The following is a 550,564-nucleotide window of genomic DNA, read 5'->3' as shown; positions in this document are numbered from 1 at the left end:
GGAAGAACAAATGCAAGTTTTAACATGTCCACAAAGTGCTTTACAACTGGCTGTACGCCATAAGAGCAGCATGAAAGCCTCAAAGAATCATTTGCTATACCAATCGTGTGTGTTGCATTCCAAGTGTGCTGTTTCTTAAGTGTGTGACTTGAGATTAGTGACTTTGGATTCAAAGACCTTGGAAGAGTAGCTTGAATTTATTTTCTGATTATCTATTTGATTTTTGCATTTATTAACTTTAACTAATCTATCAATTTATAATGTACTCCAGGGTTGACAATGCCATGTATGCAGTCATTGAATAGCAGTTCGAGGGAGCATACTGCTGTACAAAATGTAAGAGCACTGCACATTTGGAAGCCCAGATCCAGTATCTAAATGAGCGACTTGCAACGCTGAGATGTATTGGCAACATGGAAAGGAGTTTGTTGCTCACTGAGCACTCGCTGGGGCAGATGTGGGGGTGGATGATAGCATTGGGGTGCAGAATGATCAGGCAGCTAGCTGGGTGACAGAAGGAGTGGGAAAGGTAAGAAATCCAGGGAGGCTAGTTTTGAAGTGGCACACCTCAACAAGATTGTAAAGTTGGCAGATGAGGGGAATTCCATTATATGATTAGCACTGCTGCAGCACGACATCGTCTCTGACCACCAGGGGGGGGGGGGGGGGGGGTTTGCTCCAGTAAGCAGGGTGAATAGAAGCGCAGGGCAGGCTAGACAGGTTCTGGTGGTGGGAGATTCAATTACTAGGGGAACAGACAGGGTGATTTGCCACAAAGTCTGGAATCATCAAATGGTGTGTTGTCTTCCTGGCACTCGAGTTCGACACATCACGGATCGGGTTGAAAGATTACTAGGCGAGACTGGTGAGGACAAGTGTTCATGGTGTAAGCTTAAGGCAAGGACCTCCAAAGTAGTATTTTCTGAAATGCTACCTCTACCATGTGCCACACCAGAAAGGCAGCAGGAGATTAGGGAGGTAAACAAATGTCTCAAGAGTTGCTGTAAGAAGGAGGGGTTTGGGTTCTTGGAGAACTGGGCTGACATTACTGTTTGTCATAGGTTCTATCATAGGGATGGGCTGCATCTCAATGGAGAGGGTGTAGTTGGGCTGGGCGATTAGATGGCTAGAAGGTTGGTGGAGTATTTAAACTGGGGTTTGTTGGGGGGGGGGCAACCAGAGACATAGAAGGGAAAAAAGTTTAGATAGTGGTCTGGGACTAAGTAATGGAAACAGGAGAGGAGTGGTTGGAGTGGTTAGTACAGTTAGAACTGACAGAACAGTTAGTAAGGATATATGTAATATAAAAAATAACCAAAACCTTCTAAACTGAATTGTGACTAATGCTAGAAGTCTGACCAATAAGATTGAAGAACTGGAAGTATTATGTCTGAGGAAAACTACAATGCAAAAACGATGGAAAAGGCAGCACTCCAATATAGCGATTATAGCAAACGTGCAATCTTTATACTCATCAGCGACATGACGTTTCAACCCTGAACTGGGTTTTTTTCAAGCTGACCATATATCAACCTAAAAAATACAAGAAATGTACAAATTAAAATCAATAATTAAAAATAATCAAAGCAGCAGATACCAACAGTTGTGTACGACTATCAAAAATATTCAGATAAATGGTACCGTGTTAAACCCAAGGTTCAGACCCTGCGGGTCTAATGTATCTAGGTCAAAGATCCATTTGTGTTCCTTTTTTAATAACAGACCCTCCCGATCCCCACCCCTGATATTAATAGGGACATGGTCGATCACCCTAAATTTCAGTTGACTAATAGAGTGACCAGCCGTAATAAAATGTTTGGGGATGGGGAGGTCTATTTTTTTAGTCCTGATAGGGCTTTATGACTAAGGATACGTTGGCGAATTTCGTTAATTGTTTCCCCTACGTACAGGAGTCCACATGGACAAGAAATAAGGTATACCACATACGTAGATCGACAGGAAAACTACAACATAGTGGGAACAGCTGAGACCTGGTTGTATGAAAGCTGTGACTGGGCAGCGAGCTTACAAGGTTACAGTCTGTATAGAAGGGATCGTAAAAACCAGAAAGGGGAAGGGGTATGTCTTTTTGTTTGAGGACCACACTAAAGGAAGATATGTGTGAGGGGGATTAACATGTGGAGTCTCTCTGGGTAGTGATACCTTAAGGGAAAAACTAAAAATTCTGAAAGGGGTTGTCTATAAGCCACCAAATATAATAGAAGCCACTGAAAATCGAGACTGAAAACTGTGGATCTCGTAAAGGTAACATGTTTCTGTTAATAACTTAAGATAATTACCTTACCCAACTTGTACAGGACCCAACCAGAGGGACAGCCATTTTGGACCTAATATTAACCAACAGACCTGATAGAATAACAGTGGTGCAGGTTGGGGCACCTGGGAAATAGAGACCATATTAAGCTGCAAGAATACTAAACGTTAGGAATACAAAGAAATATGTATGAGAATGAGTCTTGTGATTATAATTGCAGCACTTGATGTATTTGCATCCAGAAAACAAAGTGGGTGGTATACTCACCTAGTGCACGATGGGTTAACCCTGGCAGGGAAAATCCCATCGACGCCTTGTATCGAAGTTAGCGTGTAATAAATCTTCCTCTTCCACGATCCAACAAGGAGTTGGAGAGACGTCCGGGGTGCAAGTCCTCTGGGTAACCAGATGCCAGTAGAAAATCTGCATCCAAATGAAGAAAAAAGTCCCCGCGCTCAGAGTGGAGCATTACGAAGTGCCGGTGACGGACGCCTCATTGTGAGTGCAATTTTACTTATTTATGTACCTTGCCTGTATACTGTAATAAATGCTTGAAAAGGGCATTTATGGGTGCTGAAACTCATAGCAAATAACAATAAACACCTATGGTTTAAAAAACCTATGGGAGGTTCTTATATGTGGAAAGTTAACCCTTTTCACCACTCAGAGCGCGGGGACTTTTTTCTTCATTTGGAGCCCAACTTTAGGAATACAAAGTTTAATGAGCTTAACCCTATTGACTGGGACAATATCTTCAAGAATACAGTAAATAGAAAATGTTTAAAAACATCTTAAATACTTACTGTGGCTCAATAAAGATGTGTTGGCGGCAATGAACAGCAAAAAAAGCATTCAAACTACTAAAACAAGAAGGCATCGAAGAAGCACTAAAAACCAATAAGGAAAGAAATGGGTTATGTAAAAAACAGATAAAAGCAGCAAAGTTGAAAACAGAGTCTTATTGCCAGAGATTCAAACTAACCCTAAACTGTTCTTCAATTATATAAAAAGTAAAAAGTTTAATAGTGAACGTGTTGTCCCTTTAATAATTAAAGTAGGACAAATTGTTGAGGGGAATGAGGAGAAAGCAAATCTATTAAATAGTTTTTTTCTCCAGTGTATTCAGAAAGGAAAATGAAATGTTAGATGAGATGCAGGGGGATAAAATAAACTCTCCACTAAATGTCACCAGTTTAACACAGGAAGAAGTGCAGAGCCACATTAAAAAATAGATGAATCACCAGGTCCTGATGGCATACACCCCCAGGTTCTAAGGGAATTAAGTAACGTGATAGACATACCAGTGTGCACCCCATAAAGAGGTTCGAATATAGTTAGAAGCAAGCCTGCTGTAGCAAATAGGGCTTCTATGAAGGGCATTGAACTGTTGGGATCTTTTTGGAGCTCTAGCCTCTGTTCACAGGCTGATTTACCTATTGGCAAGAAGGGAATTAAATGTCATCTTGAGTATCCAGCAAACCTTAAATAGACATTGTGAGTTCATTCTGTAATCAACCTTTCTAATAGACTGCATTGGATTATTACTTTTACAAAGAGATTACATAATATATTCCGTAATCTGTATATCTTTGAAACGGTACTGAAATTCACCAAGTGTAATTGATACTGTTCACAAGGTATTCCTGTTACTATGGATTGCTTCAAAGTCTCAGTGTAGTACGCTTTTAAGCTTGCAGATAAAGGTGGTGCTATAATCCTCATGAAAACATCAGACTACACGAAAGAAGCAGACAGGCAGCTGACGGACACCATATACTACACCAAACTGGAGCAAGACCCAACTCAAAAATATGTGAGGGAATTGAGAAGGGTCATCGGAAGTTTGCCTGTGGACTCCACAAAACATTTGGACTTGATACCGCAGAATCCCAGTGTTGGAACATTCTACATGCTACTCAAACTACACAAAGATGGCAACCCATGGAGTCCAATTATCTCAGGTGTGGGAAACCTCACTGAAAGAATCTCAGGCTGAGTAGAAGGTAGAAGCTGCTTGCAGGACACCACGGACCTACTGAACAAACTCTTGTTGTGTTGGTGTAAGTCACTGTGCTGATGTTTTGGTTTTTCTATACATTGGGAACTCTGACTATGGTGGGTGTGTTTTTGGGTGTGTTGCTACTTGAGAGAACCTGGGGGTGATTGGGGAGGGTTCTTATTTCCCCCTCACTTTGGACTTTGTGCTGTTCAATTGTTCTAGCAGTATCTTTCTGTAAGCAAATGAGATCATAGCTGGATGCAGTGGTTCCTCTAGAGTTTGGACTCTGACTACTTGAACATAAGTTCTGGGTTTTATTAGATTTTGTGAAGTGTGTTTTCTAGTATTGTTATATTTTTATTTCCAGGTATCAGGGTTAGATAGTACCCCAGGTTGCGGCATGAGTGTGTCCTTATCAGGATGGCCCACTAACTATTTAGGTAGGGACATTCATATTTTAGAGTCCCATAAGGAGAGTATCCATTTACTTTATTTTCGCTTTTCCATTAACTGTTTGCTTTCAGGGATCTGTGGTGTTAACAGTTCCCATGTGTTTCTTTCAGAAATACAGCTACCGCTTGCTGGCAGCAGGTGTGACAATTGTCAACCATAGGTTCCCTTCCAGATGGAGCCATCCTGGCCACCATGGATGTGGAATCCTTATATTCCAACATCCCACATTAAGATGGACTAACTGCCCGCCAGGTACACTTCGAGGCCAGTGGTGTTTGCCTCTGAATTGGTGTTGCAACTTACAAGATAACCGTTACACACAATTATTTCCTCTTTGGCAAAGACATATACCTGCAATTCACCAGAACCACCATAGGCAGTAAAATGGCACTGCAATATGCCACCCTTTTCATGGCAAAACTGGAGAGTGACTTTCTGGCCTCTTGTTCCATCGAGCAATTGGCCTACTTCCGCTATATTGATGACATCATATTCATCTAGACCAACTCCAAACAAGAACTAATAAAATTCCTTGAGGGATTCAGTGCATTTCACCCCACCATAAACCTGACATTAAGCTACTCGTATATAGAAATCAACTTTTTGGCAACCACAAAAATTTCAAACAACTTAATATAGACATCCCTGTACCGAAAACTCATTGATCGGCCCACATACCTCAGATGGGATAGTTTCCATCCCAAACACATCAAAAAGTCCATTGTCTACAGCAAGGCCATCAGATACAATCGGATCTACTCTAGCCCAGCAGACGGAGATGAACATTTCTAGCATCTAAAAAAGACATTTATAAATCAGGGCTACCATCCCACCTCAATTGATGACCAAATCACCAGAGCCACCGGGATACCCAGAAATCACCAGAGCCACCAGGATACCCAGAACCAACTACTCCAATGCAAAGAGAAGGAGAAAAGGGTTGTGGACCTCTAGTAGTCACCTACTTTCCACAGCTAGAGGTACTAAGGAAAACCACAAAGGAACTCCATCATACCCTACACAAGGATGACCCTCTGAAAACCATATTCCCGGACCCTCCCCTACTATGCTACAGGCAACCTCAGAATTTGAGGAACTTTATAATCAAAAGTGCATTGCCCCCTGACACACAAAAAGGAACTTATCCCTGCAACGTAAGGAGCTGCAAGACTGGCTCACATGTACGGACCATGGACAGGAAACAAATCATCAACACACAACAGGAAAATAAGATCCCTGGGACACTCACATGTTCCATGTCTGATGTTGTGTACCTGTGTAAGATGGTGAAACAGCCCTCCTGTTGTGAATGTACCTGTTTCTGTAAGTTTATGCTGTTATAACTGACATTTTGTTGTTTGACCACAAGAGGTCGCTGTGGCCTGAAATGCAACAGGGGAGAAGAAGTGCATCATCACTGCCCAGACAGGATAGAGCTCAGAGGAAAAGAGAGGAATGTTTGTCCGCCATCTTGTGAAGTGTGCTTTCGACAGCTGCAGAGAGTGAGCCAATGTGATCCACGTGGAAAAGGACCCCTAAAGGGCCGGAGTTACAGTGAAGGGGAGCTGAATTAGAGACTGTTCCAGAGTTTGTCAGACCCCCATCTTAACGGAGAAGATTGCTTAAAGACCCGGCTCAGAATTAGCAGCGTCAGTGAGTTCACATGGTTCTCGGATGAACTCCTATTCCTGCCGTTCCAGACAAAGTATGGAGGTACCCAACAGACCTGGGTCAGCCAGAGAACCACGGCCTCTGGTGTAACCGTGTACGCACTGCGTTGTATTTTTGGCACCAAACTGCTCGAGACTGATAACAAGGCCTGTAGTTAGTTTAGTTAGGCATACTGTTTGTCACAGGCCGCACCACTGGGGACTGATCTGTCTGTTTAATAACCCCCAAACAAAGAGAACTCTATGGAGCTGGAATTCTCAGAGTGAGAGCTTTCTACAAAGGTCTAAAAGGCACACGTTTTATAACTTTACATTTCCTTGGCTTGTGAGCTATATACTGTTATATCTGTTTGGTGGTACTGTGGTTGGGCAGGTTAGGGGTATGTTGGCAAGATTGTAAGCTCTTGTGTAGAGATGAGCGAGCACCAAAATGCTCGGGTGCTCGTTACTCGAGATGAATTTTTCGCGATGCTCGAGGGTTCGTTTCGAGTAACGAACCCCATTGAAGTCAATGGGTGACCCGAGCATTTTTGTATATCGCCGATGCTCGCTAAGGTTTTCATTTGTGAAAATCTGGGAAATTCAAGAAAGTGATGGGAACGACACAGAAACGGATAGGGCAGGCGAGGGGCTACATGTTGGGCTGCATCTCAAGTTCACAGGTCCCACTATTAAGCCACAATAGCAGCAAGAGTGCCCCCCCCCCCCCCAACAACTTTTACATCTGAAAAGCCCTCATTAGCAATGCATACCTTAGCTAAGCACCACACTACCTCAAACAAAGCACAATCACTGCCTGCATGACACTCCGCTGCCACTTCTCCTGGGTTACATGCTGCCAAATCCCCCCCCCCCCACGACCCAGTGTCCACAGCGCACACCAAACTGTCCCTGCCCAGCCTTCAGCTGCCCTCATGCCACGCCACCCTCATGTCTATTTATAAGTGCGTCTGCCACAGGAAAAGCAGGCACACACTGCAGAGGGTTGGCACGGCTAGGCAGCGACCCTCTTTAAAAGTGCCGGGGCGATAGCCCACAATGCTATACAGAAGCAATGAGAAATCCAATCCTGTGCCACCTCCATCTGGAGCTGCACACGTGGGCATAGCAATGGGGAACCTATGTGCCACACACTATTCATTCTGTCAAGGTGTCTGCATGCCCTAGTCAGACCGTGTTTTTTTTATATATAGTCACAGGCAGGTACAACTCCGCAATGGGAATTCCGTGTGCACCCACAGCATGGGTGGCTCCCTGGAACCCACCGGCGGTACATAAAAATATCCCATTGCATTGCCCAACACAGCTGATGTAGTAATGTCGTGCTTAATGCAGGTGGGCTTCGGCCCACACTGCATGCCCCAGTCAGACTGGGGTTCTTTAGAAGTGGAAACAGATGCATTTACAACTCCCTGTCGACCCACAGCATGGGTGGGTGCCAGGAACCCACCGGCGGTACATAAATATATCCCATTGCAGTGCCCATCACAGCTGATGTAATGTCGTGCTTAATGCAGATGGGCTTCGGCCCACACTGCATGCCCCAGTCAGACTGGGGTTCTTTAGAAGTGGAAACAGATGCATTTACAACTCCCTGTCGACCCACAGCATGGGTGGGTGCCAGGAAGCCAGCGGCGGTACATAAATATATCCCATTGCAGTGCCCAACACAGCTGATGTAACGTCAGCTGTAATGCAGGTGGGCTAAAAATTAATTTGATTACACTGTAGGCGAGGGCCCACAAAAATTGCTGTATCAACAGTACTAATGTACCTCTGAAAAATTGCCCATGCCCAACCAAGAGGGCAGGTGAAACCCATTAATCGCTTTGGTTAATGTGGCTTCATTTGTAACTAGGCCTGGAGGCAGCCCAGTTAAAATAAAAATTGGTTGAGGGGAAAGTTTCAATGCTTTAATGAGCATTGAAACGTATAAAAATTGTTTAGAAAAATTATATGACTGAGCCTTGTGGGCCTAAGAAAAATTGCCCGTTCAGCGTGATTACGTGAGGTTTCAGGAGGAGGAGCAGGAGCAGGAGGAGGAGGAATATTATACACAGATTGATGAAGCAAAAAGGTCCACGTTTTGGATGGTGAGAGAGAACGTAGCTTCCATCCGCGGGTGCAGCCTACGTATTGCTTAGGTATCGCTGCTGTCCGCTGGTGGAGAAGAGAAGTCTGGGGAAATCCAGGCTTTGTTCATCTTGATGAGTGTTAGCCTGTCAGCACTGTCGGTTGACAGGTGGGTACGCTTATCCGTGATGATTCCCCCAGCCACACTAAACACACTCTCTGACAAGACGCTAGCCGCAGGACAAGCAAGCACCTCCAGGGCATACAGCGCTAGTTCAGGCCACGTGTCCAGCTTCGACACCCAGTAGTTGTAGGGGGCAGAGGCGTCACCGAGGACGGTGCTGCAATCGGCTACGTACTCCCTCACCATCCTTTTACAGTGCTCCCGCCAACTCACCCTTGACTGGGGAGCGGTGACACAGTCTTGCTGGGGAGCCATAAAGCTGTCAAAGGCCTTAGAGAGTGTTCCCCTGCCTGCGCTGTACATGCTGCCTGATCTCTGCGCCTCCCCTGCTACCTGGGCCGCGGAAATGCGCCTTCGGCCACTAGCGCTGTCAGATGGGAAGTTTACCATCAGTTTGTCCACCAGCGCCCTGTGGTATAGCATCATTCTCGAACCCCTTTCCTCTTCGGGAATGAGAGTGCAAAGACTCTCCTTATACCGTGGATCGAGCAGTGTGTACACCCAGTAATCCGTAGTGGCCAGAATGCGTGTAATGCGAGTGTCACGAGAAAGGCATCCTAACATGAAGTCAGCCATGTGTGCCAGGGTACCTGTACGCAACACATGGCTGTCCTCACTCGGAAGATCACTTTCAGGATCCTCCTTCTCCTCCTCCTCCTCCTCTGGCCATACACGCTGAAAGGATGACAGGCAAGCAGCATCTGTCCCCTCAGCAGTGGGCCAAGCTGTCTCTTCCCTCTCCTCCTCATGCTCCTCCCCCTCCTCCTCAACGCGCTGAGATATAGACATGAGGTTGCTCTGACTATCCAGCGACATACTGTCTTCCCCCGCCTCCGTTTCTGATTCCAAAGTGTCTGCCTTTATGCGTTGCAGGGAACTTCTCAAGAGGCATAGCAGAGGAATGGTGACGCTAATGATTGCAGCATCCCCGCTCACCATCTGGGTAGACTCCTCAAATTTTCCAAGGACCTGGCAGATGGCTGCCAACCAGGCCCACTCTTCTGTAAATAATTGAGGAGGCTGACTCCCACTGCGCCGCGCAAGTTGGAGTTGGTATTCCACTATAGCTCTACGCTGCTCCTAGAGTCTGGCCAACATGTGGAGCGTAGAGTTCCACTGTGTGGGCACGTCGCACAGCAGTCGGTGCACTGGCAGATTAAACCGATGTTGCAGGGTCTGCAGGGTGGCAGCGTGCGTGTGGGATTTGCGGAAATGTGCGCAGATCTGGCGCACCTTTCCGAGCAGGTATGACAAGTGGGGGTAGCTTTTCAGAAAGCGCTGAACCACCAAATTAAAGACATGGGCCAGGCATGGCACGTGCGTGAGGCTGCCGAGCTGCAGAGCCGCCACCAGGTTACGGCTGTTGTCACACACGACCATGCCCGGTTGGAGGCTCAGCGGCGCAAGCCAGCGGTCGGTCTGCTCTGTCAGACCCTGCAGCAGTTCGTGGGCCGTGTGGCTCTTCTCTCCTAAGCTGAGTAGTTTCAGCACGGCCTGCTGACGCTTGCCCACCGCTGTGCTGCCACGCCGCGTGACACCGACTGCTGGCTACGTGCTGCTGCTGACACATCTTGATTGCGAGACAGAGGTTGCGTAGGAGGAGGAGGAGGGTGGTTTAGTGGAGGAAGCATACACCCCCGCAGATACCACCACCGAGCTGGGGCACGCAATTCGGGGGTGGGTAGGACGTGAGCGGTCCCAGGCTCTGACTCTGTCCCAGCCTCCACTAAATTCACCCAATGTGCCGTCAGGGAGATATAGTGGCCCTGCCCGCCTGTGCTTGTCCACGTGTCTGTTGTTAAGTGGACCTTGGCAGTAACCGCGTTGGTGAGGGCGCGTACAATGTTGCGGGAGACGTGGTCGTGCAGGCCTGGGACAGCACATCGGGAAAAGTAGTGGCGACTGGGAACCGAATAGCGCGGGGCCGCCGCCGCCATCATGCTTTTGAAAGCCTCCGTTTCCACAAGCCTATACGGCAGCATCTCTAGGCTGATCAATTTTGCAATGTGCACGTTTAACGCTTGAGCGTGCGGGTGCGTGGCGTCGTACTTGCGCTTGCGCTCAAACTGTGGCGCTAGCGACGTCTGGACGCTACGCTGAGAGACATTGCTGGATGGGGCCGAGGACAGCGGAGGTGAGGGTGTGGGTGCAGGTCAGGAGACGGTACTGCCTGTGTCCTCAGAGGGGGGTTGGATCTCAGTGGCAGGTTGGGGCACAGGGGGAGAGGCAGTGGTGCAAACCGGAGGCGGTGAACGGCCATCGTCCCACCTTGTGGGGTGCTTGGCCATCATATGCCTGCGCATGCTGGTGGTGGTGCCTCCCCAGCTGATCTTGGCGCGACAAAGGCTGCACACCGCTGTTCGTCGGTCGTCAGGCGTCTCTGTGAAAAACTGCCACACCGTAGAGCACCTTGACCTCTGCAGGGTGGCATGGTGCGAGGGGGCGCTTTGGGAACCAGTTGGTGGATTATTCGGTCTGGCCCTGCCTCTACCCCTGGCCACCGCTGTGGCTCGGCCTGTGCCCACACCCTGACTTGGGCCTCCGCGTCCTCGCCCGCGTCCACGTCCTATAGGCCTACCCCTACCCCTCAGCATGGTGTTTTAGCAGTAGTGCAGAAACAGAACGCTGTAATTAAATGTGCCGCTTATTGGCCTGTGGTTGGAGGCTGACTTCGTTTACGGAATCCCAGGAAATAATTTGGCGCAAGCCTGCTGTAACACTTAGCTGGCTGCATATTTATTTGGAGAAATACTACCCCCAGCAGACACGGACCCAGAACACTGAGCAGAGTGACAGGCAGGCCAAATAGATTTTTTTCAAATACTTTTTTTCAAAAGGACCACTGCGTATATTCAATCTATATATGTCTTCTGGCCCTGCCTACACAATTCTGTCCCTGATGTGTGTGTCACGGAACTGCAGTGTTGCACTGTTATTAACTGCAACAGACCGGTGATTTCAGAGCCAGGAAATAATTTGGCGCAAGCCTGCTGTAACACTTAGCTGGCTGCGTATTTATTTGGAGAAATACTACCCCCAGCAGACACGGACCCAGAACACTGAGCAGAGTGACAGGCAGGCCAAATAGATTTTTTTCAAATATTTTTTTTCAAAAGGACCACTGCGTATATTCAATCTATAAGATGTCTTCTGGCCCTGCCTACACACTCCTGTCCCTGGACTATTACTGCAGGGCGCAATGCTCTGCACGGCCGATATACCAAAAAAAAAAATGTGCACTGCTAAAAGCAGCCTCCACACTACTGCACGCGGTTAGATGTGGCCCTAAGAAGGACCGTTGGGGTTCTTGAAGCCTACACTAACTCCTAACACTCTCCCTACAGCAGCTCCAACACGATACCACTGTCCCTCAGCTATCTCACAACGCATCTGAGGCGAGCCGCGGGAGGGGCCGATTTTTATACTTGGGTGACACCTGATCTCCCCAGCCACTCACTGCAGGGGGGTGGTATAGGGCTTGAACGTCGCAGGGGGAAGTTGTAATGCCTTCCCTGTCTTTCAATTGGCCAGAAAAGCGTGCTAACGTCTCAGAGAGGAAAGTGAAAGTAACACGAATAGAGATGAGCGAACGTGCTCGGCCACGCCCCTTTTTTGCCCAAATACCGCGATTTCCGAGTACTTCCGTACTCGGGCGAAAAAATTCGGAGGGCGCCGCGGCGGCACGGGGGGTAGCAGTGGGGAGTGGGGGGGAGAGGGAGAGAGAGAGGGCTCCCCCCTGTTCCCCGCTGCTACCCCCCGCACCGCCACGCCTCTCCCCGCCCCCCGGCGCCCCCCGAATCTTTTCACCCGAGTACTGAAGTACTCGAAAATGGCGGTACTCGGGTGCGTAAGTACTCGAAACGAGTACGTTCGCTCATCTCTAAACACGAACATCGCATGGTACTCGTTACGAGTAACGAGCATCTCGAACACGCTAATACTCGAACGAGTATCAAGCTCGGATGAGTACGTTCGCTCATCTCTACTCTTGTGTTGTGGCACCGGTGCGTCCCCAGCACCCTCACTAATTGTTGCTGTTTCTAGGGTGATAGAAGGTAATAGCGGCTGGTTAGAGACAGTCCGCAGATAGGCAAAAGCTTGAAGAACATTGGAAGCACACATTATAAAGCACCGCACTGCATGGCATAAGGGTCTCAGCTGCCCAGCTGAGTATATGTAAATATCTGGGGGAGTTCTTTTTGGTAAAGGGTTTTACTAAACTAAGTAAAATCTCATTTTTACAAGTGAGTTGGAGTCGCCTCTTTCGTTCAAGACTTCGCTGTATCCTGGGGTCCCCACCCCGGTACACAGCTTACTCCTGATCCTGTGCAGTAAATGTCATGTTGGTGGCCTTTATATTGGAGAAACAGGACAAAAACCGCCAAACAATTAAAGAGAGAAATACAGATTTACCTGCGGCTGAGCATTTTTCTAGTCATGGATGTAACATAGAACATATGAAAGTTATGATATTAAAAGGCAACTTCAAGTCTCAGCACCACACTAGAATTTGGGGGTACAAGTTTATAACCATCTTTGACACTTAACACAGGCTTAAATATTTCAAGAGGGTTCTTGTGTGACTATAGATGATGAGAAATCGATAGCACAGATGACACACAGGCCTGGTGACCCTCTAACACCAATTTAGGGACCATAAAACTTTCACATTCCCTATCAGTGGACTAATTAGGTATTTACTAATCTACTTATCCTGTTCTGGTATTGTTTTAAGTACATATTAATCACACCATGTCTGTGCCTTTGCGTATGTAAGTGAATATACATGCATGTGTCTTCCGATCTATTTCATAAGTCTGAGGAAGAACCATGAGTAGGTTTGAAAGTTCATTATAACATCGTGTCATTTTGTTAGCCATTAAGAGGTATCATATCTACAAGATGACTTGGCTTCTCTTGCTGAGAACAATCACATTTTAGGCCAGATTCACATGAGCGTATACATATTTGTATGCACATTTACGCCACATTTTGGTGCAAAGAGAGTTGCATATTTGCTCACACAACTGCATATATTTTACTATTCTTTCTGCGCTCGCAAAAAATGTGTAACAATGTTCTCAGCCATTGAAATTGCCAATTTGTTTCATGACTTCAAAATGCTCTATTTCCCTGCGCAAATGTGCAGAAAAACCTCTCCATTTGTATATTTCCCAGAGGAGCATGGATGGCCTTATAAGATTCCTCACAAACCTTCTAGGTGCTCTCCTTAAGGAAAAACAACACCCTTCCTGACCCACGTCTATAGGCCTCTCTCTAGCCAAGCCAGTAACCTACTGCACAATGGTGAGGGGCAATCACCCTCAAACAGCTATCTGCATGGTTATTCCGGGGTTGGCTCAACATTTTCTAGTCATTGTTATAGGGGTTGTTTAAAAAGTCTGACATAGACTTGCAGGAATGCTGCCTTCTAATAGGTGGTGCTCCATCTTCCAATTTGCATATTTTCCAGAAGAGCTTGGATGGCCTTACAAGTTTGTTCACAAACCTTCTAGGTACTCTCCCTAAGGAGAAACAATACCCTTCCTGACCCAAGAAAATAGAACATGCTTCATATATTTATGCACTGTGGAATTGTGCATGCAAAATAAGCGCTTGTGAACGATCCCATTGAAATCAATGGGTTCTATTCACTGCATATTGCGTGTGTAAATTTTTTTGTGCGCAAATATGTCCATGTGAATAAGCCCTTAGTTAGTAATAGGTAGCATCTAGGAACTCAGAGGTGTGAGTTTATTTGCATCGTCATTATTGTTCACTTTTATTATCGTGTTTTTTAAAAAAATATTGTATACCTTGGTTCCCTCCCTACCCATAGTTGGCTGAAAGTGACATGAGGGTGGCAACACATGACATACTAACAGTGGCGGTCATGTGGCTAAGTGCTATGGGGTGGGGAAGGACATGGTTACCTGCACTTGGGGATATTGAGCTCATGGGATCGTCGCCATCTTCCTTCACCTAGATGGGTGGTCACACCTCAGTAATCCAAGTCCAGGACAGATGTTTGGTGAAAGTCCATAAATCCACCTTTATTATGGTACCATAACAGACAGCAAAAGTAACATCATCTCTGCGCTGTTGTTATAATCCGTCACAGTACACATGTACATATCAACACATCCCTTCCCGTCTCGCCACTAAATAACATAACGCTTTCTAACCGAAGCCTAGTGTCTTAAACACAAAGTAAAAGTCCATCAGGTTGTCAATCTAGGGGACATTCTTCTCTGTCAGACTCATGGTAGCAGCTTAATCTGCATTAGACCACTCTCACAGAAGGGGGCACTAAGCTCAGCAAGGCAGGAGGTTGTCTTGTCTTGTCACACCCAGACAGATGTTCCCTAATTAATGAGCAGCCTGCACCCTTTCTTTGCCAAATCTTTCTTTGGAAAGCCTGCTCTCCAGCCCCCTAAAGGCCATCTCAGGTATTGCGCTTGTACACCCATTAAACCTTTACAATGAAACTCTATGGATCATAATCAACATACTTCAAATATGATGCTTAACAATGGGCCCTCCAGGCTGAACAGCATCAATAACACTACAGTGGAAGAGAGAAGGAGAACCCAACGTAATCAGGACAATGGGGATGACGTGAGAGGGGGAAGCCCGCAAGGGAGCCAAATTGCTGAGGTAGTCCATGGTAAAGAGGGTTACCTGAGCTGAAAAGAATGGTAAATTATTGGAACATGAAATGTCAGAGGGATGGACATAATCAAAAGATAAATGGAAAGAATGAGTGTGAATCTAATGGGAGTCCGTGAACTGCATTGGACTGGAATTGGGAACTTCAGCTCTGATAACTACACAACCTATTATTCAGGAAACAAGATGAAAAGGAGAAAAGCGGTTGCCATTTTGGCTAACAAAAGGATTGCAAAGTGCATAGAGACACCCAAATAGATCAATGACAGGGTCATGTCCATTGAGAAAAGAGGAAAACCAGCAATACATGCAGCTGGTTTTTCTCTAAGGTATGTGCTGTATGTAATCATATATGTATAGCTGGTATAAGTTATACCAGCTGTACATATATAATTATATACAGGAGATATATTAATCTGACATCTCCTGCATATAGTGCTATCAATCATGCTGGTACAGCCTGGGTGTAAGGGTCCGCTGCTGGTTCAGAGCTTTTTGTTGTAACCTGAGTAGACAGATAGCATAGAAGAAAGCCAGAGGTCAGTAACAGGTAATATCAATCTGCAGTATGGAGGAGCAGGCAGGAGGTGAAGCGTGACTATTGGCTGGGAGCACAATAATCACACAAGGAGTGAAGGATAGTAACAGGTTTATAAAGGAAGTTCAATCAAACAAGCAGTGTGGAGCAAATCAGGAACTGGGTCCTCAGTTTGTTAGGGAGTTTCAACCAGAAGGTAGCCTGGCCAATCTTTGCAGTAATGGTACCAAGAATCTTTGACCCAACTTTGGAGAAGGTAAATGTCTTAAAATTTTAGACAGCCAAATTCATTACCCACCTAGAATGTAGGAGTGGCTTTGCAGTGTCTGTCTACTGCCTTTTTATAATTTCCTTGGGCTTGCTGTAGCACCTCAATTAGTTTTTCCCGGGTTTCCAGCAACGAAGTTAGCCTGTGAGTCACAGGAGGAGTAGGAGTATTCAAAGGAAGGTCCAGAATAAACAATGGATTTAAACCAAAATTAGCAAAAAAAAAAGGACTTTGCAAAGTAGAATTATGTTTAGACTTGTTATAATCAAATTCTGCTGTAGGTAAGTAGTCAATCCAATCATCCTGGAGGTAGGAAATGAAACAGCGGAGGTATTGCTCAAGAGTCTGGTTGGTCCTTTCAGTCTGGCCATTGGACTGGGGATGCAAAGCGGAAGACAAGTTGACAGTAATCCCTATGGCAGGACAGGAATTAACGATCTCTCATCTTCTCGTGAAATAATTAAAAAGAGTGTGTATATAAGTAAGTAAGTACAGGGTGTTGTCCACAGGAACTTTTGGGGGCTCGATGTGACATCTCTTACATTGATCCGTCCGCAAGCCACTTGGGGAACTCCAAAGATCCTTTAAAGTCTGTCCAGACCACCCAAGTGGCATAGGTGTTAGAAGGTTTGAGACCCATCTCCAGATGAGAACTTCTAAGATCCTCCATATACTTAATGAAGTCCACAGCCTCCACTCAGGCAGACCTCAGTATTGCTCCCCTCTGCCTCCAGTGTTGGGAGATAATGTGGCACGTGGCCATGATGAAGCTTCTCAAAAGACCCTTTTTGGCCTGAGAAATAGAGCCTGGCAACATAGAGAGGAGAGCGACCTCAGGGGTCAAGACCAGGAGGGACCTGCACACCGTTCTGTACAACCTGGCGACGTCACCCCAGAGAGAAGCAATTAGCGGACAACTCCACCAGATGTGGAACATGGAGCCTAACTCAGAACAGTATCTCCAGAACTCATCTGGTATCGCTGGGAAAATCCTGTGAAGTTTGTCCGGGGTTCTGTACCATTGTGATACTTTTTTGTAGTTTATTTCCTGCGCCTTAATTGATATTGACATCTTATGGGATAGGGTGTAGGACTTGTTCCAGAGCTCTCTGGAGAAATTTCTGCCCAGCTTTTTCTCCCATCTTGCCTCCCAAGAAAACTGGTCTCCCGCCATCTTCTCATTGATCAACAACCCGTGCAGCAGAGATATCACATGGGGCAGGGAAGTGTGGGCGACACAGGGCTCCTTGAATGGAGTGAGATCTGCGCTCAATGGCTCGGCAGCTCTGAGTGATCCCAAGTAGTCCTTCATCTGAAAATATTGCATCTATGCTCCTGGTTTTAATCTTTGCCCTCCACCCAAATCACCTAATGGACGTATACCCCCGGGACCCTGAACATCTCAATCTCGTGGTAGGGGACTGTTTGGTAGGAAGGATAGTTATCAATATTGTGGAAGGAATCTGGGGATTTCCAGTTAGTGGCATCAAGGGACCAGGTACCATCATCACGCATCTGCCTCTTACTATACAGTTCCAGGCTTTGAGTAGACCTAGAGTGAGGGGTGATGCCCCCTGTTCCTTCCAATCCACCCTGCCCCGGACATAGAAAGCGCCTCCCAAATTAAATTGATTAAATTGATTCTGGTTGATCTCCAGTGTCATCCAGACCTCCTCATGTGCACGATGGATTATATCCAAAATACAGTTACCAATTGCTGCCTTGTGGCACAGTTCAAGGTCCAGGAAGTCCACCCCCCTGACTTATTGGGTTGGGTGAGACTCTTGTAACTTATTCTAGGTGAGAAACCTCTCCAGACAAAACCTCACCAGGGACTTCTGCAGTTGGGTAAAGAAACGTCTAGGGAGGTCACAAGGCACTGTCTGAAAAACATATAAGATTCTAGGCAAAATGTTCATCTTTAGGTCATTAATTCTTCTGAACTAGGAGATGTGTAGCTTAGACCATCCCTCTAGCCTTGTCTAAAATATAGTCAGCAAGGGTCTGTAATTTAGTTCATAAGCGTCTGTTTGGTTGGCTCGGATGTGGATGCCTAAATACTTTAGAGAGTCCTCCTTCCAATGAAAATGAAAAGTCTCACGCAAAGCATTTGCCTCAGAGGCTGGTATGGAGATGTTGAGAATTTCCGACTTTTGGGGATTCATTTTAAAGTTACTGAGATTCCTGTATCTGGACAACTCTAATATGATACAAGGTAGAGAGATCCGTGGATTTGTGACATACGGCAGCAAATCGTCCGCAAAAAGAGATAGTTTATGGTCCCCGTCACTATCCCTTACTTCCCACACGTCAAGGTTACTTCTGAGGGCGACTGACAGCAGTTCCATTGCTATAATATATAATATCGGGGAGAGGGGGCAGCCCTGTCTGGTGCCATTCTGAATTTGGAAAGTCTCCGATAGGAGGCCATTGACTCTGATGCACATGGAAGGGGAACCATACAAGGCCATTATCTAGGAGAGGACCCTAGAACCTAAGCCCACCCTTCTCAGCCCCTCCTCTAGGAAGGTCCAGTTCACCCTGTCAAAAGCCTTCTTGGCATCTACTACCAGGAGACACAGGGGAATATGGAGACTTCGGGCCTTATTAATCAATGATATTGTTTTGATCATATTATCCCGGCCTTCTCTTCCCGGGACAAAGCCAGCTTGGTCTGCATAGATAAGATGGAGTATTAGGGGATTTAGTCTATTTGCCAGGATCTTGGAAAATATCTTGAGGTCACCATTGATGAGGTAAATGGGTCTGTAGCTATTGCAGGAAAGAGGGTCCCTCACTGGTTTTAATATCACTATAATATGCGCCTGTAATGCCTGATGAGGAAAGGAACATCCCCGGGAAACTGCATTAAACGCCTCCAACAAAGGTTCTGTCAGTTGACCACCGAATTTCCTATAGAACCTTGGGGTGAATCCATCTGGCCCGGGGCTTTTCCCCACCTTCAGGTCTTTCAGTACCTGAGACATTTCTGTTGGGATGAAGTCTACTTCAGGGGCTTCCGCCTCGTCAGTCGGGATGGTTTAAGATATATGTTGTTGCAGGTATTGTGTAATATTTTCTTTCTGAAAGGGCTTGCTTGTCCCACCGGGCGAGGGATATTGTAAAGCCCAGAGTAATAAGCTCTAAAGGATTCTAGTATCTCTCTAGGAGCATGAACCACTGTCCTGGAAGGGGCAAAAATGGAAAGAATAATTGTCTGGGGTATCCGGGGGTGCAGGGCCCTCACCAGCCATCTCACACTGTTATTGCCATATTCGTAGTATCCCTCCCGGAATCTGTCTCTGAGGTATAGGGTGTTCTGGTCTAGTATGGCAAGTATCTTGTGTCTGATGTTAGTTATTTCTATTAATAATGCTTCCGATCTCTGTTTCTTATTAAGCATCTCTCATGTCTCCAGGGACTGTAGCAATTGTTCAAGCTTAAATTACCTTTCTTTTTTGAGTCTCGAGCTGTGAGACATGAACACCCCTCTCGGAGTACATTTTAGCGCCTTCCACTTAATTGGCGCAGAGGTGGTTTTGAACTTGTGAGCTTCAAGAAACACGGTGATTGTCTTAGAGATATCCGCCATGCAAATTGGGTCCTTAAGTAGATTGTCGTTTAGCTTCCAATTATAGCCTCTGAAGTCCTGCCTTCTAGGTTTGAGCTCCCCGAACACTGAGGCATAATCGGACCATATAAAATTGCCTAATAAGCATTTGGGGGAACCATCTAATAGTTGTGTGAGACAAAAATGTAGACTATTCTGCTGCACGAATTGTGGACCTGCGAGTGATAGCTATAATCTCTAGTGGATGGGTGGAGAGTTCTCCATAGGTCAACAAGGTGGAGACTCACCAGCATTTTCCGTAGCCTGCAGATGGCCGAGCGAGGAATGGAGGAGTGCCCCTAAGAAGTGTCTAGGTGCGGGTCCAATGCTATATTGAAGTCACCTCTGATGATGATGGTCATGTTTTCTGCAAATACTGTTAATCTCCGGAGTGCTCTGGAACCGAAGGAGACCTGTTCCTGGTTGGGAAAATAAAAGTTATCCGAGTGTATATATCATCCGACAGTTTTAGTTTTAGAAATATGTATCTCCCCTCCTCATCCCTTTCTGTCGCTAGGATCTGAGGTTTAATTGATCTATGAAAGACTATAGATACCCTGCACACTTTGCGGTCAGGGTGAGGAGTGTGATACCAATAACAGTAGTATCAGTTGTGGCAACTAGGTGTATTTGCTGGAGTAAAATGGGTCTCTTGGAAAAAGGTTATCATAACTCTTTTCTTATGAAAACCATATAGAATTTGATTCCTTTTTTCTGGACTATTAAGACCTTAGGCTAATGTTTCCCAGTTGAGCCAGCCACATGCCACTCTTCTCTTGGAGGTAGTGGTTCCGGAGCGTCGACTATTGGCCAATCAGGGATTGCTATCATTGGTAGTTCAAATTTAGCTATAAACTTTGGAAAGTCTCCAAGCCCACTGAATATAGCTGTATTCCCATCTTTTCCATCTCACAACTGAAAGGGGTAGCCCCAACGGTATAGAATATTCTTATCTTTTAGTGCCATCAGGACAGGTCACAGGTCTCTGCAGAGTTGCAGAGTTCTTCTTGATAGGTCTGGAAGCACTAGGAGAGTGTTGCCCTTGTAGGTTATGGGACCTTTTTCTCTGATTCTCCTTAACAAGTCCTCCTTTTCTTTATCAAAATAGATCCTGCACATAACATCCTGGGGTCAGGCAGGGTCAGAGTTTTTTTGGGCTAGGGATCTGTGAATCCTTTCTGTTTCCACCGGACTATCAACGGGTCTTTTCAGGATATCTCCAAAGCATTTTATTGCCCATTTTTCTAGGCGGGCCGGTTCTACTTCCCCACTAAAGCCCCTAATGCGGATATTCTGTTGCAGTTATCTATGTCGTCGAGTTGTGTCAAAATGTTGGAGATCAGTTAACCCTTGCTAATGGTGGAGGTCGGAGGAGCCTGCCGCGCGGGGCTCTTTTGGGTTTTATTTATGCTGTGTGGCCATGGTGATGGGCTATGCTACTCCCGAGGGTCTGGAGAGCATGTTGGGAGCTCCGGAGCAGGGGAGTCTGCTGAGGCACCGCTACAATCATCTCGGCGCTGGGCAAGGACAAGGTCCCCTCCTTCCTGATCAAGCGGCAGTACCATCTTGGACCCCACCGGAGCAGTCGTCCTCTTTGGAAAATGGGCCATGTAGGCATCCAGGGGACCCGTTTCCTCACCGCCAAGTGTCCCCCGGTCTCCAGGTCATCTGGTGCGTCCCAAGGTGAGTGGATAATTTGCCGGGGTCCAGCAGGAGCTCGCAGTAAGAGTGTCCTACAGTCCCATGCCTCAGGCCACGCCCCTCAGCAGGTGACATGATATGAGACAGAAACGCACATGGAAGCAGTTGCATCTTGTCTCCGATTCATTGAGACAAGATACGCTTCAGTTACAAACACCTAAAATAATCTTTTATTGATACTAGTTAAAATCTTGGGCTGACAAAGATAAACTCACACAAAACATATCAAAAAACTTACAACTCAACACCGTGTTATAGGCAGTAGGCGGCACTAACCGTCACCATAGCCGATTGAGGGTGATAGTGTTAGATTTGTCGCAGTTGTCCAATCATGCCAATTGGCAAGCACAGAATAATTGATGGACTGCAACCTCAAATCAATCAAGTAACCTGTTGAGTGGACAATATAAACAAAAATGGATCCCTGTTTTTCGTTTTGGTAGTAAATAATAATTATATTCCCAAACGTGGATGTTTTAAGGTGCGATCATCAAGGTTAAAATTATGATGACTTGAAAGAAGGATCTTATTTGTATCAATATATATTTATGGTTCCAATGTCTGAAAATTCTGATTGAAAATTATGTGGGTTCGGTTCGACGCGTTTCTGTGTCACGTGCAGACACTTCATCAGGAACCAGTATGTTATATATTCACACCAACTATCCGATATATTAGTAACGCTTATAATGTGTGATGAGAGCTGAGCTATATAATCAGATCAAGGTAAGTGACTGGAACCATTGACCGTACTAGTGCTCAACTTTAGATAGATTTCCACTAGTACAGGATATAAGTATCCAATGGAATCAGTTAGTAAGAGGAGCTAATAATTGCCTCTATATGACTTAGATCAATGCAGAGAGCTGGGGACGATCCCCGTGCTCGTGCAGGATGTGTTAGATTTATTTTAAGATATAAACATGGCCTTAAAAGCCAAGATAGTCTATCAGCTCAGCACACAAAGCACAAAGATCCAAAATAAAAAAATAAATGAGATGAGAGATAGAGCCTCCGCCCTTGGTGGTAGACCGGAGGGTATACTGGTTCCTGATGAAGCGCGTCGAACCAAACCCACATAATTTTCAATCAGAATTTTCTGACATTGGAACCATAAATATATATTGATAAAATAAGATCCTTCTTTCAAGTCATCATAATTTTAACCTTGATGATCGCACCCTGAAACATTCACGTTTGGGAATATAATTATTATTTACTACCAAAACGAAAAACAGGGATCCATTTTTGTTTATATTGTCCACTCAACAGGTTACTTGATTGATTTGAGGTTACAGTCCATCAATTATTCTGTGCTTGCCAATTGGCATGATTGGACAACTGCGACAAATCTAACACTATCACCCTCAATCGGCTATGGTGACAGTTAGTGCCGCCTACTGCCTATAACATGGTGTTGAGTTGTAAGTTTTTTGATGTGTTTTATGTGAGTTTGTCTTTGTCAGCCCAAGATTTTACATAGTATCAATAAAAGATTATTTTAGGTGTTTGTAACTGTGAAGGGCTTCTACTAACTAATTTACAGACAATTTTCTGCCTCAGTGAAAAGTTTAATTGAGAAAAGTCACCTTCTACAGCAGCATCAGAGACGTCCACTTCCAGAACAAAAAGTAGTTCTGGATTTAGAAGAACCAGCACTGGTGCAGAAGTGAACAGAGCTTTTAGTTTTTCAAAGGTGCCCTGTGCCTCTGTAGACCATGACTAAGTTTTGGCTTTCTTTGTGAGCAAAGTGATTGGTAAGATGGTTTTTGAGAAGCCTTATATACATCTCCAGTAGAAATTCGCAAAACCTATAAAGCGTTGAACATCCTTTAGATTTCTTAGGGTGACTAATCAAACACAGCTTTAATTTTACTAGAGTAAATACTCAGACTATCGGGGGCGTCGCCTGACCGAGGACGGTGGCAGTCGCAAGCTTCTGAGCTCTGCTCCGTCCGACACCTCCAAGCAACTAAATAAGCATCAGCGGGTCCCGTTTCTCCCCCGGAGATGCTCCTGCCTACCTTGGCAACCGGCCATGACCCAACGCAGGACGGCGAAAGCCTCTCCGGTCCCGGTGACAGACTTCTTCACCGCTCGGAGCGGCAGGAAGACCCCGGCTGCAGCACGCTTCTCCTCAAAAAGCGGCTCACAAAGCTCCGTGGACGACTCAGCACAGCCCCGGGAGACACTGACAGAAAGTCCCAGCTCCTGCCGTGGTGACACGCGCCGGTCCTTGAGCCTGGAAGAGGTGAGTGACATTTCTGCAGCCATCACATGCAACACCCCTCACCCAGTTAAAATGGCGCCCGGCCACATGTCAGCCCATGGGGACAGTCTCTCCCCATCTGCTAGCCCAGAAAAAAGAAGGCAAAGATTGGAGGAGGCAATAAACACCTCTCTGCCTCTCTCCAGCAGTGCAGAGTTTCTAGATATGGTCCCTACTTCAGACCAGCCTGCATCACAGGCTTTTATAAAAGAAATGATGCTTGCCCTGAGAAGCACCATGAGGGAGGACTTGCATACGTTCTCAGCCTCCTTTAATACTGCGATAATGGAGGTAGAAGAGAGAACTTCCCATATAGAGAATAAAATGGGAGAGCTGACCGAGTCTCATAATACACTAATTGATGCCCACTACACTTTGGAGGAAGAAGTTGATCAGATCAAAGTAAAAATGGCGGATTTGGAGGACCGCAACCGACGTAACAACGTCAAATTTAGGGGCATCCCCGAAAAAATCAGTCCACCAGACTTGAAGGACTTTCTTATGCAGTTAATGAAAAAACTCCTTCCCTCTACTCCTGTCCAGGAACTGATTATAGACAGGGCGCATCGCTTGCAGAAACCGAAATTCCTGCATGAAAATGTACCCCGGGATGTGATTGCGCGGATCCATTTTTTTCATGTTAAAGAGGCGTTGATGTTCGCATCCCGGAAAATGCCTGATCTACCCCCGCAATTTTCAAATGTTAAGTTGTTTGTGGACTTATCCGCGGCCACTATTCAGTCTAGGAAAGCTTTTTCCCGCGTTACGACCACTCTTAGGAGGGAAAAAATCCCCTACAGGTGGGGTTTCCCCACAAAGCTCATCCTGCACAGAGAAGGCGTCACGCACATCTTCAATAAGCCTGAAGAAGGGGAAAAATCCCTAGTCTCTTGGGGTGTCCAAATTATCGAAGAACCCCACAACAAATCGCCCAACCAACGCCTCCGCGAGCCGCTTGAAGAAGATCTACAATCCCAGCCACCCCGCTGAACCCAGTTTTTTCTTCTCCTTAAATTTGGAGGTTAAATTCTCTCTCCTTGGTCGGGTGAACTTTTATACCCCCCAATCCTTCGCAGGATTAAACCCCTGCACAAAACAGCCGATACCAGCTCGCTGTTTACAAGTTCTCACCACTACAAATTTAGCCTTACCGCTAAAAAAGAAAAAATGTTTCCTGGCCATATGTTTCAGTGTTATGGGCCAGACACTGCTGTTATGATTGTTTGTGTTTCTTATCCTTTCTTTGACAGGTCATTGGTCGGCAAGAATCTGTGTTCCCACAAAATTATAGCGTACCACCCCCCCTGTAACATGGCGTTAAAAATTTGTTCCCTAAATACAAAGGGGCTGAATTCTCCTTTTAAGAGGTCAGAGGCTTGGAGAGACGCGCTACGCGAGAAGGTCGACATTTTGTGTCTACAGGAATCGCACTTCACCTCCGCGATGCGCCATCTCTTCACGCATAAAAAATTCCCCCCAATTTTTTTTTCTTGCGCCCAGGAGAAGAGAGCGGGGACTATAATCGCTATTAAAGATTCAGTAGATACCACATTCACTGAACAGATAGTTGACCCTAGAGGCAGGTTCATAATTCTGGTAGGCATCTTCAATGGCACCCCACTAACCCTAGTTAACCTCTACGCCCCAAACTCCTCACAAATTTCTTTCTTAAATAAGATCGCTAAAAAAATACGTAGAGTCCAAAAAGGGAAAATCATAATATGCGGAGACTTTAACATTGTCCCTGACAAGAAATTTGACTCTACTAGCACGTCTAATAGAACATCCCCTACACTATCAACATGGCTCCAAAAACAGGCGCTCTTTGATTCCTACTGGTGCCTTAACTCCACGGCTAAAGAATACACCTATTACTCCCCTCGCCACAGATCCTTCTCAAGGATTGATCTATTCTTGGTAGACAAATGGACCCTCCCGAGCACCAGGAGTGTAGACATAGGCAAGACCACGTGTTCAGACCACGCCCCTATCTTTCTCACACTGGTGTTGGCAAGAACCCCCCCGACTTTGGGAAGTTGCAGAATTAACACCTCCCTCATGAGGCTCCCTGAACACAAAAAGCTTATCAAAGAAGCGCTCAAAGAATATTTCTCACTAAATTTAAACCCAGAAATAGATGTGTTCTCCACGTGGTGCGCCCACAAGGCGTTCATGAGAGGGATATTAATTAAGATTAGCTCTCACCATAAGAAAAAGAAACAGCTCCTAATTAATAATACTCTTGAGCAAAACGCAAGGGTAGAGCAAAATATCCAGGCCTCCCCCTCCATCGAGTCACACAGGGAACTCATGTCCCTCCGCCATAGTCTACGCCAGGAACTGATAGGGGACTACATTAAAACTGCAAACTTTTCTAAAATGAACTTTTACACGGCCTACAACAAACCGTCCAGACTGATGGCCAGGATTATAAAACTGCGGCAGGCTCCAACCAAAATCCCATTCCTGGTCAGACAAGATGGATCAAACTCCAGAGTATCTCATCCCCAGGCTATAGCAGATGAGTTTAGTCTGTTTTACTCCAAACTATATAATTTAAATAAAGACGGCTCCACTCACCAGCCAGATATCCAACAAATCAACAAATTCTTAGAGGGGATTGACCTCCCCACCATTGGAGAGGACCATCTAAATTCATTGAACTCCCCAGTCTCCCTCCTAGAGATCTTAGATACAATAAAATCTTTGAAGGTGCACAAGGCCCCAGGACCGGACGGATTTTCCAATGAATACTATAAGGATTTCACCTCGGACCTGGCGCCTTGTTTGGTAGATACATTTAACAAAGCGATCTCGATGGGATCTCTCCCGAAAGAAATGTTAAATGCCACCATAGTTACAATCCCCAAACAAGGTAAGCCCCCGTCCTCTCCTGCAAATTTTCGGCCCATTTCACTTTTAAACAGCGATACGAAGATCTATTCGAAGCTACTAGCCCAGCGTTTATTAAAAATCCTTCCACAAATAATGCACGGAGACCAGGTGGGCTTTACTAAAGGGAGACAGGCGTCTGATGGCACCAGAAGAGTCCTGAATTTAATAGCAGTGGCGGAGGCGAGCCATACCCCAGCTATACTACTGACTTTAGACGCTGAAAAAGCCTTTGATAGGCTACACTGGGGTTCGCCTTCGCTGCTCTGGAGAAGTTTGGATTTCAAGGAAATATCCTCAGAGCCATTCGAGCTCTCTATGGCGCCGCATCTGCCAGGGTCTTGGTTGACGGGGTCATCTCTAAGCCTTTTCAAATTACAAATGGCACCCGCCAGGGCTGCCCATTATCCCCCCTACTCTTTACTTTGGTTATGGAACCCCTGGCGGAGGCGATTAGACTCAACGCGAATATCAGAGGGATTTCGGCTGGGGAGAGGCAGCATAAAATTAGCTTATTCGCGGACGATGTCCTGCTCCTTCTCACAGACCCCATTACATCATTGAGGGAGGTGTCTCACATAATACAGGAATTTAGCAAGGTGTCCTACTATAAATTAAACATCGACAAATCCCAACTACTTGCCATTAATATAGACAATTCCCTAAAACTAAATATTCAGGAGGAATTTCCATTTCAGTGGGGGGAGGACAAGATCCCGTTCTTAGGGATAAAAATTTGTACCCCTCTATCCAACACCGTTCAAGCTAATCTATCTCCCTTGCTGTCTAACCTTCAAGGAGAACTAACAGTCTTAGAAAAGAGAGAACCGTCGTAGATGGGTAGAGTCACAATATATAAAATGCTAATCCTTCCCAAAATACTATACATATTCCGCACAATTAACCTCCCGATCCCCAGACTGGAAGTGCAAAAATTTCAAAAACAACTGTCGAGATTTGTGTGGAGAGGTAGGAGACCAAGAGTAGCCGCCTCCATTTTGTATCTCAATAGGAAACAGGGGGGCTTGGGTCTGCCAAACCTGTGGTCATATCTACAAGCTTCCAACATCAACCAATCCAGACACTGGTTGAAACCAGGACCAGGCCCAAGCTGGCTGCAGATTGAGACTCAATTGAATGGTGGTAGACCTCTCCGCTCTCTTCTTCTGGCGTCCCTGTTAGCTTCATCCTCCTCTCCTGTGCTCCCAATTTATAATTTCCGTAGTATCTCCCCTTCGATGCAGGCCTCTTTAGACTCGTGGAAATCGATGTCTCAGAGACCCAACCATGGCGTGGGAAAGACAATTGATCACATACCCATTTCAACTTTGGAACTCTGTGTTCCCAATCTTCATTTGGAGACGTGGTTGGAGAGGGGAATAGTAAATATTGATTATATATTAACAACGCAAGGCACAGCTTCGTTCCAGTCCCTGAGGGAAAGGTTCGACCTGCCCGAGGGAGAATTTCTTAGATACCTACAAATAAGGTCTCTACTTCAAACTACAAAAATAGACAAGGTGAAACTTCCGGTTGACCTTTTGAGGGTTTTCAATAGCTCCGGCCCGACGCCTCGCTCCCTGGTGAGAACCTGTTATAACATGCTCTGGGGTGACATGGGAGGAACGAAGCGGGCACATGTTCTCAACTGGGAGAGGGACTTGGGGAGAAGGTTTACATCAGAGGGGTGGCTCGCGGCCTTTACATGGGCCAACAAAGCAACTATCAATGCAAACATTTCAGAGGTACACATAAAGGTATTGACGAGATGGTACTTCACCCCAGTAGCATTGGCAAGAGCATTCCCCGACTCGGGTGATGGTTGCTGGAGGCTATGCGGCCACAGAGGCAGCATCTATCACATATTTTGGAGTTGCCCAAAGCTCTTTCGGTTTTGGGACGAAGTCTTCTCACTCTTGAGGGGAATCACGGAGGTGCGCATCCCTAAATCCCCTGAATTAGCCATCCTACTAATGGACAGCAACCGTATCCCACACCCTATAAAAAATCTAGTAGGCCATATTCTCCTCACTGCCAAGCTGATGATCTCAAGGAGGTGGAGAGCTGCCGAAGTCCCTAATATCTCGGAACTGAGACAGATAATTTCTGATCATAATACATATGAAAAACGTTATGCCCTAAAAAATGGGGAGTATGCAAAATACTGTAGAAAGTGGAACCCATGGTTACAAAATTGTTTGACCTAAAATTCTGACATTCGAGCAATGACTGATTGCACTGTGACAGCCCTTCAAATATTTCTAGACAGCTATTAATTCTCCTCTCACCCTTCTTTTTTGCAAGCTAGACATTCCCATATCCTATAACCGTTCCTCATAGGACATGATTTGCAGGCCGCTCACCATCTTGGTAACTCTTCTCTGAACTTGCTCTAGTTTGTCTATGTATTTTTTAAAGTGGGGTGTCCAGAACTCGACACAGTATTCCAGATGGGGTCTGACTAAGGAAGAGTAGAGGGGGTTAATTACCTCATGTGATCTAGACTCTATGCTTCTCTTAATACATCCCAGAATTCTGTTTGCTTTTTTGGCTGCTGCATCACATTGTTGACTCATGTTCAGTCTATGATCTATTAGTATACCCAAGTCTTTTTCACATGTGTTGCTGCTTAGCCCAATTCCTCCCCTTCTGTATGTGCTTTTTTCATTTTTCTTGCCCAGATGTAGGACTTTGCATTTCTCCTTGTTGAATGCCATTTTGTTAGCCGCCGCCCACTGTTCAAGTTTTTCTAGATCTTTTTGAATACTCTCCCTCTCTTCCCCAGTGTTAGCTATCCCTTTGTGTCGCCTGCAAATTTGATCAGTTTCCCATCAATTCCCTCTTCCAGATCATTTATAAAAATGTTGAACAACACTGGGCCTAGGACAGAGCTTGGTGGTACCCCACTTGATACATTCTTCCACTTGGATGTGCAGCCATTTATGACCACTCTTTGAGTACGATCACTCAGTCAGTTGTGAATCCACCTAACAGTTGCCTTGTCAATCCCAAATTTGGTCATTTTTTCAATAAGTATGGTATGAGATACTTTGTCAAATGCTTTACGAAAGTCAAGATATACTATTTCCACCACATTTCCCTGATCAACCCAGTCGGTGATTCTGTCATAGTAGGAAATTAAATTAGTCTGGCATGACTTGTTTGTTACAAACCCATGCTAGCTCTGGTTAATTACTTTATTTTTATCGAAGTATTTGCATACATGCGGTTTAATAATTTGTTCAAAGATCTTTCCCTGTATAGACGTCAGGCTCACAGGCCTATAATTTCCTGGATTGATCGTCTTCTTTTTTTTGAAGATAGGGACAACATTTGACCTTTTCCAATCTTCTGGGACTTCTCCTGTACTCCAGAAATATTCAATGATTATGGCGAGTGGCTCAGCAGTTTCCTCTGCTGCTTCCTTTAGCATCCTAGGATGTAATTCATCTGGACCTTGGGACTTGAATTTATTTAAGTTAGCTAAGTGTTTCCTCACATCTCTCTGCTTATAGATAGCCTGCATTCATTTATTCCCCCAATAGCACAGGGAAGATCAGTTGATGTTTCATCTACTTTCTGAGAGAAAACAGATACGAATTAGGATTTTAAAAGTTCGACCTTCTCAACATCATTCTCAACCAATTAACCATTTTCATCTTGTAAGCATCCAATAGCATCTTTGACTTTTCTTTTGCATTTGGCATACCTCAAAATCATTTTTTATTGTTTTTGGCCTCTATTGCAAGCCTCAATTCATTATTAGCTTTAGCTTTTCTGACACTTGCCCTACAGTTTATGCAGACCACATTATATTCTTCTTTAGATATTGCGCCCTCTTTCCACTTGATAAACAGATTTTTCTTCATTTTTAACATGTGTGCAAGTTCTGTGATCATCCATCCTGGTCTCTTTAAATGCTTCCTATTCATCCTTCTTTTAGGGATTGTTAACTATTGTGCTTTGAGAATCTCATTTTGAAATATTTCCCAACCTTCTTAGACATTTCTGTCCTTAAGAATATCAAGCTATTGGATTCCTCCTACCCTCTATCTGAGTTCAATAAAATCTGCCTTTCTGAAATCCAACCGTTAGGTCTGAGTTTCCTCAGGTCTTCCTCCACTTTTTATCCAAAATTCAAGGATAGCATGATCAGTGATTCTTAAGGCCCCAGCCACCCTTACTTCCTCAACCATTTCCTCCTTGTTCGTAAGAATTAGGTCCAAGATAGCAGATTCTCTTGTTTTCTCTTTTTATCTTTTGGAAGATAAAGTTGTCAACAAGAGGGGATAAGAATTTGTTGGATCCATTACTTTTATCTGAGAGAGTTTCCCAACAAATGTCTGGATAGTTAAAATCACTATGTCATGCTTTTTTGAGAGCTTGGCCATCTGGTGTGGAAAGAGTTCATCAATATCTTCTGCTTGTCCAGGTGGCTCATAGTAAATGCCTACAATAGTGTCCTTTCTGTTGTTCTCTCCTTGATTCTTACCCAAACTTACCTCAAGGTGCCTGTGTGGTCCTCCTGCAAAACCCTTTTCCTCTCTCTTGCAAGCCCAAAACACCACTCTTTCAAACCTCTTCATGTCTTGACTCCCCTTGCACACACCTTGCATTCACATATATATATATATATTACAAGGTCACCTGACAAACAAACAGATATATTTTCCAGACAGTCAGCTCACATACCAGACACTCAAGACTTTCAGTGCTGCAGCTATGCAATACACATCATTCGTGCAACACAGAAGACACTGACATTACATAGACAAATGCATGCATACAGTTTTAGAGGGGCCCCGTTGTACCGGGCCACTACAGTTCCCACCTACTTTCGTGAAAGACTGTCTCATGGAGGGTAGTAACCTTAGGTAAATACTCCCAACTGACCTGAAGAAGAAGATAAAAACTGTGGATGCCTCCCCTGTAACAGGTAGAAAAGCATGCTGGCACACTGACACAGACTAGCAAGGCATTCACTAGACAGGCAAACAAACTTTACTTAACACTCTTACTTCACCCTCCTGCACAATAGCTTAAACGTTGCATAACACAGTTTTCACTTTTATAATGAATGCAATAGAAAAATCACATTTTGAACGAAGCCCTATTGGACTCAATAGAGGACAGACTCAGACTCAAGGAATCACTAGAAGAATATTTTAAATTTAACTCAACAGGAGATTGTGATGTTCTGACAGTCTGGGAAGCCCATAAGGCCTTTGTAAGAGGACATCTGATAGCTTTAGGCTCTAAGATTAAAAGCAGCAACAAAGAGAGATCGAAAAACACCTATCCCTAATAGCGAAATTAGAGCAGAGGGCCAAGCTGTCTCAGACAAAACATATCCTAGAAGAACTAACCTCTTTGAGACATGAACTTCGACTCTGTCTTAATGCTAAGTTTTTAATAGGAAACATCTGTTCCTCAAGTAGGTAGTCTACACTCATGGGAACCAAGGCGGCAAATATATGACCTCACTGCTCAAGAAGGCTCGAACCAGAAACTTTATTCCTTCCATTAAAAGACAAACCAGTGCTTTAATTTCATCAACCCCAGAAATAACTAAAGAATTCCAGCAGTTTTATTCTCAACTGTATAACCTGAGTTATACAGTTGAGACTCTCAGGGAGTCTCCTCGGACTCTTTTGCGAGAGGAGACCGGATAGACTCCTTTTTAAACTCACTTAATCTGTCTAAGTTAGGTGAATAAAAGGCGGTTAACTCTCTTAGGCCCTTTCTCTGATGGGGAGGTTGAAGCTGTCCTCTCTTCCTGCCCCCATGGCAAGAGTCCAGGCACTGATGGTCTATCGTCGGCTTATTACAAAACCTTTAAAACTTTACTAGTCCCCTGCCTGTCTGCCCTTTTCAACGCACTCCTACAGGGTGGGTCACTCCCGAAAAAAGCTCAGGAGGCACATATTACTTTAATACATAAAGAAAATAAAGATCCTGAGCTATGTGGTAGCTATATACCCATTTCCCTGATTAACTTGGATGTGAAATTATGGGCCAAATTTCTGGCTAAGAGACTGGAAGACTATTTGCCCACCATGGTGGATGCAGAACAGTGAGGCTTCCTCAAGGGCGGGGAGGGCAGGAACAACTGTCTTCGGCTATTGCACACCACAAAATATTCCCAGTCCCACAGTATACCAATGGTCTTTGTAGGGACAGACGTAGAAAAGGCCTTCGATAGGGTGGACTGGCTCTTTATGGAAAGGGTTCTACATAGATTCAACATCCCCCCCTTTTTATCGCGGCAATATTCTCCTTATACTCCAATCCTCATGCTAGATTAAAAGTTAATGATATGCTCTCCCTCCAGTTTGACTTGGAACAGGCTCAGAGAACTTCTGGCCCCCAACCCCTCCCCGAGGATGCCGATCCCTGCTCTATACAAACTTCTGTGCCTTCATCCCGACCCAGGCGTGATAAGTATCTGGAAGCAATTTAGTGGAGGAGTAGTCGGAGACTTACAGGCTCTGTCATATAAATCTCCCTAGGAAATTTTACAGACTTTACTGCCCTGCCAATTCCTGCACTTCTTGCAAAAAAATGCATGTAATCAACGGGTTCAAGGAGTTTATTTCAAAATATAAATCCACCAGACCCATGACCCACTTTGAGAGAGCCCTTGGTACTAGCGGCCCCTCCATGAGGAAAATATCGATAGGAGAGAGAATCTTTATCGCCCCCCCCCCCCCCCCCCGTTGTTTTCTAAACCATCCTTCCTCTCCACTTGGGAAAAAGAACTAAAGATCTCCCTATCAAGCGCAGATACTAACGTAATCTTAAGAACGGCCTATGACCTTTCTCCTTGTGTGTTTATGCAGGAGAGTCATTACAAACCTTCCATGACCTTTCACCCACTGAAAAATAAATTAATAGCGTTTTTACTGGGCGCTGCAAAGGCACTGATTCCTCTGCACTGGCTTTAGAAGACCTCTCCCTCACTGTCTCAATGGGAGGAAAAGGTAGACATGATTTACAATTTAGAGGAGCTCTCAAGCTGGGCGAGAGGGACCTATGAGCTATCAGTGCCTAGACAAAAAAAGTTTGTTTGCTGTTGCAGAATTCCTTTTAAGTGCGAACCAATCCCATCCATATCTGTGCCGTGTCATAAGTATGTATGTTATAAGTGTGTATAAATTTCCATGCCTCTTCAGATCCAATCCATAAGCCTGAAGAAGAACCCTGCGTTGGTTCGGAAGCTCGCTATTATTACATCATGTATTTTTGTTAGCCATTAAAAGGTATCATATCTACAAGATTACGTTGTTTCTCTTGCTGGGAACAATCACAGGATGTGCTCTCTCTCGGTTTATGTTTTGAGCCTTGTAGCAGCTTCAAACCGAGTGAGACCCCTGGCAGAAACAAGTTGTTCTAATGTTTCCCGTCTGTATACAGAATATAATACTCTGTTTGCTTGCAAATTTTCTTTATTCCGTACGTAAATTTAGAAAAATCTTTAATAAAAATGTATTTGAAAAAAAAAGAAAAATCACATTTTGAGAAACACAATTTCCAAAAATATATATAGCACTTATTCTAAGGGATAAACTTTAGAGTCTTTTATCAGAATTTTAAAAGAGAAATCAACAAAAGTTCTTTTCAAAATTGTCCAGAAAAGACAAAAACAAAGGTTTATGAAGGCACAAAAAAAGTCTCACAACAAGGGAGTTTCTTTTTTTTTTTTTTTTTCAAATCAATTTTTATTGAAAGGTTTTTTGGATACATTAGAAAGACAATCCGTTAAGGAGGGCAGACAAAGGTACCGGTATCGGCAATATACATCGAGTCCTTACTCACATCAAAATACCAAAGTCTCCCCGCCCTGCAGGAAAACAAAACATAAAACTGCATGCTGATTGGGTCAACCACTCCCACGGGGCAACCCGCGGATCAGAATTAACCACAAGCAAAGTAATAACGACCTAAAATGTAGACAAGACATACAGGGGGGGAAGGGTGGGGGGAGTGGGCAGGGGGAGGTTTGCCAATGGTATTGCTCAAAGGTGGGGAGAGAGCATCCCCTAGTTGAGTCCCAAAAATACTACGACCACAGACCCAGCCTGCGATAATGAGTACGGAGCATGCGCTTGTACCAGATTTGTCTCCGTGACCCCCTAAGTAGGGCTTCAATAACACATTTTTGTTACTCTAGCCGGAGAAGAGGCACATCACCCGCTTGTTTAACCTATTTCGCTTCTGATTGACCTCCAGGGGTACCAAATTTTGTGGAAGGTCTCATGGGAACCCCTCGCCCAGCTTGAGAGTTCTTCCAAATTCATGAGAAGATCTACTTTATCCTTCCACATACTTAAAGTGGGTGGGTCTTGTTGGCGCCACTTAAGTGGAATAAGAGATTTCACAACGTCAATGAGGAACGTTATTAATTTGTGTTTTAGGGGATGAAAAGTCGCTGTGGGCTTCCAAAGGAGAACCACCTCAGGGGAGAGGTCTAGACCTGGAGATATCTTTTTTAGCAGACATCCGACATTGTTCCAGAAAGTTTGCAGAGAGGGGCAGTCCCACCAGATGTGGAGGAATGACCCGGTATGTGAGTCACATCTCCAACACTTGTCCTGCGAGGCCAGTTTGCGATCATATAACCATTGAGGGGTTCTATACCACCTCACCAATCACTTGTAGTGCGACTCCTGAGAGGTGACGCAAGGGGAAAACCCATATGCTGTTCCCAGTATGAGCCGCCTTTCGCTGGGAGTGAGGGAGATCCCTAGCTCTTTTTCCCAGGAAGTAATAAAAGTGGGATTAGTATGTGATCCGGGAGCAATGAATTGTTTACGAATAAACGACACCTTCCTTTTGTTTGGGTTTTTTCAGCTAGTGCAGTCTCAAATAGGGTTAGAGGTAGAGATGAGCGAACGTACTCGTCCGAGCTTGATATTCGTGCGAATATTAGGGTGTTCGGGATGCTCGTTACTCGTAACGAGTACCACGCGGTGTTCCGGTTACTTTCAGTTTCCTCTCTGAGACGTTAGCGCGCTTTTCTGGCCAATTGAAAGACAGGGAAGGCATTACAACTTCCCCCTGTGACGTTCAAGCCCTATACCACCCCCTGCTGTGAGTGGCTGGGGCGATCAGATGTCACCCGAGTATAAAAGTCGGCCCCTCCCGCGGCTCGCCACACATGCCTTGTGAGTTAGCTGAGGGAAAGTACTATCGTGCTGGTGCTGCTGTAGGGAGAGCGTTAGGAGTCAGTGTAGGCTTCAAGAACCCCAAAGGTCCTTCTTAGGGCCACATCTACCTGTGTGCAGGCTGCTGCTAGCAGTGTTTTTTGTTTTTTTTTTCTCAAAATCGGCAGTGCAGAGCATTGCACCCGGCATTAGGGACAGAAGTGGTGCATAGGCAGGGAGAGTGTTAGGAGTGAGTGTAGCCTTCAAGAACCTCAACGGTCCTTTCTAGGGCCAAATTTAAGCGTGTGCAGTACTGTGCTGGCTGCTGTTAGCAGTGTTGCATATTTTTTTTTTCTAAAAATCGTCTGTGCAGAGCATTGCACCCTCCATTGATACTACAGGGACAGAATTGTGTAGGCAGGGCCACAACACAGTTATTGTTCATTGAATATACACAGTGGGTCCTTCCCTTTGCAAAAAAGGAAAATAAATTATATTTGGCCTGCCTGTGTCAGTCCTAAGGTCTCCGTGTACGTGTGTGCTGCGTGGACAACGTACAAAAATCAGACGCAACCAGCTACGGTTTACTGCAGGCTTGCGCCATTGTCTTTCCTGACTGGCAAATACCTGCTCTGCTAGAGTTAATAACTCTGCTACACTAAAGTTGTGTGTGACTTTTTCAGGGCCACACTACAGTTCTAAAAGTTATTGTTCATTGAATATACGCAGTGGGTCCTTCCCTTTGCAAAAAAGGAAAAGAAATTATATTTGGCCTGCCTGTGTCAGTCCTAAGGTCTCCGTGTACGTGTGTGCTGCGTGGACAACGTACAAAAATGAGACGCAACCAGCTACGGTTTACTGCAGGCTTGCGCCATTGTCTTTCCTGACTGGCAAATACCTGCTCTGCTAGAGTTAATAACTCTGCTACACTAAAGTTGTGTGTGACTTTTTCAGGGCCACACTACAGTTCTAAAAGTTATTGTTCATTGAATATACGCAGTGGGTCCTTCCCTTTGCAAAAAAGCGAAAACATTATATTTGGCCTGCAGGCTTGCGCCAATTTATTTCCTGCCTGGGAAATCAAATCACTGGTAATACAGCATGCTGAGGGGTAGGGGTAAGCCTAGACGACGTGGACGTGGCCGAGGACGCGTAGGCCCAAGTGAGGGTGTGGGCACAGGCCGAGCTCCTGATCCAGGTGTGTCGCAGCCGACTGCTGCGCGATTAGGAGAGAGGCACGTTTCTGGCGTCCCCACATTCATCGCCCAATTAATGGGTCCACGCGGGAGACCTTTATTAGAAAATGAGCAGTGTGAGCAGGTCCTGTCCTGGATGGCAGAAAGTGCTTCGAGCAACCTATCGTCCAGCCACAGTTCTGCGCCGTCCACTGCTGCAAATCCGAATCCTCTGTCTGCTGCTCCTCCTTCCTCCCAGCCTCCTCACTCCACTACAATGACACATGCTCAGGAGCGGGAACACTCCCAGGAACTGTTCTCGGGCCCCTGCTCAGATTGGGCAGCAGTGGTTCCTCTCCCACCAGAGGAGTTTATCGTCACTGATGCCCAACCATTCGAAAGTTCCCAGGGTTCGGGGGAAGAGGCTGGGGACTTCCGCCAACTGTCTCAAGAACTTTCTGTGGGTGAGGAGGACGATGACGATGAAACACAGTTGTCTTGCAGTGAGGTAGTAGTAAGGGCAGTAAGTCCGAGGGAGCAGCGCACAGAGGATTCGGAGGAAGAGCAGCAGGATGATGAGGTGACTGACCCCACCTGGTGTGCAACGCTTACTCAGGACAGGTCTTCAGAGGGGGAGGCACGGGCAGCAGCAGGGCAGGTTGCAAGAGGCAGTGCGGTGGCCAGGGGTAGAGGCAGGGCCAGACCGAATAATCCACCAAGTGTTTCCCAAAGCGCCCCCTCGCGCCATGCCACCCTGCAGAGGCCGAGGTGCTCTAAGGTCTGGCAGTTTTTCACCGAGACGCCTGACGACCGACGAACAGGGGTGTGCAACCTTTGTCACGCCAAGATCAGCCGGGGAGCCACCACCAACAGCCTCACCACCACCAGCATGCGCAGACATATGATGGCCAAGCACCCCACAAGGTGGGACGAAGGCCGTTCACCGCCTCCGGTTTGCACCGCTGCCTCTCCCCCTGTGCCCCAACCTGCCACTGAGATACAACCCCCCTCTCAGGACACAGGCACGACCGTCTCATGGCCTGCACCCACACCCTCACCTCCGCTGTCCTCGGCCCCATCCAGCAATGTCTCGCACCGCACAGTCCAGCCGTCGCTAGCGCAACTGTTGGAGCGCAAGCGCAAGTACGCCGCCACGCACCCGCACGCTCAATCGTTAACCGTCCACATAGCCAAATTTATCAGCCTTGAGATGCTGCCATATAGGGTTGTGGAAACGGAGTCCTTCAAAGCTATGATGGCGGCGGCGGCCCCGCGCTACTCAGTTCCCAGTCGCCACTACTTTTCCCGATGTGCCGTTCCAGCCCTGCACGACCACGTCTCCCGCAACATTGTACGCGCCCTCACCAACGCGGTTAGTGGCAAGGTCCACTTAACTACGGACACGTGGACAAGCACAGGCGGGCAGGGCCACTACATCTCCCTGACGGCACATTGGGTGAATTTAGTGGAGGCTGGGACAGAGTCAGAGCCTGGGACCGCTCACGTCCTACCCACCCCCAGAATTGCGGGCCCCAGCTCGGTGGTGGTATGTTCGGCGGTGTATGCTTCTTCCACTAAAGCACCCTCCTCCTCAACCTCTGTCTCGCAATCTAGATGTGTCAGCAGCAGCAGGGCGTCGCCAGCAGTCGGTGTCACGCGGCGTGGCAGCACAGCGGTGGGCAAGCGTCAGCAGGCCGTGTTGAAACTACTCAGCTTAGGAGATAGGAGGCACACGGCCCACGAACTGCTGCAGGGTCTGACAGAGCAGACCGACCGTTGGCTTGCGCCGCTGAGCCTCCAACCGGGCATGGTCGTGTGTGACAACGGCCGTAACCTGGTGGCGGCTCTGCAGCTCGGCAGCCTCACGCACGTGCCATGCCTGGCCCACGTCTTTAATTTGGTGGTTCAGCGCTTTCTGAAAAGCTACCCACGCTTGTCAGACCTGCTCGTAAAGGTGCGCCGGCTCTGCGCACATTTCCGCAAGTCCCACACGGACGCTGCCACCCTGCGCACCCTGCAACATCGCTTTAATCTGCCAGTGCACCGACTGCTGTGCGACGTGCCCACACGGTGGAACTCTACGCTCCACATGTTGGCTAGGCTCTATGAGCAGCGTAGAGCTATAGTGGAGTACCAACTCCAACATGAGCGGCGCAGTGGGAGTCAGCCTCCTCAATTCTTTTCAGAAGAGTGGGCCTGGTTGGCAGACATCTGCCAGGTCCTTCGAAACTTTGAGGAGTCTACCCAGGTGGTGAGCGGCGATGCTGCAATCATTAGCGTCACCATTCCTCTGCTATGCATCTTGAGAACTTCCCTGCAAACCATAAAGGCAGCCGCTTTGCGCTCGGAAACAGAGCCGGGGGAAGACAGTATGTCGCTGGATAGTCAGAGCACCCTCCTGTCTATATCTCAGCGCGTTCAGGAGAAGGAGGAGGAGGATGAGGAGGATGAGGAGGAGGGGGAAGAGACAGCTTGGCCCACTGCTGAAGGTACCCATGCTGCTTGCCTGTCATCATTTCAGCGTGTATGGCCTGAGGAGGAGGAGGAGGAGGAGGAGGAGGAGGAGGATCCTGAAAGTGATCTTCCTAGTGCGGACAGCCATGTGTTGCGTACAGGTACCCTGGCACACATGGCTGACTTCATGTTAGGATGCCTTTCTCGTGACCCTCGCATTCAACGCATTCTGGCCACTACGGATTACTGGGTGTACACACTGCTCGACCCACGCTATAAGGAGAACCTTCCCAGTCTCATTCCCGAAGAGGAAAGGGGTTCGAGAGTGTTGCTATACCACAGGACCCTGGCGGACAAGCTGATGGTAAAATTCCCATCCGACAGCGCTAGTGGCAGAAGGCGCAGTTCCGAGGGCCAGGTAGCAGGGGAGGTGCGTAGATCGAGCAGCATGTACAGCCCAGACAGTGCAACAGTCTTTAAGGGCCTGGCCAGCTTTATGGCTCCCCAGCAAGACTGTGTCACCGCTCCCCAGTCAAGGCTGAGTCGGCGGGAGCACTGTAAAAGGATGGTGAGGGAGTACGTAGCGGATCGCACGACCATCCTCGGTGACGCCTCTGCCCCCTACAACTACTGGTTGTCGAAGCTGGACACGTGGCCTGAACTAGCGCTGTATGCCCTGGAGGTGCTTGCTTGTCCTGCGGCTAGCGTCTTGTCGGAGAGGGTGTTTAGTGCGGCTGGGGGAATCATCACAGATAAGCGTACCCGCCTGTCAACCGACAGTGCTGACAGGCTAACACTCATCAAGATGAACAAATCCTGGATTTCCCCAGACTTCTCTTCTCCACCAGCGGACAGCAGCGATACCTAAGCAATACGTAGGCTGCACCCGCGGATGGAAGCTTTGTTCTCTCTCACCATCCAAAACGGGGACATTTCTGCTTCATCAATCTGTGTCTAATATTCCTCCTCCTCCTCCTGCTCCTCCTCCTGAAACCTCACGTAATCACGCTGAACGGGCAATTTTTCTTAGGGCCACAAGGCTCACTCATCTATTTTTTCTAAACAATTTTTATATGTTTCAATGCTCTTAAAAGCGTTGAAACTTTAACTTGAACCAATTTTTCGTTAAACTGGGCTGCCTCCAGGCCTAGTTACCACTTAAGCCACATTAACCAAAGCGATTAATGGGTTTCACCTGCCATCTTGGTTGGGCATGGCCAATTTTTACTGAGGTACATTAGTACTGTTGGTACACCAATTTTTTGGGGCCCTCACCTACAGTGTAATCATAGCAATTTGTATGTTCTTCGCCTGCACTCATGGTACAGAAGTGTGTGTGGGGTTGGCCTACACTTTAGCTACATAAATGTAACTTGGGCCTTGGCTATACTGCAGCTACTGAAATGGAACTAAGACTGCGCTCCCACTATACTGCTGCTTCGGAATTGTTACTGGGGCCTGTCTTGAGTGCTACTATTGCTGACATGGAACGAAGACTGTGCTCCCGCTATAATGCTGCTTCGGAATTGTTACTGGGGCTTGTCTTGAGTGCTACTATTGCTGACATGGAACGAAGACTGCGCTCCCGCTATACTGCTGCTTCGGAATTGTTACTGGGGCTTGTCTTGAGTGCTACTATTGCTGACATGGAACGAAGACTGCGCTCCCGCTATAATGCTGCTAGTGATATGTTAGTGGGGCCTGTCCTAATGCTACGGCTGAAATGTTACGAATTCTGGGCTCTGCCTATACCGCTGCTAATGGTATGTCTCTGGGGTGTGGAAACAGAGGCTTCCCAAAGACATGATGGCGGCGAGGCCATTTCCCACCAACGCGGTTACTGTTAAGGTGCATATAACCACGGACACGTGGAGAGGACACGTAGTGCCTCAAAAACATCCCCCTCCTCCTCCAACAGGGAAAACATTCTTGGCAAATGCTTTTGCATTGGTTCGTCTGGTGGCAGTCCAAGAATTTCACCTTTACTGGCACTACAAGAGAGCCCCCCCACCATCCCCCCGCCACGGCCCACTTAATCCTGGCCACATTCCGAAAACCAACAAAATAAAACCGCGCTACTAGGTCCGCAGTCACCACCACATTACCACCAACGCGGTTACTGTTAAGGTGCATATAACCACGGACACGTGGAGAGGACACGTAGTGCCTCAAAAACATCCCCCTCCTCCTCCAACAGGGAAAACATTCTTGGCAAATGCCTTTGCATTGGTTCGTCTGGTGGCAGTCCAAGAATTTCACCTTTACCGACACTACAAGAGAGCCCCCCCACCATCCCCCCGCCACGGCCCACTTAATCCTGGCCACATTCCGAAAACCAACAAAATAAAACCGCGCTACTAGGTCCGCAGTCACCACCACATTACCACCAACGCGGTTACTGTTAAGGTACATATTACCAGTCTGACTGGGGCATGCAGAGACACCTTGACAGAATGAATAGTGTGTGGCACATAGGTTCCCCATTGCTATGCCCACGTGTGCAGCTCCTGATGGCGGTGGCACAGGATTATATTTCTCATTGCTTCTGTACAGCATTGTGGGCTATCGCCCCACCACTTTTAAAGACGGTCGCTGCCTAGCCGTGCCAACCCCTCCGCAGTGTGTGCCTGCGGTTCCTCGTCATGGCAGACGCACTTCTAAATAGACATGAGGGTGGTGTGGCATGAGGGCAGCTGAAGACTGCGCAGGGACACTTTGGTGTGCGCTGTGGGGGGGAGGGGGGCGGTTGGTCAGCATGTAACCCAGGAGAAGTGGCAGTGGAGTGTCATGCAGGCAGTGATTGTGCTTTGTTGGAGGTAGTGTGGTGCTTAGCTAAGGTATGCATTGCTAATGAGGGCTTTTCAGAAGTAAAAGTTGTTGGGAGGGGGGGGGCACTCTTGCCGCTATTGTGGCTTAATAGTGGGACCTGTGAACTTGAGATGCAGCCCAACACGTAGCCCCTCGCCTGCCCGATCCGTTGCTGTGTCGTTCCCATCACTTTCTTGAATTGCCCAGATTTTCACACATGAAAACCTTAGCGAGCATCGGCGAAATACAAAAATGCTTGGGTCGCCCATTGACTTCAATGGGGTTCGTTATTCGAAACGAACCCTCGAGCATCGCGAAAAGTTCGTTCCGAGTAACGAGCACCCGAGCATTTTGGTGCTCGCTCATCTCTAGTTAGAGGACGAGATGCTTTGTGTGCCTTCAGGAAGTCCACAATCGTTTTGTTTACGTGAGCTAGAGCTAGGAATGTGAGATTGTGGTTGGGAAGCAGCTCCGCGATTATTGCAGAGGTGGGTTCATGAGCCAATGAATGGACTTCCGAGATAGTCTTGTTTTTAAATAACTGCCATGTACTGACTGAGCACGCGTCTAGCCTAAGATCCACAGTTCTATGTAATGCGCACTTTGGGGTGAGAGGGGAAGGACAAGGAGCTAGGGAGTCTCTTAATTTATTCCAGGTCTCGAAAGTCACTTTAAGCAATGGATTGCACCCTCCACCACTACGGGCCTTCACTATGGGGAACCACAAATCGTGTAGGATGGTGGGGCCATATGAACCTTTGGCTAGCATAAGAATCAAGGGGTCTTTAGACAGGTATGTCATTTCCATCCATTGACTGAGCTGGGTGGCCAAATAGTATTCCCTGGGCAGGGTAAGTCTACTCCTCCCTCCCCCCTCCTCCTTTTTAATAGACAGTGAGGAAGTCTAGGTCTTTTCCCTTTCCAAACAAACTTCGAGAAGGCTTCTCTAATTGTTTTAAAGAAAGTGTTTGGAATATAAATAGGGAGTAGACGGAAATTGTAAAGGATTATCGGAAGAACATAAGACTTCAAAATGTTCTTCCTCCCCAACCAGGATATGAAGGGGAGGTAGTAAAAACGGAGCAGACTTTTAATCTTGGTAAGTAGAGGAATAAAATTTGCGGAGTACAGAGCCTCTGCTTTCTTTGTAAATTTTATACCTAAAAAATCTATATTGGAATTGGACCAGGAGAAAGGTGATTTACTCTTCAGTTCTTTGAAGTGGGCTAACGGAATGCAGATATTTAGAACCGTAGACTTGGAGTAATTTATTTTAAAATTAGAGATGACAGAGGGGCGGAGCCTGACTGCGGAGCAACATGGCTGCTTGAGACCGGAGCTCCCACAGTACAGCGCTCACAGAGGTCTCCCAGCACCATTTACAGCCGCTGCAATGAGAAGAGTAGTGAGGGACAGAGGGGGGAACCACCCTGCACGCCGAAAGCCTCCAAAAGCCAGACGGGCATGCAGCGGTACCTTAAAGAACGGAGCTCCCGCTCCCCGCACCCGTCCTCCAAGATGGCGCTGGCTTAGGGAGCTGCAACTAACTACAGTAAGGAGGGGGAGGGAGAGCTCTCTTCAGATGAGGAGGACACAGAAATGGTGTCAAAAGGCTTCATGAAGGAGCTAATTATGAATGCCCTGACTCCCATTACAGCAGATTTAGCAGAAATAAAGGAGGACTTTAAATACATGGGCCGTAGAAAAGAACATATAGAAACTGCTTCTGCCTCCATCACCTCCCATGCCCTAGTTGTAGCCAGCATACTGAAAGAGCAGCATGAACACCTCAATCGTGCCCTTATCCTCCAAGAAGATTTAGAAAACCGTAATCGGAGGTGTAATTTACGCCTTAAGGGCCTTCCGGAATCCTGGGCTGCGGAATCCCTCCGTAAGGTTACTGCGAAAATTTTTGAACAGCTCCTGTGGGCAGAAAGAGCAGTCTCAATAACCGTGGAAAGAGTCCATAGAGCTCTCAGACCGCCACCTCCCCCGACAGACCCGCCGGCAATGTTGTTTGCAAATTGCTATCATTCCAGGACACTTCTGCTTTATTAAAAGCAGCAAGAGTATGCAAAGAACTCAACTACGGGGGCTCTCCCATTCAGATCTTTCAAGATCTCTCGCCGGCTACTCTTGCGAAGAGACGTATCCTGCGCCCTCTTCTAGAAGCACTAAGGGCAAGAGATATACGCTACGCCTGGCTTTTCCCTTTCGGCATTAGCATCTTCTATAAGAATCGCAGACTCATGGTCCGCTCTCCGGAGGATCTCCACAACTGCTGGGAACGCTTGGAGATGGACCCAATTGAGCTACCTTGTTGGTTCCCCCTTCCAGAGTTCCCGAAACTACCGAAGCTGACCCCTCCTGAGGCCTGGCAAGTGGCGGGTAACTTCAAATCCCTGAAAGGGAAGAAAAAAAAGGCTAAGGACTCTGTGGCCAATTCTGACACTTGAGTTTGTATTGACTCCTTTCCTCCCATGTCTGGTAACCCATGAGTTTCCCCCACGGGCCTTACTCAAAGTGCCGTGAAAAGGACTTCTATTCTATTAAGTCAGTACTACGCCACTTATAGTCTCCCCCAGGAGGATCCACTCGCCATCCTGGATCCCTAAGGGGACACGGCCCCTTCTGTTCTGTTCTATTTGAATGGTTGTTCGCGAGTAGTGAAACCACTACTCTGATTGTTGTTCTATTATGTTCCCCCCAGTGAGAGGGTATTCTCTCTCAGTGGCTGTTACATATTCTTCTTTTTCTAATTTTTGGACCTAGTGAGTGCCTGTCTGGTCAGGCTAACCACATAGTCCTCTGTCCTCTTTTCCCAGAGCACAGACGACTCGCTCCCACTTAGCACCGAGCCCAAATTTATTGGACTCGGGAGCGCTAACCCATTTTGGTTACGTGATAGTAACTGCTGTTTGTGTATTGTTTGTCTGTACCCTTCCCTTACTGTAAACTCCCCTCCCGTCCTCCTCTTCCTTACTCCATCCCCCAACTTACCTAAACTCCCTATCAGCTCATTCTACACCCCCTTCCTGGGAGATAAGAGCCAGGCCCTTTAGGATAAGCTTAACTTCGTTGTATAACATCTGCCTCTTTCCTTCCCGGTAAAGAGAAGAAGGGTCTACCATCCCCAGGGTCGAGACATGGATGATCTCCTACATATCACGACGCTCAACGTCAACGGCTTGAATACTCCTTAGAAGAGGCATCACGTAGCTCTCCTACTAAAGAGGTACGGGTCGGGCGTGGTCTTTCTGCAGGAGACCCACTTCAGGGGCGACAGATGCCTGGCTCTCCCAGGTAAGCAATATCCACTCGCATTCCACAACTCACATCCATCTCCCGCCTCAAAAGGGGTCTCCATCTTGCTCCACAAATCCCTCAATTTCACCTGTGAGGCACGCCACTCAGACGAGGAGGGCAGGGTTCTCCTCTTGAGAGGTCTCTTAAATAACACCAAGGTAACCCTCGCGAATTTATACACTCCGAATACTGATCAGGTGACCTGGCTTGTTAAACAGTTAGAGGTTCTCAAACTTTTTGTGGATGGCCAGATCATCCTAGGGGGAGATTTTAATCTCACTCTCTCCCCTATAATGGACTCCTCAACAGGAAAATCACGTACACCCCAGAGGAAATTAGCCAAACTTATTCATACCCTAGCGGAAATGAATCTGGTAGATAGCTGGAGATACTGGAACCCGACCAAAAGGGATTACACCTTTCTCTCACAGGTCCACTCCTCCTTCCAGCGCCTTGACTACGTCTTCATATCATCCTCCCTCCTCCAACAGGTAGAGAGAGCCTTGATTGACTCAATATTAGTCACTGACCATGCCCCAGTACACCTAGACCTTCACCTGCCAACCTCCACCCCCCCCCCCCCGGGAGTGGAGGTGGAGACTCAACCCCTCCCTTCTCGATCAGGAGGAGGAGAGAACGCGACTAAAAAATTTGATGGAAGAATTTTTCCAACTAAACAAATCGGACGACCTGTCTGTCCCACTTGTGTGGGAGACCCATAAGGCCTTTATGAGGGGGCTCTTGATCGCAGCAGGCACAAGAGCAAAGAGAAAACAGCAAATAGAAATTGATAATAAACTTGCCCAAATCTCTAAGCTCGAACGCGCGGCGAAACAAACTCTTAGTAAGTCTTCCTCTGAGGAACTAGCTTCCCGCAGAAGAGAACTTAAACTCATTCTTGAGGCGAAATATAATAAAAAGCACCTGTACCTCAGACATGTCAATTATGCTCAGGGGAAGCAAATATACCTCCGCGCTCCTAAAGAAGGCACGTACGAGAAACCTTATAAAGTCCATCAAAACAACAACGGGTCAGACGGTCTCCGACACTCCCGAAATCGCTAGGGAATTTCAAAGTTTTTATTCCAATCTTTATAACCTAAGAGACCCTCTCTCTCCAGAGTCCACCCTAGACTTTAAAGTACAGATAGACTCTTTCCTTGAAGAACTCAGCCTACCTAAAATAAACGAGGAGGACTCCATTGACCTGCTAACCCCTATCACTGCCCAAGAAGTCGAAGAACTGATAAACTCCTCCCCACCGGGTAAAAGCCCTGGCCCTGACGGCCTGCCCCTTAGTTACTACAAGACCTTCAAAGCTACACTTGTACCTAAACTAACTGAACTATTTAACTCCTTATTAAACGGTGCTCCTCTACCTAAGCAGGCGCAAGAGGCGCATATCACCTTAGTATATAAGGAGAACAAAGATCCTGAATCTTGCGGTAGCTACCGCCCTATCTCCCTTATCAATTTTGATGTAAAACTTTGGGCCAAAATACTCACCAGGCGACTTGAAAAGTATATTACGAATCTGATAAATCCTGAACAAGCCGGATTTGTTAAGGGCAGGGAAGGTAGAGATAACTGCCTTAGACTGCTCCATGTGGCCAGTTATTCCCAAACTCACAACATCCTGCTCGCTTTTATCGGCACAGATGCTGAAAAAGCATTCGACCGGGTCGACTGGACCTACATGGAGCAGGTCCTAACGCACTACAACATCCCTCCCAAATTTATAGCAGCAATTTTCTCCCTATATGCGACGCCCTACGCTCGACTCAAAATTAATGATTCTCTTTCCCCTCCGTTCAATATAATTAACGGTACTAGGCAGGGCTGCCCCCTTTCCCCTACTGTATTCATCCTGGCACTTGAACCCTTTTTACAGAAAGTAAGGTTAGACCCTTTGATACAAGGCCTGAATGTCAGTAGGGAGAAGCTCTCTTCTACTGCCTACGCTGACGACATCATTTTTCTTATTACAAACCCGGAGATGGGCCTCCCCCGCCTAGTCTCGCTGCTGGAGAACTTCGGTGGACTCTCCAATTTTAAAATCAACCTAGCCAAATCAATTGCCTTAAACATTTCCATTCCCCCTAATCGTTTTAAGGACATTGAAAACAACTCCCCTTCACTTGGTCGGATTCAACAATCGACTTCTTGGGCATAAAGCTCACCAAAAAGTCCGAGGACCTATACTCAACTAACTTCCTCCCGCTACTGTCCAAAATCAAAAAATTGTTGAGAGCCTATGATAAGCTCTTCATATCGTGGCTGGGAAGAAAAAACATATTAAAATCATATGCTATTCCCATCAGCCTCTATAAAATCAGGCTTCTACCAATTTTTATCCCCTCCAGTTTTATCAAAACTCTCTGTACAATCTTCTCCAGGTACATCTGGAGGGGAAAGAGGCCTAGGCTGGCCCATAGCATGCTGATCAGGAGGCGCTCGGAGGGGGGAGTGGACCTACCATGCCCACGAGAGTTCTACTTGGCTACCCATCTAAACCACTGGATGGAACTAGCATGCCCCTGCAGGGACCCTATGATTCAGCTTCTTGCCAGAGGGGCTTACGGCCCGACCTTTGACGCAGACCTCTGGTTTCCAGAGGGAGGGAATAAGGGGAAGAGGAAGGGGAACCCGCTCTTGAGGGGGACTCTTGAGACTTGGTCTGCTCTGGGGAGTACTCTAGCTCCTAGCCCCTCACCATACACGCCGCTATCTGCACTATACAGATATATGGCTGTTATGTTAGATCCCTGTTCAGTTAAAGTATGGAAGCTCCTAGAAAACAAAAACTTTCAGGATGTGATCTCTATAGCGCATCAGGCTCCCTTATCCTCCCTGGAGGATATCCTCCCTAATCACTCAATTTCCTTCTATTATCCACACATCTGTTAAAAATCATAAACGGATTCTTGAGAAGACATAGTGATGTCAGACCCCCTACCCCTTTTGAGACGGCGCTAAAAGGATCTAATTTGGCTACCAGAAAAGTCTCCTACATACGCAAGCATTTTATTGCCCTCCCCGAGGGAGACGAAACCTGCCTTCCTTGTCTCATGGGAAAGGGAGCTCGGGATATCCCTAACTCCTAGCAAGAGTAAACTCATACTGAAGGCAGCTTTTGGACTTTCCCCATGCGTCACCTCCCAGGAAGCGCATTATAAACTCCTGGCAAGATGGTATAGAACTCCCCAATGGCTAGCAGACCACAAACTACTTGCCCAGGATTGTTGCTGGCGATGCGAGTTGGATACTGGCTCATACCTACACATATGGTGGGAGTGCCCCTCATTACTCCCTTTTGGAGGGAACTAGAGGGGATCCTAAAACAGCTCTTGCCGGGTCTGGCGCTCTCCCCTGAAGTGGTTCTCCTGTGGAGGCCGTCCCCGGCCTTTCATCCCCTTAAGCACAAATTGGTTGCTTTACTTATTGATACAGCTAAGGCTGTTATCCCCACGTTAAGCACACACGATAAGTTTATTGAGACATGGTCCCCCTGGAGGGCAGTAGTGTGGAAACCTAAGGTCTAGGTGGAATGGGCCCTTTATCCCCTTCCCCCCCCCCCCTTCCAACCTTTCCGCGCCTTCCACCCCCCCCCCCCCTTTTTACCTACCCCCTGTTCGCTCTGTGTTAGTTAGTTCTGCATTATGTTAACGGGCAGTGGAGGTCAACATACGTAGCTTCTTGCATTATAGCAGAGAAGACCTCCACAGCCCACGAGCACTGCTCCGGATCATTTTGTATTGAAGGTTCAGAGTCGGCCTGAAATGTTTCTATTATTTATCAGTGCATATTTTGTAAGGCTGTCGTGCACGTTGTCTACGGAGTCTAGAACTTCCTTGTATTGTTTTGTATTATGCGTACATTTTGGTAAAAAACTCAAATAAATATTGATTTAAAAAAAAAAAAATTAGAGATGACACCAAATTCTTCCATAAGGGTGGTGAGCCGAGGAAGCCCCCTCTCAGGATTCGTGACCAGTATGATAATGTCATCTGCGTATGCTGCGGTTGAGAGAACCACCTCACCTACACGTAGCCCCTGAATCGCAGAATCCCTCCTAATCTTTTGCAAAAGGGGTTCAATGGAAAGAATAAAGAGAACCGGCGACAGCGGGCAGCCCTGCCGGGTACCATTCTTTATGTCAAAGGGGGGAGACAGAATGTTATTTATTTTTAGCCTGGTGTGGGGTGCAGCATATAACGAAAATATGGCTGATATAAAGGCAGGAGGGAAATTAAAGTGTGAAAGGACGTGTTTCATGTAGGACCAGTTGAGACGGTCGAAAGCTTTTTCTGCGTCCGAGCTTACGAAAGCTAGAGGGATATTCTGTGTTTGAGCATATCTTGCAGCATGTAGCAGTCTGATACAATTATCTTTCCCCTCTCTACCTTTGACGAACCCCGTTTGTTCGGGATCTATCAAAGGGGGGACGAATTTTTCAAGCTGTTTTGCTAAAAGTTTAGCCCACAACTTCATATCGAAGTTGATCAGCGAAATAGGCCTATAGCTTCCGCAGTCTTCCGGATCCTTCTTGTCCTTGTGAATTAGGGTAATATGTGCCTCTTGGGCTTGCTTTGGGAGGGGAGTTCCGAGTAATAAAGAATTAAATAGGTCTACTAACTGTGGGATCAGGAGGGATTTAAATGTTTTAAAATATATTAGTGGGAGGCCATCTGCGCCAGGGCTCTTTCCCGGTGGGAACGAGGCAATGAGATCGTCTACTTCCTGCGCAGTAACTGGAGAAATTAGGGCTGCTGTCTCTTTTTCATCCAGCTTAGGCAAGTCTAGGTCCTCCAAAAAGGACATAGTACGAGTCCGAGCCTCTAAAGCATCTTTAGGAGAAAGGGGTTCCTGAATGTTATAAAGGCGTGAATAAAACGCCTGGAACTCGTTGGCAATCTCCCTGGAGGAGGTGACCGAGTGGCCGGAGTTGGTTTTAATAGAGTTGATGAGATTTCTGGAGTGGGCTTTTTTAATAAGCGCAGAGGTGTATTTACTACCTCTATTTCCCTGGGCGTAGACCGTATGTTTGAGGTATAAGTGTTTTTTATTATATCTGCTTTCCAAATAAAGTTTTAGCTCTTTCCTAAGGGAAGTTAGTTTGTCTAGTGAGGACTCACTCTGGGAATGCTTCGTTGCTTGCTCTAGTCTGGCGATTTGTTTTAGCATCTCGTCTATCACCTTCTGTTGGCCCCGCTTAACCCTTGAACCCAGGGCAATCAGTAGGCAAACGCAAATCTTGCAAACGCCTTATGGGCTTCCCAGATTATTGGCATGGGCGTCTCGCTGTTTTTGTTGAGTAAGAAATATTCCTCAATGGCTATTTTTAGTTGTAACTAGAGATGAGCGAACGTACTCGGATAAGCACTACTCGTCCGAGTAATGTGCTTTATCCGAGTACCTCCCCGCTCGTGCTGAAAGATTCGGGACGTGCTGCGGAGCGGGGAGCTGCAGGGGAGAGCCGGGAGGAACGGAGGGGAGATCTTTCTCTCCTTCTCTCCCGCCCGCTCTGCCCCGCTCCCCGCTGCGACTCACCTGTCAGCAGCGGAGCGCCCCGAATCTTTCAAGACGAGTACAGCGGTACTCGGATAAGGCACATTACTCGGACGAGTAGTGCTTATCCGAGTACGTTCGCTCATCTCTAGTTGTAACCTATCTTTTTCATTGTCGAGAAGTGATGGGTTCAGTTTCCACTGCCACTCCTGTGGAGAGGCGGTAGCCAGTTTTATATTAGTATGAAGAGGGGCATGATCAGATATTGTGATCGGGTCTATAGCGGCGCTCTCTACAGACTCTAAAAACGATGCGGAAATAAATACACAGTCTAACCGTTGGAAGGAGGAGTGAACTGTTGAGAAATATGTAAAGTCTTTTACGGACGGGTATGTGTATCGCCAGGCGTCCACCAGACCCATGTCAGACAGTTCTCTGCTCAATCTCTTTAAACTGGACTGTGGTATTTGTGATTTTCCCGTCGAGGAATCCAGAGGGGGGCAGAGAGTGAGATTTAAATCTCCTCCCATAAGGATCGGTCCAGTGGTGAACTGTTTTAGTGTTTCGAGCTGTTTTATCAGCCATGGCACCTGTCCCTTATTGGGGGCATATAGGTTCGCTAGTATCACCTTGTTGCCCTGCAAAGTCTCTCTCAGATATAAAACCCTTCCCTCCTCGTCCGAGTACTGGGCCTCGCAGGAAAAAATGATGGACTTGTGTACTAAAATCGAGACACCCTTAGACGCTGACGTCGGATGAGAGCTATAATATCCCTGCGGGAATTGCTTGCCAGGGAGGGATATGCACCTATTTCCCCTGAAATGGGTCTCCTGTAAGAAAGCTATTTTTGTACCGTATTTCCTCAGGAGCAGAGAGATGTGGTGCCTCTTCTCCGGGGAATTGAGGCCTCTTACATTGAAAGTAGTAATCCGAAGAGACTCCGTCATGCTGGTGAAATGAAGGTTGCGGTTATGTCACAAAGGGTGTCTGGAGAGAGAATACAATCGTTAGATATTAGATCGCAACTTCGAGGGGATCCTCGACTTAATTGACCGCATCTGTTGGCGCAACGGGTAAGGAATGGGGGTTAAGGAGGAAACAAAAGGAAAGTTAGGGGTGGAGAACACTGAAGAATGGGGGAGGACAAACAATTGCACTATGTTTCTGAAAGGAGTTTGAAAAAACCCGCTAGAGCAGGTAATCAAATAACGAGGGGATAGGGCAGGTTGCCTGGTCTAATAATCAAGTAGACCAGTCAACTTAGTACAGCCTGTGCTGCAAGGCGCCCTCCCTCGCCCCAACAAAGGTGGGACACTGAGAGAAAAACAGAGAGGAACACTATAGAAGGGCTCTTCGCTGGCGAAGAGCCTATTACACATAGAAATTTTATTAAACAGATATGCAATAGAGATAACGCGGCACACAATTTAGTTAACAAACACAGCCTAAGCAATTAGCAGCTTGAACTCGAAGCTGCGCATATGAGTTGTGCTACTCAGGGGAGGCAACTCATATAGATCATTTGAACAAGATACTTGAATACCCTTTTACCCCGGAAGGTAGCACCATAACCGAAGTGGAACGAGAGAAGATCACATAAGACCCAGTCTTTTGCATTAAGTGTCTGGGTGGTTATTAGCTTCCTTCGCCTTCTTCCTCTTCCCCCTTGGGGATTTCGGATTTCCCGCCTGTTGCCAGGCTTCTGATGATGGCAGATTTGGGAGTTTGGGGAACTCCGGTAGGGGGAGCCAGCAAGGCAGTTCGATCGGCTCCATATCAAGAAGGGACCAGGCATTCTCTAGATCCTCCGGGGAGCGGATAGTAAGCCTGCGACCATTCACTGAAATCCCCAGGCCAAAGGGGAATAACCAAGAGTACCTAATATCTCTAGCCCGGAGCGCCTCCAGGAGGGGGCGAAGGAGCCGTCGCTTGTATAGGGTGGAGGGAGCAAGATCCTGGAAGATCTGTATAGGGTGATCGTTGTACCTCAGGTCCCTGCGAGATCTGGCCACTTTAAGTATAGCCAGCACATCTTGAAAGCTCAAGAGCTTACAAATAATGTCCCTTGGGGAGTCAGTAGCTGAGGGGGGGGGGAGGGGGGGGTCTGAGCGCTCTGTAAATACGCTCTATGTTAATAGGAGCTGAAGCTTCCTCTCCCAGCAACAGATCGAAGATCTCTGCTGCAACCTTAAAGAGGGACTCTGCGGCAAAGGTTTTGGGGATCCCCTTTATCCTGACATTAGACCGTCTGTTGCAGTTTTCCAGATCTTCTTGGGAAATCAGGACTCTATTAATATGCTCATGCTGGTCTTTGAGGGCTTGTGCAATAGCCAGTGCATGAGAGGTGATGTTGGCTAAGGACCCCTCCAACTCCTCCACCCTCCTCCCCATGTGCTTAATGTCCTCCTTAATATTGGTCAGCTCAGTCATAACAGGGCGCAGGGCATTTGTGATGAGCTGTTTCATGAAGCCCTTAGAGATTGCTTCACTGTCCTCTTTATCGGAGGTGAGCTCTCCCTCCCCCTCCTTACTGTGAGCTGTTGTAGCATTGTGGGCCGGCGCCATCTTGACCGCTGGGTGCGGGGAGCGGGTGCCGCGGTCTTTAAGGTACTTCTGCATACCCATTTGATTTTTATGAGACCGGGGTGTGCTCAGCTGTTCGCTGCTCCTCTCCTTTGCCTTCCTCTGCATGTCTGCTTCAGATTGCCGCTGTATGAGCTTTAGAAGGGCGCCTCATGGACGGAGCTCAAAGCTCAGGCAGCCATTAAGCTCGGAGGTCAGGCTCTGCCCCCAACAAGGGAGTTTCTTAACACCGAGTGGTCCTTTTATATACTGGCAAATCCTCTGATTCCTCTGACTCGGAACTGAACCCAGTGGGTGTATGCCAATATCCATGCAGTCACTGCAGATAGCCTGGAAAAGGATCACTTGGGACCACGTAGGGCTGTAAAGGGTTTCTTGGAGGTAAACTCGTTGGGTGACGAATAGGCTCACTCACAGAAGTGAATGTAAAGAGATGGTCACCATACACTTTAACAAATGGCAGCAAGTGTGCCGGCAACAAGTCTCTAACCTCTTGGTTCAGGTACTGAACTAGAATCCACAAAGGATACCGACTTTCCATCATACCAGTAGCAGTCTGGTATTGCTGTAGTCTTCGGGAGTGGATTGCTCGCGGTGAATGATAAGCAGGAGATGGCCATCTCTACTCGCCAGGCTCCGGATAAATAAGTCTCCTTTTAGGGGGTGTAGTAGAAGTAGCAGGGACGTCTCTTGATGAAGAGGTGTTAGTTGTCAGTAAAACAAGAGTAAAATGCAACAGGCTATCCCGCATCTCCTGCCCGTCGCTTTCCCTCGGCTGTGGCTCCGGTCGTGGGCCAAAAGGGAACCTGCTTGTTGGCTTGAGAACCATCTCGCCTGGTTGAGTGCTCTTGTCTATTTGCTGAGATAAGCTCAGAGGTTCGCTGGAAGCAGAGGAAATCTCCTCCTCTGGGCAGTTCTCAGCTGTAGACTGTTGCTCCATGGTGGGGGTGACCCCCCCCCCCACTTTCTCTTCAGTCTTGGTGGGAACTGCTTGGTGGGAACTTTTCGCGGGCTGAAAATTTACTGTAGAACATGAGGGCTGGGCGCTATCTTGGCTCTGAGTATTGTCACAGTCCACATTTACAATGTGTTGCTCACCATGTAAAGCAGGCAACTCCACATGGTCTAACAACACCACACAGTCTCTCTGTAATGTGTAGTGCATCTCTGCTACATACAAATCAAGATTTTCTTCTTGCATCTTGATCACACAACTTAGTCTAGCACCACTCTGACAAATGTTCATAGGTTTAGAGGACTAGCAATCAATATGTAAGAGTTGGAGGGATCTTGTCCTAGACATCTGAGAAGTAACTTTCTCAAACTGTTGCATGGGCATAAATCTTCCACGTCTGAAACAATGGCGGGAAAATGTGTCTTTGCGGCTCTTTAGTGGCTTGTTGGGAACAGGCACGAGATTCATCCTGTTCGTGACACCAAGCTAACTTCGTCTGAGGAGCGGGACACTCCTAGGAGACAGTGGGGTAGAGTTTGGGCCTTGAAATGCACATATGATATATATGGGCCTGACTTAATGTATTGCCAGGAATGGTGTGGTAGCTCTATTTATAATCAAAGCTGCAATCTAATATGTGCAAAATAACAGTGAACGAAATTATACAGAGTTGGTATGTAAAATCTCACCCCATTTTTGTGTGCAATTTCAGGTGCATTCTTTTGGTATTGTGCATATTATTACATGAAATACGTGCAGTGTGCCTTTGCATTGGGACGTAAAGATGCTGTAATCGCGCGATAACTCGGAATGATGTTGTATGTCCGGAACGCTAAATCTATGGGAGGAACCATTGCACTAATTATGGGAATCAGGTGTGTATGCACAATATATATATAAATAGTAATGATTAGAGATGAGCGAGCATGCTCCTCCGAGCTTGATGCTCGTTCGAGCATTAGCATACTTGAAGGTACTCGTTACTCTAGCGAGCACCATGCGGTGCTCGAGAAAATTTCACCGTCTCCTCCACACATGTTTAGTGGCTTTTTTTAGCCAATAAACATGCAGGGAAGGCTTTGGCAACTACTGCTATGACGTGCCAACCCTGTGCACCTCTATAGCAGTGACTGGCTGGCCGGATCAGGTGACCTACGAGCATAAAAACTCAGGTCACCTGAGGCTCGCCTCACACACAGTCTGGATTAGCAGAGGGACAGAGCTGCTGTGAATGAGGGAGAGCAATAGTTTAGGTTAGAGAAGCGTTTACTCACGGATCATATTTCCAAGAATCCAACAGTACTTTCTAGGACTACAACTCCACTTTTATGCAGTAGCAGTTTGGTTGGCTGGGACCAGTAGTGCACACAAAGTATTCTCAAGCATCTCGGCTGTATACTGTTACTGGTTGTATGCAGTATACTGCTACTGGTGTACACAGACTAGATAGGAAGTAACACAACTCCTCTCAGTTTTCATTTTTTTATTTTATTTTTTTGCTTAAAGCATACGCCAAATTAACCCCTGGGTGCGTCCTGTCAGTCCACACTAACTAACAAGACTATACGCAGTTTACAGTGTATATTTTCGGCTTAAAGCGTACACAAAATACCTCACAGTTTGCGTAGCATTTTGACGCAGTGCATTATACAACATGATGAAGACTATGGGGTAAGGGTCGAGGACGAGGACGTGGGTGTCCGAATGAGGGTGTAGGCAGAGACAAGGTCCTGGGCGGGGTGAAACAGTGCCTGCTGCTGAGGGAGAAGTAGAACACAACATATCTTTGCTCCCTAGCTTCATCTCACAGTTTGCAGGTCTGCGTGGTAGACCATTATTAAAAGCACAACAGTGCGATCAGGTGATGACACGGATAGCGGATAATGCATCCAGTAATTTATCCAACACCCAGTCTTCCACGCAGTCCACTCACACTAGCCAAGAGACTGGACCTCTGAATCCTCACGCTGATCCTCCTTTCTCCCAGCCTGGTCACTCCAGGAAAAGGAGAGACTCAAAACAGGCATACTCACAGGAACTGTTCTCAGGTCCATTCCCTGAGTGCCAAACAATGGTTCATGAGCCACCTGAGCAGTTTGTCGTGACCGATGCCCAAAATTTGGACCTTTCACAGTCTCAGGGTGATGAGGGTGGGAACTTCCAAGTAGTGTCTCAAGAGGTATTTGTGGATGATGATGATGAGATACAGTTGTCTGTCTGTGAGATTGCTGTTAGGGCAATAAGTCTGAAGGTGGAGCAGACTGAGGATTAAGATGAAGAGCTGGTGGATGATGAGGTGATTGACCCAACCTGGGTTGGTAAGCCTACTGAAGACAGGGCTTCAGAGGGGGAGGCAAGTGCAGCACCAGAACAGGTTACAAGAGGCAGTGGGATAGCCAGAGTGAGAAGCAGGGCAGGAGCAAGTAATCCCCCAACTGTTCCCACAGCACCTCCTTGCGTCAAGCTCCCATGCAGAAGGTTAGGTGTTCAAAGGTCTGAAGGTTTATTAATGAGAGCGCGGACGACCGACGAACAGTGGTGTGCTACCTGTGCCGCACCAAAATCAGCCAGGAAGCCACCTCTACCAGCCTCACCACCACCAGCATGCGCAGGCATGCTAAGCATAAGCACCCAACGAGGTGGAACAAAGGCCATTCACCGCCTGCGGGTCAGACCACTGCCTCTTCCCCTGTGTCACATGCTGGCAATGAGATGCAATCCCCCTCCCAGGACGCAGGTATGAGCGTCTCCCAGCCTTCACCCACCCCTTCGCCTCCACAGTCCTCCACAGCCTCCACCAATGTGTCCCAGCACAGCATTCAGCTGTCCACAACACAAATATTAGAGCGCAAGCATGCAGCCACCCACCCGCATGCACAATCGCTAAACGTGCATATCTTCAAACTGCTGAGCCTCGAGATGCTGCCATGTACGCTGGTAGAAACTGAGGCTTTCCGAAACCTCATGGTAGCATTCGGCCCTCGCTACTCGGTCCCCAGTCGCCACTATTTTTCAAGCTGCGCCGTCCCCGCCCTACACCAGCATGTGTTATGGAATATCAACCGTGCCCTCACCAACGCGGTTACTGGGAAGGTCCACTTAACCACCCACACGTGGACAAGTGCTTGCAGGCAGGGACACTACATCTCTCTAACAGTACATTGGGTTAACCTGGTAGAGGCTGGGACCGAGTCTGACCCTGGGTCCACTAACAAGCTACCCACACCAAGGATTGTGGGTCCTACCTCGGTCATGGTTTCTCTGGCTTATTATGCCACCTCCTCCAAAACCCTACCTCCTCCTCCTCCAGCTCTCAATTACCATCTGTGAGCACGTCGCCTTCAGTCGGTAGCTTGAGGCACTGCAGCACTACCGTGGGGAAACGTCATCAGGCCGTGCTGAAACTCCTGAGCTTAAGTGACAAGAGGCACACTGCCCAAGAGCTGTTACAGGGTTTGACGGAGCAGACAGATCTGTGGCTTTCGCCGCTGAACCTCCAACCAGGCATGGTAGTGTGTGTCAATGGGTGTAACCAGGTGGCAGCTCTGCAGCTTGGCAGACTAACACACATGCCATGCCTGGTCCTTGTGTTCAGTTGGTGGTTCAGCGCTTTCTTCAAAACTACCCCAATTTGTTTGAGCTGCTCAGCAAGGTGCGTCGCGTGTGCGCACACTTCAGAAAATCCACCACAGATGCTGCCACCCTCAGGACACTGCAGCATCGCTTCCAGCTGCCAGTGCACCTACTGTTGTGTGACATGCCCACGCACTGGAATTCAACTTTGCACATGCTGGCCAGGGTTTACGAGCAGCGTAGAGCCATAGTTGAATACCAGCTGCAACATGGCCATCGGAGTGGTCAGCCTCTGCAGTTCTTCACAGAGGAGTGAGCATGGATGTCTGACATCTCTCAGGTGTTAGGAAACTTTGAGGAGTCAACACAAATGGTGAGCGGTGATGCGGCCATTATCAGCATAACCATCCAGCTGCTTTGCCTGCTGAGAAGGTCGCTGCTAAGCATTAAGACCGACACTTTGCGGATAGAACCGGAGATGGGGGATGACAATACATCGCTTGATAGCCAGACCACCCTCATGTCTGTTTCTCAGCGCGTATTGGAGGAGGAGGAGAAGGAGGAGAAGGAGGTGGGGGAAGAGACTGCTGCCCACACTGCAGAGGGTACTCATGCTACTTCCTTCACATCTGTTCAGCGTGTATGGACTAAAGAGTATGAGGAGGAGGAGACTGAGAGTCATCCTCCTAGTGAGGACAGCAATGTGTTGCGTACTGGGACTCTGGCACACATGGCTGACTTCATGTTAAGCTGCCTTTCCCGTGACCCTCGCATTAGACGCATTCTGGCCAACATGAATTACTGGGTGTTCACTCTTTTTGACCCACGGTATAAGGAGAACCTTTCCACTCTCATTCCCGAAGAGGAAAGGAGTACGAGAGTGATGCAATACCACAATGCCTTGGTGGAAATGCTGACACTAAAGTTCCCATCTGACAACACTAGCAGTAGAGGACGTAGTTCAGTGGGCCAACTAGCATGGGAGATGAAGGGAACAGGCAGCATGTCCAGCGCATGCAGTGGAACACTCTCCAAGGTTTTATGCCAGTTTTATGGCACTCCAGCCAGACTGTGTCACCACTCCCCAGTCTAGGCTGAGTAGGAGGGAACAGTGTAAAAAGATGGTGAGGGAGTACATAGCTGACCATACCAACGTCCTCCGTGATACCTCTGCTCCATACATCTATTGGGTGTCAAAGCTGGACACATGGCATGAACTTGCGGTGTACACCTTGGCGGTTCTGGCCTGCCCTGCCACTACCGTGTTATCAGAGAGGGTGTTTAGTGCCGCTGTGGGGATTATCATGGATAAGCGTACCTGCCTGTCAACTGACAGCGCTGACAGGCTTACACTTTAAAGTATCTTTAAGCTGGAACTGGAGAACCATGCACCCTCTATCTTCCTCATCCTACTCCTAAGCCAGCATGTCAGCACGCTGAACAGCCAATTCTTCAGAGGGCCAAAAGGCTCTGTAAAAACTATTTTTTTCGGCGGGCTGCCTCCAGACTCTGTCAAAACAATTTTTTTCTGATAGCCGCCTCCAGGTTCCAGCGCTGTGTCCAGCTATCTGACACTGAGACAGAATGAATTGTCCTGGTTTGGCCACTCTAATTTCTTTATAGTACATGCTGTCTTTCTCTGGGGCACTGGTTAAAAAGCCCCTCAGGGAAAGGCAGGGGCTGCTACAGGTGGTAGCTTGCCTGTCAGTGGACCCACACCTGGATCCCATTAAGCAAGTACGAGCTCTATGTTAAAAAAAAGGATTTCAGGGGTTCACCTGCACTCTGGGTAAAAAGAAATTTTAGGGGTACATCTATTTTCTTGGTACACAAATCTTTCATGGGTACACCTAAATTCTTGGTACACAAATCTTTCAGGGGTTCGCCTATACTCTTGGTAAGCAAATATTTCTGGGCTTCGCCTATACTCTTGGTGCACAAATGTTTCAGGGGTCGCCTATACTCTTAGTAAACAAATTGTTCAGGGGTTGGCGTATATTCTTGGTACACAAATGTTTCAGGGGTTCGCCTATACTCCTGGTAAACAAATGTTTCAGGGCTTCGCTTGTACTTTTGGTATGCAAATCTTTCAGGGGTTCACCTATACTCTTGGTAAACAAATACCCTGCACTGTGGCTCAAAAACTCTTTCAGGTTCTCACCTGCAATCTTGGTAAAAAAAAAATTCTTCTTTTTAAAATGGCTTGTTTTCTTTATTAAAAATGTAGAAGTCCTGGCCTCTGAGTCCCCCCTATGCTGGCGTTTGTGGCTAATGAAATGCTGCGATGGAGGTGGCATGGGATGGCACTTACAATCATACATTAATTTGTCTGTGATTTGTCAGCTATGAAGCACAATTTTAAAAGGGTCACATGGTGTACGGAAAGGTATCCTATCGCGGTGTCCATCTTTGACCATTAATTTCTTTACAGTTCATGCTGTCTTTCCCTGGGACACTGGTTAACAAGCCCCTCGGAGAGAGGCAGGGGCTGGGACAGGCGGTAGCTTCCCTGTCGGTGGACCGCCACCTAAATCATATTGAGCAAGTACAAGCTGTCGCTCAAAAAATCTTTCAGGTTTTTACCTGCACTCTTGATAAACAAATCTTTTTAGGGGTTCACCTGCACTCTGTGTAAAAAAATCTTTTGTTTTAGAATGGGTTGTTGAATTGTGGAGATGTGTAGAAGTACTGGCGTCTGAGTCCCCTTTATGCCCACATTTGTGGCTCATGAAATTTTGTGACGGAGGTGGCATGGGATTGTAATTATGATCATATGTCAATTTATCAGCAATTCTCATCAGCATTGTGGGATATTGCCCACAATTTCAAAGTGGCTCGCTGCCAGGCCCTGCCAACCTTCTGCAGTATGTGTCTCCCGTTCCTCCTCATCCAATACGCACTTATAAATAGACATGAGGGTGGTGTGGCTATGAAGCGAGCATGTGGCATGAGGGCAGCTGAAGGCTGCGCTGGGAAAAATCTCAGTACACTGTGGACTATTGAGTAGGCGAAGGGGTGCGCCTTACCCCATCTGGGATGGGGACAGCTGGACGCTGCCCTGTGAAAAATTTCAGTATGCTGTGGGCGCAGGCTCATGCCTGCATCCTGTGGGGGGTTGGACAGCAATGCCAGCATGTAACACAGCAGAAGAGGCAGTGATGTCACCCACAGGCAGTGATTGACCTTCATTCCACCTAGCGTGGTGCTTAGTTAAGATGTGCCAGCCATGTGTGCCCTGCTGATTATGGTCTGGTCCAACTAAATTGTTAAGGGGGTGACCACCAGGCTCTTGCCCACAATTTAGCTAAATAGTGTGACCTGGGAGCCTCAGATGCACCCATGCATGCTGCCCCTGCTCTTCCCTATTTATTTCTGTGGTGTTTCCATCACTTTCTGATGTTTTCAGGGGATTCACACAACCTCCCCTATGTGGAGCATGGGTCACCTTGAAAAATGCTCAAGTATCCCATTGACTTCATTGGGGTTCTTTACTCAAAATGAGCTCTCGAGCATTACGAAAAGCTCGACTAGAGTAACAAGCACCCGAGCATTTTGGTGCTCACTCATCTCTAGTCATGCTTTAAACCTATCTGACATCCCCCTGAAAGAAGCTATACATGAGACGCGCGTCGGGGAGTGCAATCCACTATTGCTCCATTCAAAGTCGCCCTCTTTTAAGACACTTTTGAACAGTGAATTGAGACGTGGAACATCTGTCCTTTTTGGTGCAAATCTATAGCACGTTAATCTGTGTTAAAAAAAAAAATACAACTTTCACCAAAATTCTGTGTCATTCCTGGTAATGTGCACCATTGTTTCTAGTAGAACATCTATATAATATGTGCTCAACCAAGGCATCATATTTGCATCAGGCTGCTGCGAATCACCTGGAGGTGGTACAGATTTAACAAATCAAAATGCTCATGGCTCATAGGGTCAAACGTGATGGCGGAGCATGAAACAAGTTATGGCACATATTGCTGAAAGACTTCCTTTACTGAATATAAACTTGAACAGAAGTTAACAAGCAGTTACTGTCTGTCAGCAACCGTCATTGGCTTTGGGCCCTTTTACACGGACCGATCATCTTTCAGATTCTTGCAGAACGCAGGTATCTGAACAACAATTGAGTAGTGTAAATGCCGGCAGCGACTAAACAGCGAACATAGCCTGTTTACTATGAATGGAGGTGGTCAACGGGAACGATCTCCGGCCCGCTCTGCCTACATGGCTGAGTGATACTTGCTCCTGTTTTACATGTGACAAACGTCAGGTGCTTCAAAGGACGCTTACTAGTTTAGTATTCAGCCGGTTCACTTGTCAGCAGCCTTTAGGCCTCTTTCACATGATCAACAGCGATACAGCCATTTTGTGTCACTAAAACGTTGCGCAACTTTGTAGCACTCTTCTGCCGGGATTGAAATATAATCCCTACCCCAAAAATAAGCCTTGGCTGCATAAGACATTTAAAAAACATCACCTAACAGGCGCTGTTGGCTCCACCGGGCGTCTCCTCGGCAGCTCCAGCAGACTTGCTTGTGGTTTTCAATCAGCGCTTCCTGGTTTGTAGATTCAAAAAACCCTCCTCCAGGAAGCGCTGACTGTGATTGGTTCTCGAGCGCCCCGGCTCAGCCAATCACTGCAGCGCTCAATGAACCAATCACAACTATTCAATGTGATGCCTATGATTGGTTCATCGAGCGCTGGCTCTCATTGGCTGGGCGGCGGCTCTTGAGAACAAATCGCAGCCAGCGCTTACAGGAGGTGGGGATATTAAACCTGCAAACCAGGAAGTGCTGACTGGAAGCCACAAGCAATCCTGCCGGAGCTGAAGTAAAGACACACAGCGGAGCTGGAGAGTGCCTGTTAGGTGATGTATTGTTTTTGTATTTTTTTATGTAGCTATGGATTATTTTATGGCTTTTACAGTAGGATTTCCTACTGTAAAAAATGCATCACACCGCATGAAAACTGCATTTTCGTGCAATGCAATGCAGCACAAAGGAAGGGTTCATAGGGAAAGATGGGCTACAAAACATAGCAAATCGTGGCTATATAGAGCATTCTGCTATTTTGTATTCTCGCAATGTAGCAGCCTATAAAGCATCGCTAATATGAAAGAACCCATTGGAAAGCATGGGCTTCACATACATGTGATTTGTAGCACTGCCGCATCGCAAGAAAATCATGCAATTTTGTTGCCCAAGTTAAACCATCTGGCTCAGCACTCTTAAGAGCAATTATCCACATTGCTGGTTTGTCTCTTATCTCACCCGCTGCTTCTGCTCCGCACGCTCCACGGGAGCACTCAGGTTCAGCTCCTTCCATGACAATCACTAACTGAGCAACTGAACTTTCTTCTGCACATCATCATCAAGCACTTTCTGTAGGGGAACCCGATTCTTATCACACATTACTCATGCAAAGCACACCTCTTACTCACACAGCCACACCCACCCAGAATACTGATTGCACATCATTACAAACCTGCTATTTCATACTTTAATAACAGTGACAGCTCCAGAAACAACCTGAAAAATTATCTAAGACATTTATGCTAAACCATAGTGAGCAATTTAGAAAACTTTGAAGGGATCGGCACTTTTCCATCTGGTTGACCTTCCCCTGCAAGCCCTGGCGCTCCTAACATACATGACCTGCCCATACAGGCCGTTCTACAGGAAAGAACAAGAGAGTTATATATCATGTCATAGAAAATTATGTGTATTAAAACCATCATAACTATATGGCTATAAGAACAATCAAAACTGGGGCACAATTGCAACATGACCTAAAGCTATATTAGAGAAAATTGATTTATTGTAGAATTGTTATTTCTTCCCCATAGATGGGCATCGTCCATGAGTCGTTTACAGCCCGGACATTATAGCACGACGCCGATCTGGTTTTAAAGAAGGGAAGAATTTTCCCTTTTAATTTTGCTCAATGTTTTCCACTAAGACGTTTCCATCGTGTGTTCCAGCTGTGCAGTTACTGTCAAAGTATATTCTGGTGTTTAACCGTTTTCTTTCCCTTTCCTCCTCATATATACAAAGAAGACCGCAGTGACGATGCCAGCAACAACAAGAATGATGAGGACAACCACACCAATGGTCATGCCGTGTGAGGGCTTCTCTTCTGTAAAGGAGAATGAGTTAGAGTTATGCCTTACATAATACCTACAGACAGAAGACACACTAACCTGACTCAAAAACTTTCTGTGGCAAGTTATCTTAAAGCGACTCTCCAGTCCTGCACAAAGAAAGATGGCCGCAGTACTCCTCTAACTTCCTGATGCACATTGTGCTTTCATATGCAGAATTAGTCCGCCCATATAAGCAGTACTGGCCAGTTAGAGTAAAATGTAGAGTCTTAGACTACCGATGCATAGTGTGCATTAGGTAGTCAGAGAAGTGGTGCGGCCATCTTTGTTTGTCCAGTACCAGAGTGGCGTTTTAAGCCATTTAAAAGCTATTTTTCCCGTAATATAACAGAGGTGATTGCAAAGCAATTTAAATGGCAAATAAATTGTGGCCCAGAAAATTACCTTAAGACTTTAAGAGATAGCAGTAAAGAGAAGGGATGGAGCAATGCCACGGGAAGCTAGAGCCTAGAAACAAGAGTCTTCATGTGATGTTTTTCTTCCTTTTTATAGGAAAGAAAACACTAGCCTTGGTTGTGTAATGCTTTTATCGGATGCATGCACAGGAAAAACAAAGGGAAGAAAGGGTAGAGGTGCATCCTTTAAGAGAAGCACGAGACGTTATTTTTAGCTCAATAGCTCTGTTTTTCTTTCGGACCAGCATAAATAAACGTGTTTCAGGGCCGTGGCGCCCCTTCCTCAGCATGAATACACTTAGGCCGCCTGCAGACGGTAGGGTCGTATGCGGACCCGTGCCCCTGCACAGCCCTGCGGCTCACCCACTCCCAGCGTCTCCTCTGCTCTGTGATGTGCCGGCTGCTAGCATGCGCAGAGCCGGTGTATCACCAGAGACATTTCTGTGTGGGCCTCTGCGAGACCCGCACCAAAATAGAACATGCCGCGATTTGTTTTCCACGCATGTTTTCCACACATGTTTTCACGCGGACAAATTGCGGCTGTGTGCATAGGATTGCATTATCTAATGCAATCCTATGCAAGTGGGCGGGAACGGGCGGAAATTCTGCAGGAAATCTCACCGCGGAATTTCTGCCCGTGTGTAGGAGGCCTTATGCATGAATGGGTAATAAAGTATCAAATTGGACAATAGGATGGGGGGAGTGGGAAGGGAGTGGGGTTATTGTAGATCATGATAAGATAATTGCATAAAAACAAATTAAATGTCAAAAATAGAAGAATACAAGAACATGAATAGAATGCAAATGTAAGAAATAAAGAAAAACAAATAAAAAGCATATGAGATAAATAATGATGCATAATAGTAATACATAGTAAGTAGAGATGAGCGAGCATACACGCTAAGGACAATTACTCGATCGAGCATTGCCCTTAGCGAGTACCTGCTCGCTCGGAAGAAAAGGTTCGGCTGCCGGCGTGGCTGAGAGGTGAGTTGCAGGAGTGAGCAGGGGGGAGCGGGGGGGGGGGGGGATCTCCCCTCCGTTCTTCCCCACTCTCCCCCGCAGCCCCCTGCCCGCCGGCGGCAGCCGAATCTTTTCTTCCGAGCGGGCAGGTACTCGCTAAGGGCAATGCTCGATTGAGTAACTGTCCTTTAGCGAGTATGCTTGCTCATCTTTAATAGAAAGATATAGAAACTGAATATCACCAGCAGCACACAATTCCAACCAACGACTAGAAACATGCAACAGGAACACGATCCATCATTCCAAGGCAAAATCCATAGTAAAGAAGCGTTTGTGGCAGAATATATTGGTGCAAAATAGAACAATAGATTTTATTGCTCCATGCCAAGAAATATAAGCTACGTGTCGACCCTTTGGGTCTTTGTCAAGCAGTCAACAAAACAACGAACCATGCAAAATTCACGCTTCTCTTTTTAAAACTCCTGCACTGCTTTGTTTACAGGTTGCCACGGAGACCATCGGCTTGCCTCCGTGGCAGGGAGGGATGGTGCTTGGCTGTCGTACGATAGCCAGGCACCAGCTCTTACAGCAGAGATAGGAGAAAACCTCCGATTTAACCTTTGCTATTTAACCCTTTACATGTGCCGGCCTCACCAGCCCATATGACTGGGTGCACAAAAGTTTGATTTGTGCGCCCGTTCACCAGATTTTTCAATAACAACATAGCGTAAATCGTCCGGCTGTGAAAACGGACGGCCAATATGTGCTCATGTGAAAGAAGCTTTACACATAGGGAACGTTATTGGGCTTTATCACTGCACTTAATGGAAGGATGATGCTGGTTACCAGAAATGAGCGAGCGTACTCGTCCGAGCTTGATGCTCGTTCGAGTATTAGGGTGTTCGAGATGCGCGTTACTCGAGACGAGCACCACGCGATGTTCGAGTTACTTTCACTTTCATCTCTGAGACGTTTGCGCGCTTTTCTGGCCAATAGAAAGACATGGAAGGCATTACAACTTCCTCCTGTGATGTTCCAGCCCTATACCACCCCCCTGCAGTGAGTGGCTGGGGAGATCAGGTGTCACCCGAGTATTTAAATCTGCCCCTCCCGCGGCTCGCCACAGATGCATTCTGACAGAGATCAGGGAAAGTGCTGCTGATGCTGCTGCTGCTGCTATAGGGAGAGTGTTAGGTGTTATATTTGTCCTCAAGAACCCCAACGGTCCTTCTTAGGGCCACATCTGACTGTGTGCAGTACTGTTGAGGCTGCTGTGAGCAGTGTTGCACAATTTTTTTTTTCTATATCGGGCGTGCAGAGCATTGCGTCCTCAGTCTGCAGTCATTGTACATAGTATAGGGCCAGTACTGGTGAGGCAGGGACAGTGGTACAGGGAAAGAGATATACAGGCTATATAGGCAGTGGGCTTTTTCAAAAAAATTGGGGAAAAATACTATATTTGGGCTGCCTGTGACCACAGTTCCGAGGGCCAGGTAGCAGGGGAGGCGCGGAGATCAGGCAGCATGTACAGCACAGGCAGGGGAACACTCTCCAAGGCCTTTGACAGCTTTATGGCTCCCCAGCAAGACTGTGTCACCGCTCCCCAGTCAAGGCTGAGTCGGCGGGAGCACTGTAAAAGGATGGTGAGGGAGTACGTAGCCGATCGCACCGTCCTCCGTGACGCCTCTTCCCCCTACAACTACTGGGTGTCGAAGCTGGACACGTGGCCTGAACTCGCGCTGTATGCCCTGGAGGTGCTTGCTTGTCCTGCGGCTAGCGTCTTGTCGTAGAGGGTGTTTAGTGCGGCTGGGGGAATCATCACGGATAAGCGTACCCGCCTGTCAACCGACAGTGCCGACAGGCTAACACTCATCAAGATGAACAAAGCCTGGATTTCCCCAGACTTCTCTTCTCCACCAGCGGACAGCAGCGGTACCTAAACAATACGTAGGCTGCACCCGCGGATGGAAGCATCGTTCTCTATCACCATAAAAAACAGGGACCTTTTAGCTTCATCAATCTGTGTAATATATTCATCCTCCTCCTCCTGCTCCTCCTCCTGAAACCTCACGTAATCACGCCGAATGGGCAATTTTTCTTAGGCCCACAAGGCTCACTCATATAACTTTTGTAAACAATGTTTATTAGAGATGAGCGAACGTACTCGTCCGAGTATTAGCGTGTTCGAGATGCTCGTTACTCGAGGCAAGCACCACGCGATGTTCGAGTTACTTTCACTTTCATCTCTGAGACATTAGCGCGCTTTTCTGGCCAATAGAAAGACAGCGAAGGCATTACAACTTCCTCCTGTGATGTTCCAGCCCTATACCACCCCCCTGCAGTGAGTGGCTAGGAAGATCAGGTGGTATTTTAGGCTTCAAGAACCCCAACGGTCCTTCTTAGGGCCACATCTGACTCTTTGCAGCACTGTTGAGGCTGCTTTTAGCAGTGTTGCACTTTTTTTTTGTATATCGGGCGTGCAGAGCATTGTGTCCTCAGTCTGCAGTGATTGTACATAGTATAGGGCCAGTACTGGTGAGGCAAGGACAGTGGGAAAGGTGAAAGAGATATACTGTCTATATAGGCAGTGGGCCTTTTCAAACAAATTTGGGAAAAAAACTATATTTGGGCTGCCTGTGACCGTCTTCAGTGTACTGCGTGTCTGCTGGGGGTAGTAGTCCTAATTAATACGCAGCTAAGTGTTACAGCAGGCTTGCGCAAAATTGTTTCCTGGCTCTGCGTTGCCCGTTACATCACCGCCGTCATAGTGCCAGAGGGAAACAGTATACATACAGTATATACGCTGCCTACAGTATCTGTCTGCTGTCTCAGCTCAGCCTTTTAAAAAATAGAAGCAAAATACTTAAGGCCTGCTAGTGGCCTTTGGACACTTGACTGCTTCTGCGCTGTGAATTCCACTAGCTGAGTCATACGCACCTACGTCTCACTACAGGCGTGCGCAAAATTGTTTCCTGGCTCTGCGTTGCCCGTTACATCACCGCCGTCATCCCGTCCACAGGGAAACAGTATACATAATATACGCTGCCTACAGTATCTGTCTGCTGTCTCAGCTCAGCCTTTTAAAAAATAGAAGCAAAATACTTAAGGCCTACTAGTGGCCTTTGGACACTTGACTGCTTCTGCGCTGTGAATTCCACTAGCTCAGTCATACACACCTACGTCTCACTACAGGCGTGCACAAAATTCTTTCCTGGCTCTGCTGTGCGTTTCGTAAGCGAAGTCAGCCTCCAACCGCAGGCCAATAACCGGCACATTTAATTACAGCGTTCTGTTTCTGCACTACTGGTAATACACCATGCTGAGGGGTAGGGGTAGGCCTAGAGGACGTGGATGCGGGCGAGGACGCGGAAGCCCAAGTCAGGGTGTGGGCACAGGCCGAGCTCCTGATCCAGGTGTATCGCAGCCGACTGCTGCGGGATTAGGAGAGAGGCACGTTTCTGGTGTCCCCAGATTAATCTCACAATTTATGAGTCCACGCGGTAGACCTTTATTAGAAAATAAGCAGTGTGAGCAGGTCCTGTCGTGGATGGCAGAAAGTGCATCCAGCAATCTATCGACCACCCAGAGTTCTACGCCATCCACTGCTGCAACTCTGAATCCTCTGGCTGCTGCTCCTCCTTCCTCCCCGCTTCCTCACTCCATTACAATGACACATTCTGAGGAGCAGGCCGACTCCCAGGAACTGTTCTCGGGCCCCTGCCCAGAATGGGCAGCAATGGTTCCTCTCCCACTGGAGGAGTTTGTCGTGACCGATGCCCAACCTTTGGAAAGTTCCCGGGGTCTTCCCGGATTCGGAGGAGGAACAGCAGGACGATGAGGTGACTGACCCCACCTGGTTTGCTAAGCCTACTGAGGACAGGTCTTCAGAGGGGGAGGCAAGTGCAGCAGCACGGCAGGTTGGAAGAGGCAGTGCGGTTGCCAGGGTTAGAGGCAGGGCCAGACCGAATAATCCACCAACTGTTTCACAAAGCGCCCCCTCATGCCATGCCACCCTGCAGAGGCCGAGGTGCTCAAAGGTCTGGCAGTTTTTCACTGAGAGTGCAGACGACCGACGAACTGTGGTGTGCAAGGTTTGTCGCGCCAAGATCAGCCGTGGAGCCACCACCACCAGCCTCACCACCACCAGCATGCGCAGACATATGATGGCCAAGCACCCCACAAGGTGGGACGAAGGCCGTTCACCGCCTCTGGTTTGCACCACTGCCTCTCCCCTTGTGCCCCAACCTGCCACTGAGATCCAACCCCCCTCTCAGGACACAGGCACGACCGTCTCCCGGCCTGCACCCACACCCTCACCTCCGCTGTCCTCGGCCCCATCCACCAATGTCTCTCAGCGCACCGTCCAGCCGTCGCTAGCGCAAGTGTTTGAGCGCAAGGGCAAGTACGCCGCCACGCACCCGCACGCTCAAGCGTTAAACGTACACATAGCCAAATTGATCAGCCTGGAGATGCTGCCGTATAGGCTTGTGGAAACGGAGGCTTTCAAAAACATGATGGTGGCGGCGGCCCCGCGCTACTCGGTTCCCAGTCGCCACTACTTTTCCCGATGTGCCGTCCCAGCCCTGCACGACCACGTCTCCCGCAACATTGTACGCGCCCTCACCAACGCGGTTACTGCCAAGGTCCACTTAACAACGGACACGTGGACAAGCACAGGCGGGCAGGGCCACTATATCTCCCGCCTGTGCTTGTGGGCCGAAGCCCACCTGCATTTAATCTGATGTTAGCTCTGCTGTCCAGGGCACTGCAATGGGACACATTTATGTACAGCCGGTGGGTTCCAGGGAGCCACCCATGCTGTGGGTGTACACGGAATTCCCATTGCGGGGTTCTACCTGCCTGTGACTATTTATAAAAAAAAACAGTCTGACTGGGGCATGCAGACACCTTGACAGAATGAATAGTGTGTGGCACATGGGTTCCCCATTGCTATGCCCACGTGTGCAGCTCCTGATGGAGGTGGCACAGGATTGGATTTCTCATTGCTTCTGTACAGCAATGTGGGCTATCGCCCCGCCCCTTTTAAAGAGGGTCGCTGCCTGGCCGTGCCAACCCTCTGCAGTGTGTGCCTGCGGTTCCACCTCATGGCAGACGCACTTATAAATAGACATGAGGGTGGTGTGGCTATGAGGCCAGCGTGTGGCATGAGGGCAGCTGAAGGCTGCGCAGGGACACTTTGGTGTGCACTGTGGACACTGGGTCGTGCGGGGCGGTTGGGCAGCATGTTACCCAGGAGAAGTGGCAGCGGAGTGTCATGCAGGCAGTGATTGTGCTTATTTGCAGGTAGTGTGGTGCTTAGCTAAGGTATGCCTTGCTAATGAGGGTTTTTCAGAAGTAAAAATTGTTGGGAGGGGGGGCCCACTCTTGCCGCTATTGTGGCTTAATAGTGGGACCTGGGAACTAGAGATGCAGCCCAACATGTAGCCCCTCGCCTGCCCTATCCGTTGCTGTGTCGTTCCCATCACTTTCTTGAATTGCCCAGATTTTCACAAATGAAAACCTTAGCGAGCATCGGCGAAATACAAAAATGCTCTGGTCGCCCATTGACTTCAATGGGGTTCGTTACTCGAAACGAACCCTCGAGCATCGCAAAAATTTTGTCTCCAGTAACGAGCACCCGAGCATTTTGGTGCTCGCTCATCTCTAGTCTCAGTCCTTATGAGATTCTGTTTGGTCTGGCCCCTTGTCTAGGCCTATACTTTCCTCACCTATTACAGGTTCAATTTGAACATATGCTACCTCCATTGCAGGATGTCCGGTGGATTTGTGGTGATGGTAGGATGCGTGCAACCCTGTCCAAATTTTGGAAAGGCAAGTGCGCACCTACAAAAGTACTCCTCCCCTTTCACCTGTTTGCAGCTGGGTGGACAGGACACACAATGGCACCCCCACCAGGACATAAATAGTCTCTTCATGGACTGCCATGTAATCTCCCTGGCGGATCTTTTGATGAAGGTATTTATATTGATGGAATAGGGGTACCCAGGGGAGCGCAAAATGAGTTTAAAGCCAGAAAACAGATTACAGGAGGAATCTAATCTGTCTTTTGTCCTTGGTGCACAATTAATAAAAATATTGATTGGATTAATTATATAAATTATAATCAACAGAGATTTGTAAACGACACCAGAGATGCAATACAAGGATTAATGGAACAACTAGGCCCAACATCCTCTATGTTGCGGCTCCATTGAAGGCAATAGTCTGTCGGCACCCCTGAAGTGATTTTCAGGGAAAAGCTTTAAGTATAAGCTCTTCCCTGAAAAACATCCCTTTTAGTGCAAAAAAAAAATAATAGAAAAAATAACAAATACATATATACTCACCTTTCCACTGCTGCCGTGTAAATATTCCCGACCGGAGTTTCCTTGTCATTGAACACTGTGACAGCACTGTCACAGTGATCATTGCCAAAGGGACTCCCCGCGAGAGTAAAGAATCCCCTGAAACAGATGTCACAGCTGTGGCAGGGGATTCTTTATTCCCCGAAGGGATGAAGAATTCCTTTGCTGCATCTGTCACAGATGTGTCAGGTGCAGCAGGGAATTATTTTTCCTCGCATGGATGAAGGAAACATCTGTCTCATGTGGCAGATGTGTTCTTTATCCCCGTGGGGACATGGCAGCGGTGGATAGGTAAGTTTTTTTTTTTACATTAAAATTTTTGTTTTTCAGGGAAGAGCTTATATTTAAAGCTCTTCTCTGAAAAACAATAACGGAGTGCCGGCAGACCATTGTCTTCAATGAAGACAATGCGTGGATTCCCTATAGTGCACGCATATCCTGTCTTTGCAGGCATACGCCTGTAAAGCACTGACATGTGCACACACCATAGGAAATGCATTTGTTCTAATAGAAGCATGTTTTTGTGTGCGCATATGCGCGCACAAAAACACACTCCTGTGAAGCCACCTTAATGCTAGAATAGCGCCACTTGATGTTTAAATCCCCAGAAATTCTAGGAGTCATTTTGGAATAGTACCACCTGCTGTTTATATAGACAGATATTCCAGAACTAATGTTATTATAGAGTCACCCTCATTTCCTATCTCCAGACCTTTCAGGGCAAATATGAGAATAGTGCCACCTGCTGTTTAAATCCACAGTCAGGAAAGATTTTTCACCTTAAATTTGAAAATTTTGCTTCTACCTCATTGTTTTGGTTCCTTCCTTTGGTTCAACATTGGGGTGTAATAAGCTGAACTGAATGGACAAATGCCCTTTTTCGGTGTTGCATACTGTGTTACTATGTTAGATATTCCAGGACTAATATTAGAAAAGTATCACCTACTGTTTATACCCCCAGATGTTCCAGGTTTGCAATAGTGCCCCCTGCTGTTTCTATCCCCAGAAATTCCAGAAAAATTGTTAGAATAGAGCTAATTGCTGTATATATCCCCAGACATTCCATGACTAATGTTAGAATAGGGATAATGAATTTTTTTTTTGAGATATCTGGGAGCCCCGAAGGGCTCCAAATTCTCACCATCTATAGCAAACCTTATGATGAGTTGGTGGGAACATTTTTTCATTTACAATCACAAAAATCTGTTTGCATGCCGCATGGTGTGGTATGCTAGGTTCATTGATGATGTGTAGAGATGAGCGAACCTACTCGGCCACGCCACTTTTTCGCCCGAGCACCGCGATTTTCGAGTACTTCCGTACTTGGGCGAAAAGATTCGGGGGGCGCCGTGGGTGAGTGGGGGGTTGCAGCGGGGAGTGGGGGGGGGGGGAGGGAGAGGGCTCCCCGCTGCTAACCCCCGCTCCGCCACGCCTCCCCCCGCCCCCCGGTGCCCCCCGAATCTTTTCACCCAAGTACTGAAGTACTCGAAAATCGCGGTGCTCGATCGAGTAATTACTCGAAATGAGTAGGTTCGCTCATCTCTAATGATGTGGTAATCATTTCATACAGAGGTATAAATTCAGCTGCTGCTAAAGTGGATATATCAGGTTTTGTTGCGTACATAAACAGCAATTCGGTCAATTTACAATTTGTAATTACACAGAATGATAAAGAAATTCCTTTCCTAGATTTAATTCTGAGAGGTGATGTATCTACTGGAAACATAGAAACATGTTTATTTAGAAAAGAGACAGCAGGGAATACTGTGTTGCATGTAAGCAGCAGTCATCCCAAACATACGTTGAGGGCAATCCCGACGGGAATTCATTCGTGCAAAAAGAGCATGCACTATCAAAGAGACATATGATAAAACCAAGAAAGATATAATAGACAGATTAGGTGAAAGAGGATATAAAAAATCAGTTTTGAAAAAAACTTGTAATAAAATTGATATTGTGGATAGGAAAACATTACTTGGTAATAAGAAAAAGGATAATAAAATAAATAAAAAAGGTTTAATTTTTTCCACAGCTTATAGCTGAGATTTTTACAGTATTAAAGATTTTTTACAAGGTTTTGCTGATTTTGCGACAGGACGAAACAATAGATAATATACTAAATGAAGGGGTTATGTTTGTATCAAAAAAGAGCAAAAATTTAGGGGACATGTTGTCCCCAAGCACCTTTAGATCAGAAGTGAAGAAGACGCAATTGTTGAAAAATAATGTTTTTTTAGATGTGGTAATCCCCGGTGCTGCATATGTCATTTGGTCAACAACAGGAAAAGTTTTATGGACAGTGGGGGACATAAAGAATATAACATTAAAAGTTATATGAATTGTGATACCAACAATGCAGTATACTTGATTTTGTGCACAGATTGCAATAAAAACTACATTTGTTGCACGACACGGAAAGTCAGAACCCGCATTACGGAACATAAAAAACGGTAACGTTAATAGCTCAGGAGTGGCAAGACACTTTCTGGAGACACACTCAGGGAGTGGAATAGAGAAAGTTAATAATTAGAGATGAGCGAGCACCAAAATGCTCGGGTGCTCGTTGCTCGAGTCGAACTTTTTGCGATGCTCGAGAGCTCGTTTCGAGTAACGAACCCCATTGAAGTCAATGGGCGGCTCGAGCATTTTTGTATATGACCGATGCTCCGCATAGGTCTTCACTTGTGAAAAACCAGAAAAATTCTGAAAGTCATGAAACACCACATAAACGGATAGGGAAGGGCAGGGGCAGCATGCAGGGCTGCATTTCAGGCTCCCAGGTCCCACTATTCAGCTACAATAGCGGCAAGAGTGCCCCCCCCAACAATTTTTACTTCGGACAAACCCTCATTAGTAAGCCACACCTTAGCTAAGCACCACACTACCTCCAACCAAGCACAATCACTGCCTGCAGGACACACCGCTGCCTCTTCTCCTGGGTTACATGCTGTCCAACACCCCCCCCCCCCCGCACGACCCTGCGTCCGCAGCGCACACAAAAGTGTCCCTGCGCAGCCTTCAGCTGCCCTCATGCCACACGCTCGCTTCATAGCCAAACCACCCTCATGTCTATTTATAAGTGCGCACTGGATGAGAAGGAACCGGAGGCACACACTGCAGAGGGTTGGCACGGCCGGGCAGCGACCCTCTTTGAAAGGGGGGGGGGGGGCAATAGCCCACAATGCTGTTGAGAATCGATGATAAATTGACGTACAATCATCATTCAAATCCCGTGCCACCTCCGTCGCAAAAATGTCACGAGCCACAAACGTGGGCATGAAGGGGACTCAGGTGCCAGCCCAGCACTTCTACACATCTCCACAATGCAGCAATACTCTGTGTGGGAAGTATGTGAGTGGGCCCTGGGTCAGGCTCAGTCCCAGTAAACACCTAGTGTGACCCAAGGTGCTGCGAGTGACATAACAACGGGGAATCCATGTGTCCACACACTACTCATTGTGTTTGGGTGTCAGATACCTCATCGACAATGCAAGGGGAAATCCATCTGCACTCTGCCCCCTACCCAAGTCAGTCAGTGACTTTGTGCCAGACAGGTAAAACACCGCTATGGGAAGTCTGTGTGCACCCACAGCATGGGTGGGTCCAAGGAACCCAAATACAGGACACATAAAGAAATCAGAGTGCCCAAACATGGCAGACTTTCACTGTGCCGAGGACATAGGCCTCTGCACAGCTTCAGCAATTGCGGGCATAGAGCGGACTTCGATGCTAGTACACCTGTGAAGATCTCATTAAATCAGTTACGTTTTCTTTCACCGCTCCAAAGACTGCATTAGCCAGGAAAAAGTTCCACAGGCCCAACCTGGCGCAGTTGCAGTTTCCCCGGGACATAGGCCTCGGCCCACACCCACAGCAATCGCGGGCATGAAGCGGACTCCAAAGTTAGTACAGCATTGAACGTCCTATTAATGCAGTAATGCTCCTCTTCTTTGGCCCAAACCAGTGTCTCAGATAACTGTGGTAACACGAGAGCAAATACATGATGCCCAGTGCTGATCCTCTGACCCCAGGCAGGAGGAGGAGGTGGCCTTACAAGGCCAAGAAACCATGACCAGGACCTGCTGTAGCCTGTGTGGGAAGTATGTGAGCGGGCCCTTGGTCAGGCTCGGTCCCAGCAAACACACTGTGTGACCCAAGGTGCCGCGAGTTAAATAGCATACTGTGTAGGTGTCGGGTAGCTCAATCGACACCGCAAGGGGAAAGCCATCTGCGCTCTGCACCCTACCCAAGTCAGTCCGTGACTTTGTGCCAGACAGGTAAATCACCGCCATGGGAAGTCTGTGTGCACCCACAGCATAGGTGGGTCCTAGGCAACCCAAGAAATGAACCATGAAGAAATCAGAGTGCCCAAACATGGCAGACTTTCACTGCGCCGAGGACATAGGCCTCTGCACAAATCCTCAGCAATCGCGGGCATAGAGCGGACTCCGATGCTAGTGCAGCTGTGAACATATCATAAGTGCAGTGTCGCTCCTCTTGTTTGGGTCAAAGCAGTGCCCCGGATAACTGGGATAACGCGAGAGAAAATACATATTGGCCTCGGCCCACAATTCATGCCCTAGTCAGCCAGTGTTTTTGGGCCAGATAGGTAAAACACTGCGATGGGAAGTCTGTGTGTACCCATAGTATACACAGACGCCTGTAACATTCCAGTAGAAACCATAGTATAAACAGACCCCAGTAACATTTCGGTAGCAGTAGTATAGGCAGACCCCAGTACCATTTCTGTAGTAGAGATATAGGCATACCCCTGTAACATTTCGGTAGCAGCAGTATAGGCAGACCTCAGTATCATTTCTGTAGCAGCAGTATAGGCAGACCCTAGTAACATTTCTATAGTAGAAGTATAGGCAGACCCCTGTAACATTTATGTTGCAGCAGTATAGGCAGACCCCTGTAACATTTACGTTGCAGAAGTATAGGCAGTCCCCTGTAACATTTACGTGGCAGAAGTATAGGCAGACCCCTGTAACATTTCGGTAGCAGCAGTATAGGTAGACCCCAGTACCATTTCTGTAGCAGAACTATAGGCAGACCCCTGTAACATTTCGGTAGCAGGAGTATAGGCAGACCCCAGTACCATTTCTGTAGTAGAAGTATAGGCAGACCCCAGTAACATTTATGTAGCAGCAGTATAGGCAGACCTCAGTATCATTTCTGTAGCAGCAGTATAGGCAGACCCTAGTAACATTTCTATAGTAGAAGTATAGGCAGACCCCTGTAACATTTATGTTGCAGCAGTATAGGCAGACCCCTGTAACATTTACGTTGCAGAAGTATAGGCAGTCCCCTGTAACATTTACGTGGCAGAAGTATAGACAGATCCCTGTAACATTTTTGTAGCAGCAGTATAGGCAGACCCCTGTAACATTTATGTGGCAGAAGTATAGACAGACCCCTGTAACATTTATGTAGCCGAAGTATTGGCAGACCCCTGTAACATTTACGTCACAGAAGTATAGGCAGACCCCTGTAACATTAATGTGGCAGAAGTATAGGCAGACCCCTGTAACATTAATGTGGCAGAAGTATAGGCAGACCCCTGTAACATTAATGTGGCAGAAGTATATTCCAAGAAAGAAATGGTGGAGGCAGCAGTTGATGCAAAAAGTAGAGAGATTTTTATTCCTCCCACACAGAGAAAACAACGTTTCGACCCTTGTATAGGTGGGTCTTTGTCAAGTATACAACAACATGCAACATGGAACATATATATAGTGAAGGACATACAGACTTAGCCAATAACAGAGTGTTAATTAAAATCATTTGCATCTAATCCACCTGTGTCTATTCACCTGCAATCTGTGTCCCATAATGGCGGATGGTCTGCAGACTATCGCGTCTTGTATTTGCTACTTGTGCATGTCCAGAAGCCATAGTAATCCTGGGTATAATGTGACTATCATGTGCCCAGCATGACATGCTTGCTCCGCCTCACAGTATAAGCTCTGCCCTAATGTGTATGTCCAGAAGCCATAGTAATCCTGGGTATCATGTGACTATCATGTGCCCAGTCTTATCTAGGTGAGAGGAAAGGATTGTGCTGCTGACCATTTTGTGTGGCAGAAGTATAGGCAGGCAGACCCCAGTAAAATTTCTGTAGCAAGAGTATAGGCCAACCCCTGAAACATTGGGGTACCATGAGTGTAGGCGAAGTCCGGAAAAATTAGTTGGATAAGAGTATAGGGCCAGAAAAATTAGTGTATCAAGAGTACAAACGTCCCCCTGAAAAATTGCTCAACCAAGAGGGCGGGTGAAACCCAGAAATATTTTTTGAAAGATACAGCTGGCACCCAGCAAAATGGAGACGGTGAGATGCAGCCCAACAAAGGAGCTGCTTTTTTTTTTGTTTGAAAAAGAATACAGGCTGTATACTGTCTATATCACTTTCCCTCTATCAGTGGCTGTGTTGACCCTGGGTTGTGCGTATAATTCACTGCAGACACAGACCGGTGTAAATAATTATGGAATTATTGGCGTACACTTTCACGCTGACAGCGGTATTGTAACGCAAACTGCAGCCAGAAAAAAAATTATACAGAAGGCTGCAAACAGGCCTAGCTGTGTAATACTGAAGCACTACAACTCCCAGCAGCCACCCAGTAAAATGCAGACGGTCAGATGTAGCCCTAAGAAGGACCGTTTGGGTTCTTGTAGACAGGATCCTACACTACCACTTTCCCTGTCTCAGCAGCACTTTCCCTATACTCTGTATTACAGACTGCAGACTTAGAATGCTATAGCTGTAATAGCCTCCACAGCCCGAGATGGGAAAATAAAAATGTGCAAAACTGCTCCCAGCAGCCACAACAGTAATGCACACAGTCAGATGTGGCCCTAAGAAGGACCGTTGGGGTTCTTGAGGACAGGATCCTATCCTAACACTCTCCCTATTCTGTCAGCAGCACTTTCCCTATGCTCTCCCAGTGTGTGTCTGAGGCGAGCCGCGGGCGGCCCCACTTTATATACTCGGTGGTCACTTGATCTCATCAGCCACTCACTGCAGGGGGTGGGATAGGGCTGGAACGTCACAGGAGGAAGTGGTAATGCCTTCCCTGCATGTCTATTGGCTAGAAAATGGCGCTAAACATGCAGGGAAGGAAATGCAATTGACTCGAGTAACGCGTGGTGTTCGTCTCGAGTAACGAGCATCTCGAACTCCCTAATGCTCGGACCAGTGTGCTCGCTCATCTCTAATAATAATGGGAATAAAAAAGGTGACGTCAGCCAGAAACAGGTGTTCAGGAGAGAGGCGTTCTGGATGCTGACACTTAACACTAGATATCCAAATGGTATGAATTTTAAATCTGATCTTTTATATATATTAACTTATAAATCAAGATAAGATTTGATTAATCTCTACTTATAATTACTAATGGAGTGTCTAGTGCAATAATGCATCACTGCTAGATCGTCCCTACTTATAAAATCACACTAATAATAAAAAAAATATTAATTTTACTTAGGATACATTTCATAACAAAATACATTTTATTATCATAAATTAAAATGCCTGAACTGTCTTGATGTAATAGCGCACTTATGTGGATGAACTCTTTCTGTGTACAAAATCCTGTTAATTAATTCTCTTTTGTACTATAAGAGTTAATTATATACTACTATAGTATTTGTTGGATTAGATTTATATAATAACAAGGTTAAATGATAGCATCTATTGTTTTTTATGTCAGGTCTTTAGGGAAGAGATGGACAGGGAAACAGTGCAGGGCTACTAATTAATTCAAGGGTTAAATTCACAGTGTGTTTTTAATTAAGCAATTAAAGGGGTTGTCCCGCGCCGAAACGGGTTTTTTTTTTTTTCAACCCCCCCCCCGTTCGGCGCGAGACAACCCCGATGCAGGGAGGTAAAGAAAGCTCACCGGAGCGCTTACCTTAATCCCCGCGCTCCGGTGACTTCTCTACTCACCGCTGAAGATGGCCTCTTCCTCCGTGGACCGCAGCTCTTCTGTGCGGTCCACTGCCGATTCCAGCCTCCTGATTGGCTGGAATCGGCACGTGACGGGGCGGAGCTACACGGAGCTACACGGAGCCCCATAGAAGACTGCAGAAGACCCGGACTGCGCAAGCGCGGCTAATTTGGCCATCGGAGGCCAAAAATTAGTCGGCTCCATGGAGACGAGGACGCCAGCAACGGAGCAGGTAAGTAAAAAACTTTTTATAACTTCTGTATGGCTCATAATTAATGCACAATGTACATTACAAAGTGCATTATTATGGCCATACAGAAGTGTATAGACCCACTTGCTGCCTCGGGACATCTCCTTTAAGGTAAAAGCTTTTTTAAATGTTTGTGAACAGATTTGATGTAGAGGTGAGCAAGGCTCATGATAGAGCTGAAATGCGTCCTCCATTTTCTGTGAATATGCACGAGTTTTAAATAATAAAGCAGGAAGTTTGTTACACAGTGGTTTCCCGACTATGAAATGTACTTGTTAGAATAGCACCACCTGCTGTTTATATTACTAGACATTGCAATACTAATGTTAGAACAGAGCCTCCTCATGGTTCTTATGCCCAGACAGTGTAGCACTAATGTTAGAATAGAACCCTCTATTGTTTATACCCCCAGAAATTCCAGCACTAATGTTACAATAGCGCCACCTGCTGTTTTTACGCTCAGATGTTAGGAGAAATGTTATACCCGTGCCTGCTGATGTTTCTGTCCCCAGACTTTCCAATGTTAGGATAGCACCACCTGTTGCTAACATACCCAGACGTTCTGGTATTATTGTTAGAATAGCACCACCTGCTGTTTCAGTCCCCAGGAATTCCAGGACTAATATTAGAACAGCATCCCTAATGTTTACATCCCCAGTTATTGCAGGACGTATGGTACACCGTCACCCCCATCTCGGAGGCTGTTATGGACCGGATCAACCAACCAAACCAAGAACAGTGCGGTTCAGGCCTTGTTCATGTGTCGTGCCTCCATATCATCCGCTGCTCATTGATAAGAGCTCTGCGTAAAAGACGGTGACATCAGAAACGCGTCAAACCTAAGAACTATGAACCATCTATGAAGTGTTATTGGTATATTAGGTACTTTGTGTCAGTCCTTCCTATATTTGAGTAAGGCAATTTTTCATCTCTGCCTTTTGTGGGGGACACTTTTTAGCTGTTGGTCTGAGGAATTAGTACTTAGAGGCTAAATTAAGGTGGCATAGGGTATTGGAGCATTCTGAACCACATCCCTTTTGTACATGAGCAGGATAATTCTTTGTCCTGAGCACGTTCATAATCGAACAACACCTCACCTCGGTCAGTATACGAAGCCGGGCTCTAATCTATCTCCGCTCCATCTCTGACAAGCCTGTAACTAGGAGATATTATGTTTATTCTCCTATCTAGCCCTCCCTTTCTATGACAGATACAGCTGTCACCCAACAGTTTTCCTATTTACATACCTGGACTACCATAGTTGAAGTCATAAATACAGCCTTATCTGATCCCTTGGTATGCATAGGGCTGTTTAATCAATTGGTGGGTTAGGTGGGAACTTATATGTGATTTGTGTGAGCGTGTCCTTGTTGGCCCAGAATATGTTAACTGGTATTAAACATTTTAGTTTTAATTTGTCTAACACTGTGAAGGGCTTTAAATACTGCTGACACAAACGAGTATAGAGAAATCCCTGTTTGTTGAAGTCTAGCCTATCGCGGCTCTACCCGACAACGTGCCGCCGGAATTCTTCATATCGGGTAGCGGTGAATATTATTACGACTTTAATAATACCCTCCTGCACTTAGTCTGCTGTATAGTAAAACAGAATAATACCCCCATCCCTGACGGCGCTCACGTGGGGCTTATTAACCCTTTCCAATCCAATTTGCATCCTAGTTTTCCTAGGGGACTTACTCTTTTTCTGCCGTTATATAACGGTGCTATCTGCTGGCTAAAGCCAGTACTGCATGAGGTGATATGTTGGATAGGCTCCGACAGCAGAGAGGCTGGCAATATACAGTAAGAGAACCCTGATGGATGCCTTCCAACATCGTAGCTCTACAGCCTTAAATCATAATGTCTTTAGACGTCAGACAGTGGATTGAAAAGGGTTAATTTCCCTATAGCGACGCTCTTCAATCAAGTGGATGTCATGTTGGGGGATTTACTAATCTTGCAGTCGGATAACCTTTAGGGTGGACACCCACTGGCATTTTATTCTCTCTTGCGCTGCGAGAGCAAGTGAAAACACTCGCCTCGCAGAGCAAGAAAAACGCTGGAATATCGCCAGTGTTTGCAATGGGGCCAGCGGCAGCAGCACTAGCCCAACTGAAAACATAGGGAGAAGACTGCGGACTTCTGTAGATATAGAAGAACGATGTTTGTCCATTGAATTCAATACAGCCGGCTCCATTGAAAGCAATGGGCTGCCGGACAGCGCTGGATGAATTGTCGGGAAGGGCTTAAATATATAAGCCCTTCCCTGCAATTCATCCCGAAATGTGTTAAAATAAAAAAAATGTATGCACTCACCTGCTCCCGGCAGCCGGAGATCCCCGCGGCCGTCCTGCAGTGGGTGTGAAGGGGGTGTGACTCAGGCAGGCCGGCCGCGGGGATCTCCAGCTGCCGGGAGCAGGTGAGTACATACATTTTTTTTTTATTTTAACACTTTTCTGGATGAATTGCAGGGAAGGGCTTATATATTTAAGCCCTTCCCGACAATTCATCCAGCGCTGTCCGGCAGCCCATTGCTTTCAATGGAGCTGGCTGTATTGCCGGCTCCATTGAATTCAATGGGCAAACATCGTTCTTCTCTGCCACAGCTGTTACAGCTGTGGCAGAGAAGAATGATTTGTCTACTATATGTTCTCAATGGGGTCGGCGCTGCTGCCGCCGGCCCCATTGAGCGCATATACAGAAGAGAACAGGAATCGCAGATCGCAGATAGGTGCGATTTCTGTGCATAAAATGCGCTCATGTGTCCGATACCATTGCAAAGCAATGGTTTTATAAAATCGCCGGACGCATGCGCATGCGCAAATCGCAGCTAAAAACGCCCGTCTGACTAAGGCCTTAGGTTTTCCCACTTTTCTGCAATAAAAACCCTTTTTTTTGGAAATCTTTTTTCTATTCTAAATCGCTGCATTCAAAGTCCTGTAACTTTTTAATTTTTTTATGTACCGCACTCTGTGAGGGCTTATTTTTTGTGAGACGAGCTGTAGTTTTTACTGGTGTTATTTTGGGTTACATACGGCTTTTTTGATCACTTTTATTGCGTTTTTTGTGATGCAAAATGCTAAAAATTAGCATTTTGCCTCAGTTTTTTAGCGTTTTTTTTTTGCGTTTTTTTTCCGTGCACAGTCAAAAGCATGTGAAACTTATTGTACGCGTTGTTATGGACGCGACAATATCAAATATGTGGGGGTTTATTTTTTTTTTACCTTTTTTTATGCTAATCTGAGAAAAAGCATAAAAAAATGTTTTTTTTTACTCTTTTTTTACATTTTTTATTCATTTTTTTAATCTTTGTTTTTTTTTACAACATTTGTGTCCCCATGGGGAACTTTAACCACTGCCCTGATGATCGCTGTCATAAGGCATGACAGAGCTACTGCATTATGATTCCCGGATCCAATTTCCCTGCGCTGATCAGACATACGACGCAGAGCCACAATTGTGAGAAAAACTATCCGGATGGGGTGGAACATTTTTATGCACGCAATAGCAGAGGCTAATGTTCCGTCTGTACTCCTGGATTCTTTGAAGATGGAATTTTTAATAAAGGCCATGATGGATATTAAACTTTAAGTTGAAGGACTATTGCCCTGGTGGTGCGAACATACTGGACTTGATCCGTCATGTCACGCAAAGCCAGAGTGCTACCAAGAAAAATCCCCCTCTGGGCTGGGATGTGTTTATACGCTCGTTGGCCAAGATTAATATACCTTCTATGGTCATTGGCCACCAAGGTACTAGAGAAATTCTCCAGAGTATGAAAACAGCATCGGCCCCTGGTTTTGCACCCAATAACCTGCAAAACAAAAAACGGACTTTCAGCACTACGACAGTCGGAATACCACAAAGGAGCTTGCTGCCTAAAAAGCGGTCAACACAGATGTTTCCCATGGCGTGGTTAAGTTTGTAAATGCTTGTACAAATGTGACTATATATCTGTTAACATTATACAGTGTTATACATAGCTATATAATAAATAATTCTATAAGCCAATTTTTTTATATTTTTCGCATATACTGTATTCATTTATGTAATAACTTTATCATTCGTATTTTGTATCGCACGTCGTTATGTATTTACATTGCCTTGTGAGCTCAATAAAGCTTTTTATAAAACTTTGCATTTTTTGGCTACTGTGTGTTCTCTATAATAACAGCTCTGTCAGGGCTATACATAAAAACTTACTAGGGCTGGAGATGCGTTCTACATATTATCATAAGGGGAATTGAAAAAAAAGGTGCATAATAGCAATCCAGGCTATAAATATACTAAAAGTCTTTATGATCCTGAGACACGCTGATGCAATGGTGGGGGGCCGCAATTCGCAGAAGGGGCCCTGGTACGGCACATTCACTGGAATGCGAGGGTGGGGGCCACCAGACAGAAAAGGATGCCTGGTTTTAACAAAAATGTGAGGGCCAAAGAGACGTTAAAAGGGGCAGAGACATCAAATGTCAATGGGGGTGGGGCAACTGTCACTTTTCAGTTTGACATAACATGTCTACTCTATACTACTTGTGATTGTTCAGTGTAAATGCTAGCAGCGACCGAATGAAAATCAGCTTGTTTTTCAGTTTTTGAAGGGAAAGATAGCTAACACTAAGTAAGAGAGAGAGAATTCAAAATCATCTAGAAAAGCTTGAACAGTGGGCGGCGACTAACAGAATAGTAGTCAACAAGGAGAAATGCAAAGTCCTGCATCTGGGCAAGGAAAATGAAAAAAGCACATACAGGATGGGAGTAATTGGGCTAAGCAGCACATGTGAAAAAGACTTGGGTATACTAATAGATCATAGACTGAACAGGAGCCAACAATGTGATGCAGCAGCCAAAAAGGCAAACACAATTCTGGGATGTATTAAGAGAGGCATAGAGTCTAGATCACATGAGGTTATTATCCCCCTCTACTCTTCCTTAGTCACACCTCATTTGGAATACTGGGTCCAGTTCTGGGCACCCCACTTTAAAAAAAAAGATAGACAAACTGGAGCAAGTTCGAGCCCATTCAGCTCCAGGGATGGCTACCTTTACCGGACTTGCCTAAGTTCCCCAGGTTGGCCCCACAAGAAAACTGGCAACTAGTGAGCAACTCCAAATCTCCAAAAAACAAAAAGAAAAAACCAAGAGAAGAGCTTGGAGAAAGGGACACTTGAAGGACAATTTTGTTCCTGACAGACCACTTACTATGGTGTGATTGCCCCATTCTCTTCCTACCGCAGACAATGTTATGCGTTTGAAATCTTCTGGTTGCCTTGGTCTGCACCTACTGTTAATTACTGTTTTTCTTGGCTGGGAGAGAGCTGCCCCCCCCCCCCCAGTACTACCCGTACCCTGTTGTATGGGGCTGGAAGAGGAGAACTGGCAAGTTGTTTGGAATGCCAGTGGAGCAAGGCATACATCACATGCCCCCCACACTCTAGCCTGATGGGTGGCTCTGATGCCTCCCCAATTGAGAATAAAGGTTATTCCCCCTGCAGGATTAAACGGTCCTGATGAGCGCCTGCCAGGGCAGGCTATTGTTAACTTTATTTGTTATTTCATCTCTCTGTCGGCTGCTGCGTACAGTACGGATAGAGGTATACTTCCCCCCTCTGAAGGAAGTCCAGGAGCACACCTGGCCTCTCCTTCTACAGGGCACAGAACGTTTAAGTCTATTACTGCTTGTACCTTCTAATGCTCGTTTACATTCCTTTAACCTCCCCATCCCCATTTTCCTCACCCTTCCTCACCCACCCCTCTCCCGACCCTCAGGTGGGGGTACCAAGTGCTCAGCCAAAAGTATTATTGTCAATTAACAATACTTTCTTTTTTCAGATACCGCCTCACTTCCATAAACACTACGAGTCATGGGAGATCTACGCAATACATCATTTAATGTCAAGGGCCTCAACTCGCCGTTGAAACGCCATAATGTAGCACTATTGCTAAAAAGGTACAACTCCAAAATTGTCTTCCTGAAGGAGATGCATTTCAGGGGGGACAGGTGCTTCGGGTTGCCAAGCAGACAATACCTCCACTGCTATCATAATTCCCACCCTTCCTCGACATCTAAAGGAGTCTCCACATTCTTCCACAAAACGACTAATTTTACTTGTGAATCCCAATACTCGGACGGAGAGGGGGGAATACTTTTTTTGAAGGCCTCTCTGGACAACGTAAAAATTACCATAGCAAACATATATGCACCAAATACTGATCAGGTCGCGTGGTTACCTAAACAATTTGATATACTGAAACAATTTGCAATAGGCCACATAATTCTGGGAGGAGATCTCAATGTCGTCCTTAATCCCCTGCTTGACTCATCTGTTGGCCGGTCTCAGATCTCCCAGATCAAATTAAGGAAACTTAACCGGGGTTTACAAGAACTAGGAGTAGTGGACGTCTGGCGACTTCTTCATCCCTCCACGAAAGATTTGACCTTTTTCTCTCCGGTCCACTCCTCCTTCCAGAGATTGGACTACCTGTTCATCTCCGGAGGGCTTTTGGAGTCCATAAACAGAGCCATGATAGATCCTCTGACCATCTCTGACCATGCTCCCATACATATCCTACTCAGACTCTCCAGGTAATCTTTAAAGAATGGAGATGGAGACTCAACCCCTCATTACTGGACTCGAGGGATGAGAATCTAAACCTCACTAAAGCCATCAAGGAATACTTCCTATTCAACTCGGATGGAGAGGTCGGCACTCCCACAGTCCGGGAGGCCCACAAAGCCTATGTGAGAGGCCTACTAATAGCCCTAGGTACCAGGGTTAAGAAAAAGCTACAGAAAGAGATAGACAATAGGCTTTCACAGATAGCCAAACTCGAACAATCTGTCAAACTCTCACAGACTCTGGGTAACCTAGAGAAACTAGAAAATCTAAGAAAAGAATTAAAACTTTGTCTCAAATCAAAATTTAATAAAAATAATCTCTATATGAAGCATGTAGTTTATGCGCAAGGAAATAGAGGCAGTAAATTTATGACGTCATTAATTAAAAGGCGCGTACCAAGAATACAATTAGAACCATTAAAACCTCGTCAGGAAAGCTGGTTACATCCTCTGAGGTAATAGCTAAGGAGTTCAAGCTGTTTTACAAAGAACTATACAACATACAAAACCCCCCCACTAGGGAGGAAACTTCAAATCCAAAAGAACAAATCGATAGGTTCCTCCAAAAATTAAAGATACCCAAACTAGACCAACAAGAGGCAAATTCGCTGCTCTCACTGGTTACCCAGGAGGAAGTGAAAGACCTAATAATCACATGCCCACCTAACAAAAGTTCGGGCCCCGACGGACTTACTAGGGTTTATTATAAGACCTTCCAAACAGTCTTAAAGGGGTGGTCTCGCGAAACCAAGTGGGGTTATACACTTCCGTATGGCCATATTAATGCACTTTGTAATGTACATTGTGCATTAAATATGAGCCATACAGAAGTTATTCCACTTACCTGCTCCGTTGTTAGCGTCCTCGTCTCCATGGTTCCGTCTAAATTCGCTGGCAGCTTGCTTTTTTAGACGCGCTTGCGCAGTCCGGTCTTCTCCATTCAGCACGAGCCGCTTCAGTGTGCTCCCCGCTACAGCTCTTCTGCGCATGCGCAGACGAGCTGTCACTGCTCGGGAGCGCGCTGAAGCGGCCATTCTGCACCATCCTCTGTTAGAGGAAGGTGCAGAAACTGGAGCTGCCCAGCGGAGAAGACCAGCCCAGCCGCCCCGAGAAGCCTCCCAGGTAAGTGATGGGTCGGGGGGGGCTGCCGCTGCGCCGGGCTGCGCCGGGGGGGGGCTGCCGCTGCGCCGGGGGGGGCTGCCGCTGCGCCGGGCTGCGCCGGGGGGGCTGTCGCTAGGCCGGGGGGGCTGCCGCTGCGCCGGGGGAGCTAGCGCTAGGCCGGGGGGGCTGTCGCTGCGATGGGGGGGCTGTCGCTAGGCCGGGGGGGCTGTCGCTAGGCCGGGGGAGCTAGCGCTAGGCCGGGGGGGCTGTCGCTAGGCCGGGGGAGCTAGCGCTAGGCCGGGGGGGCTGTCGCTGCGATGGGGGGGGCTGTCGCTAGGCCGGGGGGGCTGTCGCTAGGCCGGGGGAGCTAGCGCTAGGCCGGGGGGGCTGTCGCTAGGCCGGGGGAGCTAGCGCTAGGCCGGGGGGGCTGTCGCTGCGATGGGGGGGGCTGTCGCTAGGCCGGGGGGGCTGCCGCTAGGCCGGGGGAGCTAGCGCTAGGCCGGGGGGGCTGTCGCTAGGCCGGGGGAGCTAGCGCTAGGCCGGGGGGGCTGTCGCTGCGCCGGGGGAACTAGCGCTGGGGAGCCGGGGGCTAGCGCCGGTTACCTGCTGTCTGGTCGGCGGCTGCGGGGCGTCTGGTCGGCGGCTGCGATGCGTCTGGTTGCCATGGAGACACAGCTGGCGGCGTCTCGGGAGCGCGCACGTCGGGCTGCAGCGAGCGACTGGGAAAGAGCCGGCGGCCATCTTGAGGAAACTTTTATAACTTGCTGAAACGCTGGAACGGTAAGTACGAACCAGCTAGAAATGTCATTTACAGGGGGGCTTAGTAATGTGTGTTTAATGGGGGGGACTGGGCAAAAAAAAAAATTAACTGCTTCCTCGAGACATCTCCTTTAACCCCAAGATTAACGGACCTCTTTAACGCACTCTTGAAGGGTAGCGAACTTCCTAGACAAGCGCAGGAGGCCCATATTACTCTTATTCCCAAGGACAATAAGGATCCTACACTCTGTGGTAATTATAGGCCCATTTCGCTTATAAATTTCGATGTAAAACTGTGGGCGAAACTTTTAGCGAAAAGGCTTGAAAACTTCATCCCATCTTTGGTCAGCGAGGAGCAGGCGGGATTTGTGAGGGGGAGAGAGGATAAAGACAATTGTCATAGACTACAACATGCAGCTCGCTACGCCCAAACCCACCATATTCCCCTAGCCTTTGTCAGCACAGACGCAGAAAAGATGTTTGATAGGGTGAATTGGACATATATGAAAAGCGTTCTGCTCAACTATAACCTTCCGCCTGAATTTGTGTCAGCTATCTTTACACTCTATGCCAAACCCCATGCGAGACTAAGAATAAATGATATTATGTCGCCTACCTTTGAGATAAACAATGGTACACGCCAGGGGTGCGCTCTCTCCCCCTCGCTATTTGTTCTAGCCCTAGAGCCTCTGTTGGTAAAAGTAAGACAAGACCCGAGCATAAAGGGTCTAACCATAGGAGATAGGGTAATGTCCACAGCAGCATTTGCTGATGATATTGTCTTTCTAGTCACTAATCCTAGCGAGGGCCTCCTCTGTCTGGTGGGACTGCTGAACCTCTTCGGAGAAATCTCGAACTTCAAAATTAATTTCCATAAATCTACCATACTAAACATCTCTATTAGAGATGAGCGAACACGTTCGGCTCCGCCCCTTTTTCGCCCGAACACCGAACTTTGCGAACACTTCAGTGTTCGGGCGAAAAAGTTCGGGGGCCGCCGTGGCAGCGCGGGGGGGTGCGGCGGGGAGTGGGGGGGAGAGGGAGAGAGAGAGGGCTCCCCCCTGTTCCCCGCTACTGCCGCCCGCGCCGCCGCGCATCTCCCCGCCCCCCGGCGGCACCCGGACACTTACGCGCGAACACTGCAGTGTTCGGCAAAGCCGGTGTCCGGGTGCGGATGTGTCCGTAACGGACACGTTCGCTCATCCCTAATCTCTATCCCTCGCGTATTGTCTAATAATTTTGCTCTATCCTCCCCCTTCACATGGTCAGAGATCTCATTGGAATATCTAGGAGTAACAATTACAAAAAAAGCAGAGGACCTCTTTGAGGCTAACTTCATACCACTAATAAATAAAATTAAAAACCTACTAAGAACATAGGATATCCCAGTCATATCATGGTTTGGCAGGAAGAACATCCTGAAGCCTTATATTCTACCTATAGTCCTATATAAAATAAGGATGCTTCCCATTCACCTCCCAGCAAACTATTTCAAAACCCTACGTACTATCTTCTCAGGGTTTGTTTGGAGATCGCGGAGACCGAGACTGGCCTACAGCCTGATGATAAAAAGGGGCTCTGAGGGAGGCATGGATCTACCTAACATCCCTGATTATTATCGTGCCTCGCACCTAAGCTATTGGATGAACCTAGTGAACCCGATCAGGGATAAGTTATTACCAGATATGGCCCTACACCACAATAAGGAAATCTCAGAGGGAGACCTATGGCTACCTGAAAAAAAACAGTATAGAGCAAAGAATTTCAATCCCTTACTGAGAGGTCCGTGTGAAATTTGGGATGAAGTAAGAGAAAGATTAGCCCCGTCGCCCTCACCAACCCTTCCAATGAAAGCAATCCACAAATTATTGGGCTTCAGACCAGATCCAGTCACTGAGTCCATATGGAACAAATTCGGATCTCATAAGATTGGGGATTTGGTTTCCTTGGCCCATTTATCTCCCCGGGAAATACTTAAAACACTCCTCCCCTCGCATAAACTGTCCTTCTTGCAGCAGGCCACAGTGACCAGGTTAATAGGAGACTTCATCAAAAAGTTCAGAGAGGTTAGACCTCTACTTCCATTTGAGTGCACTCTGAGCATCAAAGACTCCAAACTAAGGAAAATTGCCCCATTGCGCAAACGCTTCATCGTACCTCAGAATATAGCTCAACTGGCCTTCATTGTCTCTTGGGAGAGGGAACTTGGCATCTCCTTCTCCCAGGAAGATACCAACTCGATACTGGGAACATCTTATGGAATCTCCCCTTGCATCACGGCACAGGAATCACATTACAAACTACTCGTAAGGTGGTATAAAACACCACAGTGGCTTTATGCATATAAATTGGCACCCCAGGATAAATGCTGGAGATGCAAGGGAGAAGTAGGGTCATATCTCCACTTATGGTGGAATTGCACCCTTCTCAAGCCTTACTGGAAGCGGGTAGAGGAAATTTTAAAGAAAATTAAACCAAACTTTTCCTTATTACCAGAAATAATGCTCCTCTGGAAACCTACCACAACGTTGCACCCTCGAAGGGATAAATTGATGGCCTTTCTAATAGATTCAGCAAAGGCCCTGATCCCACTGCACTGGCAATCCGTGACATCCCCTTCTCTGAAACAATGGAAGGAAAGAGTTGACAGTCTCTACAACCTTGAGGAGCTGTCAAGCTGGAACAATGGCGCACACGACAGATTTATTAAGATCTGAACCCCATGGCGCAGTCTGAGGTTCTTAGACATTCTCTCTCACTAAGGCCCCCCATTAGCCCCCCCCCACCCCCACTTGGGACTACCCCCCCATCCCCTCTCCCTTTTCTTTCCCCCCTCGACCTTCCGCTTGTTAGCTATCCTTCCCCTTATATAGTTGTTCAATAAGGACTTCTATTTTATTTGTTTATTTGTTGCTTTTTTGACTGCCTCTGCCTTATGATTGGTTGCAAGGTAAGCGGATAACTGGATCGAATAGGTTCTTCCCGTCTCCGATTGTATGTAATTAGACATTCTTCAACCCGAGTTTGCCATTTAATCTAAGCGGCGGCTTGTGGCCTTGTATGCAGTGAAAATACTATGTGCTTGGATACTTTATTTGTCTTGTATGATAAAACTTTGAATAAAAATTGATTTGGAAAAAAAAACTGGAGCAAGTTCAGAGAAGAGTTACCAAGATGGTGAGCGTCTGCAAATCATGTCCTATGAGGAACGGTTAAAGGATTTGGGAATGTTTAGCTTGCAGAAGAGAAGGCTGAGAGGAGACTTAATAGCTGTCTACAAATATCTGAAGGGCTGTCACAGTGCAGAGGGATCAGCCCTATTCTCATCTGCACAAGGAAAGACTAGAAGCAATGGGATGAAACTGAAATGGAGGAGATACAGATTAGACATTAGACAGTGAGGGGGATCAATGAGTGGAACAGGTTGCCACAGGAGGTGGGAAGCTCTCCTTCAATGGAAGTGTTCAAACAAAGGCTGGACAGACATCTGTCTGGGATGATTTAGTGATCCTGCACTGAGCAGGGGGTTGGACCCGATGACCCTGGAGGTTTCTTCGAACTCTACCATTCTATGCTAAAAAAATCAAATGACGGTCAATTTATTATGGAGATGGGCAACCGGATCTCCATCCCGCTTTGCCTCACCTCCATCACTAAGTGATACTCGCTCCTGTTTGAAAGCACAGGACCCATTATCGCTAGGACTAATGGCGGGCGCTTCACTACCTGACATTCATCCCATGTAAAAGGACCCTTACCGATTTGATATTTGGTCAGTTCACTTGTCATTCACTCCCACAGCAGCCTCTACTTTCTGGGCTTTTTGGTATCATGCGGCAGTTGCGGCTACTCCCGGGGCGGCGGGGTGCTGGGTCTGGCGGTCGGGATGCACCCCCCGGCATGTGGTCCGCTTGCTGGGGGCATGGGTTCCTGGCCGGCGGTGTGCTGGTGGCTCGTAGCGTCATGTGTGCGCACATCGGTGATTACAGCTGCCGGGCACTAGCTTCCTTTTTATATTTTATATTGGGAGTTGGCTTCTCCCTCTCTCCGCCCCTGGGTGGAGGCTTTTGTTTATAAGTCTGGCAGTGACTTGCAATCACTGCCAGTTATTGGTTTCCCCCAGTGAGCTAGCTAGCCTGCTCTGTCGGTCTCCTGCTTCTGTCAGCTTGTTTGCTATTTCTGCCTGGCTATTCCATTTGCCTCAGGTCTGCTTTGTATTTTCGTGTTGGGTTATTACATCTGCCTTTTCTGTTGTATTCTGCCCTTTCCATCAGGTACGCCAGCGTCCCTTCTCGGTCCCTAGTGAGAGTAGAGACCACCGCCCAGTTGCCCACCTGGGGTTAGCCAGGAGTGGAGGTAAGCAGGCAGGGACAGAAGTTGCGGGTGAGATCAGGGCAATAGGCCTGGCGTATCAAGGGCAGTATACCGTTACACTTTTTCAGTGGACTCGGGTGGCACTCAGGTAATGGTACAGCACTCCTAAGGGCAATTATCCACATTGCTGGTTTGTCTCTAATCTCACCCGCTGCTTCTGCTCCGCACGCTCCACGGGAGCACTCAGGTTCAGCTCCTTCCATGACACGCACTAACTGAGCAACTTTCTGTGCGGGAACCCGATTCTTATCACACATTGCTCATGCAAAGCACACCTCTTACTCACACAGCCACACCCACCCAGAATACGGATTACACATCATTACAAATCTGCTATTTCATACTTTAATAACAGTGACAGCTCCAGAAACAACCTGAAAAATTATCCAAGAAATTTATGCTAAACAATAGTGAGCAATTTCAACAACTTTCAGAAGATCTACACTTTTTCATCTGATTGACCTTCCCCTGCAAGCCCTGGCGCTCCTAACATACATGACCTGCCCATACAGGCCGTTCTACAGGAAAGAACAAGAGAGTTATATATCATGTCATAGAAAATTATGTGTATTAAAAACATCATAACTATATGGCTATAAGAGCAATCAACAATTTTACAAGAACTTTGTGTTTTCTTATATTCCTTTAGGTCATGTTGTAATTGTGCCCAGTCTTATTTCTTCCCCATAGATGGGCATCGTCCATGAGTCTGTTATAGCCCGGACATTATAGCACAACGCCGGTCTGGTTTTATTTAAGGGAGGAATTTTCCTATTCATTTTGCTCAATGTTTTCCACTAAGACGTTTCCATCGTGTGTTCCAGCTGTGCAGTTACTGTCAAAGTATATTCTGTTGTTTACACCGTTTTCTTTCCCTTTCTTCCTCCGATATACAAAGAAGACTGCAGTGGCGATGCCAGCAACGACAATAATGACAAGAACCACCACACCAATGGTCATGCCGTGTGAGGGCTTCTCTTCTGTAAAGGAGAATGAGTTATAGAGTTATGCCTTACATAATACCTATAGACAGAAGACCCTCTACAGACTTAGCAAAGATTAACTTGACCTGATAACTTTTTGTGGCAAGTTATCTTAGGGTGCTTTCACACCTGCGCTGGAAATACCGCTTTCCTTCTCCGTTCAGGAAGCAGTAAAGGGAAATACCCATGGCTGAATGACTCAGTCGCTGGACTGGACAGTCATTGGCTATAATGTGGTCTGCCTGCTTTCTGTCCAGCTGGCTGGCTTTTGGACAGAACAAGAAGTGCTGAATACAGCGCTTTTTCTCCCGATATTTTCAGCCACATCTGTGACGGAAACTCTGGCTGGAGGCTCCAACGCCGATGTAAAAACAATCTTAAGACGACTCTCCGGTCCTGAACAAGCAAAGATGGCTGTAGTGCTTCTCTAACTATCTGATGCACATTGTGTACCATACATGGAATGCTGTGGACTGTTTTGGGCACCGGTACTCAGGAAGGACATATCAGAGCTTGAATGGGTACAAAGGCGGCAACTTAAGTAATAAATGGAATGGGCGGACTACAATACCCAGATAAGTTATCCAGATTGTGACTATTTAGTTTAGAAAACTAGATGGCTGAGGGGTGACCTAATAACTATGTATAAATATATCAGGGGTCAATACAAAGGATGGGATCTCTCCCATCATCTATTTGTACCCAGAGGGGGCACTCTGAAAACTGTGTATAAATGGATGATGGGAGAGATCTCTGTATTGCCCCTTGATATATTTATACCCAGGAATGTGACTGTAACAAGGGGGCATCTTCAATGTCTAGAGGAAAGAAGCCTTGACAAGTGCCATCCATTGCGTTGCATTTACCGTTTGACCTCCTGTGTGAGGGACAACATTTGTTCATATGTGACTCTGACATTTGGAATAAAAAAGATATACTACCTCCGGGTGAGACCGCATAATCTCAACGAAGGGTCCAAGGGAGAAGGTCACACCCTATTTTTCCATCATTGGGGAACCTCCCCCTTCAGAGTGAGTACCCAGATTTGTGTCGCTGTTCTCTTATTTGAGCGCACGGCAAAATTATCTAATACTGTTGGGTTCAAAATAGTGACAGCGTTGTCCCAAACAAATCCGCAACAATAAGTCCAGTAAAAAAAATCCGACATCTGTTAGGGCTCCTTCACACGGACGGATTAACGCTGCCTAATATGCGGCGGAAATCCGCTGTGTTGCCCACAGCTATTAGGTTCTATTAAACCTAATAACACAATGCTTGCGGTGCGGAATTCCACCGCGGAATTCCGCATCATAAAATCACCCGTCCTCACCCGCGGCATGCTCTATTTGCCGCGGATGTACGCGCGGACGGCTTCCATTGCAGTCAATGGAAGCCGTCCGTCACGGTATCTTCCACTGTAGCACAGCGGAAGATAGCGTGAAACCGCTTCCCCGCCTACCGCAGCCGTGTCATATTACGCAGCCGGCGCATCGTGTGACGCTGTGGGCGTGTCATATGATGCGGTCGGCGCCACGCGCTCTATTGCACATGCGTGCCGAAGCGTCATGCGGCACCTGGGACGCCGGATCTGCAGGTAAGTATTGGGGTCTCTGGGGGGGCGCCGTCACGGCCGTGTGAAGCCGGCCTTAATCATCCCTAGACATTTTGGGAGTGAGATGTAGAATAAATGTGCAGTATGTGCCTACGACTTCCTTTATGAGTGGTTGCTGTACAACCGCTGGTCTCCACTGAGTCTACAATTGCTCCTTCTAATATCACATACATTACTGCTAGATGTTCTTTACTGTACCTGGTATCTCCACCAGCTTCTCCGTGGGCAGCGGAGCTGTGAACACAAAACACAACAGGTTACAAATGGGATTTTTGTGTATTTTAAAAGCAGATTAATGTTTGTATTCCACCGGGTTCAGTGATTTTGCATCCTTTTATAACTGCATTTATTTTTTCTTTTATTGTTCTATTGAAAATGAAATTAGCAAAAAAGTGACACCAGTTTTTTTTTGAGCAGTGAGCCGGCTCACACAATCGACCTATGTATGCATGCTGAGATCCTGGGATATGTGAACTATTCTGTAATATTTTTCAAGCAAGCAACAGATCTGTAATGCAGAGTAGAATGGAAATATGTAAAGTATTTAACCCCTTAGTGACCAAGCCTGTTTGCGCCTTAACCCCTTAGTGACGAAGCCTGTTTGCGCCTTAGTGACGGAGCCAAATTTTGGAAATCTGACATGCGTCGTTCAACGTAGCATAACTCCGTAAAGGCTTTGCATATCCAAGTGATTCTGACATTTTTTTTTGCCACATGTACTTCATTTTGTTTGTAAAAAGAGACTGATATAATTTGTGTATATTTATTAAAAGCACCAAAATTGGGAAAATTTTGAAAAAATTTTTATTTTTTCACATTTTCAACTGTAATATCTCAAATACGTCCAAACATACTGTACAATTTTTTGATAAGATATATATTTCCATCTGTTTAATTTATTCTGAATGCACATTTGAAAAACTTTTGTGTTTTTTTTTAACTATTTAGATGACGTACAAATTAAACATTACTTTTCAGCATTTTGAGGAACACTTTGTTTTCCAGCACCAAGCCAAGTTTGCAAAGGCTAATGAGTGTCAGAATAATAGATACCCCCCCAAATGACCCTATTTTAAAAACTACACCCCTTAATGTATCCACTGAGTGGTGTCATCAGTATTTTGACCCCACCGTTTTTTTTCAGGAATTAATTAAATTTAGAGGAGAAAAAATAACATTTCATATTTTTGCAAATATGTCATTTTAAAGACATATTTTTTTCCTGTAGTGCCAATGAAAATGAGGATTGACACCCCAAAATGGATACCCCCGTTTCTCCCGTGTTCATAAACATACCCATTGTGGCCCTAATCTTATGTCTGGATGCACAACGGGGCCTAAAATGAAAGGAGTAGTCGGTGTCTTTCAGAACATAAATTTTGCTTGAAGGCGTTTTAGGCCCCATAGCACTTTTGTAGAGCTCTTAAGCGGGCAAAACCAAAGAGAACCCCCACAAATGACCCCATTTTAAAAACTAGACCCCTTAAAGAATTTATCTAGGGGTGTACTGCCCATTTTGATCCCACAGTTTTTGAATGAATTCAAGCAAAGCAAAGGGAAAAAAATGTGATTTTCATTTTTTTGGCAATTCAATCATTTTAAAAACTGCTTTTTTTGTACAGCACACACATGAATGAAGACTTGCACCCCAAAATGGATACTCCTGTTTCTCCCGTGTTCAGAGACATACCCATTGTGGCCCTAATCTTTTGTCTGGATGCACAACAGGGCCCAAAATGTAAGTAGTAGTCGGGGGCTTTCAGAACTGAAATTTAGCATGAAGGTGATTTAGGCCCCATTGCCCACTTGTAGAGCTCTTGAGCGGCCAACACGACAGAGAACCCCCACAAATGACCCCATTTTGAAAACTAGACCCCTTAACGAATTTATCTAGGGGTGTACTGTGTATTTTTACCCTACAATTTTTGAATAAATCTAAGCAAAGCAGTAGGAAAAAATTACAATTTTCATTTTTTTGGCAGTTGTATCAATTTAAAAACTGTTATTTTTGTACAGCACACATAGGAATGAAGACTTTCACCCCAAAATGGATACCCCTGTTTGTCCCGTGTTCAGAACCATACCCCTTGTGGCCCTAATCTACTTAAGGACACATAGCTAGGCCTATAATGGAAGGAACACCCGTTGGATTTCAGGGTACAACGGAATAAATTCCAGGCCCCATTGCCCACTAATAGAGCCATTGAGCGTCTAAAACAATAAAGAACCATCACAAATGTCACCATTTTAAAAACTAGACCCCTTAAAGAATTCATCTAGGGGTGTACTGTATACTTTGACCCCACAGTATTTGAGTGAATCTAAGCAAAGCAGAAGGAAAAAATTACAATTTTCATTTTTTTGGGCAATTTTTTCAATTTAAAAACAGTTTTTTTTGTACAGTGTACATAGGAATGAAGACATTCACCCCAAAATGGATACCCCCGTTTGTCCTGTGTTCAAAAACATACCCATTGTGGCCTTAATCTACTTATAGGACACATGGTTAGGCCTATAATGGAGGGAACACCCGTTGGATTTCTGGGCACAACTGAATAAATTCCAGGACCCATTGCCCACTTGTACGGAATAAAAATTGACACCTTAAAAAAATCCCCCCCCCCCCCCACACACACTCTGCGCCCTTTTCGGCGTTCCCCAAATCTTAGATAAAAGTAATAATGTGAACTGTGTAGTGTTTCCGAAGACAGGGGTAATTACGGAGGCTGGTTGGGATGGGCACATGGGGCAATAAAACCGGGTATCACCCCTCCTCTCATGCTTTTTGGGGGTATTTCTTGACCTCAGCGGCAGGGATGGGGTGTAAAAAGTGGCGCTCTGTTAGTCTCTGTAAACTTGCGGAGGTTCGGCGGTCTCGCACAGAAGACGCTCAACAAGCTGCTCCTGGAACTGCAGGAAGGTGAGCGTTCCCGGGGCTTCTTGTAAATTGCGTATTACAGGTAGCGGTCTGAATAACGCCGGGCTCACCCAGCCGTAGGCGGAATCCGCTTGCGGAGGCCCGCAGCGGATCCCATGTGTTAGCCTGGCTGTGACCCTGCGTATGGCCGCGTAATGTACTTTGCATAACAGCCTACTCACACAGGCGGTCATTCGCAGTACTTTTTTTTTTGTTTGCATTTCCCGCACCGTTACTTAGCGATGACGCGGGCACCCGCAGACCGTATGCAATGTAGTTGCATATGGACTGCGGTTATATCCACGACCACGGAGCACAATGAGCTCTATGTTGCGGATATCCGCAGTAAAATAGAACCTGCTGCATTCTCTTTTCTGCAAGGGAATTACGAAATTCCGACCCACTGTGAGCGGAATTGTGTAATCCAATGCGATTGATCTGCGTAATGGCGCAGATCAGATGCATGCGGAATCCGTAATTCCTATCCGGTCATGTGAGACCGGCCAAAGGTAGATCGCTACCTTTTTATCACGTGACCGTGGACCGCTCAACAAGGCCAGCCGTCACTGCTCCAGGCTCTCAGCGACCGATGGTCGCTGGGAGCAAGGAGATTTTAAATTTCCTGGGCTCCCCGACTCCTGCGCATGTGTCCAGTGTTTTGCCGGCGGTCGCATGCGCAGAATCCGGGAAAGTTCACAGAAGAAGATCGCGTCGGGGTGCAAATACGGAGGCCTCCGTTAAAAAGTTTCATCTACTAATGGTTACGAATACAGTTAATGCTTTCATATGCATAAATGAATGCCATGTGCACAAGATTTACGTAAACTGCTAATACTTAAAACGTGATCTCTGTAACCTTTACCAGAAAACACTAAAAAACTATTGATTGAAAAAAAAAAAGTTTCATCTCCTCTCACCGATCGCATCGGTGAGGGGAGATGAAGCTTCACCTTTTTTTTACTTTTACGTGATCGCCGTTATCCATTGGATAACGGCAAACACGTGACCAGGAACCGCTCACGGCGGATCTCCGTGAAATTTCCAGGCTCTCGGCTAAGTTTTGTAGCCAGGAGCAGGGAGATTTTAAATTACGCTGGCAATCCACAGCTTTTGCGCATGCGTCCGCCACTTTGGCGACGGGTGCATGCACAGAAGCTGTGGTAAGGTCCGCGGATAAATCCGCGGGCCTTAGGTACGTCATTTTATCCTCCCTCACGGATATGATCCGTGGGGGGGTGATGAGACGTAAGATTTTTTAACCTTTTTTTTTACTTTTTACACTTTTTAAAAAAAACTTTTTTACACTTTGTTTTTTACTATATATGATCACTGTCATCCATTGGATGACAGTGATCATGTCCCCAGTGACATCCCTCTGCTCTGGGCTACACATGGCAGCCAGGAGCAGAGGGATTTTAAATTTCCCTGGGCTTGAGCCCCTCTGTGCACGCGCCCGATGATTGACATCGGGCGCGCATGCGCAGACGGGGACCTCGGGGATATATATATATCCATCTCTTTACTTTATTGTGGGTGCACATTTGAAAAACTTAGGTTTTTTTAACCATTTAAGAGATGTACAAATTTAACGATGATTGTTAACATTTTGAGGAACATTTTGCTTTCCTGCACCAAGTTAAGATTGCAAAGGCTGATAAGTGTCAGAATGATAGATAACCCCACAAATTACCCCATTTCAAAAACTACACCCCTTAATGTATTCACTGGGGGGGTCAGGAGTATTTTGACCCCACAGATTCTTTTCAGGAGTTCATGAAATTTAGAGGAGAACAAATAAAATTTCATATTTTTGCAAATATGTCATTTTTCTATAGTGCACATGAAAATAAGGATTTACATCCCAAAATGGATGCCCCTGTTTGTCCTTTGTTCAGAAACATATCTGTTGTGGCCCTAATCTTATATCTGTATGCACAACGGGGTCCAAAACGAAAGGAGCAGCCGGTGGCTTTCAGAACAGGCATTTTGCTTGAAGGTGTTTTAGGCCCCATTGCCCACTTGTAGAGCCCTTGAGTGGCCAAAACGGCCAAATTCATCTAGGGGTGTACTGCATATTCTAACCCCACAGTTTTTGAATGAATCTAAGCAAAGCAGAAGGGGAAAAAATTACATTTTTCGTTTTTTGGCAATTATGTCATTTTAAAAACATGTTTTTTTTGTACAGCACACATAGGAATGAATACTTTCACCCCAAAATGGATAAGCCTGTTTGTCCCGTGTACAGAGACATACTTATTGTGGTCTTAATCCTATGTCCTCATGCACAATAGGGCCCAAGCCAAAAGGAACATCAAACTTCAACAGTCTTTGAACTTTTACATGATCGCCATTATCCATTGGATAACGGCAATCACGTGACCGGGGACCGCTCACTGCAGCCACTAGTCACTGCTCCAAGCTCTCAGCTACCTTTAGTAGTCAGGAGCAAGGAGATTTTAAATTTTCTGGGCCCTCTCTTGCTTCTGTGCTTGCATCTGCCATTTTGGTGACAGGAACATGCGCCAAAGCTAAGTGAGGATTCTGTCAGGGGACATTGCCAGTGGCCTGAGGTAAGTAATTTCACCTCCCTTGATGGATCGGAACTGGGACCCAGAGGTGAAACTATTTTTTTCTTTTAAGTGACCGCCGTTAATCAGTGGATAACGGCGATCACGTGACCAAGAACCACGGTCCCTCCTGAGATCTCCAGGCTCTCAGTTATGTTTGGTATCCAGAAGCAAGGAGATTGTAAATTACCCTGGCAATCCGCAGCTTTTGCGCATGCTTCCCACATTTTGGCAACAGGCACGTGCGCAGAAGCAGTGGTATGGTCCGTGGATAAATCCAGGGGCCTTAGGTACGTAATTTCATCTTCCCTCACAGATATATGAACCAGATAATAACACGTTAAAAGACCTAACAGATATGTCCAATAACAATAAATGCATGAAGAAGAATCTAACCTCTAGTGAAAAAACGACACTGACACAATTGAGTAATAATACAGGGTTAACTATAAAAAGAGCCGACAAGGGGGAGGGATAGTTGTAATGGATGATAATCGTTATCATGAAGTAAGTCTCAATTTACTTAATAACGATAAACATTACAAGAAAATCGGTGGAGATCCCACATCAGAGATAAACCTCTACATCAATTTATTAATGAAGCCCTACAAGAGGGAGGACTATCAAACAAAGAAGCAATCTGCACCAATCAGATAGAGCTGGAAATACCATATCCCAAAGATTCATAAAGACATCCACGACCCGCCTGGAAGACCCATTATTGCGGGAATAAATTCTGTAACCTGCCATCTATCTGAATACATTGACACAATACTACAGAAGTATGTATCAAACCTCCCCACATTCATTAAAGACACAGGACATCTGCTAGAATCAATCCCTAAATGTAACTGGAAACAAGAATATATATGGTGCCCATTAGATGTAGAAGCTCCATATAATAACATACCCCATAATTTAGGTGCAACAGCAGTCAAATGGTATCTAGATAATGATCCACTTATGCCATCCAATCAAAAGTATTTTAAAGCTAAATCCATAGATTTCATTTAAAAAAAACTATTATTTTGTATATAATGATGAATTCTATATTCAAACTCACGGGACGGTGATGGGCAGCAAGTTTGCCCCATCTTTCATGAACCTTTAAATGGGTTATTTGGAAAAGGAAGCTTTTCAAGATGCAAGGATTAAATTACACCGGAGGTTTATAGATGATACTTTGTTAGTTTGGGAAGGCACAGAAGGCGACCTTACGTCCTCTATTGATGATTTACATATAAATACAATGAACTTAAGATTTACAGGTACAATTGAGAAAACGCAAATAATCTTCCTAGATCTAGTTTTATTTTGTAGTAATAACATCATTCATACTAAAACGCACTTCAAAAAGGTTGATAAAAACAGCTATTTAGACTATACTAGCTGCCATGCGAAAAGCTGGAAAAATAACATACCATATAGCCAACTAAAAAGAATTCATAGAAATTGCTCCTCTGAAGAAGAACTTGAGATGCAGACAAAAATCATAGAACGTTTCAAAGAAAAACGATACCTGGAAAGCTTAATAGAAGATATGAAACTTCAAAATAATGAAGAGAAAGAAGTAGAAGATGGGACATCAGAGGAGTCCAGGAGACTACCAGCTATACATCTGACTAAATATAGCAGTAACAACGGGGAAATAAGGAAAATTATAAGAAAAAACTGGAATTTACTGCTGGGGGATCCATACTGTGAAAAGAGACTAGAAAAAGACCCAAGGATAATTTTTAAAAGGAATAGAACTTTACACCATGCCCCCCCCCCCCCCAATCCCGCTAGAAAAACAAAGAAGAGAAAAAGTGGGGTTAACCCATTTAACACCCAAAGTCAGCATCTAACACCAAGGGAGCTTCAAAACGCTACAGAAAAAGATGGAAATGTTGCCCACTTTTAGCGCACAAAAGGAATAAAATTCAACAGGGAGGTGATACAACTCATATTAAACAGAATAAACCTTGTGAAACCAGTAATGTAACATATATGTTAGAATGCCCGTGCGGCAGCAGATATGTAGGCAGAACAACAAGTACACATCGTGTCACCATAGGTTTAATATAAAAATATTTCCATCAGCAGCACAGCGTTTCCAGGCATTTTGGGGAGATTCACAATCAGGATTACAAAGGGTTAATAGTGACACCGCTAGAACACGTAAAATCAAGATCAATAGCGGCAATAAGGAGGAAAGAAATGTACTAGATATTTCATTTGAAGGCTTTAACCCCGCATGGATTTAATGAAATATTAGAAAAAATGTAATCATTAGAGATGAGCGAGCACCAAAATGCTCGGGTGCTCGTTACTCGGGACGAACTTTTCGCGATGCTCGAGGGTTCGTTTCGAATAACGAACCCCATTGAAGTCAATGGGCGACCCGAGCATTTTTGTATATCGCCGATGCTCGATAAGGTTTTCATTTGTGAAAATCTGGGCAATTCAAGAAAGTGATGGGAACGACACAGAAACGGATCGGGCAGGCCAGGGGCTACATGTTGGGCTGCATCTGAAGTTCTCAGGTCCCACTATTAAGCCACAATACCGGCAAGAGTGCCCCCCCCCCCTCCCAACAAGTTTTACTTCTGAAAAGCCCTCATTAGCAAGGCATACCTTAAGCTAAGCACCACACTACCTCCAACAATGCACAATCACTGCCTGCATGACACTCCGCTGCCACTTCTCCTGGGTTACATGCTGCCCAACCCCCCCCCCCCCGCACGACCCAGTGTCCACAGCGCACACCAAACTGTCCCTGCGCAGCCTTCAGCTACACTCATGCCACACCACCCTCATGTCTATTTATAAGTGCGTCTGCCAGAGGAAAAGCAGGCACACACTGCAGAGGGTTGGCATGGCTAGGCAGCGACCCTCTTTAAAAGGGGCGGGGCGATAGCCCACAATGCTGTACAGAAGCAATGAGAAATCCAATCCTGTGCCACCTCCATCTGGAGCTGCACACGTGGGCATAGCAATGGGGAACCTATGTGCCACACACTATTCATTCTGTCAAGGTGTCTGCATGCCCCAGTCCGACCGCGTTTTTTTTAAAATAGTCACAGCCAGGTACAACTCCGCAATGGGAATTCCGTGTGCACCCACAGCATGGGTGGCTCCCTGGAACCCACCGGCTGTACATAAACGTATTCCATTGCAGTGCCCTGGACAGCAGAGCTAACGTCAGATTAAATGCAGGTGGGCTTCAGCCCACACTGCATGCCCCAACCTGACCGGGCTTTTTAATTCATAGACACAGGCAGGTACAACTCCCTATTGTGAAGTCCTTGTGGACCGACAGCATGGGTGGGTGCCAGGAAGCCACCGGCGGTACATAAATATATCCCATTGCAATGCCCATCACAGCTGAGGTAATGTCATGTTTAATGCAGGTGGGCTTCGGCCCACACTGCATGCCCCAGTGAGACTGGGGTTCTTTAGAAGTGGACAGATGTAGTTACAACTCCGTGTGGACCCACAGCATGGGTGGCTCCCTGGAACCCACCGGCGGTACATAAATATATCCCATTGCATTGCCCATCACAGCAGAGGTAATGTCATGTTTAATGCAGGTGGGCTTCGGCCCACACTGCATGCCCCAGTCAGACTGGGGTTCTTTAGAAGTGGACAGATGTAGTTACAACTCCGTGTGGACCCACAGCATGGGTGGCTCCCTGGAACCCACCGACGGTACATAAATATATCCCATTGCAGTGCCCATCACAGCTGAGGTAATGTCATGTTTAATGCAGGTGGGCTTCGGCCCATACTGCATGCCCCAGTCAGACTGGGGTTCTTTAGAAGTGGACAGATGTAGTTACAACTCCGTGTGGACCTACAGCATGGGTGGGTGCCAGGAAGTCACCGGCGGTACATAAATATATCCCATTGCATTGCCCATCACAGCTGAGGTAATGTCGTGCTTAATGCAGGTGGGCTTTGGCCCACACTGCATGCCCCAGTCAGACTGGGGTTCTTTAGAAGTGAACAGATGTAGTTACAACTCCGTGTGGAACCACAGCATGGGTGGCTCCCTGGAACCCACCGGCGGTACATAAATATATCCCATTGCAGTGCCCAGCACAGCTGAGGTACCGTCAGCTGTAATGCAGGTGTGCAAAAAATTAATTGGATTACACTGTAGGCGAGGGCCCCCAAAAAATTGGTGTACCAACCGTACTAATGTACCTCAGAAAAAGGGCAGGTGAAACCCATGTGGCTTAATTGGTAACTAGGCCTGGAGGCAGCCCAGTTTAAATAAAAATTGGTTCACGTGGAAGTTTCAACGCTTTAATGAGCATTGAAACGTATAAAAAATTTTTAGAAAAATTATATGACTGAGCCTTGTGGCCCTAAGAAAAATTGCCCGTTCGGCGTGATTACGTGAGGTTTCAGGAGGAGGAGCAGGAGAATGAATACTATACACAGATTGATGAAGCAAAAATGTTCCCGTTTTTGATGGGGACAGAGAACGATACTTCCATCCGCGGGTGCAGCCTACGTATTGCTTAGGTATCACTGCTGTCCGCTGGTGGAGAAGAGAAGTCTGGGGAAATCCAGGCATTGTTCATCTTGATGAGTGTAAGCCTGTCGGCACTGTCGGTTGACAGGCGGGTACGCTTATCTGTGATGATTCCCCCAGCCGCACTAAACACCCTCTCTGACAAGACGCTAGCCGCAGGACAAGCAAGCACCTCCAGGGCATACAGCGCGAGTTCAGGCTATGTGTCCAGCTTTGACACCCAGTAGTTGTAGGGGGCAGAGGCGTCACGGAGGACGGTCGTGCGATCGGCTACGTACTCCCTCACCATCCTTTTACAGTGCTCCCGCCGACTCAGCCTTGACTGGGGAGCGGTGACACAGGCTTGCTGGGGAGCCATAAAGCTGTCCAGGGACCTTAAAGAGTGTTCCCCTGCCTGTGCTGTACATGCTGTCTGATCTCCGCGCCTCCCCTGCTACCTGGCCCTCGGAACTGCGCCTTCTGCCACTAGCGCTGTCGGATGGGAATTTTACCATCAGTTTGTCCGCCAGGGTCCTGTGGTATAGCATCACTCTCGAACCCCTTTCCTCTTCGGGTATGAGAGTGGAAAGGTTCTCCTTATACCATGGGTCGAGCAGTGTGTACACCCAGTAATCCGTAGTGGCCAGAATGTGTGCAACGCGAGGGTCACGAGAAAGGCATCCTAACATGAAGTCAGCCATGTGTGCCAGGGTACCTGTACGCAACACATGGCTGTCCTCACTAGGAAGATCACTTTCAGGATCCTCCTCCTCCCCCTCCTCCTCCTCCTCCTCAGGCCATACACGCTGAAAGGATGACAGGCAAGCAGTATGTGTACACTCAGCAGTGGGCCAAGCTGTCTCTTCCCCCTCCTCCTCATCCTCATCATGCTCCTCCTCCTCCTCCTCCTCCTCAACGCGCTGAGATATAGACAGGAGGGTGCTCTGACTATCCAGCGACATACTGTCTTCCTCCGGCTCTGTTTCCGAGCGCAGAGCGTCTGCCTTTATGCCTTGCAGGGAACTTCTCAAGAGGCATAAAAGAGGAATGGTGACGCTAATGATTGCAGCATCCCTGCTCACCACCTGGGTAGACTCCTCAAAGTTTCGAAGGACCTGGCAGATGTCTGCCAACCAGGCCCACTCTTCTGAAAAGAATTGAGGAGGCTGACTCCCACTGCGCCGCCCATGTTGGAGTTGGTATTCCACTATAGCTCTACGCTGCTCATAGAGCCTGGCCAACATGTGGAGCGTAGAGTTCCACCGTGTGGGCACGTCGCACAGCAGCCGGTGCACTGGCAGATTAAACCGATGTTGCAGGGTGCGCAGGGTGGCAGCGTCCGTGTGGGATTTGCGGAAATGTGCGCAGAGGCGGCGCACCTTTCCGAGCAGGTCTGACAAGCGTGGGTAGCTTTTCAGAAAGCGCTGAACCACCAAATTAAAGACGTGGGCCAGGCATGGCACGTGCGTGAGGCTGCCGAGCTGCAGGGCCGCCACCAGGTTACGCCGTTGTCACACACGACCATGCCCGGTTGGAGGCTCAGCGGCGCAAGCCAGCGGTCGGTCTGCTCTGTCAGACCCTGCAGCAGTTCGTGGGCCGTGTGCCTCTTATCTCCTAAGCTGAGTAGTTATAGCACGGCCTGCTGACGCTTGCCCACCGCTGTGCTGCCACACCACGTGACACCGACTGCTGTCGACGTGCTGCTGCTGACACATCTTGATTGCGAGACAGAGGTTGCGTTGGAGGAGGAGGAGGAGGATGGTTTAGTGGAGGAAGCATACACCGCCCCAGATACCAGCACCGAGCTGGGGCCCACAATTCTGGGGGTGGGTAGGACGTGAGCGGTCCTAGGCTCTGACTCGGTCCCAGCCTCCACTAAATTCACCCAATGTGCCGTCAGGGAGATATAGTGGCCCTGCCCGCCTGTGCTTGTCCACGTGTCCGTTGTTAAGTGGACCTTGGCAGTAACCGCGTTGGTGAGGGCGCGTACAATGTTGCGGGAGACGTGGTCGTGCAGGGCTGGGACGGCACATCGGGAAAAGTAGTGGCGACTGGGAACTGAGTAGTGCGGGGCCGCCGCCGCCATCATATTTTTGAAAGACTCCGTTTCCTCAACCCTATACGGCAGCATCTCCAGGCTGATAAATTTGGCAATGTGCACGTTTAACGCTTGAGCGTGCGGGTGCGTGGCGGCATAATTGCGCTTGCACTCAAACAGTTGCGCTAGCGACGGCTGGACGGTGCGCTGACAGACATTGGTGGATGGGGCCGAGGACAGCGGAGGTGAGGGTGTGGGTGCAGGCCAGGAGACGGTGGTGCCTGTGTCCTGAGAGGGGGGTTGGAGCTCAGTGGCAGGTTGGGGCACAGGGGGAGAGGCAGCGGTGCAAACCGTAGGCGGTGAACGGCCTTCGTCCCACCTTGTGGGGTGCTTGGCCATCATATGTCTGCGCATGCTGGTGGTGGTGAGGCTGTTGGTGGTGGCTCCCCGGCTGATCTTGGCGCGACAAAGGTTGCACACCACTGTTCGTCGGTCGTCTGCACTCTCAATGAAAAACTGCCAGACCTTTGAGCACCTCGGCCTCTGCAGGGTGGCATGGCGCGAGGGGGCGCTTTGGAAAACAGTTGATGAATTATTCGGTCTGGCCTGCCTCTACCCCTGGACACCGCACTGCCTCTTGCAACCTGCCCTGCTGCTGCCCTTGCCTCCCCCTCTGAAGACCTGTCCTCAGTAGGCGTAGCAAACCAGGTGGGGTCAGTCACCTCATCGTCCTGCTGCTCTTCCTCTGAATCCTCTGTGCGCTCCTCCCTCGGACTTACTGCCCTTACTACTACCTCACTGATAGACAACTGTGTCTCATCGTCATCGTCCTCCTCACCCACTGAAAGGTCTTGAGACAGTTGCCGGAAGTCCCCAGCCTCATCCCCCGGACCCCGAGAACTTTCCAAAGGTTGGGCATCGGTCACGATAAACTCCTCTGGTGGGAGAGGAACCACTGCTGCCCAATCTGAGCAGGGGCCCGAGAACAGTTCCTGGGAGTCTGCCGCTCCTCAGAATGTGTCATTGTAATGGAGTGAGGAGGCTGGGAGGAAGGAGGAGCAGCAGCCAGAGGATTCAGAGTTGTAGCAGTGGACGGCGCAGAAGTCTGGGTGGTCGATAGATTGCTGGATGCACTTTCTGCCATCCACGATAGGACCTGCTCACACTGCTCATTTTCTAATAAAAGTCTCTCGCGTGGACCCATTAATTGTGCGATGAATGTGGGGACGCCAGAAACGTGCCTCTCTCCTAATCCCGCAGCAGTCGGCTGCGATACACCTGGATCAGGAGCTCGGCCTGTGCCCACACCCTTACTTGGGCCTTCGCGTCCTCGGCCGCGTCCACGTCCTCTAGGCCTACCCCTACCCCTCAGCATGCTGTATTACCAGTAATGCAGAAACAGAACGCTGTAATTAAATGTGCCGCTTATTGGCCTGTGGTTGGAGGCTGACTTCGCTTACGGAACGCCAGGAAATAATTTTGCGCAAGCCTGCTGTAACACTTAGCTGGCTGCGTATGAATTTGGAGAACTACTACACCCAGCAGAGACCCAGAACACTGAGGACAGTCACAGGCAGCCCAAATAGATTTTTTTCCCCAAATTTGTTTGCAAAGGCCCACTGCCTATATTCAATCAATATGTCTTCTGTCCCTGCCTAAGCGCTTCTGGCCCTGGAGTATGTCAAAGAACTGCAGAGTGTTGCACTGTGAACTGCAATACAGCGGTGATTTCACAGCCCAGACAGAGCCAGGAAATAATTTTGCACAAGCCTGCTGTAACACTTAGCTGGCTGCGTATGAATTTGGAGAACTACTACACCCAGCAGAGACCCAGAAAACTGAGGACAGTCACAGGCAGCCCAAATAGATTTTTTTCCCCAAATTTTTTTGCAAAGGCCCACTGCCTATATTCAATCAATATGTCTTCTGTCCCTGCCTAAGCGCTTCTGGCCCTGGAGTATTACTGCAGGGCGCAATGCTCTGCATGGCCGATATACCAAAAAAAAAGAAATGTGCAACACTGCAAAAAGCAGCCTCCACAGTACTGCACACGGTTAGATGTGGCCCTAAGAAGGACCGTTGGGGTTCTTTAAGCCTAAAATACTCCTAACACTCTCCCTATAGCAGCTCCGGCACCAGCAGCACTTTCCCTCCTCTATGTCAGAACGCATCTGTGGCGAGCCGCAGGGAGGGGCCGATTTATATACTCGGGTGACACCTGATCTCGCCAGCCACTCACTGCAGGGGGGTGGTATAGGGCTTGAACGTCGCAGGGGGAAGTTGTAATGCCTTCCCTGTCTTTCAATTGGCCAGAAAAGCGCGCTAACGTCTCAGAGATGAAAGTGAAAGTAACCCGAACATCGCGTGGTACTCGTCACGAGTAACGAGCATCCCGAACACCCTAATATTCGCCCGAGCATCAAGCTGGGACGAGTACGTTCGCTCATCTCTAGTAATCATAGACACATTAATCAGATATTCATAATCCCCCAATAGCTCCGTATTAATGACTTCTTATTCATCTTGTGTAATAACCTGCCATTAATCCAGAAATATACATGAACAACGCATTAACTATATAATACTAATTGTTTGCGATATCATTATTTAATACACTATTTAATATATTATCTATATATGTTTAATAATGAAATGTTTTTATGTGACTCCGAGGATTTTATATTATTTATATTTGCTATATTTATTACATTAATTTTATACTGTACTCTATTTAAGATGTATTGGTGTTTTATGTCTTGAAAAGTAAGTAGTGCTCATATTTGTTCAATAGAAAGGCGCAATATATAGTGCCATATACAGAGATATACTACATACTCCCTCTGCGGAGAACTAGCAAATGCCTGTTTGTCATCCTTTCATGGTATGGTAAAGTTTTATGATGAACTGGAACGCACATAGTGTTCCAAAAGAGGTCATGTGATAACATGCTGCAGGGAGGAACCCCCCCCCCCCTTTTGATTACATCAGAGGGTATCGCGCGATGCCGCTGACGGACGCCTCGGTGTATATTTGTGTATATATGTATACTTGACAATTGTGTATTTTATGCTTTAAAAAGGCACGATGAAGTGCCGAAACGCGTGGCTTTAATAAATACTGGGGCCAATCCACAAGAGGTTTTCCAACTCCGTGTAATCACAGCACTCTAAGTCCCCTGCAGCGCGGGGCTACTTTTTCTTAGTTTTGCTCTTATCCATGAGGGGAGATGAAACAAACTTTTTTTTCTATTCTTTTTAAACATTTCTTTTAACTTTGACTTCATCGGTATTATCCATTGGATAACAGCGATCATGTGACCGGGAACCGCATGCAGCAGCTCCCGGTGACAGCTCCCTGCTCTCGGCTACTGATACTAGCTGGAAGCAGGGAGTTTTTAAATTTCCCGGGCCTCGCAGGATTTTACGCATGTGCGTGATGTAATGATGCCTGGCGTGCCAGCGCAGAAGACCGGCATCAGGTCATGGTGGACGAGAACGCCGCGAGACATTGTGGAGGAAGGGCATGAGTATCCTCAGCTCCCCATACTGATCCGATCCATAAGAGGAGCTGAAACTTTATTTTACTTTTCATACACTTTAATGCAATTGCGTGATCGGGGAGAGGGCTTCCCATGGCACCCCATGACAGCTCCAGGATGTTGGCTACCTCGCTAACTGACAGCATAGAGCTGTCACGTCCTGAGCCTGCAGGGCTTTAATCCCCAGGGGAAGCGTTTTTTTACGGCTCTGGTCATTAAAACCCAGCATAGCAGGGCATAAAAACACTATGGGTTGATCACTAACCTTGGCTTTCAAAAAAAATGTATTTCAATAAAGTTGATATGTATCACAATGATCTTTTTTCCCTTTTTGGTAGGAGTGCCACTCCTTATATTTGCGACACAAGAGGTTTTCTTTGCCAGCCATGGCTACACATATACACAGCAGTGTGTGGCTGAAGGATTTATCTGTTTTGGCTATACATTGTTGGTTTTATTTTCATCATTCGTTATATGGTGATGTAAGGTATTCTCTTGGATGACATTCATCTAAAAGATACTTTATCCAGTTACCTTGTTTTGTTTTTTCTATCATTTACATTTTTCATGTTTTTATTTTTTTGACATTATTCAGGCAATTTTCATGTACAGTACAAGACAGTGACATTATTGTTGCTGCATGACCTACTGGCTGAGCACGGTGGGGTTATTCTCGTGTGCTATCCCCCACTGAGCCCTGACCTAGGTGTTGATGCACTATTTATCCATCATTTCTAGGACATTTAAATCTACATCTTGCACCCAGTAGGGGTCTCTTTTGACGATGGAGACTTTCGCGTGGCTCCTCCCATCCATGACGTGTCCGGTTTGGGCTTTTTTTCTGAAGGTGGCGCCGCGCGCATGCACGAGACTACGCGGACGTTGAGAGAGTAGACGTAGTGAGCCATAGCCGGGATTCCCTTTGCTGACGGCGGCGCTCTACATCTAACTCCTCCTACCTGTGACGCATCGGGCCTGGGTGTTCCCCGTCGGTGACCGCCCACGCATGCTCGAGTTATAGCAGATCTCGCGAGATGTGCCATGGTGGAGTGTAGCCGGGCTTCCTTTGATGATGTATCAGGGATGCCTTTAATATGACGCCTTCCTGATTGTGAGGTTCCAGCACTCGTGGTCCTCAGCTATTCACCCCTGTGATGTACTCTTCAGTGGCCCTATCACATGTATGTAATTTCTGGGTGCGTTTTTATGTTTGTTGGAGATTGGGTCATCTGTTTTATAAATATGGAGTCTGTGTATTAAAGGGGTTGTCCCGTGGCAGCAAGTGGGTCTATACACTTCTGTATGGCCATATTAATGCACTTTGTAATGTACATTGTGCATTAATTATGAGCCATACAGAAGTTATAAAAAGTTTTTCACTTACCTGCTCCGTTGCTAGCGTCCTCGTTTCCATGGAGCCGACTAATTTTCGCCGTCTGATGGCCAAATTAGCCGCGCTTGCGCAGTCCGGGTCTTCTGCTTTCTTCAATGGGGCTCCGTGTAGCTCCGTGTAGCTCCTCCCCGTCACGTGCCGATTCCAGCCAATCAGGAGGCTGGAATCGGCAATGGACCACACAGAAGAGCTGCGGTCCACGGAGGGAGAGGAAAAAAAAAAAACCCGTTTCGGCGCGGGACAACCCCTTTAAGGCATTAAGCTTGAAAAAGGCTGTTTTATCAGCCGGAACGTTGCTGTTCTGCGATTTTTTACCTGGATGGTTTAAATAAAGGTATGTTTTATACTCTGAGAAGAAGGATGTGAACAACCTTTTTTGTTTATTCAATCTTCTGTGCCGCTTTGCAATCAATTTAAGGACTGTATCATTTTGAGCCCATTGAAGTCTGGACTCAGCTTAAGCGTGCACTGTTTTTTTACCTCTCGCACCCCCACTAAGTAGTGGTATCTATATAGGAGTGCTGCTGTAACCTTACTGGTTTCTTAACTTTGTGAAAAAAACGCAGCCACTTCTCTCAGCGCCCTCAGCACATCAGACTCCATCATCTGTGAAAAAAGCCACGCTGATGACCTCCAACACCAGGGCAGACAAAGCTAGCAGTGAAAATGAGGACCCTGCAAGTTGCAGAAAGCTGCCCATCACTAGAGACTTCCTCACCAGAGCACTGGAGCCTCTCATGAGAGAAATACAGGACTTTAGACAGGAGATGAGACAGATAGGAGGGAGAGTGGAGCAGCTGGAAACAACAAGAGAAACTGGTGACCTACACCACAGCCGCTACCTCATCTCTCACAACCTGCCAAGGCCATCTAAATCGAATTGTCGACTGGCTGGAAGATCAAGAGAATCGAGCGAGGAGAAACAACCTCTGAATTAAAGGTGTCCCTGAATCCATCCTACCGGAGTCCGTCACTGGGGCAATAAGGCAGCTCTTTATCACACTGCTAGGTGACAACTACCTAGAGGAGATCATCGTAGAAAGAGCACACAGGGCCCTGAGACCGAGACCCAGGCAAGATGAACCACCCAGAGATATAATCTGCAGGCTGCTTACTACTAAAGTCAGAGATGACATCCTGAGAAGAAGCAGAACTTATGAAGAACTATTACTGGAAGGAGCCAAAATCTCAATTTTCCAAGACCTGGCCAGAGTCACCCTCTCTAAAAGGAACGTGGTAAGACCAGAAGCAATGGGATGAAACTGAAAGGGAGGAGACACAAATTAGATATTAAAAAAAACTTTCTGACAATGAGGGTGATCAATGAGTGGAACAGGTTACCGCGGGAAGTGGTGAGTTCTCCTTTAATGGAAGTGTTCAAACAAAGGCTGGACAAATATCTGTCTTGGGTGATTTAGTGAATTCCTTCAACACTAGTTTTGTTGGAAATATCTATCCCATTTAATTGTCTTGACAGCGAACTCAGAACAAACGGGGAGGTGCGGGATGATTATCAACCCCTCCCCCACCCACCTTTCTAAGTAAATGTTATACAATTTATTCTACACTGTCATCTACAGACTGTTTGAGCGCAGGAGCATTTTATCACCGTTTCTATACATTTTTGTCAAACTTTTCCTGGACAAGTTCTACAGCGTGACCAGGAATTTTGATAAACTCTCTGAATATTATAGTCCACCCATTATTTATTACTTTAGTTGTCCCTCTTTAAAATCACTGAAGCTCTGATATGTCCTCCTTCAGTACTGATGTCCAAAACAGTCCACAATAATCCATGTGTGGTCTGAACAATGACTTGTAAAGCGAAAGAACAATGTTCAGGTCATGTGCCCCATGCCTCTTTTGATGCCTCCCATGATCCAATTTGCCTTGACAGTGGCTGCCTGACAAGGGTTTTTCCAGTTAAGTTCACAGTTAACTGAAATCCACAAGTAGTAATAATCTTTATTTGTATAGCTCCAACCTATTTCGCAATGCTTTCAAGTGGGGGAGAACACAGACAAATACAAAAGCATACATATGGTAGACAATCAGTTTGAAACTAAGGGGTGGGGGTGATACAGGAGGTACAGGAAGGGAGGGGGGAGATAAGGCATGGGGGAAGACAAGCACTACGGTAATTACATGTAGAAGTCAGTTATTAGGAAGCAAACGGGGTAGGGACAGTAAGGAGGTACAGGTGTAGAGGTCATATGCGATAGGCAGGGTGGAAGGTGTGGGTAGCTGTGGGAAGGGGCAGGGGGACTAGGTTGGGAGATTTGGTATGCCTCCCTGAAGAGGTGTGTTTTTATGGCACATCTGAAATTTCGTGAATCAGAGATTGTCTGGATGCCTTGGGGTAATGCATCTCAGAGGATCGTTTCTGCTCTAATGAAGTCCTGGAGGAGAGCGCATGAGGTTTTTTATTAAAGGGATGTTTAGTTTGAGTGTGTTAGTGGATTGGAGTGTGCGGGCTGGGTGTTGTACGGACAGGAGGGAAGCGATGTACGGTGGCGCAGCACTTCTGAGAGCTTTGTGGGTGGGGGTGAGGAGTTATATTTTGTTCTGCAGTGGATGGGCAGCCAATGCAGTGACTGGCATAGTGCAGAGGCATCTGAGAAATGTCTGGATAGAAAAATGGGTCTAGATTAGAGATGAGCGAGCACCAAAATGCTCGGGTGCTCGTTACTCGAGACGAACTTTTTGCGATGCTCGAGGGTTCGTTTCGAGTAACGAACCCCATTGAAGTCAATGGGGGACCCGAGCATTTTTGTATATCGCCGATGCTCGCTAAGGTTTTCGTTTGTGAAAATCTGGGCAATTCAAGAAAGTGATGGGAACGACACAGCAACGGATAGGGCAGGCGAGGGGCTACATGTTGGGCTGCATCTCAAGTTCCCAGGTCCCACTATTAAGCCACAATAGCGGCAAGAGTGGGCCCCCCCTCTTAACAACTTTTACTTCTGAAAAGCCCTCACTAGCAATGCATACCTTAGCTAAGCACCACACTACCTCCAACAAAGCACAATCACTGCCTGCATGACACTCCGCTGCCACTTCTCCTGGGTTACATGCTGCCCAACCCCCCCCCCCACGTCCCAGAGTCCACAGCGCACAACAAACTGTCCCTGCCCAGCCTTCAGCTGCCCTCATGCCACACCACCCTCATGTCTATTTATAAGTGCGTCTGCCAGAGGAACCGCAGGCACACACTGCAGAGGGTTGGCACGGCTAGGCAGCGACCCTCTTTAAAAGGGGCGGGGCGATAGCCCACAATGCTGTACATAAGCAATGAGAAATCCAATCCTGTGCCACCTCCATCTGGAGCTGCACACGTGGGCATAGCAATGGGGAACCTATGTGTCACACACTATTCATTCTGTCAAGGTGTCTGCATGCCCCAGTCAGACCGCGTTTTTTTATAAATAGTCACAGGCAGGTACAACTCCGCAATGGGAATTCCGTGTGCACCCACAGCATGGGTGTCTCCCTGGAACCCACCGGCTGTACATAAATGTATCCCATTGCAGTGCCCTGGACAGCAGAGCTAACGTCAGATTAAATGCAGGTGGGCTTCGGCCCACACTGCATGCCCCAACCGGACCAGGGTTTTTAATTCATAGACACAGGCAGGTACAACTCCCTATTGTGAATTCCCTGTGGACCGACAGCATGGGTGGGTGACAGGAAGCCACCGGCGGTACATAAATATATCCCATTGCATTGCCCATCACAGCTGAGGTAATAATGTCATGTTTAATGCAGGTGGGCTTCGGCCCACACTGCATGCCCCATTCAGACTGGGGTTCTTTAGAAGTGTACACATGCAGTTACAACTCCCTGTGGACCGACAGCATGGGTGGCTCCCTGGAACCCACCGGCGGTACATAAATATATCCCATTGCATTGCCAATCACAGCTGAGGTAATGTCATGTTTAATGCAGGTGGGCTTCGGCCCACACTGCATGCCCCAGTCAGACTGGGGTTCTTTAGAAGTGGACACATGCAGTTACAACTCCCTGTGGACCCACAGCATGGCTGGCTGCCTGGAACCCACCGGCGGGACATAAATATATCCCATTGCATTGCCCATCACAGCTGAGGTAATAAATTCATGTTTAATGCAGGTGGGCTTCGGCCCACACTGCATGCCCCAGTCAGACTGGGGTTCTTTAGAAGTGGACACATGCAGTTACAACTCCCTGTGGACCCACGGCATGGGTGGCTCCCTGGAACCCACCGGCGGTACATAAATATATCCCATTGCAGTGCCCAACACAGCTGATGTTACGTGAGCTGTAATGCAGGTGGGCAAAAAATTAATTTGATTACACTGTAGGCGAGGGCCCCCAAAAATTGGTGTACCAACAGTACTAATGTACCTGAGAAAAATTGCCCATGCCCAACCAAGAGGGCAGGTGAAACCCATTAATCGGTTTGGTTAATTTGTGGCTTAATTGGTAACTAGGCTTGGAGGCAGCCAAGTAAAAATAAAAATTGGTTGAGGTGAAAGTTTCAACGCTTTAATGAGCATTGAAACGTATAAAAATTGTTTAGAAAAATTATATGACTGAGCCTTGTGGGCCTAAGAAAAATTGCCTGTTCGACGTGATTATGTGATGTTTCAGGAGGAGGAGCAGGATGAATATAATACACAGATAGATGAATCAAAAAGGTCCCCGTTTTGGATGGTGATAGAGAACGATGCTTCCATCCGCGGGTGCAGCCTACGTATTGCTTAGGTATCACTGCTGTCCGCTGGTGGAGAAGAGAAGTCTGGGGAAATCCAGGCTTTGTTCATCTTGATAAGTGTAAGCCTGTCGGCACTGTCGGTTGACAGGTGGGTACGCTTATCCGTGATGATTCCACCAGCCACACTAAACACCCTCTCTGACAAGACACTAGCCGCAGGACAAGCAAGCACCTCCAGGGCATACAGCGCGAGTTCAGGCCACGTGTCCAGCTTCGACACCCAGTAGTTGTAGGGGGCAGAGGCGTCACCGAGTATGGTCGTGCGATCGGCTACGTACTCCCTCACCATCCTTTTACAGTGCTCCCGCCAACTCAGCCTTGACTGGGGACCGGTGGCACAGTCTTGCTGGGGAGCCATAAAGCTGTCAAAGGCCTTAGAGAGTGTTCCCCTGCCTGCGCTGTACATGCTGCCTGATCTCTGCGCCTCCCCTGCTACCTGGGCCGCGGAAATGCGCCTTCGGCCACTAGCGCTGTCGGATGGGAAGTTTACCATCAGTTTGTCCACCAGCGCCCTGTGGTATAGCATCATTCTCGAACCCCTTTCCTCTTCGAGAATGTGAGTGGAAAGGCTCTCCTTATACCGTGGGTCGAGCAGTGTGTACACCCAGTAATCCGTAGTGGACAGAATGCGTGTAACGCGAGGGTCACGAGAAAGGCATCCTAACATGAAGTCAGCCATGTGTGCCAGGGTACCTGTACGCAACACATGGCTGTCCTCACTCGGAAGATCACTTTCAGGATCCTCCTCCTCCTCCTCCTCCTCCTCCTCTGGCCATACACGCTGAAAGGATGACAGGCAAGCTGCATCTGTACCCTCAGCAGTGGGCCAAGCTGTCTCTTCCCCCTCCTCCTCATACTCCTCCCCCTCCTCCTCCTCCTCCTCCTCCTCTGGCCATACACGCTGAAAGGATGACAGGCAAGCAGCATCTGTCCCCTCAGCAGTGGGCCAAGCTGTCTCTTCCCCCTCCTCCTCATGCTCCTGCCCCTCCTCCTCAACGCGCTGAGATATAGACATGAGGTTGCTCTGACTATCCAGCGACATACTGTCTTCCCCCGCCTCCGTTTCCGATTCCAAAGCGTCTGCCTTTATGCTTTGCAGGGAACTTCTCAAGAGGCATAGCAGAGGAATGGTGACGCTAATGATTGCAGCATCCCCGCTCACCATCTGGGTAGAGTCCTCAAAGTTTCCAAGGACCTGGCAGATGTCTGCCAACCAGGCCCACTCTTCTGTAAATAATTGAGGAGGCCGACTCCCACTACGCTGCCCATGTTGGAGTTAGTATTCCACAATAGCTCTACGCTGCTCATAGAGCTTGGCCAACATGTGGAGTGTAGAGTTCCACTGTGTGGGCACGTCGCACAGCAATCGGTGCAGTGGCAGATGAAACCGATGTTGCAGTGTCCGCAGGGTGGCAGCGTGCACGTGGGACTTGCGGAAATGTGCGCAGAGCTGGCGCACCTTTCCGAGCAGGTATGACAAGTGTGGGTAGCTTTTCAGAAAGCGCTGAACCACCAAATTAAAGACGTGGGCCAGGCATGGCACGTGCGTGAGGCTGCCGAGCTGCAGAGCCGCCACCAGGTTATGGCCGTTGTCACACACGACCATGCCCGGTTGGAGGCTCAGCGGCGCAAGCCAGCGGTCGGTCTGCTCTGTCAGACCCTGCAGCAATCCGTGGGCCGTCTGACTCTTCTCTCCTAAGCTGAGTAGTTTCAGCACAGCCTGCTAACGCTTGCCCACCGCTGTGCTGCCACGCCGCGTGACACCGACTGCTGGCGACGTGCTGCTGCTGACACATCTTGATTGCGAGACAGAGGTTGCGTAGGAGGAGGAGGAGGGTGGTTTAGTGGAGGAAGCATACACCGCCGCAGATACCACCACCGAGCTGGGGCACGCAATTCGGGGGGTGGGTAGGACGTGAGCGGTCCCAGGCTCTGACTCTGTCCCAGCCTCCACTAAATTCACCCAATGTGCCGTCAGGGAGATATAGTGGCCCTGCCCGCCTGTGCTTGTCCACGTGTCGGTTGTTAAGTGGACCTTGGCAGTAACCGCGTTGGTGAGGGCGCGTACAATGTTGCGGGAGACGTGGTCGTGCAGGCCTGGGACGGCACATCGGGAAAAGTAGTGGCGACTGGGAACCGAGTAGCGCGGGGCCGCCGCCACCATCATGCTTTTGAAAGCCTCCGTTTCCACAAGCCTATACGGCAGCATCTCCAGGCTGATCAATTTGGCAATGTGCACGTTTAACGATTGAGCGTGTGGGTGCGTGGCGTCGTACTTGCGCTCGCGCTCAAACAGTGGCGCTAGCGACGTCTGGACGCTGCGCTGAGAGACATTGCTGGATGGGGCCGAGGACAGCGGAGGTGAGGGTGTGGGTGCAGGTCAGGAGACGGTAGTGCCTGTGCCCTGAGAGGGGGGTTGGATGTCAGTGGCAGGTTGGGGCACAGGGGGAGAGGCAGTGGTGCAAACGGAGGCGGTGAACGGCCTTCGTCCCACCTTGTGGGGTGCTTGGCCATCATATGCCTGCGCATGCTGGTGGTGGTGCCTCCCCAGCTGATCTTGGCGCGACAAAGGTTGCACACCACTGTTCGTCGGTCATCAGGCGTCTCTGTGAAAAACTGCCACACTGTAGAGCACCTTGACCTCTGCAGGGTGGCATGGCGCGAGGGGGCGCTTTGGGAAACAGTTGGTGGATTATTCGGTCTGGCCCTGCCTCTACCCCTGGCCACCGCACTGGCTCGGCCTGTGCCCACACCCTGACTTGGGCCTCCGCGTCCTCGGCCGCGTCCACGTCCACGTCCTCTAGGCCTACCCCTACCCCTCAGCATGCTGTATTACCAGTAATGCAGAAACAGAACGCTGTAATTAAATGTGCCGCTTATTGGCCTGTGGTTGGAGGCTGACTTCGCTTACGAAACGACAGGAAATAATTTGGCGCAAGCCTGCTGTAACACTTAGCTGGCTGCGTATGGTTTTGTAGAACTACTACACCCAGCACACACAGACCCAGAACACTGAGCACAGTGACAGGCAGGCCAAATAGATTTTTTGCCCTATTTTTTAGAAAAGGCCCACTGCCTATATTCAATCAATAATGTGTCTTCTGTCCCTGCCTCCACACTTCTGTCCCTGGAGTATTACTGCAGGGCGCAATGCTCTGCACGGCCGATATACCAAAAAAAAAAAAGTGCAACACCGCAAAAAGCAGCCTCCACAGTACTGCACACGGTTAGATGTGGCCCTAAGAAGGACCGCTGGGGTTCTTGAAGCCTAAAATACTCCTAACGCTCTCCCTGCCTAAGCACTTCTGTCCCTGGAGTATTACTGCAGGGCGCAATGCTCTGCACGGCCGATATACCAAAAAAAAAAAAAAGTGCAACACTGCAAAAAGCAGCCTCCACAGTACTGCACACGGTTAGATGTGGCCCTAAGAAGGACCGTTGGGGTTCTTGAAGCCTACAATAACTCCTAACGCTCTCCCTACAGCAGCTCCAACATGATAGCACTGTCCCTGAGCTATGTCACAACGCATCTGAGGCGAGCCGCGGGAGGGGCCGATTTTTATACTCGGGTGACACCTGATCTCGCCAGCCACTCACTGCAGGGGGGTGGTATAGGGCTTGAACGTCGCAGGGGGAAGTTGTAATGCCTTCCCTGTCTTTCTATTGGCCAGAAAAGCGCGCTAACGTCTCAGAGAGGAAAGTGAAAGTAACCCGAACATCGCGTGGTACTCGTCACGAGTAACGAGCATCTCGAACACGCTAATACTCGAACGAGCATCAAGTTCGGACGAGTACGTTCGCTCATCTCTAGTCTAGATGCTGCATTTAGTATGAATTGGAGAAGGAAGAGTCTGGTGCGGGGAACGCCAATGAACAGTGAATTGCAGTAGTCGAGTCGGGAGTGGATGAGGGTGATGAGTGTCTTTAACATTTCCGTGGTTAGGAATGGCTGGATTTTAACAATATTTCTGAGGTGCAGGTGGCATGTTTGGGCCAGAGATTAAATGTGGGGGCTAAAGGAGAGGTCAGAGTCCAGTGTGACCCCCAAAGTAGTGGGTATGCTGTCTGGAGGTTATGGTGGTGCCAGATACTGATATGGAGATGTTGAGGGGAGGTCGGCTGGCTGAGGGCGAAAAGATAAGGAGGTCAGTTTTTGAGAGGTTACAAAGAAGACTGCAGTGGCGATGCCAGCAACGACAAGAATGACAAAAACCACCACACCCATGGTCATGCCGTGTGAGGGCTTCTCTTCTGTAAAGGAGAATGAGTTATAGAGTTATGCCTTACATAATACCTATTGACAGAAGACTCTCTACAGACTTAGCAAAGATTAACTTGACCTGATAACTTTTTGTGGCAAGTTATCTTAGGGTGCTTTCACACCTGCGCTGGAAATACCGCTTTCCTGCTCCGTTCAGGAAGCCGTAAAGGTAAATGCCCATGGCTGAACGACTCAGTCCCTGGACTGGACAGTCATTGACTATAATGTGGTCTGCCTGCTTTCTGTCCAGCTGGCAGGCTTTGGACAGAACAAGAAGTGCTGAATATAGCGCTTTTTCTCCCGAAATTTTCAGCCACATTTGTGATGGAAACTCTGGCCGGAGGCTCCGACGCTGATGTAAAAACAATCTTAAGATGACTCTCCGGTCCTGAGCAAGCAAAGATGGCTGTAGTGCCTCTCTAACTATCTGATGCACATTGTGTACCATACATGGAATGCTGTGGACTGTTTTGGGCACCGGTACTTAGGAAGGACATATCAGAGCTTGAACGGGTACAACGGCGGCAACTTAAGTAATAAATGGAATGGGCGGACTACAATACCCAGAGAGGTTATCCAAATTGTGACTATTTAGTTTAGAAAACAAGATGGCTGAGGGGTGACCTAATAAGTATGTATAAATATATCAGGGGTCAATACAAAGGATAGGATCTCTCCCAACATCTATTTGTACCCAGGACTGTAACAGAGGGCGCTCTGAAAACTGTGTATAAATAGATGATGGGAGAGATCTCTGTATTGTCCCTTGATATATTTATACCCAGGAATGTGACTGTAACAAGGGGGCATCTTCAATGTCTAGAGGAAAGAAGCCTTGACAAGGGCCATCCATTGCGTCACATTTACCGTTTGACCTCCTGTGTGAGGGACAACATTTGTTCATGTGTGACTTTGACATGTGGAATAAAAAAGATATACTACCTCCGGGTGAGATCGCATAATCTCAACGAAGGATCACTAATACTGATCGGCAGGCTGTCTTGGGACTCCAAGGGAGAAGGTCACACCCTATTTTTCCATCATTGGGGAACCTCCCCCTTCAGAGTGAGTACCCAGATTTGTGTTACTGTTCTCTTATTTAAGCGCACGGCAAAATTATCTAATACTGTTGGGTTCAAAATAGTGACAGCGTTGTCCCAAACAAATCTAGTCCAGTAAAAAAAATCCAACATCTGTTAGGGCTCCTTCACACGGACGGATTAACGTCGCGTAATACCCGCTGTGTTGCCCACAGCTATTAGGTTCTATTAAACCTAATAGCACAATGCTTACAGTGCGGAATTCCACACCATAAAATCACCCGTCCTCACCCGCGGCATGCTCTATTTGCCGCGGGTGTACGCATGGACGGCTTACATTGAGTCAATGGAAGCCGTCCATCACGTTATCTTCCGCTGTAGTACAGTGGAAGATAGCGTGAAACCGCTTTCCCGCCTACTGCTGCCGTGTCATATTACGCGGCCGGCGCATCATGTGACAGTGTGGGCGTGTCATATGACGCGGCCGGCACGTCACATGACGCTACGGCGCGTCACGCGCTCTATTGCGCATACGGGCCGAAGCGTCATTCGGGACCTGAGACGCTGGATCCACAGGTAAGTATTGGGGTCTCCGGGGGGGGGGGGGGGGCGCCGTGATGGGTGAGAGTGAGTACCCAGATTTGAGTCACTGTTCTCTTATTTGAGCGCATGGCAAAATTATCTAATACTGTTGGGATCAAAATAGTGACAGCGTTGTCCCAAACAAATCCGCAACAATAAGTCCAGTAAAAAAAATCCGACATCTGTTAGGGCTCCTTCACACGGACGGATTAACACCGCGTAATACGTGGTGGAAATCCGCTGCGTTGCCCGCAGCTATAAGGTTCTATTGAACCTAATAGCACAATGCTTACAGTGCGGAATTCCACCGCGGAATTCCACACCATAAAATCACCCGTCCTCACCCGCGGCATGCTCTATTTGCCGCGGATGTACGCGCGGACGGCTTCCATTGCAGTCAATGGAAGCCGTCCGTCACGGTATTTTCCGCTGTAGCACAGTGGAAGATAGCGTGAAACCGCTTCCCCGCCTACCGCAGCCGCATCATATTACGCGGCCGGCACATCATGTGACGGTGTGGGCGTGTCATATGACGCGGCCGGCGCGTCACATGATGCTACGGCGCGTCACGCGCTCTATTGCACATACGCGCCGAAGCGTCACGCGGGACCTGGGACGCAGGATCCACAGGTAAGTATTGGGGTCTCTGGGGGGGCGCCGTCGCGGCCGTGTGAAGCCGGCCTTAATCATCCCTAGACATTTTGGGAGTGAGATGTAGAATAAATGTGCAGTATGTGCCTATGACTTCCTTTATGAGTGGTTGCTGTACAACTGCTGGTCTCCACTGAGTCTACAATTGCTCCTTCTAATATCACATACATTACTGCTAGATGTTCTTTACTGTACCTGGTATCTCCACCAGCTTCTCCGTGGGCAGCGGAGCTGTGAACACAAAACACAACAGGTTACAAATGGGATTTTTTGTATTTTAAAAGCAGATTAATGTTTGTATTCCACCGTGTTAAATGAAGTGATAAAAGTGTGCAAAATCACAGATTTTTTCTTTTATTGTTTTATTGAAAATGAAATTGGGAAAAATGTACACTAGTTTTTTTGAGCAGTGAGCCGGCTCACACAATAGACCTATATATACATGCAGAGATAGGTCATGGGATATGTGAACTATTCTGCAATATTTTTCAAGCAAGCAACAGATCTGTAATGCAGAGTAGAATGGAGATATGTAAGGTATTTAACCCCTTAGTGACGGAGCCAAATTTTGGAAATCTGACATGTGTCACTTTAACATTAAATAACTCCGTAAAGGTTTTGCATATCCAAGTAATTCTGACATTGTTTTTTTTTGCCACATGTTGTACTTCATTTAGATGGTACAAACAGACTGATAGAATTTGTGTATATTTATTAAAAGTGCCAAAATTGGGAACATTTTGAAAAAAATTTTTTTTTCACATTTTCAACTGCAATAACTCAAATATGTGCAAACATACTGTACAAATGTTTGATGATATATATATATTTCCATCTGTTTACTTTATTGTGGGCGCACATTTGAAAAACTTAGGTTTTTTTTAACCATTTAAGAGATGTACAAATTTAACGATGATTGTTAACATTTTGAGGAACATTTTGCTTTCCTGCACCAAGTTAAGATTGCAAAGGCTGATAAGTGTCAGAATGATAGATAACCCCACAAATGACCCCATTTCAAAAACTACACCCCTTAATGTATTCACTGGGGGGGGCGGGAGGGGGCAGGAGTATTTTGACCCCACAGATTCTTTTCAGGAGTTCATGAAATTTAGAGGAGAACAAATAAAATTTCATATTTTTGCAAATATGTCATTTTTCTATAGTGCACATGAAAATAAGGATTTACATCCCAAAATGGATGCCCCTGTTTGTCCTTTGTTCAGAAACATATCTGTTGTGGCCCTAATCTTATATCTGTATGCACAACGGGGTCCAAAACGAAAGGAGCAGCCGGTGGCTTTCAGAACAGGCATTTTGCTTGAAGGTGTTTTAGGCCCCATTGCCCACTTGTAGAGCCCTTGAGAACCCCCCCAAACGACCCCATTTTGAAAACTATATCTCTTAGCAAATTCACCTAGGGGTGTACTGCATATTCTGACCCCACAGTTTTTGAATGAATCTAAGCTAAGCAGAAGGGAAAAAAATTACAATTTCCGTTTTTTGGCAATTATGTCATTTTAAAAACTGTTTTTTTTGTACAGCACACATAGGAATGAATACTTTCACCCCAAAATGGATACGCCTGTTTGTCCCGTGTACAGAGACATAGTCACTGTGGCCCTAATCCTATGTCCTCATGCACAATAGGGGCCAAGCCAAAAGGAACATCAAACTTCAACAGTCTTTGAACTTTTACATGATCGCCATTATCCATTGGATAACGGTGATCACGTGACCGGGGACCGCTCACTGCAGCCACTGGTCACTGCTCCAAGCTCTCAGCTACCTTTAGTAGTCAGGAGCAAGGAGATTTTAAATTTTCTGGGCCCTCTCTTGCTTCTGTGCTTGTATCTGCCATTTTGGCGACAGGAACATGCGCCAAAGCTAAGTGAGGATTCTGTCAGGGGACATTGCCAGTGGCCTGAGGTAAGTAATTTCACCTCCCTTGATGGATCGGATCTGGGACCCAGAGGTGAAACTATTTTTTTCTTTTACGTGACCGCCGTTAATCAGTGGATAACGGCGATCACGTGACCAAGAACCATGGCAGAAGCAAGGAGATTGTAAATTACCCTGGCAATCCGCGGCTTTTGCGCATGCTTCCCACATTTTGGCGACAGGCACGTGCGCAGAAGCAGTGGTATGGTCCGTGGATAAATCCAGGGGCCTTAGGTACGTAATTTCATCTCCCCTCACAGATATATGAACCAGATAATAACACGTTAAAAGACCTAACAGATTTGTCCTATAACAATAAATGCATGAAAAAGAAAAAGAATCTAACCTCTAGTGAAAAAACGACACTGAAACAATTAAGTAATAATACAGGGTTAACTATAAAAAGAGCCGACAAGGGGGAGGGATAGTTGTAATGGAGGATAATCGTTATCATGAAGTAAGTCTCAATTTACTTAAAGGGGTTGTCCCGAGCCAAACCCGCAAAATTTTAAATCTGCACATTCCCCCAGTCACCCCCCGACATAAAGCAGCCCTTTAAACCGTTTAAAAACCGCTTCCTACTTACTGTTGAGATGAAATAATGACTTATAACGTTCAGCAGCTAAGATGACGCCTGTGTTGTCCCGTCCCACGGTGCATCGCGCTTCCAGGAGGCCTTCATGCGGTTTAGCAGCAGCGGCGTTCTTGCTCCGCCCCCTTGTACGCGTCATCGCATAGCTCCGCCCCCGTCACATGTGCCGATTCCAGCCTCCTGATTGGCTGGAATCGGCACATGTGACGGGGGTGGAGCTACGCGATGACGCGTACAAGGGGCGGAGCCAGAATGCCGGCTCGTGCCGGAGCGAAGAGATGGCAGAAGACCCTTCTGCGCAAGCGCGTCTAATCGGGAGATTAGACGCTGAAATTAGACGGCACCATGGAGACGGGGACGCTAGCAACGGAGCAGGTAAGTGAATAACTTCTGTATGGCACATATTTAATGCACAATGTATATTACAAAGTCCATTAATATGGCCATACAGAAGTGTATACCCCACTTGCTTTCACGGGACAACCCCTTTAATAACGATAAACATTACAAGAAAATCGGTGGAGATCCCACATCAGAGATAAACCTCTACATCAATTTATTAATGAAGCCCTACAAGGGGGAGGACTATCAAACAAAGAAGCAATCTGCACCAATCAGATAGAGCTGGAAATACCATATCCCAAAGATCCATAAAGACATCCACGATCCGCCTGGAAGACCCATTATTGCGGGAATAAATTCTGTAACCTGCCATCTATCTGAATACATTGACACAATACTACAGAAGTATGTATCAAACCTCCCCACATTCGGGCGGAGCCTGACCGCTGAAGAAGATGGAGTGCTGAGCCCAGAGCTCTGTCTCATCGGCACCTGCGGGGACCTCTAACAGCCGCTCCAGGAGGCTTATTGATGGGGAAAATCGGCAAGGAAAGAGGGGGAGAATTCCAGAGTACCCCCAAAGCACAGAAGGGACAAGCAGACATGCAGCGGTACCTAAAAGACCGGAGCACCCGCTCTCCCGTGCTCCCTCCAAGATGATGCCGGCAGCAGCAACAGCTTGCAGTAACAGTAAGGAGAGAGAAGATGGGGACTCTTCTGATGAAGAGGAGGGGGGAAATGTATCGAGGAGCTTCATGAGGGAGCTCCTTTCACAGGCACTGCACCCAGTTAAAGCAGATCTGGCTGACATCAAAGAGGATCTGAGGCAGCTGGGGCGCAGGGTGGAAGAGTTGGAGTCCACTGCAGCTGCTATCATCTCTCACTCATATGGGGTAGAAGACACCTTAAAAGAACACAGATCTCAAATTAACAAAGTCCTCTTGATGCAAGAGGACATTGAAAATAGGAACAGGCGTAATAATGTCCGCATTAAAGGGCTGCCTGAGTCCTGGGCTACAGAGTGCCTACATAAAGTCACCAAGGAAGTGTTCTGCCAGCTTGTGGGAGAGGAGAGAGCTGCCTCCATTTCATTGAAAGAGTACACAGGGCGCTCAAACCCCCTCCCCCCCCTCAGACCCACCGAGAGACATTATATGTAAAATCCTTGCATTCCCAGACACACTGGAAATATTGAAAGCAGCGAGGCAAGCAAAGGACATTCGTTATGGGGACGCTTCTTTACTCATCTTCCAGGACTTGTCTCCAACTACCCTGGCTAAGCGCAGGATGATGCGCCCTCTCCTAGAAGTCCTGAGGAACAGGGGGATCAGATATGCTTGGCTGTTCCCCTTCGGCCTGGGGCTGACCCACAAGGGCCGCAGGCTAAATATAAGATCCCCAGACGATTTGCTACCTTGTTGGCAACTTCTGGACATGGAACCCATCGAAATACCCAGCTGGCTCCCACTGCCTGACCAGATGCGATTCCCTACCTTAGCAGAAGCAGGGAGCTGGCAACCGGTTACCAACCATAAATCCCCAAAGGGGAAGAAAAGGAAGCCCAGGGAAGAAACAGCAGCGGTGGACACTTGAAAGACTGGCTGGAGCGAGCCTGACAAGTCCACTTGTTTGGCGTGAGTCACGGATCACGCCAACCCCCTTAGCCCTTGGTTGCAGCTTGCTGTTCATTCCGGTTTAAAGGTTATTGTTGGCAGCAGCAGGAGAATTGGGAGTAAGGCCGCAGGACTCACTGCAGCGTGGCCTGCCGCGCTCGTAGGGTCAGACATATTGCCCTGTCTGCCACTCCTCCTCCTCCTGACTTTCTTTCTGCTTCTTTTCCCTCCTTTCACATATAATGTTGTTTTAAATATGCCTCATCTGCTTTAAACAATCATTCCCCCATAGTTGTTGTTATAATGTGTAACTTTATCTGTTATCTCCTGGATTATCACCAGTAACTTCCAGAGGTCCCCGACCGTGCCTGTCAGGTCAGGCTGACTTGGTTATATAGTTAACTGAGTACTGCGCTTCAAATTTGGAAGCAGGCCGTCCTCTACTTAGTGTGAAGTTTGAAACGTTTTAAATTACATTTCTTGAGGGGCTACCCCGGTGGTTCTCTCAAGAAGCACCTAACGGTGCTCTCAACTTCCCCCCAATTTTTCCTGCCCCTTCTCCCCCTCCCCCACCCTACCCTATTCCCAAGCACATTGACTCGGGTAATTGTTTACCTCAAGTGAACGCTCTGGTTATTTGTTACTTATTGTTTCTCTTGTGTCTCCGCATCAAGTGACCCAATGAACAAGATTAAGGTTACGTCTTTTAATGTCCGGGGCCTCAACACGCCAGCGAAACGCCACAACACCGCCTGTCTGATCAAGAAGTATGGGACGAAAATCCTACTCCTACAGGAAACCCATTATAAGGGGATCAGGTGTTTCTCTCTGCCTGGTAAGCAATTTTCACAACACTTTCACAGCACACACGCGACCTCCGCCTCCAGGGGAGTCTCAACTCTTCTCCACAAATCTATTAATTTTACCTGCGATTCGCAGTATACAGATGGTGAGGGAAGAGTTCTGCTCCTGAAGGGGAAGTTGGACAATACACAGATCACCATTGCTAACTTGTATGCACCCAACTCTGATCAGGTTCCATGGCTGATAGCCCAACTGGAGATTCTAAAGAATTTTGCTGTGGGACAGATTATCCTGGGCGGGGATTTGAATCTAACCCTTAATCCCCTTTTAGACGCGTCCACAGGTAGATCTCAAATACCTCAAAAGAGATTGAGGAAACTCAATAAAAGTTTACAGGAGTTGGGCCTGGTGGATGTATGGCGCCTGTTCCACCCAGCAGACAGGGATTATACCTTCTTTTCACAGGTCCACCGAACACATCAAAGGTTGGACTATATCCTAGTCTCCCCGGGGCTCTTAAAGGCTCTTCAGGGGGCTCACATAGATGTGAAGACTGTTTCCGACCATGCTCCAGTTCATGCGGTACTACATCCCTTCAGACAATCTCCCAGAGAGTGGCGCTGGAGATTGAACGCTTCATTGTTCGATTCAATAGAAAATGTAACCACACTCTCAGCTCAAATAGAGGAGTTTTTTCAGTTAAATGCAGGTGGGGAAGTGAGCGAACCCACGGTTTGGGAGGCACACAAGGCCTATGTTAGAGGCTTACTGATTGCAATGGGCTCCAGGGCCAAGAAGAAATCCCAAAAGGAAATTGATGACAAACTAAATCAAATTGCCAGGCTAGAGCAAAGAGTTAAACTTTCCCAATCAGAGACCGAGCTAGGCAAGTTGACGGAAATAAGAAAGGAGCTGTTGCTCTGCCTCAACGCCAAGTTTAATAAGAAACATTTGTTCTGGAAGCACATATTTTGCATCCAAGGTAATAAGGGAAGCAAACTAACAACTTCCTTAATCAAAAAAGCAAGGATTAGAAACACAATCACCGCGATCAAAACAAAAACGGGCATAGTATCTTCAGACACTAATATTATTGCCAAGGAGTTCCAACAATATTATGAAGGCCTCTACAACTTACAAAACCAACCTTCCCCTGAGGAGGCGTTATTAGCCAAATCCAGGATTGACGCTTTTCTCAAAAAAATCCCCCTTCCGAGACTAAGTGAAGAAGCCGCAAATTCTTTATTAGTTCCGGTTACACAAAACGAAATCAAAGAAATAATAACTTCCTCCCCCCCAAACAAAAGCCCGGGCCCAGATGGCCTCTCCATGTCGTACTATAAAACCTTCCAAGACATCCTGATACCCAGAATTACAGACCTATTTAATTCCCTGCTTGAGGGTGCCCCACTTCCCAGACAGACACAAGAGGCGCATATTACGCTTATCCCCAAAGATAAAAAAGATGAGGCCCTCTGTAGCAGCTACAGACCTATTTCCCTTATTAGCTTGGATGTTAAACTCTGGGCTAAACTCCTGGCCAAGAGGCTTGGCAGATACTTACCAGACCTCATTAACGAGGAGCAGGCGGGGTTCGTGAGGAGAAGGGAGGGAAAGGACAACTGTAGAAGACTATTGCATGCTTCACGCATAGCGCGCTTAAACAAGATCCCCTTAGCATTTGTTGGAACCGACGCGGAAAAGGCGTTTGATCGGGTGGACTGGCAGTATATGAAAAGTACCCTTCTTAATTATAATATCCCAGTCAGCTTCGTATCAGCGATCTTTTCCCTTTACGACGCCCCTCACGCCAGGATTAGGGTGAACGACATTTTGTCACCCCCCTTCGAAATTAAGAATGGCACTCGTCAGGGGTGCCCCCTCTCTCCCTCCTTATTCGTCTTGGCCCTGGAGCCCCTACTGACGCAGATCAGACAAGACCCAGGTATAGCGGGGTTATCTGTGGGTGATACCTCCATATCCACCGCGGCCTTCGCGGACGACATTGTCTTCGTTATAACCAACCCGGAGGAAGGACTTTGTAGACTTGTCGAAATTCTGAAAGCATATGGCGAGATTTCAAATTTCAAAATCAATTTCGACAAGTCCACGGTCTTGAACGTTTCTATCCCGCCTGCGCTTGGCAAAAGACTCTCTAGCTCTTCACTGTTCGCGTGGTCGGAAACAGCTCTGGACTACCTGGGAGTTAAAATTCCAAAAAATTTAGATGATTTATTTGCAACTAATTTTGCCCCACTACTGGATAAGGTGAAAAAACTGGTTAAGGACTACGATTTACCAAGCATCTCCTGGTTCGGGAGACGCAATATACTTAAATCCTATATATTACCGATCATCCTCTACAAGATCAGGATGTTGCCAATATATCTTCCCCCGAGCTTTTTCAAGACGCTCCGTACGTTATTTGCAGCCTACGTGTGGAGGCAAAGAAGACCTAGACTAGCATACAGTCTAATGATCAGGAGGAAATCTGAAGGAGGTATAGGTCTACCTAATATTGTAGATTATTACCGGGCGGCCCAGTTAAATTACTGGATGGATTTGACACACCCCTTAGGAGACAAGCTCCTTCCAAAATTAGCACTGGACCACTCTAAGAGCGGTTCACTAGGTGACTTGTGGTTCCCGGAGAGGAAAAGATATCGCGCAAAAGATTTTTCCCTACTGCTGAAGGGCCCATGTGAAGTAGTAGATAAACTAAGGGAGAGTTTGACTCCGAGACCATCTCCAGTGACCCCGCTAAATTTATTACCCAGATATCTGACTCTACAAGGAGATCCGGTTTCTTCCTCCATTTGGAAAAAATGTAATCGTTTTACGGTGGGGGATCTCCAAGGGATGGCTCATAAGCCGGTGGCAGAGATCATTCAAACACTTCTGCCGGACTGGTGCCCTTCATTCCTGGTGAGAGCCTCGGTGACAAGAGTCCTTGAGGATTTCCTTGGTACAAGTAGATCCACCAGGCCCAAAACACCATTCGAACGCTCCTTAATAGATCCTGACCCCAGGGCGCGCAGAATTTTGCGGCTTAGAGGTCAATTTATAGTTCCACAGGTGATAAATAAGCCCGCATTCTTGACCTCATGGGAAAGGGAATTGGGTATCCAGCTGACATCAGCGGACACTAAGTCAATCCTGGCCTCCGCGTATGGCCTTTCTCCATGCATCCTCGCCCAGGAATCTCACTATAAATTATTGGTTCGATGGTATAAAACTCCACAATGGTTGCATGCATACAAGTTAGCTCCAGATGACAGATGTTGGAGATGTGGAGTGGAGACTGGCTCCTATCTGCATATATGGTGGTCATGCGGGAAACTTGAGACCTTCTGGAGAGGAGTGGGCGTGGTGCTGGGTAAGATAAAACAGAACTTTGCTTTAACACCAGAGATGATCTTTCTATGGAGACCGTCCCAAACGTTCCATCCGTTGAGAGACAGATTGGTAGCCCAACTGATCGACGCAGCTAAAGCTCTGATTCCGTTGCATTGGAGGGAGGAGTCTCCTCCCCTTCTCTCACATTGGAAGGAGAAGGTGGATTGGATTTATAACTTAGAAGAGCTCGCTAGCTGGCAAAACAATACACAAGAGAAATTCATTACAACGTGGCACCCCTGGCGTGATCTGAGGCTCTTAGACATACTAGCCCAGTAGTCAATGTGCTATCCTATACCCCCCCCCCCATACCCTCACCCCACCCCTCTCTACTGCCCCCGGCTTCCCCCACAAGTTGTTATACAGGTATTGAATACAAGCACTTACCCCCGGGGCCCAAAGGTCCATTCGGGGGGTGGATATACTGCGGCTGCAGTACCCTGAATTGGTGTAATACGCGTTTGATGTGAATTATCTCGTCAGGGCAGTAGATACCTGTGAATAGGTTGATGTTTATATGACAAATAACTTTCCTTGTATGTATCGAAAAATCTTGAATAAAATTTGATTTGAAAAAAAAAAAAAAAAAAAAAAAAACCTCCCCACATTCATTAAAGACACAGGACATCTGCTAGAATCAATCCCTAAATGTAACTGGAAACAAGAATATATATGGTGCCCATTAGATGTAGAAGCTCCATATAATAACATACCCCATAATTTAGGTATAACAGCAGTCAAATGGTATCTAGATAATGATCCACTTATGCCATCCAATCAAAAGTATTTTAAAGCTAAATCCATAGATTTCATTTAAAAAAACAATTTTGTATATAATGATGAATTCTATATTCAAACTCACGGGACGGTGATGGGCAGCAAGTTTGCCCCATCTTTCATGAACCTTTAAATGGGTTATTTGGAAAAGGAGGCTTTTCAAGATGCAAGGATTAAATTACACCGGAGGTTTATAGATGATACTTTGTTAGTTTGGGAAGGCACAGAAGGCGACCTTACGTCCTCTATTGATGATTTACATATAAATACAATGAACTTAAGATTTACAGGTACAATTGAGAAAACGCAAATAATCTTCCTGGATATAGTTTTATTTTGTAGTAATAACATCATTCATACTAAAACGCACTTCAAAAAGGTTGATAAAAACAGCTATTTAGACTATACTAGCTGCCATGCGAAAAGCTGGAAAAATAACATACCATATAGCCAACTAAAAAGAATTCATAGAAATTGCTCCTCTGAAGAAGAACTTGAGATATGATCAAAAATCAAAGAACGCTTCAAAGAAAAACGATACCTGGAAAGCTTAATAGAAGATATGAAACTTCAAAATAATGAAGAGAAAGAAGTAGAAGATGGGACATCAGAGGAGTCCAGGAGACTACCAGCTATACATCTGACTAAATATAGCAGTAAAAACGGGGAAATAAGGAAAATTATAAGAAAAAACTGGAATATACTGCAGGGGGATCCATACTGTGAAAAGAGCCTAGAAAAAGACCCGAGGATAATTTTTAAAAGGAACAGAACTTTACACCATCCCCCCCCCCCCCCCCCCCCAATCCGCTAGAAAAACAAAGAAGAGAAAAAGTGGGGTTAACCCATTTAACACCCAAAGTCAGCATCTAACACCAAGGGAGCTTCAACACGCTACAGAAAAAGATGGAAATGTTGCCCACTTTTAGCGCACAAAAAGAATAAAATTCAACAGGGAAGCGATACAACTCATATTAAACAGAATAAACCTTGTGAAACCAGTAATGTAACATATATGTTAGAATGCCCGTGCGGCAGCAGATATGTAGTCCGGTCTTCTTTCTTCTGAATGGGGCGGCTCGTGCCGGAGAGCGGCTCCTCATAGCTCCGCACCGTCACGTGTGCCGATTCCAGCCAATCAGGAGGCTGGAATCGGCAATGGACCGCACAGAAGACCTGCGGTCCACCGAGGGTGAAGATCCCGGCGGCCATCTTAGCAAGGTAAGTACGAAGTCGCAGCAGCGCCGGGATTCGGGTAAGTACCGGCCGTTTTTTTTTTACCCCTGCATCAGGTTTGTCTCGCGCCGAACGGGGGGGCTATTGAAAAAAAAAAAAACCCGTTTCGGCGCGGGACAACCCCTTTAAATTAATTTTATACTGTACTCTATTTAAGATGTATTGGTGTTTTATGTCTTGAAAAGGAAGTAGTGCTCATATTTGTTCAATAGAAAGGTGCAGTATATAGTGCCATATACAGGGATATACTACATACTCCCTCTGCGGAGAACTAGCAAATGCCTGTTTGTCATCCTTTCATGGTATGATAAAGTTTTATGATGAACTGGAATGCACATAGTGTTCCAAAAGAGGTCATGTGATAACATGCTGCAGGGAGAACCCCCCCCCCCCCTTTTGATTACATCAGAGGGTATCGCGCGATGCCGCTGATGGACGCCTCGGCGTATTTGTGTATATATGTATACTTGACAATTGTGTATTTTATGCTTTAAAAAGGCACGATGAAGTGCCCAAACGCGTGGCTTTAATAAATACTGGGACCAATCCACAAGAGGTTTTCCAACTCCGTGTAATCACAGCACTCTAAGTCCTCTGCAGCGCGGGGCTACTTTTTCTTAGTTTTGCTCTTATCCATGAGGGGAGATGAAAGAAACTTTTTTTAAAATTCTTTTTAAACATTTCTTTTAACTTTTACTTCATCGGTATTATCCATTGGATAACAGCGATCATGTGACCGGGAACCGCATGCAGCAGCTCCCGGTGACAGCTCCCTGCTCTCGCCTACTGATACTAGCTGGAAGCAGGGAGTTCTTAAATTTCCTGGGCCTCGCAGGATTTTACGCATGTGCGTGACGTAATGATGCCTGGCGTGCCAGCGCAGAAGACCGGCGTCAGGTCATGGTGGACGAGAACGCCGCGAGACATTGTGGAGGAAGGGCATGAGTATCCTCAGCTCCCCATACTGATCCGATCCATAAGAGGAGCTGAAACTTTATTTTACTTTTCATACACTTTAATGCAATTGCGTGATCGGGGAGAGGGCTTCCCGTGGCACCCCATGACAGCTCCAGGATGTTGGCTACCTCGCTAACTGACAGCATGGAGCTGTCACGTCCTGAGCCTGAAGGGCTTTAATCCCCAGGGGAAGCGTGTTTTTACGGCTCTGGTCATTAAAACCCAGCATAGCAGGGCATAAAAACACTATGGGTTGATCACTAATAGAGATGAGCGAGCATACTCGTCCGAGCTTGATACTCGTTCGAGTATTAGGGTGTTCCAGATGCTCGTTACTCGATGCGAGCACCATGCGGTGCTCGACTCCATTACATTTCGTTCCCTGAGAAATTTGTGCGCTTTTCTGGCCAATAGAAACACAGGGAAGGCATTACAACTTCCTCCTGTGACATTCCAGCCCTATCCCACCCCCCTGCAGTGAGTGGCTGGGGAGATCAGATGACACCGAGTATTTAAATCTGCCCCGTCCGCGGCTCGCCACAGATGCACAGAGAGAGAGAGAGATCAGGGAAAGTGCTGTCTTACTATAGTTGCTGTAGGGAGAGTGTTAGGTGTTATATTCGTCTTCAAGAACCCCAACGGTCCTTCTTAGGGCCACAGCTGACCATGTGCAGTACTGTTGAGGCACAATTTTTTTTTTTTTTGTATATCGGGCGTGCAGACCATAGCGTCCTCAGTCTGCAGTCATTTTACAGAGTATAGGGGCAGTACTGGTGAGGCAGGGAAAGAGGTATACTGGCTATATAGGCAGTGTGGTTGTTCCCAAAAAGTTTAAAAATATACTATATTTGGCCTGCCTGTCACTGCCTTCAGTTTACTGCGTCTCTGCTGGGGGTAGTAGTTGGTGAATTAATACCCAGCCTTGCGCATAATTGTTTCCTGCCTCTGCTGTGCGTTCCGTATGCGAAGTCAGCCTCCAACAGGGAAATCGAAATACAGTGTATATCACAGGCAGTGTGGTTGTTCCCACAAAGTTTAAAAATATACCATATTTGGCCTGCCTGTCACTGCCTTCAGTTTACTGCGTCTCTGCTGGGGGTAGTAGTTGGTGAATTAATACCCAGCCTTGTGCATAATTCTTTCCTGCTCTGCTGTGCGTTCCGTACGCGCAGTCAGCCTCCAACAGGGAAATCGAAACACAGTGTATATCACAGGCAGTGTGGTTGTTCGCAAAAAGTTTAAAAATATACTATATTTGGCCTGCCTGTCACTGCCTTCAGTTTACTGCATCTCTGCTGGGGGTAGTAGTTGGTGAATTAATACCCAGCCTTGCGCATAATTCTTTCCTGACTCTGCTGTGCGTTCCGTACGCGAAGTCAGCCTCCAACCACAGGCCAATAAGCGGCACATTTAATTACAGTGTTCTGTTTCTGCTAATCTCGTAACACACCATGCTGAGGGGTAGGGGTAGGCCTAGAGGACGTGGACGGGGCCGAGGACGCGGAGGCCCAAGTCAGGGTGTGGGCACAGACCGAGCTCCTGATCCAGGTGTATCGCAGCCGACTGCTGCGGGATTAGGAGAGAGGCAAGTTTCTGGGGTCCCCAGATTCATCTCACAATTAATGGGTCCACGCGGTAGACCTTTATTAGAAAATGAGCAGTGTGAGCAGGTCCTGTCGTGGATGGCAGAAAGTGCATCCAGCAATCTATCGACTACACAGTCTTCTACGCCGTCCACAGCTGCAACTCTGAATTTTCTGGCTGCTGCTCCTCCTTCCTCCCAGCCTCCTCACTCCATGAAAATGACACATTCTGAGGAGCAGGCAGACTCCCAGGAACTGTTCTCGGGCCCCTGCCCAGATTGGGCAGCAATGGTTCCTCTCCCACCGGAGGAGTTTGTCGTGACTGATGCCCAACCTTTGGAAAGTTACCGGTGTCCGGGGGATGAGGCTGGGGACTTCCGGCAACTGTCTCAAGAGCTTTCAGTGGGTGAGGAGGACAATGACAATGAGACACAGTTGTCTATCAGTGAGGTAGTAGTAAGGGCAGTAAGTCCGAGGGAGGAGCGCACAGAGGATTCGGAGGAAGAGCAGCTAGACGATGAGGTGACTGACCCTACCTGGTTTGCTAAGCCTACTGAGGACAGGTCTTCAGAGGGGGAGGCAAGTGCAGCAGCAGGGCAGGTTGGAAGTGGCAGTGCAGTGGCCAGGGGTAGAGGCAGGGCCAGACCGAATAATCCACCAACTGTTTCGCAAAGCGGCCCCTCGCGCCATGCCACCCTGCAGAGACCGAGGTGCTCAAAGGTGTGGCAGTTTTTCACTGAGAGTGCAGACGACCGACGAACTGTGGTGTGCAACCTTTGTCGCGCCAAGATCAGCCGTGGAGCCACCACCACCAGCCTCACCACCACCAGCATGCGCAGACATATGATGGCCAATCACCCCACAAGGTGGGACAAAGGCCGTTCACTGCCTCCGGTTTGCACCACTGCCTCTCCCCCTGTGACCCAAACTGCCACTCAGATCCAACCCCCCTCTCAAGACACAGGCACGACCGTCTCCCGGCCTGCACCCACACCCTCACCTCCGCTGTCCTCGGCCCCATCCAGCAATGTCTCTCAGCGCAGCGTCCAGCCATCGCTAGCGCAACTGTTTGAGCGCAAGCGCAAGTACGCCGCCACACACCCGCACGCTCAAGCGTTAAACGTGCACATAGCCAAATTGATCAGCCTGGAGATGCTGCCGTATAGGCTTGTGGAAACGGAGGCTTTCAAAAACATGATAGCGGCAGCGTCCCCGCGCTACTCAGTTCCCAGTCGCCACTACTTTTCCCGATGTGCCGTCCCAGCCCTGCACGACCACGTCTCCTGCAACATTGTACGCGCCCTCACCAACGCGGTTACTGCCAAGGTCCACTTAACAACGGACACGTGGAAAAGCACAGGCGGGCAGGGCCACTATATCTCCCTGACGGCACATTGGTTTAATTTAGTGGAGGCTGGGACAGAGTCAGAGCCTGGGACCGCTCACGTCCTACCCACCCCCAGAACTGCGGCCCCAGCTCGGTGTTGGCATCTGCGGCGGTGTATGCTTCCTCCACTAAACCACCCTCCTCCTCCTACGCAACCTCTGTCTCGCAATCAAGATGCGTCAAGAGCAGCACGTCGCCAGCAGTCGGTGTTGCGCGGCGTGGCAGCACAGTGGTGGGCAAGCGTCAGCAGGCCATGCTGAAACTACTCAGCTTAGGAGAGAAGAGGCACACGGCCCACGAACTGCTGCAGGGTCTGACAGAGCAGACCGACCGCTGGCTTTCGCCGCTGAGCCTCCAACCGGGCATGGTCGTGTGTGACAAAGGCCGTAACCTGGTGGCGGCTCGGCAGCTTGGCAGCCTCACGCACGTGCCATGCCTGGCCCACGTCTTTAATTTGGTGGTTCAGCGCTTTCTGAAAAGCTACCCACGCTTGTCATACCTGCTCGGAAAGGTGCGCCGGGTCAGCGCACATTTCCGCAAGTCCAACACGGACGCTGCCACCCTGCGGACCCTGCAACATCGGTTTAATCTGCCAGAGCACCGACTGCTGTGCGACGTGCCCACATGGTGCAACTCTACGCTCCACATGTTGGCCAGGCTCTATGAGCAGCGTAGAGCTATAGTGGAATACCAACTCCAATATGGGCGGCGTAGTGGGAGTCAGCCTCCTCAATTCTTTACAGAAGAGTGGGCCTGGTTGGCAGACATCTGCCAGGTCCTTGGAAACTTTGAGGAGGCTACCCAGATGGTGAGCAGCGATGCTGCAATCATTAGCGTCACCATTCCTCTGCTATGCCTTTTGAGAAGTTCCCTGCAAAGCATAAAGGCAGACGCTTTGCGCTCGGAAACGGAGGCGGGGGAAGACAGTATGTCGCTGGATAGTCAGAGCACCCTCATTTCTATATCTCAGTGCATTGAGGAGTAGGAGGGGGAGGAGCATGAGGAGGAGGGGGAAGAGACAGCTTGGCCCACTGTTGAGGGTACCCATGCTGCTTGCCTGTCATCCTTTCAGCGTGTATGGCCTGAGGAGGAGGAGGAGGACGACGACGAGGAGGATCCTGAAAGTGATCTTCCTAGTGAGGACAGCCATGTGTTACGTACAGGTACCTGGCACACATGGCTGACTTCATGCTAGGATGACTTTCTCGTGACCCTCGCATTACACGCATTCTGGCCACTACGGATTACTGGGTGTACACACTGCTCGACCCACGGTATAAGGAGGAACTTTCCACTCTCATACCCGAAGAGCAAAGGGGTTTGAGAGTGATGCTATACCACAGGACCCTGGCGGACAAACTGATGGTAAAATTCCCATCCGACAGCGCTAGTGGCAGAAGGCGCAGTTCAGAGGGCCAGGTAGCAGGGGAGGCGCGGAGATCAGGCAGCATGTACAGCGCAGGCAGGGGAACACTCTCCAAGGCTTTTGCCAGCTTTATGGCTCCCCAGCAAGACTGTGTCACCGCTCCCCAGTCAAGGCTGAGTCGGCGGGAGCACTGTAAAAGGATGGTGAGGGAGTACGTAGCCGATTGCACGACCATCCTCCGTGACGCCTCTGCTCCCTACAACTACTGGGTGTTGAAGCTGGACACGTGGCCTGAACTCGCGCTGTATGCCCTGGAGGTGCTTGCTGCTCCTGCGGCTAGCGTCTTGTCAGAGAGGGTGTTTAGTGCGGCTGGGGGAATCATCACGGATAAGCGTACCCGCTTGGCTTACGCTCATAAAGATGAACAAAGCCTGGATTTCCCCAGACTTCTCTTCTCCACCAGCAAACAGCAGCGGTACCTGAACAATACGTAGGCTGCACCCGCGGATGGAAGCATCGTTCTCTATCACCATAAAAAACGGGGACCTTTTAGCTTCATCAATCTGTGTATTATATTCATCCTCCTCCTCCTGCTCCTCCTCCTGAAACCTCACGTAATCACGCCGAACAGGCAATTTTTCTTAGGCCCACAAGGCTCAGTCATATTACTTTTGTAAATAATGTTTATACGTTTCAATGCTCATTAAAGCGTTGAAACTTGCACCTGAACCAATTTTTATTTTAACTGGGCTGCCTCCAGGCCTAGTTACAAATTAAGCCACATTAACCAAAGCGATTAATGGGTTTCACCTGCCCTCTTGGTTGGGCATGGGCAATTTTTCTGAGGTACATTAGTACTGTTGGTACACCAATTTTTTTGGGCCCTCGCCTACAGTGTAATCCTAGTAATTTTTATGGGCTTCGCCTGCACTCATGCTACAGCAAGGTGTGTGGGGTTGGCCTACACTTTTGCTACATAAATGTAATTGGGGCCTTGTCTATACTGCAACTACTGAAATGTGAAAGATACTGTTATCTCCCTAAACTGCTGCAACGGGAATGTTACTGTGGCCTCTCTTGAGTGCTACTATTACTAAAATGGAACTAAAACTGTGCTCCCCCTATACTGCTGCTTCAAAATTGTTACTGGGGCCTGTCTTGAGTGCTACTATTACAGAAATGGAACTAAGACTGTGCTCCCCCTATACTGCTGCTTCGGAATTGTTACTGGGGCCTGGCTAGACTGCTACTATTACTGAAATGGAACTAAGACTGTGCTCCCCCTATACTGCTGCTTTAGAATTGTTACTGGCTCCTGTCTTGAGTGCTACTATTACTGAAATGGAACTAAGACTGTGCTCCCCCTATACTGCTGCTTCGGAATTGTTACTGGGGCCTGTCTAGACTACTACTATTACTGAAATGGAACTAAGACTGTGCTCCCCCTATACTGCTGCTTCAAAATTGTTACTGGGGCCTGTCTTGAGTGCTACTATTACTGAAATGGAACTAAGACTGTGCTCCCCCTATACTGCTGCTTCGGAATTGTTACTGGGGCCTGTCTGGACTGCTACTACTACTGAAATGAAACTAATACTGTGCTCCCCCTATAATGCTGCTAGTGATATGTTACTGGGGCCTGTACCTAATGCTACCGCTGAAATATTACTAATTCTGGGCTCTGCCTATACCGCTGCTAATGCTATGTCACTGGGGTGTGGAAACGGAGGCTTCCCAAAGACATGATGGTGGCGAGGCCATTTCCCACCAACGTGGTTACTGTTAAGGTGCATATAACCACGGACACGTGGAGAGAACACATAGTGCCTCCAAAACATCCCCCTCCTCCTCCAACAATGAAAACATTCTTGGCAAATACCTTTGCATTGGTCCGTCTGGTGGCAGTCCAAGAATTTCACCTTTAACGACACAACAAGAGAGCTTTCCACCATCCCCCCGCTACGGCCCACTTAATCCTGGCCACATTCTGAAAACCAACTAAATAAAACAGCGATACTAGGTCCGCAGTCGCCACCACATTCCCACCAACGTGATTACTGTTAAGGTGCATATAACCACGGACACGTGGAGAGGACACGTAGTGCCTCAAAAACATCCCCCTCCTCCTCCAACAATGAAAACATTCTTGGCAAATACCTTTGCTGTTACCGTGCAGGGCGGCGCTGGGTCCCGCGGCCGGCGCACACCGCTCCGATGTCGGCTCCAGCGTCCCGGAGCTCTGCAGGCGGGACTCTCCCGGCGGCATGGGGCAGCCAGCGTGCGGCGGCGTGGGTGTGTCCGCCCGTAGGGTGCCGCCCGCTCTCCCCCACCTTCCTTATGCAACAGTGGGAGAGTCGGCTCCTCCCACTCTCCGCCCCTGGGTGGAGGCTTGAAGTTAAAAGACTGGCAGTGACCTGAGTTCACTGCCAGTTATTGGTTTTGTTAGCCTCTAGTCAGGTCTGTCTCAGTCTGCTCTAGTTGCTAGTCAGTGTCCTTCCAGTTTGCCTGTGAGCTCCATCTCCAGCCTTGCTCTGCCTTGTAAGTTCTGTTGGTCTGTTCCACCTGCTTCTTCTGTCGACACTCTGTCCCCCATTAGTTAGTTCCATCTAGGTAGTCGCCAGGTCCCTAGCCAGAGCAGGGACCGCCGCCCAGTTGTCTGCTTGGGGTTAGCCAGGACCGAGACAAGTAGGCAGGGACAATGGGGTACGGGAAGTTCAGGGCACCCCACCTGGCGCTCGGGGGGCAGAGTGCCTAACATAATAACTGACCCTTAAAAACTGTTTTGTCATGGAGGTGATCGGTTCCCTTGCGAACCAGCTGCAGGCCCTGGTGCCTGTGATCCAGGATTTATCCGCCCGCATGGTGGCCCAGGAGCAGCGGGGGGTGTCGCAGGGGCCGGACGCCTCAACCAGCCCAGAACCGAAGTGCCCTCTTCCAGAGGTGTTTTTTGGGGAGAGGAACAAGTCTTTTGTTTTCCGATAGGCGTCTCGCCTGTTTTTTCGGATGTGTCCCCGTTCTTCCGGGTCGGAGGCTCAGAGGGTCGGGCTGATAATGTCCCTGCTGCGGGGCTCTGCCCAGACCTCGGCTTTTTCCATCCCCGAGGGTTCCTCCTGCCTGCAGTCCGTGGACTCCTTTTTCCAGGAACTCGGGGGTATCTTCGACAAACCGGACTGAGCGGGGTTGGCGGTTTTGTGGTTGTTGGCGCTGCGGCAGGGGTCGTCTTGTGTGGAAGATTATTGCTCGAACTTCAGACGCTATGCGGGGGATACGGCATGGAACGATAGCGCTCTGAAAGACGTTTTTCTGCAGGGCCTCTCGGACGCAGTTAAAGACCTGTTAATTTCCCATCCCATTCCCGGGTCCTTAAAGGGGTTGTCCCGAGGCAGCAAGTGGGTCTATACACTTCTGTATGGCCATAATAATGCACTTTGTAATGTACATTGTGCATTAATTATGAGCCATACAGAAGTTATAAAAAGTTTTTTACTTACCTGCTCCGTTGCTAGCGTCCTCGTCTCCATGGTGCCGACTAATTTTTGGCCTCCGATGGCCAAATTAGCCGCGCTTGCGCAGTCCGGGTCTTCAGCAGTCTTCTATGGAGCCGCTCGTGCCAGAGAGCGGCTCCGTGTAGCTCCGCCCCGTCACGTGCCGATTCCAGCCAATCAGGAGGCTGGAATCGGCAGTGGACCGCACAGAAGAGCTGCGGTCCACGGAGGAAGAGGTTCCCGGCGGCCATCTTCACAGGTAAGTATAGAAGTCACCGGAGCGCGGGGATTAAGGTAAGCGCTCCGGTAAGCTGTCTGTACGTCCCTGCATCGGGGTTGTCTCGCGCCGAACGGGGGGGGGGGGTTGAAAAAAAAAAAAACCCGTTTCGGCGCGGGACAACCCCTTTAAGGGAGGCTATGGAGCTAGCAGTGAAGGCAGATAGGAGGGTCAGGTCTAGGAAGCAGGACAGGCAGACCCGTAGAGTCAGGGAGGTCGGTTACCCTGGTCTCTCTTCCTCCTTACCAGTCTCTGCTCCCGAGCCGATGGAGGTGGATCCGCTGGACCCCAAAGAGCGACGCCGGAACCCGTTTTTTTGCATCGTCTCTGCCTCTACTGCAGGAAAGCTGGACATCGGGTGATAACCTGCCCCCTGAGTTCTCACCGCTCGCACCCCGAACCGGCGGAAAACTCCGAGTCCTAGGCTATTGTAGGGAGGATCGCCTAGGACTTCAGGTACTTCCTAAACTTTTGGTACCGTGTCATGTTAGATTCCGGGATTTTTCCCGATCAGGGTGGGCGTTTATTGATTCCGGAGCAGCCGCTAACTTGATAGGTCTGTGTTTTGTCTGTTCCCTGATGGCGGAATTTGTGGCGCTGAAGACGCCAATTCACTTTGATGCTACCCCTCTTTCTACAGGCCTGGTGCGATGGAGGACCCCAGGATTGCAGTTCACAGTGGGGATCCTCCACTCGGAAGAACTGTCTTTCCTGGTTATGGAAAAAATGTCGGTTGATGTGGTGCTTGGTATGCCCTGGTTAGCACTGCACAATCCCCAATTTGATTGGTCCACGCGGGAGTTGACTCATTGGGGATCATCCTGTCATAGTCACCTGTCTACTATAGCCATGTGCTCCGCAGATACTGTGCTCATTCCGGAGTATTTGTCAGACTTTCAGGATGTGTTCTCCAAAAAACTGTCTGAGGCTCTGCCTCCGCATAGGGAGTGGGATTGTGGTATTGACCTGATTCCCGACAGTCCCATCCCTAAGGGAGCCATTATTAATTTGTCAGGCCGCGAGCACGAGGCCCTCAAGTCCTATATCTCAGAGGCTCTGGCCAACCGACATATCCAGCCTTCCAGGTCACCCGCCAGGGCAGGTCTCTTCTTTGTAGAGAAGAAGGACGGCTTACTAAGGCCTTGTGTGGATTATCGGGCCTTGAACAAAATCACAGTGAAGAACCAGTGTTCCTTGCCCCTGATTCCCGACTTGCTGAATCAGGTGATAGGGGCCCACTGGTTCTCCAAACTGGACTTGCGGGGGGCTTACCATCTAATTCGCATTAGAGAGGGAGATGAATGGAAGACGGCGTTCAACACCCCGTTAGGACATTTTGAATGTCTGGTCATGCCCTTCGGGCTCTGTAACGCCCCCGCTGTGTTTCAGGGTTTTATGAACGCGGTCTTTCACGACTTCCTGGGGGTATTTCTGGTCATCTATCTTGACGACATTCTGGTGTACTTGCCTGACTGGGACTCCCATGTGCGGCATCTGAGGTTGGTCCTGACCCGTTTGCGCGAGTATCAACTTTTTGTCAAGTTAGAGAAATGTACATTTGGTTCTAAACAAGTATCCTTCCTTGGTTATGTAATCTCGCCCACAGAGATTCAGATGGAGTCTGATAAAGTAGCAGCAATCTCCCAATGGGTCAGACCAGACAACCTCAAGGCTCTCCAGCGGTTCTTAGGTTTTGCAAATTTTTACCTCAAATTCATTAGGAATTACTCAGTTATTGCTCAACCTCTGACCGACCTGACTAAGAAGGGGGCCGACTTGGGTAAGTGGTCTCCTGCAGCCCTTGAGGCCTTCAGCCATCTAAAAAGGGCATTTACGACTGCCCCGGTGCTAATACAGCCGGACGCACGACTACCCTTTTTCACTGAGGTAGATGCGTCTGAAGTGGGGACAGGAGCATTATTGTCGCAGGAAGTCAGTGGGAGGTCTGGGTATAGCCCATGTGCGTTCTTTTCGCGGAAGTTCAATTCAGCAGAGCGCAACTACGACGTGGGTAACCGTGAATTATTGGCTATCAAATGGGCTCTGGAAGAGTGGCGACACCATCTTGAGGGTGCTAGACACCCAAATACCGTATATACTGATCACAAGAATCTGGTATATCTCGCCAATGCGAAAAGACTCACAGCTCGTCAAGCCAGGTGGGTGTTGTTCTTCACCAGGTTTAATTTCGTCGTGACATATATCCCAGGAGAGAAGAACGTGAAGGCGGACGCCCTGTCACGGAGTTTCGGGGTACCAGATAGTGAGACCATGACTCCCGAGAATATCTTAGCCCCCGGCGTGGTGGTGGCAGCTGTAGAGTCTAACTTCGTCCCTCAACTACAGGATGCTCAGCAGGACGCTCCTTCGGGGGTGCCGGAGGGCAGATGGTTTGTGCCAGAGACCCTACGCCCTAGAGTCATGGATGAATCTCACTCGTCGGTTCTCACATGGCATCTAGGGTTCCAGGGGACCCTGGAGCTTTGTTTCAGACACTTCTGGTGGCCAGGCATGTCTCAGGAGATCCGCAACTTTGTGAGGGGTTGCTCGGTCTGTGCTCGCAATAAGAGTCAGCGGCGTCCTCCGGAGGGTCCTCTGAGACCGCTACCGGTTCCTTCCAGTCCATGGTCGCACCTATCAGTAGATTTCATCACTGACCTACTAGAATCCCAGAAGTGCACCACTATCTTAGTGGTGGTCGACCGGTTCTCAAAGATGGCACATTTTGTGGCGTTAAAAAAGCTACCTTCGGCAAAAGAATTCGCCACGATTTTTGTAAAAGAAATAATTCGCCTACATGGGGTTCCCCAAAATATTGTATCTGATCACGGGGTTCAGTTTGTGTCGCAGTTTTGGCGTGCCTTCTGCAGAAACCTGGGGACGTCGCTTTCCTTCTCTTCAGCATTCCACCCGCAGACTAATGGTCAGACTGAGCGGAAGAACCAAGATTTAGTGCAATATTTACAGTTGTTTGCTAGCGAAAACGCTCATCAGTGGGCAGAGTTCCTGCCGTTGGCAGAGTTTGCACTAAACAACCACCTTTGTTCTTCCACGGGGGTGTCTCCATTTTTTTGTGTATACAGTCAGCATCCTCGCTTCCTTACAGCAATCCCTACTCCGTCGGTCTGTCCTGCAGCTGATGTCGCCACAGATACACTTCGGGGAGTATGGAAAAAGGTACAGAGAAACTTGGAGGCAGCGGGGGCCCGTATGCAGTTGCGTAGTGAGAAGAGTCTGTCTGTGTCTGAACCTTGCAGGGTGGGACAGAAGGTATACCTGTCTTCTAAAAATCTCAAATTGCGGGTCCTGTCCTTGAAGCTGGCGCCACCGTACGTGAGGCCGTTTGCCATCACACGTGTGGTGAACCCACTCGCCTATGAGCTGGGGTTGCCAGCCACATGGAGGGTTCACAGGGTGTTTCATAAATCGCTATTGAAACCTTTTGTCCCTCCAGTGAGGCTTATCCGGAAAACGACGGTGGAACCGCCATACCAACACGGGAGCGTGAACATCACGTGCAGCCACCCAGAAATGATTATCTGGTCGAAAACCCTTCCAGGCCACCAAATATTGTAGGGTTCCTTGACACAGACGGGAATCCAGTATCTCCTGGACCTCGTATTCAACTTCAGCCTCTAGTCAGGTCTGTCTCAGTCTGCTCGAGTTGCTAGTCAGTGTCCTTCCAGTTTGCCTTTGAGCTCCATCTCCAGCCTTGCTCTGCCTTGTAAGTTCTGTTGGTCTGTTCCACCTGCCTCTTCTGTCGGCACTCTGTCCCCTGTTAGTTAGTTCCATCTAGGTAGTCGCCAGGTCCGTAGCCAGAGCAGGGACCGCCGCCCAGTTGTCCGCCTGGGGTTAGCCAGGGCCGAGGCAAGTAGGCAGGGACAGTGGGGTACGGGAAGTTCAGGGCACCCCACCTGGCGCTTGGGGGGCAGAGTGCCGTAACATTTGCATTGGTCCGTCTGGGGGCAGTCCAAGAATTTCACCTTTAACGACACAACAAGAGAGCCCCCCCACCATCCCCCCGCCACGGCCCACTTAATCCTGGCCACATTCCGAAAACCAACTAAATAAAACCGCGCTACTAGGTCCACAGTCGCCACCACATTCCCACCAACTCGGTTACTGTTAAGGTACATATTACCAGTCTGACTGGGGCATGCACTGTGGGCCGAAGCACACCTGTATTGTATCTGACGTTAACTCTGCTGTCCAGGGCACTGCAATGGGATTTGTTTATGTACCGCCGGTGGGTTCCAGGGAGCCACCCATGCTTTGGGTCCACACGGACTTCACATTAGGGATTTGTACCTGCCTGTTTCTATGTATTAAAAACCCCGGTCAGACTGGGGCATGCAGTGTGGGCCGAAGCCCACCTGCATTTAATCTGACGTTACCTCAACTGTGCTGGGCAATGCAATGGGATTTATTTATGTACTGCCGGTGGCTTCCTGGGACCCACCTATGCTGTCGGTCCACATGGAGTTGTAACTGCATGTGTCTACTTATAAAGAACCCCAGTCTGACTGGGGCATGCAGTGTGGGCCGAAGCCCACCTGCATTTAATCTGACGTTACCTCAGCTGTGCTGGGCACTGCAATGGGACTTGTTTATGTACCGCCGGTGGGTTCCAGGGAGCCACCCATGCTGTGGGTGCACACGGAATTCCCATTGCGGAGTTGTACCTGCCTGTGACTATTTATAAAAAACCCCGGTCTGATTGGGGCATGCACTGTGGGCTGAAGCCCACCTGTATTTAATCTGACGTTAGCTCTACTATCCGGGGCACTGCATTTGGACAAACTACAGGAGCAATACAGCGCTAATGAGACGTGCACAGCTACGCTAGCATAGGAGTCCGCTGTAGGCCCGCGATTGCTGAGGGTTTGTGCAGAGGCCTATGTCCTGGGTGCAGTGAAAGTCCGCTTCCTGCCTAGGATTGCTGAAGCTGTGGGCCGAGGCCTATGTCGTGGGCGCGGTGCAAGTCTGCCATGTTTGGCCGGTCAGATCAATTTTTGGTTCATGTATTGGGTTTCCTAGGACCCACCTATGCTGTTTGTGTAAACTTAGCTCCCATCGCGGTGTTTGACCTGTCTGGCACAAAGACACTGACTGACTTGGGTAGGGGGCAGAGCGCAGACGGCTTTCCCCTTGCAGTGTCGATTGAGCTATGCGACACCTTGACAGAATGAATAGTGTGTGGCACATGGGTTCCCCATTGCTATGCCCACGTGTGCAGCTCCTGATGGAGGTGGCACAGGATTGGATTTCTCATTGCTTCTGTACAGCATTGTAGGCTATCGCCCCGCCCCTTTTAAAGAGGGTCGCTGCCTGGCCCTGCCAACCCTCTGCAGTGTGTGCTTCCGGTTCCTCCTCATGGCAGACACACTTATAAATAGACATGAGGGTGGTGTGGCTATGAGGCCAGCGTGTGGCATGAGGGCAGCTGAAGGCTGCGCAGGGACACTTTGGTGTGCGCTGTGGACACTGGCTCGTCCAGGGGGGTTGGGCAGCATGTAACCCAGGAGAAGTGGCAGCGGTGTGTTCCGCAGGCAGTGATTGTGCTTTGTTGGAGGTAGTGTGGTGCTTAGCTAAGGTATGCCTTGCTAATGAGGGTTTTTCAGAAGTAAAAATTGTTGGGGGGGGGGGGGCACTCTTGCCGCTATTGTGGCTTAATAGTGGGACCTGGGAACTTGAGATGCAGCCCAACATGTAGCCCCTCGCCTGCCCTATCCGTTTCTGTGTCGTTCCCATCACTTTCTTGAATTTCCCAGATTTTCACAAATGAAAACCTTAGCGAGCATCGGCGATATACAAAAATGCTCGGGTCGCCCATTGACTTCAATGGGGTTCGTTACTCGAAACGAACCCTCGAGCATCGCGAAAAGTTCGACTCCAGTAACGAGCACCCAAACATTTTGGTTGTAATGCTTAAATTTGATTCTGGTATTACAAATAGTAAGTAACATTCATTGTCTTCTTAGTCTCCATGGTAATGCGGCAGGACCTGGTTTTCCTATGTAATGGGATAACGTGATCCCGCGTCACCACGTCGGTGACGTCATCACGCCAGCCCGCGTCAACACGCTAACCCACGCTGCCCTCCATAGAGCATACCAGGAGGAGTGTCCCGGCATAACATTCCCCCACCGTGACTGAACGTAAGCACGTCACCACGATGGGCGGGGTGACACACAATGCTAACGCTCATGTGACTGCGAGGTCACATGTTCCCTCCGTTCCCGGAAGTAGTTTCGCTTTCACTTCTTGCTCCCATACTCTTCATACTGACGCCGCTCGCATGACGTGGAGGTCACGTGAGCGTCGCCTACCCGGAACTTCATAGAGAAGAATGCCACATCACAAATGTAAGTAACTATATAAGGATGCAATGTGATACATTTTTTGTTATGTACTTGATAAAGTCGCTTGCATGCGACGAAACGCGTTGTACTTAAATAAACCTTTCAGACAATATTGCAATTGTCAAAACCCGGTTGATTGTTTGAGACAGCGCAGGAGCATTTTTTTAGTTTTTGGAATTCCCAAACGTGTTGATGTCCTGTGTGATTTGTACTTATCCTTACTTTAGACATAAGCTTTACAATAATGTGTCTCTAGAATTAAAAAAAAGTTATAGTTTTATATTTACTTACTTTTTAATGTCTTACATATGTACCCTTTATATTCATAGCACCTTGAGATATCCCATGTTCCTTTTTTGGCATTCATCATCAAACAGTCTGAAGACATATCTTTATCGGGTGCCTCATTGTTCCAGTTTACAAAGTCCACGGGTGTATTGTCCAACCAAAGCCACTCATCTAGAAACACAAATACAGAATATCCTACTTAATACAAGGTGCCCATTTCAGAATATGTTATATGTTGTAATATACAATGCATCATGATCCAGTTGTAAACTACTGATGGCTGATTCTTAGGATTGTCCATCAATAGTAGATCAGCAGGAGTCTGCTGCCTGGGACCCCCATCCACTGATCAGTTGTTTGCTAGGCTGGTGTCTTTATGCCCTGAGCTGATTTTTGCAGGAAACAGACAGTTCCATTCCCACTACAGTGGCCAGATGTGGGATTACACACCAAGTTCCTATTCACTTCAATGCCAACTTTACCTGTGATACAAACCTTCCCCATTGCAGTGAGAATGGAGCCGTCTGTACAGAGCACAAGCACACCAGCCGACAAACAGCTGATCAGTGCTTGGGCACCTCTAGCTCCGTGTGCTGAGTGGCCGGGATCTCTGCAGCGCATGCACAATAGCTCCCGGCCCCCATTTACTGCTGTGCTCTGCTGTTTCCTTGCATAGAAGGGTATCTGTGGAGTACAAACAACAAAGACTTGTTCACCCTGCTCCAGAGCTTTTCTATGCAAAGAAACAGCAGAGTGCAGAATATTAGCTGGCAAGGGCTCTGAGGGCAGTCCCAATACCGGAAAAAGTATTCTGATTCTCGCTGTATAATGTGGTCTAGCAGCTTCTTATTTTCCAAGTCATATCACTACAATCATTAAACAATCTTGACATGATCAACCTTAACATTGAAATCTTGCTCATGCCTAGGCTAAAATCTCAGTCCTAGCCTGGCATATGCACAGTACGTCTGAGAGCCAGCTGTCCCCAGCAGGGAGTGCATTGCGCATACACCACCCTAGGAACAAATGACGCATGCGTGAAATTTTGAGAGTTATAACGGCATGAACATCTGCTGATTGCTGTCTCGTAGGGGAAAAGGCAGAAGCACTGGACAGGACTATGCAGGGAAAGCCATAGCACTTGCTAGTATTGGGACCACCCCTGGCACCTGCCAGCTAATGTACATATTAGATTAAAGGGATTGTGGCAAGTTATTAAGTTATTTTCTATCCACAGCAAAAGGGAAAACTTTATAATTGGTAGAGGTCTAACCACGGGGACGGCCACCAATCCTGAGAATGGGGCCCATTTGGTCTTGAAGTGAATGGAGTAGAGGTCATGCAGGCATGCTCCATTCACTTCAATGACAGTGTAGAGAGGTATAGGCTGGGATGTAACAGGCATGTCTTGTTCAAAATATGTGTTATATTTGCTCTGCCTGGAATAAAGCTGTCCACCTCCTAGCACTATGTGCACGTTCCCTTGTCACTTGGTAACCAGAAGCTATATATATGTGGGTGGTTTCAACTCTCCAAGAGAGAATGTGAAAGTTAAAGAAGCAGAGTGTACTAAAATAAGGTGTCAGGACAGTGTCCGGGATATGGGGGTCCCTGAGATATCCCGCAACCCCTGTCCCTGCCTACTTTCCCCCCTGGGCTAACCCCCAGGGCGACAACTGGGCGGCGGTCCCTACCCTCACTAGGGAAGCGGGACACGGGAAGACAAACAGACACTGAAGACAAACAAACGGTAGAATGGTCAGACAATCCGGGTCGGCAACAGGAGAGTACGCAGTACAGAGGGGAAGGCAAACGTAGTCAAGTCCAAAAGCAGAGGTCAGGGAAGCCGGGGTCACAAAGAGCAGTCAAAATAAACGCAGGTGCAGCTGGAGAACCAAACTAACACTGGCAAGGGCTGGAAGGAAAACACACACTTTTAAATGCTGTCAGAGCTCCCGCCCCAGCAGCTGATTGGGGCGGGGAGCCTGACAGCAGCAGGGCAATCAAGGAGGTGCTGGGGACACGCCCCCAGTCTTGCAGAACAGACTGTACCCAGCTGTAAGCCAGCTAGGTAGTCAAGTAACTAGAGAAGCACCTGCTGCCTCCCTAGCAACCCGGCGGTGACCAGTTTTACAGCGGCCCGGGGAGATTACTAGAACCGGGGCTCCCCTACGCCGCACTCCTGTAACCCGGGTGGCAGGACCGGTGGTGCGGGCACGGCGGCCGCGAGAATTGCTGGTTCTGACATAAGGCTCTCCCTGAAAACATTGAAAAAAGGAAGAAGTTTCTCCTCAAAGAGGAGCGAGGCGAGTGTAGTCTTTAGGTTACACAGACACCAGACCACCAGCACACCGAGAGAGTTCAGACAAACGAGCATCTTTTCAAATAAAGATGTCAGTTTACCAGCATTATAGAGGCTCAAGATTGCTTTGGAGAGGCACCATGTCACCACAGCTGCAACCAGGAACTTACCTGGCGTACTCGCCTGATTACACCTGTGTTCCTGGTGTTGCAACATCTGGAGGATGATACAATTCCAACTGACCCGGAGGTGAAGAGTCACCTACAGGAAATGGATCTACCAAGGAGGCCTCTCTCCTCGAGCCGTGACTTAGTTCCAACAGACAGTCCACTGATCTTGAGCCTGTCCCTATTTTCTCTGGCATTTAGGCTTTAAAACAGCACCAGAGATTACCCAGTAGAAGACAATCTCTGATTCTGTCTTTGAAGTGAATGGAGCAGTGATACTCCTGCACGATTCACTCAGGGACCAACCAGACCCCCGTTCCTGGGATCGGTGGGAGTCATAGTGGTCAGGCCCTCATCCATCACAAAGTTATCCACTCTCCGGTATGTAGGGGATAACCTTAAAATTTGGCACAACCTCTTTAAGCTTCATTTCCTCAGAAGTGAAGAGTGTATAAAGGGGAACAAAGGTATATCTCCACCTGTGTGTAACTGCTCTACCAAATGCTGGCAGCGGTTTGGAGGGCAACATTTTGATGATTGACTCCCTTTAATGGTTTTCACTGGAGAGTGACTTTATTAATTAGATATTAAAGGACACATTAGTCCATTGTGCAGAATAGTAACAACAACACAAGGGAAAGGAGCGAGGGAAAAGACAGAAATACAGAATGATCTGAATTACGTGTTTTCTGCTGAAATAGTGAATGTTCTGATACTCTACCTTTCACGTTCTTGTAAAGTCCAATCCAAAAATCTTCTCGCTGGTTTCTGAGTAACTGAGTATGATAGAGAAGGAAATCCGACTCGGTGGAATCTTCAATGGATGTTAAACTGGCACCTAAAGAATTAAATAAAATCACAGAGGTGAGGAAAAAGAAAAAAAAACACATTATTCACTGAAAAAGCCAAAAATACAACACCTGATGGTCTGCAAAGCAGACACGGTCGCCATAGGCACGATCGCCATAAGGCAGGCACAATCGCCGTAGGGCAGGCGCAATGGCCTTAAGCCCTGAAGATATGTAGTCAGCCAGACAATAATGTGTGGAGGAGCAGCTTGTTCCTGGCAGGCTAATATGCAGTCACCCACTCAACCCAGCCCAGATTGGGGAGGAGTGACTGCATATACTAATAGCCTGCACATGTGAACGATACCAAAGATGTCAGCCGGTGGCGATTGTGCCTGCCTTATGGCGATCGTGCCTATGGCGACCGTGTCTGCTTTGCAGACCTTCAGGTGTTTTATTTTTGGCTTTTTCAGTGAATAAGGCACCTAAAGAATTGACATACTGAATAATTCTGTTTGCTTGGAATCTCTGTTCCTCTATGGATATGATATTACACAACATATTCACCCATCTGATGCCTCATTAACCCATGAGGAACAAGGCAGTTTAATTTTTCCTCCCGGATTTAAAAAAAAATTATAATTTTCTTATTTTTACATCGATATTTCTGTATGAGGACTTCGGTCTTCTGGGCTAAGTTGTATTTTTCAGTAGTACTATTTAATATATCATACACTGGAAATCACTGCATTAGGATCAGCTGGCGCTTGACATCTTGTGATCAGTAACGTGGTAGGTAGTGTCTAATTGTAGTTCAAGGGGGGAAAAATGCAATTCCACAGGTTTTTGGGAGTCATGCTTATATCGTGTGCATGGTAAGGCAAAAATGACATATTAGCTGTTTTCTGTTGCTCAGTATGATTATGGCAATGCCAATATCAGTAGTTTTTTTGGCCGCATTGCTTTAAAAAGAAAAAAAATCTTTTTTTTTTAAAGGCCACCATTAATTATTATTTTTCCATTGATGAGGTTGTATGAAGGCTGAAGTTTTGCAGGATGACCTGTATTTTCTATAGGTACCATTTTGGGATACATATGACTTTTTGATCACTTTTCATAAAATTTTCTCTTGGAGATGGAGTGACCAAAAAGTGCAGTTCTGACAAAGTTTAATAGATCGGACTTGTAGGCTATTTGGATTAGTTTATGTTAAAACATGAGTAAAAGGTGTTTTAAAAAAATATATTTACAGCATTGTTGTAATGAATAAAAAAAGGGATTGAACTTGCATTTGTCTGATAAATTATACAATGTATGTATTCCTTAGTGACTGGCCTATTTTACATATTAAAGACTAACCGCACTTTTTAAAAAACTCTCGACATGTTACTCTGGCATGGCAAGAGTGTTGTTCAGTGGTGGCCTGGGCCTGATCACTAAAATGAAGGGGCTGCAGTGCTCCCTGGAATTCTGTGCTCCTTTGGCTTTCATCGTTGCTCTTCAGTTCCTCTCAGGAGCTTAGGAGAGATGCATAAACTTAGTGAATCTATTCACTAAATGAGCTGTGGCAGGTCTTGTTTATTGGGGGTTGAGTTGTATTTTCCATTGGAACCATTTTGGGGTACGTGCAACTTTTAATCACTTTTTATTGGGTGTTTTGGAAAGCATGTAAATGAAACATAGCAATTCTGGCATTTATTTTTAATTTTTCCCATTGTTTACCATATCAGATAAAGGACAAAATCTTTTTATAGGATGGGTCATTAAAACATGGCAATACCTAATATGTTTCTTATAAAAGTAAAAACTCTCAGCGCTCCGTTGTACTGAACAAAATCACACTTGGGATCTTACTTGTTTGGGGGTGGCGGACCCGTGGCACCCCTCACATCTAGATAGACGTAATAATATGTGCAGGAGAGGTTTCCATAAATATCCTGTTTATTTCCTTATAAGATTATATAGTAATTGTCATACACTACTGGAGCGCCGCTTCTGAACATTGTCTTCAATATGTTTCTTTTGTTATTTTTGTCCATAATAAAGGGTGTTTTGTACGGAAACCATGTTATTGTTAAAGATAACTTTAAAGGGGTATTCCTGGCTTTTACAATTAATGATTAATCCGGGGGATAGGTCATCAATAGTTGGTCAGCGGTAATCAGACACTCAGAATCCCCGATGATCACTGAAAGTGTAATAGACAGCCTTAAATCCCATCAAAATAAATGTGGGCAAAGCTGCCTACAAGGCTTCTGACCCCGATGACAATGTCTGGCGATGCTGCACTGACAGCAAGTTGGGTGATCAGCTGATCAGTGGGGATCCCAAGCAGCAGATCTCTGCTAATCAACTAATGATCTATCCTGAGGAAGGTCATCAGTACTAAAAGTTTTTCAACTTATTTTCACATTTTTTTGGTCCCTCTAGGGCAGTGTTCCCCAACTCCAGTCCTCAGGGACCACCAACAGGTCATGTTTTCAGGATTTCCTCAATGTTGCATAAGTAATGCAATTATTGTCAGTGCCTCGGACATTGCCACAGGTGTTCTTACCATAGGATATCCTGAAAACATAACCTGTTGGTGGTCCCTGAGGACTGGAGTTGGGGACCCCTGCTCTAGGGCACCTGAAGATGCAATGGTTCGATCACTAGTATAGTACACTGCAAAACTTATGCAGTGCAGTATAGTAAGCTGAACAGGAATTTATACATAAATACTGGCAAGGGAATTTCCTGTGGGATCAAGCTTTAAGGATACTCTTGATTTGGGCATATTTCAAGAAGTCCCCTGTGGTTAGCCCATACTGCTCCTCTAATGCTTTGAGAGATTTCATATTGCTATTTTGGAATAGGTCTGAAAACAAAGATATTCCTCTCTTTCCCCAGGTCCCTACCTCCAACCACTCTGCAAAAAATTGTAAAACCTCGGTGGATAGGGAAATCTGTTTTCTAAGTTGACACACACTAGAGGCATAAATCAGCTTTTTCCACACATCCACGGATGCCTCTAGGGTCACGCATCTCGGAGGGAGAGAGGGGAGGCCTGCCAATGCTGCTAATAGTAGGTTCCAAAGGGATCCTCTGTGTATCATGTTCTTTTCTATTAAGGGACAGCTAATGCCCTCCATTGGGAAGCACCACTGCCTCAACTGTTTAATCAAATTTGCCTAATTTGCTGTGATACTTGGAACCCCCAAACCTCATCTCTGCTTCGGAGAGAGTGCAATACTGAGAACCCTACCCTAGGTCTTTTTTTTGTTCCATATTAAGTATAACATTTGTCTTTGTAATGCTTGGAGATTACGTTTTGCATGTGGGATTGTGAGAGAGCATTTGGTATATAGGATTTTTGGTAGGGTCATCATTTTATATAGAACTATTCTTCCCAGCCTTGAGAGCTCTGTTAAGGCAAAGAGGTCTAGTTCTTTCTGTATGTCCTTGTGAAACAAGGACTGGTTAACTTCTCACTCTTTCCCCGGTGGTAGTAGTTTAATACCCAAGTTAGGAATCTCCTTCTCCTCCCACGAAAAGGGAAACACTCTTTCTATTTGGTCTTTTAATTGCTTGGGCACATTTAGTGTTAATATTTGAGATTTTGTGGAGTAATCTATAAGAGATGCAAGAAAATGATTCTATTAATTCTTTAACTTCTCTTAATAAGTTGAGAGTGTGAGATAACGTCAAAACCACGTCATTCGCAAAGAGGCCTATTTTGTGTTGTCAGAAAAAGATAAGTATTCCCTGTATTTTCATATTCACCTCCGCATAGGGCTCCATTGTCAGAATAAACAATGGAGGGGGCGGTGGGCAGTCCTGTCATGTTCTGTTTGTGATCAGGAAAGGATTTGATAATACCCCATTGATTAATACTGTAGCAGATGGACTCGTGTACAGGGCCTGAATTGCTCTAAGTATTTGCCCTGTAAAGCCAAACTTTTGCATGGTTGCAAAGGCATAGCCCCAATGAATTCTGTTAAATGCCTTCTCTGCGTCCAGGGTAAGGACCAGAGAAGGCGCTCAATTTTCTACTGCTCTGTGTAATAAGGCCAGAGTTCTTCTCAAAGAATCTAATGTCTGCCTACCCTGCACAAATCCTACTTGATCAATGTATACTAGGGATGGAAGAATTTGGAAAAGCTGCCTGGCAAGAGTTTTGGCATAAAACTTTGTCACTGTTAAGCAGTGAAATGGGCCTAAAGTTCTCTGGTGATGTAGTTGGTTTGTCTGGTTTTGAAATTGCAACCACCATACCCTGGAGCATCTCCTCTGGGATCTTTCCTTTTTTCATTATTAGTTGTGAGTCAAATAGCTGGTAATATTTGTTTGAGAACCCATCTGGCCCCGGGACTTTGTCTCTTTTGGAGTTTTTAATAATTTTTGAAATTTCCTGTTTCAGTATGGGTAGATTTAGGAAATCTAGATGTTCCTGCTTAAGAAAGGGTAGATGGATTGAGGTGATACATTTATCAATTTGTTTGTCTGTAGGGAGGAGGGTGGAATTATCTTCCTTGAAATTGTATAGGTTAGATTAATAATAATGTTTAAAGCCTTCAGCTATTCTGTGGGGGTGATGCATTTTATGCTTTGGAGGTGGGATCTATTAAGAAAGGGATTTTGACCGTTCTTTTATGCCCCATTTTGTTTGCCATTAATCTGCTAAACTTGTTAATGGCCACATAGTACTTTGTTCTCATGTAACTGAGTTGTCTATCATGGTCAACTAGGAGACCTTCCCTTAATTTGTTCCTATTTTTCATTAGGTCTGCATGTAGTGATTCCTATGAATCTGTTTGGAGTTTCTGTTCTATTTCTTTGATTGTTGACATAGTAGCTTCTAAGACTTTCTTTTTTTCTTTTTTTTATAAATAGAACTGAGTTGTATCATGGTACCTCTCGCTACCGACTTGTGAGCATTCCAAAGTGTGAAACAATATTTCTGAAGAATCTTTGTAATAAAAGTATTCTTGTAAGGAGTCCCATATTTTCTATTGGTAGTAGGGAAGTTTCATAAAGAATGTATTGTTACGCCAGATTCTTGTAGAAGGGGCTATGTGGTTAGTCTCAGTGTAAGTGAAATGGGCGCATGGTCTGACCATGAGGCAGTTTCAATGGAAGCCTTCTGTGTCATAGGTAGTAAGAAAAAAATCTACTAGGCACATGTCAATTCTTGAGAAGGTTGTTACGGCCGGCAGGAGCAGATGGACAGGGGATCCCTATGCCCGCCCTCTCCCGTGTCCCTACCTACTTGCCCCCCTGGGCTAGGCCCCAGGGCGACAACTGAGCGATTGTCCCTGCGCAGCACTAGTGTCAGGTTCCCAAGGAAGGAGGGACTGGGAGACAGATGAGAACTGTGAGCTGACTAGGAAAACTATGAGCCGACCAGAGAGTAGTCAAGAAAACAGGCAGGGTCAAACCAAAAGTCACGATCGGAGAACAGGAGGGCAAAAACAGAAGCAGAGTCAAATGCAAGCCGAGGTCAAACCAAAACACACGTTTGGGGTACAGGAAGCCAAAGCAGAGTCAAATGCAAGCCGAGGTCATACACACTATAGTCAAGTCAATGATTGCGGGTGTAGTCAGACAAGTCAGAACAAAACACTGGCAACTGGAGTCTGGGCCAGCAGGGTTTATATGCAGACCGCCCCTCTGGGCGGGGAGAAGTCACATGATGACTGGCGGGAGTCATAAAGCCACCTCCCAGCAGCGCACACCCACCCAAGCACTGCGCGTCTGACCAGCATACTGGTGTGCCAGGGTAGGACGCGGGATGCACCGCCAGCCGCTGCGACCAACCACCAGAGTGGGGGAACCCCGGACAGAGCCGCCAGCCCGGGCCCCAGCCGCGCCAGGATGAGCAGCCCACACCAACCGGCTCCCCTAGTGATAACCCCATCTCTAACAGTACCCTCCCTATTACGGGGAGCCTCCGGACCCCCAAGAACCGGAACGGGGTTTAAGGGGATGAGTCCTGTGAAACGTGGGGCAAAAATGTCTCTAGCTGACACAACCGCTCCTCCGGACCATATTTTTTAATGAAATAAGGTACTGGAGAGCACCCCATACTCTCCTAGAATCTAGGACGTTATCCACTTCAAATTCCGTTTCGCCCTGAGTTAGGGTGGGCGTCGGTGGACCACAGGTGGGCACCACTGGAGGTACATACCTCATGAGGAGAGATTTGTGGAAAACACGGTGGATTCTCCACGTGTCCAGTAGTGCCAGCTCATGTGCCATAGGACTAGTCAATAGTTACTGGAAAAGAGCCCCCAAATTGGGGAGCCAGCTTCAACGAAGACACTTTAAACTTCAGGTTCTTGGAAGACAAGTACACCAACTGGCCCACAGACAAAGGTTTAGACATAGTATGTGTACCTCTACTCCTCCTAAGCACCGCATCCCTGGACTGCTCCAAGTTGGCATGCGCTTTCTCCCACACCTCTCGCAGGTCCTGAACCTGAGCATCTGCAGATGGCTTGTTAGAGGAGGAGGTGAAGGACACCGCAAACCTGGGATTAAATCCAGAATTACAGAAGAAAGGAGACACGCCAGACGCCGAATGTGTATGATTATTGATAGCAAATTCAGCCAATGCTAGATAATTGACCCAGAGACTCTGACAATCACTCACATACATTCTGAGGTACTGAACCAATTCCTGGTTCGTACGTTCCATCTGCCCATTAGACTCCGGGTGAAAGACAGGAAAATGACAACCAGATACCGATATTCTTACAAACATCGCTCCAAAACAGGGCAACAAATTGGACTCCCCAGTCAGAAACAATATCCTCAGGGACTCCATGCAGGCGCACAATCTCCTAGATAAATATGGTGGCTAACTCAGGTGCAGACGGAGTGCAGCTTCTTTAGAGCAGAAAAATGTGCCATCTTGGAAAATCTATCGACAACCACCCAGATGACCAAGCACCCCTGGGACTCAGGCAGGTCGGTAATAAAATCCATCGACAGATGGGTACATGGCCTCTCTGGAACAGGGAGAAGACAAAGCAGACCCTCAGGTCGTCTCCGTACACTCTTCCCTCGAGCACAAAAAGGGCAGGACTTGACAAATTCCCTGACATTCCGAGACATTTGTGGCCACCAATACAAATGGACACAGAGCTCCAGGGTGCCTCAGACCCATGAATGCCCTGCTAAAACCAATAAATGAACCTCCTCCAGTATGAGGAGCTGCAAGGTATGGGGAACAAATCATCTCCTCTCCAGGAGGCCTTGGGAAACGGACTGCTGAGCCGACTGGAGTAAAATAGGGGTGTCAGACGTAAGAGCGGCTACAACCATGCCCGGGCCCAGAATACTCTCCGGCTGAGACTCCTATACCTCGGAAACCCCGAAGCTGTGAGACAACGTATCAGCTTTGACATTCTTGGACCCAGACACATATGTGACTACAAAATTGAAACATGAAAAAAACAATGTCCACCTTGCTTGACGATCGTTCTGGAGCTTGGCGAACTCCAGACAAATCAAATTCTTTTGGTCCATGAGGACCGTAATAGTATTATGAGTGCCCTCTAAGAAATGTCTCGATTCATCAAATGCCCATTTTATGGCCAATAATTCCCTGTTGCCAATATCATAGTTGCGTTCCGCCTGATTGAACTTCCTGGAAAAGAACACACAGGTTTGGAGACCAGGTCGGCCGGGAGATTCCTGCGAGAGGACTGCCCCCACACCATGCTCAGAGGCAATCACTTCAATGATGAACAGGCGATCTAGATCCAGCTGAGCCAAAACTGGTGCTGTGGAAAAAGCCCTCTTGAGAAGTGTGAAGGCCTTAACAGCCTCCTGTGATCAGGAATCAACCCTAGCCCCCTTTTTGGTCCAGTCAGTCAAGGGTTTGGCCACCATCGTAAAATTCTTAATGAATCTCCGATAGAAGTTTGCGATCCTCAATAAGCATTGTAGCGCCTTTAAGTTGGTGGGTTGCACCCATTCGGTGATGGCCTTGACCTTGTCCGAGTCCATCCGGATGGCCGATGGAGAAATGACATATCCCAGAAAAGCAATTTCCTGTACAAGGAAAATGCATTTCTCCAACTTAGCATACAATTGATGGGCTCGAAGGCGGGAAATAACTGTATGTAAATGCCTGACATGGCTCTCCCAATCAGAAGAGAATATCAGAATGTCATGCAAATATACAACCATGAACGTGCCCAGGATGTCATGAAAAATGGTATTCATAAAACCTTGAAAAATAGCTGGCGCGTTACATAGCCCGAATAGCATGACTAGACATTCAAAATGCCCCAACTGAGTATTAAACTCCGTTTTCCATTTGTCCCCCTTTCTGATATGGATGAGATTATAAGCTCCCCGAAGGTCTACCTTGGAGAACCAATGGGCCCCTACGACCTGGTTGAGGAGATCAGGAATCAGGGGTAAAGAGTACTAGTTCTTGATAGTTATCATATTCAAGGCTCTATAATCAACACAGGGTCGGAGGCCACCATCCTTCTTCTCCATGAAAAATAACCCTGCCTCTACGGGTGATTCGGAAGGATGTATATGTCCCTTGGCGAGACTCTCAATAATATACTCCTTCATTGCCTTGCGTTCAGGGACAGTTACATTATATATTCCCCCCTTAGGGATCTTGCTCCCGAGAATAAGATCGATCTTGCAATCCTATTCCCGCTGCAGAGGTAAAGTCTCGGTGTGGAAAACACGCCAGAAAAGTCCTCAATATACGGAGGTAACCCCTTTACCTTACACTCAGTGGAATGCACCTGGACAGAAACCAAATTCTCACCACAACCTGGCCCCCACTGTACTAGTTCAGAGGTGGAACAATCAAACTGGGGATTGTGCTACCAGAGCCAGGGTAAACCAAGGACTAAATCAGCAGAAAGGCTCTCCCTCACCAGGAATGAACACACCTCTGAATGTAGCGCTCCTACGGAAAAAAGTAGTTCAGGAGTCCTCTTACTGATTAACCCCGCTGACAAAAGAGAGGAATCAATACCCGAAACCTGGATGGGAGGATTCACTGGTAAAAGACATGCAGACATAGACTTGACGAAATCAAAATTAACAAAGTTCGCGGCAGCCCCCGAATCAATGAAGGCCCAACCATTGAGGATATGAGCATTATATGAAATATAGAATGGCACTAACAATTTAGAACATTCCGGAAGCACCTGAGGTCCTAGGCGATTCCTCCAGACATTACATCGGAATGGCTGTTTCTTGGGGCAGCTGTCGACCCGATGACCTGGACCTCCACAATAAAGGCATAATCGGTTCCTGAGCCGGAATTCCTTGCACCCCATTTGGGGACAAGGATCCTACTTGCATTGCCTTGACTCCGTTGGTAGCTGAGGTCAAATGCAAGCCAAGGTCATACACCCTATAATCAGGTCAATGATTGCGGGTGTAGTCAGACAAGTCAGAACAAAACACTGGCAACTGGAGTCTGGTCCAGCAGGGTTTATATGCAGACCTCCGCCTCCAGAGGGGCGGGCAGAAGTCACATGATGATTGGAGGGAGTCATAAAACCACCTCCCCCTGGCGGCACGCACCCACCCGAGCACCACGCGGCCGACCAGCGGACTCGCATGCCAGCGCAGGATGCAGAACGCACCGCCGGTCGCCGCGACCTACCACCAGAGTGGGGAAACCCCGGACAGAGCCACCAGCCCTGGCCCCAGCCCCGCCATGACGAGCAGCCCGCGCCAACTGGACCCCGCCGGAAATAGTGGTAACCCCATCTCTAACAAAGGACCTTTGACTTGCTGAGTAAAAGGTGAATTCCTTAGATCTGGTGTTTAAATTATGGAATGTGTCATAGAGTTCTTCCTTGTTCATCCTTATTTAGGGAGTGTAACACTTAGCCCATTTAAGTTAATGGGCGACTCAAGCATTTTTGTATGGGACCGATGCTCCGCACAGGCGTTGATTTGTGATACACCAGGAAACATCAGAAAATTATGGAAACACCACAGAAACGGATAGGGAATGACAGGGGCAGCGGTCACCCCCCTAACATTTTACTTGGGTCAGACCATAAGCAGCAAGGCACACGCTCTGGCACATCTTAGCTAAGCACCACACTACCTGCAACCAAGGACAATCACCACCTGCGGGTCACACCGCTGCCTCTTCTCCTGGGTTACATGCTGGCATTGCTGTCCAACCCCCTGCACAACCCTGCATCCACAGCGCACACAAAATTTTCCCTGCACAGCGTTCAGCTGCCCTCATGCCACATGCTCGCTTCATAGCCACACCACCCTCATGTCTATTTATCAGTGTGTCTGTGATGAGGAGGAGCCAGAAACACACACTGCATAAGGGTTGGCAGGGCCAGGTAGCAACCCTCTTTGTAAGTGTGGACGATAGCCCACAATGCTGATGACAAATGACGATAAATTAACGTACGATCATCATTCCAATCCCATGCCACCTCCATCACAAAATTGACAGGAGCCACAAACGTGGGCATAAAGGGGACTCAGGTGCCAGCACTTCTACACATCTCCACAATGCAACAGTGCATACTAACACCAAAGATTGGTTTGAAGCTGGAAGTGTTGCAAAAGTAGCCACCACACGTATACAGTGACCCTGTGAAAGTCTCATGAAATCAGTTACACGGGGGGCGTGGCCTGACTGCCGACCGAGCTGGACGTATCCCTGTAACCTCCGCTCGTCTAAGTCTTCTAAAAGCTACTACAATGCATTCCAGAAGAGGAAAAACACAATCCGCTGCTCCACTTGCCGGTGGGAGTACAGTGACAGCTAAAAGAAAGATCTCCAAAGCTCCTCCACAGAGAGTATCAAGTTTCTTTACAGCCCGAAGCGCTGATAGAGGAGAGACTGCGGTGCCCCGCAGCTCCCCCCCCCCCCCTCTCCGGCTCTCCCGCAGATAAGGAGACAGCAGCTGATTCTCCACACAGCAGAGAGGTTTCTCCGACAGCAGGCATTGCAGAAGACTTTATGGAAACATCCAGAGAGCAGCAGCGATCTTCTGCACTACAAGAAGGGGTGAGTGCATTCTCCATTAAGACCCCTGTGAAAAGTGCAACATGTAAAATGGCGCCCAGCCACAGCTCTCAATCGGAGGCAAGCCCTTCCCCCACTGCTATCCCAGAGAAGCAGAGGCAGAGAGTGTCTTCTCCCTCTCCCTCAGACAATATGATAGATCTAACTGCAGACCCTATTCTAAGTCTATCTTCTGCAAACCAACCAGCTTCAGAGCTATTCATTAAAAATCTGGTGGTAGCACTGAGAGACTCAATGCAAAAAGACCTGCATAAGCTGTCCTCCTCAGTAAATGTCACAATTCAAGAACTAGGCGACCGAACAGATCACGTCGAAAGTAAAATGAAATCAGTTACACTTCCTGTGAATGCTCCAATCCTGTATCTCGGATAACTGTGGTAATTTGTAGCACGAGAGATAATACATGCCGAGCAACACTGATCCCCAAGCAGAAGGAGGTGGCATATTAAGCCTGAGAAACCATGACCGAGGTAGGACCCGCAATACTCTGTGTGGGAAGTACGTGAGCGATAGCCCACAATGCTGTTGGGAATTGATAATAAGTTGACGTACAATCATCATTCCAATCCCATGCCACCTCCGTCACAAAATTGTCAGGAGCCACAAATGTGGGCATAAAGGGGACTCAGGTGCCAGCACTTCTACACATCTCTGCAATGAAGCAATACTCTGTGTGGGAAGTACGTGAGAGGGCCCTGGGTCAGGCTCGGTCCCAGCCTCCACCTTGTGTGAACCAAGGTGCCATAGATAAATAGTTATGGGAAATCCATGTGTCCCCACACAATTTATTCTGTGTATGTGTTAGGCAGCTCAACACCGCTATGGAAAACCTTTGTGCGCCCACAGTATAAGCGGACCCCTGAAACTTTTCTGCTGCAAGAGTATAGGCGAACCCCTCAAACCTATCAGTAGCAAGTGCATAGGCGGACCCTAGTAACATTTCTGTAGCAAGAGTATATGCGGACCCCTGTAACATGTCTGTAGCAAGAGTATAGGTGGACCCCGGTAACATTTAAGTAGCAAGAGTATAGGCGAACACCTGAAAAAATTTGGTTATAGTGTATAGGCAGCTCCCAATAACATTTATGTAAAAAGAGTATATGCAGACGCCAGTAACGATTCTTTAGCAAGTGTATAGGCGGACCCCAGTAACATTTATGTAGCACTAGCTTACCCGTCGCGCGTTGCTGCGAAGACAGACAGACATGCATATATTTGTTTTTATATATATAGATAACAACCAATCACAGCACAGCTTTCATGTTACCTCAATATAATAGATAACAACCAATCACAGTGCAGCTTTCATGTTACCTCAGCAGTATAATATATAACAACCAATCACAGCGCAGCTTTCATGTTACCTCAGCAGTAAGTGAAATAACAACCAATCACAGCGCAACTTTTATTCTGCCTCAGCAATATAAAAAATAGCAACCAATCACAGCGCAGCATTCATTTTACCTCAGTGGTATAATATATAGCAACCAATCACAACACAGCTTTCATGCAACCTCAGTAGTATAAGAAGTAGCAACCAATCACAGCACGGCTTTCATTTTACCTCAGCATTCTCAATATCCAGCAATTGTCTTGCAAAACGTTCGGCGGATGCATCATTTTGTAGTTGAACACGCTTGCTCATAATGCCTTTTGCTTTCGTGCTTGAGGGCGCCCACCCACTGGCGATTTTTTTCCCTGCGAAATTCGCAGCATTTTTTTCTCTGCAGGGGTCTATGGGACTTGTAATGTTAAAATCGCGATCGCGCAAAATCGCGATTTCGCGGTAAATTGCGATTTTGCGCGATCGCGTTTTTTTACATTACAAGTCCCATAGACCACTGCAGAGAAAAAAATGCTGCGAATTTCGCAGGGAAAAAAATCGCCAGTGGGTGGGCGCCCTGAGATGGAAATCAAACAATCTTTCTCTGGGGGGCATAACTGTCAACGATGCTCACACGTGTGCCACCTATCGTAGGATAGATGTACTATGCCAGTAATCTTCCCAGGAGTGTGCTCAACAACTTCCCAAAGTTTCATGGCGATTGGATGAATGGTGTAGTAATGCATAAAGGGCAGACAGACATTTTTATATATATAGATGACATTGGGAAGTGAGAGAATTAGGGACCCATTAGCTTTTCCTATTTATGACATAATCAATGCTCGTGCCAAATTTCAAGTTTCTATGACATTGGGAAGTGAGAGAATTAGATTACGTACGTAAAATTTGGACGCTAATTCTTTTGCGCTTAGAATTTAATAATCGAGTTGGGACCTATTAACTTTTCTTATTTATGACATAATCAATGCTCGTGCCAAATTTCAAGTTTCTATGACATTGGGAAGTGAGAGAATTAGATTTCATACGTAAAATTCAGACGCTATTTCTTTTGCACTTAGAATTGAATAATCGAGTTGGGACCCATTAGCTTTTCCTATTTATGACATATTCAATGCTCGTGCCAAATTTCAAGTTTCTATTACATTGGGAAGTGAGAGAATTAGATTCCATGCGTAAAATTTGGACGCTAATTTGTTTGCGCTTAGAATTGAATAATCGAGTTAGGACCAATTAGTTTTCCCTATTTATGACATAATCAATGCTCGTGCCAAATTTCAAGTTTCTATGACATTGGGAAGTGAGAGAATTAGATTTCATATGTAAAATTCGGACGCTAATTCTTTTGCGCTTAGAATTTAATAATCGAGTTGGGACCTATTAACATTTCCTATTTATGACATAATCAATGCTCGTGCCAAATTTCAAGTTTCTATTGCATTGGGAAGTGAGAGAATTAGATTCCATACGTAAAATTTGGACGCTAATTTGTTTGCACTTAGAATTGAATAATCGAGTTGGGACCCATTAGTTTTTCCTATTTATGACATAATCAATGCTCGTGCCAAATTTCAAGCTTCTATGACATTGGGAAGTGAGAAAATTAGATTCCATACGTACAATTTGGACACTAATTCTTTGGCGCTTAGAATTGAATAATCGAGTTGGGACCCATTAACTTTTCCTATCTATGACATAATCAATGCTCATGCCAAATTAGATCGGGAAGTGAGAGAATTAGATTTCGTAGGTAAAATTTGGACGCTAATTTGTTTGCGCTTAGAATTGAATAATCGAGTTGGGACCCATTAGCTTTTCCTATTTATGACATAATCAATGCTCGTGCTAAATGTCAAGTTTCTATGACATTGGGAAGTGAGAGAATTAGATTCCGTACATAAAATTTGGACGCTAATTCTTTGGCGCTTAGAATTGAATAATCGAGTTGGGACCCATTAACTTTTCCTATTTATGACACAATCAATGCTCATGCCAAATTACATCGGGAAGTAAGAGAATTAGATTACGTACATACAATTTGGACGCTAATTCTTAGGCGCTTAGAATTAAATAATGAAGTTGGGACCCATTAAATTTTCCTATTTATGACATAATCAATGCTTGTGCCAAATTTCAAGTTTCTATGACATTGGGAAGTGAGAAAATTAGATTACGTACGTACAATTTGGACGCTAATTCTTAGGCGCTTAGAATTAAATAATCAAGTTGGGACCCATAAAATGTTCCTATTTATGACATAATTAGAGATGAGTGAGCGTACTCGTCCGAGCTTGATGCTCGTTCGAGTATTAGTGTGTTCGAGATGCTCGTTATTCGAAACGAGCATCACACGATGTTCGAGTTACTTTCACTTTCATCTCTGAGACGTTAGCGCGCTTTTCTGGCCAATAGAAAGACAGGGAAGGCATCACAACTTCCCCCTGCGACGTTCAAGCCCTATACCACCCCCCTGCTGTGAGTGGCTGGCGAGATCAGGTGTCACCCGAGTATATAAATCGGCCCCTCCCGCGGCTCGCCACAAATGCGTTCTGACATAGCTCAGGGAAAGTGCTGCTGATGCTGGAGTTGCTGTAGGGAGAGTGTTAGGAGTATTTTAGGCTTCAAGAACCCTAACGGTCCTTCTTAGGGCCACATCTAACAGTGTGCAGTAGTGTGGAGGCTGCTTTTTGCAGTGTTGCACATTTTTTTTTTTTTGTATATGGGCCATGCAGAGCATTGCGCCCTGCAGTAATTATACATAGTCCAGGGCCAGTAATGGTGGTGAGGCAGGGACAGAAAACATATTTATAGAATATAGGCAGTGGGCCTTTCCAAAAACATTTGGGAAAAAACATCTATTTGGGCTGCCTGTGACTGTCCTCTGTGTACTGGGTCTCTGCTGGGGGTAGTTGTCCTCCTAATTCATACACAGTCAGCTAAGTGTTACAGCAGTCTTGCACAAAATTATTTCCTGGCTCTGTGTTGGCAGTTACATCACCGCTGTATTGCAGTCCACAGTGCAACAGGTTGCAGTCATTTTACATACTCCAGGGCCAGTAATGGTGAGGCAGGGACAGAAGACATATTTATAGAATATAGGCAGTGGGCCTTTCCAAAAACATTTGGGAAAAAACATCTATTTGGGCTGCCTGTGACCGTCCCCTGTGTACTGGGTCTCTGCTGGGGGTAGTTGTCCTCCTAATTCATATGTAGCCAGCTAAGTATTACAGCAGGCTTGCGCAAAATTATTTCCTGGCTCTGTGTTGGCAGTTACATCACCGCTGTATTGCAGTCCACAGTGCAACAGGTTGCAGTCATTTTACATACTCCAGGGCCAGTAATGGTGAGGCAGGGACAGAAGACATATTTATAGAATATAGGCAGTGGGCCTTTCCAAAAACATTTGGGAAAAAACATCTATTTGGGCTGCCTGTGACCGTCCTCTGTGTACTGGGTCTCTGCTGGGGGTAGTTGTCCTCCTAATTCATACGCAGCCAGCTAAGTGTTACCGCAGGCATGCACAAAATTATTTCCTGGCTCTGCTGTGCATTCCGTAAGGGTAGTCAGCCTCCAACCACAGGCCAATAAGCGGCACATTTAATTACAGCGTTCTGTTTCTGCACTACTGCTAATACACCATGCTGAGGGGTAGGGGTAGGCCTAGAGGACGTGGATGCGGGCGAGGACGCGGAGGCCCAAGTCAGGGTGTGGGCAAAGGCCGAGCTCCTGATCCAGGTGTATCGCAGCCGACTGCTGAGGGATTAGGAGAGAGGCACGCTTCTGGCGTCCCCACATTCATCTCACAATTAATGGGTCCACGCGGTAGACCTTTATTAGAAAATGAGCAATGTGAGCAGGTCCTGTCGTGGATGGCAGAAAGTGCATCCAGCAATCTATCGACCACCCAGAGTTCTGCGCCGTCCACTGCTGCAACTCTGAATCCTCTGGCTGCTGCTCCTCCTTCCTCACTCTATTACAATGACAAATTCTGAGGAGCAGGCAGACTCCCAGGAACTGTTCTCGTGCCCCTGCCCAGAATGGGCAGCAGTGGTTCTGAATCCTCTCCCACCAGAGGAGTTTGTCGTGACCGATGCCCAACCTTTTGAAAGTTCCCGGGGTCCGGGGGATGAGGCTGGGGACTTCCGGCAACTGTCTCAAGACCTTTCAGTGGGTGAGGAGGACGATGACGATGAGACACAGTTGTCTATCAGTGAGGTAGTAGTAAGGGCAGTAAGTCCGAGGGAAGAGCGCACAGAGGATTCAGAGGAAGAGCAGCAGGACGATGAGGTGACTGACCCCACCTGGTTTGCTACGCCTACTGAGGACAGGTGTTCAGAGGGGGAGGCAAGGGCAGCAGCAGGGCAGGCTGGAAGAGGCAGTGCGGTGGCCAGGGGTAGAGGAAGGCCAGACCGAATAATCCACCAACTGTTTCCCAAAACGCCCCCTCGCGCCATGCCACCCTGCAGAGGCCGAGGTGCTCAAAGGTCTGGCAGTTTTTCACTGAGAGTGCAGACAATCGACAGACAGTGGTGTGCAGCCTGTGTCGCGCCAAGATCAGCCGTGGAGCCACCACCACCAGCTTCACCACCACCAGCATGCGCAGACATATGATGGCCAAGCACCCCACAAGGTGGGACGAAGGCCGTTCACCGCCTCCGATTTGCACCGCTGCCTCCCCCCCTGTGCCCCAACCTGCCACTGAGATCCAACCCCCCCTCTCAGGACACAGGCACTACCGTCTCCTGGCCTGCACCCACACCCTCACCTCCGCCGTTCCTCGGCCCCATCCACCAATGTCTGTCAGCGCACCGTCCAGCCGTCGCTAGCGCAAGTGTTGGAGCGCAAGCGCAAGTACACCGCCACGCACCTGCACGCTCAAGCGTTAAACGTGCACATAGCCAAATTTATCAGCCTGGAGATGCTGCCGTATAGGGTTGTGGAAACGGAGGCTTTCAAAAGTATGATGGCGGCTGCGGCCTCGCGCTACTCAGTTCCCAGTCGCCACTACTTTTCCCGATGTGCCGTCCCAGCCCTGCACGACCACGTCTCCCGCAACATTGTACGCGCCCTCACCAACGCGGTTACTGCCACGGTCCACTTAACAACTAACACGTGGACAAGCACAGGCGGGCAGGGCCACTATATCTCCCTGACGGCACATTGGGTGAATTTAGTGGAGGCTGGGACAGAGTCAGAGCCTGGGACCGCTCACGTCCTACCCACCCCCAGAATTGCGGGCCCCAGCTCGGTGGTGGTATCTGGGGCGGTGTATGCTTCCTCCACTAAATCACCCTCCTCCTCCTCCGCAACCTCTGTCTCGCACTCAAGATGTGTCAGCAGCAGCACGTCGGCAGCAGTCGGTGTCGCGCGGCGTGGCAGCACAGCGGTGGGCAAGCGTCAGCAGGCCGTGCTGAAACTACTCAGCTTAGGAGATAAGAGGCACACAGCCCACGAACTGCTGCAGGGTCTGACAGAGCAGACCGACCGCTGGCTTGCGCCGCTGAGCCTCCAACCGGGCATGGTCGTGTGTGACAACGGCCGTAACCTGGTGGCGGCTCAGCAGCTCGGCAGCCTCACGCACGTGCCATGCCTGGCCCACGTCTTTAATTTGGTGGTTCAGCGCTTTCTGAAAAGCTACCCACGCTTGACAGACCTGCTCGGAAAGGTGCGCCGGCTCTGTGCACATTTCCGCAAGTCCAACACGAACGCTGCCACCCTGCGCACCCTGCAACTTCGGTTTCATCTGCCAGTGCACCGACTGCTGTGCGACGTGCCCACACGGTGGAACTCTACGCTCCACATGTTGGCCAGGCTCTATGAGCAGCGTAGAGCTATAGTGGAATACCAACTCCAACATGGGCGGCGTAGTGGGAGTCAGCCTCCTCAATTCTTTACAGAAGAGTGGGCCTGGTTGGCAGACATCTGCCAGGTCCTTGGAAACTTTGAGGAGTCTACCCAGATGGTGAGCGGCGATGCTGCAATCATTAGCGTCACCATTCCTCTGCTATGCCTCTTGAGAAGTTCCCTGCAAAGCATAAAGGCAGACGCTTTGCGCTCGGAAACAGTGGCGGGGGAAGACAGTATGTCGCTGGATAGTCAGAGCACCCTCCTGTCTATATCTCAGCGTGTTGAGGAGGAGGAGGAGGAGCATGAGGAGGATGAGGAGGAGGGGGAAGAGACAGCTTGGCCCACTGCTGAGGGCACCCATGCTGCTTGCCTGTCATCCTTTCAGCGTGTATGGCCTGAGGAGGAGGAGGATCCTGAAAGTGATCTTCCTAGTGAGGACAGCCATGTGTTGCGTACAGGTACTCTGGCACACATGGCGGACTTCATGTTAGTATGCCTTTCTCGTGACTCCCGCGTTACACGCATTCTGGCCACTACGGATTACTGGGTGTACACATTGCTCGACCCACGGTATAAGGAGAACTTTTCCACTCTGATACCCGAAGAGGAAAGGGGTTCGAGAGTGATGCTATACCACAGGACCCTGGCGGACAAGTTGATGGTAAAATTCCCATCCGACAGCGCTAGTGGCAGAAGGCGCAGTTCCGAGGACCAGGTAGCAGGGGAGGCGCGGAGATCAGGCAGCAGGTACAGCACAGGCAGGGGAACACTCTCTAAGGCCTTTGACAGCTTTATGGCTCCCCAGCAAGACTGTGTCACCGCTCCCCAGTCAAGGCTGAGTCGGCGGGAGCACTGTAAAAGGATGGTGAGGGAGTACGTAGCCGATCGCACGACTGTCCTCTGTGACGCCTCTGCCCCCTACAACTACTGGGTGTCGAAGTTGGACACGTGGCCTGAACTCGCGCTGTATGCCCTGGAGGTCCTTGCTTGTCCTGCGGCTAGCGTCTTGTCATAGAGGGTGTTTAGTGCGGCTGGGGGAAGCATCACAGATAAGCGTACGCGCCTGTCAACCGACAGTGCCGACAGGCTTACACTCTTCAAGATGAACAAAGCCTGGATTTCCCCAGACTTCTCTTCTCCACCAGCGGACAGCAGTGATACCTAAGCAATACGTAGGCTGCACCCGCGGATGGAAGCATCGTTCTCTATCACCTGAAGAAGAACCCTGCGTCGGTTCGGAAGCTCGCTATTATTACATCATGTATTTTTGCTAGCCATTAAAAGGTATCATATCTACAAGATTACGTCGTTTCTCTTGCTGAGAACAATCACATTTTTCTATCACCATCAAAAACGGGGACATTTTTGCTTCATCAATCTGTGTATAATATTCCTCCTCCTCCTGCTCCTCCTCCTGAAACCTCACGTAATCACGCCGAACGGGCAATTTTTCTTAGGCCCACAAGGCTCAGTCATATAATTTTTCTAAACAATTTTTATACGTTTCAATGCTCATTAAAGCGTTGAAACTTGCACCTGAACCAATTTTTATTTTTACTGGGCTGCCTCCAGGCCTAGTTACCAATTGAGCCACATTAACCAAAGCGATTAATGGGTTTCACCTGCCCTCTCGGTTGGGCATGGGCAATTTTTCTGAGGTACATTAGTACTGTTGGTGCACCAATTTTTTGGGGCCCTCGTCTACAGTGTAATCCAATTAATTTTTAGCCCACCTGCATTACAGCTGACGTTACATCCGCTGTGTTGGGCACTGCAATGGGATATATTTATGTACCGCCGGTGGGTTCCAGGGAGCCACCCATGCTGTCGGTCCACACGGAGTTGTAACTGCATGTGTCCACTTCTAAAGAACCCCAGTCTGACTGGGGCATGCAGTGTGGGCCGAAGCCCACCTGCATTAAGCACGACATTACCTCAGCTGTGATGGGCAATGCAATGGGATATATTTATGTACCGCTGGTGGCTTCCTGGCACCCACCCATGCTGTCGGTCCACACGGAGTTGTAACTGCATGTGTCCACTTCTAAAGAACCCCAGTCTGAAGGGGGAATCCAGTGTGGGCCGAAGCTCACACTGCATGTTGGGGTTCAAACAGACAGTATTAGGGTGTTCGAGATGCTCGTTAGTCGAGACGAGCACCACGCGATGTTCGAGTTACTTTCACTTTCTTCCCTGAGAAATGTGCATGCTTTTCTGGCGTATAGAAAGACAGGGAAGGCATTACAACTTCCTCCTGTGACGTTCCAGCCCTATACCTCCCCCCTGCAGTGAGTGGCTGGGGAGATCAGGTGCCACCCGAGTATTTAAGTCTGCCCCGCCCGCGGCTCGCCACAGATGCATTCTGACAGAGATCAGGGAAAGCTGTGCTGGGCACTGCAATGGGATTTATTTATGTACCGCTGGTGGGTTCCAGGGAGCCATCCATGCTGTCGGTCCACACGGAGTTGTAACTGCATGTGTCCACTTCTAAAGAACCCCAGTCTGACTGGGGCATGTAGTGTGGGCCGAAGCTCACACTGCATGTTGGGGTTCAAACAGACAGTATTAGGGTGTTCGAGATGCTCGTTAGTCGAGACGAGCACCACGCGATGTTCGAGTTACTTTCCCCTTCCTGACCTGAGAAATGTGCACGCTTTTCTGCCCAATAGAAAGACAGGGAAGGCATTACAACTTCCTCCTGTGACGTTCCAGCCCTATACCACCCCCCTGCTGTGAGTGGCTGGGTTGATCAGGTGCCACCCGAGTATTTAAGTCTGCCCCGCCCGCGGCTCGCCACAGATGCATTCTGACAGAGATCAGGGAAAGCTGTGCTTGGCACTGCAATGGGATTTATTTATGTATCGCTGGTGGGTTCCAGGGAGCCACCCATGCGGTCGGTCCACACGGAGTTGTAACTGCATGTGTCCACTTCTAAAGAACCCCAGTCTGACTGGGGCATGCAGTGTGGGCCGAAGCTCACCTGCATTAAACCTGACGTTACCTCAGCTGTGCTGGGCACTGCAATGGGATTTATTTATGTACCGCCGGTGGCTTCCTGGCACCCACCCATGCTGTCGGTCCACACGGAGTTGTAACTGCATGTGTCCACTTCTAAAGAACCCCAGTCTGACTGGGGCATGCAGTGTGGGCCGAAGCCCACCTGCAATAAACCTGACGTTACCTCAGCTGTGCTGGGCACTGCAATGGGATATATTTAAGTACCGCCGGTGGCTTCCTGGGACCCACCCATGCTGTTGGTCCACACGGAGTTGTAACTGCATGTGTCCACTTTCAAAGAACCCCAGTCTGACTGGGGCATGCAGTGTGGGCCGAAGCCCACCTGCATTAAACCTGACGTTACCTCTGCTGTGCTGGGCACTGCAATGGGATTTATTTATGTACCGCCGGTGGGTTCCAGGGAGCAACCCATGCTGTGGGTCCACAGGGACTTCACATTGGGGATTTGTACCTGCCTGTGTCTATGAATTAAAAACCCCGGTCAGGTTGGGGCATGCAGTGTGGGCTGAAGCCCACCTGTATTTAATCTGACGTTAGCTCTGCTGTCCAGGGCACTGCAATGGGATACATTTATGTACCGCCGGTGGGTTCCAGGGAGCCACCCATGCTGTGGGTGCACACGGAATTCCCATTGCGGAGTTGTACCTGCCTGTGACTATTTATAAAAAACCCCGGTCAGACTGGGGCATACAGACACCTTGACAGAATGAATAGTGTGTGGCACATAGGTTCCCCATGGCTATGCCCACGTGTGCAGCTCCTGATGGAGGTGGCACAGGATTGGATTTCTCATTGCTTCTGTACAGCATTGTGGGCTATCGCCCCACCCCTTTTAAAGAGGGTCGCTGCCTGGCCATGCCAACCCTCTGCAGTGTGTGCCTGCGGTTCCTCCTCATGTATACGCACTTATAAATAGACATGACAGTGGTGTGGCATGAGGGCAGCTGAAGGCTGCACAGGGACACTTTGGTGTGCTCTGTGGACACTGGGTCGTGTGGGGGGGGGGGGGGGGTTGGGCAGCATGTAACCCAGGAGAATTGGCAGCGGAGTGTCATGCAGGCAGTGATTGTGCTTTGTTGGAGGTAGTGTGGTGCTTTGTGAAGGTATGCCTTGCTAATGAGGGTTTTTCAGAAGTAAAAATTGTTGGGAGGGGGGGGGGGCTCACTCTTGCTGCTATTGTGGCTTAATAGTGGGACCTGGGAACTTGAGATGCAGCCCAACATGTAGCCCCTCGCCTGTCCTATCCGTTTCTGTGTTGTTCCCATCACTTTCTTGATTTTCCCAGATTTTCACAAATGAAAACCTTAGCGAGCATCGGCGATATACAAAAATGCTCGGGTCGCCCATTGACTTCAATGGGGTTCGTTACTCGAAACAAACCCTCGAGCATCACGAAAAGTCCATCTCGAGTAACGAGCACCCGAGCATTTTGGTGCTCGCTCATCTCTAACAGACATTCATTTTTACATATATAGGAGAGTATATGCGGTCCCTAGTAACATTTCTGTAGCAAGAGTAAAGGCGGACCCCAGTAACATTTCTTTAGCAAGAGTATTGGCGTACCCAATAACATTTCTGTAGCAAGTGTATCGGCGGACCACAGTAACATTCCTGTAGCAAGTGTATAGGCTGACCCCAGTAACATTCATGTAGCAAGAGTATAGGCGGACCCCAGTAACATTTCAGTAGCAAGAGAATAGGTGAACCCCTGTAACATTTGTGTAGCAAGAGTATAGGCGAACCCCTGAAAAAATTTGGTTACCAAGAGTGTAGGCGAAAGTCTGAAAAATTTGTTAGATAACAGTATAGGCAAGGGCCAGAAAAATTGGTGTACCAAGAGTACAAGTGTACCCCTGAAAAATTGCTCAACCGTGAGGCAGGTGAAACCCATAAACATTTTTTAAAGATACAGCTCACTGTTGCTTAATTTGCAACAGAGCCTGGAGGCAGCCCTGCAAAAAAATTGTTTAAAAACTCTTAAACAGAGCCTTTTGGGCCGCAGACAAATTGGCAGTTCAGCGTGATGACATGCTGTTTTAGGAGGAGAAGGAGGAGAAGTAATAATATTCGAGAGGGATTGACAAAGCTAATCCCCCCTTTTTTGTGGTGATAGAGAATGCTTTTTTCTCCTGTTGCAGCGAAAAGAATCTTTAGGTTCCACTGCTTTCCGTCGGTGGAGAAGAGAAGTCTGGGAAAATCCAGCCTTTGTTCATCTTTAGGAGTGTAAGCATGTCGGCGCTTGCAGTTGACAGGCAGGTACGCTTATCCGTGATGATTCGGTCAGCTGCACTAAACATCCTTTCTGACAAGATGCTAGCGGCAGGGCAGGCCAGCACCTCCAGGGCGTACAGTGTAAGTTTGTGCCCCGTGTCCAGCTTTGACACCCAGTTGTATGGAGCAGAGGCATCACGGAGGATGGTGGTACGATCTGCTATGTACTCCCTCACCATCTTTTTACAGTGCTCCCTCCAACTCAGCCTTGACTGGGGAGTGGTGACACAGTCTTGCTGGGGAGCCATAAAACTGGCAAAGGCCTGGGAGAGGGTTCGTCTGCCTGCGCTGGACATGCTGTCTGATCCCCGCGACTCCCCTGCTACTTGGTCCTCGGAACTGCATTTTCTGTCACTAGCTCTGTCAGATGGGAACTTTAGCATCACTTTTTCCACCAGGGCCCTGTTGTATTGCATCACTCTCATACCCCTTTCCTCTTCGAGAATGAGAGTGGAAAGGTTTTCCTTATACAGTGAGTCAAGAAGAGTGCGCACACAGTAAACCGTGTTGCCTGAATGCGTCTAATGCGAGGGTCACGGGAAAGGCAGCCTAACATGAAGTCAGCCATGTGTGCCAGGGTCCCTGTATGCAACACTTCACTGTCCTCACTAGGAAGATAACTTTCAGGATCCTCCTCTTCAGCCCATACACGCTGAACAGATGAGAGGCCAGCAGCATGGGTACCCTCTGCAGTGTGGCCAGCAGTCTGTTCCCCCCTCCTCCTCCTCCTCTCCCTCCAAAACGCGCTGAGATATAGACATGAGGGTGGCCTGGCTATTAAGCGACATACTGTCATCCCCCGTCTCCTGTTCCAACCGCAAAGCGTCTGCCTTTATGCTTAGCAGCGAACCTCTCAGTAGGTAAAGCAGCGGGATGGAAACGCTAATGATGGCTGCATCACCACTCACCATTTGGGTAGACCCCTCAAAGCTTCCGAGGACCTGGCAGAAGTCTGCCATCCATGCCTACTCCTCAGTAAAGAATTGTGGAGGCTGACTACCACTCTGCCGTCCATGTTGCAGCTGGTATTCCACTATTGCTCTATGCTGCTCCTACAGCCTAGGTAACATGTGCAGCGTAAAATTCCAGTGTGTGGGCACGTCGCACAGCAGTCGGTGCTCTGGCAGCTGAAACCGATGTTTCAGGGTCCTCAGGGTGGCAGCGCCCATGGTGGACTTGCGGAAATGTGCACAGACGTGGGGGTAGTTTTTCAGAAACCGCTGAACCACCAGATTGAAGACGTGGGCCAGGCATGGCACATGTATGAGGCTGCCGAGCTGCAGAGCCGCCACCAGGTTACGGCCATTGTCACACACGACCATGCCCGGTTGGAGGCTCAGCGGCGAAAGCCAGAGGATAATCTGCTCTATCAGACCCTGCAACAGCTCGGGGGCTGAGTGGCTCTTGCCACCTAAACTGATTGGTTTCAGCACGGCTTACTCTAGCTACAGACATGTTACAGGGGTCCGCCTATACTCTAGCTACAGACATGTTACAGGGGTCCACCTATACTCCTGCTACAGACATGTTACAGGGGTCCGCCTATACTCCTGCTACAGACATGTTACAGGGGTCCGCCTATACTCTTGCTACATAAATATGATTGGGGTCCGCATATACTCCTTGCTACAGAAATGTTACTGGGGTCCGCCTATACTGTGGGTTCACAAAGGTTTCCCATTGCGGTGTTGAGCTGCCTGACACATACAGAGAATAAAGTGTGTGGTGACACATGAATTTCCCATAGCTATTTATCTCACGGCATCTTGGGTCACACAAGGTGGAGGCTAGGACCGAGCCTGATCCTGGGCCCGCTCACGTGCTTCCCACACAGAGTATTGCGGCATTGCGGAGATGTGTAGAAGTGCTGGCACATTTGTGGCTCCTGACAATTTTGTGACGGAGGTGGCACGGGAGTGCAATGATGATCGTACGTCAATTTATCATCAATTCTCTACAGCATTGTGGGCTATCGCCCCCACTTTCAAAGAGGGTCACTGCCAGGCCCTGCCAACCCTCTGCAGTGTGTGCCTCCGGTTCCTGCTCATCCAGTACGCACTTATAAATAAACATGAGGGTGGTGTGTCTATGAAGCGAGCGTGTGGCATGAGGCCAGCTGAAGGTTGCGCAGGGAAAAGTTTGTGTGCGCTGTGGACGCAGGGTCGTGCGGAGGGTCGGACAGCAATGCCAGTATGTAACCCAGGAAAAGAGGCAGCTGTGTCACCCGCAGGCAGTGATTGTCCTTGGTTGCAGGTAGTGTGGTGCTTAGCTAAGATGTGCCAGCGCGTGTGCCTTGCTAATGAGGTTTTCTCCCAAGTAAATTGTTAGGGGGGTGACCGCTAGGCTCTCTCCCCCATTTTGGCTTAATAGTGGGACCTGGGAGCCTCAGATGCAGCCATGCATGCTGCTCCTGCCATTCGCTATCCGTTTCTGTGGTGTTTCCATGATTTTCTGATGTTTTCTGGTGTTTCACAAGTCATCGGTCCCATACAAAAATGCTCGAGTCCCCCATTGACTTCAGTGGGGTTTGTTACTCCAAATCTATCATTATGAAAAGTTTGACTCGAGTATCGAGCACCCGAGCATTTTAGTGCTCGCTCATCTCTAAGTGAGAGCTCTGTCTAATGCACTGCAGACATAGAACGGTATAACTGAAATACTTTGCAGTAGGCTAGGAAATGTTAGAGTGCAGTTTCACGGTGAGAGCTGGTTGTACGGCACTGCAGGCTGAGAACACTATAACAAAGGCTGGGCACAGGCCTAGATGTGTAATACAAAAATTGGTGCACTACTGCTCCCAGCCAGCCACAACTGTAAAGCACACGGTGAGAAGTAGCCCCAAAAAGGACCGTTGTGTTTCTTGTACGGAGGATCATGACTGTAAACTCTTCCCTACATAAGCAGCTCTGTCCCTAAACTCTGTGTAATGCACTGCAGACTGAGAACGGTATATCTGAAATACTTTGCAGTAGCCTGGGAAATATTAGAGTGCTGTGTTCACGGTGAGACCTCGGTGTAATGCACTGCAGGCTGAGAACGGTATAACTGAAAGGCTGGGAACAGGCCTAGATGCGTAATACAAAAATTGGTGCACTACTGCTCCCAGCCAGCCACAACTATAATGCACATGGTGAGTGTGTCCTAAACTCTGCCTAATGCACTGCACACACAGAGCAGTATAACTGAAATGGCCTGCACAGCCCTAGATGCTTAAAAAAAAAAAAATGGTGCACTACTGCTCCAAGCCAGCCACAACTGTAATGCCCACGATGAGGAGTAGCCCTCAGAAGGACCGTTGGGGTTCTTGAAGACAAGATCCTACACTAACACTTTCCCTTATATCAGCAGCAGCACTTTCCCTAACCTCTGCCAGTATGTGTCTGAGGCGAGCCGCGGGCAGGACCGCTTTAAGTACTCGGCGGTCACTTGATCTCATCAGCCACTCACTGCAGGGGGGTGGGATAGGGCTGGCACGTCACAGGAGGAAGTGGTAATGCCTTCCCTGCATGTCTATTGGCTAGAAAATGGCGCTAAACATGCGGGGAAGTAAATGCAATTGACTCGAGTACCACATGGTGTTCGTCTCGAATAACGAGCATCTCGAGCACCCTAATGCTCGTACGACCATCAAGCTCGGACCAGTGTGCTCGCTCATCTATAGTTAGCGTACCTTCACACTTGCGATCGTGATATCGCTGCATTATTTTAAACGCAAATGTCAATAGGACTTTCTAATGTTAAAACCGCATCGCAGAAAAATCACAAAGCACAAACTTGGGATTTTGTGTGATGCGTATTTAACATTAGACAGTACTACTGACAGCCGTGTTTTAAAAAACTCAGCGATATCCTTAGTGTGAAGGCACCCTTAAGACTGCAGTCTAAAATAAAGTATTTTAGCTTTCAGGGAACTTCGTTTTTTTCTACTTTTTTACTTTGCTATTGACATAGAGGAACAAGTTGTATTTTAATGACATCATTTTGGGGTGTATATAATGTATTGAAGAACATTTAATTTAATTAACATGGTGGGTGGGGCGTATACAAATAATGTAATTCTGAAATTTGGGGGTTTTGCTTTTAGGGGGGGTTCACTGACTTTATTTTGTGAGGCACCACAATTACAACAATGGCTAATTTGTATAGCTCTTTTATTTTGGAGAAATACCTACCCACTGCCCTTTTTTTCGCTACAAATTCGCAGCGTTACTTTTTCCCAAATGTCAATGAGACTTTCTAATGTTAAATTCGCAATGCTCTAAATTGCGATTTTTGTGCATTGCAAATTTAACATTATAAAGTATAATTGACATTTGCGGGGGAAAAAAAACAGTAGTGGGCAGGCATCAATAATTTTTTTTTGTATCACCATATTCTGCAAGCCATAACTTTACACTTTTGGAGGAATTGACATTTTCATTGGTATGATTTTGGCTACAAATGATTATATTCCACTTTTTTGGGAAATAGAATAGGCAAAAATCTGCAATTGTGGCATTTTTTTTCTTACAGCATTCTGTAAAATCTAAAACATTTGCTTTAGGGCACGCTCACATGAGGCGGAACTGCTACGCAATTTCCGAAGCATTTCTGTATCCCAAACAAAGTCAAAATCCACTGCTGATTTTTGCAGATTCTGCAGTCCCCTCACCTCCCAATTCTTCGCGCTCAACATGACATCACCCATGACTTAAAAATGGTTTTAGCTATTGGTGAAAAAATGACTGCACCTATGAATTTCTGATGAAGATCTACGCTTTAATCATGTATCCCATGACCTCTTTATCCCATTGAGATTTCTTGGGCTAAATCCCAGATGACCACCAGTAAGATGGCCGACATGCACCACCATAGCACCAAAAAGTTTTCTCCCACCCATCTAAGTGCTCTACAAAGTTTCTTACTTGTATCGCTTATTGTTCAGAGGATATTCCTGGTGATCCTGACTTTTGAATCACCCTGTATGATTTTAGTGTCTGTTCCATCTCTTATAAATTCTATTTCCCTATAAAGTATTTCTAGAACTCACCATAATAAACACATTTTAAGGATGCGCTCTGCCAGTTATCGGAGGAAGATGATACAAAAAGGTAGCAATGGTTACGGAAGGGAATCCAAGAATCTGAAGGCTTGTCTGGGCAGCTTCCAGGTGTTTGAGGAGGGTCAGTGGGAGCGACAACTGTAAGACCAAAAGACAAAGACATCAGAGTTGACGTACAGCATAAATATCGTTACTTCTGTTTATTTGGTTATGCTTTGTCACTAGAGGGTTTGTCACAGAGGCACAACTTTATTCAAAAGCTAAAAGTAGTTTTACAGTTATATGTAAATTAAAGGGACTCTGTCTGTAATATAGAGACTGGTAGGCCATCAGCCATTTTGGGTGTGTCAGGCCTTAGGCCTATCTCAGCTTCCATTTTATATTAGCCCCTTCAGGCCGGGCTATAGTGTCATCCATTTGTGTGTATTTAGATTGCATTGGTAATTTTTCAGATGCCCTTTCACCCATTTACTCTCACCTGCCTGTTGATTTTCTCTGGACAAGAGCTGTGATGTGAGTTAATAACCCCCTCCCACCTCTATCTGTTTGTGTAAGATTAGCATGAGTAAACCACATTGTATGACCTTGTACTTGTTAACGAAGTCGAAAGGCCAATTTAGACACAATGATTACCGCTCAAAATTCGCTCAAAGGCGCCCGTCGTGGAGTTTTCGTTAACGATTCACTCATTGTTGTCTTTCAGTCCCCTTAAAATCTATTGTTCGGTTGTTTGCTTCTCGTTTGGTCCAAGGGTCCTTTTTAGGGAAACTTCTCACCGTGTGCATTATAGTTGTGGCTGGCTGGGAGCAGTAGTGCATCAATTTTTTTTATCACGCATCTAGGCCTGTTCCCAGCCTTTCACTTATAGCGTTCTCAGTTTGCAATGCATAGCACCGAGGTCTCACCGTGAAACAGTACTCTAATATTTTCTAGGCCACTGCAAAGTATTTTAGCTCAGCCGCTGTGCAGAGCGTCTCACAATACCCTTTCTTTGAGGGGGGTTGAGATAGCCACAGTTACCAGCACTATCCACTGGCTTTAGAGTCTTCTCCCACTCCATACAGCCTCTCTTATCTACAAGTCTCTGTGAGCGGTAAATTACCCCTAGGTATCAGCGCATGACAGCAGGTTAATTTTTTCTAGACACAGCATAGAGCCTCCGCTATCTACAAGTCTCTGTGTGTGGTGAATTAGCCACAGTTGTCAGCGCTGTCCAGTGGGGTAATTTATTTGGGCCCTGCTCTATCCTTAATCCGCTATGATTAGGAGTAGGGGTAGGGGTCGAGGACATGGATGCGGGCACCCAAGTGAGGGTGTGGGCACAGGCCGAGTTCCTGGGCGGGGTGAATCACAGATGGCTGCTGAGGGATTAGGAGAGAGGCAAGTTTCTGGGCTCCCCAGCTTCATATCACGATTTGTGGGTCCGCGTGGTAGACCTTTAGTACAAACAGAGCAGTGCGAGCAGGTCCTGTCATGGATGGCAGAAAATGCATCCAGCAATGTATCGACCACCCAGTCTTCTACGCAGTCCACTACTCCCAGTCTAAGTACTGCAACTCTGAATCCTCTGGCTGCTCCTCCTTCCTCAAAGGCTCCTCACTCCATGAAAATGACATATTCTGAGCAGGCAGACTCCCAGGAACTGTTCTCGGGTCCCTGCCCTGAGTGGGAAAAAATGGTTCCTCGCTCACCTGAGGAGTTTGTCGTGACCGATGCCCAACCTTTGGAAAGTTCCCGGAGTCCGGGTGATGAGGTTGAGGACTTCCGGCAACTGTCTCAAAAGCTTTTTGTGGAGGAGGATGATGAGACACATTTGTCTGTCAGTGAGGTAGTAGTAAGGGCAGTAAGTCTGAGGGAGGAGCGCACAGAGGATCCGGAGGAAGAGCTGCTGGACGATAAGGTGACTGACCCAACCTGGTTTGCTCAGCCTACTGAGGACAGAGCTTCAGAGGGGGAGGCAAGTGCAGCAGCAGGACAGGTTGGAAGAGGCAGTGGAGTGGCCAGAGGTAGAGGCAGGGGCAGAGCGAGGAATCCCCCAACTGTTTCCCAAAGCACCCCCTCGCTGCCAGCCTCCGTGCAGAGGGGTAGGTGTTCAAAGGTGTGGATGTTTTTTAGTGAGAGCGCAGACGACCGACAAACTGTGGTGTGCAACCTGTGTCGCGCCAAGATCAGCCAGGGAGCCACCACTACCAACCTTACCACTACCAGCATGCGCATTCATATGATGGCCAAGCCCCCCACAAGGTGGGGCGAAGGCCATTCACCACCTCCAGGTCACACCACTCCCTCGTCCCCTGTGCCCCAACCTGCAACAAAGATCCAATCCCCCTCCCAGGACGCAGGCACGAGCGCCTCCCAGCCTGCACCCACACCCTCACCTCCACAGTCCCCCAATCTATCCAGCAATGTCTCCCAGCGCAGCGTTCAGCTGTCGCTAACACAAGCGTTGGAGCAAAAGCGGAAATACGCCTTCACAAGCTTTAAACGTGCACATTGCCAAATTAATCAGCCTGGAGATGCTGCCATACAGGCTTGTCGAAACGGAGGCTTTCAAAAACATAATGGCGGCGGCGGTCCTGCGCTACTTGGTCCCCAGTCGCCACTATTTTTCCCGGGGTGCCGTCCCCGCTTTACAGCAGCACGTCTCCCGCAACTTAAATCATGCCCTCACCAATGTGGTTACTGGGAAGGTCCACTTAGCCATGGACACGTGGACAAGTACTGGCGGGCAGGGCCACTATATCTCCCTGACGGCACATTGGGTGAACTTGGTGGAGGCTGGGACCGAGTCAGAGCCTGGGACCGCTCACATCCTACCCACACCCAGAATAGCGGGTCCTACCTCGGTGCTGGTATCTGCGGTGTTTTATGCCTCCTCCTCCAAACCCTCCTCCGCCACTTCTACCTCTCACCAGCCGGTAGCACGCGGCGCGGCAGCACAGCGGTGGGCAAGCGTCAGCAAGCCGTGCTGAAACTAATCAGCTTAGGTATCAAGAGGCACACAGCCCCCAAGCTGTTGCAGGGTCTGACGGAGCAGACAAACCTCTGAATTTCGACGCTGAGCCTCCAACCGGGCATGATCATGTGTGACAACGGCCGTAACCTGGTGGCAGCTCTGTAGCTTGATAACCTCACACGTGCCATACCTGGCCCACGTCTTCAATTTAATGGTTCAGCGGTTTCTGAAAAACTACCCCCACTTGTCTGACCTGCTCGGCAAGGTGTGCCGTGTCTGCGCACATTTCCGCAACTCCACCACGGACGCTGCCAACCTGAGGACCCTGCAACGTTAGTTTCAGCTACCAGAGCACTGTCTGCTGTGGGACGTGCCCACACGCTGGATTTCTACGCTGCACATGTTGGCCAGGATGTACGAGCAGCGTAGAGCAATAGTGGAATACCAGCTGCAACATGGGCGGCGGAGTGGTAGTCAGCCTTCGCAATTCTTTACTGAGGAGTGGGCATGGATGGCAGATATCTGCTAGCTCCTTGGAAACTTTGAGGAGTCTACTCAAATGGTGAGCGGCGATGCGGCCATCACTAGCATTACCATCCCGCTGCTTTAGCTGCTGAGAAGTTCGCTGCTAAGCATAAAGGCCGACACTTTGCGGTTGGAACAGGAGACGGGGGATGACAGTATGTCGCTTGATAGCCAGACCATCCTCATGTCTATATCACAGCGCGTTTTGGAGGAGAAGGGGGAGGGGGAAGGAGGAGGAGGAAGAGAGAGCTAGGCACACTGCAGAGGGTACCCATGCTTCTTGCCTCTCATCCATTCAGTGTGTATGGGCTAAAGAGGAGAAGGAGGATCCTGAAAGTCATCCTCCTAGTGAGGACAGCGATGTGTGGCATACTGGGACCCTGGCACACGTGGCTGACTTCATGTTAGGCTGCCTTTCCCATGCCTCTCGCGTTAGACGCATTCTGGCCAACATGGATTACTGGGTGCGCACCCTTCTAGAACCTTTCCACTCTCATTCCCGAAGAGGAAAGGGGTATGAGAGTGATGCAATACCACAGGGCCCTGGTGGAAAAAGTGATGCTAAAGTTCCCATCTAACAGTGTTAGTGGCAGAAGACGCAGTTCCGAGTGCCAAGTAGCAGGGGAGTCAGGGGATCAGGCAGCATGTCCAGTGCAGGCAGGGGAACACTCTCCAAGCCTTTGCCAGTTTTATGGCTCGCCCAGCAAGACTGTATCACCACTCCGCAGTGCAGACAGAGTCAGAGAGAGCACTGTAAAAAGATGGTGAGGAAGTACGTAGCGGATCGTACCACCATCCTCCGTGATGCCTCTGCTCCATACAACTATCGAGTGTCAAAGCTGGACACGTGGCATGAACTTGAGCTGTATGCCCTGGAGGTGCTGGCCTGCCCTTCCGCTAGAGTCTTGTCCGAGAGGGTGTTTAGTGCAGCTGGGAGAATCATCATGGATAAGCGTACCCGCCTGTCAACTTCCAGCGCCGACATGCTTACACTCATAAAGATGAACAAAGGCTGGATTTCCCCAGATTTCTCTTCCCACCAGCAGAAAGCAGCGGAACCTAATGATTCTTTTCGTTGCAACAGGAGAAAAATGCATCCTCTGTCCCCACAAAAACAGGGGGAATTAGCCTTGTCAATCACTCTTGGATATTATTACTCCTCCTACGCCTCATCCTAAAACAGCATGTCATCATGCTGAACTGCCAATTTGTCTGCAGCCCAAAAGCCTCTGTTTAAAACTTTTTTACAATTTTTAAAAGTTTCAAAGGTTTTTATACATTAACTGAAACCATTTTTTCGGAGGGCTGCCTGCAGGATTGGTTACAAATTAAGTTACAGCGAGCAGTATCTTTAAAAATGTTTATGGGTTTCACCTGCCTTCACGTTTGAGCAATTTTTCAGGGGTACACTTGTACTCTTGGTACACTAATTTTTCTGGCCCTTGCCTATACTGTTATCTAACTAATTTTTCAGACCTTCGCCCACACTCTGGGTAACCACATTTTTTCAGGTGTTCGCCTATACTCTTGTTACACCAATGTTTCAGTGGTTCGCCTACACTCTTGCTACAGAAATGTCACTGGGGTCTGCCTATACTCTTGCTACTAAAAAGGTTTGAGGGGTTCGCCTATACACTTGCTACTGAAAGGTTTGAGGGGTTCGCCTATACTCTTGCTACAGAAATATTACAGGGGTCCGCCCATACTCTTGCTACATAAATGTTACTGGAATCCACCTATACACTTGCTAATGAAAGGTTTGAGGGGTTCGCCTATACTCTTGCTACAGAAATGTTACAGGGGTCTGCCTATACTCTTGCTACATCAATGTTATAGGGGTTCGCCTATACTCTTGCTGCATAAATATTACCCTTTCTTTCTGTCTAACATAGATGTCTCCTGTGTGAGAGTTGATGGAACCCCCAGATCCAAGCCACTTACACGCCCGCTCCAAGTAGGGCCCTTCCCAGATCTCGTGGCCAGATTTGTTGTTTCCCTTACCTGTCCTCTGAACCTTCTGGGAGCAGATGTCCTATCCAGACTGCAAGCAACCATTACCTTCACTGAAGATGAGAAAATGACGGTTTCCACCCCACTGTCTTCTGGTGCTGTGCTCTCTGCCTATCCTTATGTCTTTACAGACATCTTCCATGTCAGGCATCCCTCCAGAAGTATTGAAAAGAATACCAGAACACTTGTGGTCAACCGGCCCTTAAGACATTGGCCACCTCAAGGTGCCACCTGTAATGGTTACCCTAAAGTCACGAGCACCACTTCCCCGAAAACCCCAGTATCCCCTTAAGAAAGCAGTGGCAGAAGCAATCGCAGGACAAATCAAGGACTTACTCTAGAATGGGGGTCTCATCCCCTGCGAGTCGCCTTCCAACACTCCCCTCTTTCCTGTGAAGAAGAAGACCCAGAAAGGGCAACCAGACAAGTACAGATTGGTATAAGATCTCAGAGCCGTCAAAGAGGCCACTGTCTTGGACATGCCTATTGTGCCGGACCCACACAGCTTGCTGTCTGGAATCCCACTCTCAGCTACGTAATTTACAGTTTTGGACTTGGACAACACCTTCTTCAGTGTCCCATTCCACCTATCCTGCCAATACCTCTTTGCCTTTACTCATGAGGGCCGACAGTAAACTTAGACAGCAATGTCACAGGAAGTACAGAACTCTCCAAGTCAATTTGCCAAAGCCATGGCCCTCATCCTGAATACTTGGTGGCTGGAGAACCCAAATGTTGTCCTCCTTCAGTATGTGGATAACCTACTACTGTGTGCTGATGACCTCTGCACAGCTGAGTCAACGTCTGAAAGCATTTTCTGTTTCTTTGCCAATCCGGGGTACAAGGCCTCAAAACCCAAGCTCCAGTGGTGCGCAATGTCAGTTGTGTTCTTAGGACACTGCATCTCAAAGGGTACAAGATACCTCACCCAAGACTGAGTTACTGCCATCCCATTACCTCAAAAACCAAAGGCACTCCATGCCTTCCTTGGACTTATCTTCTACTGCAGAGCATGGATCCCAGAAGGCTCTCTATTGATGCAACCTCTGTACAATGCTTTAAAGACGGATCCTTTCAGTCTCTCATCGGAAGTGCTATCCAGCTTTATCCTGCTCAAGTAGGCCCTTTCCTTTGCTCCAGCACTGGGCATACCGGATTACGACAATACCTTCATGCTCTTCATGTCAGAAAGACAAGGACATGCCACTGGGGTCCTTACTAAGTCTCATGGCAACAGACCCAGGCCCATCGGATACTTCTCCTTTCGCCTGGACCCAGTTGCTAGAGGTGGTCCCTCCTGCCTGCGGGCAGTCTTTGCAGCCAAAGCTCTACTGGACAAAACCTTGGGCACTCATTGGTGCTCCTGGTCCCTCATGACATTGTTGCTATCCAGAACCAGATGCAGCCCAGGCACCTGGCTGCGGCTGACACCCTCGCCTTCAGTGCTCTCTCCTAATACCTGACAACGTCACCCGGCACTATCCTGAATCCCTCAACCTTCCTCCCAATTCCTGAGGGGGGAACAGATCCCCAAACTCCTGATGAACATGACTGTTTTGAGGTGATGAAACAAAAAACTTCACATCTCTCCACTGTGTTCGACACGCCACTGAACAACCCAGACCTCACAATTTTTGTCGATGGCTCCAGATACGCCGTCAACCAAGGCATGTTTCACATAGGTTATGCAGTCACCACTGAAAACACCATCCTCCAAGCTCAAGAGCTGTCCCCCCAAAGTCCGCCCAAGAGGCCGAACTCAAAGCACTGACCTCGACCTGTAAGCTCTTCAAGGGAAAGAGAGCGAATGTCTACACCGACTCCAAATACGCCTTTGGAGTGGTCCATGACATTGGAGTCATCTGGAAGACATGCGGATTCTTGACTGCAGCAAGCAGATCTGTGAAACATCATGAGGCCATCAGGGACCTGATGGATGCACTCCTTCTGCACACTCAAGTGGCCATATTTAAAGTAAAAGACAACGGAAGGCTCAACTCTGCAGAAACACGAGGAAACCACTTGGCAGATATGGCAGTTAAGGAAACAGCTGCAGGACCCTCGAGAATTGAGAGTTAGGTGGAGGCAGAAATGGTGATGATGGTGCAAGCCCACTCCATAGACAAAAGACGTCTTCAAGAATTACAGAAGAAATCCAACAAAGAAGAGAAGGACCTCTGGGTGAGAAAGGGGCCACCATCAACAGTCATGGGCTCTATGAAGTCAACAGGAAACCATGCTTACCCACATGCCTATACCAAGCTGTAGTACAATGGACACATGGCCCTGCACACCTTCTTAAGACACTGAGGAATGCTTTTATCCTGAAGTACTACATGACCCAAGGCATTTCCTCCCTCACTAAAAGATTCTGCATATCGTGCGCCATCTGTGCGGAATGCAATCCTGGACGCACAGAAAATGTCTCCCAGAAACACCTAGCCAAGCCTCTGTATCCCTTTCAGAGGCTTCAAATCGACCACATCCAGGTACCAAAGAGCGGCAGGTTCAACTATGCACTGGTAATAGTGGACATGTTCTTGAATTGGCCGGAGGCCTACCCAGTGACTAATATGACCGCGAAGACCACAGTAGAGAAACTACTTAGCGAAGTGGTGTGTAGATTCAGAGTCCCAGAAGTGATTGAGAGTGACCAAGGACCAGCCTTCACAGCCAATCTGACCAAAGAAGTGTGAACCTAGCCTTCTATACCCCCAACCATCCCCAGAGCAGTGGGAAGGTAGAAAGACTTAACGACACCCTGAAAAACAAAATGTTGAAAATGTCCCAAGAGACTGGCATGCCTTGGCCTGAGATCCTGCCTATTGCCCTGTTCAGCGTCCGGTACACCTCCCAAGGAGAATATTCACTGTCCCCCTATGAGATCTTGTTCATGTCAGCCCCCAGGACTAGGTTGCTCTTTCCCCTAACAGCTCCAGCCTGATGTACAGACTAAATATGTGATGTCACTGGCACAGGAACTAACCAAAGTACATGCCCAGGTGTTTTCTTCTATTCCAGATCCAGATGCCAGCATGGGGATTCCTCGAGGACTGGGTCTATATGAAGAAATTTGTGAGAAAACATTCCCTTGAACCTAAATATGATGATCCCTACCAGTTGCTACTGACCACAGCCATTTCAGTGAAACTAGATGGAAAGAGCTCCTGGATCCATGCCTCCCATTGCAAGAAGACTCCGGTTCCTGAGGAACAGATATAATTATGCTATTGTTACCATGCAGTGGTTGTTGTTCCTCCAGGTGAGGGAAGGGGGGGGGCGGTGTGCGGGGTCCCGCGGTCGAGGTGCACTCCCCCGGCTGGTTGTGCAGCTACCGGGGGCACGGGTGCCTGGCAGCGTGCCACGCACGCGCACCTGTGAAGGTGGCTGCAGTCCACAAGCTCCCTTTTATTATGTTCTGTTAGGAGTTGTCTGTCTCCCTCTCTCTGCCCCTGGGTGGAAGCTTTTGTTTAAAGGTCAGGCAAAGACTGGCAATCACTGCCAGTTATTGGTTTCCCTCAGTGTGCTAGCAAGTCTGCCTCGGTTAGTCTCCTGCTTCTGTCAGCTTGTCTGCCATACTTTGCTATTATCAGACAGGTTTTTCCATCTGTCTCAGTTCTGCTTAGTATTGTTTGTGCTGGATATTTAAATCTGCCTTTTCTGTCAGTATCCTATGCTTTCCATCCCGGTACGCCAGCGTCCCTTTTCAGTCCCTAGTGAGTAGGGACCGCCGCCTAGTGGCCTGCCTGGGGTTAGCCAGAAGTGGAGGCAAGTAGGCAGGGACAGGGGTTGTGGGTGAGATCTAGAGCTGGCATATCAAGGATAGTGTACCATAACATAATAACTGGCCCTTAAAAATTGCTCTCCTATGGAGGCCATGAGTACCCTCGCAAGTCAGTTGCAGGATTTAGTGGTTGTGATCCAAGACATGTCCGATCGTATGGTGGCCCAGGGGAAAACGGGAGTTAGTGCATGTTTCTACCGCCCCTTCTATTCCTGAACTCACGTGTCCACTTCCTGAGGTATTTTCAGGGAAGAGGAGCAAGTTTTTTGTTTTTCAGCAGGCATGTAGATTGTATTTTTGGATGCGGCCCCGCTCCTCGGGCTCGAAATCCCAGAAAGTTGGATTGATCATGTCCTTACTTCGGGGTTCCCTCAGACATGGGGGCTACTCCTTACCTGAGAGTTCGACTTGCCTGCAGTCAGTTGATTTGTTTTTTCGGGAACTTGGAGGTATTTTTGATGAGCCGGACCGTGCGGGGTTGGCGGTATCCCATCTCACGTCTCTACATCAGAGGCAGCAGTGGGTAGAGAACTATTGCTCTAAATTTAGACTGTATGCAGGTAAAACCTCTTGGAATGATAGCGCCCCTAAAGATGTGTTTTTGTTAGGTCTTTCGGACGCGGTCAAGGATCTACTCATTTCTCATCCCGTGACACTCAATGATGCAATAGAATTGGCGGTCAAAGCTGACAGGAGGCTGAGATCTAGAAAAAAAAGGAACGTCAGGCCCGTAAGGCTAAGGTAAGGCTAGGGAATTCGGAAGACCTGCTCCTGCTTCTCACATGCCATCTTCTGGTGCTGAGCCTATGGAAGTGGATCACCTAAGTCCCGAGGAACGGCGACGGTTTCGGATGACTCATCGCCTCTGCCTCTATTGTGGGAAAGCCGGACATCGTGTAGCAACCTGTCCTCAGAAGCGTCTACAACATCAGTTTGAACTTGCGGAAAAGCTTCAGGCGATTTTTGGGAGGATAGCCTAGGATCACAGGTACTCCCTAAGTTGTTGGTGCCTTGTCAGATTGGCTTCCGGAATTTCACTCGGTCTGGTCAAGCTTTTATTGATTCTGGGGCTGCCGCCAATTTGATTAGTTTGAGTTTTGTCAGACCTCTGATGACTGAATTTTCGGTGTTAAAGATTCCCATACACTTCAGTAGTATTGATTCTACCCCTCTGTCTGCAGGGGTTGTACAGTGGAGGACTCCCATTTTACAGTTCACTGTGGGTGTTCTCCATTCTGAGGATCTGTCGTTCTTGGTATTGGAAAGGATGTCCGTTGATGTAGTGCTTGGTATGCCCTGGTTAGCACTGCACAATCCCAAATTTGATTGGTCCACTCGGGAATTGACACATTGGGAGTTGTCCTGTCATAGTCACTTAGCTACTATATCAATGTGTTCAGAAGATACCATACTTATTCCTGAGTATTTGTCTGATTTTCAGATTTTCTGTCTGAGTCTTTGCCTCCCCATAAGGAGTGGGACTGTGGTATTGATTTGATCCCCGACAGTCTCATCCCTAAGGGAGCCATTTTCAATTTGTCTTGGGGTGAGCACGAAACCCTTAAGTCCTATATTTCAGAGTCTCTGGCCAAATGACATATCAGGCCGTCCAGTTCCCCTGCCGGAGACGGTATTTTCTTTGTACAAAAGAAGGATGGGATATTGAGGCATTGTGTGGATTATCGGGCTTTGAATAAAATTACAGTGAAGAACCAGTGCTCCTTGCCCCTGATTCCTGTTTTATTGAATCAGGTGTTAGGGGCCCACTGGTTTTCCAAATTGGACTTACAATTTAATTAGCATCCGAAAGGAAGATGAGTGGAAGACGGCCTTCAACATCTTGTTCGGGCATTCTGAATGTCTAGTCATGCCCTTCGGACTTTTTAATGCCCTCGCTGTGTTCCAGGGATTTATGAACGCGGTCTTCTATGACTTCCTGGGTGTATTTTTGGTCATATATCTTGATGACATTCTGGTGTACTCCCCAGACTGGGATTCACATGTGCGGCACCTGAGGCTGGTTCTGACCCGTTTGCGTGAGTACCAACTTTTTGTCAAGTTGGAGAAATGCATTTTTGGTACTAAACAAGTGTCTTTCAAGGGGGCTGTATTGTTTAAGGAAGTCAGTGGGAGACCTGAGTATAGTCCATGTGCGTTCTTCTCGCGGAAGTTTAGTTCGGCAGAATGTAACTACAACGTGGGTAATCGTGATTTATTGGCGTCCCATTACCGTGTATACTGATTATAAAAACTTGGTATATCTTGCCAATGCTAAGAGACTCACAGCTTGTCAGGCCAGGTGGGCGTTGTTTTTCACCAGGTTAACCTCGTCGTTACATATATTCCAGGGGAGAAGAACGTGAAGGCAGATGCCCTCTCTCGGAGTTTCAGGAAAAGTGAGACAGTGGCTCCCAAGAATATCTTGGCACCTGGGGTGGTGGTGGCCGCTGTAGAATCTGATCTCGTTTATCATTTACAAAATTGTCAGCAGGACGCTCTCTCGGGGATGCCGGAGGGCAGATGGTTTGTGCCAGAGTCCTTGTGTCTCAGAGTAATTAAAGAGTCTCACTCATCTGTTCTTGCAGGCCACCCGGGGGTTCAGGGGACTCTGGATCTTTGTTCTAGACACTACTGGCGGCCAGGCATGTCTCGGGAGATCCACAACTTTGTGAAGGGATGCTCTGTCTGTGCACGCAGTAAAAGTCGGCGTCAGCATCCGGAGGGGCCTCTGAGACCATTACCGCTACCTTTTCATCCGTGGTTGCATTTATCACCGATCTACCTGAGATTTTATCACCAATCTACCTGAGTCTCAGAAGTTCACCCCTACCCTAGTTGTTGTAGACCGTTTCTCAAAGATAGCACATTTTGTTGCGTTAAAGAAGCTACCTTCTGCGATAGAATTTTCCAAGATTTTTGTAAAAGAAAAGGGACAAAAGGGACAAAAGGTTTCAATAACGACTTATGGAACACCTTGTGAACCCTCCATGTAGCTGGCAAACCCAGTTCGTAGGCGAGCGGGTTCACCACACACGTGATGACAAATGGACCCACGTAACGTGGCGCCAGCTTCAGGGAGGGGACGATTAATTTGAGATTTTTAGAAGACAGGTTTACCTTCTGTCCTATCTTGTAAGGTTCAGATACAGACAGACTCTTCTCACTACGCAACTGCATACGAGTCCCCGCTGCTTCCAAGTTTTTCTGTACCTCTTTCCATACTCCCCGAAGTGTATCTGTGGCGACATCAGCTGCAGGACAGACCGAAGGAGTAGGGATTGCTGTAAGGAAGCGAGGATGCTGACCGTATACACAAAGAAATGGAGATACCCCAGTGGAAGAACAAGGGCGGTTGTTTAGTGCAAACTCTGCCAACGGCAGGAACTCTGCCCACTGATGAGCCTTTTCGCTAGCAAACAACCGTAAATATTGCACTAAATCTTGGTTCTTCCGCTCAGTCTGACCATTAGTTTGCGGGTGGAATGCTGAAGAGAAGAAAAACGACGTGCCCAAGTTTCTGCAGAAGGCACGCCAAAACTGCGACACAAACTGAACCCCGAGATCAGATACAATATTTTGGGGAACCCCATGTAGGCGAATTATTTCTTTTACAAAAATCTTGGCAAATTCTTTTGCCGAAGGTAGCTTCTTTAACGCCACAAAGTGTGCCAACTTTGAGAACCGGTCGACCACCGCTAAGATAGTGGTGCACTTCTGGGATTCTGGTAGATCAGTAATGAAATCTACCGATAAGTTTGACCATGGACTGGAAGGAACCGGTAGCGTTCTCAGAGGACCCTCCGGAGGACGCCGCTGACTCTTATTGCGAGCACAGACCGAGCATCCCCTAACAAAGTTGCGGATCTCCTGAGACATGCCTGGCCACCAGAAGTGTCTGGAGCAAAGATCCAGGGTCCCCTGAAACCCTGGATGCCCGGTGAGAACCGACGAGTGAGATTCATCAATGACTCTAGGACGTAGGGTCTCTGGCACAAACCATCTGCCCTCCGGCACCCCCGAAGGAGCGTCCTGCTGAGCATCCTGTAGTTTAGGGGCGAAGTTAGACTCTACAGCTGCCACCACCACGCCGGGGGCTAAGATATTCTCGGGGGTCATAGTCTCACTATCCGGCACCCCGAAACTCAGTGACAGGGCGTCCGCCTTCACGTTCTTCTCTCCTGGGATATATGTCACGACGAAATTAAACCTGGCGAAGAACAACGCCCACCTGGCTTGACGAGCTGTGAGTCTTTTAGCATTGGCGAGATATACCAGATTCTTGTGATCAGTATACACGGTAATTGGGTGTCTAGCACCCTCAAGATGGTGTCGCCACTCTTCCAGAGCCCATTTGATAGCCAATAATTCACGGTTACCCACGTCGTAGTTGCGTTGACTCCCTGACTCTACGGGCCTGCCTGTCTTGCTTCCTAGCCCTGAGCCTCCTATCTGCCTTCACCGCTAGCTCCATAGCCTCCCTTAAAGACCCGGGAACGGGATGGGAAATTAACAGGTCTTTAACTGCGTCCAAGAGGCCCTGCAGAAAAACGTCTTTCAGAGCGCTATCGTTCCATGCCGTATCCCCCGCATAGCGTCTGAAGTTGGAGCAATAATCCTCCACAAAAAACGACCCCTGATGCAGCGCCAACAGCCGCGAAACCGCCAACCCCACTCGGTCCGGTTCGTCGAAGATACCCCCGAGTTCCTGGAAAAAGGAGTCCACGGACTGCAGGCAGGAGGATTCCTCGGGGATGGAAAAAGCCCCGCAGCAGGGACATTATAAGCCCGACCCTCTGGGCTTCCGACCCGGAAGAACGGGGGCGCATCCGAAAAAATAAGCGACACGCCTGTTGGAAAACAAAAAATTTGTTCCTCTCCCTAGAGAACACCTCGGGAAGAGGGCACTTAGGTTCTGGGCTGGGTGAGGCGTCCGGACCCTGCAACGACCCCCGCTGCTCCTGGGCTGCCATACGGGCGGATAAATCCTGGACCACCGGCACCAGGGCTTGCAGCTGGTTCGCAAGGGCGCTGATCGCCTCCATGAAAACGGTTTAAAGGGCCAGTTATTATGTTACGGCACTCTGACCCCCCGAGCGCCAGGTGGGGTGCCCTAAACTTCCCGCACCCCACTGTCCCTGCCTACTTGCCTCGGCCCTGGCTAACCCCAGGCGGACAACTGGACGGCGGTCCCTGCACTGGCTAGGGACCTGGCGACTGACAAGATTTGACTAACTAATGGGGGGACAGAGTGCCGACAGAGAAGGCAGATGGAGTACCAACAGGAAAAAGACTGAGCTAGCGAGCTAGAAAGGACGCTGACAGGCAACTAGGAACTGGCAGAGACAGGCTGCAGACAGAACTCACTAGTGGCTGACAGAACCAATAACTGGCAGTTAGCTCAGGTCACTGCCAGCCTTATAACTGCAAGGCTCCACCCAGGGGCGGAGAGTGGGAGGAGACGACTCTCCCACTGCTGCATAAGAAAGGTGGAGGAGTGCGGGCGGCACCCTACGGGCGGACACGCCCACGCCGCCGCACGCTGGCTGCCCCACGCCGCCGGGAGAGCCCCGACTCCAGAGCTCCAGGACGCCAGAGCCGGAGCGGGATCTGGGGAAACCGGGCTGGCATATCAAGGGAGAGTCCAGAGGTCTACGAGACATCCTACACCCCCCTAAAGACTCTTTCCCCTAAGCAATTATAATACCTTTAAGCCCATAGGGATAGCAACTGACTTCTCTAAGAGCAAAGCCCGTGGCAAGGGGGGGGGGGGGGGGCATGGGATACTATAACTCGTCTAACATGCGGCACAAAAGAGTTTCGAGGCACATTGAGACTGATGAGATAGGCCCAGGATTAGGGACAGATAAAACAGTCATTTTAAGGGGGGATTCTAATGGATTGTAATAAACTAAGTAAAATGCCTATTGCAAATACTGTATGTGCTTCTGTTCTACAATTGCTAACACAGCTGTCTGAAAGTGCTGACTAACTACTCGCTCCCCCTCCCTTCGTCTACTCAAGATGGCGCTCCCATCCAAGAATGCAACTAAGATACCACAGATGATGACGTCAGCTCCTAGGCAATAACCAATCAGCTACAGATTCATACTTCATGACGTACTAACTATGCATGCAATCTATAAAACCCCATGCAGCTTGATTAGAGTAAAGAAGTTTCATTTTTGCTGAGCAGTGGGCCAGAGTGATTCTTCCTGTGCATGCACAGGCCTTGGAACTTCTAATTAGGAAGGGGGCAGATATTTATCGGGTACTCCAAGTGCAAATCCATAACAATATAACCTGAAGTAACAATAAGCAATATTTAGTTCACCAAACAGTCTTTAGGCCTATAAGCATGGGATACCTGCTACAGCTCGGTGCCCAGCCGACTGAGGATCAATCTCTCTCTAGCTCACCAATACACGTTCAGCGTTGCAAGAGGGCAGGAAATAGAGGAACCACTTGGCATGACTTCACTATTTAGCACTCCTTTCTTGGTTCACCAGAAGAAAACTGCCTGTTAGACAATCGCTACAGCCCTGTATCACAAACCAGGAGAGACTCCCTTTGTCTGTCCATAGCTTAGCTACCCTCTCTACACACACTGCCCTTCCTGTTCCTTCCTGCTCAGCTCTGTTCATTCTTTCCGCCCCCTCTCAGAGACCAAGTACCATTACAAGAAAACATCATACTAACATTAAACAGCGATAAACTGTACCCTCCTTACATCTGTGTAATTATCCTTCTATAACATCTTCTTCCCTCCCCTCTTCTTTCCATAGACTTCCATCAGCAGCATGAGTCACAACCTTTCTCCACTCTCTGTGTTCCGTCTTAGTGTGTCTTTGTCACTAGAGATGGACATCACTTGACAGGAGGCAGTGGGCAGCACTTGGAATTTAGTTAGTTATAGCATTGGCTATCATATTAACACATGTAAAGGAGCATTGGATTTAATTATATTAAATAGGGAAATGAGCAGCTTACCGCTAGTTTGTTTGCAGATGGAAGAATAAGTCTCATTACAAGGCGATGTCTTCCACTGCCCATCAGTATCCACATATACACAGGAGGTGCTTTTCCTCGGCTCCTCAGCGGCCCATTTTGTGTAGCGCACTTTCCAGTTATCAACCCATTTATACGTATTTTTAGTCTGAAAGAATCAAAGTTGTATACATGTAAATTTCAGCAGCGATGCCATTTTACACTTTTTCATGCATATGGCTCTCTAAGGCCTCAAGAGAAATTATATATTTTATAAACAAATATTTTATTGGTTTTAAATAATGCTATCAATAGAAATCACATAAATGCAGCATATAGAAATAAGAAAGGAAGAAAAAAAAACACATGATGATCCAATTATAATCTGGCATGTGCTATCTGTAGTAAATGCACACAATAAAACACTAACATGCCATAAGGTAAGTCACGTCTTATAAGTTGTATCAATCCATTAGTGCAATCAACATCAGGAGTTGGTATTGAGGATCACCTGGACAGAGAGGAAGTTTAACAGAGGGGACAGGGGAGAGTAACAGGTGTAAATTAATGAAACTGAACTTGAAATTGGGTCCAATGATGTAAAGGTTGAGAGCTGCACACATAGGAAGCTACAATGTGTATAGGTATGGTGTACTATAGAATCTACACAGACTGAAAATAAAAAACCCAATGATTGTTTTATCTTTAAAGAAAGTTATCAAGTATATCCCGAAAAAGCAAGCCATTTTGGCTACTGAGTTTTAAACCCAGCTAGAGAATCAAGTCTAGTCGCAATCAAGTGTTCCATTATACAGCTATGCCGAACCATCAAGAAAATGTCTGACAAGGAAGGAACCTTGGCACTCCTCCATCGTTTTGCTATAGATGTTCTGGCAGCCGTTAAGATATGGGATATAATGAGAACATAGTAACATAGTTCGTAAGGCCGAATGAAGACATTGTCCATCTAGTCCAGCCTGTCTATCCTCCTGTGTTGTTGATCCAGAGGAAGGCAAAAAACCCCAAGAGCAGAAGCAAAAAACTCCAAGAGCAGATCAGCCGATGTGCCCTCCTCTATGTCCAAGAGCAACACTAGGGTCCCAACACACCGTAATGTGTAGGATTGAACATATTGCATAGTGGGTTTGTTCCCAGAAGGTTTTGAGATGTTCACACAACCACCAAATATGCATTAAAGATCCAATTTGTTTATGGCATCTCCAACACAAGTTAGAGTGTTGTGACATTTTAGATAGGCGGTATGGTGTCAGATACCATCGATATAGTAACTTCCTATTGGTTTCCAGATGGGTCACACAGTGAGAATATTTATAACTAAGTGAGAAAGCCTGTGACCATTGATCTGCAGAAAAAGATTCATTAAGATCCTCTTCCCATCTGGTTTGAAATAGAGGAGTAAATGCGGAAGAGCACAATGCAAGTGAGGGGTATGCCTTAGAAATACCTTTAGAGTGTTGCTCCTCGTTAATTAAAAAGATTTCGTACTCCGAGCAGGGCAAAATAATAGGAGGGATATAAGATTGAAGGAAGTGTCCAAGTTGTAAATACTTGTAAAATTCCTTATACGGGATATGAAATATGTTGTGTACACGAGTGAATGACATAAGCATTGAGTTTTCAAATATATATCCTACTCGATGAATCCCCTTAGCTTTCCATATAGCCAAGCCTATATCTGGAATTAGTGACTGAATCACTTCCAGAGGTAGTTTAAGGATCCGCAGAGGAAGACTGTGGTTTGTGGACACTTTTTCCCAGACATATAGAGTAGCAGGCATTGTAGGTAATGATGATTTTGGGAATGTCTTAGTTAATTTAGAAATCCATAATAGGTGTGATAAGCTAGGGCAATCCAAAGTACTAGCTTCTATATCCACCCAGTGCTTAGATGAGTCATCTAGCCACCAGCTTTTTAATTGGTCAAGTAAAGAGGCATGGTAGTAATTTTTCAAGCAGGGACAACCCAAGCCCCCCAGGGAAGGGTGGAGGTATAATATTCTAGATGCCACTCTTGCTCGTTGGTTATGCCAGATAAACTGCAGTGACATATTTTGCAATTTGTTCAAAATGTTATTAGGTACGATCACTGGGAGATTACGAAAAAGGTATAGAATTTTGGTTAGTAGTATCATTTTGGAGAGAGCAATGTGACCTATCCAGGAAACCATGAGGTTGTCAATGTTTTAATATCCTTCTCTAGAACGGCAAATAGCTTTTTGAAATTAACTGACACCAAATTATAAATGGGATATGTTAGCGTTACACCAAGATAGGGAATTTGTCCATTTGACCACTGGAATGGGTATGTCTGTTGCAATTTTGTTTGAGTGCGTTTGGGGATCCCCATATTAAGAACTACGGATTTGGAGGCATTAACTTTATAATAGCTAACTGAGCTAAATTCACTAATAATATTTAAAAAACAGAGTTAAGCGAAGATTCAGGGGCTTCCAAACTTAAAATAATATCATCTGCAAACAAGCCAATATGGTGTTCTCAATTACCTATTTTAATACCTAAAATATCTGGTGCCGAGCGTATCACATGTGCGAAGGGCTCCATCACCAAAGCAAACACTATTGGGGAGAGCGGACATCCTTGACGCGTCCCATTGGAAATGTCAAAAGGGTGAGAAACTGAGCCCGAGGTATAGATCTGTGCAGATGGACAGGAGTATAAGGCTAGAAATGAAGAGAGTAGGGAACCACAAACACCAAACCTTGTGAGCACCTCTCTGAGGTAACCCCAATGCACTCGGTCAAATGCCTTCTCCGCATCCCAAGCTAGGAGCAGAGAAGGCGTTCCCCGCCCAGACACCACAGAGATAATACTAATATAGCGCCTTGTGCCGTTCACTGTCTGGCGCCCCTTGATGAATCCCACCTGATCTCTAATAATTAGACTTGGCATGACCCCAGATAATCTTTTTGCTAGTACTTTGGCATATAATTTTATATCCGTATTTAATAGGGAAATAGGTTGAAAATTCTGTGGAAGGTCAGGTGATTTCCCAGGTTTGGGTAGGGTAATAATAAGTGCCTTTAACATCTCTTTGGGGGGTATGGCCTTTATAAAAAATTTCGTTGAATACCTTAGTTAGGTAGGGAGCTAGAAGAAGTTTGTAGGCTTTATAATATTCATTTGTGAGGCCATCTGGGCCGGGGGACTTATTGGATTTTAAAGAATCAATAGCCTCTATTATTTCCGCTGAGTTGGGGCAAAAAATCCACCTCAGATTGGGATTGGGATAATGTGGGCAGCTTCAAATTGTTCAGAAATTTTGATATATTGATGTCTGAGGGCTGAATGATCGATTTATCCTTGGCTAGATTATATAGTGATTGGTAATAAGTTTCTAAGGTGTCCGCTATACCTTGGGGATCAAACATTTTATTATTTTTGGTGTCGTAGATAAAAGGTATGCGCGATTTAGCTGAGCGTTGTTTTACTTGCCTCGCTAACAGAGCACCTGGTCTATTACCCTGCCAATAATATGTCAGTTTTAGCCTTCTCAAGGCTAGGTCATGTTCATAAATCCGCAGTTCGTGAAGTTGTTGGGGACAGAAGAAATTTCCTTTGCCCTCACAATTGAAAAAGAAGTTTTGTTCATCCAATGTAGAGAGCACAGTTTGGATTGTAGTGATAATAAAAGGGAGTTTCTATGTTTTTTATTGTGGGAGGCTTGTTTTAGAAAATGACCCCACATAATTGCTTTATGTGCACACCATAGGGTGGAGTCAGAGACTTCCCTGTTATCGTGAAGGTCACAATAGTCAGAAAGTACTTGTTAGGATTGAGGGGCATACAGAGGATGCTGCAAAATGTAATTGTTAAGGCGCCAAATTTTAATAATTGAGTGGTTAAAGCATTCTTGGATAGACATGGCCATGGTTGTGTGATCTGACCACGAGATGGTGCCTATGGAGGTGGAGATAACATTGTTATGAAACTTCTTATCTACCAGCATAAAGTCGATTCTACTATAAATTTTATGGGAGTGCGAGTAAAAGGTATAATCGCGTTCCGTTGGGTGCTGTAACCGCCAGACATCAAATAGATCATTTTCATTAAGCAGGGAAATAATAGATGATAGTCTGTCATCAACTTTAGTGGTAGAAGAGTCCATAGAGGGCCGGAGAGTCTTGTTGAAGTCTCCTACTAGTAACAGAGGGCCTACTCTATGACGTTTAATAATGGTGATAATTTTCTGAATGAATGATTGTTGTTTGGTGTTTAGAGCATATATTGAGGCTATCGTAAAGTCACAGTTATTGATGGAGCACGTTAATATGACATAGCGACCAGCCTCATCAGTGATGTCTTTAAGGGAAAATGCCATTGTGTCTTTGAAGGCTATAGATACCCCGCATATTTTATGGGATGCTGGTGAGGAGAAAATGTGGGGGAAGCATTTGTGTGAGAGACGGAAGGCATCCTCTTTATTTAGATGGGTCTCCTGGACACATAGGATATCTGTGCCAATTGATCTGGGTTCCTTCCATAGCGTGGATCTTTTAGAGGGCGAGTTTAGACCTTTAGCATTTATAAAAATTAAATTGAAAACCATTTTAACTAAGTAAAAATAGTTGTTTGTATCCAGACAGGAATCTGGATTGAGCCTACTGATAACGTCAGCTCTAGGTCAGACACCTTCCAGGCAAAGCACATCAAGGAAATATGCAAATACAGTAGTATCTGGGACCAGAATGTACATAAAAAGAACATGTAACATGACAAGGGCTATAAGCCCTACAACACAGGTGAAGGAGATAAACAGATAGAAGAGAGACAACAGGTTAAATGGTATCAAGACTACCAGAGGCCAACTGGGGGAACTGGATTTACTATCCACCAGTGAAGAAACGTGCCAGAAACGGAAAAACATTTGAAGGCGGACACCTTTGATGAAAAACAGAGATAAAACAAGATGGCTTGAGAAGCTGTAAAAAATAAAAATAGCAGATCTCTCTATTTCGCAATGTGTAAAAAAGGAAGTCACTCAGACCGTCCATTGCCAGACTTCGTAATCCATTCCTCACGGATATCGGGGAACGGTTTCTCTCGCTAGGTCGAGGGGATCCCTGTGCCACAAGGTTCCAGTCTTTACACAGTTGCATCGCTTCCTCTGGAGACTGGGCTACATACTTAGAGCCGTTTTTAGTCATTATTACCTTTACAGGAAAACCCCATTTGTAGCTAATGCCTGTTCCCGCAGGATTTTGGTACTGGAAGCAAAAGCTCTCCTGCGCAGAAGCGTGGCCACTGACAGATCTGTGAATAGCTGAATATTTTTGAAGCGGTCAGGACTTATGCGGGAGAGTCTAGCAGCGTCCATTACTTTGTCTTTCATGTGATAAAAGTGTATCCGGGTAATAACGTCCCGAGGAATCGAGGGCGGCAATGATTTAGGCTTAGGGAGCCTGTGAGCATGGTCGATCGTCAGATCATGTTGAGTGGCATCCGGGAGAAGGGGAGTGAAGTAATCGATAAGAAAGTCTTTACGTTCATCATTTTTAACCGTCTCAGGAATGCCTATATGACAGATATTATTTCGCCTGGACCTATCCTCCATAACAGCAATTTTTTGTTTCAAAGCCTCTAAGTCGTCCACCATTGAATTGGCGGTATCCACTAGCTCATTATGGGCTGATGTCAGATCCTCCATTTTATTTTCAATGCGTGAAGTGCGATCGCCGATGAAGGTTATTTCTGTTTGCAGTGAGAAGAGAGCTTGTTGTATATCCTTCTGTATAGCGAGCTTTAGATCATCTAACAGGGAGCGCATCAGTGACTCTGTAATGGGCATATCACCTGGTTTAGGGGGCTATGAAGGGGTTACAGAGGGAACATTTTTATGAATTGCACACTGTTTTTCTTTGGAGAGGAGAGTAGCAGGCGCTGAAGGGGTTAATGCATGAAAGCCATCCATGCTCTCCTCACTCCCCCTCCCTTTCCCCTCCTGTGCCTCTGATAACACTGCTGGTGATGGAGAGCTGTCAGCAGAGTGAGGCAGAGACTCATCAAGGAGTTGTTATTCCTTCCCCTTATCAGAGTGCCCTGTCACAGTGTCGGAAGCTGTGCTGGAGCCCACGTGGAAATGCTGCTGCTGCTGGTGGCCGCCATCTTGGATTTTTCCACTACCAGGAGAGCACTTTCTGAGCTTTGCTGGGCTCTTCTTTGCCCTGCCTTTTGCCATTCTTCAGTGCTGGGAGGTTCCAGGAGGCTTTATGAGGGAGGGGAGTCTTCCTGTGCTTGTGTCCGCTGCTGCTTAGAGCTGCTTTAAGCCGTTGGTGCAGGCAGAGAGTGGAGCTATGCTTCCTCTGCCATTGGCTGCTGGCCACGCCCCTCGAGAAATTGTATATTTTAAGAGCTGTTTATGGTACATACGAGAGTCAGGGGGGGTGTTGTGTCTCCTTAAGAAGAGCACCCAGAAGGTGTGTGGAGACACCTAGGAGGTGAGTGAGGAGACTTATAAGGCCATGCAAGCTCCTCTGGGTAATTTACGTTTACAGCACAAACAGAAAAAAATACAAATTCGGGCTTTATTTTTTATTCATTTCTTATAGGATTAACATTTCACACTAAATTACCTAATACATGGATTCTTCAACTTATAACAGTAGTGTAGATACCTAAAAAGTATATGATTTTTGTTTCTATGTATTGTTAAAGTAATCACTTAATTTAGGTGATGCTCACAGGGTATCGTAACCATATCAATCAGGTATGCCGAATTATTATTTGATGCATCGGAGAAGAAAATGAGAAACACTCAATTAATGTTTTCAAGCTCTTCTGTTTTATTGTTTCAATGCAAGAGGTTATGTGGGGCATCTCCCATAAAGTAAGCAATTCAAACCTACAGCATGTGTGATACTTCTCTCTTAGTAAAACATTACAAAGCGTAATTATGAGAGCACTGCATGCTCAGTATCTGAAACCCTGTTAGTAAAAATGTCATTACAATCTTTTGCACACATACTTATCTTGCTATGCACTGGGTACAAATATTATGCACATGACACTATTGCATAAAATACATTTTCATACTTTCACAGTGTTATATAAATAATAAGATGTATTTTATATAGAGATGAGCGAACGTACTCGTCCGAGCTTGATGCTCGATCGAGTATTAGCGTATTCGGGATGCTCGTTACTCGTAACGAGTACCACGCGATGTTCGGGTTACTTTCACTTTCATCTCTGAGACGTTAGCGCACTTTTCTGGCCAATTGAAAGACAGGGAAGGCATTACAACTTCCCCCTGCGACGTTCAAGCCCTATACCACCCCCCTGCTGTGAGTGGCTGGCGAGATCAGGTGTCACCCGAGTTTTAAAATCGGCCCCTCCCGCGGCTCACCACAGATGCGTTCTGACATAGCTGAGGGAAAGTGCTATCGTATTGGAGCTGCTCTAGGGAGAGCGTTAGGAGTGATTTTAGGCTTCAAGAACCCCAACGGTCCTTCTTAGGGCCACATCTAACCGTGTGCAGTACTGTGGAGGCTGCTTTTTGCAGTGGTGCACATTTTTTTTTTTTTGGTATATCGGCCATGCAGAGCATTGCGCCCTGCAGTAATACTCCAGGGACAGAAGTGGTGGTTAGGCAGGGACAGAAGACATATTAATATTATTGATTGAATATAGGCAGTGGGCCTTTGCTAAAAAAATTTGGTCAAAAAATCTATTTGGCCTGCCTATCACTGTGCTCAGTGTTCTGGGTCTGTGTGTGCTGGGTGTAGTAGTTCTACAAAATCATACGCAGCCAGCTAAGTGTTACAGCAGGCTTGCGCCAAATTATTTCCTGGCGTTCCGTAAGCGAAGTCAGCCTCCAACCACAGGCCAATAAGCGGCACATTTAATTACAGCGTTCTGTTTCTGCAATACTGATAATACAGCATGCTGAGGGGTAGGGGTAGGCCTAGAGGACGTGGACGCGGCCGAGGACGCATAGGCCCAAGTCAGGGTGTGGGCACAGGCCGAGCCAGTGCAGTGGCCAGGGGTAGAGGCAGGGCCAGACCGAATAATCCACCAACTGTTTCCCAAAGCGCCCCCTCGCACCATGCCACCCTGCAGAGGTCAAGGTGCTCTACAGTGTGGCAGTTTTTCACAGAGACGCCTCACGACCGACGAACAGTGGTGTGCAACCTTTGTCGCGCCAAGATCAGCTGGGGAGGCACCACCGCCAGCATGCACAGGCATATGATGGCCAAGCACCCCACAAGGTGGGACGAAGGCCGTTCACCGCCTCCGGTTTGCCCCACTGCCTCTCCCCCTGTGCCCCAACCTGCCACTGACATCCAACCCCCCTCTCAGGGCACAGGCACTACCGTCTCCTGGCCTGCACCCACACCCTCACCTCCGCTGTCCTCGGCCCCATCCAGCAATGTCTCTCAGCGCAGCGTCCAGACGTCGCTAGCGCCACTGTTTGAGCGCGAGCGCAAGTACGCCGCCACGCACCCGCACGCTGAAGCGTTAAACGTGCACATTGCCAAATTGATCAGCCTGGAGATGCTGCCTTATAGGCTTGTGGAAACGGAGGCTTTCAAAAGCATGATGGCGGCGGCGGCCCCGCGCTACTCAGTTCCCAGTCGCCACTACTTTTCCCGATGTGCCGTCCCAGGCCTGCACGACCATGTCTCCCGCAACATTGTACGCGACCTCACCAACGCAGTTACTGCCAAGGTCCACTTAACTACAGACACGTGGACAAGCACAGGCGGGCAGGGCCACTATATCTCCCTGACGGCACATTGGGTGAATTTAGTGGAGGCTGGGACAGAGTCAGAGCCTGGGACCTCTCACGTCCTACACACCCCCTGAATTGCGTGCCCCAGCTCGGTGGTGCTATCTGCGGCGGTGTATGCTTCCTCCACTAAACCACCCTCCTGCTCCTCCTCCTACGCAACCTCTGTCTCGCAATCAAGATGTGTCAGCAGCAGCACGTCGCCAGCAGTCGGTGTCGCGCGGCATGGCAGCTCAGCTGTGGGCAAGTGTCAGCAGGCCGTGCTGAAGCTACTCAGCTTAGAAGATAAGAGGCACACAGCCCACGAACTGCTGCAGGGTCTGACAGAGCAGACCGACCGTTGGCTTGCGCCGCTGAGCCTCCAACCGGGCATGGTCGTGTGTGACAACGGCTGTAACCTGGTGGCGGCTCTGCAGCTCGGCAGCCTCACGCACATGCCATGCCTGGCCCATGTCTTTAATTTGGTAGTTCAGTGCTTTCTGAAAAGCTACCCACACTTGTCATACCTGCTCGGAAAGGTGCGCCGGGTCAGCGCACATTTCCGCAACTCGAAGACGGACGCTGCCACCCTGCGCACCCTGCAACATCGGTTTCATCTGCCAGTGCACCGATTGCTGTGCGACGTGCCCACACAGTGGAACTCTACGCTCCACATGTTGGCCAGGCTCTATGAGCAGCGTAGAGCTATAGTGGAATACCAACTCCAACATGGGCGGCGTAGTGGGAGTCAGCCTCCTCAATTATTTACAGAAGAGTGGGCCTGGTTGGCAGCCATCTGCCAGGTCCTTGGAAATTTTGAGGAGTCTACCCAGATGCTGAGCGGGGATGCTGCAATCATTAGCGTCACCATTCCTCTGCTATGCCTCTTGAGAAGTTCCCTGCAAAGCATAAAGGCAGACGCTTTGGAATCGGAAACGGAGGCGGGGGAAGACAGTATGTCACTGGATAGTCAGAGCACCCTCTTGTCTATATCTCAGCGCGTTGAGGAGGAGGGGGAGGAGCATGAGGAGGAGGGGGAAGAGACAGCTTGGCCCACTGCTGAGGGGACAGATGCTGCTTGCCTGTCATCCTTTCAGCGTGTATGGCCAGAGGAGGAGGAGGAGGAGGAGGAGGAGGAGGGGGAGGAGCATGAGGAGGAGGGGGAAGAGACAGCTTGGCCCACTGCTGAGGGTACAGATGCAGCTTGCCTGTCATCCTTTCAGCGTGTATGGCCAGAGGAGGAGGAGGAGGAGGAGGATCCTGAAAGTGATCTTCCGAGTGAGGACAGCCATGTGTTGCGTACAGGTACCCTGGCACACATGGCTGACTTCATGTTAGGATGCCTTTCTCGTGACTCTCGCGTTACACGCATTCTGGCCACTACGGATTACTGGGTGTACACACTGCTCGACCCACGGTATAAAGAGAGCCTTTCCACTCTCATTCCCGAAGAGGAAAGGGGTTCGAGAATGATGCTATACCACAGGGCGCTGGTGGACTAACTGATGGTAAACTTCCCATCCGACAGCGCTAGTGGCCGAAGGCGCATTTCCGCGGCCCAGGTAGCAGGGGAGGCGCAGAGATCAGGCAGCATGTACAGCGCAGGCAGGGGAACATTATCCAAGGCCTTTGACAGCTTTATGGCTCCCCAGCAAGACTGTGTCACCGGTCCCCAGTCAAGGCTGAGTTGGCGGGAGCACTGTAAAAGGATGGTGAGGGAGTATGTAGCCGATCGCACGACCGTCCTCTGTGACGCCTCTGCCCCCTACAACTACTGGGTGTGGAAGCTGGACACGTGGCCTGAACTCGCGCTGTATGCCCTGGAGGTGCTTGCTTGTCCTGCAGCTAGCGTCTTGTCAGAGAGGGTGTTTAGTGTGGCTGGGGGAATCATCACGGATAAGCGTACCCACTTGTCAACCGACAGTGCCGACAGGCTTACACTCATCAAGATGAACAAAGCCTGGATTTCCCAAGACTTCTCTTCTCCACCAGTGGACAGCAGCAGTACCTAAACAATACGTAGGCTGCACCCGCGGATGGAAGCATCGTTCTCTCTCACCATCAAAAACGGGGACATTTTTGCTTCATCAATCTGTGTATAATATCCCTCCTCCTCCACCTGCTCCTCCTCCTGAAACCTCACGTAATCACGTCGAACGGGCAATTTTTCTTAGGCCCACAAGGCTCAGTCATATAATTTTTCGAAACAATGTTTATACGTTTCAATGCTCATTAAAGTGTTGAAACTTTCACCACAACCAATTTTTATTTTAACTGGGCTGTCTCCAGGCCTAGTTACCAATTAAGCCACATTAACCAAAGCGATTAATGGGTTTCACCTGCCCTCTTGGTTGGGCATGGGCAATTTTTCTGAGGTACATTAGTACTGTGGGTACACCAATTTTTGGGGGCCCTCGCCTACAGTGTAATCAAATTAATTTTTAGCCCACCTGCATTACAGCTGACGTTACATCAGCTGTGTTGGGCACTGCAATGGGATATATTTATGTACCGCCGGTGGGTTCCAGGGAGCCACCCATGCTGTGGGTCCACACGGAGTTGTAACTACATCTGTCCACTTCTAAAGAACCCCAGTCTGACTGGGGCATGCAGTGTGGGCCGAAGCCCACCTGCATTAAGCACGACATTACCTTAGCTGTGATGGGCAATGCAATGGGATGTATTTATGTACCGCCGGTGGCTTCCTGGCACCCACCGATGCTGTGGGTCCACACTGAGTTGAACCTACATCTGTCCACTTCTAAAGAACCCCAGCCTGACTGGGGCATGCAGTGTGGGCCGAAGCCCACCAGCATTAAGCACGACATTACCTCAGCTGTGATGGGCAATGCAATGGGATATATTTATGTACCACCGGTGGCTTCCTGGCACCCACCCATGCTGTGGGTGCACACGGAATTCCCATTGCGGAGTTGTACCTGACGGTGACTATTTATAAAAAACCGCGGTCTGACTGGGGCATGCAGACACCTTGACAGAATGAATAATGTGTGGCACATAGGTTCCCCATTGCTATGCCCACGTGTGCAGCTCCAGATGGAGGTGGCACAGGATTGGATTTATCATTTCTTCTGTACAGCATTGTGGACTATCGCCCCGCCACTTTTATGGGGGGGGGGGGGGGGGGGGGTCACTGCCTAGCCATGCCAACCCTCTGCAGTGTGTGCCTGCTTTTCCTCTGGCAGACACACTTATAAGTAGACATGAGGGTGGTGTGGCATGCGGGCAGCTGAAGGCTGCGTAGGGACACTTTGGTGTGCGCTGTGGACACTGCGTCGTGCGGGGGGGGGGGGGTTGGGCAGCATGTAACCCAGGAGAAGTGGCAGCGGAGTGTCATGCAGGCAGCGATTGTGCTTTGTTGGAGGTAGTGTGGTGCTTAGCTAAGGTATGTCATGCTAATGAGGGCTCTTCAGAAGTAAAAGTTGTTGGGAGGGGGGGGGGGCACTCTTGCCGGTATTGTGGCTTAATAGTAGGACCTGGGAACTTGAGATGCAGCCCAACATGTAGCCCCTCGCCTGCCCTATCTGTTCCTGTGTCGTTCCCATCACTTTCTTGAATTGCCCAGATTTTCACAAATGAAAACCTTAGCGAGCATCGGCGAAATACAAAAATGCTTGGGTCGCCCATTGACTTCAATGGGGTTCGTTATTCGAAACGAACCCTCGAGCATCACGAAACGTTCGTCCCGAGTAACGAGCACCCGAGCATTTTGGTGCTCGCTCATCTCTAATTTTATACTAAATAATCCCTTTTCTATGCAATTTTTGCCGACTTATTAAATTACCAAATATTTTTATTATATTTTTTATTATAGTGGCTCTCCAGTTTCAGGCCAACATTCAAAACTCTATTCCAAGATAGGAGCATGGAGGGAGTATATCACCTGCACTTGATCTTCTCCTTTGTTCCTCTGTTGCACCAATTCCAGTCTTGTTTTCAGGTGGTCAAGATAGCCGCCACAGTCTTTAGACTACCTAATAATCCATAGTGCATTGGAAAGCTACCAATGCACTATTCCTGCTCTGTGATTGGTCAGTGCTGCTCACGTAATCAGTTCTGGCCAATTACAGAGCATAGCACAGTCTAGGTAGAAAATGTTGGTGACCATCTTGGCTTTCTGAAAAGAGGACCAGAACAACGCAATGGAGTGTTGCAGAAGAAGATCAAGTGCATGTAATATACCATCTTCACCGACTGATCCCACGATAGAATTTTGTCCCAAAAATAATGGGTCACTTTAAGGGGTATTTTACAACATTACTTTAAACTTATATTGTATGACCATAGTCCTCTATGCCAATACATTAATCATAACAAAGGCTTCTGTTAGGACATTAACACCCTATCTATAACATCCATAGGTCCTAATTAGGATGCATCCTTCAAGCAGGTGGCTGCATTATTTATGAGGACACTTATGGCTGACACTTACAAGTGAGTCTATGGCTTGTAGTAGTATGGAGGCTACAATGGTGCCTGTAGCTTGCTAGAGGGTGTATGCATAGCACTTGTGGGAGCTTCTGTCGCTCGATAATTATTTTAGGCTTTTTGCCTTCTCATATGTAGGAAATTTGGGGCCATTGAAAAAGTGCTTTATGAAAAGTTATGCTACCATGGGAGGAAGTTTGAGAGCTTGTACCTACACTGAATCACTGTATTAGGCATATCTACTCTATGATGGGATGGTCCAGTTTTTGGGAGATCACATCTTTATGACATTAGGGAACAGATTCCACAAAGTGGCGAACATCCTCTTTACTCAACTCGACCTGTGTCCGCTGCAGCAACTCCATCAGTTGGTGCACATTTTGTGGATAAGTGGGAGCAGATCTCACAATCCTTTTCATATCCCAAACATTTCCAATGCAATTATATTCCAGTGAATTTGGGACCAAGACCGTGTGGAGAGTTCTTTGTTGTTTTCCTCCAACCACTCCCTAGTTATTTGATCTTGATGACAGAGAGCAGGTGCAACTGTTCAGAAATACTGGCAGCACACCTCTGGGCATCTACAATCTGCCCGCGGTCTAAGTCACTCAAGTCACCATGTTTAACCATGTCTGCCAAATGTCTTCTGATGTGCAAAGGAGAGGTCAGCACATTCTCTAGGAGCAGATCCACGTTGCCTAGCAGTTTCTATCTGTTTTTTTCTTATGAATTAAAAATTATTAATAATAAAATTCTTCTCACCTCGTTCCCGCTGTAGAGGCCGATCCAAAAAGGCTCCTTATGTTTAACTAAGTGAAGTCTTAGAAAAGATGCGGTGAAGTCGTCTAAGATGCTGACTAGCTGTGCGTTATCCGTCCGACACGCCTGACGGGCATCGTCCCAGCTCCCCTTGGTTTTATCAAACTTGTAGCTGGCATCTCCATATTTATAGTAGTTACGGGCAGGAGGAGTGGTGGGAAGAAGCGGCAGACTGGGGTCTAAAGCAAGTTAATGCAAACAAACAAGTTAGCAATAAGTCAAGAAACTCTTACATTAGAAGAGATTAGAAATTACATTATAGCGTATTTAAAAGAAATCAATATGGCAAGAGTCCATGTGGCTTGTGACCTGTTTGTTCAGCTCTTGACTCTCCAGCTGCATGGTAAACCAGTGTGCAGGATTCAGCGGGACGGTCCCTACGCTCAGCGGCACATTCCCCTTAATAGCGGTATAAGATACAAATGACTTTATTTTGTACCAGTCTTGCCTTGTAAACAACACAACTACTTTAATAGGAGATTCTGCTTTATAACATTTCAGAAATGGCGACCCCCACCTACACATTCCTTGCGTTGTTTTTTGGATATGTTGGCCTATTTTGTTTGCATCACTACAGGATACACATCCTGCATCAGAGTGTTGCTTGCCACGAAGTCTAAGAGTGAGGCAAATTGCAGGAAGAGGAGAGGTGAATATCTGTATGTCTGGTCTTGGGTCTGAATTCTGGGGATAGTCTGGTATGAGGATTGTGTTTAGGAGGAGTCTGGTGTCTCTATTAATTCAGAGCTTAGGAGGGTCTAACTTGTTTTAGGGGGTCTGGTCTGGCCTTTGTATTTAGTTATGGTCGGCACTTATTTAAAGGGTTTGGGATTTGTATTTGATTATGGGGTCTGTTGTCTGTATTTACTGTACTTAGGGGTCTTGGATCTGTATTTGTTTGTTTCAGAGTCTGTCTTAGTTTATGGCACATGTGTCAAACACAAGGCCCGCGGGCCAAATCCGGCCAACTGTCTCGTGTTATGTGGCCTGCGGCATGGGTTGGGGAAGGAAGGAGGGTTAATATTATTATTGCTGCTGCTGCTGCTACTGCTGGGGGGGGGGGGGGGGGGGGTAATATTATTGCTGCTGCCGCTGCTGGGGGGAGGGGCGTTAATATTATTGCTGCTGCTGGGGTGATTAATATTATTGCTGCTGCTTGGGTGATTAATATTATTGCTGCTGCTGCTGGGGGGGTTAATATTGCTGCTGTTGGGGGACGTTAATATTGCTGCTGTTGGGGGGGGGGTAATATTGCTGCTGTTGGGGGGATTAATATTGCTGCTATTGGGGGAGGTTAATATTGCTGCTGTTGGGGGGATTAATATTGCTGCTGTTGGGGCGGGGGTTAATATTGCTGCTGTTGGGGGGGAGGGGGTTAATATTGCTGCTGTTGGGGGTGGTGGTGGGGGTTTAATACTGATGGGGATAATATTGCTGTGGGGTTATTACTACTGTGGGGGTCGCTCTTACTACTGGGGCTACTGTCGGGGTCAATATTTTTACTGGGGCCACTATGAGATTTACTATTACTACTACGACCACTATAGGGACACTAGTACTACTGCGACCACTATAGGGATCACTATTAGGGCTCGTTCACATGGGTGTAATTATATTTCGGTCGCACAAATATGTTACGTATTTGCGCAATCGAAATTCGCTTATGCCTGCATATTTGGGCACGCAAAAAAGAACGCAGATGGGCCCACTGAGATGGTGCGCAAATATGCAGTGAATACATAGGTTTCCTGCGCATTCACCATGTATTTGCACGGCCCATTCACTTCAATGGCCTACTGGGGTGCGTCGTACGCAACAAAATAGGTCATGCTGTGTGAAAATATACATCATGTGAATGAACTCATTGACATCAATAACTTCTATTCACTGCATATTATGCACGCAAATACGCTTGTGTGAACGAGCCCTTACTAGACTGTCTTACAATCGGCCCTTTGAAGGTCACCATAAGCCTGATGTGGCCCTCGGTGAAACTGAGTTTGACACCCCTGGTTTATGAGGTCTGTACTCATTATGCGGTCATATGCACTATCTTGAATTCAAATGTCCTAGGTGAGATCCTATACAAGAGTGTGGAGTGTGAGAATTTATAAGTTCCCATTTCAGAATCTACTGTCTCAAAAGTTAGCAAACAAGGTTATGACTTGGATAATGAGGGCTCGGAATTAGGCCCAATGCCCACTTGTGCGCACGGATTCCACTGCTGAATCCCACAGCGGTATCTAACCGTGCCCGGAGACATAGGGAGAAAAACCATTCCCTAGCTCTTCGGCTCCAGCACGGATCTCCTCTGTGCCGGCCAGATCTTCTTTCTTCAGCGGATGCGTCTGGACATGCCGGCGACATGCCGGACGCATGTGCACTGCTATTTTTTCTTTTTCTGATCTCCTGCTTTCACGCGGATCCGCAGTATGTCCACAGTGACAGGTGTGCCGCGGATAGGACGGCTTCTATTAATCTCAATGGAAGCCATCCTGCGTGATCCACAGAAAAATGGAGCATGCTGTGATTTCTACCCACATGTGTGATTCGCACGCCGGGAAAGAAAATAACATCCACATGCTTTCAATAGCCATGTAGATGCTAATGCTTCCCTATTGGCGGCTAGAGCTGCGGATCTCCTGCGCAGGAGACACGCGCAGATTTTATAAATAAAATCTGCCTGTGGACATTGGGCCTTATATGTAAGAGGAATTTGCTGAGGCGTGCGCTTCTAACTTCCATGTGTGCAGCTGCTGAACTCCAGCTAGTCATTATTGTGCCAGCCAAAAGGCTGCTTAGCCCAATTTCCCCCCATTCTGTATGCGCCTTTCTTCATTTTTCTTGCCCAGACTTTGCATTTCTCCTTGTTAAATACGATTCTGTTAGGGGCGGAGCCTGACCGAGGAGCAACATGGCCGCTTGAGACCGTAGCTCCCGCAGCACAGCACTCAGGAAGGTCTCCTAGCTTCACCCACGGCAGCGGAGATGAGGAGAATAGCGAAGGACAGAGGGGGAGAGCAACCCTGCACGCCGAAAGCCTCCAAAAACCAGACGGACATGCAGCGCTTTCTCAAAGAACGGAGTTCCCGCTCCCCGCACCTGCACTCCAAGATGGCGCCGGCTCAGGGAGCTGCATCTAACTTCAGTAAGGAGGGGGAGTCCTCATCGGATGAGGAGGACACTGAAAATGTGTCAAAGGGCTTCATGAAGGAGCTAATTAGGAGTGCCCTGAGCCCCCTTATAGCAGACCTTGCAGAAATAAAGGAGGACTTTAAACATATGGGCCGTAGAATAGAGGACCTAGAAACCACCTCTGCCTCAGTCACCTCCCATGCCCTAGCTGTTGCCAGCATACTGAAAGAACAACATGAGTACCTGAATCGTGCACTAATCCTCCAGGAAGATCTGGAAAACCGAAATCGCAGATGTAATCTGCGTTTTAAGGGCCTCCCGGAATCCTGAGCGGGAGAGTACCTCCGCAAGGTCACTGCGGAAATCTTTGTGCAGCTCCTGGGGGCAGATAGAGCAGCCTTGATAACCGTCGAACGGGTCCACAGAGCCCTTAGACCCCTACCACCACCATCTGACCCGCTGCGAGATGTTATCTGCAAATTGTTATCCTTTCAGGACACTTTTGCTATACTTAAAGCTGCCAGACTCTGCAAAGAACTTAAGTACGGGGATTCCCCCGTTCAGATCTTTCAAGATCTCTCGCCAGCTACTCTTGCGAAACGACGCACTCTCCGCCCTCTTTTAGAGGCATTAAGGGCAAGAGATATACGCTACGCCTGGCTATTCCCTTTCGGTATCAGCATCTTCTATAAGAATCGCCGACTCATGATCCGTTCTCCGGAGGATCTACGCGGATGCTGGGAACATCTGGAGATGGACCCTATTGAACTCCCATGTTGGCTACCCCTCCCGGAGTTCCCTAGGCTCCCGAAGCTCTCTCCTCCTGAAGCCTGGCAGACGGCGGGCAGTCTGAAATCCCCCAAAGGGAAAAAGAAAAAGGCCAAGGACCCTGGCGCCAACTCTGACACCTGAACACGAGAAGGTTCCCTTCCTCGCAAGGGATAAGAAATGTTCCCACCATAAAGGGTTACCTTCTTGACAGATTCCCCAAGCGACTCACTTACCACCATAGAGTCTCAGAGGGACACGGTTCCTCTTGTTCTCTTGTTCTGCTGTTCTACTGTTCTATTGCTCAGATGTGTGATAGTTAACTGAAATATAATTTTGCTTATTCTCCTATATCCTCTACCGAGAGGATCTCCTCTCTCTCCGTAATTGCCGTAACTGCTATAATTGTTTTGTCCTCTTACGGGACCTTGTTGGGCATCTGTCTGGCTAGGCTGACATAGTTCTCTGTCCTCTTGTTGAGAGCACAGACGACTCGCTCCCACCCAGAACCGAGCCCATCCTTTTGGACTCGGAGACGCTAGTTCTACCTGTTGCACTATTGTAACTGTATTTGTTTACGTATTGTCTTAACTTTTCCTTGGTTGTCAATTCCCGAACCTACCCCCTCTTTCCTCCCCCTACCTTAACCTACCCAAACCTCTTTCAACTCATTTGGATCCTCCAGTGTGAGTAAGGAAAATCTAACTTTGCGAGATTGGCTTAACTGTGACATTTAACCTCTGCCCCTTTCTTTTCCGGCAAAGAGAAGAAACATTCATCACCTAGTGGTCGAGACATGGATGACCTTGTACGGAACACGACGCTTAATGTTAACGCCTTGAACACTCCCCAAAAGAGGCACCATATAGCAGTCTTACTGAAAAGGTATCACTCCGACGTGGTCTTTCTGCAGGAGACCCACTTCAAGGGCGACAGATGCTTGGCTCTACCAGGTAAGCAGTATCCACTCGCATTCCACAACTCACATCCTTCATCTGCCTCAAAAGGGGTCTCCATCTTGCATCATAAGTCTCTTAATTTTACATGTGAGGCAAAACATTTGGACGAGGAGGGCAGGGTTCTTTTCCTAAGGGGTTTTCTAAATAACAATAAGATAACTCTAGCAAACCTATACACCCCAAATACTGACCAGGTGACCTGGCTAGTTAAGCAACTGGAAGCACTCAGACATTTCGCTGACGGCCAGATCATCTTAGGAGGGGATTTTAATCTCACCCTGTGCCCCCTAACAGATTCTTCTACAGGAAAATCGCACCTATCACAAAGGAAATTAGCTAAACTTATTCGGACCCTCTCTGGGTTAGAGCTGGTGGATAGCTGGAGATGCTTAAACCCGACCTCCAGGGATTATACTTTCCTTTCCCAGGTCCACTCCTCCTTCCAACGCCTTGACTACGTTTTTGTGTTGGCACCTCTCCTCTTGAGAGCAGAGAGGGCCTCAATAGATTTCATAGCGGTCACTGACCACGCCCCAGTTCATTTAGATCTTCACCTTCTAGATCCCTCCCCCCGGGAGTGGCGGTGGAGACTCAATCCCTCCCTTCTCGACCAGGAGGAGGAGAGAACCCGACTAAATGACTCACTGGAGGAATTTTTCCAACTAAATAAATCAGAAGACCTATCAACCCCGATTATTTGGGGAGGCCCATAAGGCCTACATGAGAGGGCTCTTGATCGCAACCGGTGCTAGAGTAAAGAAAAAACAACGAATGGAAATTGACGAGAAACTAGCTCAAATTTCCAAGCTCGAACGCTCCTCAAAACACACCTTAAGTAAATCATCTTCTGAGGAATTAATATCCTGCAGAAGAGAACTTAATCTTATTCTTGAGTCCAAATATTATAAAAAATACCTATACCTTAAGCATGTTAACTATGCTCAGGGAGACAAAGGGAGCAAATACACATCTGCACTGATTAAGAAGGCCTGATAAAATCCATCAAGACATCAGAGGGAAAAAAGGTCCTCTCCACACCCGAAATTGCTAGGGAATTTCAAGGTTTCTATTCCAGCCTATACAACCTTCGAGACCCCCTCTCTCCAGAGTCTACCCTGGACTTTAGGACACAGATCGACTCCTTCCTTAAAGATCAAAACCTGCCTAAAATAAATGAGGAGTCAGTAGATCTCCTGTCCCCTATTACTACCCAAGAAGTAGAAGAGCTCATAAACTCTGCCCCATCAGGCAAAAGCCCCGGCCCTGATGGACTGCCTCTCACTTACTACAAGACTTTCAAGTCTACCCTCTTACCCAAATTAACTGAACTCTTTAACTCATTAATGAACGGTGCTCCCCTACCAAGACAGGCGCAGGAAGCTCACATCACCCTAGTATACAAGGAAAACAAAGATCCTGAGTCCTGCGGGAGATATCGCCCTATCTCCCTTATTAATTTTGATGTAAAGCTCTGGGCCAAAATTCTAACCAAGCGTCTTGAAAAATACATCACAAAATTAATTAATCTCGAACAATCTGGCTTTGTTAAGGGCAGGGAGGGCAGAGAGAACTGCCTTAGGCTGCTCCATGCTGCTAAATACGCCCAAGTCCATAATATCCCGCTTGCCTTCATAGGCACAGATGCCGAAAAGGCGTTTAATCGGGTCAATTGGACTTACATGGAGCATGTTCTAACGCATTACAACATTCCCCCAAAATTTATTTCAGCAATATTTTCCTTATACGCGACGCCATATGCACGACTTAAAATTAATGACTCTTTATCTCCCCCGTTTAATATAAGTAACGGCACGAGGCAGGGCTGCCCCCTTTCTCCTACTTTATTTATTCTTGCCCTGGAACCCTTTTTACAGAAAGTCAGGTTGGATCCCTTGATACAAGGCCTTGGAGTAGGAGGAGAAACACTTTCGTCCACAGCTTATGCAGACGATATCATTTTTCTCATTACAAACCCGGAGGCTGGCCTCCCTTGCCTGATCACTTTGCTGGAGAACTTTGGAAGCCTCTCCAACTTTAAAATTAATATTGCCAAATCAATAGCCCTAAATATATCCATCCCACCTAGCCGCTTCAAGGTCATTAGAAACAAATCCCCCTTTACTTGGTCGGACTCAGCAATCGAATTTTTGGGCATAAAGTTAACAAAAAAGACTGAGGATTTATATCCAACAAACTTTCTTCCGCTTTTACCCAAAGTCAAGAAACTTTTACGCTCCTATGACCAGCCCTTTATCTCGTGGCTGGGAAGAAAAAATATACTAAAATCATATGTCATTCCCATTATCCTCTACAAAATCAGGCTTCTACCGATTTTTATCCCCTCTAACTTTTTCAAGACCCTGCGCACAATTTTCTCCAGGTACCTCTGGAGAGGTAAGAGACCCAGGATAGCGCATTGTATGTTGTTCAAGCGGCGATCGGAGGGAGGAGTGGACCTGCCATGCCCAAGGGAGTTGTATTTGGCTACCCAGCTAAACCATTGGCTGGAATTAGCTCATCCCAGCAAAGACCCTTTGATACAGCTTTTTGCCAGGGGCGCCTATGGCCCGGCCTTTGAAGTAGATCTCTGGTTCCCGGAGGGAAGAGGCAAGGGGAAGCGGGGAGGTTATCCACTCCTGAGAGGAACTTTTGAGATCCGGTCAGCTCTAGGGAAATCTCTGGCTCCCAGCCCTTCCCCCTATACCCCTCTCTCAGCTCTATATAGATATATGGACTTATCATTAGACCCCTGCTCAGCAAGAATTTGGAGGACCCTAGACAACAAAAACTTTCAAGATGTTCAATCTTTAGCAAATCAGGCCCCCCTATCTACCTTAAAAGACATCCTCCCCGATCGCCCTGTTTCGTACCTTATATCCATTCACTTACTAAAAGTCATAAATGAATTTCTGAAAAAGCACAAAGACACTAGACCACCTACGCCATTCGAGACGGTACTAGAGGGACCCACCAATGCATCTAGAAAGGTATCCTATATTCGCAAACACTTTGTTTCCCCTCCGAGGGAGACGAAGCCTGCCTTCCTCGTCTCGTGGGAGAGAGAGCTTAAGATATCTCTGTCCCCCAGCGAAACCAAACTCCTTTTGAAGATTGCTTTTGGTCTCTCTCCCTGCGTTACTTCCCAGGAAGCGCACTATAAACTTCTGGCAAGATGGTATAGAACCCTGCAATGGCTCTCAGAACACAAATTACTCACACAGGACTGTTGCTGGAGATGCGAGATGGATACTGGCTCATACCTGCATATTTGGTGGGAATGCCCCCGCACAGCTCCCTTCTGGGGCGAGGTGGGTGGGATCCTTGGGCAGCTTCGACCAGGTTTGACGCTCTCCCCTGAGGTGGTTCTCCTGTGGAGGCAGACCCCCAACTTTCACCCCATTAAACACAAATTGATAGCCCTATTAATTGATACAGCGAAGGCCCTAATTCCACTAATGTGGAAACAAAAAGATCCCCCTTCGGTGGACCTCTGGAGAGACAGAGTAAATCTCCTCGCAAATCTAGAGGAACTCTCGAGCTGGGCTAAGGGCACACACGAAAAATTCATAGAAACATGGTACCCCTGGAGAGCAGTGGTTTGGAACAGAGCTGCCTGATCTGATTCCGGATATTCTAAGCAGAGCGGACGGAACGTTGGGCTAAGCTCACAATACTGAACCCCTTCATTCATGTCATCGACCCCCGGTCATGTTTGATGGGGCCAGAGGTTACTACTGGGTTGTTGAATCAACAGGACACCTGTAGTTGGACTCGCTTATGGGCTTATGCTCGATCTCTATGAAGAGCTCGCTCGGAGGCTCTGTTGAGCACCATTTCTCGGAGTAGAGTGGGTCTTTCACCTGCACCCCTAGCTACCCCCCCCCCTTTTTTTCCCGACCCTCCCTTACTTTCCTTCACATCCCCTCACAACCCCCCCCCCCCTCCTTGTTTTCACCCGTTTAGGAAAGTATTTCATTCTATAATAGTAATAGAGGTCATCATTTGAAGCCACTTCCATTCTCTCAGAGAATGCTGAACATAGCTCCAGGTCGCCGTAATGTGACACTTTAAGCTTAAAGTTCAATGTCGGCCGATAGTGTTTCTGGCATCTTGTAAGAAATTATTTTCGGAGGCTGTCGAGCCCGGTGTGTACGGAGCTTAGACCTCTGATTTGCTGTTTTATTTGTTGCACTATATGTTTATATGGTAAAAATTTTCAATAAACATTGATTTAAAAAAAAAAAAAAAAAAGAATACGATTCTGTTAGTCACTGACCACTGTGCAAGTTTATCTAGATCTTTTTGAATACTCTTTCTTCTCTAGTGTTAGCCATCCTTCCTGAATGTATCTACACAGTATGTATTGAATATCGATTACGAATTTTGCCGCAATTCCGCTGCAAAGTCCGCAATGAATCTTCAGTAGAAGCTATGTACGTTACATGTGAATTTCCTGCATGTTTTTGGGGCGGATTCTTTGCAGGTTTCACGCTTTCATTTGGAGAGGTGAAAATCCGCAGAATAAATTGCTTGAAAGTTTTACTGCCGGTGCCGGTCAGCTAACGCTGCGTATGGTTTCTGCAGTGTGTGGATGAGTTTTATTGAAATCTCGTTCATTTTGTTTTCTTGAACTGTAATCTGCTGCGGGTTTAAATGCAGAATTCCATATAGGAAGATCCACAGCATATCTATTACATGTAACATAGTAACATAGTTCGTAAGGCTGAATGAAGACAATGTCCATCTAGTCCAGCCTGTCTAGCCTCCTGTTTTGTTGATCCAGAGGAAGGCAAAAAACCCCAAGAGCAGAAGCCAATAGCCCTTTTGGGGAAAAAATTCCTTCCCGACTCCCTAATGGCAGTCAGACTGTTCCCTGGATCAACCCCTAATAGTTCCTACCTGCCTGTATACCAGGATTAACAAATAATCTTAGATTTATAGCTTATAATATCCTTCCTCTCCAGAAAGACATCAAGTCCCCTTTTAAACTCCTCTAAGGATTTTGCCATCACTACGTCCTCAGGCAGAGAGTTCCACAGTCTAGCTGCTCTAACAGTAAAGAATCCCTTTCTATGTTGGTGATGAAACCTGCTTTCCTCTAAACGTAGCGGATGCCCTCTTGTTACCGTTGCAGTCCTGGGTATAAACAGATCGCGGGAGAGATCCATGTGTTGTCCCCTCATGTACTTATACATGGTTATTTGGTCACCTCTTAACCTTCTTTTTTCTAGAGTAAATAGTCCCAATTTGGATAGCCTCTCTGGGTATGCCAGTCCCGTCATTCCATGTATTAGTTTAGTTGCCCTTCTTTGAACCCCCTCCAATACCGCAGCATCTTTCCTGAGCACCGGTGACCAGAACTGTACGCAGTATTCCATGTGAGGCCTGACAAGTGCCTTATATAATGGAAGGATAATGTTCTCGTCCCTCGCCCCTATACCTCTTTTAATGCATCCCAAAACTTTATTTGCCTTTTCAGCAGCTGACTGGCATTGGTTACTCCAGTTTAGTCTATAGTCCACTAGTACCCCCAGGTCTTTTTCCATCTCCCTTTTCCCTAGCAGTACCCCATCTAGTGTATATTGTGCACATCCATTCTTGCTGCCCATGTGCCTAACCTTACATTTATCAACATTGAACTTCATTTGCCATTTTTTTGCCCAAGCCCCTAGCTTATTTAGGTCCGTTTGTAGCCGCACATTGTCCTCCATTGCATTAATTATTTTGTATAATTTTGTGTCATCTGCAAATATTGAAATTTTGCTGTGCAGTCCCTCTATCAGGTCGTTGATAAATATATTGAACAGAATGGGGCCCAATACTGAACCTTGTGGCACCCCACTAGTGACTGTGGCCCAATCAGAGTATGAACCATTTATTACCACCCTCTGCTTTCTATGCTTTCTATCATTGAGCCAATTTTTAACCCAATTACACACGTTTTCACCCAATCCAAGCTGTCTCATTTTGTATATTAGCCTAGTATGTGACACGGTGTCAAACGCTTTAGAGAAGTCCAGATATACGAGATCCATAGACTCTCCCAGGTCCAGCTTAGAGCTTACTTCATCGTAGAAACTGATCAGATTTGTCTGACATGAGCCACCCTTCATGAATCCATGCTGGTGAGGAGTTATTCCCTTGTTCTCCTTGAGGTGCTCATTGATGGCGTCTCTCATAATCCCCTTGAAAATTTTTCCCATTACTGAAGTGAGACTTACCGGCCTGTAGTTGCCAGGCTCACTTTTGGTCCCCTTTTTATAAATTGGAACCACATTGGCAATGCGCCAATCCAATGGTACAACACCGGTCTTGATAGTGTCTAGAAATATTAGGTATAGCGGCCTAGCTAACTCATCACTTAGTTCCCTTAGTATCCTTGGGTGTATTCCATCTGGGCCTGGCGATTTATCGATTTTAATCTTCTTTAACATGTGCCACACTTCCTCCTGTGTTAGGTATGACATATTTTTATTTTATTTTATTTATTTTATTCCCCTGTATCTCGTGTGGCATTTTCTTTTTCGTTTGTGAATACGCTTGAAAAGAAACTATTTAATAGATTTGCCTTCTCTCCATCATCTTCAATGATTTCCCCTGCATTATTTGTTAAAGGGCCAGTGCTCTCCCTGCAAATCCTTTTGCTGTTAATATAGTTGAAAAATAGTTTTGGGTTGTTTTTGCTCTCTTTGGCGATCACTCTTTCCGCCTCCTCCTGGGCAATTTTGATCGTATCTTTGCATATTTAGTTTTTTTTCCCTGTACGATTTTAGTGCTTCTTCACTGCCTTGTTGCTTTAGTAGTTTGACCGCTTTCTTTTTTTTCGTTTATTGCCCCTCTTACCGTCTTGTCGAGCCACATTGATTTCCTTTTGGTTGAGATTCTTTTATTTTTAAAGGGAATAAACTGTTCACATGAAGTGATTAGGATCCTTTTGAACTTTTCCCATTTGTCCTCCGTACTGGTATTTTTGAGGATGTTGTCCCAATTAATGTTACCGATAGTAGTTCTAAGCTGATCAAATTTTGCTTTACTAAAGTTTAGTTTGTTTGTCGCTCCCTGATAAGGCTTCTTATTGAATGACAGCTGGAAGTTGATTATATTGTGGTCACTGTTCCCCAAGTGCCCCTCAACCTGTACCCCCTGTATTCGGTGCGGTTTGTTAGTTAGTACTAAGTCCAGAATGGCCCTCCCTCTTGTTGGTTCCTGCACAAGTTGGTTCAGGTAATTATCTTTAATTACTCTCAAGAACTTATCACCCCTGTAAGATTTGCAGGTCTCATTTTCCCATATTATATCTGGATAATTAAAGTCTCCCATGATTATTACTTCATTGCGGTTTGACACCTCTTCTATCTGCCTTAGTAGTAAGTTTTCAGTTTCTTCTGTAGCTTTTGGTGGTCTATAGAAAACCCCTATCAGGATTTTGTTATTTTTTCTTCCCTGTATTTCTACCCACAGAGATTCCACCTGTTCTTCTCCTACCCCTATGTCCTCCCGTAGTCTCGGATTTAAGTTCGATTTGACGTACAGACATACCCCTCCCCCTTTCTGGTTCCTTCGGTCTCTTCTGAAGAGATTGTACACCTGTAAATTCGCCGCCCAATCACACTTATCATCAAGCCATGTTTCCGTTATTCCAACTATATCATAACTCTCATCAGTCATTCTTGCTTCAAGCTCACCCACTTTACCAATCAGACTTTGTGCATTTGTGGTCATACAATTGATATCTTTATTTTTGTTTTTTAAATTTGTTTTGTTGCTATTCGTACTAATGGCTGATCTAACAGTTCTAACTGTACTAACCCCTTCCTCCCTGCTCGACCCCCATTCCCATTTCTTTGACCCAGGTCACTGTCTACACTGGCTTCCCCACTATTTCTCATTTTGCCCTCCCCCCAGTCCCTAGTTTAAACACTCCTCCAGCCTTCTAGCCATCTTCTCCCCCAGCACAGCTGCACCCTCCCCTTTAAGATGCAGCCCATCCCTACGGTAGAGCCTGTAGCCGACAGCAAAGTCAGCCCAGTTTTCCAGGAACCCAAATCCCTCCTTCTTACACCAACTCCGGAGCCACTTGTTTACCTCCCTAAGATCCTGCTGCCTTTCTAGTGTGGCTTTAGGTGCAGGTAGTATTTCCGAGAAAACTACCCTGGAGGTCCTTGCCCTAAGCTTGGACTCTAGGTCCCTGAAATCATTTTTGAGGGCCCTCCATTGACCTCTAATTTGTTCATTGGTGCCAACGTGCACCATGACCGCTGGATCCTCGCCAGCCCCTCCCAGTAATCTGTCAATCCGATCCGCGATGTGTCGAACTCGAGCACCAGGAAGACAACACACCGTTCGACGATCTTACCGTAACTGGCTGCGGGAAGCCTGCAGAGTTTTGCAGTACCAGAAAAGAGGATTTTCAGGAAATCTCATCCACTGACGGCAGAAACTGAAACGCTCTGCTGATTTTACATTTGCAGCGGATTTGCTTAGGATTTTCCCTGCTGGGTCCAATGGCAGTGTTAAAATACACAACAGATCCAAATTGCTCATCCACAAAAGACCCGCAAGACACATAAAAAGGGGCCACAACTGTTTTGGATGAATCAGTTTTTTTTACACCTGGTAGTGAATATTTTTTTTTTCCAACAAAGCCAAAAGTAAGTGTTTTTCTATTCTGGTCTGGGGACTGGGATCTGATAGTCCTGTTTTTAGTCTGCTCTGGGCTGGATTCTAAAAACTGCGGTAGGACATGATTACACAGGATTTGTTTTATTTACTGAGTTGACTGAATGTGGTTGTGTTGGTGCAAAATTTCAAAATTTGGGGCCCCACTTTTAACTTTGCCCAGGGTCACACTTTGTCTACAAAATGGAAATTTTTCCATGTCTGAACTTACCTTTATATTTCTGGCAGATGTATCCTTTATTAAGGCTACAATCCTCCTTAATCCAGGTACCGGTATCAAACAGACTTCCAAGTTGCAAAGCCACACAGCCAGTCCCCTTAAAAAATTAGATTCAGAAAATGTCACATTTGAGTGTATCATAGAAACTAAAACTCTGCAGAGCGGATTCTCTCTGTATGAGATAAGAAAGTAAGAGATGCCGGGCCCCGCTGCATGGAGAGCAGCGATTGGACTAAAGCACCAGTGAGATATCCAATAGCAAAGTAACACGGTACCGAATATACACACTCCAGATAATAGAAACAAAACTTTAAGAAGGAACAACACTTTAGGGTGACCGCCCACTACAGTTCTTTTTCACTGTGAAATTCACAGCGTTTTTTTTCTCCAGGGGTCTGTGGGACTTGTTAATGTTAAAATCCCATCGCGCAAGATTGCGGTTTCACAGTAAATTGCGATTTTGCGGCGATGCATTTTTAACATTAGAAAGCCCCATAGACACCTGGAAAAGAAAATGCAGCAAATTCGCAAATACTAGTGGGTAGTCACCCTTAACAGTAAAATTACCCCCAAAAACAAAGGCTACAGTCACACTAGCATTTTTTGAACTGATCCAGTTTTAGCAAAAACGCTATTCAGCAAAACAGATGTTTTTTTGACAGATGTTCAAAAGAAATCCGTAAAACAGATAAAATGCTTTCAGCTTAATGTCTTTTTTTCAAAATGTGAAATAAATCTGTTTTCTTGTGAACGAGAGGAGGAACAGAAATAAGAGGAGGAAGAGAAATAAAAGGGGGAGGCTTTTCAATGAATGTGACTCAGGGCCAGTCACACGGGCACATCGGCGCCCGTGTTACTGCAGCCAGCACACGGCCGTACCTGAAGACAGACATCTCTCTGCAGCACTGGGAGGAAAAACATGTGACCGGCTTCATTGCTGGTCATATGTTCTTTCATCAGCGCTGGAGAGAGACGGCCGTCTTCAGGTACGGACGTCTTCTAACTGTCAGTCACACGGGCGCATCGGCGCTGGTGTACGGGTGCCGATGCGCCTGTGTGACTGAGCCCTCAGTGGTTAGCACTATTGCCTTGTAGCGCTGTGGTTCTAGATTCTGACTGAGGGCAACATCTGCATGGAGTTTGTATGCTCTATGTTTATTCTTTTTCCACTTATCCTGGCAGCATGGTGGCTCAGTTGTTACCATTGCTGCCTTGCTGTGGTGGAGTTTTGAATTCAATTCTGCCCAAAGGCAATATCTGTATGTAGTTGTTATGTACTGTTGTGTTTATTCTTCTTCTCCTCTGTAGAAGTAAGAGCAAAGAACAAATGTGGTGGCTCAGTTGGTAGCACTACTGCCTTGCAGTGCTGGAGTTTCAGGTTCACATCTGACCAAATATGACATCTGTATTGTGTTTTTCAAAGTCCATGCAGATGTTGTCTTGGTGAGATTTGAACCTAGTACTACAGGGCAACAGTGCTAACCACTAAGCCACATTCATTGAGGAGGCACCACCACCTAGATTTGTAGTGTACAGAAGTTAACAAATGGAAGTTTCTCAATGGTCTATGTAGTCTTGTGCTTATGTGTATTGTCAGTGTGTTCCATGTGAGTGAATATGATGTGTATTGCACAGCTGCAGCACTGAATGGGTTACAGTCTGGGTTATGTCTGAAAAAGTATCTATTTGTCTGTCATGTGACCTTCTTTTATATATGTGGTTGCAAAGTGCATAAGTGAGGAGAGTGGAGGTTGGAGTTTGTCTTGGCTGGTTCTATTCACCTGTCCATCCGGACAGAAGCTGGCCTGCACACAAACACCTTTATTCTGTATGTAGAGGTTATGGAGGAGGCTGAGCAGATAGACTACTGGTGCCATGAACCCCCTTTTTCTTCCCTGTATGGAGAGTTAGAGGTGTGACAAGCTGCAAGAAGTTCGCACGGTGCAGTGTAGAGTACAATTCTACCACCCTGTGAGTGGGTACCGGTAGAGAGTCATCAAGGTGTTCGTGAAAAAAAAAAGTGTCCAGGACCAGAGAACCACAGATAACTTGGCCTATGTAAGTCCCTCTGTTCTCCTGCATTTTTCCCCGTCACTTCATGTGTTCTCCTGCACTATCTGTCCTGCCGGTGGATGTAAGCTTGGACTGTATTGGAGTTGTTACAAGTTGTGTTTCCAGTAAACGGCTTTTCCGACCGTTCCCAGTTCTGCCTTTATAACTTCTCCCTGTCTGTGGACTCTTTATTCATTCGCCAAGAGATCACAGCGGAGGAAGGAACAGTGGTGTCACCCATGACAAGAGTGGACTCAGGTAAACCCTTCCCAGGTTAACCTAACTTTAATAGCCTACTCATGGCTCATTAGACATGTCCCTTGTTACCCTCCGGGTGGGAGGCAGTAGAGCCACCATGACAAGGCCTACATCAATCCCCGCTGACTCCTAGGCTAGGGCCCGCACCTTGGACGCTGCAGGGTGGACTATCTTGGCATCACGAACAGGATAAGTCCCTTCTGTGCCTGTTTACACTGGCTGGAGTGAAAACGCCTCCGCCATCAATTTCCCGGACCGGAGAGGATTTCCATGCCCACGTCTGGAGTGCTTAAAAAGTTGCCTATTTTCAGTCAGCTGAGCCTACTGATAAGAATTTCCAGGAGGACAAGACTGTGTGCTTTAAAAAGTTTAAATATGCAGACTTTGCAGAGTTAAGAAGATTATTCTGCAAAATCAGCTTCATATGCACTACATCCTGAGATGAGGACTTTTAGAGTTGTTGGACCCTGTTGTGTTCTAACTGTACAAGAAACAAGCAGCTTGGACTCACAAGATGGCATCCAGTCTTCTTCATCAACCACTAAAGTTCCCGTTGTGAGTTTCCCACTGTGGCTGGAGAAAAAGCAAGGGGTGGCGCCCCCACTGCAGAGCAACAGTCTGCAGCTGAGGACCGTCCAGAGGAGGAGACTTTTTCCACCAGCGAACGACTGCACTTCTCTCTGCAGAACAGAGTAGCTTCTCCCTCAGATGACATGGCTGCTGGGATCGTTGTAGGAGTGCCAGATGGGTATCATCCTGCATGTCCCTGCTTCTACTTGGGCGACGAGCCGGAGTTGCAGCAGCTGCTGATGCCGCTGCCAAACCCTGTTTCCCCACAATTGGAGACCCAGAGCCTCTCAAGAAGTCTTTCACCAGGCCTGGAGATTAAATACCAGCGAGGAAAAGATCTCCTCCAATCTCCATTTCCTCAGAGGAGGAACAACTGTCTGCCAGCACCAAGGACACCCACCAGCTCGGAATGGAGCCCTTCTTTGTTCCTTGGATTATTATGCCTCGGGACAATGTGGAAGCCTGAGCTGAATGCCTTCCTTTCACCTACCTGCTGGACATTGGAGGCTCAACTCTGTTATACTGGAATATCTTTTGAATTGTAATTAATAAATATAGTAAAGTTGTTTTATGTAAGTTTGGCATGCTGACCCATTTCTTTTATTGTAGCCACATATTGTAGCTGCATTGAAATCAATGGGAGCTGCACTTGCAGTTACAAGTGCCGGCCACTACGCAGGGGTTGGAGTAGCTGCTTCTGCCCTGACCCCTGTGTATAAGTGAAGTTGGCAGTGGGCGCTGGATCAGCTGATTGGCTAGGATCCTGAGCAGCGGACCCCAGCTAATCAACTACTGATAACTAGAGATGAGCGAGCGTACTCGTCTGACCTTGATACTCGTTCGAGTATTAGGGTGTTCGAGATGCTCGTTACTCGAGACGAGCACCACGCGGTGCTCGACTCCATTGCATTTCCTTCCCTGAGAAATTTGCGCGCTTTTCTGGCCAATAGAAACACAGGGAAGGCATTACAACTTCCTCCTGTGACGTTCCAGCCCTATCGCACCCCCCTGCAGTGAGTGGCTGGGGATATCAGATGACACCTGAGTATTTAAATCTGCCCCGCCCGCGGCTCGCCACAGACACAAGCTAAGAGAGATCAGGGAAAGTGCTGTCTTGCTGTAGCTGCTATAGGGAGAGTGTTAGGTGTTATTTTAGTCTTCAAGAACCCCAACGGTCCTTCTTAGGGCCACATCTGACCATGTGCAGTACTGTTGAGGCTGCTTTTAGCAGTGTTGCACAATTTTTTTTTTTTTGTATATCGGGCGTGCAGACCATAGCGTCCTCAGTCTGCAGTCATTGTACAGAGTATAGGGGCAGTACTGCTGAGGCAGGGACAGTGGTACAGGGAAATCCATATACAGGCTATATCACAGGCAGTGGGCTTTTTTCCCAAAAAGTGGAAAAAAAACTATTTTTGGCCTGCCTGTGACCGTCTTCAGTTTACGGCGTGTCTGCTGGGGGTAGTAGTCGCTCACTTATTACCCAGCTAGGTGTTACTGCAGCCTTGCGCATGATTTTGTTCTGGCTGCACTGTGCTTTCAATAACCACAGTCATCCTCCAACAGGGAAATCCATATACAGGCTATATAGGCAGTGGGCTTTTTCCCCAAAATTGGGAAAAAATACTATATTTGGGCTGCCTGTGACTGTCTTCAGTTTACTGCGTGTCTGCTGGGGGTAGTAGTCGCTCATTAATACCCAGCTAAGCGTTACAGCAGGGTTGCGCATAATTGTTTCCTGGCTCTGCTGTGCCCGTTATATCACCGCCGTCATAGCGCCAGAGGGAAACCGTAAACATAATATACGCTGCATACAGTATCTGTCTGCTGTTTCACCTCACCATTTTAAAAAATTTAAGCAAAATACTTAAGGCGTACCACTGCCCTTTGGCCACTTGACTGGTTCTGCGCTGTGAATTCCAGTAGCTCAGTCATACGCTACTACGTCTCACTACAGGCTTGCGCATAATTATTTCCTGGCTCTGCTGTGTCCGTTACATGATCGCCGTCATCCCGCCAGAGGGAAAGAGTATACAATATATACGCTGCATACGGTGTCTGTCTGGTTTTTCACCTCACCATTTTAAGTGCTTGCTTGTCCTGCGGCTATCGTCTTGTCAGAGAGGGTGTTTAGTGCGGCTGGGGGAATCATCACGGATAAGCGTACCCGCCTGTCAACCGACAGTGCCGACAGGCTTACACTCATCAAGATGAACAAAGCCTGGATTTCCCCAGACTTCTCTTCTCCACCAGCGGACAGCAGCAGTACCTAAACAATACGTAGGCTGCACCCGCGGATGGAAGCATCGTTCTCTATCACCATCCAAAACGGGGACCTTTTAGCTTCATCAATCTGTATATTATATTCATCCTCCTCCTCCTGCTCCTCCTCCTGAAACCTCACGTAATCACGCCGAACGGGCAATTTTTCTTAGGCCCACAGGGCTCAGTCATATTACTTTTGTAAACAATGTTTATACGTTTCAATTCTCATTAAAGCGTTGAAACTTGCACCTGAACCAATTTTTATTTTAACTGGGCTGCCTCCTGGCCTAGTTACAAATTAAGCCACATTAACCAAAGCGATTAATGGGTTTCACCTGCCCTCTCGGTTGGACATGGGCAATTTTTCTGAGGTACATTAGTACTGTTGGTACACCAATTTGTTTGGGCCCTCGCCTACAGTGTAATCCTAGCAATTTCTATGTTCTTCGCCTGCACTCATGGTACAGAAAGGTGTGTGGGGTTGGCCTACACTTTTGCTACATAAATGTAACTGGGGCTTTGTCTATACTGCAAATACTGAAATGTGAAAGAGACTGTTATCTCCCTAAACTGCTGCAACGGAAATGTTACTGTGGCCTGTCTTGACTGCTACTACTACTGAAATGGAACTAAGACTGTGCTCCCCCTATACTGCTGCGAGTGATATGTTACTGGGGCCTGTCCCTAATGCTACCGCTGAAATGTTACTAATTCTGGGCTCTGCCTATACCGCTGCTAATGCTATGTCACTGGGGTGTGGAAACCGAGGCTTCCCAAAGACATGATGGCGGCGAGGCCATTTCCCAATAACGCGGTTACTGTTAAGGTGCATATAACCACGGACACGTGGAGAGGACACATAGTGCCTCAAAAACATCCCCCTCCTCCTCCAACAATGAAAGCATTCTTGGTAAATACCTTTGCATTGGTCCGACTGGTGGCAGTCCAAGAATTTCACCTTTAACGACACAACAAGAGAGCCCAACCACCATCCCCCCACCACGGTCCACTGAATCCTGGCCACATTCCGAAAACCAACTAAATAAAACCGCGCTACTAGGTCCGCAGTCGCGACCACATTGCCACCAACGCGGTTACTGTTAAGGTACATATTACCAGTCTGACTGGGGCATGCACTGTGGGCCGAAGCCCACCTGTATTGTATCTGACGTTAGCTCTGCTGAGCAGGGCACTGCAATGGGATTTGTTTATGTACTACTGATGGGTTCCAGGGAGCCACCCATGCTGTGGGTCCACAGGGACTTCACATTACGGATTTGTACCTGCCAGTGTCTATGTATTAAAAACCCCGGTCAGACTGGGGCATGCAGTGTGGGCCAAAGCCCCCCTGCATTTAATCTGACGTTACCTCAGCTGTGCTGGGCACTGCAATGGGATTTGTTTATGTACCGCCGGTGGGTTCCAGGGAGCCACCCATGCTTTGGGTCCACACGGACTTCACATTAGGGAGTTGTACCTGCCAGTGTCTACTTGTTAAAAAAAAAACAGTCCGACTGGGGCATGCAGTGTGGGCCGAAGCCCACCTGCGTTTAATCTGACGTTACCTCAGCTGTGCTGGGCACTGCAATGGGATTTGTTTATGTAACGCCGGTGGCTTCCTGGGATCCACCCATGCTGTCGGTCCACACGGAGTTGTACCTGCCTGTGTCTACTTATAAAGAACCCCAGTCTGACTGGGGCATGCAGTGTGGGCCGAAGCCCACCTGTATTTAATCTGACGTTAGCTCTACTATCCGGGGCACTGCATTGGGACAAACTACAGGAGCAATACAGCGCTGATGAGATGTGCACAGCTACGCTAGCATTGGAGTCCGCTGTAGGCCCACGATTGCTGAGGGTTTGTGCACAGGCCTATGTCCTTGGTGCAGTGAAAGTCCGCTTCCTGCCTAAGATTGCTAAATCTGTGGGCCGAGGCCTATGCCGTGGGCGCGGTGCAAGTCTGCCATGTTTTGTTTGGACGCTCAGATCAATTTTTTGTTCATGTCTTGGGTTTCCTAGGACCCACCTATGCTGTTAGTGCAAACTTAGTTCCCATTGCGGTGTTTGACCTGTCTGGCACAAAGGCACTGACTGACTTGGGTAGAGGGCAGAGCGCTGATGGCTTTCCCCTTGCAGTGTGGATTGAGCTATGCGACACCTTGACAGAATGAATACTGTGTGGCACATGGATTCCCCATTGCTATGCTCACGTTTGCAGCTCCTGATAGAGGTGGCACAGGATTGGAGTTCTCATTGCTTCTGTACAACATTGTGGGCTATCGCCCTGCCCCTTTTAAAAAGGGTCGCTGCCTGGCCCTGCCAACCCTCTGCAGTGTGTGCCTCCGGTTCCTCCTCATGGCAGACGAACTTATAAATAGACATGAGGCCAGCGTGTGGCATGAGTGCAGCTGAAGGCTGCGCAGGGACACTTTGGTGTGCGCTGTGGACACTGGGTCGTGCAGGGGGGGGGGGGCGGTTGGGCAGCATGTAACCCAGGAGAAGTGGCAGCGGAGTGTCATGCAGGCAGTGATTGTGCTTTGTTGGAGGTAGTGTGGTGCTTAGCTAAGGTATGCCTTGCTAATGAAGGTTTTTCAGAAGTAAAAATTGTTGGGGGGGGGGGGGGGGGGCACTCTTGCCGCTATTCTGGCTTAAAAGTGGGACCTGGGAACTTGAGATGCAGCCCAACATGTTGCCCCTCGCCTGCCCTATCCGTTTCTGTGTCGCTATCTCCCTCCATACAGTGCGGGCGTCAGCTGTTTATTACAGCTGACACCCGTGGGCAGTAGCTGCGCTTGGCCGTTCGGCTGATCGCGGCTATTAACCCTTTAAATGCCCCTGCCCCCCCCCCCCCGCGGTGAGATCAGGGGATCCGTGCAGGTGTCATGGCAGCCGGGGGCGTAATGAATGGCCCCAGGGCTGCCTTAGCAGACTGCCTATCAAGCTATCCACACAGGGTGGCTTGATAGACTGCCTGTAAAAAAGCAGTATGACGTAATGCTATAGCATTACGTCATACTGCAGGAGTGATCACAGCATAGCATGTTAAAGTCCCCCAGGGGGACTTCAAAGTAAAGTAAAAAAAAAGATCAATAAAGTTTTTTAAATTGTAAAAAAAAGTTATAAAAGTTTAAATCAACCCCCTTTTGCCATATCAATTACTAAAAAATCTAAATCATAAAATAAAAATATATATTTGGTATTGCCGCGTCTGTAAAAGTCCGATCTATCAAAGTAGTGCATTATTTTTCCTGCACGGTGAACGTCGTCCGAAAAAAAAAATAAAGAATGCCAGAAATACACTTTTTTAGTTACCCTGTCTTCCAGAAAAAATGCAATAAAAAGCGATCAAAAAGTTGTATGTATTCCAAATTTATACTATCGGAAACTACAGGACATCCCGCAAAAACTGAGCCCTAGCACAACTACGTCGACAGAAAAAAAAAAAAGGTATTGCGCGCACAAAATGACCGCAGAAAATAATTGAAAAAAATTAAATATCTTAAAAAAAAAATACAAGTACTACAGCAAAAAAAAAACTATATAAGTTTGGTATCGTAGTAATCATACTGACCCATAGAATAAAAATATCAGGTTGTTTGTGTTGCAGTTTGTGCGCTGTAGAAACAGGACGCACCGAAAGATGGTGGAATGTCGTTTTTTTTTCCATTTCTTTCCGCTAAGAATTTTTAAAAAGTTTTTCAGTACATTATATGGTAAAATAAATAGTGCCATTTTGAAATACAACTCGTCCCGCAAAAAACAAGCCCTCATACAGCGACGTGGATGGATAAATAAAGGAGCTACGGTTTTTTAAAAGGGAGTAGGAAAAAACAAAAATGGAAAAAAGCAAAAAAGCCCGGTCACTAAGGGGATAACTTACATGATAATAAAACTTTGGATGACCTTTGGCCCAATTTGTATAATACAATCCGCTCTGATCCATCCAAACAAACTCCCCTTGCGTATGCTTGTCATGTAATCCAATCCATAGATTTACCTTCACGGATTTTAAATTAGAGATCAAAAAAGCTGAAATAAAAACACATATATATGTATTACCAAATGGGGAAAAGCAGCACAATTTAAATACAAACTTTAGCCAGTGCTTGAAGGGATTGTCCAACTTACTTTTTTCAGTGTTTAGCTCCCCCTACTGAACACTGTACTCGCTTTGACACTCTGGCACCATGGCATCAGACCCGTGATGTCGCTGGGTCTTCTAGTCCAGTGACATCCTGTAAACATGCCACATGGGTTTCTAATGTAGAAGCCCTGGTATGCTTATGGGATGTCACTGATTACACACGTGACTATGCAGCCAATAAGAGGCCCCGACGCTGGATGTCAACAACCAGCAAAAGTAAATGGAGGACAGAAGCGACAGTGCGGGAGCAGCCCAGGGGGTGGGTATTTTGTTATTTACAGCCTCCCTACCACCCCTCCGCTGTCACCAAAGCATTTAGAATTTAGAACCCCTTTAATTATGTAACCCCAGAATTATTCCTGCACCAAACCTGATTTTTATGGACAAGTTTCTTAAACTGTCCATTAAAATGTTTCCTAGCACTTTCCACACAGTGAGAGGCGGTTGTGATTGACAGTTGTCACCCTGCGCCCACAGCCAGAATAAATCCACAATGGATTCAAGAATAAAGAACAAAATCGAGCTTTGAAAAAATTAATTGAAAAAGACAAGACCGCACGCAAAAAAAAAACTAGAACAACAAGTTCAGAAGGTCAGTATGAGCCACATCCTCAAAAGGTTAAAGATGGCAGAATTCCCCCCATTCTTCTCCTTTCTAATTACATTTACTTCGCCTATTTTACACGGGGAGGTTTAGGAAATAGTGATGACATTCCTGTGATATCCATGGGCGTGTAGAGGTTAATACCCAATATCTCTGGTGGTCTAGGGTAATGAAGGGCTTAACCCCTTCCATTTACGTCCTGGCTGGGAACGTGTTGCTGTAAATGGACGTAAACTTATGTCCTATGGATGGCATAGGCTCAGTCCCCAATGGGGGGGGGGGGGGGCATTAAAAAAATGTAAAAAAAAGTACAAATTAAAAAAACACTGTCGCTACACAATACTGTAGATGGCATGTGGCTGTCACTCTGCTATTACTATTGTTTATGGGGGGCATTCTTCTGGCTGTGGTGGCACACATTATGGGGGTGTTTTGGTGCTGCCATTAGTGGAATGAATGGGTTGGGTGGTCTTTATATAGGTGTTTCATTAATACCCAGGAGATTATCTTTATTTATTGGTACAGTATGGCAGCATGATTGTGTGTACTGTATGGTAGTATTAGTTATGTGTTGTAACAGGGTAAGAGGAATGGTCTGGAGTGGAAGGTATGTGTCACAGAGGTTATTAGCCTCTGTGAGGTAGTCCGGTCCTCTTCCACTCCAAGCCAGATCTTACCACCTGTCCAGCCGGCCATTTAAGGAGACAGGTGGAAGGTAGAGGAGGGTGTGTGTCTGGGAGATACAGGCTACAGTTGCTTGGTGTAACCTCCACTGTTAACAAAGACAGGCACTGTGGACAAGGCGCTACCTGATGCAGCAGGACCCCTGGAGGGGATAAGTCTGCCCCTGGACTAGAGCCACTGAGAGTGAGGGCATAAGGACCAGCGGCGCTCTGGACATCCACAGGTCTGTGCACCTCCCAGGACTTGTATGGTTTCCTCAGCTGAGTAGTTTACCTGCGTTACCTCCGGACTAAAAAGGGTTAATCCTGAACAGAGACTTTTTTTGTTGTTGCTATCGTTTACTATTTATCTGGAGACCCAGTTACTTTTTGTTGCCTGTTAAAGACTGTGTAAATAAACCTAAAGAAAAGAAAAGTGACGGTTTGGAGTGCTCTTTAACCCCCGCTGTGCTACAAGTGGTGGAGGATGCGCTGGCATTAAGAGACTTAAGAGGGGAAAAAACGAACTGTTTCCATAGCTCTGGAGGAGTTAATAAAACACCTCAAGGCACTGACAGTAGTAGACTCCCCGAGAAAAAAACAAACGGTGGCCATAGCCATGAAGGAGTTAATCAAACAGCCAGTAGTAACTAGCACACAGCAGCAAGAAACAAATCAATTGCTGATTCGTCAGATGGCGATGCTAATGGAGACTAAAAGAAAAGAGGAGAAGTCATCCCCTAGCATGGACATATTAAAAACTATAAGGGGGTCGTTACAAAAAATGACCCCGGAGGATGATGTGGAAGCTTACCTGGCCATCTTTGAAAGGGTGGCAGTGAGGGAAAAACTGCCACCAGAACAATGGGCGGAGGTTATAGCCCCATATCTCACTGGGGAGCCACAAAAGGCATATTATGACTTGCCCCAACAGGATGCCGGGGAATATAATAAGCTAAAAACTGAGATTTTGGCTCGCCTGGGAGTGATCATGGCAGTCCGGGCACAGCGAGTCTATCACTGGAAGTATAGCCAAGACAAACCTTCCAGGTCACAAATGTTTGATCTCTTGCACCTAGCCCAAAAATGCCTACAGCCGGAAACCTCCTCGCCTACACAAATAGTAGAGAAGGCTGTGATGGACCGGTTTATACAGACTCTGCCCAGGCCTATCCAACGATGGGTGGCCCAGGGAAATCCCGAAAGTATCAACAACCTGGTGGGCTTGGTCGAACGGTATGTTGCAGCGGAAGAGACAACGGCGGCTGTGAGGCCTCCTGGTCGTCCTGCAGACGCTTGGAGAGACAGCGCCAAATCCATTTCAGAAAGGAAGCAAAGGAACCAGAGAGATTTGGAGCCCGTACAAAGAAACCTGGTCAACCCCGTTACGTGCTGGGAGTGCCAACGTCCTGGGCATATCGCCGCCCATTGTCCAGCTCAAGTTGAACCCATGGAATGCTCCTATAGCCGGGACTGTTCTTTGGTGGCACATTCTACCTGCGCTACAGGGGTGCACAGAGACACCCAGCCACAGATGTGTCAAGTGACAGTGAATGGTGTGGAAGTGTCGGCCTTGCTGGACTCAGGGAGCATGATTTCATTGCCACTGGACTTGACCCCCGGGGAAGATTGGGGGTGGTCTGTATACACGGGGACACTAAAGAATACCCGGCTGCCCAGGTGACCATAGGCACAGTGCGCGGAACCTATGTACACCAGGTGGGGGTGGTTAACAAATTACTCTACCCACTGATAATTGGGAAGGACTTCCCATTGTTTTGGGAACTGTGGGCGGAGGTGGCACGGCCTTGCGGAGCCGACACGTCGAGCACCACGGGAGGTGTTCAGCATCAGCATAACGAATTTCCCTTTGCAGGACTGACTGATTCTGAGGAACCCACTCCGGAACCCCAGGTACCTGACCTTGAGGTGAACAGGGATAATTTTGGAACTGCACAGCTTAATAATCTGACTTTAAAGAATGCACAAGAAAATATCTCTGTGATTAATGGTGTACCCCAAGAGGCAGGGGGTGAGGTGCGATTTCCTCATTTTGAATTGATTAATGAATTGTTATATCGGGTAACGAAAGTAAATAATGAAGTGATAAAACAACTTCTGATACCTGGTGGATATAGGCGTACGGTCCTTGACCTAGCCCATACTTACATACTGGGCGGTCATTTAGGGCCAGAAAAAACACAGGAACGCATTCTACAGAGGTTTTTCTGTCCGGGGTGCCATAAAGAAATAGAGGATTTCTGTAGATCCTGCCCCCAGTGCGAGATATCTGCTCCTATCTTGCACTTCAGAAGCCCGTTGGTACCATTACCAATAATAGAAATACCATTTGAGCGAATCGATATGGATTTGGTGGGACCCCTGGTGAAGTCAGCCAGAGGTCACCAGTGTATTCTTGTAATCGTGGACTACGCCACCAGGTATCCAGAAGCAATACCTCTGAGGAACACTTCCTCTAAATGTATCGGTAAAGAATTGTTCCAGATGTTCACTCGGGTGGGGCTTCCCAAGGAGATCCTAACAGACCAGGGGACCCCATTCATGTCGAAGGTGATGAGGGAACTGTGCAAGTTGCTGCGGATTAAGCAATTGCGCACCTCCATCTACCACCCCCAGACAGATGGGCTGGTGGAAAGGTTCAATAAAACGTTAAAAAATATGCTAAAGAAGGTGGTAGAAAAGGATGGCCAAGATTGGGACTGTTTGCTTCCGTACTTATTATTTTCCATTTGAGAGGTACCACAGGCCTCCACGGGGTTCTCTCCTTTTGAGCTATTGTACGCACGACAACCCCGTGGATTGCTGGATATAGCAAAAGAGACATGGGAGAGCGAAGCCACCCCACATAAGAGTGTCACTGAACATGTGGCCCAAATGCAGGAGAGACTTGCCAAGATAATGCCATTAGTAAAAGAACAGCTCCTCCAAGCGCAGGAAAGGCAGGCTATTGTCTATAATCGGGCAGCCAGAGTCAGACAGTTTAACCCAGGGGATCGGGTGCTAGTGCTAGTCCCCACCGTAGAAAGTAAGTTTCTTGCCAAGTGGCAGGGACCATATGAGGTGGTGGAAAAAGTAGGGACGGTCAATTATAAAGTCCTCCAACCAGGTAGGAGAAAGCCCATCCAAATTGACCATGTAAATTTGTTAAAACCCTGGAAGGAGCGGGATTCTCTGGGTTTTCCCTGCTTGGTCACGGAGACGGAGGGTAATATCCAGGACGTGATTATAGCAGAAACCCTGAAGAAATCCCAGAGACAAGAAAGCAAAGAATTTTTGCAGAGGAATAGGGATCTGTTTACCGACCAACCCAGTCGCGCTAGGGTCCTGGAACATGAGATCCGGACAGACCCTAATGTAAGGGTTAATATAAAACCCTATAGAATCCCTGAAGCCCGCAGGGAAGTAGTTTCCCAGGAGGTAAAAAGGATGCTTGAAATGGGGGTCATTGGAATCCACAAGTGGATGGTCAAGCCCCATAGTCTTAGTGCCGAAACCGTCAGGGGAATGGCGCTTTTCCAATGATTACCGGAAGCTTAATGAAGTTTCCGAATCTGATGCGTACCCAATGTCCCGGGTTGACGAACTGAATGGCAGACTCGGCTCAGCCTGGTATATGACTACACTAGACCTCACAAAAGGGTACTGGCAGATTCCCCTGTCGGCCGACGCAAAAGAAAAGACAGCTTTTTCTACCCTAGAAGGGTGTTTTCAGTATGTGACCATGCTTTTTGGACTAAAAGGAGCCCCCGCAACATTCCAGAGGGTGATGGACAAAATCGTAGCTTCCCATAAGAAGTATGCAGCAGCGTATTTAGACGACATCATAATATTTAGCCGGGACTGGGAAAGCCACCTCAGCAAGGTTCAGGCAATATTAGACTCCCTCAGGTACCTTATGCAGTACCTGAGGGATATACAGTGTATACTATGACAGTATTATGTATGTACCTTATGGTTCTAGCATCTGCTTGTTCTATGACAGCGGCTTGAGGGGTGCATGCATGTGCCTGGTTGTGCAATTAAAGGGCCAGAGTTCACCAACTTAATTCATCCTCTGTCTATCAACTACTATCCTTGGCTATATTAGGAATCCTTGCCCTGTGGAGAGTGCCCGAGTATTGTGGACATTTTGGTCTTCTCAAGGTTCTATAAAGTTCATTCTGACTCTGGTTTTCAGACTAAGTTCCCATCTCTGCTCCTAACCCCAGCTTACTATACCAGCTACGCTTGTCGGCTGCCAGCCCGGACCTCTGGCCTGCCTAGACATACTGAACCTGTTCTCTGTGAACCGACCTCTGGCTTCATTCTTACACTGAAGTGTGCCATCTGCCCCAACCAGACAATCCGATTAGGCCCTGGCGAAGTACCTGAGGGTGTGGACCTATAACAGTGTCAGCTACCACTGTACTTGGACTACATCCTGAGAAACAGTAGGGCATCCCTGTAAGGCCATATCCTGATTGGTCAGAGTTAGGGGGTAAAACTGGGGTTCTTCACGTGTCACATTGAATATTGAATTTTTTACGTGCCGTTCATGCTCATTTATTCTTCTTCTTAACTTTCTAGTAGTGCAACCTACATAGTGTTTGTTGCATATGGTACACCTAATAATATACAGCGCATTCATAGAATCACAGTTTATGTGGCTACTGATGGTATATTCCTTTCTTTCCATGCTACCTGTAAATTTATGACACTTCTTTGCCAGGTGACACACACTACAACGGGTATTTCCACATTTCACAAACCCTTTATACTGTAGCCACTGTGTTTTACTTATGTGAGGAAAAGAGGCTTGGGGATAACACTTCCCCCAAATTCTTGTCCTTTTTGCCACAACCCTGACTCCCTTATCTAAAACGCTATCCGTTATTTTATCTTGACGCAATACCCAGAGAAATTTATAAAATAGCTTTCTGATCTTGTTAAAATCATTACTAGGTGTTGTGGAGAATATTAAACATTCCTCATTTTGTGGATCCTCTTTTTATTCCACTAGATCTTTCCTTTTCAATGAATCCACTTTAATTGGTCCTTTCAATAATGAATCATTGTATCCTCTCTCCCCCAATCCCTGTTTGATTTCCTTCTGTGTTGTATTATAACCCAGTAGTGTGGTGCATGCACGTTTAGCCCTAATCAACTCCCCTGTGGGTATTGCCTCAATGACATGCCCCGGGTGAGCACTCTCGGCGTGAAGTGTTGTATTTCCTGCAGTGTTTTTTCTATACAATTCCCATACAGCCAGAAATGAAGTCTAATTTTTCTCATAAGTACTGATGAATTTTAGTTTGAAAGTGTTCACATTAATATATTCAGAGAATTCTTCTAACATTATCAATGCATCTGTCATTTCATTATGTTTCTCCCATATGATGATCCTATCATCACTGGAACGTCCATACCACACCATGTGGCCATACATAGGATTATTCTCACTAAAGATATATCTTGACTTCCACCAGCTCATGGTTAGATTCGCTATCGTAGGTGGAAATCGAGAGCCCATCGGGGCTCCCAATACCTGTAAAAGATACATGTTGTCAAATGAAAAAAAATGTTGACACAATAATTAATTCTTTCAACTCACTAGAATAATTGCTTTGCTGGTTTAAATAAAATCCTACTGCCTTTACGGCCACATGGTGGGGCATACTTGAATAGAGATCCTTGACGTCACAAGCTATCCAGAAACAAGTTTTATGCCATCCAATATATTGCAACTGTTGTATGACCGACCGACTATCTATAAAGAAGCCTGGTACTCTTACCTAATGGTTGCAGGGATCGATCCACCCACAAACTATTATTTATTCTACGCATTACTTACATTGCACCAGATCATCATTTATGGTGACCAGATTTCCTCCTAAGGACTGACATGCGAGTCTGGCATTATCAAAGTCAAGCACTTCATTTTCCTCGGTGCCAAATATTCCATAACACTTAAATACAGTAACATGATATGATTATAGTTCTATAAGATTAGTTGTATTACATTGCTAAATATAAATGGCAATCTACAGTACATTTACTATCATAAATTCCTAGCTTTCACTTTAACCCTTTGCAATCCAATTTTGGATTCATGGTTTCCTAGGAGGCTTTCTCTTTCTGCCATTGTACAATGGCGCGATCTGCTGGCTAGAGCCAGTACTGCGGTATGGGACATGCTGGAGAGGCCCCCAATAACAAAGTGGCTGGTAATATACAGTAAGAATACCCTGCCGGATGTCTTTCAACATCGGAGCTGTACAGCCTTCAATCAGAATGTCTTCAGACGTCAGACAGTGGATTGGAAAGGGTTAAGAGCGCTATGATAATAAAGACGGCAGGTGGAGCTATCTGGATAGGCCTATATGACTAGGGTCTGAAGGGAAGGTCACATGTCTACACGTTGGGGAGTCCCACCGAAAGCCATGCATCTTCTATCCACAAGGTAACTGATAAATGTATGATTGCTGGGATCCCTACTAGAGTTGAGCGAGCACGCTCAGTAAAGGCAGATACTTGAACAAGCATCGCTCTTGTCGAGTAACTGCATACTCATCTGAGCAAATGAGGGGGAAGGGCGGCGGGAGGGAGCGGAGGGGAGCAGGGGTGAGAGAGAGAGATCTCTCTCTCTCTCTTCCCCCCCCCCCCTGCATTTGACCGGACGAGTATGCAGATACTCGAGAAGAGCGATGCTCTCTCGAGTATCTGCCTTTACCGAGCATGCTTGCTAATCTCTAATCCCTATCAATCATGAGTTCCCACTGCGCATGCGTGACCGTGGGTGCATTTGCTATCTATGAATATAGCTGAGCAATGAACTCAGTAATCTCCCTCAAACCCATTCACTAATGGGACTCTAATAAAGTAATATAGATCAGAAGCGGCACTCCAGTGGTATACAAAGGAAAAAACAGAAAGGCTGGTGTATAGGGGGACTCACCGTAACTGACCGGTCCTAAGATTTAGGTACCGGTCAGTTAGTTGGTCCACGTGAGCCTGTTGTACCAGAATCTGGTAATTTCAAGATCAATGCTCCTAAGATATCCCAGAGGGAGAGCAGCAGAAGATGACTCCAAACATATGCGTTTAAGGAGGAAAAGGATATGCAATCAAGACAAGAAAAAATACTTCAGTGCTCCGTTAAGCTGTATCAATATGTATCAGGATCTTACTTGTTTGGGGGTGCCCAATCTCCTGGCACCCCTCACATCCAAAGAAGCAGAAACCCAGTAGGGAGAGGCGTATTCTTGTAGGTCAAATTTAATATATTTAAAACAAAATTACAGTAATGCGACGCGTTTCGGCTTATGCCAAGCCTTTCTCAAGCATATAGAATAGATTACAAACTGCCTCTATTTATAGCAAGCATACAAATGAAAAAAAAAGGGGGGGGGGGCGATCTGTTCAGTCACTCCCCTAGTGGGCATTAACTTCCAATTATTAATGTAATAAGGTGCATATATAGCTCTCAAGAGTATCTTACCCCTCAGGTGTTGGTATCCTCTTGCCAGTGTTGATCGCACACCATATGGTGCAGTATAAGCATGTAATGGTGGATGGGATCCATCTGGGTGGCGTCCGCATGGTAGCGCGGTGCCATTGATGACGTCAATATAATCAGATAGAAGCCCAGGTTAGGGCATAGTAATACGGCACCGTAAGAAGGGGGGAGGGGAAAGGGGAGGGGCATTCTCGGTGACGTTGGTGGAGTCACCCGGCATCCCCGACCTCAAGATGGAGGCGTGGTAGTGCGGCGTCACCGATGAGAATCACAGCGACTTCGGCATGGTCACGTGTTGCTGCGAGAGACGTAGTTACGTCTAGGTTGGGGGTGACAGGGGTCAATCATATTTTTAATAACCTAACATAAGAAAGATAAGGAAACAGTGTAATAAATGTGACATTAGTTATTTGGTTATATAATGTTATGTATTATGGAAATGAAAAATATGTAAAACATTGCGAAAGTTGCTTATAGAACTTGGATAAAGAATCATATGTCAAAAGGTATATTCAAGCGTTTAATTGAATATTGATTTTAAAATACTAAATGTATGATTAATTAGATTTCATTCAGCCATCTTGACTACAAGTCTGAACTTTTGACAATGTACTGAATACTAAGTAGGTGACTAAAACCAGTTCTATGTGCAAACTAGAAACAATGCCCCCTCTTTGATGTGCAAATCAGACTTGGAGACAAGGTAAAACTTAACACAATGGACTTTAAGATTACATCCTGGTCTGGGAAGAGGTGTAATTAAGTATGTACTCAGACAGTATGGAGTCATCTTTATGATCCTATGTAACTGTTTGATGTCCACTTCACACAGTTTTGCTGATACCTTTTGTTTAGAAGGCTTTTGATTTACAGCCATATTGTAATCTGTTGGAATGAGGACTTGGTCAGCAAAGTACTTTGAAACTAAGTATCAGTTAACATTTGGAAACGCCTTCTTTTCATCTTGCATAAAAACTAGCAATGTTCAGCAATGCAGTAGAATTCATTCTGATTTCACTAGACTGTGTGTGTGTAGTGGCTTCTTGTGGTTCTCATCTACGAGTACTCGATATAATATTTCCTCTTAATTTGGACTCAGGCAACATCCGCATTGGTCTCCGTTGACAGACCCCCGACAGTTTATTTGGCGTCCGACACGTGGGGCAGAGGCTAACTCCTTACCTGCAGCCGATACCTGACAACACTACCTGACGACCAGCCGGACCAGAGGCCACGGGACCCCAGAACTACAAAACACCGGTATACGGTAAGCCCTTGACTTGCCACTCCAGCTCTGGGCTCTCCTGACTTCAGTCCCGTGTTGACAGGAGGTGAGTTTCTGCATGTTATATAGGACGCTTCTGCCTGTTATTTACGGTGTTCTTAGTAACCGTGCTAGACGGAAGAACCCTTGTGTGTATATTGCCATGTTGCCTGTAGTAATTGTTGAAATCTGTACGTTGATAGTCTGTGTCATTTTAGCCATAATTTGCTTTTACTGAATCTGTTATAATATCACCAGAAGTTCCCTTAGAAGAGAGGTCTGGTGTCCCCTAAACCACCCTAAGTAGTCTAAGAGACTGCTGTAGTAGTTCCGTAAAACTATTCCAGGACCAGGGACCAGGGGTCCTTAGTGTACTGTGTGATATAAGGTCCTGTATACTTAGTGATGAATAGTGGGAAATAGAGGTCTGTGTGAGAAAGAAGTGTCCTGCCAGTTATGGACTTGGCAGAAGGGACTGGCCTGATTTACCCGAAGGTAGCTATATGCATCCTTATACTGTGTGATTGAGGTAAAAACAGAGGAACAAGTCCATAGTTGTCCTGCCAGCTGCGGGCTTGGCAGAAGGGACCGCCAGATTTATCCGAGGAAGCTGTATGCATCCTCAATACTGTGTGATAGTGGTAAATCAAGAGGTAAGTCCATAAGAGAAAGGGAAGGGGGAGACGTATGCAGACAAGCGTATAAAATATAGAAAGATAGGACTTAGAAAAGCAGGAACCTTTAACTATGAGTTCTGGTAACAGTACGGGAAAAAGCATATGAAAGATATCAGAGACGCCGGTTTAGAAAAAGGAACAGGTTTGCAGAAAGCGTCTAAAGGGGCAGTAGTGAGCCCTGGAATCCCCCTACTGACCTCTATACAGGTACAACTTTTGGGTTGCGAGAAGCCTGGGTAGAACAGGACTAACTTTAAATAGTAACTCCTGGGGAAATCTTCTTTTGTAAAAGAGGAAAAATAGAGTCAGAGAAGGGATAAGAGGGCTCTAAGAACACACAATATGGGAAACGTACAGGGCAAGCAGTATGCCTATATGGAAATCAGCTAGAGAAATAGTAAAAGACTAAGAAGGCACTTTAGCTGTGGGAAGAAGAATGTAGTAAGGTGTTTAGAATTTTGGGAGTCTTAGACCAGCAAGTTTGGGAAAGATTCAGAGATAGTCAAAAGGTTGGATAAAAATAGGTTAGATAGATGGATTGAGGCAAGTGTAGATACGTCAGTAAGGGGTTATCAGAGAAAGGGAATCCTCTTATAGTTTGTGTTCCTCTGGGACATAAAGCAAGTTCATGCAAAATCTGTGGACAATTATGTGACAAATAACCACTATTGTTTGTCTTGTATGTCTTGATGTTATGTAAACTAATCTTTGTTATACGTCTTAGTCTTCTTGTAATGTCTAATTTCTAAATGTAAGAAAGTTATACCCCATTCACATCTGTGGGGGCTTTTAAGGATATAAGGGTTAAAAATGCAGAAAATGTTGCGCTGTTAGAAGCGCTTAGCAGGTTTTATTTTCTGTGTTTAACTATTCGTATCCTCAGAGAAGTATACGTCTTGTCATTACTAATGATTAATGTTGTTTAAAGTCTGAATGTTCTGGCTGCTCATTAATATCTTAGCTATTGTTCTGTTTTATAGAGAGATAAAATTCAGGTTCATAGAGAGAGGGACAAATGCTGATGAAATAAGAAATAGAGATGAGCGAACACCAAAATGTTCGGGTGTTCGTTATTCGTAACGAACTTCCCGTGATGCTCGAGGGTTCGTTTCGAACAACGAACCCCATTGAAGTCAATGGGCGACCAGAACATTTTTGTATTTCGCCGATGCTCGCTAAGGTTTTCATGTGTGAAAATCTGGGCAATTCAGGAAAGTGATGGGAATGACACAGTGACGGATAGGGCAGGCGAGGGGCTACATGTTGGGCTGCATCTCAAGTTCACAGGTCCCACTATTAAGCCACAATACCGGCAAGAGTGGGCCCCCTCCCAACAACTTTTACTTCTGAAAAGCCCTCATTAGCAATGCATACCTTAGCTAAGCACCACACTACCTCCAACAAAGCACAATCACTGCCTGCATGACACTCCACTGACACTTCTCCTGGGTTACATGCTGACCAACCGCCCCCCCTCCCCCCCACAGCGCACACCAAAGTGTCCCTGGGCAGCCTTCAGCTGCCCTCATGCCACACCACGCTCATGTCTATTTAGAAGTGCGTCTGCCATGACGAGGGACCGCAGGCACACACTGCAGAGGTTGGCACGGCTAGGCAGCGACCCTCTTTAAAAGTGGCGGAGCGATAGCCCACAATGCTGTACAGAAGCAATGAGAAATAGAATCCTGTGCCACCGCCATCAGGAGCTGCACACGTGGGCATAGCAATGGGGAACCTATGTGCCACACACTATTCATTCTGTCAAGGTGTCTGCATGCCCCAGTCAGACCGGGCTTTTTAATTCATAGACACAGGCAGGTACAACTCCCTATTGTGAAGTCCCTGTCGACCCACAGCATGGGTGGCTCCCTGGAACCCACCGGCGGTACACAGAAATATCCCATTGCATTGCCCAACACAGCTGAGGTAGTATTGTCGTGCTTAATGCAGGTGGGCTTCGGCCCACACTGCATGCCCCAGTCTGACTGGGGTTCTTTATAAGTGTACAGATGTAGTAAAAACTCCGTGTGCACCTACAGCATGGGTGGGTGCCAGGAAGCCACCGGCGGTACATAGAAATATCCCATTGCATTGCCCAACACAGCTGAGGTAGTAATGTTGTGCTTAACCCTTTCCAATCCAATTTGTATATGGTTTTCCTAGGGGGCTTACTCTTTTTCTGCCGTTATACAACGGCGCTATATGCTGGCTAAAGCCAGTACTGCATGAGCTGACACGTAGGATAGGCTCCGACAGCAGAGAGGCTGGCAATATACAGTAAGAGAACCCCGACGGACGTCTACCAACAACGGAGCTGTACAGCCTTAAACCCTAATGTCTTCACAGGTCACACAGTGGACTGGAAAGGGTTAATGCAGGTGGGTTTCGGCCCACACTGCATGCTCCAGTCTGACTGGGTTTCTTTATAAGTGGAAACAGATGCATTTATAATTCCCTGTGGACCCACAGCATGGGTGGGTGCCAGGAAGCCACCGGCGGTACATAGAAATATCCCATTGCATTGCCCAACACAGCTGAGGTAGTAATGTCGTGCGTAATACAGGTGGGCTTCGGCCCACACTGCATGCCCCAGTCAGACTGGGGTTCTTTAGAAGTGTACAGATGTATTAAAAACTCCGTGTGCACCTACAGCATGGGTGGCTCCCTGGAACCCACCGGCGGTACATAAAAATATCCCATTGCATTGCCCAACACAGCTGAGGTAGTAATGTCGTGCTTAATGCAGGTGGGCTTCGGCCCACACTGCATGCCCCAGTCAGACTGGGGTTCTTTACAAGTGGACACATGTAGGTTAAACTCCCTGTGGACCCACTGCCTGGGTGGGTGCCAGGAAGCCACCGGCGGTACACAGAAATATCCCATTGCATTGCCCAACACAGCTGAGGTAGTAATGTCGTGCGTAATACAGGTGGGCTTCGGCCCACACTGCATGCCCCAGTCAGACTGGGGTTCTTTACAAGTGGACACATGTAGGTTAAACTCCCTGTGGACCCACTGCCTGGGTGGGTGCCAGGAAGCCAGCGGCGGTACACAGAAATATCCCATTGCATTGCCCAACACAGCTGAGGTAGTAATGTCGTGCGTAATACAGGTGGGCTTCGGCCCACACTGCATGCCCCAGTCAGACTGGGGTTCTTTAGAAGTGTACAGATGTATTAAAAACTCCGTGTGCACCTACAGCATGGGTGGCTCCCTGGAACCCACCGGCGGTACATAAAAATATCCCATTGCATTGCCCAACACAGCTGAGGTAACATCAGCTGTAATGCAGGTGGGCTAAAAATTAATTTGATTACACTGTAGGCGAGGGCCCACAAAAATTGCTGTATCAACAGTACTAATGTACATCCAAAAAATTGGCCATGGCCAGCCAAGAGGGCAGGTGAAACCCATTAATCGCTTTGGTTAATGTGGCTTAAGTGGTAACTAGGCCTGGAGGCAGCCCAGTGTAACGAAAAATTGGTTCAAGTTAAAGTTCCAATGCTTTTAAGCGCATTGAAACTTATAAAAATGGTTCAGAAAAATTATTTGACTGAGCCTTGTGGCCCTAAGAAAAATTGCCCGTTCAGCGTGATTACGTGAGGTTTCAGGAGGAGGAGCAGGAGGAGGAGGAGGAATATTAGACACAGATTGATGAAGCAGAAATGTCCCCGTTTTGGATGGTGAGAGAGAACGTAGCTTCCATCCGCGGGTGCAGCCTACGTATTGCTTACGTATCGCTGCTGTCCGCTGGTGGAGAACAGAAGTCTGGGGAAATCCAGCCTTTGTTCATCTTGATGAGTGTTAGCCTGTCGGCACTGTCGGTTGACAAGCGGCTACGCTTATCTGTGATGATTCCCCCAGCCGCACTAAACACCCTTTCCGACAAGACACTAGCCGCAGGACAAGCAAGCACCTCAAGGGCATACAGCGCTAGTTCAGGCCACGTGTCCAGCTTCGACACCCAGTAGTTATAGGGGGCAGAGGCGTCACCAAGGATGGTCGTGCGATCCGCTACGTACTCCCTCACCATCCTTTTACAGTGCTCCCGCCGACTCAGCCGTGACTGGGGAGCGGTGACATAGTCTTGGTGGGGAGCCATAAAGCTGGCCAGGCCCTTAAAGACTGTTGCACTGCCTGGGATGTACATGCTGCTCGATCTCCGCACCTCCCCGGCTACCTTGCCCTCGGTACTGCGCCTTCTGCCACTAGCGCTGTCGGCTGGGAATTTTACCATCAGCTTGTCCGCAAGGGTCCTGTGGTATAGCAACACTCTCGAACCCCTTTCCTCTTCGGGAATCAGAGTGGGCAGGTTCTCCTTATACCGTGGATCGAGCAGTGTGTACACCCAGTAATCCGTCGTGGCCAGAATGCGTGCAACGCGAGGGTCACGAGAAAGGCATCCTAACATGAAGTCAGCCATGTGTGCCAGGGTACCAGTACGCAACACATGGCTGTCCTCACTAGGAAGATCACTTTCAGGATCCTCCTCCTCCTCCTCCTCAGGCCATACACGCTGAAAGGATGACAGGCAATCAGCCGGTGTACCGTCAGCAGCGGCCCAAGCTGTCTCTTCCCCCTCCTCCTCATCCTCCTCATGCTCCTCCTCCTCCTCCTGTACGCGCTGAGAAATAGACAGGAGGGTGCCCTGACTATCCAGCGGCATACTGTCTTCCCCCGCCCCCGTTTCCGAGCGCAAAGCAGCTGCCTTTATGGTTTGCAGGGAATTTCTCAAGATGCATAGCAGAGGAATGGTGACGCTAATGATTGTAGCATCGCCGCTCACCACCTGGGTAGACTCCTCAAAATTACCAAGGACATGGCAGATGTCTGCCAACCAGGCCCACTCTTCTGAAAGGAATTGAGGAGGCTGACTCCCACTGCGCCGCCCATGTTGGAGTTGGTATTCCACTATAGCTCTCCGTTGTTCATAGAGCCTGGCCAACATGTGGAGCGTAGAGTTCCACCGTGTGGGCACGTCGCACAGCAGTCGGTGCACTGGCAGCTTAAAGTGATGTTGCAGGGTGCGCAGGGTGGCAGCGTCCGTGTGGGACTTGCGGAAATGTGCGCAGAGCCGGCGCGCCTTTACAAGCAGGTCTGACAAGCGTGGGTAGCTTTTCAGAAAGCGCTGAACCACCAAATTAAAGACGTGGGCCAGGCATGGCACGTGCGTGAGGCTGCCGAGCTGCAGAGCCGCCACCAGGTTACGGCCGTTGTCACACACGACCATGCCCGGTTGGAGGCTCAGCGGCGCAAGCCAGCGGTCGGTCTGCTGTGTCAGACCCTGCAGCAGTTCGTGGGCCGTGTGCCTCTTATCGCCTAAGCTGAGTAGTTTCAGCACGGCCTGCTGACGCTTGCCCACCGCTGTGCTGCCACACCGCGCGACACCGACTGCTGGCGACATGCTGCTGCTAACACATCTTGATTGCGAGACAGAGGAGGAGGAGGAGGAGGAGGAGGAGGGTGCTTTAGTGGAGGAAGCATACACCTCCGCAGATACCAGCACCGAGCTGGGGCCCGCAATTCTGGGGGTGGGTAGGACGTGAGCGGTCCCAGGCTCTGACTCTGTCCCAGCCTCCACTAAATTCACCCAATGTGCCGTCAGGGAGATGTAGTGGCCCTGCCCGCCTGTGCTTGTCCACGTGTCCGTAGTTAAGTGGACCGTGGCAGTAACCGCGTTGGTGAGGGCGCGTACAATGTTGCGGGAGACGTGGTCGTGCAGGGCTGGGACGGCACATCGGGAAAAGTAGTGGCGACTGGGAACTGAGTAGCGCGGGGCCGCCGCCTCCATGATACTTTTGAAGGACTCCGTTTCCACAACCCTATACGGCAGCATCTCAAGGCTGATGAATTTTGCGATGCGGACGGTTAACGTTTGAGCGTGCGGGTGCGTGGCGGCGTACTTGCGCTTGCGCTCGAACACTTGCGCAAGCGACGGCTGGACGGTGCGCTGAACTACACTGCTGGATGGGGCCGAGGACAGCGGAGATGAGGGTGTGGGTGCAGGCCATGAGGCGGTAGTGCCTGTGTCCTGAGAGGGGGGTTGCATCTCAGTGGCAGGTTGGGGCACAGGGGGAGAGGCAGGGGTGCAAACCGGAGGCGCTGAACGGCCTTCGTCCCACCTTGTGGGGTGCTTGGCCATCATATGTCTGCGCATGGTGGTGGTGGTGAGGCTGTTGGTGTTGGCTCCCCGGCTGAGCTTTGCGCAACAAAGGTTGCACACCACTGTTCGTCGGTCGTCAGGCGTCTCTGTGAAAAACTGCCAGACCTTAGAGCACCTCGGCCTCTGCAGGGTGGCATGGCGCGAGGGGGCGCTTTGGGAAACACTTGGTGGATTATTCGGTCTGGCCCTGCCTCTACCCCTGGCCCTGGCCACCGCACTGCCTCTTGCAACCTGCCCTGCTGATGCCCTTGACTCCCCCTCTGAAGACCTGTCCTCCTGAGTAAGCGTTGCACACCAGGTGGGGTCAGTCACCTCATCGTCCTGCTGCTCTTCCTCCGAATCCTCTGTGCGCTGCTCCCTCGGACTTACTGCCCTTACTACTACCTCACTGCAAGACAACTGTGTATGATCGTCATCGTCCTCCTCACCCACAGAAAGTTGTTGAGACAGTTGGCGGAAGTCCCCAGCCTCATCCCCCGGACCCCGGGAACTTTCGAATGGTTGGGCATCAGTGACTATAAACTCCTCTGGTGGGAGAGGAACCGCTGCTGCCCAATCTGAGTGTCAGGACAGTGTCCGGGATATGGGGGTCCCTGAGATATCCCGCAACCCCTGTCCCTGCCTACTTGCCCCCCTGGGCTAACCCCCAGGGCGACAACTGGGCGGCGGTCCCTACCCTCACTAGGGAAGCGGGACACGGGAAGACAAACAGACACTGAAGACAAACAACGGTAGAATGGTCAGACAATCCGGGTCGGCAACAGGAGGGTACGCAGTACAGGGGGGTCAGGCAAACGTAGTCAAGGTCCAAAAGCAGAGGTCAGGAAAGCCGGGGTCACAAACAGGAGTCAGAAGAATACGCGGGTGCAGCTGGAAGACCAAACTAACACTGGCAACGCCTGACAGGAAAACACACATATTTAAATGCTGTCAGTGCTCCCGCCCCAGAAGCTGATTGGGGCGGGGAGCCTGACAGCAGCAGGGCTAATCAGGGAGGTGCTGGGGGCACGCCCCCAGTCTTGCAGCACAGACCGTTACTAGGGAAGCCAGCCTGGTAGTCAAGTGACTAGAAGCACCAGCTGCCTCCCTAGCAACCCGGCGGCGACCAGTCTTACAGCGGCCCGGGGAGATCACCAGAACAGGGGCTCCCCTACGCCGCACTCCTGTAGCCCGGGTGGCAGGACCGGTGGTGCGGGCACGGCGGCCCCGAGAGTTGCAGGTTCTGACAGTACCCCCCCTTCTACGGGGGGACACCGGACCCCCATGGCCCGGTGCGGGCTTAAGCGGGAAAGCCCTGTGGAATGACTGGACTAGGCGTGGCGCATGAACGTCCCTGGCAGGGACCCACGTCCTATCCTCAGGGCCAAATCCTCTCCAGTGGACCAGGTACTGCAGCCCACCTCTAACCCGTCGGGCATCCACAAGCCTTTCTACTTCATACTCCAGTTCCCCCTGTACTAGAGAGGGAGGAGGCGGGTTCTGGGTGGGGAGAACTGGAGTCACATACTTCTTAAGCAAGTTCTTGTGAAAAACCTTGTGGACCTTCCAGGGGTCAGGAAGTGCCAACTTATATGATACCGGGTTGATAACCTGAGAAACCGTAAATGGGCCAATGAACCGAGGAGCCAGTTTCAGGGAGGGAACCTTAAGTCTCAGATTCTTGGATGATAATAAAACCTGCTCCCCGACCACAAAAGGTGCAGAGATAGTACGTCTTTTATTTGCGTATTTACGCAGTTTCTCTTGGGAACCCTGAAGGTTCTTACGAACCTGGGCCCAAACTGTGCACAGTTCTTCAGCGGATATGTCAGCGGCCGGATTGTTCGAGACAAAAGGAGTAGAAAGCGAGAACCGGGGATGGAACCCATAGTTACAAAAAAAAGGTGACAGTTGGGTCGACGAGTTACCATGGTTGTTAATAGCAAATTCGGCGAGAGGTAAGTAGTTGGCCCACTGATACTGGTTATCAGAGACAAACAGTCGCAGATACTGGATAAGTTCTTGGTTCATCCGTTCCGTTTGTCCGTTACTCTCGGGATGGAAAGCGGAGGAAAAGGACAAATTAACGTTTAGATTTTTACAGAAGGCTCGCCAGAAGCGAGCGACGAACTGAACCCCTCTATCAGACACAATATCCTCGGGGATCCCATGTAACCGAACAATCTCCTTGATGAACATCTCAGACAAAAGTTTGGCGTTAGGCAACTTGCCAAGTGGAACAAAATGAGACATTTTGGAGAAACGGTCAACTATTACCCAAATGACCGTATTCCCCAGCGAGGATGGCAGATCAGTAATAAAATCCATGGACAAATGGGACCATGGCCTGGACGGAATGGGCAAGGGCAGAAGAGGCCCCTCAGGACGTCTCCTGAGGTTCTTCCCCCTTGCGCAAACCGGGCACGCGGACACAAATACCCGTACATCCTTGGCCATGTGCGGCCACCAATAGAGTCTGGCCGCTAACTCCAGAGTACCCCTGATGCCGGGGTGTCCAGCTAGGACTGAAGCATGTGTCTCCTCTAACACTTTCAATCTCAGTGACAACGGGACAAATAATTTGCCTTCCGGAAGGGCTTCAGGAGCAGATTGTTGAGCGGCGTGAATGAGAGGTGAAAGGTCGGAGGAGACAGCAGCGAGGACCACCCCAGGGGAGAGAATGCTCTCAGGCTCCGGCTCGGAAGGTTCCGGAGAACCAAAACTCCTAGACAGGGCATCAGCCTTGACATTCTTAGAACCGGGTCTATAGGTAACCACAAAATTGAACCGAGAGAAAAACAAGGCCCAGCGGGCTTGCCGAGCATTTAACCTCTTAGCGGAATCTAGATAGGTGAGGTTTTTATGGTCTGTGAGTACCGTGATCTGGTGATGGGCTCCTTCCAAAAAATGCCTCCACTCTTCGAAAGCCCACTTAATCGCCAGCAATTCCCGGTTGCCTATATCATAGTTCCGTTCGGTGGAAGAAAACTTCCTAGAAAAATAGGCACACGGTCTAAGGTTGGTGAGAGTGGAGGGACCTTGGGACAGTACTGCTCCCACACCAAACTCAGAGGCATCTACCTCCACCACAAAAGGGCTGGACAGATCCGGTTGTACTAGGACAGGTGCAGAAGAGAACGCCGCCTTTAGGGTATTGAAGGCCCTCAGAGCCTCAGAAGACCAGGTCCTCACATCTGCCCCCTTTCTGGTGAGGTCCGTTAGAGGTTTGGCCACCACGGAGAAGTCTTTAATGAATTTGCGATAGTAGTTGGCGAAGCCGAGGAAGCGTTGAAGGGCTTTCAACGACCCTGGCTGGGCCCACTCCGTGATGGCCTTCACCTTTTCAGGATCCATCTGGAAGTCGCATGGCGTGATGATATACCCCAAAAATGATATCTTTTGTACCCCGAAAACACATTTCTCGAGTTTAGCAAACAGCTTGTTATGTCTGAGTCGAGCTAGCACAGTCTGAACGTGAGTATGGTGACTCGGCAAGTCGGAGGAAAAAATCAAAATGTCGTCTAGATATACAACCACGAACACCCCCATGATATCCTGAAACACTGAGTTCATGTACCCCTGAAAAATGGCGGGGGCGTTACACAATCCAAACGGCATAACTAGGTATTCAAAATGCCCGAGGGGCGTATTGAAGGCGGTTTTCCACTCATCCCCCTCCCGAATGCGGATGAGGTTGTATGCTCCCCTGAGATCAAGTTTCGAAAACCATCGGGCACCAGCGACCTGGTTGAGGAGGTCAGGAATGAGTGGAAGAGCATACTGGTTTCGGACTGTGATTTTATTTAGCTCTCTATAGTCAATACAGGGCCGGAGACCCCCATCCTTCTTCTCAACGAAGAAAAACCCGGCACCCACCGGGGATTCTGAGGGCCGGATGTGCCCCTTGGCCAGGCTGTCCTGGATGTAGTCCCTCATGGATTCTCTCTCTGGAACCGTAACGTTATAAATGCGGCCCTTAGGAAGTTTGGCCCCAGGAATCAAGTCTATTTTACAGTCCCATTCTCTATGAGGGGGCAGAGCTTCGGATAATTGTTTGGAGAACACGTCAGAAAACTCGGAGAGGTATTCTGGTAGGGGGCTCCCCTCGCAGGTGGAGATTCCCACCTTCACCGCACAAAGGTGGTTGACACAGCGGGGACCCCACTTTACCAGTTCCAACGTGTCCCAATTTACTACCGGGTTGTGCTCCCGGAGCCAGGGGAGGCCTAGGACGACGTCCACAGACAAATCTCTCATCACTAGAAAGGTGCAGGTTTCCACGTGTAAGGCTCCTATAGTAAACCTTACTTCAGGGGTAACCAGATTAACCACCCCTGCTTGCAATGGAGTGGAGTCCACTCCTGAAACCAGAATCGGAGTCTCTAAACGTAACAAAACCCCGGACAGTTGAGCCACGAAATTAAAGTTAACGAAATTAGCCGCAGCCCCAGAATCAACAAAGGCTTGCCCAGTACGGTGGAAAGCATGAAATTCTAGGGTGCAAGGCACTAACATTTTGGACAACACAGGGAGTACCTTGGCTCCTAGACAGTCCCCCCGACAACTGCCTAGGAGCGGGAGTTCTTCCTGCCGTGGCTTCTTAGCGCAGGTAGCAATGCGGTGACCCGGCTCCCCACAGTAGAAGCAGAGGTTCTTCTTCAGGCGGTGTTCCCGTCGTTGCTTGGGGTTCACGGCTCCCAGCTCCATGGCCTCGGTGGTGGGAGGGTAAAAGGTCGGGTCAGTCGAAGAAGTAGACGTGGGGAGTGGGGTGGTCCGAGCGGCGTGTCTGGCCCTCAAACGTCGGTCGGCTCGAATAGCCAGCGACATGGCTTGCTCCAGGGTTCTAGGCTCTGGGTGGGCCACAAGTAGGTCCTTGAGACCCTCAGACAGACCGGTCAAAAATAAGTCTTTTAGGGCGGCATCGTTCCACCGGGATTCCGTACAATGTTGACGGAATTGGGAACAGTAGTCCTCCGCCATCTTACAACCCTGGCGCAGGGCCAGAAGCTTGGAGACTGCGTAGCCCGCCCGGTCGGGTTCGTCATAAATTTGACCCAGGGCGGAAAAAAAGGCGTCAAGGGATAATCGGGCTGGAGAGTCAGCTGGTAGCGAGAAAGCCCAATTTTGGGGCTCTCCCCTCAGGCGGGTAATTACGATTCCCACTTTCTGGTATTCAGTACCAGAGGAGTGGGGGCGGAGATCAAAGTAGAGCTTGCAGCTCTCTCTAAATGCAAAAAACTGATCTCTCTCTCCGGAGAAGCAATCCGGAAGCGTGGCTCGAGGTTCTGACATTGTTCCTGGAGCGGACGAGGGCTGCATGGGGCCTGCAGCTGCCACTTGTTCCCGTGGCTGCAAGCGGGCTGTTAGGTCCTGGGCAAGGGTCGTAAGGACCTGGACCTGGTTCGCTACAGCCGCCACGGCCTCCATCGAGGGGCTCAAAGTTGCCGGGCGGATGCAAGGGTCTGACCTTCGTTCGGCCAGTGTTACTGTCAGGACAGTGTCCGGGATATGGGGGTCCCTGAGATATCCCGCAACCCCTGTCCCTGCCTACTTGCCCCCCTGGGCTAACCCCCAGGGCGACAACTGGGCGGCGGTCCCTACCCTCACTAGGGAAGCGGGACACGGGAAGACAAACAGACACTGAAGACAAACAACGGTAGAATGGTCAGACAATCCGGGTCGGCAACAGGAGGGTACGCAGTACAGGGGGGTCAGGCAAACGTAGTCAAGGTCCAAAAGCAGAGGTCAGGAAAGCCGGGGTCACAAACAGGAGTCAGAAGAATACGCGGGTGCAGCTGGAAGACCAAACTAACACTGGCAACGCCTGACAGGAAAACACACATATTTAAATGCTGTCAGTGCTCCCGCCCCAGAAGCTGATTGGGGCGGGGAGCCTGACAGCAGCAGGGCTAATCAGGGAGGTGCTGGGGGCACGCCCCCAGTCTTGCAGCACAGACCGTTACTAGGGAAGCCAGCCTGGTAGTCAAGTGACTAGAAGCACCAGCTGCCTCCCTAGCAACCCGGCGGCGACCAGTCTTACAGCGGCCCGGGGAGATCACCAGAACAGGGGCTCCCCTACGCCGCACTCCTGTAGCCCGGGTGGCAGGACCGGTGGTGCGGGCACGGCGGCCCCGAGAGTTGCAGGTTCTGACACTGAGCAGGGGCCCGAGAACAGTTCCTGGGAGTGTTCCCGCTCCTGAGCAGGTGTCATTGTAGTGGAGTGAGGAGGCTGGGAGGAAGGAGGAGCAGCAGACAGAGGATTCGGATTTGCAGCAGTGGACGGCGCAGAACTGCGTGTTGACGATAGGTTGCTCGAAGCACTTTCTGCCATCCAGGACAGGACCTGCTCACACTGCTCATTTTCTAATAACCGTCTCCCGCGTGGACCCATTAATTGGGCGATGAATGTGGGGACGCCAGAAACGTGCCTCTCTCCTAATCGCGCAGCAGTCGGCTGCGACACACCGGGATCAGGAGCTCGGCCTGTGCCCACACCCTGACTTGGCCCTCCGCGTCCTCGGCCGCGTCCACGTCCTCTAGGCCTACCCCTACCCCTCAGCATGCTGTATTACCAGTGATTTGATTTCACAGGCAGGAAATAAATTGGCGCAAGACTGCAGGCCAAATATAATTTTTGCCCTTTTTGGAAAACGAAAGGCCCCACTGCCTCTAGTGAATGAATAATCTAAGTTTAATAACTGTGCTGTGTCCCTGCTAATGTGTCACAGAACGTGAGGGTAGCAGAGTTATTATAACTCTGGCAGAGCAGGTATTTTTTTCCCAATTAAGGAAAGCAAATGGCGAAGCCAGCAGTAAAGCGTAGCTGGGTGCGTATGATTTAGCAATGTTTTTCACGCAGCTCACACGTGTCCACAGGCGTTAGGACGGCCAGAGGCTGGACAAATAGATTTGTTTTCAGTTTTTTCCCACCAAAAGGCAGCACTGCGTATATTCAATGAACATGAGAAGTTTAATAACTGTGCTGTGTCCCTGCTTATGTGTCACAGAACGTGAGGGTAGCAGAGTTATTATAACTCTGGCAGAGCAGGTATTTTTTTCCCAATTAAGGAAAGCAAATGGCGAAGCCAGCAGTAAAGCGTAGCTGGGTGCGTATGATTTAGCAATGTTTTTCACGCAGCTCACACGTGTCCACAGGCGTTAGGACGGACAGAGGCTGGACAAATAGATTTGTTTTCAGTTTTTTCCCACCAAAAGGCAGCACTGCGTATATTCAATGAACATGAGAAGTTTAATAACTGTGCTGTGTCCCTGCTTATGTGTCACAGAACGTGAGGGTAGCAGAGTTATTATAACTCTGGCAGAGCAGGTATTTTTTTTCCCAATTAAGGAAAGCAAATGGCGAAGCCAGCAGTAAAGCGTAGCTGGGTGCGTATGATTTAGCAATGTTTTTCACGCAGCTCACACGTGTCCACCGCCCGTAAGGACGGTCACAGGCTGGACAAATAGATTTGTTTCCACTTGTTTTTCCACCAAAAGGCAGCACTGCGTATATTCTATGAATAATAACTGTGTTGTGGCCCTGCCTATACAATTCTTTCCCTGCAGTATCAATGGAGGGTGGAATGCTCTGCAGAGGCGATTTTGAGAAGCCCAAAAAAAATGCAGCACAGCTAACAGCAGCCTGAACAGTACTGCACACGGATAAATATGGCCCTAGAAAGGACCGTTGAGGTTCTTGAAGGCTACACTCACTCCTAACACTCTCCCTGCCTATGCAGCACTTCTGTCCCTAATGCCAGGTGCAACGCTCTGCAGAGCCGATTTTGAGAAAAAAAAAATGCCACTGCTAACAGCAGCCAACACACAGCTATCAGTGGCCCTAATAAGGACCTTTGGGGGGTCTTGAAGCCTACACTAACTACCAATTCTTTCCCTACAGCAGCTCCGGTATAAACAGCACTGTCCCTCATCTAACTCACCAGGCATCTGAGGCGAGCCGCGGGAGGGGCCGACTTTTATATTAGGCGAACACCTGATCTCGCCAGCCACTCACAGCAGGGGGGTGGTATAGGGCTTAAACGTTGCAGGGGGAAGTTGTAATGCCTTCCCTGTCTTTCAATTGGCCAGAAAAGCGCGCTAACGTCTCAGGGAAGGAAGTGAAAGTAACCAGAACACCGCATGGTGTTCGTTACGAATAACGAACATCCCGAACACCCTAATATTCGCACGAATATCAAGCTCGGACGAACGCGTTCGCTCATCTCTAATAAGAAACTTGTAATGAATTGCGTGAATTATACGGTCTTAAAAATAGAGAACATATAGGGATTTTAAGGTATATTTTTGCTTTTTGTGTAAATGTCAGTTCTGTGATTGGTTGGACGTCTGTATCACTGCTAAATGCTGTTAGTATTGTACTGTCGCTGAGAGAATGTTCTGTAGGAGAGACAGGAAAAAGACCAGCATCGAAGGTGTGGAGCTAGATGATGTAAAAGTACGTAATGTTTCATCCTTCTTTTGTCTACAGAGGAGGGGGGTGAGGAGCTTGGGCAGTTAGGAAAAGTTTTTTTTTTTTTTCCTTCTCCAATTTGATGAGACATTGCAGGCAGGATCAGATTAATAATGAATTTGCTTAAAGAATATCATATTTCAATGTGGATAGATGTTTGTGGATTATTCTGCCTTGTTGTAATTTATGTCTCTGTTATTTGTACTAATATCTTACAAGCCTTATCTGCATCCATCAAATTCTCACCAGATGGATCGGTACGGGTTGAGACCTCAAGTGACAGTTCAGAAGAGGTTTGTAAACTAACTGCTCTCTTGGTAGATCCGGCTCATGTATTTGTCTTGATAGCTACTGCAGAAACTCAGCTTTCCGCAGGTCCTGACAAATAGTAAGCCACCTCCAAGACAAACTCCAATTCCTGGGTCATTGCTTAGCCCAAGGAACTGGACATCTGACATAGGTGATCCAGGTATTGCAGGTCAGCAATTTTTAAATTTTTAAATTTTTTTTGCAACAAGGTTCTGATCTATTTTAAATAGAATACCAGCCTGATTGTCTAGCAGTAATCGGTGCAAGGGGTTTTAGGAGTGCCGATTAGAGCTGGCAGAAACTGAACCGCTAGAGGTAATGTTTAAAGGGTCACGATGCCTCATGAGCTTCCTTGTGCTGGAAAGTCCTGAAAGCATATTGGGAACCGACGTGATGGGACCCTTGGGATGTTGTATCGAACTTCACCCGTCTGGTGAGGCTCGTATACACCCAAGGTCTAAAAGTCACCCGACCTTCTGTCGGATGGCAGCAGACCTAGCGACACCTCTCCCAGTTCTCACTCTTATGCACGCAGAGGAACAAGTTCTTAGTGCCGTTCCTTCGAGCCTTTGGGCTACCAGTCAGACGGACCTCGACAGACTGTCAGTATTTGTTTGCATTTACTTTCAGAGGAAAGCAGTACTGTTGGATAGTGCTGCCACAAAGAGGCTCAGAATAGCCCAAAACCAGTTCACCAGATGCATGAAGCTGGTATCAGACGCCTGGCCAATTCCCGAGGGCACCGCCCTCTTGTAATATGTTGATGATTTATTTTTATTTTCTTTTATGTACTGCTGACACAAATAGTTACCTCAATACATCACTAAGCCTTTTGTGTTTCCTTCATCAGAGTAGAATGGCTGCAAAGCCAGCAAAGAGAAACTTCTTAGATCACACCATGGTGATCTACACCCTACATGACATACATGATATCCTGACACAGGTAAGCCGTAGACATCTGTCCCTTGCTAGACAGATCAAAATGGAACTTGCAGTACACTCTTCATCCAATGTCTCATTTCAACGTTGCACCACTTTGAATCCGGCCACCTTATTACCATTAGGTGACACTGATTCAAATGGGGGAGTAAGTACAGAGGACCAGCTTTTTGCAAATTCTCTGACTGATGATGAGGAGGAGGCCTTTGACGCAGAACACCAGCATGATTGTGACAGCTGGGTTCGCACATGTCACTGACAAACCACTCCTAAACCCCCACCTTGAAATGTTTGTGGATGGATCTATATACCTGAATGACGAAGGAAGGTTTGTAACAGGTTTTGAAGTAGTCACACTGAATGAGATGCTTGTACAAAAACCACTGCCGCCATAGATGTCAGCGCAGGAGGCTGAGCTCCGTGCTCCAACTGAGGCCTGTACGATTGCGAAAGGTACCACTGCTAACATCTACACTGATTCCAGGTACGCCTTTGGTACTGCACACGATTATGGACCCATCTGGCGGTCCAGGAGCTTTCTCACGGCACAAGGCAAGCCCATTAAGATAAAATGAAGGCTATCATGTTGCCAGAACAGGTGGCCATAATAAAGGTTAAAGCACACACGCAGGGGCAGTCACCAGAGAGCAAGGGAAACGATATTGCGGACAGGGCAGCCAAGGCTGCAGCTCTCCTGGACAGGATGCAAGACCCCTTGTGCTGTAAGTTGGATCTTGGTCCCACCACTCTTGTTGATTTGGGATTTGGCGTCCTACAGGACGTAGATGATGAACCAGCGGCTGCCTACCCCCACCTCGCCGTCCTAGCTCACGGGAAAGTGCATGCCTCTCGGAATGCCATGGTTTCTGTTGTGGACAAGGTATGGTATGCTTCAGGGTTCGACAAGTTGGCGAAGGCATATGTGAAGGCATGTGAAGTGTGCACCCTGCCCCCGGAAGTGCACACCCAGACCATTGTACCCCTTTCAGAGATTACAAATCGATTACATCCAGCTTCCCAAATCAGGCAGGTATGAGTACGTCCTTGTGTGCGTGGACCTGTTCAAAGCCACCGCACAATGTACAGTGACTAAACTTGTGTCAGAACTTGTATGTAGATTTGGGGTACTAGAGACAATTGAGAGTGACAGAGGTACACATTTTACAGGTGAAGTGATGCGAGAGGTGATGTCAGCCCTTGGGGTGGAACAAGCGTTTCACACTCCATACCACCCGCAAATTTGAAAGAACTAAAATGGTACACTTTAGTTAAAAGAAGTGTTGTTTGGCTCTATGCCAAGATTAGGCCTGTACCATCCACAGGCCCTACAGCAGGGGTGTGATAAGGTTATTGAATATGTACAAGAACTATGTCGTAAACTGAAAATAACACACGATCCAGTATTTTCCCCAATTCCAGACCCTGACAACCTAGAGGGGACTCATTTCTTGCAGCCTGGAGACTGGGTGGTCGCAAAAAGACACGTAAGAAAGGCCTTGGATCCAAGGTTTGACAGACCATACCAAATTCTGTTGTCAACGCCTACTTCTGTAAAAGTGGATACACGCCTCCCACTGCAAGAAAGTTCCCGAGCCAGAGGAAAAGTGATGGGTGGGATCCTGGCGTTGTTTGGGTGGGGGGGTACTGGACATTTTGACTTTTGCATTTTGTCTTATTGGACTGTCCTCTTATTGGGAAACACCACTACGAACGATCCACATTGAGAAGCGATGGACTGGATGGGCAAATATTTCCCACATGTGTATGCCCAACCTCAGGAGTGGAGAGGACATTTTGCGGACTTGTCTATTATCTGTCCCCACTCCTGTAGAGACTCTTCGAGACATATACTCAATAATACACCATGATAGTGATGTAGTAGATGACAATGTTGTTCAGGAAAACACCTTCCTTAATATATTTGAATATTGTCCCCATTGCAATACCGTTGAACATACACATTGGACGAATATGACTCGGTTTTAGGTGAGAAATGTTGCGTTGGCTGAAGAGTGTTATAATTTTACTTGTGACCCTAATGAAATCAGGAAATGCCAACAAATTAAGGCAACAGAAGTAACAGCTACTAAAGATTCTCAAATACTCTGCAATCGTCCGACTAGTATAATCTTATGTGTATATATTGCAATAAAAGTAATAATTTCATGCGTAGCTAAATGTAATGAATGCCGATTTTCTACACCCATTTAAGTGTCTAATACGACGAAGATGATATTGATGTTGATAAATCTAAGATTACTGTATTGTAAACTTGATTGACTTGCAATATTTGATATTATGTCGGTTGTTTAAATGTCTTGATACCCTAGATGGACATAGAGTGCACCATTCCTACCTGGGGACCCAGCTGAAGCCGGCACCAACGTGTGACAGGACCAGGAGATAATGGTGGCTCTGATGTCCAAATGAGGGATTGACAGGGGTCAATCATATTTTTAATAACCTAACATAAGAAAGATAAGGAAACAGTGTAATAAATGTGACATTAGTTATTTGGTTATATAATGTTATGTATTATGGAAATGAAAAATATGTAAAACATTCCGGAAGTTGCTAATAGAACCTGGATATAGAATCATATGTCAAAAGGTATATTCAAGCGTTTAATTGAATATTGATTTTAAAATACTAAATGTATGATTAATTAGATTTCATTCAGCCATCTTGACTACAAGTCTGAACTTTTGACAATGTACTGAATACTAAGTAGGTGGCTAAAACCAGTTCTATGTGCAAACTAGAAACAATGCCCCCTCTTTGGAGACAAGGTAAAACTTAACACAATGGACTTTAAGATTACATCCTGGTCTGGCGAGAGGTGTAATTAAGTATGTACTCAGACAGTATGGAGTCATCTTTATGTTCCTATGTAACTGTTTGATGTCCACTTCACACAGTTTTGCTGATACCTTTTGTTTAGAAGGCTTTTGATTTACAGCCATATTGTAATCTGTTGGAATGAGGACTTGGTCAGCAAAGTACTTTGAAACTAAGTATCAGGTAACATTTGGAAACGCCTTCTTTTCATCTTGCATAAAAACTAGCAATGTTCAGCAATAAAGTAGAATTCATTCTGATTTCACTAGACTGTGTGTGTGTAGTGGCTTCTTATGGTTCTCATCTACGAGTACTCGATATAATATTTCCTCCTAATTTGGACTCAGGCAACATTCGCATTGGTCTCCGTTGACAGACCCCCGACAGGGGCATGGTGTCGCGTGGCCGCGCGGTCGAGATCACGTGACACCGCAAGAGGCGTGATTACGTCCAGATTGAGGGCGCGGCGTCACATGACCGTATGACGGAGATCACATGGGAGAAATGGAAAAAGGAGGCGGGTATTCAATGAAATGAACCCGTGTTATGTCATATGGCCATGTGATGGTGACTTAAAAAGGACAAATGTGTCTCGATAGTCCTAGTTATATATTCATGTCCAGATTAGGGGCATGATGTCCCCCCCTTATTACGGCGCCGTATTACTATGCCCTTACCTGGGCTTCTATCTGATTATATTGACGTCATCAACTGCGCCGCGCTACCATGCGGACGCCACCCAGATGGCTCCCATCCACCATTACATGCTTATACTGCACCATATGGTGTGCGATCAACACTGGCAAGAGGATACCAACACCTGGGGGGTAAGATACTCTTGAGAGCTATATATGCACCTTATTACATTAATAATTGGAAGTTAATGCCCACTAGGGGAGTGACTGAACAGATCGCCCCCCCTTCCTTTTTTCATTTGTTTGCTTGCTATAAATAGAGGCAGTTTGTAATCTATTCTATATGCTTGAGAAAGGCTTGGCATAAGCCGAAACGCGTCGCATTACTGTAATTTTGTTTTAAATATATTAAATTTGACCTACAAGAATACGCCTCTCCCTACTGGGTTTCTGCTTCTTTGGATGTGAGGGGTGCCAGGAGATTGGGCACCCCCAAACAAGTAAGATCCTGATACATATTGATACAGCTTAACGGAGCGCTGAAGTATTTTTTCTTGTCTTGATTGCATAATGGGACTCTAAGTGACTGGGACCAGGATGAGCAGTCTCTAATGAACAGGTGGGTCATGTGGAGCAGTCTGTAAGGGACACATCCATGAGAACCAGCCTATTAGGGACAGGGTGTCATATGCAGAAGCCTATATGGGACATGAGGTCATATGCAGCAGCCTATAAGGGACATTAGGTCATATGCAGCAGTCTATTAGGGACATGAGGTCATATGCAGCAGTCTATAAGGAACAGGATGTCATATGCAGCAGTCTGTAAGGAACAGGATGTCATATGCAGCAGTCTATAAGGGACATGAGGTCATATGCAGCAGTCTATTAGGGACATGAGGTCATATGCAGCAGTCTATTAGGGACAGGATGTCCTATGCAGCAGTCTATAAGGGACAGGATGTCCTATGCAACAGTCTATAAGGGACATAAGGTCATATGCAGCAGTCTATAAGGGACATGAGGTCATATGCAGCAGTCTATAAGGGACATGAGGTCATATGCAGCAGTCTATTAGGGACATGAGGTCATATGCAGCAGTCTATAAGAGACATGAGGTCAGTCTCAGCCATGTTCTTCTACATCCTGAGATTTCTGCTTTTAATTTAAAAAAGGCTTGACATATTTGATAAATGCCTCAGCTTTCATCCTCTGCTGAATTGCAGTACTGTTTTAGGTCAACAACATGGTGCGTCGGGACCTTGGTGGTGGCTTTATTCCCAGTATATTTGTATGTGTTTGGACACTGAATTTGTGTTGCTGTAGAAGTTAGAAATGGCTGCAAAATCAACGTAGTTCTCAAGAGAAGCCGCCATAATGGTATGAGACAAATGGAGAAGAAAAGGAGAGAATGAGTCAAGTAGGATATGATGCTATATCCAGTAACTGTGCTGTGAGTACCTTAGTCTGCAGTGCCTGTGCATCAACGGTATCGATTACTATACAGTCACTGCATCACCATGTCATGCTATACTTTACCACAGTCCCCATTTACATAACCCAGCCACGGTAAAGTTATGAGCACAACCACAAAACATGATGCTAAATGGTTAACCGAGGCTCAGCTTTTCAGCCCACCGCAGCTGCTGGCATCACCTATACTGTTCCTCAGACCCTAGCATAATGGCAATTTTTCTTTAGACTATACCCCTGCTTAAATTCTACAATAATACAGTATCCCCCAACGCATCCCACCATCGCCTACATGTGGGGCTGCATACACAAGTTCCTATTGCCGTGTGCTCTACATTCTATATCCTACAATATTACCCGCTAATAATAATATTGTACTTGTGCTGTGAAAATTACCTTTTGTCCAAATGGAAGCCAATCTGGTGGACATCCACCGTCCGGTGCAGGAACAGTGGGGGCTAATGGAGCATTAATGGAACTATTTGTTCTTTCACAGATGAATGCTCTTCGATAACCGCAGTTTGTGTCACTCCAAAGTCCTATGAAAAATTATATAGAAAGTATTGACGCATTTGTTAAAGGAGTTCTGTACAAATATGCAGTGCAGTTACAAAGTGCTCATACTCTAATATATTCTAGCTTACTATTCTGCCTGCGTCGCAGCTTAAGGGTGCAGAGGGTAGGAGGGAGCAGCGGGTGCAGGCTCAGCCGTGAGCTGCTTTACATTGATTTCTAGAGCAGGATCTTCCTTACAGCCAGTTGCATGGACAAGCTGGTAGCCTACTGTTACTGCTCCTTCCTGACACCCATGGACTGTAGCTACTCTCAGCACAATTCTATCATAGTCCATGTTCACATCTGCATCTGAGGGTCTATTCAGAGCCTCTGCCGCAGATCCGGCACAACATAGAGAATAGGATAGCCCAGCATGCTGCGCTTCTTTGTTTGTAACAATGCCGTGGGCAGAACAGAAGTGAGACGGACCTCAATATAGTCTGTCTGGCGCCATTTCTTTCTTTCATACAATGGATGCAGCATTCTGTTTTCTTGCTCTCGTGATGGAACTGGTGTGAGTCCAGCCATGGCAAGTTTTACAAGAAGATATTGTAACAGTAGCTTGTTTCCCGCGACTTCGTTCACGTGGAATTTGTATTTTTAAAGCTGCACTGTGATTGGTTGCTATGGGCAACACAGACTTTCCTTAAAATCTCAATCCATGTTAAAGTGTCTGTGGTCGAAGCCCACCAGACAAGGCTGGGTATCCCTGATAGCTTAATAATCACATATGTGCCTCACTGACATCTGCCCTCACGTGTCTGCCCACTTGTGCACCGACTTTTCCCTCCACAATGAGATGGTTAACATTGATTTCTAGAGCAGCCAGTTGCACGGACAAGCTGGTAGCCTACTGTTACTGCTCCTTCCTGACACCCATGGACTGTAGCTGCTCTCAGCAACAATTTTATCATAAACGATATTCACATCTGTATGGCGCAGCGCCATGTTTTTTTTTTTTATTAGTAGTGTTTTCAGGTAATTTATTAGCCTCCCACCACCATCAAGGGTATTCATTTTACTGATTTTGGAAGGATGGAAGGCTGAGTCAACCTTGAGCCGGCTACCTGAACCAAGCGGGGATGGAAGTCGCAAACTTCAGGTTGTGAGTAAGAGCTTAGGACTGCATTTCTGCTGCCTTAGCACTCTGCACCACAAGGGACTAATGCGCCTGCGCATCACCAGATAAATCTGTCTTGTCGCACTCCCTAGAGGACTCTATACGCTTTGGGGATAAAATGTAGCTTAATGCCTTCCTCCCTTCCAAATTTAATCACAATCGCTTCAGCAGTTTAGCTGTGAAAAGGTAACAAACAGACGGATAAAGTTACTTTTGCATTTATAATATTAGTATGGATGTCTGTAATAGCAATCATAGGTAATCAGTATCATCATCTGTATTTGATCGGTATTTGCCTCTCTTTGCTTTCATTGGTTTTACTTTCTACGGATTTGCACGCCCTATATTGTACTACTTGCCGTCTTATTGGGATGTGCCAATTAATTCAGACATACGATTTGCAAAACGTGAAGCATAAGTAAACTCTCCTTTCTCCCATACTGTAATATGCAGAATCTGTACTTGTTCAAGCTGCAAATTCTCACAATGTTTCACTTAGAAATATCATTATAGGTTTACCCCGCTCTGTATGCATCTGCGTGCAAAACTCATCATTATTGGCAAAGTCAGGCTGACGTAAGGCCCAGGCAACAAATTCAACTGGAGAACCGTCCATCCACCTAATAACAAATAACGCGGTTAGCATAACATTAGAGCAGAACACACATGCTTATAGGGGAAAGATCAGAAAGCCTTTGCAGTTCCCAATCTGCATCAAGCATGTATACAACAGCTATGTACTGTAGATCGCCGATAAAACATTTATTAACCAAAAATATAAATATTGGCGGCTTTATCTGTTAAGCACCTACTTAAATTCTTTATCCAGTCCTAAACGCAGGCCAATGTAATACAGTTTTTCTGTTTTTGTAAAAATCTAGAAATGAAAATGAGAAGATCAAAGTGAGTAAGGCTCTGTTCGCACCAGTGTCACGGCTGCTCTAATTTGATTTTTATTTCTTTAAATTCCCTGGATGACGGTGTGTGCTTTATGGGAGCCGCACTGAATCTGGCTTAGTACACAGAAATGTGTCCATAAACTAATAATGTGACTGTTCCCAGCAAGAGAAACCACGTGATCTTGTAGATATGATACCTTTTATTGGCTAACAAACATACATGATGTAATAGCGAGCTTGTGAGCCTCTCAGGCTCTTCGTTAGGCGATAATGTAATAGATCTGAAGAGGAATGAATATTTATACACACTTATAACATACATACTTATGACAGGGCACAGACATGGATGGGATTGGTTTCTTCTATGGTTTTGGGAATATAAATTGATAACAACCTTTGACATGCTGAATACTGGGTTTAATTATTCCCCAGGATTTATGTGTGAATGGGAAGTGTGAGACATTTATTGCACAGATAAGACCCCCATCAACAGTAATTCAGGGACCATAAACTTTCACTCCCTTATCAGTGTCCAGTTAAAAATGTTTGTGTACCTCTTGTACAATTTCTAGCCTGACGACCTCTCCCCCCCACCCCCCAACAGTAATTCAGGGACTATAAAACTTTCACTCCGCTATCAATGCCTAGACAAAAAAAGTTTGTTTTCCGTTGCAGAATTCCTTTTACGTGCGAACCAATCACATCCATATCTGTGCCGTGTCATAAGTATGTATGTTATAAGTGTGTATAACTATTCTTGCCTCATCAGATCTATTCAATTTTTAGCCTGATTAAGAGCCCGAGAGGTTCGCAAGCTCGCTATTATTACATCATGTATTTTTGTTAGCCATTAAAAGGTATCATATCGACATGATTACGTGGTTTCTCTTGCTGGTAACAATCACATTTTGCTCTACTGGCTAACACCGTACCAAACCTTTGTTTTCATTAAACTAATAATAGCTCTCTTATAATAATGGCTCTGCTGACCCTTTCCCAGTCTACACAGGAAAGGTCAAAAGTAAGTGTCAGGAAACAGGAAATGTCAGCTTATTGTGTTTGCTTCACTGGGCAGTGTGAAAACTGAAATATTTCAGGATTTATTTTAATATTTGAATAGTCACATAAAAACCTATGCTATAAACCCAATAGAAAGAATGTGTCATTTTGATACTAAAACTTTAAATGGGTTGACCGAGTTTTAAAAATTAAACTGCAGTAAATGTTATAAAATACTGTGCATTAAAACAAAGATTGCTCACCAGTTATATTCCACACCGCTCTAGCGCCAAAGGTTCGGTCATCCCTGCTGTTCTTTGTTTATGTTTCCTGCAGTGATGATGAGGCAGACATCCATGTGACTGGCTTCAACTTTGATGCCGGCATGAGGATAGTGATTGCATATAAAATGTCATCACTGTAGGAAGACTAAACAAAGATCGGTGGTGACTACTGGAGCAATGGCACTGGGGTAGAAGGAAATTTAAAAGGGTTGTACCAAATTGAACTTGTATTACCTAACCATAGGAGGATGCTGAGACCCCCAATGATCCTGAGAATGCAAGTCCAGTGTCCTCCTTTTCCTCTTAATATGGGTTCTCTGCACCTCCCTACAGTGAGAAGGAGACAGTGATGAGAAAGGAGGGACACAGGACCCCATGCTCGGGATAAGAGGTGGTCTCAGCGGTAAGACCTCTACCAATCAGACCTCTCACCTATCATGTGGATAGGTGGCAGTTTATGTTTGGTACAACCGCTTAAACAGGCGAGCAACATTAGTTGTTTTTTTTTTTAGAAGATTCAGTGCAGGAATTTATTTTTTTAAACTCTGAGACAACCTCTTTAACTTATTGCTCTGAGAGCCATGTGGCATGTAGGAATCTATGCTCACTACATACCTAATTAATGCATTCATGGCCAGTTGCACCAATGGTTTGATTAGTGATCAACAAGAGGTGATCGTTGAACAAGTAGTAAAACCTTGCACCAACACTGGGAGCTGCACTTGCAATTAAGACCCGTGTGTGTAGGAATGCTGACAGCATAATGGGCCAGGTTCAAGAGCGGCGGACTCTGTTCTACCAACTGTTGATGACCTACCCTGAGGATATGTCATACTGTAAATAGTATTTGTGCCTGTAAAATCAATTAGTCCATTACGTAAACATGCTGTACGGTGAAGGTGATAACCCTTGGAAGAATTGACCGACAAATTTAAGAAAAGGTTTTCTTGGGTGGTGAAATTACATTCTTGTTTGCTGCTGGGAGCGACCATGTTTTACTATCACCCTGAATGCTGGATCACCTGACTACAGTCACCAATCACCATGCACAGTACATTTTTTCTAAGTTGAACCTTTGAATGCAGATCACCTGAGCTTAGTTTAGCAAATCTTAGATCCAAAAGTGTAGTGCGTTTTGCTTAAGGAAGTATTTGTTGAAAGGCTCTCCAGTGCACAGGCTGCAACTTCACTAGTGTCGTGTTTCAATAAGTGAGACTTACTTTAAAAAAGAGGGAGTCCGGGTGAGTACCCATAGATGCCTCCCTCATGTGGTCCAAGGTGACACAGTGTTGTGAACAGATAGTGGAGGAGTACAATCAAAAAAGATTTGGGTGAAGTCCAATTTATTGGTAAACACACAAACCACACGGTTACAAATGCATAAGGAGATGAGGTGCAAAGTATATTTCAGAGGCTACGGTGAGTCCTTTGTCAAGCACTTGTCATCAACATGTCCTCCCTATATGTAGGAGGTTGGGACAACATTGGTGAAGTTGCACCCTAAGCTGCAGAAGACCTTTTTAACTAATACTTCTCTATTTTTGCTCGAGATATGGGATATTTCGGGATTCTCTATACCTGCTCTCCTCTGGATGTCCCCAAGACAGGGTGTTACCTCTGTCGATGGCTACCCCATACTTTTAAGTGAACTCAGACTGTGGGCATAACAGCTAACCCTTCCAGGTTGGGTCTTTAATGCCAGATGAGTCCTTCTCCTGTACATTTATATCTATTAACAACATTCCTCACCTCTGGCAGAGGCGCTGTCCTGATTACCTGTTTATTAGGCGTTTTGATTAAATCTAGTTTACAGTTGATCGCAGCTACCTGAATCGGGATCAACATCATGGTTGGTGCAACTGGCCCTCAATCAACTAGCAGGCAGAAACAGAATACTATTTAGAGGTATGTAGTGAATGTACGTAGCTCTAAATGGTTTAAACGTTGTGGATATATTGCAGATCTGCTGTAGTTTTCAGCCTCTGCATTAAAAAAGGATGAAGTCCAAAGTAAAAATCTGCTGCACGACAATTTCCATGCGGATTTAGGGCTGACCTGTTTAAATCTCATCCACTTTGCTGCTATTGTAAATACTACAGATTGTCTGCACATAAAATCTAAAGTGCACCGCCCCATGTAGCCGTACCTTAGGGTGCATTCACACGAACATGCACAAGCATGCGTGAATGCAGGTCTGTGCAGCAGTGCTTCCAATGGGGCCGCGGCTGCTGCCAGCGGCCCAATTGAACGCCATAGGATTCCTGCAACCCCTGTAGTGATTTTCAAGGAAGGCCTTGAAATATAAGCCCTTCCCTGAAAATCACCTGTGGTGTGTGTAAAAAAAGAAAACAAATTATATATATTATATATACACACACACACACACTATATATATATATATATATATATATATATATATATATATATATATATATATATATATATATATATATATATATATCCACCACTGCCATATAAAGAATCCCTGCGGGGCGTAAAGAATCCCCTGCCACAGCTGTGGCACAGGATCGCAATGTTCTCCCATTGCTTTCAATGGGGTCAGCACTTCTGCAATCCCATTAAAAACAATAGGTTGCCGGCAAGCCCTGCAGGGATTTTCAGGGAAGGGCTTTAAATATAAGCCCTTCCCTGAAAATTATCCCTAAAATGTGTTAAAAATAAAAAGCTGCCGGGGCTCAGGCACGTCTAGCCTTTCTTCTCCCTGTACTGCTCTGACTCTGTTTCAGCAGGCATGGATTTAAAATCCCCGCCTGCTGAAAGGGCTGTAACTGATTGGCTGAGTGCTTCATTGAATGTGCTGCCTGTAGAGATGAGCGAACGTACTCGTCCGAGCTTGATGCTTGCTCGAGTATTAGGGTGCTCGAGATGCTCGTTACTCGAGACGAGCACCACGCGGTACTTGAGTCAATTCCATTTCCTTCCCTGCATGTTTAGCGCCACTTTCTGGCCAAAAGACATGCAGGGAAGGCATTACAACTTCCTCCTGTGACGTTCCAGCTCTATCCCACACCCCTGCAGTGAGTGGCTGGTGAGATCAAGTGACCACCAAGTATTTAAAGCGGTCCCGCCCGCGGCTCGCCTCAGACACACACTGGCAGAGATTAGGGAGAGTGCTGTTCCTGCTGTTCCTTCTCTAGGGAGAGTGTTAGGCCTCCTTCACACAGACGGATTTCCGCCGCGTAATACGGGGCGGAAATCCGCTGCGTTGCCCGCAGCTATGAGGTTCTATTGAACCTAATAGCTCAATGCCTACGGTGCAGAATTCCACCGCGGAATTCCGCACCGTAAAATCTCCCGTCCTCACCCGCGGCATGCTCTATTTGCGCGGGTGTACGCGCGGACGGCTTCCATTGCAGTCAATGGAAGCTGTCCGTTCACGCTATCTTCCGCTGTAGTACAGTGGAAGACAGCGTGAAATCGCCTCTCCGCCTACCGCCGCCGCGTCATACGACGCGGCCGCCCGCGTCATGTGACGCTGTGGGCGTGTCATGTGACGTGGCCGGCGTGTCACATGACGCTGCGGCGCGTCACGCCGAAGCGTCATGCGGGACCCAGGACGCCGGATCCACAGGTAAGTATGGGGTCTCTGGGGGGCGCCGTGACGGGCTCCGCCGTGGAATTCCACGGCAGAGCCCATCGCGGCCGTGTGCAGCCGGCCTTAGGCTACTATTTGCGTCTTCAAGAACCCCAACGGTCCTTCTTAGGGCCACATCTGACCGTGTGCATTACTGTTGTGGCTGCTGGGAGCAGTTTTGCACAAATTTTTTTTTTCATCTTGGGCTCTGCAGACTATTGCGTTCTCAGTCTGCAGTTAATTATACAGAGTATAGGGGCAGTACTGGGGAGTAGAATCCTGTCAATAAGTACCCCCAAAAAGCTCCTTCTTAGGGCTACCTGTGACCGTGTGCATTACTGTTGGGCTACTGGGAGCAGTTTTACACAAATTATTTTTTTCCATCTTGGGCTGTGCAGGCTATAGCGTTCTCAGTCTGCAGTCAATTATACAGAGTATAGGGACAGTGCTGGTGAGATAGGGACAGTGGTATTGTAGAATCCTGTCAACAAGTACCCCAACGGTCCTTCTTTGGGCTACCTGTGACCATGTGCATGACGCTATCTAGGCTGTTTGCTTTTTCAAAAATTTTTTTTAAAAAAACCTCCTTCTTAGGGCTACCTGTGACCGTGTGCATTTTACTGCGTGGCCGCTGGGAGTTGTAGTGGCTCACTATTACCCAGCTAGCCCTTTTTACAGCCTTGTGTATAATTTTTTTCGGACTGCAGTGTGCGTTACATAACCGCTGTCAGCCTCCAACTGCAGGCCAATAATTGCCTAATTTTCACCGCTCTGTGTGTCCCGTCAATTTCATGCACAGCGTGCGGCGACAGCCCCTGATAGAGGGAAAGACATATACACGCTATATAGGCTGTTGGTTTTTTCAAAAATTTTTTTTAAAAAAACCTCCTTCTTAGGGCTACCTGTGACCGTGTGCATTTTACTGCGTGGCCACTGGGAGTTGTAGTGGCTCACTATTACCCAGCTAGGCCTTTTTGCAGCCTAGCATATAATTTTCTTCGGACTGCAGTGTGCGTTACATAACCGCTGTCAGCCTCCAACTGCACGCCCATAATTGCATAATTATACAGACCGCTCTGTGTCTGCTCTATTCGTAATACACCATGCTGATAGGTAGGGGTAGGCCTAGAGGACGTGGCCGTGGATGAGGGCGAGGACGCGGAGGTCCAAGTGAGGGTGTGGGCACAGGCCGAGTTCCTGGTCCAGGTGAATCGCAGCGGGCTGCTGCGGGATTAGGAGAGAGGAAAGTTTCTGGGGTCCCCAGCTTCATATCACAATTTTTTGGGTCCACGTGGTAGACCTTTATTACAAATTGAGCAGTGTGAGCAGGTCCTGTTGTAGATGGCAGAAAATGCATCCAGCAATGTATCGACCACCCAATCTTCTATACCGTCCACTGCTGCAACACTGAATCCTCTCGCTGCTGCTCCTCCTTCCTCCCAGCCTCTTCACTCCATGAAAATGACACATTCTGATGAGCAGACAGACTCCCAGGAACTGTTCTCGGGCCCCTGCCTTGATTGGCAAAAAATGGTTCCTCTCTCACCTGAGGAGTTTGTCGTGACCCATGCCCAACCTTTGGAAAGTTCCCGGGGTCCGGGTAATGAGGTTGAGGACTTCCGGCAACTGTCTCAAGAGCTTTCAGTGGGTGAAGAGGTCGATGATGATGAGACACAGTTGTCTATTTGTGAGGTAGTAGTAAGGGCAGTAAGTCCGAGGGAGGAGCGCACAGAGGATTCGGAGGAAGAGACGCTGGACGATGAGGTGACTGACCCCACCTGGTTCGCTAAGCCAACTGAGGAGAGGTCTTCAGAGGGGAAGGCAAGTGCAGCAGCAGGACAGGTTGGAAGAGGCAGTGGGGTGGCCAGGGGTAGAGGCAGGGCCAGAGCGAAGACTCCCCCAACTGTTTCCCAAAGCACCTCCTCGCGCCAAGCCACCCTGCAGAGGCCTAGGTCTTCAAAGGTGTGCATGTTTTTCAGTGAGAGCGCCGACGACCGACGAACAGTGGTGTGCAACCTGTGTCGCGCCAAGGTGATCTGGGGAGCCATCACTACCAGCCTCACCAGCATGCACAGGCATATGATGGCCAAGCACCCCACAAGGTGGGACGAAGGCCGTTCACCACCTCCGGATCGCACCACTGTCTCTCCCCCTGTGCCCCAACCTACCACTCAGATCCAACCCCCCTCTCAGGACACAGGCACAAGTGCCTCCCGGCCTGCACCAACACCCTCACCTCCGCTGTCCTCGGCCCCATACAGCAATGTCTCTCAGCGCAGCATCCAGCTGTCGCTAGCGCAACCACAAATACGCCGCCACGCATCCGCACCCTCAAGCATTAAACGTGCACATTGCCAAATTGATTAGCCTGGAGATGCTGCTGTACAGGCTTGTGGAAACGGAGGCTTTTAAAAACATGAGGGCGGCGGTGGTCCCACGCTACTCGGTCCCCAGTCGCCATTATTTTTCCCGGTGTGCCGTCCGAGCCCTACACCAGCACGTCTCCCGCAACATCAATCGTGCCCTCACCAACACGGTTACTGGGAAGGCCCACTTAACCACGGACACGTGGATAAGTACTGGCGGACAGGGCCACTATATCTCCCTGATGGCACATTGGGTGAATTTGGTGGAGGCTGGACCGAGTCAGAGCCTGGGACCTCATACATCCTACCCACACCCAGAATTGCGGGTCCTTCCTCGGTTCTGGTATCTGCGGTGGTCTATACCACCTCCTCCAAACCCTCCCCCTCCTCCTCCTCCTACGCAACCTCTACCTCTCAATTAAGAAATGTGAGCAGCACGTCGCCAGCAGTCGGTGTGGCGCAGCGTGGCAGCATAGCGGTGGGCAAGCGTCAGCAGGCCGTGCTGAAACTACTCAGCCTAGGTGACAAGAGGCACACGGCCCCCGAGCTGTTGCAGGGTCTGACTGAGCAGACCGACCTCTGGCTTTCGCCGCTGAGCCTCCAACCTGGCATGGTCGTGTGTGACAACGGCCGTAACCTGGTGGCGGCTCTGCAGCTCGGCAGCCTCACACACGTGTCATGCCTGGCGCAAGTCTTCAATCTGGTGGTTCAGCGGTTTCTGAAAAACTACCCACACTTGTCAGACCTGCTCGGCAAGGTGCGCCGCATCTGCGCACATTTCGGCAAGTCCACCACGGACGCTGACACCCTGCGGACCCTGCAACATCGGTGTAATCTGCCAGAGCACCGGCTGCTGTGCGACGTGCCCACACGGTGGAATTCTACGCTCCACGTGTTGGCAAGGCTCTATAAGCAGCATAGAGCAATAGTGGAATACCAACTCCAACATGGGTGGCGTAGTGTGAGTCAGCCTCCCCAATTCTTTACCGAGGAGTGGGCCTGGATGGCAGACATCTGCCAGGTCCTCGGTAACTTTGAGGAGTCTACCCAGATGGTGAGCGGCGATGCTGCAATCATTAGCATCACCATTCCTCTGCTATGCCTGCTGAGAAGTTCGCTGCAAAGCATAAAGGCTGACGCTTTGCGGTCAGAACAGGAGACGGGGGAAGAGAGTATGTCGCTTGATAGTCAGAGCACCCTCATGTCTATATCTCAGCACGTTTTGGAGGAGAAGGAGGGGGAAGAGACAGCTGGGCCCACTGCAAAGGGTACCCATGCTGCTTGCCTCCCATCTGTTCAGCGTGTATGGCCTGTGGAGGAGGAGGATCAGGAAAGTGATCTTCCTAGTGAGGACAGCGATGTGTTGCGTACTGGTACACTGGCACACATGGCAGACTTCATGTTAGGCTGCCTTTCTCGTGACCCTCGTGTTAGACCATAACGGATTACTGGGTGCACACTCTTTTCAACCCCCGGTATAAGGAGAACTTTTCCACTCTCATTCCGAAGAGGAAAGGGGTACGAGAGGGATGCAATACCACTGAGCCCTGGTGGACAAACTGATGGTAAACTTCCCATCTGACAGCGCTAGTGGCAGAAGGCGCAGTTCCGAGGGCCAAGTAGGAGGGGAGGCGCAGAGATCAGGCAGCATGTGCCTATACTTCTGCTACAGAAATGTCACTGGGATCTGTCTATAGTGTTATTACAGAAAGGCTACAGGGGTCTGCGTATACTTCTGCTACAAAAATGTTACTGGGGTCTGCCTATACTGCTGCCACGCAAATTTCACAGGGGTCTGCCTATACTTCTACTACAGAAATGGTGCTGGGGTTTTCCTATACTGCTGCTACAGAACTGATACTGGGGTCTGCCTATACTTCTGCCACATAAATGTTACAGGGCGTCTGCTTATACTGCTGCTACAGAAATGTTACTGGGGTCTGCTTATACTTCTACTACAGACATGTTACACATGCCTGCCTATGCTTCTGCTACATAAATGTTACAGGGGTCTGCTTATACTGCTGCTACAGAAATGTTACAGGGGTCTGCCTATACTGCTGCTACGTAAATGTTACTGGGGGTCTGCCTATACTGTTACTACAGAAATGTTGCTCGGCTCTGTCTATACTGTTACAACAGAAATGTTTCTGGGGTCTGTCTATACAGTTACTACCGAAATGTTACAAATACTGGGCTCTGCCTGTACTGCTGCTACTGAAATGTTACAGGGGTCTGCCTATACTTCTGCTAATGAAATTGTTACTGGGGTCTGTCTATACTGTTACTACAGAAATGTTAATGGGGTCTCCATAGACTTCTGCAACATAACTGTTACTGGGGTCAGCTTATACCTTTGCTACAGGAATATTACAGGGGTCTGTGTATACTATGGGTGCACTAAGTCTTCTCATCGCGGTGTTCTATCTATCTGGCGCCAAAAAAAACCCAGACTGACTAGGGCATGGATTGTGGGCCGAGGCCCACTTTTATTTCCTCTCACGTAACCTCAGCTATCCGGGGCACTGCAATGGGATTTCTTTATGTACCGTCTGTGGGTTCCTGCTAGCCACCCATGCTGCGGGTGCACACAGACTTCCCATTGAGGTGTTTTACCTGTCTGTCCCCAAAACACTGACAGACTTGGGTAGGGTGCAGAGTTCAGATGGTTTACCCCTTGTGTTGTCGATGAGGTATTAGACACCCAAACAGAATGAGTAGTGTGTGGACACATGGAGTCCCCATTGCTTTGTCACTCGCAGCACCTTGGGCCACACAAGGTGTTTGCTGGGACAGAGGCTGACCCATGGCCCGCTCACATACTTCCCACACCGAGTATTGTTGCATTGTGGAGAAGTGTAGAAGCTCTAGGCCGGCAACGGAGTCCCCTTTATGCCCACGTTTGCAGCTCCTGAGGGAGGTGGCACAGGATTTCGAATGAAGATGGAATGTCAATCTATTATCAATTCTTGGGCAGCATGTAACCCAGTAGAAGAGGCAGCGGTGTGTCCCACAGGCAGTGCTTGTGCTTGGTTGGAGGTAGTGTGGTGCTTAGCTAAGGTGTGCCTTGCTAATGAGGGTTTGTCCCAAGTAAAAATTGTTGGGGGGGGGGGGGAGGGTGCACTCTTGCCGCTATTGTGGCTTAATAGTGAGACCTGGGAACCTGAGATGCAGCCCAGCATGTTGCCCCTCACCTGCCCTATCCGTTTCTGTGCCGTTTCCATCACTTTCGTAGGTTTTGCAGATTTTCACAAATGAAAACCTTAGCGGAGCATGGGTGATATACAAAAATGCTCGAGTCGCCCATTGACTTCAATCGGGTTCGTTACTTGAAACGAACCCTCGAGCATCGCGGAAAACTCGATTCGAGCAACGAGCACCCGAGCATTTTGGTGTTCGCTCATTTCTAGCTGCCTGTGATTGGTTACAGCACTCAGCCAATCACAGGCAGCTCTATGCCATTCATGGAATTCTGGTAGCTGAGGAGAGGTGAGTATATATATATTTTTTACTTTTAACACATTCTAGGGATGATTTTCAGGGAAGGGCTTATATTTAAAGCCCTTCCCCGAAAATCTCTGCAGGGCTTACCAGCAGCCCATTGCTTTCAATGGGACTGCAGAAGTGCTAGTCCCATTGAAAGCAATGGAAGAACATTGCAATCCTCTGCCACAGCTGTCACAGCTGTGGCAGGGGATTCTTTACTTCCTGCGGAGCTGTGACAGATGGCAGGGGATTCTTTACAGTGCTGTCACAGTGTTCAGTGACAAGGGGACTCCCCGCTGGGGAATACTGATGTGCACCACAGACCTATGGTGCACGCATGTCCTATGTTTTGCAGGTATGTGCGTTTGCACGCCTGTAAAACACGGACATGTGAACATACTGTAGGGAACCAATGATTATAACAGGCACATGTTTTTGTGTGGACAATTGTAAGCACATAAACTCGCTCATGTGAGTCCACTGTTATATACATCTTTCGCAAATTTTCATAAAAGCTGGTTAGACTTGGATAACTGTATAGTTTATCTAACCTAGCTTCAGTGTCCCAATAGTAATATCCAGATTAAAAGGAGCATAAAGGTCAAGAAAAGTTTTTCTGCTGAAGAAAGGGGAAGGGCAAGGGGGCGGGATCAGAACAAATTGGAGTATTTCACATTTAATGAATTAACTTTCTTTAGCAGAAACTGAAGAATCCCCAAGTATTTTTTGGTCACCCAACAGTCAGGATAAAACCACTGGTTACCCTAACTGGTGCCTGACCTCACTGTCTCCTTATGGGGAAATAGTTGGGCAACAATCGAAGTCCGTTACGGTTTGAATTTTATCTCAACTGCTGTGTGATCTGAAGTCGCCGTGGGCCCCTAGGCTAAAGTAAAAAAAAATATTAGTATTCTGGACTTACGTATTTCCAAAGGAATTTCCGCTCAGATTCACTGTTAATGGTGACAAGATGGGAAGAACTTCTTCTACAGAATTCTTGTGCTTTCTCCATCGGCACTTGATCTTCGCTAATATAGTATTGGCTGTCATTATAGATTAGCCAACCGTCATGTGTAAAGTTATATGCTGTGATGTAAAGAGGATACAAATACTTCATTATTACACGCAAGTGAGAAGGACTGATGCAAATGGTGCATAAAATGATACAACAGCAGCATGGCGGGACGGGTAATTAATTGTTATCAATCATTATTCTACGGTGAACTCAATATACCTCTGATATTCAATCTCCCCATCACACTGTTTGACATCTCATTGGGTTCACTGTATGTTTACATACATGTTATTTATTTATTGAGCCTGGGTCTGGTGTCTGTATCAGTTTAGGGGGACTGTATTACTCTTTATTAGTTTTGGGGGTCTGAGTCTAGATCTGTATTAGTTTAGGGAACATAGTCGGGTATCTGTCTTAATGTACAGAGTTTGGGCTCTATATTCATTTAGGGGGTCTGTATTTATTTAGGCGTCTACAGTTAGAGGGTTTGGTCTGGGGTTTAGGCTGCTTTGTGTTGTACATATCATTGAACTGGTCTACAGACCAGATCACTCTATATTTAAGGTGCGCTCACAGATTGCCGATTTGCTGTCGATTCTGTTGTCTATTTTGTTGCAGAGCTGCAGAAGATTGCACCATTTAAATTGGAATGCAATGGAAAGTGTGAAATCTGCTGCAAATCAGTAAGGCTGACTTCACATGGGCGAGCGCGATGTGTATAGTACCCCAGAATTTGGGGTCCCAAAGCCCATTTAACACTGGATCAGCTAAATTGCGTATAATAAAGGAAAAACTGGGAAAAATTATGTGAAATGTATGTTAAATTACGAAGCAACAATAATGTCTGGTTTACTAGGGGTTAATTCCTAATGTATAATATTCACATTTGCTAGCTCTGTATGATTAGGCAGAATTTCAGCTAATTCTCTGTCACTAGTGTCAGTCATCCTTAGATAGCTTGGGCATTAGAGAGTTAGTTGGCACCTTGCCTAGGATTGGGTGACACAGAGATAATAAAAGCGAGAGAAAGGGTGGAGTTAGAGGGTTAGAAGGAGAAGGACATTTAGGAGGAGAAGGAGGAGAAGAGTTGGTAAGAGGTAATGGAAGGAGCCAGAGAATGGAGAGATAAAGAAAAGGAAGAAAAAGAAGAGAGTGGTCTGAGGTGGGGGAAAGTGAAATGAGTGTCAGAGAAGTTTTTTTACAATCTTGCCCAGAGGAACCGATTCCAGGGTAGATCCCCCTGTCAGCTGGAAGGAACCCAGACACCGCAACTGTGAATGTTACTTGTCCCTGCACATCCAGGAATCAGAGTGTCTACATGAGAGCTTATACTGTTCCCCTCATTCCTCCACCAATAACCTCCTAGTCCAGTAACCACTTAAAATTAGCCCGTTAGCCCCATCTCCTTCTTCAGGAAGGAATCAAGGAATTTCTGAATGTAATTTGATGTGTTCAAGAAATGGCTAAAGACTTTTCTATTTGCTATAAGAAAAGCGTGAACATTGTACTCCAACCCAGAGTCTCAGTAAACTGTGTGCCTTCGCTTTTACTGCTACCTTTCTGGACGGGTTTCTTATTTCATCACAAACCCGCATGCAATCTAAAGGCACTGGCATCACAAAGAATTTATGATTTACTAATTGCTTTAGTCAAGAACCCCTTTGAAATCCCATCTGCCTCATGAACTACCACTGTAGACAGAGTAGCCACCACTATGACTAGGCCAGAATTGGCACACACACTGGAGCTACTCCCGCCAACTCCTGCTCGATGCATATAAGGCCGTGAATCATGGCCCCCATTTTGAGCTCCCCATCATGTGAATTCCCCATGGATGCGAGCCGTTTTTATGTCAAAACAGCCCTGCATCACTTTGGGGATGGAGTGATTCTCTGCCGTGGCTATTAGCCGTGGAGGAGGAGGATCACAAAGTTTGTCCCATTGTTTTCAATGGGAGACATTGCATTGCATGCACCTAGCATGTGGTGAGATGCTGCCACCTGCCCCATTGAGAACAATGGGCACTGCGATGCAAGAGCACACAGAAAGATAGAACAATGCCGCAATTTGTTCCTGTATTGCATTGGGTTAGCATGCAGGAAACATCGCTCATGTGTATGACCCCATTCAGAAGAATGGAGTTCTTTTTGTGTGAGATTTTCAACGCACAAATCTATGTGCAATGTTTTTTTCTCCCCACCCATGTGGAAGCAGCCTTAAAAAGAAAATAAAATAATTCCTCACCAACAGGTTTTGGTTCTTCCTTCAGTACAGCTCCTAGAAACAAAAATAATAAGTAATAGTTTAATCAGGAAATGCCGTGTATCAATCTAACAACTTTATTAGCACAATGATAAGGTGAAACCTTCCAATTAGCTCTACAGCCCACTTTGCCTTCTTGCCCCCTTTCTCTAAGTCAATCATAAAGCATTTAGCCAAATGGTAACCAGTTTCACATAACGACCGATACAAAGAGGGGTAAATGCTAGAGATGAGCGAGCGTACTTGTCCGAGCTTGATGCTCGTTCGAGTATTAGGGTGTTCGAGATGCTCGTTACTCGAGACGAGCACCACACGATGTTCGAGTTACTTTCACTTTCATCTCTGAGACATTAGCGCGCTTTTCTGGCCAATAGAAAGACATGGAAGGCATTACAACTTCCTCCTGTGACCTTCCAGCCCTATACCACCCCCCTGCAGTGAGTGGCTGGGGAGATCAGGTGACACCCGAGTATTTAAATCTGCCCCGCCCACGGCTCGCCACAGATGCATTCTGACATAGATCAGGGAAAGTGCTGCTGATGCTGCTGCTGCTATAGGGAGAGCGTTAGGTGTTATATTCGTCTTGAAGAACCCCAACGGTCCTTCTTAGGGCCACATCTGACTGTGTGCAGTACTGTTGAGGCTGCTTTTAGCAGTGTTGCACAATTTTTTTTTTTTGTATATCGGGCGTGCAGAGCATTGCGTCCTCAGTCTGCAGTCATTTTACTCAGTATAGGGGCAGTACTGGTGAGGCAGGGACAGTGGGAAAGGTGAAAGAGATATACTGTCTATATAGGCAGTGGGCTTTTTCAAAAAAATTGGGGAAAAATACTATATTTGGGCTGCCTGTGACCGTCTTCAGTGTACTGGGTGTCTGCTGGGGGTAGTAGTCCTAATTAATACGCAGCTAAGCGTTACAGCAGGCTTGTGCAAAATTGTTTCCTGGCTCTGCTGTGCCCGTTACATCACCGCCGCCATAGCGCCAGAGGGAAACCGTAAACATAATATATGCTGCATACAGTATCTGTCTGCTGTTTCAGCTCACCATTTAAAAAAAGGGAAGCCAAATACTTAAGGCGTACCACTGCCCTTTGGCCACTTGACTGCTTCTGCGCTGTGAATTCCACTAGCTGAGTGATACGCACCTACGTCTCACTACAGGCGTGCGCAAAATTGTTTCCTGGCTCTGCTGTGCCCGTTACATCACCGCCGCCATAGCGCCAGAGGGAAACCGTAAACATAATATATGCTGCATACAGTATCTGTCTGCTGTTTCAGCTCACCATTTAAAAAAAGGGAAGCCAAATACTTAAGGCGTACCACTGCCCTTTGGCCACTTGACTGCTTCTGCGCTGTGAATTCCACTAGCTGAGTGATACGCACCTACGTCTCACTACAGGCGTGCGCAAAATTGTTTCCTGGCTCTGCTGTGCCCGTTACATCACCGCCGTCATAGCGCCAGAGGGAAACAGTAAACATAATATACGCTGCATACAGTATCTGTCTGCTGTTTCAGCTCACCATTTAAAAAAAGGGAAGCCAAATACTTAAGGCGTACCACTGCCTTTGGCGACTTGACTGCTTCTGCGCTGTGAAGTCTACTAGCTCAGTGATACGCACCTACGTCTCACTACAGGCGTGCGCAAAATTGTTTCCTGGTTCTGCTGTGCGTTCCGTAAGCGAAGTCAGCCTCCAACCACAGGCCAATAAGCGTCACATTTAATTACAGCGTTCTGTTTCTGCTCTACTCGTAATACACCATGCTGAGGGGTAGGGGTAGGCCTAGAGGACGTGGACGCGGGCGAGGACGCAGAGGCCCAAGTCAGGGTGTGGGCACAGGCCGAGCTCCTGATCCAGGTGTATCGCAGCCGACTGCTGCGGGATTAGGAGAGGGGCAAGTTTTAGGGGTCCCCAGATTCATCTCACAATTAATGGGTCCACGCGGTAGACCTTTATTAGAAAATGAGCAGTGTGAGCAGGTCCTGTCGTGGATGGCAGAAAGTGCATCCAGCAATCTATCGACCACCCAGACTTCTACGCCGTCCACTGCTGCAACTCTGAATCCTCTGGCTGCTGCTCCTCCTTCTTCCCAGCCTCCTCACTCCATTACAATGACACATTCTGAGGAGCAGGCAGACTCCCAGGAACTGTTCTCGGGCCCCTGCCCAGAATGGGCAGCAATGGTTCCTCTCCCACCGGAGGAGTTTGTCGTGACCGATGCCCAACCTTTGGAAAGTTCCCGGGGTCCGGGGGATGAGGCTGGGGACTTCCGGCAACTGTCTCAGGAGCTTTCAGTTGGTGAGGAGGACGATGACGATGAGACACAGTTGTCTATCACTCAGGTAGTAGTAATTGCAGTAAGTCCGAGGGAGGAGTGCACAGAGGATTCGGAGGAAGAGCGGCCGGACGATGAGGTGACTGACCCCACCTGGTTTGCTAAGCCTACTGAGGACAGATCTTCAGAGGGGGAGGCAAGTGCAGCAGCAGGGCAGGTTGGAAGAGGCAGTGCAGTGGCCAGGGGTAGAGGCAGGGCCAGACCGAATAATCCACCAACTGTTTCCCAAAGCGTCCCCTCGCGCCATGCCACCCTGCAGAGGCCGAGGTGCTCAAAGGTGTGGCAGTTTTTCACTGAGAGTGCAGACGACCGACGAACTGTGGTGTGCAAGGTTTGTCGCGCCAAGATCAGCCGGGGAGCCACCACCACCAGCCTCACCACCACCAGCATGCGCAGGCATATGATGGCCAAGCACCCCACAAGGTGGGACGGAGGCCGTTCACCGCCTCCGGTTTGCACCACTGCCTCTCCCCCTGTGCCCCAACCTGCCACAGAGATCTAACCCCCCTCTCAGGACACAGGCACGACCGTCTCCCGGCCTGCACCCACACCCTCACCTCCGCTGTCCTCGGCCCCATCCAGCAATGTCTCTCAGCGCAGCGTCCAGCCGTCGCTAGCGCAACTGTTTGAGCGCAAGCGCAAGTACGCCACCACGCACCCACACACTCAAGTGTTAAACGTGCACATAGCCAAATTGATCAGCCTGGAGATGCTGCCGTATAGGCTTGTGGAAACGGAGGGTTTCAAAAACATGATGGCGGCGGCGGCGCCGCGCTACTCGGTTCCCAGTCGCCACTACTCTTCCCGATGTGCCGTCCCAGCCCTGCACGACCACGTCTCCCACAGCATTGTACGCGCCCTCACCAACTCGGTTACTGCTAAGGTCCACTTAACAACGGACACGTGGACAAGCACAGGTGGACAGGGCCACTATATCTCCCTGACGGCACATTTGGTGAATTTAGTGGAGGCTGGGACCCAGTCAGAGCCTATGACCGCTCACGTCCTACCCACCCCCAGAATTGCGGGCCCCAGCTCAGTGCTGGTATCTGCGACGGTGTATGCTTCCTCCACTAAACCACCCTCCTCCTCCTCCTACGCAACCTCTGTCTCGCAATCAAGATGTGTCAGCAGCAGCACGTCGCCACCAGTCGGTGTCCCGCGGGGTGGCAGCACAGCGGTGGGCAAGCGCCAGCAGGCCGTGCTGAAACTACTCAGCTTAGAAGAGAAAAGGCACACGGCCCACGAAGTGCTGCAGGGTCTGACAGAGCAGACCGACCGCTGGCTTTCGCCGCTGAGCCTCCAACCGGGCATGGTCGTGTGTGACAATGGCCGTAACCTGGTGGCGGCTCTGCAGCTCGGCAGCCTCACGCACGTGCCATGCCTGGCCCACGTCTTTAATTTGGTGGTTCAGCGCTTTCTGAAAAGCTACCCACGCTTGTCAGACCTGCTTGGAAAGGTGCACCTGCTCAGTGCACATTTCCGCAAGTCCAAGACGGACGCTGCCACCCTGCGCACCCTGCAACATCAGTTTAATCTGCCAGTGCACCGACTGCTGTGCGACGTGCCCACACGGTGGAACTCTACGCTCCACATGTTGGCCAGGCTCTATAAGCAGCGTAGAGATATAGTGGAATACCAACTCCAACATGGGCGGCGTAGTGGGAGTCAGCCTCCTCAATTCTTTACAGAAGAGTGGGCCTGGTTGGCAGACATCTGCCAGCTCCTTGGAAACTTTGAGGAGTCTACCCAGATGGTGAGCGGCGATGCTGCAATCATTAGCATCACCATTCCTCTGCTATGCCTCTTGAGAAGTTCCCTGCAAAGCATAAAGGCAGACGCTTTGCGCTTGGAAACGGAGGCGGGGGAAGAGAGTATATCGCTGGATAGTCAGAGCACCCTCATGTCTATATCTCAGCGCGTTGAGGAGGAGGAGGAGGAGGAGCATGAGAAGGAGGGGGAAGAGACAGCTTGGCCCACTGCTGAGGGTACCCATGCTGCTTGCCTGTCATCCTTTCAGCGTGTATGGCCTGAGGAGGAGGAGGAGGAGGAGGAGGAGGATCCTGAAAGTGATCTTCCTAGTGAGGACAGCCATGTGTTGCGTACTGGTACCCTGGCACACATGGCGGACTTTATGTTAGGATGCCTCTCTCGTGACCCTCGGATTACTGGGTGTACACACTGCTCGACCCACGGTATAAGGAGAACCTTTCCACTTTCATACCCGAAGAGGAAAGGGGTTCGTGAGTGATGCTATACCACAGGACCCTGGCGGACAAACTGATGGTAAAATTCCCATCCGACAGCGCTAGTGGCAGAAGGCGCAGTTCCGAGGGCCAGGTAGCAGGGGAGCCGCGGAGATCAGGCAGCATGTACAGCGCAGGCAGTGGAACACTCTCCAAGGCCTTTGCCAGCTTTATGGCTCCCCAGCAAGACTGTGTCACCTCTCCCCAGTCAAGGCTGAGTCGGCGGGAGCACTGTAAAAGGATGGTGAGGGACTACGTAGCCGATCGCACGACCATCCTCCGTGACGCCTTTGCCCCCTCTAACTACTGGGTGTCGAAGCTGGACACGTGGCCTGAACTCGCGCTGTATGCCCTGGAGGTGCTTGCTTGTCCTGCGGCTAGCGTCTTGTCAGAGAGGGTGTTTAGTGCGGCTGGGGGAATCATCACAGATAAGCGTACCTGCCTGTCAACCGACAGTGCCGACAGGCTTACACTCATAAAGATGAACAAAGCCTGGATTTTCCCAGACTTCTCTTCTCCACCAGCGGACAGCAGCGGTACCTAAACAATACGTAGGCTGCACCCGCGGATCGAAGCATCGTTCTCTATCACCATCAAAAAAGGGGACCTTTTAGCTTCATCAAGCTGTGTATTATATTCATCCTCCTCCTCCTGCTCCTCCTCCTGAAACCTCACGTAATCACGCCGAATGGGCAATTTTTCTTAGGCCCACAAGGCTCAGTCATATTACTTTAGTAAACAATGTTTATACATTTCAATTCTCATTAAAGCGCTGAAACTTGCACCTGAACCAATTTTTATTTTAACTGGGCTGCCTACAGGCCTAGTTACAAATTAAGCCACATTAACCAAAGCGAATAATGGGTTTCACCTGCCCTCTTGGTTGGGCATGGGCAATTTTTCTGAGGTACATTAGTACTGTTGGTACACCAATTTTTTTTGGCCCTCGCCTACAGTGTAATCCTAGTAATTTTTATGGGCTTTGCCTGCACTCATGGTACAAGCAAGGTGTGTGGGGTTTGCCTACACTTTTGCTACATAAACATATTACCAGTCTGACTGGGCTATGCACTGTTGGCCGAAGCACACCTGTATTGTATGTGACGTTAGCTCTGCTGAGCAGGGCACTGCAATGGGATATATTTATGTACCGCCGGTGGGTTCCAGGGAGCCGCCCATGCTGTGGGTCCACAGGGACTTCACATTAGGGATTTGTACCTGACAGTGTCTATGTATTAAAAACCCTGGTCAGACTGGGGCATGCAGTGTGGGCCGAAGACCACCTGCATTTAGTCGGACGTTACCACAGCTGTGATGGGCAATGCAATGGGATATATTTATATATCGCCGGTGGCTTCCTGGGACCCACCCATGCTGTCGGTCCAGACGGAGTTGTAACTGCATGTGTCCACTTCTAAAGAACCCCAGTCTGACTGGGGCATGCAGTGTGGGCCGAAGCCCACCTGCATTAAACCTGACGTTACCTCAACTGTGATGGGCAATGCAAGGGGATATATTTATGTACCGCCGATGGGTTCCAGGGAGCCATCCATGATGTGGGTCCACAGGGACTTCACATTAGGGATTTGTACCTGCCAGTGTCTATGTAGTAAAAACCCTGCTCAGACTGGGGCATGCAGTGTTGCCCGAAGCCCACCTGCATTTAATCTGACGTTAGCTCTGCTGTCCAGGGCACTGCAATGGGATACATTTCTGTACAGCCGGTGGGTTCCAGGGAGCCACCCATGCTGTGGGTGCACACGGAATTCCCATTGCGGAGTTGTACCTGCCTGTGACTATTTATAAAAAACCCCGGTCTGACTGGGGCATGCAGACACCATGACAGAATGAATAGTGTGTGGCACATGGGTTCCCCATTGCTATGTCCACGTGTGCAGCTCCTGATGGAGGTGGCACAGGATTGGATTTCTCATTGCTTCTGTACAGCATTGTGGGCTATCGCCCCGCCCCTTTTAAAGAGGGTCGCTGCCTGGCCGTGCCAACCCTCTGCAGTGTGTGCCTGCAGTTCCTCCTCATGGCAGACGCACTTATAAATAGACATGAGGGTGGTGTGGCTATGAGGGCAGCGTGTGGCATGAGTGCAGCTGAAGGCTGCGCAGGGACACTTTGGTGTGCGCTGTGGACACTGGGTCATGTGGGGGGGGTTGGGCAGCATGTTACCCAGGAGAAGTGGCAGCGGAGTGTCATGCAGGCAGTGTTTGCGCTTATTTGCAGGTAGTGTGGTGCTTAGCTAAAGTATGCCTTGCTAATGAGGGTTTTTCAGAAGTAAAAATTGTTGGGAGGGGGGGCCCACTCTTACTGCTATTGTGGCTTAATAGTGGGACCTGGGAACTTGAGATGCAGCCCAACATGTAGCCCCTCGCCTGCCCTATCTGTTTCTGTGTCGTTCCTATCACTTTCTTGAATTGCCCAGATTTTCACAAATGAAAACCTTAGCGAGCATCGGCGATATACAAAAATGCTTGGGTCGCCCATTGACTTCAATGGGGTTCGTTACTCAAGACGAACCCTCGAGCATCGCGAAAAGTTCATCTCGAGTAACGAGCACCCGAGCATTTTGGTGCTCGCTCATCTCTTGTAAATGCCCCACTGTGAATCAACCTCCCAAGAGAGAGGGAGATAAATCCCTCATATGACAACATTTAACATTGGCCATCAGTATGGGATTCTGTTGGCATTCCATCATTTCTGGATCTGGCTATTCCACATCGTGTATTTGTTTTGGAGAGAAATATTCTTTAATTATCTCACTAAAGATCCAATTCCCTTTAGGTTGGGTTCAAATATTGCGTTTTCAAGAAAAGCGCTGCGTTGTTTTTTCTACATAAAGGGCAAAAGCAAAATATAGAACTCACCAAAAACAATGTTTTTCTTCTTCTTTGTAGCATATTTCTTCCTTTTTACGGCATTTTTTTTTAATCACTGGAGTTTTTTTTATTCAAAATGCAGCATATTGCATGTATGCTATTTTTTCTGAGGTTTATATTTTAAACATGAAAAAATGCATGGAAAAAAGTATATTTAAAAAAGGTACAAAAAACAGCAGCAAACCTTCCCCCCCCTAAAAAAACTATAAAATTCGTAGTGATTTTTTTACAACACAAAGGAAAAACATTGCAGCATAGCGGTTTTGCTAATCTTACATTTCAGACTTTGCAGGGCATTTTTTTCTCCCCGCTTTCAAAAAATCATAACTTTTATTAATCCATAGACAGAGCTGTCTAGGGCTTGTTTTCTGCAGAGCCAGTTCTATTTTTCCATGATACTATTTACTGTACCGAATAATGTGCTTCATTTTTAAAAATTTTTTAAGCGAAATGAAACAGAAAAAAATGCAATTCTGCAATCTTTGGGTGGGGGGCGGTGGGGGTCTTGTTTCTACGGCATACATGCTGGAGCAAAAATGACATGATAACTTTATTCTATGGGTCAGTAAGGTTGCGATGATATAAAATTGATGTTTTTTTGCTGTACTCCTTCTTAAAAATAAAATATCTTTAGAAAAAAATAAATTACTTTCTGCCGCCATCTTTGAAAAGTCATAACATTTTTTATTTTTCCATCAAAATAGTGTAGTGAGGATTTGTTTTTTTGGGGGGGATGTCTTGTAGTTTCTATCAGAGGCATTTTGGAGTACATATGACTTTATCGCTTTTTATTAGATTTTTCCCTTTGAAATGGGTTGACCAAAAAGCGCAATATTACATTATATTCTATCAAGCCATGCAACAGCCATTGTTTCATAACCAATAGGAAATAGTAGCCCTGGGAGCCTACATAAGGCCCCCAGTTTCCATGCCAAATGAACGGCACCCCATAATTTCATCATGGGAGGGCCATTCGGGACTCCCAAACTCCAATTAGGGCATTTTAATGCAGTTGTCAGAATTGAAGATGGAATTTAATTTCAACCGTTTTTACCAAGGGTTTTACAAATGTGGTACAGGTGCATAACATTCTTATGACCCCACACAGGGGGCTGATTGTTGCCATCTTAAAGTACACTAGTTTTTAACAAAAGAACATACTCCCAATATGGAGTAATAGGAGGGGGTAACAAAGGATATAAAACATGGGATCTTCAAGGATCCATATCAGCTGCTTAGTGTGGGGGGTCAATAATTGAGGCTGGTTTTCGATGGGATGTTTGTGGATGAGACATACTTACGTAGTCCCGGAATCTCGAGATAACCATTCCAGGGTTGCCATGTACCTAGAAAATTAAATAAGGTTTCCCTCCGGATTGCATGGATCCTTTCATAAAGCATAATTGTGGATATTCTATTAGGCACCTCAGAGAAAGAGAGGTTTGAGGATTTCCATCTAGAGGCAATATGGATCCTGGCAGCCATACAAATAAACTGAATGAGCTTATGGGCTCTAAATGTAAACTTAGGTGGGCAATCCCCCAGGAGAAAGACTGTGGTTTAGTAAGTTGTGAACTTGTGACCACGGTTTCTCCATCTCCAGACAGGACCACCAGGTATGAAACACACTCCCCACAGCCTGACAACCTCGGAAACAAAGCAGTGAGGATGATGGAAAGAGGTGATGCACTCTCTGTGGCACTAAATACGTTCTATGTAGGATTTTAACTGAAATTTCCATAAGGGAAACTTGATGGCTGCCCTTAGTGATCGTGGAGCAGCAATGTTGTCATTTTTTTAGAGTCATCTGCATCCACAAGTCCTCATAATGTCCCCGAAACTATACAGAAGCGCCCCTTGTCATCTCCATCCACCTGGTTCATGTGCAGTGGTAGGGAGTTGTTGAAACTATTCACTTCCCCACTTATGTTTTGTGAGAACAGAAGCAGCGTGGAATCTAGAGTAATGTGGGTGGAAGTAGCTAGTGATGGAAGAGTGGGAAAAGTGGGCTTTCTGGATGCATATTACATCTCAGGGATGTTTCATATAAGATAGGAAAGCCTGTTTTTGTTTCTGGGACAGTTGAATCACCGTACATTATATGAAATGACATGGACCATAAGCAGAGACTACACATCTCTGTTGGAAACCCTGTAGACCAGAGCTCCATGGTGGATCACTAGGACATTAACATGGAATGGACTTTCTTGATGACCTAAGTAAGGGGGAACTGAACATTAACTTGCAGTTCATGAATGGTAAAAGCATAAACTGTAAAACAGGGATGTGAGTTCTAAGACCCAACCATGGATAGCTGATATCATTCCTCAATAGCGGGTGTTTGACAGTCATCTTTGTGTGTATCAACATGAAAAGCATGGCTGGACCTGCATTGGTTTTTAAGAAATGTAACCATTTACAAGGCTTTACACCTTGTAGTTGCAGAAGGGGTTAATACCTCCTGTCTCCAATAAACATCCATCTTACTCTGCAAGTCCTTTTCAGCCCAGTCTAAAAGCCCATCGAGTGGGATAAAGGTATCTGCAAAAAGCATACAAAACTTAGCTCTAACATGTTCAACCTAATATGTTGCAACTGAGTTTAAGTAGACCTAAGGCCCATAACATTATGGACAAGCCTAACACTGGCCCCCGACTGACCAGTGTCACATGTGTCCATGCTCCAATGCCCTTTAAGAGTTCCCCCCTATATATTTTTGCTCAAGTGCCTGAATCCATTCTGGTCCAAGCTGCAGTGGAGGTCGCCCCATTTGGTCATCTGATTGGACCTGCTGTAGCCCCTGTTTGTCTGCGGCGGACCTCTTGGTCCGGGTGCAGTCATCACTGGAATGCAAGTAGTGTCTACAGCTTGATAGGCATCTGCCAGGGTTCTTGCTGAATACAATCTTCTATGCTATTGGAAAAGAATGGCAAAAGGGAATCCCCATATATATTTTATGTTAGCTGTGAAGTACCTGAGTCACGAATCACACGGATCTGCATTTTGCTAGCGTAGATCGGGCTATATCCGCATAAAGTTGAACTAGGGTAGGAAGTCCTGGTAATTGGGACATTTGTCTCGCCACTGCCAGCAGCTGGTCTCGTATTTCACTGTAATGTAATTTCAAGATCACATCTTGGGGTAGAGCAGAGTTAGGAGGGTGAGTCAGGGCCCAGTGGATCCTGTTCATCCGTAGCAGTTGTTGGTCAATGTTGGGCTGAAGTGCGGAGAAAAGGGTGGTGACTGACTCTTTCAGAGCTGTCACTGACTCCGTGAGTCCTCCGATTAGGATATTTGCTTACCTGGACCTGTTTTCCAGTTTTTCATTTTTGGACTCTTGGAGATGTAGTCTGGACTTTAGCTCTTCAATGCACTGTTTATCGATCTCCAGTGCAACCACAATGTCATCCATCTTCTGTTCCAGCCCATTGGTTCTCTGGCGGCATCACTCCTATGTTTGAATCAGCTTGAAATTGGGTTGCAAATAATTCCAGTAAAGTACCCTGTGGTGTAATTTGAGATACCTATGGGGTCTTTACTGTAGTTATGGTCATTTCTGAAACTGTGTGAGTCAGCTGCATAAATTATAAAGCCTTTCTTAGAGAATGTGAAGGTCCAGCCGAAGTGTAATCTAGTTGTACATCAGCGCATCCTTCTCAGACCACCCATGTGTCGCACACTGACAGTAGGGGGTGGGCATAGTCTATGGCATATAGTAGATGGTAGAAAGAGTCCGTACACAGGATGCTCAGAAGTGTGGAAGCTTTATGAAATTGTAGCTGTTGGGAGTCAGTAGTAACCACACGGGTGATTGCTGTTGTTCAGCGTTAAATCTTGTGGTTTTCTGCTATTATGTTACAACATATGCATAGCAATATAGGGTACTGTCTCCCCTCTTTCCAGGGCCCTGCAGCTTCTGGGGTCACTCTGGGCTGATAGTGCTTAGCTCCCTCTCTCCCAGCTCACTGTGCTACCCAGTTCTTCTGATGCAACAGCTCACTTGGCTATCAGGGAGTCCCTCTTGTTCTTGGGTAGACTTTTGGATGGCTGTTAGCAGCACTACACACCTCCAGGGGGCTGGGCCTCCCTGAAAATTCAGGCTGGGGATTTGCAGGCCCAAGGAGGCCGCTTTTAGCTGCAGCCTCCAGCTGTGGTGTAGTGGCTCCTCAGACCCCTCTTTTCATGTTTCCTGGTCTCAGGGAGCCAGCTCTCCCACTCTGGAGTGTATCTGCTGCTTGGATTGAGGTAGTCATTGGCGGTTAGACCCCGGTAACACTCGCACTGCCAGGTCCCACTCACCTGCTTCTTGTTGTTGGAGAGGGGCCTGATGGTGAGGTTGGACCTGCTTTTATCCTCCGAAGGTGGTCCTGTCGCTTTTACTGTCTCCAGTAACTTGTGCGTTTCTCGCAAAGTTGCCGCCGGGCTGTGGTACCCGGAAATCATGGCCTGGAATTCGTAGGCCGCAACAGGCCTCACCCCATGGTTGCATCCAAACTGACACTAAAGGGTCTCGATCTGCTCCCCTCAAGCAAAAGAGGGCAGCAGAGAGGCAACTGAGGCTATATGGGGCTCAGGTGAGGTGGGAAACCCTGGATTTACTGACTGGTCTGCAGAGCTCCACAGGCTGTGTACTCCCCCATACCTTGAACTACCATGATGTAACTGTACATCATGGAGTGTTAAAGCCAGGAATCTTGACTTTACAATTAGACCAAAAGCCTTGCTGAAGCCACAATTAAACTGGGGCTGCAGTTATTTGAAGTAGAATGAGCTCTGTTCAAAACTGTAATCTCATTTTCCTGTTGAAGAAACAGAGCTCAGGGGAATAAATAGGGTGGATAATAATCATTTTTATTTCTATAGTGCCAACATATCCCACAGCACTTTACAAGCCATAGAGAACACAGACAACATAGGACATTACATACAACAGTAAACCAATAGAAAATTTTAACAATACAGATCCTGCTCACAAGAGTTTACAGACTATGAATAAGTCGGGGTGACACAACAGGTACAGGTTAATCTTGATAAGTATGCACAGTACCTTTTTGTAGTTCACAAATCCATCCATATGCATCATCACAGTGTTTATCACTCCACCACAAGTTATAACTAGACATTATCCCACAGAACTCCTCTCCATCGCGATTGTTGGGTTCACGATAATGCCAGTTGTTATAAACCAACTAATAAAAAAATGAAAAATATCATTCATCAGCTAATAGTAAGAAAAGTAAAATTCACAATATTAATAGATGATATCCAAGTCACCTTGTCAAAGTACATATATAATATCCGCTAGGACTGCTGGTATATTAAACATATCTCACGTAACAGTTTCACTGAGGGTGTTTGCACACATTCACAGTCTAGACGTGGCTAAAAGCGCATTAAAACCTCAGCTGAAAAATTGTGGTTTCGGAAGCAGTTGTCATTTTTATAGGTGAAATGTATCTGTGATAATGAATGCATCCTCAGGGTATGTTCACACAGCAGAAACCCATGTTAATTATAATTTGACTTTGGTTTCATGGGAAATCCACATTGAAAATCCATGTGTTTAACAGTAGATTTTATGTTGGCAGATTTCCTATTTTAATGCCTGAATTTGCCATGGAATACACTGCAAATATGTGATATGTTACTATTTTGCACAACGTAGATTTCAAAATACACGATGGGAAAAATCTGTGCAGTAGTTCAAATTTCATTTTGTATCTCTGTGGCAAAATCCAAGTTCAAATGTTCAGTGTGAACCATACATTGTCAATACAATAGGGGTCTTAGTGAAATGAATATGACTCCATGTTCTATCCTATGCGTTGCCATATTGTAAGCCTGTAGCAATCTTATGTGTCTCTTTTCACTGTATTTATTTGTCCTTTTTCTGGAGGATATGTGGATATTAAATGGTTATTTAATAAGCCTTGAGGGAATCGCTAAGGCTTTTGTTCCAGAAGATAGCTACTGTGGCCTTTAGGCTGGTCGGTGGGTCAAACTGACATGTTTCTAGCTGTTCACATATGTTCCTAAACATTCTCTCTAAACACATTTTTGTTTAGATTTATTGTTCCAAGAAATTAATCATGTATGGTCAACTCTGCAACTGTATCGTTTGGTTGGCATTTTAAATGTTAAATTCTTTATCTTGTATATTTTTATTGTGTTTATGTTTCTTTGAACAATGGTAACAAATGAATTATAATAGATTTGAATAATTGTAATTGAACATGTGAACCTATAAAATCTGTCATCTCTCACTCGATAAACAGATTACTTTGGATCACATCCCATGTTGTGTGATTTAATGTTAGTCTCCTGAGCTCATATTACCTCTAACAATTGAATTTGGACCCCAACAGCATATTGTAAAGCAAATATCGGTTTGCACTAACAAGGGTGTCAGCTGTTTCTTACAGCCAACACCCACCTGCAACAGCTCAAATTAGCAGCATCACTTATTGGAGCTGCTAACCTTTTAAATGCCATCAATTTTGACATCGACATTAAAATGCTGCGATCCTTGTTAGAGGGTCCTGCACTGTCTGCTGCGATGAGATCGCCGGGTGCTGTGCGGTTGCCATGGCAGCTGGGGGCCTTTTGAAAGGCACCATGGCAGCTATTGCATATTGCCTATCAAGCCACGCCTGTGGCTTGATAGATTTCCTGTCTGATCGCGGTATAATGAAATGCTATGGCATTAGATCTTACTGCAAAAACAAGCAATCCATCATAAGTTCTTGTCCAATGGGGGCTAAAAAACGTAAAAGTTGATTTTAAAAAGTTTTATTAATTATTAATACAAATAAAAGGTAATAAAGTTAAAAAAAAAAAACGTTTGCCATATTTATAATAAAATAATCAAAGCACAAAACATATTTGATCACCAAAAAAGAAAAAAAATATTAAAAAACTAACTTTATTGATTATTCTTAAAAACTAATTTGTGGACAGACTCAAACATATATGTATGAGGTAGGATCCCAGTTTATGTATGGACACCAGAGATATTACCCCCTCATAACTTATTTTTTCTAAATACACGGTGTGCAGAGTACCAAAAACCCATATAGTGTGTGAATATACGTATGCTGCCAACTCTCGGCACCTTATCCTAATGAAAAATCCCAAATAGGAAGGCACTTTCTTTTTCCATAGGAGAGCCTTTTGGTTTTGGCTGACAAATTGCAGACCCAGATGTGATCGTCTGCGTATTCTATTTATATGGCTCAGAGTCAGCAGCCCACAAACTGAGAAACAGAGCAGCAATTGTTGTAGTGCGGTCTTCTGTTTTCCTGATTCCAGTCACTTCTAATCATGTTAGACCCCTTTACATAATATATGCCCCTTAATCTCCTATTAGGTGGCAGCAGATTTCATAAATATTAGGGCTGGCTCCTTCAGATATTCAGATCAATTTATCCTGGTGATGTTATAACCCAGGGCAAATTGAGAAAGGGTGAGATAGAATGTGCGCTATCCTGTGTATCATGTCACACTTTTCATTATCTTTCCACTCAAATAAATCATGCCCCAGTAAAATATAAATAATGGGGAAGAATGGGTTAACTTCAAAACAGCAATTATGGTGTATATGCCCCATATATACTGTCCTTTCTGTAAGCACCCCTTGTTTCTCCGGGTGGAAATTATAAACCCAGCAATAAAGGGGTTAACTCATGTTACCCTGAAGTGTAAATCGTTAGCAAGGTGAACTGCTCGCTAGTATAATACCCCTATTACCAGCAAGATAAATTCCTTTCTGTTAAATTATTAGAAAGACGGTCTGGAAAAGGAAGGGGTTAATGTCAGATATGCACATCTTGTAGCTAAGGGAAACTCCTATCTGACTCCTATGGCGCTAATAAGCCATGATAATTCTAGCTGAGTGGGCACCGTTGTAGCCGCCCGACAGATGGCATTGGGTGGCCGGCTAGTGCTAAGCTAACTAACTATATGTAGTATACTGACTAATCTAAACTACATCAACGCATTTCTATAGCCAGCTTTACATTCTGGCTGTGTCATCAGGATGAAGAGAGAACATGCAGGAGCAGTCGTGATGCCTGGCTGCATTCCCTATGGTCAGTGCCACACGTCAGATCCTGACAGCGCTTATATATTATTGGCCCCTCCTTCCCTATTCCTGGGGTAATACCCCTCTCCACCAATCCTAAAGCACCATTGTCCCATAGGACGTCCCCCTCCACTTCTCACGATGTGTGTGCGAGTGGGAAACTGCCTACCGTGACTTCAAGTGGCGATCAGCACTGGACAGCTCCCTCCATTAAGGTGAATTAGCATGCCTCCTTCACAATCAGTATATCATTTTATTAATTAATTTTTGATTAACATGAGAGATGGATTACTGTGATATACACTTGTGGAGATCATATTGTTTTATGGTGATTTTAAAGGGGATGATTACCTTAAAGGGATGGTTTTCATTAGTTATTGCAGAGGCCAAAAACTGTATTTATATTATACCTCAGAGATAAACCGGATTAGTCAATTTTAGCATAGGACAAAAGTCACATTCAGATATCATTTGAAAGTCCATCGCACTATGTGGGCAAGACTAGGCAGCAGCTCAGGGAAGGATACTAGCTCACGTGGGAGTCACCCTATGTTACACAGAAGACTGAATCCACTTATAACACCCATACAATTAAAAAAACATGTGAGACAAACTCAGTATTTTTCCTCCTAAATTAACATGCTATAATGATATGCACAATTACTGCAACAATCCCCATATACTAAGCATTATATCTAAAAAGCATACTTAGTTGCACATGAGCATTTAAGATAACTATATCCTTTTTCTGTATAACGCTATAGAAATTCCTAACCAACCATTATAGACCTTGATCAAATCTACAAATGAAAAAACAATGTTGTCTTCCATGTCAATGATGTTTTTGAATAGTCTAGAAAACCTGTATTACAAATGTGTTATTACCGTTCTATTGCAAAAAATTACATTTATAAATAGCAAAAAAAAAACAACCCATAAATCAAACCCGATTATTATAACCTTCAGTTAAATCAACTACAAGAGAAATAGTATTAATCTTGGTGACAACACGTTAGAATGTTTTTAATGTTTTTTAATTGCATGGGCGTTATAAGTGCATTCAGTCTTCTGTGTAAACACATCCCTAGTTTTATCAATAATGCTGTGACACTATCAATAAAGGCAAAGTTTTTGTATAGCTCCGAAGGTGAACCTTCTGTTACTGAAATGTTTATTGATCTCCACAAGTGTATATCACAGTAATCCATCTCTCATGTGTATCAAAAATGAATTAATGAAAGGTTATACAGATTGTGAAGGAGGCATGCTAATACACATTAATGGAGGGAGCTGTCCAGTGCTGATCTTTGCACGGGACTTAAATAGCTCCATCGCGATATATTGGAACTAGAGATGAGCGAGCGTACTCGTCCGAGCTTGATGCTCGTTCGAGTATTAGGGTGTTCGAGATGCTCGTTACTCGAGACAAGCACCACGCGATGTTCGAGTTACTTTCACTTTCATCTCTGAGACATTAGCGCGCTTTTCTGGCCAATAGAAAGACATGGAAGGCATTACAACTTCCTCCTGTGACGTTCCAGCCCTATACGACCCCCCTGCAGTGAGTGGCTGGGGAAATCAGGTGTCACCCCAGTATTAAAATCTGCCCCGCCCGTGGCTCGCCACACATGCATTCTGACAGAGATCAGGGAAAGTGCTGCTGATGCTGCTGCTATAGGGAGAGCGTTAGGTGTTATTTTAGGCTTAAAGAACACCAACAGTCTTTCTTATGGCCACATCTGACCGTGTGCAGTACTGTTGAGGCTTCTTTTAGCAGTGTTGCACAATTTTTTTTTTTTGTATATCGGGCGTGCAGACCACTGCGTCCCCAGTCTGCAGTCATTTTACTCAGTACTGGGGCAGTACTGGTGAGGCAGGGACAGTGGAAAAGGTGAAAGAGATATACTGTCTATATAGGCAGTGGGCTTTTTCAAAAAAAATTGGGGAAAAATACTATATTTAGGCTGCCTGTGACCGTCTTCAGTGTACTGCGTGTCTGCTGGGGGTAGTAGTCCTAATTAATACGCAGCTAAGCGTTACAGCAGGCTTGCGCAAAATTGTTTCCTGGCTCTGCTGTGCCTGTTTCATCACCACCGTGATAGCGCCAGAGGGAAACAGTAAACATAATATACGCTGCATACAGTATCTGTCTGCTGTTTCAGCTCACCATTTAAAAAAAGGGAAGCCAAATACTTAAGGCATACCACTGCCCTTTGGCGACTTGATTGCTTCTGCGCTGTAAATTCCACTAGCTCAGTCCTACGCACCTACGTCTCACTACAGGCGTGCGCAAAATTGTTTCCTGGCTCTGCTGTCTCCGTTACATCACCGCCGTGATAGCGCCAGAGGGAAACAGTAAACATAATATACGCTGCATACAGTATCTGTCTGCTGTTTCAGCTCACCATTTAAAAAAAGGGAAGCCAAATACTTAAGGCATACCACTGCCCTTTGGCGACTTGGTTGCTTCTGCGCTGTAAATTCCACTAGCTCAGTCCTACGCACCTACGTCTCACTACAGGCTTGCGCAAAATTGTTTCCTGGCTCTGCTGTCTCAGTTACATCACCGCCGTGATAGCGCCAGAGGGAAACAGTAAACATAATATACGCTGCATACAGTATCTGTCTGCTGTTTCAGCTCACCATTTAAAAAAAGGGAAGCCAAATACTTAAGGCATACCACTGCCCTTTGGCGACTTGATTGCTTCTGCGCTGTAAATTCCACTAGCTCAGTCCTACGCACCTACGTCTCACTACAGGCGTGCGCAAAATTGTTTCCTGGCTCTGCTGTGCGTTCCGTAAGTGAAGTCAGCCTCCAAACACAGGCCAATAAGCGGCACATTTAATTACAGCGTTCTGTTTCTGCTCTACTTGTTATACACCATGCTGAGGGGTAGGGGTAGGCCTAGAGGACATGGACACGGGCGAGGACGCGGAGGCCCAAGTCAGGGTGTGGGCACAGGCCGAGCTCCTGATCCAGGTGTATCGCAGCCGACTGCTGCGGGATTAGGAGAGAGGCAAGTTTCAGGGGTCCCCAGATTCATCTCACAATTAATGGGTCCACGCGGTAGACCTTTATTAGAAAATGAGTAGTGTGAGCAGGTCCTGTCGTGGATGGCAGAAAGTGCATCCAGCAATCTATCGACCACCCAGACTTCTACACCATCCACTGCTGCATCTCTGAATCCTCCTGCTGCTGCTCCTCCTTCTTCCCAGCCTTCTCACTCCATTACAATGACACATTCTGAGGAGCAGGCAGACTCCCAGGAACTGTTCTCGGGCCCCTGCCCAGAATGGGCAGCAATGGTTCCTCTCCCACCGGAGGAGTTTGTCGTGACCGATGCCCAACCTTTGGAAAGTTCCCGGGGTCCGGGGGATGAGGCTGGGGACTTCCGGCAACTGTCTCAAGAGCTTTCAGTGGGTGAGGAGGACGATGACGATAAGACACAGTTGTCTATCACTCAGGAAGTAGTAATTGGAGTAGGTCCGAGGGAGGAGCGCACAGAGGATTCGGAGGAAGAGCAGCTGGACAATGAGGTGACTGACCCCACCTGGTTTGCTAAGCCTACAGAGAACAGGTCTTCAGAGGGGGAGACAGTGTGGTGGCCAGGGGTAGAGGCAGGGCCAGACCGAATAATCCACCAACTGTTTCCCAAAGCGCCCCCTCGCGCCATGCCACCCTGCAGAGGCCGAGGTGCTCAAAGGTCTGGCAGTTTTTCACTGAGAGTGCAGACGAGCGACGAACTGTGGTGTGCAAGGTTTGTCGCGCCAAGATCAGGCGGGGAGCCACCACCATCAGCCTCACCACCACCAGCATGCGCAGGCATATGATGGCCAAGCACCCCACAAGGTGGGACGGAGGCCGTTCACCGCCTCCGGTTTGCACCACTGCCTCTCCCCCTGTGCCCCAACCTGCCACTGAGATCCAACCCCCCTCTCAGTACACAGGCACGACCGTCTCCCGGCCTGCACCCACACCCTCACCTCCGCTGTCCTTGGCCCCATCCAGCAATGTCTCTCAGCGCAGCGTCCAGCCGTCGCTAGCGCAAGTGTTGGAGCGCAAGCGCAAGTACGCCACCACGCACCCGCACGCTCAAGCGTTAAACGTGCACATAGCCAAATTGATCAGCCTGGAGATGCTGCCGTATAGGCTTGTGGAAACGGAGGCTTTCAAAAACATGATGGCGGCGGCGGCCCCGCGCTACTCGGTTCCCAGTCGCCACTACTTTTCCCGATGTGCCGTCCCAGCCCTGCACGACCACGTCTCCCGCAACATAGTGGGCGCTCTCACCAATGCGGTTACTGCCAAGGCCCACTTAACAACGGACACGTGGATAAGCACAGGCGGGCAGGGCCACTATATCTCCCTGACGGCACATTGGGTGAATTTAGTGGAGGCTGGGACCGAGTCAGAGCCTGGGACCGCTCACATCCTACCCACCCCCAGAATTGCGGGCCCCAGCTCGGTGCTGGTATCTGCGACGGTGTATGCTTCCTCCACTAAACCACCCTCCTCCTCCTCCTACGCAACCTCTGTCTCGCAATCAAGATGTGTCAGCAGCAGCACGTCGCCACCAGTCAGTGTCGCTCGGGATGGCAGCACAGCGGTGGGCAAGTGTCAGCAGGCCATGCTGAAACTACTCAGCTTAGGAGAGAAGAGGCACATGGCCCACGAACTGATGCAGGGTCTGACAGAGCAGACCGACCGCTGGCTTTCGCCGCTCAGCCTCCAACCGGGCATGGTCGTGTGTGACAATGGCCGTAACCTGGTGGCGGCTCTGCAGCTCGGCAGCCTCACGCACGTGCCATGCCTGGCCGACATCTTTAATTTGGTGGTACAGCGCTTTCTGAAAAGCTACCCACGCTTGTCAGACCTGCTCAGAAAGGTGCGCCGGCTCAGCGCACATTTCCGCAAGTCCAAGACGGACGCTGCCACCCTGCGGACCCTCCAACATCGGTTTAATCTGCCAGTGCACCGGCTGCTGTGCGACATGCCCACATGGTGAAACTCTACGCTCCACATGTTGGCCAGGCTCTATGAGCAGCGTAGAGCTATAGTGGAATACCAACTCCAACATGGGCGGCGTAGTGCGAGTCAGCCTCCTCAATTCTTTACAGAAGAGTGGGCCTGGTTGGCAGACATCTGCCAGGTCCTTGGAAACTTTGAGGAGTCTACCCAGATGGTGAGCGGCGATGCTGCAATCATTAGCGTCACCATTCCTCTGCTAAGCCTCTTGAGAAGTTCCCTGCAAAGCATAAAGGCAGATGCTTTGCGCTCGGAAACGGAGGCGGGGGAAGACAGTATGTCGCTGGATAGTCAGAGCACCCTCCTGTCTATATCTCAGCGCGTTCAGGAGGAGGAGGAGGAGGGGGAGGAGCATGAGGAGGAGGGGGAAGAGACAGCTTGGCCCACTGCTGAGGGTACCCATGCTGCTTGCCTGTCATCCTTTCAGCGTGTAAGGCCTGAGGCGGAGGAGGAGGAGGATCCTGAAGGGGATCTTTCTAGTGAGGACAGCCATGTGTTGCATACAGTTACCCTGGCACACATGGCGGACTTCATGTTAGGATGCCTTTCTCGTGACCCTCGCGTTACACGCATTCTGGCCACTACGGATTACTGGGTGTACACACTGCTCGACCCACGGGAGAACCTTTCCATTCTCATACCCGAAGAGGAAAGGGGTTCGAGAGTGATGCTATACCCCAGGACCCTGGCGGACAAACTGATGGTAAAATTCCCATACGACAGCGCTAGTGGCCGAAGGCGCAGTTCCGAGGGCTAGGTAGCAGGGGAGGCGCGGAGATCAGGCAGCATGTACAGCGCAGACAGGGGAACACTCTCCAAGGCCTTTTCCAGCTTTATGGCTGCCCAGCAAGACTGTGTCACCTCTCCCCAGTCAAGGCTGAGTCGGCAGGAGCACTGTAAAAGGATGGTGAGGGAGTACGTAGCCGATCGCACGACCGTCCTCCGTGACGCCTTTGCCCCCTCTAACTACTGGGTGTAGAAGCTGGACACGTGGCCTGAACTCGTGCTGTATGCCCTGGAGGTGCTTGCTTGTCCTGCGGCTAGCGTCTTGTCAGAGAGGGTGTTTAGTGCGGCTATGGGAATCATCATGGATAAGCGTACCCGCCTGTCAACCGACAGTGCCGACAGGCTTACACTCATAAAGATGAACAAAGCCTGGATTTCCCCAGACTTCTCTTCTCCACCAGCGGACAACAGCGGTACCTAAACAATACGTAGGCTGCACCCGCGGATGGAAGCATCGTTCTCTATCACCATAAATAACTGGGAACTTTTAGCTTCATCAATCTGTGTATTATATTCATCCTCCTCCTCCTGCTCCTCCTCCTGAAACCTCACGTAATCATGCCAAACGGGTAATTTTTCTTAGGCCCACAAGGCTCAGTCATATTACTTTAGTAAACAATGTTTATACGTTTCAATTCTCATTAAAGCGTTAAAACTTGCACCTGAACCAATTTTTATTTTAACTGGGCTGCCTCCAGGCCTAGTTACAAATTAAGCCACATTAACCAAAGCGATTAATGGGTTTCACCTGCCCTCTTGGTTGGGCATGGGCAATTTTTCTGAGGTACATTAGTACTGTTGGTACACCAATTTTTTTGGGCCCTCGCCTACAGTGTAATCCTAGTAATTTTTATGGGCTTCGCCTGCACTCATGGTGCAGCAAGGTGTGTGGGGTTGGCCTACACTTTTGCTACATAAACATAAATGTAACTGGGGCCTTGTCTATACTGCAACTACTGAAATGTGAAAGAGACTGTTATCTCCCTAAACTGCTGCAACGGGAATGTTACTGTGGCCTGTCTTGACTGCTACTACTACTGAAATGGAACTAATACTGTGCTCCCCCTATACTGCTGCTTCAGAATTGCTACTGGGGCCTGTCTGGACTGCTACTACTACTGAAATGGAACTAATACTGTGCTCCCCCTATAATGCTGCTAGTGATATGTTACTTGGGCCTATCCCTAATGCTACCGCTGAAATGTTACTAATTCTGGGCTCTACCTATACTGCTGCTAATGCTATGTCACTGGGGTGTGGAAACGGAGGCTTCCCAAAGACATGATGGTGGCGAGGCCATTTCCCACCAATGCGGTTAATGTTAAGGTGCATAAACCCACGGACACATGGAGAGAACACGTGGTGCCTCAAAAACATCCCTCTCCTCCTCCATCAATGAAAAAATTCTTGGCAAATACCTTTGCATTGGTCCGTCTTTTGGCAGTCAAAGAATTTCACCTTTACCGACACAACAAGAGAGTCCCCACCATCCCCCCGCCACGGTCCACTTAATCCTGGCCACAATCCGATAACCAACTATATAAAACCGCGCTACTAGGTTTGCAGTCGCCACCAGATTCCCACCAACGCGGTTACTGTTAAGGTACATATTACCAGTCTGACTGGGGCATGCACTGTGGGTCGAAGCACACCTATAGTGTATGTGACGTTAGCTCTGCTGAGCAGGGTACTGCAATGGGATACATTTATGTACCGCCGATGGGTTCCAGGGAGCCACCCATGCTGTGGGTCCACAGGAACTTCACATTAGGGATTTGTACCTGCCAGTGTCTATGTAATGAAAACCCCGGTCAGACTGGGGCATGCAGTGTGGGCCGAAGACCACCTGCATTTAATCGGACGTTACCTCAGCTGTGATTGGCAATGCAATGGGACATATTTATGTACCGCCAGTGGGTTCCAGGGAGCCACCCATGCTGTGGGTTCACAGGGACTTCACATTAGGGATTTGTACCTGCCAGTGTCTATGTATTAAAAACCCCGGTCAGACTGGGGCATGCAGTGTGGACTGAAGACCACCTGCATTTAATCGGACGTTACCTCAGCTGTGATGGGCAATGCAATGGGATATATCTATATACCGCCGGTGGCTTCCTGGGACCCACCCATGCTGTCGGTCCACACTAAGTTGTAACTGCATGTGTCCCCTTCTAAAGAACCCCAGTCTGACTGGGGCATGCAGTGTGGGCCGAAGCCCACCTGCATTAAACCTGACGTTACCTCAGCTGTGATGGGCACTGCAATGGGATTTATTTATGTACCGCCGGTGGGTTCCAGGGAGCCACCCATGCTGTGGCTCCACAGGGACTTCACATTAGGGAGTTGTACCTGCCTGTGTCTACTTATAAAAAACCCCAGTGTGACTGGGGCATGCAGTGTGGGCCGAAGCCCACCTGAATTTAACCTGACGTTAGCTCTGCTGTCCAGAGCACTGCAATGGGATACATTTAATGTACAGCCGGTGGGTTCCAGGGAGCCACCCATGCTGTGGGTGCACATGGAATTCCCATTGCGGAGTTGTACCTGCCTGTGACTATTTATAAAAAACCCCGGTCTGAATGGGGCATGCAGACACCTTGACAGAATGAATAGTGTGTGGCACATGGGTTCCCCATTGCTATGCCCACGTGTGCAGCTCCTGATGGAGGTGGCAAAGGATTGGATTTCTCATTGCTCCTGTACAGCATTGTGGGCTATCGCCCCGCCCCTTTTAAAGAGGGTCGCTGCCTGGCCGTGCCAACCCTCTGCAGTGTGTGCCTGCGGTTCCTCCTCATGGCAGACGCACTTATAAATAGACATGAGGGTGGTGTGGCTATGAGGCCAGCGTGTGGCATGAGTGCAGCTGATGGCTGCGCAGGGACACTTTGGTGTGCGCTGTGGACACTGGGTCGTGCGGGGGGGGGGGGGGGGGGGTGTTGGGCAGCATGTTACCCAGGAGAAGTGGCAGCGGAGTGTCATGCAGGCAGTGATTGTGCTTTGTTGGAGGTAGTGTGGTGCTTAGCTAAGGTATGCATTGCTAATGAGGGTTTTCAGAAGTAAAAATTGTTGGGAGGGGGGGCACTCTTGCTGCTATTGTGGCTTAATAGTGGGACCTGGGAACTTGAGATGCAGCCCAATATGTAGCCCCTCGCCTGCCCTATCCGTTTCTGTGTCGTTCCCATCACTTTCTTGAATTGCCCAGATTTTCACAAATGAAAACCTTAGCGAGCATCGGCGAAATACAAATGCTCGGGTCGCCCATTGACTTCAATGGGGTTCGTTACTCGAAACGAACCCTCGAGCATTGCGAAAAGTTTGTCTCGAGTAACGAGCACCCGAGCATTTTGGTGCTCGCTCATCTCTAATCGGAACATCATAGGAGCTGTCCAGTGCTGATCACCCTGTGACGTGACAGCAGGCAATTTCCCCCTCTCACACACATATCGTGAGAAGTGGAGGGGGACGTCCTATAGGACGATGGTGCTTTAGGATTGGCAGAGAGGGGTATTACCATAGGAATAGGGAAGGGGGTGCCAATAATATATAAGCGCCCTCAGGATCTGACGTGTGGCACTGACCATAGGGAATGCAGCCAGGCATCACGACCGCTGCCGCTTGCTCTCTCTTCATCTTGATGACACAACCAGAATGTAAAACTGGCTATAGAAACGCGTCAATGTAGTTTAGATTAGTCAGTATACTACATATAGTTAGCTAGCTTAGCGCGAGCTGGCCACCCAATGCCATCTGTCGGGCGGATACAACGGTGCCCACTCAGCTAGAATTACCATGGCTTATTAGCGCCATAGGAGTCAGATAGGAGTTTCCCTTAGCTACAAGATGTGCATATCTGACATTTTTTAAAGATTTTTCAGAACATTATATGGTACATGATATAGAACCATTGAAAAATACAACTCATCCGTCATACAGCTTCGTTGATGGATAAATTAAGGAGGTATGGTTTTTTTTTAAAGGGAGGGGGAAAAACTGAAAATGTGAGAAAAATAATAAACCTGACCATGTGTCAGTTAAAGCCTTTTCAATGCAGCTCTCCTTCATGTTAGAAGAAAGAAATATGCATGTGCCCTTTGACCTAAACAAAGGCGATCACAAGCTCAACCCTGACTATATGTTCATATTTACAACCTTTCAGCTTTTATAACTGGTGTGGATACAGCGGCTAAGCTCTAGTATATCTCTAGATATTGCAGTTAGCATATAATAGTCTGATGCTATTTTTACACAGCGATATTATAGTGATTACAGGGCTCTTTCACATGGGTGTCAGCGTTTATGTTCGTCCACCGACCCCTGAAAAATGCATGAACAGGTGCACAAAGCTAAGCTCTCACCCCCTCTCCACCCCTTGTCGGCAGCCAGATATGGGAGGGGGCAGAATGGGGCGGGAGCTTAGCAACTTGCTCCACCCCATCCCACCTTCCTCCCACCTCCCTCCCATTGCAAACTGCTGGCAAGTGGTGTAGAGGAGGAGAGAAGGGGGAGGAAGTTTAGCAGTCATGCTGATAAACTCCCACCCACCTCCCTTCTCCGGCAGCTGTCATAGGCTCCCATAGGGTCTAAGCATCTGCCGCAATATTCTGGCCGAAAAGATAGTTCCAGGACTATCTTTCCTGACCGCCATATAGCGTATATCAGCCAATCGTGAAAATGGCAGCCAATATACACTTGTGTGAATAAAGCCTTATTGTGCAAAAGTGGAAAAAGCTAAAAAAATTATAATATTTTTGGTATCGTTGTAATTGTACCGACCCACGGGAAAAATCTCTTGTGTCATTCATGCTGTCTGATTAATAATGTAAAAAAAACTAAAAAAACAATACATTATATGCACCCAAAAACTGTGAAAATAAAAACTATAGCTCACAATGCAAAAAATAGGCCCTTATACGGCAGTATTGATGAAAGATAAAAAGTTATGGCTTTTAGAACGTGGAGATGAAAATCCCTCCTGAATTGTTGCATCCTTATGGCCAAAATAGGCCACATCCTTAAGGAGTTAAAATAATTTTCACTTTTAGTCCTCAATGGGGGACAAGGGATAAGCCATAGCATTACATTATACCGCGATCTGAAGGCCAATCTCCAATGGCTGATCTGCAATGACAGCCCTGGGGGATTTCAGAATGACTCAGGCTGCCATGGCAACCGCACAGCACCCCACAATATTATCATGGGGGCAGTTTAGGAAGCTCTAACATCGTTCGCTGCATTTAAATGTTGCGGTCAAATTGACCGCAACATTTAAAGGGTTAACAGCCTTGGTCAGCGGCATTCCTTATCTGAGCTGTTGCAGGCGGGTGTCGGCTGTAAGAAACAGTCAGCATCCACATTGTATGGAGCGGGATCAACCCCCGATCCCACTACATACAAACCCTGAGCCTCCAGGATGTAAATGTACATTCTGTAGCTTTAAAGGGTTAAACAAATCTTATACAAATGCTTTGGAAAAAACTCTGTATGAAATCCATGTGGAAACTGACATGCAGTGAGGATTCCAAATCTGCAGCCTGTCCATTTATGTGGTGGATATTGCAACAAAATCCACAAGGAAACAGCATGACTTGGTGCGTTATGTTACTGCAGGGAGCGTCAGCAGATCTATGGCAGATGTTCTGCTGTGGCCCCGTCATGTGGATAGACCTGAAGGTGATTGTAACAAGTAATTGCTTTAACAAGACATGGCATTACTTACAGGGGAGCCATCTGACCACACGAACCCTTCATCCGTATTACTGCGTACTAGACCAATCCAAAAAGACTTTCCGTAATATACAGTATTGGCTCTGCAAAATAAAATAGGTGAATATCAGCAATGTAGAAGATACATTCTGTATGTGAACACCATGATAAATGGCTCCTAACTGCTATAATGTGTGGAGGGCTGAAGACACACAGATTCCATTGATACACTTATCTCTGAACTCACTTTCACTCCCCTGCAGTGATCTTATAAAAGGCCAAGGCTCTGTACTGTAACGTAACGGACTGTAATAGTCTCCCATTATCTTGTATGTATATTCGCTCTCTACAGCTTCTCCTCGGCGTTCCCCTTCCTCACACCGGGTCTCATGAAGAAAAACTATCTCAGAACCTTTGTTGCTAGGAGTAACCAATGAAAGTCTAGATTTTTTCTCAATTGCACTGGAGAAAAAGGAAACGTGGCCCCATGGCTGCTATAGGCAACATCTGAGTTTCACCCCCGGGTACATAAAGATTTAGCCAATATTAACTGGAAATTGAAGCATTATGAAAACTTAACTGCAGTGTTCTACAATGCTGATCAACAAGTCATCACGATGCGTCCGTCACGCCAACGATTCCTACATCTGTGCATGTGATTCTAAATGTTCTATAGAGCAGTGTCCCAACCTCCAGTCCTCAGGGACCCCCAACAGGTCATGTTTTCAGGATTTCCTCAGTGTTGCACAGGTGATGTAATTATTGTCGGTGCCTCAGACATTGCCACAGGTGTTCTTACCATAGGATATCCTGAAAACATGACCTGTTGGTGGTCCCTGAGGACTGGAATTGGGGACCCCTGCTATAGAGGAAGCAGGAGGTTTGTAGACACTGTATCCCCACACTAAAATGTTGCAGATCTGCAGAGTATAATACATGTGGCTGTGGGTTTCAAAATCCTATTTGTGGCAGAAAAAGTTTCACACGGACACACGAGCATGAGGCCGATTAACACATCTTCAATGTGCTAATCATGTTGCAGAAATGCTGTGGAATTTCACCAACAAATGACTGTGGCTCCACCCCTTCCCCCTCCGGTCTATAGATGCATTCGCCAATCCTCGGATGGGTTTCCACAGCCTGCACAGATGGTGGTCATTTGCTTAATTCCTAGACGACCCCTTTAAGTCGCTGCTCACTGTGGGCTTATGGGTCTGCAGGGCGGTCCTACGCAATGACTGATGGCTTTCTCAGTTTGAGTGTGCATGCATGGAAAGCTGCCAATCATTGAGCAGGACGCCCACCGGACTCCGAAGATCACAATAAACAGGAGATTCAATCACTAATTATAAGTTTTACTGAATTTAACATAAAACTACCTATCAGTCTGCTGTATGACACGTCGCCCGCAGACGGGACCACATGTGGCATCTGACAAGTTCATTCCAACTAACGTAATTTACAATATTTATAGCATAAGATGATATTTTTAGCAAGATCACTGCTTACATCCACATTCTTAACTTCTGATCCTCCTCCCTGTTGGTGATTCTGAGTAAGTCGCCTCCTACAGCTCTGCAAAAGTCTCTTGCATCTAGCCAGGTCTTTTTAGCATAATTTTCTGTCGAGTAAAACTGTTGGAAAAATAAATAAAACTTGTAAAAATACTTTTATAAATGCTTTAAAAATTTCCATATTTTTCGCTCTACAAGACGCACTGGATGATAAAAAAAAACAATAAGGGACGGCGCTCCACCCACTGAAAAGCAGTTCTTTAAATGCAAAAAAGAAAGAATAACTGGGGACTTACCCAGTGTAGGTGGACGGGTCACTAAATAAGGACCCTCCACCTGACACTTCCATGTCCTGGTAGGCGTTGAATATATAATACAATCTCCTCTCTCCAGTCCAAAAATACGGAAGTGGATGCACAGGAGCAAGCACGGATCTGTCACACCTCCCAAGCACGGGGGTGCAACTAGACAAAAGTAAAATGAAAAGAGAACAAAATTGTCATGGTAACGCATCCTCCATGCAAGGGCTGGGACTACTTCATTGGAGCGCAATGACGTCAGTACGGAGGAAAGCGTTCCATTGTCATGGTAACGCATCCTCCATCCAAAGGCTGGGACTACTTCGTTGAAGCGTGATGACGTCATTACGTTATGGGATCATGTGACCAGTCTAGACACATGACCGGCACGACCGTACGTCATCTTAGTAAGGATCACTAACCCAGAAGCATTATGTAAGAACCGGAGCTCTTTATGTAACCCTCCCGCCCGCCGGAAGTCAGGATGCGGCATCTTGGGCCAGTGTACGGGCAACATGCAGTAATTAACATGTAGGTTAAGTTTGTTGTATGATAGTATATAAGGATAAGAAGTATTTGTATAGATGTCACTTGAAAAAGACGCTGTTATGCGACAAAACGCGTCGGACGTATTTTTAAATAAAAAGTTTTCCTTTGTTTTGTAATTTAAGGAGCCTACTATTTATTTAGTCAAATAGGTTTCCTTCTCTTGGGAGCACTGGATGATAAGACGCTCACAGGTTTCAGCGGAGAAGAATAGGAAATACATATTTTGAACATATCCAGGGACTCTAGGTGACAGTGCAGGGGATGGCACAGGGCGACGGAGGGCCACTATAAGGCCTTGGCATTCTCTGCTACATCAGGAGCAGCTGATCATGTATTTTATTAAATAAATGGAGAGCTTTCCACACCTTGTGTCACTTCCCACATTCTCTAACCTGGAGTGCTGCGCTGCTTCTTCTGACAGATGTTATCCTCTTCTCTTATCGTGGTACAGCAGAAGGAAACTGGTTGGTGGATGCAGGGGAGCAGCAGCAGTTCCCATCAGCGCTCACTAGCAATCAACGGTATGCATGGGCGGCAGTGCAGAGGAGAAAGAGCTGCTCTCCTCCCCTGCTATGGAGTGGAACAGGCCGCTGCTTTCACACGGGGACGAAAATTCTGCAGCATTTCCAGTACAAGCCATGTGGAGGGATTTCAAAAATCTCCTTTACATGGTGCTGAAAGTTTCCACAAGAAATCCAACATTCCTTTTAAATGCAGAGCATTCTAAATCCAGAGCATGTCTAATTATTCCGCAGATTAATGCTGCAGGTCTCAATCCTTGAAATATAAAAATTAAAATCTGCAGCAAATCTGCTACAAAAACTGCAGCCCGATTTGCACAATGCAGACACGGACTTGTTCACTGCAGTTTTCCTGCTTATCTGTTGCAGCCTTTCTGTTGAGGAAAGCTTGCAGCTGTAGGGATTGACACATGTGCATGTGATGGTTTCTATATGTTCAAACACAGCAACTTGTATTATTGTAGTGACGTATGGCATAGGCATGCTATTGTGTCTTGAATATCAGACATGACTATTATATCTTGTATGGTTTATGTGCATTATCGCATGTGCATACAGCTGTCAGTGACACCAGGTGCGCCATCTTTGGTATTCCAAGCAAGTATCATGTTTATGCATCTATTATGCAGCCATTGAGTCGGCGTAGTGACTAATGTTTGTATGCTGAGCTGGAGCATGGTCCACATTTACTAAAGCTTTTACAACAGTTTTTAACTGTTTTTATATTGTGACCAATGACTTTATTATTAGAGATGAGCGAGCACCAAAATGCTCGGGTGCTCGTTACTCGGGACGAAAATTTCGCGATGCTCGAGGGTTTGTTTCGAGTAACGAACCCCATTGAAGTCAATGGGCGACCCGAGCATTTTTGTATTTCGCCGATGCTCGCTAAGGTTTCCATTTGTGAAAATCTGGGCAATTCAAGAAAGTGATGGGAACGACACAGCAACGGATAGGGCAGGCGAGGGGCTACATGTTGGGTTGCATCTCAAGTTCCCAGGTCCCACTATTAAGCCACAATAGCGGCAAGAGTGCCCCCCCCCCTCCCAACAATTTTTACTTCTGAAAAGCCCTCATTAGCAATGCATACCTTAGCTAAGCACCACACTACCTCCAACAAAGCACAATCACTGCCTGCATGACACTCCGCTGCCACTTCTCCTGGGTTACATGCTGCCCAACCCCCCCTGTACGACTCAGTGTCCACAGTGCACACAAAAGTGTCCCTGCGCAGCCTTCAGCTGCCCTCATGCCACACCACCCTTATGTCTATTTATAAGTGTGTCTGCCATGAGGAGGAACCGCAGGCACACACTGCAGAGGGTTGGCACGGCTAGGCAGCGACCCTCTTTAAAAGGGGCGGGGCGATAGCCCACAATGCTGTACAGAAGCAATGAGAAATCCAAAACTGTGCCACCTCCATCAGGAGCTGCACACGTGGGCATAGCAATGGGGAACCTATGTGCCACACACTATTCATTCTGTCAAGGTGTCTGCATGCCCCAGTCAGACCGCGGTTTTTTATAAATAGTCACAGGCAGGTACAACTCCGCAATGGGAATTCCGTGTGCACCCACAGCATGGGTGGCTCCCTGGAACCCACTGGCTGTACATAAATTTATCCCATGGCAGTGCCCTGGACAGCAGAGCTAACGTCAGATTAAATGCAGGTGGGCTTCGGCCCACACTGCATGCCCCAACCCGACCGGGGTTTTTAATTCATAGACACAGGCAGGTACAACTTCCTATTGTGAAGTCCCTGTAGACCGACAGCATGGGTGGGTGCCAGGAAGCCACCGGCGGTACATAAATATATCCCATTGCAGTGCCCAGCACAGCTGAGGTAATGTCATGTTTAATGCAGGTGGGCTTCGGCCCACACTGCATGCCCCAGTCAGACCGGGGTTTTTAATGCATTGACACAGGCAGGTACAACTCCCTAATGTAAAGTCCGTGTGGACCGATACCATGGGTGGCTCCCTGGAACCCACTGGTGGTACAAAAATATATCCCATTGCAGTGCCCTGGACAGCAGAGCTAACGTCTGATTAAATACAGGTGGGCATCGGCCCAAACTGCATGCCCCAGTCAGGCTCGAGTTTTTTATAAGTATACACAGGCACGTACATCTCCCTAATGGGAAGTCCATGTGGACCGACAGCATGAGTGGGTGCCAGGAAGCCACCGGCGGTACATAAATATATCCCATTGCAGTGCCCAGCACAGCTGATGTAACTTCAGCTTTAATGCAGGTGGGCAAAAAATTAATTGGATTACACTGTAGGCGAGGGCCCAAAAAATTGGTGTACCAACAGTACTAATGTACCTCAGAAAAATTGCCCATGCCCAACCAAGAGGGCAGGTGAAACCCATTAATCACTTTGGTTAATGTGGCTTAATTTGTAACTAGGCCTGGAGGCAGCCCAGTTAAAATAAAAATTGGTTCAGGTGCAAGTTTCAACGCTTTAATGAGCATTGAAACATATAAAAATTGTTTACAAAAATTATATGACTGAGCCTTGTGGGCCTAAGAAAAATTGCCCGTTCGGCGTGATTACGTGAGGTTTCAGGAGGAGGAGCAGGAGGAGGAGGATGAATATAATACACAGATTGATGAAGCTAAAAGCTCCCCGTTTTTTATGGTGATAGAGAACGATGCTTCCATCCGCGGGTGCAGCCTACGTATTGTTTAGGTATCGCTGCTGTCCGCTGGTGGAGAAGAGAAGTCTGGGGAAATCAAGGCTTTGTTCATCTTTATGAGTGTAAGCCTGTCGGCACTGTCGGTTAACAGGCGGGTACGCTTATCCGTGATGATTCCCCCAGCCGCACTAAACACCCTCTCTGACAAGACGCTAGCCGCAGGACAAGCAAGCACCTCCAGGGCATACAGCGCGAGTTCAGGCCACGTGTCCAGCTTCGACATCCAGTAGTTGTAGGGGGCAGAGGCGTCACGGAGGATGGTTGTGCGATCGGCTACGTACTCCCTCACCATCCTTTTACAGTGCTCCCGCCGACTCAGCCTTGACTGGGGAGCGGTGACACAGTCTTGCTGGGGAGCCAGAAAGCTGTCAAAGGCCTTGGAGAGTGTTCCCCTGCCTGTGCTGTACGTGCTGCCTGATCTACGCGCCTCCCCTGCTACCTGGCCCTCGGAACTGCGCCTTCTGCCACTAGCGCTGTCGGATGGGAATTTTACCATCAACTTGTCCGCCAGGGTCCTGTGGTATAGCATCACTCTCGAACCCCTTTCCTCTTCGGGTATGAGAGTGGAAAGGTTCTCCTTATACCGTGGGTCGAGCAGTGTGTATACCCAGTAATCCGTAGTGGCCAGAATGCGTGTAACGCGAGGGGCACGAGAAAGGCACCCTAACATGTGGTCAGCCATGTGTGCCAGGGTACCTGTACGCAACACATGGCTGTCATCACTAGGAAGATCACTTTCAGGATCCTCCTCAGGCCACACACGCTGAAAGGATGACAGGCAAGCAGCATGGGTACCCTCAGCAGTGGGCCAAGCTGTCTCTTCCCCCTCCTCCTCATGCTCCTCCACCTCCTCCTTCTCCTCCTCAACGCGCTGAGATATAGACATGAGGGTGCTCTGACTATCCAGCGACATACTGTCTTCCCCCGCCTCTGTTTCCAAGCGCACAGCGTCTGCCTTTATGCTTTGCAGGGAACTTCTCAAGAGGCATAGCAGAGGAATGGTGACGCTAATGATTGCAGCATTGCTGCTCACCATCTGGGTAGACTCCTCAAAGTTTCCAAGGACCTGGCAGATGTCTGCCAACCAGGCCCACTCTTCTGTAAAGAATTGAGGAGGCTGACTCCCACTGTGCCGCCCATGTTGGAGTTGGTATTCCACTATAGCTCTATGCTGCTCATAGAGCCTGGCCAACATGTGGACGTGCAACGTGCTGCTGCTGACAATTCTTGATTGCGAGACAGGTTGCGTAGGAGGAGGAGGGTGGCTTAGTGGAGGAAGCATACACCGCCGCATATACCACCACCGAGCTGGGGCCCGCAATTCTGGGGGTGGGTAGGACGTGAGCGGTCCCAGGCTCTGACTCGGTCCCAGCCTCCACTAAATTCACCCAATGTGCCGTCAGGGAGATATAGTGGCCCTGCCCACCTGTTCTTGTCCACGTGTCCGTTGTTAAGTGGACCTTGGACCACGTTGGTGAGGGTGCGTACAATGTTGCGGGAGACGTGGTCGTGCAGGGCTGGGACGGCACATCGGGAAAAGTAGTGGCGACTGGGAACCGAGTAGCACGGGGACGCCGCCGCCATCATGCTTTTGAAAGCCTCCGTTTCCACAAGCCTATACGGCAGCATCTCCAGGCTGATCAATTTGGCTATGTGCACGTTTAACACTTGAGCGTGCGGGTGCGTTGCGGCGTACTTGCGCTTGCGCTCAAACAGTTGCGCTAGCGACGGCTGGACGGTGCGCTGAGAGACATTGGTGGATGGGGCCGAGGACAGCGCAGGTGAGGGTGTGGGTGCAGGCCGGGAGACGGCAGTGCCTGTGTCCTGAGAGGGGGGTTGGATCTCAGTGGCAGGTTGGGGCACAGGGGGAGAGGCAGTGGTGCAAACCGGAGGCGGTGAACGGCCTTCGTCCCACCTTGTGGTGTGCTTGGCCATCATATGTCTGCGCATGCTGGTGGTGGTGAGGCTGGTGGTGGTGGCTCCCCGGCTGATCTTGGCGCGACAAAGGTTGCACACCACTGTTCGTCGGTCGTCTGCACTCTCAGTGAAAAACTGCCAGACCTTTGAGCACCTCGGCCTCTGCAGGGTGGCATGGCGCGAGGGGGCGCTTTGGGAAACAGTTGGTGGATTATTCGGTCTGGCCCTGCCTCTACCCCTGGCCACCGCACTGCCTCTTCCAACCTGCCTTGCTGCTGCACTTGCCTCCCCCTCTGAAGACCTGTCCTTAGTAGGCTTAGCAAACCAGGTGGGGTCAGTCACCTCATCGTCCGGCTGCTCTTCCTCCGAATCCTCTGTGCGCTCCTCCCTCGGACCTACTCCAATTACTACTACCTGAGTGATAGACAACTGTGTCTCATCGTCATCGTCCTCCTCACCCACTGAAAGCTCTTGAGACAGTTGCCGGAAGTCCCCAGCCTCATCCCCCGGACCCCGGGAACTTTCCAAAGGTTGGGCATCGGTCACGACAAATTCCTCCCGTGGGAGAGGAACCACTGCTGCCCATTCTGGGCAGGGGCCCGAGAACAGTTCCTGGGAGTCTGCCTGCTCCTCAGAATGTGTCATTGCAATGGAGTGAGGAGGCTGGGAGGAAGGAGGAGCAGCAGCCAGAGGATTCAGAGTTGCAGCAGTGGACGGCGCAGAAGTCTGGGTGGTCGATAGATTGCTGGATGCACTTTCTGCCATCCACGACAGGACCTGCTCACACTGCTCAGTTTCTAATAAAGGTCTACCGTGTGGACCCATTAGTTCTGAGATGAATGTGGGGACGCCAGAAACGTGCCTCTCTCCTAATCCCGCAGCAGTCGGCTGCGATACACCTGGATCAGGAGCTCGGCCTGTGCCCACACCCTGACTTGGGCCTCCGCGTCCTCGCCCGCGTCCACGTCCTCTAGGCCTACCCCTACCCCTCAGCATGGTGTATTACCAGTAGTGCAGAAACAGAATGCTGTAATTAAATGTGCCGCTTATTGGCCTGTGGTCGGAGGCTGACTTCGCTTACGGAACGAACAGCAGAGCAAGGAAAGAATTTTGCGCAAGCCTGCTGTAACACTTAGCTGCGTATTAATTAGGACTACTACCCCCAGCAGAGACGCAGTACACTGAGAACGGTCACAGGCAGCCCAAATAGATTTTTTTCCCCAAAATTATTTTGGAAAAGCCCAATGCCTATATAGACAGTATATCTCTTTCACCTTTTTCACTGTCTCTGCCTCACCACTACTGGCTCTAGACTATGTAAAATTACTGCAGAATGTTTCCCTCTGGACAGGATGACAGCGGTGATGTAACGGGCAACGCAGAGCCAGGAAACAATTTTGCGCAAGCCTGCTGTAACACTTAGCTGGCTGTGTATTAATTACGACTACTACCCCCAGCAGAGACGCAGTACACTGAGGACGGTCACAGGCAGCCCAAATAGATTTTTTTTTCCCAAATTTTTTTTCGAAAAGCCCACTGCCTATATAGACAGTATATCTCTTTCACCTTTTTCACTGTCCCTGCCTCACCACTACTGGCTCTAGACTATGTAAAATTACTGCAGACTGTTTCCCTCTGGACAGGATGACAACGGTGATGTAACGGGCAACGCAGAGCCAGGAAAGAATTTTGTGCAAGCCTGCTGTAACACTTAGCTGGCTGCGTATTAATTACGACTACTACCCCCAGCAAAGACGCAGTACACTGAGGACGGTCACAGGCAGCCCAAATAGATTTTTTTTTCCCAAATTTTTTTCGAAACGCCCACTGTCTATATAGACAGTATATCTCTTTCACCTTTTTCACTGTCCCTGCCTCACCACTACTGGCCCTAGACTATGTAAAATTACTGCAGACTGAGGATGCAATGCTCTGCACGGCCGATATACAAAAAAAAAAAAAGTGCAACACTGCAAAAAGCAGCCTCAACAGTACTGCACATGGTCAGATGTGGCCCTAAGAAGGACCGTTGGGGTTCTTCAAGCCTAAAATCACTCCTAATGCTCTCCCTATAGCAGCTCCGGCACCAGCAGCACTTTCCCTGAGCTATGTCAGAATGCATCTGTGGCGAGCCGTGGGAGGGGCCGATTTATGTACTCGGGTGACACCTGATCTCGCCAACCACTCACTGCAGGGGGGTGGTATAGGGCTTGAACGTCGCAGGGGGAAGTTGTAATGCCTTCCCTGTCTTTCTATTGGCCAGAAAAGCGCGCTAACGTCTCAGAGATGAAAGTGAAAGTAACTCGAACATCGCGTGGTACTCGTCACGAGTAACGAGCATCTCGAACACGCTAATACTCGAACGAGTATCAAGCTCGGACGAGTACATTCGCTCATCTCTATTTATTATATAATGGAGTATTTTGTGTTGTTTTTTGCACCTCTGCGATATTGTGGTGCTCTCTATTTTTTGGATGTGTTTTTTTCTAGTGTGTTGTATGAAGAAAAGAAAGACATCGTTGGAGTCACCGGGACCATTGCTACAAAGCAACAGTATGCAGCCGAGCCCCACTGACATGAGGACATTACAGATCCTCTTTAAAAGAAAGTATAGTAGCCAATCATATATGAAAAGGACTCTTTTGGCTTATGTTTTGGCCAGTAAAGTCCATAGGCATGCCAACATATACAGATGTGTCTTTCATTTCATCTTCCATCAGAGTAAGGCCTCCCTCACACACGTTTTTGTACAGCGTTAAGCGCTGCCTTTTCAGCGCTGCGCTAAACTCTGTACAACGCTCCCATTCATTTCAATGGGGCTGTTCACACAAGCATCAAAAGGCTGCACTTTGACATAGATGTATGTTCTATCTTTGGATTTCAGTTGTGCGTTGGCCATTGAAATGAATGGGCAGTGGTTTCAGCGCTGCTGAAAATGTGACACAACTTAGTACCACATTTCTGGCAGTGCTCTTCGGGCAAGCTGCCAGGCACTTGTCAGCACTGACAGGCCATCAACATATCCGGCAAGAGATTGCTCTGATTGGTTTAGGAGCACCAGCGCAGCTAATCAGAGCTGGTGCTGGGTGCACCAATCACAGCCATTCACTGAATGGCTGTGATGGGTTCATCGAATGCCAACCCTGATTGGTTGAGCCAGCGCTCAGAGCCAATCAGAGTAGTCTCTTACTGGAGGCAGAATTTCAATCCCCATCATCACCAATAGATGGTCTGTCAGCACTGACAAGTGCCTAGCAGCCTGCCTGAAGCTCCTGGAGAGCAGCAGCAGGGACCCAGATGGTGCCAGCTAGGTGAGTATTCCTTTTTTTCTTTTCAGCTTTCTTGGCTGTTTTTTCAGCTGTGCAGAAAATGCAGCCAAAACGCTGTCAAAATGTATGCCAGCACTGCTAAAACTGCAGTAAATGCAGCGTTAAAAAAACGATGTGTTTCCGCTAATGCCTGTGTGATGGAGGCCTTTTCCCAGGAGAAAAGATAAGAAACACAGTTTTTGTTTTTAAAGCTGGTAATATCGCACCACAGAACTCGAGACGTCTTGAGCCAAGAGGAAAGGTAAGAAAAGACACATCTGTACATTGGGTTGTCTAACATTGATGTGTACGTCCAACTAAAACTGGAAGACAGCAAACCATAAATCAATAGACACGAATAGAGATGAGCGAGCGTACTCTTCCGAGCTTGATACTCGTTCCAGTATTAGGGTGTTCAAGATGCTCGTTACTCGAGACGTTCGAGTTACTTTCACTTTCATCTCTGAGAAATTTGCACTCTTTTCTGGCCAATAGAAAGACAGGGAAGGCATTACAACTTCCTCCTGTGATGTTCCAGCCCTATACCTGCAGTGAGTGGCTGGGGAGATCAGATGACACCCGAGTATTTAAATCTGCCCCGCCCGCGGCTCGCAACAGATGCATTCTGACATAGATCAGGGAAAGTGCTACTGATGCTGCTGCTGCTATAGGGAGAGTGTTATGTGTTATATTAGGCTTCAAGAACTCCAACGGTCCTTCTTAGGGCCACATCTGACCGTGTGCAGTACTGTTGAGGCTGCTTTTAGCAGTGTTGCACAATTTTTTTATTTTTGTATATCGGGCGTGCAGACCATAGTGTCCTCAGTCTGCAGTCATTTTACTCAGTATAGGGGCAGTACTGGTGAGGCAGGGACAGTGGTACAGGGGAAGAGGTATACTGGCTATATAGGCAGTGGGCTTTTTTCCAAAAACTTCCAAAAAATACTGTATTTGGCCTGCCTGTCACTGCCTTCAGTTTACTGCGTCTCTGCTGGAGGTAGTAGTTGTTCAATTAATACCCAGCCTTGCGCATAATTGTTGCCTGCCTCTGCAGTGCGTTATGTACGCGAAGCCAGCCTCCAACAGGGAAATCGAGATACAGACTATATCACAGGCAGTGTGGTTGTTCACAAAAACTTCCAAAAAATACAATATTAGGCCTGCCTGTCACTGCCTTCAGTTCACTGCGTCTCTGCTGGGGGTAGTAGTTGTTGAATTAATACCCAGCCTTGCGCATAATTGTTGCCTGCTCTGCAGTGCGTTACGTACGCGAAGCCAGCCTCCAACAGGGAAATCGAGATACAGACTATATCACAGGCAGTGTGGTCGTTCACAAAAACTTCCACAAAAATACAATATTAGGCCTGCCTGTCACTGCCTTCAGTTTACTGCGTCTCTGCTGGGGGTAGTAGTTGTTGAATTAATACCCAGCCTTGCACATAATTGTTGTCTGCCTCCGCCTGAACTGCTGCAGGGTCTCACAGAGCAGACCAACCGCTGGCTTTCGCCGTTGAGCCTCCATCCGGGCATGGTCGTGTGTGACAACGGCCGTAACCTGGTGGCGGCTCGGCAGCTCGGCAGCCTCACGCACGTGCCATGCCTGGCCCACGTCTTTAATTTGGTGCTTCAGCGGTTTCTGAAAAGCTACCCGCGCTTGTCAGACCTGCTCGGAAAGGTGCGCCGGCTCAGCGCACATTTCCGCAAGTCCAACACGGACGCTGCCACCCTGCGGACCCTGCAACATCAGTTTAATCTGCCAGTACACCGACTGCTGTGCAACGTGCCCACACGGTGGAACTCTATGCTCCACATGTTGGCCAGGCTCTATGAGCAGCGTAGAGCTATGGTGGAATACCAACTCCAACATGGGCGGCGTAGTGGGAATCAGCCTCCTCAATTCTTTACAGAAGAGTGGGCCTGGTTGGCAGACATCTGCCAGGTCCTTGGAAACTTTGAGGAGTCTACCCAGATGGTGAGCAGCAATGCTGCAATCATTAGCGTCACCATTCCTCTGCTATGCCTCTTGAGAAGTTCCCTGCAAAGCATAAAGGCAGATGCTTTGCGCTCGGAAACGTAGGCGGGGAAAGACAGTATGTCGCTGGATAGTCAGAGCACCCTCATGTCTATATCTCAGCGCATTGAGGAGGAAGAGGAGGAGGGGGAGGAGCATGAGGAGGGGGGGGGAAAGACAGCTTGGTTCACTGCTGAGGGTACCCATTCTGCTTGCCTGTCATCCTTTCAGCGTATATGGCCTGAGGAGGAGGAGGAGGAGGAGGAGGATCCTGAAAGTGATCTTCCTAGTGAGGACAGCCATGTGTTGCGTACAGTTACCCTGGCACACATGGCGGACTTCATGTTAGGACGCCTTTCTCGTGACCCTCGTGTTACACGCATTCTGGCCACTACGGATTACTTGGTGTACACACTGCTCGACCCACGGTATAAGGAGAACCTTTCCACTCTCATACCCGAAGAGGAAAGGGGTTTGAGAGTGATGCTATACCACAGGACCCTGGCGGACAAACTGATGGTAAAATTCCCATCCGACAGTGCTAGTGGCAGAAGGCGCAGTTCCGAGGGCCAGGTAGCAGGGGAGGCGTGGAGATCAGGCAGCATGTACAGCGCAGGCAGGGGAACACTCTCCAAGGCCTTTGCCAGCTTTATGGCTCCCCAGCAAGACTGTGTCACCGCTCCCCAGTCTAGGCTGAGTCGGCGGGAGCACTGTAAAAGGATGGTGAGGGAGTACGTAGCCGATCGCACGACCGTCCTCCGTGACGCCACTGCTCTCTACAACTACTGGGTGTCGAAGCTGGACATGTGGCCTGAACTCGCGCTGTATGCCCTGGAGGTGCTTGCTTGTCCTGCCGCTAGCGTCTTGTCAGAGAGGGTGTTTAGTGCGGCTGGGGGAATCATCACGGATAAGCATACCCGCCTGTCAACTGACAGTGCCGACAGGCTTACACTCATAAAGATGAACAAAGCCTGGATTTCCCCAGACTTCTCTTCTCCACCAGCGGACAGCAGCGGTACCTAAACAATACGTAGGCTGCACCCGCGGATGGAAGCATCGTTCTCTATCACCATAAAAAACGGGGACCTTTTAGCTTCATCAATCTGTGTATTATATTCATCCTCCTCCTTCTGCTCCCCCTGAAACCTCACGTAATCGCGCCGAACGGGCAATTTTTCTTAGGCCCACAAGGCTCAGTCATATTACTTTTGTAAACAATGTTTATTCGTTTCAATTCTTATTAAAGCGTTAAAACTTGCACCTGAACCAATTTTTATTTTAACTGGGCTGCCTCCAGGCCTAGTTACAAATTAAGCCACATTAACCAAAGCGATTAATGGGTTTCACCTGCCCTCTTGGTTGGACATGGGCAATTTTTCTGAGGTACATTAGTACTGTTGGTACACCAATTTCTTGGGGCCATCGCCTACAGTGTAATCCTAGTAATTTTTATGGGCTTCGCCTGCACTCATGCTACAGCAAGATGGGTGGGGTTGGCCTACACTTTTGCTACATAAATGTAACTGGGGCCTTGTCTATACTGCAACTACTGAAATGTGAAAGAGACTGTTATCTCCCTAAACTGCTGCAACGGGAATGTTACTGTGGCCTGTCTTAACTGCTACTACTACTGAAATGGAACTAATACTGTGCTCCCCCTATACTGCTGCTTCGGAATTGCTACTGGGGCCTGTCTTGACTGCTACTACTACTGAAATGGAACTAATACTGTTCTCCCCCTATACTGCTGCTTCGGAATTGTTACTGGGGCCTGTCTTGACTGCTACTATTACTGAAACGGAACTAATACTGTGCTCCCTCTATACTGCTGCTTCGGAATTGTTACTGGGGCCTGTCTGGACTGCTACTACTACTGAAATGGAACTAATACTGTGCTCCCCCTACTGCTGCTTCGGTATTGTTACTGGGGCCTGTCTGGACTGCTACTACTACTGAAATGGAACTAATACTGTGCTCCCCCTATAATGCTGCTAGTGATATGTTACTGGGGCCTGTACCTAATGCTACCGCTGAAATGTTACTAATTCTGGGCTCTGCCTATACCGCTGCTAATGCTATGTCACTGGGGTGTGGAAACGGAGGCTTCCCAAAGACATGATGGTGGCGAGGCCATTTCCCACCAACGCGGTTACTGTTAAGGTGCATATAACCACGGACACGTGGAGAGGACACGTAGTGCCTCAAAAACATCCCCTTCCTCCTCCAACAATGAAAACATTCTTGACAAATACCTTTGCATTGGTCCGTCTGGTGGCAGTCCAAGAATTTCACCTTTACCGACACAAGAGAGCCCCCCCCCCCACCATCCCCCGCCACGGCCCACTTAATCCTGTCCACATTCCGAAAACCAACTAAATAAAACCGCGCTACTAGGTTCGCAGTCGCCACCACATTCCCACCAACGCGGTTACTGTTAAGGTACATATTACCAGTCTCACTGGGGCATGCACTGTGGGCCAAAGCACACCTGTATTGTATGTGACGTTAGCTCTGCTAAGCAGGGCACTGCAATGGGATTTATTTATGTACCGCCGGTGGCTTCTTGGGACCCACCTATGCTGTCGGTCCACACAGAGTTGTAACTGCATGTGTCTACTTATAAAGAATCCCAGTCTGACTGGGGCATGCAGTGTGGGCCGAAGCCCACCTGCATTAAACCTGACGTTACCTCAGCTGTGCTGGGCAGGGCACTGCAATGGGATTTATTTATGTACCGCCGGTGGCTTCCTGGGACCCACCTATGCTGTCAGTCCACACGGAGTTGTAACTGCATGTGTCTACTTATAATGAACCCCAGTCTGACTGGGGCATGCAGTGTGGGCCGAAGCCCACCTGCATTAAACCTGACGTTACCTCAGCTGTGCTGGGCACTGCAATGGGATTTATTTATGTATAGCCAGTGGCTTCCTGGGACCCACCCATGCTGTCGGTCCACACGGACTTCACATTAGTGAGTTGTACCTGCCTGTGTCTATGTATTAAAAACCCCGGTCAGACTGGGGCATGCAGTGTGGGCCGAAGCCCACCTGTATTTAATCTGACGTTAGCTCTACTTTCTGGGGCACTGCATTGGGACAAACTACAGGAGCAATACAGCGCTAATGAGACGTGCACAGCTACGCTAGCATAGGAAAAAGGATGTGAAAAGAACTGGTATGGAGGCGCAACACTCTAAGCTACTAGAAGATGTAGATCAAAGTCCAATGTGTGATGGTGAAAGCACTTCTTTTTTATTATTTTTTCAGAAATTAAAAACCAGCAATGGAATACGCGTTTCGGGGAAGAACCCCTTCGTCAGTTCGGCTGGATAGGACTGTGTAATAAGTACAAATAGATAATGGAGGAGTGATTAACAAAGAAAGGGGAGGAGAGGGGAGAGAAAAAAAAAAATTTCATATACATAATGAAGTCTCACAAATGTGTCAATAAGAACAATAAATATATAATGAAAACATCGATCTGAACAGTGATAAAATATATATGAGACAAAAAACATAAAAGAATATGAGCATCCGTACATGTAAATTAACATGAGATTTATACAAAACAAATATCTGTTAAAATGGGATGAAGACAATCCTGAGTAAAATACCAATCTTAAAAGTACCAATATGAGAGCGGATGGACTCAAAATCGTGTGGTAGCTTTCAGCTGAATGGAATGACTACAGAATTAAAATGCATGTACAGCCTATTGGGAAATATGATATGATTGCTACACCCGAGGGGGTGCATAAATAAATGTGTATATGTATGTAAAAATGAAAAAAGAAAAATAAAAAACGAAAAAATAAATAAATAAATTATAAAAAAATGGTGGGATAGTTTTGCAGGATAGGTCCACTTACATCCAAGAAGCCATGCGGATATTGTCTGATACAGACTATTACATTCCCCTCTCTTCAGACCCAACCATCCCAATTCAAAAGAATTTTCTTGATCTTATCCAGGCAGCATACAATAGCAATATCCTCAATAAAAAAGAAAGGGATTTTCTCATTATTAGCCATCCTCGCACTCCTATTTTTTACCATTTGCCAAAAATCCATAAAGACACAATTAATCCCCCAGGCCGGCCCATAATCTCCGGCATAAACTCTATTACTTCAAACCTATCTCAATATATAGATATCCTGCTCCAAGGATATGTAACAAGCCTGAGGTCCCACCTCAAGGATACCCCTTCACTTATAAAATTACTATCCCCAATAGAATGGAAACCCGCTTATGTGTGGGCCACTTTGGATGTTTCTGCTCTGTATTCCAATATCCCTCACGATCGGGGTATATCAACCATCATTTCCATACTTGCTGAGGACCCCTCAATCCCACAAAAACAGAAACAATTTATCACCGATTCCATATCCTTCATACTCAAGAATAACTTTTTTGCATTTAATTCTGGATTATACCAACAGATAAAAGGGACCGCTATGGGTACTCGATTTGCGCCAAGCTTCGCAAATTTATATGTGGGGGAGTTTGAACGACAATACATCTATACTGAACACATGTGGTCTAAGAAAATTATTTTTTATAAACGGTACATTGATGACCTTATCTTTATTTGGGAAGGGTCAGGGGAAGAATTTAATTGCTTTACGGATCACCTCAATATGAATGATTTTAACCTGTCCTTCACTGGTGTCACTTCTCCTATTTCTGTGGATTACCTGGACCTAACTTTGGGCCATGAGAGTGGGAGAATTATTACTAAAACTCATTTTAAACCTGTTGATGGAAATAGCTTTCTTGATTTTAGAAGCGCCCATTACAGAAAATGGAAGAACAACATTCCATACGGTCAGTTTAAACGCATTAGGCGCAACTGTACCAAGATCGAGGATTACAATACTCAGAGCTTGATTTTGAGACAAAGATTTAAACAAAAATATTACCCTAAAAAATTGGTGGACACAGCCTTTAATAGAGCTAAACATGACACTCCTGGAGACATTAAGATCCCTACTGAAAAGCTCACTGACTTTCACCATAATTTCATTACCATCTATAACCCATGTCATACTCGGGTGCGCACAATACTAGAAAAATATTGGCCAGTATTGCTCCAGGACCCATTCCTTTCCAGTCACTTACCACCTAAACCACACATTACGTTCAGAAGAGCGCGCACCCTCAAAACCTCCTTAGCCCCCAGTAACCTTAGAACCAGCAGACCACATCCATTACAGGAGAGAACCTTTTTTCCTAAATTAGTTGGATGTTTCCGATGTGGCAAGAAAAGCTGCATGTGTTGTGACAATATCTGCCACAAAAGATCTAGTTTTACGAGTTGTACGACAAAAGAGACATTTTTTATCAAATCATTTCTAAACTGCTCATCTACGTATGTAATCTATCTACTAGAATGTCCCTGCAAGCTTCAGTATATTGGACGCACCACCCAGACCTTGAGAAGTCGCATTAATAAGCATAGATCAAACACCAAGAATAGCTATCCAAAGCATAGTGTTTCCAGGCATGGGACCGCAGTCCATAATAATGATTTTAAAGTATTTTCTGTAACAGTTTTAGAACAAATACCCGCCCATGTAAGGAATAGATTTGAAATTCTGAGAAAACGAGAAATATTTTGGATATTTAAACTGAACACGCTTATACCTATGGGCCTTAATGAGAGTTTGGAAAGCATTTTTGACATTTGATTGTTTTTTTTTTTAATATTTTTTTTCCCCTCTCTCTCTCTTTCCTTCTTTCCCCAGACTAACATTGATCTGCAGGATTGCTGCATTCCAATAGGTGTCACTGTGGAGACAATGTTTAGTTTTTCCCTATTTGCCTTACCCCTAGCATAGTCCTCTTCTTACTCCACACCTCCCTCCCTTTACTAACCATACAATAGGAATTACCTTGTACATGAATCCCCCTCCCAACTCCCTATTCCATCCATGCACCCTGCAACCACGCCCCCTTTTTAGTCAAGCCAATCAACATTGAATTATTTTTCCCGCCCTCTCTCTCAGGTATTTATACCCCTGACTTGTCCTCAGCTCCCTTGTTAAAGCACTTTTTTCTCCCCTGCCCTCCTGCACACAGGTAAGCAAACTTCTCCTTTATCCTATAACTTAGATTTACACATCAATTCCTTTCCTTCCCCCTCCCCCCTTCCCCTTCCTTCCTAGTATGACTTTATCAGGAGCAAAAAAATCCCTCCAGTGCTCAGTTCAATCTAACTGCCCCCCTGCACTTAATTACCCTGCTAGAACCCTCTGCCATATATTATCCATACATCTTCCCTAATCTGACAATTCTTCATTTTCAGGACCTCCGACACATCCTATATATCTTTGGAATTGTGTCACCCCTAGGCATCCTGTTGGTGAGCCCCTCATCTCAATTTCTAATTAGTTTTATTCTTATTTTGGTTGGTTACATAAAGGTGTCCTTCCCCCCCCCCCTTTTTTTTTTTATTTTTTATTTATTTATTTATTTTTTCCTCTCCTCCTAACTTTATCCCACACCATGAACCCAATGCTGTCAATGCACACCATTCTGAAGTAGCTTTCCAATAGATTCCTTTTTTTTTTTTTTTTTTTTTTTTTTTATAATTTATTTATTTATTTTTTCGTTTTTTACTTTTCTTTTCTCATTTTTACATACATATACACATTTATTTATGCACCCCCTCGGGTGTAGCAATCATATCATATTTCCCAATAGGCTGTACATGCATTTTAATTCTGTAGTCATTCCATTCAGCTGAAAGCAACCACACGATTTTGAGTCCATCCGCTCTCATATTGGTACTTTTAAGATTGGTATTTTACTCAGGATTGTCTTCATCCCATTTTAACAGATATTTGTTTTGTATAAATCTCATGTTCATTTCCATGTACGGATGCTCATATTCTTTTATGTTTTTTGTCTCATATATATTTTATCACTGTTCAGATCGATGTTTTCATTATATATTTATTGTTCTTATTGACACATTTGTGAGACTTCATTATGTATATGAATTTTTTTTTTTCTCTCCCCTCTCCTCCCCTTTCTTTGTTAATCACTCCTCCATTATCTATTTGTACTTATTACACAGTCCTATCCAGCCGAACTGACGAAGGGGTTCTTCCCCGAAACGCGTATTCCATTGCTGGTTTTTAATTTCTGAAAAAATAATAAAAAAGAAGTGCTTTCACCATCACACATTGGACTTTGATCTACATCTTCTAGTAGCTTAGAGTGTTGCGCCTCCATACCAGTTCTTTTCACATCCTTTTTGCTACACTTACGCCCACACTGGTGGAGCGTTATCTGGTTGGCAGCACCTCCACCATTCAAAAAACTCAATCATTGAAAACTCTGTGTACTCCATAAATATTCCACTACCCTCACTGGGTCTTGCTCCACCCTCCTTTTTCATTTCTTTTACTCACGCTAGCATAGGAGTCCGCTGTAGGCACGCGATTGCTGAGGGTTTGTGCAGAGGTCTATGTCCTGGGTGCAGTGAAAGTCCGCTTCCTGCCTAGGATTGCTGAAGCTGTGGGCCGAGGCCTATGTCGTGGGCACGGTGCAAGTCTGCCATGTTTGGCCGCTCAGATCAATTTTTGGTTCATTACTTGGGCTTCCTAGGACCCCCCTATGCTGTTGGTGCAAACTTAGTTCCCATTGCGGTGTTTGACCTGTCTGGCACAAAGGCACTGACTGGCTTAGGTAGAGAGCAGAGCGCTGACGGCTTTCCCCTTGCAGTGTGGATTGAGCTATGCGACACCTTGACAGAATGAATAGATGTGGCACATGGATTCCCCATTGCTATGCCCACGTTTGAAGCTCCTGATGGAGGTGGCACAGGATTGGAGTTCTCATTGCTTCTGTACAACATTGTGGGCTATCGCCCTGCCCCTTTTAAAAAGGGTCGCTGCCTGGCCCTGCCAACCCTCTGCAGTGTGTGCCTGCGGTTCCTCCTCATGGCAGACGCACTTATAAATAGACATGAGGGTGGTGTGGCTGTAAGGCCAGCGTGTGGCATGAGGGCAGCTGAAGGCTGCGCAGGGACACTTTGGTGTGCGCTGTGGACACTTGGTCATGCGGGGGGGTTGGGCAGCATGTAACCCAAGAGAAGAGGCAGGGGTGTGTCCCGCAGGCAGTGCTTGTGCTTTGTTGGAGGTAGTGTGGTGCTTAGCTAAGGTGTGCCTTGCTAATGAGGGTTTGTCCAAAGTAAAAATTGGTAGGGGGGGCCCACTCTTGCCGCTATTGTGGCTGAATAGTGGAACCTGGGAACCTGAAATGCAGCCCAGCATGTTGCCCCTCGCCTGCCCTATCCGTTTCTGTGTCGTTTCCAGCACTTTCTTGGGTTTTGCAGATTTTCACAAATGAAAACCTTAGCGAGCATCGGCGATATACAAAAATGCTCGGGTCGCCCATTGACTTCAATGGGGTTCGTTACTCGAAACGAACCCTCGAGCATCGCGAAAAGTTTGACTCGAGTAACGAGCACCCGAGCCTTTTGGTGCTCGCTCATCTCTAGACACGAAGATACAGCATGAATTCAGAACTGAATTCCCACCATGACAGTTTTTCTTACCTTGTAACATGCACGATCTGATGAAGTCCAATCAGTCGGACACGTTGGTTCTGCCGTTGTTGTTGGGATCGGTGGGGGCGTCACTCCTTCTGCCCACTTCTTGCACACATACTTGGCTTTCTCTTCACACTCTATAACATCCCATAATCCAGCTTTGTCTCCAGTTCTCATAACAACACAGCCCTGTCTTCTGTCTTTGAAATGTAATTAAAAGTTAATGAAACAAAGAAGAGTTTGTATTATATGTTTATACAGTCATAGCAATGATCGCCATAGAGGTCTGGCAGCTGAAATATGTAGCAGCCACCTCATGGAGAATATACTGGCCCACATTACCAAAAGCTTTTCAACTAGTTTCTGTAATAAAAATGTTGCAAATTGCAAAAAATGTTGCCTATTTCTTTAGTAAACTGGACAGAGCTTGTTGGAAGGGGATGTGGCTGTCCAGACCGACAGATTTATGGATAATTTACACCAAAAACTAGCAGAAATCATACCAGTAATTTACGCCACTTTGGACCTGTCAAGCATTTTTGAAAGGATGCACAGAGTGGCTGGAATGCACTGAATGCATGAAGAGGTGTGCACCCTGTGCCAGCGGAAATTACACTAAGCCCAACATCGCAAATACTGGGCTTAGTATAGTCTCCTCAGTATTTCTTGCTTACATTAAAATTAAAGGGTTTTTCAGGCATAACCACTATTGATGATCTATTCTGAGGATGTGCCTGAAAACCCCTTTAAATGTTCATGGTAAGACCTTGGGAGCTTGAACCGATCTTTCTAGGGGCTTTCATCTCTGGTTGATTGAGGGGGTGTTGGATGGGAGTTTTCTCTATGACAGTAACAGGGCATATGGAAATAGGTTGTTCTGATAGCACAGCCCTTTAAGAACGTGATGCTGTACATAAAGAAAGTAGCCAAATTAAGTAGAAAATTTCCAAGATAAACTGACATCTTCACTTTCGATTTGGTGAGGAACATTTTGTTGGCAGAACAACTCATTGAGGTTACAGACAGCTGAGAGAGAAGTAATAATACCGTATTTTCCGGACTATAAGGCACACCGGATTATAAGGCGCACTTTCTATGAACGCATTATAAGCAATCTTGTTTCATATATAAGGCGCACTGGATTATAAGGCGCAGCACATTAGTGCTGTGCAGGGGCCGGAGAGGCTTCTATCAAGCCTGATAGAAGCCTGTCCGGTCAGATCGCGGTTGCTAGGCAGCCAGGGGCCTTTTGAAAGGCCCTAGGGCTGTCTATGCAGAGCGCCTAGCAAGTTGTGCGCTAGATGGGCACTCTGCATAGACAGCCCTGGGGCCTTTCAGGAGGTCCCCGGCTGCCTAGTAACCGCACAGCGTCCCGCGATCTCATCGTGGGACGCTGTACGGGCCCCCTGAACATCGGTTGCAGGCTGTTCTTACAGCGGGCACCCGGCGGCAGCAGTTCTGATGAGCCACGCCGCTCGTTAGAACTGTTAACACTTTAAATACCGCTGTCAGAGCGGTATTTAAAGTGTTAACAGTTCTGACAAGCGGCGCGGCTCGTCGGAACTGCTGCCGCCGGGTGCCCGCTGTAAGAACAGCCGGCACCCGACGTTGTATGGAGCAGGATCCACCCGCGATCCCGCTCCATACTACTACTTGTTTGACTTGCGAACAAAACGGACTTGCGAACGGGCTCCCGGAACGGAACCTGTTCGCAAGTCGGGGAGCACCTGGACTGTCGGGTTCATATATAAGGCGCACCGGATTATAAGGCGCACTTTCTATTTCTGAGAAATTCTCAGCATTTTATGTGCGCCTTATAGTCCGGAAAATACGGTACTAATTTTACTCGATCTTGTGCTTTTCTGTGTCTTCCTGGATTGTGCAAGTTTAACTTAGTCTGGTCATCAAAGTTACATCTCCTAGTAGCCCCCACCAGATAAGAAGAAACAATCGACTCTCTTTTCTCTTTGAGAGTGAATGGCACCTAAACACCACCCCCATCCCCAGGGAGGAGAGAGGGTGAAAGATGAGCTAGTGGACTGGACTTTTCTCACAAGGATGTGCATTTAGTATATAGCATATGCAGAGTTACATATATTAGTCTGCTTGGTAAACAGATGATAATTAGTTATATAATATATATTATATATAACACGTAGATAAATATTTATATATAATGAGTGGGGAAGAAGAGCATACGAGACTTATGGCCTGAGTGTGACTATATCCATCTTAAGTGAAGTAGATGTACGGGATAATGACCGAAATGCAGAGGGAGGCGTATAAAAGGTGGGATTTTTGGGAACTGTTGGTGTATCCGATATTAGTTGTGGTATTGTTTGTGTGCTTAGGTTACGCCATTTATTGTTGTGGGTGATAGGAATTATAGGACTGTCTGTTAATGATTTCATTAACAGATTGGTAAATTTGTATGTCTAGGGATAACCGTGTTGGAATATTGATGAGGGTTTCGGAGCACTATGTTAGCCTGAACTCCCTGTCTGGGGATGGCATCTCCTCTCGGTCGCATTTTTAAACGATTAGTTAGGGCGCCCACCCACTGGCGATTTTTTTTCCTTTGCGTTTTTTCTCAAGAGCAATTAGAATTGAATGTGTTCCTGTCCACTTGCGTTTTTTTTTCAGTCTGTTGCAATTTTTAACATAGGAACTGTCAGTTGCATATGTGTCCTTATTTTTCTCTTAATGCACCCATAAATGTCAATGGAAATTAACGGAAAAGGCGCGAAAAAGCCGCGAAAATGCCGCCAAAAACGCACGGAAAACGCTGCGTTTTTCACGCACGAAAATTGCAAACGCCAGTGGGTGGGCGTCCTTATGGTGACTGTTTTACCTGACCATAAAGGGGACTTGTCTCTGGATGTTGGATTTTGCTTCTAGGGCAATGGTGTTTTTCAGGTTAGCTTTACAATGGTATTCCCATGGGAAAATATCTTGTCTCTTATAATCATAGAGATCTTGCTTAGGTTTTATTGAATTTGTTGGAAAAAATATAAATTTTTAACGCATTTGCATATTGCAATTCATATTCTCCTGAGTGCTATTAAATTGCAAAGAAAAGAAGTATCAATTCACTGATTGGACTATCTAACTAAAATATAACTTTTATTAAATAATTTAAAATCTAGCTGTGAACGAACAAACATATATTCCGGAATACCCATTAAGATACGTATAAGCATTAAATTAATAACTAGAGATGACCGAGCACACTCGTCTGAGCTTGATGCTTGTTCGAGCATTAGGGTACTCGAGATGCTCGTTACTCGAGACGAACACCACGTGGTACTCAAGTCAATTCCATTTCCTTCCCCGCATGTTTAGCGCCATTTTCTAGCCAATAGACATGCGGGGAAGGCATTACCACTTCCTGCTGTGACGTGCCTGCCCTATCCCACCCCCCAACAGTGAGTGGCTGGGCTGATCAGGTGACCGTCGAGTACTTAAACTGGTCCCACCCATGGCTGGCCTCAGACGCATGCTGGCAGAGGTTAGGGAAAGTGCTGCTGCTTATACAGGGAAAGTGTTAGAGTAGGATCTTGTCTTCAAGAACCCCAACAATCCTTCTTAGGGCTACATCTGACCGTGTGCATTATAGTTGTGGCTGGCTGGGAGCAGTAGTGCACCAATTTTTTTTTTTAAGCATCTCGGGCTGTGCAAGCCATTTCAGCTATAGCGTTCTCAGTCTGCAGTGCATTACGCAGAGTTTAGGGACAGAGGTGACTATATAGGGTAAGTTTTACAGGACTCCTGATCCTCTGTGCAAGAACCCCAACGGTCCTTCTTAGGGCTACATCTCACTATGTGCATTATAGTTGTGGCTGGCTGGGAGCAGTAGTGCAACAACTTTTGTATTACGCATCTAGGCCTGTTCCCAGCCTTTCAGTAATAGCGTTCTCAGCCTGCAGTGCCGTCCAACCAGCTCTCACCGTGAAACTGCACTCTAAAATTTCTGTGTGTGCAGTGCATAACGCAGAGTTTAGGGACACAGCGGCTTCTATAGAGAAAGTTATACAGTCCTGATCCTCCGTACAAGAACCCCAATGCTGCTTCTTAAGGGCTTAGTCACACGGGCGTTTATTGCCGCGATTTGCGCATGCGCATGCGTCCGGCGACTTTTTAAAACCATTGCTTTGCAATGGTATCGGACACATGAGCGCTTTTTATGCGCTCGTCCGATAAATTAGAGAACAGAAATCGCAGATCGCACCTATCTGCGATCTGCGATTCCTGTTCTCTTCTCTATATGCGCTCAATGGGGCCGGCGGCAGCAGCGCCGACCCCATTGAGAACATACAGAAGACAAATCATTCTTCTCTGCCCCAGCTGGAACAGCTGTGGCAGAGAAGAACAATGTTTGCCCATTAAATTCAATGGAGCGGCAATACAGCCGACTCCATTGAAAGCAATGGGCTGCCGGCGTGCGCGGGATGAATTGTCGGCAAGGGGTTAAATATATAACCCCTTACCTGCAATGCATCCTTAAATGTGAAAAAATAAAAAAAAAGGATGTACTCACCAGCTCCCGGCAGCTGGAGATCCCGGCGGTCGGCCTGCAGTGGGTGTGAAGGAGGTGTGACTCAGGCTTGCCCCTGATTGGCTCAGCCTGAGCCAATCAGAGGCTGATCTCAGTCACACCCATTCATGAATTCATGAATGAGTGTGACTGAGACTTGCTTCTGATTGGCTCAGGCTGAGCCAATCAGGGGCAAGCCTGAGTCACACCTCCTTCACACCCACTGCAGGCCGACCGCCGGGATCTCCAGCTGCCGGGAGCTGGTGAGTACATCCTTTTTTTTTATTTTTTCACATTTAAGGATGCATTGCAGGTAAGGGGTTATATATTTAACCCCTTCCCGACAATTCATCCCACACTCGCCCGCAGCGCTTGCATTCAATGGAGCCGCTGTATTGCCGGCTCCATTGAATGCAATGCGCTGGACAGCTCCGGCCCGTTTCTAATGAAACGCGGCTAGGAGCAGATTTTCGGGCGATTTTTGGGCCGATTTTTCGGCGCCGGTCACGCGATTTGCGCATGCGCATCCGTCATGCGATGCGCAAATCGCGTGAAAAAACGTCCGTGTGACTAAGGCCTAAGGCTACATCTGACCGTGTGCATTATAGTTGTGGCTGGCTGGGAGCAGTAGTGCATCAATTTTTGTATTACACATCTAGGCCTGTTCTCAGCCTTGCAGTTATAGCATTCTCAGCCTGCAGTGCATAACGCAGAGTTTAGGGACAGAGCTGCTTCTATAGAGAAAGATATACAGTCCTGATCCTCCGTACAGGAACCCCAATGGTCCTTCTTAGGGCTACATCTCACCGTGTGCTTTACAGTTGTGGCTGGCTGGGAGCAGTAGTGCACCAACTTTTGTATTACGCATCTAGGCCTGTTCCCAGCCTGTCAGTAATAGCGTTCTCAGCCTGCAGTGCCGTACAATGCGCTCTCACCGTGAAACTGCACTCTAAAATTTCCTAGGCTACTGCAAAGTAGTTCAGTTATACCGTTCTGTGTGTGCAGTGCATTACGCAGAGTTTAGGGGCAGAGCTGCCAATATAGGGAAAGTTTTACAGGAATCCTGATCCTCTGTGCAAGAACCCCAACGGTCCTTTATACGACATGTACGAGTAGCGTAGAGCAATAGTGGAATACCAGCTGCAACATGGACGGCGGAGTGGTAGTCAGCCTCCGCAATTCTTTACTGAGCAGTGGGAATGGATGGCAAATATCTGCCAGGTCCTCGGAAACTTTGAGGAGTCTACCCAGATGGTGAGCGACGATGCTGCAATCATTAGCGTCACCATACAGCTGCTTTGCCTGCTGAGAAGTTCACTGCTAAGCATAAGGCCTCCTTCCCACGAGCGTGACGGGCTCCGCCGCGTAATATTACGCTGTGAAGCCCGTCACGGCGCCCCCCAGAGCCCCTATACTTACCTGCGGGAGATAGCGTGAAATCGCTTCCCCGCCCACCGCCGCCGCGTCACCGCCCGTCACCGCCCACCGCCCTCGCGTCACCAGCCGTGTCACGTGCACGGCCGGCCGTGTCACGTGACGCGGCCGGACCGCGTCATTTGGCGTCATATGACGCTCGGCGGTGGGCGGGAAAGCGTTTTTTCACGCTATCTCCCGCTGGTTACAGCGGGAGATAGCGTGAATGGACGGCTTCCATTGACTGCAATGGAAGCCGTCAGTGCGTACAGCCCGTCCTCACCCGCAGAAAATAGAGCATGCTGCGGGTGAGGACGGGAGAAATCGCGGTGCGTAATTCCGCGGTGGAATTACGCATCGTGAGCATTGTGCTATTAGGTTCAATAGAACCTAATAGCTGCGGGCAACGCAGCGGATTTTCGCCGCGAATTACGCGGCGGAAATCCGTTCGTGGGAAGGAGGCCTAAAGGCTGATGCTTTGTAGTTGGAACAGGAGACGGGGGATGACAGTATGTCGCTTGATAGCCAGACCATCCTCATGTCTATATCTCAGCGCGTTATGGAGAAGGAGGGGGAAGAGACAGCTGGCCACACTGCAGAGGGTACCCTCTCATCTGTTCAGCATGTTTGGGATGAAGAGGAAGAGAAGGATCATGAAAGTCATTCTCCTAGTGAGGACAGCAATGTGTTGCGTACTGGGACCCTGGCACACATGGCTGACTTCATGTTAGGCTGTCGTTCACGTGACCCTCGCGTTAGATGCATTCTGGCCAACACGGATTACTGGGTGTACACCCTTCTCGACCCCCGGTATAAGGAAAACCTTTCCACTCTCATTCCCGAAGAGGAAAGGGATACGAGAGTGATGCAATACCACAGGGCCCTGGTGGAAAAAGTGATGCTAAAGTTCTTATCTGACAGCGCTAGTGGCAAAAGATGCAGTTTCGAGGGCCAAGTAGCAGAGGAGGCGCAGGGATCAGACAGCATGTCCAGCGCAGGCAGGGGAATACTCTTCAAGGCCTTTGCCAGCTTTATGGCTCCCCAGCAAGGCTGTGTCGCCACTCCCCAGTCAAGGCTGAGTTGGAGGGAGCACTGTAAAAAGATGGTGAGGGAGTACATAGCCGTTAGTACCACTGTCCTCCGTGATACCTCTGCTCTATACAACTATTGAATGTCAAAGCTAGACATGTGGCACAAACTTGCGCTGTACGCCCTGGAGGTGCTGACCTGCCCTGCCGCTAGAGTCTTGTCAGAGGGTGTTTAGTGCAGCTGGAGGAATTATCACAGATAGGCATACCCGCCTGTCAACTGCCAGTGCCAACATGCTTACACTCATAAAGATGAACAAAGGCTGGATTTCCCCAGACTTCTCTTCTCCACCGGCAGAAAGCAGCAGAACCTAATGATTCTTTTCACTGTAACAGGAGATAAATGCTTCCTCTATCACCACAAAAAAAGGGGAATTAGCTTTGTCAATCACACTTGGATATTATTACTCCTCCTCCTCCTACTCCTCCTCCTCCTACAGCATGTTATCACGCTGAACTGCCAATTTTTCTACAGCCCAAAAGGCTCTGTTTAAAAGTTTTTTCCAATTTTTCAAAGTTTCAAAAGTATTTATACTTTAAAATTTAACCAGTTTTTTTTCACAGGGCTGCCTCCAGGCTCTGTTACAAATTAAGCAACAGCAAGCTGTATCTTTAAAAAATGTTTATGTGTTTCACCTGCCCTCGCGGTTGAGCAATTTTTCAGGGGTACACTTGTACTCTTGGTACACCAATTTTTCAGTCCCTTGCTTATACTGTTATCTAACTAATTTTTCTGGCCTTTGCCTACACTCTTGGTAACCAAAATTTCTTTCAGGCATTCACCTGCACTCTTGGTATACCAATGTTTCAGGGGTTTGCCTATGCTCTTGCTACAGAAATGTTACAGGGGTTCGCCTATACTTTTGCTACAGAAATGTTACTGGGGTCTGCCTATACTCTTGCTACAGAAATGTTACTGAGGTCCACCTATACTCTTGCTATAGAAATGTTACTGGGGTCCACCTATACTCTTGCTACAGAAATGTTATTGAGGTGCGCCTATACTCTTGCTATATACATTTTACTGAGGTCCGCCTATACTCTTGCTAAAGAAATGTTATTGGGGTCCGCCTATACACTTGGTACTGAAAGGTTTGAGGGGTTCACCTATACTCTTGCTACAGAAATGTTACTGGGGTCCACCTATACTGTGGGTGCACAAAGGTTTCCCATTGCGGTGTTCAGCTGCCTGACACATACACAGAATGAAGTGTGTGGGGACACATGGATTTCCCATAGCTATTTAACTCATGGCACCTTGGGTCACACAAGGTGGAGGCTGGGACTGAACCTGACTCAAGGCCCGCTCACATACTTCCCATACAAAGTATTACGCGTCTTACCTCAGTCATTGTTTCTCGACCTTATTATGCCACATCCTCCTCTTGCTTGGGGTCTGGGGATCAGCAGTGGGCACCATGTATTTTCTCTCATGTTACTACAGTTATCTGAGACAGTGGTTTGGACAAAAGGAGCGTTACTACATTAACCCCTTAGTGACCAAGCCTGTTCGCGCCTTAATGACCAGGCCAAATTTTGCAAATCTGACACGTGTCACTTTAGCATGGAAAAACACCAGAAAGGTTTTGCATATCCAAGTGATTCTGACACTGTTTTTTCACCACATGTTGTACTTCATTTAGGCGGGAAAAAAAGACCGATAGAGTTTGTGCATATTTATTAAAAGCGCCAAAATTGGGAAAATTTTGAAAAAATCTTAATTTTTTCACATTTCCAACTGCAATATCTCAAATATGTGCAAACATAATATAGAAATTTTTGCTAAGATATATATTTCCATACGTTTACTTTATTTTTGGTGCACATTGGAAAAACTTTCGGTTTTTTTAACCATTTAGGAGATGTACAAATTTAACATTACTTTTCAGCATTTTGAGGAACACTTTGTTTTCCTACACCAAGCCAAGATTGGAAAGGCTCATAGGAGTCAAAATGATAGATACCCCCACAAGTGACCCCATTTTAAAAACTACACCCTTTAAGGTATTTACTGAGGGTTGTTATGAGTATTTTAACCTCACAGTTTTTTTTAGGAGTCAATGCAATTTAGAAGAGAAAAACTAAAATTTCATATTTTTGCAAATATGTCATTTTAAAGACAGGACTTTTTTCTATTATACACATGTAAATTAGGATTTGCACCCCAGAATGGATACCCCTGTTTGTCCCGTGCTCAGAAACATACCCATTGTGGACCTAATCTTACGTCTGGATGCACAATGGGGCCCAAAATGAAAGGAGCAACTGGTGGCTTTCGGAACAGAAATTTTGCTTGAAGGAGATTTAGGCCCTATTGCACACTTGTAGAGCCATTGAGTGACCAAAACGATGGAGAACGCCCACAAGTGACCCCATTTTGAAAAGTAGACCCCTAACGAATTTATCTAGGGGTACAATGACTTTTTTGACCTCACAGTTTTTGAATGAATCTAAGCCAAGCCGAAGGGAAAAAATTACGATTTTTATTTTTTTGGTAATTCTGTCATACCAAAAGCAGTTTTTTTTGTACCGCACATATATGAATGAAGACTTGCACCCCAAAATGAATACCCCTGTTTGTCATGTGCTCAGAAACATACCCATTGTGGCCCTAGTATTACGTCTGTATGCACAATGTGACCCAAAATGAAAGGAGCAACCGGTGGCTTTCGGAACAGAAATTTTGCTTGAAGGAGATTTAGGCCCCATTGCCCACTTGTAGAGCCATTGAGTGACCAAAACGATGGAGAACCCCCACAAGTGACCCCATTTTGAAAAGTAGACCCCTTAACGAATTTATCTAGGGGTACGATGCCTTTTTTGACTTCACAGTTTTTGAATGAATCTAAGCCAAGCAGACGGAAAAAATTATGATTTTCATTTTTTTGGCAATTGTGTCAATTTAAAAACTGTTGTTTTTTTTTGTACAGTATACATAGGAATGAAGACGTTCACCCCAAAATGGATATCCCTGTTTGTCCCGTGTTCAGAAACATACCCACTGTGGCCCTAATCTACTTAAAAGAAACATAGCTAGGCCTATAATGGAAGGAGCACCCATTGGATTTCAGGGTACAACGGAATAAATTCCAGTCCCCATTGCCCACTTGTAGAGCCATTGAGCGGCCAAAACGATAGAGAACCCCCACAAATGACCCCATTTTGAAAACTAGACCCCTTAAAAAATTAATCTAGGGGTGTACTGTGTATTTTGACCCCATAATATTTGAATGAATCTAAGCAAAGCAAAAGGAAAAAAATTACGATTTTCATTTTTTTGGCAATTTTGTCAATTTAAAAACAGTTTTTTTTCTACAGTGTACATAGGAATGAAGACAGTCACCCCAAAATGGATACCCCCATTTCTCCCGTGTACAGAAACATACCCCTTGTGGCCCTAATCTACTTACAGGACACATGGCTAGGCCCATAATGGAGGGAATGCCCGCTGGATTTCAGGGCAGAACTGAATAAATTCCAGGCCCCATTGCCCACTTATACGGAAAAAAAATTGACTTCCTAAAAATAACCACCCCCCACCCCCCAGCATCCCCATTTTTTGGCATTCCCTAAATATTAGATAAAGGTAATAATATAAACTGTGTTTTATGTCCGAAGACAGGGGTAATTACAGAGGCTGCTTGGGATGGGCACATGGGGCAAGAAAACCGGATATCCCCCCTCCTCATGTATTTTGGGAGTATTTCGTGACCTCAGCGGCGGGGATGGGGTGTAAAAAGTGGCGCTCTGTGAGACTTTGTAATTTTGCTGCGGTGCAGCGGTCTCACACAGAAGACGCTCAACAAGCTGCTCCTGGAACTGCATGAAGGCGAGCGTTCCCGGGGCTTCTTGTAAATTACGTATTACAGGTAGCGGTCTGAATAACGCCGAGCTCACACGGCCGTATGCAGAATCCACTTGCGGAGGCCCGCAGCGGATTCCAGCTGTGAGCCCGGCTGTGACCCTGCGTACGGCCGCGTAATGTACTGCGCATAACAGCCTACTCACACAGGCGGTCATGCGCAGTGCTTTTTTTTTTGTTTGCATTTCCCGCGCCGTCGCTTAGAGATGATCCGGGTACCCGCAGCCCGTACACAATGTATTTGCATATGGGCTGCGAGTATATCCGCGGTCATAGAGCACAATGGGCTCTAGGTCGCGGATATTCGCGGTAAAATATAGCATGCCGTGTTCTGTTTCTGCGAGTGGATTACGTAATTCCGACCTGCTAATTGGGGGGAATTGTGTAATCCACTGCATGTGATTGATCTGTGGATTACTGCTGATCAAGCGCCTGCAGAACCCGTAATTCCTCTCCGGTCATGCGTGACCGGCCTAATGTTAGACCGCTACTTTATCACGTGACCGGGGACCGCTCAGCGAGGTCTCCGGTCACTGCTCCAAGCACTCAGCGACCGTTGGTCGCCACTTTTTAAAGAACTTTTACGTGATCGCCATTATGCATTGTATAACGGCGATCACGTGACCAGTAAGCGCATACCGCGGCTCCCCATGACATTTCCAGGCTCTTGGCTGCCTTTGGTAGCCAGCAGCAGGGAGATTTTACATTTCTTGGGCAATCTTTCACTTTTGTGCATGCGTCCGCCATCATGCTGACGGGCGCATGCGCAGAAGCTGGGGTAAGGTCCGCGGATCAACATCCCATCAGGGAACAAATCCGGGACCTTGGGTACGTAATTTCATCCCTTCTAAGGGCGCCTACCCACTGGCGTTGCCGATTTTCGTGCGTGAAAAACGCAGCGTTTTCCGAGCGTTTTTCGCGCCTTTTTGTTCATTTCCATTGACATTCATGGGTGCATTAAGAGAAAAATAAGGACACATATGCAACTGACAGTAAAAAATTGCAACGGACCGAAAAAAAAACTAAACAAATGGACAAGAACACATTCTCTACTAATTGCTCTTCAGAAAAAACGCAAAACGCAATTTAGCATCGCAGGAAAAAAAATCGCCAGTGGGTAGGCGCCTTTACGGGTACGATCCGTAAGGGGAGATGAAACTTTAACTTTTTAAACTTTTTTTTAGCTTTTAACTTTTTTTTTTTTTTTTACTTTTTAACTTTATATGATCACCGTTATCCGATGGATAACGGTGATCATGACTGGAAACCGCATACAGCGGTCCCCAGTCATATCTCCCTGCACTCAGCTATCTGTGACAGCCGGGTGCAGGGAGATTTTGAATTTGCCGGGCTCGCCGGCCTTCTGCGCATACGCGCCACACCGCATGCGCAGAAGTCAGCGGGGGTCCGACACCAGCCGGAGGACATCGGCGGACCTGAGGTGAGTATTTTCACCTCCCCTCGTGGATCCGATCCATGAGGGGAGGTGAAACTTTTCTTTTTTTACACTTTTTTGCACTTTTCCGCGATCGCCTTTATCCATTGTATAACGGCGATCGTGGTAACGGGGACCGCTCACCGCAGTCCCCGCTGACATTTCCTGCCTCCCGGCTACCTACAGGAGCCAGGAGATTTTAAGTCACCCGCGCTGCCGGGCCTTCTGCGCATGCGGCTGACGGGGCTACGGCGCCCGGAGCATCGGGACAGCGGGGAGCAGCGTGCTGGACCCGGGTGAGTAATTTCAGCTGCCCTGGTGGATCCGATCCCTCAGGGCAGCTGAATCTTTAACTTTTTTTGCAGTTTTATTTACTTTTTTGCGATCGGCGCTATGCATTGGATAGCGCCGATCGCAATGCCGGGGGGGGGGGGGGGGGTCCGAACAGCCCGGGATGACAGCTCCATGCTGTCGACTATCTGCGGACACCGACAGCATGGAGCTGTCACGTCCACAGCCCGAGGGGCTTTATTCTCTGCAGGAGACATGTTTTTACGTCCTCAGAGAATAAAGCCCACTTTGGGAGGACGTAAAAACACTATGGGCTGGTCGTTAAGGGGTTAATGAGACATTCACAGCTGCACTAGCATCAGAGTCAGCTTGAGGCCCACGATTACTGAGGATGTGGGCAGAGGCCAAGGTCCTGGGGGGGAAGAATCAACTGCGCCAGGTATGGCCTGTAGAACTTCTTTGTGGTTCATCCAGTCTTTGGAGCGATGAAAGCAACCGTAACTGCTTTAAAGAGACGTTTATAGCTGTACTAGCATCCGAGTCCACTTTATGCCCATGATTACTGAGGGTGTGAGCCGAGGCCGAGGTCCTTGGTGGGGTGAAACTGCCTTGTCCGGGTGCTCTGAATTCTTTATGTGTAATACCGTATTTGAGTTTCATGGGCTCGCCTATGCGGTGGGTGCACAAAGACTTCCCATTGCGTTGCTTTACCTGTCTGGCGGCAATACACTCACTGACTTGGCTAGGGTGCAGACGGCTTTCCCATTTCGGTGTTTTACCTATCTGGCACAAATACACTGAATGATTAGGGCAGAAGTGTGGGCCGAGGTCCTCGGCGGGGTAAAACTCTGCCATATTTGGGCACTCTCTTTTCTTCATGTTTAATACTGTCTTTGAGTTTCATGGGCTCGCCTATACTGTGAGTGCACAAAGGCTTCCCCATTGCATTGTTCAGCTATCTGACACATAAAAAATGAATTGGGCAGAAATGTGGGCTGAGGCGGAGGTCCTTGGTGGGGTGAAACTCTGCGATGTTTGGGCACTTATTTCTTCCTGTGTAATACCATCTTTGTGCACTGACAGCATAGGAGAGCCCAAGGAACTCAAAGACTTCCCATTGCGTTGCTGAGCTATCTGACACCTACACAGAATGAATTGTGTGGGGACACATGGATTTCCCATTGCTATGTAACTCGCGGCACCTTGGGTCACAAGAGGTGGAGGCTGGGACTGAGCCTGACTCTGGGCCCGCTCACGTGCTTCCCACACAGAGTATTGCTGCATTGTGGAGATGTGTAGAAGTGCTGGCAAGAGTCCCCTTTATGCCCACGTTTGCGGCTCCTGACAATTTTGTGACAGAGGTGGTACGGGATTGAAATGATGATTGTACATCAATTTATCATCAATTCTCAACAGCATTGTGGGCTATCACCCACACTTTCAAAGAGGGTCGCTACCAGGCCCTGCCAACCCTCTGCAGTGTGTGCCTCCGGTTCCTCCTCATCCAGTACGCACTTATAAATAGACATGAGGGTGGTGTGGCTATGAAGCGAGCGCGTGGCATGAGGCCAGCTAAACGCTGCGCAGGGAAACTTTTGTGTGAGCTGTGGACGCGGGGTCATGTGGGGGTGGGTGGGGGGTGGGCAGCAATGCCAGCATGTAATCCAGGAGAAGAGGCAGCAGTGTCACCCGCATGCAATGATTGTCCTTGGTTGCAGGTAGTGTAGTGCTTACGTAAGATGTGCCAGCGCATGTGCCTTGCTAATGAGGGTTTGTGCCAAGTAAATTGTTAGGGGGGTGACCGCCAGGCTCTTGCCCCCATTTTGGCTTAATAGTGGGACCTGGGAGCCTCAGATGCAGCCGTGCATGCTGTCCCTGCCCTTCCCTATCTGTTTCTGTGGTGTTTCCATGACTTTCTGATGTTTTCTGGTGTTTCTCAAGTCATCATGTATGCAGAGCATCGGTCCCATACAAAAATGCTCGAGTCCCCATTGACTGCAATGGGGTACGCTCCTCGAAACGAGCTCTCGAGCATTACGAAAAGTTCGACTCCAGCAACGAGCACCCGAGCATTTTGGTGCTCGCTAGAGATGAGCGAGCATACTCGTCCGAGCTTGATGCTCGTTCGAGTATTAGGGTGCTCGAGATGCTCGTTACTCGAGACGAGCACCACGCGGTACTCGTCTGGATTAAACGAGCACTGACCATTGAATTCAATGGAGCCGGCAATACAGCCGGCTCTATTGAAAGCAATGGGCTGCTGGCATCTAGAAATGTGTAAAAATAAAAAATATATATATACTTACCTGGTCCCGGCAGACGGAGTTCAGCGCGGCAGGCTGCATTTTAAATCCCCGGCTGCTGAATACTACTCACAGCTGTTCAGAGCAGTTCAGGAGAACTGCAGCCTGCCGCGCTGAACTCCGTCTGCCGGGACCCGGTAAGTATATATATATATATATTTTATTTTTACACATTTCTGGACGAATTGCAGGGAAGGGCTTATATATTTAACCCCTTCCTGACAATTCATCCCGCGATCGCCGGCAGCCCATTGCTTTCAATGGAGTCGGCTGTATTGCCGGCTCCATTGAATTCAATGGGCTAACATCGTTCTTCTCTGCCACAGCTGTTACAGCTGTGGCAGAGGAGAACGATCTTTACGCTGACAGTGGGGGGGGGAGGGGTCTCACTCTTGCCGCTATTGTGGCTTAATAGTGGGACCTGGGAACTTGAGATACAGCCCAAAATGTAGCTCCTCGCCTGCCCTATTCGTTTCTATGTCGTTTCCATCACTTTCTTGTGTTTTGCAGATTTTCACAAATGAAAACCTTAGCGAGCATCGGCGATATACAAAAATGCTCGAGTCACCCATTGACTTCAATGGGGTTCGTTACTCGAAACGAACTCTCGAGCATCACTGAAAGTTCGACTCGAGTAACGAGCACCCGAGCATTTTGGTGCTCGCTCATCTCTAGTGCTCACTCATCCTTATGAATAACCCAAAAATTACCGATACTCTCAATGTGTCAGATGTAGTAAGGGTTTGTCACATGCATCACTGAGGCCTTATTCAGACGGGCGTTTTTTCGCGCGATTTGCGGATCGCATGACGGATGCGCATCCGCAAATCGCGTGACCGGTGCCCGAAAATCGCCGGAAAATCTGCTCCTAGCCGCATTTCATTAGAAACGGGCCGGAGCTGTCCAGCGCATTGCATTCAATGGAGCGGCAATACAGCCCGCTCCATTGAAAGCAATGCGCTGCGGGCGAGTGTGGGATGAATTGTCAGGAAGGGCTTAAATATATAAGCCCTTCCCTGCAATTCATCCAGAAAAGTGTTAAAATTAAGAATATATATATATACTTACCTGCTCCCGGCAGCCTGAGTTCCGCGCGCCCGGCTGCAGGGGGTGTAAAGGGGGTGTGAGTCAGACCTGCCCCCTGATTGGCTCAGCGCTGAGCCAATCAGGGGACAGGTCTGACTCACACCCCCTTCACACCCACTGCAGTACGGCCGCACGGGACTCTGGCTGCCGGGAGCAGGTGAGTATGTATATATTTTTTATTTTTAACACTTTTCTGGATGAATTGCAGGGAAGGGCTTATATATTTAAGCCCTTCCCGACAATTCATCCTGCGCTCGCCGGCAGCCCATTGCTTTCAATGGAGGCGGCTGTATTGCCGGCTCCATTGAATTCAATGGGCAAACATCGTTCTTCTCTGCCACAGCTGTTACAGCTGTGGCAGAGAAGAATGATTTGTCTTCTATATGTTCTCAATGGGGTCGGCGCTGCTGCCGCCGGCCCCATTGAGCGCATATAGAGAAGAGAACAGGAATCGCAGATCGCAGATAGGTGCGATCTGCTATTTCTGTTCTATAATTTATCGGACGAGCGCATAAAAAGCGCTCATGTGTCCGATACCATTGCAAAGCAATGGTTTTAAAAAATCGCCGGACGCATGCGCATGCGCAAATCGCGGCAAAAAACGCCCGTCTGACTAAGGCCTGATAGGGAAAAAGATAATACTATCAGTGCTTGAAGTGTGTTAAAGGTTTGTCACATAAGTCACTGATGAAAAAAGTGACTAATAGAAGTATGTGTTGGTTCAAGATTCGGATAGTAGAACAGCTCAAAGTATACATCCTACGGACATTTTCAATCACTAGTTAATAATTCAAATAAATTAGCCCAATATATTCTGGAATATGTTTGTTCGTTCAACAACTAGATTTTAAATTATTCAATAAAAGTTATATTTTAGTTAGATAGTCCAATCAGTGAATTGGAATTTTGTGGTCCCCTGGACTATCCTTGCCTCGGTGAAATAGTTCCAAAGAAAAGAAGTGGTCTAAAGCAGACCTACTAAGCTCTTGTCATCTAGCAATGATTTTGTCTGAAATCAGGTGAGAGAATTTATTCATTATCAAAGTGCATTCTCCTATGACTATAGGAGCACTGTCCCTTTATTTACATTTCCAGTGTGGGTAGATGTATGATGTCAGAGACCTGCCCATTCAATTTATTATGGCAGACATACTTACAGTGATACAAACATAAATTAAATATACATCAAATGATGTTAGGGTTACTAGTCCCTTAATGAACCAGCAGTTAATCACCATTGGTGTAGTTCTTATGGTTATATATTGTAAATTCTTTCCCCTATTGGCAACAAGTTTTTGCGCAGGTACCAAAGGAGCTGTGGCTCCCTTATTGTCATGGTCCCTAATGCAATCATAGACATTGAGCACAAATTAAAAATCATTCAGCTGAGAGATTCACTAAGTACGTGACCGCCCTACTAGCACCCTCACATCACAATTAAAATTATTCTAAATACAGATTCATTACGTCCGCTGAATTTAGAAAGGGGGGAGATAGGGGCAGCAGGGGAAGTAATGCCAGTGAAACTAGGGGTTTTGAAAATGTTGTTCAAACTCCCATAGCTAATGCAGATTTTGACTTTTTTGTAGAATTTTTCCAGATATCATGAAGATGGACAAGCAGAATAAGTTGTGCAGTGGTAACCAACATAAAGAATTGTAGGGGGAAAAAAAACACTCCCTTCCTGGGATGTCTGCTCAGGAAGTCGGAATTGATGGCACTTACTGAAGTATGTAGACTGACTGAAGATGAGACTGTTAATGTCCACACCGACTTAAGGTACGCATTTGGAATCATATTTGATCTTGTATCCTTGTGGCGTGGTGTAAATTTTGTTGGATCTTTGGATAAACAAATCCAGAATGCAGAAGCAGTGTATTTGTTGTGCAAGGCTTTAGCTCTTCCCAAACAGGTGGCTATCATGAAAGTCCAGGCTCACACCAAGGAGACATCTCCTGAGGCTCTAGGGAACCGGAAAGCAGACACAACAGCCCAACTCCCCTTGAATGAGGTAATGGCTGTTAACCTGGTTGCACCCAAAGAGGGTGTGGCTATCTTTTTGTTGACTAAATTACAGGAATATGCCTCTAAAGGGAGAAAAAGAGGATTGGCAAAAGAGAGTAGTGAGCAATACACTGATGGGATCTGGAGGAAGGATAAACTCCTGTGCCTCCTCCGCACACCCTACTCCATGATATCACATCTGAGCCATGAACAAACCCATCAATCTTTGGAGGTAATGTGTGATATAGAGTCTTCTGCTTGAACTGTTCCAGGGTTCAACACTGCTGTGACTCGGTATATGCAGGGCTGCATGGCTTGCGCCCATCACAACCCAGTTAGTCAATTGCTCAAAGTACCTCCTCAATGCGAGCCAAGGCCATTCCAGTGACTGCAGATTGACTGCATACAGCTACGAAAAGGTAGGGGTTTTGGAATTTATGTTGGTTTGCATAGATCTCTTCTCACATTAGCTAAAAATGCCAATGCCAAGGATACAGCTGAAAAAATTGGCAACCAAAGTAATTTGTACATAAATGAATCAGAAGTGATAGAAAATAATTGAGGTACATGTTTTATTAGTCCACCACTCAGTTAGAACCACACCTAATTGTAAGACTAAGTTGAGTCCCTATGAAGGTTTGGTAGAGTCCTTGTAACAGGCCTATACTTTCTCCAGTCCAAGCATGAGGACATCACTTCCCACGTGAGTGCTTTATTTCAGGAGTTAACTGTCACTCATAAACATTTATTTTCCTCGATTCCAGATCCAGACTCAAAAGAACAGTCGCATAATTTTACTTTCAGGTGACTGAGTTGTTCTCAAAAGAAAATATCAGAAAAAGTTTGCAACCAAGATTTGATGGACCATACCAGATCCAGTTGTGACTGCCACTTCAGTCAAACTGGAAGAAAAAGACAACTGCATACACGCCAGGCACTGCAAGAGAGTCCTCGCTCCTGAACCAGGAAAAAAACAGCTCTCGTCACAGTTGTTATGTGCTGCCATATACAGGGACTGAATAATATGTTGAAAGATGATTGGGACAATAAGTTTGTTAAAAATCATTAAGGACTTGTTATAGCATTTAATGATGCAGAAAAGTGAATAATTGTTAAATGTGTACTCCTGCGCCTACAGCATCCATCTCTAGCCTTTTGTGTCCTTACCTTCACTGTTGAGGAGATCAGGCAATGGTCTAATAAAAGTCTATGTTGTCACAAAAACACCAGAGCAGAGCTGCCCGAAAAATGGTGGCAGCATGGCTTGATGACCGTTGGTTGGTTCTTAATTACTCATTGACTGGGGATCATCATAGTAACATAGTAACATAGTATGTTGGGCTGAATGAAGACAATGTCCATCTAGTTCAGCCTATTTCCACCCTCTAGTTGATCCAAAGGAAGGCAAAAACCCCAAGAGGCAGAAACCAATTAGCCCATTTGAGGGAAAATTCCTTCTCGACTCCATAATGGCAATCAGAATAATCACTGGATCAACATTGATAATTCCTACCTGAAAAGACCCGGAACTACAAACCCACTGATCACCTAATGTCTATATCTTGTAATATCATAGTGCCTAGACATCTAGTCCCTTTTAAACTCCTCTATGGATTTTGCCATCACCACATCCTCAGGCAGAGAGTTCCACAGTCTCACTGCTCTTACAGTAAAGAACCCCCTCCTGTGTTAGTGATGAAACTTGCTTTCTTCTAGACATAGCGGATGCCCTCTTGTTACTGACGCAGTCGGGAGTATAAACAGATCATGGGAGAAATCCTTGTATTGTCCTTCCCCGATAATCATAAAAAAGTGGTTAAAAAAATAATAAAAAAGTTACTCACCTCTCCTGCTGTCAGCCGCGTCCTCCGGCTGGCTCTCCGTCACTGCTACTAAGCTCTTTCAGCAGACTGGGATTTAAAAATCCCCGCCTCCTGAAAGGGCTGTGCAGATTGGCTGAGGGCTCAGCCAATAGCAGCTACTGCTTAGCTATTGGCTGAGCGCTCAGCCAATGGCAGATAGCTCTTAGCTATTCATTCATGAATAGCTAAGATATTGCTATTCATGAATGGATAGCTAAGAGCTATCTGCCACTGGCTGAGCGCTCAGCCAATAGCTAAGCAGTAGCTGCTATTGGCTAAGCCCTCAGCCAATCTGCACAGCCCTTTCAGGAGGCGGGGATTTTTAAATCCCCGTCTGCTGAAAGAGCTTAGTAGCAGTGCCGGGGAGCCAGCCGGAGGACGCGGCTGACAGCAGGGGAGTAACTTTTTTATTATTTTTTTAACCACTTTTTTATGATTATCGGGGAAGGGCTTATATTTCAAGCCCTTCTCCGATAATCATTCTGCAGGGCTTGTCAGAAACCACTGCTTTCAATGGGATCGGCAGCTGTGCCGATCCCATTGAAAGCAATGGGATAGTATGCCGCTGACTTCTGCCACAGCTGTAACAGCTGTCACAGCTGTGACGGAGGGTTCCTTCATCACCATGGTCCCCGCGGGGACGAAGGTAACTCCTGCCACAGCTGTGACAGCTGTCACAGCTGTGGCAGAAGTCAGCGGCATTCTCCATATCTTTTCAATGGGGCTAGCGCTGCTGCCGCTGGCCCCATTGAAAAGACTGTCGCAGCAATATCGCTGCGATCTCTCGCACTGCTCTGCGAGAGTTTTCACTTACTCTCGCAGCGCAGTGGAGAAAAAACCGCTAGTGGGTGTGAGCCCTGAACTTCATTTGCCATTTTTCTGCCCAGGCCGCCAGCTTGTTTAGGTCCTTTTGTAGCCGCACATTGTATTAATTGTCTTATATAGTTTTGTATCATCTGCAAATATTGATATTTTACTGTGCAGTCCCTCTATCAGGTCGTTGTTGATAAATATATTGAACAGAATTGGGCCTAATACTGAGCCCTGTGGCACCCCACTAGCAGGGGTGGCCCAATCTGAGTACGAACCATTTATTACCACCCTCTGCTTTCTATCTCTAAGACAGTTCTTTACCCAGATACACATGGTTTCACCCAATCCGAGCTGCCTCATTTTATATATCAACCTATTATGCGGCACTGTGTCAAATGCTTTAGAGAAATCCAGATATACAAGATTAATAGACTCTCCCGGGTCCAGCTTGGAACTTCTTTGTATAAGCTGATCAGATTGGTCTGATATGATCGACCCCTTATGAACCCATGCTGGTGAGGAGTTAGTCCGTTTTTCTCCTTGAGGTATTCTAGGATGGCATCACTCAGAAACCCCTCAAATATTTTTCCAGTTCTTGAAGTGAGACTTACCAGCCTGTAGTTACCAGGCTCTTTTTGGACCCCTTTTTGTAGATTGGAACCACGTTGGCAATGTGCCAATCCAATGGTACAACCCTGGTCTTGATAGTGTCCATAAATATAAAAAAATTGTGGTCTAGCTATCACATCATTTAGTTCCCTTAGAACCCTTGGGTGTACTCCATCAGGACCCGGTGATTTATCGATTTTAATCCTCTGTAACCGGCTATGCACTTCATCCTGTGTTAGGTATGCTATGTGTAGCAGGGGGGTTTGTTTTATTCCCCTGCATCTCATGTGACATTTCATTTTCATTCGTGAATACACTTGAAAAGAAACCATTTAATAGATTTGCCTTCCTCCCATCGTCTTCTATGATTTCTCCTGCATTATTCGTTAAAGGGCCAGTGCTCTCAGTGCAAATCCTTTTGCTGTTAATATAATTGAAGAACAGTTTAGAGTTATTTTTGCTCTCTTTGGCGATCAGTCTTTCTGCCCCCTCCTTAGCACTCTTGATCTTTCCTTTACATATTGTTTTTTTCCCTGTATGATTTTAGCGCTTCTTCGCCGCCTTCTTGTTTTAGTAGTTTAAACATTTTGTTTTTTTCGTTTATTGCCCCCCTAATAGTCTTGTTGAGCCACATTGGTTTCCTTCTACTTGTGGTTCTTTTTTTTAATGGTATGAACTGCTCGCATGAGGTGATTAGGATGTTTTTAAACTTTTCCCATTTGTCGTCTGTACTGTTATTTTTGAGGATGTCGTCCCAATTTGTGTTACAGATAGTAGTTCTAAGCTGATCGAATTTTGCTTTACTTAAGTTTAGTTTTTTTGTCGCTCCCTGATAAGGTTTCTTTTGTTGCTTTTGGTGGTCTATAGAAAACCCCTATCAGTATTTTATTATTTTTTTCTCCATGTATTTCTACCCACAGAGATTCCACATGTTCATCTCCTGGCCCTATATCCTCCCGTAGCTTTGGCATTAAGTATGATTTAACGTACAGACATACCCCTCCCCCTTTCTGTTCATCATGGTCTCTTCTTTTTTTTTTTTCAAATCAGATTTTATTCCAAATTTTTCGATACATACATGGAAAATTACTTGTCATATAAACATCAACCTTACACAGGTATCTACTGCCCTGACGAGATAATTTGCAACAAAGGCATATTATACCAATTCAGGGTACTGCAGCCGCAGTATGTCCACTCCCGGAATGGACCTAATTGGCCCCGGGGGCGCATGCTTGTAATTCCATACCTGTATAACAACTTGTGGGGAAAGCCGGGGGCGGTAAAGAGGGGGTGGGGTGAGGATATGGGGGGGGGGGGATATAGGATATCAGCATTGACTACTGGGATAGTATGTCTAGGAGCCTCAGATCACGCCAGGGGTGCCACGTTGTAATGAATTTCTCTTGTGTATTATTTTGCCAGCTAGCGAGCTCTTCTAAGTTATAAATCCAATCTACCTTCTCCTTCCAATGCGAGAGAAGGGGAGGAGTCTCGTCCCTCCAAAGCAATGGAATCAGGGCTTTAGCTGCATCGATCAGTTGGGCTACCAACCTGTCTCTCAGCGGATGGAACGTCTGGGACGGTCTCCATAGAAAGATCATCTCAGGCGTTAAAACAAAATTTTGTTTAATCTTACCCAGCACCACGCCCACTCCCCTCCAGAAGGTCTCAAGTTTCACGCATGACCACCATATATGCAGATAGGAGCCAACCTCCACTCCACATCTCCAACATCTGTCATGTGATGCCAGCTTGTATGCATGCAACCATTGTGGGGTTTTATACCAGCGTACCAGTAATTTATAGTGAGATTCCTGGGCGAGGATGCAAGGAGAGAGGCCATAAGCGGAGGCCAGGATTGACTTAGTGTCCGCTGATGTCAGCCGGATACCCAATTCCCTTTCCCAGGAGGTCAAGAATGCGGGTTTATTTATCACCTGAGGGACTATAAATTGGCCTCTAAGATGCGAAATTCTACGCGCCCTGGGGTCAGAATCTATTAAGGAGCGTTCAAATGGAGTTTTGGGCCTGGTGGATCTATTGGTTCCAGGGAAATCTTCGAAGACTTTTGTCACTGAGGCTCTCACCAGGAATGAAGGGCTCCAGTCCGGTAGGAGTGTTTGGATAATTTCTGCCGCCGGCTTATGAGCCATCCCTTGGAGATCACCCACTGTAAAAGGGTTAAATTTTTTCCAAATGGAGGAAGAAACCGGATCTCCTTGCAGAGTCAGATATCTAGGTAATAAATTTAGTGGGGCCACCGGAAATGGTCCCGGAGTCAAACTCTCCTTTGCTTTATCTACTACTTCGCAAGGGCCTTTCAGCAGTAGAGAAAAATCTTTTGCACAGTATCTTTTCCTCTCCGGGAACCACAAGTCATCCAGTGAACCACTCTTAGAGTGGGCCAGTGCTAGTTTTGGCAGAAGCTGGTCTCCTAAGGGACGTGTCAAATCCATCCAGTAATTTAACTGGGCCGCCCGATAATAATCTAAAATATTTGGTAGACCTATGCCTCCCTCCGATTTCCTCCTGATCATTAGACTGTATGCTAGTCTAGGTCTTCTTTGCCTCCACACGTAGGCTGCAAATAACGTACGAAGCGACTTGAAAAAGCTCGAAGGAAGGTATATTGGCAACATCCTGATCTTGTATATAATGATCGGTAATATGTATGATTTAAGTATGTTGCGTCTCCCGAACCAGGAGATGCTTGGCAAATCGTAATCCTTAACTAGTTTTTTCACCTTATCCAGTAGTGGGGCAAAATTAGTTGCAAATAAATCATCTAAGTTTTTTGGGATTTTAACTCCTAGATAGTCCAGAGCTGTTTCCGACCATGCGAACAGTGAAGAGCTAGAGAGTCTTTTGCTAAGTGCAGGCGGGATGGATACATTCAAGACCGTGGACTTGTCGAAATTAATCTTGAAATTTGAAATCTCGCTGTATGCTTTCAGAATTTCGACCAGTCTACATAGTCCCTCCTCCGGGCACCATGGTCTCTTCTGAAGAGATTGTAACCCTGTAAATTCGCTGCCCGATCGCACTTTTCATCAAGCCATGTTTCCGTTATTCTGACTATATCATAGTTTTCATCGGTCAGTCTTGCTTCAAGCTCACCCACTTTGCTGATCAGACTTCTTGCATTCGTGGTCATACAATTTATACAGTTTTTTTGTTCTTTAAATTAGTTTTGTTGCTAATGGTACTATTGGCTGTTCTGTCAGTTCTAACTGTACTAACCCCACCCCCTGCTCAACCCCCATTCCCATTACTTAGACCCAGGTCGCTATCGACACTGTCTATTCCCCTGTTTATCTTTTTGCCCTCTCCCCAGTCCCTTGTTTAAACACGCCTCCAGCCTACTAGTCATCTTCCCCAGCAGAGCTGCACCCTTCCCATTGAAATGCAGCCGTCCCTTATGTTACAGCCTATAGCCGAGAGGAAAGTCAGCCCAGTTCTCAGCAACCTTAACCCCTCCTTCTTACATTTAAGTAAAAAAGGAAAAAATGAATAGGGGCTCACCTCAGCAGCAGTGCCTCTGGTATAGGGGAAAAAAATATCTGTTTCCCAGCGAGAGCTCCGTCTGCAGATGGCCGTTGGCAATCGGCTAAACTTCACGAGAGGAACTGTAGATATGAAGGAGGGCTTCAACCATTAAATATAGTAACTTTATTGATTAAAACGCATAGATCTAACAGGTAAACGCTGAATGCGTTTCGGCCAGACAGTGGCCTTTGTCAACAGCTGTTGACAAAGGCCACTGTCTGGCCAAAGCGCGTTCAGCATTTGCCTGTTAGATGTATGCGTTTATTTTTAATGGTTATTATTTTTAATGGTTGAAGCCCTCCTCCATATCTACGGTTCCTCCTTCTTACACTAACTCCAGAACCACTAAAGTCAGAAAAGTGCAGTTACCAGCAGCATTACTCCATTCCAAACCTTGTGGCAGGACTTAAATCATGCACCAGCCGTCCAGGAAGCTGAACACGTTCCAAATATAGGATCCAATAATGTGTAAAGACGGCTGCTGTCTTTACACATTATTAACTCCAGAGCCACTTGTTTACCTCCCTAAGATTCTGTTGCCTTTCTAGTGTGGCTTTAGGTGCAAGTAGTATCTCCGAGAAAACCACCCTGGAGGTCCTCGCCCTAAGCTTGGATCCTAGGTCCCTGAAATCATTTTTGTGGGCCCTCCATGGACCTCTAATTTGTTCATTGGTGCCAACGTGCACCATGACTGCTGGATCCTCACCAGCCCCTCCCAGTAATCTGTAAATCCGATCCGCAATGTGTCGAAATCGAGCGCCAGGAAGACAACACACCGTTCGACAATCCCGGTCTTTATGACAGATTGCCCTGTCTATCCCCTTTATAATTGAGTCCCCCACCACTAGGACCTGTCTAGTCTGTCCTGCGCTCCCTGTCACCATCTCACTGGAGCAGTCATCTCCCTGGCATTCAGAGAGCATGTCGTGCTGCAGCGGTGTTGGCTCTGTAATGGCTTCAGATGACTGTATATCGGCCGGGTATTCATGCCGGCAGATATACGGCATCTCTCTCTGCAGGGGGAGGAGGCTGGAAGAGCCAGGAGCTCTGAGCTCCCGCCCCCTCTCTGCCTCCTCTCCAGCCCCCACATGAGTCTCCTACCCTTAGACCCAGGGTTAGAAGAGATCCCTCAGGAACGTGCTGGGGCCACCCTACCTGGGTATAACCTGGAGGATTATGGATTACTCTTTGGAATGTCCATCTTCCTAACATTAGGTAGGGCAATATGTTCCTAAGTGTTTATCTCAAGTTTCCGGGATGAAAGTGGAGATCATGCTAACCATGGGACTATGTGACATGATGAAACCATCGCAGAAGGAGGGATTTGTGCGAGAAGTAATAATATCATTTTACTCCTTCTTGTGCTATTTTGTGTCTTCCTGTATCGTGCAAGTTTAAATTTGTCTGGACATGGGGGGCGTGGCCAAGCAGCCGAGCTGACTGGCCGCATGTAAGAAGAGCTCCTGCTCTAACCGACCAGCCAACAATCCTGTATCTATCCTGAGGACTCCCAACCCCGATATAACGCCACCGGAGGAGAGGGGAGACCAGTCCACAAGAAAACAACCCCCGGCAGACAAATACACAGCAGAAGTAGAGCTGTAGGAGAGACCTGAGAAGCTGAGGGCGCCGCCATCACACCAGCCAGCCGGCGGGCCCCAGACCCGGCGCTGTATATAGCAGAAAACGAGGAGCTGGAAGCCCGGACTACCGGTGGAGCCGTGGAGCACTGTAGCACCTGCTCGGCACCCACAGTGAGAACGCTCTAAAGGCAGGCGCGTGGGGCCTCGACCGCCGCCGCCATCTTGTGGAGGAGACTGTCGGCCGGTGAGCGACTGCCCGGGCCTATCGCACCCCTACCGACACAGAGAGAGAGAAGATCAGGCACCGAGCGAAGCATCCGTGGTACCGGCAGCCAAAGCGACGCCGTGACTGATACAGCCGCCATTTTGTGGATGGGGCCGACGGGCCTAGTGGAGAAAGGCCGCGTAGAGAGACCGCACAGAGACCCCCTTCCTGGAGGAGAAGTAAGAGAAGAGCGAGACGCCTGGACGACCGGCGGCGCCGCGAAGCACTGCAACACCTACACAGCACCAAAAGGGGGAGAAAGCCCTGAGGGCGAACACGCGGAGCTGCAACCGCCGCCGCCATTTTGTAGAGAAGACCCGGTCAGCCAGCAACAATCTGGGCCGGCGCACTCCTACCGACACAAAGAGAGAGGGGATCGGACACCGGGCGAAACATCCAAGGTACCGGCAGCCACAGCAACACTAGCGGCGGACCCACAGCGCCGCGACTGACACAACCGCCATCTTGTGGACGGAGCCGACGGACCTAGTGGTGAGGGGCCGAGAGGAAAGACCGCGCAGAGACCCCCTTCCTGGAAGAGAAAAGCACCAGCAGCAGCAACCAGTTAAGTGTACTGGGGGGGAAGAGCAGCAGCCACCGCATCCTATATAAATAAGAAATTGGGAATAGAGCCCCTCTCCCCACCATACCTAGGGGAAAGGTCATAGAAGCAACCTCAGAATACCCCCAATAGAGGGTAAAAGAGGACGTAAAACCTGCAGAAGGCCTCCCCGCGGGTGGCCGCAGAAGACCACCGCTAATAAAAGAGTAATAGCCAGAAGGGACCAGGGCGAACACCACATACAGAAGCCCTGCGCCGCATATACTTGAGAATCCAGCATTACAAACCATAGGCAAGCAACGGAATACGCCGCCAAACATCCCTGAAAGAGTAGCATGGGGCCTACCCGGCAAAGCGCTACAGCCGACAAATTAAAGGCGTTCGTCAGAAGTGAAAATCGCAAAGACCCAAGCTCCGATTCCACAACGCCGGCCCCGGGGGGCTCATCTCCTCCAACAAAGAACACCAGTCCAAACCCAACAGAGGGGACAGTTCAAACCCTATAACAACTGTCCGAACAGTTACTGACGGCAATCCAAACAACCACGACTACCCTTACTAGTAAAATCGACGAAGTTGAAATGGATGTAAGCCTCCTTAGGCAAGACCTCCAAAATCTGAGAGAAAGAGTCACAACTACGGAAGATAGAATAGCCACACTAGACGATGCCATTTCCCCAATGTCAGCCGCAATAAGAGAACTTACACAAAAAGCTGACTACTGGAGACAAAAAGCGGACGACCTCGAAAATCGTTCGTGACGCAACAATTTGCACATAGTCGGCCTACCAGAACGAACCGAGGGACAGAGACCTGAAGAATTTCTAGAGAAATGGCTCCGCGAACTCCTTCCCAATGCAGAACTATCGCAGGTTTTTGTTATTGAACGGGCTCACCGAGTGCCAATGAAGCCACCCATACCAGGGGCCCCACCCAGACCTCTACTAGCAAAATTACTCAACTCCCGTGACAGAGATATCATTCTGCGAGCTGCCAGAAAAGGAGGACCCCTACGTCATGACAACGCCACAGTATCTATTTTTCCGGACTTCTCGGCAGACCTCCAAAAGCAAAGAGCGTCATTTTTCAGTATTAAAAGGCAACTTCAAGATCTGCAGCTCCCGTACTCTATGGTGTACCCAGCACGACTACAAGTGATCGACGCAGACCGCACCCGTTTCTTCACCTCACCATCCGAAGCAGAAGAATGGCTAACCACCAGACGACGACCAGAAAGACTGTAACGTATACAAAAACCTAACCGTTTCTTATCCTCCTTTAGGTGACGGGACTTCCATACTATATACAAAGGGCCCACCAAAACCGCTTAATTGTATCGCAAACCGCTAAACCAGAGATGAAACGCTCCCTCCAGGCCGCCCCCGGTGCAACACCCCCTCCACATTTACCCCTGCTCCCCCCCCCCCTTCTCCCCCCCCTCTCCATCCTCCCCCCCCTCCCCCCTTCCTTTTTCCCGAAAGGGAGTCCACCTAACCAATACACAACATGATATGGTCGGCCCACATTACTGTTCTAACAATCCAACAAAACCACAAGTATAGCGAACGTTGAAGCTATGCTAAGTTCGTTACCCCGAGTAAAAATTAGCCACGAATACTAACACAGCGAGGAAGTATTCAGTATTCAAAACCTGTTCAGTTACAAGTTGTAAGAGTTATAAGTTGGTAGCACACTACCGTAATGTTTCTAAATTGTGTGCATCAGATGCCTAATGTTTTTTCTGTAAATGTACTGAAGTGCGATTGCATAGCGGGTAATAAGGATGTAGTGAGGCATGACGGGGGGTCTCCTAGTGGCCAGGACGACATAAACAATTCCATCCGGACTCAATTAAACCATCTTCGCCAATGGCTGAGATAACTTTTGTGTCTTGGAACGTCAGAGGCATGGGATCCCCCAGGAAGCGAACCACAATAAACTTCTTAATATGCTCCTGGCGACCACATGTATTATGCCTACAGGAGACCCACCTCATGCCCGAAACCTCTAAATGCCTGTCGAAGCCATGGGTCCAGTGGTCAGCACACACATATCACACATCCTATTCCAGGGGGGTGTCTTTACTGATAGAAAGGTCTCTCAGATGGGAGGTAGAACAATTGAAAAGAGACCCGGAGGGCAGATTCATTTTCGTAAGAGTCAAAATAAACAATGATCCATATGTACTTCTATGCTACTACAATCCACCAACAACGTCAACAGCCCTTCTGGCGGAAGGCATACAATTTGCCTTAATTTACACCAGATGCAACGACTATCTGTATGGGAGACATGAATATGGTCATGGACCCATTCCTGGACAGATTTGGGGGTGGTGCTCGGGGGGCGGGAGACGAGGGCCCGACCCGCCTAGCCTCTATGATCTCGGTGACGGGATGGCTAGATCTATGGCGAACACTCCACCCTCACCAGCGGGAGTTTTCCTGCCATGCACCCCATAATCATGCATTGAGTCGAATAGACTACATATTTGGATCCCCCTTATTATTCCCCAAAATTGAATCCATAGAATTCCTCCCAAGAGGGGTCTCAGACCACTCACCAATCTGCATGGTTCTCAAAGACCCAGGCTTCCCTTCTATCAAGAAGCAACGAATACATCCGTTCTGGCTCTCGCTGCTTGGCCCAAATGACCGAATAGTAGACCAAATTCAAATATAATACGAGGCACACGAAGCAAACCCCGATAGGATGCTGGTATGGGAAGCCTTCAAGCCATACCTTAGAGGATGCTTTAAATCCTCAATCTCCTTCATTAAAAAAAACGCAGCTGAGGAAGGAGAACAGTTAGCGAAACAATGCCAACAACAAGAAAAGGAATTTATATCTCACCCCTCAAACGCTAAAAGAGACAAATGGCTACAGGTAGGTAGGGAGTATCTGATACACTTAAAAGAGAAGGCCCAGAGGAAACTATTCTTCACCCGCCAGTCCTTCTTCGAATTAGGTAACCAGTCCAGTAAATTGCTAGCATATATGGCCCGACAAGAGACTACCTCCCCGGCTATACTCAGGATCAAATCAACTGAGGGCACAATAATTACAGACCCCAAAGCTATATTAGGAAGATTCCAACAATTCTACTATGACCTATACCAGTCCCAAACCAACTACACTCCAGCAGAGCTAGAGAAATACCTAACCAATATAACATTCCCAGTAATACAAGAAACACATAGATCCCTGTTAGACGCCCCCATTACAATAGAAGAGATAGAGGAGGCAATGGAGGGCATGGCAAAAAATAATACCCCGGGTACAGACGGCATACCAGTAGAAGTTTATCTACAGTACAGAGAGGAAATAACACCACAGCTACTCTCACTATATGAGGATATATTTGAAAAAGGACACCTTCCAGAGTCGATGCTAGAGGCCAACATAGTCCTCATACTAAAGCCTGAAAAAAACCCAGAGGAGTGCAGGTCATATAGACCTATCTCCCTCCTAAACATGGACTATAAAATCCTTACCAGCTTCCAGGCTGAACCAAGCAATCAAAGACATCATACACCCGGACCAATCCGGTTTCATCCCGGGAATGTCCACGTCAGACAATATCAGAAGGACGCAGGTAATCATACAGGTGGGATGGAGGTGGAAAGAAAACTGGGCCCTGGCCTCACTGGATGCAGCCAAGGCATTTGGCTCAGTGGAATGGCCATACTTGATGGAGGCCCTGCGATAATTTGGGTTCGGGGAGCCGTTCATCAGGTGGGTCTCTATCCTATATAGTGCACCGACGGCAAGAATAGTGGCAAATGGCCTGATCTCCGCCTCCTTCCCACTCTACAGGGAGACCGACAGGGCTGCCCACTTCCCCCCCTCCTATTTGCGATTGCCATAGAACCCCTGGCCCTAAAAATCCGACAACACACATTATACAGGGGGATCAAGATCGGACCCAGGGAAGATAAGATAGGACTGTATGCGGATTACATAATACTTTACATGTCAGAACCCCAAAGCACCCTACCCCTGGCCATCTCCCAAATAGACGAATTCGGGAATTTCTCAGGCCTACGTATCAATTGGCAGAAGTCTACCCTTATGCCGCTGAGGGAGGAGGAGTGGAGGACGGGAGAGGTGTGCCATAACCTGCAAATTGTCCCTCAATTCAAATACTTGGGGATCTATATTACTAGAGATCACACCCAGAGCTTTGATCTAAACATCGCACCCCTAATAACAACCCTGCAACTAAAACTAAAAGCCTGGAGTCCCCTGCCATTATCTGTAGCAGGTAGAATAAATCTTATTAAAATGATAATTCTCCCCAAATATCTATACCTGTTAGAACACGCAGAAACAATTATTATTTTTTTTTTTTATAAATCAGTTTTTATTGAAGTTTTGGCAATTAGACAGAAATATCAAAAGATACAACATGTAACAAGCATACATGGGAAGGGAGAGTACAACCTGCCAGTATTATAATTTCATACTCAGCTATTCGTTCTGCGATTGGCATTATGAAAATATTTTTGTAACGCTTCTGGAGGAGTTTTCATAATAAAATAAAGCAACACTATCAGAACTCTTCTCCTCCAGTTTAACTCTTCAACCCGACAGATGGTAATTAGAGATGAGCGAACGTGCTCGGCCACGCCCCTTTTTCGCCCGAATACCGCGATTTCCGAGTACTTCCGTACTTGGGCGAAAAAATTCGGGGGGCGCCGCGGCGGCACGGGGGGTAGCAGTGGGGAGTGGGGGGGGAGAGGGAGAGAGAGAGGGCTCCCCCCTGTTCCCCGCTGCTCCCCCCCGCACCGCCACGCCTCTCCCCGCCCCCCGGCGCCCCCGAATCTTTGCGCGCGAGTACTGAAGTACTCGAAAATGGCGGTACTCGGGTGCGTAAGTAATCGTAACGAGTACGTTCGCTCATCTCTAATGGTAATATAACACAAAATCGATTGTGAAGGGGGGGGGGGTAGGAAGGAGGGGGGAGAGTGCTGTAGGGACGAAGGGGGAAGGGACGCGGAAACAATTATAACACAAAAATTCTTCAAAAAAACTAACTCATTAATAACATCATTTATTTGGGGGAAATCCAGAGCCAAACTCCGCATGGAGACCCTACAAAAACCCAAAGAACTAGCAGGGATGGCATTACCGGACTTCAAAATATATTACCTGGCAGGGCAAGTCAGATACATACGCTGCTGGCTGTCGGGCTCTTCTCTCCCGAACTCCGAGCACCATCTAATGCACTTCCTTTCGGAGGCATCACTCTGGATCCTCCTGGAAAAACCAGGACTGTTGACGAAACAAATACTGCCCATTCACAGACTTGCAACAAGCGTCTTGAGGGCATGTAAGAAATTAACTAGGCGGGAAGACACCCCCCTGGAAACCCCCTATGGAATAACAGAGCGTTGCCGCACTTATTGAATCTACTAGACAGACAATTTTGGTCAAACCTGGGAATTACCACATTGGAACACCTATATATTGATGGAATACTAGTCTCCTTTGAGCAACTACAGCAAATATATCAGGTACCTAGAACAGGATTCTTTAGATACCTACAACTTGCATTGACAGCGCAATTCCTAGAACCCAGAAGACCCTTCTCCACATACCCATTAATAGGTTTACTGCGCATACAGGGTCCCAGGGGCCTAATCTCGACGCTATATACCCATTAGCTATACTCTAAGACCCCCAATACACAAATGGTGGTGCTGGAAAGATGGAGAGAACTTGCCCCAAAACTGACTAATGAGGACTGGGAGACCGCAATGGCTACGTACACCGGGGTCTCACCAGCTGTGAACAACAAACTAACCCATATATATTCTGCACCAATGTTATCTGACACCGACTAGACTCCATAAAATGAATAGATCAGTTACCAGTCAGTGTCACCGATGTCGCGCAACAAACGCAAATTTTAACCACCTAATATGGGGATGTCCAATGGTATACACGTATTGGGAAGATGTCACAGAGTTCCTAACCCAACTGATGGGAATACTAATACCACTGGATCCAGCGATGCGTCTGCTAGGGATCATAGATGAGGAACAATGGCAACACTATGATAAAATATTCCTTACTAAAGTATTATTTTACGCCCGCAAAGTCATAGCGCTACGATGGATGGACAAGCGCCCCCCGACAATTACAAAATGGCAGAGTATTATCAATACTATCCTACCATACGAAAAAAATAGTCTACAAAAACAGGAAATATCCTGAAAAATTTGACAGGGTCTGGGGGATTTGGTGCGGGTCAACAAACACAAACTTCACACAAGAAATGTTTCAAAATGTATTAAGACGAACCACACCCAGGCTCGACAGGTAAAATAAGCAACAATGTCATTAACATTATAGATGCACGTACTGAGATATGCTGGGTAAATATAGAAAAAAAATGTAACGTATTTGGGTACCGAACACTAATACCAAAGAGCTCTCTGATGTATGCAAAGTTAAACTATCTGTTATTGTATGAAACGCATACTGTTCAATAAAACGAGTTTAAAAAAAAATAAAAAATTGTCTGGACATCACAAAGTTAGATCTCCTACCAACCACCACCAGATTAGAATTTTTTTTTTTACTTAGAGTGAATGGCAGCTGCGCCCCCATCCCCAAGGAGGTGGGTGGGTGAAAGATGAGCTAGTGGACTGGACTTTTTAGTATATAGCATATATAGAGTTACATATATTAGTCTGCTTGGTAAAAAGATGATAATTAGTTATATTGGATTCCACAATGCAAATCCGCTCGTTTGTAAGCGGCCTAAGAGGAACAAAGCAGTTCCGCCGATTACACAAATGCTGTGGGGCATGTAATTCTTTGAGCAACTTGAACACTTAAAATTAATTTGGAACAACAAGAATATACATATAGCGCTCAGTTTTGCTAACATAGCACCTTATATGTACATGAACATTCACCGAAAATCCAGCCGCGGGGAACGCAATGCATGCTTTCTATAGCGTTGCTATGAAAAGTGTGGCCCTCCCTGTACACGAGCGGAGAATCATAGCATGCTGCGAATTGCTGCAATTATTTGCAGATGGCCTATCTGTCAGATAGGCTGACCATGGAGATCAGTCAGCTGGCTCCTGCTCCTGGGCAATGCTCCCGCTGCGGAGGTCCGACGTGGAAAGCTGCAATGCCCGTGGCCAGGCAGCCTAAGAGTGGAGAAAGGACTTACCTGGCATGTCCGCGTTCCAGTGTGTGAACAGAACGTTTTGCCTGTTGGCCCATTTAAAAGTGTTCTTCTGCTCCGTATCCGAGAGCCCCATCCAGAAATACTTCTCTGGCCTGAGCCCAATCAGACTTGTCATATAGGCCTGTTCAAACCTGCAGAGAGATTCCAACATTGCAATATAAGAGGTTTATGTTTAGTTTCAGATAAAAAGAACTAAACAGCTTTATAGTGTGAAATATATTAACCGATGCAAATGACTGATCGGAGAAAGAGCAAAAAATTGTAGGGGCAGATCTCTTAAGATTCGATTGTCCTATACTGCTGTAAAGCAGATAGTTGAAGTAAAGTATGCCAAACATATTAAAACACTCATGACTCTAAATATATTTTGCACAGTTAGGACGGCCTCAAATTCAAAAAAGGAAATTCATTCTGGCTTTAGGCTTATGGGGGTTATTCAGGCTTTAAAAGGTGATGGCCTATTATCAGTACAGGCCACTACCTGATCAATGTGGGCCCACCACCCAGGATCCCCAGCAGCACTCATGTGATGATTGCAGTCTCTTCAATGTTTGTATCGGAGGATAGTGGTGGTTCTGAGTACTGCAGTCTTGTCCTCCACCATCAATTGTCAAAAAGAAAGCATTACAAATCTTTAATCCACGCCACTATGTTATCCTCAGGCCAGTTTCACACGGCCGAGAATCTTGCACGAGATCTGAGCGTTGCAAGACGTATAAATCCTGCGCAAATATGAACGCTATTCTTTTGAATGCAGTCGTATACATGAGCGATCCCCTATCGTTTTGTGTTTCTTGGAACACATCGCCCATTGTTTTCAATAGGACGGCGTGCTATGTGACCGTGAGTGCGATGCGAGGTTTCCCATCCTCTAACGCGGCTGAAGCTGCACTGGATGATCGCTGCTTTAAAATGAAGTGATGGGACTCTTTTTTGGAGACACAAAAATGTCTCAAAATCGGCATAAAAACACATGCTGGCGAATGCGATATCGGGCCAATATCACGCTCCCCTGTAGGTAGCCTCAGGGTGTGCTCATTACTCGAGCGAATACCATACGGTCCTCCAGTAAATTTCATCTCCCCTCCCTGCATGTTTAGTGCCATTTTTTAGCCACTAAACATGCAGGGAAGGCTTTACCACTTCCTGTTGTGATGTACCAGCCCTCTGCATGTCTATAGCAGTGACTGGCTGGCCGGATCAGGTGACCGCCGAGTATTAAAGCTATGGTCACCCGTGGCTCGCCTCAGACGCATGCTGCATGAGCTTAGGGAAAGAGCTGCTGCAATAGGGAAACCATTATTGTAGGGATTAGGTTACGGTTAGGTAAGAACCCAACAGTCCTTTTTAGGATTACTACTCCTCTCATTGTGGGCATCAGCGTTTTGGCTGGCTGGGACCAGTAGTGCGCACAACTTTTTTTTCAAGCATCCCAGCTGTATTCTGCCCACTGTAATCGGTTTTATGCAGTGTACTGCCAGGGGTGTACATAGGAAATAACAGAACTCCTATCATTTCTCTTTTTTTAGTTTTTTTGGGGCTCAAAGCGTACGCTGTATACCTGTGTGTTGGTGCTGTGAATCTAACAACAGTATACACACTAAAAAAAGGTTTTGGCCCTGCTGAGAGCGTACGCTATATACCAGTCTCTGGAGGCTGTGAATTTGCGCTACCTACCAACAGTATACACTGTTTTAAATTTTTCTGGGCCTGCTCAGAGTGTAATCTATATATCAGTGTCTGGGGGCTGTAAATTTGCGCTATCTACCAATAGTATGCACACTAGAAAAATCTTTCTGGGCCTGCTGATAGCGTACTCTATATACCAATGTCTGGGTGGTGGGAATCTCTGCTATGTAACAACAGTATACACTGTTTATTGTGTCTATTTTGGCCTATAAGCGTACACAAAATAACTAGCATTTTGCTTAGCATTTACTCCAAGTGCTTTATTCAACATGATGAAGACTAGGGGGAAGGGTCGAGGTTGAGGACATGGACATGGGCGTCCGAAGGAGGGGGTGCACAGAGGCCGAGGTCCTGGGCGGGGTGAAACAGTGCCTGCTGCTGAGGGATTAGGAGAGCGCCGCGTATCTCGACTCCCCAGCTTCATGTCACATTTTGCAGGTCCGCGTGGTAGGCCATTATTAAAACAACAAGAGTGCGATCAGGTACTGACGTGGATAGCGGATAATGCATCCAGTACTTTATTCAACACGCAGTCTACCACGCAGTCCACTCACGCCATCCAAGGGACTGCACCTCTGAATTCTCAGGCTGCTCCTCCTTTCTCCCAGCCTGCTCACTCCAGGAAAAGGAGAAGTTCCGAACAGGCATACTCCCAAGAACTCTTCTCGGGTCCCAGCCCTGAGTCAGAAAAAATGTTTCATCAGCCACGTGAGGAGTTTGTCGTGACCGATGCCCAAAATTTGGACTCAGGATGATGAGGGTGGGGACTTCCAAGTAATGTCTCAAGAGCTATTTGTGAATGGGATCTGTAGTACTGAAGCCCTTTTTCCGGTTTTGGAGCCCACAACACCTCGGGTGGTAAACTCCACAACAGTGTCCGGGGTGAAGTCAAAAAAGATTTTTCAATTTTATCAACCCCTATTACCCTCGACGCAAACGAAACAAAGAAAAAGGAATTTTCAAGACGTCGAGGTAAAAGGGGCGGAAGGAGGTCTAGGATACAAAAAAAAAAAATAATAAAATTGAGAGCAATCCAAACACTAGAGAAATAGGAATAAATGAAGCGCAAGAGATGGGGATTTTTAATATTTCAAAATATATCCTGAGAAGAAAGGAAGCTGAAATTTTAGCGATAGGCTTATCTTTCTGCCCATCAACGAAAGCAAATCTGTTTGATTTATTCGTTGATTTAAATCAATATATTAAGAAACTTACTGTATGCAGACATTTTAATATGCAAAAATTGAAGGATGATAACCCCAATTCAAACATTGATGAATTATTTCACTTAGAGGATCCTATTTTAACCAATCTCAAGCCTACTAGTAAATTTAATCCGGTAGAAAGCTGGGGCAATTTTATTGAAACATTTTATCATAAAGTAATGCAAGATTTTTCAGAAATGTGCAATACAGATAAAAAAACTTCAGAAAATATGACTAAAGAACAATTCCATACCCTAAAAAATTTGACCTCTAGAAACGATATTGTTATTAAGAAGGCTTATAAAGGAGGGGGGGGGGGTGGTAATTATGGACCTGGATTATTATTTATGGGAATCTGACAGGATTTTAAGTGATCAAAAATATTACAAAAAATTAAGGTCTGACCCCACAGATACAATCTCGACTAAATTATTTAGTCTAGTGGAGGAAGCTTTGAGTAATAATTGTCTAGGCAAAAAGGAAAGAGATTTCATTTGTGTCAAGAATCCTGAAATCCCGTTCTTTTATTTTCTCCCGAAGATACATAAGGATATCACAAGACCCCCGGGTCGTCAAATTATAGCGGGGATAAATTCCATCACAAGTGCACTGTCACATTATATTGATCTACATCTACAAAAATTTGTAGTTTCCCTTCCATCTCATATTAAAGACTCTAGTCATATATTATTATTACTAGAGCAGATAACATGGAAAGAGTCGTATATATGGTGTACACTTGATGTCACATCCCTGTATTCTAATATACAACATCACCAAGGTTTATCAGCGATACAATCCTTTCTTGAGGACGACCCCCTGATGCCAGAGTCCCAGAAGAAATTTTTATTAGAGGCCATAGGTTTTATTTTATATAATAATTATTTTCTATTTAATGGCCAATTTTATCAACAGACGAATGGAACGGCCATGGGGACGCGTTTCGCACCCAGTTATGCTAATTTATTTATGGGTGCATTCGAAAAAGCCATTTTTAATGATAGTAGGATAATATTTTTTAAACGTTTCATCGACGACATTATTATGATTTGGGATGGTCATATTGAAGATTTGGAAATTTTTATTGGTGGAGTAAATAAGAACGATTGTCAACTAAAATTCACGAGTACTATACACCCTATAGAAATAGTTTTTTTAGATCTAGTCATTTTTATTGAGAGTGGGAAAATAGAAACAAGAAAATTTTTCAAAAAGACGGACTGTAATAGTTATCTAAGTTTCAACAGCTGTCACAAAAAGTGTTGGCGGACAAACATTCCTTATGGTCAATTAAAACGACTAAGAAGGAATTCTTTATCAGTTGGGATATTTAAAGACCAAGCTAAAATAATAAAAAGAAGATTTATAGAGAAAGGCTATCCCATTAGTTTAATTAATGATACATATGAGAAGGTTCTGAGAGAACAGAGGCCCCCACTGGAAAAGATCAACAAGAGGGAGGAGAAGAAGGTTTTTGATAAAAAACTTCTATTTTTGACCAAATTCAATACGCAACACAAAACAATAGAGAGGATAATAAGAAAGAATTGGGAGTTATTAAAACAAGACCCATTTCTATCCAAAGAAATACCTGAGGGCCCCAAGATTATTTATCGAAGGAATAGAACCCTTCAAAATATCTTGGCACCATCGGATCCATTGAAAAAAATTGGAAATAATAAAAGAAAGCCTCAGGAGAAATCTATTGAGCACAACGTAGGGGTATTTAGATGCCGAAAAAATCGATGCAAGTGTTGCGCTTATATTCCGAATGGAAGAAAATAAATTTTTATAGAACGAGAAAACAAATCAATACACCTCAAAGAACGTTTGAATTGTGAGTCCGCATGGGTTATTTATCTATTGGAATGCCCATGCGGACTCAGATATATTGGTCGAACAACAAGAACCTTAAGATTAAGGATTAATCAACACCGTTTTAATATTGCATCAGGTTTTACTAAACATAGCGTATCACGCCATTTTAAAGAGACACACGAACAAAATCCCACCAAATTAGTTGTTACGCCACTTGAGACTATCCCGTCCAGATCATTTTCGCATTTACACCAGCGGGAAATGTTCTGGATATTCCGGATGAATTCTTTATATCCTAATGGCTTGAATGAGACTTTAGAAAAAAATCACCTGATATTAATATTAACATAAGGTTTTAAATATTTATTATTTAGGGGTAATATGCACAAAAAAAAGATCATTTGCACATGATATATTAGTTTTTTTAGGATGGTTGTTTTAGGATAGTGAGTATATATATTAAATTATCGATCATTATGAAATAGTAAATTGTTTTATATTTATTATTATATGAGGGTATTTATTAATTTATTGGAATATGTGTTATAGGGTTAATAATATTAACTTTATATATATATATATATATATATATATATATATATATATATATATATACTTACTTATAAATAAGTTTTAGATAGTGATAGATAGTTTTAGTAGATTGGTTTAACTAGCGATCATATTCTATGTGATTTATTAGTACTGCGACCCACTACTGAGAGCTGCTGCATCACATCAGAAGGATTGTCAAGCCGTTACGAGTACTCTGTATAGCAGAGATGACAGAGAACAGAAGCGAGATGAGCTTCTGCATATCACGCCCTTCATTAGTGATGACGTGAGACGCAGCGCACAGGGTGGAATGCACGTACTCCGGATCTGCTGTCAGATGACGTGGATCGGCAGGTTGGGGAACTCCTCCTTCTGCTTACACACGCCGGACTGGCGTTCAGCGTGGAGCAGCGAAATGGAAACAGATGTACTACATCGGCACACATGATTAAGGTATTTTATGTATATATTTATATGAGTGTTATAACAGTCTTATTTTTAGCTTGATAAAGGCGTCAGTGGACGCAGAAACGCGTTGCTTTTAACATATCTGTATGTGGAATATGGGGAATAAAATTATAGCTTGCTATTGACCTTGGTTCTTAGGAGCTTATCCCCACAGTACGTTTAGGGTTGTGAGTGAAGCACAGCTATTGGAAAAGTTTTTTTCTATATAGTATTGAATGATGAGGATGAGACACAGTTGTCTGTCAGTGAGGTTGTTGTTAGAGCAGTAAGTCTGAGGAAGGAACAGACTGAGGAGTCAGAGGAAGAGCTGGTGGATGATAAGGTGACTGACCCCACCTGGGTTGCTAAGTCTACTGAAGACAGGGCTTCAGAGGGGGAGGCAACTGCTGCAGCATACCAGGTTAGAAGAGGCAGTGGGGTTGCCATGGGGAGAAGCAGGGCCACAGCAAATACTCCCCCAACTGTTCCCCACAGCACCTCCTCACGGCAAGCTCCCGTGCAGAGGGCTAGGTGTTTGAAGGTCTGGGGGCTTTTCAATGAGAGCGCGGATGACCGACAGTGGTGTGCAACCTCTACTTCACCAAGATCAGCAGGGGAGCCACCACTACCAGCCTGACCACCACCAGCATGCGTGCACTTCTGATGGCTAAGCACCCGACAACGTGGAATGGAGGCCATTCACCGCCTGCGGGTCACACCACTGCCTCTTCCCCCTGTGTCGCATCCGGTCACTGACATCCAATCTCCTTCCAGGATGCTGGCATGAGCGTATCCCGTTCTGCACCCACACCCTCACCTCCACATTCCTCCACTGCCTCCACCAATGTGTTCCAGTGCAGCATTCAGTTGTCGATGACCCAAGCATTGGAACGCAAGCGGAAATACGCAGCCACCCACCCGCATGCACAATCTTTAAACTTGCATATTTCCAAACTACTCTGCCTGGAGATCCTGCCATATAGGCTAGTAGAAACGGAGGCTTTCTGCAACCTTATGGCGGCGGTGGTCCCTCAGTACTAGGTCCCCAGTCGCCACTATTTTTCCCACTGCGCCGTCCCTGCCCTACAGCAGCACGTCTCACGGAACATAAACCGTGCCCTCACCAACACGGTTACTGGGAAGGTCCACTTAACCACTGACACATGGACAAGTGCTGTCAGGTAGGGACGCTACATCTCCCTGACAGCACATTCGGTTAACCTTGTGGAGACTGGGACTGAGTCTGACCCTGGCTCTGCTCACATGCTACCCACACCGAGGATTGCGGGTCCTACCTCAGTGAAGGTTTCTCTGGCTTATTATGCCACCTCCTCAAAACACCCCTCTCTCCTCCTTCACCCCCTCCACCTCTCAATTATCACATGTGAGCACGCCGCCTGCAGTCGGTAGCTCGAGGCGCTGCAGCACTGCCGCGGGGAAGCGTCAGCAGGCCGTGCTAAAACTACTCAGTTTGGGAGACAAGAGGCACACCGCCCAAGAGCTGTTACAGGGTTTGACAGAGCAGACCGATCTGTAGCTTTCGCCGCTGAGCCTCCAACCAGGCATGGTCGTGTGTGACAATGGGCATAACCTGGTGGCGGCTCTGCAGCTTGTCAGACTAACACATGTGGCATGCCTATCCCACATGTTCAATCTGGTAGTTCAGCACTTTCTTAAAAACTACCCCAATTTGTCTGACCTGCTCAGCAAGGTGCGTCGCATCTGCGCACATTTCATAAAGTCTACCACAGATGCTGCCACCCTCAGGACACTGCAACATCGCTTCCAGCTGCCAGTGCACCGACTGTTGTGCGATGTGCCTACACACTGGAATTCAACGTTGCACCTGTTGGCCAGGCTTTACGAGCAGCGTAGAGCCATTGTTGAAAACCAGCTGCAACATGGCCGTCGGAGTGGTAGTCAGCCTTCTGCAGTTCTTCACAGAGGAGTGGGCATGGATGTCTGATATCTGTCAGGTCTTAGGAAACTTTGAGGAGTCTACACAAATGGTGAGCATCGATGCGGCCATTATCAGTGTAACCATCCCGCTGCTTTGCCTGCTGAGAACGTCACTGCTAAGCATTAATGACGACGCTTTGCGGATGGAACAGGAGATGGGAGATGACAATACATCGCTTGATAGCCAGACAACCCTCACGTCTGTTTCTCAGCCTGTGTTGGAGGAGGAGAAGGGGGAAGAGACTGCTGCCCACACTGCAGAGGGTACCCATGCTACTTCCTTCATATCTGTTCAGCGTGTATTTGCTGAAGAGGAGGAGGAAGACATTGAGAGTCATGCTGCTAGTGAGGACAGTGATGTGCTGCGTACTGGGACTCTGGCACACATGGTTAACTTCATGTTAAGCTGCCTTTCCCGTGACCCTCACATTAGACGCATTCTGGCCAACCAGGATTACTGGGTGTTCACCCTTTTCGACCCACGGTATAAGGACAACCTTTCCACTCGCATTCCCGAAGAGGAAAGGGGTACGATAGTAATGCAATACTACAAGACCCTGGTGGAAAAGCTGATGCTAAAGTTCCCATCTGACAATACTAGCGGTAGAGGACGTACTTCAGTGGGCCAACTAGCAGGGGAGATGCGAGAAACAGGCAGCATGTCCAGTGCAGGCAGGGGAACACTCTCCAAGGTCTTTGCCAGTTTTATGCCTCCCCAGCCAGACTGTGCCACCACTCCCTAGTCTAGGCTGAGTAGGAGGGAGCACTGTAAAACGATGGTGAGGGAGTACATAGCCAACCATACCAACGTCCTCTATGATCCCTCAGCTCCATACATCTATTGGGTGTCAAAGCTGGACACGTGGCCCAAACTTGCGCTGTACGCCTTGGAGGTGCTGGCCTGACCAGCCGCTAGTGTGTTATCAGAGAGGGTGTTTAGTGCTGCTGGGGGGGGGGAATTATCATAGATAAGCGTACCCGTTTGCCAACAGGCTTACACTCATTAAGATGAACAAAGCCTGGATTTCCCCTGACTTCTCTACCAGTGGAAAGCAGCGGAACATAAAGATTCTTTAAGCTGGAACAGGAGAACTATGCATCCTCTATCACCCCAGGGAGAAGTAGCTTGGTCTATCCTTCTCTGATCTTCCTCCTCCTAAACCAGCATGTCAGCACACGGAACCACCAATTCTTTAGAGGGCCAAAAGGCTCTGTAAAAACAAATTTTTTGAAGGGTTTCACCTGCACTCTGGGTAAACCAATTTTTCAGGGGTACACATTTACTCGGTACACAAATTTTTCAGACCATTACCTATACTCTAAGCAAACTAATTTTTTGCAGGCTTCGCCTATACTCTTTGTAAAAACAAATTTAAGGTGTTCGCCTATACTCTTGGTACACCAATTTTTCAGGGGTTCGCCTATACTCTTGGCCTACAAATCTATCAGGGGGTTCACCTATACTCTTGGTACAAACGTTTCTGGGGTTTGCATATACTCTTGATACACAAATGTTTCAGGAGTTCTCCTATACTCTTGGTACACAAAGGTTTACCAGCGTGGCGTTCAGCTATCTGACACATACACAGAATGAATTGTCCTGCTTTGGCCACTCACATTTCTTCATGGTTTATGCTGTCCTTGTAGCGATCAGAGGAACCGATACTCATTTAATGAGACTTTCACAGGTTCAGTGTAGACCTGTGGTGGCTACTTTTGCGACACCTCCTGCTTCAAACCAATCTTTTGTTTTAGAATGGGTTGTTGAATAGTGCTGATGCTTTGAAGTACTAGCATCCGAGTCCTCTTTATGGCCACGTTGGTGGCTCCTGAGAATTTTGTGACAGAGGTGACACGGGATTGGAATAATTTGAAGCCAACAGTCCTTTCTAGGACTACAACTCCTCTCATTGTGTGCATCATCAATTTGGCTGCCTGGGACCAGTAGTGCGCACAAGGCATTCACAAGCATCCGGGCTGTATACTGCGTACTGTTACCACTTCTATACAGTATACTGCTACTGGTGTACACAGACTATATAGCAACTAACAAAACTCCTCTTATTTTTCTTTTTTTTAGTTGTCTGTGTCTAAAAGCATTTGCATAATAGGCCTAACGGTTATATAGTGCAGAACGAGAGGAAACACAAGACTGTACACATTTTACACTATCTATTTTTGGCTTAAAGCGTATGCAAAATACCTTGCAGTTTGCGTAGCATTTTGACACCGTGCTTTATACAGCATGATGAAGACTAGGGGTAAGGGTCGAGGATGAGGACATGGACTTGGGTGCCTGAATGAGGGTGTAGGCAGAGGCCAAGGTCCTGGGCGGGGTGCCGCTGTGCCAGATTTGGCCACTCCAATTTCTTCATGGTTTATGCTGTCCTTGAAGCAATCAAATAAAGCATAACTGATTTAATGAGACTTTAACAGTTGCACTGTAGACCTGTGGTGGCATCTTTTGTGACAGCTCCTGCTTAAAAGAAATCTTTTGTTTTAGAATGTGTTTCTTAATTGTGCAGATGGTTAGAAGTGCTAGCATGAAGCGGACTCGGATGGCCACGTGACTCCTGACAAATTTGTGACAGAGGTAGCATGGGCATTGGAATTCTGATCAGCACTGTATAACAAGACAACTCATTGCACACTGTCTGTTTTTGGATGTAAGCTGACGTAAAATACCCTGAGTGTTAAACAGCCGGATTGGTTTAGGCTTCATAAACGCACACATCCCTGGGGGGGTCAGCGCTGGTCGGTGTGGAGAATATGCTACATATCTGCTGCCCAGCGTGGGGTCCTGCTTTGGCCACTCAAATTTATACATGGATCACCTGGTCCTCGTAGCGATCAAAGGAAGCGTAACTGATTTCATAAGACATTGACAGTTTCACTGTAGACCTGTGGTGGCAACTTTTGCGACACCTCCTGCTTCAAACCAATCTTTGGTTTTAGAATGCGTTGCAGAATTGTGGAGATGTGTAGAAGTACTAGCACCTGAGTCCGCTTTATGGCCACGTTTGTGGCTCATGAAATTTTGTGACGGAGGTGGCAGGGGAATGGAATTATGATTGTACATTAATTTATCAGCAATTCTCATCAGCATTGTGGGATATCACCCACAATTTCAAAGACTGTCGCTGCCAGGCCCTGCCAACCCTCTGCAGTGTGTATCTCCGGTTTCTCCTCATCTAAGATGCACTTATAAATAGATATGAGGGTGGTGTGGCTATCAAGCGACCGTGTGGCATGAGGACAGCTGAACGCTGCACTGGGAAAAATTTGAGTACGCTGTGGACGCAGCCTCGTGCGAGGGATTGGACTGCCATGCCAGCATGTAACAGCAGAAGAGGCAGTGGTTTCACCCGCAGGCAGTGATTTTCCTTTGTCGCACCTAGTGTGGTGCTTAGCTAAAATGTGCCAGCGCGTGTGCCTTGCTGATTATGGTCTGTCCCAAGTACATTGTTAGAGGGGTGACCCCCAGGCTCTTGCCCACAATTTGGCTTAATGGTGCAACCTGGGAGCCTCAGATGCATCCATGCATGCTGCCTCTGCCGTTCCTTATCTGTTTCTGTTGTGTTTCCATGACTTTCTGATGTTTTCCAGTGATTTACACAACATCTGCTATGCGGAGCATGGGTCACCTTGAAAAATGCTTGAGTCTCCCATTGACTTCAATGGGGTTCGTTACTCGAAACGAGCTCTCGAGCATTACGAAAAGTTCGACTCGAGCAACAAGCACTAGAGATGAGCGAGCGTACTCGGAAAAGCACTACTCGCTCGAGTAATGTGCTTTATCCGAGTATCGCTGTGCTCGTCCCTGAAGATTCGGGTGCCGCTGCGGCTGACAGGTGAGTCGCAGCGGGGAGCAGGGGAGAGCGGGCGGGAGAGAGGGAGAGAAAGATCTTCCCTCCGTTCCTCCCCGCTCTCCCCTGCAGCTCCCCGCTCCGTGCCGGCACCCGAATCTTCAGGGACGAGCACAGCGATACTCGGATAAAGCAAATTACTCAAGCCAGTAGTGCTTTTCCGAGTACGCTCGCTCATCTCTAACAAGCACCCAAGCTTTTTGGTGCTCGCTCATCTCTAATTAACATGCTATGAAAAAAAAATGAATAATGACAGAATGGCTGCCCTCAATTCATAGTAAATATCACTTTACTTGGAGCATAACAAGCCCCCTCCTTACTACATGGCTATGAGTAATGACCAAAGGTAATTGTTGGCCAGCTTACATGTTATATGTAGAAATACTAGTTTTTATCACTCACCTCCTTCCTTGGTCTCTCACAACTCACAGCATCTCCCACTCACAAGGATGGCAATACTTTATAACTAGTCTTCCTCTGTCTCTGCTCCACATTTCACTAATTCCCGGCATCCACTCTCAGACCATAACCTCCTCTCTTTCTCTGTCAAGCTTCCTAGTATCTCCCCAGACCCTCCTACCTACCATACATACAGGAACCTTCAGGTCATTCACACCTAAAACTTTGCAGAGTCCCTACAGTCTTCTCTGCCTCTATCTCTCTCCTCTCCTGCCCCAACCTGGCTGCCGCTCATTACAACACCACTCTCACATGCCTTGAATGAAGCGACTCCCACCATGACCCAAGGCACTTGATGCAGACCGTGACAACCCTGGCTCACACCTGAAATGCGCTTCATCCTGCAGTGTTTTAGGTGTGCTGAATGGCTGTGGAGAAAGTCGCAATAGTCCACAGACTTTCTCCACTTCAAATTTGCGCTCAGAACCTACAACCTAGGCCTCCAGCATGCCAAACAAGTCTACTTCACCTCCCACATCTCCTCACTATCTCACAACCCTAAAAGACTGATACTTTTCACTCCCTTCGCAGCCCTAAACTGCAGCCCCCGGTGATGGATCTCAGTGCCGAAGAGGTGGCTGCTTATTTCAAAAAGAAAATTGACAATATCTGGCAGGAAATAACCTCCCACTTATAGACTAGTTCTGACCACAGTCTCATCAGTACTGCATCTAGCTCCTGCTCACTCTCTGCACTCAGACCAGCGACAGAGGAAGACGTTTCCAGATTGATTTCCTCTGCTCACCCTACCACCTGCGTTAGCAACCCTCTCCCCTCACACCTCCTCCGATCCCTCTCCCTGGTTGTCATCACCCACTTTACCACTATATTCTCTCTGACCTCTGGCATTTTTCCTTCCTCATTCAAACATGTTATCATGTCCCCGCTGCTAAAGAAACCAACTCTTAACTCTGATGCTGCCAACTACTGACCTAGAATGTCTGGTTTACTCACACCTTATAAGCTATCTATCAGAGAACTCTCTTCTTGACCCCCTACAGTCTTGCTTACACCCTCTACACTCAAAAGAAATCACCCTGACTAAAGTGTCAAATGACCTCCTAACGGCCAAATTGAAGGGCGACTGCTCCCTACTGATCCCCCTCGATCTCTCTGCAGCATTTGACACTGTTGACCACCAACTCCACCTCAGTATTCTTCGCTCCATTGGACTAAAGGACAGCCCTCTCTCCTGGTTCTCCTGCTACCTATCTGACCACTCCTTTAGTGTCTCCTTTGCAGGCTCCACATCTCCTCTTCCACTTGTTGTTGAGGTCTTCCAGGGCTCAGTCCTCTGCCCACCCCACCCCCCTCTTTTCCATCTACACATCCCCTATTGGACAAACCATCGGGAGTTTGGGCTTTCAATACCACCTCTACGCTGATGACACCCAGTTAAACACCTCCTCCCATGACATCATAGCAACTTTCTTCCAGAATGCCACCGAATGTCTGCTGTCTCTAAAATTATGTCATCTCTCTTCCTAAAACTGAACCTTTTAAAAACTGACCTACTCAAGTTTCCACCCTTTATTAACCGACCTCATCCTTACATCTCCATCTCAGTGTGTGGCACCACCATAACTCCCAGGCAGCACGGCAGGTGTCTTGGGATTATACTCGACTCCAATCTCTCCTTTACCCCCTACCTCCAATCTCTCACCTGAACGTATTATGTAAATCTAAAGAACATTGCAAGAATCTACCCCTATCTCACCATGGACATGCTAAAAAAGCTCACTGTTGCCCTCATCCGCTCTCAGATCAATTACTGCAACTCGCTGCTGATCGGCCTCCCCCGCACCAGACTCTCCCCTCTCCAATCCATCCTGATTTTGGCAGCCAGACTCATCTTCCTATCCAGCTGCTACTCGGATGCCTCTGCCCTGTGCCGGTCACTACACTGGCTGCCCGTCAAATATAGAATTCAATTAAAACTCACTACCTTCATCCACAAAGCTCTCCACGGCACCGTGCCGCCCTGTTTTGTAAGCGCGGCAGAATATGTTGGCGCTACATTTCTATGTGTTTGTTTGTAAGCCCGGTCTAACCGAGTTTTTTTAAATTTATTAATAAAAGTTATATTTTATAAGTCACAAAAGAATCAGCCCAGTGGAATGTTCTTATAAGAAATTATTGATTCTTCTGCCACAATGAAAACTAGGCGCTATATAAATAAAGCTTATTATTATTATTACCTGTCATCAACAGTCAGCAGGAAGGCTCCATTCTGATTACATGTGTTGTTCGCTTCTGCAAATGTCCCAAGTGATTCACCTATTAGATAGCAGTAGTAGCCACGTCTCCTCCAACCCTGGTGACGTATAAAGGGACAATAAATCAGGTTAGTAACATTGGATGACTTTGTGTTTTAATTCAACTGCTTATGAATAGGAATTACTGGATGCAGGGAAAACCCCTCGGACTGTGAATTTCCTCTGCAGTAAGTGTGTATGTAACAAAGGGGAAAGACCATGTGGCTGCTCTGGGACCATGGAGAAAGGGGCCTAGGAATGTTTGACTCCACCCTCTTTTCTACTTGGTGCTTGGAACCAATATAGGACTTCCCTCTACAGAAGAACTGAATTGTTTGAAAATAAGAATATTGGAAAATGTATTAAGGGTTATGGAAAGGAAGTGGAGCGGAAAACAAACACCAGACCCCCCTGTCCTGGGTGAGAAGCATTTAGCACCTAAATAAGGGGCCCATTTTTATCTCTGCTATGAAAACCCCTCTTTTTTATGTACGCCACTACTTTGCAACACATTATGTAAAAGGGGGTTTCCCTTACGTCTCCCGTGTACTGTCAGTTCAGATGGAATTTTTGATGAAAAACTCAAGTAATTGAAAAGGCCCCGCCCCATGCCCGGCGTATATAAGGGCATTACTACTACACCACTGTAACGCCCCAAATGAACTTACTGTAGGTACGGCCGAAGGCCTAAACTTTGTCAGTGATGCCACACTCTAGTTGGACACTCCGGATGATGATGACGCAGAAATAACAGAGACCAGTCCAGTTTAGTTTAGCAATCTGAGAGTGAGCAGATTTACTAACTTTGGAACTTTGCAACAATGGGTTAACTCTACAATCCTTAGAAAACGTACTTATAACAGATATTCAAGAATGCAGTAATATTGATTTGATGATACTCTAACTTCAACACTCTCTTATATTCCTGAAGATTTGATTTAATAGACAATTTCCTCAGTATTGAATTCAGATGAACAATTGTGTTGGATTAAAATGTAGCATTTGATGAAGCAGAGGGACAAGTGGCTGTATGGCTAATCCTGGCTATAACTCATTGTTAGATGAAGATGGACCTCTGAAAGGATCTTCAGTGTTCTCTGCTGTAGATGTCAAGGGAGCGGGTTAGATCACCCCACTGTACCTTGGGAAACGATAACTGGTGGAATACTCCTCCTCGCCGACTATGGAGACTGCAATCTCTCCTCACTCGCTCCTGACTGGGTCTGCCTAACTGCTCTGTGTCTCTTCCTTTTATAGCCTCTCTCTTAACCGCACTCTTGCATAGGGGCTTGTTTATCTCCTTCCCACCCTTGGGCTCTGCACCAGTAAGATTAAACCTAACTGTCAGCCAATGAGAGGCCAGCTGACATCAAGATTGAGCTCTATGCTTAGAGCAGAAGGGGAGACACAAGGTCTCTCCCATAGACGGCACCTTCTGGATCCAAGGACGACATCCAGACAGGTGAGACAGGACAAGTGTACTGTGAGTGTTCTGTAGTAGCCGCTGGGCCACTACACCACTATGTGTTTTTCTTTCTGTCCTGGGAGGGGGAAGGACAGATAGTTGTAGCTAGACACCATTCTACATGTTCCCTGCTAGTTAGGATCAAGAGCCTCAACTTCCCCTGTTCCTCATGTTCGCTACAACACAGCAGTACCCCAGAACACTGCATATAATCATAGCACAAGCAATGGAGTCTGGCAAATGCTGTCTTCTAACAGCGGCTGCCACAGCAGTGAATTTCGGTCTGTAATATGGTAGACACCATCTTGGTTGAGGCTGAAGGCCATTCCAGAGGTTGTGTGTGACACAGAATCATAGAATGGTAGACTTAGGGCTCCTACCCACTAGCGATAGATTTTTCTGCAATGCAAGACTGAGTGAAGACACCTGATAATGAAGCCAATGGCTCTCTTCATCCTTACACTCAGAACGGTTTAAAGCTAGGCACAAACCTAGAGATATGATGTCGGTAGAAGATCACAAACAAGTTAAATATTTAAAGGCAAAATATTGCGTGGCCAACAATAAATTACAAAAAGCTCTATAATTTTAGGGACGACTCCTCAACCTTCTGAAGAGATGCTAGGGTTATTTCTATCTAGCAGAAGCCTTCGCTCTATACGTAGAACTCAACTAGAGAGTTTAAATGAACCCACAGTAAAAGAAATTACAGATATAATGAAGAAATCAAAGAGAAATAAATCCCCGGGCCCGGGTGGTTACTCAAATGAGGACTATCAAAATTTCAGCTTTTCCCCAGCCACACAGATAATGAAAGTCTTTAATACAGCAATGTTCCAGGGGTCCATACCAGCTGAAATGTTACAAACCCCCATAGCGATTATTCCTAAACCAGGGAAGCCCACCTTTACCCCAGCAAATTTTCAACCCATATCTCTTTTAGGGCGCCCACACACTTGGGTTTTTTTAATGCTGCGTTTTTGGTTTTTTTTACGCGATTGTCAATGGGACTTTCTAATGTTAAAGAAGCATAGCAAGTTTGTGGTTTGAAATTTTTGTGCGATGCGTTTTTAACATTAGAAAGTCCCATTGACAATTGCGTTTAAAAAATGCAGCATTAAAAAAACGCAAGTGTGCGGGAGCCCTTAAACAGCGACACCAAACTTTTTGCAAAGATTCTGGCTGACTGACTTTTCCCAATAATACCCTCATTAACTCATGGGGATCAGCTTGGCTTTGTGGGAGGCCGACAGGTCTCGGACGGTACCAGAAGGATTGGGGGGCTCGGAATGCCTTCTTTGCTTCTGACACTGGATGCAGAGAAGGCAATTAACAGGATCCATTAGGGCTACGCCTACTCTGCACTACAAAAATTTGGATTTTCTGGCAAGATTCTAAAAGCAAAAGCAATAATGTACAAACGGTGCGCTAAACTTGATGAATACAGGATGGAGTACAAAAAGGCAATACCGCAATATTAAAAAATACAAGAAAAAAGTGACAGTGAAGGTAAAAAACAACAATATATCAATGTAAAAAATACCAACCCAGCAGCAGCAAGTGGAGAACGGGAGGAGAAGGCAATAACCAGTAGTAAAGAAAAAGCACAGAGCACATGTGTGAATTGCAGGCTCTCCCAACGGTAGCGGCTGCAAACACAGATACTGCGGGCTGGGGGTGACGTCACCTAGCCTCACTAAGGCCTTAGTCAGACGGGCGATTTTTCGCGCGATTTGCGCATGCGCATGCGTCCGGCGATTTTATAAAACCATTGCTTTGCAATGGTATCGGACACATAAGCGCTTTTTATGCGCTCGTCCGATAAATTATAGAACAAAAAATCGCAGATCGCACCTATCTGCGATCTGCGATTCCTGTTCTCTTCTCTATATGCGCTCAATGGGGCCGGCGGCAGCAGCGCCGACCCCATTGAGAACATATAGAAGACAAATCATTCTTCTCTGCCACAGCTGTAACAGCTGTGGCAGAGAAGAACGATGTTTGCCCATTGAATTCAATGGAGCGGCAATACAGCCGCTCCATTGAAAGCAATGGGCTGCCGGCGTGCGCGGGGTGAATTGTTGGGAAGGGGTTAAATATATAAACCCTTCCCTGCAATTCATTCTAAAATGTGTTAAAATAAAAAAAAAATTGTATACTCACCTTTCCACTGTAGCCGGAGTCCAGCCGCGGCCGCTGTCAGTTCTCCTGAACTGCTTCTTGGCACTATTCAGCCGGCGGGGCTTTAAAAACCCCGCCTGCTGAATGATCTGCCTCTGATTGGTCACAGCCCTGACCAATCAGAGGCTGAAAACACTCACACACCCATTCATGAATTCATGAATGGGTGAGTGACTGCTGCCTCTCAGCGCTGAGCCAATCAGGGGCAGGTCTGACTCACATCCATTCATGAATTCATGAATGGGTGAGTGACTGCTGCCTCTCAGTGCTGAGCCAATCAGGGGGCAGGTCTGACTCACACCCCCTTCACACCCACTGCAGGATGGCCACGTGGAGCTCCGGCTGCCGGGAGAAGGTGAGTATACAATTTTTTTTTATTTTAACACATTTTAGGATGGATTGCAGGGAAGGGCTTATATATTTAAGCCCTTACCGACAATTCATCCCGGGCTCGCCCGCAGCGCATTGCTTTCAATGGAGACGGCTGTATTGCCGTCTCCATTGAATGCAATGCGCTGGACAGCTCCGGCCCGTTTCTAATGAAACGCGGCTAGGAGCAGATTTCCGGGCGATTTGCGGGCGACTTGCGCGCACCGGTCACGCGATTTGCGGATGCGCATCCGTCATGCGATCCGCAAATCGCGCGAAAAATCGCCCGTCTGACTAAGGCCTAAGAAAGCTAAAAAAGCCCCCAAAAACTCTGCTGAGAATCGAGACCTAAACACTAGTCTCTTCGTCAGGGAGAAGATTCTAAAAGCAATCCAGGCCTTGCACTCCATACCCTTGGATAAAGTTTAGCAAATAGAATTCTTTCAAATCCCTTTAATATCACTGATGGCACTCGTCAGGATTGTCCCGTTTTGACCATTCTTTTTAGTTTAATTATGGAGCCTTTGGCTGAGACTGTGCGCATAGATATGAATATCAGGGGGATAGCACTCAGACAGCATAAATTGGGACTATTCGCTGATGACATTTTCCTACTTTTTCATCCCCCCAGGTCCTTGCGCGCAGTTTCAGCTGTAGTGAAAGTCTTTGGTCGGGTGTCATATTATAGGGTCAATTTCACTAAGGGCTAATGTCCACGGGTATTTTTTCACCGCGTATCATGTGTGCGTGATATGAAGTGAATGGAGGCAATGGACTTTCATTGTTCCATACATACAGTGGTTTCATATGGCAGTGTGTGTTAAAGAGCCCTTCTATGGGCTCCAAATTGAAACACTACCCCTACACACGGCATTGCGAGAGGGCAGTGCTTCAAAATGCAGCGCCACTTTGAACACAGCAGGAAATTTGAAAAAAAACAAAAACATCAGTGCGCATGTCCATGACGTCAGATTTCCGGACATGCGCAGTGCATACTCAGCCGATACGCGGTCTCTGATGGCTCTCTGCCAGCAGAGAGAAAGAGCTCCATATGTGTAAAATGGACATAAGCCCTAAGTCTCAAATCCTAAATATTAACAATCCCTCCCACTGCAATGATGCTATAAAAATGGATTCCATTATCCATGGGATAAGATCACCCTCCCCTATTTGGGAATCAATATTATTGAAAAAATAAGAGGCAATTAAATTTTTAAAAGTATCTTTTGCCATATTTAGAATAAAAGAATCTAAATAATAAAACATATTTGGTATTGATGCGTCAATAAAAGTCCCATCTAGCAAAGTAATGCGATATTTACTCCGCACGGTGAATGTCGTGAGGAAAAAAAGAAAGAATGCCAGAATTGCACTTTTTTGGTCACCCCGTCTCCAAGAAAAAATGTACTAAAAAGCTATCAAAATGTCGTATGTACTCTAATACGCACAACTAGATTGACGGAAAAGTACAAAGTTATGGTTGTCAGAGGATGGCGGCCGAAAATAATTTTAAAAAATGTAATATCTTTGAAAAAAAGTACAGAGAAGAAAAAACTATATGAAATGGGTATTGTAGTAATCATACTGACCTTCAGAATAAAGTTATCAGGACATTTTTGTAGCAGTCGGTACATTGTAGTAACAAGACACAAAGATGGTGGAATTTCGTTTCGTTCCAAGTTACTATACTTAGAATTTTAAAAAGATTTTCAGTACATTCTATGGTGTGATACATAGTACCACTGAAAAACACCGATCATCCCGCAAAAAACAAGCCCTCTGACAGCTGTGTTGATGGATAAATAAAAGAGTAATGATTTTTTTAAAAGGGGGGGGGGGGGGGGAAGGAAACCGAAAATGGAAAAAAAAAGGTCCGCGTCCTTACAGGGTTAAATCCCTTCAGATTAAAAACCACATTGAAAATCAGCTTCCCTCGACTCTCTCACTTCCTACATATCTTTATAATTTCTTACTCAAGCCGCCCCCTCTTAAATCAAGTATGTGCTTTTTCTACAAGATTTATGTGGCGAAAAGAGAAATAGAGGAGAAATACTACAAAAACCTGGGAAAGAGGCATGAAATCCTCTTTCCCCCCCAGGCAGTTGTTCGCATGGGCCCATGGAAGCACTCTGAACGCCAATCTTCTGGAAACTCACTACAACCTCATATCTAGATGGTACTGCCCCCCCCCTCCCCCCATCCTGGGGAGACAAGAACATTGATTCATACTTTTTTTAGCTGTCCATCCCTACAGCCATTATGAAATATACTTTCAAAGACAAAAAAGAAGGAATGGAGTACAGGACTTACTAAAATCATATAGCAAAAAAAGGAGAAAACACACCAACAATAGAAAAATAATTAAAATATTATCCCCAGGTGGGAAATAACTGAGAGCATATATGCATACATACAAATGAATGTCTGGTATACACACATATTCCTCCATCTATAGATTAAAGTCAGATATCAATACAGATATATCAGGAAATAGTCAATGTCTAGCATACTGCCATTCAGCCTTCCAGCATAACATGAGTCTGCAAGAAACATATGTAATCCACATCTGAACGTCCGAATTCAATACATAATTCAGTAGAATATCAGAGGATTGCCTTAGTTGTGCACTATGCCACTCAGAATCGCTCCACAAGGAGGTTAAAAACCCCTAACATACGTTTCTAACAAGCCTTCCTCAGAAGGGTACCCTTGCACACACTAACCCTCTAAGCCTTTGTGGAATTCAATATTCTCCATGATTTCTAAGATTGTAGGAATTTGAATAAAACCCACTATGCAGCTAGTGTTACTATTGCTAGGCATTGAAGATGTGCATATGAAACATAGGAAAATCACTTCTCATATACTTCTTCCTGTAAAACTAGCCATAGCCAGGCGCTGGAGGTCTCCTAGCATTCCCACTATAGTCTATGGTGTCTGCACATTGCTCCTATGAAAAATGATGTTTGCAATTAAAAATGATACAATGCAGGCCTATAACTCAGTGTGGTATCCTTCGCTTCTATACAAAATGAATTGATCACATAATAGACGGATCGATCAGAGGCCCTCTCCCACCTGAAAGCTGGCCAAATTGGTAGTTCTATTAATAAGGGTATGAATAAGATAAATCTTTCAATTTAAAATATTGCTCCTTTTGCTGCTGCATCACACGGTTTACTCATGTTCAGTCTTTGATCTATTAGTATTGTAGTGGCCCAGCAGACCACTCATGGTACACTTGTCCTGTTTCACCTGTCTGGATGCCGTCTTTGCATCCGGAAGGTGCTGTCTATAGGAGAGACCCTGTGTCTCCCCTTCTGCTCTAGTCAAAGAGCTCAACTCTGGTGTCAGCTGGCCTTCCATTGACTGACAGTCTGGTTTAATCTTGCTGGTGCAGAGCCCAAGGGTGGGAAGCAAACATAGAAGTCCCTATGCAAGAGTGCGGGAGAGGGAGAGGTTATAAAAGGAAGTGACGCAGAGCAGTTAGTTAGACTCAGCCAGGAGCGAGTGAGGAGAGGTTGCAGTTACCGCAGTCGGCAAGGAGGAGTACTTCATCAGTTATCGTTCCCAAGGTCGAGAGTGGTGATCAAACCAGCTCCCTTGGCATCTACAGCAGAGAATCCAGAAGATCCTCTCAGAGGTCCAGCTTCACCTAAACAGTGAGTTATAGCTACCCAGTGAAGCTCAAGACCGGATTTTTATATATATATATATATATACACACACTTTTTTCTCTGCCTCATCTAATACTACAGTTAAATCTAATTCAATTGTTCATCGGAATTCAATAGTGGAGAAAACTTTCTGATAAATCAAATCTTCGGTAATATAAGAGAGCGTTGAAGATAGAGTATCAGTGAATCAATAATGCTGCATTCTTGAATATTTGTTGTAAATACCTTTCCTAAAGATTGTAAAATTAACCTGTTATTAAAAAGTTCCAAAGTTAGTAAATCTGCTCACTCTCAGATTGCTAAACTAAGCTGGACTGGTCTCCGTTATTTCTGCGTCATCATCGTCCGGAGTGTCCAAATAGAGTGTGGCGTCACCGTGACAAAGTTTAGACCTCCGGCCATACCTACGGTAAGTTCATTTGGGGTGTTACAGTATACCCAAGTCTTTTTCACATGTGCTGCTGCTTAGCACAATTCCTCCCATTCTTAATGTGCTTTTTTCATTTTCTTGCCCAGATGTAGGACTTTGCATTTCTCCTTGTTAAATACCATTCTGTTAGTCGCCGCCCACTGGGCAAGCTTTGCTAGATCTTTTTGAATCCTCTCTCTCTCTCTCTGGGCCCAGGACAGAGCCTTGTGATACGCTACTTGACACATTCTTCCAATTGGATCTGGAGCCATTTGCGACCACTCTTTGAGTATGATCACTCAGCCAGTTGTGAATCCACCTAACAGTTGCCTTGTCAATCCCAGATTTTTTTTTATTTTTTTTCTAATAAGGATGGTATGAGATTCTTTGTCAAATGCTTTGTTAAAGTCAAGATATACTATATCTTGAAACATGTCAGCCTTATTCTCAGGAAAGAAAGAGTCTGCAGGAAGGAAAGCAGTCTTAAAAAGAAGACATTTGAGCTGCATTGCCTATGGAAAGCTGACCTCTATGGAGGTAACAAATGGTTGGTGCATTCAATGTCTTGGTCTTCTCCCTCTAGTTGTTTGGACTACCCGATTGACATCTATGACACTGAATGATCAAACAGCTACTCAGACTGATCCATGTGGACTGCTTCAGAGGGTGGGTGGAATTGGACACTGGGTGAAGTAGAACATGGGTGTTCATGGCCAACTGGTGTAAATGCATAGGCAGAACCACTTCCAAGGAATAGCAGTAGGCTTGCCTCACCTCCTGCAGAACATGGAGCTGTTGCTTCAGTGGGAGCTGCTTGAACTTGGCCCATTCTCTATCACCTCCACCACGGACACATCCCGTTACCCATTGCTTTCTTCATCTTTTTTTTTTGCTTATTTTTTTTATTTAGCATTTTTTTGGGTTCACCTTTTAGTGTAATTTTATGTAACTTTTCAGCTAACTTTACAGTTTGCAGAAAACCACTACTAGCTGTTTAAGGCCTGCAAGAAATTCATAGCGGCAGGACTGGTGACTTTGAATAACATTTTGAAGTCGCTGACACGTAATGTGTGTATTTGTTGTTACCAAGTTGTTGTTTTTTTTGTTGTTTTATATTAATAAGAAAAGAACCGACAACTAAATAAGCCGCAATCCCTGAAAGGTGCTATATGTGAGAACAGAAGGCCACAGAGTATAAAAGGGAGTTCTGCTCGTTGACTACGTCCCAAAGGATGGTTCAAGCATCAATATAACATATAACTGTTCAGTATTGACAAAGCGGAGGCAAAATATTAAGGAAAGACATTGAGGAAAGGTCTCCAAAAGGTGTCATCCTGTTGTGTGACAATTCCCCAGTCACACACTGCAGGTGCCAGTATTGCAAAAATCTCCTCCTTAGGTTTCAACTGATGTCCCATCAAAACTATTTGTTTGACCTGGCTCTATCTGACTACCATCTATTCCCCAATCCCAAAAACCGCCTAAAGCGACAACAGTTTGGAGTGTTTTGGAGACCACTAAAACTGCAAATGAGTGGTTTGACCAGCGGTCAGAAGAATTCTATTTGCAGGGACTTAAAAGCTGCAGTAGAGATGTGACAAGTGTGTTGACATCCTGGGGCAATATGTAGAAAAGTGGGGCAGGTTCAGCTTCCTAGATGATTTTTATCTGGGTAAGGCTCAATGCTGATCAGCACCCCCTTGTAGTTCTAGTTGATTACCCTATAGAATTCTCATTCCCTCCTGTGAGCTGATTTGTGCACACTGGTCTGTTGCCTACAGAAAGACAAGTACTGGGAAGGTCTATCACAGAGTACATAGCCAAAGGAGCACCAGCAGACGTGCCGCAGCAGAACAGAAGATGTGGAATCTATTCCCCAATTTTCCTGATCCAAAAGTCCATTGGAGGGTGAGATTTTTATACCACTTCATACAAAAGAGGAAGTAACAAATGGAAACTATAAAATCAATTCTAAGCAACCTGCAGCCAGCAGATCACATGACCACATTAGACTTGAAGGATGCCTATATGCACATAGCAAAAGCCAGTCCTTGCAGTGAGCAATTGACTGGTCATGTATATTGGCTGATACGTCATTGTGCTGTAAGAAGAGCAGCAGGCAGTACGGAACCCTGGGAACTACTGGAAAAGGAACAGCACCAAATTAGGTATATAGTATAAGAATTCTTTGTAACTACATTGAGATTGTTGAAACCCATAAAAAAAAAAGAGTGTGGCTAACCATCTAATACATGATTATTAGGCATCAATGGGAGACGCATTCTTTTTCAGGGATCTCACTCTATCATGCCCTATGCTCTAATAGGCACATGGACAGGTTGTCCTTACAAAAGAACCTCTTTCCCCACACAGAGTGAAATGTATTAAGACGGGTGTTTAAAACTATGACACTTTTTTGTGAAAGTTGCATGCACAGGCACACATGGCAAAAAGTAAAAAAAAAAAATCACAATCTAGACTTGCAGCTTTTTATGTGTGTACTAGATAAGTCACCCACATAATGTTTACGTTACCTCATCACATCCAGGGTTCAGCTTCATAACTTGTTCTTGATCATTTGGCAGCGGTTTTCTTTTGCAAATATATGGAAACGTTTTCTCGCACGTCATGTCTGCCCACTGTCCGTCCTGTATAAGAATTTATAAGATGTGAATATCACCTATACCAAAGATCATTACCAGCAACTTGTACAGTGTCCTGATCACCTGCTTTACATCACTTTACAGTGTGAAGATAGTTTTCTGGCTTCCTGCAGCCACCACTAGAGGGAGCTTACTGAAGACAGGTATATTATGGAGTTTGATGGATGCTGTATACATTTGTATAAAAAAACAGGCACACTTTACACAGTGATATCACATAATACACCAGTGTGTGATGGACCAAGGCTACATGCATGCTGTGTATGGATATATTGTGAGCATTGAAACTGCAGTGTAACAATATGTGATATTTTATATTGCTAGTATCAGAGTGACTGATGTGTAAGATTACATATCAGTGATTTAATCCAGCCAGTTAATAATTACAACATCTTAATCATATAATCATAGAATGGTAGAGTTGGAAGGGACCTCCAGGGTCATTGGGTCCAACCCCCTGCTCAGCGCAGGATCACTAAATCATCCCAGACAGATACTTGTCCAGCCTTTGTTTAAACACTTCCATTGAACTCACCACCCGGGTTCAGAGTGTCATTCACTGAAAAAAGCCAAAAAATGCAATACCTGATATGCTGCAGAACAGGCACAGTTGACACAGGCACAATCGCGATAGGGCAGGCGCAATCGCCTTAAACCCTAATAGAATGCAGTCTGCTAGACTATGATATGGAGGAGCAAATTGTTCAATGCCGACTAATGTGCTAATGCCGGGTTCAGAGTGTCATACCTTAGTGGATAACGCAACACAGTCCTCTTGTTCGCTCTTGAGGTGAGATGGCTCTCCTCTTTGCCATGTTGTATATGTCACTGGGGATCCATCACTCCATTCAAAAAACAGCTGAGTCTTCAAGTCATTCAGTCCTATCCAGACATACTCCGCATCTCCTAGAAGAAATATTTACAGATGTAGCAAACATTAATCCAACACTTAATAGGCTTGTTCAGTTGTAATCTATTGATGGCTTATCCTCAGTATAGGTCATCAATAGTAACATAGTATGTTAGAATGAATGAAGACAATGCCCATTTAGTTCAGTCTGTTTCAACCTCCACCCGCATTGTTGGTCCAGAGGAAGGCAAGAAAAAAAAACAACAAGCAAAAATATTTCTTCCTGACTCCATAATAGCAGCCAGAGTAATCCCTGGATCAACATTTGAGATCAACAACCCCTAATGTCTATATCCTGTAATATCATAGCGTTCTAAAAAGCCATAAATTATAGTAATTCTTAAAGAACGACTTGCGGCCACACCCCCTAATGCTAGGCCCTATGTACTTAAAAAAGGGGCAGGGCCAATGTAAGCCGTCAAATTTTTGCAATTTTAGCACATGCCACAAAATTGTGGCTTTTTGATACAATATGCACAAATGAGAAGTCAAGAATCTTTTCTAAAAGACACTGCCTGCAGCTAACAGTAATACTGTGTTTTAGCTACTGAAATTATATTTACACTGCTCAGTACTTCTCTAGTGTCCTCCATGATGTTGTGATGACTGTGTGTGTTACAGTTAGAGATCAGAATTTGCAGTTCTCAGTGAAATAGGTTCCTTCCACCAACCCTGAGAGAATCACAAATATAGCCTCCACAGGGAAAAAAACACCCCTTCAGTCTCCTCCTCACTGTGGGGAGAGTACAGTAACCCAGCAGCAAGGAGGACAGGGGAAAAGGGACCCCTTGTTCTCAAGATCAGCAGTGGTCTCAGAGGTGAGACCAACATGATCAGCAAGTTATCCCCAATCCTGTGGATAGGAGATTACTTGTAATGTGGATACAACCCCTTTTAAGTAGGCTTTAAGATTAATAGTATCGATAGTGAACCTGTGCATACTTACCAAACTCAAACTGTGAGGCAGCAGCACTTGCTTCTTCAATATTGTGCAAACTTACAAGGTCGCCCTCTTCTTTCCTGCAAGATAACATGGCGTCCTTCCAAATTCTTCTGTCCCTAACCAGGTAATAGCAGTATCCGTTATAAGGAATCCATGATGATGGACAAGAGATGTGATCATTGGTCCCTGTAACAAGAACCTCTGAAATTAGTGAAGATGATCAAAAACTGGTTTTGCAAGTGGGCTTTAGCCATAAAGGGGCACTAACGTTTCAGACAACTTCTGCTCATCTACTAGCTTGTGTTATTCTCATCATTTCTGTAATATACTTCCATTAAAAATGTGGTTGCTTTACCTCTGTAAGTCACATTTGAAGTGGCTGCTACTAAGAGTCTGCCTTTTGGCTTCTCCGCAATCCACTCTCTGTCATTAGGTACAGAGCTTCTGTAGTAACAAGAATGTTTCCATAGCAACAGGGGGAGGGGATATCTTCACAGGCAGCTCCCTTGCACACACAGGCTGCAGGCTGACAGATCTGCAGACATTGTGGTAACGATCTCTATAGTCTCTCCCTCTCCTGCTTATACATGTGAATTTACTAACCATTTGTCCAGAGTGTCTCTAAAGGCCTGAATCATACTGGAAAAACAGGGGTGTGCATTCAGATACTGCCTCCCTAATTATTGGACTAGAAACATGCAATGCAACATCAGGGGAAGGAAGTACAGGACAGTTAACTACTGGCAGAATTCTAGACTTGCTACACACACTCTGCCTGATAACGGATTGCAAACAACAGGACAGCAGCAAAATAGGGAAGACCCCTTGAAAAGCAGATCTAAAAGACATGAAGCAAGGTGCAAACAGCAGCAAATGAGTGTGTAAGGAGAACCTGATGTATTTTACAAAACTTGTTGAATACTTAGTGTGATACTGAGACTGGTAGGCTATCAGCCATTTTGCATGTGTCATCCATTTTGTGTGTAGTTAGATTGTAATTGCAGCTTTCAGTCGACCCCTCACCCAGTTCCTCACTCTTGTCTGCTCATATTCACATTTAGAAAGGCCACTGTCTGACATTACCCGGGACCAGAGCTGTGATATAAATAACCCCCTCCCTTTCTCTTCCCCACCTGCCGGTTTGGTTTATGATTAGCATGAGGATGCTACATTGTTTGACCATTTACTTCATAATAAAATCTAAGGAAAAGTGTTTACCTAGGAGTTGGCTTCTTGCAGACATTGTGAAAGTAGAACTTGGGGCGAAAATCCCAAATCTAGTTTCTTTATTTTATTTTCTGTTTTATTTTAAGCACTGTTAGTGTGTGTACACCTGTATACCCTTATACTCCTGTGTAACACCCCTTTTGTGTGTATATATATATATATATATATATATATATATATATATATATATATATATATATATATATATATATATATATATTTGCACTGCTAGTCTTTTATTAGAATACATCTGCAATTTATTAGTCAAGTGTTGTCCTTTTTAAACCAATTCAAACTCTGAAGAGATTGTGGTGGTAATTCAATCTGATGTCTAGCTACCTGAGAAAATGTTGGTAGTGGCAGCATGTATGCTTGCAGCATTGTAGAGTGCTCGAGTGCTTTAGACTGGATCAAGGGGGTGACTTGTGCTTTTAGTCTGCCTGTGGCAAGACCCTGTGAAAGCTGGTTAGAAATCCACCTGTAGTCTGGTGATTCCACACTCACAATCCACTAGAGTGATCGGACTCTGCCGTGACAAATTGCATGCAATGGTTGGAGCGATCATCTCTCCATGACAAATTGGTGGATCTTTAAAAGGTTTCTGCCAGAGTTAAGCGATTAACTCTCGTACTAAGAAGGTGGGTGGACTTTTACAAGGTTTTGACTCAGCGCGAATATATAATTTTTTTTTTGTTAGTAGGGACTTACAGGGCTTAAGAGCAAGGCCCTGGATGTGTTTACAGAGATTCCTTGAAAGCAGGATGGTGACTACGAGGTCATCAAACCAGCCTTGATCCGGCAGTGGATCAAGGGGCAACCCATTCCCGCGTTTAAGAACCTGGAAGATATGGTTCTGAAGGAACAGTTCCTGGAGACTGGTACGGCCAACATCCACCAGTTTGTCATGGACCATGAGTCCAAAGATTTGGCTCAAGCAGCCCGGATTGCCACCAATTACATCGCCAATCGGAAGCTGGAGCTGTGGAAATGTGGAACCAGCTGGAGAAGGGGTAAGCAGAACAGTAACTCTGACAGATCTCCCCCACCCATGTTCCTAGACTCTCAGGGGGATCTGCTCCCTCTCTCCCCTCAAGGCCTCCTGTTGATACCCGCAGATATTTTTCCTGCCATAAGGTGGGATGCTGAGGTGACCATCTGCTCTGAACTGGTGGCTGCCATGTACATAATTCCTGGAAGGACTATGACTTTGATGGGAATTGGAGACAGCCACCCTACCCTACAAATGGCCCGTGTGTACATTCATTGGGTGCGGGGAGTGGGATGAAAGAAGTGGGGGTGTTGAAAAACATCCCAGTCAATGTTTTACTGGGGACAGACCTTGGGGAGGTAATGGCTCATTACATGCCACAAAACTCCTCAGACTCCTCAAGCTCCGGCCCCCTGTGCAATGTGCAGTGAGTAATGAGGTCACTGCAATGCATGACCCTGTGGAGATCATGGATGCGCCAGATGGGTGTTGCAATGTCATTTTTGGCACAGTATGCATCTGTCTCAAGCTCACTGAGATTTCCTGTGCAATGAATACACCTGTAATACGACAGAGCTCAGTAATGCCACCCACGTGCAGTGTCTCTGAGGATCCACCAATAACAGTGAGTGCCAGAACAAAGAAAGGTGATGATGTGGGTTCCACCCCTGCAAGGCCTGTGTGCCCCACCTCTGGGTGTTGTGCGATGGGTAGTAGCAGTACCGAGATCCACTCGGGTACAGAGGTGTGCCAGTCAGGAGAGACAGGGGGTGTGACCTCCCCCAAGGCCTGGTTGGCATATTTGTTGTCACCCGCAGCCAGGGTGCCTGAAACGCAGGGACCCAATTGCCTTCCGGATGCTCGGCTTCCCCAATCCAGCAGGATAGAGGATGGCCTTGAGCCGCTTCCGGAGCAGCCTGCTATGGTAGCGACCTTAACATTTCTTCTGGCTGTACCACGCCAAGAGTTCCAGGCTGCTGTGCTTGACGAAGCCACCCTAAGGGCATTAAGGGACCTTACGGGGAAACCCCCCTCTGCATCTGACGAGGGAGAGGTCCTGGTGGAGAGGTCTGCTAGCACCCGCTTAGGTGGATGGATCCTTTGAGGACACAGATTTCAACCTGCAGCTCTCTGGGGACCAACAGTCCCAGCTGCAGGAAACTTGGGAAGGCCCAATTGATAGTTCGCAAGGTAAACACTGGGACCCTGCACCCAGTTATGTAGTCTGCCTACTTAGTCTCCCTAGAAGTGCAGGCAGATATGAAGCTGGAAGCTGAGCAGATACTGCCTCTGGGAGTCATCCAAAAGTCCCAGAGTGCATGGGCTTCCCCTATAGTCCGCGTGCCCAAGAAGGACCAGACAACCCAGTTCTGCGTGGACTATAGGAGAGTAAATGCCATAACAGTATCTGATACTTATCTGATGCCTCACATTGAAGAGCTATTAAACTGGCTCTCCAGTGCCCCAGTCCTGTAGGCCCCAGGCTTCGCCAAGAGGTTTGTGGTGAAGACTGATGTCAATGCATATGGCCTTAGTGCTGTTCTCAGCCAAGTGCCTTTGGATGGAGAAGAGCACTCCGTGCTATATCTCAGTCACAAGTTCCAACCCAGGGAGGTAGCCTACACCACCCCAGAAGAGGGATGCCTATGGGCATCTCTATGGGCACAACTTCACCATTGTTGGTTAAGCCAGGTTGCGGGGCAAAAGACAAACTCCTCTGACTGAGTCTAGCTCTTCAACAATGTGATTTTTCCTTTCAGCACCAAAAAAGAAGTGAACATGGCAATGCAGACGCACTGTCCCATCACGACGAGGTGACAGGGATGGGCTTTTTGAAGTGATCTGTAGAGATTAACCATTATTGCCCATCCAAAAGGTGAAGGTGTGATATAGAGACTGGTAAGCTGTCAGCCATTGTTTGTGTGTCATCCATTTTATGTGTCAGGTCTGGCTATATTGTCATACATTATGTGTAGTTAGATTGCATTTGTAGCTTTCAGTCGGCCCCTCACCCAGTTCCTCACTCCTGCCTGTTGGTATACGCATTTAGAAAGGCCATTTTCTGACATTACCCATATCTGTGATGTAACCCCCCCCCCCCCCTTCCTTTCTCTTCTCCACCTGTCAGTTTTGCTTAGGATTAGCATGAGGATGCCAAATTGTGTGACCAATTACTTGTTAATGAAGTGTAAAAGCCCTTTTACACACAACAATTATCACTCAAAATTCATAAAAATAGCCGAAAATTAGGAATTACTTATGACATGTAACTGTGGGCATCATGCTCTTTTCATTTGAACAATGGATTTTGGTTTACTTAAAATCTGTTGTTCACACCTCCATTTAAATGTATTCCTCACATTTTTCAATAAAGTGCATTATGTTCTCCTCCTGGCATGTTTATACAAGCCACAAGGTGAACAATGGAATGTGTCAGCAGCTGTTTACACAGCTGGGCATGTGTTTAAACACAGCCTGGGCTCTGCAAACAACTGCTAGAGGTTATTTTATATGCAAATGAAGACTTAACCCCTTCATGACATGGCCTATTTTGGGCTTAAGGACGCAACAATTTTTGGCGGATTTTCTTCTCCATTTATCAAAAGTCATAACTGTTTTATTTTTCCGTCGACGCGGCCGTATAAGGGCTTGTTTTTTGCGTGACGAACTGTAGTTTTTATCAGTGCCACTTTTGGGTACATGGACTATATTGTAAAACTTTTTTTTTTATTTTTTTTTTATGATAGCAGGGAGAGAAAACGCATCAATTCTGCCATAGATTTTTTTAATTTTTTTTTACAGTGGTACTCATGCAGCATAAATGAGACATTCCATTTTTTCTGCGGACCGGTATGGTTACAACGATACCAAAATTCTTACATTTTTTTTAGGTTTTCCCACTTTTCTGCAATAAAAACCCTTTTTCTGGGTAATTTTTTTTTTCTAAATTGCTGCATTCAAAGTCCTGTAACTTTTTTATTTTTTGATGTACGGCACTCTATGGGGCTTATTTTTTGCAAGACGAGCTATAAATTTTATTGGTACCATTTTGGGGTACATACAGCTTTTTTGATCACTTTTATTGCGTTTTTAGTGAGGCAAAATGCTAAAAATTAGCATTTTGCCTCAATTTTTTTGCGTTTTTTTAAGCGTTTTTTTCCGTGCACAGTCAAAAGCATGTGCAACTTATTGTACGCATCGTTACGGACGCGACAATACCAAATATGTGGGCTCTTTTTTTTTTTTACCTTTTTTTATGCTAATTTGAGAAAAAGCATTAAAAAATGTTTTTTTTACTCTTTTTTTTACATTTTTTTAAATTCTTTTTTTTAATCTTTGTTTTTTTTACACTGTTTGTGTCCCTCTGAGGGACTTTAACCACTGCCCTGATGATCGCTGTCATAAGGCATGGCAGAGCTACTGCTCTGCCATGCCTTATCGCTTGTACAGCGATTATAGGCATAGGCAATACAGGACGCCAGTGTCTGGCGTCCTGTTGCCATGGTGACAGGCCGGGCTCTCGCGATGACATCGCGAGTTCCGGCCGGAGACACAGAGGGAGCCGCGCTCCCTCTGTGAACTCTTTCCCTGCCGCGATCTACTTAGATCGCGGCAGGGAAGGGGTTAACAGCGGGTGGCGCATCTCCGATGACCCCCCGCTGTTGAAGCGGGATGCCGGCTGTGACTGACTGATCTTATGTGATCCCGCGCTATCTCCAGGACGTAAATTTATGTCCTGTTGCGGGAAGTACCAGGCTCCCAGGACATAAACTTACGCCCTGCAGCGGGAAGGGGTTAAAGGGGTTGTCCCGCGCCGAAACGGGGTTTTTTTTTTTCAATAGCCCCCCCGTTCCGCGCGAGACAAACCCGATGCATGTGTTGAAAAAAAAAAACGGATAGTACTTACCCGAATCCCCGCGCTCCGGTGACTTCTTACTTACCTTGCGAAGATGGCCGCCGGGATCTTCACCCTCGGTGGACCGCAGGTCTTCTGTGCGGTCCATTGCCGATTCCAGCCTCCTGATTGGCTTGAATCGGCACACGTGACGGGGCGGAGCTACGAGGAGCTGCTCTACAGCACGAGCAGCCCCATTCAACACGGAGAAGACCGGACTGCGCAAGCGCGTCTAATCGGGCGATTAGACGCTGAAAATTAGACGGCACCATGGAGACGAGGACGCCAGCAACGGAACAGGTAAGTGAATAACTTCTGTATGGCTCATAATTAATGCACAAAGTACATTACAAAGTGCATTAATATGGCCATACAGAAGTGTATACCCCCACTTGCTTTCGCGGGACAACCCCTTTAAGGTATTAATGGCTATTAATGGACATTAACACTTTATGCAAATAGATCGCTAAACCTTTCAATCTTTTAGTCATTTGAAAGATTATCTTTGCATGTACAAGGGCCATAAGGAAAACCATTCACCTAGGAGTTGGCAGACATTGTGGAGCTGGGATGCAAATTAAGGAAAATCTTTTAATAAAGATTATTGGTTGTGTGAAGGTCCTAGCCCGATTATAAATTATATTTTCAGAATTGGGCAGACCAGCTGAACAAAACACATTTAAACTCATTGAGGTGGGAGGACCAGAACACCCCCAAACTGTGTATCCGCCTACCTGGTAATAATTTCTGTGTCATATTTGGTATCGCTGAATAGTTAAGTCATGACTGGAAGTGTGCCAGGCACAGCTCTATATACATTTAATCCACCCTTCTCTCAATGATCTCAAAGGGGGTGGGGGTGAGGTGTACAAAACGTGGAAGCTAGCGGGCCACTTCACGGCTCCTGGCTATACCGCTAGTCCCTACACTAACCAGGAGTCCAGCAGAACCGGACAGAGTTCACACAAAGCGCTGCAACAGGACAGGACACAGATCACAGGTCACACAGCAAGCTAACACAAAACTGACAGAATATAAATGAACAAACAGACATGTACCAGCAAGACACAGATCACACAGCAAGCTTGCATCAGGAACAGGACAGAGCACAGGGCACACAGCCAACTGCAACATATAATGAAACCCAGACAGACTCCACTCAGAGCTCACATGCACACAGATGAAACTCACAGCAAGTCTATGTGTCTTCACACCAGGGGGAATAGACAATCAGCCACACAAGCTGACATAGGGAACCGTGTCAAGTTACACCAACTAACACAAAGCAGACAGTCAGCTACACAAGCTGACATAGGGAACCGTGTCAAGTTACACCAACTGACACACAGAGCAAGACATAATACGTTTAAAGGCCGCACCTGTAAAGGGGGCTGCATGTGCTGCAGACTAGGACTACAGGTGTCCAAACCATCTCTAGGGAAGCACAGAGACACAGGCCTACTTTCAAGCACAGTTCAGAGTGGGAACAAGTTTCACATACCTGATAACAAGTTACAGACCATAGAAGTAACATGGCTGCTCACCCTGGGACCCAGACAGACTGACAGGAGCTGGGTTTATATGTGAGCACAGACCCAGGAGATTGGAAGTACCACACCCAGGTAGCTCAATCAATTAACCCTGAGGGCTGTGCTGCTACAGATCCCAGCAGCGCACGTAGCAGTATACCCTTATACTCCCGCGTAACACCGTTCTTGTATATTATTTGCATATATATATATATATATATATATATATATATATATATATATATATATATATTTGCACTATTAGTCTTTTTTCAGAATAAATCTGCAATTCATTAGATAAGCATTGCACGTTTTAAAACTATTCAGACTATTCACGGGGCAGGACATCGTCAAAGCTGGTTACAAATCCGCCTGTAGCCTAGCACCTCCCCACTCGCAATCCCACTAGAGCGAATGGACTCTGTTGTGACAAATTGGGCGCAACTGTTGGAGCGATCATTTCTCCGTGACAAATTAGTGGCAGCAGTGGGATCTTTAAAACGTTTGTGCCAGAGTTAAGCAATTAACTCTCATACGAAGAAGGTTAGTGGACTCTGCGAAAATTGCCGCAGAACTTTTACAAGGTTTTGCCTCTGTGTGAATATACAATTATTTATTTTCGGGAGTAAGGACATACATGTATGTTTCCCTGTGTACATGCTTCCCTTCACACAGCCATAGGATTAAATGATTTAGTAGCCTGCAGTCACCACTAGGGGGAGCATACTGAATTATATATCAATTATTGAACTCAAGTGGAGCTGTAAAGCTCTATTGTTCTGTGTTAGCAGCCATTTCAGGCTGGTGAGAGGTTGCTAATCGATCACATTACTGTCAGAAGCTGCCAGAAACAACTGTCCTATGATGACGACTTTCCATCTCATGACTGAAATCAGTCTATTGCTTCTTTATTACAAACATGACCGTTTCCTACCTGAAGACGGGACCTCAGAGGACTTGCTGGGGACTTTTTTACAGATATAGCCCAGTTTTTCCTTGCACTCCTTGTTCTCCCACTTTGTGTTCTTCCCAGTATTTACCACTACACAGTTTACTCCAGATTGTTCGGATGGATTTCCTAAAGAAAGCAGAACATCTGAGTTACGTGTCCAACCTGTGCTCTGGTTTTTGCTTCTTCTAGTAGATATTATATTATTAGATGAGAGTCATTCATGTAATACATTGATATATACTAGATTTTGTGTGTCAAATTATTCTTCATAAATCTGAAATCATGTTCAAAATCACCCCATAACATCCCCAGTGTCGTTCCCTCTGCGGGGGCAGATATAACACATATCCAACCTGTGTGGCTAACGTGGGACCTTTGGGTTCCCTCAGGCACACGGCAACTGCTACCTCTGCACCGCGTATAGTGAGAGGAGGTAGACACTAGTGGTGAGCGAATATTGATATATTCATGTCGGGAGTGTCCAACCTGATTTTCAAAAAATAATCGTGAATTGGGATGGCCCGATTTCGACTCTTTAAAGTCTGTCTGTGTTTTTGTCACCCGTCCACCTGCTCCTTACACAATACATTACTATCTAGAGATCAATCTCAATCTTCACCTGGAAGCCAGTTGAGATATCTGAAAGGACCTCCACTGTCCCATCTCCAGCCAGCGTTCAAGTCCAGACTATTGAGCCCGATCCATAAGGCTGTTGTGAGATCTTGTGTTAACCCTGCAAGATATGGATGAAATACATCATGGATTACATACAGTTTAACCCCAGTAAATTGCCACGAATCTTATATGCAGTGGTGTAGCAATTGGGGTTGCAGGGATCACAATTGCACCAGGACCCATAATCTATGGGGGTCCAAGGCCCCCCCTCACCACTAACATCACTGGGCTTTGCTCCAGAGGTATCGCAGATTTTGCATCATGCTACAGATTATGAATTGGGGTGAGTGTAATAAATAGAGATGAGCGAGCACCAAAATCCTCGAGTGCTCGTTACTCGAGTCGAACTTTCAGTGATGCTCGAGAGTTCGCTTCGAGTAACGAACCCCATTGAAGTCAATGGGTGACTCGAGCATTTTTGTATATCGCCAATGCTCGCTAAGGTTTTCATTTGTGAAAATCTGGGAAATTCAAGAAAGTGATGGAAATGACACAGAAACGGATAGGGCAGGCGAGGGGCTACATGTTGGGCTGCATCTCAAGTTCCCAGGTCCCACTATTAAAGGGGTTGTCCCGCGAAAGCAAGTGGGGGGTATACACTTCTGTATGGCCATATTAATGCACTTTGTAATGTACATCGTGCATTAATTATGAGCCATACAGAAGGTATTCACTTACCTGTTCCGTTGCTAGCGTCCCCGTCTCCATGGTGCCGTCTAATCTTCAGCATCTAATCGCCCGATTAGACGCGCTTGCGCAGTCCGGTCTTCTCCCTTCTGAATGGGGCCGCTCGTGCCAGACAGCGGCTCCTCGTAGCTCCACCCCGTCACGTGTGCCGATTCCAGCCAATCAGGAGGCTGGAATCGGCAATGGACCGCACAGAAGACCTGCGGTCCACCGAGGGTGAAGATCCTGGCGGCCATCTTCACAAGGTAAGTAAGAAGTCACCGGAGCGCGGGGATTCGGGTAAGTACTATCCGTTTCTCTTTTTAAAATCCCTGCATCGGGTTTGTCTCGCGCCGAACGGGGGGGCTATTGAAAAAAAAAAAAAACGTTTCGGCGCGGGACAACCCCTTCAAGCCACAATAGTGGCAAGAGTGAGACCCCCCCTCCCCCGCACTGCCAGCATAAAGATCGTTCTCCTCTGCCACAGCTGTAACAGCTGTGGCAGAGAAGAACGATGTTAGCCCATTGAATTCAATGGAGCCGGCAATACAGCCGGCTCCATTGAAAGCAATGGGCTGCTGGCGATCGCGGGATGAATTGTCGGGAAGGGCTTAAATATATAAGCCCTTCCCTGCAATTCATCCAGAAATGTGTAAAAATAAAAAAAATATATACTCACCTTGTCCCGGCAGACGGAGTTCAACGCGGCTGGCTGCAGTTCTCCTGAACTGCTCTGAACAGCTGTGAGTAGTATTCAGCAGCCGGGGATTTAAAATCCCCGCCTGCTGAATGAGCTGCCTCTGATTGGTCACAGCCTGACCGATCGCCAGCAGCAGCCCATTGCTTTCAATGGGGCCGGCTGTATTGCCGGCTCCATTGAATTCAATGGGCTAACATCGTTCTGCCAGGACAAGGTGAGTATATATTTTTTTTATTTTTACACATTTCTGGATGAATTGCAGGGAAGGGCTTATATATTTAAGCCCTTTCCGACAATTCATCCCGCGATCCCCGGCAGCCCATTGCTTTCAATGGAGCCGGCTGTATTGCCGGCTCCATTGAATTCAATGGTCAGTGCTCATTTAATCGAGACAAGTACCGCGTGGTGCTCGTCTCGAGTAACGAGCATCTCGACCACCCTAATACTCGAACGAGCATCAAGCTCGGACGAGTATGCTCGCTCATCTCTAGTAATAAACAATGACATACAAGTTTTCCATAGTCGGCACTTCTTGTGTTGAATACTCACATGACAGAAAATGTGCTGCTTTTTCCACTTACTGCAGGGAGCCCCTGAGTGGTTGTCTGTCAGAAATCCCTCAGTATGTTTCCTGCTCTTAGAGGTGAACTGACTGCAATCATTCTCTTACCATAAGCTGTCTGATATATAATATATATGTTTGCAGGTATTTTTGCGGGGCGGAAAATGGGCCATAGCCAAGCAAAGTACATGGGTTGGTCGAGCTGAACTGTTGCATCTGAGCCCATCCCATCAGCCTTTAGCAATACCCCTGCTTTTAGTTCAAATATGTACCTCAAGACCATCTGTCCACATAGTGGAAACAGTAGTGATGTGTTTAACTATGGAAATAGTATTTAACCCCTTAAGGACCTGGCCTATTTTGGGTTTAAGGGCGCATTCAGACAACCGTATATTGGCCGCCGAGCCGATATACGGCATCTCTCTCTGCAGGGGGTGGAGGCTGGAAGAGCCAGGAGCAGGAACTGAGCTCCCGCCCCCTCTCTGCCTCCTCTCCACCCCTCTGCACTATTTGTAATGAGAGGAGGCGGGGCTAAGTTCCGGGAATTACCTCCGCCCCCATCCCGCCTCTCCTTATTGAAAGTAGTGCAGGGGGGTGGAGAGGAGGCAGGGAGGGGGTGGAAGCTCAGAGCACTGCTCCCAGCTCTTCCAGCCTCCACCCCCTGCAGAGAGAGACGCCGTATATCGGCCGGCAGCCAATATACGGTCGTCTGAATGCGCCCACCCACTGGCGTTTGCGATTTTCATGCATGAAAAACGCAGCATTTTTCGTGCGTTTTTGGCACGTTTTCCGCACGTTTTTTGCGGCGTTTTTGGCGTCATTTTCGCGGCTTTTTCGCGCCTTTTCCGTTAATTTCCATTGATATTCATGGGTGCATTAAGAGAAAAATAAGGACACATATGCAACTGACAGTTCCTATGTTAAAAATTGCAACGGACTGAAAAAAAAAACGCAAGTGGACAGGAACACATTCAATTCTAATTGCTCTTGAGAAAAAACGCAAAACGCAAAGGAAAAAAAATCGCCAGTGGGTAGGCGCCCTAAGGATGCAACAATTTTTGGTGAATTTTCATCTCCATTTTTAAAAAGCCATAACTTTTTTATTTTTCCATCGCCGCGGCAGTATAAGGGCTTGTTTTTTGGGTGGCGGACTGTAGTTTTTATTGTTACAATTCTTGGGTACATAGACTACATTTTAAAACTTTTATTCTTTTTTTTTATGATGGCAGAGAGAGAAAACGCATCAATTCCGCCATAGATTTTTTCTAAGGCGTTAATTATACAGCATAAATGACATAGTACAACACTACATTTTTTCTGAGGATTACAGCGATACCAAAATTCCTATTTTTTTATTCTGTTTTTCTGCTTTTCTGCAATAAAAACCCTTTTTTTGGAAATCTTTTTTTCCCCCTAAATCGCTGCATTCAAAGTTCTATAACTTCTTTATTTTTCCATGGCTGGAGCTCTGTGGGGGCTTATTTTTTGCGAGACAAGCTGTCGTTTTTATTGATACCATTTTGGGGTACATATGGCTTTTTTATTACTTTTATTGTGTTTTTTGGGAGGCAAAATGCTAAAAATTTGCATTTTGCCTCAGTTTTTTTTAGCATTTTTTACAATTTTTGCCATGCAGGGTAAAAAGCGTGTCAACTTATTCTATGCGTGGTAACAGACACGACGATACCAAATGTCGGATTTATTCAAATATGAGAAAAAGCATATAAAATGTTTTTTTTTTTTTAACATTTTCTTTTACATTTTTATTTTTTGTACATTATTTTAAGCTTTTTTTTTTTACACGATTTGTATCCCTCTGAGGGACTTACATCATACTACTGATGATTGCGATGATAAAGCATTGCAAGACTTCTCTCCTGCAAAGCCTTATTGCTTATTACAGCAATCGTAGGCAGTGGTAATACAGGATGACTGTAGGTGGTGTCCTGTTACCATGGCAACCAACCCATCTCTCTGCATTTACATCGCGAGAGCCGATGACGTCACAGGGAACGCGCTCCCTCTGTGAATCCTTCCTATTCCATGATCTACATAGATCGCGGCATGGGAGGGGTTAACAGCAGGGGTTGTATCTCCTATACACCCCCACTGTTGCAGCAGGAGGCCGGCTATCAGCGACAGCCGGGTCCCGCTGCCGGATAGCACAAGATCTCTTCTGATCTCGCGCTATACACATGACGTAAGGGTATGTCCAGTTGCAGGACGTACCCTTACGCCCTGGAGCGGGAAGAGGTTGAAGACTATGAGTACTGTCGTTTGGAATTTTACTTCATAAATTCTTGCACTTTTAAGTGCAGAACAATTTTATAATTGGTTGTTATTAAAACTTTTCAATTATTTCTTTCTTTCCTTGCAGTATGGTCCAACATACGGCAAGTTGGAGGACTAAGTCTCTTCCAAAATCCATCAATCAGGCTGACTGACTATTCTCCAGCACTGCATATAATGACATGAGGGAGGCGGCTGGAGGGAATGTGAAAGGAGCAGTTTATTGCAGAAGGAGGAGATGTAGGTTTAGTGGGTTGCCCACCAGATATTGTGAGTAAGTCCTCGGCAGATGTAACACCCAAAGTGCAGTGGTGTCCATGCTAGATGTTGGATTAGGCAGAAGAACCGATTCTGATCGGTCTTGGTTCTTACCTGAGATGAATGACTGTTCGTGTAGCTCGGTTATACTCAGCAGTTCTGCATCTTGTTGCTGGCAGCTTCTCCTGGCTTGGTACCACGTGAGGGCCGAATCTGAGTTAATCTGATAGTTGACATCAGTTACAGAATCTGTTTTCCAGAAGATGCTAGATGTGGCTGAGAAGAAAATTTTGTAATACATTAAGGATAGAGATGAGCGAACGTACTCGTCCGAGCTTGATGCTTATTAGCGTGTTCGGGATGCTCGTTACTCGTAACGAATACCACGCGGTGTTCCGGTTACTTTCAGTTTCCTCTCTGAGACGTTACCGCGCTTTTCTGGCCAATTGAAAGACAGGGAAGGCATTACAACTTCCCCCTGTGACGTTCAAGACCTATACCACCCCCCTGCTGTGAGTGGCTGGGGCGATCAGATGTCACCCGAGTATAAAAGTCGGCCCCTCCCGCGGCTCGCCTCAGATGCCTTGTGACTCAGTTAGCTGAGGGACAGTGGTATTGTGCCGGAGCTGCTGTAGGGAGAGTGTTAGTAGTGAGTGTAGGCTTCAAGAACCCCAACGGTCCTTCTCAGGGCCACATCTATCCGTGTGCAGTACTGTGGAGGGTGCTGTTAGCAGTGTTGCACAATTTTTTTTTTTTCAAAATCGGCTGTCTGCAGAGCATTGCGCCCCGCATTAATAGTCCAGGGACAGAAGTGGTGGTTAGGCAGGGAGAGTGTTAGGAGTGAGTGTAGGCTTCAAGAACCCCAACGGTCCTTCTTAGGGCCACATTTAACCGTGTACTGTGCAGGCTGCTGTTAGCAGTGTTGCATTTTTTTTTTCAAAATCGGCTGTGCAGAGCATTGCACCCGGCAGTAATACTACAGGGAGAGAATTGTGTAGGCAGGGCCAGAAGACATATATTATTGATTGAATATAGTCAGTGGGCCTTTTCTTTTTAAAAAAAGGGAAAAATTCTATGTGCCCTGCCTCTGTCAGTCCTCAGCGTTCTGTGTACGTGTGTGGTGGGTGGAGATAGTAAACAAATCATACGCAGCCAGCTACGTTTAACAGCAGACTTGCGCCAATTTATTTCCTGCCTTCCTGGGAAAAATCACCGCTCTGCTGCACTTCATATAACTGCATTTATGTGGAACTGATTTCTTATCTGATTGAATATAGCCAGTGGGCCTTTTCTTTTTAAAAAAAGGGAAAAATTCTATGTGCCCTGCCTCTGTCAGTCCTCAGCGTTCTGTGTACGTGTGTGGTGGGTGGAGAACGTAAAAAAATCAGACGCAACCAGCTACCTTTTACAGCAGGCTTGCGCCACTTTCTTTCCTGCCTGTGAAATTCCTTGCTCAGCTGTAGTTAATAACTCTGCAACACTAAAGTTCTGTGACACATTTGCAGGGGCACAACACAGTTATTAAACTTATTATTCAGTGAATAGACGCAGTGGGCCATTCCTTTTACAAAAAAGGGAAAAAAGTATATTTGGCCTGCAGGCTTGCGCCAATTTATTTCCTGCCTGTGAAATCAAATCACTGGTAATACAGCATGCTGAGGGGTAGGGGTAGGCCTAGAGGACGTGGACGCGGCCGAGGACGCGGAGGGCCAAGTGAGGGTGTGGGCACACGTCGAACTCCTGATCCAGGTGTATCGCAGCAAACTGCTGTGCGATTAGGAGAGAGGCACATTTCTGGCGTCCCCACATTCATCGCCCAATTAATGGGTCCACGCGGGAGACCGTTATTAGAAAATGAGCAGTGTGAGCAGGTCCTGTCCTGGATGGCAGAAAATGCTTCGAGCAACCTATCGTCCACCCACAGTTCTGCGCCGTCCACTGCTGCAAATCCGAATCCTCTGTCTGCTGCTCCTCCTTCCTCCCAGCCTCCTCACTCCACGAAAATGACACATGCTCAGGAGCGGGAAGACTCCCAGGAACTGTTCTCGGGCCCCTGCTCAGATTGGGCAGCAGTGGTTCCTCTCCCACCAGAGGAGTTTATCGTCACTGATGCCCAACCATTGGAAAGTTCCCGGGGTCCGGGGGATGAGTCTGGGAACTTCCGGCAACTGTCTCAAGACCTTTCAGTGGGTGAGGAGGACGATGACGATGAGACACAGTTGTCTATCGGTGAGGTAGTAGTAAGGGCAGTAAGTCCGAGGGAGGAGCGCACAGAGGATTTGGAGGAAGAGCAGCAGGACGATGAGGTGACTGACCCCACCTGGTTTGCAACGCCTACTCAGGACAGGTCTTCAGAGGGGGAGGCAAGGGCAGCAGCAGGGCAGGTTGCAAGAGGCAGTGCGGTGGCCAGGGGTAGAGGCAGGGCCAGACCGAATAATCCACCAACTGTTTCCCAAAGCGCACCCTCGCGCCATGCCACCCTGCAGAGGCCAAGGTGCTCTCAGGTCTGGCAGTTTTTCACAGAGACGCCTGACGACCGATGAACAGTGGTGTGCAACCTTTGTCGCGCCAAGATCAGCCGGGGAGCCACCACCAACAGCCTCACCACCACCACCATGCGCAGACATATGATGGCCAAGCACCCCACAAGTTGGGACGAAGGCCGTTCACCGCCTCCAGTTTGCACCGCTGCCTCTCCCCCTGTGCCCCAACCTGCCACTGAGATCCAACCCCCCTCTGAGAACACAGGCACTACCGTCTCCTGGCCTGCACCCACACCCTCATCTCCGCTGTCCTCGGCCCAATCCAGCAATGTCTCGCACCGCACCGTCCAGCCGTCGCTAGTGCAAGTGTTTGAGCGCAAGCGCAAGTACGCCGCCACACACCCGCACGCTCAAGCGTTAACAGTCCACATAGCCAAATTTATCAGCCTTGAGATGCTGCCGTATAGGGTTGTGGAAACGGAGTCCTTCAAAAGTATGATGGCGGCGGCGGCCCCGCGCTACTCAGTTCCCAGTCGCCACTACTTTTCCCGATGTGCCGTCCCAGCCCTGCATGACCACGTCTCCCGCAACATTGTACGCGCCCTCACCAACGCGGTTACTGCCAAGGTCCACTTAACAACGGACACGTGGACGAGCACAGGCGGGCAGGGCCACTACATCTCCATGACGGCACATTGGGTGAATTTAGTGGAGGCTGGGACAGAGTCAGAGCCTGGGACCGCTCACGTCCTACCCACCCCCAGAATTGCGGGCCCCAGCTCGGTGGTGGTATCTGCGGCGGTGTATGCTTCCTCCACTAAACCACCCTCCTCCTCCTACGCAACCTCTGTCTCGCAATCAAGATGTGTCAGCAGCAGCACGTCGCCAGCAGTCGGTGTCGCGCGTCGTGGCAGCACAGCGGTGGGCAAGCGTCAGCAGGCCGTGCTGAAACTACTCAGCTTAGGAGATAAGAGGCACACAGCCCGCGAACTGCTGCAGGGTCTGACAGAGCAGACCGACTGCTGGCTTGCGCCGCTGAGCCTCCAACCGGGCATGGTCGTGTGTGACAACGGCCGTAACCTGGTGGCGGCTCTGCAGCTCGGCAGCCTCACGCACGTGCCATGCCTGGCCCACGTCTTTAATTTAATGGTTCAGCGCTTTCTGAAAAGCTACCCACGCTTGTCAGACCTGCTCGTAAAGGTGCGCTGGCTCTGCGCACATTTCCGCAAGTCCCACACGGACGCTGCCACCCTGCGGACACTGCAACATCGGTTTAATCTGCCAGTGCACCGACTGCTGTGCGACGTGCCCACACGGTGGAACTCTACGCTCCACATGTTGGCCAGGCTCTATGAGCAGCGTAGAGCTATAGTGGAATACCAACTCCAACATGGGCGGCGCAGTGGGAGTCAGCCTCCTCAATTATTTTCAGAAGAGTGGGCCTGGTTGGCAGACATCTGCCAGGTCCTTCGAAACTTTGAGCAGTCTACCCAGGTGGTGAGCGGCGATGCTGCAATCATTAGCGTCACCATTCCTCTGCTATGCATCTTGAGAAGTTCCCTGCAAACCATAAAGGCAGCCGCTTTGCGCTCGGAAACAGAGCCGGGGGAAGACAGTATGTCGCTGGATAGTCAGAGCACCCTCCTGTCTATATCTCAGCGCGTTGAGGAGGAGGAGGAGGAGCATGAGGAGGATGAGGAGGAGGGGGAAGAGACAGCTTGGCCCACTGCTGACGGTACCCATGCTGCTTGCCTGTCATCATTTCAGCGTGTATGGCCTGAGGAGGAGGAGGAGGAGGAGGAGGATCCTGAAAGTGATCTTCCTAGTGCGGACAGCCATGTGTTGCGTACAGGTACCCTGGCACACATGGCTGACTTCATGTTAGGATGCCTTTCTCGTGACCCTCGCGTTACACGCATTCTGGCCACTACGGATTACTGGGTGTACACACTGCTCGACCCACGCTATAAGGAGAACCTTCCCACTCTCATTCCCGAAGAGGAAAGGGGTTCGAGAGTGTTGCTATACCATAGGACCCTTGCGGACAAACTGATGGTAAAATTCCCACCCGACAGCGCTAGTGGCAGAAGGCGCAGTTCCGAGGGACAGGTAGCAGGGGAGGTGCGGAGATCGAGCAGCATGTACAGCACAGGCAGTGCAACAGTCTTTAAGGGCCTAGACAGCTTTATGGCTTCCCAGCAAGACTGTGTCACCGCTCCCCAGTCAAGGCTGAGTCGGCGGGAGCACTGTAAAAGGATGGTGAGGGAGTACGTAGCCGATCGCACGACCGTCCTCCGTGACGCCTCTGCCACCTACAACTACTGGGTGTCGAAGCTGGACACGTGGCCTGAACTAGCGCTGTATGCCCTGGAGGTGCTTGCTTGTCCTGCGGCTAGCGTCTTGTTGGAGAGAGTGTTTAGTGCGGCTGGGGGAATCATCACAGATAAGCGTACCCGCCTGTCAACCGACAGTGCCGACAGGCTAACACTCATCAAGATGAACAAAGCCTGGATTTCCCCAGACTTCTCTTCTCCACCAGCGGACAGCAGCGATACGTAAGCAATACGTAGGCTGCACCCGCGGATGGAAGCATCGTTCTCTCTCACCATCCAAAACGGGGACATTTCTGCTGCATCAATCTGTGTATAATATTCCTCCTCCTCCTCCTGCTCCTCCTCCTGAAACCTCACGTAATCACGCTGAACGGGCAATTTTTCTTAGGGCCACAAGGCTCACTCATATAATTTTTCTAAAAAATTTTAATACGTTTCAATGCTCTTAAAAGCGTTGGAACTTTAACTTGAACCAATTTTTCGTTAAACTGGGCTGCCTCCAGGCCTAGTTACCACTTAAGCCACATTAACCAAAGCGATTAATGGGTTTCACCTGCCATCTTGGCTGGGCATGGCCAATTTTTACTGAGGTACATTAGTACTGTTGGTACACCAATTTTTTTGGGCACTCACCTACAGTGTAATCATAGCAATTTCTATGTTCTTCGCCTGCACTCATGGTACAGAAAGGTGTGTGGGGTTGGCCTACACTTTAGCTACATAAATGTAACTTGGGCCTTGTCTATACTGCAGCTACTGAAATGGAACGAAGACTGCGCTCCCACTATACTGCTGCTTCGGAATTGTCACTGGGGCCTGTCTTGAGTGCTACTATTACTGAAATGGAACGAATACTGTGCTCTCCCTATAATGCTGCTAGTGATATGTTAGTGGGGCCAGTCCTAATGCTACGGCTGAAATGTTACTAATTATGGGCTCTGCCTATACCGCTTCTAATGGTATGTCTCTGGGGTGTGGAAACAGAGGCTTCCCAAAGACATGATGGTGGCGAGGCCATTTCCCACCAACGCTGTTACTGTTAAGGTGCATATAACCACGGACACGTGGAGAGGACACGTAGTGCCTCAAAAACATCCCCCGCCACAGCCCACTTAATCCTGGCCACATTCCGAAAACCAACAAAATAAAACCGCGCTACTAGGTCCGCAGTCACCACCACATTACCACCAACGCGGTTACTGTTAAGGTACATATTACCAGTATGACTTGGGCATGCAGTGTGGGCCGAAGCCCACCTGCATTAAGCACGACATTACTACCTCAGCTGTGTTGGGCAATGCAATGGGATATTTTTATGTACCGCCGGTGGGTTCCAGGGAGCCACCCATGCTGTAGGTGCACACGGAGTTTAACCTACATGTGTCCACTTGTAAAGAACCCCAGTCTGACTGGGGCATGCAGTGTGGTCCGAAGCCCACCTGCATTAAGCACGACATTACTACCTTAGCTGTGTTGGGCAATGCAATGGGATATTTTTATGTACCGCCGGTCGGTTTCTAGGCAGCCACCCATGCTGTCGGTCCACAGGGACTTCACAATAGGGAGTTGTACCTGCCTGTGTCTATGAATTAAAAACCGCGGTCTGACTGGGGCATGCAGACACCTTGACAGAATGAATAGTGTGTGGCACATAGGTTCCCCATTGCTATGCCCACGTGTGCAGCTCCTGATGGCGGTGGCACAGGATTATATTTCTCATTGCTTCTGTACAGCATTGTGGGCTATCGCCCCGCCCCTTTTAAAGAGGGTCGCTGCCTAGCCGTGCCAACCCTCTGCAGTGTGTGCCTGCGGTTCCTCGTCATGGCAGACGCACTTATAAATAGACATGAGGGTGGTGTGGCATGAGGGCAGCTGAAGGCTGCGCAGGGACACTTTGTTGTGTGCGCTGTGGACACTGGGTCGTGCGGGGGGGTTGGGCATCATGTAACCCAGGAGAAGTGGCAGCGGAGTGTAATGCAGGCAGTGATTGTGCTTTGTTGGAGGTAGTGTGGTGCTTAGCTAAGGTATGCATTGCTAATGAGGGCTTTTCAGAAGTAAAAGTTGTTGGGAGGGGGGGGGGGGCACTCTTGCCGCTATTGTGGCTTAATAGTGGGACCTGTGAACTTGAGATGCAGCCCAACATGTAGCCCCTCGCCTGCCCTATCCGTTGCTGTGTCGTTCCCATCAGTTTCTTGAATTGCCCAGATTTTCACACATGAAAACCTTAGCGAGCATCGGCGAAATACAAAAATGCTCGGGTCGCCCATTGACTTCAATGGGGTTCGTTACTCGAAACGAACCCTCGAGCATCGCGATAATTTCGTCCCGAGTAACGAGCACCCGAGCATTTTGGTGCTCGCTCATCTCTAATTAAGGACTTTGTATGTCTTCAGCCTACGTGTCTCACTTTATAGTTTGTCCAACCCATGCTATTCACTAGGGACTGACCCAAATATATTTGGGTTCTGGATGATAATATTAGAGCAGTGGTTCTTAACCTGGGTTTGATCGAACCCCAGGGGTTCGGTGAGTCAGTCTCAGGGGTTCGGTGAGTCAGTCTCAGGGGTGAGTCAGTCAGTCTCAGGGGCTCAGCAGAGGTGAAGACTCTGTGTGTACGTTCTGTTCACCCCACTTGTATGATTTGTGATGCTCTCCACTACGCAGTGAATATTCATTGAGTTCATTGTGTACATCTGATGCACATTTCATTTTGTGCTCTAATAAAATATATACCTGTTTTGAATTAAAAAAAATCATATTTTATTTTTCCAATTACGAAGGGTTTGGTGAATGCATGTATGAAACGTGCGATGTTTACGACCTCCAACAAGGTTGAGACCCACTGTTTTAGAGGGTTGTCCCATGATTAAATATTTACTCTCTTAGATCACACAAAGCGCAACAGGTTTTCATTGGAATAATCTTAAACAATGTTCCTGTGTTTAGATATTGCTTTTGTCTACTTCTAATAGCGCCCCCTACTGTTCATTTTCATCTTAGAACATCCAGCTAATGTGGCTAGCGCTTGTCAGAAGACGCTTCTAGTTTGCTGAGTCTTAAGGGAATCAGCTGGGGATATTTTTTTCTCCAAAACCTATTCAGCTGGGAAGTACAAACATAGAAGAAGATATACTTACCTTCCTCGTCACTCTTGTTCTACTGGAGCCTGAACCCTGTTGGTCTTCACTTCTGGCTGTGGAGTGATGATGTCCTAACAGTAGGATATGTGACTGCTGCAGCTAACATTGGCTGACGTGAGCTGGAAATTGGTGGCAGTGGTCACATGGCTCCCATATCGATGGCATCACTGCTGGCTTTGTGCACCCGGAAGTGAAGGCAGCAGGAACCGAGCACCAGCAGAACAGGTGCTGCGATAGGAAGTACATCTTCTTTTAGGGTGTGTTCACACATTGCAGAAAAGTTTACTATCAAAGTGAATGGGATTAAAGCCCCCTTATATCAGTACTGCAGGCGGAGCAGGTTGTAGAAAACAAATGTTCTATCCCTGGATAACGGCTTTAAGCAAGTCAAAATGAAAGAGTACCAGGAGAGTAAGAGGGATTACTTTAAGGACGTTATCCAAGACTCGTTTTGCCCAGACACAGTGCCACACCTCTCCACATCCTGCAGACCTTTTATGCATGGAAAATTTTAAAATCCACAGCATATCAACTTCTACTACAGATTTTCACCTTTTACGGTGTTACAGATTGAAATCCCTGATCAATCCAAAGCAAATCTGCATGTTACATGTGTACATTGTTATGGTGGACTGCAAGGAGTGGTCAGGCTTGGACTGGTCAACAGAGAACAGGTGAATGCCTCCGGTGGTCCCTGAACCAGGAAGGATCCCCCAGCTCCCCACATGAGCAGTGCATGGCACAATACAAGAGCTATACTACAGTACATACACATAGGCCATGCACAGCATCTCAACCCGCCTATATGTCCATGTAATAAACTGGGTAGTTTATATATGTAGACACATTGCCTACCTGAGGTGATATCTAGGCACATTGGGAGACTGGACATAGTTTTTGGTCCTGTTGTATCCATTATGTGTGGTACCACCCTGTACAGGATATTTCATAAATGACAACCCCGAAATCCACACCTATTGTGTGAATGGGAGTTGACTAATACTCTCTCACAACAATCTTTGTATACTTCAATGGAGACAGGGTCGCATGCAAACACAGCCACCTTTCCATTGAAGTGTATGTAGAATGCAGTAGTCGGAAATCCACAAACAGGGTTTTGGTAATATTTGCATACAGCTATACAGTGGGCACACAGAATGAATTTTACCGGTGGGCCCTAGGCACCCCATTCCAACTCTGGGAGTGCTCAGAACTAGAGATGAGCGAGCACCAAAATGCTCAGGTGCTTGTTGCTCGAGTTGAGCTTTCCGTGATGCTCAAGAGTTCGTTTCGAGTAACGAACCCCATTGAAGTCAATGGGCGGCTCGAGCATTTTTGTATATCACCCATGCTCGCTAAGGTTTTCATTTGTGAAAATCTGGAAAACCTACGAAAGTGATGGAAACGACACAGAAACGGATAGGGCAGGCGAGGGGCAACATGCAGGGCTGCATCTCATGTTCCCAGGTCTCACTATTAAGCCACAATAGCGGCAAGTGTGCCCCCCCCCCCAACAATTTGTACTTCGGACAAACCCTCTTTAGCAAGGCAAACCTTAGCAAAACACCACACTACCTCCAACCAAGCACAATCACTGCCTGCGGGACACACCGCTGCCTCTTCTCCTGGGTTACATGCTGCCCAACCCCCCCGCACGACCCTGCGTCCACAGCGCACACAAAAGTGTCCCTGCGCAACCTTCAGCTGCCCTCATGCCACACGCTGGCTGCATAGCCACACCACCCTCATGTCTATTTATAAGTGCGTCTGCCATGAGGAGGAATCGGAGGCACACACTGCAGAGGGTTGGCAGGGCCAGGCAGCGACCCTCTTCGAAAGGGGGGGGGGGGCGATAGCTCACAATGCTGTTGAGAATTGATAATAGATTGACATTCCATCTTCATTCCAATCCTTTGCCACCTCTGTCAGGAGTTGCAAATGTGGGCATAAAGGGGACTCTGCTGCCAGCCCAGCACTTCTACACATCTCCACAATGCAGCAATACTCGGTGTGGGAAGTATGTGAGCGGGCCCAGGGTCAGCTTCTTTCCCAGCAAACACCTTGTGTGGCCCAAGGTGCTGCAAGTGACATAGCAATTGGGACTCCATGTGTCCACATACTACTCATTCTGTTTAGGTGTTGGATACCTCATCGACAACGCAAGGGGTAAACCATCTGTACTATGCACCCTACCAAAATCTGTCAGTGTTTTGGGGACAGACAGGTAAAACACATCAATGGGAAGTCTGGGTGGCTAGCAGGAACACACAGACGGTACATAAAGAAATCCCATTGCAGTGCCCTGGATAGCTAAGGTTACGTGAGAGGAAATACATGTTGGCTGAGGCCCACAGTCCATGCCCTAGACATTCTGTGTTTTTTTTTTTAAAGTGCCAGGCAGGTACAACTCCACTAGGGCAAGTCTATGTGCACCCACAGCATGGGTGGCTAGCAGGAACACACAGACGGTACATAAAGAAATCCCATTGCACTGCCCTGGATAGCTGAGGTTACGTGAGAGGAAATACATATAGGCTGCGGCCCACAGTCCATGCCCTAGACATTCTGTTTTTTTTTTTAAAGTGCCAGGCAGGTACAACTCCGTTATGGCAAGTCTGTGTGCACCCACAGCATGGGTGGCTAGCAGGAACACACAGACGGTACATAAAGAAATCCCATTGCAGTGCCCCGGATAGCTGTGGTAACGTGAGAGAAAATACATGTTGGCCTCGGCCCACAATCCATGCCCTAGTCAGTCTGGGTTTTTTTTTTATGGCCAGATTGGTAGAACACCGTGATGGGAAGACTTAGTGCACCCATAGTATACACAGACCCCTGTATTATTCCTGTAGCAAAGGTATAAGCTGACCCCAGTAACAGTTATGTTGCAGAGGTCTAGGGAGACCCCATTAACATTTCTGTAGTAACAGTATAGACAGACCCCAGTAAAATTTCATTAGCAGAAGTATAGGCAGACCCCTATAACATTTATGTAGCAGCAGTATTGGCAGACCCCTGTAACATTTCAGTAGCAGCAGTATATGCAGACCCCTGTAACATTTCAGTAGCAGCAGTACAGGCAGAGCCCAGTATTTGTCCCATTTCAGTAGTAACAGTATAGACAGACCCCAGTAACATTTCTGTTGTAACAGTATAGACAGAGCCAAGTAACATTTCTGTAGTAACAGTATAGGCAGACCCCAGTAACATTTATGTAGCAGCAGTATAGGCAGACCCATGTAACATTTTTGTAGCAGCAGTATAAGCAGACCCCTGTAACATTTATGTAGCAGAAGCATAGGCAGACCCCTGTAACATGCCTGTAGTAGAAGTATAGGCAGACGCTAGTAACATTTTTGTAGCAGCAGTATAAGCAGACCCTCTTTAACATTTACGTGCCAGAAGTATAGGCAGACCCCAGTAACATTCTTGTAGCAGAAGTATAGGCAGATTCCTGTAACATTTAAGTGGCAGCAGTATAGGCAGACCCGAGTAACAGTTATGTAGCAGCAGTATCGGCAGACCCCAGTATCATTTCTGTAGCAGCAGTATAGGCAAACCCCACCACCCTTTCTGTTGTTGAAGTATAGACAGACCCCAGTAACATTTTTGTAGCAGCAGTATAGGCAGACCCCAGTAACATTCTTGTAGCAGAAGTATAGGCAAACTCCTGTAATATTTGAGTGGCAGCAGTATAGGCAGACCCCTTTAACATTTACGTGGCAGACGTATAGGTAGAACCCAGTAACAGTTATGTAGCAGCAGTATCGGCAGACCCCAGTATCATTTCTGTAGCAGCAGTATAGGCAGACCCCACCACCATTTCTGTTGTTTAAGTATAGACAGACCCCAGTAACATTTTTGTAGCAGCAGTATAGGCAGACCCCTGTATCATTTATGTGGCAGACGTATAGGCAGACCGCAGTAACATTTATGTGGCAGAAGTATACGCAGACCCCTGTAACTTTTCTGTAATAACACTATAGACAGATCCCAGTGACATTTCTGTAGCAGAAGTATAGGCAGACCGCTATAACATTAATGTGGCAGCAGTATACGCAGACCCCAGCACCATTTCTGTAGTAGAAGTATAGGCAGACCCCTATAAAATTTATGTGGCAGCAGTATAGGCAGACCCCAGTAACATTTTTGTAGCATAAGTATACGCAGACCCCTGTAACTTTTCTGTAGTAACACTATAGACAGATCCCAGCAACATTTCTGTAGCAGAAGTATAGGCAGACCCCTGTAAAATTAACGGGGCAGCAGTATAGGCAGACCCCAGTAACATCCTTGTGGCAGCAGTATAGGAAGACCCCTGTAAGATTTACGTGGCAGCAGTATAGGCAGACCCCTGTAACATGTAAGTTGCAGCAGTATAGGTAGACCCCTGTAACTGTCTTGTAGCAGAAGTATAGGCAGGCAGACCCCAGTAAAATTTCTGTAGTAATAGTATAGGCCAAAGTCTGAAACATTGGGATACCATGAGCGTAGGCGAAGGCCGGAATAATTAGTTGTATAACAGTGTAGGCGTGGGCCCCAAAAATTAGTGTACCATGAGTACAAGTGTACCTCTGAAAAATTTATCAACCGAGAGGGCAGGTGAAACCCATAAACATTTTTTTAAAGATACAGCTCACTGTTGCTTAATTTGTAACAGAGCCTGGAGGCAGCCCTTTTGGAAAAATTGGTTCATGTTACAGTCTCAATACTTTTGAAACTTAGAAAAATTGTAAAAACATTGGTAGATGTAGATGACCCTTTTGGGCCACAGAAAAATTGGCAGTTCAGCGCGATGACATGTTGTTTCTGGAGGAGGAGTAGCAGGAGGAGGACTAATGTCAGTGACAGATTGACAAAGCTAAATGCCCTGTTTTACCGGTGATTGAGAAGAGTGCTTTTATCTGCGGTTGCAGCGGAAAAAAGAATCTTTAGGTTCCGCTGCTCTCCGCCGGTGAAGAGAAGTCTGGGGAAATACAGGCTTTGTTCATCTTTTAAGTGTAAGCATGTCGGCACTGGCAGTTGACAGGTGGGTACGCTTGTCCGTGATGATTCCCCCAGCTGCACTAAACACACTCTCTGAGGCTACGTACTCCCTCACCATCTTTTTGCAGTGCTCCCGCCGACTCAGCCTTGACTGGGGAGTGGTGATGCAGTCTTGCTGGGGAGCCATAAAGCTGGCAAAAGCCTTGGAGAGTGTTCCCCTGCCTGCGCTGAACATGCTGCCTGATCTCTGCGCCTCCCTGCTACTTGGTCCTTGGGACTGCGCCTTCTGCCGCTAGCGCTGTCAGATGGGAAGTTTACCATCAGTTTGTCCACCAGCGCCCTGTGGTATTGCATCACTCTCGAACCCCTTTCCTCTTCGGGAATGAGAGTGGAAAGGTTCTCCTTACACTGTGGGTCGAGAAGGGTGTATACCCAGTAATCCGTAGTGGCCAGAATGCGTCTAACGTGAGGGTCACGAGAAAGGCTGCCTAACATGAAGTCAGCCATGTGTGCCAGGGTACCAGTACGCAACACAGCGCTGTCCTCACTAGGAAGATCACTTTCCGGATCCTCTTCGTCGACAGGCCATACACGCTGAACAGATGGAAGGCAAGCAGCATGGGTACCCTCTGCAGTGGGCCCAGCTGTCTCTTCCCCCTCCTCCTCCTGCTCCTCCCCCTCCTCCTCCTCATCCTCCTCCTCCAAAACGCGCTGAGATGTAGACATGAGGGTGCTCTGACTATCAAGCGACATACTCTCTTCTCCGTCTCCTGTTCCGACCGCAAAGCGTCAGCCTTTATGCCTTGCAGCGAACTTCTCAGCAGGCTTAGCAGAGGAATGGTGACGCTAATGATTGCAGCATCGCCGCTCACCATCTGGGTAGACTCCTCAAAGTTTCTGAGGACCTGGCAGATGTCTGCCATCCAGGCCCACTCCTCGGTAAAGAATTAGGGAGGCTGATTCCCACTACGCCACCCATGTTGAAGTTGGTATTCCACTATTGCTCTATGCTGCTCATACAGCCTGGCCAACATGCGTAGCGTAGAATTCCACTGTGTGGGCACGTCGCACAGCAGCTGGTGCTCTGGCAGATTAAACCGATGTTGCAGGGTCCTCAGGGCTGCAGCGTCCATTGTGGACTTGCAGAAATGTGCGCAGACGCGGCGCACCTTGCCGAGGAGGTCTGACAAGTGTGGGTAGTTTTTCAGAAACTGCTGAACCACCAGATTGAAGACTTGGGTCAGGCATGGCACGTGTGTGAGGCTGCCAAGCTGCAGAGCCGCCACCAGGTTACGGCCGTTGTCACACACGACCATGCCCGGTTGCAGGCTCAGCGGCGAAAGCCAGAGGTCGGTCTGCTCAGTCAGATCCTGCAACAGCTCAGGGGCCATGTGCCTCTTGTCACCTAGGCTGTGTAGTTTCAGCATGGCCTGCTGACGCTTGCCCACCGCTGTGCTGCCTCGCCACGCCACACCGACTGCTGGCGACGTGCTGCTCACATTTCTTAATTGAGAGGTAGAGGTTGCGGAGGCGGAGGGGGAGGGTTTAGAGGAGGTGGCATAGACCACCGCAGACACTAGAACCGAGGAAGGACCCGCAATTTTGGATGTGGGTAGGATGTGTGCGGTCCCAGGCTCTGACTCGATCCCAGCCTCCACCAAATTCACCCAATATGCCGTCAGGGAGATATAGTGGCCCTGCCCGCCAGTACTTGTCCACGTGTCTGTGGTTAAGTGGACCTTCCCAGTAACCGCGTTGGTGAGGGCACGATTGATGTTGCGGGAGACGTGCTGGTGTAGGGCTGGGACGGCACACCGGGAAAATAGTGGCGACTGGGGACCGAGTAGTGTGGGAGTAGCCACAGCCATCATGTTTTTGAAAGCATCCATTTCCACAAGCCTGTACGGCAGCATCTCCAGGCTGATCAATTTGGCAATGTGCTGCACGTTTAATGCTTGAGCGTGTGCGTGTGTGGCGGCGTATTTGCACTTGCGCTCAAACACTTGCGCTAGCTACAGCTGAATGCTGCGCTGAGAGACATTGCTGCATGGGGCCGAGGACAGCAGAGGTGAGGGTGTGGGTGCAGGCCAGGAGGCGCTCGTGCCTGTGTCCTGAGAGGGGGGTTGAATCTGAGTGGCAGGTTGGGGCACAGGGGGAGAGGCAGTGGTGCAACCCAGAGGCGATGAACGGCCTTTAGTCCCACCTTGTGGGGTGCTTGGCCATCATATGCCTGAGCATGCTGGTGGTGGTGAGGCTGGTACTGGTGGCTCCCCGGCTGATCTTGGCGCGACACAGGTTGCACCCCACTGTTCATCGGTCGTCCGTGCTCTCACTGAAAAACATCCAACCTTTGAAGACCTAGGCCTCTGCAGGGTGGCTTGGCGCGAGGGGGTGCTTTGGGAAACAGTTAGGGGAGTCTTCACTCTGGCCCTGCCTCTACCCCTTGCCACCCCACTGCCTCTTCCAACCTATCCTGCTGCTGCACTTGCCTTTTCCTCTGAAGACCTCTCCTCAGTTGGCTTAGCGAACCAGGTGGGGTCAGTCAAGTCATCGTCCAGCGGCTCTTCCTCTGAATCCTCTGTGCGCTCCTCCCTCGGACTTACTGCCCTTACTGCTACCTCACAAATAGACAACTGTGTCTCATCATCATATAACTCCTCACCCACTGAAAGCTCTTGAGACAGTTGCCGGAAGTCCCCGGCCTCATCCCCCGGACCCCAGGAACTTTTCAAAGGTTGGGCATCGGTCACGACAAACTCATCAGGTGAAAGAGGAACCATTTTTTCCCAATCAAGGCAGGGGCCCGAGAAAAGTTCCTGGGAGTCTATCTGCTCATCAGAATGTGTCATTTTCATGGAGTGAGGAGGCTGGGAGGAAGGAGGAGCAGCAGCGAGAGGATTCAAAGTTGCAGCAGTGGACGGCATAGAAGACTGGGTGGTCGATACTTTGCTGGATGCATTTACTGCTATCCACGACAGGACCCGCTCACACTGCTCTGTTTGTAATAAAGGTCTACCACGTGGACCCATAAATTGTGATATGAAGCTGGGGACCCCAGAGTCTTCGCTCTGGCCCTGCCTCTACCCCTTGCCACCCCACTGCCTCTTCCAACTTATCCTGCTGCACTTGCCTTCTCCTCTGAAGACCTCTCCTCAGTTGGCTTAGCGAACCAGGTGGGGTCAGTCACCTCATCGTCCAGCGGCTCTTCCTCTGAATCCTCTGTGCGCTCCTCCCTCGGACTTACTGCCCTTACTGCTACCTCACAGATAGACAACTGTGTCTCATCATCATATACCTCCTCACCCACTGAAAGCTCTTGAGACAGTTGCCGGAAGTCCCCGGCCTCATCCCCCGGACCCCAGGAACTTTTCAAAGGTTGGGCATTGGTCTCGACAAACTCATCAGGTGAGAGAGGAACCATTTTTTCCCAATCACGGCAGGGGCCCAAGAAAAGTTCCTGGGAGTCTATCTGCTCATCAGAATGTGTCATTTTCATGGAGTGAGGAGGCTGGGAGGAAGGAGGAGCAGCAGCGAGAGGATTCAAAGTTGCAGCAGTGGACGGCATAGAAGACTGGGTGGTCGATACTTTGCTGGATGCATTTACTGCTATCCACGACAGGACCTGCTCACACTGCTCTGTTTGTAATAAAGGTCTACCACGTGGACCCATAAATTGTGATATGAAGCTGGGGACCCCAGAAACTTGCCTCTCTTGTGAGAGTGTGAGACAGCCTCCAATATGTGTACATTGTATTTATTACTGTTAATAGTCCACTACTGTGTGTTTTATTATTTGTCCACAAGAGGTCGCTGTTCTACAGGAAAGATTTTGGTCAAGCTGTGAGGTTACAGGACCATGGTAGCCTGTGATTGGAGCACCCATTGCCTGGTGACAGTGTGCGCACGGGAAGAGAAAAAATAAAAAGCGTGCGTACACTGTGATGGGACAGCTGGTCGACGGAGCCATCTGAGTGGAGCTGCGGAAGAGGGAAGGAGGTTGTATCCTGAAGGGACCGAAGTTGCAGCGGATTCAAATTTTGACCAGATGCCCGCTGGATGGGAGAAGACTTGCTGCCGGGGATGTTGCTGAACAACCGGAGCGAGACTGGCTATTGTGTGTACAATACTGGATTCCGCTGAGGAAGTGAGTAACGGCTCTCTGCGGTACCGCACACTTTTCTGGAGGAGCCCCTCATCCGTCTAGACTTTTTGGCTGATCATACAGCAGACTGGTCTACATGCACGCAAGACACGATATTTTGGCGCCAAGTTACTTGGGCCTGCGTTTGGCCTGTAGTTAGATTGGGTAGGGTTATGGACCATGTCAGGCCACACTTCAGTGGGATCGGCATAGTGGCTAGCAGGTTACATCCAGCCGTCAGTAAGAACCTTCTGGATAACATTCACCTGGCTATATAGCCGCTGTTCTTTATACATGTTCCATATTGTATTGGGTCTGGGGGGATAGAGTCAGTGTGTGTAAGCTTGTAAGCTGTTGTGCTGCACCGCTGGTACTCAGATCACTTTCCCTTTCCTTTGTTCCTTAGTAGCGGTATTAATAGGTAACAATGGGCTGGTTTATTTAGGCCTGCCCGTTAGGTAAAAGCATAGTCTATTATAGTAGCGCCCTTTGGGGAGTACAGCGCTGTACAGCACAAGGGCCTCAGCCATCTGGCTGAGTGTATGTGAGTTTTGTTGGGTTACCTATTGTTTGTGGTCACGTGGGCCACAGTGCTTTAGTATAATTTGGTTTGCACCTGAACTGGTGTCAGAGACGTTTTCCTTGTCTGTGACTTCGCTGTATCCTGGGGTGCCCACCCCGGTACACGGCTTACAACTTGGCGTAGTCGGCAGGATACAGCGACCGTTATGGACGGGAACGCGGCGGAAATTAATCCAGAGTCGCCGACCCAGAGTTTAGCTAAGGGTGCCCCAGCACTGCCATTACAGCCTGCACCTGTCACTTTAGCCCAGATAGGACACTTGTCAGTTGGGGCATTAATGCAGCCACGCCCCAAATTCAACGAGAAAAACATGACGTTGCAGGACTGGGCCGAAAGGGTGTGGAGCGTGGTTAAAATATGCAACCTGACTACTGAGGTGCGTGCAGAAATAGCATTGGGGGCCTTGGAGGGTGACGTAAGACGGACTGTAATGGTGTGGCCTGAGTCAGAGAGGGACACCTTAGATAAAATATTGTCCCTGCTGGAAGGAGCTCAAGGGGCACGCACCAAGGTAGCACAATTGCAAAGCCAGTTCTTCAATCGGTCACAACGGGAGGACGAGACTTTGATGCAATATTCTAACACCCTGCAAGAGACATTGAATGAAGTGCAGCAACTGGACCCAGAGGCTATGGGAGCCTTCCGGGGGGTGGACTGGCTATTACATGACCAGTTCATAATAGGGTTATCCAATAAGTTATTGCAGGACAAGATGCAAGAGATAGCCTGGGCGACACCTGAACTGATGTTCTCCCAGGTTTACCTGCCTGCAGTAGAGAGGGAAGAGGAGCCCATGCCTGTGGCTGTGAAAGCAGTAAGTAGCACCGGAGTTACCAGAGGTTGATCGGGTCCGGAAGACTCAGAGTCCCTGAAGGATATAGTCCAGGCCCTGTGGACAGAGTTGAGAGAACTCTGAGTAGAAGTGTCACAGATGAAAGCTGGGTCACCTCAGGCTCCAAAAATGGTCCCACCACCCCACCTGGCTCCATCAAGGATAAGCCAGGTGCGTGGGCCCACCAACAGAGGTCGTTCTAGTGTTCGGAGATCGTGGTGACCCCTCTGCTGGTACTGCTGACAGTTTGGCCATATCGCCAGAGAGTGCCCGATGCAGGTAGAGCCCGAGCCACCGTTAAACTCCCGACCGCCGCAATAACAGGGCATCCTGTGGCGGTTCATCAAGGTCTAAGTCCTGTACGCGATGATCGCGATCTGTATGCTAACAGCCCTGTTATAGAAGCGGAGATGGAAGGCAAGAAAGTACGCTGCCTAGTTGATACTGGGTCGGAGTGCACCCTAATGCCTCTGGAGTTCTTTGAGAGACACTTCGGCCACATGATAGAGCCGGAAGATGGGAGTGTCATCAGATTGACGGCTGCAAATAACGGGGAGATGGATGTACGAGGCATAGTCTGGATGCGAGGCTGCCTGTTTGGGCAGGATATTGGCAGGAAGGGGGTCGTACTGGAGGATCACCCCTTGAGGAAAAGGTTAGATGTAACGCTGGGAATGAACGTGCTGAGAGACCTAGACCAACATCTTTATGCCAAGGAAGGGCCTGAATACTGGCAGCGGGCCACCTCACATCGGCCGACTCAGAAGGTTTTGCAGCATATGGTGAGGAGCTGCAGTCTGCAAAAGAGCACCATGTCCGATAAGGCTATTGGGCGCGTGAAGGTACCACTGAGGGCCCCGATGAAGATCCCTCCACGACGGGAACAAATCCTGGTGCTGCCGGTAGGAGCTGGGAGGAAGCTGAATGGGCTGGAGGTTTCAATCGAGCCTGCCCCCCAAGGGGAAAGGTCAGCCCATTCCCTGGTAGCTCGGGCTCTTGCCACTGTTAAGGATGGATGTGTGCCGGTACGCTGCATCAATGTTTCGGAGAGTGAGTTGACTGTTCCTGGAAATACCCTGTTGGCCGAAGTTTATGTGTCTGAGGGGGACATCCTTCGTGGAGAGGCTTCACGCTACAGCCAGATAGAAGGTCAGCCTGGACCTTTGCAGTAGAGGTCAAGCAAAAAGTGGCCCCGACGTCAGAGTGGAATGGTCGAGTGATTATGGCCCTGATGGGGGTGGATCTCTGGGCCCTGACTCCGGGGCAACAGACTAGAGATGAGCGAGCACCAAAATGCTCCGGTGCTTCTTGCTCGAGTCGAAATTTTTGCGATGCTCGAGAGTTTGTTTCGAGTAACAAACACCATTGAAGTCAATGGGCGACTCGAGCATTCCTGTATATGACCCATGCTCCGCTAAGGTTTTCATTTGTGAAAATCTGGAAAACCCAAGAAAGTGATGGAAACGACACAGAAACGGATAGGGCAGGCGAGGGGCAACATGCTGGGCTGCATCTCAGGTTCACAGGTCCCACTGTTAAGCCACAATGGCGGCAAGAGTGGGCCCCCGCCCCTAACAATTTTTACTTCGGACAAACCCTCATTCGCAAGGCACACCTTAGCTAAGCACCACACTACTTCTAACCAAGCACAATCACTGCCTGTGGGACACACCGCTGCCTCTTCTCTTAGGTTATGTGCTGCCCAACCCCCCCCCCCCCCCCCCCCGTGCACGACCCTGCACACAAAAGTGTCCCTGCGCAGCCTTCCTTCAGCTGCCCTCATGCCATACGCTCACTTCATTGCCACACCACCCTCATGTCTATTTATAAGTGCATCTGCGATGAGGAGGAACCGGAGGCACACACTGTAGAGGGTTCGCAGGGCCAGGTAGCGACCCTCTTTAAAAGGGACGGGGCGATAGCCTACAATGCAGTTGAGAATCAATGAGAAATTGACATTTGATCTTCATTCCAATAAAGTGCCAACCTCCGTCAGGAGCTGCAAACGTGGGCATGAGTTACATAGCTATGGGGAATCCATGTGCCCACACAGTATTCATTCTGTCTAGGTGTCAGATAGCTCAATCGACACCGCAAGAGGAAAGTCATCTGCACTCTGCCCCCTACCCAAGTCAGTCAGTGTCTTTGTGCCAGACAGGTCAAACACCGCGATGGGAAGTCTGTGTGCACCAACAGCATAGGTGGGTCCAATGCAACCCAAGACATGAACAATAAAGAAATCAGTGGCCAAACATGGCAGACTTACACTGCGCCAACGACATAGGCCTCGGGCCACAGCTTCAGCAATCATAGGCATGAAGCGGACTTCAATGCTAGTACACCTGTGAAGGTCTCATTAAATCACTTACGTTTTCTTTCACTGCTCCAAAGACTGCATTAGCTAGGAAAAAGTTCCACAGGCCCAACCTGGCGCCGTTGCAGTTCCCCCAGGCCATAGGCCTCGGCCAACAGCTTCAGCAATCATAGGCAGGAAGCGGACTTCGATGCTAGTACACCTGTGAAAGTCTCTGTAAATTCGTTACGTTTTTTTTCACCGCTCCAAAGACTGCATTAGCCAGGAAAAAGTTCCACAGACCCAACCTGGCGCCGTTGCAGTTCCCCCGGGACATAGGCCTCAGCCAACAGCTTCAGCAATCGTAGGCAGGAAGCGGACTTCGATGCTAGTAAACCTGTGAAGGTCTTAGTAAATCCGTTATGTTTTCTTTCACCGCTCCAAAGACTAGATTAGCTAGGAAAAAGCTCCACAGGCCAAACCTGGTGCCGTCGCAGTTCCCCCGGGACATAGGCCTCGCCCAACAGCTTCAGTAATCATAGGCAGGAAGCAGACTTCGATGCTAGTACACCTGTGAAGGTCTCACTAATGCAGCTATGCTCCTCTCCTGTGGCCCAAACAAGTTTCTCAGATAACTGTGGTAACACGACAGAAAATACATGATGGCAATGCTGACTCCCTGACCCCAAGCAGGAGGAGGAGGTGGCCTCACAAGGCCAAGAAACCATGACCAGGACCCGCTGTAACCTGTGCTGAAAGGTTGTGAGTGGGCCCTTGGCCAGGCTCAGTCGCAGCAAACACCTTGTGTAGCCCAAGGTGCTGCGAGTGACATAGCAATGGGGAATCTATGTGTCCACACACTACTTATTCTGTTTGGGTGTCGGATACCTCATCGACAATGCAAGGGGTAAGCCATCTGCTCTCTGCACCCTACCCGAGTCTGTCAGTCTTTTGAGGACAGACAGGTAAAACACCTCTATGGGAAGTCTGTGTGCACCCACAGCATGGGTGGGCCCAAGGAACTTAAAGACAGTACACATAAAGAAATCAGAGTGCCCAAACATGGCAGACTTTCACTGCGCCCAGGACACAGGCCTGTGCACAAACCCTCAGCACTCGCGGCCATAGAGCGGACTCCGATGCTACCGTAGTTGTGAACGTCTCATTAGCGCTGTATCGCTCCTCTTGTTTGTCCCAATGCAGTACCCCGGATAGCTGTGGTAACGTGAGAGAAAATATATGTTGGCTTCGGCCCACACTCCATGCCCTAGTCAGTCAGTGTTTTTTTGGGGGCCAGATAGGTAGAACACCGCAATGGGAAGACTTAGTGCACCCATAGTATGCACAGACCCCTGTAATATTCCTGTAGCAAAGGTATAAGCTGACTCTAGTAACAGTTATGTTGCAGAAGTCTAGGGAGACCCCAGTAACATTTCAGTGGTAACAGTATAGGCAGACCCCAGCAACATTTGTGTAGTAACAGTATAGGCAGACCCCAGTAACATTTGTGTAACAGCAGTATAGGCAGACCCCTGTAACATTTGTGTAGCAGCAGTAGAGGCAGACCCCTGTAACATTTCTGCAGCTGAAGTATAGGCAGACACCTGTAACATTAATGCAGTTACGCTCCTCTCCTTTGGCCCAAACAAGTTTCTCAGATAACTGTGGTAACACGAGAGAAAATTCATGATGCGCATTGCTGATCCCCTGACCCCAAGCAGGAGGAGGAGGTGGCCTTGCAAGGCCAAGAAACCATGACCAGGACCCGCTGTAGCCTGTGTGGGAAGGATGTGAGCGGACCCTTACCCAGGCTCGTTCCCAGCAAACACCTTGTAAGACCCAAGGCGCCACGACTGACATAGCAATGGGAAGTCCATGTGCTCACACAGTATTCATTCTGTCTAGGTGTCGGATAGCTCTATCGACACCGCAAGGGGAAAGCCATCTGCACTATGCACCCTACCCAAGTCAGTCAGTGACTTTGTGCCGGACAGGTAAATCACCACTATGGGAAGTCTTGAAGTCTATGAAGAAATGATAGTGCCCAAACATGCCAGACTTTCACTGTGCTGAGTACATAGGCCTCTGCACACACCCTCAGCAATCGTGGGCATAGAGCAGACTCCGATGCTAGTACAGCTGTGAAGGTCTCATCAATGCAGTAACGCTCCTCTTCTTTGGCCCAAACCAGTGTCTCAGATAACTGTGGTGACACGGGAAAAAATACATGATGCCCAGTGCTGATCCCCTGACCCCAAGCAGGAGGAGAAGGAGAATCATTACAAGCCCAAGACACCATGACCAGGAACCGCAATAGTCTGTGTGGGAAGCACGTTAGCGGACCCAGGGTCAGGCTCGGTTCCAAGCCTCCATCTTTGTGACCCAAGGTGCCCTGAGTTACATAGCAACGGGAAATCCATGTGTCGCAACATAGATAGCTCAACACTTGAAGGGGCAGTCTTTGATTTCCTTGGCCTAGCCTATGCTGTAAGTGCACAAAGATGGTATTACACAGGAAGAAATCGGAGTGCCCAACCATAGGAGAGTTTCGCCCCGCCAAGCAACTGGGCCTCGGCCAGCAATTCTGGCCTAGTCAGTCACTGTATTATTTGTGCCACATAAGTAAAACACCACGATGGGAAGACTTAATGCACCCATAGTATAGACAGACCGCTGTAACATTCCTGTAGCAAAGGTATAAACAGACCCCAGGAACATTTCTGTAGCAGCAGTATAGGCAGACCCCTGTAACATTTTTGTAGCTGAAGTATAGGCAGACCCCAGTACCATTTCTGTAGTGGAAGTATAGGCAGACCCCAGTAACATTTCTCTAGCAGCAGTATACGCAGACCCCTGTAACATTTCTGTAGCAGCAGTATCAGCAGACCCCTGTAACATTTATGTAGCAGAAGCATATGCATATTTTGTAGCAGCAGTATAGGCTGTGAGGAAGGAGGAGCAGCAGCCAGAGGATTCAGAGTTTCAGCAGTGGACGGCATAGAAGACTGGGTGCCTGATACATTGCCGGAGGAACCAAGAATCGCCCCATTGAGTGGGGGTCACGGCAACAAGAGGCTTTCGAGGTGATAAAGAAGGTTCTAACCAGTGCACCCCTGGCTTATGCACGGTTTGACACCCCGTTCTTGTTGTACACTGACGGAAGCCTGCATGGTCTGGGGGCCGTGCTGTCTCAAATTCAAGATGGACATGAAAGAGTGATTGCTTATGGCAGCCGGTCTTTAAGCGAGTCGGAGCACAATCCTGACAACTATAGCTCTTTTAAGTTGGAACTTTTGGCACTGGTGTGGGCCATGACCGAAAGGTTTGCGGAGTACCTGACGGGTGCCGAATTGACTGTGATGACGGACAATAACCCGTTAGCACACTTGGAGAATGCCAAGCTAGGGGTTCTTGAACAGAGATGGATGGCTCGCCTCTCCAAGTACCAATATCGTATCCGGTTCCGGTCGGAGAGAGAAAATGGCAACGCGGATGCGCTTTCCCGAGTTCCCGTAAGATTGCCGACCCAGAGTGGTGATGAGGAGCTAGAGGACATCGAAATCCCGGATCTTGGCAGGGCGCCCACTTTCCAGAACATAACACATTCAAATGGGGTGGCTTCGGGAATACCGATGGTGTTGGGAAAGACGTTAGCAGATTGGGAGAGAGTCCAAAACAGCTGCCCGGACCAAAAGAAAGTGAAGCAGTGGGTCCGGAGCAAAATATGGCCTCGGCCTGAAGAGCGCGCCAGCTTAACTCCAGAGGGTCAAAGGCTGCTAAGACAGTGGGATAAATTGAGTGTTGTCCAGGGGGTCCTGTGCAGGACCACATACCTACAGTCAGCGTTGCAGTACTGACAACAGATTGTCATTCCCATGTTGCTGGGGCCGGCAGCAGCCCAGGAGGCCCATGACAGGGGTGCCCATTTCAGGAGCGATAAGACATACAAATGGCTCCAGCGATTGGTGTATTGCCCTGACTTGGGAGACATGGTGACTGAGGCCTGTCTCAAGTGTCGGCCCTTTGGACTGAGTAAGTGTCCCGAGGAACGGGCTCCGATACAAACTATCAGTACATCTGCCCCCCTAGAGATTTTGATGATTGACTATGTGCAGATTGGGTGCTCTACCTCAGGACATTCCTACTGTTTAGTCATGACAGACCATTTCACTAAATATGCGGTGGCCATGCCCACCAGAGATCAAACGGTGGAATCGGCCTCAAAAGCATTTTGTAAACATTTTATACAAGTGTTTGGGTGTCCACAGAGAATTCATTCCGATCAAGGGGCTTGTTTCCAGGGTACTCTGATGGGCGAGTTGTATCAGCTCTATGGGATTGAACGTTCCCGCATGACCCCATACCACCCCCAAGGGAATGAGGTGTGCGAACAGTTCAACCGCCCCTTGATCCAGATGCTGCGAACTTTGGAGGATAGCCAAAAGGCTCGATGGCCAGAGTATTTGCCCAAGCTGATGTGGGCTTATAACAACAGGGTACACAACACCACGGGTTACTCTCCACATATGCTGATGTTCGGGAGAGCAGGCCAGGAGATTGAGGATCTCCACATGCCCGACCCGATGGGGCCACCCCCGAGGAATGCTACCCCATGGGTACAAGAACACCGCCGTCAGTTGAGAGCAGTGCACAGGGTTGTGGGAGAACGCCTGAGGCAAGTGGTGCATCCAAATTCAAGACCAGTGCAGAGAGATGAGTTCACTCCGGGTGACCGAGTGTTAGTCAGGGCCAAGAGGCCATCTGGAAAGTTGGATGGGCGATGGTAGGCGGTTCTGTATATGGTGAAGCGAAGGGTAGTTCCTGACATACCAGTTTATGAAGTAGAGCCAGTAGGAACTGGGGGACCCTCGCGGAGTTTGCACCATAATATGTTAAGATGTTGTAACTTTGAAGAGGCCACAGCTGAGAAGGAGGTGTCTACCCCCGCCATGTGTACTAGGGAACCACCCTTAGAAGAGGAAAGCAGGGTCATCTCAGTCCCTATCCCGGAGGAGGTTCCAGTTCAGACAAATCTGACACCCAGGGAGGGAGCTACACAATCAGTAGTGCATCCTTCAGTGACTGTGCCCAACTCCCACAACTCTACGACTCTGCGTAGGACGACTAGGTCCAAGGCTGGCGTACCTCCACTGCGCTATGCGCAGGACGAGTTTGTTTGGGGAAGGTTGCCGGGAGCGTCAAACTCTAGTGGGGTGGCATGTGAGAGTGTGAGACAGCCTCCAATATGTGTACATTGTTCTTGTTACTGTTAATAGTCCACTACTGTGTGCTTTATTATTTGTCCACAAGAGGTCGCTGTTTTACAGAAAAGATTTTGGTCAAGCTGTGAGGTGACAGGACCATGGTAGCCTGTGATTGGAGCACCCGTTGCCTGGTGACAGCTTGCGCACGGGAAGAGAAAAAATAAAAAGCGTGCGTACACTGTGATGGGACAGCTGGTCGAGGGAGCCATCTGAGTGGAGCTGCGGAAGAGGGAAGGAGGTCGTATCCTGAAGGGACCGGAGCTGCAGCGGATTCAGATTTTGACCAGATGCCCGCTGGATGGAAGAAGACTTGCTTCCGGGGATGTTGACTGGCTATTGTGTGTACAATACTGGATGCCGCTGAGGAAGTGAGTAACGGCTCTCTGCGGTACCGCACACTTTTCTGGAGGAGCCCCTCATCCGTCTAGACTTTTTGGCTGATCATACAGCAGACTGGTCTACGTGCACGCAACACATGATATTTTGGCGCCAAGTTACTTGGGCCTGCGTTTTGGCCTGTAGTTAGATTAGATAGGGTTATGGACCGTGTCAGGCCACACTTCAGTGGGATCGGCATAGTGGCTGACAGGCCACATCCAGCCGTCAATAAGAACCTTCTGGAGAACATTCACCTGGCTATATAGCCGCTGTTCTTTATACATGTCCCATATTGTATTGGATCTGGGGGGATAGAGTTAGTGTGTGTAAGCTTGTAAGCTGTTGTGCTGCACCGCCGGTACTCAGATCACTCTCCCTTTCCTTTGTTCCTTAGTAGCGGTATTAATAGGTAACAAGGGGCCGGTTTATTTAGGCCTGCCCGTTAGGTAAAAGCATAGTCTATTATAGTAGCGCCCTTTGGGGAGTACAGCGCTGTACAGCACAAGGGCCCCAGCCATCTGGCTGAGTGTGTGTGAGTTTTGTCGGGTTACCTATTGTTTGTGGTCACGTGGGCCACAGTGCTTTAGTAAGAATCAGATTGCACCTGAACTGGTGTCAGAGACGTTTCCCTTGTCTGTGACTTCACTGTATCCTGGGGAGCCCACCCCGGTACACGGCTTACACTCTACAAATCCCGCAGCAGCCGGCTGCGATTCACCTGGACCAGGAACTCGGCGTGTGCCCACACCCTCACTTGGACCTCCGCGTCGTCGCCCGCGTCCACGTCCTCGACCCCTACCCCTCAGCATGGTGTATTACGAATAGAGCAGACGCAGAGCGGTGTAAAAAAATTAGGCAATTATTGGCCTGCAGTTGGAGGATCACAGCGGTTATGTAACGCACACTGCAGTACGAAAAAAAATATACGCTAGGCTGCAAAAAGGCCTAGCTGGGTAATAGTGAGCCACTACAACTCCCACACGGTCACAGGTAGCCCTAAGAAGGACCTTTCTTTCCAAACAGCCTAGATAGCGTGTATATGTCTTTCCCTCTATCAGGGGCTGTCGCCGCACACTGTGCGTGAAGTTGACGGGACGCACAGAGCGGTGTAAAAAATTAGGCAATTATTGGCCTGCAGTTGGAGGATCACAGCGGTTATGTAACGCACACTGCAGTACGAAAAAAAATATACGCAAGGCTGCAAAAAGGCCTAGCTGGGTAATAGTGAGCCACTACAACTCCCAGCAGCCACGCAGTAAATTGCACACGGTCACAGGTAGCCCAAAGAAGAACAGTTGGGTACTTATTGACAGGATTCTACACTACCACTGTCCCTGCCTCACCAGTACTGCCCCTATACTCTGTATAATTGACTGCAGACTGAGAATGCAATAGTCTGCACAGCCCAAGAGGAAAAAAAAACATTTGTGCAAAACTGCTCCCAGCAGCCCAACAGTAATGCACACGGTCACATGTAGCCCTAAGAAGGACCGTTGGGGTACTTGAAGATGCAAACAGTAGCCTAACACTCTCCCTATAGCAGGAACAGTAGGAACAGCACTCTCCCTAATTCCTGCCAGCGTGTGTCAGAGGCGAGCCGCGGGCGGGACCGCTTTAAATACTCGGCGGTCACTTGATCTCACCAGCCACTCACTGCAGGGGGGGGTGGGATAGGGCTGGAACGTCACAGGAGGAAGTTGTAATGCTTTCCCTGCATGTCTATTGGGCAGAAAATGCCGCTAAACATGCAGGGAAGGAAATGGAATTGACTCAAGTACCGCGTGGTGCTCGTCTCGAGTAACGAGCATCTCGAGCACCCTAATACTCGAGTGAGCATCAAGCTCGGACGAGTACGTTTGCTCATCTCTAATCAGAACTAGAGAGGAGCGAACCTACTCGGCCACACCCCTTTTTCGCCCGAGCACCGCGATTTTCAAGTACTTCCGTACGCGGGCGAAAAGATTCGGGGGGCGCCGTGGGTGAGTGGGGGTTGCTGCGGGGAGTGTGGGGGAGAGGGAGAGAGAGAGGGCTCCCCCCTGTTCCCCACGGCTACCCCCCGCTCCGCCACGCCTCCCCCCGCTCCCCGGCACCCCCGAATCTTTTCACCCGAGTACTGAAGTACTCGAAAATTGCGGTGCTCGATCGAGTAATTACTCGAGACGAGTACGTTCGCTCATCTCTAATCAGAACCTGTGAACAATGTTGGTGTGAATCAGCTTATCTGGAAATGAGCCAACAGCAAAGACTCCTTACATACATTTCCACCTTTCACATCAATCTTGACAGTATGAATATTTTGAATTGATATCTAATATAGCTACCAAACTAGTATAAACTACTGTAACACTTACATGTAGATGGACAAAATCCATGCAGCTGGTCCGTGTCGTAATCTGAAGTGGTGGAACACCAGAGTCGTCCATCGGATTGTCCAGCGGCCGTACAATCTACATAAATTGTGTTGTTGAACTTGAAGGGGAACTTGCAGGGCCGCCCGTTACTATTTCCTTTTAAAGTATATATTTCTGTGGAAAAGCATATTGTATCATTGCTCTCAAGTTAGAATACCTAATGTATTTGGCTCTGTTCAGATTTGGATAGGAGTCTCCAACTAAGGTTGCTACCCGGCTTGTGACCAACTGGGCCAACCAGTAATTATTTCAAGAGACTGATGCCGGTATTTACCTTTTACTAGCAATGTTAATTGCTGCTAAAAATAAGGTACTATGGCCACTAAATGACAATGATAACATCCTCCTTACCTTCATAAGATTTAACACATAAATCGTCCTTCGATGAATGGATATGCCATCGTCTCGAATCTCCTGTCCCAAAAGACAGGACCAGTTTTTTGTTATCGCTGTAGGTCATGTACAGATCACCTTTAAGGACTCCAAACAAGGTCTCATTTTTACATTCCCACTTTTGGAGGTCACTCTTGCCATCACACGTGTTCAGCGTCACTGCTGACTGTTCTGCTACAGATGATACAGACAAGCATTTTTCTGTCCCCACATTTATGAGCTGATCTTCAGAAATCCATTGAAATTTCTGCATAATGGAATTCTCATTACATTCGGCCATGACGAGTGCAGAATCCTCTGCTTGTAGACATTGCTTGCAGGCGTCATTGTAGATTAAAAAGGTTTTAAAACCTAAAAAACAAGGTGACTTTATATTAATACCTTTAACTGCAATTTTATTCTATAATTGGATTATTTCTTGCAGGTTAGGGTACATGCACTCGGGAGATCAAAAAGTTGCACTCAATATAACAGCGACAGAATCTTTTAGACACGATTGCCTTAAAGGGGTTGTCCCGCACCGAAACAGTTTTTTTTTTTTTTTGCATAGGCCCCCCGTTCAGCGCAGGACAAACCCAAGGGATGTGTTGAAATTTAAAAAAATGTTTTACTTACCCGAATCCCCTCGCTGCAACTTCTTCCTTCTTTTCCTCCAAGATGGCCGCCGCGATCTTCACCCACGATGCACCGCGGGTCTTCTCCCATGGTGCACCGTGGGGTCATTGCCGATTCCAGCCTCCTGATTGGCTGGAATCGGCACACGTGACGGGCGGAGCTACGCGATGACGCATAGAAGGGGGTTGAGCCAGAACGCCGCTCGTGCCCGGACCGACCAGAAGGGAGAAGACTAGAGATGAGCGAACGTGTTCGTCCGAACTTGATATCCGTGCGGATATTAGGGTGTTCGGGATGTTCGTTATTCGTAACGAACACCATGCGGTGTTCGGGTTACTTTCACTTCCTTCCCTGAGACGTTAGCGCACTTTTCTGGCCAATTGAAAGACAGGGAAGGCATTACAACTTCCCCCTGTGACGTTCAAGCCCTATACCACCCCCCTGCTGTGAGTGGCTGGCGAGATCAGGTGTCCGCCGAATATAAAAGTCGGCCCCTCCCGCGGCTCGCCTCAGATGCCTTGTGAGTTAGATGAGGGACAGTGCTGTTTGTACCGGAGCTGCTGTAGGGAAAGAATTGGTAGTTAGTGTAGGCTTCAAGACCCCCAAAGGTCCTTATTAGGGCCACTGATAGCTGTGTGTTGGCTGCTGTTAGCAGTGGCAATTTTTTTTTCTTCTCAAAATCGGCTCTGCAGAGCGTTGCACCCGGCATTAGGGACAGAAGTGTTGCATAGGCAGGGAGAGTGTTAGGAGTGAGTGTAGCCTTCAAGAACCTCAACGGTCCTTTCTAGGGCCATATTTAACCGTGTGCAGTACTGTGCTGGCTGCTGTTAGCTGTGCTGCATATTTTTTTTTTTCTCAAAATCGCCTCTGCAGAGCATTGCACCCTCCATTGATACTGCAGGGAAAGAATTGTGTAGGCAGGGCCACAACACAGTTATTATTCATTGAATATACGCAGTGCGGCCTTTTGCTTGTAAAACAAGTGAAAAAAATTGTATTTGACCTGCCTCTGTCCGTCCTGTGGAGTGTGGACACGTGTGAGCTGCGTGTACAACGTTAAAAAATCAGACGCACCCAGCTACGGTTTACTGCTGGCTTCGCCATTTGCTTTCCTTAATTGGGAAAAAAAATACCTGCTCTGCCAGAGTTATAATAACTCTGCTACCCTCACGTTCTGTGACACATTAGCAGGGCCACAGCACAGTTATTAAACTTCTCATGTTCATTGAATATACGCAGTGCTGCCTTTTGGTGGAAAAAAACTGAAAACAAATCTATTTGTCCTGCCTCTGTCCGTCCTAAGGGCTGTGTGTACGTGTCGGCTGCGTGTGCAACGTTTAAAAATCAGACGCACCCAGCTACGTTTTACTGCTGGCTTCGCCATTTGCTTTCCTTAATTGGGAAAAAAATACCTGCTCTGCCAGAGTTATAATAACTCTGCTACCCTCACGTTCTGTGACACATTAGCAGGGCCACAGCACAGTTATTAAACTTAGATTATTCATTCACTAGAGGCAGTGGGGCCTTTCGTTTTCAAAAAAGGGAAAAAAATATATTTGGCCTGCAGTCTTGCGCCAATTTATTTCCTGCCTGTGAAATCAAATCACTGGTAATACAGCATGCTGAGGGGTAGGGGTAGGCCTAGATGACGTGGACGCGGCCGAGGACGCGGAGGGCCAAGTCAGGGTGTGGGCACAGGCCGAGCTCCTGATCCAGGTGTGTCGCAGCCGACTGCTGCGCGATTAGGAGAGAGGCACGTTTCTGGCGTCCCCACATTCATCGCCCAATTAATGGGTCCACGCGGGAGACGGTTATTAGAAAATGAGCAGTGTGAGCAGGTCCTGTCCTGGATGGCAGAAAGTGCTTCAAGCAACCTATCGTCAACACGCAGTTCTGCGCCGTCCACTGCTGCAAATCCGAATCCTCTGTCTGCTGCTCCTCCTTCCTCCCAGCCTCCTCACTCCACTACAATGGCACCTGCTCAGGAGCGGGAACACTCCCAGGAACTGTTCTCGGGCCCCTGCTTAGATTGGGCAGCAGCGGTTCCTCTCCCACCAGAGGAGTTTATCGTCACTGATGCCCAACCATTAGAAAGTTCCCGGGGTCCGGGGGAAGAGGCTGGGGACTTCCGCCAACTGTCTCAACAACTTTCTGTGGGTGAGGAGGACGATGACGATCAGACACAGTTGTCTTGCAGTGAGGTAGTAGTAAGGGCAGTAAGTCCGAGGGAGCAGCGCACAGAGGATTCGGAGGAAGAGCAGCAGGACGATGAGGTGACTGACCCCACCTGGTGTGCAACGCTTACTCAGGAGGACAGGTCTTCAGAGGGGGAGTCAAGGGCATCAGCAGGGCAGGTTGCAAGAGGCAGTGCGGTGGCCAGGGGTAGAGGCAGGGCCAGACCGAATAATCCACCAAGTGTTTCCCAAAGCGCCCCCTCGCGCCATGCCACCCTGCAGAGGCCGAGGTGCTCTAAGGTCTGGCAGTTTTTCACAGAGACGCCTGACGACCGACGAACAGTGGTGTGCAACCTTTGTCGCGCAAAGCTCAGCCGGGGAGCCAACACCAACAGCCTCACCACCACCACCATGCGCAGACATATGATGGCCAAGCACCCCACAAGGTGGGACGAAGGCCGTTCAGCGCCTCCGGTTTGCACCCCTGCCTCTCCCCCTGTGCCCCAACCTGCCACTGAGATGCAACCCCCCTCTCAGGACACAGGCACTACCGCCTCATGGCCTGCACCCACACCCTCATCTCCGCTGTCCTCGGCCCCATCCAGCAGTGTAGTTCAGCGCACCGTCCAGCCGTCGCTTGCACAACTGTTGGAGCGCAAGCGCAAGTACGCCGCCACGCACCCGCACGCTCAAACGTTAACCGTCCGCATAGCAAAATTCATCAGCCTTGAGATGCTGCCGTATAGGGTTGTGGAAACTGAGTCCTTCAAAAGTATCATGGAGGCGGCGGCCCCGCGCTACTCAGTTCCCAGTCGCCACTACTTTTCCCGATGTGCCGTCCCAGCTCTGCACGACCACGTCTCCCGCAACATTGTACGCGCCCTCACCAACGCGGTTACTGCCACGGTCCACTTAACAACGGACACGTGGACAAGCACAGGCGGGCAGGGCCACTACATCTCCCTGACGGCACATTGGGTGAATTTAGTGGAGGCTGGGACAGAGTCAGAGCCTGGGACCGCTCACGTCCTACCCACCCCCAGAATTGCGGGCCCCAGCTCGGTGGTGGTATCTGCGGAGGTGTATGCTTCCTCCACTAAAGCACCCTCCTCCTCCTCTGTCTCGCAATCAAGATGTGTTAGCAGCAGCATGTCGCCAGCAGTCGGTGTCGCGCGGTGTGGCAGCACAGCGGTGGGCAAGCATCAGCAGGCCGTGCTGAAACTACTCAGCTTAGGCGATAAGAGGCACACGGCCCACGAACTGCTGCAGGGTCTGACACAGCAGACCGACCGCTGGCTTGCGCCGCTGAGCCTCCAACCGGGCATGGTCGTGTGTGACAACGGCCGTAACCTGGTGGCGGCTCTGCAGCTCGGCAGCCTCACACACGTGCCATGCCTGGCCCACGTCTTTAATTTGGTGGTTCAGCGCTTTCTGAAAAGCTACCCACGCTTGTCAGACCTGCTCGTAAAGGCGCGCCGGCTCTGCGCACATTTCCGCAAGTCCCACACGGACGCTGCCACCCTGCGCACCCTGCAACATCACTTTAAGCTGCCAGTGCACCGACTGCTGTGCGACGTGCCCACACGGTGGAACTCTACGCTCAACATGTTGGCCAGGCTCTATGAACAGCGTAGAGCTATAGTCGAATACCAACTCCAACATGGGCGGCGCAGTGGGAGTCAGCCTCCTCAATTCCTTTCAGAAGAGTGGGCCTGGTTGGCAGACATCTGCCATGTCCTTGGTAATTTTGAGGAGTCTACCCAGGTGGTGAGCGGCGATGCTACAATCATTAGCGTCACCATTCCTCTGCTATGCATCTTGAGAAATTCCCTGCAAACCATAAAGGCAGCTGCTTTGCGCTCGGAAACGGGGGCGGTGGAAGACAGTATGCCGCTGGATAGTCAGGGCACCCTCCTGTCTATTTCTCAGCGCGTACAGGAGGAGGAGCATGAGGAGGAGGGGGAAGAGACAGCTTGGCCCGCTGCTGATGGTACACCGGCTGATTGCCTGTCATCCTTTCAGCGTGTATGGCCTGAGGAGGAGGAGGAGGAGGAGGAGGAGGAGGAGGATCCTGGCAGTGATCTTCCTAGTGAAGACAGCCATGTCTTGCGTACAGGTACCCTGGCACACATGGCTGACTTCATGTTAGGATGCCTTTCTCGTGACCCTCGCGTTGCACGCATTCTGGCCACAACGGATTACTGGGTGTACACACTGCTCGACCCACGCTATAAGGAGAACCTGCCCACTCTGATTCCCGAAGAGGAAAGGGGTTCGAGAGTGTTGCTATACCACAGGACCCTTGCGGACAAGCTGATGGTAAAATTCCCAGCCGACAGCGCTAGTGGCAGAAGGCGCAGTACCGAGGGCAAGGTAGCAGGGGAGGTGCGGAGATCGAGCAGCATGTACATCCCAGGCAGTGCAACAGTCTTTAAGGGCCTGGACAGCTTTATGGCTCCCCACCAAGACTGTGTCACCGCTCCCCAGTCAAGGCTGAGTCGGCGGGAGCACTGTAAAAGGATGGTGAGGGAGTACGTAGCCGATCGCACGACCGTCCTCCGTGACGCCTCTGCCACCTACAACTACTGGGTGTCGAAGCTGGACACGTGGCCTGAACTAGCGCTGTATGCCCTGGAGGTGCTTGCTTGTCCTGCGGCTAGCGTCTGGTCGGAAATGGTGTTTAGTGCGGCTATGGGAATCATCACAGATAAGCGTACCCGCCTGTCAACCGACAGTGCCGACAGGCTAACACTCATCAAGATGAACAAAGCCTGGATTTCCCCAGACTTCTCTTCTCCACCAGCGGACAGCAGCGATACGTAAGCATTACGTAGGCTGCACCCGCGGATGGAAGCTACGTTCTCTCTCACCATCCAAAACGGGGACATTTCTGCTTCATCAATCTGTGTCTAATATTCCTCCTCCTCCTGTTCCTCCTCCTGAAACCTCACGTAATCACGCTGAACGGGCAATTTATCTTAGGGCCACAAGGCTCACTCATCTAATTTTTCGAAACAATTTTTATATGTTTCAATGCTCTTAAAAGCGTTGAAACTTTAACTTGAACCAATTTTTCGTTAAACTGGGCTGCCTCCAGGCCTAGTTACCACTTAAGCCACATTAACCAAAGCGATTAATGGGTTTCACCTGCCATCTTGGTTGGGCATGGCCAATGTTTACTGAGGTACATTAGTACTGTTGGTACACCAATTTTTTGGGGCCCTCACCTACAGTGTAATCATAGCAATTTGTATGTTCTTCGCCTGCACTCATGGTACAGAAGTGTGTGTGGGGTTGGCCTACACTTTAGCTACATAAATGTAACTTGGGCCTTGGCTATACTAAGGCTACTGAAATGGAACTAAGACTGCGCTCCCACTATACTGCTGCTTCAGAATTGTTGCAGGGGCCTGTCTTGAGTGCTACTATTGCTGACATGGAACGAAGACTGCGCTCCCGCTATACTGCTGCTTCGGAATTGTTACTGGGGCCTGTCTTGAGTGCTACTATTGCTGACATGGAACGAAGACTGCGCTCCCGCTATACTGCTGCTTCGGAATTGTTAGTGGGGCCTGTCTTAAGTGCTACTATTGCTGAAATGGAACGAAGACTGCGCTCCCGCTATACTGCTGCTTCGGAATTGTTACTGGGGCCTGTCTTGAGTGCTGCTATTGCTGACATGGAACGAAGACTGCGCTCCCGCTATACTGCTGCTTCGGAATTGTTACTGGGGCCCGTCTTGAGTGCTACTATTGCTGACATGGAACGAAGACTGCGCTCCTCCTATAATGCTGCTAGTGATATGTTAGTGGGGCCTGTCCTAATGCTACGGCTGAAATGTTACGAATTATGGGCTCTGCCTATACCGCTGCTAATGGTATGTCTCTGGGGTGTGGAAACAGAGGCTTCCCAAAGACATGATGGCGGCGAGGCCATTTCCCACCAACGCGGTTACTGTTAAGGTGCATATAACCACGGACACGTGGAGAGGACACGTAGTGCCTCAAAAACATCCCCCTCCTCCTCCAACAGGGAAAACATTCTTGGCAAATGCCTTTGCATTGGTTCGTCTGGTGGCAGTCCAAGAATTTCACCTTTTCCGATACTACAAAAGAGCCCCACCACCATCCCCCCGCCACGGCCCACTTAATCCTGGCCACATTCCGAAAACCAACAAAATAAAACCGCGCTACTAGGTCCGCAGTCACCACCACATTACCACCAACGCGGTTACTGTTAAGGTGCATATAACCACGGACACGTGGAGAGGACACGTAGTGCCTCAAAAACATCCCCCTCCTCCTCCAACAGGGAAAACATTCTTAGCAAATGCCTTTGCATTGGTTCGTCTGGTGGCAGTCCAAGAATTTCACCTTTACCGACACTACAAGAGAGCCCCCCCACCATCCCCCCGCCACGGCCCACTTAATCCTGGCCACATTCCGAAAACCAACAAAATAAAACCGCGCTACTAGGTCCGCAGTCACCACCACATTACCACCAACGCGGTTACTGTTAAGGTGCATATAACCATGGACACGTGGAGAGGACACGTAGTGCCTCAAAAACATCCCCCTCCTCCTCCAACAGGGAAAACATTCTTGGCAAATGCCTTTGCATTGGTTCGTCTGGTGGCAGTCCAAGAATTTCACCTTTACCGACACTACAAGAGAGCCCCCCCACCATCCCCCCGCCAAGGCCCACTTAATCCTGGCCACATTCCGAAAACCAACAAAATAAAACCGCGCTACTAGGTCCGCAGTCACCACCACATTACCACCAACGCGGTTACTGTTAAGGTGCATATTACCAGTCTGACTGGGGCATGCAGACACCTTGACAGAATGAATAGTGTGTGGCACATAGGTTCCCCATTGCTATGCCCACGTGTGCAGCTCCTGATGGCGGTGGCACAGGATTCTATTTCTCATTGCTTCTGTACCGCATTGTGGGCTATCGCCCCGCCCCTTTTAAAGAGGGTCGCTGCCTAGCCGTGCCAACCCTTTGCAGTGTGTGCCTGCGGTTCCTCCTCATGGCAGACGCACTTCTAAATAGACATGAGCGTGGTGTGGCATGAGGGCAGCTGAAGGCTGCGCAGGGACACTTTGGTGTGCGCTGTGGGGGGGAGGGGGGGCGGTTGGTCAGCATGTAACCCAGGAGAAGTGGCAGCGGAGTGTCATCCAGGCAGTGATTGTGCTTTGTTGTAGCTAGTGTGGTGCTTAGCAAAGGTATGCCATGCTAATGAGGGCTTTTCAGAAGTAAAAGTTTTTGGGAGGGGGGGGGGCCCACTCTTGCCGCTATTGTGGCTTAATAGTGGGACCTGTGAACTTGAGATGCAGCCCAACACGTAGCCCCTCGCCTGCCCTATCCGTTTCTGTGTCGTTCCCATCACTTTGTTGAATTGCCCAGATTTTCACACATGAAAACCTTAGCGAGCATCGGCGAAATACAAAAATGCTCTGGTCGCCCATTGACTTCAATGGGGTTCGTTATTCGAAACGAACCCTCGAACATCGCGGGAAGTTCGTTTCGAATAACGAACACCCGAACATTTTAGTGTTCGCTCATCTCTAGAGAAGACCCTTCTGCGCAAGCGCGTCTAATCGGGTGATTAGACGCTGAAATTAGACGGCACCATGGAGATGGGGACGCCAGCAACAGAGCAGGTAAGTGAATAACTTCTGTATGGCTCATATTTAATGCACAATGTATATTACAAAGTGCATTAATATGGCCATACGGAAGTGTATAACCCCACTTGCTGCCATGAGACAACCCCTTCAATCGGTTACCTTATTACCTTATTTGTTTTCTGTTTTGTTTGTCTTAAATCCAAAATATTATTGTTGCAGGAAAATAATGACTTTTTTGTGTTCTTAAATAATACAAATCTAATTTCAACTTTATGTTGACAAGTAATTCAACTTAGAATTCCTGTTAGGGACCTGCGTATTCCTGCCTCTTCCAGGTCTTTCAACCTGAATTAATTTTAATGTAACCTGCAGTTTCATTCTGTTTTTTTTTCCAAATCCGTTTTTATTAAGATTTTTCATCAATACAATAATGAAAAAAACACATATTCAACACAGATAACATGCAAGTAAAAGAGTCAGCTGAGCTCAATAAGCACAAAAGATCTAATATATTCAAATAAACTAACATCAACTTAAAATAATTAGAGAATTAAAAGGAGAAAAGACAGACAGTGATATTAAAGGGGGAGAGGAGAGTGCAGATGGAATGTACATGGAGACCTAGAAAATAATGGTGTGTGGCCTTCGTAGTACAAAAGACTTTTAAAGGTCCAAAACTCCAATCCCATCCAAGGATCGAGTCAAGCTATGGATAAATCCTAAATAATCGCACACAGCCGAGCATGACAGGGAGATGAGGACACGCATCTCCCCATATCTAAGAACGAGATAGGCATTTACTCTACAAACTAACTCTCACTTCGCACCAAGGATTCCATGTCACTAGGAATCTGTCATGGGTGCCCCTCGACCAGCTGGATAGTTCCTCCAAGTTACAGGCTAAGTCAACTCTATGCTTCCACTGAGTCAAAGAAGGAGAGGACTTTTCAAGCTATAGAAGAGGGATAAGTGCCTTTGCCGTATCAAGAACATGAGCAATCAGCCTCTGTTCAGTGGGTGAAACCCCACTGATGGCTTCCAGAAAAATAAGATCTCCGGGGTGAGTATAAAGTTTGGAGAGAGCTTCCAAAGGATCACCTCGACGTCATGCCAAAAGGGGGTCAGAATCGGGCACTCCCAAGTACCAGCTTGTTCCCACATCACATCTCCAACATCTACAGTGCAAGGCCAATTTATGATCATAAAGCCACTGAGGCGTCCTGTACCACCTAACTAAAAGCTTCTACTGGGCCTCCCATGAAAGGATGCAAGGGGACAGACCATAGGCCATTTTCAGAATTAATTGAATATCTTCTGACAAAAGCGTAATACGCAGATCTCTCTCCCATGAGGAGAGAAATACGGGTTTAGAAATTTGTGTGGGAGAGATGAAGTGTTTACAAAGGAAAGCAATTCTTCTGGATATAGGTTTGCCATCACCTTTTCAAACACGGAGAGAGGCCAAGTAGATACATGTGACCCAGGAAAGTGACCGCTGAACCTGATGGATGCCTGAGTGCAGAGCTCCATCAGCGCGGCACCAATAGAGGACTTTTCAGCTGCTTCTACCGGGTTAAAATGAGAAAGAGAGGAAGGGAGAGGGGACTAGAGCACATGGGAACCCCCGAGCTAACAGAGGACAAGCGGACATGCAGCGGTATCTAAAAGAAAAGAGCTCCTGCTCACTGCTGGTTCCCTCCAAGATGGCGCCGGGCCAGGAGTTTGTTGCCGCTCACGGTAAGGAGGGGGAGGAGGAGGCCTCTTTAGATGGAGACGTCAGGGAGGTGATCTTAAAGTGCTTTATGAAGGACCTAACAATGAAAGCTCTTCATCCTGTCATGACTGACCTGGCCGAAATTAAGAAGGACATTAAACACATGGGGTGTCGGGTGGAAGACCTTGAGTCCTCTGCAGCCTCAATTACCTCTCACTCCATAGAAATGATGCAAGCTCTGCAGGATCAGCTTAACCATCTATACAGAGCTTTAATTATGCAGGAAGATTTGGAGAACAGAAACAGGTGCTGCAATGTCCGTTTTAAAGGGCTGCCTGAAACTTGGTGTTACAGTAGTAGTGGAGTGCATAGGTATGTACGGCGCGGGGCTCCCTGACTCTCACCTACGCCAATCTCCCTTCCTGGAGATAGCCCTGAAGGTGGACATGTCCAGGCTGCCAACTCTGACCCTATGCTGCCTAAGGCAGGACAAGAAGGGACCGCCGTACCTATGCAGGTGACTACTCACTAGTACTGACAGGCTAGGCAGATGGAATAACCAACAGGAACGAAACCACAGAACACAGGCAGAGCTGGATCGGGACAGGGTAACTTCCACTGGAGCAGGACTGAGGTCAAACACACAGAGGACAGAACCAATAACTGGCAACTGCTATCAGCAGCTGCCAGACTATATTCAGGAGTCTCCATCCTTAGGGCGGAGACCAATCAAGCCAGCTGACCGGAGCTCCCAGCCAGCCACTATAACTCACAGAGCTAGAGTGTGCGCGGCTGTAGCACGGCACCGCCACTCGCCGTACCAAACGCGGGCGCATGGTCATCCCAGTACACTGCGGCAAACCGCGCCACTGCCACCCAGGGTCCCTGATTGGCCTCATGGTAACACCTGGGCTGTGGACTGCCTCTCTAAAGTAGCCAGAGAAATATTTGCTAATCTACTGGGATCTGAGAGATCTGCATCCTTTTCAATTAAACGTATCCACAGAGCTCTCAGCCCCCCCACCCCTCCCCCACCCCTGCGGCTTCGGAGCTCTCAAGAGATGTCATATGCAAACTTCTCTCTTTTCAGGATGCATTTGCCGTTCTAAGAGCTGCCAAAAACCGCAGAGACCGGAATTATGCTGATGCTCCTCTTCAAATTTTTCAGGACCTTGTTCCTTCTACCCTGGCTAAATGTTGGCTTCTACATCCCCTGCTGGATGTGCTGAGGGCAAAAGAAATCAAATATGCCTGGCTGTTTCCCTTTGGCTTGTGAATTGCACACAGGGGTCGGAGGTTAAACATCCGTGCTTCAGAAGAACTGCAAGCATGCCGGCAACTCCTTGATTTAGAGCCTGTGGACCTCCCTTGCTGCCTCCCACTCAAGTTGGTCACCCCCACAGCCTAGAATATAGCAGGATGCTCAAAATCTTCCAAAGGCAAGAAGATAAAAGTAGAGACACTACTCCGGGTGGCGAATGATGATTCCAGGACTGCGTCCACTCTTCTCTTGCTTGTATTACCTTTAGGGACACTCCAGGTTCTATGCAGGACCTAAACTCTCTTATTATGGGTTGTCTGGTTGACCTACCCCTACGATTCCAGTTAAAAGGACCATTAGTGCTCACTTTGCAGTGGTCTTTCTACCTTGCCTGATGAGGGTCATTTCCCTGTCTCCGCTGTTGGTGACATTGTTTAAACGGCATATATAAGTTTTCTCCATGTTCTCCCTCTTTCTCCTCTAAGGAGGTTTTCTATAAATGCCTTTCCATTGTATTCTTCAGATCCTAGTCAGTGCCTGACAGAGCAGGCTTTGTGTATACAATCGTTTTTGATTGGTTCGCCTGCAGCGCTCCAATCTTGCCTTACCCTGAGTGAGGCGACCTTGTATTACACCACACATTCTTTGCTTTTTTTCTCCACGTCTCTGAGTCTTGTTTTCCCCTCCCATTAGCCTCAGTGTTTTCCCCACTGATATCCCCCCTTCTTCTCCCTGAAGTGGACTCTACAGTCCTCTGCTTGCGCTGTACTTGGGAAACTCTTTCTAATAACTCAAATCTTTTTTATTAGATTATTTGCTGGTGTCCTGAACTTCATCTGGTATGATCTGTCATGGGTGACCACCTCTGTCTTACCTTGCTCAATGTTAGAGGCTTGAACTCGCCTTTTAAGAGACATAACGTGGCTCAGTTCCTGAGAAAGTATGGTACCAAAATCATCTTCACTCATTTTAAGAGGGGTAAATGCCTAGCCTTTCCAGGCAGACAATTCACACAGGGATTCCACAACCCACACCCGACGTCTGTATCAAAGGGGGTCTCAATCATTTTCCACAACTCCATCACATTCTGCTGCGATGCCCAGTATGCTGACGGAGATGGTAGAGTCCTCTTTCTGAGGGGCTCGATCAATAACACTAAGCTTACTGTGGCAAATCTGTACACTCCCAACACTAACCAAGTCACTTAGCTTGTTGAGCAGTTGGAGACACTTAGAGAGTTTGTAGTGGGTTCCATTTTGCTAAGTGGGGATTTCAATGTTACTTTAAAAACCCTGCAGGATTCATCAACGGGACGTTCTCAGGTCTCCCATATAAAGCTGAGGAAACTCATTTGATGCTTATCAGAGCTGAAGGTTGGGGATGCGTGGTGCCAACTTCCCCCCTCCGTTAAGGATTATACTTATTTCTCTCAAGTCCATACCTCGTTTCCTCCACCCTTTTGCCTTCCCTGTCTAACTCAAATATAGACCTCATAACAATATCTGACCATGCCCCGCTACACATGAACCTCCTTCCCTTAGGTATTGTTCCCCGTGAATGGAGATGAAGACTAAACGCCTCTCTCTTAGACTCTGCAGAAGATAGAGCTTGTCTTCTTAAACAAGTAGAATAATCCTTCCAGCTAAACCTGTTTAAGGACCAAACAGTGCCTCTAGTTTGGGAAGCACATAAGGCTTTTGTAAGAGGCCTTTTGATTGTGCAAGGCTCCAGGAAAAAAAATGCAACAAAAAGACATAGACGAATGCTTGACTCAAATTGCTAAACTAGAATATGTCGATAAGCTCTCTCTTAACAAGGAGAACCTAGAAAAATTGATAGCAGTAAGAAAGGATCTGAAGCTCTGTCTGAAATCTAGATTCAACAAAAGATATCTCCATCTCAAAGACTTTGTCTATCCTCAAGGTAACCGGGGAAGTAAATATATGTCGGCGCAAATTATGAAAGCCCATACTAAAAACCAGATCAATTCAATAAAAACTCAGACGGGAACCTCGGTTACATCCACCCGAGATATAGCTAAGGAATTCCAGAAATTGTATTCCCAGCTATATAATCTATGGTCACATAGATTATATGGAACTAGGAGTCAGATTGATGATTTTCTAAAAGGACCTGCGACTGCCCAACTTAGACGATGAAGTGTCTGCTTCTTTGAAGGCCCTGGTTTCGCAAACCAGAGGTGGAGAGACTTTTGGACTCTTTCTCTCCCGGAAAAAGTCCCAGCCCAGAAGGCCTCCCTCTTATCTATTATAAGTCCTTCCGGTCTTCACTAGTACCTCACCTGACTGAACTCTTTAATTCCCTCCTGCGGGATGATGCCCTCCCGAGCCAGGCCCAAGAAGCTCATATCACGCTTATCCATAAGGAGAATAAAGACCCAGAGATGTGTGGCAGTTATAGACCCATCTCTTTAATAAATTTGGATAACTTAAGCCCTCAGCCAATCTGCATAGCTCTTTCAGGAGGCGGGGATTTTTAAATCCCCGACTGCTGAAAGAGCTCAGTAGCAGTGCCGGGAGCTAGCCGGAGGACGCGGCTGACAGCAGGAGAGGTGAGTTACTTTTTTATTATTTTTTTAACCACTTTTTGATGATTATCGGGGAAGGGCTTATATTTCAAGCCCTTCTCCAATAATCATTCTGCAGGGTTTGCCAGAAAGCACTGCTTTCAATGGGATCGGCAGCAGTGCCGATCCCATTGAAAGCAATGGAATAGCATGCCGCGGACTGTCTGAGCAGTCTCAATACTGTGTGAAGGTATAAGTGTGTTTCTGCTTGACCTGGTATTTGATCCCTGCCTGAACCACCCAGCTTTCCTGACCTCTGTAATCATGACCATGGCTCACTATTTGAATATGCTTTCCTTGTCTGCCTCCTGTTCTTACTCCTGGCTTGATCTACATTGTGAAGTACTCCGCCTGCCAGCATTCCAGCTCTGTTCTACTTCTACGTTCCTGTGTAAACCTTCGGTCTTGCATCATGAAAAACCAACGCAAGTGCGTCAGCTGCCTCTTAACCTCATGGCGGAGACCAGTTCCTGATTGATAGGATGAAAGAGTGAAAACCACCCAGGACTGTACCTGTATCTAGCTCCCAAGTCAAATCAATTTTGAGGCACAGTGAATCCACATCCGATGCCGTCACATATCTAAAATGCTTATTACCTCTGTCCCCTGACATCTCCTGTTGGATCCATTGGTAGAGAGGCAGCATTCACGGCAAGACAGATGAATAAAAAGGGAACTTTATTCCATCAGGGTTCCAATAGCATCTACAACAATGTGGACTGCACAACAAGGTAGTAGGGGCAACGTTTCGATCCGGATAGGATCTTTCTCAAGCCCTATCCGTATCGAAACGCCGCTGCTACTACCTTGTTGTGCAGTCCACATTGCTGTAGATGCTATTGGAACCCTGATGGAATAAAGTTCCCTTTTTATTCATCTGTCTTGCCGTGAATGCTGCCTCTCTACAAATGGATTAGTGGGTGAGTGAGCAGACTGTGGATCCAGTCTGAGGAGGCGTGACATTACCATGGCTGTAAGGCACCTGAGGGTGTGAGCCATTTGCTTGAGTGCTGCTGCGACATTGTAGAATTGATGCAAATCTCCTGTTGGATGGCAGTCGGGTTCAGCCACTTTAATGTAATGTGTGCAGCCAGATATAGACCACGACCTCTGTCTATATGCACTATTAAAGCATGCGGACATCATAGGGTGGTCCCTCCTCTATGAGCCAGAACGGAGAGAGTTGCTATGTTTCTGTTCCTGTTCTGGAGGACTTGAGCCGTCCTTGTATTACATTGATGGACATTTATCTGAATGGTCACCATGTAATACTACATTTCCCCTGGTGGCTTCCCCTGGCAAAACCAACTGGCTTCCCCTGGCAAAACCAACAGAAGTAGTCATGTAAAACTATGCTAGTTATATACAAACCCTCAGAGCTGACCTATCAGTTAGGATGTATTCATATGGATGATTTTCTCACACGAGTTTTGTCTGTTGCAAGATGCACAAAGTTCTCCCGGAAATGGAACTTATTATTTGCAATGGGTATTTTTAGGTGGAGCGACAAGTCGCAACAAGTCCTTTTTTTTGGGTGATATCGCCCAGTATTTTCTAACGAAGGAAGAAAAAATCGCACTCGCATGCAGATGCCATTTTAATGGGATGCAATTCCCCCCCCCCCCCTATTTAAACAATATGCAATTTTCACTCATGAAAACCATATGTATAGCAATGTAATGCGTTTGCCTTGCAAAATGCATCTAAATCGCTGCGAAAAGTGCAGGTTTCCATGCAGAATATCTCACTCACCCGTGTGGATACACCCTTAGAACGTTTCATATTGTATTATGAGCAGTCATGTAATATAGAACCAGCCACGCTGTACACTGTCTACTTCTAAGCACCATATAGGACAGAGACCAATAGTGCCACAGCGCCAAAGTAAAAACACACTACAGCGTTCATACAATACAAGTATACAGCGTCCAAATAACAGATCCTATACAGCGCTATACAATGCCTATAAAACAATATTAAGGTTTGTGGTGCCCCTTCAGCAGTGACCTGCAAATCACAGCAGCTCCATAAGTGAAGTAAGTACAAGGGTCACTTACCCCACAGGCAGGACGGCCACGTTAGGCACAGCAGTATGAGTAGTATGGAGGCGCTCATTGTAAGTATCTCATTAGTCTTTCCACTTCTTATAGGAACCGTGTGGACAGAACGGCACCAAGAGAGTCCAGTAACAGTTCACAGGGAGAAGAGCGTCACATCCAGAAGTGTGGGCTCTATATAATAAAGGAATATCCCATCACATGGGGCATTATAGCAATCAGCACCTCCCAGTCCTAACCGCACACATAAGCAAACTGCTGTGCATGACGATTAGGAAATGTTACTCCACAAATCAGCCTGCATGGGACAGACCTGCAAGTCAGCTCATTGTTGGATTTCTTAGGAATCATTTCATTATTTCTCAACTGATTCATTTTTTTAAATTTATGATACAGAAAAAACTTCTGTTTTACTGAGAACTTCCATACAAAGGAAAGGCAGAAGTATTACAGATCAGTGCAATATAAATCAAACATAAGTGAGCGTGCGTGCCATATTCTAAGGGTCCTATTAGACAAGCAGATTTATCATTTGAGCGACCAAATGACCGAACGACTCGTTTGCTTTCAAACAATGACCGTTTACACATAACAATTGTTAACATTTCTCGTTGTTTCTCATCCAGTGGCCTGGATATATGCGAACAAAGCCATAAGTATGTGTGTGGAAGTATGTGATTGGCTGTTGGAAGAACAAATGCAAGTTTTAACATGTCCACAAAGTGCTTTACAACTGGCTGTACGCCATAAGAGCAGCATGAAAGCCTCAAAGAATCATTTGCTATACCAATCGTGTGTGCTGCATTCCAAGTGTGCTGTTTCTTAAATGTGTGACTTGAGATTAGTGACTTTGGATTCAGGGACATTGGAAGAGTAGCTTGAATTTACTTTCTGATTATCTATTTGATTTTTGCATTTATTAACTTTAACTAATCTATCAATTTATAATGTACTCCAGGGTTGACAATGCCATGTATGCCGTCCTTGAATAGCAGTTCGAGGGAGCATACTGCTGTACAAAATGTAAGAGCATTGCACATTTGGAAGCCCAGATCCAGTATCTAAATGAGCGACTTGCAACGCTGAGATGTATTGGCAACATGGAAAGGAGTTTGTTGCTCACTGAGCACTCGCTGGGGCAGATGTGGGGGTGGATGATAGCATTGGGGTGCAGAATGATCAGGCAGCTAGCTGGGTGACAGAAGGAGTGGGAAAGGTAAGAGATCCGGGGAGGCCTGTCGATGGACTCCACAAAACATTTGGACTTGATACCGCAGAATCCCAGTGTTTGAACATTCTACATGCTACTCAAACTACACAAAGCTGGCAACCCATGGAGTCCAATTATCTCAGGTGTAGGAAACCTCACTGAAAGAATCTCAGGCTGAGTAGAGGGTGTCATCAAACCACTAGTGAGAAATACAACCAGCTGCTTGCAGGACACCACGGATCTACTGAACAAACTCTTGTGTTGGTGTGAGTCACTATGCCAATGTTTTGGTTTTTCTATACATTGGGAGCTCTGACTATGGTGGGTGTGTTGCTACTTGAGAGAACCTGGGGGTGATTGGGGAGGGTTCTTATTTCCCCCTCACTTTGGACTTTGTGCTGTTCAATTGTTCTAGCAGTATCTTTCTGTAAGCAAATGAGATCATAGCTGAGTGCAGTGGTTCCTCTAGAGTTTGGACTCTGACCACTTGAACATAAGTTCTGGGTTTTATTTGATTTTGTGAAGTGTGTTTTCTAGTATTGTTATATTTTTATTTCCAGGTATCAGGGTTAGAGAGTACCCCAGGTTCCGGCATGAGTGCATCCTTATTGGATGGCCCAGTAACTATTTAGGTAGGGACATTCATATTTTAGAGTCCCATAAGGATAGTATCCATTTACTTTATTTTCGCTTTTCCATTAACTGTTTGCTTTTAGGGATCTGTGGTGTTAATAGTTCCCATGTGTTTCTTTCAGAAATACAGCTATCGCTTGCTGGCAGCGGGTGTGACAATTGTCAACCATAGGTTCCCTTCCAGATGGAGCCATCCTGGCCACCATGGATGGGGAATCCTTATATTCCAACATCCCACATTAAGATGGACTAACTGCCCACCAGGTACACTTTGAGGCCAATGGGGTTGCCTCTGAATTGGTGTTGCAACTCACAAGATTAACCCTTACACACAATTATTTCCTCTTTGGCAAATACATATACCTGCAACTCACCAGTACCACCATAGGCAGTAAAATGGCACTGCAATATGCCACCCTTTTCATGGCAAAACTGGAGAGTGACTTTCTGGCCTCTTGTTCCATCGAGCAATTGGCCTACTTCCGCTATATTGATGACATCATATTCATTTAGACCAACTCCGAACAAGAACTAATAAAATTCCTTGAGGGATTCAGTGCATTTCACCCCACCATAAACCTGACATTAAGCTACTTGTATATAGAAATCAACTTTTTGGGCACCACCATAAAATTTTCAAACAATTTAATACAGACATCCCTGTACTGAAAACCCATTGAGCGGCCCACATACCTCAGATGGGATAGTTTCCATCCCAAACACATCAAAAAGTCCATTGTCTACAGAAAGGCCATCAGATATAACCGGATCTGCTCCAACCCAACAGACAGAGAGGAACATTTGTACAATCTTAAAAGGACATTTATAAACCAGGGCTGCCATCCCACCTCAACTGATGACCAAATCACCAGAGCCACCAGGATAACCAGAAATCATCAGAACCACCAGGATACCCAGAAATCAACTATTCCAATGCAAAGAGAAGGAGAAAAGGTTTGTGGACCTCTAGTAGTCACCTACTTCCCACAGCTAGAGGTACTAAGGAAAACCACAAAGGAACTCCATCATACCCTACACAAGGATAACCCTCTGAAAACCATATTCCTGGACCCTGCCCTACTAAGTTACAGACAATCTCAGAATTTGAGGAACTTTATAATCAAAAGTGCAGTGCCCTCTGACACATAAAAAGGAACGTATCCCTGCAACGTAAGGAGCTGCAAGACCTGCTGACATGTACGGACCATGGACAGGAAACAAATCCTTAACACAAAACAGGACTATAAGATCCCTGGGACACTCACATGTTCCATGTCTGATGTTGTGTACCTGTGTAAGATGGTGAAACAGCCCTCCTGTTGTGAATGTACCTGTTTCTGTAAGTTTATGCTGTCATAACTGACATTTTGTTGTTTGACCACAAGAGGTCGCTGTGGCCTGAAATGCAACAGGGGAGAAGAAGTGCATCATCACTGCCCAGACAGGATAGAGCTCAGAGGAAAAGAGAGGAATGTTTGTCCGCCATCTTGTGAAGTGTGCTTTCGACGGCTGCAGAGAGTGAGCCAATGTGATCCACGTGGAAAAGGACCCCTAAAGGACTGAAGTTACAGTGAAGGGGAGCTGAATTAGAGACTGTTCCAGAGTTTGTCAGACCCCCATCTTAACGGAGAAGATTGCTTTAAGGACCCGGCTCAGAAGTAGCAGCGTCAGTGAGTTCACATGGTTCTCGAATGAACTCCTATTCCTGCTGTTCCAAAGGATAGTGGTACCCAACAGACCCGGGTCAGCCAGAGAACCATGGCCTCTGGTGTAACCGTGTACGCACTGTATTGTATTTTTGGCGCCAAACTGCTCGAGACTGATAACAAGGCCTGTAGTTAGTTAGTTAGTTTAGTTAGGCATACTGTTTGTCACAGGCCGCACCACTGGGGACTGATCTGTCTGTTTAATAACCCCCAAACACAGAGAACTCTATGGAGCTGGAATTCTCAGAGTGAGTGAGAGAGCTTTCTACAAAGGTCTAAAAGGCACATGTTTTATAACTTTACATTTCCTTGGCTTGTAAGCTATATACTGTTATATCTGTTTGGTGGTACTGCGGTTGGGGAGGATAGGGGTATGTTGGCAAGATTGTAAGCTCTTGTGTTGTGCCACCGGTGCGTCCCCAGCACCATCACTAATTGTTCCTGTTTCTAGGGTGATAGAAGGTAATAGCGGCTGGTTAGAGACAGTCTGCAGATAGGGAAAAGCTTGAAGAACATTGGAAGCACACATTATAAAGCACTGCGCTGCATGGCATAAGGGTCTCGGCTGCCCAGCTGAGTGTATGTAAATATCTGGAGGAGTTGTTTTTGGTAAAGGGTTTTACTAAACTAAGTAAAATCTCATTTTTACAAGTGAGTTGGAGTCGCCTCTTTTGTTCAAGACTTCGCTGTATCCTGGGGAGCCCACCCCGGTACACAGCTTACTCCTGATCCTGTGCAGTAAATGTCATGTTGGTGGCCTTTATGTTGGAGAAACAGGACAAAAACCGCCAAACAATTAAAGAGAGAAATTCAGATTTACCTGCGGCTGAGCATTTTTCTAGTCATGGACTTAACATAGAACATATGAAGGTTATGACATTAAAAAGCAACTTCAAGTCTCAGCACCACACAAGAATTTGGGGGTACAAGTTTATAACCATCTTTGACACTTAACACAGGCTTACATATTTCAAGAGGGTTCTTGTGTGACTATAGATGATGAGAAATCTATAGCACAGATGACACACAGGCCTGGTGATCCTCTAACACCAATTTAGGGACCATAAAACTTTCACATTCCTTATCAGTGGACTAATTAGGTATATTTACTAATCTACTTATCCTGTTCTGGTACTGTTTTAAGTACATATTAATCACACCATGTCTGTGCCTTTGCATATGAAGTGAATATATATGTATGTGTCTTCCGATCTATTCCATAAGCCTGAGGAAGAACCATGAGTAGGTTTGAAAGTTCATAATAACATCATGTCATTTTGTTAGCCATTAACCCTTTCATATCCAATTTATATCCTGGTTTTCCTAGAGGGCTTACTCTTTTTCTACTGTTATACAACGGCGCTATATGCTGGCTAAAGCCAGTACTGCATGAGGTGACACATTGGATAGGCTCCAACAGCAGAGAGGCTGGTAATAAACAGTAAGAGAACCCCGACGGACATCTTCCAACATCGGAGCTGTAAAGCCTTAAATTATAATGTCTTCAGAGGTCAGACAGTGGATTGGAAAGAGTTAAGAGGTATCATATCTACAAGATTACTTGGCTTCTCTTACTGATGTGAGGGTATATGATTTTAATTGCTATATGTTTTTTATGCTTTTATACCTATATGCAAGTTCTATTCAATTCCAAATGAGAAAAACTTAATCTGTCGCCTTACATCAGATATTCCAAAGGCCTTGCAAGGCGAAGACAAAATGTATCTTGAACACCGCAAGGAAGAACTGGATACGAAGGCCGTGTGCTTGGCTGTTTTCCCAGAAGCGCCGTATCTAGATAACGACTGTTTAACTACGTATATAACCATCAGTGCCTCAGCCGGAAATCCGGATTTCACATATATGGTTATGCGGTGAATTTGAGCCAATGAGACCATCACGCATTCCTAGTGATGAGACCAAAGGGTATAAGACCCCATGTAATCTGTAATAAAGCGCGCAGTTATGTCCCCGTGTGAGGAACTATACCAGACCTCCGTGTGTGGCGTCTCTTCTTTACCGCCGGCAGCGGGGCATTGGGGTGGGCCTGATTGGTGCTGTACGCAGAAATTTCCCTGACAAATGGCGCCCAAATGTGGGGCGGTAAAACCGGAACCGTGCAGCGCAGTCCACCCGGATCCACGTCACGGGGAAGCTGTCCTGCTTGAAACCGTGCCTGATCAACTCACAGAACTCCAGGTAAGACCGGCATATATTTATGTTGCGTTTTACGCTGAGAGTCTTGCAGCAGGAGGGACTATCTGTGTTTTGTGACCGGACGGGTTGGGTTAAGAGTTCTACATGGTAACTCGTGGGCTTCGGGTTTGCCGTCACGGACCACTGACCGTGATAAGCACACCAATCGCTCACCCAGGAACTAGTCTGTAGTCTAGTTTGTACTTTGAAGTCCGTAGCATTTTAACGATAGTGGAGATTGTTTGTTGTATCTGCAGAATTTGTTTTCTCTTTCTTTTCATTTAGTCTCATAAGAGAAGGGACCCTCGGTTGTTTTGCCATATATATATATGGGGCTAACGATTTGATTTAAGAGGGATGCATTTTGTGAGACAGGCTTCATAGGAGAAGGGACCCTCGGTTGTTTTGCCTTATATATGGGGCTAACGATTTGATTTCAGAGGGATGCATTCTGTGAGGCTGGTTCCATAGGAGAAGAGACCTTCGGTTGTTTTGCCAGTATATAAGGGGCTGACAATTTGGTTTAAGAAGGATACATTCTATGGAGCATGTTATTATTATTATTGTTGTTCTAATATGCGTAAGACCTTATTAAAGAAGACAGAGCCCCTCAAGGGCTGCCGCCGTGCGGATCAATTGGTGGCGGAGAGACAAGGGTCCCAATCTGTAAAATGTAAGAAAACTCTTATGAAAATGTGTAACAAGGACCCGCACGGTAGATTACAGCATGGTGACTGGGAGGAGGTCTTTAGGACCAAGAAGGGTGCCTTGAAAGACCAAGGTTTTCTAGAAAGTGCTGAAGTGAGGAGGAGAGAGACAGTCAGAGAAAGTTAAGTATGTACACATTATTTGTTTAAGAATGTATCCGTAAGTTAAATGTTGGAAAGTACAGTAAGTGATCTGGAGGGTGTGATCTCGGGAGAGTGTCTACTGAAGGTTACATTGGCAGTTAGGTAGGGAGAGAAGTATGGGGGACAAGCAAAGTTGAGAGGAAAGTTACAAAGCATGTGATTTGTTGGCAGAGAGAGAGAGGAAAAGGTGTATAAATACTAGGTGGATAGATATATGTATATGTATGTGTGTGTATATATGTATATATATGTACAAATGGTTAACTGAGCTTGCTTTTAGTGGGAGAAGGATTGTTTACTTGAAGCTGCAGAGTTTGTGTCTAGCTTTTAAGGCCGAGCGATAACAGAGCGAGAGAAAATGCAATACTAACCCTGGAAAGTAGCCTTGCTTGCTTGAATGGAATGGAAGCTTGTAATGAATCTAATGAATTATACTGTCTTAAGAAGGCAGGAAATATAGCAATTTCTAAGGTATATTCTTACTGGGTTCTGAGGTCACAAATGGACATGTCTTGGTCTCTTTCATACAGGTGTAAGAAAGTTATGCCCCTCTCACATCCTGTGGGGGCTTTTAAGAATACAGGGGTTGAAAATGCAGAACATGTTGCGCTGTCAGAAGGTCCCAGCATATGTGTTATTTATGAGTTCAAATGCAGGGAATAGTTAAACTAAAACAACTTTGTTCAGTCGGTGAATGCATATTCGTAGAGAGATAACAGTTATTTTGCAAAGGTGGGGGCTTTCAGACTTCACTCTAAGCTCAGGGTCAAATACAGATAAAGAAAGACAAGGGGGGCTGAAAGATACCCACGCATTCTAAAATATATCAGTGTTTAATATAGCATATAATAGTTTCAGTAAATAAGAAAGATAGAATGTCTCAGTCACTCAGCAAACTTTTTCACATAATTTGTCAAAAATAGCGCTCATTCACAATCTCATCTCAATAGAATCATATACTTTATAACATTGTAGCACTCACCTCAATGGTTTTCAACTGATGTATGTATGTTTGTCACACCTTTTGTCTGTGCATCTGTATGTACTGGTACACCTTCAATGGGGGGTGACGGGGAAGACTTGAGCGCATGGATGGATGAGAGTTAATGCCCAGTGTTCAGGCTATTATGAATGTAAAATGTGTGATGCGGATATTGACTGGGGATAAAAGCCCCCCCCCCCCCTTCATGCATAAGACTTTACTTGGTTGTGATGTGGACGTGCAGACTGTGGAGCTTAAATGAAGGTGTGTAGAAAGAAGCAAGCAGCCAGTATCGTAGGGGTGGAGCTAGATGATGTAAAAGTACGTAATGCGTCATCCCTCCACTTGAGCAGCTAGTAAAAGTTTTTTTTTTTTCCCCACAAATTTGATAAGACATTGCAGGTAGGATCAGATTAATAATGAATTTGCTTAAAGGATATCACATTTCAAATATTAATAAATGTTTGTAGATTATTCTGCCGTGATGTAACTCATGTCTCTGTTATTGGTGGTAACATCTTACAGGCCTTATCAGCATCCATCAAATCTTTTTCCAATGTTGCTACTACCTTGAACCCGGCTACTCTTCTTCCAATTGAGTACCCTGGTTCAAAGGGGGGGAGGAGAAGGCATAGGTGATCTAGGTATTGCAAATCAGCCATTTTTAAATTTTTTGCAACAAGATTCTGATCTTTTTGAAATAGAATATCAGCATGATTGTCTAGCAGTGATGCAACAAGAAAATTTAAGTTTTAAAAAGTTACTGAAAGCCCTTGTTACCAATGCATATTTTGAGTTGTTTTTTATAGATGATCCCAGGGTGATTGACGACTCCACACTGGATATGCAGTGGTCACAGAACAAGATGTCCTAAAAGCAGAAGCTCTGCCTCCGCATGTCTCAGCACAAGAAGCGGAACTAAAGGCCCTCACTGAGGCGTGTAGAGTGGCAGAAGGTAAGAGGGCAAACATTTACACTGATTCCCGGTATACATTTGGCATAGCTCATGATTATGGCCCAACATGGAAGGCCAGACAATTTTTTACCTCAGCAGGACAGCCAATTAAGAATGGTGCAGCTGTGCAGAGTCTCATGGAAGCCCTACTTCTACCTAACAAAGTGGAAAGCTCACACCAATTCCTACTACGGAGAAACAAGAGGCAACGCCATCACAGACTACACAGCAAAGGCAGCGACCCTCAAGCCGTGGAAGAAAAGAAGAAAAGAAGAATTTAACAATAACTTTGGACTTTGATAAAAACTTTGGACATTAACAATAACTTTGGACTTTGATAAAAACTTTGGACTTTGATATGCTAAAGACTTTATAGTTACAAGCCAGAAAGGAAGAAAAAGACAAATGGACTAAATATGGGAGCAGAAGAAACAGGACGGCGTATGGCGAACAGTCAACAGCACTTACCTACAATGGTCCCTGTGCCCAATGATGGCCCAGCTGATGCATGGAAAGACGCACCTCTCAAATCAGCAATGATGTCGGCTCTTGAACAAGGACGAGTGGCTCCTGGGTTTTCTGTAGCTGCTGCATCATTTGTCCAATTTTGCATGATCTTTGCCGTAAAGCAACAGGGCAGAAGTAAAATTTGCCACATAACACTTGCCAGGGCCACTCAAACCCATTTCAGGGATTGCAAATTGGCTACACTCAGCTCCCACTTGTTGGGAAGTATGAATATGTGCTAGTTGTTGTTGATTTCTTTTCAGGTTGGAGACCTACCCTGTTACCAAAGTAAATAAGCAGGTAACCACACAGAAGCTCATAAATGAGGTAATCTGCAGATATGGGGCACTGGAAGTGATTGTGTCAAACAAAGGTACACACTTCACAGGTGAAATAATATAACACATCACGTCTGCTTTGGGTATATTCCAGGCTTTTCACACACCCTACCATCCGCAGAGTAGTGGGAAAGTAGATACAAAAGGCAATGAAGAAGTGGGCAAATTTTGAATTGAGTGTCTTCCGTTAGTTCTTTCCCAGGAGGGTACATGCCACAGTATCAGATTTTTGGGAATGATTTTCTTGTTAATTTTGTCATAGGTCTCTCCAAGGAATTGTCAGTAACGCATTCTGCAGTCTCTGCTTTTCTGCCAGGTCCTACAGATGAGTGTCACAATCTGAAACCAGGTGACAGGGTCTATGTGAAAAAGTTTGAGAGAGAAACCCGGTTTGAAGGTCCTTACCAGATGTTGCTCACCACCCCAACTGCAGTCAAGCTCGAAGGAAAGCCCACTTGGATCCACACCTCGCACTGCAAAAAGGCCCTGGGTCCCAAAGCACAGAACTCATGATCGTGCATATCCTTTACGTGCTATAATGTGGTACAATTCCTCTAACACACACCTTTGACTACTGTACACTAGCCCCCTGTTTCAGGGATCAGAACAAATTAATGCAATCAAATGTGCAATATGAAGACTACACTGAGGGTGAGAATCCAACACCGCATCTTACTAAGAGGGAAGTTGACGCTCCAGGTGGTAACTTTGATCCACATGTATACATAGATGCAATAGGAGTGCCAAGGGGGGTGCAAGATGAATTTAATTCTAGAGATCAGGTTAAAGCAAGTTTTGAGTCCTTATTTGCTATTGTCACTGTTAATAACAATGTAGATTGGATGAATTATATCTATTATAATCAGCAAAGGTTTGTAAACTACATCAGAGATGCTTTGCAGGGGTTAGCTGACCAGTTAGGGCCCACTGCATCCATGGCGTTCCAAAATAGAGTGGCCCTGGATATGATTTTAGCAGAAAGAGGTGGGGTATGTAATTTCATGTAGGTGTATTATCCCTTTGATCAAAAAGAGTATGAGTAAGGGACTGGACAATGTGACACCAACATTTCCCTTGTTTGAAAAAGATGAAGAGCCAGTTCCAATAATGCCAACCACGTACCTTACCAGAAGAATGGAGAAATGTACTAGTACTGCGCCTGCCCCGATTTTCTAAGATGGATTGTCAGTGGACTTTCCATTTGCCTAGGGATAGTGCAGAAGACCTCAGGTTTGAGCGAGGGCACACCCTGTGGGGTGTTAACTTGTACAGATAGAGGGTATGGATGCCCGGAAATGAGCCCAGGGAATCCATGGCCTCCTTCTGAGGTGAGGTAGGCATCCCCCCTCCTTAGGAGTAGGGCCTTACGGGCAGTGGGGAAACCCTGACGCAAGGGAGAGGCGACCGAGGAAGAGAGCAAGGTCTGGTGCTTGATCTCCATATTAAGTTTTTAGGGGGGTTTGTGAGGGTATATGTATATATTGCCATATGTTTTTTATGCTTTTATACCTATATGCAAGTTCTATTCAATTCCAAATGAGAAAAACCTAATCTGTCGCCTTACATCAGATATTCCAAAGGCCTTGCAAGGCGAAGACAAAATGTATCTTGAACACCGCAAGGAAGAACTGGATACGAAGGCCGCATGCTTGGCTGTTTTCCCAGAAGCGCTGTATCTAGATAACGATGTTTAACTATGTATATAACCATCAGTGCCTCAGCCGGAAATCCGGATTTCACATATATGGTTATGCGGTGAATTTGAGCCAATGAGACCGTCACTCATTCCTAGTGATGAGACCAAAGGGTATAAGACCCCATGTAATCTGTAATAAAGCGCGCAGTTATGTCCCCGTGTGAGGAACTATACCAGACCTCCGTGTGTGGTGTCTCTTCTTTACCGCCGGCAGTGGGGCATTGGGGTGGGCCTGATTGGTGCTGTACGCAGAATTTTCCCTGACACTGAGAACAATCACATTTTAGGCCAGATTCACATGAGTGTATACATATTTGTATGCACATTTACGCCACATTTTGTTGCAAAGGGAGTTGCATATTTGCTCACGCAACTGCATATGTTTTACTATTCTTTCTGCGCACACAAAAAATGCGTAACAATGCTCTCAGCCATTCAAATTGCCAATTCATTTTATGACTTCAAAATGTTCTATTTCGCTGCGCAAATGTGCAGAAAAACCTCTCCATTTGTATATTTCCCAGAGGAGCATGGATGGCCTTATAAGATTCCTCACACACCTTCTAGGTGCTCTCCTTAAGGAAAAACAACCCCCTTTCTGACCTACGTCTATAGGCCTCTCTCTAGCCAAGCCAGTAACCTACTGCACAATGGTGAGGGGCAATCACCCTCAAACAGCTATCTGCATGGTTATTCCGGGGTTGGCTCATAATCTTCTAGTCATTGTTATAGGGGTTGTTTAAAAAGTCTGACATTGACTTGCAGGAATGCTGCCTTCTAATAGGTGGTGCTCCATCTTCCCATTTCCATATTTTCCAGAAAAGCATGGATGGCCTTACAAGTTTGTTCACAAACCTTCTAGGTACTCTCCCTAAAGAGAAACAATACCCGTCCTGACCCAAGTAAATAGAACATGCTTCATATGTTTTTCCTCAGTGGAATTGTGCACGCAAAATAAGCGCCTGTGAATGATCCCATTGAAATCAATGGGTTCTATTCACTGCATATTGCATATGTAAATTTTTTTGTGCGCAAATATGTCCATGTGAATAAGCCCTTAGTTAGTAGTAGGTAGCATCTAGGAACTCAGAGGTGGGAGTGTATTTGCATCGTCATTATTGTTCTCTTTTATCATCATGTTTAAAAAAAAATATTGTGCACCTTGGTTCCCTCCCTACCCATAGTCAGCTGAAAGTGACATGAGGATGGCAATACATGACATTCCAGCAGTGGCGGTCATGTGGCTAAGTGCTTTGGGGTGGGGAAAGACATGGTTACCTGCACTGTGTGGCAACTTGGGGATATTGAGCTCATGGGATCGCCATCTTTCCTTCACCTAGATGGGTGGTCACACCTCAGTAATCCAAGTCCAGGCCAGATGTTTGGTGAAAATCCATAAATCCACCTTTATTATGGTACCATAACAGACAGAAAAAGTAACATCATCTTTGCGCTCTTGTTATAATCCGTCACAGTACACATGTACATATCAACACATCCCTTCCCGTCTCGCCACGAAATAACATAACACTTTCTAACCGAAGCCTAGTGTCTTAAACACAAAGTAGAAGTCCATCAGCTTTACCCAATCAGGTTGTCAATCTAGGGGACATTCTTCTCTGTCAGACTCATGGTAGCAGCTTAATCTGCATTAGACCACTCTCACAGAAGGGGGCACTAAGCTCAGCAAGGCAGGAGATTTTCTACTGTTTTGTCACACCCAGACAGATGTTCCCTAATTAATGAGCAGGCTGCACCCTTTCTTTGCCAAATCTTTTTTTGGAAAGCCGGCTCTCCAGCCCCCTAAAGGCCATCTCAGGTATTGCACTTGTACACCCATTAAACCTTTACAATGAAACTATATGGATCAGAATCAACATACTTCAAATATGATGCTTAACAATGGGCCCTCCAGGCTGAACAGCATCAATAACACTACAGTGGAAGAGAGAAGGAGAACCCAACGTAATCACGACAATGGGGATGCATGAGAGGAGAAAGCCCGCAAGGGAGCCAAATTGCTGAGGTAGTCCATGGTAAAGAGGGTTACCTGAGCTGAAAAGAATGGTAAATTATTGGAACATGAAATGTCAGAGGGATAGACATAGTCCAAAGATAAATGGAAAGAATGAGTCTGAATCTAATGGGAGTCAGTGAACTGCATTGGACTAGAATTGGGAACTTCAGCTCTGATAACTACACAACCTATTATTCAGGAAACAAGATGAAAAGGAGAAAAGTGGTTGCCATTTTGACAAACAAAAGGATTGCAAAGTGCATAGAGAAAATTTGTCACTGGGGGCAAGTAAAGTCCAAAATGTTATGTGCAACTCTTCACTGTTAGGACTTTAAAACATAACCTTTAATAAAGCAATTAAAATTTAAAATGGTACTCACAAAGACTGACACACATAATACATAAAGAAAAATATTAATAACTCTGGAAGTGTATCTCAGAGGGTTCTTGAAAATGTAGATGCCATATATCGTGCTTTCTAGGTATAGTGCGATGCCTTAGCTGGTATCTATTCGAGGCAACAAATAACCGTTTTAGGGTGATAATACACCCCCACAACGGTAGTATCTACAGTCTTAGGAAACTGATAGTGCCCAAGACCGAGATTATTTGTGCTTGGTATTAGCACCAAGAAGGCTTAATCAATATCTGGTCCTTGGTCCAATATGGTAAAAAAAAAAAAAAAATTTATTTTTTTTCTGAAAAGTTCAGAGTAAGCCATGTATCAGAGTCTAGCGTTGTGCATGAGACAGTGCTACATGGACTTTACACACCCACGCCTTGCATCTACCTTGATAGCTTGCTGGCCCCTATATATTTACTAATTCCTATCTACCAGTGGTAACGATGTTGCCTAATAGTTTTAAGGTCACACACTGGAGAATTTCTAACTACTATCTCTCTCCGCTAATTAGATTCTATTAGTGCCTTATTCCTAATGCTTCTCTGATTACAAGATAGCCTAAAGTATCGCACTAAGTAGTAGTGATACCAATCACTCACCATCAGGGTGGTTGGCTTGCTGTTGCTCTATCCTTTTTTGTTTTACTGATTTACCTGCTACTTAGTGCGATACTTTAGGCTATCTTGTAATCAGAGAAGCATTAGGAATAAGGCACTAATAGAATCTAATTAGCGGAGAGAGATAGTAGTTAGAAATTCTCCAGTGTGTGACCTAAAAACTATTAGGCAACATCGTTACCACTGGTAGACAGGAATTAGTAAATATATAGGGGCCAGCAAGCTATCAAGGTAGATGCAAGGCGTGGGTGTGTAAAGTCCATGCAGCACTATCTCATGCACAACGCGAGACTCTGATACATGGCTTACTCTGAACTTTTCAGAAAAAAAATAATTTTTTTTTTTTTTTTTTACCATATTGGACCAAGGACCAGATATTGATTAAGCCTTCTTGGTGCTAATACCAAGCACAAATAATCTCGGTCTTGGGCACTATCAGTTTCCTAAGACTGTAGATACTACCGTTGTGGGGGTGTATTATCACCCTAAAACGGTTATTTGTTGCCTCGAATAGATACCAGTTAAGGCATCGCACTATACCTAGAAAGCACGATATATGGCATCTACATTTTCAAGAACCCTCTGAGATACACTTCCAGAGTTATTAATATTTTTCTTTATGTATTATGTGTGTCAGTCTTTGTGAGTACCATTTTAAATTTTAATTGCTTTATTATAGATTATGTTTTAAAGTCCTAACAGCAAAGTGCATAGAGACACTATATGATATATATGATAGGGTCATGTCCATTGAGAAAAGAGGAAAGCCAGCAACACATACGGCTGTTTTTTCTCTAAGGTATGTGCTGTATGTAATCATATATGTATAGCTGGTATAAGTTATACCAGCTGTATATATATAATTATATACAGGAGATATATTAATCTGACATCTCCTGCATATAGTGCTATCAATCATGCTGGTATAGCCTGGGTGTAAGGGTCTGCTGCTGGTTCAGAGCTTTTTGTTGAAACCTGAGTAGACAGATAGCATAGAGGAAAGCCACCGAAGGGACAAAGGGTTTCAACAACGACTTGTAGAAAACCCTATGCACTTTCCACGTGGCTGGCAACTCAAGTTCGTAAGCGAGCGGGTTAATTACATGCGTGATGGTAAAAGGGCCTTCAAAGCGCGGCGCAAGCTTTAAGGATGGGACCTTCAATCTTAGGTTCCTGGATGATAGATACACCTTCTGACCCACCCTGTAAGGTTCAGAAACTGAGAGGCTTCTCCCACTGCGCAACTGCATGCGAGACCCCACTACCTCCAGATTCTTCTGTACTTCCTTCCATACCCCCTGCAGCACATCAGTGGCGGCATCAGCTGCAGGACAGGCAGACGGGGTAGGAGAAGTAAGGAAACGAGGATGCTTGCCGTAAACGCACAAAAACTGAGAAGCCCCAGTGAAAGAACTGGTACGGTTGTTCAGCGCAAACTCAGCCAACGGCAGAAACTCAACCCACCGATGAGCCTTCTCGCTTGCAAACAGCCTTAAATATTGCACCAAATCCTGGTTCTTCCGCTCAGTTTGACCATTAGTCTGTGGGTGAAATGCTGAAGAGAATGAAAGCGAAGTCCCAAGATTTCTGAAGAAGGCCCGCCAAAACTGCGCCACGAACTGAACCCCGCAATCGGAAGCAATGTTTTCAGGAACTCCATGGAGGCGAACAATTTCTTTATCGGAGACCTGGTCAAATTCAATCACCGAATGAAGTTTCTCTAACGCCTTAAAATGGACCATCTTAGAGAAACGGTCTACCACCACTAGAATGGTGGTGAACCCTTGTGACTCTGGCAAGTCAGTAACAAAATCTACCGAAAGGTGTGACCAGGGGCGCGACGGCACAGGCAACGGTGTCAGGGGACCCTCCGGACGCCGGTGATTCTTGCCACGAGCGCAAACAGAGCACCTCTTTACGAAGTCACGTATCTGACGAGACATGCCAGGCTACCAGTAGAGCCTGGAGCAAAGATCCAGAGTCCCTTGCCCTCCCGGATGACCCGCGAAAGCTGACGAGTGGGACTCTTCAATAACCGTGAGGCGTAATGATTCTGTCACAAACCATCTGCCCTCTGGAACCCCTGGGGGAGCGTCCTGCTGAGCCCTCTGAAGGCGGGGAATGAGACCAGAGTCCACAGCCGCAACCACAACCCCAGGTTCCAGGATATTTTCGGGAGGAAGCGACTCACAGTCTGGCAACCCAAAACTCCGCGAGAGGGCATCAGCCTTGACATTCTTAGCCCTGGGAGATACGTCACTACGAGGTTAAATCTAGAGAAAAACACTGCCCACCTGGCCTGACGTGCAGTGAGGTATACTAGGTTCTTATGATCGGTGTACACCGTGACGGGGTGTCGAGCACCCTCAAGGTGGTGACACCACTCTTATAAGGCCCACTTGACTGCCAATAACTCTCGATTGCCTACATCGTAATTACGCTCTGCCAAACTGAACTTTTGTGAGAAGAATGCACATGGACTGTAGCCAGCCCTCATGCTAACCACCTGAGACAACACAGAGCCAGCCCCCACCTCAGATGCATCAACCTCCACAAAAAAAGGGCGTTGTGGGTCAGGTTGGACGTGCATCGGGGCGGCCGAGAACGCCCTTTTGAGATGATCGAACGCCTCCCGGGCCTCAGGTGACCATCTTACCAAGTCAGACCCCTTCCTGGTAAGATCGGTCAACGGTTGAGCGATGACCGAGTAGTTTCTAATGAACTTGCGATAGAAATTCGCAAAACCTAAGAACCGTTGGAGTGCTTTCAGGTTGCCTGGTCGGACCCACTGGGAGATAGCTGCCACCTTATCCGACTCCATTTGCACGGAAGTCGGAGAAATTACGTACCCCAGAAAGGACACTTGCTGAGTGCCAAACAGACATTTTTCCAATTTGACAAACAACTGGTACTCACGTAACCGGGATAGTACCAACCTAAGGTGCTGCACATGAGAGTCCCAGTCAGGAGAATATACCAGGATGTCGTCGAGGTAGATGACTAAAAACACCCCCAGGACGACGTGGAAAACCGCATTCATAAACCCCTGGAAGACAGCAGGGGCATTACAAAGGCCAAATGGCATCACAAGACATTCAAAGTGTCCCAACGGGGTATTGAAAGCCATCTTCCACTCATCCCCCTCGCGCATACGGATCAAATTATAAGCCCCTCTTAAATCTAATTTAGAAAACCAGTGGGCTCCCACCACTTGATTCAGAAGGTCAGGAATCAGAGGCAGAGAGCACTGGTTCTTGACTGTGATCTGATTCAAGGCCTGATAATCTACGCAAGGCCTCAATGTCCCATCCTTCTTCTCGACAAAGAAAAGACCCGCCCCAGCAGGGGAACGGGATGGCCTAATATGATGTTTGGCCAGGGACTCCGTAATATAGACCTTGAGAGCTTCGTGCTCCCGCCTGGATAAGTTAAAGATGGCTCCCTTCGGGATGGGCTTGTTTGGAATAAGGTCTATCCCACAATCCCACTTCCTGTGAGGAGGCAGGGTCTCTGACAGGCTTTTAGAAAACACATCCCGGAAGTCAGACAGGTATTCCGGAATGAGCGCGGTATCTACTGAGCAGAGAGGAAGGGGAGTAAGATGGCTATGGCAAGATGGCCCCCAATGAGTCAGTTCCCGGGTGGTCCAATTAAATTGGGGGTTGTGCAACGCCAACCATGGCATCCCTAGTACCATGTCTACCAACATTTTCTCCATCACCAGGAATGATAGTTCTTCCGAGTGGAGAATCCCCACCGTGAACTGTAACACTGGGGTCCTCCATCATACCAGACCTGTAGAGAGAGGGGTAGCATCAATACTGGTAAAACGAATTGGCGTCTTCAGCGCCACCAATTCAGCCATCAGGGGTCTGACAAAACGCAGGCTTATCAAGTTAGCGGCTGCTCCGGAATCAATAAACGCCTTCCCTGGGCGGGAAAAATTCCGGAATCTAACCAGACACGGGACCAGAAGCTTAGGAAGTACCTGAAGTCCTAGACGATCCTCCCTACAATCGCCTAGGACTCAAAGTTTTCCGCCGGTTCAGACTGAGAGCGCTGAAGCCTCAGGGGGCAGGTTATCACTCGATGTCCAGCTTTCCCGCAGTAGAGGCAGAGGTGATGCAACAATCAAATCTGGCGTCGCTCTTTGGGGTCCAGCGGCTCCACCTCCATTGGCTCGGGAACAGAGACTGGTAAGGAAGAAGAAGGAACAGGACTAACGACCTCCCTGACTCTACGGGCCTGTCTATCTTGCTTCCTAGACATGAGGCTCCTATCTGCCTTCACCGCTAGCCCCATAACCTCCTTTAAGGACCCGGGAATGGGATGGTAAATCAACAGGTCTTTTACCGCGTCTGAGAGGCCCTGCAGAAAAACGTCTTTCAGAGCGCTATTGTTCCATGCCGTATCACCCGCATAGCGTCTGAAGTTGGAGCAATAATCCTCCACACAAAGCGACCCCTGATGCAACGCCAACGGCCGAGAAACCGCCAATCACCCTCGATCCGGTTCATCGAAGATACCCCCGAGCTCCTGAAAAAAGGAGTCCACGGACTGCATTCAGGGAGAACCCTCGGGAATGGAAAAAGCCCAGGTCTGGGCAGAGCCCCGCAGCAGGGACATTATAAGCCCGACCCTCTGGGCCTCCGACCCGGAAGAACGGGGGCGCATCGGAAAAAACAAGCGACAAGCTTGTTGGAAAACAAAAAACTTGTTCCTCTCCCCAGAAAACACCTCGGGTAGAGGGCACTTGGGTTCTGGACTGGTCGAGGCGTCTGGACCCTGCGACAACCCCCGCTGCTCCTGGGCTGCCATACGAGCGGATAAATCCTGGATCACCGGCACCAGGGCTTGCAGCTGGTTCGCGAGGGAGCTGATCGCCTCCATAGAAAACACTTTTAGGGCCAGTTATTATGTTACGGCACTCTGACCCCCGAGCGCCAGATGGGGTGCCCTGAACTTACCGCACCCCACTGTCCCTGCCTACTTGCCTCGATCTGGCTAACCCCAGGTGGACAACTGGGTGGCGGTCCCTACCCTGGCTAGGGACCTGGCGACTGCACGAGATGAACCTACCTAACGGGGAACAGAGTACTGACAAGAAAGGCAGATGGAATGACCAAACAGAAAATACTGAGCAAGGCAAAGCTGGAGACGGGAGCTGACGAGCAAGCTAGGGAACTGACTGAGAAAACTGCAGACAGGACTGACTAGACGCTGACAGAACCAATAACTGGCAGTGAGCTCAGGTCACTGCCAGCCTTATAACTACAAGACTCTGCCCAGGGGCGGAGAGTGGGAGGAGCCAACCCCCCCTCACAGTACAAGAGAGAGGGAGGGGTGCGGCGGGCCCCCTACGGGCGTACCCGCCCACGCTGCCGCACACTGGCTGCCCCACGTCGCCGGGGAAGCCCTGACATCATAGCTCCAGGACGCCGGAACCGAAGACGGGGCGGCGCTCGCTGACCGCGGGACCCTGCGCCGCACTGCATGGTAACAGAAGGTAACCTGGCCAATCTTTGCAGTAATGGTACCAAGAAATTTTGACCCAACTTTGGAGAAGGTAAATGTCTTAACATTTTAGACAGCCAAATTCATTACCCACCTAGAATGTAGGAGTGGCTTTGCAGTGTCTGTCTACTGCCTTCTTATAATTTCCTTGGGCTTGCTGTAGCAACTCAATTAGCTTTTCCTGGGTTTCCAGCAACGTAGTTAGCCTGTGAGTCACAGGAGGAGTAGGAGTATTCAAAGGAAGGTCCAGAATAAACAACGGATTTAAACCAAAATTAGCAAACAAGGGGCTTTGCAAAGTAGAATTATGTTTAGACTTGTTATAAGCAAATTCTGCTGTAGGTAAGTAGTCAATCCAATCATCCTGGAGGTAGGAAATGAAACAGCGGAAGTATTGCTCAAGAGTCTGGTTGGTCCTTTCAGTCTGGCCATTGGACTGGGGATGCAAAGCGGAAGACAAGTTGACAGTAATCCCTATGGCAGGACAGGAATTAACGATCTCTCATCTTCTCGTGAAATAATTAAAAAGAGTGTGTATATAAGTAAGTAAGTACAGGGTGTTGTCCACAGGAACTTTCAGGGGCTCGATGTGACATCTCTTACATTGATCCGTCCGCAAGCCACTTGGGGAACTCCAAAGATCCTTTAAAGTCTGTCCAGACCGCCCAAGTGGCATAGGTGTTAGAAGGTTTGAGACCCATCTCCAGCTCAGAACTTCTAAGATCCTCCATATACTTAATGAAGTCCACAGCCTCCACTCAGGCAGACCTCAGTATTGCTCCCCTCTGCCTCCAGTGTTGGGAGATAATGTGGCGCGTGGCCATGATGAAGCTTCTCGAAATACCCTTTTTGGCCTGAGAAATAGAGCCTGGCAACATAGAGAGGAGAGCAACCTCAGGGGTCAAGACCAGGAGGGACCTGCACACCGTTCTGTACAACCTGGCGATGTCACCCCAGAGAGAAGCAATTAGCGGACAACTCCACCAGATGTGGAACATGGAGCCTACCTCAGAACAGCATCTCCAGAACTCATCTGGTATCGCTGGGAAAATCCTGTGAAGTTTGTCCAGGGTTCTATACCATTGCGATACTTTTTTGTAGTTTAATTCCTGCGGCTTAATTGATATTGACATCTTATGGGATAGGGTGTAGCACTTGTTCCAGAGCTCTCTGGAGAAATTTCTGCCCAGATTTTTCTCCCATCTTGCCTCGCAAGAAAAGTGGTCTCCCACCATCTTCTCATTGATCAACAACCTGTGCAGCAGAGATATCACGTGGGGCAGGGAAGTGTGGGCGACACAGAGCTCCTTGAATGGAGTGAGATCTGCGCTCAATGGCTTGGCAGCTCTGAGTGATCCCAAGTAGTCCCTCACCTGAAAATATTGCATCTATGCTCCTGGTTTTAATCTTTGCCCTCCACCCAAATCACGTAATGGACGTATACCCCCGGGACCCTGAACATTTCAAACTCGTGGTAGGGGACTGTTTGGTAGGAAGGATAGTTATCAATATTGTGGAAGGAATCTGGGAATTTCCAGTTAGTGGCATCAAGGGACCAGGTACCATCATCACGCGTCTGCCTCTTACTATACAGTTCCAGGCTTTGAGTAGACCTAGAGTGAGGGGTGATGCACCCTGTTCTTTCCAACCCACCCTGCCCCGGACCTAGAAAGCGCCTCCCAAATTAAATTGATTCTGGTTGATCTCCAGCGTCATCCATGCCTCCTCATTTGCACGATGGATTATATCCAAAATACAGTTTCCAATTGCTGCCTTGTGGTACAGTTCAAGGTCCAGGCAAAATGTTCATCTTTAGGCCGTTAATTCTTCTGAACTAGGAGATGTGTAGCTTAGACCATCCCTCTAGCCTTAACTAAAATATAGTCAGCAAGGGTCTGTAATTTAGTTCATAAGCGTCTGTTGGGTTGGCTCGGATGTGGATGCCTAAATATTTTAGAGAGTCCTCCTTCCAATGAAAATGAAAAGTCTCACGCAAAGCATTTGCCTCAGAGGCTGGAGAATTTCCGACTTTTGGGGATTCATTTTAAAGTTACTGAGGTTCCTGTATCTGGACAACTCTGATATGATACCAGGTAGAGAGATCCGTGGATTTGTGACATACGGCAGCAAATCGTCCGCAAAAAGAGATAATTTATGGTTCCCGTCACTATCCCTTACTTCCCACACATCAAGGTTACTTCTCAGGGCAACTTAGAGCAGTTCCATTGCTATAATATATAATATCGGGGATAGGGGGCAGCCCTGTCTGGTGCCATTCTGAATTTGGAAAGTCTCCGATAGGAGGCCATTGACTCTGATGCGCATGGAAGGGGAACCATACAAGGCCATTATCTAGGAGAGGACCCTCAAACCTAAGCCTACCCTTCTCAGCCCCTCCTCTAGGAACGTCCAGTTCACCCTGTCAAAAGCCTTCTTGGCATCTACTACCAGGAGACACAGGGAAATATGGAGACTTCGTGCCTTATTAATCAATGATATTGTTTTGATCATATTATCCCGGGCTTCTCTTCCCGGGACGAAGCCAGCTTGGTCTGCATAGATAAGATGGAATATAAGGGAATTTAGTTAGAGATGAGCGAACGTACTCGTTACGAGTACTTACGCACCCGAATACCGCCATTTTCGAGTACTTCAGTACTCGCGCGCAAATATTCGGGGGGGGGGCGGGGAGAGGCGTGGCGGTGCGGGGGGTAGCAGCGGGGAACAGGGGGGAGCCCTCTCTCTCTCCCTCTCCCCCCCACTCCCCACTGCTACCCCCCGTGCCGCCATGGCGGCCCCCGAATTTTTTCGCCCGAGTACGGAAGTACTCAGAATTCGCGGTATTCGGGCGAAAAAGGGGCATGGCCGAGCACGTTCGCTCATCTCTAAATTTAGTCTATTTGCCAGGATCTTGGAAAATATCTTGAAGTCACCATTGATGAGGTAAATGGGTCTGTAGCTATTGCAGGAAAGAGGGTCCCTCACTGGTTTTAATATCACTACAATATGTGCCTGTAACGCCTGATGAGGAAAGGAACATCCCCTGGAAACTGCATTAAACGCCTCCAACATAGGTTCTGTCAGTTGACCACCGAATTTCCTATAGAACCTTGGGGTGAATCCATCTGGCCCGGGGATTTTCCAGACCTTTAGGTCTTTCACTACCTGAGACATTTCTGTTGGGATGAAGTATACTTCAGGGGCTTCCGCCTCGTCAGTCGGGATGGTTTAAGATATATGTTGTTGCACGTATTGTGTGATATTTTCTTTCTGAAAGGGCTTGCTTGTCCCTACTGGGCGAGGGATATTGTAAAGCCCAGAGTAATAAGCTCTAAAGGCTTCTAGTATCTCTCCAGGAGCATGAACCACTGTCTTGGAAGGGGCAAAAATGGAAAGAATATTTGTCTGGGGTATCCGGGGGTGCAGGGCCCTCGCCAGCCATCTCCCACTGTTATTGCCATATTCGTAGTATCCCTCCCGGAATCTGTCTCTGAGGTATAGGGTGTTCTGGTCTAGTATGGCAACTATCTTGCGTCTGATGTTAGTTATTTCTATTAATAATGCTTCCGATCTCTGTTTCTTATTAAGCATCTCTCATGTCTCCAGGGACTGTAGCAATTGTTCAAGTTTAAATTACCTTTCTTTTTTGAGTCTCGAGCTGTGAGACATGAACACCCCTCTCGGGGTACATTTTAGCGCCTCCCACTTAATTGGCGCAGAGTTGTTTTTGAACTTGTGAGCTTCAAGAAAGACGGTGATTGTCTTAGAGATATCCGCCATGCAAATTGGGTCCTTAAGTAGATTGTCGTTTAGCTTCCAATTATAGCCCCTGAAGTCCTGCCTCCTACGTTTGAGCTCCCCGAACACTGAGGCATAATCGGACCATATAAAATTGCCTAATAAGCATTTGTGGGAACCATCTAATAGTTGTGTGAGACAAAAATGTAGGCTATTCTGCTGTACGAATTGTGTACCTGCGAGTGATAGCTATAATCTCTAGTGGATGGGTGGAGAGTTCTCCATAGGTCAACAAGGTGGAGACTCACCAGCATTTTCCGTAGCCTGCAGATGGCCGAGCGAGGAATGGAGGAGTGCCCCTAAGAAGTGTCTAGGTGCGGGTCCAATGCTATATTGAAGTCACTCTGATGATGATGGTCATGTTTTCTGCAAATTCTGTTAATCTCCGGAGAGCTCTGGAACCGAAGGAGACCTGTTCCTGTTTGGGAAAATAAAAGTTAGCCAGAGTGTATATATCATCAGACAGTTTTAGTTTTAGAAATATGTATCTCCCCTCCTCATCCCTTTCTGTCGCTAGGATCTGAGGTTTAATTGATCTATGAAAGACTATAGATACCCTGCACACTTTGCGGTCAGGGTGAGGAGTGTTATACCAATAAGGGTAGTATCAGTTGTGGCAACTAGGTGTATTTGCTGAAGTAAAATGGGTCTCTTGGAAAAAGGTTATCATAACTCTTTTCTTATGAAAACCATATAGAATTTGATTCCTTTTTCTGGACTATTAAGACCTTTGGCTAATGTATCCCGGTTGAGCCAGCCACATGCCACTCTTCTCTCGGAAGTAGTGGTTCCGGAGCGTCGACTATTGGCCAATCAGGGATTGCTATCATTGGTAGTTCAATTTAGCTATAAACTTTGGAAGGTCTCCAAGCCCACTGAATATACCTGTATTCCTATCTTTTCCATCTCACAACTGAAAGGGGTAGCCCCAACAGTATAGAATATTCTTATCTTTTAGTGCCATCAGGACAGGTCTCAGGTCTCTGCAGAGTTGCAGAGTTTTTCTTGATGGGTCTAGAAGCACTAGAAGAGTGTTGCCCTTGTAGGTTATGGGACCGTTTTCTCTGATTCTCCTCAACAAGTCCTCCTTTTCTTTAACAAAATGGATCCTGCACATGACATCCTGGGGTCGGGCAGGTTCAGAGTTTTTGGGGCCTAGGGATCTGTGAATCCTTTCTATTTCCACCGGATTATCAACGGGTCTTTTCAGGATATCTCCAAAGCATTTTATTGCCAATTTTTCTAGGCAGGCCGGTTCTACTTTCCACTAAAGACCCTAATGCGGATATTCTGTTACAGTTTTCTATGTCGTCGAGTTGTGTCAAAATGTTGAAGATCAGTTAACCCTTGCTAATGGTGGAGGTCGGAGGAGCCTGCCGCGCGGGGATCTTTTGGCTTTTATTTATGCTGTGCGGCCATGGTGATGGGCTATGCTGCTCCCGAGGGTCTGGAGAGCAGTGTTGGGAGCTCCGGAGCAGGGGAGTCCGCTGAGGCACCGCTACAATCATCTCAGCACTGGGCAAGGACAAGGCCCCCTCCTTCCTGATCAAGCGGCAGTACCATCTTGGACCCCACCGGAGCAGTCGTCCTCTTCGGAAAATGGGCCATGTAGGCACCTAGGGGACCCGTTTCCTCACCGCCAAGTGTCCCCCAGTCTCCAGGTCATCTGGTGCGTCCCATGGTGAGTGGATGGCGTCCGTGGATGCTGTAAAAGTGGATAATTTGCCGGGGTCCAGCAGGAGCTCGCACTAAGAGTGTCCTACAGTCCCATGCCTCAGGCCACGCCCCTCAGCAGGTGACATGATATGAGACAGAAACGCACATGGAAGCAGTTGCATCTTGTCTCCGATTCATTGAGACAAGACACCCTTCAGTTACAAACACCTAAAATAATCTTTTATTGATACTAGTTAAAATCTTGGGCTGACAAAGACAAACACACAAAACACATCAAAAAACTTACAACTCAACACCATGTTATAGGCAGTAGGCGGCACTAACTGTCACCATAGCCGATTGAGGGTGATAGTGTTAGATTTGTCGCAGTTGTCCAATCATGCCAATTGGCAAGCACAGAAGAATTGATGGACTGCAACCTCAAATCAATCAAGTAACCTGTTGAGTGGACAATATAAACAAAAATGGATCCCTGTTTTTCGTTTTGGTAGTAAATAATAATTATATTCCCAAACGTGGATGTTTCAAGGTGCGATCATCAAGGTTAAAATTATGATGACTTGAAAGAAGGATCTTATTTGTATCAATATATATTTATGGTTCCAATGTCTGAAAATTCTGAAAACACTGGGCTCAGGACAGAGCCTTGTGGTACCCCACTTGATACATTCTTCCACTTGGATGTGCAGCCATTTATGACCACTCTTTGAGTACGACCACTCAGTCAGTTGTGAATCCACCTAACAGTTGCCTTGTCAATCCCAAATTTGGTCATTTTTTCAATAAGTATGGTATGAGATACTTTGTCAAATGCTTTACTAAAGTCAAGATATACTATTTCCACCGCATTTCCCTGATCAACCCAGTTGGTGATTCTGTCATACAAGGAAATTAGATTAGTCTGGCATGACTTGTTTGTTACAAACCCATGCTAGCTCTGGTTAATTACTTTATTTTTATCCAAGTACTTGCATACATGCTGTTTACTAATTTGTTCAAAGATCTTTCCCTGTATAGACGTCAGGCTCACAGGCCTGTAGTTTCCTGGATTGATCTTCTTTTTTTTGGAAGATAGGGACAACATTTGACCTTTTCCAATCTTCTGGGACTTCTCCTGTACTCCAGAAATATTCAATGATTATGGCGAGTGGCTCAGCAGTTTCCTCTGCTGCTTCCTTTAGTATCCTAGGATGTAATTCATCTGGACCTTGGGACTTGAAGTTGATGTTTCATCTACTTTCTGAGAGAAAACATACGAATTAGGATTTTAAAAGTTCGACCTTCTCAACATCATTCTCAACCAATTAACCATTTTCATCTTGTAAGCATCCAAAAGCATCTTTTCTTTTGCATTTGACATACCCCAAAATCATTTTTTATTGTTTTTGGCCTCTATTGCAAGCCTCAATTCATTATTAGCTTTAGCTTTTCTGACACTTGCCCTACAGTTTATGCAGACCACATTATATTCTTCTTTAGATATTGCGCCCTCTTTCCACTTGATAAACAGATTTTTCTTTGTTTTTAACATGTGTGCCAGTTCTATGATCATCCATCCTGGTCTCTTTAAATGCTTCCTAGTCATCCTTCTTTTAGGGATTGTTAACTATTGTGGTTTGAGAATCTCATTTTGCAATATTTCCCAACCTTCTTAGACATTTCTGTCCTTAAGAATATCCAGCTATTGGATTCCTCCTACCCTCTTTCTGAGTTCAATAAAATCTGCCTATCTGAAATCCAACCGTTAGGTCTGAGTTTCCTCAGGTCTTCCTCCACTTTTTATCCAAAATTCAAGGATAGCATGATCAGTGACTCTTAAAGGGGTTGTCTCGCGGCAGCAAGTGGGGTTATACACTTCTATATGGCCATATTAATGCACTTTGTAATATACATCGTGCAATAAATATGAGCCATACAGAAGTTATTCACTTACCTGCTCCGTTGCTAGCGTCCTCGTCTCCATGGCTCCGTCTAAATTCGCTGGCAGCTTGCTTTTTTAGACGCGCTTGCGCAGTCCGTTCTTCTCCTTTCAGCACGAGCCGCTTCAGTGTGCTCCCCGCTACAGCTCTTCTGCGCATGCGCAGACGAGCTGTCACTGCTCGGGAGCGCGCTGGAGCGGCCATTCTGTACCATCCTCTGTTAGAGGAAGGTGCAGAGCCGACCAGCTGTCCCGAGAAGCCGCCCAGCTGTCCCACCATCCAGCTGTCCCGCCGTCCTGGTAAGTGATGGGCCGGGGGGGGGGGCTGCCGCTGCGCTGGGGGCGGGCTGCGCCGAGGGGGGCTGCCACTGCACCGGGGGGGCTTTCGCTGCGCCGGGGGGGCTGTCGCTGCGATGGGGGGGGGCTGCCGCTGCGATGGGGGGGCTGTCGCTGTGCCGGGGGGGGGCTGCCGCTGTGATGGGGGGGGGCTGTCGCTGCGATGGGGGGGGCTGCCGCTGTGATGGGGGGGCTGTCGCTGTGACGGGGGGGCTGTCGCTGCGATGGGGGGGGCTGTCGCTGTAATGGGCGGGGGCTGTCGCTGCGATGGGGGGGGGGGCTGCCGCTGCGATGGGGGGGCTGCCGCTGTGCCAGGGGGGGGGCTGCGCCGGTTACCTGCTGCCTGGCGGTGGGTGACTGGTCGGCCGTGTTCACTCCAGGGGTCCGGTCGGCGGCTGCGGGGCGTCTGGTTGTCAGGGAGACACAGCTGGTAGCGTCTCGGGAGCGCGCACGTCGGGCTACAGCAAGCGACGGGAAAAGAGCCGGCGGCCATCTTGGGAAAATTTTTATAAGTTGCTGAAACGCTGGAACGGTAAGTACAAACCAGATAGAAAAGTCATTTACAGGGGGGCTTAGTAATGTATGCTTAATTAGGGGGACTGGGCAATAAAAAAAAATCCACTCCTGCCTCGAGACATCTCCTTTAAGACCCCAGCCACCCTTATTTCCTCCTTGTTCGTAAGAATTAGGTCCAAGATAGCAGATCCTCTTGTTTTCTCTTTTTATCTTTTGGAAGATAAAGTTGTCAACAAGAGGGGATAAGAATTTGTTGGATCCATTAATTTTATCTGAGAGAGTTTCCCAACAAATGTCTGGATAGTTAAAATCCCTATGTCATGCTTTTTTGAGAGCTTGGCCATCTGGTGTGGAAAGAGTTCATCAATATCTTCTGCTTGTCCAGGTGGCTCATAGTAAATGCCTACAATAGTGTCCTTTCTGTTGTTCTCTCCTTGTATTCTTACCCAAACTTACCTCAAGGTGCCTGTGTGGTCCTCTTGCAAAACCCTTCTCCTGTCTCTTGCAAGCCCAAAACACCACTCTTTCAAACCTCTTCATGTCTGGACTCCCCTTGCACACACCTTGCATTCACATATATATTACAAGGTCACATGACAAACAAACAGATACATTTTCCAGACAGTCAGCTCACATACCAGACACTCAAGCCTTTCAGTGCTGCAGCTATGCAATACACATCATTCGTGCAACACAGAAGACACTGACATTACATAGACAAATGCATGCATACAGTTATAGAGGGACCCCGTTGTACCGGGCCACTACAGTTCCCACCTACTTAAAAACAAGCTGACCCCGGCAACTCTTAAACAGAGTGCAAAGTTCGAGTGGACTAGCCTTCAGTGTCCTTCACAATAACATCTAGCGGAACATCTACACAGCTGTAAAGTGTGCAAGGCGAAACCTGTAAAAAAAACTCACCCTTTCAGTGCTACTGTAGAGCTTACCCATCTAAGTGTACTTTAGACTACTTATGATATCACATTCTATATCTAGCATTACTTATTATGATGGCGTGTGCTGAAGTGGTATGGCCAAACCACTGAAGATCTGTTAGGCTGGACAGAATTCAGAATGCAATAACATTGCTATGGGGCAATAATACATGGCTCTTCTCCCCAAACACTATGAAAAAAGGCTGCAACACACCACAACTAGACACAAAACAGAGAAACAGTTGACTGGCAGTATTGAATATAGGATAAGTGAAATCATTCATCACTTTCGTGAAAGACTGCCTCATGGAGGGTAGTAACCTTAGGTAAATACTCCCAACTGACCTGAAGAAGAAGATAAAAACTGTGGATGCCTCCCCTGGGACAGGTAGAAAAGCATGCTGGCACACTGACACAGACTAGCAAGGCATTCACTAGAGAGGCAAACAAACTTTACTCAACACTCTTACTTTACCCTCCTGTACAATAACTTAAACGTTGCATAGCACAGTTTTCACTTTTATAATGAATGCAATAGAAAAATCACATTTTGAACGAAGCCCTATTGGACTCAATAGAGGACAGACTCAGACTCAAGGAATCACTAGAAAAATATTTTAAATTTAACTCAACAGGAGATTGTGATGTTCTGACAGTCTGGGTAGCCCAAAAGGCCTTTGTAAGAGGACATCTGATTGCTTTAGGCTCTAAGATTAAAAAGCAGCAACAAAGAGAGATCGATAAACACCTATCCCTAATAGCGAAATTAGAGCAGAGGGCCAAGCTATCTCAGACAAAACAGATCCTAGAATAACTAACCTCTTTGAGACATGAACTTCGACTGTCTTAATGCTACGTTTTTAATAGGAAACATCTGTTCCTCAAGTAGGTAGTCTACACTCATAGGAACCAAGGCGGCAAATATATGACCTCACTGCTCAAGAAGGCTCGAACCAGAAACTTTATTCCTTCCATTAAAAGACAAACCAGTGCTTTAATTTCATCAACCTCAGAAATAACTAAAGAATTCCAGCAGTTTTATTCTCAACTGTATAACCTGAGTTATACAGTTGAGACTCTCAGGGAGTCTCCTCGGACTCTTCTGCGAGAGGAGACCGGATAGACTCCTTTTTAAACTCACTTCATCTGTCTAAGTTAGGTGAATAAGAGGCGGTTAACTCTCTTAGGCCCTTTCTCTGATGGGGAAGTTGAAGCTGTCTTCTCTTCCTGCCCCCATGGCAAGAGTCCAGGCACTGATGGTCTATCGTCGGCTTATTACAAAACCTTTAAAACTTTACTAGTCCCCTGCCTGTCTGCCCTTTTCAACGCACTCCTACAGGGTGGGTCACTCCCGAAACAAGCTCAGGAGGCACATATTACTTTAATACATAAAGAAAATAAAGATCCTGAGCTATGCGGTAGCTATATACCCATTTCCCTGATTAACTTGGATGTGAAATTATGGGCCAAACTTCTGGCTAAGAGACTGGAAGACTATTTGCCCACCAGGTGGATGCAGAACACTGAGGCTTCCTCAAGGGCGGGGAGGGCAGGGACAACTGTCTTCGGCTATTGCACACCACAAAATATTCCCAGTCCCACAGTATACTAATGGTCTTTGTAGGGACAGACGTAGAAAAGGCCTTCGATAGGGTGGACTGGCTCTTTATGGAAAGGGTTCTACATAGATTCAACATCCCCCCCCCCCCCCTTTTATCGTGGCAATATTCTCCTTATACTCCAATCCTCATGCTAGATTTAAAGTTAACGATATGCTCTCCCTCCAGTTTGACTTGGAACAGGCTCAGAGAACTTCTGGCCCCCAACCCTTCCCTGAGAATGCCGATCCCTGCTCTATACTAACTTCTGTGCCTTCATCCCGACCCAGGCGTGATAAGTATCTGGAAGCAATTTAGTGGAGAAGTAGTCGGAGACTTACAGGCTCTGTCACATAAATCTCCCTAGGAAATTTTATAGACTTTACTGCCCTGCCAATTCCTGCACTTCTTGCAAAAAATGCATGTAATCAATGGGTTCAAGGAGTTTATTTCAAAATATAAATCCACCAGACCCATGACCCACTTTGAGAGAGCCCTTGGTACTAGCAGCCACTCCATGAGGAAAATATCGATAATACAGAAAAGCTTTATCGCCCCCCGTTGTTTTCTAAACCATCCTTCCTTTCCACTTGGGAAAAAGAACTAAAGATCTCCCTATCCAGCGCAGATACTAACGTAATCTTAAGAACGGCCTATGACCTAGCGTTTTTACTGGGCGCTGCAAAGGCACTGATTCCTCTGCACTGGCTTTAGAAGACCTCTCCCTCACTGTCTCAATGGGAGGAAAAGGTAGACATGATTTACAATTTAGAAGAGCTCTCAAGCTGGGCGAGAGGGACCAATGATAGTTTTGCCCAAACTTGGAACCCCTGGCAAACACTGAGACAAAAAAACGGAGGTTTACTCGGAAACTGTTGTGACCCCATTCGATTAAACAGGGTTTGGCAAATAGCGATCTCGGGCTGAGGGTTGGCCACTCCTGCAGCAATACAGCTTCAAAGGCCCTGGGCATTGGACTCTGACACGGATGGTGGTGAGGGTGACGAGCTGGACGGAGACGAAAACAGTGGCAACTAGGTCAGGCTCTGCTGTTTATTACCCCCGCCCCCCTTTATCCCCTTTTCTCTTTTTTTTATCTTTCCCTCTTCCTTTATCTGCTCTTTCTAACTGTGTCTCCTAGTTTTACTATCCAGAAGGATGTGCTAGGATGTGCTCTCTCTCGGTTTATGTTTTGAGCCTTGTAGCAGCTTGAGTGAGACCCCTGGCAGAAACAAGTTGTTCTAATGTTTCACGCCTGTATACAGAATATAATACTCTGTTTGCTTGCAAATATTCTTTATTCTGTACGTAAATTAGAAAAATCTTTAATAAAAATGTATTTGGAAAAAAAAAGAAAAATCACATTTTGAGAAACACAATTTCCAAAAGTATATATAGCACTTATTCTAAAGGATAAACTTTAGAGTCTTTTATCAGAATTTTAAAAGAGAAAAAGGAGTAATCAACAAAAGTTATTTTCAAAATTGTTCATAAAAGACAAAAACAAAGGTTTATGAAGGCACAAAAAAAGTCTCACAAGGGAGTTTCTTAACACCGAGTGGTCCTTTCGTATACTGGCAAATCCTCTGATTCCTCTGACTCGGAACTGAACCCAGTGGGTGTATGCCAATATCCATGCAGTCACTGCAGATAGCCTGGAAAAGGATCACTTGGGACCACGTAGGGCTGTAAAGGGTTTCTTGGAGGTACATTCACTGAAAAAGCCAAAAATACAATACCTGAAGGTCTGCAAAGCAGACACGGTCGCCATAGGCACGATTGCCATAAGGCAGGCACAATCGCCACCGGCACAATCGCCGTAGGGCAGGCGCAATGGCCTTAAGCCCTGAAGATATGTAGTCAGCCAGACAATAATGTGTGGAGGAGCAGCTTGTTCCTGGCAGGCTAATATGCAGTCACTCACTCAACCCAGCCCAGAATGAGGAGGAGTGACTGCATATACTAATAGCCTGCACATGTGAACGATACCAAAGATGTCAGCCATAGATGGGTGGTGACCCACCATACAGGATATCAACCCTGGCTGATATGACAGCGGGTTGCCCTGTATCTCCAAGGTGGGCCACACTGCTTTGCAGACCTTCAGGTATTGTATTTTTGGCTTTTTCAGTGAATGTGTTTTTTTTCTTTTTCCTCACCTCTGTGATTTTATGTAGTTTCTTGGAGGTAAACTCGTTGGGTGACGAATAGGCTCACTCACAGAAGTGAATGTAAAGTTCTGGTAACCATACACTTTAACAAATGGCAGCAAGTGTGCCGGCAACAAGTCTCTAACCTCTTGGTTCAGGTACTGAACTAGAATCCACAAAGGATACCGACTTTCCATCATACCAGTAGCAGTCTGGTATTGCTGTAGTCTTCAGGAGTGGATTGCTCGCGGTGAATGATAAGCAGGAGATGGCCATCTCTACTCGCCAGGCTCCGGAGAAATAAGTCTCCTTTTAGGGGTTGTAGTAGAAGTAGCAGGGACGTCTCTTGATGAAGAGGTGTTAGTTGTCGGCAGTGAAACAAGAGTAAAATGCAACAGGCTATCCCGCATCTCCTGCCCGTCGCTTTTCCTCGGCTGTGGTTCCGGTCGTGGGCCACAAGGGAACCTGCTTGTTGGCTTGAGAACCATCTCACCTGGTTGAGTGCTCTTGTCTATTTGCTGAGATAAGCTCAGAGGTTCGCTGGAAGCAGAGGAAATCTCCTCCTCTGGGCGGTTCTCAGCTGTAGACTGTTGCTCCATGGTGGGGGCGACCCCCCCCCCCCCACTTTCTCCTCAGCCTTGGTGGGAACTGCTTGGTGGGAACTTTTCGCGGGCTGGAAATTTACTGTAGAACATGAGGGCTGGGTGCTGTCTTGGCTCTGAGTATTGTCACAGTCCACATTTACAATGTGTTGCTCACCATGTAAAGCAGGCAACTCCACATGGTCTAACAACACCACGCAGTCTCTCTGCTACATACTAATCGAGATTTTCTTCTTGCTTCTTGATCACACAACTTAGTCTAGCACCACTCTGACAAATGTTCATAGGTTTAGAGGACTAGCAATCAATATGTAAGAGTTGGAGGGATCTTGTCCTAGACATCTGAGAAGTAACTTTCTCAAACTGTTGCATGGGCACAAATCTTCCACGTCTGGAACAATGGCGGGAAAATGTGTCTTTGCGGCTCTTTAGTGGCTTGTTGGGAACAGGCACGAGATTCATCCTGTTCGTGACACCAAACTAACTTCGTCTGAGGAGCAGGACACTCCTAGGAGACAGTGGGGTAGAGTTTGGGCCTTGAAATGCACATATGATATATATGGGCCTGACTTAATGTATTTCCAGGAATGGTGTGGTAGCTCTATTTATAATCAAAGCTGCAATCTGATATGTGCAAAATAACAGTGAACGAAATTATACAGAGTTGGTATGTAAAATCTCACCCCATTTTTGTGTGCAATTTCAGGTGCATTCTTTTGGTATTGTGCATATTATTACATGAAACACGTGCAGTGTGACTTTGCATTGGGACGTAAAGATGCTGTAATCTCGCGATAACTCGGAATGATGTTGTATGTCCGGAACACTAAATCTATGGGAGGAACCATTGCACTAATTATGGGAATCAGGTGTGTATGCACAATATATATAAATAGTAATGATTAGAGATGAGTGAGCATTCTCGTCTGAGCTTGATGCTCGTTCGAGCATTAGCATACTTGAAGGTACTCGTTACTCTAGCGAGCACCATGCGGTGCTCGAGAAAATTTCACCATCTCCTCCCCACATGTTTAGTGGCTTTTTTTAGCCAATAAACATGCAGGGAAGGCTTTGGCAACTACTGCTATGACGTGCCAACCCTGTGCACCTCTATAGCAGTGACTGGCTGGCCGGATTAGGTGACCTACGAGCATAAAAACTCAGGTCACCTGAGGCTCGCCTCACACACAGGCTGGATTAGCAGAGGGATAGAGCTGCTGTGATTAAGGGAGAGTAATAGTGTAGGTTAGAGAAGCGTTTAGTCACGGATCCTATTTCCAAGAATCCAACAGTACTTTCTAGGACTACAACTCCACTTTTATGCAGTAGCAGTTTGGTTGGCTGGGACCAGTAGTGCACACAAAGTATTCTCAAGCATCTTGGCTGTATACTGTTACTGGTTGTATGCAGTATACTGCTACTGGTGTACACAGACTAGATAGGAAGTAACACAACTCCTCTCAGTTTTCATTTTTTTATTTTATTTTTTTGCTTAAAGCATACGCCAAATTAACCCCTGGGTGCGTCCTGTCAATCCACACTATCTAACAAGACTATATGCAGTTTACAGTGTATATTTTGGACTTAAAGCGTACGCAATATACCCCTGTGTGCATCCTGTCAAACCACACTATCTAATAAGACTTTACGCAGTTTACAGTGTATATTTTGGGCTTAAAGCGTACACAAAATACCTCGCAGTTTGCGTAGCATTTTGACGCAGTGCATTATACAACATGATGAAGACTATGGGGTATGGGTTGAGGACGAGGACGTGGGTGTCCGAATGAGGGTGTAGGCAGAGACAAGGTCCTGGGCGGGGTGAAACAGTGCCTGCTGCTGAGGGAGAAGTAAAACACTACGTATCTTTGCTCCCTAGCTTCATCTCACAGTTTGCAGGTCTGCGTGGTAGACCATTATTAAAAGCACAACAGTGCGATCAGGTGATGACACGGATAGCGGATAATGCATCCAGTAATTTATCCAACACCCAGTCTTCCACGCAGATCACTCACACTAGCCAAGAGACTGGACCTCTGAATCCTCACGCTGATCCTCCTTTCTCCCAGCCTGGTCACTCCAGGAAAAGGAGAGACTCAAAACAGGCATACTCACAGGAACTGTTCTCAGGTCCATTCCCTGAGTGCCAAACAATGGTTCATGAGCCACCTGAGCAGTTTGTCGTGACCGATGCCCAAAATTTGGACCTTTCACAGTCTCAGGGTGATGAGGGTGGGAACTTCCAAGTAGTGTCTCAAGGGGTATTTGTGGATGATGATGATGAGATACAGTTGTCTGTCTGTGAGATTGTTGTTAGGGCAATAAGTCTGAAGGTGGAGCAGACTGAGGATTCAGATGAAGAGCTGGTGGATGATGAGGTGATTGACCCAATCTGGGTTGGTAAGCCTACTAAAGACAGGGCTTCAGAGGGGGAGGCAAGTGCAGCACCAGAACAGGTTAGAAGAGGCAGTGGGATAGCCAGAGTGAGAAGCAGGGCAGGAGCAAGTAATCCCCCAACTGTTCCCACAGCACCTCCTTGCGTCAAGCTCCCGTGCAGAGGGTTAGGTGTTCGAAGGTCTGAAGGTTTATTAATGAGAGCGCGGACGACCGACGAACAGTGGTGTGCTACCTGTGCCGCACCAAAATCAGCCGGGAAGCCACCACTACCAGCCTCACCACCACCAGCATGCGCAGGCATGCTAAGCATAAGCACCTAACGAGGTGGAACAAAGGCCATTCACTGCCTGCGGGTCACACCACTGCCTCTTCCCCTGTGTCACATGCTGGCAATGAGATGCAATCCCCCTCTCAGGACGCAGGTATGAGCGTCTCCCAGCCTTCACCCACCCCTTCGCCTTCACAGTCCTCCACTGCCTCCACCAATATGTCCCAGCACAGCATTCAGCTGTCCACAACACAAACATTAGAGCGCAAGCATGCAGCCACCCACCCGCATGCACAATCGCTAAACAGGCATATCTTCAAACTGCTGAGCCTGGAGATGCTGCCATGTACGCTGGTAGTAACTGAGGCTTTCCGAAACCTCATGGTAGCATCCGTCCCTCGCTACTCGGTCCCCAGTCGCCACTATTTTCCAAGCTGCGCCGTCCCCGCCCTACACCAGCATGTGTCACGGAATATCAACCGTGCCCTCACCAACGCGGTTACTGGGAAGGTCCACTTAACCACCCACACGTGGACAAGTGCTTGCAGGCAGGGACACTACATCTCTCTAACAGCACATTGGGTTAACTTGGTACAGGCGGGGACCGGGTCTGACCCTGGGTCCGCTAACAAGCTACCCACACCGAGGATTGTGGGTCCTACCTCGGTCATTGTTTCTCTGGCTTATTATGCCACCTCCTCCAAACCCCTATCTCCTCCTCCTCCAGCTGTCAATTACCATCTGTGAGCACGTCGCCTTCATTCGGTAGCTTGAGGCACTGCAGCACTACCGTGGGGAAGCATCATCAGGCCGTGCTGAAACTCCTGAGCTTAAGTGACAAGAGGCACACTGCCCAAGAGCTGTTACAGGGTTTGACGGAGCAGACAGATCTGTGGCTTTCGCCACTGAACCTCCAACCAGGCATGGTCGTGTGTGACAATGGGTGTAACCAGGTGGCAGCTTTGCAGCTTGGCAGACTAACACACATGCCATGCCTGGTCCACGTGTTCAGTCTGGTGGTTCAGCGCTTTCTTCAAAACTACCCCAATTTGTTTGAGCTGCTCAGCAAGGCGCGTCGCGTGTGCGCACACTTCAGAAAATCCACCACAGATGCTGCCACCCTCAGGACACTGCAGCATCGCTTCCAGCTGCCAGTGCACCTACTGTTGTGTGACGTGCCCACGTGCTGGAATTCAACTTTGTACATGCTGGCCAGGGCTTACGAGCAGCGTAGAGCCATAGTTGAATACCAGCTGCAACATGGCCATCGGAGTGGTCAGCCTCTGCAGTTCTTCACAGAGGAGTGAGCATGGATGTCTGACATCTCTCAGGTGTTAGGAAACTTTGAGGAGTCAACACAAATGGTGAGCGGTGATGCGGCCATTATCAGCATAACCATCCAGCTGCTTTGCCTGCTGAGAAGGTCGCTGCTAAGCATTAAGACCGACGCTTTGCGGATAGAACCGGAGATGGTGGATGACAATACATCGCTTGATAGCCAGACCACCCTCATGTCTGTTTCTCAGCGCGTATTGGAGGAGGAAGAGAAGGAGGAGGGGGAGGAGGAGGGGGAAGAGACTGCTGCCCACACTGCAGAGGGTACTCATGCTACTTCCTTCACATCTGTTCAGCATATATGGACTAAAGAGTACGAGGAGGAGGAGACAGAGTCATCCTCCTAGTGTAGACAGCAATGTGTTGCGTACTGGGACTCTGGCACACATGGCTGACTTCATGTTAAGCTGCCTTTCCCATGACCCTCGCGTTAGACGCATTATGGCCAACATGAATTACTGGGTGTTCACTCTTTTTGACCCACGGTATAAGGAGAACCTTTCCACTCTCATTCCCGAAGCGGAAAGGAGTACGAGAGTGATGCAATACCACAATGCCCTGGTGGAAATGCTGACACTAAAGTTCCCATCTGACAACACTAGCAGTAGAGGACGTAGTTCAGTGGGCCAACTAGCATGGGAGATGAAGGGAACAGGCAGCATGTCCAGCGCAGGCAGGGGAACACTCTCCAAGGTTTTTGCCAGTTTTATGGCACCCCAGCCAGACTGTGTCACCACTCCCCAGTCTAGGCTGAGTAGGAGGGAACAGTGTAAAAAGATGGTGAGGGAGTACATAGCTGACCGTACCAACGTCCTCCGTGATACCTCTGCTCCATACATCTATTGGGTGTCAAAGCTGGACACATGGCACGAACTTGCGGTGTACACCTTGGAGGTTCTGGCCTGCCCTGCCACTAGCGTGTTATCAGAGAGGGTGTTTAGTGCCGCTGTGGGGATTATCATGGATAAGCGTACTTGCCTATCAACTGACAGCACTGACAGGCTTACACTTTAAAGTATCTTTAAGCTGGAACTGGAGAACCAAGCACCCTCTATCTTCATCATCCTACTCCTAAGCCAGCATGTCAGCACGCTGAACAGCCAATTCTTCAGAGGGCCAAAAGGCTCTGTAAAAACTATTTTTTTCGGCGGGCTGCCTCAAGACTCTGTCAAAACAATTTTTTTCTGATGGCCGCCTCCAGGTTCTTGCCTCCAATTTTGAAGAAGTTCACCACTAGAGTTCAGCAAACGTGCTGGTTCCAGCTTCATACACCCACAGAGTCCACAAATGTATTCCAGCGCTGTGTCCAGCTATCTGACACCGAGACAGAATGAATTGTCCTGGTTTGGCCACTCTAATTTCTTCATAGTACATGCTGTCTTTCTCTGGGGCACTGGTTAAAAAGCCCCTCAGGGAAAGGCAGGGGCTGCTACAGGCGGTAGCTTGCCTGTCAGTGGACCCACACCTGGATCCCATTAAGCAAGTACGAGCTCTATGTTAAAAGAAAAGATTTCAGGGGTTCACCTGCACTCTGGGTAAAACAATTTTTTAGGGGTACATCTATTTTCTTGGTACACAAATCTTTCAGGGGTTTGCCTATACTCTTGGTAAGCAAATATTTCAGGGCTTCGCCTATACTCTTGGTGCACAAATGTTTCAGGGGTCGCCTATACTCTTAGTAAACAAATGTTTCAGGGGTTGGCGCATATTCTTGGTACACAAATGTTTCAGGGCTTCGGTTGTACTTTTGGTATGCAAATCTTTCAGGGGTTTGCCTATACTCTTGGTAAACAAATACACCTGCAATCTTGGTAAAAAAAAATTCTTCTTTTTAAAATGGCTTGTTTTCTTTATTAAAAATGTAGAAGTCCTGGCCTCTGAGTCCCCCCTATGCTGGCGTTTGTGGCTAATGAAATGCTGCGATGGAGGTGGCATGGGATGGCACTTACAATCATACATTAATTTGTCTGTGATTTGTCAGCTATGAAGCACAATTTTTAAAGGGTCACATGGTGTACGGAAAGGTATCATATTGCGGTGTCCATCTTTGGCCATTAATTTCTTTACAGTTCATGCAGTCTTTACCTGGGGCACTGGTTAACAAGCCCCTCGGAGAGAGGCAGGGGCTGAGACAGGTGGTAGCTTCCCTGTCGGTGGACCGCCACCTAAATCATATTAAGCAAGTATGAGCTGTCGCTCAAAAAATCTTTCAGGTTTTTACCTGCACTCTTGCTAAACAAATCTTTTTAGGGGTTCACCTACACTCTGTGTAAAAAAATCTTTTGTTTTAGAATGGGTTGTTGAATTGTGGAGATGTGTAGAAGTACTGGCATCTGAGTCCCTTTTATGCCCACATTTGTGGCTCATGAAATTTTGTGACGGAGGTGGCATGGGATTGGAATTATGATCATATGTCAATTTATCAGCAATTCTCATCAGCATTGTGAGATATTGCCGACAATTTCAAAGTGGCTCACTGCCAGGCCCTGCCAACCTTCTGCAGTATGTGTCTCCCGTTCCTCCTCATCCAATATGCACTTGTAAATAGACATGAGGGTGGTGTGGCTATCAAGCGACTGTGTGGCATGAGGACAGCTGAACGCTGCGCTGGGAAAAATCTCAGTACGCTGTGGACTATTGAGTAGGCAAAGGGGTGCGCCTTACCCCATCTGGGATGGGGACAGCTGGACGCTGCCCTGGGAAAAATTTCAGTATGCTGTGGGCGCAGGCTCATGCCTGCATCCTGGGGGGGATTGGACAGCAATGCCAGCATGTAACACAGCAGAAGAGGCAGTGATGTCACCCACAGGCAGTGATTGACCTTCATTCCACCTAGCGTGGTGCTTAGTTAAGATGTGCCAGCCATGTGTGCCTTGCTGATTATGGTCTGGTCCAACTAAATTGTTAAGGGGGTGACCATCAGGCTCTTGCCCACAATTTAGCTAAATAGTGCGACCTGGGAGCCTCAGATGCACCCATGCATGCTGCCCCTGCTCTTCCCTATTTATTTCTGTGGTGTTTCCATCACTTTCTGATGTTTTCAGGTGATTCACACAACCTCCCCTATGTGGAGCATGGGTCACCTTGAAAATAAGTCTCCCATTGACTTCAATGGGGTTCTTTACTCAAAACGAACTCTCGAGCATTACGAAAAGCTCGACTGGAGTAACAAGCACCCAAGCATTTTGGTGCTCGCTCATCTCTAGTCATGCTTTAATCCTATCTGACATCCCCCTGAAAGAAGCTATACATGAGACGCGCGTCGGGGAGTGCAATCCACTATTGCTCCATTCAAAGTCGCCCTCTTTTAAGACACTTTTGAACAGTGAATTGAGAGGCGGAACATCTGTCCTTTTTGGTGCAGATCTATAGCACGTTAATCTGTGTTTAAAAAAAAAAAAAAAAAAGTACAACTTTCACCAAAATTCAGTGTCATTACTGGTAATGTGCTCCATTGTTTCTAGTAGAACATCTATATAATATGTGCTCAACCAAGGCATCATATTTGCATCAGGCTGCTGCGAATCACCTGGAGGTGGTACAGCTTTAACAAATCAAAATGCTCATGGCTCATAGGGTCAAACGTGATGGCGGAGCATGAAACAAGTTATGGCACATATTGCTGAAAGACTTCCTTTACTGAATATAAACTTGAACAGAAGTTAACAAGCAGTTACTGTCTGTCAGCAACAGTCATTGGCTTTGGGCCCTTTTACACAGACCGATCATCTTTCAGATTCTCGCAGAACGCAGGTATCTGAACAACAATTGAGTAGTGTAAATGCCGGCAGCGACTAAACAACGAACGATAATTAGTTTGTTGTTCAGTTTCTTTAGGCATAAACATCAAGCATAGCCTGTTTACTATGAATGGAGGTGGTCAACGGGAACGATCTCCGTCCCGCTCTGCCTACATGGCTGAGTGATACTTGCTCCTGTTTTACATCTGACTAACGTCAGGTGCTTCAGCTTTCAAAGGACGCTTACTAGTTTAGTATTCAGTCGGTTCACTTGTCAGCAGCCTTTAGGCCTCTTTCACATGATCAACAGCGATATAGCCATTTTGTGTCACTAAAACGTCGCGCAACTTTGTAGCGCTCTTGTGCTGAAATTGAAATATAAGCCCTACCCCAAAAATAAGCCTTGGCTGCATAAAAAAGACATTTAAAAAACATCACCTAACAGGCGCTGTTGGCTGCACCGGTCATCTCCTCGGCAGCTCCAGCAGACTTGCTTGTGGTTTTCAATCAGCGCTTCCTGGTTTGTAGGTTCAAAAAATCCTCCTCCAGGAAGCGCTGACTGTGATTTGTTCTCGAGCGCCGCGGCTCAGTCAATCATTGCAGCGCTCAATGAACAAAGTCCAACTATTCAATGCGATGCCTATGATTGGTTCATTGAGCGCTGGCTCTCATTGGTTGGGCGGCGGCTCTTGAGAACAAATCGCAGCCAGCGCTTACAGGAGGTGGGGATATTAAACCTGCAAACCAGGAAGTGCTGACTGGAAGCCACAAGCAATCCTGACGGAGCTGAAGTAAAGACACACAGCGGAGCTGGATAGTGCCTGTTAGGTGATGTATTGCTTTTGTATTTTTTTATGTAGCTATGGATTATTTTATGGCTTTTACAGTAGGATTTCCTACTGTAAAAAATGCATCACATCGCATGACAACTGCATTTTCGTGCAAAGCGATGCAGCACAAAGGAAGGGTTCATAGGGAAGAATGGGCTACAAAAAACATAGCAAATCGTGGCTATATAGAGCATTCCGCGATTTTGTATTCTCACAATTTAGCAATCTATAAAACATCGCTAATATGAAAGAACCCATTGGAAAGCATGGGCTTCACATACATGTGATTTGTAGCACTGCCGCATCGCAAGAAAATCATGCAATTTTGTTGCCCAAGTTAAACCATCTGGCTCAGCACTCTTAAGGGCAATTATCCACATTGCTGGTTTGTCTCTTATCTCACCCGCTGCTTCTGCTCCGCACGCTCCACGGGAGCACTCAGGTTCAGCTCCTTCCATGGCAAGCATTAACTGAGCAACTGAACTTTCTTCTGTGCATCATCATCAAGCACTTTCTGTGCGGGAATCCAATTCTTATCACACATTACTCATGCAAACCACACCTCTTACTCACACAGCCACACCCACCCAGAATACTGATTACACATCATTACAAACCTGCTATTTCATACTTTAATAACAGTGACAGCTCCAGAAACAACCTGAAAAATTATCCAAGAAATTTATGCTAAACCATAGTGAGCAATTTGAAAAACGTTGAAGGGATCGGCACTTTTTCAACTGGTTGACCTTCCCCTGCAAGCCCTGGCGCTCCTAACATACATGATCTGCCCATACAGGCCGTTCTACAGGAAAAAACAAGAGAGTTATATATCATGTCATAGAAAATTATCTGTATTAAAAACATCATAACTATATGGCTATAAGAGCAATCAAAACTGGGGCACAATTGCAACATGACTAGAGATGAGAGAGCACCAAAATGCTCGGGTGCTCGTTGCTCGAGTCGAACTTTCCATGATGCTTGAGGGTTCGTTTCGAGTAACGAACCGCATTGAAGTCAATGGGCGACTCGAGCATTTTTGTATATCACCCATGCTCCGCTAAGGTTTTCATTGGTGAAAATATGCAAAACCCAAGAAAGTGATGGAAACGACACAGAAACGGATAGGGCAGGCGAGGGGCAACATGCTGGGCTGCATTTCAGGTTCCCAGGTCCCACTATTCAGCCACAATAGCAGGAAGAGTGCCCCCCCCCAACAATTTTTACTTCGGACAAACCCTCATTAGTAAGCCACACCTTAGCTAAGCACCACACTACCTCCAACCAAGCACAAGCACTGCCTGCGGGACACACCCCTGCCTCTTCTCCTGGGTTACATGCTGCCCAACCCCCACGCACGACCCAGTGTCCACAGCGCACACCAAAGTGTCCCTGCGCAGCCTTCAGCTGTCCTCATGCCACACACAGGCCTCATAGCCACACCACCCTCATGTCTATTTATAAGTGCGACATCCATGAGGGGGAACCGCAGGCACACACTGCAGAGGGTTGGCAGGGCCAGGCAGCGACCCTCTTTAAAAGGGGCGGGGCAATAGCCCTCAATGCTGTACAGAAGCAATGAGACATCCAATCCTTTGCCACCTCTGTCAGGAGCTGCAAACGTGGGCGTAGCAATGCGGAATCCATGTGCCACACAGTATTCATTCTGTCAAGGTGTCGCATAGCTCAATCCACACTGCAAGGGGAAAGCAGTCAGCACTCTGCCCTCTACCCAAGTCAGTCAGTGCCTTTGTGCCAGACAGGTCAAACACCGCAATGGGAACTAAGTTTGCACCAACAGCATAGGTGGGTCCTAGGAAGCCCAAGACATGAACAAAAAATTGATCTGAGCGGCCAAACATGGCAGACTTGCACCGCGCCTACGACATAGGCCTCGGCCCACAGCTTCAGCAATCCTAGTCAGGAAGCGGACTTTCACTGCACCCAGGACATAGGCCTCTGCACAAACCCTCAGCAATCACGGGCCTACAGCGGACTCCTATGCTAGCGTAGCTGTGCACGTCTCATTAGCGCTGTATTGCTCCTGTAGTTTGTCCCAATGCAGTGCCACAGATAGTAGAGATAACAGCAGATTAAATACAGGTGGGCTTCGGCCCACACTGCATGCCTCAGTCTGACCGGGTTTTTTTATAAATAGTCACAGGCAGGTACAACTCCGCAATGGCAATTCCGTGTGCACCCACAGCATGGGTGGCTCCCTGAAACCCACCGGCGGTACATTCATATATCCCGTTGCAGTGCCCTGGAGAGCAGAGCTAACGTCAGATTAAATGCAGGTGGGCTTCGGCCAAGAATGTTTTCATAGTTGGAGTAGGAGGGCGGGAAAGTTTTTGAGGCAGTACGTGTCCTGTCCCCGTGTCCGTGGTTATATGCACCTTCCCAGTGACCGCGTCGCTGAAAAGTTGTTGCGCCTGTGGAACCTAGTAGCGTGGCCTCGCCACCATCATGTCTTTGGAATGCCTCCGTTTCCACTACCCTGTAATATTGCAGTAGCAGCAGTATAGGCAGAGGCGAGAATTAGTAACATTTCAGCGGTAAGAGTATGCACAAACCCCTGTAACATTTCATTAGCAGCAGTATACACAGACCCCAGTAACATTTCAGTAGTATCAGTATAGACAGACCCCAGTAACAGTAACGTAGAAGCAGTATGGGCAAAGCAGCAGATTCACATTTCCCTGGCAGCAGTGTAGGGAGAGCATAGTATTGGTAAGATTTCAGTAGTAGGAGTATAGACAGGCCCCAGTAACATTAACGTAGAAGCAGTGTGGGCAAAGCAGCAGATTCACATTTCCCTGGCAGCAGTGTAGGGAGAGCATAGTATTGGTAAGATTTCAGTAGTAGGAGTATAGACAGGCCCCAGTAACATTAACGTAGAAGCAGTGTGGGCAAAGCAGCAGATTCACATTTCCCTGGCAGCAGTGTAGGGAGAGCATAGTATTGGTACGATTTCAGTAGTAGGAGTATAGTCAGGCCCCAGCAACAGTAATGTAGAAGCAGTAGGGACAAAGCAGCAGATTCACATTTCCCTGGCAGCAGTGTAGGGAGAGCGTAGTATTGGTAAGATTTCAGTAGTAGGAGTATAGACCCCTGTAGCATTACTGTGGCAGAAGTATAGGTAGGCAGAACAGATTTACATTTCTGTAGCAAAAGTGTAGGCCAACCCCAGACACAGTGGTGTACCATGAGTGCAGGCGAAGCCCATAAAAATTACTTGGATTACATTGCAGGCGAGGGCTCGAAAAATAGTTGTACCGACAGTACAAATGTTCCCCAGACCCATGCCCAACCCAGAGGGGAGGTGAAACCCATTAATCGCTTAGCGTACTGAGCCTTAATTTTTAACTAGGCCTGGAGGCAGCCCAGTCTAAAAAACAATTGGTTCAGGTGGAAGTTCCAATGCTTTAATGAGAATTGAAACAGAGAAATATTATTTAGAAAAGTTATATGAGCCTTTTGGCCCACAGAAAAATTGCCCATTCGCGGTGATTACGAGAGGTTTCAGGAGGAGGAGCCGGAGGAGGGGGACGAATACCATACACAGATTGACAAAGTTCTTTAAGTAGCGCTGCTGTCCGCTGCTGGAGAAGAGAAATCTGGGGAAATCCAGGCTTTGTTCATCTTTATGAGTGTAAGCCTGTCGGCGCTGTCAGTTGACAGGCGGGTACGCTTGTCCGTGATGATTCCCCCAGCTGTACTAAACATCCTCTCTGACAAGACGCTAGCCGCAGGGCACGCCAATACCTCCAGGGCATACAGCGCGAGTTCGGGCCACGTGTCCAGCTTTGACACCCAGTAGTTGTACGGAGCAGAGGCTTCACGGAGGACGGTGGTACGATCGGCTGCGTACTCCCTCACCATATTCTTACAGTGCTCCCTCCGACTCACCCTGGACTGGGGAGGTGAGAGACAGTCTTGCTGGGGAGCCATAAAGCTGGCAAAGGCCTTGGAGAGTGTTCCCCTGCCTGCGCTGAATATGCTGCCTAATCTCCGCGCCTCCCCTTCTATGTGGCCCTCGGAACTGCGCCTTCTGCCACTAGCGCTGTCAGATGGGAAGCTTACCATCAGTTTGTCCACCAGGGCCCTGTGGTATTGCATCACTCTCAAACCCCTTTCCTCTTCGGGAATGAGAGTGGAAAGGTTATCCTTATACCGTGGGTCAAGCAGTGTGTACACCCAGTAATCCGTAGTGGCCAGAATGCGTCTAACGCGAGGGTCACGAGAAAGGCATGCTAACATAAAGTCAGCCATGTGTGCCAGGGTACCTGGACACAACATATGGCTGTCCTCACTAGGAAGATCACTTGGAGTATCCTCCTCCTCCTCCTCAGGCCATACACGCTGAATGGATGAGAGGCAAGCAGCATGGGTACCCTCTGCAGTGGGCCCAGCTGTCTCCTCCTCCTCAGGCTCCTCCCCCTCCTCCTCCTCCATGCGCTGAGATATAGACATGAGGGTGCTCTGACTATCCAGCGGCATACTGTCTTCCCCCACCTCCGTTTCCGCCCGCAAAGCATTAGCCTTTATGCTTTGCAGGGAACTTCTCAACAGGCAAAACAGGGGAATGGTGACGCTAATGATTGCAGCATCGCCGCTCACCATCTGGGTAGACTCCTCAAAGTTTCCAAGGACCTGGCAGATATCTGCCAACCAGGCCCACTCCTCTGCAAAGAATTGAGAAGGCTGACTCCCACTTCTCCGCCCATGTTGGAGTTGGTATTCCACTATAGCTCTACGCTGCTCATACAGCCAGGACAACATGTGAAGCGTAGAGTTCCACCGTGTGGACACGTTGCAAAGCAGTCGGTGCACTGGCAGATTAAACTGATGTTGCAGGGTGCGCAGGGTGCGCAGGGTGGCAGCGTCCGTGTTGGACTTGCGGAAATGTGCGCTGATCCGGCGCACCTTGCCGAAGAGGTCTGACAAGTGTAGGTAGCCTTTCAGAAACCGCTGAACCACCAAATTAAAGACGTGGGCCAGGCATGACATGTGCGTGAAGCTGCCGAGCTGCAGAGCCGCCACCAGGTTACGGCCGTTGTCACACACGACCATGCCCGGTTGAAGGCTCAGTGGTGAAAGCCAGCGGTCAGTCTGCTCTGTCAGACTGTGCAACAGTTCGTGGGCCGTGTGCCTCTTCTCTCCTAAGCTGAGTAGCTTCAGCACGGCCTGCTGACGCTTGCCCACCGCTGTGCTGCCGCGCCGCGCGACACCGACTGCTGGCGACGTGCTGCTGCTGACAAGTCTTGATTGCGAGGTAGAGGTTGCGTTGGAGGAGGAGGAGGAGGAGGAGAAAGGTTTAGTGGAGGTGGCATACACCGTCGCGGATACCAGCACCGATCTGGGGCCTGCAATTCTGGGGGTGGGTAGTACATGAGCGGTCCCAGGCTCTGACTCGGTCCAAGCCTCCACTAAATTCACCCAATATGCTGTCAGGGAGATATAGTGGCCCTGCCCGCCTGTGCTTATCCACGTGTCCGTTGTTAAGTGGACCTTGGCAGTGACCGAGTTGGTGAGGGCGCGTACGATGTTGCGTGAGACGTGGTCGTGCAGGGCTGGGACGGCACACCGTGAAAAATAGTGGTGACTGGGGGCTGAGTAGCACGGGGCTGCCGCCGCCATCATGTGTTTGAACGCCTCAGTTTCCACCAGCCTGTAGGGGGAGCATCTCCAGGCTGATCAATTTGGCTATGTGGACATTTAAAGCTTAAGCGTGCGGGTGCGTGGCGGCGTATTTGCGCTTTCGCTCCAACGATTCTCTTAGCGACAGCTGGACGCTGCGTTGAGAGACATTGCTGGATGGGGCCGAGGACAGCGGAGGTGAGGGTGTGGGTCCAGGCCAGGAGACGGTCGTGCCTGTGTCCTGAGAGGGGGGTTGGATCTCAGTGGCAGGTTAGGGCCCAGGGGGAGAGGCAGTGGCGCAAGCTGGAGGTGGTGAACGGCCTTCGTCCCACCTTGTGGGGTGCTTGGCCATCATATGCCTGCGCATGCTGGTGGTGGTGAGGCTGGTGGTGGTGGCTCCCCGGCTGATCTTGGCGCGACAAATTTTGCACACCACTGTTCGTCGGTCGTCCGTCGGTTATCGGTCGTCCGCCGCCGTGAAAAACTGCCACACCTTAGAGCACCTTGGCCTCTGCACGGTGGCTTGGCGCGAGGGGGTGCTTTGGGAAACAGCTGGTGGATTATTCGCTCTTGCCCTGCCTCTACCCCTGGCCACCCCACTGCCTCTTCCAACCTGTCCTGTGGCTGCAATTGCCTCCCCCTCTGAATACTGGTCCTCAGTTGGCTTATCACACCAGGTGGGGTCAGTCACCTCATCGTCCAGCGGCTCTTCCTCCGAATCCTCTGTGCGCTCCTCCCTTGGACTTACTGCCCTTACTACTACCTCACTGATAGACAACTGTGTCTCATCGTCATCGTCCTCCTCACCCACTGAAAGCTCTTGAGACAGTTGTCAGAAGTCCCCAGCCTCATCCCCCGAACCCCCGGGAACTTTCCAAAGGTTGGGCATCGGTCACGACAAACTCCTCCGGTGGGAGAGGAACCATTGCTGCCCAATCTGGGCAGGGGCTCGAGAACAGTTCCTGGGAGTCTGCCTGCTCCTCAGAATGTGTCATTTTCATGGAGTGAGGAGGCTGGGAGGAAGGAGGAGCAGCAGCCAGAGAATTCAGAGTTGCAGCAGTGGACGGCGTAGAAGACTGGGCGGTCGATAGATTGCTGGATACACTTTCTGCCATCCACGACAGGACCTGCTCACACTGCTCGGTTTTTAATAAAGGTCTACGGCGTGGACCCAAAAATTGTGATATGAATCTGGGGACCCCAGAAGCTGTCCTCTCTCCTACTCCCGCAGCAGCCGGCTGCACTTCACCTGGACCAGGAACTCGGCCTATGCCCACACCCTCACGTGGACCTCCGTGACAGCGTCCACATCCTCTACCCCTACCCCTACCCCTCAGCATGGTGGATTAAGAATCGAGCAGAGACAGAGCGGTGTAAAAATTTTTGTTAATTATTGCCGCGCAGTTGGTGGCTGCCAGCGGTAATATAACGTAAAATGAAGCCAGAGATAAATTATAAGGAAGGCTGCGCGCAGGCCTAGCTGTGAAGTCCCACAGGCCCCTGTTACCATGCAGAGCGGCGCAGGGTCCCGCCGTCAGTCCGCGCCACCCCTGGATTCTCGCCGGCGTCGAGGAACCCTACAATATTTGGTGGCCTGGAAGGGCTTTGGACCAGAGGATCATTCCTGTTTGGCCACACGTGATGTTCACGCTCCCGGGTTGGTACGGCGTTTTCACCGCCGTTTTCCGGATAAGCCTGGTCGAGTTTCCGGGGGCCCGGAGGTCCCCCTTCAGAGTGGGGGTAATGTTACCATGCAGGGCGGCGCAGGGTCCCGCGGTCAGTGCGCGCCACCCCGGCGTCAGCTCCGGCGTCCTGGAGCCCTGACGTCGGGGCTCTCCCGGCGACGTGGAGCGGCTGATGTGCGGCGGCGTAGGCGTGTCCGACCGTAGGGCACCGCCCGCACTCCTACACCTCTCTTGTGCAGTAGTGGGGTATCTGGCTCCTCCCACTCTCCACCCCGGGGCGGAGTCTTTCGTTTATAAGGCTGGCAGTGACCTGAGCTCACTGCCAGTTATTGGTTCCTACTTGCATCTAGTCAGCCTGTCTCAGTCAGTGCTAGTTGCTAGTCAGTCTCCTTCTAGTTTGCCTGTCAGCTTCCATCTCCAGCCTTGCTTTGCCTAGTAAGTCCTGTTGGTCTTGTCCATCTGCCTCTCTGTCGGCACTCTGTCCCCCCATCAGTTAGTTTCTTCTTGTCAGTCGCCAGGTCCCTAGCCAGCTCTGGGACCGCCGTCCAGTTGTCCGCCTAGGGTTAGCCAGGGCCGAGGCAAGTAGGCAGGGACAGTGGGTGCGGGAAGTTCAGGGCACCCCACCTGGCTTTCGGGGGGTCAGAGTGCTGTAACATAATAACTGGCCCTTTAAACTGTTTTTTTCCATGGAGGCGATCAGCTCCCTCACAAACCAGCTGCAAGCCCTGGTGCCGGTGATCCAGGATTTGTCAGCTCACATGGTGGCCCAGGAGCAGTGGCCATTGTTGCAGGGGTGGGACGCCTCAACCAATCCCGAACCCAAGTGCCCTCTTCCTGAGGTGTTCTCTGGGAAGAGGAACAAGTTTTTCGTTTTTCAACAGGTGTGTCGGTTGTTTTTTCGGATGCGTCCCCGTTCTTCCGGGTCGGAGGCCCAGAGGGTCGGGCTTATAATGTCCCTGCTGCGGGGCTCTGCCCAGACCTGGGCCTTTTCCATTCCCGAGGGTTCCCCCGGCCTGCAGTCGGTGGACTCCTTTTTCCAGGAACTCGGGGATATGTTCGATGAACCGAGTGGAGTTGGCGGTTTCTCGGCTGTTGGCGTTGCATCAGGGGTGGCTTTGTGTGGAGGATTATTGTTCCAATTTCAGATGCTATGTGGGTGATACTGCATGGAACGATAGCGCTCTGAAAGACGTTTTTCTGCAGGGTCTCTCGGACGCGGTTAAAGAACTATTGATTTCCCATTCCGTTCCCGGGTCCTTAAAGGAGGCTATGGAGCGAGTGGTGAAGGCAGATAGGAGGCTCAGGGCTGGGAAGCAAGATAGACAGGTCCGTAGAGTCAGGGAGGTCGTTTTTCCTGTTCCCTCCTCTTCCGTACCAGTGTCTGTTCCCGAGCCTATGGAAATGGACCCGCTGGACCCCAAGGAGCGACGCCGGATTCGTTTATTGCATCATCTCTGCCTCTACTGCGGGAAAGCTGGACATCGGGTGATAACCTGCCACCTGAGGCCTCAGCGCCCACAGTCTGAATCGGCAGAAAGACTCCAAGTCCTAGGCAATTGCAGGGAGGATCGCCTAGGACTACAGGTACGTCCTAAACTTCTGGTACCTTGCCAGGTTAGATTCCGGAATTTCTCCTGCCCAGGGCAGGCGTTTATTGATTCCGGAGCAGCCGCTAACCTGATAAGCATGCGTTTCATTAGGCCCCTGATGACTCAATTTGTGGCGCTGAAGACGCCAATTCGTTTTACTGGCATTGATGCTACCCCTCTTGCTTCGGGCTTGGTATGATGGAGGACCCCAGCGTTACAGTTCACGGTGGGGGGTCGCCACTCGGAAGATCTATCATTCCTGGTGATGGAGAAAATGTCGGTAGACATGGTACTAGGGATGCCATGGCTGGCATTGCACAACCCCCAATTTGATTGGGCCACTGGGGAGCTGACCCAGTGGGGACCATCCCGCCATAGCCATCTTGCTCCCCTTCCTCTCTGCTCAGTTGATACCGCGCTCAGTCCCCGTGGTCTGACTTCCCTTCCTACCCCATCTGCCTGTCCTGCTGCTGATGTCGCCACCGATGTGCTGCTGGGGGGATCGAAGGAAGTGCAAAAGAATCTAGAAGTGGTGGGGTCTCGTATGCAGTTGCTTAGTGGGAAGAGTCTGTCTGTATCTGAGCCGTACAGGGTGGGACAGAAGGTGTACCGGTCCTCTGGAAATCAAAAAAGGAGGGTTTGCAGGTTGTTCCATAAGTCGTTATCGAAACCTTTTGTTTCTTCTTGTCAGTCGCCAGGTCCCTAGCAATGCGGGCTGAGACTAGGCAGTGTGTACTGCACTTTCAATCTATGGGCGTCGGGCAGACCGTGAACGTCTGAGACAGCACATGTATAACAGAGTGTTGTAGAAAATGTGTGGTTTCTTGGTGTACACTTAGAGGCACACTGCAGTGAGGCTATGCGAAGTGCGGACAGAAAAATATTTCTAAATGAAGGCTGCACGCAGGCTAGGCTGTGAACTATGCAGTTTGGATGGACGTGAAGTCCCACAGGCCATACAGGCACATGCACTGGGTAACCGTTAGCCGTAAAAAGGAATTTTTTTTAAAATCTCCTTATTTTACTCTGCAATGCAGGCTGAGGCTAGGCAGTGTGTATTGCACTTTCAATCTATGGGCCTCGGGCAGACCGTGAATGTCTGAGACAGCACACGTATAACAGAGCGTTGTAGAAAATGTGTGGTTTCTTGGTGTACACTTAGAGGCACACTGCAGTGAGGCTACGCGAAATGCGGACAGAAAAAACATTTATAAATGAAGGCTGCATGCAGGCTAGGCTGTGCAATGCAGAGGTACTACAACTCCCAGCAACCACGGAATTAAATGCACACGGTCGCAGGTTGCCCTAAGAAGAACCGTTGGGGTACTTGTAGACAGGATTCTACACTACCACTGTCCCTGCCTGACCAATAGTGCCCCTATACTGAAGTACAGACTGCAGCCTGAGAACGCTACAGCCTGCATGCCCGATATACATTTTTAAAAAATTTGTGCAAAACTGCCCACAGCAGCCACAACAGTAATGCACTAGGTGAGCTGTGGCCCTAAGAAAGGCCATTGTGGTTCTTGAAGACGCTAACACTGTCCCTATAGCAGCAGCAGCACTGTCTCTGATCTCTCTTAGCGTGTGTCTGTGGCGAGCCGCGGGCGGGGCTGATTTAAATACTCGGGGGTCACTTGATCTCGCCAGTCACTCACTGTAGGGGGGTGGGATAGGGCTGGAACGTCACAGGAGGAAGTTGTAATGCCTTCCCTGTGTTTCTATTGGCCAGAAAAGGGCGCAAATTTCTCAGGGAAGGAAATGTAATGGAGTTGAGTGCCGCGTGGTGCTCGTCTAGAGTAACGAGCATCTCGAACACCCTAATGCTCGAACGAGCATCAAGCTCGGACGAGTGCGCTCGCTCATCTCTAAACATGACCTAAAGCAATACTACAGAAAATTGATTTATTGTAGAATTGTTATTTCTTCCCCATAGATGGGCATCGTCCATGAGTCGGTTATAGCCCGGACATTATAGCACGACGCCGGTCAGGTTTTAAAGAAGGGAAGAATTTTCCCTTTTAATTTTGCTCAATGTTTTCCACTAAGACGTTTCCATCGTGTGTTCCAGCTGTGCAGTTACTGTCAAAGTATATTCTGTTGTGTTTACACAGTTTTCTTTCCCTTTCCTCCTCCAATATAGAAAGAAGACCGCAGTTATGATGCCAGCAACAACAAGAATGATGAGAACAACCACACCAATGGTCCTGCCGTGTGAGGGCTTCTCTTCTGTAAAGGAGAATGAGTTAGAGTTATGCCTTACATAATACCTAGACAGAAGACAGACTAACCTGACTCAAAAACTTTCTGTGGCAAGTTATCTTAACCCCTTAACGACTGCCCCATCGGGAAACTACGTCCTCAGAAAGTGGGCTTTAATCATAGAGGATATAGTTTTATACGTCCTCTTAGGATTAATGCCCACTTGCCTGAGGACGTGACAGTTCCATGCTGTCGGTGCCCGCAGGTAGCCGACAGCATGGAGCTGTCATCCCAGGATGCGGGCAGTCCCCCCCCCCCCCCCGGTATTGCGATCAGCACTATCCAATGGATAGCGCCGCTCGCAAAAAAGTAAATAAAACAGCATAAAAAAGTAGTAATTCAGCTGCCCTGATGGATCGGATCCATCAGGGCAGCTGAAAATACTCACCCGGCTTGTCCGCGGTGTCCCCCGCCACCGGCCTTCTGCGCATGCGCGCCAGACGATGACCTCAGGCGCATGCGCAGAAGCCCATGGCAAATTTGAAATCTCCTGGCTCCCGGCTCCTGAAGGTAGCCGGGAACCAGGAGGTGTTACCGGAGACCGCTGTGAGCGGTCCCCGGGCACGCGATTGCCGCTATCCATTGGATAGCGGCGATCGCAAAAAAGTTAAAAAAAGTTTTTTAAAAAGTCAGTTTCACCTCCCCTCATGGATCGGATCCATGAGGGGAGGTGAAAATACTCACCTCGGTCCTCCCCGGGACCCGAAATCCCCGTCTGCGCATGCGAGTCCGATGTCAATCATCGGGCGCATGCACAGAGGGGCTGGAGCCCCGGGAAATTTAAAATCCCTCTGCTCCAGGCTGCCATGCGTAGCCAGGAGCAGAGGGATGTCACCAGGGACATTATCACTGTTATCCAAGGGATGACAGGGATCATGTAGAGTAAAAAAAAAGTGAAAAAAGTGAAAAAAAAGTTTTAAAAAAAAGTGTAAAAGTAAAAAAAAAAAGTTTTTAAAAAGTTAAAAAAGCTTGCGTTTCATCTCCCCCCATGGATCATATCCGTGAGGGAGGATGAAATGACGTACCTAAGACCCGCGGATTTATCCGCGGACCTTACCCCAACTTCTGCGCACGCGCCCATCGCCACAATGGCAGGACTCTCCAGTCCTGCACAAAGAAAGATGGCCGCAGTGCTCCTCTAACTACCTGATGTCCATTGTGCTTTCATATGCAGAATTACTCTGCCCATATAAGCAGTACTGTCCAGTTAGAGTAAAATGTAGAGTCTTGGACTACCGATGCATAGTGTGCATTAGGTAGTCAGAGAAGTGGTGCGGCCATCTTTGTTTGTCCAGTACCAGAGTGGTGTTATAAGCCATTTAAAAGCTATTTTTCCCTTAATATAACATAGGTGATTGCAAAGCAATTTAAATGGCAAATAAATTGTGGCCCAGAAAATTACCTTAAGACTTTAAGAGATAGCAGTAAAGAGAAGGGATGGAGCAATGCCACGGAAAGCTAGAGCCTAGAAACAAGAGTCTTCATGTGATGTTTTTCATCCTTTTTTATAGGAAAGAAAACACTAGCCTTGGTTGTGTAATGCTTTTATCGGATGCATGTACAGGAAAGACAAAGGGAAGAAAGGGTAGAGGTGCATCCTTTAAGAGAAGCACGAGATGTTATTTTTAGCTCAATACTAGAGATGAGCGAGCACCAAAATTCTCGGGTGCTCGTTACTCGAGACAAAATTTTCGCAATGCTCGAGGGTTCGTTTCGAGTAACAAACCCCATTCAAGTCAATGGGCAACTCGAGCATTTTTGTATATCGCCGATGCTCGCTAAGGTTTTCATTTGTGAAAATCTGGGCAATTCAAGAAAGTAATGGGAGCGACACAGCAACGGATCGGGCAGGCGAGGGGCTACATATTGGGCTGCATCTCAAGTTCCCAGGTCCCACTATTAAGCCACAATAGCGGCAAGAGTTGCCCCCCCCCTCCCAACAATTTTTACTTCTGAAAAACCCTCATTAGCAAGGCATACCTTAGCTAAGCACCACACTACCTCCAACAAAGCACAATCACTGCCTGCATGACACTCCGCTGCCACTTCTCCTGGGTTACAGGCTGACCAACCCCCCCGCAAGACCAATTGTCCACAGCGCACACCAAAGTGTCCCTGCACAGCCTTCAGCTGCCCTCATGCCACACGCTGGCCTTATAGCCACACCACCCTCATGTCTATTTATAAGTGCGTCTGAACTGAGGAGGAACCGCAGGCACACACTGCAGAGGGTTGGCAGGGCCAGGCAGTGACCCTCTTTAAAAGGGGCGGGGCGGGGCGATAGCCCATAATGCTGTACAGAAGCAATGAGAAATCCAATCCTGTGCCACCTCCATCAGGAGCTGCACACGTGGGCATAGCAATGGGGAACCCATGTGCCACACACTATTCATTCTGTCAAGGTGTCTGCATGCTCCAGTCAGACTGGGGTTTTTTATAAATAGTCACAGGCAGGTACAACTCCGCAATGGGAATTCCGTGTGCACCCACAGCATGGGTGGCTCCCTGGAACCCACCGGCTGTACAGAAATGTATCCCATTGCAGTGCCCTGCACAGCTGAGGTAATGTCAGCTTTAATGCAGGTGGGCTTCGGCCCACACTGCATGCCCCAGTCAGACTGGGGTTCTTTAGAAGTGGAGACATGCAGTTACAACTCCGTATCGAACGACAGCATGGGTGGCTCCCAGGAAGCCACCGGCGGTACATAAATATATCCCATTGCAGTGCCCTGGACAGCAAAGCTAACATCAGATTAAATGCAGGTGGGCTTCGGCCCACACTGCATGCCCCAGTCAGACTGGGGTTCTTTAGAAGTGGACACATGCAGTTACAACTCCGTGTGGACCGACAGCATGGGTGGGTCCCAGAAAGCCACCAGCGGTACATAAATATATCTCATTGCAGTGCCCAGCACAGCTGAGGTACCGTCAGGTTTAATGCAGGTGGGCTAAAAATTACTAGGATTGCAATGTAGGCGAGGGCCCAAAAAAAATTGGTGTACCAACAGTACTAATGTAACTCAACCAAGAGGGCAGGTGAAACCCATTAATCACTTTGGTTAATGTGGCTTAATTTGTAACTAGGCCTGGAGGCAGCCCAGTTAAAATAAAAATTGGTTCGGGTGCAAGTTTCAACGCTTTAATGAGAATTGAAACGTATAAACATTGTTTACTAAAGTAATATGACTGAGCCTTGTGGGCCTAAGAAAAATTGCCTGTTCGGCGTGATTACGTGAGGTTTCAGGAGGAGGAGCAGGAGGAGGAGGATGAATATAATACACAGTGATGAAGCTAAAAGCTCCCCGATGCTTCCATCCGTGGATGCAGCCTACGTATTGTTTAGGTACCGCTGCTGTCCGCTGGTGGAAAAGAGAAGTCTGGGGAAATCCAGGCTTTGTTCATCTTTATGAGTGTTAGCCTGTCGGCACTGTCCGCTTATCCGTGATGATTCCCCCAGCCGCACTAAACACCCTCTCTGACAAGACGCTAGCCGCAGGACAAGCAAGCACCTCCAGGGCATACAGCGCGAGTTCAGGCCACGTGTCCAGCTTCGACACCCAGTAGTTGTAGGGGCAGAGGTGTCACGGAGGATGGTCGTGCGATCGGCTACGTACTCCCTCACCATCCTTTTACAGTGCTCCCGCCGACTCAGCCTTGACTGGGGAGCGGTGACACAGTCTTGCTGGGGAGCCATAAAGCTGTCAAAGCCCTTGGAGAGTGTTCCCCTGCCTGCGCTGTACATGCTGCCTGATCTCCGCGCCTCTCCTGCTACCTGGCCCTCGGAACTGTGCCTTCTGCCACTAGCGCTGTCGGATGGGAATTTTACCATAATTTTTTCCCCAGGGTCCTGTAGTATAGCATCACTCTCGAACCCCTTTCCTCTTTGGGTATGAGAGTGGAAAGGTTCACCTTATACCGTGGGTCGAGCAGTGTGTACACCCAGTAATCCGTAGTGGCCAGAATGCGTGTAACGCGAGGGTCACGAGTAAGGTATCCTAACAGGAAGTCAGCCATGTGTGCCAGGGTACCTGTACGCAACACATGGCTGTCCTCACTAGGAAGATCCCTTTCAGGATTCTCCTCCTCCTCCTCCTCCTCCTCAGGCCATACACGCTGAAAGGATGACAGGCAAGCAGCATGAGTACCCTCAGCAGTGGGTCAAGCTGTCTTTTTCCCCTCCTCCTCATGTTCCTACCCCTCCTCCTCCTCCTCCTCAACGCGCTCAAAGAATTGAGGAGACTGACTCCCACTACGCCGCCCATGTTGGAGTTGGTATTCCACTATAGCTCTACGCTGCTCATAGAGCCTGGCCAACATGTGGAGCGTAGAGTTCCACCGTGTGAGCACGTCGCACAGCAGTCGGTGCACTGGCAGATTAAACCGATGTTCCAGGGTCCGCAGGGTGGCAGCGTCCGTGTTGGACTTGCGGAAATGTGCGCTGACCCGGCGCACCTTTCCGAGCAGGTCTGACAAGCGTGGGTAGCTTTTCAGAAACTGCTGAACCACCAAATTAAAGACGTGGGCCAGGCATGGCACGTACGTGAGGCTGCCGAGCTGCAGAGCCGCCACCAGGTAACGGCCGTTGTCACACACGACCATGCCCGGTTGGAGGCTCAGCGGTGAAAGCCAGTGGTCTTTCTGCTCTGTCAGACCCTGCAGCAGTTCGTGGGCCGTGTGCCTCTTCTCTCCTAAACTGAGTACTTTCAGCACGGCCTGCTGACGCTTAGCCACCGCTGTGCTGCCACGCCGCGTGACACCGACTGCTGGTGACGTGCTGCTGCTGACACATCTTAATTGCGAGACAGAGGTTGCGTAGGTGGAGGAGGAGGGTGGTTTAGTGAAGGAAGCATACACCGCCGCAGATACCAGCACCGAGCTGGGGCCCGCAATTCTGGAGGTGGGTAGGACGTGAGCAGTCCCAGGCTCTGACTCTGTCCCTGCCTCCACTAAATTCACCCAATGTGCCGTCAGGGAGATATAGTGGCCCTGCCCGCCTGTGCTTGTCCACGTGTCCGTTGTTAAGTGGACCTTGGCAGTAACCGCGTTGGTGAGGGCGCGTACAATGTTGCGGGAGACGTGGTCGTGCAGGGCTGGGACGGCACATCGGGAAAAATAGTGGCGACTGGGAACTGAGTAGCGCGGGGCCGCCGCCGCCATCATACTTTTGAAGGACTCCGTTTCCACAACCCTATACGACAGCATCTCCAGGCTGATAAATTTGGCTACGTGCACGTTTAACGCTTGAGTGTGCGGGTGCGTGGCGGCGTACTTGCGCTTGCGCTCAAACACTTGCGCTAGCGACGGCTGGACGCTGCGCTGACAGACATTGCTGGATGGGGCCGAGGACAGCGGAGGTCAGGGTGTGGGTGCAGGCCAGGAGACGGTAGTGCCTGTGTCCTCAGAGCGGGGTTGGATCTCAGTGGCAGGTTGGGGCACAGGGGGAGAGGCAGCGGTGCAAACCGGAGGCGGTGAACGGCCTTCGTCCCACCTTGTGGGGTGCTTGGCCATCATATGTCTGCGCATGCTGGTGGTGGTGAGGCTGGTGGTGGTGGCGTCCCGCCTGATGTGGGCGCGACAAAGGTTGCACACCACTGTTCGTCGGTCGTCTCTGAAAAACTGCCAGACCTTTGAGCACCTCGGCCTCTGCAGGGTGGCATGGCACGAGGGGGCGCTTTGGGAAACAGTTGGTGGATTATTCGGTCTGGCCCTGCCTCTACCCCTGGCCACCGCACTGCCTCTTGAACCCTGCCCTGCTGCTGCCCTTGCCTCCCCCTCTGAAGACCTGTCCTCAGTAGGCGTAGCAAACCATGTGGGGTCAGTCACCTCATTGTCCTGCTGCTCTTCCTCAGAATCCTCGGTGCGCTCCTCCCTCAGACTTAATGCCCTTACTACTACCTCACTGATAGACAACTGTGTCTCATCGTCATCGGCCTCCTCACCCACTGAATGGTTTTGAGACAGTTGCCGGAAGTCCCCAGCCTCATCCCCCGGACCCCGGGAACTTTCCAATGGTTGAGCATCAGTCACGATAAACTCCTCTGGTGGGAGAGGAACCACTGCTGCCCAATCTGAGCAGGGGTCCGAGAACAGTTCCTGGGAGTCTGCCCGCTCCTCAGAATGTCTCATTTTCATGGAGTGAGGAGGCTGGGAGGAAGGAGGAGCAGCAGCCAGAGGATTCTGAGTTGCAGCAGTGGACGGCGCAGAACTGTGGGTGGACGATAGGTTGCTCGAAGCACTTTCTGCCATCCACGACAGGACCTGCTCACACTGCTCATTTTCTAATAAAGGTCTACCGTGTGGACCCATTAAATGTGCTATGAATGTGGGGACGCCAGAAACGTGCCTCTCTCCTAATCGCGCAGCAGTCGGCTGCGATACACCTGGATCAGGAGCTCGGCCTGTGCCCGCACCCGGACTAGGGCCTCCGCGTCCTCGGCCGCACCCACGTCCTCTAGGCCTACCCCAACCCCTCTGCATGCTGTATTACCAGTAACGCCTGCTGTAACACTTAGCTGCCTGCGTATGATTTTGTTGAAGTACTACACCCAGCACACACAGACCCAGAACACTGAGCAGCACAGTGACAGGCAGGCCAAATAGATTTTTTGCCCAATATTTTTTGGAAAAGGCCAACTGCGTATATTCAATCAATAATATATGTCTTCTGGCCCTGGAGTGTGTGACAGAACTGCAGAGTGTTGCACTGTTATTAACTGCAACAGAGCGGTGATTTCTGAGCCAGGAAATTATTTGGCGCACGCCTGCTGTAACACTTAGCTGCCTCCGTATGATTTTGTTGAAGTACTACACCCAGCACACACAGACCCAGAACACTGAGCAGCACAGTGACAGGCAGGCCAAATAGATTTTTTGCCCAATATTTTTTGGAAAAGGCCAACTGCGTATATTCAATCAATAATATATGTCTTCTGTCCCTGCCTCCACAATTCTGTCCCTGGAGTATTACTGCAGGGCGCAATGCTCTGCACGGCCGATATAGCAAAAAAAAAGAAAAAGTGCAACACTGCAAAAAGCAGCCTCCACAGTACTGCACACGGTTAGATGTGGCCCTAAGAAGGACCGTTGGGGTTCTTGAAGCCTACACTAACTCCTAACACTCTCCCTACAGCAGCTCCAAGACGATAGCACTGTCCCTCAGCTATGTCACAACTAGAGATGAGCGAACGTACTCGTCCGAGCTTGATGCTCGGGCGAATATTAGGGTGTTCGGGATGTTCGTTATTCGTAACGAACACCACACGATGTTCGGATGTTCGGGTTACTTTAACTTTCTTCCCTGAGAAATCTTTTCTACATGCGCTCAATGGGGCCGGCGGCAGCAGCGCCAACCCCATTGAGAACATATAGAAGACAAATCGTTCTTCTCTGCCACAGCTGTAACAGCTGTGACAGAGAAGAACGATGTTTGCCCATTGAATTCAATGGAACCGGCAATACAGCCGACTCCACTGAATGCAATGGGCTGCCGGCGATCGCGGGATGAATTGTCGGAAAGGGGTTAAATATATAAGCCCTTCCCTGCAATTCATCCAGAAATGTGTAAAAATAAAAAATATATATATACTCACCTGGTGCCCGCAGACGGAGTTCAGCGCGGCAGGCTGCAGTTCTCCTGAACTGCTCTGAATTCATGAATGGGTGTGAGTGAGGGCTGGCCTCTGATTGGTCAGGCTGTGACCATTCAGAGGCATCTTATTCAGCAGGCGGGGATTTTAAATCCCCGGCTGCTGAATACTACTCACAGCTGTTCAGAGCAGTTCAGGAGAACTGCAGCCTGCCGCGCTGAACTCCGTCTGCGGGCACCAGGTGAGTATATATATATTTTTTATTTTTACACATTTCTGGATGAATTGCAGGGAAGGGCTTATATATTTAACCCCTTTCCGACAATTCATCCCGCGATCGCCGGCAGCCCATTGCATTCAGTGGAGTCGGCTGTATTGACGGCTCCACTGAATTCAATGGGCTAACATCGTCCCTATCCGTTGCTGTGTCGTTCCCATCATTTTCTTGAATTGCCAAGATTTTCACACATGAAAACCTTAGCGAGCATCGGCGAAATACAAAAATGTTCCGGTCGCCCATTGACTTCAATGGGGTTCGTTATTCGAAACGAACACCCGAACATCGCGGGAAGTTCGTTTCGAATAACGCGAACCCGAACATTTTGGTGTTCGCTCATCTTTAGTCACAACGCATCTGAGGCGAGCCGCGGGAGGGGCCGATTTTTATACTCAGGTGACACCTGATCTCGCCAGCCACTCACTGCAGGGGGGTGGTATAGGGCTTGAACGTCGCAGGGGGAAGTTGTAATGCCTTCCCTGTCTTTCAATTGGCCAGAAAAGCGCGCTAACGTCTCAGAGATGAAAGTGAAAGTAACCCGAACATCGCGTGGTGCTTGTTACGAGTAACGAGCATCTCGAACACGCTAATACTCGAACGAGTATCAAGCTCGGACGAGTACGTTCGCTCATCTCTAATAGTGAGCAATTTGGAAAACTTTGAAGGGATCGGCACTTTTTCAACTGGTTCACCTTCCCCTGTAAGCCCTGGCGCTCCTAACATACATGACCTGCCCATGCAGGCCGTTCTACAGGAAAGAACAAGAGAGTTATATATCATGTCATAGAAAATTAGGTGTATTAAAAACATTTTAACTATATGGATATAAGAACAATCAAAACTGGGGCATAATTGCAACATGACCTAAAGCAATATTAGAGAAAATTGATTTATTGTAGAATTGCTATTTCTTCCTCATAGATGGGCATCGTCCATGAGTCTGTTATAGCCCGGACATTATAGCACGACACCGGTCTGGTTTTAAAGAAGGAAAGAATTTTCCCTTTTAATTTTGCTCAATGTTTTCCACTAAGACGTTTCCATCGTGTGTTCCAGCTGTGCAGTTACTGTCAAAGTATATTCTGTTATTTAACCGTTTTCTTTCCCTTTCCTCCTCCGATATAGAAAGAAGACCGCAGTGACGATGCCAGCAACAATAAGAATGATGAGAACAACCACACCAATGGTCATACCGTGTGAGGGCTTCTCTTCTGTAAAGGAGAATGAGTTAGAGTTATGCCTTACATAAAACCTACAGACAGAAGACACACTAACCTGGCTCAAAAACTTTCTGTGGCAAGTTATCTTAACCCCTTAATGACTGCCCCATCGGGAAACTACGTCCTCAGTAAGTGGGCTTTAATCCTAGAGGACATAGTTTTATGCGTCCTCTTAGGATTAATGCCCACTTGCCTGAGGACGTGACAGCTCCATTCTCTCGGTGCCCACAGGTAGCCGACAGCATGGAGCTGTCATCCCAGGATGCAGGCAGTCCCCCACGGTATTGCGATCGGCGCTATCCAATGGATCGCAAAAAGTAAATAAAGCAGTGTAAAAAAGTAGTAATTCAGCTGCCCTGATGGATCGGATCCATCAGGGCAGCTGAAAATACTCACCCGGCTTGTCCGCGGTGTCCCCTGAAGATCGGGTGCTCCCAGACCCGCCGCCGGCCTTCTGTGCATGCGCGCCAGACGATCACGTCAGGCGCATGCGCAGAAGCCCGGGAGCCCCTGGCAGATTTGAAATCTCCTGGCTCCCGGCTCCTGAAGGTGGCCAGGAACCAGGAGGTGTTACCGGGGACCGCTGTGAGTGGTCACCGGGCACGCGATATCCATTGGATAGCGGCGATCTCGAAAAAGTTAAAAAAAGTTTTTAAAAAAGTCAGTTTCACCTCCCCTCATGGATCGGATCCATGAGGGGAGGTGAAAATACTCACCTCGGTCCTCCCCAATGTCCCGGGACCCGAAATCCCCGTCTGCACATGCGTGCACAGAGGGGCTCGGGCCGCGGGGAAATTTAAAATACCGCTGCTCCAGGCTGCCATGTGTAGCCAGGAGCAGAGGGATGTCACTAAGGACATGATCACTATTATCCAAGTGATGACAGTGATCATGTAGAGTAAAAAAAAAGTGTAAAAAGTGAATTAAAAAAGTGAAAAAAGTAAAGAAAAAAAAGTGTAAAAGTAAAAAAAAAGTTTAAAAAAGTTAAAAAAGCTTGCGTTTCATCTCCCCCCATGGATCATATCCATGAGAAAGGATGAAATAACGTACCTAAGGCCCGCGGATTTATCCGCGGGCCTTACCTCAGCTTCTGCGCACGCGTCTGTCGCCACAATGGCAGGCGCATGCGCAAAAGCCGTGGATTGCCAGGATAATTTAAACTCTCCCTGCTCCTGGCTACAAAACTTAGCCGAGAGCCTGGAGATTTCACGGGGGGCCGCGGTGAGCGGTTCCTGATCACGTGTTCTCCGTTATCCAATTGATAATGGCGATCACGTAAAAGTAAAAAAAAGGTGAAGGTTTATCTCCCCTCACCGATGCGATCGGTGAGAGGAGATGAAACTTTATAACGGAGGCCTCCGTATTTGCACCACGATGCGATCTTCTTCCGTGAACTTTCCCGGATTCTGCACATACGACCGCCGGCAAAACACCGGACACAGGAGTCGGGGAGCACAGGAAATTTAAAATCTCCATACTCCCAGGGACCAACGGTCGCCGAGAACCTGGAGCAGTGACGGGTGGCCTCGTTGAACGGTCCCCGGTCACGTGAAAAAAAGGTAGCGATCTATCTTTGGCTGGTCTCACATGACCGGATAGGAATTACGGACCCCGCATGCGTCTGATCTGCGGTAATACACAGATCAATCGCATTGGATTACACAATTCTGCTCACATTAGTGGGTCGGAATTGCGTAATCCACTCGCAGAAAAGAGAACACAGCAGGTTCTATTTTACTGCGGATATCCGCAACATAGAGCCCATTGTGCTCCATGGTAGCGGATATACCCGCAGCCCATACGCAACTACCTTGTATACGGGCTGCGAGCACCCGTGTCATCGCTAAGCGACGCTGCAGGAAATGCAAACAAAAAAAAAGTACTGCGAATGACCGCCTGTGTGAGTAGGCAGTTATGCGCAGTACATTACACGGCCGTACGCAGGGTCACAGCCGGGCTCACAGATGGGATCAGCTGCGGGCCTCTGCAAGCGGATTCCATCTACGGCTGCGTGAGCCCGGCGTTATTCAGACCGCTACCTGTAATACGCAATTTACAAGAAGCCCCGGGAACGTTCGCCTTCCTGCAGTTCCAGGAGCACCTTGTTGAGCGTCTTCTGTGCAAGACCGCCGCACCTCAGCAAGCTTACGGAGACTCACAGTGTGCCACTTTTTACCCCCTATACCCGCTACTGAGGTCACGAAATACCCCCAAAAAGCATGAGAGGAGGGGGGATACACGGTTTAATTTGCCCCATGTACCCATCCCAACCAGCCTCCGTAATTACCCCTGTCTTTGGAAATACCACACAGTTCACATTATCAGTTTTATCTAAGATTTGGGGAAAGCCGAAAAGGGCGCGGGGGGGGGAGAGATATTTTTAGGGAGTCAATTTTTATTCCGTACAAATGAACAATGGGGCCTGGGATTTATTCTTTTTGTGCCCTACAATCCAACGGGTGTTCCCTGCATTACAGGCCTTGCCATGTGTCCTTTAAGTAGATTAGGGCCACAAGGTGTATGTTTTTGAACACGGGACAAACGGGGGTATCCATTTTGGGGTGAAGGTCTTCATTCCTATGTACACTGTACAAAAAAAAAAACACTTTTTAAATTGACAAGATTGCCAAAAAAATGAAAATCGTAATTTTTTCCTTCTGCTTTGCTTAGATTTATTCAAATACTGTGGGGTCAAAATACGCAATACACCCCTAGATGAATTCATTAAGGGGTCTAGTTTTTAAAATGGGGACATTTGTGGGGGTTCTTTATCGTTTTGGATGCTCAATGGCTCTACAAGTGGGCAATGGGGCCTGGAATTTATTCCCTTGTACCCTGAAATCCAACGGGTGCTCCTTCCATTATAGGCCTAGCCATGTGTCCTTTAAGTAGATTAGGGCCACAACAGGTATGGTTATGAACATGAGACAAACAGGGGTATCCATTTTGGGGTGAAAGTCTTCATTCCTATGTGTGCTGTACAAAAAAAACAGTTTTTAAATTGATACAGCTGCCAAAAAAAAATGAAAATTGTAATTTTTTCCTACTGCTTTGCTTAGATTTATTGAAAAATTGTAGGGTAAAAATACACAGTACACCACTAGATGAATTCGTTAAGGGGTCTAGTTTTCAAAATGGGGTCATTTGTGGGGGTTCTCTGTCGTTTTGGGCGCTCAAGGGCTCTACAAGTGGGCAATGGGGCCTAAATCACCTTCATGCTAAATTTCTGTTCTGAAAGCCACCGACTACTCCTTTCATTTTTGGCCCTGTTGTGCATCCGCACATAAGATTAGGGCCACAATGGGTATGTCTCTGAACACGGGACAAACAGTAGTATCCGTTTTGGGGTGCAAGTCTTCATTCATGTGTGTGCTGTACAAAAAAAGCTGTTTTTAAAACGACTGAATTGATAAAAAAACGAAAATCAATTTTTTTCCTTTTGCTTTGCTTGAATTCATTCAAAAACTGTGGGGTCAAAATGGACAGTACACCCCTAGATAAATTCGTTAAGGGGTCTAGTTTTGAAAATGGGGTCACTTGTGGGGGTTCTCTTTGGTTTTGGCCGCTCAAGAGCTCTACAAAAGTGCTATGTGGCCTAAAACGCTTTCAAGCAAAATTTATGTTCTGAAAGACACCGACTACTCCTTTCATTTTGGCTCCCGTTGTGCATCCAGACATAAGATTAGGGCCACAATGGGTATGTCTCTGAACACGGGAGAAACAGGGGTATCCATTTTGCGGTGTAAATCCTAATTTTCATGGGCACTATAGAAAAAAAATATGTCTTTAAAATGACATCTTTGCAAAAATATGAAATTTTATTTTTTCTCCTCTAAATTTAATTAATTCCTGAAAAAAGCTGGTGGGGTCAAAATACTCATGACACCACTCAGTGAATACATTAAGGGGTGTAGTTTTTAAAATGGGGTCATTTGGGGGGGTATCTATTATTCTGACACTCATGAGCCTTTGCAAGCTTGGCTTGGTGCAGGAAAACAAAGTGTTCCTCAAAATGCTGAAAAGTAATGTTAAATTTGTACGTCCTATAAATGGTTAAAAAAAACACAAAAGTTTTTCAAGTGTGCATTCAGAATAAAGTAAACAGATGGAAATATATATCTTATCAAAAATTTGTACAGTATGTTTGGACATACACTACCGTTCAAAAGTTTGGGGTCACATTGAAATGTCCTTATTTTTGAAGGAAAAGCACTGTACTTTTCAATGAAGATAACTTTAAACTAGTCCTAACTTTAAACAAATGCACTCTATACATTGCTAATGTGGTAAATGACTATTCTAGCTGCAAATGTCTGTTTTTTTGTGCAATATCTACAAAGGTGTATAGAGGCCCATTTCCAGCAACTATCACTCCAGTGTTCTAATGGTACAATGTGTTTGCTCATTGGCTCAGAAGGCTAATTGATGATTAGAAAACCCTTGTGCAATCATGTTCACACATCTGAAAACAGTCTAGCGCGTTACAGAAGCTACAAAACTGACCTTCCTGTGAGCAGATTGAGTTTCTGGAGCATCACATTTGTGGGGTCAATTAAACGCTCAAAATGGCCAGAAAAAGAGAACTTTCATCTGAAACTCGACAGTCTATTCTTGTTCTTAGAAATGAAGGCTATTCCATGCGAGAAATTGCTAAGAAATTGAAGATTTCCTACAACGGTGTGTACTACTCCCTTCAGAGGACAGCACAAACAGGCTCTAACCAGAGTAGAAAAAGAAGTGGGAGGCCGCGTTGCACAACTAAGCAAGAAGATAAGCACATTAGAGTCTCTAGTTTGAGAAACAGACGCCTCACAGGTACCCAACTGGCAACTTCATTAAATAGTACCCGCAAAACACCAGTGTCAACATCTACAGTGAAGAGGCGGCTGCGGGATTTTGGGCTTCAGGGCAGAGTGGCAAAGAAAAAGCCATATCTGAGACTGGCCAATAAAAGAAAAAGATTAAGATGGGCAAAAGAACACAGACATTGGACAGAGGAAGACTGGAAAAAAGTGTTGTGGACGGATGAATCCAAGTTTGAGGTGTTTGGATCACAAAGAAGAACGTTTGTGAGACGCAGAACAAATGAAAAGATGCTGGAAGAATGCCTGACGCCATCTGTTAAGCATGGTGGAGGTAATGTGATGGTCTGGGGTTGCTTTGGTGCTGGTAAGGTGGGAGATTTGTACAGGGTAAAAGGGATTCTGAATAAGGAAGGCTATCACTCCATTTTGCAACGCCATGCCATACCCAGTGGACAGCGCTTGATTGGAACCAATTTCATCCTACAACAGGACAATGACCCTAAACACACCTCCAAATTGTGCAAGAACTATTTACAGCAGAAGCAGGCAGCTGGTATTCTATCGGTAATGGAGTGGCCAGCGCAGTCACCAGATCTGAACCCCATTGAACTGTTGTGGGAGCAGCTTGATCGTATGGTACGCCAGAAGTGCCCATCCAACCAATCCAACTTGTGGGAGATGCTTCTAGAAGCGTGGGGTGCAATTTCTCAAGCTTACCTCAACAAATTAACAGCTAGAATGTCAAAGGTGTGCAATGCTGGAATTGCTGCAAAAGGAGGATTCTTTGACGAAAGCAAAGTTTGATGTAAAAACAATGTTATTTCAGATACAAATCATTATTTCTAACCTTGTCAATGTCTTGACTCTATTTTCTATTCATTTCACAACGCATGGTGGTGAATAAGTGGGACTTTTCATGGAAAACACAAAATTGTTTGGGTGACCCCAAACTTTTGAACGGTAGTGTATTTGAGATATTACAGTTGAAAATGTGAAAAAATGACAATTTTTTCAAAATTTTTCCAATATTGGTACTTTTAATAAATATACACAAATTATATCGGTCTCTTTTTACAACCAAAATGAAGTACAACATGTGGTGAAAAAACAATGTCAGAATCACTTAGATATGTAAAGCCTTTACGGAGTTATGCTACATTAAACGACGCATGTCAGATTTCCAAAATTTGGCTCTGTCACTATAGCACAAACAGGCTTCATCACTAAGGGGTTAAAGCGACTCTCCAGTCCTGCACAAAGAAAGATGGCCGCAGTGCTCCTCTAACTACCTGATGCCCATTGTGCTTTCTTATGCAGAATTACTCCGCCCATATAAGCAGTACTGGCCAGTTAGAGTAAAATGTAGAGTCTTGGACTACCGATGCATAGTGTGCATTAGGTAGTCAGAGAAGTGGTGCGGCCATCTTTGTTTGTCCAGTACCAGAGTGGCGTTTTAAGCTATTTAAAAGCTATTTTTTTTAAATATAACAAAGGTGATTGCAAAGCAATTTAAATGGCAAATAAATTGTGGCCCAGAAAATTACCTTAAGACTTTAAGAGATAGCAGTAAAGAGAAGGGATGGAGCAATGCCACGGAAAGCTAGAGCCTAGAAACAAGAGTCTTCATGTGATGTTTTTCATCCTTTTTTATAGGAAAGAAAACACTAGCCTTGGTTGTGTAATGCTTTTATCGGATGCATGTACAGGAAAGACAAAGGGAAGAAAGGGGTAGAGGTGCATCCTTTAAGAGAAGCACGAGATGTTATTTTTAGCTCAATACCTCTGTTTTTCTTTCAGACCAGCATAAATAAACGTGCTTCAGGCCGTGGCGCCCCTTCCTCAGCATGAATACACTTAGGCCGCCTGCAGACGGTAGGGTCCTATGCGGACCCGTGCCCCTGCACAGCCCTGCGGCTCACCCACTCCCAGCGTCTCCTCTGCTCTGTGATCTGCCGGCTGCCACCCAGCCAGTGCATGTGCAGAGACGGCATATCACCAGAGACATTTCTGTGCGGGCCTCTGTGAGACCCGCACCGAAATAGAACATGCCGCGATTTGTGTTCCACACGTGTTTTTACACGGACAAATTGCGGCTGTGTGCATAGGATTGCGTTTTGTAAAGCAATCCTATGCAAGCGGGCACGGGCGGAAATTCTGCAGGAAATCTCACCGTGGAATTTTTGCCCGTGTGTAGGAGACCTTACGCATAAGTGGGAATATACTTATGCATAAATGGGTAATAAAGTATCAAATTGGACAATAGGATTGGGGGAGTGGGAAGGGAGTGGGGTTATTGTACATCATGATAAGATAATTGCATAAAAACAAATTAAATGTCAAAAATAGAAAAATACAAGAACATGAATAGAATAGAAATGTACAAAATAAAGAAAAACAAATAAATAAAAAGCATATGAGATAAATAATGATGCATGATAGTAATACATAGTAAGTAGAGATGAGCGAGCATACTCGCTAAGGACAATTACTCTAACGAGTATTGCCCTTAGCGAGTACCTGCCCGCTCGGAAGAAAAGGTTCGGCTGCCGGCGCGGGTGAGAGATGAGTTGTGGGAGTGACCAGTGGGGAGCGGGGGGGGGGGGGGGGGGGAGAGAGGAAGAGAGAGATCTCCCCTCCGTTCCTCCCCGCTCTCCCCCGCCGCTCCCCGCCCGCCGCCGAATCTTTTCTTCCAAGCGGGCAGGTACTCGCTAAGGGCAATGCTCGATCAAGTAACTGTCCTAGTAAGATATAGAAACAGGATATCACCAGCAGCACACATTTCCAACCAATGACTAGAAACATGCAACAGTCGCAACAGGAACACGATCCATCATTCCAAGGCAAAATCCATAGTAAAGAAGAGTTTGTGGCAGATTATATTGGTGCAAAATAGAACAATAGATTTTATTGCTCCATGCCAAGAAATATAAGCTACGTGTCGACCCTTTGGGTCTTTGTCAAGCAGTCAACAAAACAACGAACCATGCAAAATTCACAGGTCTCTTTTTAAAACTCCTGCACTGCTTTGTTTACAGGTTGCCACGGAGACCATCGGCTTGCCTCCGTGGCAGGGAGGGATGGTGCTTGGCTGTCATATGATAGCCAGGCACTAGCTCTTACAGCAGAGATAGGAGAAAACCTCCGATCTCTGCTATTTAACCCTTTACATGCGCCGGCCTCACCAGCCCATATGACTGGGTGCACAAACGTTTGATTTGTGCGCCTGTTCACCAGATTTTTCAATACCAACATAGCGTATATCGTCCGGCTGTGAAAACGCCCAATACTCGCTCATGTGAAAGAAGCCTTACACATAGGGAACGTTATTGGGCTTTATCACTGCACTTAATGGAAGGATGATGCTGGTTACAAAAGTGGAATGAAAAACTTGAGAAGACGGTTGTTGGGAATGACGTTGCAGAAACAGATGTCAATCTCATTCAGGATTACAATAACATTCTCACAAAATATGAAACTAAGGCTTAATGTCCACGGACGGATCGGATTCCGCATGTGGGAATCTGACCCTGCCCGTGACCAAGGACACTGCAGGTGTTATACTTACCCATCTGGGCATTCTTTCTCTTCACTGCCGCACATGCGTAATGGATTTTTTTTCTTTTTAAACTCCCGCTTTCCCGCAGAATCCGTGACCCATCCGCAATTGAATTGTGGACAGGACACAGATCGGACGACTTCCATTGACTTCAATGGAAGCCTTCCATGTGGGATCCGCATTAAAATGGAGCACACAGTGATTTTTTTAAAGGTCTGCAAATCCAATCCGCACGCTCTAATTCATGTGTGACTGATTTGCGGGTTTTCCAGGTGAGTGACCCGCATGGAATCCGCAAATCAGATCCACCCATGGAAATTAGGCCTGAGAAACAATTTGTTTTACAGATCGTTGCCACAGACCGTAAAAAATACACAACTGATTCTAAATCCTGTATTAGGGCTCAGTTAGATGAGCGATTTTTTTGTGTGCTGCGATGCAAGATTTTTCTTGTGCTCTCGCAGTGCAAGAAAGAAAATATCGCCAGTGGGTGGGAGCCCTTACCCCGTTTCTGCGGCTAATGCCAAAAATGCAGCCTAAAAGCTTCTTTCTGAAGTGGTCTGTAGGTTTGGTGTCCCAGAAATCATTGAGAGTGACCCTGGTGCTCCCTTTAGTAAGATGGCAGGGATGTTAGGCATAGAACAGGCATTCCACACACCCTACCATCCTCAAAGCAGTGGAAGAGTAGAGAGGCTGTATGAGACCAGAGAAAAAAAACAATTAAATAAGATAAAATTTTAAAAGCAATGACCGAATTGAATAAACCTTGGCCTGAGTGTCTTTCCTTGTCTCTCTTGTCAATAAGACACACGCCCACCAAACAGACAGGTCTCAGTCCTTATGAGATTCTGTTTGGTTCGGCCCCTCGTCTGGGCCTATACTTTCCTCAGCAAGTACAGGTTTAATTTGAACATATGTTACCTCCATTGCAGGATGTCTGGTGGATTTGTGGTGATAGTAGGATGCGTGCAACCCTTCCCAAATTTTGGAAAGGTAAGTGCGCACCTACAAAAGTACTCCTCCCCTTTCAGCTGTTCGCAGCTGGGTGAACAGGACACACATCACACCCTCACCAGGACATAAATAGTCTCTGCCATGTAATCTCCCTGGCGGATCTTTTGATGAAGGTATTTATATTGATGGAATAGGGGTACCCCGGGGAGTGCAAAATGAGTTTAAAGCCAGAAACCAGATTACAGGAGGAATCTAATCTGTCTTTTGTCCTTGGTGCACAATTAATAAAAATATTGATTGGATTCATTATGTATATTATAATCAACAGAGATTTGTAAACTACACCAGAGATGCCATAAAAGGATTATTGGAACAACTAGGCTCAACATCCTCTATGGCCTTCCAGAACCTTCTTGCTTTGGACATGTTCCTAGCAGAGAAAGGAGGAGTCTGCAAGTTGAATGGGGGTTCATGCTGCACCCACATCCCAACAACACGGCTCCGGAAGGATCAGTGACTAAAGCTTTGCACGGACTACTAAGTCTATCTATTGAACTTTCGGGGAAAAAATTCTGGTGTTTCTGATCCATTTACATCATGGTTGGAGGACATTTTTGGACAATGGAGTGCTTGGATCACGTCTCTTCTTACCACTTTGACTATTATAGTAATTGCTTTTGTAGTAGTAGGTTGTTGTGTAGTATCTTGTATACGCCGCATATTAGCAAAATCTGCTAAAAAGGTGATACCCACTATGATAGCACAAAATGGTATGTATGCCCAGCTCTTATGTTCAGCCGGCTATGATTATTTTTGTATTGGTCAGAACAATAGGGAAATGTTATTAATAAAGGCTAGCAAACATCGCTAGGATGGACCGAAGTACTTCAAATGTTTACTGTTGTTCTGGAACAAGATAAGAAACAAAAAGGGGAAATGTCATGGAATATAAAGTGTTACGTTTCAGAATGCAATAAGTGTTTGTTTCTTACCTTGTATTGGACTATTGACCCTTAAATAGAAGACTAAAACCTATGCTTTGTAGTGCCGGGAACTAGGATTTTAAGATAAGAAGTCAACAGACAAATTAAATAAGGCTAAGCTATGTTAACAGAGAAGACACGCAACTAGAGCAGAAATATTGTCTAGTGCGATAACAATATCCTGATTTAGGTAATTCTGTGTCTGAGACGACCCTTAAGAGCTTTGAGAATATTTGGTAGATGTCAATAAGTCTTGTGACCAATAAGTATTTTCACCTTTGTAACAGTAAGCTACGTAACACTAATCTTTGTACCAAGCAACATTTGGATAGGCCCATTCTTTCTGTATAAGAATTGGCAATGTTCACAATAAAGTAGAATTCATTGATTCTCATGGAGGTGTCTTGACATAACATGGAGTGATTTCATGTTATTGATAGATAATGCTAGCAAAATCTCCTCATCACGGGCTTCCATATCTACCAATTTGGCACCTGGCAACGAGGTCATCAGATCAGTACCGCTGTGGTCCGATAACACAGGTAGCTGACTACCAAATGGAGGAGAACCAAATGGAGCCAATAACACCTGTGCAGGACACCGATAAGACAACCACTCACACTGCCTCTTGATAATGAGGGGGTGGATGCTTGGTGTATACTCCCACACATAGTGGATACAGGGTGCCAGACTATTCTTATATATGTAGTTCACCATGCAGACCAGCAACCTATTAATGACACCATGATAATTTGGTGGATTGCCCTGCATTTCAAACAGTGAACTACATTGGTACTGCCACCCTGGGCTCCCCCTGGAGTCTTAAAGCCACACTGCATGTGAATGATAGATAATAAATGCAAGGCGAGAGGATGTATCTATATGCAGTCCTCACCCAGTGCAGGGACCCACCACAACGCAAGGAACCATGAAGTGGTTAGTGGGCTCATGTACCTTGGCCAACATCCAACCAATGCCTTGCATTTATTATCTATCATTCACATGTAGTGTGGCTTTAAGACTTGGTGTAGGCGCCTTAATCAGTCAGGCCTCATGACCACTTCTCCTGGTGTTCCCTGGATATGCTTACAGCGCTTTCTGGTAACACCAGCGCTTTTGGATATATTCTCCAGCCTTAAGAGTTATGTCTACCCCAGCCTGACTGATCAACTGATGTATTAGAGAGCAGCTACAGATTACCTGTATTGTTTCTCCACTTTTTATATATATAGACATTCTAGGACTAAGGGTGACTTCACACGAGTGTGTGTACATAGGTGTGCACCCCTGTAATTGCAAAAACAGGCGTGTATGAAGGTCCGTGCATCGCCTTCAATGGAGCCGCGTTGCTGCTCCATTGAAGGCAATAGTCTGTCGGCACCCCTGAAGTGATTTTCAGGGAAGAGCTTTAAGTATAAGCTCTTTGCTGAAAAACATCCCTTTTAGTGCAAAAAAAAAAATAGAAAAAATAACAAATACATATATACTCACCTTTCCACTGCTGCCGTGTAAATATTCCCGACCGGAGTTTCCTTGTCATTGAACACTGTGACAGCACTGTCACAGTGATCATTGCCAAAGGGACTCCCCGCGAGAGTAAAGAATCCCCTGAAACAGATGTCACAGCTGTGGCAGGGGATTCTTTATTCCCCGAAGGGATGAAGAATTCCTTTGCTGCATCTGTCACAGATGTGTCAGGTGCAGCAGGGAATTCTTTTTCCTCGCGTGGATGAAGGAAACATTTGTCTCATGTGGCAGATGTGTTCTTTATCCCCGTGGGGACATGGCAGCAGTGGACAGGTAAGTTTTTTTTTTACATTAAAATTTTTGTTTTTCAGGGAAGAGCTCATATTTAAAGCTCTTCTCTGAAAAACAATAACGGGGTGCCGGCAGACCATTGTCTTCAATGAAGACAATGCGTGGATTCCCTATAGTGCACGCATGTCCTGTCTTTGCAGGCATACACCTGTAAAGCACTGACATGTGCACACACCATAGGGAATGCATTTGTTCTAATAGAAGCGTGTTTTTGTGTGCACGTATGCGCGCACAAAAACACACTCGTGTGAAGCCACCCTAATGCTAGAATAGCGCCACTTGATGTTTAAATCTCCAGAAATTCCTGGAGTAATTTTGGAATAGTACCACCTGCTGTTTATATAGACAGATATTCCAAAACTAATGTTACTATAGAGTCCCCCTCATTTCCTATCTCCAGACCTTTCAGGGCAAATATGAGAATAGTGCCACCTGCTGTTTAAATCCACAGTCAGGAAAGATTTTTCACCTTAAATTTGATAATTTCGCTTCTACCTCATTGTTTTGGTTCCTTCCTTTGGTTCAACATTGGGGTGTTTTAAGCTGAACTGAATGGACAAATGCCCTTTTTTGGTGTTGCATACTGTGTTACTATGTTAGATATTCCAGGACTAATATTAGAAAAGTATCACCTGCTGTTTATACCCCCAGATGTTCCAGGGTTGCAATAGTGCCCCCTGCTGTTTCTATCCCCAGAAATTCCAGAAAAATTGCTAGAATAGAGCTAATTGCTGTATATATCCCCAGAAATTCCATGACTAATGTTAGAATAGGGATAATGATTTTTTTTTTACAGCTATCTGGAGCCCCGAAGGGCTTCAAATTCTCACTATCTATAGCAAACCTTATGATGAGTTGGTGGGAACATTTTTTCATTTATAATCACAAAAATCCGTTTGCATGCCGCATGGTGTGGTATGCTAGGTTCAAGGATGATGTGGTAATCATTTCATACAGAGGTATAAATTCAGCTGCTGCTAAAGTGGATATATCAGGTTTTGTTGCGTACATAAACAGCAATTCGGTCAATTTACAATTTGTAATTACACAGAATGATAAAGAAATTCCTTTCCTAGATTTAATTCTGAGAGGTGATGTATCTACTGGAAATATAGAAACATGTTTATTTAGAAAAGAGACAGCAGGGAATAGTGTGTTGCACGTAAGCAGCAGTCATCCCAAACATACGTTGAGGGCAATCCCGACGGGAATTCATTCGTGAAAAAACAGCATGCACTATCAAAGAGACATATGATAAAACCAAGAAAGATATAATAGACAGATTAGGTGAAAGAGGATATAAAAAATCAGTTTTGAAAAAAACTTGTAATAAAATTGATATTGTGGATAGGAAAACATTACTTGGTAATAAGAAAAAAGATAATAAAATAAATAAAAAAGGTTTAATTTTTTCCACAGCTTATAGCTGAGATTTTTACAGTATTAAAGATTTTTTAGAAGTTTTTGCTGATTTTGCGACAGGACGAAACAATAGATAATATAATAAATGAAGGGGTTATGTTTGTATCAAAAAAGAGCAAACATTTAGGGACATGTTGTCCCCAAGCACCTTTAGATCAGAAGTGAAGAAGACGCAATTGTTGAAAAATAATGTTTTTTTAGATGTGGTAATCCCCGGTGCTGCATATGTCATTTGGTCAACAACAGGAAAAATAGTTTTATGGACAGTGGGGGACATAAAGAATATAACATTAAAAGTTATATGAATTGTGATACCAATAGAGATGAGCGAACGTACTCGTCCGAGCTTGATGCTCGTTCGAGTATTAGCGTGTTCGAGATGCTCGTTACTAGAGGCGAGCACCACGCGATGTTCGAGTTACTTTCACTTTCATCTCTGAGACATTAGCGCGCTTTTCTGGCCAATAGAAAGACAGGGAAGGCATTACAACTTCCTCCTGTGATGTTCCAGCCCTATACCACCCCCCCTGCAGTGAGTGTCTGGGAAGATCAGGTGTCACCGGAGTATTTAAATCTGCCCCGCCCGCGGCTCGCCACAGATGCATTCTGACAGAGATCAGGGAAAGTGCTGCTGATGCTGCTGCTGCTATAGAGAGAGCGTTAGGAGTTATTTTAGGCTTGAAGAACCCCAACGGTCCTTCTTAGGGCCACATCTGACCGTGTGCAGTACTGTTGAGGCTGCTTTTAGAAGTGTTGCACATTTTTTTGTATATCGGGCGTGCAGAGCATTGCATCCTCAGTCTGCAGTCATTGTACATAGTATAGGGCCAGTACTGGTGAGGCAGGGACAGTGGGAAAGGTGAAAGAGATATACAGGCTATATAGGCAGTGGGCTTTTTCAAACAAATTTGGGAAAAATACTATATTTGGGCTGCCTGTGACCGTCTTCAGTGTACTGCGTGTCTGCTGGGGGTAGTAGTCCTAATTAATACGCAGCTAGGTGTTACAGCAGGCTTGCGCTAAATTGTTTCCTGGCTCTGCGTTGCCCGTTACATAACCGCCGTCATCCCGTCCAGAGGGAAACAGTATACATATATACGCTGCCTACAGTATCTGTCTGCTGTCTCAGCTCACCCTTTCAAAAAATAGAAGCAAAATACTTAAGGCCTACTAGTGGCGTTTGGCCACTTGACTGCTTCAGCGCTGTGAATTCCAGTAGCTGAGTCATACGCACCTACGTCTCACTACAGGCGTGCGCTAAATTGTTTCCTGGCTCTGCGTTGCCCGTTACATCACCGCCGTCATCACGTCCAGAGGGAAACAGTCTGCAGTAATTTTACATAGTATAAGGCCAGTACTGGTGAGGCAGGGACAGTGGGAAAGGTGAAAGAGATATACTGTCTATATAGGCAGTGGGCTTTTTCAAACAAATTTGGAAAAAATACTATATTTGGGCTGCCTGTGACTGTCTTCAGTGTACTGCATGTCTGCTGGGGGTAGTAGTCCTAATTAATACGCAGCTAAGTGTTACAGCAGGCTTGCGCTAAATTGTTTCCTGGCCCTGCGTTGCCCGTTACATCACCGCCGTCATCCCGTCCACAGGGAAACAGTATACATATATACGCTGCCTACAGTATCTGTCTGCTGTCTCAGCTCAGCCTTTCAAAAAATAGAAGCAAAATACTTAAGGCCTACTAGTGGCATTTGGCCACTTGACTGCTTCAGCGCTGTAAATTCCACTAGTTGAGTGATACACACCTACGTCTCACTACAGGCGTGCGCTAAATTGTTTCCTGGCTCTGCGTTGCCCGTTACATCACCGCCGTCATGTCGTCCAGAGGGAAACATTATACATATATACGCTGCCTACAGTATCTGTCTGCTGTCTCAGCTCAGCCTTTCAAAAAAAAAAAAAGCAAAATACTTAAGGCCTACTAGTGGCGTTTGGCCACTTGACTGCTTCAGTGCTGTGAATTCCACTAGCTGAGTCTTACGCACCTACGTCTCACTACGGGTGTGCGCTAAATTGTTTCCTGGCTCTGCGTTGCCCGTTACATCACCGCCGTCATCCCGTCCACAGGGAAACAGTATACATATATACACTGCCTACAGTATCTGTCTGCTGTCTCAGCTCAGCCTTTAAAAAAATAGAAGCAAAATACTTAAGGCCTACTAGTGGCCTTTGGACACTTGACTGCTTCTGCGCTGTGAATTCCAATAGCTCAGTCATACGCACCTGCGTCTCACTACAGCCTTGCGCAAATATCTTTCCTGGCTCTGCTGTGCGTTCCGTAAGCGAAGTCAGCCTCCAACCACAGGCCAATAAGCGGCACATTTAATTACAACGTTCTGTTTCTGCACTACTGGTAATACACCATGCTGAGGGGTAGGGGTAGGCCTAGAGGACGTGGACGCGGGCGAGGACGCGGAGGCCCAAGTCAGGGTGTGGGCACAGGCCAAGCTCCTGATCCAGGTGTATCACAGCCGATTGCTGTGGGATTAGGAGAGAGGCAAGTTTCTGGGGTCCCCAGATTCATCTCACAATTAATGGGTCCACGCGGTAGACCTTTATTAGAAAATGAGCAGTGTGAGCAGGTCCTGTTGTGGATGGCAGAAAGTGCATCCAGCAATCTATTGACCACACAGTCTTCTACGCCGTCCACAGCTGCAACTCTGAATCCTCTGGCTGCTGCTCCTCCTTCCTCCCAGCCTCCTCACTCTATGAAAATGACACATTCTGAGGAGCAGGCAGACTCCCAGGAACTGTTCTCGGGCCCCTGCCCAGATTGAGCAGCAATCGTTCCTCTCCCACGAGAGGAGTTTATCGTGACCGATGCCCAACCTTTGGAAAGTTCCCGGGGTCCGGGGGATGAGGCTGCGGACTTTCGGCAACTGTCTCAAGAGCTTTCAGTGGGTGAGGAGGACGATGATGATGAGACACAGTTGTCTATCAGTGAGGTAGTAGTAAGGGCAGTAAGTCCCAGGGAGGAGCGCACAGAAGGATTCGGAGGAAGAGCCGCTGGACGATGAGGTGACGGACCCCACCTGGTGTGATAAGCCAACTGAGGACCGGTCTTCAGAGGGGGAGGCAATTGTAGCCGCAGCACAGGTTGGAAGAGGCAGTGGGGTGGCCAGGGGTAGAGGCAGGGCCAGACCGAATAATCCACCAACTGTTTCCCAAAGCGCCCCCTCGCGCCATGCCACCCTGCAGAGGCCGAGGTGCTCAAAGGTGTGGCAGTTTTTCACTGAGAGTGCAGACGACCGACGAACTGTGGTGTACAAGGTTTGTCGTGCCAAGATCAGCCGGGGAGCCACCACCAACAGCCTCACCACCACCAGCATGCGCAGGCATATGATGGCCAAGCACCCCACAAGGTGGGACGATGCCCGTTCACCGCCTCCGGTTTGCACCACTGCCTCTAACCCTGTGCCCTGAGATCCAACCCCCCTCTCAGGACACAGGCACGACCGTCTCCCGGCCTGCACCCACACGCTCACCTCCGCTGTCCTCGGCCCCATCCAGCAATGTCTCTCAGTGCAGTGTCCAGCCGTCGCTAGCGCAACTGTTTGAGCGCAAGCGCAAGTACGCCGCCACGCACCCGCGCGCTCAAGCGTTAAACGTGCACATAGCCAAATTGATCAGCCTGAGATGCTGCCGTATAGGCTTGTGGAAACGGAGGCTTTCAAAAACATGATGGTGGTGGCGGCTCCGCGCTACTCGGTTCCCAGTCGCCACTACTTTTCCCAATGTGCCATCCCAGCCCTGCACGACCACGTCTCCCGCAACATTGTACGCACCCTCACCAACGCAGTTACTGCCAAGGTCCACTTAACAACGGACACGTGGACAAGCACAGGCGGGCAGGGCCACTATATCTCCCGGACGGCACATTGGGTATATTTAGTGGAGGCTGCGACCGAGTCAGAGCCTGGGACCGCTCACGTCCTACCCACCCCCAAAATTGCGGGCCCCAGCTCGGTGGTGGTATCTGCGGCGGTGTATGCTTCCTCCACTAAACCACCCTCCTCCTCCAATGCAACCTCTGTCTCGCAATCAAGATGTGTCAGCAGCAGCACATCGCCACCAGTCAATGTCGCGCGGGGTGGCAGCATAGCGGTGGGCAAGCGCCAGCAGGCCGTGCTGAAACTACTCAGCTTAGGAGAGAAGAGGCACACAGCCCACGAACTGCTGCAAGGTCTGACAGAGCAGCGCGACTGCTGGCTTTCGCCGCTGAGCCTCCAACCGGGCATGGTCGTGTGTGACAACGGCCGTAACCTGGTGGCGGCTCTGCAGCTCGGCAGCCTCACGCACGTGCCATGCCTGGCCCACGTCTTTATTTGGTGGTTCAGTGCTTTCTGAAAAGCTACCCACGCTTGCCAGACCTGCTCGGAAAGGTGCGCCGGCTCAGCGCACATTTCCGCAAGTCCCACACGGACGCTGCCACCCTGCGGACCCTGCAACATCGGTTTAATCTGCCAGTGCACCGACTGCTGTGCGACGTGCCCACACGGTGGAACTCTACGCTCCACATGTTGGCCAGGCTCTATGAGCAGCGTAGAGCTATAGTGGAATACCAACTCCAACATGGGCGGTGTAGTGGGAGTCAGCCTCCTCAATTCTTTACAGAAGAGTGGGCCTGGTTGGCAGACATCTGCCAGGTCCTTGGAAACTTTGAGGAGTCTACCCAGATGATGAGCGGCGATGCTGCAATCATTAGTGTCACCATTCCTCTGCTATGCCTCTTGAGAAGTTCCCTGCAAAGTATAAAGGCAGACGCTTTGCGCTCGGAAACGAAGGCGCGGGAAGACAGTATGTCGCTGGATAGTCAGAGCACCCTCATGTCTATATCTCAGCGCGTTGAGGCGGAGGAGGGGGAGGAGCATGAGGAGGAGGGGGAAGAGACAGCTTGGCCCACTGCTGAGGGTACCCATGCTGCTTGCCTGTCATCCTTTCAGTGTGTATGGCGTGAGGAGGAGGAGGATGAGGAAGAGGAGGATCCTGAAAGTGATCTTCCTAGTGAGGACAGCAATGTGTTGCGTACAGGTACCCTGGCACACATGGCTGACTTCATGTTAGGATGCCTTTCTCGTGACCCTCGCGTTACACGCATTCTGGCCACTACGGATTGCTGGGTGTACACACTGCTCGACCCACGGTATAAGGAGAACCTTTCCACTCTCATACCTGAAGAGAAAAGGGGTTCGAGAGTGATGCTATACCACAGGACCCTGGCGGACAAACTGATGGTAAAATTCCCATCCGACAGCGCTAGTGGCAGAAGGCACAGTTCCGAGGACCAGGTAGCAGATCAGGCGCGGAGATTAGGCAGCATGTACAGCGCAGGCAGGGGAACACTCTCCAAGGCCTTTGCCAGCTTTATGGCTCCCCAGCAAGACTGTGTCACCGCTCCCCAGTCAAGGCTGAGTCGGCGGGAGCACTGTAAGAGGATGGTGAGGGAGTACGTAGCCGATCGCACGACCATCCTCCGTGACGCCTCTGCCCCCTACAACTACTGGGTGTCGAAGCTGGACACGTGGCCTGAACTCGCGCTGTATGCCCTGGAGGTGCTGGCTTGTCCTGCGGCTAGCGTCTTGTCAGAGAGAGTGTTTAGTGCGGCTGGGGGAATCATCACGGATAAGCGTACCCACCTGTCAACTGACAGTGCCGACAGGCTTACACTCATAAAGATAAACAAAGCCTGGATTTCCCCAGACTTCTCTTCTCCACCAGCGGACAGCAGCGGTACCTAAACAATATGTAGGCTGCACCCGCGGATGGAAGCATCGTTCTCTATCACCATCAAAAACGGGGACCTTTTAGCTTCATCAATCTGTGTATTATATTCCTCCTCCTCCTCCTGCTCTTCCTCCTGAAACCTCACGTAATCACGCCGAACGGGCAATTTTTCTTAGGTCCACAAGGCTCAGTCATATGACTTTTGTAAACAATGTTTATACGTTTCAATTCTCACCTGAACCAATTTTTATTTTAACTGGGCTGCCTCCAGGCCTAGTTACAAATTAAGCCACATTAACCAAAGCGATTAATGGGTTTCACCTGCCCTCTTGGTTGGGCATGGGCAATTTTTCTGAAGTACATTAGTACTGTTGGTACACCAATTTTTTTGGGCCATCGTCTACAGTGTAATCCTAGTAATTTTTATGGGCTTCGCCTGCACTTATGCTACAGCAAGGTGTGTGGGGTTGGCCTACACTTTTGCTACATAAATGTAACTGGGGCCTTGTCTATACTGCAACTACTGAAATGTGAAAGAGACTGTCATCTCCCTAAACTGCTGCAACGGGAATGTTACTGTGGCCTGTCTTGACTGCTACTACTACTGAAATGGAACTAATACTGTGCTCCCCCTATACTGCTGCTTCGGAATTGTTACTGGGGCCTGTCTTGACTGCTACTATTACTGAAATGGAACTAATGCTGTGCTCCCCCTATACTGCTTCTTCGGAATTGTTACTGGGGCCTGTCTCGACTGCTACTATTACTGAAATGGAACTAAGACTGTGCTCCCCCTATACTGCTGCTTCGGAATTGTTACTGGGGCCTGTCTTGACTGCTACTACTACTGAAATGCAACTAATGCTGTGCTCCCCCTATACTGCTGCTTCGGAATTGTTACTGGGGCCTGTCTCGACTGCTACTATTACTGAAATGGAACTAAGACTGTGCTCCCCCTATACTGCTGCTTCGGAATTGTTACTGGGACCTGTCTCGACTGCTACTATTACTGAAATGGAACTAAGACTGTGCTCTCCCTATACTGCTGCTTCAGAATTGTTACTGTGCCCTGTCTTGACTGCTACTACTACTGAAATGGAACTAAGACTGTGCTCTCCCTATACTGCTGCTTCGGAATTGTTACTGGGGCCTGTCTGGACTGCTACTACTACTGAAATGGAACTAATACTGTGCTCCCCCTATAATGCTGCTAGTGATATGTTACTGGGGCCTGTCCCTAATGCTACCGCTGAAATGTTACTAATTCTGGGCTCTGCCTATACTGCTGCTAATGCTATGTCACTGGGATGTGGAAACGGAGGGTTCCCAAAGACATGATGGTGGCGAGGCCATTTCCCACCAACGTGGTTACTGTTAAGGTGCATATAACCACGGACACGTGGAGAGGACACGTAGTGCCTCAAAAACATCCCCCTCCTCCTCCAACAATGAAAACATTCTTGCAAATACCTTTGCATTTGCCCGTCTGGTGGCAGTCCAAGAATTTCACCTTTACCGACACAACAAGAGAGCCCCCTCACCATCCCCCCGCCACAGCCCACTTAATCCTGGCCACATTCCGAAAACCAACTAAATAAAACCGCGCTACTAGGTCCGCAGTCGCCACCACATTACCACCAACGCGGTTACTGTTAAGGTACATATTACCAGTCTGACTGGGACATGCACTGTGGGCCAAAGCACACCTGTATTGTATGTGACGTTAGCTCTGCTGAGCAGGGCACTGCAATTGGATTTATTTATGTACCGCCGGTGGGTTCCAGGGAGCCACCCATGCTGTCAGTTCACAGTGACTTCACATTAGGGATTTGTACCTGCCAGTGTCTATGTATTAAAACCCCCGGTCAGACTGGGGCATGCAGTGTTTGCCGAAGCCCACCTGCATTTCACCGTACGTAACCTCAGCTGTGCTAGGCAATGCAATGGGATATATTTATGTACCGCCGGTGGCTTCCTGGGACTCTCCTATGCTGTTGGTCCACACAGAGTTGTAACTGCATGTGTCTACTTATAAAGAACCCCAGTCTGACTGGGGCATGCAGTGTGGGCCAAAGCCCACCTGCATTAAACCTGACGTTACCTCAGCTTTGCTGGGCACTGCAATGGGATTTATTTATGTACCGCTGGTGGGTTCCATGGAGCCACCCATGCTGTGGGTCCACAGGGACTTCACATTAGGGATTTGTACCTGCCAGTGTCTATGTATTAAAAACCCCGGTCAGACTGGGGCATGCAGTGTGGGCCGAAGCCCACCTGCATTAAACCTCACGTTACCTCAGCTGTGCTGGGCACTGCAATGGGATTTATTTATGTACCGCTGGTGGCTTCCTGGGACCCATCCATGCTGTCGGTCCACACGGAGTTGTACCTGCCTGTGTCTACTTATAAAAAACCCCAGTCTGACTGGGGCATGCAGTGTGGGCCGAAGCCCACCTGTATTTAATCTGACGTTAGCTCTACTATCCAGGGGACTGAATTGGGACAAACTACAGGAGCAATACAGCGCTAATGAGACGTGCACAGCTACGCTAGCATAGGAGTCCGCTGTAGGCACGCGATTGCTGAGGGTTTGTGCAGAGACCTATGTCCTTGGTGCAGTGAAAGTCCGCTTCCTACCTAGGATTGCTGAAGCTGTGGGCCGAGGCCTATGTCGTGGGCGCGGTGCAAGTCTGCCATGTTTGGCCGCTCAGATCAATTTTTGGTTCATGTCTTGGGCTTCCTAGGACCCCCTTATGCTGTTGGTCCACACGGAGTTGTAATTGCATGTGTCTACTTATAAAGAACCCCAGTCTGACTGGGGCATGCAGTGTGGGCCGAAGCCCACCTGCATTAAACCTGACATTACCTCAGCTGTACTGGGCACTGCAATGGGATTTATTTATGTACCGCTGGTGGGTTCCAGGGAGCCACCCATGCTGTGGGTCCACAGGGACTTCACATTAGGGATTTGTACCTGCCAGTGTCTATGTATTAAAAACCCCGGTCAGACTGGGGCATGCAGTGTGGGCCGAAGCCCACCTGCATTTCATCGGACGTAACCTCAGCTGTGCTGGGCAATGCAATGGGATATATTTATGTACCGCCGGTGGCTTCCTGGGTCCCACCTATGCTGTCGGTCCACACGGTGTTGTAACTGCATGTGTCTTCTTATAAAGAACCCCAGTCTGACTGGGGCATGCAGTGTGGGCCGAAGCCCACCTGCATTAAACCTGACGTTACCTCAGCTGTGCTGGGCACTGCAATGGGATATATTTATGTACCGCCGGTGGCTTCCTGGGACCCACCCATGTTGTCGGTCCACACGGAGTTGTAACTGCATGTGTCTACTTATAAAGAACCCCAGTCTGACTGGGGCATGCAGTGTGGGCCAAAGCCAAACTGCATTAAATCTGACGTTACCTCAGCTGTGCTGGGGACTGCAATGGTATTTATTTATGTACCGCCGGTGGGTTCCAGGGAGCCACCCATGCTGTGGCTCCACACGGACTTCACATTAGTGAGTTGTACCTGCCTGTGTCTATGTATTAAAAACCCCGGTCAGGGGGGCGTGGCGAGCCAGCAGCGGGAAAAGTCGCAGCCACCAGAGCTCCTGACCACGCGCCAGAAAAAGCGGACTTTGACCCGTTATAAGGGCTCCCCCGGGGCCGAGAACAGCACCGCGGGCTCCACCACACCAGGAGCTTTGTGGCAAGACCTTCCGCGGGGCTCTAGCCGACAGTAAAAAATCGCGGCCTACAAGAAACGGCACATCCCCGGGCTAAATTTGTGGTCGCGACCGGCCGGAAGTCAAGGCCGGCCGCGAGAAACAACAGCAAGCTCCTTCCAGGGAACACCGGAGGCAGCAGCGTGAACCCGTGGACTGATCGGGCAGACAAGACCAGCGCACAGCGATACCCGAAGGGGACCACATCCAGAACTGCAAGCAGAGGAGAGAAGCACAAGGTAACCCCCTCTAAGTGAGGTGCGGAGGCCCCGATATTCCGGAGATCGCGCTTCTGCTGCAGCCCCCACTGATCACACCACCGCTGCCAGCCCACATCCCCAGCAGCATACACACATCAGGGGCGACCCCCCCACAGAGCCTGAACAACTGCTCTCCCCCCTCCCCACAGCCGTTACACAGCACAACCGAAGAGACTTACCGGGGACACTGCTTCCCGTCGGGCCGAATCCCCAGGCACATTACAGCAAGCAGACACAGCAGGGGACCGGTGCTCAGCCCCTGCCTGGGTGTGGAGCAGCAGACATCTCGCTCTCCCCAAGATAGGGAAAAAAGAAAAAAAAGATCCGTGTGCCATCGTGTTGCAGGCCAGCCGGCGTATACAGCTCAGACAAGATTAAAAGTATAATAGCACCACCTAGTGGACAAAACAGATAACTGCTGTTCCTGAGCATCTATTCATCCCTTCTGAAAAGGGAACCAACACAATAAAAAGGCAAATTAAGCAAAAGGAGTACAACATTGCCCAAGCCCCACACGTGCGCCCACCAAGCGACAAAGGCCCAAGAAAATCGCAGGTAGAAGCAGCAATACTTAAGGGTCTTAGCGCCCTAATTTTTTGGGAGATTAGAGTTCTATTCTCCACTTTTCTCAACCGGTGCAGCGAACTAACCTACGGTGCATTTAAATAAGCTCCCAATCTATACTTATCAGGGTATTAATGCAGTAAGGGATGGATTGGAGAATGCACCCCTAGTCCCTGCTCCTGCTGGAACCTCGCATCGTGATATGCAATAATAACTTACTCAAACCACTCTAGCACCCTTTGGCGTTTTTTATAAATTCTTACACAACAATGGTGAAAACCAAAGGCAAGACCTCGCAATATCAACAGACCCCTTCTAGAACAACTCTACCAAGAATGTTCGCCTCACAATCTCAAACCGAAACTCTCTCCCCAACAACCTCCCAAGCCTCAATAGCAATAGAGTTATCCCCACCAAGAATACAGGAGGATCTCAACATGGAAGCCAGATGCGCTCACTGTAACCAAACCTCCCTTCTAGAGCAGATGACAAAGGTCTTTAAAAACGAACTTTCAGCCGCAGTCAAAGATTTTACCGAACAAGTCCGAGATCTGGGTCAGAGGACAGACGAATTGGAAAAAAAAACAGACGACATAGTGGAAACTATGGAAGCAGATCGCCAATATGTGTCTGACCTTGAAGCTAAAGTTGATCTATTAGAATCCAAGTACGAGGACTTAGAGAATAGATCTCGTCGTTCCAACATACGAATTAGAGGCCTGCCTGAAACCATTACAGCTCTAAAGGAAACAGCAATCAACTTATTCTCAGCTATTCTTCCGCAAGTTGACCAGTCATCCTTTAGAATAGATAGGATTCACAGAGCTTTGGCCCGACCACCCAGCCCAGACCTCCCAAGAGACGTAGTTCTTAAACTACATTACTATGAGGTCAGGGACCAACTGCTACTGGCGGCAAGAAATCTGACCTCATTTCCTGGACTACCCACATCAGTCCAACTATTCGCGGACGTGGCCCCAACAACTCTGGCTAAGCGAAGAACCTTTAGACCAATTACACAGGCTCTGAGCTCAGCCAATATAAAGTACAAATGGGGGTTCCCATTCGCTCTCCATTTCCAACACCTCGGGAGGAACTATACAGCTAAATCTATGGAAGAGGCACTGGGGGCCCTAGAGAGGGCTCAAATACCGGTGGACAGATCAGAGGAAATCGGCCCCTCCCGTCCTCGCCCAGGAAGGACCTGGAGCAGGCCACGCCCTCTGAGAGGACTGCCAAGACCTACACCCCAAGATCGTGACACGGGACTGCCCAATCCCTCATGAAGAGAGAGGGGAAAGAAAAGAAAGAGAAGGAAATGATAGGAAATGCAGTCTATGTTGATGTTTTAGTTTTTTGCTCTTCAGGCAATAATCCTATCCTCACCTAATTAACGGAGTTTTTTGTACGGAGGTGGGGGAGGGAGGGCTATGGAAGACAGAGAAGATTTCATTGCCTGGCTGGCAATAGGTTTATGAGGCCAGACTGACAATGAAAGTTAAGATAACAACAAAGGCCCAAACAGGAGGTCTGTTTACTACTATGTTGTGGGTTATAAAGTTAAGAAAGCAACAAGATTAGAGATGCGAGTCCAGGAAGGATGGATAATTTCCCTGATCACTCAAAGATAAGCGACTCTCCCTTAAGGAGGGCCGTCTTCAATCTTAAAGAATCTGGTCCTAGGACCTGTAACGACTTAAAAGTTGTTCTTTTCGTGATGCCTCCTCAAGGAGAGACATCAAAGATTTGCATGTTTGTTTGTTTTGTTCTTGTTTTTGGAAATCTAGGTCTTCCATTCTATAAAGAAAACCGTAGAAAAACTAACCGCACCAAATTAAGGATTAGGGGGAAAAGAGAAGTAGAGCAACCACCCAAGACTACAAATGGTATGTATAGTCTCCCATAATGTACGGGGATTCAACTCCCCTAACAAAAGAAGGATGGCTTTTCTGTCATACTTGAAACACAAACCCGATGTGATCTGTATACAGGAAACCCACTTCTCCCATAACTCGGTCCCTAAATACTTCCACCAACACTATTCCAGACATTTCACAGCAACGGCACCAAAAAAACACAGAGGAGTCCTCACCCTACTACACAATTCTTTTCCGTTCCAAATGGATGAGACAGATATAGACCAGGAAGGAAGATTTTGTATCTTGGTAGGAAAAATACACACACAACAGACGGTCATAGTTAATGTCTATGCGCCCTCAGAAAATCCAATCCCAATCCTACAGGTGGTCTCTCGGAAGCTTCTCAAATATACGCAACATAAAATCATATGGGCAGGCGACTTCAACTTCCCTTTCTCGGCAACCCTAGACAGATCAAACAACAACCCAGACAGATTCTCGATCCAACAAAGGAAGGATTGGGGAAACAAACTAGCACTACTGATGCTAGCGGACAGCTGGAGAGAAATACACGGCAACAGGAGAGGATACACCTTCTTCTCCTCAGCCAATCAGACATATTCGAGACTGGATTACATCCTAATGTCCACATCCCTCTTACCCACACTGGTAACATCAAGGCACTATCCATGCTCATGGTCAGATCATGACTTGGTATTAGCAGTGACACACAGCGACGAGACCCCCAAACCCATCTATAAATGGAGACTAAACGAAGCCCTTATCAGAGATCCTAATATCTCAAACCAAATCCAAAAACAAATTACAGATTTCTTCAGTCTGAATTCTACCCAAGAATCACACCCCCACTGGATAGGGCTCGCTCATAAGGCAAGCATTAGAGGACAATTAATCCGATTAGCATCGCAGAGAAAAAAAGAAAAATCACAATCTTACTTAGCTCTAGAAAGGCGATTGTTCCTGCTTGAAACCTATAATCAAAGGAATCCCACAAGGGCCACGATTAAAGAAATTAGAGACATTAAGATTAAACTAAACATCCTACTGTCAGACAAAGTTGAGCGAGCACTCCAGTGGACAGGTTATAAATATTACAAATACGCTAACAAACCAGACAGACTACTGGCCACAAAATTGAGAGAGAAACAGAGGACGAATTCAATATTCAAACTATACACCCCTCACAACACGACCACATCCAATCCAGACAAGATATACAAAGCATTTGCTACATATTACGCATCCCTGTATAAGGAACATAAAGGGAACATCGAGGCCGCAGGACCCTCCTTTATAGAATCCCTCCCACTTCCTACCTTAACCCAAAATCAGCGAGACCACCTAAACGGAGATATCACGATAGAAGAGATAAGGGAAGCCATAGACAACCTAAAGTTAGGGAAAGCCCCTGGCCCCGATGGCTACACGGCAATCTATTATAAAAAATACAAAGAATCCCTAATAGGACCACTACAAAGCCTTTTTCAATCACTGCAGAAGGGTGATACCCCTCCCCAAGAATTTTTAAATTCTAATCTAACAGTTATACCCAAGGCCAAAAAAGATCCTCTCTCCCCCAAAAGCTATAGGCCTATCTCGTTGTTGAACATTGATTATAAAATCTTCACATCTATCCTGGCTGCCCGACTGAACCAATTTCTCCCAAATCTCATACATAAAGACCAGGTCGGTTTCATCCCATCAAGACAAGCCCCAGACAACATTAGAAAGGTACTAAATATAATTGACCATTCAAAAGACACAAAAATCCCCGTCACCTTATTAGCCCTAGACATAGAAAAGGCTTTTGATTCATTGGCCTGGGACTATCTATTCTTTATCCTGCAGCGTATGGGCTTCGAGGGAGCCTTCGTGCACTCGATGGCAGCATTGTACTCCACTCCCTCCACCTTATTAAAGCTACCTACAAGCAAAGAAACCCCTATCCCAATCAGGAGAGGTACACGGCAAGGCTGTCCCCTCTCACCTGCTTTATTTGCACTGGCGGTCGAACCCCTCGCAATAGCCATTAGGCAAAACCCCAATATAAGAGGAGTGACAGTGGAGGGGGTGGAGTACAAATTAAGCCTATTCGCGGACGACCTTTTACTTACAATGACCCAGCCATTAATTTCCCTCCCCAATTTAATGGGATTATTGGACAAGTGGGCGGTGCTCTCGGGACTAAAAATCAATCCAGATAAATGCGACATCACATATTTAAACTCCCCGCCAGCACTAACAAAATTAATAGATTTAAATTTTGGCTTCCAACACCAACATCACTATATCCCCTACCTGGGTATCAACTTAACCACATCCTTAACCACCTTATACAAATGGAACTATCCACCCCTAATACAAAAACTTATGGCAGACCTGACCAAATGGGATGATCCCCTACTATCTTGGGTGGGAAGAATCAGCGCAATTAAAATGAACCTACTACCCCGCATACTATATTTATTCAGGACACTACCTATCCCAATCCCCCGCCCGACGATAGCAAATCTACAGAAACGTATCTTTCAATTCATCTGGGCCTCAAAAAAACCAAGAATCAAAAACACCCTTATGTATAAGCATAAAAACAGGGGAGGTCTTTCTGTCCCCAACCTTTGGAAGTACTACGTGGCGGCACAAACAGCCCAAGGGTTAACGACACTGGGGGGAGAAAAAGCTCCATTATGGGTAAGGCTAGAATCATCCAGAATATCCCCACAAACTTTTCCTAATCTAATATGGTCTAACAATACCCTAAACTCAAACCTACATGCCAAAAGTCCCCTCACCTTCCACACCATGAGAATCTGGAGAAGTACCCGATTTAAATATAAACTCTCCAATAAACCCTCTAGGATGATGCCTATTATACCGAACATAAGATTTCCACCAAGTATGGACTTAATCCATTTTCAGTGGTGGAAGACAAATGAACTGACAAATCTTAACCACTTTTTAATGGGCTCCCAGATAATAACACTAAGCCAACTCCAAGCTAACTACAATCTCCCAACAGCAGAAAACTTCCGAGCCAACCAAATATTCCACTTCCTACATTCACTGGACTTACCTAGGGTGATCCCTGAAATGACAACACTTGAAAGATTATGTAAAAACAACCCCTTGAGGAAAGGAACTTTATCTTTACTATACAAAATGTTAAACGAGCCTGATACAGAAAGCAAACTTCCGTTTATGCGAAAGTGGGAAACGGAACTACAAATCCACATGTCAGTGGAAAGATGGCAACATTGTTGTGAAACTATCACTAGAGGTAGCCACCAAGTCTCCTTAATGGAAACGTCCATTAAAATCTTACACCGCACTCACCTAGTCCCAGTAAGAATAAATAAATTTTTTCCCTTGACTTCACCACTCTGCTTTAGGGGATGTACAGAAGTAGGATCCCAAGCCCACATATGGTGGAGTTGCCCGGTGGTAGCCAGACTATGGTCTCAGATACACAGACTATTGCAAAGACTATTTATTGGTCCACTCCCAAAATCTCCAACAATATTCCTACTAGGAGATCGTCCGCCAGGAATAAAATACCAAGCACATAAACTGATCCAGCACATATGCATGGCAACTAGAATCCATATAGCAGCGAGGTGGAAACAGCCAACCCTCTCATATAATGAAGTCCAAAACCGGATCTCCCAGATTGCCCTGTATGAGAGAATACATGCTATACAAACTGACACTCTAACGAAATACAGTGAATTATGGAGACCTTGGATTGAAATGATGGACATCCCAGGCCTTAGACATAACTTGCTCTCAACCTAAATCCCCCCCTGATATCCACACAAATCCTAAAAGAGCTAAGCAAAAGAATTACCCAAAGTCGGTAGCGAATGGAAAAAAAAAGTGTGAAGACCTACTTTTCCATGTTCTTTCATGTTTTTATGTTTCCTTTATAATTTTGTAATTGCTGAAGCCTGAATATCTAGAATTCACCGAAAAGGCCAGAAACAGGCGATATAGTAGAATTCAGCTCGTTAAAAGAAAGGTTATGTAAGAAATGTACAAAAATGTCTGAAAATAAACCTTTGTCATTCCTTCTATTAATCTCACCGCCCCCTGCGTGGGGAAATAAGAAAGCATGAATGACTACTGTTTTAACTCTGAACTTTAATAAAATCTGTTGAAACTAAAAACCCCGGTCAGACTGGGGCATGCAGTGTAAGCCGAAGCCCACCTGCATTTCATCGGATGTAACCTCAGCTGTGCTGGGCAATGCAATGGGATTTATTTATGTACCGCCGGTGGCTTCCTGGGACCCATCCATGCTGTCGGTCCACACGGAGTTGTACCTACCTGTGTCTACTTATAAAAAACCCCAGTCTGACTGGGGCATGCAGTGTGGGCCGAAGCCCACCTGTATTTAATCTGACGTTAGCTCTACTATCCGGGGCACTGCATTGGGACAAACTACAGGAGCAATACAGCGCTAATGAGACGTGCACAGCTACGCTAGCATAGGAGTCCGCTGTAGGCACGCGATTGCTGAGGGTTTGTGCAGAGACCTTGGTGCAGTGAAAGTCCGCTTCCTGCCTAGGATTGCTGAAGCTGTGGGCCGAGGCCTATGTCGTGGGCGCGGTGCAAGTCTGCCATGTTTGGCCGCTCAGATCAATTTTTGGTTCATGTCTTGGGCTTCCTAGGACCCCCTTATGCTGTTGGTGCAAACTTAGTTCCCATCGCGGTGTTTGACCTGTCTGGCAAAAGGGCACTGACTGACTTAGGTAGAGGGCAGAGCGCTGACGGCTTTCCCCTTGAAGTGTGGATTGAGCTATGCGACACCTTGACAGAATGAATACTGTGTGGCACATGGATTCCCCATTGCTATGCCCACGTTTGCAGCTCCTGATGGAGGTGGCACAGGATTGGAGTTTTCATTGCTTCTGTACAGCATTGTGGGCTATCGCCCCACCCCTTTTAAAGAGGGCCGCTGCCTGGCCCTGCCAACCCTCTGCAGTGTGTGCCTGCGGTTCCTCCTCATGGCAGACGCACTTATAAATAGACATGAGTGTGGTGTGGCTGTGAGGCCAGCGTGTGGCATGAGGGCAGCTGAAGGCTGCGCAGGGACACTTTGGTGTGCGCTGTGGACACTTGGTCGTGCGGGGGAGTTGGGCAGCATGTAACCCAAGAGAAGAGGCAGGGGTGTGTCCCGCAGGCAGTGCTTGTGCTTTGTTGGAGGTAGTGTGGTGCTTAGCTAACGTGTGCCTTGCTAATGAGGGTTTGTCCGAAGTAAAAATTGGTATGGGGGGGGGCACTCTTGCCGCTATTGTGGCTGAATAGTGGGACCTGGGAACCTGAAATGCAACCCAGCATGTTCCCCATCGCCTGCCCTAACCGTTTCTGTGTCGTTTCCAGCACTGTCTTGGGTTTTGCAGATTTTTACAAATGAAAACCTTAGCGAGCATCGGCGATATACAAAAATGCTCGGGTCGCCCATTGACTTCAATGGGGTTCGTTACTCGAAACAAACCCTCGAGCATCGCGAAAAGTTCGACTCGAGTAACGAGCACCCGAGCATTTTGGTGCTCGCTCATCTCTAGTAATAACTCTATCATTCGTATTTTTTATCGCACGTCGTTATGTATTCACATTGCCTTGTGAGCTCAAGAAAGCTTTTTATAAAACTTTGCATTTTTTGGCTACTGTGTGTTCTCTATAATAACAGCTCTGTCAGGGCTATACATACTGTAAAAACTTACTAGGGCTGGAGATGCGTTCTACATATTACACCTTGCACTCATAAGGGGAATTGGAAAAAAAGCTGCATAATAGCAATCCAGGCTATAAATATACTAAAAGTCTTTATTATCATGAGACATGCTGATGCAAGGGTGGGGCCGCAATTCGCAGAAGGGGCCCTGGTAAGTCACATTCCCTGGAATGCGAGGGTGGGGGCCACCAGACGGAGGAGGATGCCTGGTTTTAACAAAAATGTGAGGGCCAAAGAGACGTCAAAAAGGGAAGAGACATCAAAGGTCAAAGGGGATGGGGCACCTGTCACTTTTCAGTTTGACATACCATGTGTACCCTAAACTACTTGTGATTGTTCAGTGTAAATGCTAGCAGCGACTGAATAAAAATCAGTTTGTTTTTCAGTTTTTGCAGGGAAAGATAGCTAACACTAAGTAAGAGAGAGAGAATTCAAAAAGATCTAGAAAAGCTTGAACGGGGGGCGGCGACTAACAGAATGGTAGTCAACAAGGAGAAATGCAAAATCCTACATCTGGACAAGCAGAATGAAAAAAACACATACAGAATGGGAGGAATTAGGCTAAGCAACAGCACATGTGAAAAAGACTTGGGTATACTAATAGATCATAGACTGAACATGAGTCAACAATGTGATGCAGCAGCCAAAAAGGCAAACACAATTCTGGGATGTATTAAGGGAAGCATAGAGTCTAGATCACGTGAGGTAATTATCCTGATCTACTCTTCCTTAGTCAGACCTCATCTGGAATACTGTGTTCAGTTCTGGGGAACCCACTTTAAAAAAGACATAGACAAACTGGAGCAAGTTCAGAGAAGCGTTACCAAGATGGTGAGCAGTCTGCAAATCATGTCCTATGAGGAATGGTTAAAGGATCTGGGAATGTTTAGCTTGCAGAAGAGAAGGCTGGGAGGAGACTTAATAGCTGTCTACAAATATCTAAAGGGCTGTCACAGTGCAGAGGGATCAGCCCTATTCTCATCTGCACAAGGAAAGACTAGCAGCAATGGGATTAAACTGAAGGGGAGGAGACACAAATTAGATGTTAGTCAGTGAGGGGGATCAATGAGTGGAGCAGGTTACCACGGGAGGTGGTGAGTTTTCCTTCAATATAAGTGTTCAAACAAAGGCTGGACAAATATCTGTCTGCAATGATTTAGTGAATCCCTGCACTGAGCAGGGGGTTGGACCCGATGACCCTGGAGGTCCCTTCCAACTCTAGCATTCTATGATAAAAAAAAATGATGGTCAATTTATTATGGAGATGGGCAACCGGATCTCTATCCCGCTTTGCCTCACCTCCATCACTGAGTGATACTCGCTCCTGTTTGAAAGCACAGGAGCCATTATCGCTAGGACTAATGTCGGGCGCTTCACTACCTGACATTCATTCCACGTAAAAGGACCCTTACCGATTTAATATTTGGTCAGTTCACTTGTTATTCACTCCCACAGCAGCCTCTACTTCCTGGGCATACACATTTTGTTACCATGCGGTGGTTGCAGCTCCTCCCGGGGCGGCGGGGTGCTGGGTCCCATGGTCGGGGTGCGTCCCCCGGATTGTGGTCTGGCTGATGTGGCGCAGGTTGCTGGGCGGCGGTGTGCTATTGGCTAGCGGCGCCATGCGCGCACGCGCGCAGCGGTGAATACAGCTGCCGTTCACTAGCTTCCTTTTTATATTGTCTATTGGGAGTTGGCTTTTCCCTATCTCCGCTCCTGAGCGGAGGCTTTTGTTTAGAAGTCTGGCAGTGACTTGCAATCAATGCCAGTTATTGGTTTCCCTCAGTGAGCTAGCTGCCTCTGTTGGTCTCCTGCTCTTGTCAGCTTGTTTGCTATTTCTGCCAGGTTATCCCATCTGTCTCAGGTCTGCTTTGTATTTTCGTGTTGGTTTATTACATCTGCCTTTTCTGTTGTATTCTTCCCTTTCCATCAGGTACGCCAGCGTCCCTTCTCGGTCCCTAGCAAGAGTAGGGACCGCCGCCCAGTTGCCCGCCTGGGGTTAGCCAGGAGTGGAGGCAAGTAGGCAGGGACAGGAATTGCGGGTGAGATCAGGGCAACCAGGGCTGGTGTATCAATGGCAGTATACCGTAACATAACTGGTCCTTAAAATTGCCCTGCGGGGTTTTGTTTATGCTCTCCAATGGAAGCCATGAGTACCCTTGCAAGACAATTGTCGGATTTAGTGGGCGTGATCCAAGACCTGTCCGGTCTTATGTTGGCCCAGGAGCAGCGGGAGTTTGTGCATGTTTCTGCTGACCTTTCTATTCCTGAGCCCAAGTGTCCTCTTCCTGAGGTGCTTTCAGGGAGAGGAGCAAGTTTTTTGTTTTCCAGCATGCATGTAGATTGTACTTTTGAATGCGGCCTCGCTCATCCGGCTCAGAGTCCCAGAAAGTGGGATTGATTATGTCCTTACTTCGGGGTTCCCCCCAGACATGGGCCTACTCCTTACCCGTGAGTTCAGTTTGCCTGCAGTCAGTTTATTTATTTTTTCGGGAACTTGGAGGTATTTTTGATGAGCCAGACCGTGCGGGATTGGCGGTCTCTCATCTCATGTCTCTACATCAGGGGCAACACTGGGTAGACGACTATTGCTCTAAATTTAGACCGTATGCAGGTGAAACCTCTTGGAATTATAGCGCCCTTAAAGACGTGTTTTTGTAGGGTCTTTCTGACGCTGTCAAAGATCTACTCATTTCTCATCCCGCCCCCGTGACACTCAATGATGCGATGCAATTGGCAGTCAAAGCTGACAGGAGGCGGGCCTCTGATGACTGAATTCTCAGCGTTAAAGATTCCCATACACTTCACTAGTACTGATTCTACCCCTCTGTCTGCTGGTGTTGTACAATGGAGGACTCCCATTTTACAGTCCATTGTGAGTGTTCTCCATTCAGATAATCTGTCGTTCCTCGAAATGGAAAGGATGTCTGTAGGTGTAGTGCTTGGTATGCCCTGGTTGGCACTGCACAATCCCTGATTTGATTGGTCCACTCGGGAATTGACACATTGGGGGTTGTCCTTTCATAGTCACTTAAATACTATACCTATGTGTTGAGCAGATGCCGTACTTATTCCAGAGTATTTGTCTGATTTTCATAACATATTTTCCAAGAACCTGTCTGAGTCTTTGCCTCCCCATAGGCAGTGGGACTGCGGCATTGATTTGATCCCCGACAGTCCCATCCCTAAGGGAGCCATTTTTAATTTGTTGGGGCGTCAGCACGGAGCCCTTAATTCATATATCTCAGAGTCTCTGGCCAAACAACATATCAGGCCGTCCAGTTCCCCTGCCAGGGCAGGTCTCTTCTTTGTGGAGACGAAGGATGGGACATTGAGGCCTTGTGTCAATTATTGGGCTTTGAATAAAATTATAGTAAAGAACCAGTGCTCCTTTCCCCCTGATTCCTGACTTATTGAATCAGGTTGTAGAGGCCCACTGGTTTTCCAAATTGGACTTAAGAGGGGCTTACAATTTAATTCGTATCCGAGAGGGAGATGAGTGGAAGACCACATTCAACACCCCGTTAGGACATTTTCAATGTCTAGTCATGCCCTTCAGACTTTGTAATGTCCTCGCTGTGTTCCAGAGATTTATGAACGTGGTCTTCCACGACTTCCTGGGGGTATTCTTGGTCATATATCTCGATGACATTCTGGTGTACTCCCCAGACTGGGACTCACATGTGCGGCACCTGAGGATGGTTCTGACCCGTTTACGTGAGTACCAACTTTTTGTCAAGTTGGAGAAATGCAATTTTGACACTAAACAAGTTTCTTTCCTGGGTTATGTGATTTCACCCATGAAGATTCAGATGGAGTCTGATAAAGTGGCAGCAATCTCCCAATGGGTCAGACCAGATAACCTTAAAGCTCTCCAGCGGTTTTTAGGTTTCGTGAATTTTTACCGTAAATTCATTAAGAACTATTCTGTTATTGTGCATCCCCTGACCGATCTGACCAAGAAGGGAGCTGACTTGGTAAAATGGTCGCCAGAGGCCCTAGAGGCTTTTAGTCATCTCGAGAGGGCATTTACTGCTGCCCCGGTGCTAATACAGCCTGATGCGCGGCGACCATTCTTCATTGAGGTCGATGCATCTGAGGTAGGGGCGGGGGCTGTACTGTCTCAGGAAATCAGCGGAAGATCTGGGTATAGCCCAAGTGCATTCTTCTCGTGGAAGCTCAGTTCAGCGGAACGTAACTACGACATGGGTAATCGTGAGTTATTGGCGATTAAGTGGTCTCTAGAAGAGGGGCGTCACCATCTTTAGAGGGCAAGGCATCCCATTACCGTATATACTGGTCATAACAACTTGGCATATCTCACCAATACTAAGACACTTACAGCTCGTCAAGCCAGATGGGTGTTATTTTTCGCCAGGTTTAACTTTGTCGTTACATATATTTCAGCGGAGTTTCGATTCGCCAGGAAGTGAGACAGTGGCTCCCGAGAATATCTTGGCACCTGGGGTGGTGGTGGCAGCTGTAGAATCTGATCTCGTTCCTCGTCTACAGAGTTGACAGCAGGACGCTCCCTCGGGGGTGCCAGAGAGCAGATGGTTTGTGCCAGAGACCTTGCATCTCAGAGTCATTGAAGAGTCTCACTCATCTGTTATCGCAGGCCATCCGGGGGTTCAGGGGACTCTGGATCTTTGTTCTACACAGTACTGGTGGCCCGGCATGTCTTGTCTTGGGAGATCCCCAACTTTGTTAAGGGATGCTCTGTCTGTGCATGCAGTAAAAGTCATCGTCGGCGTCCCTTCTCAGTCCCTAGCGGGAGTAGGGACCGCCGCCCAGCTGCCCGCCTGGGGTTAGCCGGGAGC

The 550,564-nt window shown here is 47.4% G+C and overlaps 1 protein-coding gene across 1 annotated transcript; it reads right to left on the bottom strand.

Annotated features, from left to right (window-relative positions):
- Positions 1-93,375: 93,375 nt before the first annotated feature.
- Positions 93,376-452,572, bottom strand: LOC136586785 (macrophage mannose receptor 1-like). Its single transcript, XM_066585009.1, has 30 exons — positions 452,318-452,572; positions 436,235-436,627; positions 435,824-435,997; positions 407,154-407,315; positions 402,509-402,622; positions 401,872-402,015; positions 393,302-393,484; positions 392,194-392,351; positions 391,317-391,430; positions 380,625-380,740; positions 366,414-366,562; positions 331,972-332,165; positions 312,100-312,224; positions 310,604-310,694; positions 296,043-296,184; positions 283,509-283,541; positions 281,172-281,335; positions 269,433-269,497; positions 269,140-269,240; positions 267,342-267,484; positions 242,535-242,649; positions 235,154-235,302; positions 226,120-226,225; positions 212,311-212,546; positions 198,357-198,522; positions 182,083-182,232; positions 153,477-153,593; positions 150,290-150,457; positions 124,076-124,111; positions 93,376-94,024 (listed from the first exon to the last, which is right to left on the bottom strand). The coding sequence occupies exons 1-30, from the start codon at positions 452,373-452,375 to the stop codon at positions 93,816-93,818; spliced, it is 4,275 nt and encodes a 1,424-aa protein (XP_066441106.1). The 5' UTR covers positions 452,376-452,572; the 3' UTR covers positions 93,376-93,815.
- Between the last annotated feature and the right edge of the window lie 97,992 nt (positions 452,573-550,564).

Source organism: Eleutherodactylus coqui, chromosome 12 (assembly GCF_035609145.1).
Source record: "Eleutherodactylus coqui strain aEleCoq1 chromosome 12, aEleCoq1.hap1, whole genome shotgun sequence".
NCBI lineage: Eukaryota > Metazoa > Chordata > Amphibia > Anura > Eleutherodactylidae > Eleutherodactylus > Eleutherodactylus coqui.
This window is presented reverse-complemented; position numbering and strand designations above follow the sequence as displayed.

What these genes read in the sequence shown, in the direction of transcription:
- LOC136586785 (XM_066585009.1), bottom strand. Translation starts at nt 452,375, where the DNA reads ATGAGCGCCTCCATACTACTCATACTGCTGTGCCTAACGTGGCCGTCC. An exon ending in GCCTCTACAGCGGGAACGAG is followed by an intron (nt 198,523 to 212,310) that starts GTGAGAAGAATT and finishes TGATTCTTTCAG; the next exon opens with ACTAAAAATACGTATAAATG. An exon ending in ACTTTACAAGAACGTGAAAG is followed by an intron (nt 150,458 to 153,476) that starts GTAGAGTATCAG and finishes TTGTGTTTCTAG; the next exon opens with ATGAGTGGCTTTGGTTGGAC.